Source organism: Eubalaena glacialis, chromosome 6 (genome assembly GCF_028564815.1).
Source record: "Eubalaena glacialis isolate mEubGla1 chromosome 6, mEubGla1.1.hap2.+ XY, whole genome shotgun sequence".
Taxonomy (NCBI): Eukaryota; Metazoa; Chordata; class Mammalia; order Artiodactyla; family Balaenidae; genus Eubalaena; species Eubalaena glacialis.
Window position 1 is genome coordinate 15,215,646 of NC_083721.1, and position 576,716 is coordinate 15,792,361.

Sequence of the window (576,716 nt, forward strand, 5' to 3'; positions counted from 1 at the left end):
TGGCAGGGAGATTCTCAACCACTGCGCCACCAGGGAAGCCCCGTAAAGCTTTTGAATCCACCTCAGTCTCTCTCAGACTAGGGTTGCCAGATAAAATATAGAATACTCAGTTAAATTTGAAATTTAAGTAAAGAACAATTTTTTTTCTAATTCTAAGTGTGTCCCAAATATCTCTTTAGACTTAATCACACCAAAAAATTATCTGTCTTTTATCTGAAATTCAAGTGTAACTGGGCATCCTATTTTTTATTTGATAAATCTGTTGCCCCTACTCTAAGACTCCACCTCTATTGGAGTTACTGCCTTACGTAGGTCCAAGGCATAGTGCCTGGTGTCTTGAGGAAGTTTTATGTCTTGGGTCCCATCTTTCCAGTTATTGTCGTGCTAAAAGGCTTATAAGGCAAAGAGTGGCATAAGATTTCATTTATATTATATAGTTTTAGATTTTTTTTGTTCCCTATACATATCTTCTTTCTACTTCGTTGTCCTTCCCTCCACTTAGAATATATTATCTCAGGTTGTAAAGAAAATATGGGAGATCAAAGCAGTCAAAATCTTGGCTTCTGAAACCCTGATTGGTTCAAAGATTAAACAATTCTTTTGAAAGAATACAGATAAAAAATAAAAAAGTGTCTCCTGATTTTAGTTGCTGGAAAAGAGTCACAGGGAAAGAAGACATTTATACTGACCTTGGGAGGTATCCCAACATCTCTGCATACCATCTCAGCAAAAGCAGATATGAACCTTAATGCATAAATTATGCAAATGTATGACTTCTTGCTATAATTCAATTTAATTTTATCTGGGGTCCCCATTCCAATGAGTTGGTTAAAATATAATCTCACCTAATTTAGGATAATTAATAATCACTTACTGTACGGTAGCAGATTTAATCTATGTTTAGGGATCATATATAGGGTACCAGCTGTATTGGCAGAATGAATGGAAACTAGTCCCAAATTATCATTATCTATTGCCGTGGGCCTCTACAGAGACACTCTAGGTCCCCATAGATCCCTTCTAGGCCCATCTCCCCTGACCACAAGGCTGCCCATTCTCAGCATCTGCTTGCATACTCTGAGACCTCAGAAGAACGTCTTTTCCTTTCGTGGCTATGCTAAAGTGCTCAGGGATCCTAAGGCTGGTTTGAACCACTTGACTCAGATAGTGCCCAGGCATCTTTAGGCTATTGCTCCAGAACCACACTGGGTCAGTGTTCTCTATAAAGTTTTCTGTCACCCCGGAAGCAAAGCAGGGTATTTTCTGTTCTTGCAATCTCAACTTCATCTGAGGGTCCCACAGTGCCTACAAGGTTCTGCCTTCTAGGGGGTGGTCAGGGGCAACACACCTTCTCAGGAACCCACAATCATTTAGCACTCTTCATTGCAGGATTGATTATAACCCCAGAGAACGTTTCACGATGTCCGGAGATATTTTTTGGTAGGCAAAACTGGACACGTGTTACTAGTTTCTAATGTGTGAGACACGGGACAACCCCCAGCCCCCAGACACAGAGTTAAGCGTTCCAAAATTTCAAAAGTGCTGAGGTTGAGAAACTCTTCTCTAAAACTGTGTGAAATGATCACATAACACTGATAAATTTCTACGTGACCCCTGTAATACTCTACTCATTGTTGAAGTTTACGATTGTAAACTTCAAGTGTGAGATATGATTATATGGACCAGATAGATGATACCATTCCCAGTCAGCATCTAAAGGAAATAAATCTCTCTTAAAGGCATTTTACAAGTGCCATTTTGGCTGCAGTCAAAGTTCACAAGTGCTCCACAGGCTACAACTGCTATTTTATTCAATAAGGTGATTATTGAAATAAAAGGAAGAAAATATGACATACAAAACGCATTTTAAAGGATGTGAGTTCACTGATGTTTGCTTTTAATGTATGGCACTGATTAGGTAGCTTTCTAGTAACATCTCAGCAATGATAGCATTAGGTGCCTCCACCTCCTAACCTAAATTAAAGTAATTGAAGTATGCAAAGCAGACAGAAGTATTCTGATGCTATGGTTCAGTGATAAATACCATCTCACAAAACTTTCCCTTAAGTGTAATGTAAATCCTTCAGCCTTTAAGAAATTAAAGTGTCAAAAAAGAAACCTGACCTTGAAAAAAACCTAATGCGAATTTCCTAACAGTAAGATCTGTTACCAACATACACGCCCTCCTAACAAAAATAAATTTTCCTTGCACATTCAAGATTTTATTATGTTGTTGAATGACATTTAAATATTTTAGACTTTGTAAAGTTCCCTTCATAGACATTTACGTTAATAAGAGCTGAAGTTCATTTTAGGGAGAGTAATAAATATGTGTCGTTTCTACAAAAAATTTTAAGTTTTTCATACCGACAAATAAATGATAAACATTTACTTATTTTAAGAATCCCTTCAAAAGAAATATATAGTTTTCTCTCAAGGATGAATTAATTCAATTTTGTAGACTCAGCTGTAAGCTTGTGAGTATTAGTTCTTTGGACAATCAGTTAGTTTCACTGTGCCTCAGTTTCCTTACTGGTTAAATAAAAGTGATGGCAACTGACTGTCTCCCAGGGACATTTCAAAAAGCACTAAAACATTGGAAAGGGATTTAACAGTACAGATGGCCATATAGCTTATTATTTAGTGATATGAGAGCAAAGATGGAAATTAGAATACTGTGAGCACTAACTCAACATAAAATCCTGACTGTGAGGTACAGAGAGAAGGTACACTCACCTCAAGGGACATCGCCAAGGGTTTAGCCTGGATGGCAACATGGAAGCAACAGTCCAACACGTGCCTGCCCAGCTAACACCCTCATTCTGAATAAATACTTTTCTTGCTCTGTATATTTGGCTCTCGGGGACAACCTGTCACATGCGCTACTCCAGCTACTAAAGGCAACCCCAAATTAACATAAAGTAAAAATTGTATGCAAGTTCAAAGTAATGCTTTTATTAGTCACCTCTCAAACCAGATTTTCATGTCTGAAGTCCCCCTACATAGGAATTCTAGAACCCACACTGATCTTCTAGCAACATAATTATCTAATTGAAGGAATACAAAGTAGTTGTATGGTTGTTAGTGTGATCTTTGCACACTGGCTGGTAGGCCATGCTCTTTCAAGCCTCCTGCTTGGTACATGTCACTTCACCTCAGGACAGTGGAATGGCACATAGCATCAGATTCATGCCTTTGTTGGAGAAAAAGGCAGGGAGCTGGAGCTATGCTCTAAACTTTTACTCCATCTCACTACCTTTGTCAATGAGGGCTTAAGGCAGCTTGATCCTTGATAACCAGCAAGGATCTACTGTACAGCACAGGGAACTCTACTCAATATTTTGTAATAACCTATAAGCGAAGAGAATCTGAAGAATGAAAAAAAAAATATATATATATATATAAAATACACCTGAAACTAACACGATATTGTAAATCAACTATACTTCAATAAATAAATGAAACCAAAAAAAGGGCAGTTTGATCCTTGTCATTCCCACATCCTAGCCCACTCCAGCCCAACAAGAATAGCAGGAGAGTCAAGTTTCTTACAGAGTTTTCATAGCTTCCTCTTCTTTTAAGGGAAAGCAATTTTGTTATTTACTAAAATCAAAAGAATTAAAGAAAGTCACAGTGAGAGAACAAATCATTTTTGTTCTTACTTGGCTGAAGGACAAAGCTTAGGACCGTTGTTTAAAATTCTGTTGTATCCAATACATATGGCAATATGTTTGCTATGAAGGTGTGCATTCTTCAGTTGATGGCCCATATGGTTACAGACCCCAATAAAAATAAGGGACTAAACTGGAAGTCATATACTTCAACCTACTACCCATTACACTACTCGTTAGGAATTCCTGTGGGTTACCTAAAAATATAAACACCCTTACAGATAAAATTATTCCAATCCTGATAAATCCATTCACCCCAAGTTCAATGTGAAACACTGTACTGAATGTGGGAAAAATCCCAACAACTGGGGAAAGAAAAGGAGCTTTTATAACAAAAATACTGTTTTCGAGGCCAGAATAGTCACATTAATTAAGCAACCAGTGCTACTTTGCTTCAATTACCTCAGCCTCTGCATTTGAAGAGCCTTATTAAATAGTTATGTCTCTGTATATTTAAAGAAAGAGAGTTTTATTCATTTGATGAAACTATTTTTATTGTATAGGATTGCAGTATCATAATTCTATATATTGTACTTAATCCTGTCACCTCCCTTCTCTTTCTTCACCTCCCCAGCAAGGTGCACATGAAGAAGATACATATTACTTCAGCCACACAGTCTTGCCAAGCAAAGTATATACGAGAAATTTCTAGAGGGGGAAAAAAAAAACCAGTAGAGAGAGGAATCACTGTAAAATTGCCAACTGCTCCCTGACAAAAGTTCCTCATAAGCATTTCAGCCTTCCTTTATTTGTTTAAAGCAACTCCAAATACCATCCAGATACGTTCCCCTTGTAGTATGAATTAATTTTAGCTGACAAAGTAAAAGTCTCCATTCATCTCCAATTCTCATCAAGTAAGCAAGTTACTCCTTCAGAGGAAGAAACTGAAGTTACTGTTCAATCTCCTTTGCTCCTTTGGTAGCTGTACAAAAACTAATTAGCTGCTTGCCTTGGAAGTTCTTTTCATGAGAGAATCACCTTCATGTCACTATAAAGACAGTCACGCTAACACACATTACTTGTACTAAAAGTAAAAACTGTTAGAGCCAAATGCAAAGCCTAGCTAACATTTGGCTTTTTGTGAACCACTTTTTTTGTTGGTGGGGTTTTGAAGTCTATTTATTACAATGTCACCAATTCCTTTGATGAGCTTCTCAAGATGTGAGTGTGAAACATTCCATGGCCTTTGGAACAGAAAGGAAACAATTAAAATGGAAGAGGAAGATGGCAGATCTTCCTTTGATCTTTCTCTGACCTTCCTCGGTGTAATCTGACAAAACAGACCAGGGAGTTTTGTTAAAATTTGATGTCTCCTACAAAGAGGTCAACTACATACATTTTACTATTTCATATAGGCAGACTTCATTTTCTTGCACTTCTCTTTATTGCGCTTCATAAATATTGTGTTGTTTACAAATTGAAGGCTTTTGGCAACCCTGCCTTGAGCAAATCTACTGGCCCTATTTTTCCAATAACATTTGCTCACTTTGTGTCTCTGTGTCACATTTCTTGCAATATCTTAACCTTTTTCATTATTATTATATTTGTTACGGTGGTCTGTGATCAGTAATCTTTAAGAACACTATTGTAATTGGGGGAGGGGTGCCTTGAACCACAGCCGTAATCACACCCATATAAGCTACAAACTTAATTGATTAATACTGTGTGTGTACTAAGTGCTCCTCTGGCAATTTCTCCATCTCTCTCCCTCTCCTTGGGTCTCCTTATTCCCTGATATGCAACTATATTGAAATTAGGCCAATGAATAACCCTACAATGGCCCCTAAATGTTGAAGTGAAAGGAAGGATCACACATCTTTTACTTTAAATCAAAAGCTAAACATGATTCAGCTTAGTGAAGAGGACAAGTCTAAAGCCAAGATAGGCTGAAAGCTAGACTTCTTGTGCCAGATAGTTAAGTAGTAGATGCAAAGGAAAAGTTCTTGAAGGAAATTAAAAGTGCTACTCCAGGGAACACAAAAATGGTAAGAAAGCGAAACAGCCTTATTGCTGGTATGTAGAAAGTTTTAGTGCTCTGGATAGATCAAACCAGCCACAGCATTCCCTTAAGTTAAAGCCTAATTCAGAGCAAGGCCTGAACTCTCTTCAATTCTGTGAAGGCTGAGAGGTGCGGAAGCCTCAGAAGAAAAGCTTGAAGCTAGCAGGTGTCGGTTCATGAGGTTTAAGGAAAGAAGTGATATCCATAACATAAAAGTACAAGATGAAGCAGCAAGTGTTGACATAGACACTCCAGTAAGTTATCCAGAAGATCTAGCTAAGATTTTTAATAAAGGTGGCTACACTAAACAACAGATTTTTCAGTGTAGATGAGACAGCCAGTATAAACTGGAAGAAGGTGTTGTCAACTAGAACTATCATAGCTGGAGAGGAGAAGTCATTGCCTGGCTTCAAAGCTTCAAAGGACAGACTAACTCTCTTGTTAGGGTCTGTTTGGTCTGACTCAGCTGGTGACTTTAAGTTGAAGCCAATGCTCATTTACTATTCTGAAAATCCTAAGACCCTTAAAAATATGCTAAATCTACTCTGCCCATGCTCTATAAATGAAACAACAAAGCCTAGATGACAGCACATCTGTTTACATTATGGCTTATTGAATATTTTAAGATCTACTGCTCAGAAAAAAAGATTCCTTTGAAAATACTACTGCTCACTGACAATGCACCTGGTCACCCAGGAGCTCTGATGGAGATGTAAAACAAGATTAATGTTGTTTACATACCTTCTAACACAGCTTCCATTCTGAAGCCCGTGGATTAAAGAGTAATTTCAATTTTCAAGTCTTTTTAAAAAATTTTTTATTACTCTTGATTTACAATATTGCATTAGTTTCTGCTGTACGACAAAGTGTATCAGTAACACATGTACTTATATCCACTCTTTTTTAGATTCTTTTTCCATATAGGTCATTACAGAGTATTGAGAAGGGTTCCTATTCTTTAAGAAATACATTTCATAAGGCTATCACTGCAATAGGTAGTGATTCCTCTGTTGGATCCGAGCAAAGTAAATTGAAAACCTTCTGGAAAGGATTCACCATTCTAGATTTTATTAAGAACATTTGTGACTCATGAGAAGAAGTCAAAATATCAGCAACTACAGGAGTTTCGAAGAAGTTGATTCCAAGTCTCATGGATGACTTTGATGGGCTCAAGACTTCAGTGGAGGAAGCAAGTGGCAATGTGGTGGAAATAGTAAGAGAACTAGAATTAGAAGTGGAGCCTGAAGACATGGCTGAATTGCTGCAGTGTTAACGATATAACTTCAAGATGAGAAGTCACTTCTTATGGATGAACAAAGAAAGTGGTTTCTTGAGATAGAATCTACTCCTAGTGAAGATGGTTTAAATGACAATAAAGGATTTAGAATATTATACAAACTTGGTTGGTAAAACAGCAGCAGGATTTGAGAGGATTGACTCCAATTTTGAAGGAAGTTCTACTGTAGGTAAAATTCTTTCAGACAACATTGGATGCTACAGAGAAATCATTCCTGAACAGAAGTCATTGATGCAAACTTCACTGTTGTCTTATTTGAAGAAATTACTACAGTCAACCCAACTTTTACCAACCACCACCCTGATCAGTCAGAGCCATCAACATCGAGACAGAACCCTCCACCAACAAAAAGATTTTGATTCACTGAGGGCTCACATGATGGTCAGCATATCTTAGCAACAAAGTTATCTTTTATTAAGGCATGTACATTATTTTTTAGACACAATGCTGTTGCACATTAAAAGATTGCTATATAGTGTAAACATGACTTTTACATGCTTGGGAAACCAAAAATTTGTGTGACTCACTTTATTGCAATATTCACTTTATTGTAGTGGTCTGGAATCGAACGCATACTATCTTTGACTTCTGCCTGTATTAGGACACATCAATATGAGGCTAATGAAGCTCAAAGAAATGTGGCCTATTTCTATTAAAGACTTGATTAGTCATAGTGTCATGTCAAAAATAATATTAGCTTTAGAAATAAATATTAAAGCATTGTGTAGAAAGTGATAAAGTGAGTTCTGGACATTTTTCTCTGGTGATTAAAAAATGTCCTGAGTCAATTCAACACTCTTATTCTGATAAACTACTCAGGAGACAAAGGAGTAATTTTCTTTTTAAAAAAGAAAATCGGAAATGAGTAAAAGTAAAATTTGGCTTGATGTTCTACTAGAGACTGACAGATTTAGACAACACTAACATTGCAAAATATAAAAAATAACTAATATTTAGGTGTGAAATACATTAGATAATTGTTTTTCAGCAAAGTGACTTTCAAGTTGTTTTGAATGTTTAAAATGTTAATTTTAAAATCAATTTATTTGGCTTTTTTTTCCAGTACATGCTCTGCATACGAATTAGACATACGAGGAAGTCTAAAAGCCCAGGTATCAACAGAAACACAATGGGCTGAGCTGCTGCTTCAGAAGGAAAACTGTGTGACAGAAAATAAAGTTAACAAACTTCGTTATTCTAGAATTTTTTCTGTAAAAATTATACAAAGAACCCATTATTTAGTTATGCTTTTTGTTTTTAGTTATATAACCCACTTCTGTGTCTTTTGTCTGTCCTGAGTTTTTACTGTAATCTGTGGGAGAGGTAGGCTCTTGTAGAATTACTCCACCTTGGCTAGCACCTAAAGCCTCAACCCCTTTTTAAAAAGACGGCAAATTTCAGAAGTCCTTGCAAGCACACATAGACATCAAAGTTTAAAAAATAGATATTTTTCTTTTTCAGTCACATGGTACAGAACACTGGGATATTAACCAATTATGGTTTAAAGCATTGAGACAAACCAAAGCTTCTTTCTCCTTTTCAGAAATAAAAAGTCAGTCCTAATTACTTTTACCATCTACATTTGGTTAAAGAGTGATGGCCTTCTGGTCGTGTGACAATACAAGTTCAGTTTGTAAAGTTCACACGGGATGCAACTTTGTTGCCCATCTATGCGGTGTTTAAAGTGTATGGCTTTCTCTTCAGTCAACAATTTAGAATATCTGCACTAAAAACTCCTCTCAAAATATTCAATTATTAATTATTATGTAGATTCTCTCACAGATTCATTTAAGAAATCAGATATTCAAGAGTTAGTCTAATGGCTTTATTAACTAAGCATTCTTCTAGATCCCATAAACTCCATTAATGAATTACAGTAGATACATAGAAGTTCCTGAGCCATATTGTCTCAAATGTTGCAAAATGCTTTGTACTTTGTATAAAGATGTTCGGTTCATGCATTGTTTATTTGAACTGCATTTGTGTTTTTGCTAAAACCAGGATTGAAAACATTAGTCATTGTGTTATCAAAAGTTTCTTTTAGATGACCACCACCTTCCTTCCCGTGGTTCGTTTCTTGGGGGAAAAAACAAAACCAAACAAAACAAAAACCAGCTATATCTCAGTAATGAATTTTCATGATTTCTGTTGTCAGACAAAGAAAACAATGTAAACCTATGTGTTCTCTTTTACCTTGGCTTCCAAAAGAATTATAGGCAAATTTAGTGACAGACTGTAGTAATCGGCTCATGCCAAGCACATATTTATGTCTATTCCTGGTCCTTTTTAAATGATCTCTCTTCTGCTTTTGTTTTGGAGATCAATTTGTTAAGGAATAATTTATGTACAATAAAATGTACCCATTTTAAGCATACATTTTGATATTTTTCTGACAAATACATACAACCATGTGATCACAACCAAGATACAGAACGTCAACATTACATTAAAAATTTGCTTTGTGTACGTTTATTTTCAATTGTCCTACCTCAGGTGCAAACATTAATCTGTTTCCTGTCACTAGAATTTGCTTTTGCTCATTCTAGAATTTCATATACATGGAAATATACCGTATGTTTCTTTGTCCATGGGTTCTTTTGCTTAGAATCATACTTTTGAAATTTTGTCCATATTACTTTTATATTTTTTAAATGAAGTTTCTGTAGTAATTCTCAAATGTATTTCTCTATAGGTAATGTGTCTTTTCTCTTTGGCTTTCTTTTATAATTTATCTTTATTTCTTGTTTTCAGAAATTCGACATGATATTCCTCAGCATAATTTTCTTTGTCTTCATTTTGCTTGGGTTCGTTGATCTTGGTTCTGTGAATTTATAGATTAAAAAAAGAGAAGGAAACATGGTTAATATTTTTTTTTAAATATTTTTTAAAGTGTACTCCACGGGACTTTTTTTTTTTTTTTCTTCTGTATGTTATTATCCCACAGGTCACTTTACTAAAGCTTTATTACACTTTTTTTTTTAAGTCTTTTTCTCTCTCTCTCTCTCTCTGTGCTTCAGTTTCACTAGTTTTTATTGCTATGGTTTAAAGTTCACTGATCTTTTCTTCTGCACTCTCTAATCTGCTGTTAATCCCTCCCAGAACAAATTTTCATTTCAGATATTGTAACTTTCTCCCTTAGAAATTTCATTTGATCCTCCTCTCTTTTTTAAAAGCAATTTCACTTTACTCTTTACTGTGTGCATGTTTTACTTTACATTCTTGGCAGTTTGCCTGTTCTTACCTGGTACTCTCATCATCTCTGTCATTTCTAAGAATATTTCAATTGACTAATTTTTCTCCTGGCTATCAGTTACATTTTTCTGTTTTTTAAATTGTTTTTATATCTGGCAATTTTTATTCATTTCTCAATATTGCACATGTTAAATTGTGGAGTGTCTGGATTTTGCTTTCTTCCTTCAAAGAATGTTGAGTTCTGTTTTGGCTCAGTTAAATTACTTGAAGCTCATCTTGACCATTTTAAAATTTGTTTTTAAGCTTTGTTAGGGTGGGGCTAAAATAGTGTCTACTCTAGGGCTAGGTGTTACTACCACAATGTTTCTGGGACATTTACTAAATAACCGTGGTATTTAACAAGCTAGTCAGAACTCACACATCACTTCGTCTTATATAAACTCTAGAATTCATTCCATTTGCCATTCCTGGTAGTTCTTTGTCCGGTCCCATGGTGTTTCACTCTTTACATATGTGGCTTAGTATTCAGTAGCAGACTCAAAGAGACCCATGTGCAGATTTCCGGAGTGCTATTTCTGTGTAACTCCCTCTGTACTCTGCTTGACAAATCCCAGCTATTTCAGCCCCCTACACATTAATTTCTGTCTTCTTGACTTAGAATCCATGTTTTGTTTGAGTTCCCCTCCTTTCTCTGTGAAACAAAACATGCTTCCAGGCAGCAAGTCAGTGTGTTTGTAGGGCTCACCTAGTTTATTACTCTTTTCTTGGAGCCACAGTCCTTTGCTGCCTATTGATGAGTAGCTGAAAATAGTTGTTTCATATAATTTGTCTAGTTTTCTAGTTGTTTTTCAGCAGGGGTCAAGTCAACTACCAGTCACTCTGTCATGGCCGAAGTGGAGGTCAGTTGTCTGCTTAGCATTATTTTAATACCTTTAGTTATACTCTGTTTAATAATGTAATTCATGTCATATCCTTTTGTAATATAAGTGTATACATTCTATAAAATTATCCATAAAAAATTAATAAAAAATACTCTGAAGAAATGGAAAAGCATATCTTTGACCCAGAGAAGAGCTAAGTCTTTCAATTTTTCCTGGCCCCAACAGATGGTGATAAAAGGGGATTTAAGTTTAACAAAAAGACTATTTCTTTTCTTTCAGATGAGAAAACGTTAAAGATCTCTTCCATCCAAACTTTGGAGTCAGCTTCCCTTGGAGCCCTTAAGAAAAATAAGCATCAAATGCTTGAGATACTTATCTACCTAAAAACAGAAGGTGTTTTCTGGTGTTGTGATCCTTTAATTGTAAAGCATTCAACAAGCTGTGAACTTGCTTTGTAATTTTATTGTCACAGAAATGGTAAAGCATTATTTTCACCAAACTTAAAAAGAAAAAAGCACCTTTTAAAATAAAAGCCACAAATATTATTTTAATTATACAAGTCTAAGATAATTAGAATGTGTTTTAGTAAAATAATTTTATTGTCTATGTCTGAGTACTCATGGCCTGTATCATTTCTCTGAATAAGGCAGGTATGTCTTAAATGTACTAGGATTAAAAATAATGAGAGGAACCTAATCTGGAAGTAGGTATTGCTGTCAAGTAAAACATAAGGGTCATTTCTACAAATACAGTATTCAGGGATACGGTTTAAAAAGCACCATAAATAGGCACACATTTTCTTTTTTTAATGCATTTGTATATTACAGTATTTCACTAACAGCTACATACAGAATCCTACACAGATAATCTATAGTTTAACATCACCAAGTCTGGCAGAACAACTTTGGATCATCATAGTCAGGAAGGAGGTAGGTTTGGTGATGTATCTCATGGACATCATTTGGTGATGTCTTTTCATGGATGTCTTTCATAATTTCCCACAAAAAATTTTTATTTTCACAGATATTTTACGCAAAGTTTAAGATGTCTGCTCAGACCTCTTTGTTGACTCACTAATATTCTTGATAAAAATCCAGTTGCACATATGGCATTGGGATGCCTGTGATGTTTGTACAACTATCTTCTTTTGTCATTCAGAAATCCACTTAAATCTGAATTCTCCAAAAAGACCTTTTTCAAACGGCAAAACTAAAATAGCTATTTTTTGGTAACATCTCTTCATTTTAAATTTCTGCATGGAACTAATTATTATCCAATACTTTTGTTTGTTTACTTATTTACTCATTTACTTGTATAGTCCCCAATCCTCAGTTCCCATCCCATATTCAAATGAAATGTTAAATACTTGAAGGCTGGATCTTTTTCTATGGTTAACTTATATATCCCTGGCATCTAGAACAGTCCCTGACAAGAAGAAAAGACTCAATAACTATTTGTTAAATTGTGAAATTGATAAAAGGTGGTTATTAGGGAAATAATAGTGGAGGTGAGTTCCATCTCAGAGACAATGTATAAAGAGGACCTGCACAATGGCAGTGACTGTTATTTTCCTTTTCTATAACTTCTACTACGTTTTTATTACTTTTTTCAGTAGTCTACTTATGATTGCATGTGAAACTTAATCATAACAGTCAATTAGAGTTGTTCTCATAAGCTATGATAATATTTAGCTTTATAGATTGGCCAATTAGGATGATTGGATGGGGAAGACTGAGTCATGAATCTTAGACATAAGTCCATTTGGGCACTCAGGAAACAGTATTTAGGTGACATGGGTTCAGAAAATAAATTATAGTACCACAGTGCATGTGCTCTTAAGTTCTCCTCATACAAAGTAATAAGCAACTAGAGAACATGGACACTGAGTGAGTGACACCAACATGTCCTGGGAGGCAGGCAGTGAGGAAACATCAAGGACATCTCTCTGTAGGTCACTAGGTTCTGTGCAGGAGGTCAAGACAGGGACAACACAAGACAGAGTCTTAGAGGAAGATGAAGGAACAAGACAGGATCACATTTCTCAGAGCTGAGACAACTAAGTATTTCCCATTCATTTGCAAGCCCACAGCAGCTGATTCCTCCAACGTTGAGCTGGGACTCACATGAGATATTTTAAGAAGAGATTCTGGAATCAATTAATGACTTGTACACTTACTAGCTGGATACTTTGGGCCCATTACTTTAGTTTTCCAAACCTTAGTTTCTTTATTCCTAAAATGGAATGACATCTACCTCATTAGATTGTTGGGAAAATTAAAGATCATCTATGGAAAGAACTCAATCCAAAGCCTGCTGTTTGGTAACTACTATAGGAAGTGTCACTTTGATGATTATTAATCTTTCAGGACATAGTCAATACCAAGAACTGGAGAGGCCTGAGGCAGAGCATTTGCGTCATGTTGGGCAGCTGTGAGGACTTTAAGCTGCAGAGAATTGGGCCTCTTTGGGCTGCATGCTCCTTTAAAGGCCCTAGAATGAATTTGGCTAAGACCTTCATGCTTCATGGAAGCAGTCCAATGTAGGGTGTTAACCCACACATTAGAGCTATTTTATTTTTCAATTATTGATCCCTGTCAAAGTTGCAGAAAAGATGTATCTGAAGATCAAAATGTAAACAGTACCTATTAAAATTGTCATAAAACATAGGATAATTTGAAGCCAAGATTTTTAGGCATTGGCAGACCTTGGAAAGAAATGTATTACCTACTAAGAGATATCCTAGAGTGGAAATTGAGTGATTTTTGTTTAGCATCAAGATTTCTTTATTCTGGGGGGACCTTCAAGATGGTGGAAGAGTAGGAAGTGGAGATCACCTTCCTCCCCACAAATACATCAGAAATACAGCTACATGAGGAACAACTCCTACAGAACACCTACTGAACGCTGGCAGAAGACCTCAGACTTCCCAAAAGGCAAGAAACTCCCCACGTACCTGGGTAGGGCAAAAGAAAAAAGAAAAAACAGAGACAAAAGAATAGGGATGGGACCTGCACCAGTGGGAGGGAGCTGTGAAGGAGGAAAGGTTTCCACACACTAGGAAGCCCCTTCGTGGGTGGAGATTGCAGGGGGCGGAGGGGGGAAGCTTTGGAGCCACGGAGGAGAGCGCAGCAACAGGGGTGCGGAGGGCAAAGCAGAGATTCCCGCACAGAGGATCGGTGCCGACCAGCACTCACCAGCCGGAGAGGCTTGTCTGCTTACCCGCCGGGGCGGGCGGGGGCTGGGAGCTGAGGCTCGGGCTTCGGTCGGATCGCAGGGAGAGGACTGGGGTTGGCGGTGTAAACACAGCCTGAAGGGGGCTAGTGCTCCAAGGCTAGCTGGGAGGGAGTCCAGGAAAAGGACTGGAACTGCCGAAGAGACAAGAGACCATTGTTTTGGGGTGCACGAGGAGAGGGGGTTCAGAGCACCGCCTAAACGAGCTCCAGAGACGGGCGCGAGCCGCGGCTATCAGCGCGGACCCCAGAGACGGGCATGAGACGCTAAGGCTGCTGCTGCGGCCACCAAGAAGCCTGTGTGCAAGCACAGGTCACTCTCCACACCACCCCTCCCGGGAGCCTGCGCAGCCCGCCACTGCCAGGGTCCCAGGATCCAGGGACAACTTCCCCGGGAGAACGCATGGCGCACCTCAGGCTGCTGCAACGTCACGCCGGCTTCTGCCGCCGCAGGCTCGCCCCGCCTCCTCCGTACCGCTCCCTCCCCCCGGCCTGAGTGAGCCAGAGTCCCTGAAGCAGCTGCTCCTTTAACCCCGTCCTGCCTGGGTGGGGAACAGACACCCTCAGGTGACCTACACGCAGAGGCGGGTCCAAATCCAATGCTGAACCCCAGGAGCTGTGTGAACAAAGAAGAGAAAGGGAAATCTCTCCCAGCAGCCTCAGGAGCAGCGGATTAAATCTCCACAATCAACATGATGTACCTGCATCTGTGGAATACATGAATAGACAACGAATCATCCCATAATTGAGGAGGTGGACTTTGGGAGTAACTGTAGACTTGGGGTTTGCTTTCTGCATCTAATTTGTTTCTGGTTTTATGTTTATCTTAGTTTGGTATTTAGAGATTATTATCATTGGTAGATTTGCTTATTGATTTGGTTGCTCTCCTCCTTTATATATATATATTTTCCTTTTCTCCTTTCGAGAGTGAGTATGTGTATGCTTCTTTGTGTGATTCTGTCTGTATAGCTTTGCTTTTACCATTTGTCCTAGGGTTCTGTCTGTCGTTTTCTTTTTTTGTATAGTTTTTAGCATTTGTTATCATCGGTGGATTTGTTTATTGGTTTATTTGCTCTCTTCTTTCTTTCATTTATTACTTTAAAATTTTTTTATTTTAATAACTATTTTATTTTATTTTATTTTCTCTTTCTCTCTTTCTTTTCTTTCTCCCTTTTTTTCTGAGCTGTGCAGCTGACAGAGTCTTGGTGCTCTGGCTGGGTGTCAGGCATGAGCTTCTTAGGTGGGAGAGCTGAGTTCAGGACATTGGTCAACAAGAGACCTCCTGGCACCCTGTAATATCAAATGGAAAAAGCTCTCCTGGACACCTCCATTTCAACGCTAAGACCCAGCTCCACTCAAAGACCAGCAAGCTCCAGTACTGGACACCCCATGCCAAACAACTAGCAAGACAGGAACAAAACCCCACCCATTAGCAGAGAGGCTGCCTAAAATCATAATAAGGTCACAGACACCCCAAAACACACCACCGGATGCAGTCCTGCCCACCAGAAAGACAAGATCCAGCCTCATCCACCAGAACACAGGCACTAGTCTCCTGTGCCAGGAAGCCTACACAACCCATTGAACCAACCAGAAAGTGAGCACAGAGGGAACTTACCTCAACATAATAAAGGCCATAGATGACAAACCCACAGCCAACGTCGTTCTCAATGGTGAAAAACTGAAACCATTTCCACTAAGATCAGGAACAAGACAAGGTTGCCCACTCTCACCACTATTATTCAACATAGTTTTGGAAGTTTTAGCCACAGCAATCAGAGAAGACAAAGAAATAAAAGGAATCCAAATCAGAAAAGAAGAAGTAAAACTGTCACTGTTTGCCATTGACATGATAATATACATAGAGAATCCTAAAGACACTACCAGAAAACTACTAGAGCTAATCAATGAATTTCGCCAAGTAGCAGGATACAAAATTAATGCAAGAAATCTCTTGCATTCCTATACACTAATGATGAAAAATCACAAAGAGAGATTAAGGAAACATTCCCATTTACCATTGCACCAAAATGAATAAAATACCTAGGGATAAACCTACCTTAAGAGACAAAAGACCTGTATGCAGAAAACTGTGACACTGATGAAAGAAATTAAAGATGATACAAACAGATGGAGAGATATACCATGTTTTGGATTGGAAGAATCAACATTGTTAAAATGACTATACTACCCAAAGCAATCTACAGATTCAATCCAATCCCTATCAAACTACCAATGGCATTTTTCACAGAACTAGAACAAAGAATTTCACAGTTTGTATGGAAGCACAAAAGGCCCTGAATAGACAAACTAATATTGAGAAAGAAAAACGGAGTTGGAGGAATCAGGCTTCCTGACTTCAGACTCTACTACAAAGCTACAGTAACCAAGACAGTATGGTACTGACACAAAAAAAGAAATATATATCAATGGAACAGGATAGAAAGCCCAGAGATAAACCCACGCACATATGGTCACCTTATCTTTGATAAAGGAGGCAAGAATATATAATGGAGAAAACAGCTTCTTTAATAAGTGGTGCTGGGAAAACAGGACAGCTACATGTAAAAGAGTGAAATTAGAACACTTCCTAACACCGTATACAAAAATAAACCCCAAGTGGATTAAAGACCTAAATGTAAGGCCAGACACTATGAAACTCTTAGAGGAAAACATAGGCAGAATACTCTATGACATAAATCACAGCAAGATCCTTTTTGACCCACCTCCTAGAGAAATGGAAATAAAAACAAAAATTAAAAAATGGGACCTAATGAAACTTAAAAGCTTTTGCACAGAAAAAGAAACCATAAACAAGATGAAAAGACAACCCTCAGAATGGGAGAAAATATTTGCAAATGAAGCAACTGACAAAGGATTAATCTCCAACGTTTACAAGCAGCTCATGCAGGTCAATATCAAAAGCACAAACAACCCAATCCAGAAATGGGCAGAAGACGTAAATAGGCATTTCTCCAAAGAAGATATACAGATTACCAACAAACACATGAAACGAGGCTCAACATAACTAATCATTAGAGAAATACAAATCAAAACTACAATGAGGCATCACCTCACACCAGTCAGAATGGCCAGCATTAAAAATCTACAAACAATAAATGCTGGAGAGGGTGTGGAGAAAAGGGAACCCTCTTGCCCTGTTGGTGGGAATGTAAATTGATACAGCCACTATGGAGAACAATATGGATGTTCCTTAAAAAAACTAAAAGTAGAACTACCATATGACCCAGCAATCCCACTACTTGGCATATACCCTGAGAAGACCATAATTCAAAAAGAAACATGTACCACAATGTTCATTGCAGCACTATTTACAATAGCCAGGACATGGAAACAACCTAAGTGTCCATCGACAGATGAATGGGTAAAGAAGATGTGGCACATATATACAATGGAATATTACTCAGCCATAAAAAAAACGAAATTGAATTATTTGTAGTGAGGTGGATGGACCTAGAGACTGTCATACAGAGTGAAGTAAGTCAGAAAGAGAAAAGCAAATACCGTATGCTAACACATATATATGGAATCTTAAAAAAAAAAGAAAAAAATGGTTCTGAAGAACCTAAGGGTAGGATAGGAATAAGGACGCAGACGTAGAGAATGGACTTGAGGACACAGGGAGGGGTAACAGTAATCTGAGACGAGGTGAGAGAGCGTCATGGACATATATACACTACCAAATGTAAAATAGCTAGTGGGAAGCAGCCACATAGCACAGGGAGATTAGGTCTGTGCTTTGTGTCCAGCTAGAGGGGTGGGATAGGGAGGTTGGGAGGGAGACACAAGAGAGAGGAGATATGTGGATATATATGTATGCATATAGCTGATTCACTTTGATATACAGCAGAAACTAACACACCATTGTAAAGCAATTATACTCCATTAAAGATGTTTAAAAAAAGATAAAAGAGATTTCATTATTCTTGGATGGGGGATATCAATAATTATACTCTTTCAAAATATTTCATAGCATTATTTCTTTTTCAATGCCTCCCACTAAAGTAATTAAAAACTAACTCTATTTCTTTAAAAAGAAACTTTAAACTAAAAACAGACATAATTGAATTTTGACCAAAAGTAATTTTTTAAGCAATGGGGTATTGCTTAATATTTTCCTCCAGAGAATTTATGAAAACACAATTTTATACTGTGTTCCAAGAAATCAATTTCAAACTAATTGAGAAAGTTTTGACCATGACAAATTTTCATTTCAAGTAAGGTGGAACAATTAATTGATTTTAAACAATTTTATAATTCAAAGGAGAAAAAGAATAATAATTAGCAAAATCACCTGAATACTTCTTTAAAAGGTAAAATTAAACCTCTTTCTTGATGACATAAAATCAAAAGTACATTTACCACTTCAAAAAATCCCATAAGGCATAATTAAAGGAAATGATATACTCATTAAAACTGATAAAATAGTACTTCCCCTTTTCGTTTCATTATGTTTTATGGCATGAATTAAGGATTCTTGATATTAGGGTTTGGGAGAAAAATATATACTGTGTATGCAAAAGATGACATATCTATGCTGATTATCTAATTTCTCAGCTTTAAAAGCACTTTATTATCATTAAAAACACTGCATTATATATCCAAATTGCAGTTGTGGAAGTTGCTCAGTAGCAAATGATTGATTTAGTTATTGTCACAATTCAGGGGCAATCCAAGGAGTTTCAAAGATGACTTCATTAGGAAATGTTTGGGAAGGCTGAATTCCCTTGGCCTTGAAGCACTGCACGGTGAACCAAACATGTGAAAGTGAGGGCACAGTTGGAGCCACTAGTGTGTTCTTGGTGAGGACATTTTCAGCATTTCTCCAAGTGGGTGTTTCAGGGACTGTTGATGGAAACATGAATTTTCAGATACATTCACAGAGAGAAATGAGATATTTTGACTGAGATATATAATCCTGTCTTGCTTTGTAGCAAAAAGGCAGTAAAGTGTTTCTTCAGGGTCAAGTAACAGAAAAGTCATCAGTTAGTGGAAGGCAAGGCGTTCATGCAGCAACAGAACAGAGTGGACAGAATGTGAATTAGGCTGAAGTCAAGGAATACAAAGGAAAACAACAACAGCCACACAAGACCGGAAGGACTAGTGTCCTGTGCCCATGGACCACATTACAAAAGAAGATATTACTAACGTTGACGGATTCAGAACCATCCAAAGTACAAACAAATAAAGGTCTCCTGCCAGAGGAGGTTGCTATACTTTAATTTGTTTTCCTTAGAGAAAACTTGATTTCTAAATGGATTTTGAAAATGCAAAGAATGTCCTTTGCCTTCAACACTTGCAAAAAACCTATGATACTGTAAGGAGAGAGAGCCTTTCTGAGACACATGCAGCTTGTCAGTACATAGCTACTGGTACAAAGCAAGGATCAGTAGGGCAACACTGGGAAACTTGACCTGTGGAGATGTTAGTGTCTGTTTGATTCACTACAATGAAAACTCCTTCATTGGCTGTTTTTTTCCCCTTTGATTTTCCATGGCTTCTAATTTACACAGCAAACAATTATGGGCATATAATATATGCCAGAATCTATGCTAGAGATTCAGATTTGAAAGACACATCTCCCCATAGGTAATTTCAAAGAGAATTGTAGGAAATTAAGTCATATTACTGCTCTCAAGTAGATAATACATTGGTAGCCGCTGACATTAGTTGTAAAGAGAAAAATTTTTAAAAAGGAATAAGATTGCTTATAGTGAAATTGTGATTCTATAGTGAAACTGTTGATCTTATTGCTTATTTTATTGTTCTGGTCTTAGATTACAATAATAATAATAGCAAGATAGAGATAAGGATTTTTTTCCTCTTTTTTCTAAACCTTTAACACAATGAGGTAGTCTGTTTTTTTTCATTTGAAGAAACTCAAAGCTTTTATAAAACTCCCCTATAAAAATAAAATAAAATAAAACTAACATGTAATGTAGCTTTTAATTTGATTTTGATAGCACAGACCTAAATCATAAGAATATTACTAAAATGTACAGGGGATAAACTACAGTATTCTTTTTTAACTTTTAAAAAGGCATTGCCAAGGTGATTTGCATAATTGAAATTCTATATTTATAACTACAGATGTGCCACAAAATTCATGCTAGCAGCCAGATTGTTAAAACTCTCACAGTTTCCTGAAAGGGAAGGCTTGCCCAAATTCTCGCTGGTTCCCATATAAATAAAGCTGTTTTGGGAAACAGAGAATAGGAAGATCTTTTTATTTCAAAGCACCTGTAAAGAAATAAAACATTATAAAAGAAAAAAAATGGTCAAATAGAATACATGAAGACCAAAAAGATTAAATAATCTGCTACTATTAGCCTTTGATATTTATAAATATTGGAAAATCTTTATATTTTAGCTTGCTTTATTTAGAAATCAATTTAAGGAGTCATTAAGAAATATAAGGTTTAACCTATTACAGTTGGATTTTTATTTGTGACCTTGGCAGCTTTAATGTCTGTATGTTATGGATATTATTCCATGCACACAATATTTTTAAAAAGCATATTGAAGTCTTTTATTTGCCAAGTACAATTTGATTGTGGAGTGTCCAAGTCATTTTTCTTTGGGCCCATTCAGTCTTCAATGTCATTTCTAAGAAAGGAAGAAAGCTTGCAGATACAGAGTTCACTGAATTGACAGTGAAAACAATCTTTTAGAATTTTTGACACAATTTTGCTTTTATCTTAAAGTAAAAATGACTAGTTTAGCTCTCGGTAACATATTTTAATAATTATTTTCAATGTGCCATAAAGTCAGATTTTTAGTGCTTTAATATATTAAAAAGAAGAACTAAAAATAGACCAACCTTAGTAGAGTATTATTTTTCATTTTGGAAACTTAAGTCCCTGTAATGAGTGTTATGTGTTGAACTGTGTCTCCAATAAAAAGATATGTGGATGTCCTAACTCCCAGTACCTCAGACGGTGACCGTATTTGGAAATAGGGTCATTGAAGATGTCATTAGTTAACTTAAGATGTAATTGGTTAATTTAATGTGAGTTAATCCAATATGACTGGTGTCCTCATAAGAGGAAAGACACACAGGGAGGAGACACAGAGGGAAGACAGCCTTATAAGAAGAGGAGAGAAACACATGTGGAGACACATAGACACTCAGATACCAAGAGAAGATGGTCACATGAAGACAGAGGCAAAGATTGGAGTTTGCTGCCATAAGCCAAGGATTTACGACTTTAGGATTTAGGACTACTAGTAGCTGGAATAGGCAAGGAAGGTTCCTCCCCTAGAAGATTTGGAGTGAACATACCTGCAGGCACCCTGATTTTGGACTTTTAGCCTCCAGAGTTGTGAGGCAATAAATTTCAGTTGTTTTAAACCTCCTAGGTTGAGGCCATTTGTTACATTGACCAAGGACACTATTACAGTGACTCTGACAAATGTTCAAATGTTATTAATACAGCCATTCAAGAAGATATTCCTTGGAGATCTTCCCAAGGGCACACAGCCACCAGCTGTTACCTCCTCTACCATCCTCAAGCAATTTTGTGGCTAGAATCCTTACTTATCAAATAAGCAATTGTTTATCTTTACTCTCTTTGCTTTCCTTTTGCTTTAAAGGTAATCATACACATTCTTCCTCTTCATTTATCTCTCAATATTTTTCTTCCTTATCTGCCATTATCATTATCATCTTCATCATGACAAGACTTGAGTCCTATTTTTGTCAACCCTATCTTAAATTGATAACTCCAAAATCATATGGTCATCAAGACATTAAATAAGATTATAGCAGATAGTAGGATGTTAATTTCCCACCCTTGCCACCAGAGTATTTGTAGGTGAATCCAAAAGCATGCAAATTATGGAAATGTGATTATTTCATTTTTGAGATTTAAAGCTCATCTTAAGTTACATTCAAATCAATGATGTTTTCCATTTGGTAGGAAAAAAATAGTTTATTCTCTTTTCTTAAGATTGTCTGCCACCAAAAGTTTAATGTAAGTAGCTGTTCCAAACAGTTCTGTGCTCTCTGACCTCCTTTGTCTGATGAAGAGAATAAGGGTCTTTTTGAGATAACTGGTGTGGTTTCAGGGGTTAAACATTCCTGCCTATTGAGGAATGCATTAGATAGTGCGAAGACTAAGCTGTTAAACAAAGCGGCCCCAAAATTCAGGATTTAAAGGAAGCATAAGTTTATTGCTCACTCACTGTTTACTTCAGCAGTAAACAATGTAGACTGGAAGAAGGCTCTGGTCCATGCAGTCACTTAGTGTCCACGGTTTTCTCATTTTTGGGGTTTTCTCTCTCCTAGTGTGTCGTCCTCATCTGAATGTTCAAAGCTATGTTTCTTACAAGGGGCAGAGGAAGGGATATGGAGGAACATATTCCTGATTATCTAACATTCAGATCTAGAATTAGAACTCATCACGTCTGCTCATATTTCACTGACAAGAACTTAATTATATGACCCATATGACTACATTAGCTTCAAGAGGGACTATGAAATATAGACTTTCCCTGGGCAGGCATGTTTCTAGTTAAGACTTTCATACAGAGGAAGGTGAACAAGAATTTCAGTGAACAGTTGCAGTCTCTTCCAAAGAGATGTTATCAATATAAACTGAAATATTTGTTTTCTATCAGGAACTTAAATGACTTAACAGTATATGGAGAGCCTACAAAAGACATTGAAACAATTTCTAGTTATAATAATACTGGCATTAAAGATGTCATGCTATCCCTTATCAATATTAGTACCATTTAAGCATTTTTCAAAACAAAATTTGATATCCAATTTTAAGGTTAAATTAGCTTCCATTTGAAAGGATCCTGAAAAATAATATGGCAAGTAAATTGGGTATCATTTAATAAATTTGTTGAAAGGACAAAGCAGGAATGCAAAGTCTATGGATTTTCCTAGAACGTCTCTTCTGAGATCATTAGAGAATATTTAGGATTGCAGGAGAGATTGCAGTGTGTGTCTTCTTGCCCCACACTGGTTAAGAGAGAAAGAGAGAAATGAGAGAGAGACAGAGCAAGAGAGAGAGAGAACCTCATGTATCAAAATAAATTTACTAAGAAGTGGAGAGGTACAAGAGCAACAACGAATCTGGTTTGCTAGAGAAATAAATTTGGAGGTCACAGAAAAATCCTGCTCTTGTGTGTGATAATTTCTCTACTCACTCCCTTTGCTCAATGAATTCCTTTTTTGGTTCCAGCAACTACCACTTTTGATTAGTACATTAATTCCCATCATGAAGTTTCTAGTGTCCATGGTTTTTATTCTCTCTTGGCTCAATAAAGCAGTTGCTAGCAAGCTTTGCAAATTATATCACATATTATTTTGGTTTTATTTCATTAGACAAATTGCTTCCTAAAAAGTATTTCATGCTATATCTACATTTTGAAAATCAAATTAAATGTGTATTGATTCAGGATTTTGTTAGCTGTTGTTTTTCTCCTGAGTAATTTATGGTGTTCCTAAGGGTGCTCTGGAATATCACAAAAATAAGGTTGGAAATCATCGCTCTCAAAGGATTAAAATTGTAGTTATGATCAGTACATTCCTCCAAGCCCAGGCAGAAAAAAGGTAACAGCCATAATTTGGGCTTCTAAATTCTTCCATTGTATTTGCAGAGATCTTATCATGAAGTATTTCTCTGAGTCATCACACTGTGTGAAACCATTTTCTCAGGTAGGATGAAAACACTAACTTTCATCATAATAATGACTATGAGTGATGACAAGAAACTTAATCATCAAAAAGATTCAATTGTGTCCTTTACACTGTATTTACTAAAATAAGAAAGAAGATTGTACTGTTCCAGAAAATAAAATTAACTCTACCAGGAAGACCAAACAAAAAAACAAATAAACAAATATTTCAGGGTTACTCTTAATCTAAAAGCTAAGTTTGTCAGCATACCCTTGTGGAAAATGTTCCAGGTATATCCACTTGCCCTTCTCCTTCATTGTGGGCAGGTCTGACTTTGAATGGCCAGTGCACCTATGCTTCTCTGCCTGTGTATTCCCTCTGGTCTCCTGAGCTTATTCTATCTACAGGCAAAACTAAACCAGCCCGTGTAAGTGCTAAGCAAGTCCCTGGGGACAAAAATAAGTGTCCCAGCAGCAACCCTCTTGGTAATAGAACTCCCTAGTTGTATTCTATGCTTTTCTCAGAGTTCCTCTGAAAGACTAAGCAACTTGCTTCCTAATATACCATATGGCCAGTCCACTTCTCCTTTTTACCAGTCTACTTTCCTACTAGTAGGACCTGGGCTCACCTCCCAAACTTCTTACATTCTAGTCCTTTACCCAAGGTAAGGTTCTGTGGGAATGGAAACCAAGACCAAGCCCAACCACTGAGCATTCTGGTAAATCAATGTTTATTATTCTTTTCCATACAGAGATCTATTTTCCTTAGCCCTGTGTTAGCCTAGCATAACTGCCACATGTGATGACTAAACTACCAAGAAGACAAAGTCCTAAAAGACCATTTAACTCCCCCTGCTCTCCATTTTACAGATGAGGAAACTGAAGTAGAGAGATAAATTGTTTTTCTTGGGTCATGGAACTTAGTGGTGAAGAACACAGGGTCAAGTAATTTCTTCACTTGGTTTGAATCTTAGCTCCACCTACTTGTTAGCATTTATTAGCATATCTATTAGCTTTAGACAAATGTGGAAGTGGGAGATGTAATTAAAGGATACAAAATAAGAAAAGAAATGTCCTTGATCTCAAGTAAAATAAAACTGGATAAGCATGAGATGAATAATCATAGGAAGAGAAGTGTTTTATATATAGAGAGAGACAATATAGAGGTCAATAATAGTATACAAACATAAATCTAAACTATAGAACATTACATTCTGAAGAGTACAGGCTCATGAGTTATACTACTTCACTTGAATCCTGACTCCACATTTTATTGGCTAAGTGATTTTGGGTAGCTTGCTTAACTTTTTCTTGCTGCCAAATCCTCATCTGAAAAATGTGGATAATAATAAAATGATAGGACCTAGCTCAGAGGATCTAAAGGGACATAAAGTAACCAGTGCATACTAAACTCAATAAACATTAATTTCCGTTATTATTATTGGCAAAGTAGCAGCGGTGGAGAAATCCCAGGTTCAAAACTCTCCCCATCATGCATCATACGCCATCAGTAGTGGTGGAAACTAACATCTAAATCCATATCTAAGGTGTAATTACTACAGCAAATTAAAAACTCCCTTCTTTCCGTTGGTATACTAACAAATTCATTCTCCTCAAGCATGTTTTTTCTCATTTAATATGTGATAAAGTACAGTTTATTTTGCAGCATTTTTTTTCCTTTCTGACACAGAGTAGAAAAACTGTTTTATGTGTTTCCTCTGCTTAATAAACTGAGCCCTTTAATCTTAAGATTATGCTTGATTAGGAGAATCAAAGCTGTAAAACCTGACATATAATAGCAAGGTGCAACTTAAAATTTAAATACACCATGTAAGTTCAGGATATGCTCATGGTAAATATTTTTTGATAATTAAAAAAATGTCAATAAGTGGAAAAGCAGCAGTGAATATAGAATGAGTTGGCCCAGATATATCTTTCATTCTTTAATGAATGAATTCCTTATTCCTGGAATCTCTAATGCTTATTCAATATTCTTGGTTCCCCATATTCATATATTTTTAAAGTATCATTTTTTTTTTTGAAATTTACCTTAATGTTGTAAACACACTTCACATGCAAAAGACTGCAGTTGAGACTAGAAAAGTGTAGAATGCTTCCTCAAATTTATCTTCCATACTCTTTTAATAAGAACAGGCTCAGGAGAGACATAAAAATAAAATTATTGACTCATCTGAAATTAAAAGATCCTCACTGTGTTTTCTTCAAGAAATGTAGCATGACTCTTGGTAAATAATGATTTTCCAATTTTAATTACATTAAATTCTATCATCCTAAATTCCTGCTGTCATTTTAATTAAAAGGAAATCTCTCATTTTCTGTGCAGAAGGCCTGTTTTGGTGCAGTTAAACTATTTCCATATAATCTTCCAGAGGTGTTTTGCATTTTAAAGTCAGTGAATTTTTTTTTTAACTGAAAGATTAAAATTAAAATGCTTAAAATTCCTTGCAGGTGGTATGTAAGATAAGACACATATACTTGCTAGAGCACTTAATCCAATGGAGGGAAAAAAAAACCCTCAGATGTACATATTGCTAAAACATAAATACGCAGGCTAGTGCAACCAAGTATTGATATTTAAAAAAAATTTTTCTTGTGAACAGATACAAAATCTTAAACATGTTTTTGAGAATATGCAACATCCTGTGTGGGGAGACACTATCAGTGGTCTTCCAAATAGCTTTTGTCCCTTCTTCCTCATTAAGACATTACAAACTCTGTTCAACTACTTAGGGTGTTTATTTTTCCAATTTGATGATGACATTCTGTGATGGCAGATTGGATATCCCATAGGACTGTGATTGCATGGCTTCATTCAATAGATATATTTTAAGCAATTAGCATTAACAAAATATGTAAGCAGGAAATAGAATAAAAGGATACAAACTAGGAAAAGAAATGTTCCCTTTTTCTCAGGCAAAATAAAACTGAGTGAACACAGTATAAGATGAATGATCAGAATCAGATGTGTTTTATAGAGAAAGAGAAAATATAGAGATCATGGACAGTACACAGATATACACCTAAACCCCAGATTATGCATTCGTTCATTTATCCCTTCGCAAGTGTACTTAAAAAAATACTTTTTGAACAACCTGATATAGTTAAATCATAGTGTGCATGTCGGTAATACAAAGACTAATAAACTTTGATTTGCATAATAGAGATACAATATGTTTGAAATTACCTTAATATGGTGTAGCACATGATAAGTGGAACTCAAAAACCAGAGGTAAAATTAATTTGTTTTGGGACCCTGTATGGGAGAGATTATTTCAACCTGGGAAGTCCAGGGATGTTTTATAAAAAAAGTATGGTTTGAAAATAATATAATTTTTTTCACTAAATAATTATGTTTTTCCTGCTTAATATAAGTCTAACCTAAGTTCTAGCATTAAATAAAAAATATTAGCCATGCCCCTCAGGGGCTCAACATCAAATAGAGGAATAGAGGAGGCTGATATATAATTAATGAGAATATGATGTGTTTAGTAATAAAATTGAGAAGTAAGTGTGACCAGATGCATTGAAACTCGCCAAGACCATGACTGGCTCCCCAGCTTCATGGCTAAGTGAACGAAGAATGCCCAATTTTGGCATTTTGTAGGATCATAGAGGAAAAAGGAGAGTTTTTTTTAAAGAGAGGAAAAGAATATGATTAGAAATAGTTATGGGGAGCTGATATTCAGATAAAGAGGTATACGTAAGGATGACTTTTAAGAAATTTTAATATGTGAAATGCAATGTAACTCCATTCCCCTGTCTTTCCAATGAAACCTCCATAAAAATCTAAATTGCTTTTTAAAATTATTTTTGGATTTGAATCTTTTTCTAGTTTCTGTGAAGTGTGGTGAGAAAGGCCTCAGATATGTGTTAGGTGAAGGTCATAGCCCTCAAGTGTACAGTAACAGTCAAGTGACTATGTCCCAAAGAGATTTCAAATCACCATGTCCAAAATCAAACTTTTATCTCTGTTCCCCAAAGCTGATGCTCTTGCAGTGTTCACCATTTCAGTGAAGTGTGCATATGCCAACCTGATTACCTAAACCAGAAGCCTGAGTATTACCTTGACATCTCTTCTCTCCTCATTCACCGAATCCAAATCAGTAAAGGTGCATCCAGACAGCTTAACAGCACATATATCCTCTAACTCCATTCACCTCTGTCTACCCCACATGAAATCATACCCCCATCAATTTACTCAAGTACTACTACATTCGCCTCTTACCTGTATCTCCCCCAACCTCATACTCGCCTCCAAGCTGTTTCCCACATTGCAACCATAGTGACCTTGCTGAAACACAAATATGATCATGTCAGATTTGGACTAGCTGATGAGGAGAATGAGCTAACTGGCAAGAAAGAAGAACCTGGAGACTCTGGATAGAAAATTGGAAACAGAAGGATCTTAAAGAACATTGATCCCAGCTCCTTCATTTAACAGGAGGAGTCTGAGGTCCAGTCGGCCAACAAATGCAATTTGCCCAACAGATACACAGGCACAGAACAAAGGTTTTTCATTCTGTAATCAGTTTTCTTCCTTGTATCCCACATGTCTTGGTGTCTAGAACTGTGCTGTCACTCTTTTCACTGACTCTTGAAAAAAAAATTGTTCCCTTATTTTATTATTATTTTTCAAATTAACAAAGCACATGTAAGATTGGCTTGAGAAAAACAGGAGGCATAAAAATGATTCATATATTAAGTCCAATAAATGGGCAGTTGGTACCCATGGAGGAGAACCACCTTATACATTCTGGAAATAATGTCAGCGCAAAACAGTCTACTAAGTTTTCTGATTATATGCGGCCATGAACCAGTTGATGGACTTCAACCGTAGTATAATAAAAGAGGCAGCAATGAAGAATAGTTTATATTAATTCCATACAAACTTTCTCTTTCTTAGAGAATGGGCTGATGGACGCTAAGGTTGTATTTTTATCTTCTACCTTCTGGATATATTATTAGAAAAATAATAGTCACTGAGACAGTAAACCCCATGAAACACAGAATTCACTTGTGCCCCACACTGATGTCACCCATGTCCTTCTTAGGGAAGGTGGGCTACAAAGTACATGTTCAGTCAATAGCCAGAGCATGAAATAGCCTTTCAGTCACTTTGTGATAAAAAAAGAAAAAAAGTATATCACGTTTCATTATGTCAGATGGAGAAATGGTACAAGAGAATTCTCCCAATAATAAAGAAATCCAGCAAAAGAGTCAAGGTGTAGAGAGGAATGCAATTCCCAAAAGGCAAAATGAGATTTTTGTAAACTTTGTTTTCAAAAATCTTTTCTCAGAGGACTTGAGTCAATGTCTTACTTTATCCAAATTGGCTTTCACTTCTGTAACTATTATTAGAGTTGTTGAGCTTTGCTTGTACATGTTGTAGATCCTGTGGTTCCCACGTTTTGTCAAAAACAGAGTCACCTGAAATATTTCTGTGGTTGAGATATGCAATGAATTTAGCTGGCTACTTGAACACTTCCATGATTCCGCGAGCAGTTTGCTCTGTCTTCTTGCTGGTTCTCATCACTCCTCTCTAATTTTGAATGTGGTTAAGGAAAAAAAGGCAAAATAAAAGTCTATTTTGAGCCAAATGACACCACCATGACTAAATATATACTGTATTTGTGACTTTGGACAGTTTTATCATTGCCACACTCCAGGGCCCACAAATTGCTGCTACTAAATAAGAAATCTCCATTATATATTTTTATGGCCTAAATTCACACATTGTTGTATATAATATTTGTATTTTACTGAATGTTTGGATCTCTCTCTCTCTCTCTTTTCTTTTGATGAAGAAAAATGGAGCATAATGGTAATAGAATAACAGCGATTTATTTTTAGGGATTTTCATGCTATATCTTCCTAAAGTCAACCATGACCATTTATATAAGTAGAATAAATATGACTAGGAAATCAAACATGAATGAGACAGGCAGGAACATCTGAATTGATAGGGCCATATATGGGTTCAGAAGTGAGAGAGAGAAAAGGGAAACCATGACTGTACTCCCATGAACAAATACAAAGAATAACTTAATTGTTATTTTTGATCCGACTTTGAAGTAAGGCATGTAGCTGATTTAACAAAGCAGCTTATGACCTTAAGATGTTGGGTTCATTTTTGAATCATATACATCTTCTCAGTTCCCCAGAAGAGTCATCATATCTTGTTAAGAATAGAACAAACATTGGTAAATTAATGGATTAATGAATAAAACTGTATGTTTAGAAGTGGCACAATGTAGTTGGTGAAGTCATGTATAGGAAGACTAAATCTGCTTTGTGATTTAGAACAAAAATACTGGAGCTGTTTAGTGACTCAATTTCCCCTCGAACCAACTAGCAAGAACATAATCCATTTGAAAAATTGTTTTCAATGATGGTTGAGGGTTGTCGTGGTACTGTACAGATTTTATATCACTTGTGTAGGGCTGGGCAGAAGAGTAAAGGCACAAGTATCCGGTTCTTGTCAATCATTTGGTTTTTACCACTGAAGTGGTGATGTAAGGCTATAAAGAGGAACTGCCCTGATTCCATAGACACGAGCAGAGTTGGAAGTAGCATCATCATGGTGACTCCAAAAGAGAAAAGTGAGGCCACAGTGTGCTCTTTCCCCAACATCCTGGATAAATTTCCATCTCTACTGCTGTCTGGGGTGCGGCAACACGTCATGGAGGATTTTCTGTGAGCCATATTTTGACATTCTGCTCTTGTTCATGGTGTGCACCAGACAGGAACATATGGTTCCAAATGTCTGTGGCAGTTGTGTAGAGGACACAACAGAAAGAGTTGTTTTATGTTGGAAATATAAAAAGAGGAATATGGCATGCAATGAATTGGCCACTGAAGAGCAAAAACCGTCAATATTTCAAGTTGCCTATTATGGTTGTCAGAGGGAAAAAATGTAGAGAGAGTTAAAACATTGATAATGCCTACTGCTGTGAGAAAAAAATGTTCTCACTGATTACTGTAGAACTATTCAATGACAACAATCAATATTACTCTAAGAAAGTCGGTTCCTTGTCTAAGTAATTTTATAAGAATACAGGTACTTTGTAATAGTACTTTACAAAGGAGTTTCTCTTTGAGGATTTCAAACAATAAACAAAATCAGTTGATAAACTGGTATGGTTCCCCCTGTGAATTTTCAGGTCAATAATTTGCACTGTGGTGGGAAGAAATTTGTTTACCTTGCCCTGGGATAAATATCCATCTAACTGGGCTTTTATCTGTTCTTTCTTCATTATGCAGTGAGCTTTTAGAGATCACTTCATATGCCCCAAATATCTGAGTTGCACAGAGTAATGCATTTTCTGTTTTCACTCATTTAGGATCTAGTGGCTTTTTTATGACTGTGGTCACCCTGCTCTCACCTTGCTATTATGCTACAGATGATTCAAAGGCAATTAGTACACAGGCTTGGGGATGCTTTTAAAATTGACTGGTCATGGACAAACTCAGGACACTTTAATCAAGTAATGTCTTACAACATGCCTGCTTCCTACATAAGGAGGTATGTTATCTTCCTGAAGTAGGAAATTGCTTGCCATAAAGAAACGGGCTATCAAATGTGATTCTTGTGACTGTGGTCTACGTTGCTGTGACCAGAACAGTAAGGATAAGATTAATCACCCAACTATCAAAAGTAATAAATATCTAGTAATTACAAGCTAGTTAAAAAATAACAGGGTAGGTAAAATATACTAAAAAGATTGAGAAATAGCTAGGGAAATATACTTCCAGGTCCCCTCAGAAGCAGACAGAGGCAAGAATTCAATTATTGTAAGCTAACTGGGCAGTTAATTCAAGGAAAAACTAAGGTATGAGGCAGGAAAAGAGAAGAAGCTGATGAAAGATGCATTACCCACCCAGCAAGTGATCACTGCAGGCAACTGGAACAGAATGCTCTTGGTGAACTTTGAGAGAAACTATAGAACACGTTTCAGAGTTCTCCCAGTTGAAGGGCTGATTCCAAGATACTGGACATAGACGTAACTTCCAAACCGTCAAAAAAAAAAAAAAAAAAAAAAAAAACGAAGAAGAAGAAAGGAAAGACAGAAAGAAAGAAAGGAAGGAAGGAAGGAAGGAAGGAAGGAAGAAAGAAAGGAAGAAAGGAAGAAAGAAAGAAAGAAAGAAAGAAAGAAAGAAAGAAAGAAAGAAAGAAAGAAAGAAAGAAAGAAAGAAAGGAAGAAAAGAAAGAAAGAAAGAAAAAGAAAAGGGGAAAAAAAGCCCTCAGGAAGAATCCCAGCTGTTTTCAGGAAGCCAGGTTCACAGGCAGAGGTAACTGCTGAGAGCATATGGGTGGGGCACTGAAAGCATCTGCTACTGCAATTTATACTAAAATTTATAAAATAAGTGCTTCTGGATAAAGGTGAAGGATTGAATACATTTCCTCCAGAAAACTCACTAAAACTACAGTGCAGGGACTGGGCGAAAATGCAATCACTGAGGAGTGGAAACTTACCTGGCCAACTAGAGAACACTACATATAGAACTATCACTGCTAAAAGGCAAGAGTCAACCTGCTCTTCAGGGTAGAAAAGTCTCATGGCTAGAAGCTAGCAGCCTGGGGTGCCTCCAGGACCTGGGGGACATGGAGAGCTAATGTAGGAAGTATTGCTGGAAAGCTCTTTAAGAAGTGGTTACATCCACACCACAGGATAACTTCCTCTCCCCATGACTTTCACATAAAACTGGGGGCATTTCTCTAGAGAGGGTAAAACCCAGGCTCTCTAGATAGGAGGATGCCAGACTTAAAAAGAGGCATAATTAACAGTCTGAACTGGGGGATTAAGTAAACACAGATGCAAACGGAAGTTGGAGTTGGTGGCTCTCTTCATTTACAAGCCTCCCAGTTCACAGACAGTTAGACCTTGACTCTTAAGGAAGGGCACCAGGAGAGTCTTCTCTTGGAAATGTAATCAGCCCAAAAGAAAACTTTTTTTCATTTCCTTCAAATTATTTATTAAAGAGAAATGCATGTATAGTTGAATTCCCATTCTGCCTGCCCCAAAGGCAACCAACATTGTGATATTTCTTTGCCATGGTTTTATATTACCTACATAGTATCCTTTTGTTTTGTTTTGTTTTTGTATTTGTTTTCTTATTTGTTTTTTATTGAAGTATAACTGCTGTACAATATTATGTAAGTTAAAGGTGTATAATACAATGATTCACAATTTTTAAAGGTTATACACCATTTATAGTTATAAAATATTGGCTATATTCCCCATGTTGTAAACTATATCCTTATAGCTTATTTTATACCTAATAGTTTGTATCTCTTACCCCCCCATCCCTATATCATCCCTCCCCGCTGCCCTCTCCTCACTGGTAACCACTAGTTTGTTCTCTATATCTGTTAAGTCTGCTTCTTTTTTGTTATATTCATTAGTTTGTTGTAGAAATCTCTTAAATATACTCTTAAAAATGCTGACATCAGAGGGTCCCTGATGTCACTCCACATTATTCTCTAGCAAAGCTTAGAACCCACAGGCTCTGCCTAATTTGACTCCGTACTTGCCATCAGCTTTCTAGTTCTCCTTCCTTTATGATGAACAGACAGCAAAGGGTTGTAGGACATTTGAGAAAGTTCCCACCATGAAAGCTGGAGACCAAAAACACAGGAAAGAAAAAAGCATCTTGAAAGCAACAGAAAGTATTTAGGGTAGAAAAATCCCCCAATAATATCCTCAGAGGGATAAGGATAGATACTACATCTGTGAAACAAAAACAAGATATTTAGCATTGAGAGGGAAAAAAATAACTCATAAAATAAAAACATAATAGCATAAATGAAAAAAATCATAAAAGGATTAAAAAATAAAGTTGAGAAAATGTCTCAAAAAGTTATACAAGTTGACAAAGAGAGGGACTCATGCAACAAGTACAATATCTGAATAAACTGAATTAAAGAAAGATAATTTTTATAGCACTTTTGCTCAGAAAATCACTCAAGTATGTGCTGAGAGAAATGAAGAGAGAAAGAATGAGCTAGATGGAGATACAGAGACAGAGAGACTTAGAGAAAGAAATAAGAAGGAAGAAGAGGAAGAAGAGCAGAAAAGATAGGATTCAAAACTAAAACAAAACCAAAAAGCACCAGACATTAAATACAGGGAAAAGGAGGAGAATCCCCAAAGTGACAGTGAAGGCAGTATTCCAGGAGGGAAACTGACCTTCCTGTAGAGAGCCACCTGTCCTGATTAAAGCAGCATTAATTCGTGAGATAGACATGTAAAAGCCTATAACTAGCATCACTTCCAATGCTCTGTTGTTCTTTTTCTTTTTTTTAAAAAACGTGAAAGAGCTTCTTGATTACTTGTTGTAGCAAAACAAGGAGGTAAACCAAGGACCACATTTATGTAGCAAAGAATTTGGTCTTGTCTAAAGAGACATCTGGGGACTTCCCTGAGGGGCCAGTGGTTAAGACTCCAAGCTCCCAGTGCAGGGAGTCCGGGTCGATCCCTGGTTGGGGAACTAGATCCCGCATGCTACAGCTAAAAAAAAAAAAAGATCCTGCATACCACAAGGAAGATCTCGCACACAGCAACGAAAATCCCACATGCTGTAACTAAGACCCAGTGCAGCCAAATAAATAAATAAATATTTTTAAAAAGAGAGAGAGATCTGACATTTACCCTGGGTTTTGGGGTAGTAGTATATGTTATACCTGATAAAAAAGTCTTTATTTAGGGCAGGGACTAGCCATACTTGATAGTCTTAGTGTAGAAGATGACCATGGCACAAATACCAACCATATGATTGGGAGGGAACTGGGATTTGGGCCGCAAGTATCACTTGCCCTGGATAGTGAGTCAAATCATTTGGAAACCAATCAATCAATCAATCATGCCTATGGAATGAAGCCCCAATAAAAACTCTGGACATTTGGGCTCAGGTGACCTTTCCTGGTTGGCAATATTTCATGATATTGACACATATCACAGGTCAAAGCTAAGAGGGTAACATGTCCTAACTGCAGGAGGAGAGAACAACAGAAGCTCTGCACTTGGAACTCTCCCAGATTCTGCCCTATATGTCTCTTGTTTGGCTGATTCTCATCTGTATCCTTTCCTTATAATAAACCATAACCATGAGTATAATAGCTTTTAGTAATAATAATTGAGCTTGAGGGTGATTTTGGAAATCCCCCAAACTTGCAGTTCGTGTCAGAAGTGAGAGAAGTCTTGGGGACTGTGCCCTCAAAACTGAGACTTTGGCTAGCTTTGGGCACATGAGATCCAGAAAACAGGAAATGTCTCTGAGGGGAAAGACAGTAATAGCCTAGATAAACATGGAAGGAAAGTACCAAAATGTACCAAAATGACAGCTGCTTTGAAGGTCAAGAGTGCCCAGCACAGGGAGTAGGAAAATGAAGGTGTCCATGGAGGATGTCTCCAAGGGAAAATAAATTGATGCAAGCAAATTTGTGAAAATTGTGTAGAGAGGTTATTGGAATCTGTGAAAAGTGGGCAATAAAGAGAAATCAAGCCAATGAAAAAATAAGATAAAAAACAGAAACAAAACAAAAAATCTTCAGGAAAAACGAGTAAGAGAAAAATGTAATCACAGTGTATCCCAGCGCTCAACTGTGCTTCAGAGTCAAATAAAACCCTGAATAATGATTGAATTTGAAACCTTAGTTTATTAAGAAAAGGAGAAAGGGAAGCCAATGGAATGAAGGTGTTAAAGAGTGAAAATCTCATATACCATGACAGAATGATGAATAATACCTCCAACTCATGAAGCCAACAAGAACTATTTATATATATTATGTAGAAACATGGGATGTGTAAATGTTGGACAAAATAGCTGTAATAGTTGAAGAAGAAACACTGGGCAGCAGAGAGAAGTGGTATTGGTATGTTAGTTTGTATTTAGTGCTAACTTCTAAAACTATATGCGTGTATTTCTTTGATAAATAAAAGCAATAGTTTAAAAAATGCAGGATACTTCCAGGAAGAGATTATGAGGAAAGAAATTAAACCAAGATGTAATCATTAGAAACTTGGATTAATTTATATGATTTAAATATGAAGAAGCTTAGTGTGTTTCGTTGTCAGGAAACTTAAATTGAATATCCATAAGGAAGGCTGGGCTGAATAAAAATTAGAATGTTGTAATGGTTGTGAGCTTCAGTTTTGGATTTTTAAAGACAATTACCAGCTCTCTAACACAGGTTCTTTAAGGTTTCTGCTCACTTATTTAATCATTCCAAAACTGACGTAATTTGAGCTGATAAGATTGCTGAAAATAATGATTATTAAAATCTGTGCAAAAGCAAACTTTGACTACATTAGATATGTGTACAAGATATGCCATTTTACACGTCCCTTTCTGAACTGAGATTTCTTGGTTCTGTCTTACAGATCTCTTGGCATTCCAAGCATTCAAATCCGATCAGTCTACAAATATAAATTGAGTTCCGACCATGTGTCAGGAGTTGAGAAAGGCTCTGAATGTATCCAGAGCCTCGACCTCATATGAAAATACCCTGCCTTCCTGGTGCTTGCAATCTAGAAAGAGAGAGAAACACTAAACAAGTGAACAAATAGTTAAAATTGGTAATAAACGCCAAGAAAGAAAAGTGCAGGGTGCTATGGAAGGGTAAAATTGGGTGGACATATTTTTCATTGTGGATGCAAAGAAAGCCTTTCTGAGTCATGAGGTATGAGGCACGAATAATGCTTCATTAGGAAAAGTGTGAGGAAAGGAATATTCAGGATGCTGAGAGCAGCTTGGGGAAATGTCCTGACACAGAGTTGGACATGATTGAGGACCGGAAGAGAACTAGTTCGACAAGATCCAAGTGAGAAGGAGAGTTCCCCGCCACGTGGCTGAAATAAGGAGGAACACGAGAAGCAAACATGAGGTGAAGATGCTGATATTCTTGTGGCCTTGGTGGTGAGGACTCTGCCTTACGAAGCATAGAGCTGAGCGGGTGAATGACTATCAGTTGAAAAGATAGAGCCAGGCTCAAAGGTTTCACATCAGCTTTAGAATCAATTCTCAGATTTTCAGGAAGGCTGGTTAGGACCTTGGAGGATCTGGGCTTCTGAGATGCAGATGAGGCTCCTCTGGTGCTACTCTCTCTCCAGCTCACATCAGCCACTCAGGGGTTACTGCAAATATTTACATAGTTGGAGCCCTCCCTTGCCTGGAATGTTCTTCTTCTTCCCCCTTCAGTAACTCCCAGCTAGCCCTTAAGGCAAGGTTTAAAGGCTTCTTCCTCAGAGCACTCTTTCCTAACCTCCTACCCCAAAGCAAGTTCCACTTTTCAAATCTATCACAACCTTCTGCTTCCCTTCATGGAACCTGCATTCTGTCCCTGTGCCTCAATGTGCTCTTCTGCAAAATGGGCAGAGTAATATTAGTGACCACCTCAGGCGGTCATGGCGACTCAAATATAAACCACAAAAGATAGTGCCTGGCCTATGGTAAAGGCTCAGTAATGTTAGCTATCATTTGATAGAAGGTAGGCACAAAAGAATATATATTGTCTCAAAACATGAGAAGAATATATATTGAATATATATTGTCTCAAAAATATATTTATATATTTTTATATTTATATATTATATAAATATAAAAATATATTTATATATTTTTATATTTATATATTATATAAATATAAAAATATATTTATATTGTCGCAAAACTAACCCTTGCTGTTGAAAGTCAAGATAGTTTTGACATTAGGGCAGGGGGTGTAGCGGAGAAGGACCACAGAGGTTCTGATGGAGTTCTGTTTCTTGTCTGGGTGGTTGATTACATGACAGTGTTCATTTTGTGATAATTCATCTTTGAGCCCAAAACTTAGGATTTGTGCTTTTGTACTTTAATAAGAGTAGTACTTACCTCCCAAGGTGGCTATAAGTATTGACTCCATTAATACATGTAACAGCGCTAAGAAGAGTGTCTTAGAAGGAATATATAATAAAACACAAAACAAGTATTCATTATTTTAAGGAAAAGCTTATTTATAACCAAAAGAGAACAGAGATGAGTTGTGAGCCCTTCCTTTATAAAAATGACTTTTGGAGCTGTAAGGAGAAATGGAGAACATTAGTCCCCATTGGCTTTTAGACAGCAGTCCAACCATTCATGTTATGGTTGGGCCTCAGGAGGTGATGGGACTTGACTATGAGCAGTGAGCCATGGTTAGTGATCAGACCAGGGTTGGGACCCAAGTCTCCTGACATCCTGACTGCCCAGCCTGGATTTTTTCTTCTTTACTCTCCTTACTTATACAGTAAGTCCCCTACATACAAAACCTTCACGTTGCGAACTTTCAAAGATGTGAACGTGCATCTGGTAACAGCAAGGAACCAGAACCTGTGCCATCAACGTCAGGTGTAAGTGAAATTGCAGCTTGCCCTCCATCTCCTATTGCTGGCGATCCTTCAGCTCTACCATCTCCACCTCCTCTCCCTCCTCCAGTCAGTAACTCTTCTTGCCTGTTCACTCGATGCCAGCCCCTGCATGCCAGCTGTTGTACTGTACTGCTGTACTTTTCAAGGTACTGTACTGTAAGATTAAAAATGTTTTCTTTATATTTTGTGTTTGTTTTTTATGTATTATTTGTGTGAAAAGTATTATAAACCTATTACAGTACAGTACTATATAGCCGATTGTGTCATTTGGGTACCTAGGCTAACTTTGTTGGACTTATGAACAAATTGGACTTATGAACGTGCTCTCAGAATGGAACTCATTCATATGTGGGGGACTTAATGTATATGGAGGTAGCTAAATACCAACTTGGTTCAGACCTTCCACATGACGGATTTTTTTTTTACACTCTCAGGTTGTAATAATAAGATATAAAGATTTGAATAAATAAGACATTTTTTCTTTCAAAGATTTTACTACAGTTGTTTTCCACAGTGCTTTCACAAATGGACCAGTGTTAGTATGAAAATTACAGTAAAATTGTTAAGGTGTGTGTGATGGTAGCCATGGTGCTGAAAATTGAAATGTTAGGAGAAACCCCAACTGCATATAGCATTTTGCTGACATTTGACATGTAAGATTATACTCGAGATTTTCTAGATACAGGGTACTATACTAATGTCCTGAGTATGACACTAAATATAAACTGATCTATGTAGGAGTTCTGAAAGAAATCAAAAAAGAAATCCAGTTTATTATTCAGTTCAGTCCTACAAATGTGCGCTTATGAATTGTAGGTTGTATAGATTATGACTTCATTCATTCATTCATTCATTCATTCATTCAATGAGCATTTATCAAGTTTCCCCTAATTGCCAGGCATAGTGCTAAATGCTGAGGTTTCCTGTAAACAGAGCAGTCTGCCATCACTGAGTTTCTAATAAAGTAAACAGACATTTAGAGAGTTGATAGTGACCATGAGGGAACTGAGCAGGGCACTATGAGGGAAATTAATGTAACAAATTTAGATCAGACAGACAATGGATCGAAAGAGGCAGTGGGGGAGAGGAACAATTAAGAATCTATTGTAATAGACTAGATGGAAGATCACGGTGATTTGGGCGAGTGTAGTGGTTCTCATCTAGGGGTGATTTCTACTTCAGAGGACATTTGGCTATGTCTGCAGACATTTTTTGGTTGTTACAGCTTGGGAGGAGGGTACCACTGACATCTAGTGGATAGAGTCCAGGGAAGTTGCTGAACGTCCTATAAGGCACACGACAGCCTCCGCAACAAATAATTTTCTGGCCCCAAATGTCAAAAGTTTTGAGGCTGAGAAACCCCAGGCTAGTATGACAGCAGTGGAGCTGCAGAGAAACAAATTAAAGAAATGTTTGGGGCATAAAACCAATAGTGTATGAAAACAGACTGGATGTAGTAGGAAAAGTAAGGATGATGTCCTGAGTTATTCGTTTTAATAACAGGATGGAAGGTGGTACATGTACTGAAATGAGAAACTTTGGAAGGGGACTTGGGAGGGAGCAATAATATGGCACAGAATTAAGAGATTGACATGCACAGTCAGTAGGAAACAGTAACTAGAATTGGTTATGTGAATCTGGAGTTCAGAGGCAAGTCTGAATAAAAGAGAAAATTTGGGATCATTGCTTAAAGATATTCAGTGTCTTAGAAGAAACACATGACATCACCTAAGGAAAAAAGTATAGATAAAGAAGTTGTCAAGAAGTGAGGATTTTGATCCCAAATCAGCTGGACATTCTTAGGAAGCTCTAAAAGCCACTTGATCTTTTGCTTTCAGTACCCTGGGTAACATTATAAGTAAACTCAAGTATACTCACCACTTGGAAAACACGTTTATAACATTTGGGTTCCTTAGTTTATTCTAAGCCATTTTTCTTTATGTCTAGTTATATTATTAAAATTAAGTAATTTTAAATGGATTGCCGTCTAAGTAATGCCACCAGCTCTCACAAGATGCACAATGCTGCATGCTACTGTATTGCTTCATTATTAACCACGGTGTATTAATTTAAGCTTAAGATTTGGGAAATGGGGAAAAGACCGAATGCATTCAATTGGAAATTTTTATTCTTAAGAGGGCACTATGAAAATGTGAATCAAGAGTGACTAACAGTCATTTGGGGCAAAAAAATAACTAGATGCATATATACACAAGATACAGTGTTTCTAAAAAGCACAAAACAAATTAACAGCAGGTGCTGGTCACTCATGAGTAACTTACACCGTGAGCCTGTGTACATGAGCAGTGGAGGAAAGCATTTTAACAAGGAAATAAATTTCAGTTTTAAACTTTACAGATTTTACAGATGATACAGAAAAGTAACTTAATTGTGCATGTATTCTTTAAGAAGCCTACTTTAGGAAATGCAATCTTTCTGATATTTCTACCAACCAAAAAGAACTTAAGACCAAGGGTAATGCAGGTAAAAGTAATAAAATTTCCTTCAATAGTATTGGACCAAATTACTATTACTACACTATTAGCTGAGTCATTTCCTAACAGACAAAATATTTTAGTCTTTGCCGTCTGAGGCATATTTAAACTAGAAATGTATGTGTAGATTAATTTAACCAAAAGAGTAAATTACCACAAATGAACTAATATATACTGAGTAATGAAAGCCTTGGAAAATACTTTGTATGCCGTAGCTCATATAATCCTCCAATGGTGCTACTGTGTTATTATCATTCTCATTTTACAGATGAAGATATCAAATCCTAGAGAGAGTGTGACAGTCAGTATAGAGTAGGTTTCACTGTAATAACAAACAGATACCAAAATCTTAATGGATTACAACACAAAATTTGTTTTCATTGATTTGTCAACAGTTTGCTGCTGATCTGACAACTATTGAAGCAACTCCTTCCCAAAAGGTGACTCAGGGATTCAGGCTGCTTCCATCTTGACCGCTAGAACTTGCAGCTTTCAGAATTACTCTGGCAGGAGAAGATAGTGCTGGAGGGAAATGGGAGATCCTTTCACTGCTTTCCTTCTCACCCAGAAATGGCACATCCTACTTCTACTCACATTTCATTGGTTAAATATGTATTATTACACCTAACTGAAAAGGTACAGGTTTTAATACGCCCCGGAAGAAGAGAAATGGATATAGATAAGCATCAGCAATCTCTACTATAGGGAGATAAAGTAATTTAACCAAGGCTACAAATCTAGAATTGGGTAAAACCAGGATTCAAACAGTTTGTTCAAAAGCTGACCTAATTCGAGAGTTTGGGATCTCAAGATCTAGACATGCAATATCTATTATCTATTAACCCCGTATGTACCAAGAAAAATAGGCCACTGATTATGCTTTACACAAATCTTCAGGTGTAAAAAAAAAATCCTCTAACAAGCTTTATATTTATTCTCACTTTAAATAATACTTACTAAGGATTTATAAAGTACCCATTATTTGAATTTTGAAGCATCACTTCCTCATCAAGTTCTTCCCAAATTCCTAAAGAGGTTAAATTTCTCCTTTTCATCATGCCCTAAGTACCATTTTGTAAAACTCATCACATTTCTTTACTACCTATGAGTTTCATTATGGCAGCAACCATATTCCCACTGTGTCTCCAGGGTTTGGCCCAATGCCTCCCACAAAGGAGGCACTCAAATATGCATTGAGTGAGCCAATGAATGAATGAATGAATGACAGGAGAGTTTGTCTCTTTTCTGAAGCAAGTCATATCATTGTTTGACACTTTCCGGACTTAGAAATGTTCCTCGGCCAAATAAATGAAATTTACTCGTTTACAACTTCCAGCCAACATTCGTATTTTTCTTATTTCTTCTCACTTGCCTAATACTATGACTACATTCTTTTAACACAGAGCTCTTCAAATTTCTGAAGATAACCTGCATATGCTCCTAATTTTTCTTAGTTTCATCAATCTATGCATGAGATGCATTCTTAAATCCAGATCAACCCTTCTTCTTATCTGTGGATATGTTCTGTTTTATCAACTATCATACAGAAGTATCCAGAACCAGGCACAGTATTTGAAGTATGAACTGACTAGCTTCCAACAGTGAGGTTATAAGCTCTCTTGGAGGATGGATGGTGCATGTTTCCCACTATAGGGTCTTCAGTAAAAAAAATATATATATATATATATATATATATAGCATCTGGCACCATATATAAGGGTGAATGAATGAATGCATCTGAAGTTATATTAGATTTCTTTTGTAATTCTTTCCTATTATAGGTCTATATACCTGTGGACATGTTTTTCAGATGAATTAACTCAGATTAGGTCAGTTCTCCAAAATCCATACTCAGAGGGAAAAAACAAAACAAAACAAAACAAAAACAAAAACTCTATGAATGTTAATGCAGACCTAGCAAATATTTATACAGAACATTCCTCCACAAAGCTCAGAGGAAATTAAGCCAAAATGATCAAATGATGATGATTTCCCCAGGGAAGTGTCCTTGTCCTTCTACAGAGAAATAGTCTCCAAACCTACAGTTCTAAAATAGCCTCTCTTCCAGCGTTCAAACGTGACAGTCAAAAGAAATCAAGAAAAGGAGCGGCGCTGGAAGCTGCCTCTTTGCCAGTTCTGCACGTGTAAATGGAAGCAATTTACAAGAGATTATCTTGGGTCTGAATAGGAAAGAAGGCACTTTAATCTTAGAGTACTGAAAGTATCTCATTTTTCTCCTCTTCCTCCTCCTCCTCCTTTTCTTCATCTTTGCCAGAGTTAAAATAAGAGCTCTTCTATTCTCTGAATACTGGCGTCCGAGATGGCGATTTTCCATCAAGTGATGGGAAGAGTCGTAGTTGGCCATCTCTACGACCCCCCTAACAGGCGCACGGGGACATTACCAAGGAGGCTCCTCTGCCACTCACAGCCCACAGCAGAGGCTGCCTTTGCTCTGACCAGCAGGTTAAATTTTCTGTCTTCAGGATGCAATACTCAACAGACTTTCCAGCATCACAGCGCAAAGTTGAGGGAGAGGGAGAGGGAGAATGTGCGTGCGTGTGTGCGTGTATGAGTGCCTGGATCAGTGTATTGGAGCGGGCAGTAAATAGAGGCTGGGGCCAGCGTGGGGAAGAGGAAAGCAAGAATTGAGAAGCAAAAGCGTGGCTCGGATCCTAGTGAACCTGCTGGAGCTCATCCGGCTTGCTCAGAGCCCCTGCACCAACTCACCCAGTACCCCCTCTCCTTCCTCCTTCGCCTTCTCTCCCCCTTTCCCCTCCTTGTTTCGTTGCACCCTCCACCTACCCCCCATCCCCCACTTTCTCATCTGACCAGAGGACGAATGAGTGAGACGTTCCAGCAAATTGGGGCAGCAACTTTCCTCAGCTGGTCTCCCGGCTCCGGGAGCAGTTGCGCGCTGCTTCCCCGCGGTCTGTGGCCCATGGAGGAGGAGGAGGAGCCGCAGCAGTGATGGGCTAGCGGCAGAAACGAGGAGCCAGCCCCGAGCGAGCCCAACGTCGCCAGCCAGCTCCGCGTTCCCACGCCGGTTCCCTCAATCTCTTTCCGGGGGGCCGGCGCAGGCGGAGGGGGGGTGGGGTGAGGCGCGCAGGGTGCAAACGCGGAGCATCCCAGGGAGGATGAGGCGGGGACCCGACCTGAGCGGGCTGCCTCTCGAGGGCGTGCGACAGCGGCTGGGTCTGGGCATGAATTAAGAAGCTGGGAAGATGGAGCGCCGCACACTCCTGGCGCAGCCCGGGCTCTGGACCAGGGACACCAGCTGGGCACTTCTCTATTTCCTCTGCTACGTCCTCCCCCAGACGGCTCCGCAAGTACTCAGGATCGGTGAGTGAAACCCGGGGAACGCTCCAGGCTGCCGAGCGGCTCGGGGGATGTGCTCTCTCCCCGCGGCCAGCGCGGGCTCAGCGGATCCCGGGCGAGGCAGTGCGCGTAGGCGCGGGGGCAGGAGCTGGGGGGAGTGGAAGTCAGCTCACCCGGGAGGCTCCGGGAGAGGAGAAGCCTCGTCACAGCTTCTCTCCTGGCGAGTGCCGGGCTTCCCCGCGAGGTACGGTTGGCGGGTTTTTTAATCTGGACTCCAGACACGCTGGCAAGAGAACCAGGGTTGGAGGCTGCCCTGCACAGGTACCCTACTCTGGGTGTGGGGTCGCGCTCGGTTTGGGAACGGAGATGCGCTCTCCCCTTCACCTCGGTGGGCGTCGCGCTGTCCAGATCCGCCGCCCGGGTCCCTGGCCACCGGGGCTCTGGGTACTCGCGGGCATGCCCAGATCTCAGGAAGTAGAATTTGGGGACCACTAGGGACGCGAGGACTTCCCTGAGCCTGCTAGCCCCGATCCTCCAAGTTTGCATCCTTAAGTTGGGTTCTTCCACAAGGAGTCTCCAAAGTCTGGAGGATTCCACTAGAGTTGGGCAGTGTCGGGATCTTACTTCTGACCGAGGGTTCCAGGAGTAGGGAGGACCGTCAAGTCAGTGCCGTAAGTCGGCACCTAAGTTTTCCACTTGCTCCCCAATCTGTCCCGCCAGCCTGCCACTGAGCATGATCCAGACCCGTCCAGGTAACTCCCTGGAAGACTCTGGACTTCCGTCTCGAGGGGCGCGGTGGTGGGGGTAAAAAGAGACTGGAAAACTCAACGTAGGAATCCCGGGGCAGCCTGAAGCGGGTGAAATGCAAGCCCAGTAACAGGCAGAGGGTGGGAATTTTGCTAGTCTGTGGATTTAGGTACCTAAACGCACCCGCCACCAGGGTTTGGTCTGTGAAGGCACTGAGCGATTTCTGAGCAGCTTTTTGGGTTGAAAAGCTCTTTGACTACTTTAGTGTTCTCCCTTGCAAACTAAACCCAATTTCTATTCCTTTGGTCTCAGTTTGTCCTTTTCCCCCAACCCACTGTGCTTCTTAAAGACTCAGTGAGCGAGGAGAGCCACAGGTGAAGTCTTGACACCACACCACACGGGGCTCCCAGCTTCGCCAGTTTCTCACACGTTAGGCACCAAGAGTGAAGTCCTCACCTCTGAGGGCTTCTAACTCATAACATTTCCAGGAACGGACAGAAAGTGCACTCCTTAATGACGCCCCTAAGTGGCTGAAATTTCTCAATAACTTTATTAGTTCCCACCTGCAATTGAAGAACCTCTTTCCAAAGATTCAGAACTTAGTTCCTGTCACTGAATATGCCAATTTAAAATTAAAAAAAAAAAAAAAAAAATAGAAGTTTACTACGCTGAAATGCATTTTCTCTAGGCACGTGGGATCTGATTTTCAAGGAAAGAAAGGTTCTCAAATACTAACTTTTACTGCAGGCATCTTTTTCTAGAGTAAGGATAGTGATAATGCACATTTTGGTGGTTAATTTAGACTGTTCATTTAAAAGGTCCCAAAGTATTCCTTTTACAAAAAAATACCACTCATAACTAAAATATCCTTCACCTTAGATATGTTCTAACCTTAAAATCCTTTTTTCTTTCTTTCTTTTTCTTTTTCTTTTTTTGATGCAATCAACCCTACACACTCTGGTAACAAAATTCTTGTGGACAGCATGAAGTAAACAATCAGTGTGTTACAGTTTACAATGTTCATTAACTTAATTGGTGCTTTGCATATATTTTCTTTAATTTATTTTTTTAACTTCTTTATAGGAGTATAACTGCTTTACAATGGTGTGTTAGTTTCTGCTTTATAACAAAGTGAATCCGCTATGTGTATACATTTATCCCCATATCCCCTCCCTCTTACGTCTCCCTCCAACCCTCCCTATCTCACCCCTCTAGGTGGTCACAAAGCACTGAGCTAATCTCCCTGTGCTATGTGGCTGCTTCCCACTAGGTATCTATTTTACATTTGGTAGTGTATATATGTCCATCTTACTCTCTCACTTCGTCCCAGCTTACCCTTCCCTCTCCCTGTGTCCTCAAGTCCATTCTCTAGGTCTGAGTCTTTATTCCTATCCTGCTCCTAGGTTTTTCAGAACCATTTTTTTTTAGATAACATATATATGTGTTAGCTTATGGTATTTGTTTTTCTCTTTCTGACTTACTTCACTCTGTATGACAGACTCTAGGTCCATCCAACTGACTACAAATGACCCAGTTTCGTTCCTTTTTATGGCTGAGTAATATTCCATTATATATATGTGCCACATCTTCTTTATCCATGCATCTGTTGATGGACACTTAGGTTGCTTCCATGTCCTGGTTATTATAAATAGAGCTGCAATGAACATTGTGGTGACTTTTTTGAATTATGGTTTTCTCAGGGTATATGCCCAGTAGTGGGATTGCTGGCTCGTATGGTAGTTCTATTTTTAGATTTTTAAGGAACCTCCATACTATTCTCCATAGTGGCTGTATCAATTTACATTCCCACCAACAGGGCAAGAGGGTTCCCTTTTCTCCACACTCTCTCCAGCATTTATTGTGTGTAGATTTTTTGATGATGGCCATTTTGACTGGTGTGAAGTGATACCTCATTGTAGTTTTGATTTGCATTTCTCTAAGGATTAGTGATGTTGAGCATCCTTTCATGTGCTTCTTGGCCATCTGTATATCTTCTTTGGAGAAATGTCTATTTAGGTCTTCTGCCCATTTTTGGATTGGGATGTTTGGTTTTTTTGATATTCAGCTACATGAGCTGCTTGTAAATTTTGGAGATTAATCCTTTGTCAGTTGCTTCATTTGCAAATATTTTCTCCCATTCTGAGGGATGTCTTTTCATCTTGTTTATGATTTCCTTTGTGGTGTAAAAGCTTTTAAGTTTCATTAGGTCTCATTTGTTTATTTTTGTTTTTATTTCCATTTCTCTAAAAGGTGGGTCAAAAAGGATCTTGCTGTGATTCATGTCATAGTGTTCTGCCTATGTTTTCCTCTAAGAGTTTTCTAGTGTCTGGCCTTACATTTAGGTCTTTAATCCATTTTGAGTTTATTTTTGTGTATGGTGTTAGGGAGTATCCTAATTTCATTCTTTTACATGTAGCTGTCCAGTTTTCCCAGCACCACTTATTGAAGAAGCTGTCTTTTCTCCATTGTATATGCTTGCCTCCTTTATCAAAATAAGTTGACCATATGTGCATGGGTTTATCTCTGGGCTTTCTATCCTGTTCCATTGATCTATATTTCTGTTTTTGTGCCAGACCCATACTGTCTTGATTACTGTAGCTTTGTAGTATAGTCTGAAGTCCAGGAACCTTATTCCTCCAACTCCATATTTCTTTCTCAAGATTGCTTTGGTTATTCGGGGTCTTTTCTGTTTCCGTACAAATTGTGAAATTTTTGGTTCTAGTTCTGTGAAAAATGCCATTGGTAGTTTGATATGGATTGCAATGAATCTGTGGATTGCTTTGGGTAGTATAGTCATTTTCAAAATGTTGATTCTTCCAATCCAAGAACATGGTATATCTCTCCATCTGTTTGTATCATCTTTAATTTCTTTCATCTGTGTCTTATAGTTTTCTGTATACAGGTCTTTTGTCTCCTTAGGTAGGTTTATTCCTAGATATTTTACTCTTTTTGTTGCAATGGTAAATGGGAGTGTTTCCTTAATTTCTCTTTCAGATTTTTCATCATTAGTGTATAGGAATGCAAGAGATTTCTTTGCATTAATTTTGTATCCTGCTACTTTACCAATTTCTTTATTAGCTCTAGTAGTTTTCTAGTAGTATCTTTAGGATTCTGTAAGTATAGTATCATGTCAGCTGCAAAGAGTGACAGCTTTACTTCTTCCTTTCCTATTTGGATTCCTTTTACCTCTTTTTCTTCTCTGATTGCTGTGGCTAAAACTTCCAAAATTAGGTTGAATAATAGTGATGAGAGTGGACAACCTTGTCTTCTTCCTGATCTTAGAGGAAATGGTTTCAGTTTTTCACCATTGAGAATGTTGGCTGTGGGTTTGTCATATATGGCCTTTATTATGTTGAGGTAAGTTCCCTCTATGCCTACTTTCTGGAGGGCTTTTATCCTAAATGGTTGTTGAATTTTGTTGAAAGCTTTTTCTGCATCTATTGAGATGATCATATGGTTTTTCTCCTTCAGTTTGTTAATATGGTTTATCACATTGATTGATTTGGGTATATTCAAGATTCCTTGCATTCCTGGGATAAATGATATTTGATCATGGTGTATGATCCTTTTAATGCGCTGTTGGATTCTGTCTGCTAGTATTTTGTTGAGGATTTTTGCATCTATCTTCATCAGTGATATTAACCTGTAGTTTTCTTTCTTTGTGACATCTTTGTCTGGTTTTGTTATCAGAGTGATGGTGGCCTCATAGAACGAGTTTGGGAGTGTTTCTCCTTCTGCTATATTTTGGAAGAGTTTGAGAAGGATAGGTGTTAGGTCTTCTCTAAATTTTTGATAGAATTCATCTGTGAAGCCATCTGGTCTGGGGCTTTTGTTTGTTGGAAGATTTTTAATCACAGTCTCAATTTCAGTACTTGTGATTGGTGTGTTCATATTTTCTATTTCTTCCTGGTTCAGTCTCAGAAGTTTGTGCTTTTCTAAGAATTTGTCCATTCCTTCCAGGTTGTCCATTTTTTTGGCATATAGTTGCCTGTAGTAATCTCTCATGATCCTTTGTATTTCTGCAGTGTCAGTTGTTACTTCCCCTTTTTCACTTCTAATTCTATTGATTTGAATCTTCTCCCTTTTTTTCTTGATGAGTCTGGCTAGTGGTTTATCAATTTTGTTTATCTTCTCAAAGAACCAGCTTTTAGCTTAATTGATCTTTGCTCTTATTTCCTTCATTTCTTTTTCATTTATTTCTGATCTGATCTTTATGATTACTTTCCTTCTGCTAACTGTGGGTTTTTTTGTTCGTCTTTCTCTAATTGCTTTAGGTGTAAGGTTAGGTTATTTATTTCAGATGTTTCTTGTTTCTTAAGGTAGGATTGTATTGTTATAAACTTCACTCTTGGAACTGCTTTTGCTGCATCCCATAGGTTTTGGGTCATCGTGTTTTCATTGTCATTTGTTTCTAGGTATTTTTTCATTTCCTCTTTGATTTCTTCAGTGAGCTCTTGATTATTAAGTAGTGTATTGTTTAACCTCCATGTGTTTTTATTTTTTACAGATTTTTTCCTGTAATTGATATCTAGTCTCATAGCATGTGGTTGGAGAACATACTTGATACGATTTCAATTTTCTTACATTTACCAAGGCTTGATTTGTGACCCAAGGTATGATCTATCCTGGAGAATGTTCCATGAGCACTTGAAAAGAATGTGTATTCTGTTGTTTTTGGATGGAATGTCTTATAAATATCAATTAAATTCATCTTGTTGAATGTACCATTTAAAGCTTGTGTTTCCTTATTTATTTTCATTTTGGATGATCTGTCCATTGGTGAAAATGAGGTGTTAAAGTCCCCTACTATGATTATGTTACTGTTGATTTGTCCTTTTATGGCTGTTAGCATTTGCTTTAAGTATTGAGGTGCTCCTAAGTTGGGTACATAAATATTTACAGATATTTTATTTTCTTCTTGGATTGATCCCTTGATCATTATGTAGTGTCCTTCTTCTTGTCTTGTAATAGTCTTTATTTTAAAGTCTACTTTGTCTGATATGAGAATTGCTACTCCAGCTTTCTTCTGATTTCCATTTGTAATGAATATCTTTTTCCATTCCCTCACTTTCAGTCTGTATGTGTCCCTAGGTCGGAAGTGGGTCTCTTGTAGACAGCATATATATGGGTCTGTTTTTGTATCCATTTAGCCAATCTATGTCTTTTGGTTAGAGAATTTAATACATTTATATTTAAGGTAGTTATTGATATGTAGGTTCCTATTACCGTTTTCTTCATGACTTGGGTTTGTTATTGTAAGTCTTTTCCTTCTCTTGTGTTTCCTGCCTAGAGAAGTTCCTTTAGCATTTGTTGTAAAGCTGGTTTGGTGGTGCTGAATTCTTTTAACTTTTGCTTGTCTGTAAAGGTTTTCATTTCTCTGTTGAATCTGAATGAGATTCTTGCTGGAGAGAGTAATCTGGACTGTAGGTTTTTCCCTTTCATCGCTTTAAATATGTCCTGCCACTCCAGTCTGGCTTGTAGAGTTTCTTCTGAACGATCAGCTGCTAACCTTATGGATATTCCCTTATATGTTATTTGTTGTTTTTCCCTTGCTGCTTTTAATATTTTTTCTTTGTATTTAATTTCTGATAGTTTGATTAATATGTGTCTTGGCATGTTTCTCCTTGGATTTATCCTGTTTGGGTGTCTCTGTGCTTCCTGCGCTTGATTGACTGTTTCCTTTCCCATGTTAGGGAAGTTTTCACCTATAATCTCTTCAAATATTTTCTCAGTCCCTTTCTTTTTCTCTTCCTCTTCCGGGACCCCTATAATTCAAATGTTGGTGTGTTTAATGTTGTGCCAGATGTCTCTGAGACCGTCCTCCATTCTTTTCATTCTTTTTTCTTTATTCTGCTCTGTGGTCATTATTTCCACTATTTTATCTTTATTTTTATCTTTTATCATTACTTATCCGTTCGTCTCCCTCAGTTATTCTGCTTTTGATTCCTTCTAGAGAATTTTTAATTTAATTTATTGTGTTGTTCATCATTGTTTATTTGCTCCTTAGTTCTTCTAGGTCCTTGTTAAACGTTTCTTGTATTTTCTCCTTTCTATTTCCAAGATTTTGGATCATCTTTACTATCATTACTCTGAATTCTTTTTCAGGTAGACTGCCTATTTCCTCTTCATTTGTTAGGTCTGGTGTGTTTTTACCTTGCTCCTTCATCTGCTGTGTGTTTCTCTGTCTTCTCATTTTGCTTAACTTAATTTTTTTGGTGTCTCCCCTTCACAAGCTGCAGGTTCATAGTTCCTATTATTTTTGGTGTCTGCTCCTAGTGGGTAAGGTTGGTTCAGTGGGTTGTGTAGGGTTCCTGGTGGAGGGGACTGGTACCTGTGTTCTGGTGGATGAGGCTGGATCTGGTCTTTCTGGTGGGCAGGACTGCATTTGGTGGTGTGTTTTGGGGTGTCTGTGACCTTATTATGATTTTAGGCAGCCTCTCTGCTGATGGGTGGGGTTGTGTTCCTGTCTTGCTAGTTGTTTGGCATAGGGTGTCCAGCACTGTAGATTGCTGGTCATTGAGTGTAGCTGGGTCTTAGCATTGAGATGGAGATCTCCGGGAGAGCTTTTGCTGTTTGATGTTATGTGGAGCCGGGAGGTCTCTGGTGAACCAATGTCCTGAACTCGGCTCTCCCACCTCAGAGGCACAGGCCTGACACTGGCCAGGGCACCAAGACCTGTCAGCCACACGGCTCAGAAGAAAAGGGAGGGGAAAAAAAGAAAGAAAGAAAAAAATAATAAAATAAAATGAAGTTATTAAAATAAAAAAAATATTAAAAATTTAAAAATTAAAAAGTCCTTAGAAAAAGAAAGAAAGAAGAGAGCAAACAAACCAAAAAACAAATCCACCAATGATAACAAGCGCTAAAAACTATACTAAAAAAAAAAAAAAACCCAGACAGACAGAACCCTAAGAAAAATGGTAAAAGCAAAGCTATACAGACAAAACACCCAAAGAAGCATACACATACACACTCACAAAAAGAGAAAAAGGAAAAAATATATATATATATCTATATATAAAAAAAGGAAGAGAGCAACCAAATCAGTAAACAAATCTACCAATGATAATAAACTCTAAAAACTAAACTAAGATAAACATAAAACCAGAAACAAATTAGATGCAGGAAGCAAACCCCAAGTCTACAGTTGCTCCCAAAGTCCACCGCCTCCATTTTTGGGTGATTCGTTGTCTATTCAGGTATTCCACAGATGCATGGTACATCAAATTGATTGTGGAGATTTAATCTGCTGCTCCTGAGGCTGCTGGGAGAAATTTCCCTTTCTCATCTTTGTTCACACAGCTCCTGGGGTTCAGCTTTGGATGTGGCCCTGCCTCTGCGTGTAGGTCGCCTGAGGGCATCTGTTCTTTGCTCAGACAGGACGGGGTTAAAGTAGCAGCTGATTAGGGGGCTCTGGCTCACTCAGGCCGGGGGGAGGGAGGAGTACGGAATGCGGGGCAAGCCTGTGGCGGTAGAGGCCAGAATGACGTTGCACCAGCCTGAGGCGCACCATGCGTTCTCCTGGGGAAGTTGTTCCTGGATCAAGGGACCCTGGCAGTGGTGGGCTGCACAGGTTCCCGGGAGGGGAGGTGTGGATAGTGACCTGTGCTTGCACACAGGCTTCTTGGTGGCGGCAGCAGTAGCCTTAGCATCTCATGCCCGTCTCTGGGGTCCGCGCTGATAGCCGCGGCTCGCGCCCGTCTCTGGAGCTCGTTTAAGCGGTGCTCTGAATCCCCTCTCCTCGTGCACCCTGAAACAATGGTCTCTTGCCTCTTAGGCAGTTGCAGACATTTTCCTGGACTCCCTCCCGGTTAGCTGTGACGCGCTAGTCCCCTTCAGGCTGTGTTCACGCCGCCAACCCCAGTCCTCTCCCTGGGATCTGACCTCCAAAGCCCGAGCCTCAGCTCCCAGCCCCACCAACCCCACCCCGGCGGGTGAGCAGACGAGCCTCTCGGGCTGGTGAGTGCTGGTCGGCACCGATCCTCTGTGCGGGAATCTCTCCGCTTTGCCCTCCGCACCCCTGTTGCTGCGCTCTCCTCTGTGGCTCCGAAGTTTCCCCCTCCACCCCCTGCAATCTCCACCCGCGAAGGGGCTTCCTAGTGTGTGGAAGCCTTTCCTCCTTCACAGCTCCCTCCCACTGGTGCAGGTCCCGTCCCTATTCTTTTGTCTCTGTTTTTTCTTTTTTCTTTTGCCCTACACAGGTACGTAGGGGAGTTTCTTGCCTTTTGGGAAGTCTGAGGTCTTCTGCCAGCATTCAGTAGGTGTTCTGTAGGAGTTGTTCCACAAGTAGATGTATTTCTGATGTATTTGTGGGGAGGAAGGTGATCTCCACGTCTTACTCCTCCACCATCTTGAAGGTCTCTATATATTTTATATATTTAAAAAAAGACAAATCTATACATACTCGAACAAGGTATGCCAGCCAACAGCCCTCCTTTTTGTACAATAAACTTTAGATAGCATTTTCCTCCCCTACATTACCCAAATCTAAAGGAGTTCCGGGAGAGGGTGAGAAAGGATGTTTGAAGACATATCTACTCTCAGATCTGAGTATATATCTAAGCTCCATGCAATCACACTCATCCATTTAAAAGTAGTTTTCAAAGTGGAAACAACCCAGCATGATTCACTGACCTTAAAATATATGCTACACTATAATGAGATTTCCTTTTTCTAAATGGGAGCCAAACTGCATAAAGTAAAATTGCAAGGCCTGGTGCTGTTTATGTGCAGTACAAACATCTTACTCCTTCAGGCTCTGAGTGACCTGTGCTTGGCATGACCACCCTGTATATGCCTAAGGACTATGCTTACTTTTATTTTATTTTATTTTATTTTTTAAACATATTTATTGGAGTATAATTGCTTTACAGTGGTGTGTTAGTTTCTGCTGTATAACAAAGTGAATCAGCTATACATTTACATATATCCCCATATCTCTTTTCTCTTGCATCTCCCTCCCACCCTCCCTATCCCACCCCTCTAGGTGGACACAAAGCACTGAGCTGATCTCCCTGTGCTATGCGGCTGCTTCCCACTAGCTACCTATTTTACATTTGGTAGTGTATATATGTCCGTGCCACTCTCTCACTTTGTCTCAGCTTACCCTTCCCCCTCCCCATGTCCTCATGTCCGTTCTCTTTCAGCACCATGGAAACCAGCTTTAGCTCAGAGGAAACGTGCCTCTCTACAGTGAGTTTCTTATGTCAGTCAAGTATAACATTGAATAAAAAATATCAAAGGAGTTGGGGACTGAGCAAGTGTGTGTGTGTGTGTGTGTGTGTGTGTGTGTGTGTTGAGGGAAGGAAAGAGAAGAATTGAAATCCTTTATTTTTCATCTCTTTCTCTTTCTAACAAACCATTAACCAACCAACCAACAAAAATGGGCTCTTGATTATTAACGTGCACTAATATTACAAGTGTTCCAGTAACTTAAAATAACCCAAGGTAAAGTACAACATAAATCTCTGGCACTTTGCACAGTGCTTACATAGAGGAAGCACTTGAATCTTGAATGAATTAATTACAGGTCTACTTCTCTTGCAAAAGTGTCTGCTTAAACTTCAGCCAATGAGAAAAAAGTGAATGAAAGGTATAAAATTTAAGGTAAAATTAATGCATCCTAAGCATTAGAGAGGTATTTGAACATATGTATGGTTCTTGCACATATTGTGGATGTCTGTTGAAAAGTTTACAATCTTACACCACAGCTTATATTCATGAAGGGAGTTCTATAGGATGGAGGGGCCCTAAGCATTATTACTAACTACACTTCAAAGGTTTCCCAGCAGCCAGCATGGAAGAGAAATATGGCTGGCTTCTGGAAAATATCTAGAAGATGCTGGGGTTATTCCTGTCTTTCTGTCTCATAGCCTAATGTTTGTCAACAACAAATTAATCACACACACACACACACACACACACACACACACACACACACTCTTCAGTCACAGACCTCTCTCTCACATGGCTAGACCCACCTAGCTGGGTCTAGGTGACCTGAGTAGATGGCATTGTACCACCATTAGTGGACAAAAAAAAAAGAAAAACAATTCCATATGCATATGCCATTTCTGGGACAGATGTATCATATTTCTAATAATAATAGTAACAGAAAGATACATTTATATAGTATATTTTTATGCATCATCTCAACATACACAGTCACAGAGGTGGTGGTTAAAGCATAGGATTTAAGAGTTAAGTGGTGGGTAGCCAGGCTTTCTGACACATGATTTGTTGTCAGAAAGCTCAGGCTTGGGTCCCACCTCCAAGACTTACTAGAAATGTGTCTCAGGGAGACATTCAATCTCACCAGGCTTTTGTTTTGCATCTGAAAAATCAAATTAAAGCAATTGCAACCTCACAATGTCATTGGTAAGAGTACAGAAAATAGACTATGAAAGGGATTTAAGCAGTCTATGGATTCATGAGTTGCATTATAATTGTTTTGTTGTTTTGTTTTTACATTTTAAAATTATTATCATTGAAATTTTCTTCCTCAACAGGGACTTAATAGTTAATGTGGTATATTTTAAGACCTTTAATATTTCTGAGCCCAGATCTCTTCATCTGTGAATTAGCAGTAATGATATCTGCCTTCCCTATTTCACAGGGGAGGATCAAATAAACTAATTTTTGTTATTTGCAAACAAACCACTAAATAAATACAATGTATTACTATTATGTAAGTAAATATAGTGTGCAAAGAGAAATACTGTGGAAATTTATATGAATAGCATGGAAGTTTAAATGGCAATATAATTGTTCAAATGTTTTTATCTCCTTAAGAGAGATCCGGATGTATTTTATTTCAATCATCAAGTTGGCTGTAGCATCATTTTTTAAATATTTAATCCTAATTACCTCCAAAGTTCCAAGTAATGTTTACTACATATTTGTTCATATTTTTGCTTAAGTGTACAAAAGCTCACAGCTTTATTCTTTAATTACTGAATTCTTTTGTCATTTTAGTACTAATTCTTCATTCAACAGACAAATATTTATTATGTGCTTACTCCCCTACCATGAACCAGACACATGCAGGACATGGCACAGAGAACAAAATGGGCAGGCACATCTGCCCCCTTGATGCTTGTATTCTAGTGGTTTACAATCTATGTTACCACTGAAAGTTTTCACTAGGCCTTCAATGCAGATACTTTTTATATTTTAATTTCAAATATTATTTGAAGAGAGTTTTCTGTTCATCTTGGAGCATTTTCTATTCATCTTCTGCCCTCAGTTGATTCTATCAATGGCATGCCAACATGGAATAAGTTCAAGCCTTCAAATGCACAGAGGACAGACAGAGTGGGTTCATGCTGCCAAACCTAGAGCAGGTTTGCCTCTGTTTAGGAAGATCTGTTTGGTGTGAGGTAGATTTCACCCTGAGACAGCATGTTGGTCTCAACATTAACTTGAAAACTCCACTGACCCTGGGAGAAAAATTTGGGAAAGAAGCTATCTGATAGATGATGAAAAGAGAGTCTCTGGCTAATGTGAACATATTTCTGCAATGAGCAGATCTTTTGCCTTATTATTTTATCTGCATAATTCACCTTTTTCTTTAGTATTGATCTTACAGGTCTAATATTTATATTGTGTAGACCTGACCTGTAACGCTTTTCTTATATAGTTTCTAATCTACAGTTTTCATTGAGAAGACCATGACTTGGTGGCTTTGCCTAAGTTCAAGTGCTAGTTAGTAGAAATGCTGGGACTTGCAGCTAGACATTCTGATCTCAAGTTTCAAGCTCCTTGCATTAAATTATGCTGTATTGTGTATGGACTTGTGTATGTAGTTACATAACTGTTTAAACTAAGCTGAAGTCAAATATCAGAGAAATGAACTGTTGCTCTTAGTTATTCGGAGGTAACTACATAAAGCAAAGTTAATGTGATTTATATTTGAGTATATTTTAGACAATTAGCAAAGAGGAAAGTTGGTATTATCATTGGACTCTCCAGAATTTCTCTTTAAGAAGGGGTTAAGGAAGATCTAATCTAATCTAGTTGGAGGGGAAACCTTGTTACCTAATACCTAACCAACACACTGTTTGTAATTAGATTGTACACTAAATTAGAATGGTTTTGAAAGAAGATTGATAGAGATAGTAGTGGTGGTGAGTTTCTATAGCCTCTTAATCCTCTTTTGTTAACAGATAATTATCCATATAATATATAAAATATTGTCTATGTCCTAAAATTTTCCAGAAGTCATTTCAGTTCAGAGAAAGAATAATGGAGAACTCCAGGTAGAAGGGGATTCACATCTTATTTTATTTAAGGAGTTTTTTTTTTGTTTTAATTTATTTTGGCTGGGTTGGGTCTTCATTGCTGGGCTAGGGCTTTCTCTAGTTGCGGCGAGTGGGGGCTACTCTTCCTTGCAGTGTGCAGGCTTCTCATTGCAGTGGCTTCTCTTGTTGCGGAGCACGGGCTCTAGGTGCACGGGCTTCAGTAGTTGTGGAACGCAGGCTCAGTAGTTGTGGCGTATGGGCTTAGTTGCTCCGCGGCATGTGGGATCTTCCGGGACCAGGGCTGGAACCCTTGTGCCCTGCATTGGCAGGCAGATTCTTAACCACCGCGCCACCAGGGAAGTCCAGATTCACATCTTTAACTTCCTTTTTCTAACTGACTGACCTCGAGAAAATTACTAAGTGTGTGTGTGTTGTTGTTGTTGTTAGGTATAGAAGGAGAAATAATAATAACAAACTCATGGGTATACTGCAAAGAAGAAATGTGATATCATATGTAAAATGCATGGTCTGTGTTAGGGTTAATGCAGTTACCTCCCGATCTTTTTTTGGTTAATGAACAGGGTAGGAGTTTTGTGCTGAAAAACAATTTATTTGTCTGGTCAAGTAAGTGTGGGAAAATGCTCTCCCTTAGAGACTCATGAGGCAGGTTTGTAAATTAAAAGCTCTTTGTAATTATGCACAAAGAAACCTGTTTTGTTGTTGTTGTTTAATCTGGTATCTCCTACATTTTAATTATCAGAGGACCCTTACTTAAATCACAGCTATTAAGGTCCCACTGAACTCATGCTGCCCAGAACATATTTAAGGAAACACTGGACAATCAAACCATTGAAATGTCAATATATACACCAAAACTTACATGACCACACATCCTACTGCTTCTTCAGTCTCACCCAAATTCTGCCCACTCCCTGTTTCAGAACTTTTTCACAAAGCTTTAAGAGTAGATTTTAAATGTTTAGATACCTATTGTTCTCTATTATAAAGAAAACATTCTTAAAACCACATTACCTATTCTGAAGGTATATCATTTTTATTAGCTTAAAATGGGCCCATTTTAAGCTAATAAAAATGATATATGGGCCCATTTTCTTGTTTTTGTTTTTACTAGACTTTAACATTGTTTTAAATGGAAAAATATTATATTAGATTGATAATATATTTTCCAAGAATATAATTTGTAGTAAGTTAAAGTTCTATTTATATTTAAAGTTCAAACTACTTATCTTTAAAATGTGTATCTGATTTTTTCAATTATAGATTTTCAGAGAGAAATGGAAACATTTAAATTAAAAGGAATGTATACCAGCTACATGAACTAAATAAATTTCTCATCTTGATTTTCTACTGAGATCAAGTTGTGATATCACATTGGAAAAACCTAAACTCTTATTACATCAGCAATCCAATATTAGTAATTGTAAGTCAATTGGAAAAAATGGTTTATCGTGGAGCAGAAAAAAAAAAAAGTAAAGAGGTAAAAATATTCTATTTTGTTATTTATGCTACTTGTAAACTACTAAAAAATAAAAACTTTTCCTATATGACTTGGGCAATATTTTACTCTCTTTTTGTTCTTATTCAAAATTTAGGGGTTTTTTAAACATGTAATTTTGTATAATGTTATGTTAACACATTTATTAAATACAAGGTACGATTAGTTACAAAGTGGATTTAAGAAACAATGACATTGACTAAATTAAGAGTAAACTCCTAGTAACCAAAAATCAATCTCACAGAAATACCATACAACAGTAAAAACACTTTCTTTTAACTCTTTAAATTCTTTTGATATGTTATTAGGTGCATTAGTTGACTAAATACTTTTGAAAGACTAGCCTATCTTACAGCTTTTGATGAATTACTAGTTTACTGCTATCCTGACTGGGGGAAGCAAAACACAAAATAAAATAAAATACAAAAGTCTATCAACACTAAAATTTCAACTGAATAATGTTTCAAAAGGGCCTCTCCAACACATATTTTATACTAGAATTTGTTTTTATTTAATAGAAATCCAATGATTGATTGTTACTATTATCATCAGGTATCAATTTGGAGACTGGAATTTCACTACCACTTACTATTTTTCTTAAAACATGCAAAAAGGAATGTATTAAAATGCATTATTTATTACACTGAGCAAGTCCAAGATTATAGACTGCATTAGGGTAAAACATGTATTTGATTGAGTAAAACTCAACCTGTAAATGGGTTGGTATTCACATACTATATTTTCTAGCTCTGTCAGCTGAGAAGGCCTAAAAACAATGACACCCCAGTAGCAGTGAACACAACTAGCACCCAGGCATCCTTGTAGAAATGGACAATTAGGGGACTAAAGAAAAAATATACAAGATGATTCTAGAGCATCTTGTAATGCCAGAAAACTAAGTGGTCCAAAAAATCCCATTGATGGGAGTATGTTAAAGGCACACAGGCACCAAGTACTGGGCTCCCAATGGTCAAAGCTGAAATGATTTGAGCAACAAAATTTTTAAAAGTTGTACTGGATTATAACCAAAGTATAAAATAAATACTCATGAGTTCATACTGATATAAATAAATGATTAAATAAATAAATGGGGGAGGAGAGACATATCTCCCAAACAGAGGAGCCAAGTGATCAAGATCAGCATCACCTCGGATAAATCATATTGATAGTATTTACCTTTGATGTGATGGGATGCAAACGGCACTTTTCTTATCTGGTTTTCATCTCTCAAATCCAGATCCCCACTCTAATCATGAGAAAAACATCAGATCAATAGCAATAGAAAGGCATTCTACAAAATACATGGCCAATACTTGCTAACATTTTCAAGGTCATAAAAAACAAAGTCTGAGAAACTGTCACCACCAAGAAGAGTCTAAGCAGACATGATAACTAAATGTAATGTGATGTTCTGAATGGGATCCTGGAAGAGAAAAAGAACATTAGGTAAAAACTAGGGACATTTGAATAAAGATGGATACTACCTAATAATAGTGTATCAACACTGTCTCACTAATGTTAAATGCACCAAACTCATATAAAGGTGTGAATAACAGGAGAAACTGGATGTGGAGTATATGAGAACACTCTACACTACCTTCTCAACTTGAATGTAATAAAAGTGTTCTAAAAAATAAATACATAAAGTCTATTTAAAAAAAAACAACCCTCAACCCATATCAAGATCTCTTCTGCTGTTACAGTTCCTACCTACTCTGTATTACATAAAAGTCTATAACTAATTGCATCAAGGAAAATAGAAAAAAACTATTCCATAAAATATGCTACATAAATAGTTTTCTAGAGTACCATTAAAATAAAGACAACAGCATAAAATGTCAGAAAAAATCATTAAAGAAATAAACTTTATATAAAAATTGCTATTGATAAAATGCAATGGTTGTATGTCTGCTTTAGAATTCTGTAATGAGTTTGTAGAAAATCAGACATTAACTGTTTCTATCCATTAGTATCTAGGTTTTCAACTATTATATGCTTTTTGTACTTACTTAAATATAATTTAACTTTGAATATTGATTCAAGCGTTGTAACATACTCTGCTAGAGGCAGTAACTGCTGATGTCTTTGAATGAATACTCATAGTAAACTATTTGCACGATTCCTTTTCTTAGCAAAATTGTCTAAATATGCCTTTAAAAAACCGATACTTAATTCCCAGAGCCAATAGAGTACTTTATAATTCAAATTGGGGAAAGGATGGTAATAATCAAGTGTTTTTCTCTTTTCATTGTGAAGACTCAATTACAACTTTTAAGGGTTTTCTTTTCTTTTTTAAAATTTAAACTTCTAAAGTGTTGGATTGCATACTTTGGCAAACCATAAACAGAAGTTGCATTCTGATGACCTGCCTATGTTTATATTGTATAAGTTGTTATCGTACTTCATCTCCTAAAAATGGATTGTCAGATAGAGCTATCTTTCCAGTCTAAAGGCAATATTTATTTGCCTTTTGAATTCTGGGCAGTGTGTGTTTCTTTTTTTTCAGGATATATTTGAACTCTAAGGCTGTTTCTGTACGTGCGCACTGAATTGGCAAAAGCCTTTATAAATGATTGTGAATCATCTAAATGATCGACAGGAGGGAATCGTTAAGAAAATAATAGTTTAAACTCAAGAAAGATCTATTAAATATAAACCTTATGAAGAAATGTACATATTAAAATGAAAAATGTTTAGAAAGTAATATATGGTTTTACATACCTTGAATTGGGAATGTATACAATTCATCCTTGCTTGTAGATAAGAACTAAAAGAATTAATGTGGAAAGAGGAAGCCCATTTGTTTTGTTAATATGGTGGAATTACAGGTGAATTTTTCTTTCATTTAGATTCCTATTACTCTTCTTTGCCCAATTTAAAAATGATTGGTTAAAGTCGCCATTCTGTACTTTCTAGATTATTCTAGCCGTCATTTGCATGCAGTTTGGCAGAGTGAGAAGTGCACTGAAATGAGAATACTTCCAGCTCTGGTGATCCTTAGCTTGGCCATGTCACATAACCTTTTAGTAAATCCATTTCCTTGTTTGTCTGAGGCAGCTGGTGGGGAACAGATACGTGGGTGCAACAGCTAACCCCTTCCTGGTCCTCAATTCCCTCTGCAGTGTTGGTTCTGCTTTATTGTCATTGGTTTGAACTGAGAAACTACATGAAGATGTGCAACATCATTATACTTAGTATTTACAGCCACAGCATCATGTGTGTGAAAATGGAACTTTGTTCGTTTCCCTGAAATTAAACTTGACTAGGCACGTATTCCCCTATTTCCACCAGGACCATATCAAGGTCCTTGCTTTTGATTTAAAATGTAAATGTTTAGAATTTTCCTTTCTTCCTTCTTGCTACAGAGATCAAAGACCCCTGTCTTTCAGGGAGAGACATTTGCTGTCATTCCTCCAAGACATCCACTGTGGTGCAGCTGCCCTGTCTGACCCTGGGTATTGACTCTATGGCATCCGCTGCCCACGACCCTGACGGGAGGGCCCACCTTGGTTCACTCTCACCCTTTGAAACCCAGCACATTCTCTGTCTGGTTTCTCAAGTGGGCTGTTTACCCAGCACCTCATCAAGGAGGAATCCATGATTCACACAGCAGCAATCAGCATCAAGTTACCTTCAAGCCCCGATTATTATCTCAGGTTCTTTCTGTTCAAGCACACGATGCCTCCATCTCCATTCTCTCTCATGCGCCTTGAGCAGCAGTGTGCAGATTGTACTCCCAGAGTACACAACTGTACATGGGTGCAGGCCATCCCCAAATCCTAGGGGGTCTACTGACCTTCTATCTCACCTCCAGGTTTCCAAACTGCAAGGAGGGGAAACAGAGCTGGATTCTTACAGTGTCACACATTTATCTGAACTCTGAGGTTCAGGCTTTAAGCACTATGGTGGTATTTAAAGCAAAGTTTTTAAAATTAAGACAACAACAACAGAAGCAACAATAACAACAAATTTCTTCATTCCATTTTCTGGATTTTGCAACAGAAAGTCTAGGTTTTTAAGATTTCCCTCTCTCTAATTATTGGATGGTACACGTCATATCATAATTATATAATTTGTATATACCATACATATTACATACATACATACACATATTATTATATATATTATTATACACATTACTATATGTAATATTACTTATTCATAAATGCCTACATATATATATATATTAAAATTCCAATTGATGTTTCTCTCTGTGCTTTATTTATTGTACCTGGAGAAAAATCACATATCAAACTATTATTGTATTTCACAATAACGAGGAAAGGATAATGGGGATAAACACCCCGTCTGTGACTGGTGATGATAGGAGGCAGACAGAAAGGTAGAGAGGAGGGCATAGGAATCACGGAGACCATGACAAATGTTCTCAGGCTACAAGGGCTTTTAAAACATCTGTTCAGTGACCTATAAGAATATCCCTGTTGGTCAGATTGAACAGCAAGGTTCACATGACATCACCTAGGGCCCAAGTAACATGACAGGGTTGATAATATTTTTGCTAGATCTGTGGATCATTTGTCAGAAAATAGTATTAAGCTACAAAATAAATATCTTAAGGAACAATAATAGTCAACTAGAAAAATACCCACAAATTTTATAAATAATTGTTTATAACTAGTTTAATACATGCAGCATACTCTTCCAGGACTTCTATATAACCAAAAGGTAAAGAGAAAAGTCAGACCCAGAAGTTCCTTTGAACAAGCTATAGAAAGCATATAAATATAAAAATATTTTTCATGTGACATACATACAAATAAAAATATCATATAAATATATATATATAAATAAATTTAAAATAATAGTACTTAAGACCAGGCAGGGACTTCAAAGATCTTAACTTCCAACTTAATAGATGAGAACACTGAGACCCCAAATGAAACCAATGTAGATACTAGGTAGCTGAGCCACAATTCTTAAACTGCATCTCAATGTTATTTTCTTGCAACTTTGTTTTCTCCCACAACTCATTTGACATTTATTAAAAATCTATATTTGAATGAATGAAGTATTGTAATTAACCAGTAAAATACATAGAAGTTCCAAAATAGAGAGATCACAGAACTATCAGTGCGGTTTCTTTAAATCCGGATGCTCTGTAAAGAAGTTATGTTTTGAAGTGTGTCTCAAAGGAGAGGGTTGACATAGGAAATGGAGGTGAAGTACAGTCCAGGTGGTGATAACTACTGAAAGATTAAAATAGAGAGAAATTCTGACATGTAGGGAAAATATCAATAGAGAAATCTTAACAAAAAGGTGTTAAACTGTATATACAGTTTTTATTTTTCAACTTCGTGTGACCTGGGCATTTCTGGTCACCTTATCTTACAATTACTTGAGTTACAGAACTGTCTTCATATCTGCTAAGACTCTTACAAAAAAACTGAAAAGAACAATTACAAATGAGTGGGCTCTAGCATAAAAATTTAGAATAATTAGCATGCACTAACATTATTTTTTATTACCTTAGTTTAATTCAAGTGAGTATTAGTCTCCAGTTAGGTTAAATGCGCGGGCATACAAGGGAAGACTGTTAAAGGTAATATCTATTGCTCACTTTTTGAGAAGGTCATCAAAAATCAGAGAGGCAGGCTATAGTGTGAAACTTTGAGATTCATCTTTCCACCTCTATATCGGATATAGGAAAGTGAAGTGGAATGAGTAATTAATGTGATGCTTATAAAAAACAAAATCAGTAAACAATTCCTGGAGAGAATACTAAAATAAATTTGTCCTACTATTCCTGAAGTCTAGACTGCCTTTTGTTTCATATGAAGTAATCTTTCAAATTGACTTCTGGCTTCCAAGAGTAACATTTGACCTTTTCTTTTCCCTTCAGAGGATGAAGTTTTAATTTATGTTTTTCCACACTCCCCATCATTTGCTTATTCATTCTTATATTTATAGCTTGTCTTATAAAATTATTTCAAAGGCTTACAGAAATACATATATTATAACCTGATACAAATACAAAAATGATGGAGATAAAGGTGAAATAAGATAAAACAGGGGCAATGTCCTTGAGAAGATGCCAAAAGTGGACCAGAACATTTTATCTGAGCTTTCTTGCAGCAGAAGTAAGAAAGGAAACAGGACAAATCACAAAGTTCAGAGAGTGTAGTAGCTTAGACAAATTATAGGGTTTTACATTAAAAAACATGAAAGAAATGTATCCTATGATCTCAATAAGGGGAAATGATGTGATGTTGTAGATACCGTTCTTATGATGAAATACTGTGTTCCATTCATTCGTTTCTTATAAAGTGCTCAGTATAACTCTATGACCAGAAACCAAATAATAATAAAAACAATTCTGCAAAACATCTTGGAATGGAAATTTCAAGTAGTTTGGTTTGATCGAAGACTAAAATTTATAATATCTAGGGGAATGGATGGACAGTGTATCACTTCACGATTATTCATCATTATTGATCCTTGAATCTGAGGTTTATTGGAAGGTGAGCAACAGAAAGTTAAATGGGTAAGAGATTGTGATGAAGTATGTATTTCTGGTGAAAAGCAAATCATAAATATCAGAAGGTTTATTTTAATATTTATTAAACCATTTTTTTTAATTAGGAGAATGCTCAGTAAAATATAAGATTCAAGATCAACATACAAAAATTAGGAGGTTCCTATACACCAGTAATACCTAACCAGAATATGTAATGGAAGAAGTGATCTATACATATAGCAGCAGAAGTCATAAAATATATAAGGATAAACCTAATAAACAGTAGGCTTATATGAAGAAAACTACACAATAAAGTTTCTTTGTAAGACATAGAAAATTTTTGAAGAAACAGATTTTATTTCAACCAAAGCATTATTCAATATTATGTATTTAGTTTCCAAACATATGTGATTTTTAAAGTTATCCATTTGCAATCATTATTCTTTTGTTATTGTTGCATTATGGTGAAAGGAACACAGTCTTTTGATATTGATCCTTAATCATCTAATATATTTTTTGGAGGTAAATGTTCCATTTGTATTCAGAAACATTGTATTCAAAACATTATTTGTTGTGTATACATATCTCATTGATTAAGCTTATTAATTATATTTAGATTTTCCATAAAAAAAATCAGAAGGTGAAGATGAAGCCCTTCTATGAAATTAAGAAATCTAAAAAGATACATCCTTGAATAGAAGACCACCTCACTTCTGGTAGAGGAAACACCTGGAAGCAGGGCCAAAGTTTTGTTCAGAAAACCCTTCTGAGTTTATCACATTAAATGTACAAATGGCTCATATGCATTTGTCTGCACTAGAGGACAAGGCTGCAAATATCATCAAATATTGATCAGAGCCATGAAAAAAAAATAGGCATACAGAGGAAAAATAAATCTCTTTGAGATATCAAATTTAAATAACATGTTTTTCAGGTAAATTCTAATATAGATAAAATGGGAACCATACACACACACTGACCTCATATAGGGTCATCTATAAGCCAATAATATATTCAGTATAATCTGTCCACCATGATGATTTGGGTTTCAGAGCAGTTGATCTTAAGCCCTTTTTTTTTCCCTCACAGCAAACGTAGAATAAAACTTGCTGTCTCATGAGGTCAGTGCTTCATGACTATATATATGCCGACCGTTCAGAAAATAATTTGCTATTTTTGTACTACCTCGTTTTCTTAGATTTTGTGTTTTATATTTGCTTATCTGTGCTATTTGTTGTTTTTGTTTTTAATTAGAATCTGCTTGGCATATCCTGGGTAAATCCTGGTTAGGAATAAAGCTTACATCTTGCCTTTCCTCTTTGAATTTTTCAACTACTCCTTTGTAATTCCAATCATCTTTTCCTAGAAAAGCCTATTTCATGGAACAGGACCATTGCTTCTATAAGGGTGAAAAGGAGCAATTTCACATTTTGTTTTTCAGTCTGTGTCCTGAAAGTCAAATTTGTCCAAACTCTTTGGAGTCCCTATTCTGAAGCACTACAATGTTTTTCAGGTTTAAGAACAAGCAAACAAAACCTGAAACGCTGTGTGTTTTTGGTTTCAGGTTTTGGTCTTTCTCTGTGGATCCTGAAGAACAGCTTTAAATTTTGTAGAATTTCTCGCCTTTTTTTTCTGGGAGAAAGGAAACTCTCATTAAAACCTCATGATATATTTTATTTCTAAACCCATACTGCTACACTTTGAGCTAAAAAATAATTTGATAAAACTAAAGATTCCTGTCACATCTGTAAAATGACAAGGTGAGCTACAAATTGAGTTAATGATAATTTCCTTCTATTTCATGTGTTTATCATGACAAAAGTTTTATTTTTCAAAATCATTATCTAGTTTCCTCTCCATCAAACATTAATGTGAATGCAGTACATACAAAGTTATAGAGAAGTAGAATCTCCCCGTTATAGGTGTCTGAGAAAAGCTAGAAACGGCATTTCCATTAAAAAGTAATATACAGAATGGAGGGGGAAAAATAAAGTCTTCAGGGCCTTAGAAAGAGAAAAATTGTTACATTGTAAATCAATTCATGACCACCCAAATCAGCATTATATTTCATAAACCTGTAGACAACATAAGTTATAGTCAAAAGGAACTGTTGTAAAATTACTTGTGGAACACCCATTCAAACACACAAATAAACACACCCAAATGGCACAGAATCATGTAAATTAAAAACACGAAAGTCCAGTGAAGCCGCCAAAATGCGATCACTTTCTAGTCTAGTCTTATGTACCAAACCCTAACATTTAAGATTCTTCTTGTTAAAAAAAAAAAAAAAAATCTGCAATCCTCTCTATGAATTATCCCCAAAAGCTGCCCAAGAAAGTGATTTGTTTAGGGGCATGAAAATGCAGGACCCAATAATTACAATTAAGTAAAAAAAGAGTGAGGAATACAGCAGCAAAGGTAATGGAGTTGCACCTTAGTTTTTTTTTTAAACAAAAAGCTGTTTCCACCTATTTTTTAAGGGATAATTTAAGTAAATATAATTTTTAACATGGAGGCATGAAGAAAATTGGTTTAAAAGGGAAGAAAATGAAAACAAGTGTATTTAGGTTGCTCTTAATATATATTGTGGGTGTTTTCTCTAAGATTGCTTTCCCTGAGATTCATAGGATCCATGCAACATTGTTAAAGCAGAACCATTTCTGTATAATGAAAACCAAAGTGTATATTAAATTATTCAAGGATATGAAGAACAATAGAAAGATATGCATTTGTAAGATAATAATTGTGAAATCAGTGTTATTCAATCATAGATATTATTTTTCCACAATGTTTGGCATGTGTTGAAGAAATAAATATATAAGAAACTCACTTCAAAATTAAAACATGTTAGTGGTTTTGTCTATTCATCCTAAAATTTAAATAATATTTATTGCACACAAATCATATGATGTACATGTTTATACACCATATCGTTACTGTTACTCCAAAGTAGAAGGTATATTCCTAATATAACCATTTTGTTGACGTGGAAATTGAGGCCAGATTTCATGCACAAAGTCAAGTCAATGGAGAAACGGTTTTGTATTTACCTCAGCAAGGGAAAATAACTTTCGTGAATACATTGTCCAATTTATTGCCGGCATAGTCTATATTTGTATAACTGCCAACACTTCCTTCATCTGCTTTTATGTACAGAATAAGAGTATCACCCAGCAGGACTATTTTAGTGTGTCATCGAAAGAAAAGGTAAATCCACTTATTTTCAAAAATCAATCCTAGCCTGCCTTAGGGTAATAGCATCTGGTACCTGAAGGAATACAAGAACCATGTTGTGAGTAGTAGTTTTTAATTTAAAATCTCAATTTACTACAACTAGGTTTCTCTTAGAACTTTGCCTAATTCTATTTTGCAGGCTTTTCGTGTACATTAATTTGCATAACTGTATTGAAGTGAGCTCTTGTGTTGAGAAACCAAACCAAATTCAAAAGTCTTAATTAAAAGCGTAGGGAACCTGAGTGAAATTTTAGATATTAGGAGTCTGACCTATGCTGGCCCGTTATTTCCTGATTTATTTGATTTATAAAGACTCAATTTTTACTTGAAAACCCCTAGAGAGTGATTACAGATTAAGATATTTTTGAATCTGTAAAACATAACCATTAAGAATGGCAGCAATTTGAATTCATAATCCTCTTAGTGGGCCATGCAATGAAGACTAACATGCCAACCATTCCTTTTGATTGTGAAGCGTATTGGAAAAACTTTATGCTAGTATTCTAACAGCACTTTTCCATTACGCGGATATATATATTCATTTGAATCTGTCAGGGTTTTCCTCTATGACAGTGATATTCAACTGAGTACAATTTTTGTTCCCCAGGGGACATTTGGCAATGTCTGGAGACATTTTTGTTTGTTTCAACGTGGGGGTAGGGGAGCTGCTACTGGCATTTAGTGGGTGGAGGTCAGGAATGTTGCTAATCCTACAATGCACAGGACAGCTTCCTACAACAAACACTAAACAGCCCAGAATATCAACAGTACTGAGTTGAGCGGCTCTAATATGGAGAGTATGAACACGAATCTAATATAGGCTTACTGTAGATGTTTTGGAAATCTTATTCCAGAAAAAATAAATAAATAAAATAAAACAGTAAATCACACATTCTCAGTTGGGATAAACAGAGGCAACATACCACAGTAATGTTTTGCCATGAATCAGGGACATAGCTTTTGATAAAACTTCCCTTGCCCAGCATCTATGGGGCTTCTTCTGAGAACGTACCCATCTGAAACACAAGCAGACACTGCAGTAAGTTATCAAATTGTGTATAAGAATTCCACCTCATTCAATGACTCTCCAAGGCAGACCACTGGTTATAGACATTACTAACCACAGTAGACAATCAGTCTTTATGGAGCTTACAGTGTAGAAAAGGCATATGGACATGAATGAAATGATCACACGAATAAATATTTAACTGTAAACTGAAAAAAAATTATGAAGGAGAGGGTCATGGTTTATGAGCTCATTAAATGGGAGAAACTGACAAGGTTTAAGAAGGTCCAGGAAACCTTTTGTATGAAGGTTTTATATGAATCCTTTATATGTAAAAGTAGTCAAAAATCCCAGAAATGATCACATTTCATTGATGCAAACTTATTGTAAGTAGATTGCTGGGACATGCATGCTGTGTGCTTTGCAGAAATTCAGGATACTATTTGTTTTGCTTTGCTTTTATTTTTTCATTCTCAAATCTTCTTTAAAGAAGAAGCAAAGGATTCTCAGGTCTATAATAAGTTACTCTTCAGGAATACATCAAATCTTATTCTCTGCTCAATTTTAACTGTAGCAAGCACCATATAATATTGAATATGTTGCAGTCACTTCATGAGGTTAGCCAGTCCTAAAGAAGTTTTTCATCGGAAGTAGCAACTACTCAAATGGAGTACCTGGGAGAAAACAGAACATCCTCCAGATAATTCAAGAACATAAGCCTATCAAACAGGACACCCAGAGATAAATTAATCTGTAAAGCATAATTTCCTCTAAATATTATTTTAACCCTTTTGTCTGAACCATTTCAACCACTTTGTCTCTTTATTTTCACTCTTAAATCATCTTTGTCTTCATCTTTGTCTATTACCAATAAACATTGTTAAACCTTGCAAGCCCATAGCCTGGAGCCTATGTGAATAGGTGTAAAATTTAAAACCAAAATGAAATAAAATAAAGGTAAATGAGGAATTGAATATAACTTAGTCAACAGAAAAAATAGCAAGTGTCAATCTACTAAAAACAAAAACAATTAAAGACTGCCCATGGTGGAAAACAAAACAACTTACAAAAAATTTTTGAAGTAAAGTATTTTATTTCTTAGGTTATATTATTTTTCTGGAATATTAAGTTACATATACCATAACATATAATAATTTGTGAAGTGTTTTTTAACATTTAATTGGATTTGTACATGTATTCAGTGGAAAATATATAGCTTTCTTAGATTTCTCATAGCCATCTGAGGATTATATTTCATTAGAACAAAGTCTGATGGCGTAGCACTCAGCAATAAATTGTAGCCTTCAAAGAACAAAAATATATAGGATCAGCTAAAATTATTTTCCCTTTCTTACATCTTTACAATGATATTCCATACGTTGATGAAAAATAATTTGCTTTATTTGCTATCTAGTTTTTTTTTCAGTTGATATTCCTCAGATACTTTGTTTCTTAGAGAATCTGATTTTTTTAACCCCCCCCAAAAAGATGCACACAAGAAAAGATATATTTCTTAAAAATTAGTTTTGAAAAGCCCTTTGCATCAGCCATTTTGGCATCTGTTCGTTTTACAGCCCTAGGAGGAACCAGTCTTTCTTATCCTTAGTGAATCTGGGAGAGGACAGTGTAATCCAACTTAACTTGCTTTTTAATCCATGAATGGAAACTCTGTGATAATGGATGATTTCAGGTTTGAATTTCCAAATACTTTGTCCTAATCAGGTAAGGAAAGAGCCACAATTTAGTCCCGTTCAGTAAGCAAATAATCCTATTCTAAATTGCCTGGGCCACTGTCATTGATCCAGGTTTAAAATGAGTTGGTTTAAACCATGGCACTCTGACCCTCTGTTTCTGAATTTCCAACACGTCTCGCACCACCCGGGATGGGGAAGCTGCTGGAAAGCTGGGAGAGGACCTTGAGCAGCTGCAGCGGCAGTGGCTCCAGTGTGACGGTCTGGAACTCTGCGGCCATCGCGTGTCAGTTAACCCATGGTGTAACCAAGTGAATGATATGGGCGGAGGAGGAATCTTTAGACGCTCTCCCAAGAGAAGTGCCTTGAGGAACAGGAGTCCTGACAGAGCCCTGAAGTGAGAAGGGTTAGTCTGTTAGAACACAGCTCAGGAATCAGTGTACTGGCTCAAGCCAGCTTTTTCTGGTTCAGGCACTCAAAAAGTGTGTCTCGTAGGTATGCCATGTACATTATGCTTCCAGGAGTTCAGAGGGCCCTTCCAGGTCCTTGTACTAGACGTGTACGATCCAATCGGTGAGACGAATCAATGAAAAGAGAATAGCACGTGTAAAATAATGCCAACCCCATGTAAGTGGACTGTCGTAGTTCTGAGAAGTGTGGATCAGTGAGGACTGATCAATCAGGCAGCACGTGGATCAATCAATCAATTCTTTCCATGAACACTGAGCTACTCAATGCTCTGTGCTGGATTGTGGTAAACTAGGAACAGAAAAGTCAGCAGTAGGTTCTCAGTATCTGCTCTTGCCGATTCTGCAAACAGTGTTCACTCACCTGCTTATACGCTCAAAGTGGTTCCAATTTCAATTAAAAAAACAAACATACAAACTGAGATTTGTACTTGAGTACCCCTCCCTTCTTTTTAGCATAGAAATGTCCACAATGCTGTGAGCTCTCTTAGATAGGGAATGTGTCCTATTAATCTTTGTGTCCCCAGCACCCAACAGAATGCCTAATATGTAGCAGGTAGTTAAGGAATATTTGCTAAGTAAATGAATCCTATATTCTTGTACTGAGCACATGATAACCATTTAATTAGACATGTGATTTGGACATGAGGGAAGGCAATTCTTCCTTAAAATTGTCCTACCAATACCTCTCTAGCCTCAGTCCACCTGAGCAAATCTGGCTGTGTCACTTCCTTTCACTTCAGACTGGAGCAGCTTTGCATAAGGAGCATGTAGTATATGCCACCCAGATGTCCCCAAATATTCCACTTGATTATGCCTGAGTATGACACATCTGTAATCAACCCCCTGAGGTTGTTCTCCAGATTTTATCCTAAGAGATTAAAAACTGCCTTAGGTTTACCTGCTCAGGGGATGGTATGTAAATATGTCAACTACGAGTAAAAGCAAAACATACCCCCCCAAAAAACAAATAAACAAAAACGATAAAGCAATGTGTCTTTTTACTCTGATAGATATTGTTCTTCCTTAAATGACAGATACACACTACTGTGTGTCAGGATGGCAGGGCAAGAATGACAAGATGCATGTAAAAGTTTGAGGACTGGATTAAAAACATAAATTAGGCCAGTCAGACAACCCTGCATAAGCACAGAAAGCTGCTGTAATAGCCAGGCTCGGAAAGGATTACTATACAGAAATGTATCAGGAAATCTTAGGACTCTAGGACTATATACTTAATCAAAGATAGACTTTAGTAGGTCTTAAAAAAAACATCAAGACCTTTGTGTTGAGGTAACACAAAGCCATGATTTTCCCCAGACTTAATCATAAATTTAGGTATTGTTAATGCTTAGTCCTTCAGAGTAATATTAGGACATTTTGAGCAATATTACATGTATTCAGTTGATTTCAAAATTCAATTCTTATTTCCATTTGGCAAATCATTTTAAAGTGGACCAGCTAGAAATTGCCTTAGAGAGGGCCTAAGTGTGTTATATTATGGTAAGAATGTGCAAAAAACATTAGATTCTATGAATAAGTAGTTTTCACAATTTATGAAAATAATTTTTCTCATTGATATTATGTTAGTTTAAATATATAAAATCCACTTTTGAATTCCTCTTTGTGTCCCTATCACCTTTGCCTGCGAATGTGTAATTTCACATGCATTTTTTTTTCCCTCACAGGATCCAATAAGAGAAGTATGTCATATTTCTTCGTCTGCTCAAGCTGCTATTTTTTTTTTTTTTTTCATAGTTTTGGAGGCTGGGAAATCCACAGTGAAGGTGCTAGCAGATTTAACTCCTGGCTTGTAGACAGCTTCTTTCTTGCTATGTATTCCCATGAGCTATCCTTGGTGCATGCTCCAGGAGAGAGATCACTCTGTCTTCCTCTTCTTATAAAGGTAATAATCCCATCATGAGGATCCCACACTATTCTAAAGCTAATTACCTCCCAAAGACCCCACTTCCAAATACCATCACACTGGGAGTTAAGCCTTCCATAGATGCATTTTGGGGAGACACAAACATTCAGCCCATAACAGTAATGCATAAATCTACCCATATGATTTCTGAATACACAAAAAAGAACATTATGTAAAAGTACAATGAATTTCTCTTTCATTAAGAAACCCAATTATTTCAGAAAACTCACGTGGTTTAATAACCCAGTGAGTATGCCATTTCCTAGGTATTAAACCAAACATACTACTTTTCAAAGCAAGGGGGAGGCCCTTCTCCAGGTGGTAGCTTCTACAGTGGTTTCAGGTAACTGGATTATTTTCTTATGCTCCAAGACCAAGCTCATTGATCTGCATCCTTGGAAAGACTTTCTAGACAAATCTGGGTTGAGCTAACCCCCTAGCCCTTCACCATGCCTGAGCCTGCAGAATTCTTCACCTGTTATATCTTCATTCACCCTTTTCTGGTATATGTCCTCACCCACAACATCAAGACAAGAACTTATGTATCTTTAGTTCCTAAACTATATCTGAGATGTAACAGCACTCATGTTGACTGAATGAATCAAGTCTACCACAATATAAGCTTCATGGGGTAGAGAATTTTGTTCTACTGTTTGCTGCTGGCAGAATACTGCTTAGCACATAGGACTTACTCCTAAATTATATGATGAATAAGGAGGTTATTAAGTGTGTAGTTAGGCCTTTGGGGAAAAAAAAAGGGCAAAAAAAATTCTATTAGGATACTTATGATCCTCACTCAAGAATAGCCTATTGAAATACAGAGGAGTGGTTGAATGAAGAGAAACAGTAGGCCAGGAATCAGAAGACATGAGTTTTAACCCCTGTTTGGTGTCTAGGGAAAGTTACTTAACCCGTCTGAGCATGTTTCCTCATCTATAAAATCTAACTTCAAACATTTCTCCTCCTGGCTTTACACAGCGGTTTCATACCATAAGGTAAGATCTGTGACAGGCTTATTCAAACATATGTCAAAATGAATTTTATCAATCTTTTAATATGCCTGACCCAAACACGTATCTTTTTTTATTCTTCAGAACAACTACAGTGGAGTAGAAATCATCATGCTCATGCTTTACAGCTAAAGAACTTAAGGGCAGAAATTAAATAATTTGCCCATGGTTCACGGTTCTCTGTTGTAGAGCCTGGATTCTCACCCAGAGCTTTTAGTGTCATATTAATTCACCTCAAGTCCTGGACTAAAGTTCTTTTTTGCAAACTACTTCTGCAGCTTTTTTGATTTGTTTTGACTTTAACATGAATTCAGAACTTTCTAATTGTGAAGCTAAATCATTATTGAAACTGATTAAGTGAAGAAGTGAGAAACCAGGGTAACTGATTATGTGCAACATGAGCTTGACCTATACAGAAAAATACACGCTTGAAGGAAAGATCACTACCAATTTATTCATTTTCTCCAATTCCCTTTTGTTATATAATTGAATTTTTTATCATGCTTTTCAAGATTTTAAGATAATATTTCAATGCCAGATTCATTCCATGTCAATTTCATTTTCAGGCATGCTTTACTGTCAGGATCAATAGTTCTTTGTAATTTAAACTTGGAGTTCACTATGCCTCTTGGTACCACCTGCCACCAGACTAGCTAAGCTTGGTTTTGACAGACACACTTCCCACTTTCTAAGTCATTAATAACACTTTGGAAATACCTACACACTTCTCACAAATCACTGAGACAAAGGCAGGAAAAAACTTTTAAATTATCAAGTTAAAATCATGTGTGTGTGTGTGTGTGTGTGTGTGTGTACGTGTCTATGTGAAAGAAGTGTTGTACAATCTGATTGAAATCCACTTCTCATTTTCTGTGAAGGTGATTCAATTTAAAAGAAAGTTAAAGAAGTAAAATATTTTACCACTTACCTCAGTTTTTGGCCCCCACACACTGAGAGGCTGTGAGAGTTGCAAATAGCCCTTGATAATAACCCACTCATTAGAAATGAGGGAACTTTTGGGTGGGGTAAGGTGGGGAGTTACTCAGGGTTACAGAGCCACTCTGCAGAGCCCACTCTGCTTTCCAGCCTATCTCCAGCTCTGGAATGTTGCTTTGGAAGCAACACCATATTCCCAATAATGACCCAAGTAACTAACCTTTACATTTGATTGGTTGGTTCTTTCATTCATTCATCCACAAAGTATCTGTGGTAGTAGAATAACATACTGAACACAGTGTGTTTTATGACTTGTGAAGATCTTGCAAAATGTTAGCAAAATTTACAACAATAGCTGCCACTTCATGAGCACTTGGTACATGCTAGATACTATACAAAACAATTACATATATAAATTCATTCATTCCAAATATATAATTTTTGAGTGCTTACTATGTGCCAGGCACTATTCTAGGCACTGGAGATACAGCAGTGAACAAGACAGACCAAAATTTCCATCCTCAAGAAGCTTACTTTCCTGTTTGGTATACAAACATAAGTAAAATATATAGCATATTAGATTGTAATAAATGCTAAGGAGGAAAAAATAAAGCAGAGAAGGGAGATATGAAGTCTTGCAGTGTGAAAGTGAAATTTTACGTAAGGGACCCAGGGAAGATCTTGCTGAAGGAATTGAACTTTTAATTGCATTTCAAATGTCAAAATTACATCAAAGGTGATAATGTACAAGAATATTTTACACGAAATTCTCCCCTCTGCTGTAATTTCCTTGGAGGGAATTTTCCTGCCACCTTTGTGAGTATGCATGCGTGTGTTCCATAGTAGACTGAGCAGTGGTTTCCTCTCTATTATAGCCATGTGATGGATGATAACTTTTGTGAAAATGTTTGACAAAGTGAGGGAGCTAGCCTGCAGGTAGTTGGGAAGGGCTTGCTTGGGTTATTCCCTGAACGGTGAGGAGGTCGGTGTGGCTGGAATAGAGGGAATGAGGTGAGAATGCCACATTGAGTGTGATGAAAAAGCCAGAGGAGGGTTTCAAACATTCATGGTAAGTGTTGCCCTTTGAATTTTACACATGAGAAAAACTGAGGCTAAGCTAAGGCAAACTGCTTCCCCCAGATCACTCAGCTAGGTGACAAAGTTGAGATTTTAAAACCTTAGCTGTCTGATTCCAAAATCCATGATATTAGTCATGACACTCTCTTGCATGTATTAAAGGAAGATGAACACAAATTGTTGAATACACTGGTACAAGTGCTAGAGTCAAAGTTAAATGAAATGCTATGTGTGTGTCCATCGTATCTGGAAGGGTGTGACAAGGTTTCTTGAAGGAGTCATTGTTCAACTTGGGCACTCATGGCTGAGTATCATTTCTAGAAACAAAGAAGGGTTTACGGAATTCCAGACAGATGGTCAAGAAAAATATCCTCTTTGTCTTTATAACCACTAAAAAGTCATGATGTATAAATTGTTTTAACATTCTAATAGCTAGTAGTTGATATTCTAGTTAGTAGTTGGTTTGTTTGACTTTTTTAAAAAAAGCATTACATAGGAAAGTTACAGTGGGGTCTGAGTTAAAAACACCAAGATCTCTCCATCCACCTGCTTCCTAGAGATTCCTTCATTTGGTCCTTAAATTAGACCCGTAAACTCATTATCTTCCCCTAAGAACCTACTCCTGGAGATTCACTCTTAGTGAACGTTACCATCATCCACTGAGTTAACCAAATGCTAAATCTAAAGGTCATTCTAGATAAGTTCTTCTTGCTTCCAATTAAGTCTCTAGCTCCAATACTTGTCAATGTTCTTACTTAAATATCTCTTGAACCTGTCCCCATTCTGTGTCTCCTGACACTGACAATATTACATCCTTATCAAGTCACATGAATTAGGGAGAAAAGAGCCTCAGCTGAATTTCTGCTTTGTCTTCTTCATTATATATTCTTTCATCTATATTTATTAAGTACGTACTTCTTCCAGGCATCATGAGAGATACTGGGAATTGAAAAACAGGTGACTGCCCTCAAGGAACTTACCACCTTGTAGGAGAAAGGAAAGCAGCCAGGTCAACAGGTAATGGTGTTGCAGTACTCACATACTCAGACAGAAGTGAGCCCAGGGGACATCCATCAATATTTGATGAGAACCCTCTGCTTAAAATCATCTCATTGTACTTCAATGCCTTCAAGACAAAGTGCACACCGCTTAGCAGTGCACTTAACAAAACCCTTCTTCATCAAGCTACTGTGTAACCTTTTAGCCTCACCTCTCACTGTTCCTAATGTTCAATCTACTATGGACAGTACAGAACGACCACTTGGATTTTCTCTAACCTTAAACTCATGCTTTCTGTCTAGCTAACCTATTCACTGTTCCCCAGGCTCTCAATACATACGAACGTGGATCCAAGATCGCCTGACAATTACTTATTTGTCAAGTCTCAACTCAACTAACTCACCTACAGCCCTTGTTCCCCATTCACCTAGGCCGTTCTGAGCTCTAGGAAAGATAGAGGGGAAACCTACATGGTAGCACTTATCATACTGGATTGTAGTTGTGGTTACTTTATGTCACCTCCTTAGCCTCTTGAGCTCCTTGAGAGAAGAAACTGTCTCTCCTTTCTGTATATTCTTCATCTGATGCACTGCCCAAAATGTAGTGGGTATTAACCAAAAAAAATGAGAATGAGAACAAAAACAATCATAGCTATAGCTAAAATTTATCCAATGCCATTGGCTGCAGGTGAAGTCTGGTGATACATATGTATATATATATATGTGTGTGTGTGTGTGTGTATATATATATATATATATACACACACACATATATATATATAGAGAGAGAGAGAGAGAAACTATGTATATATATATATATTTTTCTCATTTAATACAATATAAATATTAATAGACATATTCCATTTCACAGAGGAGGAAACTGGGGAGATTAGGCAGCTGGTCCGAGTTCTCACTGTGTGTGAGTGGTTGATTTGCGTGTTAAATCCAAGCAGCCTATCTCCAGAGCATGTGCCATTAACCATCACTCTATAGTGCCTTGAAAAATAATGTTTTATACTGATTATAATGATTATTGCACTGTATCTATCTTTATCTTATACATGAAGAAACAGGGAAAGTCAAATGGCTTTTCTAAAGTTACCCAGATCATAAATGGAAAGCTTGAAATCAAATTTAAGATGAATCTGACTCCAGAGCTTATGCTAAATGAATCAACAAATAAAATCACTTCATCACTCCAAGTCCCAGTTTCCTTGTTTGAAAAAAAACCAAAAATAGTCAGGCAAGATAATCTTTACATTTCCATCCAAATCTAACAAATATATTATTTTAGTTTTAGTTTTTAAATCAATTTTTGTTTGATTTGGAGGAACTTCAATGACAGAACAAAATATTTTTAATTCATGTGCAAATTTGATATCCTAAGATAACCCTAAAAAGACTATGTTTTAAGGAAAAGACAAAATGAGGAGCTTCATCACTCATCAGAGCTTTTTGAAGGGCATAGAGCAGCCAGGCACCCCAGGCCTGCCCGTCCATTCTTCACCCAACAGTAGTACTCACCCACCACTGATGTTTTAACCACATCAATCACTTTCCTAATTCTGCTTTGCACCAAATCCAAGCTCTTAATTGTAGGTTTCAAATCTCTCTACCAATTATTCTTCCCTCCATATAAATAGAAACATCTCTTCTCACTGCCTGCTTGTGACACTTCTCTCATAAACATACTTGTTCCAAGAATTTACGTTATCTCCTTCCCTTTCCTCCTGGTTTCTCAAACATGTTGCTTCTGCTTTCAAAACTCATCAAAAGTGACTTCCTCTGGCTAGCTTTTCCAAACCGATATCCCCTGGCTTTGGTATTTCAAGGCTTTCTAGTATCTATTGAGAAGTTACTAATAGAGAAAACACATTTGAGACCAAGTTTCCCCCATTGCCTAAAGGAAAACTATGTGAATAAGAGTCAGAAGGAGTCGCTCTGAGTTACAACTTTGCGTGTTATTTTAGCCTCAGTCTTACCCATCTGTATAATGAAAATATTAATACAAACACCACTGCTTTATGAGAATTAAACACACTTTTATTTACTAAGCACATGTATAGTAAGTACCTCACTATGTGCTGACACTGCTCTGGGAATAAGGTATTTCTTCAGGAAATGATAACAACAGTTCCTTCATGTGTAGGTGATCACAAAATATATTTGTGTATTTTCCCCATTTCTACATTTAACTATAGATGTTTCAGTATTAATCACAGTTTTCAACATTAGTACAGTAACTTTTTCTAACAGTAGAGGATGAATAATCATCAACTGAGAAAAATTAATTCATTTATTTGATATTTCCCAATTCAAAGAAAATTGTGAAACCTTCCTTTCCCTATGCCTGACCTCCCACCCACACTCAGCCATCTGAAAGGTAAAGATCAAACAAGTGTTCCAATGTTTGGACAGACTCAATGCTTGAAAATTCTGCCCAAATCTACTGTTTTATAATAAGAACAGATGGTCACAGATGAGCATCACTTCAGCTATTGATGATGTAGAGAACAAATCTTTATCACAGAAAGGGGAAGGGATGGAATTTTAAAACATAACCATTTTCTAGATGTAGAAGGCATTGTGAAGACCACACAGGCTATCACTGTGATTATAATAGAATGAAATCCAGGTTTTAATGAATATTGATAAAGTGCTTGGCTACCTTCCTATACAGAGTATAGACCCATTCCCTTCTCCATGTTTGACTCATAAAATGACAATATTTTATGTATATTTGGGTGAGACTGAAGGATTGGATTCATACTAGAGATATTTCATTTATAATAAGTGATTTAAGTGCTTGCATTTTCTTTCTTTTTTTAACAAAAGTGATGATCGAAGAGAATGATGGAAGGACCATTCTTATCAAAATGATCTAAAAGTGATTAGTTTCATTCTGGCAGAACTTATTAATTCATTACACAGTCCATTGAAGCATGAACTTTTAGTTAATTTTAGAATTAAATGTCAAAAGAAATGTTATATCTCAAACTTTGTGTGGATCAGTTTAAGATATTCAAGTCACCAGATATTAATGAATAGCTTCTTGATATAGATAAGCACTTTACAGGTAATGGTATTGTGTGAGTTATAGATTGGAAGAAGAGTAGATCAACTGGTCTCGTTTGTGTTATTTTTTTCTGACACTTGACTCTTTATCTCCATCCTTTTCTTGCCAGTTTGTATAGCAAAGGCATCTTCTTATAGTTTTACGTGTTTATAAGTGATTGTGTGTGTGTGTGTTTGTGTGTGTGTGATCCACCAATATATTATTATACATTGTATTGTGTGCCTACCAATTATAGTCTTGGTTGTAGATTTCTGGAGAACCTGATAACTAATACCAGATTGGCACAACTAGGGCTACTTCCTGTTAGAACACTGACATCTTAACTCTGAAGCATTTCAGAAACATCTCACTTTGTACTTCAATTATACTAATAACACACAATTTGTATTATCATATTTTCTGGATGAAACACAGATCTACAGCTGTGTACTTACACAGAAATCAAGAAATGTGAGCCTGATTTCCTCTGGTTGGGGTAGTAGTTATTGGCTGGCTCCTTGATTCCTTGAGACTGAGTATTGATGAAGAGAATGCACGGTAAGCCTGAGCAGAAAATTAAAAAACTTGAAATCTCAGCAGAAAGTCAAACTCAAGAGATGAAAGGAAATTTATGGTGAAAATCCTTTAGGAAGTGAGTCAAAGGATGATTTACTTTACATGTTGATTTCCTGTATTAGGTAATTTCCAAATGCACTGAACAAGATTATCATTTTTAAAGGAGAAGTCTACCCTTTAATTTTGGGAAAACCAATTTGTAATCCACTGAGAACATACTATGTGGAGGGCACTGAGGAAAATCAAAATATTTTGTGAATTCTTCAGTCTGATTGGAAAGATAAAGGAATACATTCAAATGTTTATGACATTAGAAATTAAAATATAATTTAGACAAGAGGTGCCACGTGGCTAATTGTCAAATAAAAGGCAAATTTTTTTTTTTCCAAGGTAATTTTTTTTTTTTTTAAACATCTTTATTGAAAAAAGGCAAATATTGAATTTAAACCTGGACACAATTACTCTGGCCCAAGAGGTCCAGATGAGACAGGACTTGTGGCGGTGTTAAAAAAAAAAAAAAACTCTAAGAAGGCCATAGTTATTCAAAATACACACTATTATTTTCTATAACTATGACTTACATGTATTATGTACTTACATTGAGCTTTTTTTTTTTCTTTCTTTGGTGATAATTCTATATATGTGCATTTAGACATTACCTAAAAACAGGGCATCAAAATATAAAGTAAATCAGTCTATAAGTCACTTCTTCTATTTGTTCTCTGATGAAAGAAACTAAATTAAATTGGGGAAAGGGAAACAGCACAAGCCATGGAAAATTAGAGAAAGTTTCTAAAATAAGGGATGATTTTCCCTATTTAGTAGTAATTTAGATCATGTATGTTACAAAATTTTGTTGAATGAATACAAGATTTATAGAGTGCAATGTCATCTGATAGCCCACAGGGAAATATCTAATATATAGCAGGACATTTGCTGGAATAGGAGAAAAAGGAAGAGGAAGAGGAGGAGGAGGAGAAGGAGAAACAGGAACAAAAGGAAAAGCCAGAGTTTCAGGAATCAGGAAATTTCTGTGGAAGAAGGAAGATTTTGCTTACGATTTTGGATTTATCCTAATCAGAGTGTGCCACATTTGATTTAGATATAAAGGTTTCCTCTATACTTTAAGAGAATTTTTTTAATGGGTAAAAAGAGTAAATATCTCTTCTACCCTTTGTAAGGTGAAAATGCATATAAACCCATCCTTAAAAATATTTCGAAGAAAAAAATCACTCTCATTGTATCATAATATTTCCACTTTTTATTACCTTGTCCACACGTATTTATTCAGTTCAATCATTATCTAAAGTTTATTTTCCGTTATGTGGTCCAAAAGTTCTAATATGTTTTTAAAGAGTTGGTCTACTTCTGATTCACATAAGGAGATTTTAGAAGTCTAGTTGCCTCATGCTAAGAGATCCATGCAAAATGTTCTGTCCTAGAGAAGTCAAACTTCTTCAGAGCTATTTTGAGAAGCAGAAACTTTAACAGATTTGGGACATTTTTGTGAAGACTTCAGGAGAGAGTTACAAAAAATATGATAGGATCATTTGCGTTACCATATATAAAAAGGGAAACCTCTCTATGATGGAATGTCAGACAACCACCTGTTCTTCAAAGGATATTGGAAAATAAACTCTCTTCATCTGAAACACCACCTCAGTGGTGACCAGACGGTGGTTGTCTTTGGTGAGTACAAATTTCCAGCCTTTGTGACCTGCTTCACTGTGCTTGCAAGTGTATGTAAAAGGACTCCAGGCTCTTCAGTGCTACACATCAGTTGTCAATTATTGAATAGTCCTGTTAGTGGATTTAAGAATACTTTTGGTGTTTCTTAGCTGTTGGACCATAGTTTCTCAGAAATAAAGGACTAGTCTATAATGAAAGCTTAAAAAGGGAGGGGATATTAAATGAAGACAAGGAGGGAAGGTTCCTCATTGGTGTGCCCCTAATTCTTTGAGGCATCTCACTTCTAGTACTTAAAGGGTTGGTTTTCACCATAGCTCACCTGACACACCTAGTTTCCAATCCAACCCTATTCTCTTCTTCTTCCCTGCAGACAGAACCCTGATTTTGTTCAGGAAAGCACTATACCTACCCCTAGGTATAGTGAGATACTCATGTCCCCAGTCTTACTTGTATTGGTCATATTGTACAGTTCTGGACAATGAGACATAAGCAGTTATTCTCTGGGAATTTCTTCCACTCCCCCTCCTCCTGCTGCAAACATGGATGTGATATCTGGAGTATAAGAGAAAATGTGAACATGCTGAGGAAGTAAGAGAGAATGATGGTAAGAACTTGGGTCCAGGCTGGCATTAGTGAGCAGCTGAGCCCATGCAAGCAACCCCTTCCCTCTGACTTCTTTGTTATATGAGAAAAATTACTCCAAATTTGTTTTTAAACTACTATTGGTTACGTATTTTGCTATTGGCAGCCTAGCACAACCCTAAATGATACCTCTGGTATAGTAGAAAAAGCTGTGCTAATTTGATAGCTTAATGTCTTGACCTATCAATGTCTAAAGTCCCCAGGTGACTACATAATGAAAGTGAAGACTTGGATGAAGTCCTTCGGGAAAGTTCAATGTCTGTTCTAGATAACTAAAAATAAATGAAATATGGGTGCCATAGGTATGTGAATAACTTAGATTACCAAATTAGAATTTCCAAATGCCCAGACTCTTCCCAACAAGTAAATTAGTGAAGTTCATTTCCTGGGAAATAAATTGAAAAATACCTGAAGTTTTCTGGAAGAAACAGAGTAAATGTGTAGTGAAAGCAATGGCTCCGTGGTCCAAAAACTCATAATTCTCTGACTCTTTCAGTGTCATGAAAGAGTTAATGTAAACTTCAAAGTTGTCCAATTTAGAATCAAAGTACTTTTGACTATTTGGCCAGAAAATCTTGCTCAATATTTATAAAACCGCCGTACAATTAGCATAAGTTCACATGCCTATGGTGAAAAAAATAAATGAGAAGAAAGACTCAAGGAATTTTAATGAGCTCTGCCTTAATCATAGCCTGAAATAAATCTAATAAAGTATTTCTCTTTAACTTTCACTTACTGTTTTTCCTTCCCCTAACTGCTCCAGCTACACCTGTGTTCGGATACACACACTTATCTTTGAAATAGGATTTTTTATCATTTATCTCATAACTCGCAGTTCTTTCTCTTTGTTTCTGAGTATACATGCACATACAAAGATTTATGTTTACGCAAACACTCCTATATTTGGCTGTCAACCTTGCCTAGACGTCTGTTAACCTGGTGATAAGGGAGGGTGCGATAACGTGGAAAAAAAGTGTAGAAAGGACTCACTGTAAGTGGAAAAGGGAAGCAAAAAGAGGAGACTTTTTAGGTCTTTTGAATATACCCTTGAAGTTGTTGTATACGAAAAAGGATGTATTTTTAGGACAAAGTTGTAGTCCTCTGCAGTGTCTTGGATTCAATAGAAAACAATTGCCTGCCCCAAGCCTCCGTGTTTACAATCCGAACGTTGGAATGCTTCTCTTCCTTACTAGACTCTGACTGTCAGCCTATGCAATGAACATACTGAGTTATTCGGCTGATTCTATATCCCCCCAAAAGTCCCAGTATTGGTTTCCATGGCAAATATGTACACACACACAGAACAAAGTCAACCTGAGAAAGAGTTGAAGGGGGTGAGGAAAAAAGAGAATGGACCTTATATTTTTATCTCCAAATAAAAGCAAAATACATTTATATTAATTATGACCCCTTGAAACTTGCAAGCATTTCCTATTTGAATTCAAGTTCCGTTCAGCTAATCTCATGTTGTAACGAACGTTTCAAAACCATATTTTGTCCAGCATGCATACGACCCCTGTCATTAGGGGAGAAACTGCATTGTTTACTGAGTGTTTTGCAGCTCATTCTGAAAACGTGACAATAACACATTCTATGTCTATAGAAAGAGTGTTTCATAAAAGGAACGTTTTAACATCAATAGGCCATGGGGGATTCACACATTGACCTTCTATTGACATTTCCTCTGAATTAGTTAAGCCTGCTAGACTAACAATGGTTCTAATGGGAAAAATAAAGAAGACCAAACGGTGGAGAGGTAGCAATTTAAAGGTTTAATTTAGGTTTTCCTGTTTATATCACTTAAAAATCTAGATAATTGGTGGTGTTCAAACTGGCAATGGCTTTGAATGCTCTTGATGGATTACGGCCTTTCATTTATCTCCTAAAGTTTAGTGCTTAAGATGAGATAGCACAGTGGCCCTCCCTGTCAAAGAGAGGTTGCTGACATGATGGCATTTACAGCAGGTCAGCATCAGTACATTAGTTCATGTATTCACTGATGTCAAGTCGAAATTTTGGCAGTATATGTCCTTAGCCCTACCTTTTCATTAATATCTTCTTTGAAGCAAGTTTCATAAGGCAAAGAATTTATTCCCTAAAATTCGAAATGGAAAATAGGTATTGCATTTCATCCAGGACTAAATTCTATCTCTCTGCACCCTCAACTTCAATTCTATGTCACAATATGTTTCAGATCTCTGGGAAGTCATTTATTTTTCTTATGTAAGAAAAAAAAATAACCCCAACCTTCGGAGTCCTACCTAGAATAATCATAGCTTGATCGGTGTTGTAATATGTGGAAATAACATGTAATATGCCTGTGTTTAGTTGGAATCCATGTAGCAAAAGCTCAGAACAAAAAGTTGAAGTCTCTGTTTAAACCACACAATGCCCATTTCCCTGACAGGGATTTCTCGCATACATGTAGGGTTCCATGAAAGCAAATCTATGGTCAAATGCAGTTTATTCTTACTTATTCATTGTAACCCAGAAGAAAGAGATTTTTCCAATAATGTAAATGATAATGAAACTCTTCAGTCAATATTACTCTCTTTTATGTAACAGTTTTGAGAAATATTGATGCCAAGTGAACTGGGGTCTTCCTGTGATTAGGGGATTTTTCTGGATAGCTCTGTGAATGAAACCTAGGTGTTCAGTTAAGTTTCCCTTCCAGCAATCAATAATCATAACTTTATGGATGTAGCAGTGGGTAGTGGTTAAAAGCAAGGGGTTTAGTGTCAGTTTTAACCAACCAAGTTACTTAATTTCTAAATCTCAGTAGTCTCATCTTTAAGATGGGCATAATTACTATTCTCCTTCTCTTAACTGCTCCAGCTACATCTACACTAGATACACACACTTGTCTTTGAAGTAGGCTTTGTTATCTTTGATCTTATAACTTGCACGCTACCTGACATTTCATACGTTATGTTTACAGTTATTTCTACTAATGTCACATGGCTCAGAACTCCCTAATGATTGGTTCAGGAGTGTGCAAACTTTATCTGGTAAGTTAAAAAAAAATTGACCCCTCCTCTCATGTTTTCTCATCTATTATGTCATCAAATGACAGACAGAGATCAGAATGGCCATCAGGTCATTCTCACCCTAACTCTATCATCAATTTCCCTTCTGCTTCTCTAGCTACAAAAATAAGAATTTGGCGGGGGGCATAGGGGGCTGCAGGAATCAAAATTAGCCTCTCATATGGAAAAAAAAATATGCCCAAGATATTCTATCTCTCTATCACACTAAGAGAAATGCTAAATGGTTTAAGTAGAAACTGCTTGATCCAAAAACATTTTACAATAGGATAGTAATATAACATTTGTTTTAAAAGGTGTCCTGGAAAGAAATGGACAAACTCATTGTTTGGAAGATGACATCATGTGTTGGAATATGGCTTTGTTTGAAAGCACGCGTGTTTGAAAATTCATCCCATCTGTTCAACTTTTATTATAAATAACGTGTTTTATTCATAACAGCTTATAGAGCAGTGATATGGACAGATAGTAGAACCATATTATTTACAAAGAAAAATTCCTTTTTTAATAGTAGACAATGTCCTTCCCTGTCTGAAATGGAGAAGCATGTGGGAGTCAATAGGATTTTTGTCTTGTCTCATTTGTTATCAATAGATTGCAAATGCATTCCCCCTTTTAGGAAGAGTCGTGCCTGAAGGAAGCTTGTTGAAGCCTGTAGGGGTTGTTCTGACTGGCTTTGGCTTAAATATTTCCTTTTGTAATTATTCTGTGGTCTCCTTGGCATTCACTGCAGAACACAGCTAGGCTAATTTGAGAGCCTTCGAAATGTGTCTGTTCTAACTTTCTTGTAATGAGGGGGGGAATAGTGTGCTTCAGGAAGAAATGCACAAATATTAAAAAATGTCTAAATTATTATGAACCAACCTTTCTAGTTCCATTCAGTATGTCACAGGATTATACTCTGATTTCTTTATAACTCTAAACCTACTAATGCTAATACCTTCCTGGGTGTCTCGGGTGTATCTAAATAAGATCCAGATTTGGACTTTCAAAGAAGTTTTCATGTTTTATTTTTATTTTTTCCATTTGGAGGAAGATGTGCACAGCTTGCCTTTGTGGTAAATCTGGGACCTTGGAGGCAAGTGTTAAGGACCCTGGTTTGTTAGTTATGACTTTCTTTCCTGAAACAACCATTAGTCAATGCATCACTGAGTAACCTAATGAAGTAGAACCATTGCAAATTTATCTACTTGAGAATTCTTTACTTGCTAAAAATCTGATGTGAAGCTATTATTTTTATTTGACTCACCAGCCTTCTATTTCACTTATTAAGTGTTACACTGTTACATGGAACCTCAGGGGTTATATGAGGTAAATTTAAATGTTTGCTGAAAGTTAGGTAAGTGGAACCACATCCAAAATATACAAACATATTCTTCTACCATCCTCCATATTTGAAAACCATTAAATGAATCAAGCTACTTTTCATATATATTAAATATTGCTTCCATGTGGGCATAACATTGTTGAATTAGTATTGAATTGAGTCCTTTAGGTATTAGCAACAGACAAGCAGTGATCTAATGAGTCCGGCACCATGTTAGACATAAGGAGATAATTAGTGAGGATAAGAAGAGACTTCTGCCTTGAAGGACTGTGTGAGCTGGTTGAGAAGAAAAAAATAACACACACGAAGTAATTAAACACAAGAAAGTGCAGCAACTTATGTCTTTGGTTATTAGTATAAAAATAGGTGAGAAAAAGAAAGAGAACTCTACATAAATTGCAGTAGATAGAAAATAACTTCATGAAGAGGCCAACTTTTAGTTAAATTATAAAGAATAAATAAGAAGGGTGGAGAAATGGGAAGAAACTTTTCAGATTCATTCAATTATTCATGCATATTAATCTAGTACCCATAACTGGCCGGGGAATATGCAGGTAAAATAGTTCTCTGTCCTCAAGGAGCCTCATTTTTGTTCTATGAATCTGACAAGCTCTTTCCCTTCATAGGATTTTTACACATGCTTCCTTAACTACACGTTTCAGGTGTCAGTGCTTAGCAAAGCACCCCATTACTCAGTAGCTTAAACAACAACAACAAAAATCATGCAGCTCTCTCCCTGATTCTGTACGTTTATGAGTTCAGCTGGGTGGTTCTGCTTCCTGTGGTACTGTTGAGGCTGCAGTCATCTGACAACGTAGATGGGCTGGAACCTCCAAGATGGCGTATTCACATGGCTGGCAGTGGGTGTTGGCTGTCATCTGGGAGCTTACCTGAGGCTGTCCTCCTCACTGTGATCACTCTGTGTGGCTTGGACTTCTCAAAGAATGTGTTGGGTCTGAGAGGGACCGTCCCAACTCATGAAAAAGGAAGCTGCCCGTCTCTATGGACCAGTCTCAGAAGTTACATGGGGTCATCCACCACATTCTACTGATCAAAGCAAATCACAGGCCAAGCAAAAAGCTAAAGAGAGGAGAAACAAATAATTTGTGGCCATCTTTAATCCATCATACTGCCTAAAGTGCTTCTCAGGCAGGTCTTTACATAGCTGGCCCCTTCATCATATAAATGCCATCTCTTCTGAAAACTCTTACCTCTCCATTCTCTATATTCTCTCCCCACCATCACCAAATGTATACTCTCTATATCACTCTGCTTATTTTCTTCATTGCTCATTACACATTGTGATGTGTTACGATCATGTTTACGTTTTCTTAAGTTATGCATAGTGAGAATCTTGCCTATATCATTGCTCTATCTTTAGAGCTAAGAATAATACTTGGCACACAGTAGGTACTTACAAAATATATGTTGGATAAATATGTTGAGAGTTACAGGTAAGAGCAAGGCCAATCCTTATACTCTTGAATAAAACTTTAAGGTTTATTCCAATTTGCAAAATATCATTATAAATACTAAGTATAGGTCTTTGTCTTGTTCTGTGGATAGGAGTGAAAAGTCAGTAGATTCAGATTAGACAATAAGAGCAAGCTTTTCCAGAGGAAGTGACATTTCACCTGGGCCCTTCAAGGCTTGAGCAATGCTTTGATGGACATAAGGACACTTCAGATGTGCAAACAACTTGAGTAAGCGATGGGGAGGCCTGTAGTAAACTCATTCCTGTGGTGGAGAAACAAGTTGCCGAGGCATTAATTTTTTTTTCCATTTCTTTTTCTTTTAACTTTGTATTTTATATTGGAGTTGATAAACAATGTTGTGATAGTTTCAGGTGTACAGCAAAGTGATTCAGTTATCCATATACGTGTATCTATTCCTTTTCAAATTCTTTTCCCATTTAGGTTGTTACAAAATATTGAGCAGAGTTCCCTGTGCTGTACATTAGGTCCTTTTTGGTTATCCATTTTAAGTATAGCAGTGTGTACATGTCAATCCCAAACTCCCTAACTATCTCTAAATTTATGGAGACAGCTTATAGATGGGATGATGGGATGATAGAGACCTATCATTCTTTTGGAGTCTTCCTCATCATGGGCTTCTCCTCTCAGGAGCCAAACCAAAAATTAGAGTGTCACTGTGAGAGCACAGAATTGAGAAGGAGATATCATGAGCAATTTTTACCCAGTATCCTTCTTCTATTTCAACGTCCTTCTCAATTAAGAAATATTTCTAACACTAAAATATTTCCTCAATGACAGAGGGGAAGGGCAATGAACAAAGAAGGAAATAGCCAATGAAGGCTTTGATGTTAGTGAATGTTGGGAAAAACATTAAGAGTGGGCTAGCCCTTCTCAAGAGCCAAAAAATGTACCTATGAATAATATGGTGGTTACCAGGAAACCATGGAATTAATTGAGTGTGGAGAACGGGAATAAAACCAAGAAAGTGAAATTCATACCAAGTTTGTATGGCAGTCAGCCTAGCCTCTTAAATATATTTTACAATAGATCTTCCAAAGCTTTATCATACATAAGTTCATCCTTTTCCAAACAGTAAAACCACCCAAACATTCCATCTCTTCCTAAATGACCTAGAAGTGGCTGTTAGAGCCTCTTTCTTATTTCACTATTTATTGTTACTATTGTTTATCTATTTTTATCCCTAAAGGCTTTCCCCCGAACACCCTCACCCTAACCTTTTGTTCCCCTTTCTGTTCTATAAATCCTGTGACACCAAGAACTAAGTTTCATTAATTTTTGAATTTCCATCATCTCCACTGGCATGTGTGGCTTATCACATGGGGTTTGACAATGAATGGAAGAACTAAATGAATGGATGGTAGTGCAAAGAACATGGAAGATGTACCACCAATAGAGGAGTACAGTTTTTTTTTTTCTGAATGAAAAATTACATAGTATTTTGATACCATGTTGGGAAACACCTGATTACCAAAGCTAATTAATATCTGTAGTCCTTTGTATCAAGAAATGAGTTCAACTCATGTAACTGCTCAAATTCCTGCTCTAGCCAAAGGAGTCATGGTAGAATAGAAAGAGAAAAGCATAGGAAATCAGGTGATCCTGATTCAAATTGCAATTTCACCTCCTATTTACAGGGAAATCTACTTGTGCCTTAACCTCTCTGGACATTGGCTTCCTAGTCTATAAAATGAGGAACCTAATAATTGTTAAACACAATTTTGTATGTAAATATTTCCAACAGAGTCCCAGACACATGCCTTAGATGAAGCTAACCCTCATGTGGAACAAGACACTCATCTACTGTGTGGTCCAGAGCAAGCCTCTCAGCTTCTCTGATCCTTAATTCTTCTTTGAAAACTGAGAATCTTCAGACTCTGGTTCTCACTTTCTTTTAACAACTCTGCCTTACGGTTGAATTCTAGAAAAATAAAATACCACTTTGAATCCAATTAACTTAATCCTCTTAATAAGCATAAATAAATATACACCCCATAGCATTTTAGGATCAGCAGGAAGGTATCTATCACTCAGATAAGGCAAATAGATTGGCCATTAATTAGAAGAGAAACACAGCAAAGCCATCATAAAGGGGAGAACACCAGCAAAAGGTACAGATCGTTCAGAGTACTTTAAATCATTTTGATTCACTTCCATTCTTTAAACACTTATTGATATTTACAGTGCGTCAGAATCTATGCTGGGTTATAAAACAAATCAGGCTTAGATCTGTCTATAGAAATTCAGTCTTGAGATTGTTGTCGACCTGGATGCTTCTCAGAACAAATCACATTGGTATTGCGCGGTGACCCCTGACCCAGGGCACTACCAGACCCCAAAGCCTTGACCCTCTCACCTAACTCTCCTGGACTTCCATCCGCTCATTTATAAGAATGGTGGTCTCCTCTAGCTTCAATGCTTTAAGATTTAGAGCGGGTGACATTTGCTATGTTGCGTTACAAGCTCACACATGGGCCTGAGCCCACCTGCTCCCCCTGGATCTACTATCTAGACATCCCTGAGCCCCAGAAGCCTGCAGCATTGCCCTGATTGCCACACATCAGCTTTAAATTAGGCATTTATCATATTTGAAAAGACACACCATCTGCAGATCTCCACCATTGTGCAAAGTTGTCATGAACAATATGCTACTTTGCAATCTACACTTTTAACAACAAATGGGGAAATTCAACAGCAACCGGAAATAAACTTGGGCTTTGGAATTACATTTCTTAGATGTAGTTAGTGCTTGGCCAGTCCCCAGAACATCACTTTCCACTTAGAAGAATGTAGAGCTAAGCAAATTCAAACTGAAAAAACATCTTTTAACTTCCTATGTGAACAGGAAGGCAGCGAGAGCATAAAGGTAATAAGATTCTCTGATCATAAGAAATTGGAATTTGCTATCTTGCTAGGCCATTATTCTTAATGCACAGCTGAAGTTGGCTACATTTCCTTGGCAGAGAAGTAAAACCGTTCTGATTCAAAGTAATAAGAAATGACTTGGTAAAGATTTTTCTAATAATGGCATTTAAAAAAAAAATTGCTGACAAAAAAATGGTAAATATTTTCTTCTTGTCAGTGCTTAAGGGATATAAGTGATATATTCGACAATAAATATGTAAAGTTTATAATTGTATTTAACACAGTATTGATTACATTAGAGGTGAAGTAGTAAGTAGTGCTATGTTTAAAATACAGTGAAGCGTGAGTAATTTTGTTTCCTGATTTGGGTTATTATAAAAATTGTATTTTGAAAATCTAGCCCCACTGAAGTACGGAGGCCCCCGAGAGCTTCAGGGAATCATTATTGTAACAATTGCACATGTAAACTCTTTTCACCACTAAATATTAAGAGGTTAAATGCTAATAGGTCTTTCAGATTGTTTGCTTGAGGTTTCCTTCATCTCCTATTTAATTTCAAGCATTTATTTTCAAAAAAATCAAAGAACTAGAGCTGTGTGAAGAGGTTGTTTTTACCTCAAATCTAAAGGAAATGAAGACAGTTGCAAAATTGCCTGGCCTTATTATCCTGTTTCTTTTGAATACAATAACTCTTTAATGAGCTACTGTTTTTCCTAAAATTTCTCTAGATGGAATACTGGGACTACTAATTCTTCTACTAGTTTTAACTTTCGAGAAAAAAAAAATCATCACTAGCTCAGGAACCATGAATCAACATTACGATCATCAGTTTTTAAGAAGATGAATAAAAGTCTGGAGCCAACCCTAAACACACCTAATTAAAAGAAAAATAGAGAAGAAAATACTTTCTCTTAAATCTGTCGAGTATGCTTAGGCACATGCAAACAAACACGAGGCCATCTGGTAGCTTTCCACGATGTGTCTTGTATAACTACTTGGCTGATGTAACATAACGCCTTCTTAATTGCTTTCACTAGCTCTTCTTCCTCTTTGGCAACTTGCTTTACCCTTAAGCTTCTCCTGGGGACCATATTTTCAGCCCTTTGTCTATGTTGATGACTCCCACGTAGATGCCTCCATATCTGTCTTCCCCTGTGAACTCCAGACCACCAATTCCTAGTGTGTTTTGAAAACTTCCAGATAGGTTTTCCTCAAATGTTTCAAACCTGACATGTCCATAGCTGAACCCTCTGTCTTCTATTCAAAGTTGTTCCTTCTTCTATGTTTCCTAATTCTGTTCACAGCATTAGCAGTCTTAGACCCTCCTGTCTCAAATCAGGAACTTCAGGTTCATCTTTTTTTTTTTTTTAACATCTTTATTGGAGTATAATTGCTTTACAATGGTGTGTTAGTTTCTGCTTTATAACAAAGTGAATCAGCTATACACATACATATATCCCCATATCTCCTCCCTCTTGTGTCTCCCTCCCATCTTCCCTATCCCACCTCTCTAGTTGGTCACAAAGCACCGAGCTGATCTCCCTGTGCTAGCGAACTTTTTTCTGATCTTCCTTCAACTATTCAGTGGCTGAATTCTGTTGCTTCATCTTTGAAGTCTCTTACCTTTCTCTGACATCCTCCATTTCACTTTGACTGCTTTTTCTATCCCCTTTCCAGGAGAAGAGCTCCTCCTAAATGTTTCTGTGGTACCCTACGCTTACATCCATCATAGCCCCATTCACACTAGAGTGTAATTTCCTTTATCTTCCTGTCCCCATCTCCCAGCACTCATGACATGCCCAGTAAATGCTTGTTGAGCAAACCTTCCCAGTCACTTCTCAAGTTCTCTTCCTTTTGGGTTCTTGTTGAGGCTATAGCTCCTCTCTGGCCTGCTGTCTCTTATGACAATCCAAGCAAATGTGGACATTTATTTAATCACTAGCCATGCTGACTTCCCATTCTCCTACTACTTCTACCCTCTAAGTTTTACTTTCCTACCTCTCTGCTTTCACCTGTTCCAAGGATAAAAACCTTACTTCCACATATTCTTATGGAAGTGCCCTCTTTGCTTAATACCTTTCAAACGTTTTCTCCGAAAAGCCTTCCCAGAGCATATCTTAGACAGAATTTATCTCACTACATCTCACCTATATTCAAAAGCATTTTCCTACTGCTTTGATTGTATCTTTAATTGTTCTTTTGTTCAAGATATCTTGCCAGGCTTGATTTTCTTACTTGATCGTGGAAGGTACAAAAGGTGACATTCTCATCTCTGTCTCCCATATACTTACTAGGTACAAAGTGTTTCGTGTTCAGTTAAACTGCTCTTGAGTTTGATTTAGTGATTCTCCACTAACTTAGACAAAAGCACAAAATAACAAGCTTTAGGTTGAATTGGATAGTGTGTATTCCAATAAACATATTATGCATAAAATCTTGATGTACAAAACAGCACTGACCACATAAAATAAAAACAGGAGATACATCTGCCACCAAATATTTCTAATATGATTCATTTGAAGCTGTGAAAAGATCTAATTCACAGTCTGCAATGTAACATGAGATATCACTTGTGGACTGGGTACCATTTAGATTTAATAATTCAACTCTTAGTGATTTATATATTTCATCCTATAAAATTTAGCTAAGGAACTACTTGATACTATAGCTTTCTTACTGTGAATAACAGTAATATAATCCTTCTCATTTTTTCTAAAGCTTATCCAAGATTTTGAGAATTAGTGAGAAAGTGCTTTGAAATATTTTCTCATTAATCCTCAAAAGACCCCTCTGCAATAAATTTGTAAAAATGATTAATTAAGAATTAAAATTTCTTCCCAAAGAAGACTACATCTTTGTACTATTTTTCAGCTAACTTCAATGAAATTTTAAAGTTTTAAAATATAAAGGAGCTGTAAAACATTTTATTTCTGTAAGCTTCAGAGGAGAAAGTCAACACCGCTTTTATTGTAAATGCATAAATAAATATTGATGTTTGTCATGGCATATGGAGATATAGATTTCTAAAAGATACAGCTGAGGAATATTTTAGCAAGTTTTTACTCTAAATATAATTGAAAGTGTACCTTTTACCATGTATCTTTACAGAAGGTCTCATTTTGTGTTAAAGAAAGCTTTATGTTTGGAGCCTGTTTATTTACATTCCTTTGAGCTACCTCTTCTTAATTTTCAGCTTATTAAATAGATTGTAATTTATCATGTAGAGTGTATTTTTGGTTCAGTGATTCCTCTAGGAAGCATAGTTGATGAACCATAATTATTTTCCAAAAGCTAAAGAAATGATTAAACTTTAGTTATTCAATTTATGTATGTGGTAAAAGTGAAGAATTTTCCAAAATGTCATAGATTGTTTAAAAAATAAAGCATGCTTACATGAGTTTCTAATTCTGATTCCAAAATGAACTTCAAAGAAGATATTAGATAAAATGGCAGAGAAGCACATCTATATGATTTAATAGCACTGGGATAACATTGGTGTAATTCCAAAAGATAACCCTTCCCAGGGCAATGCAAGCATCATAAGATGTGAATTCCAGCAAATATAGAAAAGGCAGCATAAAAAGCACGCATGCTGAATATAATTTTCAAAGAACAAATTGATGAAAAATTCACACTGGTAGGGGGTAGATTCTGATATCGTCAGAGCATCTGTGGAATCAAGATAATTACAGCATTCAAAACTTGGGACAATGAGATGCAAATAAATTGCTGTAGTTTTGGGGGAAATAATGTATTTGATGTAAGGAAAAAGAGAAGGGAAGGAGAGATTATTGCCAGCTACTGATTACTCAGTGAATGCCAGGTATCACTGAGCACTTTCAATAAGCTATTTTATGAAATGGCTCAATGGTCCTGTAAAGTAGGTATTATTAGCCATGTTTTTATATATAAAAAACTAAATTCAAATGACTGTTCAAAACGTCCAAGTACCTAGTAGCAACAGCTGCCAGGAGATATAGATAGATTAGATAGATAGATAGATAGATAGATAGATAGATAGATAGATAGATAGATAGATAGATAGAAAAAAACACAAATATGAAATCATATATATAAAATCATATGTATATCCTATATATATAATCTTATATATATATCATTTTTTCTCATATGTGGCTTATATATATTTGATGATTATTTTGACTAGGATAAAAGATGCCCAGATAGCTGGTAAAACACTGTTTCTTGGTGTGTCTGTGAGGGTGTTTCTGGAAGAGATTAGCATTTGATGTATTATAGTAGGCTGAGAAAGGAAGACCCACCCTCCCCAGTGTGGCATCATCCAATCCACTGGGGGCCTGATTAGGGCAAAAAGGCAAAGGAAGGGTGAATTCTCTCACTTTCTTCTTGAGCTGGGATGTTGGACCTTTCCTGCCCTTGGACATTGGCGCTCCTGGTTCTCAGGCCTTTGGACCCAGAGACTTACACCTGTGACTCCCTGGTTCTCGGCCTTGTGCCTCAGGCTGAATTACACCATCAGCTTTCATGGTTCTTCAGCTTGCAGAGGTCAGATTATGGGATTTCTCAGCCTCCATAATCATGTGAGTCAATTCCTATAATCTCCTCATATATATCTGTATGCATCCTATTGGTTCTGTTTTGCTGGAGAACGCTAATACTGTATATATATATATATATATATATATATATACCTCCACCTTTCCATCCCTCCTTTTGGGACTGTGTAACAGGAAAAAAAAAAAAAAGGAAAAGATAAAAACGCTCAAGGGTAACCCTGTACCTAATTGACAAAGATACCCTTAAAGGAACCGCTCACCATTTCATGGAGCAGTGGCAGCTCAGGTGGGAGTCTGCACTGAGTGGCTGTCCAGGAGAGCTGCGTGTTCTTTAAATGACTGAGAGATCAGACATGTGTCTTAGCTTTTCCAGCAGGGGCCCTCACAACACCTCACGAGGAGGCTATCATGTGCTACAACAAGGAGCCTCCCACATGAGAAGTTGCCACCACTGTCTTCAGGAGTCAGATATGAGCTTTAGAGTCACCCAGGCTCCAAAATCCAAGTGGATATTTCTGAGATTTTGTTTTCTCATATCCAAAATGGACATAGTTATTCCTGCCTCAAAAAGTCATCATTGAATTAAACTGAGATAAATACATACAAGGGCTCAGTATGGTATCTGACTCTAAGTATATGGTGGCTTAAAATAACAAAGAAGAGAAAGAAAAAAGAACAGACAAGGAAAAGGAGGACAGAGAAGATGGGGGGGGGGATGAAGGAAAGGGGGAAGGGAAAAAGGAGGAGCAGCGGATGGAGGAGGAAGGGAGAATTAAGAGAAGAGGAACTGCTGGGAGTTGCTGTTTCCAGAAGCTACCATAAGTTTCCACTAACGAGAAGTGATGGAAATCATGGCAGTTGCTGCAGCCCATAGAATGTCACTGCAGTTGAGGGCAAAGGTATTTGGGATCTACCAACATGAGTGACAACTAATAGAAAATGGTGCCATTGAGAGCAGCAGAAAATGATTCAAATCAACGCTATGTTGGAGTCAAATCCGGCTCTCACTTCTATCCTAAAATGAGACTCTCTTGACATTTGGGAAATGTGTAGTGATTATTGCTTTCAATGCATCACTGAATGAGGATAGACGGTAATAATCTCTACCAGAAAACCTGGTGGAAATGATAGCTCAGAAACTTAAAGTGTTTTCTTGAGCCAATTACAGAGGCACTAAACAGTAATCTGGTCCTCAGATGTCCAGGGAACACAGGCTATAATTAGAAAGGAGTATTGATAAAGCAGTGCTAAGGTAAAAATAAATCTATCATTTGAAAGTTTAATTAATTTGAAGGAAACAGGAATGAATTGACAAACCTTGTGCATATACACACCCGCGTGTGCACACACACACACCACACACTTTTATTTTAATTTTTTTTTCACATTTTATTTATTTTTTTTTGAATTTTTGAATTTTATTTTATATATTTTTTGATACAGCAGGTTCTTATAAGTTATCCATTTTATACATATTAGTGTATATATGTCAATCCCAATCTCCCAATTCATCACACCACCACCCACCCACCACCACTTTCCCCCCTTGGTGTCCATACATTTTTTCTCTACATCTGTGTCTCTATTTCTGCCCTGCAAAGCGGTTCATCTGTACCATTTTTCTAGGTTCCACATATATGCATTAATATGCAATATTTGTTTTTCTCTTTCTGACTTACTTCACTCTGTATGACAGTCTCTAGATCCATCCACATCTCTACAAATGACCCAATTTTGTTCCTTTTTATGGCTGAGTAATATTCCATTGTATATATGTACCACATCTTCTTTATCCACACTTTTCTTTTAAAAACTGATACTATTATATATGAACTGTACAGGAAAAATAACAAATCAATATCATGACTGTTCAAAATAAACAGTAGTTTTGAAAATCTTATCTGAAAATTTGAAATAGCAGGCTTTTACAATGTAATCATGAATCAACATATCTGTTGTGGTTTACAAAGCATGGAAAGCAGACAACCCATGTATAATCAATTGCCAGGTTCTCTTTATCTGTAGCTCTATGGTATCTATCACATTCAACCTCATCACCACTTTCTACCACCCCAGTTCTGACTCTTATCTCTGTATAAGGAACTAGTGCACTTACCTGTTAATTGGTTGCCCAAATTACATTTTCTCCCACCCAGGTTATGCTATACACTTTCCTAAAACTCTGTTTCAGTATACATTCCCCCGGTCAGTTGGAAACTTTCCTTTTTTTAATAAGATAAAGTCTAAACTCCTTGTCCTGACATTTAAACCTTTTCAAAACTGTCTCCGCAGTTTCTCACAGGCAATATTTAACTACAGCAATGTCTCCCAAAGATAGTCTGGAATCTTTGTCCTGCTAGATGTTTCACAGTTAAAAATTAAAAACAAAATTTTAAAAAGGCTTCCTGATCAACTAAGAATTTGCTGAATTAATGATCGTCAAATAGCTCATATCCACTGGGGATTTCCTTTGTGCTAGACACTAAGACCATATATGCTCTGTATTACTTAATCCTCAAAACTCTACATAGTTGATTAATAAAAGAAAAGAACAACCAAGGCCTAGAATGAGGTAAGGGATTTATCCAAGGTTACATACCTGCCAAGAATCAGCGTCAAAATTTGAACCCTGGTATGTCGGACTCTGGGACCTGCACTCTTACCCAGAGGGTTGCTGTATCCTTTTCTTGCAGGGTCTCAGGGAATTTTAGCATATTGAAATCCCTGAAAGTCCTGACATGAAAAACTCTGTAGAGTTTTGTTTTAACCAGTTAAATCTACTTTACCATAGGAAGTGCATTTCATGAAATGCCTCTTAACATTTCCATAAACCTGGGTTTCCAAATAGACCTTTTTAGGAAATGCTGATATAAGTGATTTCCAGTTCTTTCTCATCCAAACATGTTTTTTTCCAGGAGTTGCCTACCAATCTCTATTCAATGACTTTCAGTTCATTTAAACAGTTTAGTTTCAAGTCCCTGTATGTGCTTTTTTGTCTAACCTCATCCCTTCTCCTTAGAACTCCCTCTACTTTATTCTTATCTAAATCTTTGGTACCCTCAGTACCCCTGAAATCCCATCTTTTCTCTGAAGCCTTTTCCTGACTGCCCAGAGATATATCAAGTTTAGTCTTTCTCAGTTTTTCTGTAACACTGGGCTGAGGGGATCTTGAGTTATGCTCATGTACAAAGGAGATGTTCTACAATTGTTATGCCAATAATTGGCTTTTGCTAGCAGTCACCTCCCCTCATTTCTTCCCGTGAGCAGATCTTGAGTAAACCCCGAGAGGGATCATTCAAAATTCTAAGCCTGTGGTCTTTTTCTTTCTCCACAGCAGGATACGTTGCCTTGGACCACCAGCAGTACCACTATATGTATGTCTTTCTCCTGAGGTACACTGAAAGCTCCTTCATGATGGAGATCAGATGTTTTTTTCTGTCCCTGATCCACTTATATGGTGAAAACTTTAGTTCAAAACTCAGCTGCTAACTGGCTATTCCAGTTATAAGCTATATACTTAAGCAAGTTGTTTAGTCTCTCTAGGACTCAGTTTCATCACCTGTAAAGTAAGTGGACATAATATTACATAATTCACTGGATTTGTATGAAATGAAAAGACTTTAAACAGATAAAAGGGGCTTTGCAGAGTGCCTCACCATTTTTAAGTGCTCTAAGACTTATGGATTTATTATTGTTGTTATTGTAAATTGGTTATCTGCCATGTTCCAGGCATTTCACTATATCACAAAACCAATTGAAGATGGTACAGTCCCTGCCCTCAGCCAGCTTGTGTCTGGGAAGAAAAAGAGTGCAAGCGAGGTGGATGAGTTGGGGCAGCTCTATCCAAGGTGAGCAGGAGAAGGGTCATAGAGAAGGCAGCTAACTGACCAAGCCCTGAAGGACAGACTGAAGATAGAGGGCATTGCTGGCAGAGGGAGAAGCATTTGCAGGGGTCCTGGATATGTTGCATGGCTCGGGGCACTTGGCGAACTGAAAGTTAGTCCAAGTGTCTAAAATATGGTACGTGATGGCTAGAAAGTGAGCTGGAAAACTACATGAGCAGCTGTTGAAAATCTCACATGTCTTAAGGCACTTAAATATAATCCCATTGCTAATGGGGTGAGCGGGAATAGGTCAACGACGCATTTAAAGTATAGAGAAATACGATCAGATTTATATTATAAATGTAATTTTGGTTATGTTATAGTGATTGGTAGAAGATAAGACTGGACTTAGGGAAGAGATAAGGGAAATATGAGGAGGCTCTGAATAGGGATACAGCAGTCTGTTAAATACACTTATATATTGGAAAAGAAGCACAGGTATGAGTAGCTAAAAAGGAATTACTTTTAATAAAATAGATAACTAATAAGAATCTGCTGTATAGCACAGGGAACTCTACTCAATACTCTGTAATGGCTTATATGGGAAAAGAATCTAAAAAAAAAAAGAAGTGGATATATATATATATATATGTATAACCGATTCACTTTGCTGTACATCTGAAACTAACACAACATTGTAAATCAACTATACTCCAATAATTTTTTTTAAATGTGAATAAACAGTTTCTTTGAACATAAAATTGTTACATTAAATATATTTTATCTAGTGTAAAATAAGTGTGCTATTGTTTACCTTCTAAATTGGCTAGGATTGTTAAAAATAATTATAATGTTGGCAAAGGAAAGATGAAAGCAAGTATAAGTTGATAATTGCTATCATGAATTGAAAAGCTTGTTTTTGCCCTTGGGCCCAATAATTTCATTTCTAGGCATCTCTCTTGGGAAATATTGTAAAATTCAGCAACACTTAGCAGAATAAAGAATTGGAAATACGTATTTCCAGCAAAGAGGGAATGGTGAAGTCCTCAGTTATGATATATCAATGTAATCTAATCTTCTGGAGACTTTTAAAATTACAATCACGATGTGTTTTAAATGAGGTTGCTAGATAAAACAGGATGTTCAGTTGCATCTGAATTTCAGATGAACAATTGAATAATTTGTTTAGTGTAAGTATGCCCCAAATATTGCATGGGACATACTTAAACTAAAAAGTTACTTGTTGTTTATCTGAAATTTAAACGGATCTGGGTGTTTTGTATTTCTATTTGCTAAATCTGGTGACCCTAGTTTTTTTTTTTTTTTTTTTTAATTAATTAATTTTTGGCTGTGTTGGGTCTTCGTTTCTGTGCGCGGGCTTTCTCTAATTGTGGCAAGCTGGGGCCACTCTTCATCGCGGTGCGCGGGCCTCTCACTATCACGGCCTCTCTTGTTGCGGAGCACAGGCTCCAGACGCGCAGGCTCAGTAGTTGTGGCTCACGGGCCTAGTTGCTCCGTGGCATGTGGGATCTTCCCAGACCAGGGCCTGAACCCGTGTCCCCTGCATTGGCAGGCAGATTCTCAACCACTGCACCACCAAGGAAGCCCAACCTTAGTTTTAAAGGACCTGCAAAAGTGCAGTTTACACTATTTAGAAATGTAAGATAAAATATATTAATTGTACTCAGTTATGGGGAGGCGGGGTGGAGAGGTATGACTTGAGACTGTAAGGAAATACAAAAAAATTAACTCAGTGCTCATTAGCTGTGGTGGGGTTTGATTACAATTTTTTTTTTCAGTTTTTGGTGAGTTTTTTTGTCTTTATATTTTTCTACAGTGAGTTATTTTTAAAGCAGGAAATTGTGTATATGTGCTTTTATATGTTCATGTATAATTATATCCCACTTTTAACAATAGCCGTGGTCCACATTTTTGAGCGATGTAAGTTAGGATACATACTGATTCCCAAATTACTATCAGACACAAAGCTTTCTCAAGTAACCCCCAGATCTTATGGCATAAATCCAGGACTGTGATTCATTTTTCAGCGTGTCATCCCACTGGTAAATTCTTCTCCACGCACCCTCTCTCAAATCTCCTCCACCCCCGCCGTCAATCACCTTCCCATTAGTCCAGACCAAACTGCTTGTCTTCCTCCAAACCACTTAGCAGAACTTCAGTATGTACTTGTTGAAAAGTAGAGTGAACGAATAAAAGAGAGAAATAAGAGTGGGAACATTAGCTGGCATTTCTCATTAGGCTTACCCTGGTATATATGTTGGTCCCAGTTGCATAACTTAATGGCTTCGCAGGATTGCTTTGACAAATGCTAGAGTAGAAATACATGCTCCATAAATATGGAAATAAATAAAAATAAAGATCAGTAAAAAGATATGTTTGTAGAGAAACTTTAGTGCACTCAGGAGTCTGGAAAGATCTCTGAAAACAACAAAACTGGAAGAAAAGATTACAAAACATCTTAGTTTCCAGATTTGTCTCCCAAGTGGTCTTCAGTGTTTTTTCTCTAAAGGAGATTTTTGTAGGATCTTATCGCCCACTCAGAGGATGACAGCTATGTACTAGACTGTCTTGCTTAAAACAGATTTACTTTCTGTGCCACGGTATTTTCAGTTTTTTTAGGCACTTACCATAGAATAAGCGTTACACAAACCAACAGCAAACAAACAACCCACTGTCTTTTCAGGTTTGATTTTGAGTAGAACTCTGTGAGAAGCCTATTGAAAAGCAGATGTTACGTGAAGGGGTCTCTCAGGCATTCGTTTTCCCCACACCTGCTTTTCTTTAAGCCCCTCTCTCTCCCCTTCGTTATTTACTCTAGCTTTTTTTTGAAGTCCTGATAATTGATGATAAAGCTGCAGGAGCACTTTTAAAGGGACAAAATTATGTACATGCCAAGAGCGTCTGTCCTTTCTTCTCTCCAGTCCCCTGCCCACCCCTTCTTATCTTCCCTCTCTTTTCTTTATTTTTCCTCACTTTGTCCTATTTTCCTAAGATTAGTTTATGTTTCACTTCTTCATCTTTAGTGCATTGCCTCTTTTTCTTTCGTTGTAAGAAACAGCTTTATAGCTTTTGTTCCCAAGGATCTTTTATTCTAACTCACCAAGGCAGCTCCACACAAAGAAGCAAGCAAGGGATCTCGATGTTTCTAAATTCTAACAGATTTAAAAGTCACTCCTTGCACCAGAAACAAGAAACGGGGAGTATTTTATAAAAGGTTATTGAACATATGCTAACAATGTCATTACACTTTTTGTTCTCAAATGCTTTGTTTGTCATTTATTAATGATATAAAAGCAAAATACAAATCTATTTACTGTTCGCTGGGTTCGCACAGCTGCGTGAAGCTCATGTATGGAATGAATTGGGCAGTTGAAAGAGCCAAAGCGAGCACAGGATTTGAAAGAACATGTAGATACTCAAGTGCACTTTGTGTGAAGAAATTTATTTTTTTACACTCTAGACACACCTTGACTTCTTGTGATAAGACACGTCAAAACTGATTTCAAATACTGACCTCAAACTTTTCTTTTTCAAGAATAATACTTTGAACATCATTTCAATTATATGTGCCATACTCATGCTTGAATACTCTTCTTAATGGCATGCCATAATCTTTCATGTCTTCATTCCTTTGTATTTATTCTGCCCTTATAAAGAGTGTTCCCCACTGGTTTTGTTTCCACTCCCAAATTTTAGATCCGTAAATCCCCCATGCTTTCTGCACCACCATCATAGCCAAGTTTCCAGACTGTGATTTTCCTTGTTAATAATAAAAAAGAATGTTCATTGCGAAAACTGCAAACAGTACCTAAGGGACAAAACTGAAAAGTAAAAATTTTGTCTCCTCCTAACTCCCATTCTCACACCTCAGAGAGAAAAGCAGGTACAATTTCATGAGCTTCCTTTCAAAAAAAAAAAAAAAAATCTATGCAGTTAAAAGCAATTAAAAATGCAAAAAAATAAAAAGCCTCTTCTGGCACTTATGACAACATGGAATGTGCTCCCCTATCAGCACATGTTAATCTTCCTTGTTCTTCTAGATGATTGCAGTGTATGGCATTGCATGCAAGTACCATGATTTGTAAGCTTTATGTAACCAGTTGCTTACTAATGCATATTTTGACTGTTTCCAGCTTTTGCCATCCATCACAATGGTGAATCTTTATACACATATATTTGCATATTGGGAGGGGTATGCCTATACTACAGATTTGTAAGAGTGGAATAGCTGGATCAAAGAATATGTGCATACTTTATTTTGAAAATCATTATCAAAATATGTTTCAAAATTATGTTGCATTTCTCACTTAATATTATGACACATACTTCCTATATCATTAATTAAAAACTCCGTTGTTAATAGCTGAATAACATTTTTTTTTGCACATGTACCCCATAATTTATGCAACAATACCCTCATTTATGTGATTTTTGAGGTTCTCAATGTTTGTAAAATAAGTGTCCTTGCTGGAATCTGTTTCTCTTCATTGTGCTGACATGTTTCACTGTGTTTATTGTGATAGAATTAACAAGGCTGATTATTACTTCTCAAGTTGAACCTAGAATTTTACATATTTATTTTGGAAAATAACATGAAAGCATTTTCAGAAAAAAAGGTCGAATTTAAAGAATTTATGAATATTTTTAGGTAATGTAGAATGGTAGATGAATAGAGGTACAGAGTGTAGTTGTTTTTATTTGGGGATGGGAAGGGAGAGAAGGGTGGAGAAGAGAAGTCTACAATAAACAATTATATTTGAAATGAATTATAGTATACAAAATTTTAAATGGAATATTAGTATGCTTTATGAATGTTGTACTACTATCATGGCATTTCTAAAGTATCATTTGACTCAGCTAAGGTAGACAGGAGTCTGGAGAATTCTTCTTCATAAAAACTGGCACGAAGAAAATGAAGTCCTATGCACACTAATATGTCGGAGTAGTCGGCAGAACGCCTGGGACCTTTGCCTCCTCATCACTCTGCATTAGGGTTTATCAACAGTGACACTGTTGACATTTGGAGCTGGATAATTCTTTGTTGTGGGTTCTGTCCTGTGCACTGTAGGATGTATAGCAGCATCCCTGGCTTCTGCACACAGATGTCAGTAGCACCCCCTACCCAGCCAAGACAATCAAAACTGTCTTCAGATATTGGTAGATGTCCATTATGGGGAAAAAAAAAAAAAAAAAAAACCCTTGAGCTGAGAAGCACTGCCCTACAATAAAGTCCACCAAACCTCAGGCTCACAGAGCTGAAGAATAATGGACACAAAGATCAATAGACACTTATGGAAAATTCTGCATTAAAGACAAAGAGCAAAATGAGCAAAAAGTGGGAAAACAAATGCAATACAAGGAGCAGGAGAAGAGTTCAAACTATATTGTTATTAATATCTTCAGAGAGATTAGGTTATATATAGCATCTATGAAATAAATGCAGGCTTCTATTTAAAAATACAAGAATAAGAAATAACTTTTGGTTATCAAAATTATGATGTTTGAAATAAAACAATAGAAGGACTGAAAGGTAATGTTAATCATTCTTTCAGAAAGTCAACAAAAGGGTAAATAAATAGAAAATGGAGTAAAAGGGTAAGATTTGGGGATCAATTTAGAAGATAAAACTTCAGAGAAAATAGGGTGGAGGAAATTATCAGAAAAAATAATAATACAAGAGAAGTTTGCTGCATGCAATGCTTGACAGTCAAAACAGCATCAGACTTCCTGCGGCAAAGAAAAATAAAAAATAATGGAATCCTAGCCTTAAAACTTTGGCAAAAGATGATATTTATCCAGATATTTGTAATAAGCCTAGTTATCAGTCTAGTGTGATGGCAAAATAAAGACATTATCACAAATATGTAGTCTCAAAAATGTATCTTAAATGCACCCTATCTCAGAAAACTTCTGTTGAATAAACTTTACAAAAATGAGAGAAGATCCAAATAAAAGAGAGTGCCAAAGAGAATCTTTAAAATAATGTTGAAGGGAGTCTTTATGACATAGCAGACCTAGAGAACAACTCATTCATATTGGAACAGGAGGATGAAAGGATATAAACGTGGTATCTCCAAGGGGGAAAAAACAGAACCAATAGATTATTTCATGTGCTTGATCTTATTGAAAAAGATTGTGCAATTCTGTGAGAAAGATGGGGAAGAATGTGTGATCGCTGTCTATACAAAACTAAACAAATGAAAAAAAAATTATGACCTGCAGAGAAAACAAGGCTGTGAGAGAAATGAAATAGTTTGTTACACGTCTCAGCCGTGAGCAGTATTTAAACAAGCATAATAGTGAAAACACTGACTCCTCATGTTTTAAAAATTGTGATAAAACAACATTAGAAGAATAACAGGGTATAAGAAAAAGTATGTCAGTGGTTTCTAAGTGAGCTATAGCCTCCTTTTTTCATGAGGCAATGTCGATGAAAAAACCAAAACATAGTAGTGTAAATGTATTTAGAAATATGTGTAACTGCCAAATGAAATAGCTAAGAGTTAAAAGCAGTTGATCTGGGGATAAGAATCTAGGAGTCTGGAGAGTGGATAAGAAATTTCTCTTTTGTACAATAAGTTTATATTTTTTGTTTAACTCATAAAGCACAATTTGAGTTTAGAAAATTCTGAGCAAGCACACAGAAAAAGTCTTTGGGGTACAGTGAAACACGATGTGTGATTTTGGACCTTTATCTCAGACTTACTGAATCAGAATTTCTAGCCATTGAGCCCAAGAATCAGCATTTTTATAAAGCTCCCCAATTGATGCTTATGGAAATCATTATATATGATGTTCAGGTATTAAAGTTTCAAGATATGATTTATAAAAACAATATCAAAATACCTTTATGGTCCAATATGTGTGGAACATTTCAATACATAGATCCATATATATATTTAGAGAGAGAGAGAAAAAGAGAGGGAGAGAATGTCTATCATCACTGGCATATATATCTTTATATAGTGGTCCATCATCATTGGAATACTGCCAGCAGACCAAATGTTAAGGTCTATGCTGTCATAAAAGATTTACCTGCTGGGTACTCAGCTTTACCCTGTGCTTAGTATAGCACATAAATCTTCAATTGCAGACCTTGGATAGTTGTATCATAAATAAAAACATTCTGCCTAGGGGGCATTTGACTTATCTGTCCTTACAAACAAGGGATTTATTAAAAGTATATGACATTCCCTGAATATTCGCTTATTGTTGCCTCTCCATCAGTCAGTTCTTTGTTTCTTACAGTAAACAAAAGAACATAAGCATCTGTACAAAGCAGGTGATTTGGAGTCCAGCTGGTGTCATAGTAAATAAGGAAGGTCGTAGAAGGATGATCAGTGCTACCCACCCTCCACGACTGATGACTTTGGGGAGCCGGGGCAATCCCTAGATACCTTGCGTTTTGATCTTCAAACTTTTTTAGGTCATGGGAAACTAACAAATTGTATTTTATTGTTCAGTGATTAACAATAAATTAGATAATAAATGAAACACTGCTAGAATGCTTTTTTAATTTAATCTTCATAAAAGCCTAGAATTAAAAAGAAAAGATTTTATTATAAAATGTGGGTTACAAAATAGCATAAAACCAAGATTTTAGAGGGAAAAAAGCTGAAGAAAATTTTTTCATATCAAAATAAATAATAATTATGAGACCAGTATTAACCAGACAACAAAACCAAAGAAGACAGCATAAAATACAAAATAACAATAACAAAAACTACAGAACAATATCTCTCAAAGACCTTGATACAAAAATTCTCAACATAATACCAACAAACTAAATCCAACAATACGCAAAAAGAAGTATGTAACATGACCAAGTGAGATTTATTCCAGGTGTGCAAGGCTGGCTCAATACTCACAAAGAAATCAGAGTAATCCACCATATCAACAGGCTAAATAAGAAAAGGCATACAATCAAATCAATTGATGCAGAAAAAGCATTTGACAAAAACCAACAGTCATTCATGATAAAAACTCTCAGCAAGTTAGGAAAAGAGGGGAATGACCTTAACTTGTTACAGAACAAGTACAGAAACCTACAGCTGACATCTTACTTGATGAAGGACTGAAATCCTTCCCTCTAATATTGAAAATAAGGGAAGAATGGCCTACTCTCCTTATTATTATTCAATATATGGCTGGAAGTACTTGCCACTGTAATATGGCAAAGAAAAGAAAGAAGAGGCGCACAGATTAGAAAGGAAGAAATAGAACTCTTATCACTGTAGAAAATTCCAAAAAGAAATCTACCCTCTCCCTTCAACCCACCCCCCAAAAGAGCCTTCCTAGAACTAATGAGTGAGTTCAGCAAGGCTACAGGAGAAAGTATCAATAGGTAAATATATATCACATTTCAATATGCTAACACGGGACATACAGAACTAAAATTTAAAAGAATACCATTTACAATTGCTCCAAAGAAGTAAAATACTTAGGTGTACACTTTAGCAACACATGTACAGGATATGCTTGCTGACAATGACAAAATGCTGATGAAAGAAATCAAAGAGAACCTAACAAATGGGGGAAGATAATGGGTTCGTGGATTGGAAGACTCAAAATCATAGTAAATTGGTCAATTCTTCCTAAATTGATCTATAGGTTTAATGCAATTCTTATGAAAATTTCCGCAAGGTTTTTTTTTTTTTTTTAATAGCTACTTTATTTATTTATTTATTTTTATTTTTGGCTGTGTTGGGTCTTAGTTTTTCGTGCGAGGGCTTTCTCTAGTTGCGGCAAGCGGGGGCCATTCTTCATCGCGGTGCGCGGGCCTCTCACTATCGCGGCCCCTCCCGTTGCGGGGCACAGGCTCCAGACGCGCAGGCTCAGTAGTTGTGGCTCACGGGCCCAGTCGCTCCGCGGCATGTGGGATCTTCCCAGACCAGGGCTCGAACCCGTGTCCCCTGCATTAGCAGGCAGACTCTCAACCACTGCGCCACCAGGGAAGCCCTTCCGCAAGGTTTTTATTTTTAGACATAGACAAGCTTGTTCTAAAATTTGTGTGGGAATGAACAAGCCCTAGAGTAGCTAAAACAATTTGACAGAGAAAAATAGGTTGGGGGGAATTACTGTAGTGTTTGGGAAAGACATGGAAGGTCTAGGAGGAGGTTGGTGTGGTTATAAAAGGGCAGCAGGAAGGGTCCTTGTGGTGGTGGAACTGTTCAGTATCTTGACTGTCACAGTGGATACACAACCTACACAGGTGATAAAATTGTAAAAAAAAAAATTAACACACACATACACACAAACACATGAAATTAAATACAAGCATAACCAAGGAAACCTGAATAAGATTGGTATAATGTATCACTGTCAATATCCTGGTTGTGATATTATACTGTAGTTTTGTAAAATGTTACCATTGTAGAGAATTGCACAAAACACACAAGAGAACTCCATATTATTTCCTACAACTTAAGGTAAAACTATAGTGATCTCAATAAAATTTTCAATTAAAAATCAATGATAAGAGTTCAAATTTATGAATAAAAGTTAAAGCAAAAATACAAATTTTCATACTAGTGTCTGAACTTGTAACTTATCAGATGGGAGTGAATGGCATTTTACACACTTCTCAACAATTTTAAGCACAACAGAACATATATATACACAAAATAAAATAATTACAAAAATATCTAATGCAATAACTTAACTAGTTCATAACATACATGGAGTGGTCATCTAGCCTGGCAGAAAATTTGTAAAACACCATATGATTCCAGATATCACTTCTCTGGTCCTCAGTTTTCTCATCTATAAAATATGGGCTTGAGTCTAGAACAGCATTTTTCAATATTGTAAGAACCACAAAGCAAGTCACATATGTAATTTTAGATTTTCTAGTAGCCGCCTTGAAAGGCGTAAAAGCGAACAGGTGAAATAAATTTTATAATAAGATTTATTAACCCATTATATCCAACATATTATAATTTTCAACATATAATTATGTTAAAAATCAACATTTTCCTATTCTTGTACTAAGTCTTCAAAATTCCTATCTTCCACTTATACTGCACTCAGTCTGGACTAGCTGCATTTCAACTGCTCAAGAGCCATGTGAGGCTAAGTGGCTACCACATTGAACGGTTCATGTCTAGACGATCTCTGAGACTCTCTCTCTCATTCTAACATTTTAAAATTCTAAAATATATAAATATTTAAGGGTCTGAGGTGCAATACCTCTCCTCCTCCAGATCACACTCATGTTTCAGCTACACGCTTTACATTAAAAGCAATCCAGGGGCTTCCCTGGTGGCGCAGTGGTTGGGAATCCGCCTGCCAATGCAGGGCACACGGGTTCGAGCCCTGGTCTGGGAAGATTCCACATGCCGCGGAGCAACTGGGCCCGTGAGCCACAATTACTGAGCTTGCGCGTCTGGAGCCTGTGCTCCGCAACAAGAGAGGCCGCGATAGTGAGAGGCCCGCGCACCGCGATGAAGAGTGGCCCCCGCTTGCCACAACTAGAGAAAGCCCTCGCACAGAAACGAAGACCCAACACAGCCATAAAAAAAAAAAAAAAAAAAAAAAAAAGCAATCCAAAACATCAAATGTTTTGTCAAGGAGTAATTTGAATACCAAAAGTCACCCATATTACCTCGTGTTGGACACCGTATCTTTGACACATTTGTGGACATAATTTGTCCCTTGTGGTTTCAGTCATTCAAGAGGGGAGCTCAGGTGAAAGGGCAGGAGCAGGGCTGCCAAGAGGGGCATACGAATTTCTTATGAGCCAGACTCTTTGTCTCCTTGACTCTCTGTCCTCCCTGCAGGTGGGCATTCTCCATCTCTCTTGCCTTGAGCCAAAAGACAGCAAGAGACAGATCCAACTGTGCTGTTGCTTCCCCAGGTTGGCAGTGACAGCAGCAGCCTGTAATTGTGCCCAAGGCTCTCAAGCTGCATCTGGGAGGTTTCCAGCAGTCAAAGAACTTGAGTAAACAGCCTATTATTTTCTCTGGAGCCCCTGTGCTAACTGGAATGATCGTTTAGACACCAGTACATCTCACTTGTATTCAATTGGTCTCCTAACAAACCTTCACCTGAAGCACATATTAGAAGTCCTTGATTCTTATTCTTTGATTCACAACATGTCTTCATGAGACATCAAGTGACTTTCCTTTATGTACCACACTTTCTCCCTTTGTGAATGAAGAAAAATAGATGATAATCACTGCTATCTATTGAATATCCTCGGTGCGCCATTATGAACCATGGGAGCTTTCTAAATGGTGTCTCATTTACTTCTCACAACAACCCTATGGGTTAGGTGTACTTATTTTCACAGTACCTAAAACAGAGTTGAGATATTCAGAAGTTACGATACCTGGCTGAGCTTTCCCCGTTAGAAAAGACCAGAGGCAGAATTCAAACTCTGATCTGTATGGTGACAAATTTCAAAATATCATGGAAATTCCATAACTCTAAGGCATGATGAGATAATGGTGTAGTGTCATCAGAGAACTGGGGTCTCAGGTGATTCTCCCACAGTGCCGACAAATCGAAGCCATCCTTTTCAGTCTAAGGCCCTGTCTTTGATGTCAGCTAGCCAAGAGCATCACCATTGAACTTGAAAGAATCCTTCCATTCCACCTTCACAGTGTGAGGGGACAGAAGTGCCTTCTACATTCAAATATTTCCAAGGCAGTCTCCTACGTTCTTTTTTATTGAAGTATAATTGATTTACAGTGTTGTGTTAGTTTCAGGTGTATAGCATAGTGATTCATTTTTTTCATATTATATATTCCATTGTAGGTTATTACAAGATATTGGGTATAATGCCCTGTGCTATACAGCAAATCCTTGTTGCTTATTTGTTTTATGTATAATAGCTTGTATCTGTTAGTCCCATACTCCTAATTTGTCCCTCCCCACTCCCTGTCCCATTTGGTAACCACAAGTTTCTTTTTTATGTATGTCTATGAGTCTGTTTCTGTTTTGTATTATTTTTTAGATTCCACATATAAGTGCTGTCATATAGTATTTGTCTTTGTCTGTCTGACTTATTTCACTAAGCATAATATTCTCTAGGTCCATCTATGTTGCTGCAAGTGGCAATATTTCATTCTTTTTTATGGCCGAGTAATATTCCACTGTGTGTGTGTGTGTGTGTGTGTGTGTGTGTATACACATATCTATATTTACTATTATCCCTTGAGACTATAAGAGGGCAGGAGGGCAGTGGGACTGCCAGTGATTTGAAATACGTTCCTCCAACTAATATGATTCTTGGACCCTTTTAGGGTTAACTTTGTATTACTCTTTTGAGCAAGTTTTGGGTAGCCAAAGCTGTGGCTAGCACCTCTTGGTCCCAAGGGAAGTATGAGAAGAAGAAGTTGTGGGTTTGGCCCCTCGATTGCATGAGTTCTGATACTGCTAGAATGGAATAAAGGGCTTTTCCATAGCAGTAAATCTCCCTTAAGGAGAATAAGGTTTTGTACCAACCAAAGGCCAGACTCTGCCTCTGAGAGGAGCTACAGGTACGACTTGGCATGATGTGGTGTCTCATGAAGCTGGCTGCTTCTCTCCTGCAGCTCTATGACTCCTTAAACAAGGTCCTCAAAAGACCTTCATGAAAACTGTTCTGAAGGGCAGTGCTGTGAACTGCACTGATAGTTTAGAACTAAACAGCCTGACTACCACCAGGAGACCTGGGTATTTTTCTAGCAGGGAGAGGAAATAAGAAATACCTGAGGCCCCATGGGAGCAACCTCTGAGAAGTCACTTTTTACAGGAACCAGATCTGACAGGACAATTGCTAAGTGCTACTATTAAAAGGCTCCAGGAGACACTGGGTGTCCCTGACATGGGAGATGCTGCTGTAAAAGACATGTTGCAGAGGAGGAACATGTGCAGAGTATCATGGCCAAAATGTGCCATTGTTGAAGAATGTTGCCTTTCCAGGTTGGAATGGGGTCATTCTCCATTATCTGCCTCTTAGGGGTTGCTGAAAGATGGTTATTTTGTTGCCTTTTTTTTCTCTAAGAATTGAAAAATTAGTACTTTTACAGGACACAAACGATGAGGTACATTTAACAATTTGGTTTTATGGTTAGAGTCTTGACAAGATAACTCAAATCTTAAATCTTAGATCCATAAGTGGCCAGGTTAGATCCAAAGAAAAGAAATATGTTGCAGTATATAATTGTAGGATTATTATTTACTGGTCAATTTATAATTGAAATACCTTATTTATCATTTTACTATGAACATTAATTCTTTAAGTTTTCAATGTAAAATGTACCCTTTTATTAACAAAAAAATAATTTATTGTTGGATAGATGTCTTCTAGCAATGGAAGACTTTGTTAGGTGTCTTCTAGAAATCTAACAAAAAAAATTCATAAATGCCCACCTAAGTCTTTAAGTTGTTCCTACTTGTGTTTTAAGTCACCATTTCTATTGTTGTTTCCCAGATAGACCTGATGTAAGCTCCTTATACAAATGCCAACCTTGTCACATTTATGTATTGTTGTAAGAGAAATTTCTTGGTGACTTGGCATGCATCTACAGAACTGACTACTGAATTATTGCCAAATTGTGATGGATCCCTGGGCTTAAAAGGCAGTGTGAAACAATGGAAGAACACAGTTTTGAAGTCAGGCCCACTGTGGGAGTCCCCACTCTGCCATTTACCACTTTCTTCATTTCTATCACCCATTTCAAGCCACCATCTTTTTTTGCCTGGACCACTACCGTAGCACTCTAATCCATTTTTCTGCTTCCACACTGCTGCTCACCCTTTATGATCCATTACCTACACCAGCACCCGTGGTTTCTGAAACTGAAACCAGATTGTATACATATAATACCCCGGCTTAAACCCCTCTGATGACTTCCAGTTATACTTTGAATGATAAAATTCAAAGTCCTTCCCATGGTTCTGTACCGTCTTCCCCCCTCTGAGCTCTCTGACTTCATCTCATAATACTCTCCCCCTTGTCTCTCCATCGATCACTTTGGCGTGGCCAAAATTTTTTTTAAAAAACTACAGTAGCCAAGGGGCATTGCATACCTCTGAGAGGCTATGTAGCTGTCATGTAGTCATATCAAATGTCACTTTTCCGTTCTTATTTCCCTTGACTCCTCATAGACTTTAACATAATTGGCTACTCCATTATCTTGAATTCTCTGATGCTATATGCTAATAATTTTCCTCTTAAATCACTACCTGCCCTTGTCAGTCCCTTTTGCTGGCTCATCTTCCTCTGTGAAATCTTTGGATGTAGACCACGCATGGGCATAAGGACTTCTTATCTCCAGCAGTATAGTCTCTCTGGGTGACTTTCCCTGTCCCATGATATTAAATACCAGTCACTGCTGCTGACTTTTAATCTGTAACTTAGACATGACCTCTCCCAAGAAAATCCAGACTTGTGTATCATGGCCAACTTGGCATCTCTATTCAATGTCTACACAGGAATCAGAAGCTTAACATTTCCAAAATTGAACTCTTCCTTTTCTCCCCAAATGTGTTTCCTCATCTCCAGTCTTCCCCACTTCACTAAATGTATACCACATCATCTAGTTTCTCAAGCCAAAACTTTAGGAGCTGCTCTTGATTCTTTTCTGTTCTTTACCCCTCACATCTAATTCATCAGAAAAGCCTACTGACTCTGTCTCCAAAAATTATCCCCAGTCAATCCACTTCTCATTACCTTCACTACCACCGTTGTCTCTTACTGGTCTCAGTCTCTTTCCTATGCCTGTTCCCCCAAGTGAACCTTTAACCATGATCTTTTTAGAACACAAATTAGAACACTTAATTTCCCTTCTTAAAACCCTCCTTCAAGTACCCATTACAGAGAGAGAAAAACAAAAAAACAAAACCAAATACCTTATCATATACTACCAGGGCCTTCTGGCCTCTGCCAACTTTTCTGACTACATATCTCTACCGACTACATAATTTGCCATAATTTACTTGGCCTTAGGCACTGGCTTTTTTTTTTTCTCATGTCAAGCTTGTTGTTACCTTTGGTCTAGTTATTTCCTCTGCTGGAAAGTTTTTTCTCCTGTTCCTTCTCTTCATTCAGATCTCAGCTTAAATATCATTTCTTGGTAGAAGCTTTTCTTAACTGCCCTTCTAAAGTTGTAGGCAGACGGGCTAGTATATCCCTGTATTTTAATTCTCTCAATAGTGCTTACCAGTAACTAATAGTATTCTCTTTTAACTTACCACTTTATTTTGTGTCTCTTTCGTTCTATAAAAAATAGCTTGGTGAAAGTCTGGACTTAACTTTCTCACCAATGCCTCTCCAGCCCTGAAGACAATGAGTGGCACATCATAGGATTTCAATTAATATTTATTTAGTTGATAATACAATATGACTGTCTGTGACCTTAGATCCAGAACTCAAGTTCAAGTCTTGAAAAGATCCAGGTACCTTAAGTACTGGGTTGGCCAGAAAGTTTGTTGAGGTTTTTCTGTAACATCTTAGTTCATTCCCTGGCCTGTTAAAATGACTTCAGTTCTCAAGCTAGTAATTTACTTTTTTAATTCAAAAATCAATTTAAAGAGTCAATTCTCCAAGAGGCTTTCCTCTAAGATGCAAATATCCCTAGGTGAAGCATTATTAAACCATTAACACCTTCATATGCATTTTTACATCAGTTAAATAAGCAAATTTCTTAGCAAGATCTTTTTAAAGGGTTGACCCCCTGGACTGTTTAATTTGGATCAAAGAAGAGGGAAAGGAATGATCAGGAGTGTGGACACTTCTGGGGAAGGTTGACTAGATTGACATCTTTCCTGGGGTACTTGAACCATCCTGAACAGTATTCTCAATGCAATTGAAAATAATTATAAAACATTTTTCCACTATTTTATATATGATTTTCCATGACAGTTACTTTTCCACCCTTGATAGTGATCTCCAAGGTCTTATGTGATGGCCATGCATGCTCCCATTCTCTGGGAATACACCCCACTTCTCTCCCCATTCCTCAGACCACTCCAAGAACTCCAAATTTTCTGTTATCCCTCATCATTTCTGGCATGTTCTCTCTTCTGGGCCTCTGCAATTGTTCCCTCCACCTGGAAAGCCATTCTGCCAAGTGTCCTAAGGCTCATTCCCTTACCTCCTCCAGGTCTTTTGTTCAGAAGTCATCTTCCCAGTGAGGCTGGCCCTGACGATCCTATTTAAAATTATAACCCCACCCTCACCCCCAGGTACTCACTGCTCCGGCAGCACTGCTTATTCCTTGACTCCTTTTATTGCTTCTTTAATTTTTGCTTTATTATCATCTCCCCCTGATATGCCATATATTTTATGTATTTGTTTATTGCCTTGCTTCATCCACTAGAATGTGAGTTTCAGGGATTTTTGCCTGCTTTTATTACATTTGTTTCTGCAGTGCCTAGAAGAATGCATAGCACACAGTAGAGTTTCACTCAACGGACACTCACTGAATACTTATCCCTGGTACTCGAACAAATGAGAAGAATCAGGCATTTCCATGAATTCTATATAGTTGACTAAGGAAAAAGCATAGTGAGGTTATTTTTTTTCTCTGAAAAAATGGAATGGACAGATTAATTAATAAAAACACAACAAGTAGAAGTACTAAATAATTCTACTACTGCAGTGGTACTCAAGTAGGGGCAATTTTCCCCCAAGGAATATTTGGTGATGTCTAGAGACATTTGTGGTTTTCATAGTAGGGGTTCCTACTAAAATCTAGTAAGTAGCTGCTGCTAAACATTCTACAAGGCACAGGAGAGCTCCCACAACAAACTATTATTCAGACTAAAATGTCATTTGTTCTGAAGTTGAGAAACTGTGTATTGCTGTATAAATGTTAAATGTTAAGTATTTTCTTGTTTTAAGTATTGAGCTTTTACTTACTTGAAAGAAAGATTCATTATGGCACAAATATCATAGTCACTTCCTTGGAATTGTTAGGGTTTTTAAAGGTAATGTAAAATATTTGCCAGTGGAGGGATGAGAAAAAGTAGTTTATTTAAACTGCTCAATAAGGTTAGAATTTCTTTGATATTAAAAAATATATATTTTTACTACTTTTAGAGTGGCACAGAATAGTACTTTAAGAGTGAGAAGATATGTTGATTTTATGCAAATCTTGAAGCTTTAAGATATATGATCAGCATGAATTGTGTTTCCAAAAGATTTTTATCTAGACACTCAAAATAGTTTATTGATAAATATGGTATATTTATCAGGGAGGCTATATAAATTAAGAAGCACTAAAATAAAAATATATTCCTACTGCAGTCTCAGATCTACAGTTGAAATACAGTAATTTGACACAAGTGCTAAAATTTAAAAAATATAGTTCTCAAGATGACAGAAGAAAATATTCTTCCATATCATAAGATGACTCATACTTTACTTTGTATAAAGCATTCATCAGCTGAGAAATATTTGGCATATGTAAAATTCCCTAAATGACTTGCATAGTTATGTGGTTGTTCCTTCATTCACTTCAACTTGCAGACCATGTTTATTTAGAGCCTTCTCTGTGCCTACTATGAAGAAGATATGAACTGTGCTCTCAAGTATCCTACAGTCTAGTAAGACAGATAAGGTGTATGTACAGAGAACTAAAGTGGACGTGATAAAGGGCAAAAGAGGTTGAGCAAGGGGAGGAAGGATGAGGGAAGTCTGCATAGAGCAGATGGTTTTTAATCCATGCTTTGGGGAATGAGTATAGAGTTTCCACAGGTAGAAGGCCTTCCTGGTAGAAGTAACAGAATGATCAAAGTCTTAACAGATGGAGGTGCCCAAGGTATGGGAACCGTTCAGAAACTATTTGCATTTTTTTTTTTTAGTGCATCAGACATTTTGAAAGTGCTCTTAGGGAGAGAATTGGTTATTTAAGTTAAGTTGGGTCAGATTCCTGAAGACTTTGAATGTCAAGGTGTTGGCATGCAGAGCAAGATAGATGAGAGAAAAGCACTGACCTGGTAAGAGGTGTTAAAGAAAATCTTTCAAAAGGAAATGTATAGATGAGATGATGTGAGCAGAGGCTGAAGTCAGTCAGAGCAGTTGGTAGTCCATCAAAAGAGCTCAGAAAAGAAGTAGCCTATCTGAACTGGGATGCTGACTATGGGAATGGATGGATGGGAATAGATCTAAGAAACTTTGTGGAAGGAGAAACAGTATGACTTGACAACTCTTCCATGTAGGTAGGGAGTTAGGGAGAGGAGTCAAAGATGGCTCTGATAGCTAAGTAAGTAAGGGGGATGGCACTACCTTTAAGGGAAACCAAGATATTAGGAAACAGTGCAAACTTAGGACAACAGAAAATATGTTTGATTTTTAACATGTTGAATTTGAACATGGGACATTTTATCCAAATGAAGATATCAAAATTGATGCTGCAATGGGGGACCAAAGTTCAGGAGAGAGGCCAGCCAGTGCTAAAGATGCTGTTTTGGGAAATGTCCTAGTTGCTAAATTTGCTGAAGCTGCAGGATAGGTTAGTAAGCCTAACTCGGATTGGGTTCTGTACATATGGTTTCTTTAGTTAAGTTCAAAGCTCAGTAAGTTAGTCATTAGATACCTGTTTTGCAGAAGAAGAAATGTGTCCCAGGAACTTTAATTAATGGGCTTGGTCACAAATGCTTAATCACACAGCTGGTAAGAAACAGAACTAGAACTCAAGCTAAGGTCAGTCCAACTCTGTGTTATTTGGTTAACGGAGGGAGCAAAAGCAAAGGACAGGTTGAAAGTAGAATCCTAGAGGATGCCAATTATGCAAAGAGGATGCTCTTCACAGTTGTTCATTTGTTTACCTTTTGTCTCTTACTGTGTTTGTAACCAAGCTGCTTGGCACAAGGAATGCTACTCTCTTGTCTCAGAAAATCATTTGTAGTTGAGTCGTTATGATAGAGTCATCTTTTCATTGATATTAAAATAAGCTAAAGGTTTGTACAAACTGACAGTTATACAAAGTACGATTGTATTATTGCCATCTTCTAAATTTGCTTGTGTTGATATCATAAGTCGAAATTTGCTTTCAGGTATGCTGTATTAAAATAATAAATTTCATTTGGGGATACTCTCTGGCTTTTAGACAAACATTGTTACTTGTTAGTTACCGTGTAATATGTATCAATTTTACTCTTATACTGGTGATTTCCAACTTGGAATGAGCTGGAATATGCTATCATCAGGATGTGACTGATGAGTTTACACAAAATGAGAACAGTGGTTCCAGTTCTTAATGAAGAGAATTTATGTGCCCAGTACATGGTAAGATCGAAGGACTGTCAGAGTCTGGATGGAGAACAAAAACACAAGATGTTATAAGAACAAAATACTGACTCAAAAAATTACATTCATCAATAACCTCCTAGTGCCTGTGACCACATTATCCATTCCTAGGTTGAATTTGTTTGTGTGTTGTGGTTGTCATTGTTGTGTCTGTTAATGTTGCTTTGACCAAGAGTGGTCACAAAAGAGGATGTCGGAGATTGGGTCCAGGGTGTGTGTGTGATTAGAACATTAAACTAGTAGAACACCTTAAAATGAGTAGCACGCATTGCCACATATCTAAAAAATGGAGATTTAAAAATGTACAACCTGCTTAATTTGTATCCCTGAAGAAAAATATTACATCCATTGAATTTATGTTTATACCTGTAGGAATTAAGAAATCTTACTTAAGATCCACATGAATATTCATCCTTATGACAAGTAGGAGATTATTTTGATTATGAAAGAAAGATTATTTAAATATTTGAGAGAGTTTTTGAGCATTTCCTATTGGCTAAAGTTAATGAAGTGAGAAAAATATTGTGATCTTTCTGAAGGTCGGTGATTGAAAAAGAACCAAAAAGAGCAAACTTAAACTTCATGAGAATACACTCTTTTAGGATTAACACAGATATTTGCACACTAAAACAATGTTTCTGTTGGGGCCTCTGTTTTCTCATTTCACCCAAGGTAAGAGCATCTCCAATAGTCGGACAACCTGTTTGGTTCAGTAGTTCTCCCTTCCAGGCACTAGAGGGCACTAGAAGGCATGGAGACCAGAGGCGCATGCCCCTCCCTACTCTCCACCTTTAGAATAACTTCTACCATAATTAGCACCTGCAGAAAACTGGAGTAGCTTTCTCAACATGCACTTGAAATGCACAAGCTTTTAAAAACCCTCATTGGTACTCACCTTGAATTTAATGTGCATTCTCTCATTAGAGGTAGGTTGAGAAACTGAAGTCAAGGAGGTAAGAAAGGAGAAGAGAGCAAAACCACACTGATGAGTCGTTTTTGGTCAAGAACACTGCAAAAACAAACGGCCTATTTTTAATAACCTTTTCTCCTTCCTTCCATCACCGCATACCTATCTTCTCCACATTGATACATAAGAACTGTGCTTGATGCTCTAAGGATGGGCGCACGAGACACTATTTTAATATGACAATGAGGCAACAATACGACTTTTAAAAAGAGGATTTCGTGTTTAGGAGCTTTTCCCATATCGATGGATGCTTGACTGATTTTTATCTCATCATCAACCTTGGAAGCTATTAGCAAAGGAGACTGCCATTTACCATCTGTGATATCCTGGCAATAACTTAATATTGTTCTGAAGGTTTAATTCAAATCCATTTAATTCAGCAAACGTTTATTAATCTCATGGATGCTTGGCATCATGCAAGGCACTCGGGGATACCAAGATGAACAATACAAAGTTTCTTACTTTAGAGGACCTAAAACCTTATAAAAATAGTAAGGCAAGTATATTAGAAAGTATAATACAGAGTAGAACATGATAAGAAAATTTATGAACAAAGTGCTTAATCATGCAATCATCCATTTATTTAGGAAATGATGTGTCATTTATATATGTTGAATATACTTTGGTTAACAAAACAGATTTGGGTTCTTTTCTGTCTTCATGGAGTTGTCAGTCAATTGGGGAACAGATGATAGAGTGATATGACGAAGAATCCTTTGGCTTGTGAAGAAGTTCTGAAAATTTTATTTAGAGAAGGTGGGAAAAGAACTCTCTTAGGAGCTGACACTTAAGAAGGAGCAACACATTCTAAGGAGAAGGTAAAGAGAACTCTAGGTGTACTAAAGAGCTAATGCGAAGACCCTGAAAGAGGAAAGAGCTTGGCATATTAAAGGAACCCAAAGAAGGCCAAGCAAGCTGGAGTATAATAAATGGTATGCAAAGGACCAGGTCATATAGAGCCTTGCAGATGATGGTAGGGGCTGAAAGAAAGAGCACATCTAGCCACAGGGAAACAAAGGCTCCAGGAAGAAGGTTCCCATTTGAGAAAAAATGAAGGAGAGTTTGAAAAGCATGATAGTGGAAAGCAGGCTTTCTGGATAAAACAACTGTATGAGCTTAGACACAGAAATGACAGTTTGTGTCTGGTTTGTACCCTAACAAGTGGAGGATAGTGCTCTGGCAGTTGAGTGGTACATGTGGAGGCTGGAAGCACAGGGTGGAACACATTATGGAGAACGCAGAGAAACTAACGGTTCATTCCAGGAATGAGGGCAAGTCACAGGCAATATACTACTGCTGAGGAGTGATATCGTTGTAGTTCCGGTTCAAGAAGTCTAATTTGGCAGCAGCATGTGTTATACGTTGGAAGAGAAGGGAAGGGAATTTAGAGTGAGTCCCAAGAAATCTACAGTGATAGCCAGTAAACAGGGCATTAGTGTCTTAGGGTGGTGGCAGTGGAATGAGAAACAGGGGACAGATATGATGGTCATGGCCAAGGCAAAGTCTACAAATATTAGAATCTAATTGGTTGTGAGGATCAAGATAGAAGGAAAAGTCCAAGAAAACTTAAGTTTAACCCTGAGTAACTGTGAAAATGTTAATGTTACTGCTAGTTAATTATGGCTAAGTAGGGTGATGGTGAATTCTGTGTCTGAGAGAGAGAGAGAGAGAGAGAAAGGAAGAAAGAATATTGAGAACTGAATAAACAAAAAAACAAGTAATTAGGCAGACCATAGAACCATGGCAATACTGTTAGGGAAGGTCATATTTGCTCTTGAAACCATTATCTAATATCTAGATGGAACTGATGGAAAAATGAAAGTCCAGCTAAAGAGCAAATATAGAAGATAAGATAAGTTGTTTCTGAAGATGTTTGATTGGAGGCTAGAAAGACAACCAGCCATTGTAGTACAGACATTGAGCTTCAGAGAGATCAAGCTAAGACGTATAAATTTGGGAGTATTCTGCATAGAAGCAGTAGCTGGAGTGCTGAGGGAGAGTGTAGAGGAGAAATAGGAGGTGACAGGAGAGGGGAAGACCCCAGAGAGAGAACTGATGGAAAGAATAATGAAAAGAACAATAATAGTGAAGAAGGGAGCAGAAGCCTGAGAACTGTGTTCTTAGAAATCCCTAACATTACGAAGAAGAGGAAAGTGATTCACTAAAAGAGAGGGAAAGGGGAGAGACAAAGAGTCAGAAAAGCAGAAGGAAGAAGAGCCAGTAAAACCAAAAAGGAGTGTTAAGAAGAGAGTAGGACTTAGATTAAACGAAATCACACTTTTATGCCACATTTTTATTCAAAACATCAAAAAAAATAGTAAACACACACACACATACATACATACATATAAATGGAAACTGGATGGAGAAACCATGTCATTATGAAGGAAACAAGAAAATACAAGGAAATAATTTTAACCCCAATTTAGAAACTGTAAAGAATATTTGCCAAGCACCATCAAATCTGAACTAAAATGAAGGAGGATAACAAGAAGAAAAACGTATCTTCTTGATCTTTAAGCAGGACAAAGATTTGCCCCTAAAAAATATGTCACTGTCCTGAAAAGTCATGTTCTGATGTTTTGAGTAAAGCAGAAGTATACAAGATAGGTCACAGAAAAACAAAAAGGGAATATCCTCAGTGAATCTGGGTACAACTCTGCAGAACGAGAGAGGACAAATATGTGAAGAGGAGGTCTGTCTTCCATGTGGTATTTCAGCCAAGAGGGAAGAGGGGGCCCAGGGGCAAAGGAGATTAAAGAAGGGAAAGGAAAGCAGAGACCATCAAAATTACAATCAAAGGGCCTGTGAATCAAGGGACTTTATTCTAACCAATACCTTTTTGAAAGGCAAAACCGGAGATGTTCCCCTAAGACAAAGTACATAACAAGGTTAGAGAGAGGGTGTTCAAAGTTTCAAGCTGTGTTAAGACTGCAGTCTGCCCACTCACTTCCTATCTTGCTGCCCCTTCCCATACAGTTCTTCAACAAACTACTAACCCTTTGGAAAAAGAAAAAATAATCTGAAAGATCCAACATGGAACATAGGTGTACATAATGTGGAGAAACAAAAAGGGAAGAATGAAAATCAGCAAAAGGCGAATGAGTACAAATACTTCAAGAGGAAACTAAAACAGATATTAGACAGCTCTTTGTTTTCTCGAATAAATTGTAGACAGGATGATCTCCTGAGGGAAGGGCAGGGAAGATGTAAAGAGGAGATAAAAACATGCAAATCAGAGGTAGAAAGGAAGGCACCTAACAAAGGAATGAAAGAGTAAATAAAACAGAATTAACAAGAATGAGAACCTTAGAAACGTAGTGAATAGGATTGAGAAATCTCACAAAACAAAATGGAAAAGAACAGGGATTTTTTTTAAATGAATACAAAAATGGTGACAGACACAGAAGAGAGATCTTTTGCTTAATTGGTATTCCTGAAAAAGAAATCTTAACAAACAAAGGAGGGTAAACGTCCAAGAATATAAAGAAAAAATTTCCTGAAATAAAGCAAAAATCATTCTAGGCAGTCACCCCAATTCCCTGAAAAAAATTAGAACAATCAATTTTAAAATATTCTAGTAACGTTACTTAATTTTAAAGATAAAAAAATATTTACATGAACATAAAGAAGGAATAACATGAGTGTCCTTTGATTTTTCCTTATTATCACTCTGTGTCCGAAGACAGTGTACAGCCTTGAAAGTTTTGAAAGTAAGAGAAAGACTATTATTCATGTCTTTGTCCATCAAGTATCAGCAAGTATTCTGGAGCATGCAAGAACTCAGAACCTTCCAGAAAATTTAAAGTTACCATATGATCCAGGGATCCCGTTCCTGGTCATATGTCTGGAGAAAACTCTAATTTGAAAAGATACATGCACCCCAATGTTCATTGCAGCACTATTTACAATAGCCAAGACATGGAAGCAACTTAAATGTCCATCTACAGAGGAATGGATAAAGAAGGCGTGGTTTATGTATAAAATGGAATATTACTCAGCCATAGAAAAGAATGAAATAATACCATTTGCAGCAACATGGATGGACCTAGAGATTATCATACTAAGTGAAGTAAGTCAGACAGAGAAAGACAAATATCATGTGATATCACTTATATGTGGAATGTAAAAAATGATTCAAATGAACTTATGTACAAAACAGAAATAGACCCACAGACCTAGAAAACAAACTTGTGGTTACTGAAGAGGAAAGCGGGGGGCGGGGAGGGGAATAAATTGCAAATTTGGCATTAACATATACACATTACTATATGTGAAACAGATAACGAACAAGTACCTACTGTATAGCACAGGGAACTATACTCGAGATTTTGTAATAACCTATGAGGGAAAAGAATCTGAAAAAGAATATATATAACTTAATCACTTTGCTGTACACCTGAAATTAACACAATACTGTACATCAACTATACTTCAATAAAAAAAAGAATATCCAGCTAAAGAATAGGTATATCAAAATAAAGACATAGGGAATAGAAAATCTGTAGTAACAAAACTGGTTATCAGCATTGAATCTTTTAAGAGTAGCAGAGATCTATCAACGTGTCAAAATAATTTGACAGAATAGTATGTAAATGTTATGAACTTCAACAATGTAAACATGATATAATTCACCAAAATGGAATGGTGGCAAAATACAGGAGGGAGGAATATGTGTAAATACACTTAATACTTCTTCTGGATAGTGACAAGTGATGTTGTTGTTAATGATACATCTGTAAAGCAGCGAGAGATACTGTCTGAAGTTGAAATCTGTAGTTAAGAATCCAGAATGATTCCAAACTTTCTGCTTTTCAGTACATTTTTCTTAAATCTAGAGGGATTTTTAGTAATTAACTTGTTTTGAAAAAGCATGTACCTAAAATAAACTAAAACCATTCTTTTAGTTTCAATTCAGCATCTTTTTCCTTAAATGCAACTAAATTTAATTTAAATCTAAATGATTTATTAAAGTGAATGGCCACATCATGAGTCAAAAGTTGAGGCCTGAGGTATATCCTTACCACTCTATGCAGACCCCTGCTAAGGGTGTAATTTTGACCTTTAGGTTTTAGTGCTACTAGGTATTAGGTAATGTCAGATATTTGGTAGCACTGGCTAAATCGTCTGAGAACTGCAAGATTATATTACTTTCAGAGGTAAAGCAAATTAAGGCTTGAGATCCTTCAAGTTTAAAAAAAAATTCACATTTATAGGAAATAAAACAAAATTAAGCAAAAGGAAAAAATGGAATGACAGAGGTATCTATTAGAGCAAACATCAAATTAAGACCGATAAACCACTAAGTGTTTACTCCTGAGACATTATGCCTTTCAAAACAGCATAATGAGGGTGAGTCCAACTCCCACTGTCACTCTCCTGTCAGAAAATGACAGTTGCCTGTATCCTCTCTACTCCCAGTACACTATCACAGATTGAAAACTTGGACGTGACAGAACCAACTTCCTGCCCTACAACTAGGAGTCTGTGGGGACTGAATCAGTCAAAAGGAAGAATCATCACTCTAGAAAGAGTGAGCCTATAAATTTAAATCAACAGCAAAGCAGAGCTTCCTCTAAAGGAAGGGGAGCTGGTTCCAAATTCTCTCCCTTAGTTAGTCACCCTTACTAACCCCGACAAATGAATTAATTTGTAGATCTATTCCTGCTAAATTAAAATCCATCTATCTTCTCTCTGGATTTTCTCCTCCTATAGACATGGAGGTTTCTCTTGCCCAGCTGTCCTCTAAAGCTTTCAGCAGGAACCAGAATTCTAAAATAAGAAATGCTTTAAAAAATTAAAATAAAAATAAAAAGAATAAAACGCACATTGGCATTTTGAGGATCTTAAATGGCATGTGTTTATCAATCTCTAACATAAGCCATTCTATTAAATGTTCCAAGATAATAAAGAATAAGAAAATAAACATAAAAGAAAAGAAATCCTTTAAAAAGTCAGGGCCACATCTCTTACACATAAGAAAAATATCTAACGCTTTTCGTGTAAAAAAATCTTACTTTCAACAAATTTCAAAATATTGGCACAAATAGTTATATAAGCATCAAACATCAGTAAAATATCTGTATGACATTTCATATTTTTCAAAACATCCATTTGATCTTCACTGTAAATAAGATTTAAGTTTTTATTTTCCAATTGTTACTAGTATGTAAAAATAATTGTTTTTTTATATATTCATTGTGTATCATGCATTCTCATTAAATTCAGCTGTTGGTTCTATTAAAAAAAACAACAAAAATAAGATACTATGGATCTACATTTTTGAGAAAATTGAATTTAAAACCAAAACAAAACCCAAATAATTAAGTCCTTCAAAGGTCAAGTTACAATGAGAGCAGAATTAGACTGGACTCAGGGGTCCCGATTCAGATTCTGAGTGTCTGCCACGATTTTGAGCTGTAACAGTCTTTACCTTGGGTCCCTCGAGAGCTTCAGTGTCCCTTCCCATGAACCAATACAACAAATCCTTTTAAAAGTGATACCTTGACAGCGTGAGTGTACTCAGAAGAAACTGTTCAGTGATTTATTCTTATGTTCTGTGGATATTTATTGAGCCTAACTACACATATGCCACCCTTGAAGCTAGACAGTTCAAGAAATAGGGATACAGATGAGAAAAGAGGGAAGTAAACAAGGAATTGGAATGTAGGTCAGAAATATATGAGACATTCTCTTAAATCTCCCCTGCTATACCTTATCCTTGTGCTATTTTTCTAAAATTAGCCATTAAATAATATATATGATCTCTAGCGAAAGGGTCATCCAAGAAGTCTATGTAGATCTTAAGTTGTGCGTGAAACTGGGAGAGAGCTCTTCATAGAAAGTGAAAAATTATTAGCATCCTGGCTGTATTCAATGTCAAAATATTAAGATGCCTGCAACGTCGTAAAGTACATTGCAAAGATAAAGTCTTTAATATAATAATGTTATAAAAAGTTGAGGTTGACTTGTCCATCAGATAATTTTCAGATATCACTGCCTAATCTTTGCCTTTTTCTTCTTGATTATAATGATGGGAAGGAATGAACTTTAATTTGGAATAGACTCTCTTATCATGATCAGATATATATATATATGTATATATAAGTATATACATATATTTTAAAATCTAAGTCCTTCTCTGCTACACACTGAATACAAGATCTTTCTTCTGAAATTAACAGTCTTAAATTGACCCCCAAAAAATATGGACAAAACTTTAAAAAATTTCTAGTAAGCTATCAGAATTTGAAGTATATTGACCCATATGTAGCAAAGCAATCCTTTCTTTCTTTTGCTTTATTTCACCAGTTCTAACTTCACTCTACGTTCCTAAGAAAAAGGAACATAAGTACCCTTTGCAGTAAATATTCTATTTTTCATTCTCAACACACTTTCAAATCACCCTGACAATAAACAGAAATAGGGAGGTAAACTATATTACATTTCTGGTTATGTCCTCTCTGGACCATCAACTGAAACCAAAAGATGTATAATCTCTTGAATAGTCACTTTGGGAAGCAAACAATGGCCTGGGTGATTCAAAACGATGGATGTGTCAAGGTTATTTGTAATTGGCTTTGTAATGCGCTACGTGTTTTTGGCAGATCAGACTGTTACGTTTGCTAAGGCAAAGCACATAGAAAATAAAGGGATCGACTAGAGGTTTAGAACATCCTATAATATTTAACCCAGAAATAAAAAAATGTTGAGCCTGAGGATGAGTCAAATGTATTTATACAGAGTTGAGTGTTGGTCATCTGTAGCAGGAGTAAAGGTGGACATTTGGCATGAGGCAACAGATCCAAGAAACCATCGGCCTTTATTTCCAGGAAAAGTCTCCAAAAGAAAAGGCCCATAAAAGAAAGTAATTGTAGAAGATATAGGAAGTTTGTTGAAACTATAAGTATAAATCAGTGTAGACCTTGTTAATCTTCTTGTGATAATGGAAGCATGATCCTAGTATAGAGAGCCACATGGAGAGGGACCTGCCTTGTCAGAGGTAAGAGATATCAAATCATAGCTTATCTTGGCTTTATTTATGAATAATTTCAGACCGTTTGTGAGTCCTGGCCATATGTGGACCTGTTAACTCTATTATGGCCGTAGATGGAATCGTTGTTCTATTTCAAAGGAGATGGAGCAAAAGAGTGAATACGACAGCTCACATTTATTATCATTATTGGAAGAATAACTACTTCAGTCATTAGAAGGTGTCAGAAATGTTGTCCTCAAATCAGAAGCAGCTTGCCAGCCTCAGACAGAAATTAAAGTAATTATGAAGTGTTAAAAAAATCTCTGCCACAGAATCTAAATTTGCATCGTCTGTCACAGAAAGAGCAATGGACAAGCTTATATAATTTTGATGCACACTTTACAAATTTGGAAATATTCCATCAGCTAACATGTTCGTTTGGGTTTTTTTGCTGAATTCAATAAAGGCATTGATTTTCAATTGACAGTGGAAAGTTATTATTGCCATCATAGTCAAGTTAAATATAACTCACTGTCCAATTCATGGTAGTTATGTGTATTACACAGTTTCATAAAAATTAAAATGCACATGCCATAACTTTCTTATTTGCTTATGCAAGTAACTAAAAAAATAAGAGAAGCCAAATATTGTATGTTTTTGCTAGCTAGCTGAACTATGCCAAACCATCCAGATGTAAAGTTAAATTCAGCCAAACAGTATAATCAGCCACTTGTTAAGCCATATCCTTTTCCTATTTATTCACCAAGTCAAATCTCCCATTATGTTTTTTCCAGCTGGTGTTTGTATTTTATAAAGTTGTGGCTATCAGGGTGGTTGTATTTGAGATGTTTTCCATAATCCATTACTTTTGGATTCAGCCTTAAGCTTTCTTGTTCTACATTGAGAATCATCTTGATATTTCAGCAAGACAATAGTAGAAAATGTCATTAAGACACAGTGTAAAACAAATTATTTTGAGCCAAAACAATCACTGAAGTTATTTCGCATGAAATCATTGTCTCACCGCTCTCAGGCCCTTGTCAAGCTTGATCCATCCTCTGAGTGACTGTTTTGAAATGATGGTTTCTACTGGTTAGGTAGTGATTCCTCAAATCAACTGTGGAGATCTCCCTAGAAAGTGAATTTCAGGAATTCCAGTTGGTTAAATAGCTGTGGTTATGCCTTATCATAGCTCTATTTCAAAGATGTTCAAAGACGATGTAATATGAAAAAAGTCGTACATGAAAGAATGGCTATTTATAGACATGAAACTCAAACAGTCCCTTCTGATGTCTTTCTGGAAGGTGAAATTACAAGGGGTGGTTTCTTTTAGAAGGATCTGGCTGCCAAAGTATTAATATTTCTGAACACTTTGAGACTTCAGTTCCTCTCTGCTAAAAGTCCTGTCTGCATTGCTGGTATGTCTTCTAATCTCTTTTTTTTTTTTCTTTTTTTCTTTTCTTCTTTTAAGATGTGACTTAGAGTAAGAAATAGGACAGGAATGAAAATATGTTTCCTCAAATCATAGAATCATCTAATCTCAAAGCTGAAAAAGGACATTGATTCATGAAGTTCAACATTCCTGTCTTCAGTTCCCACTCTACAACATTTAGAAGGCTGCCTTGTACTTCCAAGAAAAGCAAACCCATCATTTAAGAACTTCTTGATAATGTCAAGAAACTTCTTTAAGTTTCCACCTTTTGTCTTAATTTAAGGCTTTGGGACTGTAAAGAAGAGTCTAACATCTCTTTCACATGAAAAGCTTTCATGTAAGTGAGGTCAAATATAACCTGCCCCGCCACCAGAGAGATGAATTTTCTACATGCCAGATATTCCCAGTTTCATCAACTGTTCCTTATAAATACGATGTTGAGGTCTATCCTTGTTGCCTGTCCTACAAATTTAAATTCTTCCTGAAATGCAAAACCCACAGAGTATTACCTTATTCCAGATATGGTCTGAGCAAATAAAGTTGCTGTGGGGCTGTCCCTTCCCACGTACTGGACTGTTTGCCTCCATAACATCTCACTGGTGATTCATACTAAATTTACTGTCGACTCAGATCCCTAAGGCTTACGATGCTGCCAACAAATCTCATCTTTCCCCTTCTGTAGCTGTCTTCTTGCTTTTTTAATCCAAGAATAGGATCTCACAATTATCACTGAAATTACATTCAGTTATAGATCATCTATATAGTCTACCAAAACTTGGGAGATTCAGATCCTTTCATCTCATGTTATCTGCAAGTTGTACAACTATTTTCAGTAACTTCACAGAGTCTTGAATGAAACCACAACCAGAAAATTACCTAGAGTATGATATTGATCCACTAATTTGTAATCTTCAAGTACAGTGGTTTAACTTGTCTAATGATTTGCCTAAACACATCTTGTCCACCTAATTGTGTCAGATTCCTTTATGCAATCTAAATGCTGTCAACTAAATTTCTGTGATCTATGGGCCTCATATTTCTGACAGAAAAGGAGATGAGTCTTATTTTCATGTTTTTTTCTCAGGCAAACCATGCTAGATATTTGTAATAATTATTTCATCTCAGGAGATCACAGGGCATTCCTTTAATAATCCATTTGAGAATATTTACTGTAAGCAGCATCAAACTCAATGCTTGGTTTGTAAAATCCACATTTTGTTGAAAACCAGATAGCAATTTGCCCTTCACCAGCCCTTCACCTCTATTATTTGCTGTGATTTCTCTAAGATTCTAGCAGTTCTGCAATTTCTAATTTAACACAGTTAAGCTAGGAGCAGGAACTCCTTGAGAGCAGTGGAAGGATGTCTAGGTGTCTCGTGGGAGAGGGTCCACTTGTAATATCTGAACCCATACTGGATTTCAGTTCCCACTTACTAACAACTGTTCTACCTTTGATTTTATTTTTTACCACAAACCAAAGAGAAGCTAAATGACTATTGACGAATCCATCTTTATTTCACCATCACCAAATTCTTCAGAGAGCATTGGCACTCCTCACACTCTGAAACACAAAACTATCCTTTTGGTTATCTGACTCAGTTTCCACTGCCTCCAGTGGTTAGATGTTCTCTTTGACTTTCTGGCACCCATCCTATGGGCTTATATAAATCTGTGTTCACCCTTGAATCATGTAGTTCCTCTTTTCCTAATATGCCTGGGATGAGCTCTTAACATCTGAGTTCTTTGAATGGGTCTTTTGCAAACATGCTTGTTACTTTAAGCAGTTTCCCCTTTTCTCCTTGATTGAGATCATTTAGGAGCATAGAGACAAAATTTCACTTTTTAACTTTTGAACCATCTTCCTTTCCAGAATCTAATAGTATATAATCAAACCTATTCCCTTTCTGAAATGTTTAAATTTGCATTCCTAGTTAGAATACTGGAAGTTAAATTTTATTGGTCAGAAATATGATGTTCCTTGGGGTAAAGTATAGAATATTGGGGTTTTTCCATACTCAGGCCATTGGAGGCCGTGTTGTATAGGGCTATTGTATTTTTATTCCAGTTACCACTGATGTGGAGCAGTTAACTTTTCTCTAAACCATAACTTTTGATATTCTAAATCTTATTACCATAATGGGTCTGCTTTTAAGTTTGACTTAATTATAAGCAAGTTGATTTTCTTTTTGCTTATTCTTCATGGATTTTGAAATACTTAGATTTAAATGTGAAATACATGTCCAGGAGTAAGGCTGACTCAGAAGAAAGTAACAGTACATAGGAGGGTTGTCTCTGTCTTCTCAGGCCGCCTTATGCTGCAGCCTTCCCCATCTCAGTGGTAGCCTGGCTGCCCTTTTCTTCAGTTTCTCAGTCCTCCCTCCTGTGACTCTTAACTAAATACAGTCACAAATTTATTTCTTTATTCATAATGAGGTATAAATAGCCAGATGTTACTTTTCCTTGGATATACCTATGTTAACAAGCATCAGATGTTGTTGAAAGCACTACTAACTAGCAGGAGGGAAGATGGATTGGAAGTTCAATGTCAATCACTCACTTATTCCTTCACTCCACAAATATTTACTGAGCCTTTTCAATGGGCCAGGCCTGGGCCGGGCACAGAAACACGAGGTAATTGCAGATCAAGGCCAGGAACTCCAGAAACTCTCCTTCTAGTAAGGGAGAAAGATATCAGAATATATGAAATGTGCACATGAGGAATATTAAAATCAGAAGGTTAATTTTGAATAATAGTTCCAAGTCAGCTATTTTTAAAAATTGGAGGAAAAAACATTCCATGCATAAAAACATGTGGGAAGAGTATGAACTATAATTTCAGGTTTCGAAGATTACAGGTTGTGCTTAGAGCAAAAGGTCCCCATTTGCTAGAACGGCTAGAGAGAAAACAGGTGCTGGATCATGAAGACCCTTGTGTCTCAGCTATGAGTTTGGACTTTATCTCTAAAACCATGGGCAGTTTTGAAAGTAAAATTTTCTTGCAACAAAAATATATAAAGGTCTTCTTCATTTCTATGACCCCCGTATGAACACACGACTAGGAGTTTAGCCTAACATTTGTCTGATTGCTCATAATGTGAGATTTGTGAGTGCCTGCTAGTATCTGAGGAAAGATCTCTACATAGATATAGATATAGATACAGATATAGTTATAGATACAGATATAGATATAGATACAGATACAGACACAGATACAGATAAAGATATAGATACAGATACATATATAGATATAGGTATATATGTATTATTTAGCTATTTACATATACTTATCAATTTTCATGTTTATAAACGTGTGATTCATGTGAAACCATGGCAAATCAGAGCAGATCTTATTTTTAATCTGAATCTAGCACAGACTTTATTGTTTAATATGTGTCTTACTACAATTATCACAATAACTGTTCCACTGTACCCAGGGATTTTTCATAAAGCAGATTAAATTGGTTAGGAAAAAAGAAGCTGGACTGCATAAAAACAACCTAAAATTAACATCTGCAAATAAACCAGGGGACTCCATATGTCATCATCATTTCTAGAGATTGATAATCTGACTTAGTACTTTTACATAGCTATCCCTTCCCCAGTTGTCCCCAAAAGAATGTTATTTCTCATGATTGGTTCTTTCATTGTATTAAAAATGAAGAAATAATGCAATTCTCTCAAATTTTCCAGTGTTTCAGTTCAATTTTCTGCTGGTTGATATCCGCTTCCTACTCTTATTTCTAAGAAATTATACTCTCTACTCTGCAAAGAGCAATGTGTTGACTGCCTGAAATGAATGTGTGTGATAATAGAACAGTGGGCAGCAGCCTACTGGGGTTGTGAAGGGTGCAACATGCTACTGCCTTCAAGGGGATCATCTTTTCCTATAGCATTCTTTGACCAAGTGCGCCTGCTGCCATGAAGTGGGTCAGGACGAACATTCACGTGGTGTGGGGAAAACACATCTGCTGTTGAGGAACAGGTTATTTAGCCACAATTATAGAACCAAACAGGACTCAAATCATCAGGTAATCGCTAGCTCTTGATTGAGCTTTTTAGAAATGATGACAAAACAGCAAGTTAAGAAGTAAAAAGGAAGGAAATAATCATTCTTCTACTTCAAGCTATTTAGAAATATGGCTTATTAAGGGTTAATTTCTTATCCCTAGGGCTAAGGAATATTACCTGTGTTTAAGGGTCCAGGATCAAATGTATTTATGAAATAGAAAATGTAGTTTCAAAATTCCTAAGAGGCCCTGACTCCCAAAATTCCTCTCTGCCCTGGTTGTTTTTTGGTACGCCAAAATATCCTCATCAAATGATCAATTTTTTGGAGATGTGCATTATCCTCATCTAGTTTTCTGATTATGGGATTCTGAGGCTCTAGAGAACTCTTAAAAGATAATTGCATTCTCAACAAGGTTTTGATGAATTAGATGCTTGGATTTGATGGACAGTATCAGAACAGTATGAAAGCATGTAGAAAACAAAGAGAAAAGACCAAAAACAAGGACAGAAGTTCTGGTAAGGCATGATTTTACCCACAGCCAGCATCTCCTAAAAGAAGTCTAGTATTTCTCTCCTCTCTCACTTGTCCTGGATAGGGGACCCCAGCAATCAACAGGTGTGCTAAAAAATGAGCATCCAGGTGCTGTAGGTTAGTAGTTTGGGCAAGTACCCACCCTATTTCAGAAAGGCTGCAAGGCAGCTTACAAAGATATACAAAATACAGCTACAGTAGCATAAGCTAAAAGCGAGACAAAGAAAGAAGGAATATTACATTGAGTTAAGTGAGGACCAAAGTAAGCCTAAGCAGAACATACCAGCATGCATGGCATGTTACCTGAAGCATTCGTGATCAAAAAGTGCATAGAAACACGATGGTCACAGGAAGACTGAAAATCAGAAAAGCTAAACCTATAATCAAGACAAGAGGAACTGAAATTAAGACAAGTGTAATAATAATAATACAAAAAAACCCACAAAAACCCTCACTACTATTTATTGAATTCTAACTGGTGCCAAAAACTCACTAGGCAGCGCAGTGCTGCAGGCTGTCTTTGCTGGATACGGGAGGGTGGAAGTGCAGCAGGGCTCGACTCCGACCTCCACGCGTGTGCCTTCTGTGGCTGTGCGGGCCAGGGGGACTCTGGTCTGGTGCATCTCTGTGGGACAGTGTGTCTGGCGCTGTCTGCCGCTGCCCAGCTGGAGCCCGAGACCCAAGCGTCCTCACCGGTGCATGAAGCCAGAGGAGAAGCCTGAGCTTCTCTTTGGCTTTGGCTGGAAAAGAATTTAGCCTATATGTACTGCTTTAACCACTCAAAGAATGACAGATGACAAAGATGTGCTTCGAGATGTGTGGTTTGAACAAATTCCAACTTGCTTCACCCTCTGTCAGGATGAGATAACTGAATGGGAGGCAGAACCATATTATGCATTATCCAACTGGTTTGCTCTTTGATCTTCTTACATCAAGTTCAGCTCTTCCTTGGAACATCACAGTACATTTTAAGATTCCACATTAATGTTATAATAAACTATACTTAAAGACAAGATGCAGCCTCATCCACCAGGACACAGGCACTAGTCCCCTCCACCAGGAAGCCTACACAACCCACTGAACCAACCTTAGCCACGGGGGACAGACACCAAAAACAACAGGAACTACGAACCTGCAGCCGGTGAAAAGTAGGCCCCAAACACAGTAAGTTAAGCAAAATGAGAAGACAAAGAAATACACAGCGGGTGAAGGAGCAAGGCAAAAACCCACCAGACCTAACAAATGAAGAGGATATAGGCAGTCTACCTGAAAAAGAATTCAGAATAATAATAGTAAAGATGATCCAAAATCTTGGAAATAGAGTGGAGAAAATAAAAAAAAACGTTTAACAAGGATGAAGAAGAACTAAAGAGCAAACAAACAATGATGAACAACACAATAAATGAAATGAACAATTCTCTAGAAGGGATCAATAGCAGAATAACTGAGTCAGAAGAAAGGATAAGTGACCTGGAGGATAAAATATTGGAAATAACTACTGCAGAGCAGACTAAAGAAAAAAGAATAAAAAGAATTGAGGACAGTCTCAGAGATGATTGGGACAACATTAAATGCACCAACATTCGAATTATAGGGGTCCCAGAAGAAGAAGAGAAAAAGAAAGGGACTGAGAAAGTATTTGAAGAGATTATAGTTGAAAACTTCCCTAATATGGGAAAGGAAATAGTTAATCAAGTCCAGAAAGCACAGAGAATCCCATACAGGATAAATCCAAGGAGAAACACACCATGACACATATTAATCAAACTATCAGAAATTAAATAAAAAGAAAAAATATTAAAAGCATCAAGGGAAAAACAGCAAATAAGACATAGGGGTATCCCCATAAGGTTAACAGCAGCAGAAGCTCTGCAAGCCAGAAGGGAGTGGCAACATATTTAAAGTGTTGAAGGAGAAAAACCTACAACCAAGATTACTCTACCTAGCAAGGATCTCATTCAGATTTGACGGAGAAATTAAAACCTTTACAGACAAGCAGAAGCTAAGAGAATTCAGCACCATCAAACCAGCTTTACAACAAATGCTAAAGGAACTTTTCTAGGTAGGAAACACAAGAGAAGGAAAAGACCTACAATAACAAACCCAAAACAATTAAGAAAATGATAATAGGAACTTATATATCGATAAGTACCTTAAATGTAAATGGATTAAATGCTCCAAACGAAAGACATAGGCTGGCTGAATGGATACAAAAACAAGAACCACATATATGCTGCTACAAGAGACCCACTTCAGACTTAGGGACACATACAGACTGAAAGTGAGGGGATGGAAAAAGATATTCCATGCAAATGGAAATCAAAAGAAAGCTGGAGGACTTCCCTGGTGGCGCAGTGATTGAGAATCTGCCTGCTAATGCAGGGGACACAGGTTCGAGCCCTGGTCTGGGAAGATCCCACATGCCGTGGAGCAACTAGGCGCATGAGCCACAACTACTGAGCCTGTGCGTCTGGAGCCTGTGCTCCGCAACAAGAGAGGCCACGATGGTGAGAGGCCCACACACTGTGATGAAGAGTGGCCCCCACTTGCCACAACTAGAGAAAGCCCTCGCACAGAAACGAACACCCAACACAGCCAAAAATAAATAAATTAATTAATTAATTAAAAAAAAAAAAGAAAGCTGGAGTAGCAATACTCATTTCAGAAAAAATAGACTTTAAAACAAAGACTATTACAAGAGACAACGAAGGGTACTACATAATGATCAAGGGATCAATCCAAGAAGAAGATATAACAATTGTAAATATTTATGCACCCAACATAGGAGCACCTCAATACATAAGGCAAATACTAACAGCCATAAAAGGGGAAATTGACAGTAACACAACCATAGTAGGGGACTTTAACACCCCACTTTCACCAATGGACAAATCATCCAAAATAGAAATGAATAAGGAAACACAAGCTTAAAATGATACATTAAACAAGATGGACTTAATTGATATTTATAGGACAATCCATCCAAAAACAACAGAATACACATTCTTCTCAAGTGCTCATGGAACATTCTCCAGGATAGATCATAACCTGGGTCACAAATCAAGCCTTGGTAAATTTAAGAAAATTGAAATCATATCAAGTATCTTTTCAGACCACAATGCTATGAGACTAGATATCAATTACAGGAAAAAAATCTGTAAAAAATGTAAACACATGGAGGCTAAACAATACACTACTTAATAACCAACAGATCACTGAAGAAATCAAAGGGGAAATCAAAAAATACCTAGAAAGAAATGACAATGAAAACACGACAACCCAAAAACTATGGGATGCAACAAAAGCAGTTCTAAGAGGAAAGTTTATAGCAATACAATCCTACCTGAAGAAACAACAAACATCTCAAATAAACAACCTAACCTTACACCTAAAGCAATTAGGGAAAGAAGAACAAATATACCCCAAAGTTAGCAGAAGGAAAGGAATCATAAAGATCAGATCAGAAATAAATGAAAAAGAAATGAAGGAAGCCATAGCAAAGATCAATAAATCTAAAAGCTAGCTCTTTGAGAAGATAAACAAAATTAATAAACCATTAGGGAGACTCATCAAGAAAAAAGGGAGAAGACTCAAATCAATAGAATTAGAAATGAAAAAAGAGAAGTAACAACTGACACTGAAGAAATACAAAGGATCATGAGAGATTACTACAAGCAACTCTATGCCAATATAATGGACAACCTGGAAGAAATGGACACATTCTTAGAAATACACAGACTTCTGAGACTGAACCAGGAAGAAATAGAAAATATGAGCAGACCAGTCACAAGAAATGAAATTGAAACTGTGATTAAAAATCTTCCAACAAACAAAAGCTCAGGACCAGATGGCTTCACAGGCGAATACTATCAAAAATTTAGAGAAGAGCTAACACCTATCCTTCTCAAACTCTTCCAAAATATAGCAGAGGAAGGAACACTCCCAAACTCATTATACGAGGCCACCATCACTCTGATACCAAAACCAGACAAAGATGTCACAAAGAAAACTACAGGTTAATATCACTGATGAATATAGATGCAAAAATCCTCAACAAAATACTAGCAAACAGAATCCAACAGCACATTAAAAGGATCATACACCATGATCAAATATCATTTATCCCAGGAATGCAAGGAATCTTGAATATACCCAAATCAATCAATGTGATAAACCATATTAACAAACGGAAGGAGAAAAACCATATGATCATCTCAATAGATCCAGAGAAAGCTTTCGACAAAATTCAACACCCATTTATGATAAAAACCCTGCAGAAAGCAGGCATAGAGGGAACTTTCCTCAACATAATAAAGGCCATATATGAGAAACCCACAGCCAAAATCGTCCTCAATGGTGAAAAACTGAAACTATTTCTTCTAAGATCAGGAAGAAGACAAGGTTGCCCACTCTCACCACTATTATTCAACATAGTTTTGGAAGTTTTAGCCACAGCAATCAGAGAAGAAGAAGAAATAAAAGTAATCCAAATCGGAAAAGAAGAAGTAAAGCTGTCACTGTTTGCAGATGACATGATACTATACATAGAGAATCCTAAACATACTACCAGAAAACTACTAGAGCTAATCAATGAATTTGGTAAAGTAGCAGGATACAAAATTAATGCACAAAAATCTCTTGCATTCCTATACACTAATGATGAAAAATCTGAAAGTGAAATTAAGAAAACACTCCCGTTTACCATTGCAACAAAAAGAATAAAATAAGTAGGAATAAACCTACCTAAGGAGACAAAAGACCTGTATGCAGAAAATTATTAGACACTGATGAAAGAAATTAGAATGATACAAATAGATGGAGAGATAAACCATGTTCTTGGATTGAAAGAATCCACATTGTGAAAATGACTATACTACCCATAGCAATCTACAGATTCAATGCAATCCCTATCAAACTACCACTGGCATTTTTCACAGAATTAGAACAAAAAATTTCACAATTTGTATGGACACACAAAGGACTCCAAACATCCAAAGCAATCTTGAGAAAGCAAAACTGAGCTGGAGGAATCAGGCTCCCTGACTTCAGACTATACTACAAAGCTACAGTAATCAAGACAGTATGGTACTGACACAAAAAAAGAAATATAGCTCAAAGGAACAGGATAGAAAGCCCAGAGATAAACCCACTCACATATGGTCACCTTATCTTTGATAAAGCAGGCAAGAATATACAGTGGAGAAAAGACAGCCTCTTCAATAAGTGGTGCTGGGAAACCCAGACAGCTACATGTAAAAGAATGAAATTAGAACACTCCATAACACCATACACAAAAATAAACTCAAAATGGATTAAAGACGTAAATGTAAGGCCAGACACTATCAAATTCTTAGAGGAAAACATAGGCAGGACACTCTATGACATAAATCACAGCAAGATCCTTTTTGACCCTGCTCCTAGAGAAATGGAAATAAAAACAAAAATAAACAAATGGGACCTAATGAAACTTAAAAGCTTTAGCACAGCAATGGAAACCATAAACAAGACGAAAAGACAACCCTCAGAATGGGAGAAAATATTTGCAAATGAAGCAACTGACAAAGGATTAATCTCCAAAATTTACAAACAGCTCATGCGGCTCAATATCAAAAAAACAAACAACCCAATCCAAAAATGGGCAGAAGAGGTAAATAGACGTTTCTCCAAAGAAGATATACAGATTGTCAACAAACACACGAAAGAATGCTCAACATCATTAATCATTAGAGTAATGCAAATCAAAACTCCAATGAGGTATCATCTCACACTGGTCAGAATGGCTATCATGAAAAAATCTAGAAACAATAAATGCTGGAGAGGGTGTGGAGAAAAGGGAACCCTCTCACACTGTTGGTGGGAATGTAAATTGATACAGCCACTATGGAGAACAGTATGGAGGGTCCTTAACAATGAAAAATAGAACTACCATACGAGCCAGCAATCCCACTACTGGGCATATACCGTGAGAAATCCATAATTCAAACAGAATCATGTACCAAAATGTTCATTGCAGCTCTATTTACAATAGCCAGGACATGGAAGCAATCTAAGTGTCCATCAACCGATGAATGGATAAAGAAGATGTGGCACATATATACAATGGAATATTACTCAGCCATAAAAAGAAACGAAATTGAGTTATTTGTAGTGAGGTGGATGGACCTAGAGTCTGTCATACAGAGTGAAGTAAGTCAGAAAGAGAAAAACAAATACCATATGCTAACACATATATATGGAATCTAAGGGAAAAAAAACCAAAAAGGTCATGAAGAACCTAGGGGCAAGACGGGAATAAAGACACAGACCTACAGAGAATGGACTTGAGGATATGGGGAGCGGGAAAGGTAAGCTGTGACAAAGTAAGAGAGTGGCATGTACATATATACAACACCAAATGTAAATCCGATAGCTAGTGGGAAGCAGCCGCATAGCACAGGGAGATCAGCTCAGTGCTTTGTGACCACCTAGAGGGGTGGGATAGGGAGGGTGGGAGGGAGGGAGACGCAAGAGGGAAGAGATATGGGAACATATGTTTATGTATAACTGATTCACTTTGTTATAAAGCAGCAACTAACACACCATTGTAAAGCAATTATACTCCAATAAAGATGTTAAAAAATATATATATATATAAAATAAATAAATAAATAAATAAAATTTAAAAACCAAAAAAAGATAATGGTGATGAAGAACCTAGGGCAAGACAGGAATAAAGACACAGACCTACTAGAGAACACACTTGAGGATACGGGGAGGGGGAAGGGTAAGCTGGGACAAAGTGAGAGACTGGCATGTACATATATACTCTACCAAATGTAAAATAGATAGCTAGTGGGAAGCAGTCGCATAGCACAGGGAGATCAGCTCGATGCTTTGTGACCACCTAGAGGGGTGGGATAAGGAGGGTGGGAGGGAGGGAGATGCAAGAGGGAAGAGATATGGGGATATATGTATATGTATAACTGATTCACACTGTTATAAAGCAGAGACTAACACACCATTGTAAAGCAATTATACTCCAATAAAGATGTTAAAAAAAAAAACTCCGTAGGCAATTTACATACATTACCTCATTAAACACAAGAACCTTGAAGCAGGATATTTATTCCTATTTTATATATTAAGATGCTGAGAGGGAGAGAAGTTATAGGGTAGACTATACTGGTAGAACCATCATTCAAACCCAGGTCTGTCACAGTCCCAAGCTCACTATCTTAACCACTCTTATAAGGTCAAGTGGAAGGTGAAGGGCCAAGTAAACACATGAATTAACCAAGGAGTGAAGAACAAAATGAGGGTGAAAAAAGAAAGTCTATCACAATTCCTCCAATTGCTATTTTTATTTATTGTCAGTAGTGGTAACGGATTGTGCAGGAAATTTTTTTAGAATATTGTCACTTCTATTAAGTAATTTCCAAAAAATATAAATTTTCTTCTGAATACCTCATTAGACTTTGGTAGAAATTAATATAGTTGTGTAACCCAGGGTTACAAAAATTATCAAATCATTGTTCTAAAAAATATTAAAACTGCAAAATTATTTGGTCTTCAAAATTTATGATAAGGCAATTCTATTTTCCTAACGCTTTCCTCCTTCCCACTCATTTATTTCTTCAATAGACATGTTTTAAGAACCTACTATGTGACAAAGCTGCAGTAAATCCTGTATAGTGGGAGAAGCCTATATTACATGTAGATAAAATTATATATAAAATTTTACATAAAATTGTACATCAAATTAATTTTATACATAACATTGTATTTATGTATATAAAATTAGGGCTGCCATAAATGCCATGGAGAAGTTCATGGTGCTTTGAGAGTATATGATGGAGATTCTCCATAATCAGCACAGTTGAGGAATGGGTACCAGTGGAAATAGTGTGTGATATGAGATCTGAAGGGTGGTTGGGAGTTAGCTGGTTGAAGGAAAGTGGGAGAATAGAAGGAACATCTCTGCAAGATGGCATAGCATTTGCAAGGGCCCTTTGGTGGGTGGGAGCATAAAGCATTCAGGGGACTGAAAGGCCAATGGGGCTGAAGGGGTGAGATGGTGGGAGGTAAAGCTGGAGAAGCAGAGGAACCAGAGCAGGTGGCACCAGGTGGCTAGTCAGCATTTCTGCTTTTATCTCACTCCTCATTTACACAGCTTAGGCACAAAATATCTGCCTCTGGCAAATACTGTGTGTTTCCATGAAATCTATAACCACTTCGGTATCCAATATATTTATCTTTTGTGATAAATTGTGGTACTAGAATATTACAGTACACACATTAAAGGAGCAGATTTTCACCATAAGCACATAATGAGTTTTTTTTTTTTTTTTTAATGCCCATATAGACAGACCTGTGGGAGCTCCCTTTTCTGTTTGTGTTATAACACATCCCCTCCCAACCAAATGGATATGATTTTCTCTGTGATTTAGCTTCAAATTAATGTCATAAATATCTTTGCACCTCTGTTGCATTATTTATTGACCTTGAATTCTTACATTTGTATCCTTATTGAAATTTCTGTGATCATTGTGCACATCACACAATAACATAAATAATTATCTTCCTATCAGCACTTACAAACTTATTAACATCTAAATTTTAAAAACTGAAATTATTCCTACAGCTTTAAGTTTTCCGAGTTCTTCGGATTCATTCAATGTGTATTTGCTTTGCAATTATTATGTGAAGGATTGTAGCATTTTCTAGAACTCTATGAAAATAAATTGTAAGGAGATATATCAGGTTAACTGCAGGCTGTGATCAGGGAGGCACTAATCTTCATGGAGCAAGCGTTGTATCTATCTTGTTCACTCCTCTGTTCCGAGTACCTCAAGATGTGTACAGCACATATTAGTTTTTCAATAAATAGTTATTTATTCATATAAACAGAAAGGAAATTAAAATAAGAGGTAGAATGGGTCTACATTTTCTCATCTCTGGTTTGAGTTGCTTTACTTTGTGTAAACATGTACGTGTTTGTGTGTGCGTGTGTGTTTCTAATTCAACAGTCCTGGTTTATTTCCCATGGGAAAGACTAAACAAAACACACACACACAAATGCACACACACTGTAATTAATTCAGAACAGTGTTCTTAATTTATACATTTCCATGGTTGGAATGATTCTATGTGTAAATTTTCCAAGCTAGTGCTTTCCAATATTGCCAGCAAAATACCCTATTTTGGAACATGTGGTATAAGATTTCACAACTGATTCATAGTTCTTAAGCTTTTTGAAGATAGGTGTTTCTATTTTGCAATTACTTCTTGAGCAATGAATATTTTGACAAAAAGCAACACACTGTTTCTTTCTTCCACCACTTCTCTTGCTTAGATGGGAACTGGAAAACCAATTACCAGTGTGGTTACCCTAAGTGTATACTTATGTGTTTTTCTTTTCTGTGAAATGTTTCCAGTCTTTCTGATTATAAATGTTACAGGGTATGATGCGTGAATTAATCCTATCTGTGCAGACACAGCAGAATGAAAGGTATAATTATATAGGAGTAAAGAGCCAGTGAATAATTCATATCTGACAGCATGCAGTATTGAGTTCGATCAGGCAACATTCCATGGCAGAGACGTCCTCAAAACCTCCTTAAATTCATCTGCATTAGCTCTTTGTGTTTCCGCTTGGGTGGCAGAATCAATCATTTAGAATGAGTGAAATGACATTCAGTGGCACTGCTTGCTAACATAGATAGAAAAATATGTAGGTATTTGTCACCACCAAATATTCATTCAACAAATGTTGATTGAGTTCCTTCTTGGCTCCTGCAGTATGTTCAATGTTGAAGGTTCAAAAAATAAAAGAAAAAAAAAAAAGAGTATAATGCAGTGAGTGTCTGACTCTGTTGGTCGAGATAGATGAAATAAGATAATTACATCTCACTATGATCTATGTTATAAAGAGGCCACAACTTGGCCGAAATACTTTGCCTACACTTCAAGAAGGATTTGAGTAAGAGAGTGTATGGAGGATATACCACCACATAATGGTCCAGAAACAGGTTCTTTTTAAAATTAGTGATTAGAGCAGTCAGGCATACCTCTTACCAGAGTCTCAGTGAGTTCATTGCAACATGTGGTGAGATGTTTACCAACTTGTGCCTTTTTTTCACCTAGGAAACCACTTTCTATGAAACTTTCACAGCTATGGAGTTTACTTTATGTGTCTGTTCTTTATTACAATAAGCCACATTGGAAATGGGTTCAATCTAGGCCTAGAAGAGAGAATCAATCTACCAACTTCATGGTGACAGACCCTGGAATTTTGGAAACCAGACTTCTTAAACTAACTTACAGCAAGGGGAACTGGTTTAAATGTTTGCTCTGGAGTAAGACTGGTTAAGTTTGAATACTGGCTCTGCTGTGTGACCTCAGACAAGTTTTTAACATTATTAAGCCCATTCCTCATCTTTAGAATGGGGCTAATAATAAAAATTTATCTTATGAGGTGGTCTAAGAATAAAGAAATTATATAAAGTACTTGGCACGATCCCTGCCTTTTATAAAGTGTCAAATAATGTCAGGGATTCTAGCAACATATCGACTTATTTATAATATTAAATTTAATTTAGCAATATTTAAATCTATCTAAAGCATAGGCTTGCCTATACCCAAATCACTTACTAAGGTTTTCAGCATAAAAGGCTTTGGGCTTGTGGCAGTCTGCTATGTTGGTGACTTCCAATGAACAAAACCTGCTGTTAATCATGCCCATGTATAGTGAATCTGGGGTGGCTCCTTGACTCACTTTAATCAGTAGAAGTTAGCAGAAAAGACAGTGTGCCAATTCCAAAGCTAAGGTTTAAGAAAGCTTGACAGTGTCTGCTTTTACTCTTTTAAAAAGCCCCAAGCCACCAGGTAAGAAATCCTGTTATTTTGCTTGAGGCAAAGTGCAGATAGAAAGAGGTCCTGATACTATATTATATATAGCAAGAGACAGGTTCAATAATCTCAGTGTTCCAACTGATTCAAGCCCCCAACTTACCCACCAGCTAAACACAACCACACAAGTAACCACTGGCAAGACCAGCAGGAAAACCATCCAACTGAGCCCAGCCCAAATTAGGAATAGTGAGAAAATGAACCAGTTTTTGTTTTTAACACTAAGATTTGGGGTGTTTATTTGAACAGCAATAAACTGAAACAGGGTTATTTCCCTTCCTTTCACTCCCTGTCCTATGACATGTACTGTTTAGGTTTCTTCCTGCATGTCCCCCTTTCTCTGATTGCCAGTTGGTCCATCCATAGAAGCCCTTGTAAGCTGATCAAAAATACCACTCTTGAGTCATTTATAGCATTTATGACACATGTTAATTAAAAGACAATAGGATTCAGGAAAACCTGAGAGTTCAACCTACTTGACTGTAGTGGCTGAACATTGCATTGAATACAGGTTTATGAGAGCTTTTCTGTTAAGTCCAGTTTCATGAACGTTCAATCACCCCAAACTTTTTATTCTTTTGCAACTTGCTATAACTCATTATTGATTCATCATGATTTAGGCATTGTAAAATATGATATATATTTGTATTCATAAAACCCCCATTCCCTATTAATCTCTATTTCTGTTGCTTTCTGATATTCTTTAAAGCTGCAAAAAGTAACTTTCACCTAGAGCTTGGGTCCAAAGTAAAATCTGCTTTAAAATGTGTGGTGTTTTCAGAATTAGCAACTTCAAACCCTAAATGTAAGAATTTCAAATGTTGAATTTTAGTACATCACTTCAATTTGTTTCTCACTGCATTTCTTTGTCAGGCTGTTCTGATTATACTTAACCAGTTAAGCAACCCTAAAGTATTGCCAATTTTTTTCATTTTAATACTTTTTATTTTTATTTTTTTAATTTTTATTTTATATTGGAGTAGAGTTGATTAACAATATTGTGTTATTTTCAGGTGTACAGGATGAGTTTGAACAATGCAAACGTTTATCAAACGGGTAATTTTTTAGCCCCATGATCTAGCTGAATCACTTTAGAACAATAAAATGGTTTGGGGCAAAGGCTACTTAATTTGCCCTTGAAATGAAGGCATGAGTTCCCATAAGAATAACTCTAATGTCAAATCTGTTGGTACCATGTAGAAGACTTCAGAAATTACTTGTTATAATATAAGCAATTAATTATCTCATTGATACTTTGAAAACAATATCTGTTGGGATATAAAGAGTTAAAATTATTCAAGTCCTTCTATTACACTATGTTAGTCAGGGTTCTCCAGAGAAAAAAAACCAATAGGAGATATTTATGTCTATAGCTATAGTTATATCTATATCTATCTATCTATCTACACATACATCTACACATACATATATATATATAATGTTAAGGAATTGGCTCAGCAACCCTAGAGGCTAACAAATCCAAAACCTGCAGTGTGGACCAGCAGGTTGATGCTACAGTTCAAGTCCAAAGGCCATCAGGTTAGAGACCCAGGGAAGAGCCAGTGTTTCAGTTCAAGTATGAAAGACTTCTGCTACAGAATTCCCTCTTGCTTGGGAGAGGTCAGTCTTTTGTTCTATTCAGGCTTTCAACTGATTGGATGAAGCCCACCCACATTAAAGAGGGCAATCTGCTTTACTCGAAGTCCACCAATTTAAATGTTAATCACATCCAGAAACACTCTCACAGAAACATCGGCATCATGTTTGACCACAGAACTGGACACCATGACCCAACCAACTTGACACATAATATTAACCACTACACTCACCGTGAGATCTGAGTGCATTGAGAGAAAGTCTCAGGTATCGTGGCTTAGACAATGGCCAGATGGGCCTCTGACTACTCAAACCTTTCCACATTTGTGACCAATGTACAGACCCATAAGGAAGAGAGAAGACGGTGGGCAGAGTGTGAGAAGGAGATTCAAGCCATGTGCATCACACTTTTCTCAGTCTATCTGAGGCCACTGCCTTCCCTTGGAGAGGAATGATTGAGAAGGTAGAGAGGAGGCTGCAAGTCTCTTATTAAAATTTTTCTGAAGGAGTGGAATTTCCTATTATATAAGATCATGCAGGTTTGAGTGGGGAAGGAGACGATTATTCCCCAAAATAGTGTTCAAATAAAATATTTCAGAACAATACTGGTTTCAAATTTAAAGAATCTTGATCCAGGATATGACTGTATGTGCATTCCAAACTTTAAAATGATGTAAAGGATGCTATTGGAAGTAATTTAGAAAACCCAAACACATTTCTTAAAGTTCTATTTCTTTAGGCCAACATTTTTTTCTCCAAGAATAATGTGAGATTTTGATCATTTTACAACTTTTATATTTTTCTTTTATGTGATCTCTCAAAATGATTCATGGAAATTTAAAGCCCCACTAGCAAAATATCCCATCACAATTAAGCTTAGCTGCATTATCCTTTTTAGCCAGAAAGCCAGTAAACATCATTTGTCATCATTTTGCTTATTATTAATATATCCATATAATATCCAAAGATATACTATACCATCTAAAAATTATGCAAATACCAGAATATTTTTTTCTCTCCAAAACAACAGATATCAGAGATTTTGTAAACTTTTTTTTTATCATTTCTTTTTAATTTAAGCTATGTTTTGGGTTGTATGAAGTAAAAAGATTTTTCCTTTCTTAACATCACTGACTTCCTAATCACCCTAGTGGTACTCTCAATATCATAATTTACTATTGTTTTAACATTTAGAAATATAGCATAAAGTCTTCCCTGGTTTCTAAAGCCTTTCTTTTTGCAACTGCAAACTTAAGAGTTTTACAGAAAATCTGGAGCTTTTTAACAAAAACCCAAGAAACACATAGCATTATTTTTGCTTTTTTTTTGATGACTCTCCATTTAGGAACTGAAACTGAATTATCTCTTTATAATCATTTAAATAATAAGACTCTAGCTTTAACCTTGAATCACTTACTTCAATGATTCCTTCTTCCCACAAATTCATATTAAATATTTGTTCTGTAATTGGAGACACTAATTTCCAGTTAACTTCAAAATATATCCAGTATCAAACCACTTCTCACCATTTCCACCATCCTCACCCCTCACCTGAGCTACTCCCTGGCTCTATGCTTCTGACCTTCTACCCACTTGATCTATTTTCCACAAAGAAGGCAGTGGGATCCTGTTAAGTAGATTGTTTGTCACTTGCCTTCTCACAACGCTAAACAGTCTTCCCATTAAACTAAAAATAAAGGTCAAACTCTTACCATGCCCTATGAGTACCTTCATGATCTTTCCCCTTTTCTTCTGAATTGATGTGCAGTTACTTCTCTCCACAGTCACTTTGCTCCATCCCCACTGGCTTATGTGCAGTCCTTTTTAGCATGACTAGTATGCTTCTGTCTCAGGGTCTTTGCTCACACGTAAAGCTCACCCCTTTCTTTATTGAGTTCTTTGTGCATGTGACAAGGGACATCCGGTGAGAGATGCCTTTTCTGAACATTCCACCTGAAAAGCACCTCCTTGCTCACTTCCTATCCACTAACCATGCTTTTCATCCTTATCACCATCTGACATTTTATATATTTTACTTTTGGGGGTTTTTTTGTCTCCCCCAGTGAAATGTAACTTTCATGAGGAAAGAGTGTTTGTCTATTTGTACATTACAGTAACCCTTGAATGTAAACAGTGCCTGATGTATGAGAAACACTCAAAAAATGTTTTCAGTGAATGAATGATAAATAGAAGAGGTCTTAAAGGTTTTATTCTACTTTGGAACAAAAGCATATAAATAAATGGTTATGAAATGCTAGGACAAACATATTTATAGCATGCGGAAGAATTACAAGAAGAAATATATTCTGCTTGGGAGAGCTGCCAAAGACCTTAGAAAGGGAAAAAAGATATTTGAGTTTAAAGATGAGCAAAAGTTTATTAAGCAGGGAATGACATACATGTTAGAAAAAACAACACAGGTCAATGTACAGAGAGATAAAAGATGTCTAGCACATTCAGGAAATGGTGAGTCATACAGCAAGGTTGGCATATATTCAGGTCAGCCTTGTTTGAAAGAATACTTCTTGGTCAAATTCCCTAACACCTCCCTCCTTCTACTTCCTTTCTTCTACTTTGTAAATAATAATAATAATAATAATAAAGTTGCACAACTGATGGATTTTGCAGTTTGTCATATTCAGTTTCAACAAAGATGAACCCCATATTTGTCTGGTGTTATACTGGGCTATATTTATATATTATGTTTATTATATGTATATGCTATATATATCAATATATACATTATGTATATGTATTCTTTTTGCTTCCATTTATTATTTTAATTTCTAAATAAATATGCTTATTGTAATAAATACATAGATGTATAAAGATAAAGTTTAAAATTTCCCTCACAATAGCTTTAATCTCACTGCTAAAGTAACATGTTAATTATATTAGTGTTTGTCCTTGCTCTTCTTAGTATATTATTTCCATGGTAATACAAATTATACACATACACATTTATTATTTCTACAAATATTGGATAAATATTACCCTGTCACTTTCACACATTTTATTTCATTTTAGCCTCACAACACCCATGTGAATTAGGTGTAGCCAACTATTTCTACAAATATTGGATAAATATTACCCTGTCACTTTCACACAATTTATTTCATGTTAGCCTCAAAACACCCATGTGAATTAGGTGTAGCCAACTCTTATTTTACAAATGAGGAAGCTGGCAGTAATATTAAAGCATCTTGCTCAGAATCACACAGTAACTTGCAAAGCTAGGTTTTATGACTTCTGGTTCAGATCTCTTTTCTTATGTCACATCACATTCCCATCCTGTCATTTCCCTAGTATCGTGCAACAAGTTCATCTTCTTGATATATATAAGAAAGATACAAGACCATTGCACCAGTAGGATTAGATTAGGCTAAATGTGACTGAAAACCCAAATAAGAAGTTAATTAAGATAGAAGCTTATTTCTCTTTCATATAAAAGAAGCCTGGATATAGGATGCCTTGGTGTCCCATGGCTTAAAGAACTTGTTTCTTCTATCTTTCTGCTCCATCATGTACAGTTTCATTCCAAAGGTGACCTCCTGGTCCAAAATAGCTGCTGGAGCTCCAGATATTTCATCCAAATGCCCACAAGAAAGAGGAGAGTCTCTCCTTTTGCTAGTATTTCCTGGATGATGTCCATACCATGTTTGCTTATTTCCCATTGGCCAGAACTTGTCACATGGTCGCAGCTTGTTTCAGGTAGTTGGGAATGGAGGTAATTTCTATGCTGGACAGCCATATGTCCAGCTAAAAAAAATACAGATTCTATTTTCAAAAAAGAACATAAGAATGGGTATATTGGAATCAAGTAGCGATCTCTGCCATGGTCATGAAAGAACTTTGGATTATTTTAATTAAACAGAATATTCAGAATTCAGGAAATTACATGGGCCAAATTCAGTTAACCACCATTTTTTGGTAAATAAAGTTTTATTGAAACACAGCCATGCCTAATTGTTTACATATTGTCTATGGCTGCCTTAGCAGAGCTGTAGTCAGAATAGAGCCTGTATGGCCCACAAACCCTACAACATTTACCATTTGACCATTTATAGAAAAAGTTTCCTGATCCCTGCTCTAGATCAGTAGGCTCAAGTTTTTTAAATAGACTCAAATTTTTTTAAATTATCCAACTCTGTTAACATAATAAGAGAGCCCCGTAATGTAAATTATGTACATGCACAGCAGTAATATAATAGGATATACCTGGGTTTACATCTAGCTCTACACTAGCTAGCTATAAGAACTAGAGCAAATTACTTATGTCTCAGTCTCCTCATTTGTAAAATGGGGAGTATAATAGTATACAAACCTTATATTGTTATTGTGTGGATTAGGTTAGCACATTTGAAGTGCTTAGAAAATATAGCACACTGTCTGGTACAGCAGAAGAACCATACTTTTTAACATCTTCGTGGGTCTCAACTTTACAAGATGTTTATCAGAGTGTCCCAGGTAAATGGCCAAGTTGGATGTTCCAAATGCTATGAGCTTAAGAACTATAATTATCCTTCTCCCAACGTCCAAATCCTGGCATATTTACTCACTAAGTGGATGATTTTGGGTAAGATTTTTGAACTCTCTGTGCCTTGGTTTGTCATTTGTAAAATTGGGATGAGAATCCTGATTGCTTAGGAAAAAAATCAATTAATGCACGTTAATTACCTTAAAACAGTGCTTGGCACATAAAAACATTCAATAATCTTACCTAGCCCCCCCTACTCAAAAATGTTTATAGCTTTAACTTAATCGCCATTAGAGAGAGAACTAAGGCCCACCGAGTCTATATAACTTTCCAACAAGTGAATGGGATACATGAATATTACAGCAATGCTCCTTGCTGTCTTGCAGTGATTGCCTGTAGCCCTCACTCAGCCACATAGCACCTCAAGCCCATTGGTTTCTGTACCTCCATTCTGCCATCTATTTATGCCAGCATACCTTTTCCATTTTCTTCAGATAGGCAATTCTAAATAGAATTTCTCAGGAAACCTCTCTTCTCTGGCTTTCATTCCATTCTTCATCATCATTATGAAAAATAGTACGTCAAGTGCTGCTGACTGGTCAATAAAGATACATACTGAGAAATGACCATTGGAATTACAAAGACAGATGTCTCTGATGGACTTGATAAAAGGAATTAAAGTGAAATGATAGGGTTAAAAATCTTAGTGGATTAGAAGTGAGAACAAGAGGAAAAAAATGGAAACAGTGAGTTTAGACAGCTTTTTCAAGAATTAACTGCATAATAAATATTGTGCCCCACAGTGCCCTGCACATGTGTGCCGTTGGTTACTATGTAGCCACTGTTCTTCTCTATATCTGGGATGATGTGTTAAAGCACCACAAACAGCATCTATCATGTGGTAAGTGCTCTGCATGGCAGCTTGCAGTTGTTTTTAACTTTAAAGAAAGCTCCAGAAAAAAAAAAAGAAAAAACAACTTTCTTTTGTTACATCATGTTTCAAAGTCTTGTATATCTAATGTTTAAAAAAAAAGATTGGACTCTGTTGTAGGCTTATCCGAGCCTCAGTGTGTAAGCTACTATTTGAACCCAGATGAGCAGTTGACTACTTGATGGAGTGAAAGTGCAGTGGGGCAGAGGGATGTTGTTGGAGGGTGATCCATCATTGGTGTCAGGGTCTCACGAGGAAACTTGAGCCCTTGACCTTGCTTACTCTATTAGAGAGTTTTAATTCTTCTCCGAGCTTTTATTTCAAGTACTATTGGCTGCTCCCTTCAAGCCTCTATCCTCAAAATTACTGTCAGATTTTCTCTGGGGGAGGAGGAATAATGTTGACCTTACAGACGTTAGTTTTATATCTTCCATTTAAACTTAGAGAACTGTGGCCCATAACCCATATCGTCCATGCTGACAATCTATCCATTGTTCCAGGGTTGAATGCAATTTGATTGGAAATAACCTCAACAGCGAACTCCAAATATCATGCTATAAAATAAAAGCAGAAAGAAGAAAAAAAAAAAACTCTCACACACACATATATATACAAACACACAAAGCATGCTGGATGCCCTAGAATTTGTCCTTTCTTGTTTTTAATTTCACTCTATTTTTGAAGTAAGCAAGTATCTACCATAAATACTGTGAACTTTATGGGAGTATTTTTCTCCCCTGCGGCTCAAGCCACAAGTGCTTCTAAGCAGCCAATCTTCATGCATAAACTGCTCATTCGAAATGGAAGTGGTGTTTTGTGAGATGAGAAGAAAGGATGCATTTTAAACTAATAAATAATCATCATCCATGCCTACTTGGAAAACAGCTTTCTTGTGGAATATTATTTCAATATATAATATCTTGAAATGAGACTGCCATTACTAATTTAAATGTAGCTTGCCATATAAATCCTGCAAGTATGTACATACATGAGGCCTACATTATTCTCTGGGGCCACCTTTTCCTGCTTAAATTACCTTAAGGAAAAACCCATTTAGGAGATATTAGGGCCAGTTAAGGGGAGGAATAATGACCATGGCAGAGCATGAAGCTTTTCCATGTGGTAGCATCTCCCTTATGCCAGGCCAGTGAGCAAAAGCTCCCAGTTCATAGTGTACATTCATAGGTCAGTTTTCTGAAGACTGGTGAAGATCTAAAATTAAGATGAAGTCAGGACTTCCCTGGTGGCACAGTGGTTAAGAATCCTCCTGCCAATAGAAGGGACACAGCTTTGATCCCTGGTCTGGGAAGATCCCACATGCCGCAGAGCAACTAAGCCCATGTGCCACAACTACTGAAGCCCACGTGCCTAGACCCCGTGCTCCACAACAAGACAAGCCACTGCGATGAGAAGCCCACGCACCGCAATGAAGAGTAGCCCCCGCTCGCCGCAACTAGAGAAAGCCCGCGCACAGCAATGAAGACCCCACACAGCCAAAAAATAAAAAAGATGAGGTCAGATTCATCCTAACTGTGACCCACACCACATAAGAGGCTCCTAGACTAATCTACTGTGCCACTGTATCTGAATTTCAAGCAGGAAGAACAAATCTCTCAGAATCCTTGTGTATGCCAGTGGTATTATGCTGACCTTTGAATTACAAATAGATACTGAGAAAGAAATCCCAGGAGCAAGCAATATCCATTAAATAACAATTATGAAAATCTGTTTGCCTTTTGGAGTGGCTTTTCCCATAATGAGGATATGACCAAGTTGGGAGGCTAAGAAGGCTAAGAACATGTGGGGTTCATGTTGTAGACTTTCTAATTATGAATTATTCATTTCTCAAATGGAGAGAAATCCTCAAAGCTCAACTAGGGAGAGAAAGTCAAGGAGGCCCGGGGGCCTTTCTTAAGGCCAGGGTTATATAGAAAGGGCCATGGAGACTATGCTAAGAATCTAGAAGAATTAGAATAAAAACCTAGCTTCTTTTCTCCCAGAGAATTTAAGTCATTTGAGTACAATCCAGTGCGGTTTGGGTTGTGTCGGAGTCACCTAAGTAAATCCAGTGTCATAAAAGTTTTGGTCCTAGAAAATTTTGGTTGTTTCTCAACATTTATTATTTACTTTTGAATCTGTTCAGAAAACACTGTGTGTATTGTTTCTCTTTTTTTTTTTTAATGTATCAAGAATTCTTAGGTTGAACCTTATGGAAAGGCTGGGATTTGGACAAATTTTGCTTTTAAAACCAACCATTTTATACGGTTTTCCCTAATAGTTTCTGTCCTTAGAATACAGCATACCATGTTCCCTATAACTCCAGTCTTTTCAGTTAGACAGCCCTGAGCTGAATCTCACCTTGGTCCCTAGTAAATTACATAGAAAATTATTCAACATTTTTTGACTCTATTCTTCATCTGCTAAATAGGAATAATAATGCCCAGCTCGTAGGAATAGGGAGAGGATAAAATAAAAGAATATGTTTAATGCTTACCCAAGCACTGGGCACATAGCAAGTCCTCTATAAATGGTTCTACATTTATTATTCAGCTTTTGCTGCAGCAACAAACAACTCTCAAATCCCAGTGAGTTACAAAAACAAATATTTAATTTATTGTTCATATTTCACAATGGCTGCGATCTGCTGTGATTTTGCCAGGTTCTTCTGGGCTTAATTGGGCTACATATGACTTCTTTGAATGAGCAGCCATTCTCTGGAGTCTGCTGCTGGCATAATGGAGGGCAGAAACTCAAGGGAGCAGCAAGAATCTGGGATGCCACTTAATGTGTCTGTTCAGACCAGTATATCATCACTTTCAGCTACTTTATTGATCCATTTTTGATCAAAAATGACCTATGGCCAAACCCAAAATTATCAAGACAGGAAAGTGTGCTCTACCTCTTGGGAGGCAGTGAATAGTTGAGAACAATAGCACAGTATGCATACAATAATTTACTATTATTACGTGATAACAGTGGAGTCATAAAATTTCAGTTTCTTTTCAATTTGGGTGGTAATTAAGACTTAAGAGGTATTTCCCTTTAGTACATTTTAATATCTGTAATTCTTATTCTATAAATATTTGCCCGTGATGGTTGGGTATTTTTAATTGTGCTCACAGCAGTAAGCATCACAGTCATTCAACATTACCTCTGATCAAGAGATAAGGACATTCTTTTTATACATACACAATTCTTATATGTAGTCTTTTCATGATAGTATTTAAGCATTGTTGGAGGAGGTAGTCAACAGAACACGACCCACGGTTGACCCTTGAGTTGGACATGGGCAATCAGAGGCTCCTCCCCCTCTCCCTGTCCTTGGAATGTATGTACTACCCACTCTTCCCATAGTGGGAACCATTCCAAGGGCATAGACTTGAGATAACAATGTGTCGTTGAGACCATCTGGACGGTATACGTGACTGAATCCAGTTAAATCCTCTATATAAACTTTTAAGATTCTGGCAGGTGGGTGCAGAGATCTACTGGCCTTGTGGCTGCCCAAGACAAGCCACCTGTGTAAGTTCCCTTGTTTATTAAACTTGCTACCTACTAATCCGGAGTGACCTGTCTCTTTCTTCTGTCTCTCTCTGTCCTCCCGGTAAGGGGCCAGTTTCAGATTCTACCCAGGAAGCTCTGGAGGTTGTAAACCAACAAGAATGGAGAAGGGAAAATTTGTGGATTTAATTTCTTTGGTCAGTGGAAACTCTTATTCTGGTACTGCAAGAAGAACGCTGAATTGTATTATACCACAGTGTTACGGCTGGTAGAACTATCCCACCCCACTCCTGGTGTCTTGTCACCTCACTAGTCATAGCTTCCTTAAATAATAATGACAGCTTATATCAATTGAGCATTTATAATCCAATGGGCACTGTTACTTTACAGGGGTTTTCCCATTTATTCTAAAAGTACCTTATCAAATATCCACTACAAGCACCTCCATTTTACAGATGAGAAATTTGAGGCTTAGAGAGGTTAAGTGATTTGCTCAAAGTCACAGAGCAAGCAAGAGATTGAACAAGAACTGAAATCCAGGCAGTTGACTCCACAGCCTTCATGTTACCCATATACTATATAGCCATCCCCACAAGGGTTTGGTTCTAGGATCCAGCATGGACAACAAAATCCCCGGATGCTCAGTCCCATAGCTGACCCTCCTAATGCACAGATTCCATACTGGCAGATTCAACAAACCATGGATCATGCATTAAGTTTGCCATCTGTGGTTGGTTGAATCCGGTAATGCTGAAACCCCAACATTAAGGGGGCTGAATTTATTGAAAAAAATCCATGTATAAGTGAACCTGCACAGTTCAGATTGGTGTTGTTCAGCTCCACAACCGCCTGTGAAAATTTGGAATAATTATGACAGTCACACATACTGATCATTTACTGTGAGTAAGACATTGTTTTCATGCTTAAGTCATTAATCCTCAAAACACGCTTATAAAATGGATGTTATCATCATCCCCACTTCACAGATCCAGAGAGTTAAAGTAACTAAGACAAAGATTGCACAAGTGGTTACGTAGTGAAGACTAGTTTTGAAACAAGGCATTCTAATCTCAGAGTTTACTTTCTTAGGCTCTATGCACTACTGCCTTTAGAAAAAAAGATGGAAAGCTTCATTAATCTAAAACTGTCCACACACATTCTACATTCTACAGCCCAACTACACATCCTACAGGCTATCCAATATTTTAAACCTATCTCACGGGCAAACATTTTAGAGATGAGTTCCTGGTTAAATTATTTTCTTTCTTTGCATCCCAATTTATGCCCGCTTCCTGTCACCATAACAACCCACAACCTGCAATATACAGTTGGAATCGTTATTGAGAGAGGCAGAAGGGAAAAGCTTTTGATGTATCTCTTCAAGGATCCTCTCTGACATCTTTATCTCCTCTTGGTGAACTTTGGGCATCCTGTGATGTATGACACTGCCAAGTAGTTGTAAATGGTCCAGCTGTCTCTGTGTACTCCTGGCTTGTGGGAGCCCAGTAAGACATCTCACATCCATATGTGTGTTCTCCCTCACCCAGCATCCCAAAATCAGAACAGGAGGAGCATCTAAGTTACCTAAAAAATTATACAGAGTAAGTAAGGAAAAAACAAAGATGGCATCTGCCTATCTCTCCTTTATCACAAAGGCACCACAAACTACCATAGCAAATGGGAGAAATGACCCTTCTCCTTACTTAAGAAAATGAAGAAACCAGAAATCAGTGCGCTGCCCAGAGTGAAAAACAAAGAAGAGAATAATAACACTTAGCAAAGGCAATCTGGCCCTAGGAATTGTTGCCCCTTAATCAGAGGACCAAAAGTAGCTTTTCCCCCATTTGTATTGAGCACCTTCTTTCATGTTAACTTATGAATTTTCTCCATGACAAAGGGATATGCGTTAACCACTTTTTTTCCTGTTAATAGCTCTGTTTATCAAAAAAACACATCATAAGCACCAGGTGGAAACACACCAGCATCATTTCCTGAGATGTCACCCATTTATATATCAGATGTTAGGTCTAACCTGTGGCCTCAGTGCTCACTATGGGATGGATAGGCAACCACTTCACTTCTCTGGGTCTCCGTTGATTCATCTGGAATCAGGATTGATCATGAATCTGGTTTGCATTACAGTATCATGTGAGGAGATCAGATCAAATAAGGAAAGCCTATATTAAATCACGAGCCTTGCACTCTGGGAAGGAATTACCGCCTTTCAATATATGGGATATATTAATCTACAGGTTACATTGCTTGTCCCATTCTTTAGACGTAGCTGTTTAAGACACATTCCATATTTGTTTAATGCCACACACCCTTGTTTATCTCAATGTCCATCATACTTAGCTCTACTGGATTCAGAAGTTTAATTTTGTATATTGATACAAAAAATATGTATGAAACTGGGTTCTTCAACAAAACACACAAGTGTATTGTCACTGTCTGTCATAATAACTGGATTTTCTCAGAGATTCTGAACCTCCATAGTCTCTGATTCTCCTCAGCTAAGGGTCCCCACCTATTTAGGCAGTAATTTAACTTACATTCTAACGGTAAAAAGATAAGACTGAACCAACACATTGTTTGGATAAAGTGCAAAGTGCCCTCTTATGGCAAGAATTAATTTTGGGGGTCTGCACTTCAAACTGTTTATTAGCACCACAATCCAAATCATTCTTAGGTTAATACTTATCATGCTTCAAGTATGTGGTATCAGCAATTCCACGATGCTTATTGTCACCAAAGTTTGGCAACACATCATTCAAGAACGCTAGCTTTTACATGGATGGGACAAGCATGTGAGAAGAGAAATGACTCTCCTATGCTTCTGAAAGAGCTGACTAGAGAAACTGCAGACCAGACGGCCCCAGATGATCAGAGCGCTGTATTAACTTTACTGTCACAAAGGCACAGAAAAAACTCGGCTATCTCCTCCACCCAGAATACCTTCCTTTCCTAGGTATAATTTTTTTCTCTGAGAATTTAAAAACCCTCTCCGTTATGTCCATGTACTCAGTCACTAAGAATGAAATGCTTAAAGGAGATGTCAAATGCATCAACCAAACATACTGCTAATTTCTTGCCTTTGGAAATGTTAGCACACTGATCTGGGCAGAACCTTCAATGAGACACGAGGGAACAGACTGACAGCATCCCTTCCACGCTGACTTATCCTGGCCAAACATGTTTCAAAATCAGCATATTCACTCATCTGTGTGTTTCCTAGTGGCTTCACAAATGAGCTGATGGCGGATGCTAGATGTTGACTATTTTATTTGTGAGAATCCAAAAGTAAAGTGTTCACAGAGGAAGAGAATACAAGTTTGTCACTCTGATCTAGTTGCAATTGCATTCACACCATGGGGCTTTTAAGACAGATGTTAGTACATGCTGTTATCACTATTAGAAGAAAACCATTACCAGTGAAACTTAAAAAATAAAGCTTGTCTTTAAAAAATTGCAGAGAAATCAAGGATATTTTTCTATTGCTATCACTTTAATTCACTTATGTTCTGCTTTGCTTTCTTGAGTGAAAGGATGAAAGACAGAATTAGAGTTATTTGGCTGGGAATTGGATAAGCACCACTTTAAATTTCCAGCTGCTGTACCATGCCTCTCATTCTCTTATCCATTCCTTGAGCTGCTGAATAAATGAAGAACCTTACTATGCATCAGGTGCTATTCCAGAAGCTGGGGTTGTAGCAGTTAATAAGACAGGCAACATCTCATAGAACTTATCTTCTGTTGGGAGAAGTAGAAAATTAAAAAGTAATTGAATATTGGGATGCATGTATCTTTTCAAATTAGTTTTTGTCTTTTCCGGATATATGCCCAAGAGTGGGATTGCTGGATCATATGGTAACTCTATTTTTAGTTTTTTTTTTTTTCTCGGTTTCCTCATCTGTAAAATGATTTAAATAAAAAGTAGCTACTTCATTAAGATGTAAAGGTTAAATGAGTTCATTGTTGTTAAGCACATAGAATACAACCTGGCATCTAGTAAGTGCTTGGTAGCTGTTAGTTCCTATCATCTTCATCATCATCATTATCAACATTTTAAAGATGAAAGCAACAATGTCCAGGGAGGGAAAGTGATTTTTCCAAATCATACAACTAATATTAAGCACACAGAAGAACCTGAGTCTCTTGACAAGTAGCCTGTGTTCTTTCCACCCTGACATGCTGCCTGTGCTGTTCTATGCTCCACCATTCTATGCTATACTTTCTTCTTCATGAAGTCCTTATCATCAACATAACAAGAAGAAAAGAAGGAGGAAGAGAGGAGGAAGAGGAGAGGAGGAAGAGAGGACGAAGCCTAGAGGGGCCAGTTCTAGAGGTCTCAAGGCAAAACCACATAGGCCAAAGTAGCTGCTGAAACCAGTCAGGTCAGTGTCATTGTTGAAGGTCCCTTCACCCAAGTATCTATCTGCTGCTATCCCTAAAATTCCTTTTTATTTTATTTTATTTTTTATTTTTGGCAGGTACATATATGTGCTTTAATTAATTTATTTTATAAAATGAAGTATAGGGTTTTTTTAACATCTTTATTGGAGTATAATTGCTTTACAATGGTCTGTTAGTTTCTGCTTTATAACAAAGTGAATCAGCTATACATATACATGTATCTCCTCCCTCTTGCATCTCCCTCCCACCCTCCCTATCCCACCCCTCTAGGTGGTCCCAAAGCACCGAGCTGAACTCCCTGTGCTATGCGGCTGCTTCCCACTAGCTATCTATTTTACATTTGGTAGTGTATATATGTCAATACTACTCTCTGACTTCATCCCAGCTTACCCTTCCCCCTCCCCATGTTCTCAAATCCATTCTCTACATCTGCATCTTTATTCCTGTACTGACCTAGGTTCATCAGAACCATTTTTTTCTTTTTTTTTTAGATTCCATATATATGTGTTAGCATACAGTATTTGTTTTTCTCTTTCTGACTTATTTGACTCTGTATGATAGGCTTTAGGTCCAACCACCTCTCTACAAATAATTCAATTTCGTTTCTTTTTATGGTTGAGTAATATTCCACTGTATACTTTTAGCTTTTTGAGGAACCTCCATAATGTTCTCCATAGTGGCTCCACCAGTTTACATTCCCACCAACAGTGTTGGAGGATTCCCTTTTCTCCACACCCTCTTTAGCATTTATTATTTGTAGACTTTTTTTTTAAATTTTGGATCTTTTTTTTTTTTTATACAGCAGGTTCTTATTAGTCATCCATTTTATACACATCAGTGTACACATGTCAATCCCATTCTCCCAATTCATCACACCACCACCACCACCCCCTGCTGCTTTCCAGGTTGTCCATTTTATTGGCATATAGTTGTTTGTAGTAATCTCTTATAATCCTTTGTATTTCTTCAGTGTCAGTTGTGATTTTTCCTTTTGCATTTCTAATTTTATTGATTTGAGTCCTCTCCCTCTTTTTCTTGATGAGTCTGGCTAATGGTTTATCAATTTTGTTTAACTTCTCAAAGAACCAGCTTTTAGTTTTATTGATCTTTGTTATTGTTTTCTTTGTTTCTATTTCATTTATTTCTGCTCTGATCTTTATGATTTCTTTCCTTCTGCTAACTTTGGGTTTTGTTTGTTCTTCTTTCTCTAGTTCCTTTAGGTGTAACATTAGATTGTTTATTTGAGATTTTTCTTGTTTCTTGAGGTAGGCTTGTATAGCTATAAACTTCCTTCTTAGAACTGCTTTTGCTGCATCCCATAGGTTTTGGATCGTAGTGTTTTCATTGTCATTTGTCTCTAGGTATTTTCTGATTTCCTCTTTGATTTCTTCAGTGATCTCTTGGTTACTCAGTAACGTATTGTTTAGTCTCCATGTGTTTGTACTTTTTACGTTTTTTTTTCCCTGTAATTAATTTCTAATCTCATAGTGTTGTGGTCAGAAAAGATGCTTGATATGATTTCAATTTCCTTAAATTTACTGAGGCTTGATTTCTGACCCAAGATGTGATCTATCCTGGAGAATGTTCCATGCGCAGTTGAGAAGAAAGTGTGATCTGTGGTTTTTGGATGGAATGTCCTACAAATATCAATTAAATCTCTCTGGTCTATTGTGTCATTTAAAGCTTGTGTTTCCTTATTAATTTTCTGTTTGGTTGATCTGTCCATTGGTGTAAGTGAGGTGTTAAAGTCCCCCACTATTATTGTGTTACTGTCAATTTCCTCTTTTAGAGCTGTTAGCAGTTGCCTTATGTATTGAGGTGCTCCTATGTTGGGTGCATATATATTTATAATTGTTATATCTTCTTCTTGGATTGATCCCTTGATCATTATGTAGTGTCCTTTCTTGTCTCTTGTAACATTCTTTATTTTAAAGTCTATTTTATCTGATATGAGTATTGCTACTCCAGCTTTCTTTTGATTTCCATTTGCATGGAATATCTTTTTCCATCCCCTCACTTTCAGTCTGAATGTGTCCCTAGGTTTGAAGTGGGTCTCTTGTAGACAGCATATATATGGGTCTTGTTTTTGTATCCACTCAGCAAGCCTGTGTCTTTTGGTTGGAACATTTAATCCATTCACGTTTAAGGTAATTATCGATATGTATGTTCCTATGACCATTTTCTTAATTGTTTTGGGTTTGTTTTTGGAGGTCCTTTTCTTCTCTTGTGTTTCCCACTTAGCGAAGTTCCTTTAGCATTTGTTGTAGAGCTGGTTTGGTGGTGCTGAATTCTCTTAGCTTTTGCTTGTTTGTAAAGCTTTTGATTTCTCCATTGAATCTGAATGAGATCCTTGCTGGGTAGAGTAATCTTGGTTGTAGGTTCTTCCCTTTCATCACTTTAAGTATATCATGCCGCTCCCTTCTGGCTTGTAGAGTTTCTGCTGAGAAATCAGCTGTTAACCTTATGGGAGTTCCCTTGTATGTTATTTGTCATTTTTCCCTTGCTGCTTTCAATAATTTTTCTTTGTCTTTAAGTTTTGACAGTTTGATTAATGTGTGTCTTGGCGTGTTTCTCCTTGCATTTATCCTGTATGGGACTCTCTGCACTTCCTGAACTTGGGTGGCTATTTCCTTTCCCATGTTAAGGAAGTTTTTGACTATAATCTCTAAAATATTTTCTTGGGTCATTTCTCTCTCTCTTCTCTTTCTGGGACCCCTCTAATGCAAATGTTGCATTTAATGTTGTCCCAGAGGTCTCTTAGGCTGTCTTCATTTCTTTTCATTCTTTTTTCTTTATTCTGTTCCTCAGCAGTGAATTCCACCATTCTGTCTTCCAGGTCACTTATCCGTTCTTCTGCTTCAGTTATTCTGCTATTGATTCCTTTTAGTGTATTTTTCTTTTCAGTTATTGTGTTGTTCATCTCTGTTTGTTCTTTAATTCTTCTAGATCTTTGTTAAACATTTCTTGCATCTTCTTGATCTTTGCCTCCATTCTTTTTCTGAGGTCCTGGATCATCTTCACTATCATTCTTCTGAATTCTTTTTCTGGAAGGTTGCCTATCTCCACTTTATTTAGTTGTTTTTCTGGGGTTTTATCTTGCTCCTTCATCTGGTACATAGCCCGCTGCCTTTTCATCTTGTCTATCTTTCTGTGAATGTGGTTTTTGTTCCACAGGCTGCAGGATTGTAGTTCTTCTTGCTTCTTCTGTCTGCCCTCTGGTGGATGAGTCTATCTAAGAGGCTTGTGAAAGTTTCCTGATGGGAGGGACTGTTATTGGTAGACTTTTTGATGATGGTCATTCTGACTGGTGTGAGGTGGTACCTCACTGTAGTTTTGATTTGTATTTATCTAATAGTTAGCAATGTTGAACATCTTTTCATGTGCCTATTGGCCATCTGTATGTCTTCTTTGGAGAAACGTGTATTTAGGTCTTCCACTCATTTTTTGATTGGTTTGTTTCTTTGTTTTAAATGTTGAGCTGTATAAACTGTTTGCATATTCTAGAATAGCCAAGACATGGAAGCAACCTAAATGTCCATCAACAGAAGAATGGATAAAGAAGAAAGATGTGGCATATATATATATATATATATATATATATATATATATATATATATAATGGAATATTACTCTGCCATAAAAAAGAATGAAATAATGACGTTTACAGCAACAGGGATGGGCCTAGATATTATCATACTAAGTGAAGTAAGTCAGACAGAGAAAGACAAATATCATATGATATCACTTATATGTGGAATCTAAGAAAATGATACAATTGAACTTATTTACAAAACAGAAGTAGACTCACAGACATAGAAGACAAACATGGTTACCAAAGGGGAAGGAGGGGAGGGATAAATTGGGAATTTGGGATTAACAGATACACACTATTGTATATAAAAGAGATAAACAACAAGGACCTATTATATAACACAGGGAACTATAGTCAATGTCTTGTAATAACCTATAATGGAAAAAAATCTGAAAAAGAATAGATAGATAGATAGATAGATATGTATATAACTGAATCACTTTGCTGTACTCCTGAAACACTGTAAATCAACTATACTTCAAAATAAAAAAAGTGATTGAAATTAAATATATTGTTGTTTCACAAGGAAATAGCTGACACATATAAAATAAATTAGGTGAGCATAAAAAATGACTTGAATCTGATGAACCATTTTAAATGGGACAGTTTGGGAAGGCATTTCTGCTGAGGTGACATTTCAACCGAGACCTGGTATAGGAAGAAAGCAAGCCATCTAGGCTATGGGAAAAGAGTTTTCCTGGTAGGAGGGATGCAAATAGAAAAGTTTATGAAACCTCATTAAACATAATCAAAATAGAGAGGAGGATCTGGTAAATAGAAAGCAATGTTTTCTTTGGCCCCAGTTAGTATTTGCTAAGCTGTACTTAAAATCTGCTATATTAATTGGTACAGTCACTAAGGAGAACAGTATAGAGGTTCCTTAAAAAACTAAAAATAGAGCTACTATATGATCCAGCAATCCCACTCCTGGGCATATATCTAGAGAAAACCATAATTTGAAAAGATACATGCACCCCAATGTTCATTGCAGCACTATTGATAATAACCAGGACATACAAGCAACCTAAATATCCATCAACAGAGGAATGGATAGAAGATGTGGTTCATCAACAGAGGAATGGATTGAGAAGATGTGGTACATCAACAGAGGAATGGATAAAGAAGATGTATATTCCAATATACAATGGAATATTACTCAGCCATAAAAAAGAACATAATAATGCCATTTGCAGCAACATGGATAGAACTAGGGATTGTCATACTGAGTGAAGTAAATCAGACAGAGAAAGACAAATATATGATATCACTTATATGTGGAATATAAAAAAAGGTTATAAATGAACTTATCTACAAAATAGAAATATAGTTACAGATGTAGAAAACAAACTTATGGTTACCAGGGGTTAAGGGGGGCAGGGACAAATTGGGAGATTGGAATTGACATAGACACACTACTATATATGAAATAGATACCTAATAAGGACATACTGTATAGCACAGGGAACTCTACTCAATACTCTGCAATGGCCTATATGGGAAAATTATCTAAAAAAGAGTGGATATTTGTATATGTATAACTGATTCACATTGTTGTACACCTGAACCAAACACAACATTGTAAATCACCTGTACTCCAATAAAAATTTTAAAAATAAAATAAAATAAAATCTACTTATAGTTCAAGTAAAGAGAATAAAGTAATTCACCAACTAGCACTATATTTGTGTACCCACAATTGCACAATTTAATGAAAATGTGCTTTCTAAAAGTAAACAGACATGGTGTAAGTATCAATATACTCATTAACTAGTTATTATGGACAGAGTGCACACATGAGTGAAAATAGAATTTAAACTTTGGTTTTCTGACCTTGTCTAATGCCTTGAAAGCTAAGGATAATTCAGCCAATTTCACATTACTCTCCTCTTGTCCAGCTTCCCCTCCTTGAAACTAAGGCTTGATTTAGTTTCCAAAGAATCTAATTTCACCAAGATTGCTCTGGAATGCCTCTAATGACGCCCTTCACTTACACTTCCACTCGGTGCCAGCAAGCAGCATGCACCACCAAATCATTGTGAAGCTGAATGAAATAGAGTCATTCATCGGAGCTAAGTAAAAATAAAGTCAAAATTGCCTGTCTCAGGGGGGAAATGAAGGGTCAGTTAAAGATATCTTCCCTTTTAATAAGAAATGTTATTACTTTGAGAGCATGTTGTGTTCCCATTCCCAGAATAAGCCAGCTGCCATATTACCTTTGCTATTGTCAAAGCCTGTACCTCTGGCAATGGGGGTATCCTCATGTGTAGGAATGATAATGGATGCTTAATGAAGACTTCAGGCTGGTGGGGCTGAAACCAAGCATCACAACAAAATTTTGACTCAGCTGTTGCCACTTCTCTACCTTTTTTCACTTGCTCTCTAAGCTTTCCTGCTATGACACTGATACTGTGTTAAATTCTTGAGATTTCTAACTTCATGTGTTTCTCTCTCTTGGATTCAATAAATGGAAGAAGAAAGCATGAATTAAGCATGAATTAACTTGTGTTTCCAAAGACTGACATGACTAGCAAAACGAGATCAACTGAATTTAAGAAGGAAAATGGGAACTATATTAGCTAATTATGTCTGATTACACTCTCTTACCTGTAACAAAATTGCAGCTTTTAAATATTAGATAAAATTACAATGCTTTTCATAGTGTTTCTTTCCACTTTCCATTATGTTGCTGTAAAGTGCATTGAAAGGGAAGTACGTAAGGAAAAAGTACATTTGATAAATTAGGATAACTAAGAAAAATTGGGGTTGAGGAAAAAGATGGTCTGAGAGAGAGGGGAAAAATGGGAACACAATGGAGAGAGCAATCTTTAGCCAATCTTGTGAGATCCAAAGGGTGCATTAGGCTCATTGAACTGGAAGAAGCCTTGACTTTCTCTGTGTGTTTCAAGTATGTACATTGCTTTCCCACATTTTTGTACTAACTCATACAGCACATTGCAGAGGAAGGAGAATGGAGGGTTGTGGAAAATTACAAACTGCACCTTGAACGGCAGAGACCGTTGGAGGTGCTGGCTAACTCTGAAAGCTGAAAATCAGAAAGACACATATTCAAAAGGAACTATGGATAAACACCATGCATTTCAAGCATATAATTCCCTTTAGTGCTTCTGGAAGGAGCCAAAGCATGAATGAGGAACACTGGCATTGAATGTTACAAGAACTTCATAAAGAAATTGGCCTTGCTTATGTGACTCCTATTCATCTGCTACTACAAAAACAACACATCTTCTGTTAACAGGTCCTTTCTTTGCAAGTCCTGGTAATTGCTCTAATAGATATATAATATATAGCGTATCAGATTGGTGGGAGAATAATCTCCCTCAAAGGCTGGCCCACAGTGACAAGTTCCACTCTCAAGGCTGCCAATCTGTATGTATTCAGAAACTGTATATTATGCATGTGAGCCAGAGGCATGCCCACTCACTTTTCAGCTCTTGCCAGTTTTTGATTCATTTCCAGCCATTCAGTGTGGGAGGAGATCATTGGAAATCACCAATAGGTTCTGCTCTCACGTCTGAGAGCCAAAACCACAAGGGTTGGGGAGTGGAATCAATCCATCTCTGGCTTCCTCCAGGGCATCACGAATTCTTGTCAGTCACTTCAGTTCTGACTTGAAAACAAAAATTCCCTCCTTTATTCCGGAAATTTCTGTGACAGTGGGAATCCATGCTCTGCTGCCTTCCTTTTTTTTTTAATCTGTCATTCCCAGTAGAGCAGCATCAAATCCAGTGCAGAAGAGGCTAATTCTGAGTGCCCAGTGACCCTTTCTTCCCCTCATCCTAGGACTTTAACATATTCCCTTTGTAAAGTCACCCTGCCCCTCACCAAGCCCCCAGATGAAGAGACCTCAGGTGTACCCAGTGCTTATCACCATGGAAACTGGCTAAGCCTTCTGATGAGGAAGCCCACAGCCACAGACAAGGCCATCAGGAATCCATAACTCAACCTAGACACTCACTGCTGTGCCAATACTCCATCCCTGGCTTGAGAAAGTAATAAAAATGACTGTTAGTGCTCTCACCAATTCTAAATGATGAGAGAAAAACAGTGGATGGATCTGGTCCTAGGAAGGATCTGAAGATCTTATGTAATAACAAACTACTTGTTTTGTTGTATATAAATATGTAATGACACATTGGTTCTGGAATTCTCTGCTTCATTGCTATGTTTTGTTGTCATTATAGATTTTTGAAACCTATTTTAAAAAGATAATTTAAAAAGTAAACATCTCCACTTGAAAGTCAATCTATTGCTTCTACTTTTAATCTTTAGATATTGATCATAATTATAGGTACTAACTCTATTGGTTAAGATTACACTAGCTGTTGTAACAAACAAATTCCAAAATATTTAAAGACCAAATACAGTCTTTTCTTTCCCAGCTCCCAGAGGTTCAAAGCAGGTGATACTAACTGACATCTGCCTCTCCTTCAAATGTGATTTCCAAATCCTGGTTCCTTCTACTGTGTGTCTCCCACCATTGCCATGCTTCATTAAGCTGGTAGATCATGAGTGGAAAAACTTTAATAAGCCAAGGATGGAAGTCGTGTACTTTACTTCTGAACACACTACATTTTTCCAGAACTCAATCAAATGGTCACACCTAACTAGAAAGGAAACAGGGAAAGTAAGCATATAGCCTAAATGTCCTGAGATTGTTGATATGAGAAAGGAAATGAGATTGGTGAACAGCTAGCCAGAGTCTGACACAAACTGTTAATAATATTTCCACTTTTATGTATATTATGCATTTTTCTCAATTCCTTAAACAAAAGTACAATCTCTATCAACCTTTCGAGTACAAAAAAGGTCTGTATGAATCTAAATGTCATGGGCAGAAAGGTGAGAATAGCTAATTCATGAATTCAGTTGGAGGGAGGGAGGGAGAGAGAGAGAGAAAGAGAGAACAAAGGGAAGTAAGGAGGAATTAATTAATTCATTCTTGGGTACTTTCCTCATAGAATACTCAAATTTTGAGCTCAATTTATTCAAAAAAAAACCAAAAACAAAAAACTGAGGTTAAGAAAATGTCACCATAGAATAGGTCCTCTACGTTAGAATAAGAACATCACCAAGATCAACTATGCAGGTCACTTGTCTAGCTATGTGAAGGAACTATTACTATCTGAGCAAGAGAGAGGTACTAGCAGCTTGACTCAGCAGAAACATCTGCAAGGAGAAGAACATAGCCTCAGATGTCAGGGCTCCTTCTGGGATAACTTCCTCTCTTGACTCCACAGTTCCATCACAACCAAAGATACCGCTGCTTAGAAGGATCTGAGAATCAGCTCAAAGTCGTGCTGCCAGTGGAAGACTGTACACACAGTTACAAATCTTTCTCCCACCCCACTGCTGCCACTGGGAAGTGACCCTCTGCTGGCAGCCTATCAGACTATTTCATACATCACTGGATCTCCATAAATACAGTTAATTGCCAGGTCATGAGCAAGAGTTTTTAAAAGAAGCTTGAATTCATTTCTTAAAGAACTGTTGAGACTGTGGGCATGTGTTGTTCTGCTGTGTTCAAACCCTGCTGAAATGTCCTCCAGAGCAGGAAGGCTGTGAGGATTGGGCTGTGTATCTTAATCTAGTGACATGGAAAAGGAGATGAGGAAGCTGATCAATGAGAAAAGGCGAGAGCTGCTTAAACTATGGTTTGGGATAGTAAAATACATCTCAGTATATCCTTGGTCATGTCCAACAGTAGCAGCAAATATTTTTTTCTGAAATCTTCAAAAACTCTAAATGGAATATGGATAGACATCAATTATGAATCTTTGTTGTTATTAACTTTTGTTCCATTGAACAAATATTAGGATAACTCCCATATGGGAAGGGAGTATGTGTGCTTTGTTTATTGTTACATGTCCCCAGTGCCTAAAATAGCACCCAGCCCAAGGTAGGTATGCACATATGAATTAATGCTGGACTGCTATATTGACTTAATGAAGGACTATGGTGTGGTTCCCCAGATAAATTGTTTAAAAGACCTTTAAACAGTGATTTGTCAACATATATGATATTCCTTAGGATTGGTATTTGAATTATGTGGAATAGCTACTTCTATAGTTGACGAGACGAGAGGGTCAAAAGAAATTATGTTTCAAAATTATTTTCATTGGAAAATATGTCATGACCTTTAGCATAAACCTACTAATCTAAGTATTGCTGTAATACCAGGGGAATGATTCTGGATTTGTTTACCTTCTATAGGGTCTTTTTATTGAAAGCTCTGAAATTTAATTGGATAATTAGTTTGTTATGGGCTGATTAGTTAGTTGTTGAATGGCCACCCAATCAAACCAAAAAGCCCTATCTAAATGAAAATATCAAAGTCAATTAAAAATTCAATTAATATTTATATCATCTTACAGATTCATTTTGTGTAAAATTTATGATGCAACAGAATTATAATTTTATAATCTGAAAGTATTATTCATAGTATATTGAGATGACTCATAAAATAAATGTATACAGTAAATGTAGGCCTTTTTTAAAGGCTTCAGAGCACAATTTTATTATTTATTTTAAATTATTATAAAGGTTTATAGTTGAGTTGCGTTTTCATGTCATTTCCCATTATTCTGATTTATAGCATGTTTGCTTCCCTAGATGACAATGCAACTCCCAATTATAGTAGTGTTCTTATGGAGTAACGCTGATTTACAGTGAAGTGCTTTCACAAAATTGCCAAGTTTATGTTGTAGTAAAAATCAGTGATTACCTAGATCAGTGACCACGAGTTTCCTTTACAAACTCTGATCTCCTGATTGTGGTTACCTGAAGCGCAATGCTGAGAGGAATGCTGGCTCAATAGAAGCACTATGGTGGCTGGTCAGCAATGTCTGCTATGGGTGTCAGGAGGGGAAGGGTTGGCACTCTATGTATTTGCCATCTCAAACCTACATTAACAAACATTTAAAAAGCAAAAATATATGTTACTGACCATGCTACTGACCTGGATTAATGTGGCTTTATAAAGTATCTAATTCTTACTCCACTCACTTCAGTGGAGTTGTTTGTCATCTAGAAGAACACTACTAATTTCTTCTTAATCCTCACAAGGAAAAAATCTAATTCACCTGAATTAGACTACATTTGTTCTGCTCAGACTAGCTTTAACTCTTCAAGGTGATTTAATTCCTCACACAAAACTAGAAGCTCTTGGGAGGTCAGACTTCACTGTCAGTTTGATCAGTGGCTCAATGATGTCATGAAGGACATGGTGACTTCTGTCACTTTTCTCTGCCTTCCACACCATCAGCTTCACGTTAGACCAGTTTCCTCATGATGGCAAAGTGGCTGCAGCAGTGCCGGGCTTCATAGCCATATACCACACCACAGTTTGTGACTGGGAGAGTGAGGGTCTTCTCTAGCATTCTGAAAACAAGGCTGGGATTTGCCCCTGTGTCTCTTTTAGGTCCCAAGACCACTCCAGGACTAATGGCTGTGGCTGGGAGGATGGTGTGTGCTAACTGGATTTCGCCATCCAGTTTTCACTCCTGTAGCATGAAGTAAGCTGAGCTTCCCATAAAGTTCATGTACTTCATACCCTCAGGAAATCTAGGAACTTGTGAAAAAAAAAAGGGTCAGCGCGAGGGGGCGGAATGGAACCCTGGATAAGTAGCCAAAACTGTCTATTCCATGACCTAAGAGCTGCCTTTGAGAGGTAAAATCAGTTAGAAGCACAGGCTCTATAGACTCCCTGCATCTGAACACTGCCTCTTCCTCTGACTAGAAGCATACTCTTGGCCAACTTAAACTCCTTCTACCTCAGTTCCTTAGTTTTTTAATCTGTAAAATGGGGATAATAATAGTTTACAAGACAGTTATGAGAATAAAATGAAATTATATATGTGGAAAACTTAGAATACTACCTGGTATGTAGTAAATACTATAAAATTCTTAGCTATTATTATTTTTGATGGCCTCAATGTATAATTAACTTCCCTCAGATGCCTTTATTTTTACACATACAAAATGGAATTTGCATGCTAGGATGATAACATGGAGAAGTTCCCAAACTAGTAGCGATTCATATTCTTAGAACTTATTAGTAGGAATCAGTAATGTAGAATGTGTCATTTCTTTTGTAGAGAAAGACTAACAATTAAACTAAAAGTAATTTGCCTTACTATCATACAGTACTAAACACATTAACCCCATTATCCTGATATTATCATTTGGTGACTTTGTAATTAGATTCAGATTCTATATTCATTACATTCAAATAATATTACACTTACTGAAGAAAGCTTTGTGTTCTGTTTTTATTATTTTTTTAATCAGAGTTGAAAATGGGCCATACTCTCTTGTCTAATTAAAGCTGTCTCCTTGAAGCCCAAAATTTTTTCTCATGAAGCACTTTGGGGCAAGCATTTTTAAGGTAGGTATGGAAACTCAACATGCTGATGGAAAAAGATAAGTAGCAAATCTTTGGAATCTCCTTTTCTCAGGTGAAAATTTAGCTTAAAAAATTTCCCACTGGCCTTGGCTAATGTTTTAGACAGTTTCTTTTTTTTTTTATTATGAGTGAGATGTAACTTAGGGGGAAAATGGATGTTTGAGGGAGTTATTTTCAATATAAAGGGGGTAGATCCCACATTCAAAAGAAGAGCTGAGTGGCCAGACTTTGGAAAGACTGAAAGTTTTGAGCATCAGGGGCTCTAATGCTCTCATAACCTTCTGTCCATCTCCCAATCCTTTGCCTTCATGTATCAGCTTTGTTCTCCCAGACAAGCTTTATCCACCTGATGCTGGACACATGATAACAATCAGTTCTTTTCCCTCTCCTCACATTCCATGATGGAAGCAGAAAGTATGTCTTTCTTGACAAGTCCAGATAGAAAAAAATTCCATGAGAATGAGTCCCGAGGGCCAGCCTCAATCACATGCACATCCTTGTGGCTGGGAGTGGGGCCTATTGCTTGGATAAAGGGGTGGGGAAGGATGCTGAGTTTAGGAAAATTATAGCCATCATAGCTGGGAAGATAGAAGAGATTTTCCCTTAATTTACCAATTCTCTGAGACAATTGTGGATTTGGAAAGAGCTGAACAACATCTTCATAGAGGTAGGAAGGTAGCTAACACACCCTCCACAGCTCTGCAGAGTACTCATATAACCGAGTGCGGCCAGATATGTACTGCCCCAAGGCCTGTCCCAAAGAAGATCCCTCTGGCCAACCTACAACCAGCATTATTACCTTCAGGGCTCACAGAACAGCCCAGTCTCAGAAATATCTCCCAACTCAAAACAGAGCATTGCCCTGCAGTTTGTTGATACTTTCCTGAATTGTGCCCTGAGGACGGGAACCTGGAAATGGAAAGACTGTAGTTGTGAGATGATCATTTGCTTATGAGGTGCACATAATTGCTAATTAGTTTGGCACTTAGATGTACTCCTTAACATTTACCTTGTGAAAGACGAATACGTTAGCCTTGCAGGAACCATAACTATGGCATTTTCTGACATGTCAAAATACCGTATATGCATTTCAAACTCAATCAATAAATAAAGGTGGAGTTGTGGACCAACCTCACCTAGAAGACCATGGAACAGCTGGAGGATGGAATTGCGGTTACTTTACAAGAAGAGGCCCTAGATTCCTGTGCTAGCCTTATCTTGCATCTGACTGCAACACTGTCGATTAAGGGGTGGTTTCCATGCATCTATTGGCCTCGTTCCCAAACATCCACATCTCATCCAGTCTTAGGGTCTGAATAAAACTACAGCATTATGTAATAAAATTGTACTGTTTGCCTGAGGTCTTTGATAATCAATTAATAAGCAACCTTCTTATCTTTAAAACTATGCTAAACACTCTGAATGATTTAGTTCCCCCCTTAAGGAACATACAACTTATTAGGAGTCACATAAAAATATTAAAGAAAGATAAGGGACTGAATTCTAAGTTGTAACTGAGAAAATAAGTCAGTATGTACTTTATGTTGGCTAGATTGGTCAAGATCCATTTCTTGGAAGACCCAGAGCTTGAAATGGGTCTCAGATGATGGATAGGCAAACAGGGATGCTTTAGAGTCTCTATTTCCTTGGTTGGTATAGATATGGAGGGTTGAAATTGTATTTCAGACAGTGTGAATAGCTGGAACCAAACCACAAAGATGATCTTAGAAGCCTAGGTGGAGTACAGAGAGTGTGATGCACAGTAAGTCATGTTGGAGGGTAACTGGAGGATGATGAAATCCTGAGAAAATGATTTTCACTTGATACAATAGTTTGCTGAGCAGGAAAGTAATGAAAGCAATATTTTTTGAAGAATAAGTCATTCCACTGTTTGTGTGTGTGTGTGTGAGAGAGAGAGAGAGACATGGGGTAGGGGAATCAAGTCAATTGTCAAGAGACAAAAGGAACCAGCCCGGTGCTTATTGAAGGCATGTAATAATAAAGCCTTAAGTTAAAGTGATGACAGAGACATAATCAGGAAGGAAGGTCATAAAAATATTTTCTAAAAAGACAATGGCAAGGCTTAATGGCACTGAGAAATAAAAAGAGGGAGAGAGCTCTGCCTCCACAGTTTTTGGATTGGGAGACAACTGAAAATTCAGATTTTGCTGTTCATGTTAGGGTACCTCTTGGTTCCTTCTAAGTGTCTAACAGTTGAGAGGAGCTATTTCTGCTCATTATCAATGTGACTGGAAAAAAAAAAAAATCTCAGTTTCTGAAACGGCTCCATCCATTGTTCCATCAGAGAGAAACAAATGCCAGATTATATGTGAAGGATCCCTTGCACCTTTGAATTGCCATGTCCACTTTCTAACATGGTTTATATTTTCTCACAAAGACTGATGAAGTGGGACTTGAGGGAATGCTACCTCTAGGGAAAAAAAGGACAAATGAGAAAAATTCTTGGTGAAAAATAATGTCTGATAGAATCCTAGGTTGTAATTGTTGCTGGGTTATAATTAGTGGAAAAACAACATTTGTTTTCTCTAACTAATAATTTCTGAGTTCAGAATTGTTTCTGAAAAAAATTGCGCCTCTGTCTATACATGAATAGTTGTAAATATCTCTATGTATATAAGAAAATCAATTGAAAATAGATCCAAACATTTGCAGAACTTTATATCCCCATATTTTCGTGCAGTCTTATAAAAAGTGGTTAATCTTAATTGTATTGAAAATACAGCCAATTAGTATACATCAGTAGTCAAGCAAAATGACAATCAGATCCAGGCACCACTAACTACGAGTTTGTTCCATTTCAGGCTTCAGCAAATTAGTGAAGTCTGAATTCAATTTGGGTACTTGACCAAGCCCTTGATCAATAGACTGACTAAAAAGAATTGACTGTGACTTTTCCACTCTTTAGACCGGGTCAGCTAAGGTTATAAAAAGATAAGTACCACTTAGAAGAGAGTAAGTAAAATAATAAGTGTTTGAATTGGGGTGCAGTGTGAAGGAAATGATACACTTAAAAGCAAGAAAGAGTCACTCTTCATGGGTTTCTAAGTCCATTTCTGTCACTAATCAGCTATGTGATCTTGAATGGGGCACTTCATGCCAGCCTGCTTCAGTTCCCTCACTTGTTAAAGTGGGAGAATTCAAAGTGATGATCGTCACAGTTAATCCCCCATAATATTCATTTTTATTGAGATCATGGGTCTCCTTTTGCAAACCAGCTGTTGGCCTGAGGGTTGTGGTGTGAGAAAACCAAAGCCATCACTGTCCTTTGCCCTGTCACATCAGTAGTTTGACTCTCCAGTATGCTCTCCGAGTAGCCCATTGTTCCTCTCTCCCTCCTTCCTGCATGGAATCCACTTTTCCAGAAGCTCCAGCCATTACTCAGAGCTCCTTCTCCAAACCCCACCAGCCTCTCTACCCTCCTTTGTCTGCATATGGCGTGTTATATATTTTTTGTTCACTACTTTTTTGATAGCCTTTTATCTTCCAATGTATTATAAGATCTCCATGGTATAGACCTTGTCATATTTGCCATGTTCTCCACACTATCTGATGTAGCATTAGGCATATGGCAGGTGTTTAGTAAAAGCTGGGTGGGCAGATTTGTTTGTTTAATTAACAGAAACTTTATTTTCACTCAAAGAACTTTTGGTCTGATGGGCTAACAGAAATTCCAACAAGAATCCATCAAGTACTATATATAAGCCATTATTGACTGGGAACATGGTCCCTTTTTTAAGTTGCAGCACCTGAGTACATAGTTTCAAGACAGCTCATTCTGTCATATGTATGAGAATACAAGGGCACTGACTTGTAATGTTTACCTGATAAAGGTGTCTTCTTTTTAAAACCTTTTAAGCTGGAGTGGGGAAAATGGGTGGGTGGACAGGGCTGTATGCACACTCACATGTTGGAGAGAGGTTGTCTTCCTTTCTATTTGCACAATCCCTCCCTGCTATTCTCAGAAATCAACCCTGACTCATAGGAAAGGAAACAACTGCTAGTATTGAATTACTGCTTGTCTAGAGGGAGCAGCAAAAGAGTCAGTGCCTTTGGCTATGTAGGCTTTAAGGAAGCCAGGTCGTGTATTTCATTTTTGTGACCCCGATAACTCATAAGGGATTTGCTTTGACATATCCACATAAAAGGAATTGTCTAAATTCTCATGTCATGGCATTAAGAGAGTGAGGCACTCTTTTAGCTGGCAGGGAGCTATGAGACTGTCTAGTACAACGACCTCATCTGAAGAAGACGTTCTGCAAGCCCTCTTGTGATTAAACTTATCATTTTCCACTTAACGAAACTGTTTCATACTTCAATGTAGGGCAACCAATGGTTTAACTTTAAAATAACCAGCTTATTATTCTCATAAAAGGAATTTCTATCCAAATATAAATATTCAGTATGTTTCCAATAAAAAAGGAGCCCTAAATCTTGAGCTCTGTAATTCCATACATCTGGGTTCAAATCCCAAGTCACCTAATGTCTTTAAACACTTGTTCACTTTACCCATTATATAAAAGACACTCTAGTCTCTACCTTAAATGAGATACTGCATGTACAGCATAAAATGTGCCTTACATGTGGTCAGTGCCCATTTCAGATTCAATATCTTAAGACAGTTGCAGGGTTTATTTTTTCCTTATTTTTACTGATAATAAAAACAAGACAGAATCTAAAATCTAGTAGTTTGATAGCACGTCCCTGTCCAAGACAGGACAGGGAAAAAATGTGACTATTTCTGTGTAATATAACTGATGTGGGGAAAGGGTTGATAACTTTTATTGTAGATTATGGGGTATACCCTATTGGTGGTGTTCTTAGAATACAGCAATGTCTGGCAATGTTCATAACACTCAGGAATTCTCTGAGTCAGTATTTTCTAGAGATTACCTCCATTTGCTGATCGTCAGAAAGGGACAAATGACATTGACTGATCTTTCTCAACTTCTCTCCAACTCTCATCTCATCTCATCTCCACCAAACACAGGATTGAACTAAACCAGTCAAAAAAAGCAAACCAGTCTTATGATGGCTTCAGAATGGATGATGACATTTTTAGGTAATGAATGCTTAAAACAAATGACTACATAGTCTCTAGAACTTGTGAGGAGATAAATATCATTCCAAACTCCAAAAAGGCTTTGGAAATGCTGAGTTGTATTAGGGAATTGGAACTGAGAGGAACGTGGACTTTAGAAATTGTTTCTGTGGATTGTTCATTGAAGTCACTTTAAATTTTTCCAGAAATTCAAGTAGTGAGTGAAGAATTTTTTTTTAAATTTATTATAGCTATTGTCCTGCTTTTCCTTCTTCAATTTAATGTATACAACAGTAAGACTGGGCCTCTTGCAGTTTTCATATTTATGTAAGTTACAGAACTTTAGGGAAGAAAAAATCTAAATATCCAAATCATCTGATGGTGCTCATCTATAGAGTTGTAAGAAAAAAAAAACTAGCATAATTAAAATCACACTAAACTATTTAGTATCACTTACACTGAAGGAATGAAAGATAATCTTGGTAATTTCATAGGGTTAAATATTATCAGTGCTATTATTAGCTTTTTCTCTGCAGTTATCAGGAAAACCTGAATTGAGAATCTAGTTAAGTCATTTCTTTCTGTTTTTCTAAAAACTTTTAGCAGTAGTATCCTTGGATATTCTAAGGAGAAACTTAATAAAGCTTATTATGAGGTTGGATCAATACAGGACAAAGAGCCAAGTATATTATAAAAGAAAGTAGATAGAAAGGATATTCAGTAATTGTAGTCAATTTCTTACAGTCTGTGTTCAAGGCTCGCCATGGTGTATAGATGCCATCTACCCTCTATAATTTGTTTAAAAAATCATTTGGAAACTCATGAGTACAGAAGCAAAAGAAAACAATGTTTTAGTCATTGGGACTAAAAAGCAACAAACTTCAAAACAGATTTTATTTGAATCACACTAAAGAAAGACCTGGATTTCATGAAGATTACAGGAGACTATATCTACTCAGAGGAGACAATATTTAAGGGATGGGTGAACATTGAAAGATGAAACTTCATCCAATGAGAGAAAACCTTGTACTTTTTTGCTAAAAGAGGTCTAGGCAAGGCATCGTTAAAGAAAAAGAGAACAAGTTCAAGCAGAGTGTTGCCTTTCATTTAGCATTCCACAGCTTTTAAATGGAACTGTCCTTCCAAACTGATCAAAAAATTGATGATTAATTTAGCCCACTAGCCTTGAAAATTCAACCATCTACTTTATTAGAGTATTGACAAATGTAACTGATTGCACAGCTGTCATAGGTTAACTAAAAAGAGTTCTGAGACTACATGAAAGAATTACTTTGCCCATGCAGAAATTTATCAATGAGTGAAAAATGAAGGTGTGCATATATAATGCACAGCTTTTTCTGTATAGGGCTTCAATGTCACTCCACCTCTACACTCCAGAAATAGATTTGTAATATAATCAATGGAAGTCAGAAGCCAAGTAACACTGCTGGTGGCAGACTGTCAAATCAGAAATCCATTTATAAGTGTGACAAGTCCTCCATCTCAGAACTCCTGGAGGGAAAGGCATGATTGGCAGCAATTACTCTATGGCCATCAATGCCTTCTGTGTGGCTCCCTCGAGCCCTCCTCCCTTGGACAAAGACATAAAGTCTACTGGAAACATTTTTCACACAGACTTAAGAAAATGATTTCTGCTTTTCCCACACAACACAAAGGGTCAGTATATTTCTGGGCTCTATTCCATATTCCTTCTTCATAGGTAACAACACTCACTGTCTTGCTGGCAGCTTGATGATAGGCTACCTGACTTCCTGATATTAGGAAAATTTCCTCTTCTACCCTGGCTATTTGGCATGTTTACCTTTGCACTAGTACATTAAGAACTAACTAAATTCTGTTTTAATGCTAGTTCAGATGCAGTTTTGTTAACTATGTAATACACAAAAACAGATAAACTGAATTGATTACAATAGAAATCAGATCAATTGCTGAGTGCCTAAAGTTATAAAATAGCTTACAATATATGATATGTATTAGAACATACATCTACAGTATATAATATTTAATTCTCTCATGGATGAAAATTACTGAGTTAAAGTATAAAAATAAAGCTGATCTGTACCCATTATCACCAAGTTGATTGGGGAGATTGAATCTTCCTCCAAATTTTACTTGGTTCTCTGTCAATAAAGTAGACATTAATTGGGACCTTCAAAGATCTAACCACACTAGACCTTGGAAGTATAGTAAAGAGTAGGAGGTGGTGATTACCCTAAAAGTTAAATTCTTCTAGAGTCTTTAGAATAACTCTGATATTTATTTCCAAATTTCTGAAATTTCTAGATGTGTGGGTATGTGCTTGCATAAAATTCCTTAATAACTAAGACCACAATTACAAAATGCACATATTTATGCCACAATTTATGTCTGCTGAGCACTTAAAAATGCCCTGGTTGGGATGATAAATTAACTATGTTGTCACCCTTCCAGGAAAGTGAATGCAGAGGAAGTCTTCTTTCAGTAGTTTTCTCTGAGCAGGATACTAGAATGGCATAATTAGCAATAAACAAGTTAATTAGTTGCATTAGACACAGATTTCTTTTTGTTCAAGCTCCTTACTTTCCATGAAAAACATTAAAGAAGAATGAAAAAGCCCAGTAAATCTAACATATTTCCATGTCTCTGGAAGAATCATGACATTAAAAAAAAAAATGAGTTCCTGATGCATAATTATTTTATCCAACTTCCCAGTGGTTCCACTTTGTTTTTTTTTTTAAACATTTTATTGGAGTATAATGTTTACAATGCTATGTTAGTTTCTGCTTTATAACAAAGTGAATCAGCTATATATATATACATATATCCCCACATCTCCTCCCTCTTGCGTCTCCCTCCCACCCTCCCTATCCCACCCCTCTAGGTGGTCACAAAGCACCAAGCTGATCTCCCTGTGCTATGCGGCTGCTTCCCACTACCTATCTATTTTACATTTGGCAGTGTATATATGTCCATGCTACTCTCTCACTTCATCCCAGCTTACCCTTCCTCCTCCCCGTGTCCTCAAGTCTATTCTCTATGTCTGCATCTTTATCCTGTTCTGCCGCTAGACTTTTCAGAAACTCTTTTTTCTTTTTTAAGATTCCATATATATGTATTAGCATACGGTGTTTGTTTCTCTCTTTCTGACTTACTTCACTCTGTATGGCAGACTCTATGTCCATCCACCTCACTACAAATAACTCAATTTCGTTTCTTTTTATGTCTGAGTAATATTCCATTGTATGTATGTGCCACATCTTCTTTATCCATTCATCTGTCAATGGACATTTAGGTTGCTTCCATGTCCTGGCTATTGTAAATAGAGCTGCAGTGAACATTGTGGTACATGACTCTTTTTGAATTATTATTTTCTCAGGGTATATGCCCAGTAGCGGGATTGCTGGCTCGTATGGTAGTTCTATTTTCAGTTTTTTAAGGAGCCTCCATACTTTTCTCCATAGTGGCTGTATCAATTTACATTCCCACCAACAGTGCAAGAGGGTTCCCTTTTCTCCTCACCCTCTCCAGCATTTATTGTTTGTAGATTTCTTGATGATGGCCATTCTGACTGGTGTGAGGTGATACCTCATTGAAGTTTTGATTTGCATTTCTCTAATGATTAGTGATGTTGAGCATCCTTTCATGTGCTTCTTGGCCATCTGTATATCTTCTTTGGAGGAATGTCTGTTTAGGTCTTCTGCCCATTTTTGGATTGGGCTGTTTGTTTTTTTGATATTGAGCTGCATGAGCTGCTTGTAAATTTTGGAGATTAATCCTTTGTAAGTTGCTTCATTTGCAAATATTTTCTACCATTCTCAGAGTTGTCTTCTCATCTTGTTTATGGTATCCTTCGTTGTGCAAAAGCTTTTAAGTTTCATTAGGTCCCATTTGTTTTGTTTGTTTTTATTTCCATTTCTCTAGGAGGTGGGTCAAAAAGGATCTTGCTATGATTTATGTGTTGCTATGGTAGAGTGCTCTGCCTATGTTTTCCTCTAAGAGTTTTATAGAGTCTGGCCTTACATTTATGTCTTTAATCCATTTTGAGTTTATTTTTGTGTCTGGTGTTAGGGAGTGTTCTAATTTCATTCTTTTACATGTAGCTGTCCAGTTTTCCCAGCACCACTTATTGAAGAGGCCGTCTTTTCTCCATCGTATATGCTTGCCTCCTTTATCAAAAATAAAGTGACCATATGTGCGTGTGTTTATCTCTGGACTTTCTATACAGTTCCATTGATGTATATTTCTGTTTTTGTGCCAGTACCATACTCTCTTCATTACTGTAGCTTTGTAGTAGAGTCCAAAGTCCGGGAACCTAATTCTTCCAGTTCCATTTTTCTTTCTCAAGATTGCTTTGGCTGTTCGGGGTCTTTTGTGTTTCCATACAAATTGTGAAATTTTTTGTTCTAGTTCTGTGAAAAATGCCATGGGTTGTTTGATGGGGATTGCATTGAATCTGTAGATTGCTTTGGGTAGTATAGTCATTTTCACAATGTTGATTCTTCCAATCCAAGAACATGGTATATCTCTCCATCTGTTCGTATCTTTAATTTCTTTCATCAGTGTCTTATAGTTTTCTGTATACAGGTCTGTTGTCTCCTTAGGTAGGTTTATTCCTAGATATTATATTCTTTTTGTTGCAATGGTAAATGGGAGTGTTTCCTTAATTTCTCTTTCAGGTTTTTCATCATTAGTGTAAAGGAATGCAAGAGGTTTCTGTGCATTAAATTTGTATCCTGCTACTTTACCAAATTCATTGATTAGCTCTAGTAGTTTTCTGGTAGCTTCTTTAGGATTCTCTATGTATAGTATCATGTCATCTGCAAACAGTGACAGCTTTACTTCTTTTTTTCCGATTTGGATTCCTTTTATTTCTTTTTCACCTCTGATTGCTGTGGCCAAAACTATGTTGAATAATAGTGGTGAGAGTGGACAACCTTGTCTTGCTCCTGATCTTAGTGGAAATGGTTTCGGTTTTTTACCATTGAGGATGATGTTGGCTGTGGATTTTTCCTCTATGGCCTTTATTATGTTGAGGTAAATTCCCTTTATGCCTACTTTCTGGAGGGTTTTTATCATAAATGGCTGTTGAATTTTGTCGAAAGTGTTTCTGCATGTATTGAGATGATCATATGGTTTTTCTCCTTCAATTTGTTAATATGGTTTATCACATTGATTGATTTACGTATACTGAAGAATCCTTGCATTCCTGGGATAAACCCCACTTCATCATGGTGTAGGATCATTTTAATATGCTGTTGGATTCTGTTTGCTAGTATTTTGTTGAGGATTTTTGCATCTCTGTTCATCAGTGATATTGGCTTGTAGTTTTCTTTCTTTGTGACATCTTGGTCTGTTTTTGGTATCAGGGTGATGGTGGCCTCATAGAATGAGTTTGGGAGTATTCCTCCCTCTGCTATATTTTGGAAGAGTTTGAGAAGGATAGGTGTTAGCTCTTCTCTAAATGTTTGATAGACTTCACCTGTGAAGCCATCTGGTCCTGGGCTTTTGTTTGTTGGAAGGTTTTTAATCAGTCTCAGTTTCAGTGCTTGTGATTGGTCTGTTTATATTTTCTTTTTCTTCCTGGTTCAGTCTCAGAAAGTTGTGCTTTTCTAAGAATTTGTCTATTTCTTCCAGGTTCTCCATTTTATTGACATATAGTTGCTTGTAGTAATCTCTCATGATCCTTTGTATTTCTACTGTGCCAGTTGTTACTTCTCCTTTTTCTTTTCTAGCTCTATTGATTTGAGTCTTCACCCTTTTTTTCTTGATGAGTCTAGGGAATGGTTTATCAATTTTGTTTATCTTCTCAAAGAACCAGCTTTTAGTTTTATTGATCTTTGGTATCGTTTCCTTCATTTCTTTTTATTTATTTCTGATCTGATCTTTATGATTTCTTTCCTTCTGCTAACTTTGGGGTTTTTTTTGTTCTTCTTTCTCTAGTTGCTTTAGGTGTAAGGTTAGGTTGTTTATTTGAGACTTTTCTTGTTTCTTGAGGTAGGATAGTATTGCTATAAGCTTCCCTCTTAGAACTGCTTTTGCTGCATCCCATAGGTTTTGGGTCTTCGTGTTTTCATTGTCATTTCTTTCTGGGTATTTTTTGATTTCCTCTTTGATTTCTTCAGTGATCTCTTGGTTATTAAGTTGTATATTGTTTAGCCTCCATGTGTTTGTATTTTTTACAGATTTTTTCCTGTAATTGATATCAAGTCTCATAGCATTGTGGTCAGAAAAGATACTTGATATGATTTCAATTTTCTTGAATTTACCAAGGCTTGATTTGTGTCCCAAGATATGATCTGTCCTTGAGAATGTTCCATGAGCACTTGAGAAGAAAGTGTATTCTGTTGTAAAACTTATTTTTTAATTCAGCTATTTCACTGGTGTTAGCTTAACCCTTTCTAGTTTACCTGAATTATTTATCTATCCACCAAATGACTAAATTATTAGGATATCTCTCTTCCAGTAGAAGGCTTCTTTCTTTTCTCAATTTGTTTTCCTCTACCACCTTCTGTATCTAATAGGGAGGGGAAAACAAACAAACAAGAAAAAGGAGGAGGAAGAGAACCAGGAGGAAACATTAGAAGAAATAGAAAGGAAAGAGAGAGAAGAGTCATCACCAGTGACAATATATTGTCACTGGTGCATTATCTATATCAGGGCTATCATATACAGCTCCAGGAGATGTACTGTAGAACTCCAGAGGTAACCATTCACATGGATTACACTTTGAGTGGTTGCCCCCTGGGGTTGCCCAAGGCTGTGGCCCTAAACAGTAGTTTAATTTTAATTCACATTACACACATGCAAAGATGTGCCTGTCAGGGATATCCATAATCAATAGTCTTGTGCTCATGTCATCTGGCTCAATTTCCTTGATCCCTTATGTTGTATTGCATGCTAGGTCCGAGTACAATGATGTGGTATGTGTATATATTAAGGATAGCTGCCCTCTAACATGCTTCTGTGTGTTGCTTTTCTGGGCCATTTACATAGACCAGCATTCATTTACAACCTGAGTATAAGGGGGAGAATTGGATGTGCTAACAAGCAAAGGAGGTGCATTAATTGATGTAGAATACTAAGAAATAGTGACATTAAATAGGTTTGATTACACTAAGTGCTACTGAGACAAAAGTAGAAATTATTCCACCCATATCCTAAGGAAACATTAAAAATTAAAAAGCACGTATTATTTTCTCCCCAGTAAAACAATTACTCTTTATGCTATAAATTTAAGTTTAGTAACTGCTGCTAATGCGGTTGTTTACACCTTTACTGTCACTTTCATACCAAGACACATTATGAATAGGAATAGATTTGCTTTGCAATATGCACTACAACCTTAGCAGTGAGTCTGCACAATGCCTTGGAAGTCTGTGCATTGTGTTGCATTGAGCCAAGTGAAGGGAACATTTCAGAGTAGGCATATTTAATTAACGATAATGGACATTTTGGTTACAGTTAAATCATAATCATCAGCACGAGCTGCTCAAATTGTAGCCATTCAGCATACATTTCTGGAGTTCCTACTGTGTACCTAGGACAAAACTTGCTTTTGGTGATGCTCTAGGATTTCACATGTTGAGAGGGTTGTGCCTTTTAGGAAATTACTTCATAATGTTGGGGAATGACAAACCAGTGCCCTTAAAGAGTAAATGCACCTTCAGAAAGTATTTCTCTCACCTTTCCCCATAAGAAATTTCAAATAATGGTGGTTGTGAGCACTTACCTAACACTGACTTCATAATTCCACTATTTTTCGTATAATCATGGCAACCACAAGGATCCTTTCATTCTCTTTCAGATGCAACAAAGGGAAAATGCATCTTATTCCATTATACTCAAAAGTTGTAGCTACCCAAGCCAAAACCATATACATGTATATATATATATAAATTTTAGAATTTATAATAAATGTATAGTATATATATATAACTTACATTAAGTTGCTTTCCAATTTACAAATTAAGCAAATTCCAAAATGTATATTAAATTATTTTATTAAAACTTGAAACTTATTTTTCCCTATCAACAATGTTATAAATTAGCAGTTCTAATTTAGGAAGATTATATTCTTAAATCTGAATATAAAGCAAAAATTGTATATAATCAGTTGAAAATTATCCCATGAATGACCCAAAAAGTCCCAAATATATGGTTTTGCAATATATAATCCAGTCCATTAACATGTGTAAATATTATATTCATAGTATTGTGAGTATGTAGTTCTATGGAGAGAGCTCATAATCAGAAATTAATTTATTTAAGAGTTTTCTGATTAAAACATTTCAACAACACGGGGAGGGGGAAGGGTAAGCTGGGACAAAGTGAGAGAGTGGTATGGACATATATACACTACCAAATGTAAAATAGATAGGTAGTGGGAAGCAGCCGCATAGCACAGGGAGATCAGCTTGGTGCTTTGTGACCACCTAGAGGGGTGGGATAGGGAGGGTGGGAGGGAGATGCAAGAGGGAGGAGATATGGGGATGTATGTATGTATATAGCTGATTCACTTTGTTATACAGGAGAAACTAACACAACATAGTAAAGCAATTATACTTCAATAAAGATGTTAAAAAAAAAAAGTTAGAAGACAAACATGAAAGAAATCTGATATAAAATAGAAAAAAAAAAACATTTCAACAAATATATCAAAATTTCAACTTGTCAGTTCTTCCTATTTATGGTTATTTTCATCCTCTCCTGTATGGTGTTTTATCAGGCCTCCAACTCTTCATTAGTTAATATTTCTCCAGGGCGTTCAACTGCTTTTACTACACTAATACAAAACTATCACTAATCAGTTACCTACTCACCTGAAGAATGAATTTCCCTTCTTTACCACGGCTGAAAATTCATTAAAATCCTTGATGCTTCCTTTTCAAAGGGTCAACGTCATTCATTTATCCTTTCAATCTTATTGAATTACCTGAACCATGCTATTTAAATTGTTCCCTCTCCCTTCTCCTCTCATTTTCTCTCCCCCAACCTTTCCCTTTCCTTCTCCATCTCTCTCCCATATTTGTGTAGAACTGAATCTGATAAGTCTAGGCTGGAATTCAACAGGAGTTATAACACTCACTGAAGTAACTATTCCATTTGTGTAAAGCAATGTTCTTTTCCCAGTCGTTGGTACCAAGAAATACTCCCCCATCCCTTTTTTACCCTCTCTGCTCCTGGGAGCAGATAGAGTCAGGGAAAATTCTAGTAGGAAGAAGAGTCTCCAGCATCAGTGTCTCACAGATTTTTCTGGCTTTCCATCTCACTTAGAATAAAATTTCACCTCCTTACCATGTCTTACGAGGTCCCACAGGATCTGGACCCAGCTCCTCTGTTTGACCAGAGCTCACATCACACTTTCTTCCGGATCCCCACAATGACCTATGTCTTATTCCTGGACTGTATTCAATTCTTGGCCTCTCAAGACTTTCACACTAACTATTCCAGCTGCTTCTCAGCTCCAGGGTCACCTACGCAGAGGGGTCTCCTCAGACCAACCAATTTAAATTTGGTCCCCATCCTCCTCAGCTATTATTCTATAACTCTGTTTACTTCCTTCCTACCACGATCTGCACCTTTTTTAAACTGACTAGTTATTTAGAATCCATATCCCCCGACTAGGATACATATTTCCCAAAAGTGTGGGTCTTTTTTGACTGCAGTTTCCTAGAACCTGGAATCTGTAAAAGAGGTATCTACTAAATATTTGTTGAGTAAAAAAATTGGTGAATAAGATGACTCTTCTAACTTGGACATTCATCATATTGTACATCTTAACTTACATCATTCCCTGGGCCCTCTCACTGAAAACATCAATCTCAAATATGGCAAAAGGAGACTTATGTGAGCATGTCACTCAGCTTGCCTGCTCCACCCAGCAATCTTCATTTATCTATGAGCTTCACAAAAATTTAATTTTTGAGGATCAAACATAGCCTGTAGGCAGGACCAATTCTTAGCAAACACTGGAGGTTTTATAATTAAGCTCACAAAATTCCTTGGCATGCAAATAAATAGTAATCACCCCACTAGCTCCCTTGTGCCTCTATACATTTCTACATACTTTCCTCTACTCTACACCCATGTTGAGCCTTTATTCATAAACCTCCACTGTCCATGTCCCTCCTCTGCTCAAAATCTCTATCAAATAAAAAACAAATCTGGACTTAAGAAGAAACAGTTTTCAAAAAAGACGATTGCACTAAAGGAAGGGGGATACTGCTATAGATGGAGGGGGCTATTGCAACAGGGAGAAAGCCCAGACCATGAGGTCTGCAAACAAATCAAAGTCAAGCAGAAAAAGGCTTTTCTTTTATGAAGAGGAATAAATCAGGCAAGAAAGAGGCAGGCCTGAGAGAGTGGGATGAGCAGATAGTTTGATGGGACAGCTGAGCGGGAGATGTCTTTCCTCGTGAGCAATTTTCAGTAGAGGTCATTAAGAAGAGATTGTTCTGAATTCCTATGTTTGTTTCACCTTAGGGGTGAGTCCAGTTCAGGACCATGTGATGAAGAGAGAAACTTTAAAGTTTGGTCAACAGGCATTTTGTTCCAATTGGTCAGAGGGGACAAATAGTTCAGCAAATCATTTATGAGACAAGGAATGAGAATGGGGAGGGTCAGTATCTGGCCTTTCCCTAAGTAAACAAGGACATTATCCCCAAGTCTTATCTTAGTCATGAGGGGAAGTAAGCCATTCTTTGCAGTAAGCCATTTCCCAGGATACAAAAGAAGAGGGATTTCTTGAACCTTTGCTGATTTCCAGGAGCACAGGGCTTAGGTTAAGTTTAACATGGTCACTTCCAGTGACTTTCTAATTCGCCCAAAGTAAAACCTAGTATTTTTCAGTGGTCTACAAGGCCCTACGTGATCTGACCTGCACCAACTATCTGAGTTATCTCTATCCCATCCTACTTGCACTCACTGGCCTCCTCAGGCTCCATGCTAGGCATATTCCCCCTCCAAGACTTCTGGGCTTGCTCACCCTCTGCCTGGACCGCTCTTCTCCAAGATATCTACACAGTTTTCTCTCTCATTGTTTTTGGATGTCTACTCAAATGCCATCATTTCACAAAGCCTATCTTGACGACCTTTACATAATAAAACAATTACTCTTCCTCATAACAACTCACCCCTCCAAGCTCCTCATCCTGCTACATTTCACTCCATGGCATTTATCACAATTATAGGTTTTGGCTTGATTTGGCTTCTACTCCCTTCACTAAAATGTAAGCTCAAGTAGGCAAGGACTTTATCTCTTTTATTCCCTACTGTATTATTATTACCTTTAATTATTTGTTACCTGACTGAATGACCTAACAAAAGACTGAATGAATGAATGAATAAAACTATACAGTATTATCGCAGACTGGGAAACTTTGCTGAAAAAAACCAGTAGTGTTTAAGAAATAGTTTCTCTTAGGAGTCTACGGAAAATGAGAACCAAAGTGAGGAACCCTAAAGCAAAGAGAGTCATAAAACCCTGCACTCAATTCCTAGCACTAGAAATCCCCAAAGAAATCCAATTAAAATTTAAATGAAACCGGTAACAAAATTGATTCAAGTTTCTGATGTTCTACCAGTCTGTGGTATCTCATAGACAGGACCCATGGAATGGACCTGACCTACTGAAAAGGTATAATGCACATATAGGCTAAAGATGGAAATGTTAAATACATTGAAAACAAAAAGAGGGAATAGTAATTAATTATGTTGTTAGAATAAATACATGGTTTGTCTTCCAACTCTAAATAGACTAGATTAATCAAATGTCACACTGACATTTCTAATAATGGTGGCACTGGGCAAATTCCATTAGTGAGCTATACCTGTCAAGAGAAAAGTAACAGTGGATCCAGTAAATACACAGGAAATTATCTTCCCCCCAGATAGTCCATGGATCTTCTCATTTGTGGTGGTGCTTGGATCCTTTGAAAATTAGCTAGGTGTTTGCATAAGATTAATAACTCCTGCTCTTCCTTGCACCCCTAAATAACTTTATGTTGCTTAACACCCTAGAGTTATCTAATATCTTTGAAAAAGAGAGGCTTTCAATGATAAGAGCAAATTAAAAATGGCTTAATATGTCAGAAAGGATTATGGCATTCTAACACAAAGTCCTCTGTATTAATAAATGCACCTGCAATGTTCCCAAGATTAATGAGAAATATCTTGGCAGAATTCACTTGAGCAGTGGATTTGCATGGTTATACTTATAGATCATCTTAAAATTGTCTGCTTGAATGCAGACAATGATATCATAAATATGTATTTGAAACAAAATTTAAATTTTAGGGAATCAATATCCATCCATTAAAGAGGAGGAAACAAATGCATTACAATGAATCTCAGGTAAATGAAAAGGGCTGAATCTAGAGCTATGAAAGAGTCTCTTTATATTTGTGACTTTGAGGATATTATTATTCAAAACAAGGCTATACCTCAATTGATTCCTTCGGAGGCACTCTTATACAACAGTTTAGTGGGAGTGAGTTCAATTCCTATATACCAATTCTTCTAGAACTGAGAAATCTCAGGTTAAAATCCCTAGAGCAAATGTAGGATTTTGCTGTAAGATGTGCTAGATGGGAAGGCTGGGCTGGCAAGTGCTCTGCAGAAGTTGCCAGATTTTATCATCTATGGACAAACGGAGTCATCACTGCTCTGTTCAGGTCCTTCTGGTCTCACAGGGAACCAGATTAACTGTAGAGATGTTCCAGAAGCCTCTTCTGTGAAGATTTCTTTTTTAAAAAGAAAACAGTGAAAGAAACCAGACACAGAGATGGGTATAAGTATTATTCCATTTTTATAAAGTTCTAGAACAGGCAAAACTTAACTATAGTGATAGAAATCAAAATAGGAGTGCAGTTGGGTTGAAGGTACCCTCCCCCAAAAATATGTTCACATTCTAAGCCCCAGAATCTTTAAATGTGACTTTTTAATTTTTTTTGGAAAAAGGGTCTTTCCAGATATAATTAAAGGTCTTGAAATGAGATTTATCTTGGATTTTCCAAATGGGCTCTAAATCCAATGACAAATGTCCATATAAGAGGCACACAGGGGAGAGACAGAAAGAAGTAGGCCATGTGAAGATGGAGGCAGAGATGGGAGTGATGCAGCCACAAGCCAAGGGAGGCCTGGAGCCACCAGAGATGCCTGGAGCCACCAGAGCCTAGACGAGGCCAGGGAGGATCCTCCCCTAGAGCCTTCAGAGGGAGTACAGTACTGACAATGCCTTAATTTTGGACTTCACTCTTTGCAGGAGTATGATATGTCTGGAAACCAAAGTAAAGTAATACAAAATGAAGTAGTTTTCTAAAAGTGAAAATAAATCCTCAAAGTGAATTCTATTCTATTGAGCAGGCTAAGTATATTCTGATAGAAGTATTTAGGACAAGTCTCTCTTTAGACAATGGTATGCTACCGATGTTTTGTTAGGTAGAATTTTTAAAAATGTAATTACACATCTTAAAATGGACTAGAAAAATTTCATGTCAGAGGGAATCATTTCTGAACTGGTTGTGACATGATCATTCATTCCATGTTTTTCTTGTTGCAATTCGATAATAATTACTAAAACCATAAGCCAAATTATTATTTGTCCTGAGTAGGATTTATTTGAAGACTTGTTTGTTTACTTTTTTCCTACATGACACTTCCCATATTCTGCTCATGAGATAAAAGTACCTTTCGAGATAAAAATCAGACAACTTGGGAAGATCTTTGATTTATAACCTTTTTTCTTCATTTTCTCTTTGGCATTACACTCTAATTTACTAAAACATATCTAAATTTTAGAGTTGAAACTCACAAAATTTCAAACATTTAAGGCATTGTCAGAAATAATGTATTAGACATGTGAGAAATAGATGAGTATTAGATAGTATTAATTAAGCAATGGACAGTCCATATTTAATCTTTATATCTGTAAATCATATTAGAAGTAGACAAGATAAACAACTACAGATACTAAAATGAGTGCATACTTAAATTAAAATGAAAATTCAAAAGATTTCCTATGTCTGGAATGTTTCATTAAATAGAAATGTCTCATAGCCCATAAATCTCTGAATTTTCAAAAAAAAAATCTGCTATTTAATTATGTAATGGTATTTAAAAGTAATGCTATTAATTATGTAATGGTATTTAAAAGTAACCTAGTTAAAAATACAATGCTACCAAATAACAGACACAGCACGTGTATGAGAAGATGGAGGTAGACATTTTTGATAGAATAAACAACTACAAAACAAACAACTACAAAACAAACATTTTTGATAGAATAAACAACTACAAAACAAAACTACTACTGAACAATTACTACAAAATATAGCAACTGCTACCTAAAAGTTAGAGCAACCTCTATGGAGGGCCATTTGTCAATGTCTGCTAGCAATACAAATGCATTTACCCTTTGACCTAGTAATCACCCTTCTAGAAATATGCTTCACATATACTCACACACGCAAAAAGAAGTTTGTTACAAGGTTATTGATTCCAGCATTTTTTGTTGCAGCAAAAGTTTGGAAAAAACCTAGCATCCATAAATAGGAGACTGAATATATTATGTTCCATTCATGCAATAAAACAATTGAAGAAGCTCCTTTGTACTGACATAGTAGGATTTATTGTTAAGTTTTAGAAAAGGTAAGATGCATAACAATCCTTATAATACACTATTTTTTCAAAAAGAATGGTCAGGGCCCCAGTTGTTTGCTTGTAAGACTTGATTGGTAAGGTAATGGGTAACAGGATAGGAAAAACATTTTCCTGTATACCCTTTGGTTTCTTCTGAATTTTGAACCATATGACTGTGTTATGTATTCAAAGTAAAGAAAATCAAAATTATAAGAAAGATAGCCTAAGTAACAGATTAGTGGAAGTTATTATAGAATTCTTAAATAGATCCAGTATGCATAGGAATTTAGTATAATATAATTGTGACCTTATATATAAAAGACAGACTAGTCAATAAAAGTGGTTGGAAAAATGTAAACCAAGACCCTATTTCACTAATCTCACCAAGTTCATTCTTCATGGATTGGAAAACTTAATGTTAAAAAATAAAACCACAAAAGTACTAGAATAAAATAGGTCTCAAATATGCTTATACTTTTGGGAATAAAGAAGACTAAAAATACATGACAGTGAAATATCATAGGGAAAAAGACTGACTGATTATGTCAAAATATATGTAGTTAGAGATAGAGATATGTAGCAAAAATCAACAAAATAAAATTTAAAAGCAAACAATAAAAACTGCAAAAATATATGACAAACATTAATGTTTATTCAATAAATTGTTTATCAAGAAGCTACTAAGCACTAAAAAATGAGAAACTGAAGTCAGTGATGTTAGCTCAGCCTTTGCCCACATGGAGATCTTTCAAATAATAATAATACAAGTACTGACATGTACACACTGCTATATTTAAAATAGATAACCAAAAAGGACCTACTGTAAAAAAATAAAATATATAAAAAAATTTACACCATGTAGCCTATAGTTGAAGTGAGATTGCCCCAAATATATAATGCCATCTAAATTTGAAGATCTATCTAGCTGTTTTTGTGTGATAGAATAATAGAAACTGCATTTTACTATATAAATTTAGATTGTTGCAATTGATACATTTCTGATTTTTAACGGTAGTTTAGCCTTAGCTCTGTATCTAAGTGGATTCAGTGGGAACTAAGAATTTCTCTCCTTAGATACCCCATTATTGAGTTCTTTATTTTGAATCTTGTCTTACTTGGTTGGATTTTGTCAAGTCACTTTTTTGCCTACATTTTTAAGTGAGATTATGACATATGTACAGAAAAGTGCACAAATAAGGGTGGAATTTGAACTTTACAAACTGAACATATGCATTTAAATGTCACCCAAATCAAGATGTGGATCATTGTAAGAACCCCAGAAACCTCTCTCATGCTCCCCTCCCAGCCATCACCCTTTCATTAGGAGTAACCAATATTATGACTTCAAACCCCATAGATTAGTTTGTTATTAAAAAAAAAAATAGTAGTAGCACCATACGTTTTGTACACTTTTGTGTCTGTCTTTCATTCATTTGTATTTCTTTTTTTTTTTTTTTTTTTACTTTTTATTTTATTTTGGAGTATAGTTGATTAACAATGTTGTGATATTTTCAGGTGTACAGCAAAGTTACTCAGTTATATATATACACATGTATCTATTCTTTTTCTTTTTTTAAATTTTTATTTTAGTGAAGTATAGTTAAATATTATATTAGTTTCAGGTGTACAACATAGTGCTTTGATATTTTTCTAAATTATACTCCACATAAGGTGATTATACAATACTGACTATTTTCTCTGTGCTGTGCATTACATCCTTATATCTTATTTTTTTGGGGGGGGTTTTTTTTGTTTTGTTTTTATTTTGGGGGTTTTATTTTTTCAACATCTTTACTGGAGTATACTTGTTTTACAATGGTGTGTTAGTTTCTGCTTTATAACAAAGTGAATCAGCTATACATATACATATATCCCCATATACCCTCCCTCTTGCGTCTCCCTCCCACCCTCCCTATCCCACCCCTCTAGGTGGTCACAAACCACCGAGCTGATCTCCTTGAGCCATGCGGCAGCTTCCCACTAGCTATCTATTTTACATTTGGTAGTGTATATATGTCAATGTCACTCTCTCACTTCGTCCCAGCTTATCTTTCCTCCTCCCCATGTCCTCAAGTCCATTCTCTATGTCTGTGTCTTTATTCCTGTCCTGCCTCTAGGTTCTTCAGAACCATTTTCTTTTTCTTAGATTCCATATATATGTGTTAGCATATGGTATTTGTTTTTCTCTTTCTGACTTACTTGACTTTGTACGACAGACTCTAGGTCCATCCACCTCACTACAAATAACTCAATTTTGTTCTTTTTTATGGCTGAGTAATATTCCATTGTATATATGTGCCACATCTTCTTTATCCATTCATCTGTCAACGGACACTTCGGTTGCTTCCATGTCTTGGCTATTGTAAATAGACCTACAATAAACATTGTGGTACATCACTGTTTTTGAATTATGGTTTTCTCAGTGAATAGGCCCAGTAGTGGGATTGCTAGGTAGTATGGTAGTTCTACTTTTAGTTTTTTAAGGAACCTCCATAATGTTCTCCATAGAGGTTGTATCAATTTAAATATCCACCAACAGGGCAAGAGGGTACCCTTTTCTCCACACCCTCTTCCGCATTTATTGTTTGTAGATTTTTTGATGCTGGCCATTCTGACTGGTGTGAGGTGATACCTCATTGAAGTTTTGATTTGCATTTCTCTAATGATTAGTGATGCTGAGCATTATTTCATGTGTTTGTTGGCCGTCTGTATATCTTCTTTGGAGGAATGTCTATTTAGGTCTTCTGCCCATTTTTGGATTGGGTTGTTTGTTTTTTTGATATTGAGCTGCATGCGCTGCTTGCAAATTTTGGAGACTAATCCTTTGTCAGTTGCTTCATTTGCAAACACTTTCTGCCATTCTGAGAGTTGTCGTTTCATCTTGTTTATGTTCTCCTTTGCTGTGCAAAAGCTTTTAAGTTTCATTAGGTCCCATTTGTTTATTTTTGTTTTTATTGCCATTTCTCTAGGAGGTAGGTCAAAAAGGATCTTGCTGTAATTTATGTCATTGAGTGTTCTGCCTAAGTTTCCCTGTAAGAGTTTTATAGTGTCTGGCCTTACATTTAAGTTTTAATACATTTTGGGTTTATTATTGTGTATGATGTTAGTGAGTGTCTTAATTTCATTCTTTTACATGTAGCTGTCCAGTTTTCCCAGCACCACTTATTGAAGAGGCTTTCTTTTCTCCATTTTATATTCTTGCCTCCTTTGTCAAAGATAAGGTGACCATATGTGCGTGTGTTTATCTCTGGGCTTTCTATACTGTTCCATTGATCTATAGTTCTGTTTTTGTGCCAGTACCATACTCTCTTCATTACTGTCGCTTTGTAGTACAGTCCAAAGTCCGGGAGCCTGATTCTTCCAGTTCCGTTTTTCTTTCTCAAGATTGATTTGCCTATTTGGGGTCTTTTGTGTTTCCATACAAATTGTGAAATTTTTTGTTCTAGCTCTGTGAAGAATGCCATGGGTAGTTTGATAGGGATTGCATTGAATCTGTAGATTGCTTTGGGTAGTATAGTCATTTTCACAATGTTGATTCTTCCAATCCAAGAACATGGTATATCTCTCCATCTGTTTGTATCATATTTAATTTCTTTCATCAGTGACATAGTTTTCTGCATACAGGTCTTTTGTCTCCTCAGGTAGGCTTATTCCTAGGTATTTTATTCTTTATGTTGCAATGGTAAATGGGAATGTTTCATTAATTTTTCTTTCAAATTTTTCCTCATTAGTGTATAAGAATACAAGAGATTTCTGTGCATTAATTTTGTATCCCACTACTTTACCAAATTCATTGATTAGCTCTAGTGGTTTTCTGGTAGCATCTTTAGGATTCTCTATGTATAGTATCATGTCATCTACAAACAGTGACAGTTTTACTTCTTCTTTTCCGATTGGGATTCCTTTTATTTCTTTTTTGTCTCATTGCTGTGGCTAAAACTTCCAAAACTATGTTGAATAATAGTGGTGAGAGTGGGCAACCTTGTCTTGCTACTGATCTTAGTGGAAATGGTTTCAGTTTTCACCATTGAGAATGATGCTGGCTGTGAGTTTGTCATATATGGCCTTTATTATGTTGAGGTAATGTCCCTCTGTGCCTACTTTCTGGAGAGTTTTTATCATAAATTGGTATTGAATTTCGTCAAAAGCTTTTTCTGCATCTATTAAGAGGATCATATGGTTTTTCTCCTTCAATTTGTGAATATGGTTTATCACATTGATTGATTTGCGTATATTGCAGAATCCTTGCATTCCTGGGAGAAACTCCACTTGATCATAGTGTATGATCCTTTTAATGTGCTTTTAATGTGCTGTTTGCTAGGATTCTGTTTGCTAGTATTTTGTTGAGGATTTTTACCAATTTTCATCAGTGATATTGGCCTGTAGTTTTCTTTTTTTGTGACAACTTTGTCTGGTTTTGATATTCAGGGTGATGGTGGCCTTGTAGAATGAGTTTGGGAGCATTCCTCCCTCTGATATATTTTGGAAGAGTTTGAGAAGGATAGGTGTTAGCTCTTCTCTAAATGTTTGATAGAATTTGCCTGTGAAGCCATCTGGTCCTGGGCTTTTGTTTGTTGGAAGATTTTTAATCACAGTTTCAATTTCAGTGCTTGTGATTGGTCTGTTTATATTTTCTATTTCTTCCTGATTCAGTCTCGGAAGGTTGTGCTTTTCTAAGAATTTGTCCATTCCTTCCAGGTTGTCCATTTTATTGGCATATAGTTGCTTGTAGTCATCTCTCATGATCCTTCGTATTTCTGCAGTGTCAGTTGTTACTTCTCCTTTTTCATTTCTAATTCTATTGATTTGAGTCTTCTCCCTTTTTTTCTTGCTGAATCTGGCTAATGGTTTATCAATTTTGTTTATCTTCTCAAAGAACCAGCTTTTAGTTTTATTGATCTTTGGTATCATTTCCTTCATTTCTTTTTCATTTATTTCTCATCTGATCTTTTTGATTTCTTTCCTTCTACTAACTTTGGGTTTTTTTTTTTTTCTTCTTTCTCTTATTGCTTTAGGTGTAAGGTTAGGTTATTTATTTGAGATGTTTCTTGTTTCTTGAGGTAGGATTGTATTGCTATAAACTTCCCTCTTAGAACTGCTTTTGCTGCATCCCACTGGTTTTGGTTCGTGTTTTCACTGTCATTTTTTTCTAGGTGTTTTTTGATTTCCTCTTTTATTTCTTCAGTGATCTCTTGGTCATTTAGTAGTGTAATGTTTAGCCTCCATGTGTTTGTATTTTTTACAGTGTTTTTCCTCTAATTGATACTAGTCTAATAGCATTGTGGTCAGAAAAGATACTTGATACGATTTCAATTTTCTTAAATATACCAAGGCTTGATTTGTAATCTAAGATATGATCTATCCTGGAGAATGTTCCACGAGCACTTGAGAAGAAAGTGTATTCTGCTGTTTTTGGATGGAATGTCCTATAAATATCAATTAAGTCCATCTTCTTTAATGTGTTATTTAAAGCTTGGGTTTCTTATTTATTTTCATTTTGGATGATCTGTCCATTGGTGAAAGTGGCGTGTTAAAAAGTCCCCTTCTATTATTGTGTTACTGTCGATTTCCCCTTTTATGGCTGTTAGCATTTGTCTTTTGTGGGTGCTTCTATGTTGGGTGCATAAATATTTACAATTGTTATATCTTCTTCTTGGATTGATCCCTGGATCATTATGGAGTGTCCTTCCTTGTCTCTTGTAATAGTCTTTATTTTAAAGTCTATTTCATCTGATATGAGAATTGCTACTCTAGCTTTCTTTTGATTTCCATTTGCCTGGAATATCTTTTTCCATCCCCTCACTTTCAGTCTGTATGTGTCCCTAGGTCTGAAGTGGGTCTCCTGTAGACAGCATATATATGGGTCTTATTTTTGTCTCCATTCCCCCAGTCTATGTCTTTTGGTTGAGCATTTAATCCATTGACATTTAAGGTAATTATCGCTATCTATTTTCCTATTTTCATTTTCTTAACTGTTTTGGGTTTGATATTGTAGGTCTTTTCCTTCTCCTGTGTTTCCTGCCTAGAGAAGTTCTTTAGCATTTGTTGTAAAGCTGGTTTGGTGGTGCTGAATCCTCTTAGCTTTTGCTTGTCTGTAAAGGTTTTAATTTCTCCGTTGAATCTGAATGAGATCCTTCCTGGGTAGAGTAATCTTTGTTGTAGATTTTCCCCTTTCATCACTTTAAATATGTCCTGCCCCTCCCTTCTGGCTTGCAGAGTTTCTCCTGAAAGATCAGCTGTTAACCTTATGGGTATTCCCTTCTATGTTATTTGTTGCTTTACCCTTGTTGATTTTAATATTTTTTCATTGTATAATTTTTTGGTAGTTTGATTAATATGTGTCTTGACGTGTTTCTCCTTGGATTTATGCTGTATGGGACTCTCTGTGCTTCCTGGACCTGACTGACTATTTCCTTTCTCATATTAAGGAAGTTTTCAACTATAATGTCTTCAAATATTTTCTCAGTCCCTTTCTTTTTCTTTTCCTCCTCTGGGAGCTCTATAATTCGAATGTTGGTGCATTTAATGTTGTTCCAATCGTCTCTGAGACTGTCCTCAATTCTTTTCATTCTTTTTTCTTTATTCTGCTCTGTGGTAATTATTTCCACTGTTTTATCTTCCAGATCACTTATCCGTTTTTCTGCCTCAGTTATTCTGCTATTGATTCCTTCTAGAGAATTTTTCATTTCATTTATTGTGTTGTTCATCAGTGTTTTTTTTGCTCTTTAGTTCTTCTAGGTCCTTGTTAAACGTGTCTTGTATTTTTTCCATTCTATTTCAAAGATTTTGGATCATCTTTACTATCATTACTCTGAATCCTTTTTCAGGTAGAGTGCCTATTTCCTCTTCATTTTTTTGGTCTGGTGGGTTTTAAAGTTGCTCCTTCATCTGCTGTGTATTTCTCTGTCTTCTCATTTTGCTTAACTTACTGTGTTTGGGGTCTCCTTTTTGCAGGCTGCAGGTTCATAGTTCCCATTGTTTTTGGTGTCTTCTCCTGTGGCTAAGTTTGGTTCAGTGGGTTGTGTAGCCTTCCTGATGGAAGGGACTGGTGCCTGTGTTCTGGTGGGTAAGGCTGGATCTTGTCTTTCTGGTTGGCAGGACCACCTCCAGTGGTGTGTTTTGGGGTGTGTGTGACTTTATTATGATTTTAGGCAGCCTCTCTGCTAATGGGTGGGGTGGTGTTCCTGTCTTGCTAGTTGTTTGGCATGGGGTGTCCAACACTGGAGCTTGCTGGTCATTGAGTGGAGTTGGGTTTTAACATTGAGATAGATAAGTCTGGGAGGGCTCTCACTGATTGATATTACGTGGGGCCAGGAGGTCTCTGGTGGACCAATGTTTTGAACTCTGCTCTCCTGCCTCAGAGGTTCAGGCCTGACACCCGGCCAGAGCTCCAAGACCTTGTCAGCCACTCAGCTAGGTACATGGGGAGTTTCTTGCCTTTGGGGAAGTCTGAGGTCTTCTGCCAGTGTTCAGTAGGTGTTCTGTAGTTGTTCCAAATGTAGATGTATTTTTGATCTATTTGTGGAGAGGAAGGTCATCTCCACGTCTTTCTCCTGTGCCTTCTTGAAGGTCCTCTATTCTTTTTCAAATTCTTTTCCCATTTAGGTTGTTACATAATATTAAGCAGAGTTCTCTGTGCTATATAGTAGGTCCTTGTTGGTTATCCATTTTAAATATAGCAGTGTGTACTTGTCAATCCCAAACTCCCTAACCATTTGTATTTCTGAATTCCCATGCTGTCCCAAGTAACAAAAGTTTTTTTGTTTTTTGTTCCTGTATATACTTTATTATGACTATGCCATGGTTCATTTATCCCTTCTGCTGTTGGTGGATATTTGCATTATTTCCAGTTTTTGGCAATTGCAATAATGCTGTTAAGAACACTCTTACAAATTCTTTTAGGAAACGTGTATAACTATTTCAAGTTGGGTGTATACATAATAGAATTACTGGGGTGTAAGGTTTATGTATGCTTAGCTTTAGTAGATACTGCCAAGCACTCTGCCTGGTCTACTCTCCCACCAGCAGCTTATGAGAATTCCACTTGCTTACTGACACTAGCTATTGAGTTATGGTTCATTTTATCTATTTTGTTAGATGTTTACTGGTATTTCTTTATGGTTTTCATTTTATGTCCTTGAGAATATTGATTTTTTTTTATTGGGGTATATTTGCTTTACAATGTTGCGTTAGTTTCTGCTGTACAGTGAAGTGAATCAGCTATACATATACATATATCCCCTCTTTTTTGGATTTCCTTCCCATTTAGGCCACCACAGAGCACTGAGTAGAGTTCCCTGTGCTATACAGCAGGTTCTCCTTAGTTATCTATTTTATACATCACATTGTATATATGTCGATCCCAAACTCCCAATTCCTCCTGCCCCTGCCCCTGTCCCCACTTGGTGTCCATACGTCTGTTCTTTACTTCTGTGTCTCTATTTCTGCTTTGAAAATAGGTTCATCTGTTTGGTGGGAATGTAAATTGATACATCCACTATGGAGAATATTTATTTTGAATAGATTTTCATATGCCCATCAGCCTTGATTATACTCTTTTTGTGAGGTGCATTCAAGTCTTTTTTCCATTAAAAAAAAAAATTGCGTTGTCTGCTTTCCTTTGATTTGCACAGTTAAGTACTTTGTATTTATACAATATATGTATTGCACATAAAAAATAAAATAATACAAATGGTCTAATAAAAAATATTTGCAAAAGACACAAAAATTTATAGAAAGGTCAATAAATACATTTATAATATTCATCTTCACTAGAAGAATAACTGTAAAAACTAATATCAGATTACCAAGGATAGATAAATTCAGCATTGTCAAGAATGGAGGAAATTGATATTTCCATACATTGTGTGCGAGGCTGTAGAAAAATGTACAGCATTTTTATAGAGAAATTTGATAATGAAAATCAAAAAGTAAAATGTGTATGACTTTTACTGGAGCAATTTCACATCTAGTATCTTTCACTAAGGAGAAAAATGATCAAGTGCATAAGAATTTATATGGGTGAGGATATTCACTGCAGCTTTGTTTATAAGAGTACAAAACTAAAACTAATCCTCACTGTGTATCACTAAAGAGTTGAGAAAATGAAGCAAAGTAAAAGTAAATGCAAAGTAATTGTCTGGAGCCATTAAAAAAGGAGACAATTTAGTTATATTCATTAACTGAAAAGATATCCATTCAATTTTGAAGGAAAAATAGTTTCAAATCTATGACCTTACCCATGGGGAAGTCTTTGCCTATTTTGTGAGAAATAACTAATTTAAGTCTTCAAATGTGTTGAATGGATGACCCAGGCTCTGTCTTCTAGCCTAGAACATGTATACACTGAACCAGTTAGAGTAACTTGCCCGCAGTCCCAAGGGAATCTCGGAGGGTTGGTGCTCATCTCAGGTGGCTGACCACCTCTTGTCCTTCTGAGAACTCTGGATTCTGTGTAGCAAGGCCAGAGTCTCCATCAACATTAGAATCACTAGTGTTGACCAAGTGAAACTTGGCACATTTAGTCAAATTAAGCATAAGCTCTCCCCATGACTCAGCAGTTCTGCTCCTTATATACAATCCAAAGAAATTTTCTCACAAACCCATAAGGGAGCATCTAAGAAAACATTTGAAATTGGTGTAGACACTATGAAGAACAGTATGGATGTTCCTCAAAAAACTAAAAATAGAGTTGCCATATGATCGAGCAATCCCACTCCTGGGCACATATCAGGACAAAACTATAATTCAAAAACATACATCCACCCCTATGTTCATAGCAGCACTATTTACAATAGCCAGGACATAGAAGTAACCTAAATGTCCATCGACAAGTGAATAGATAAAGAAGATGTGGTATATATATACAATGGAATATTACTCAGCCATAAAAAAAATGAAATAATACCATTTGCAGCAACATGGATAGACCTAGGTATTATCATACTAAGCGAAGTAAGTCAGAAGGAGAAAGACAAATACCATATGATATCACTTATATGTGGAATCTAATATATGACACAAACTTATCTACAAAACAGAAACAGACTCACAGACACAGAGAACAGACTTGTGGTTGCCAAAAGGAAGGGGAGATAGGGGAGGGATGGACTGGGAGTTTGGGTCTAGCAGATGCAAACTATTATATATAGAATGGATAAACAATGAGGTCCTATTGTATAGCACAGGAAACTATATTCAATATCCTGTAATAAACCATAATGGAAAAGAAAAAAAAAAGAAAACTTTTATTGCAGCATTGTGCAAGGGGTAGTGAGTTGGCAATAACCAAATGCCCATCATGGAGGAATGAATAGAGGATGCAATCCATGACCCAACAGGCAGCTGTTAGAAACAATGGATTAGGCACACAGATAATAGCAAGGATAGTTCTGAGTAAAAAAAGAAACAAGAATATCTGAAAAACAAAGTAATAACATTCATGTAAGTGAAAAATGCATGCAAACATATAACTATACACATCTTTCAGATAGGAACAAAAAGATGTGCATTAAACCTATAGAACATCAGCTTTGGATGAGGAAGACAGTAATGAGAGTAGGAAATAGGAATAACAATGACATAATCAAATATACATACAACTTACGAAGAGGGATATAGCATGGACTATAATGATAATTATTAATGATAATAATATGCCATGGATGGATGTATATAATTAACTCAACTTTCTGTTCCTGAACAGAGAAATAAAAGATAGAAAGAGAGGGAGGGTAGGATGGAAGAGAGGACAGAATTTACAGAGGGTGAGAGGAAGGAAGGAAGGAAAGGAGGAAGGAAGGAAAAAAGAAAGGAGCACATTGCAAAGAAGCATATATAATATGATCCCATTTATACATATATTTGCATATATATCAGTGTCCATGTATGTGTATATAGATGCATGTGTGCATATGTGTACAAAGAGATGTCTGAAACAATGGTCAATAGAAATGTTCATCAGTGTCATGCCCAGGAGTGAGATTGTAGTTTTATTTTTCTTTAATACTTCTTTTGTGTTGCTTGACTATTCCAGATGATGCTGTGTTATATCTATAATTTGAGGTGAGGAAGTGGCATAATTTCAAGTGTGGGAAGAAATAATGCATCCAGGCATAGCAGATCCCCTGACATTACTCTCATATAAACATTGACTCTAATCATTTCTCCCTCACCCTCCAGTGTGTCAAATATAAGGCAGATGTGACAGAAGCAATAGTGATTTAGTTATAAAATATTGAAATGCACTATTAAGATGGACAGGAAATCCATAAGATGCTTCATCTGTAATTAAAAACAATATCAGAAACAAGTTTCCTGGCTTGAAACCAAGCAACAGAATGATGCTAAGTCCACTAGGGATGCTTGCTCAAATGCTTGCTCTGAAGCTGCTTGTTCTCCTGCCTGCTTCAATTGAGCAGCTTCTCTTCCTACTCTCTTTTTTAAATTTTTAAAAATTTTTATTTTATATTGGAGCATAGTTGATTAACAATGTTGTATTAGTTTCAGGTGTACAGCAAAATGATTCAGTTATACATATACTCTTGCAGGCCGGGCATCCTAGCAAAGGCTCCACTCTTTCAGGAAGGTGTACCCCTAGCAAAGTGAAATGAAGCCTTAGGCAACCTCTGGGGCATCTGATCACTGAACAATTGAAGTGAAAGCACCTACTTTCTTTTCTTGAAATGTCCAATGCCCTGAAATTGTCTATGTCACCACGTTTGTAAATATTCCAATAATGTTATTAGAAAATAATGGATAAGCATGCACAAGATGGGTACATTTAGCTTAAATCCAAAATATGTCAATCTTGGAGGTCCCTCCTAATCTCATGGACATGGTTGAAAAGAGTGGTGTTGCTAAAAAATGGTATTCCCCACAGCTAAGTTTCAGGAAATTCCAAGTAACATTTAGTAATTTCAAAGATACTAGCTAGCCCCTAATAAACGTTTTGCATATTCTATCTCATTGCTTCTTCCTAATTAAAAGTAATATCTACTTATGAGATAGGTATAATTAGCCCAGTTTTACCAGAATAAATGAGGTCATAGAAGTTAGATAACTTAACCAAGACTACAAAACTAATGAGTTCCAAAGCTGAACTTCAAATTCAATTATTTCTCAGCATTGAGCTCTCTAAGAAGAAAATCCAGGCATGGGCTTTTCTTTCTCTTTGCACTTGCCTTGTGCAGGTCACAACCATAGAAGTAATAAATCTTTACCAATTGTAGTACCTTTACTTTGTCAGCTGGATATCTACAGCAAAAGTTATTCCTACACAGATGTAGCTTTTTATGAAGTCACATCCTTAAAAAAATATCCAATGCATGGCAAACTAGTGGAACCTCTTCTAAACTTCAGGTTCATCTATTTTTATCAACAGGAAGTTAAAAGGTTAAAAATAGCCTCCTCTTTGTCACTATTTATGAAACATCATCCACTTGTTCCACACTAAGAAATATTATGGTTCCTATCTTACCAGGTTTTTCTCTTGTTTTAATTGAGGTGATCCATAGCTGTATAGTTTTAAGTTTCAACCCCTTAATCAAATTTTGAGAAATATTCCCTCTCTTGGACACTTTTCCCTAGTAATTTCTTCATTGCCTATCTTAACTGTATAGTAAGTCAAATTATATGCCAAGTACAAGTACATGAGCAGTGTTTTGATATAAACTATGTTAATACTCATCTTACACAACCCAAATATTTGATCACTCTGTGTTGAGATTTAAGGTAAAATTTTTTATTAAGTTATGTGATGGGGTAAAGAAAAAAAGTTAAATCATGTACAAATTAAGTGTAAAACTATTAAAAGGAAGCTTAGTTTCTTTAAATCTAAAAAACAAGTCTGTTCATCCAGTGAAAGAAGTGAAGCTGTGTTGCCAAGAAGAACAGTATTCAAAGAAATGTTATAAAATGCAAATTTCCTGTTGAAGAAAGGGAAGGTAAAAAATGACTTTGTAGAGAGCAACTCATCACCATGGTAACAAGAGTAAACATGGGACCTATCTGGGAGTAAAATACCACACAGCTGGACGGGGCTCACTGCAGAGCAGAGAGGCAGGAGACCTGGCCTTCTCTCTTCTCCTTTTATATGTATATATATTTTTGCCTCCATTCTGGTTTGAAAGAAGGAAAGTTCCAAAGAGGCGTGGCAGAGAAATATCACCAAAAGGTGAGAGTCTCCTTGGGTCTTGCCAGGAGCACCAGAAGGCAGCCTCCATAAGCAGACTGGCTGATGTTATTAACACCTCAGCTGATAGACTGAACTAGTTGATGGCCGGAAAGAAGAGGCAGGAAGAGGTGCCTCTCAGTGAGGTTGCAAGTCCTCTGAAGTGTAGCACCAGGATTCCAAACTTCTCAGTTCCTCCATAGTTTAAGGCTGTCCATTGTCAGTGAAATTACAGGTTTCAATGGACTGTTTAGCAGCAAAGGCAAAGAAGATACTAACACCAGAACAATATATCAGGGGCGAGACTTGCTATGTAATTCACAGGCCCAGTGCCAAGTGAAAATGTGGGCACGTTGTCCAGAAATGATTAAGTTATTCAAGATGGCAACAGTAGAGCATGAATCCAAGTGCGGGGTCCTTCTAAGCATGGGACCCTGTGTGACTACACAATCTAACACCCATGAAAGCAGCCCTGATCAAGGGTTCCAGCTTTGAAAAACAAGGAGGTCAAGAAACAGCACATTGTTCTATATGTTGACATTCAATAGATGTCTGGTTTCCTTAACTTCTGCTTCAATTGTGATATCTTATTAGAACAAATCTGTATCTAGAATTTATAAAGTTCTATTTTCCTAACAGAGTTTGAGTTGCTTAAGATGTTTGATAATATCTTAAAGTTGTACTCATACATTTCAGAAAAGAGAAGCAGGCTGCCTGTTCTGTAACCCAAGAGGACAAAAATACTTTCTGTTGATAAACTAAGAACCAACTGGGTATAAGAATACTATAATTCACTGCAGAAGACAGAGAGTTGGAGGGGAAAGCAGGGGGAAAAAATGAATGTCCTGCTGGTAGAGCTTATATTCAGAAATATGTAAATCCACTAAGTAGAAGAAAATGTGACATTCTTATTTTTGCATGCGCCATCTAGCACAGAGGCATAGAGTCTGGCTATATATAGCTTACCAAGTTAGACTGAATAAATGAATGATTTTTCAGATGGAAAAAAAGGATGCACAAGGCTTGAGAAGGTATGTTGCTCTGCTATTATTTCAAGCTGAAGGAAAGCAATCCAAAGTGCCTTAGTTTATGACAGAATTCCCCACCAGGTGCATGCATGCCCCCAGAATATGTTACAAATGTGCTGGGATACTGAACGCATTCTGTCCTTCTTTTTTTGTCTTGGTGCATGCTGTACATATTTTTATCATTTTCTAGATGAGCTGTAGTGTGTAAGAGGTTGGAAAGCACTGGCTATGACTTGTAGAGATATATAGGAACCCAAGTGGGATTATCTAGTTTGATGAAGTAGTGTGTGCTCGTTGTAGGATGTGATGAAGAGGTGGAAGGAAACATTTCATGACTCTACCTTGGCAAAAGACAGGTGGACATATATTGAAAAGAACAGCTTGCACAGCTTCAGCAGACAAGGAAGAAAACTTGGGAATACTAAAGGTGATGACAATTACCTAACACACATGAAGAAAGACCAGCCCTGTCACATGAACTTTTGCCAGGGCTCATTTTGAAATATTTCCAGGACACACTGCCCCAAGCCAAAATGAGTTGAAACCTGGAAGAATCAGGACCTTCTGTGCCCTGTGCAATTTATCTTTTGCCCGTTCTTTTGCATGCAGAATGTTCAAAAGCAGAACTCATGCAGAGCAAGCAAGAGTCCTATTCCTTACTGCTTTGTCTTAATATAACTAATGCAAAAAGATATTTTTGTAACTGGTTATAAAGCATTGGCTTCCCAGGCTTCCTAATGGGGAGTTTAACTAAATGCTCCATCTATACTTTATATGTACTACACTTTATCTATCTTTATCAGCCTCGCTCCTAAATGAAGAAATATAGGTTTAAACAAAAGAGCAAGGAATACAATCTCTACGAAATTTAAATATAGGACATAAACTTTGACCCAGAAGAATATATGAAATATATAGTGGCAAAACTCATATAAACTAAAAAAAATTCTGGAATATAATATTTATGATACATGTATTTAACAGTGCCAACATAACTCTACACTGGCGAAGCAAGTGGGCCCACCTACTGTGCAAGCTTCTTCTGCTTAATTTGTTTGTCTCTTTGCACATTTTCAGTACTTGAACCTTTTAAGGATCTCTTCCTTGGGTTTCAAATATGAGAATTTACAACCTGGTTTTAACCAGTGCCCTTTTTTAAGAAGGAAAATTTTTATGCCTGCAATTAGTTTTCACTCAAAAAAAAAAGGAAGGAGAATGACAAGTAGTTAATTGTGTTCCTCTCCAAAAAGATAGGAAAGATAAAACTTTGCCCTTGGTTATATGGAAGACCACGTCCTTGTAGCCTGAAAATTTCACCATTGATTTTTTACTCTGTTGAAATAAAATGTAAAAAGTTATATACACAAGCTTATTGGAAAATTATAAATAAGCTCCAAGATAATGGCAAGAGAGATTCATTCCTAAGAGTGATAATGCTGTTATGGACTAAGTATATACTTTCAAAAACTAGTTTTAATCAAGAAATCTTTTTTTCATAATTTAAATATGAAAGGGCAGCAAGCACTTTTGAACTATGACTTAAGGTCTTTTTCAGTAATGAACAAAATTGTATTTGATTGATTTCCTTACCTTATGGACCAAGACATACATTTTGATTAAAAAAACACCCAGGGTGTTTAAACATTCCCATTTAGAAAGATTCAATGGAGTAAAAGAAATATTCCTGTGAAAAGAAACAGGTCTTCCAAAACGATTTTATTTTTAGCCCACAAGACGCCCTCGCCGTTTGAGAATAGGTGAGTCTCAAGTAACAAACTAGCAGGCTGATATTATGACTCCAGGAGTAATATTCAAAATATTTGACAACTTGGAGGCTTGGCATCAACTAATAAGCATGCGTCTGTTTGTCCCAGAGCTGAAGCAGGAGGCTATCTGTTCAAGTGTTTAGAACTCAAGGAATGTAAGTGACCTCACAGGAGGAATTTGGGGGGCTGGATTAGTGCTGGAGGATGAAGAGAGGGAGCTCCCAGAGGCTTAAATCAGCAGCTATTTATCAGTTAGTACAGAAGTATTTTGATATTTTAACTATTGGTAGAGCCAGAAGGTGCTTACTGGTTGTGATTATCATCAAGGGGATGTCATTTACTCCCCAATGCGGGTGTGACCTCAGGTATATGAACAACTTTTCCATGAATTCCATTACTGGAGTTCATTTGTTATAGAAAAAAAAAAAAAAATCAAGGCTCCATAATGACACTTCTCTAACCAGAATGACCTCTGCTTCAACCAAAACCATGGCTGGTCCTAAATACAAGAGTATCACCCTGCTGATCTTGCGGCAAAAGTCAACCACCATCAAATGAAAATAGGGGTAAATATAATTAGTCCCTTAATAGACTCATTTTTCCCTATAAATCTTGTATTTCATATCTTACACTCTGCTAGACATTGAGGTCCTTATATTTATGAATAATAAGAAGGAATCCCTATTCTACCAAATATTTGTATGAAATTCTCTGGGAGAAAAATGAATGAGTCACTCTTTGGGGGGAATAACACAGTATGAGCTTTGGATTTTGTACATACTTTACAGAAGCCATACTAATTCAAATAAAAGAAAATGTTGGCATTTTTTAAATTTAAATACTTTACTAGAGTAAACCTCAAATGATTAAAAAACGGCATGATTGTGTGCATATTTTGATGGTTGCACGTGGAAATATGTTAATAAAATATCAGAACAAATTATAATATGAAAGCATATTTAATTAAATTCTTCTAATACATCCATATTCATTAAATCATCTTTAATGATTTGGTGTCAGTAATTCCCTCCTGACCCATCCTACTTCCTAATTTAGAAGGCTTATTAAAAAGGAAATAACTCTGTTTTCTGTTTCATACTGGAATAAAGTGGTAGTAATTGTTCAATTTTGCATCAACCACTACCTAGGACTTAAGGCATGTAAGTATTTTGCCTTCATGAATTTCTCACAAAAGCATTTTAGGATGATTTTTCCAAAGACGATGTTTACTCAAACCATGAACAAATACTGAAATAAAATATTTCTATTAGTTGTTCTTAATGAGACAAGTTGGACAAAAGGTGGTAATGAAGATGCTCATCTGTTTGCACAACAGTAAAGAACTAGATATATTTGAATCACATGTTTTAAAAAAGCCTGTTGTTAAGTTATGGGAGTGTGTGTGTATGTCTAAGACATGAGCAGGTTTCTCTGCTGGCTGGCTGTGCCTGCAGTCAGCTGCCTGTCCAGACTCAGTGATGGCTACATGCACATGTTTTACATAAGTATATATAAATATTAGTAGTCTTTTGTCCCAATAACACAAGTGCTGACGAGGGTTATTGTTAGAGCCATCGGCACTCCTGGAACCCTCTCATTCATCACACTGCTGTTGGAAATGTTACACAGGGAAGAGAGCAGAGACTCATACCCAGACATGGACACTAGTTGAGAAGCAGATTTGGGCATTTATTAACATTCAGGGCATTTAGTAAGTACCCTAGATGAAGCTGTGGATGACCAGCATATTTCTAATTCAGGACAAAGACTTGCCTATATACTTGGAGAATAAATTTTAAAAGATGAGTTATCTAGCCATTCAAGAAAAGTCACAAAAGAGTATTTGTATCAAGCAAAATAAGAAGGACTATGTATTTGCTGATAAAAGAGTTTTCCCTTAATCTAAATGGTCAGGGAAGGACTATGGAACTCGTGGGAATTTATCTGGATTGTAAAAGATATGTATCAATAGGATAAACCACTACAGAAACAAAATTTACTCAGGTCTTAGCCATTCGCCTATCCATTCAAATTAATTCGAATATTCATTGAGTGCTGTATCAGTTTCCTAGGGCTGCTGTAACAAAGTACCACAACTGGGAGGTTAGAATAATAGAAATGCATTATCTCACAATCCTGGAGGCTAGAAGCCTAAATCAAGATGTAGGTAGGGTTGGTTCTTTCTAAGAATGTTGAGAAGGTATCTGCTCCATGTCTCTCTCCTAGCTTCTCAGTTGTTCCTCACCTTGATAATGGTACCCTCTCTGTGTCTTCATATCATCTTTCCTCTATATGTGTCTTTATCTGTGTCCAAAGTTCCTCTTTCTATAAGGACACCAGTTATATCAGATTAGGGCCCACCATAATGATCTTATTTTAACTTGATTACCTCTGTAAAGACCCTGCTTTCCCAATAGGGTCACATTTTCAGGTACTGGGGGTTAGGACTTCAACATGTCTTTTTGTTGGAGACACAATTCAACTTATAACAAACACCTACTAGCTACCAGGTACTATGTGAGGCATTTACAAATGGTTAAGACACATTTGTTGCCCTTATTGTGTTTAATAATCTAGCAGACATAATAATCATTGAGATAAACATTTTAATAGAACAACAATAATTGATTGGTTGCTACCTCTATGCCTGAGACTGTTCTAAATGCTTTAAAGTATTTTCTCATGATCCTGCAACAACACAATGAGGTAAGCATGGTTTTCTCCTTCATTTAGGAACAGCTCCAAAGAGAGATTATATTTGACTTGAGCTTGAATAATTGATTAGGAATTCTTCAGTCAAAGGAGAAGGCACGTTGGGAAAATCGCGTGAGTGAAGTCACAGAGGTGAGGGCAGAAACGGTGTGTATAGGGAATAGAGAATAAACTAATACGGTTTCAGGAGACAGAGATGGTCAACCAGATAATTCTTCAGTGTGCCATACACCTCTCACTTCCTGCCTGGGTTTCCCTGATCTGCAGCATGGAATTCAGGAGGCATCTGCCCTATACTCATGCCCATACATCCCAGGAGTAGAAGGATGTCAATACCCACTGATATTTTAAACTGATGGGGATAGAACCTATTAAATTATGCTTCCCCCTTTCTTCCCGTGGGTGGACAGTTCTGAAATACCATTCACAGGGCTCTTAGAAGGTCCCAAAAGAGTCAAGCACCAGTTAACCATAGTGGTGGTCAACTCAATAATACATCCTATTGTCTTTCCCTTCTTCCTTACTTTACCCTCTCGTCCTATCCTACTGCTTCCCAAAAATCACAAACCCAAGTAAACTATCTGTGTGCAAGCCTTGACCTCAGGCCCTACTTTCAAGGGAATCCAGTCTAAGACATTTGATATCAGATTTTATTTTCGCAGTTCCAGAGATGGAAACAACTGATTTATAAATCACTTTTCCAAAGTCACATACTTTTAGGCAAGCCTAGAATTAGCATATGAGTCTCTTGGCTTCCTGAAGATCTTCCCTATAAAAGAGGTCATCCAATTTAAAAATTCTCATTTACCGCTTTTCAGGTATAAGCACCTTAAAGTACTTTGCATGCAGGAAGGCAGTTCCGATCCTTTCTATACCCTCACCTCTGGCACAGAGGAGGGGTAGCTGAGCCCAGCTGCCAGCACCACAGAACAGTTTTCTCTAAGAGGAGCATAAGAATAATTTTATCTGAAGTGAAACTATAAAAGCAAGTTATGGAAGAAAATGCAAATGTTCTGTCTCTTAGGGTCTTCCCATTATAGAAAAAACAAGAATTTCAACTGAGGAGAAATTAACTAGAACCAAAAAGAAAGGGAAGAAGAGTAGAGACATCTGACTCAAAGGCAGGCCTGCTTGATTGCCTCTGCCACCACCCAATTAAAAGTTGAAGCACAGGAGCCTTTTGAGACCTCTACAATTGTTCTGTGATTATTGCTGAAGATGTTTCTACTTTAGAAAAATAAGTATATTAATGAGGTGCTTCCTCCCACAAAGTCCAGAGCCCTGTATTTTATACGATTATAATTTATAAAAGAGTTTTGTTTTGAAATTCTGTTTTTGCACCTTTCTGCTGAGCAAATTCTTTTTCTGTGAAGGTCACCCCAAGGTCCATAATGCAGGGAAGCTGCATTCTCTTAATGATACTAAAAGCTATACATATGAGTGAATTGCCATCTAGATTAATTATAGAAGATGTTCAAAAGAATTCCATTATCATTGTGTATTCCATTAGGATACTGTAATGTATAGATAATAGTCCTGTTTTACCACAATTGACATCCATAGACATCTTGGAAATATCTAGAACAAAACCTAAAATTACAGAATGTTAAAAAAAAAGTATCCTATTCTTTTATATATTTCTCCTGATTTAATGATTCATTAATACTCAACAGTTTTGTGACTCTAATACACTTTATAATTCTCTTATGTTCTCCTCTCTTTCCCATGGGCTGAATTCTCTCTCTCCTATGGATAAAGTGTATAAGAATCACTCAGCCCCATGGAGAAAGGTGCTGTCCAGCTACCTTGGAGATTTCTGTAATTACACAGAAATTCCCATGGAAAGTGCTATGAGAAGGCTGACCCTGCAAAATATACTCCTAATGTGAGGTTAAGCCAATTAAGACCTGAGAATCCTTAGTCATTGGGAAACAACACAGTAATACAGCCTTTCACACATTTGGGGAGGTTGCTTCATAAAGAGAGACAAATGGAATTAACTTCGAAGAAAGTATTCTGTGCTGTAGCCTCAAGAAGATTTAGAAGGGGCGGCGGGGGGGAAGCTATTTTCAAAGAGCCTATTTTCAAAGCACATGCTTCCCTTGGGGATAAAGTAAACTTCATTTTATTCTTTTCTCTTATACAGACAAGTTTTCAGAGGAGTCCCTATGATGAGGCATATCCTACCATGCTCATGGACAGCTGCCTTGGTGTATGAGAAAGAGTATTTAGAAGCAGGTAGCTCTTTGCTGTACCAATGTTAGTGTGTGCTCTCAAGTCCTTGATGAACTGCTACTTTTGTTTTGTCAGTAAAATAAAATCTAAAACATGATGTTTACAAAACCTTTGCATGCCCCTCAACAAGGTCTGATCTAATTTCTGGCTTCAAGAGATGACAGTCAGACCTCTATGTTACGGTTTTTCAATCTCAGCACTATTGACATTTAGAGTCAGATTATCCCTTGAGGTAGTGAGGACTGTCCTTTGCATTGCAGGGTGTTGAGAAGCATCCCTATTCCCTACCCACTAGATGCCAGTAGCACCCACCCATTTGTGACAATCAAAAATATTTTCAGACTCTGCCAAATATCTCCTGGGGGCAAAATCACCCCTGATTAAGAACCCCTGCTTTATGTTAACAACATCCTTCTTGGAAGGATTTTGTTTTAAGGCCTGTGTCTGGACAAAAGATATGTCATGAGAATACTGAGTTCTCTAAAGAATAATTTACCTAGACGAAATTTAGAGCTAACCAGACCAGTAATAAAGGAATATTGATGGAAAATTGAGAAGCATTACTCCTGGCTCACACATATATGCAAATCTAATATTTTTTACTCATGACACTTCTGACACCAAATGTGTGGATTTTTTTTCTTTTTCCCCCACACCAACCTAGTCCCTAAGTCTCTGGATACTGCCTGAGTGTCCTACAATTCTATTCTGACACAAACTACCTGGAATGAATGCAGATCCAACACATTAAGGGCTCAGTCCCATTTTATTTTATTTTATTTTATTTTTTATTTTTTACTTTTGGCTGTGCCACTTGCAGGATCTTAATTCCCCAACCAGGGATCAAACCCGCACACTTGGCAATGAAAGCACAGTTCCTAACCACTGGACCACCAGGGAATTCCCATATTAGATGCTCAGTCCCATTTTAGATACCCATCACAACTCTGGGCCTCCCATACTTCTAACCTAGTGGCTATAAATTGGGGGTCACCTCAACCCCCTCTCAGGTTCAGCAATTTGCCAGAATGGCTCACAAAACTAAGGAAAGTATTTTACTTACTCTCACTGGCTTATTATGAAGACTAGGACTCAGGAACAGCAAGATGGAAGAGATACATAGGGCAAGGTATGTGGAAAGGTGCATGGAGCCCTCCCCAGCACAGCAATGCATTCCATTACATAAGCATGATTGATTAAGTCATTGGCCATTGGTGATTAACTCCATCTTCAGCATCTCTCCCTTTGCAGGTTCTAGGGTGGGGCTGAAAGTTCCAACTGTCTTATCACACCTTTGGTCTCTCTGACCACCAGTCCTAAGTTATCTAGGGGTCCCCAGGCACCAATTATCTCATTAGCATACAGAAGACATGCTTATCATTCCAGAGATTCACTTAGAAACACTTGTGTTAGGAACTGGGACAGTGAACAAATACTAAGACAAAAGATAATCCTATCACCCCTATCACTCAGGAAATTACAAAAGTTTTAGGAGCTCTGTGCTAGGAACTGTGAAGAAGACCAAATAGAGAACTCTTATTATATTACTATATAACTATAATCCCAGTTTTCTGTATTTGCCAACAGGATTTCCACCCTGCTGTCCCTCTCCCTCTTAGTTCCCATTCAAGTCACATTGTACCATCCCCAGGCAGATGGTGGTCCAGGGAGCATCTTTTTCTCTGAAGGGCCTCTCAGTAACTACTGGGGAAAGCAATCTTAAATTTGGGACCAGAAAGAGAGGAATTTTACAGAATGTGAAGAAGCTGAATGATAGAAGGAAGAAGGAATGTGATAGCTTAAAAAAAATCTGTGTCTGTGTCTGTGGAGCACTGAGTAGTGTATTAGAGTATGAGATAGCAAGGGGACCTCTCAAGGTGGGAAAATAAGAAAAGATTGGAAGGAAACTGCACAGTGGAGAAGTGAGATTTCCCTGTTACCTGAAAGTGTCATCTGTACTCCCTAAAGCAAGCCAAAAAAAGATACATATTAGATTTTATTACAAAATAAAGGGAAAGGGAAAAAATGCTACAGACTCTAGTGCAATACATGAAAGGTGGTCAAATAACTTAAAAATAAACAGAGGTCTTTGACTTCTCAGCACTACATCAGCATACTCCTATATTCTTCTAAGAGGTCTGCCTTTGCCAGAGGCAGGGGTCATTAGAAGGGAGAGAGAAGTGCAAAGAGGTCATGGTCTTCTAAAAGGAACACATTCTAGTACTTCTTTCCCTATTTGAAAATGTTTCACTTCAACTTATTAGCTTTTCATTTTAAAGCCGGTAATAAAGTATAAAATTTCTAAGAGGGCTTGGAACGCATTTTACAAATAGTCTGGGAACTGAAGATTGAAATCCTTAGATTTTTTTTTTTTTTGAATCTACAACTTTAATATCTCTGGATTCCATTATTTAGTCCAGTGAAGTTAGATAAAATGAAGTTTATTCAAGTTTACAATAAATTTAATTTTTGTGCCCAAACCATCAAAAAGTGAGTGCACAATGTTTTTAATTCTGATACTTTCCTGGAGGGCAAGTATTTTCCTGAAATTAACTAAACACTGCAGAAATCTAGCAATCAATAACCTCAGGACCTTTACCATAAGATCACTAGCTCCTGAGGATATAGGTTATCAGCTTTGTTTGAGGGGCTTCAATGTTGATCTTGCTTAGGGAATTTGGGCATCAAATTTTGGATCATTTCTCTGGAAGTTAATTAGCTCTTTTAGGTGGTGTTCCCTTTGAATGACATTCAGGGGAAATAGGAGAGCCTGAGCTGACACAAAATTTTAGATGACTTTGCGATAGAGAAATTACTTTTTTATGGATATGGAGATGCTTATGCTGTTAACTAATATTAATTAACTCTGCCTAGAGAGAGTCCCAGCAGCTGTATGAAGTTAGCACAGTGTTATCCTACAAAGCCCCTGCTCTCTTGCCACAATGGTCAGGGAAAGGAGACAGTAAACGTTTCTGAACTTCAATCGAAAAACAGTGCCTTCTCTGGGCTATTAAACTAGAAAGTGGTACTTGATCCTAGACCATGTTTTCACCATCCATGTTTCTTTCTTTATTCTGCCAACCCATAAAAAGATAGGAAGCCCTGGTGCCTTGTCTCAGTTCCCAGACACCCAACATGGTCCTCTCAACCAATTCCCTGCATCATCTTCAGTTCCTAGTTGAGCCCCCAGCCATTCCATATTTCCCTCCATCCTTTCTCCCTCCCAATTATGCTCCTGAAAGTGTACACATCTCTTTAAGAGAGCAGAAGAATCTAAAAGTAATTGGTTTAAAAATAATAATAATAAAAAAAAGGAAAGTAATTGGTGTCTTTCTTGGAAAATTAGCTCATTTATTCATTTAACCAACATTTTATTTGGCATCTACCTCATGTTCAGGAAATACATAAATTCTTGAACATCTCATTTCACATTGGCAGCTTCCACAATGAGGGATGATTACAACTGGAAATCTATCAATAGCCAGAAATTAAATTTAAATCAAATTGTGCATACCTTAGTCATACAACTATAAATTCTATTTACTCAATTGTATTAGCAACATTCAAAGGTAATGATTTAATGTTATGGGAGGCTCAAGCCCAGCCCAGCTCAGCCTTGCTCTGGTCTCCTTATCATGCCTTGTTTTCCGGGCTTGGAATTCCAATCATGTAAAGGTCACACTTTACTGAAGCTGCAGTATATATTTGGTTCTTATTCCACCATCAGACTCAATTTACCCTCCTGGCTCTGACACTTCTAGGACAGGAGAAAAGGCAGGACAAGAGTACAAAGACAGGGCTTTAATACTAACCCCAAGCCCACCTTGCACCCACCATAAATAATTTGACCATCACTGAACAAAGAGCCCCAATACTTTGAAGGCTTTATGTTGAAGGCTAGTCAAACCCCTTAGTATATAGGAACCTGACATTAAGTTAGAGAAGGAAAGGCGGTTTATCTTCAGAAGTGAAAGTTCAAGCTAGGAGTCTGGGGGACGTGGGAGAAGAATCTGGCCTTATATTTTTCCTTATAAATCAGAATCTTCGAACTTCAGAAGATAATCTCAGCTATCCCTGTGACACATCACGAACTTACACACCACGCACTACACCGAACATGTTGGCAGGGATTGATTCATCTTGAAATGAAATCAAACGACACAGAAAGAAAATTGGGACTGGTTAGTTCTGTGAGAAAAACATTACTGTGCAGTCTAAAGGTGACTCCGTAGAGACTCCCAAAGTGAATGCAGGATGGCCCTGTCCTCCTGGTGCCACTGCAATCCAATTCTCACTGCACAGACAGACTCACGTGTCATCTTCCTGACTCTTAGATAATCAAAGAAATACAAATACGTGCCCCTGAAAAGTTATTCATCTCTTTTCCAATCATAGTTGTAGTTCTAGTGGAATTATAGTAGCAATTATTACTTAAATAGCTGTAGTAATTGAAGAGTAGAATGGCCAACTTGTAAGTGACCTGCTTACCTTCAAAAGTAATTCCCAGCAATTTGCCGAATGAGATAGTGGACCCATTGTTTCTTTTATGATAAATTAATAATTGAAAAATGGAAGAAAGGCTGTAATTTAAAAAATTAACTCTAGTACATGTCTGATTTTTCTTTTAAGTTAGCCTTTCAGGAGATCTCAGGATATTATGCATAGTGGCACCTTGCAATGATGATGGTCTCTCGGAAAGACGTGAAGATTGGCATTTAGATTAGTAATTTCCAAAGACAAACTATCTGTTAACTGGAGAAACCATGTACCCTTAACTGGGATAGAGCATTACATGGAGGAAGCTGTGAACAGATGAAAAAAAAAAAAAAGAAAATCTTCACATTTCAAAAATCTCCTTGTGGAAAAATGTTGAACTGCAGTTTTACTTTATTTCATATAATAGAAACTTTTCTAAAAGTCTAACTGTACTTATAAAGGCATAAGTGCAATCCAGCTTAAAAGACTTACTTGAAGTGGTCATGCAGTGAATCCTCTTGAAAAATAAGAAATTTGGGGAAATAAATAAATATATACATATGTCTTGTTTTGTGTTCTTTTCCATTTCAGGGTTGGTTTTCTTGTTTAAAGTTATACAATAATATTTGATATGTTTCCTCAACACATGTATTAAATCTTTAATAAGACTAAATGGCAGACCTGGTTTTAGTGGCCCAAAGAAATAAATGGTATTTCACTGTATTCACCTTCTCTTTCTGGAACTCTGCACATTGGGACTATGTTCTTTCTAGCAAGCTGGTTGCAGTGGCAAAGAATGCTGAAGATTCTTACACGTCTAAGAATGTGGGCTCTGGTTTCGAGGTCCACGTCAGAGCATGAATTAAATGCAAATGGAATGGGTAAGAAGCTAGTGAAAAAGGCCAAACGGGTGATGGAAATAGGGGTATGGCTCCAAGGGGTACACACCAGCCTGACAAAGTGCTTACGGGGAAATGGGGAGTTTCTGACAACTTAGACAAATCCTAGGGCTCACTGCGGAACTGATCATTGCCTAGCCCATAGTACAGTAGATTCCCCAAGGCATGACATTGCTTTGTACTCACCAAGCATCATACAAGAGCTATACAGGAAGGCTGAGTGTTGCTAAACTAAATCAGTCCATGAAATTGTGGAGTCTCCTCCATTGCAATTTCCAAACACAATCACTTCGAATTCGGAATGTTTCTCCATCTGAATTACTAGAATCCCTTTCAATAGAAATTTGAATCTTAATGTTGTATGAAGTGTGAGTCACTGACAGATATAGTTTTCTGTCTGTGCTTATATCCACAACTTTGAATGCAGAGAATGATTCAATCTATAGCCACTAGGTTTTGAGAAGCCTCCATAAGATGGTACATAAACAAGACCTACTGGAATTACTCCTGATGACTTTCAAATTCAGTAACTGTTTTATTGTTGGAAGCTGTTAGAGAGAATTAAAATCTATGAAGCACCTCAGTGCACCATGGTGCCACCCCATGGAGTGCTGATTGCTCTTAAAGACTACTTGGATTATGTGCCACCATTAATGGTGAAATGGGAAAGTTTCTAAACACTGTCAGACTCAAAATATCTTCCCTCTCTATCATTAAACTCACTGGTATTTAAGTTATAGAAAACACCCTGTGTCTCTTATTTAACGGCCTGGCACTCTCTTGGCTTATACTTTAGGGGGCATGCCTGAGTCACAGTTAAGCCACCCAGGGAATTGCTACCTTTACTCACCTGCCACCTTGTCTCCATCAGTGAGAGTTTTCCAGGGCATGTCATCTGATAACCAGGCCACAAATGTGAGCATGTTGGAGGTGAAAAGAAGATGCGCTGGAACAACATCAGGCCTTAACAACACTGCATATACCTGGGGCAGGCAGGAACCATGTTAAAGAGAACAAGGCAACCTTTTTTTATATATATAAATTTATTTATTTATTTATTTATTTTTGGCTGCATTGGGTCTTTGTTGCTGCACGCGGGCTTTCTCTAGTTGCGGCGAGCGGGGGCTACTCTTCGTTGCCGTTCTCCGGTTTCTCATTGCAGTGGCTTCTCTTGTTCCGGAGCCTGGGCTCTAGGCGCACGGCCTCAGTAGTTGCAGCATGTGGGCTCAGTAGTTGCAGCGTGTGGTCTCTAGTGCGCACGGGCTTCAGTAGTTGTGGCTCACGGGCTTAGTTGCTCCACAGCATGTGGGATCTTCCCAGACCAGGGCTCGAACCCGTGTCCCCTGCATTGGCAGGTGGATCCTTAACAACTGCACCACCAGGGAAGTCTTTAAGTCAGAAAATCTAGAATCAAAGACAAATCACTTAATGTCTTTAGGTTTCCTATTCCACACCCAAAAACAGGAAGGTAATAAATCCCTCTCATGCAGGCAGCTGTAAGAACTGGAATAGATACATAATAAAAATTATTATAGATACATAATGATTATTATAGACACCCAATATATGGGTAGTACCTCTATTGCAATTTGAAAAAGTTTGAACAACTGCTGAAAGTTTTGGTTTGGAGCTACACAGAATTTAAAAATTCTATAGAAAAAAAGTGTGTTTATTAAGATTGTCCAGGACATACCAATCTTAGCATCTGTCCCTGCCTGTCTTCCAAGGGGGAATACGAGTAAATGAAAGAGGGAATAGGAGCTGACCTCACATAGTGATCACATAGTGAGCAAACCAGGTAAAGCTAATGGCCTCTTTCTTTCTCAGGATTTAAGAATGCATCCTACTTACAATTAAGCCCGATATTCCATCTCTACTAAACTCTCTACTAAAATTGAGTTGACTTCTCCATGTGCGTTTCTACGCTCTCTTCCTTTGTTCTGGTTTCTGACTTCTAACCTCTCTCTGTTTCTTCTTCTCTCTATTTTCCTTCTGATCATTCCTGCATGTCTGTCAGCCAGCCTGTAGGTAACATATCATCTATGGCTGCTGAAAAGCAAGAAGTAAATTTAAAAAATGAGTACTGGTGTGCCAGGCACTATATTCACTGGGTGTTTTATATACATTAATTCAACTAATCTTAACAACAATCTTGAAAGCATAGCATTTTCCGTTTTACAAATCAGAAAACTGGAGCTCTTTTTAAGTTAAGAAGATTCTTGAAGGTCTCATAGAGAGTTGTTTCTGAAGCCAGAATCTGAATCAGGCTCATCTATCACCTTCCCAATGCTGGTGTGGAGTAGCCATCCTAGCAGACACCCCTAAATTAGATCCACATATTTACTATTTTGTTCTGTTTCCTGGCTATTTTTCTGAGCTTCATGTGAATCCAGAGAAAGCAGATCAGAGGCACCACTTTTGATGTAACCCTCTTAGATCTGAGATGGCTTGAAAGATCCAAAGAGAATGTTGGATTAGAAAAGACTCTGGTATCCCACTAAATGCCCACTAATGACCTGAGCAGAGGCCCTGGCTTTGAGATCATCCATTCATATTTTTACTCGGTGGTTGAGAGCCATATAAGCAAATACTGGTTTCCTTGATTGCAAGTAAACCTTTCTGATGATGTTTTGTGGGAATCCCTTCCAAAGCCGTCACATTGATGTCTGTCTTATTTAAATCTGTTGGCCTCATTTTATTATAATCTGTATGACAGAAACTTCCTATTACTCACTAACCTTTTTCCTTGTCTTCCTTGGCATGCAACTGTTTCCCAGGCTTTGTTGCATTTAGGTGGGTCCATGTGATTAAATTCTGGCCAATGACCCCAGCAACTGCAAGGTGGAAGGCTTTCTAACATGGAACATGTTCCCCCTTCCCAGCATAATGACCCTCACTGCACTCTAATTTGAGCAAAAAAAAAAAATTTTTTTTGTTGTCTCAAGCCACTAAGATCTGGGAATTGTTTGTCACAGATAGCCTACAATCGATTTCATGTCAAATTCAATCTATTTCATGGGTTTAAAGCAATGTTTCTCACTTGGGAGTGATTTTGCCCCCTTGGGATTATATGGCACCGTCTGAAGATATTTTTGGTGGTCACAACGGGAGGAGGGGTGATATTGATGTTAATGGGTAAAGGTCAGAAATGCTGCTAAGCATCCAAAATCCCAGGACTACCCTCACAGCAAAGAATTATCCAGCCCAAACCTGTCACCAGAGCCAAGGTTGAAAAACCAGCATCCAAAATCCCAGGACTACCCTCACAGCAAAGAATTATCCAGCCCAAACCTGTCACCTGAGCCAAGGTTGAAAAACCAGAGTTAAAGTTAAGTCCTCTGAAAGAATGATTATCTAGTAGATATTCAATATGTTTTCATTGATTGACTGACTCTTTGAGCAAGAACTTAAGAAAAAATAATGTTATCCTCATGCCAACAATCTTTTAAAGAAGAAACTAGTTACTAGGGAAAAAATCAGTGTCATAGAGGTAGTCACTGTCTATGTTTCAAATTTTCTATATTTAACAAATTGTGCTAGTTAATCAATAGGCAAATTTAAAAAAACAAACATCTTTTATTCACAGAAATAGGGCAATCTGGTTAATTTAAGTCTTAGTATACACTTAAATACTAAGTTTAGCCATCATAATATTAGCCTTGTGTAAATAGATACCAATATAAACAGGTAGATAGATAGATAGATGACAGATAGATAGATGATAGATAGATAGGTAGATAGATAGATAGATAGATAGATAGATAGATAGATAGATAGAAAATAGATAGATGATAATAGATTTAGGATGGAAACTCGCAGGCAGGAACTGTCACTGCAGTCCATAAGCAGAATTTCTCCTTTCTCAGGAAAACCTCTTTTTCTTTTAAATCTTCTCTACTAGTTGGATCAGACACACTCAGATTACAGAAGATAATCCCCTTTACTTAAAACCAGCTGATTGTAGATGCTAATGATGTCTACTGTCAAGAAGGAAGAAATTTTCCTCTACCCTTCTAGTTTCTTCCGGCTGGTCTAAGAATTAAATTGACATGAGACAGACTAACGAGAAAATCAAAGATTTAATAACATGTATACATAGGAGAAACCCAGGAAAACTGAGTAACTCAAAAAAAATGGTTGAAGCCCTCACCTTAAATACTATCCTCAGCTAAAGACAAAAGAGGAAGTTGAGAGTCAGTTATGGAAGGTTACCAGGAAAAGCACAGTAAGCAAGGGTAAGGTTGTTTATGCAGATTTAAGTTTGCCTTCTCCATCGATAAGAGTTCCTAGAGATTTGGTCGTCCTCCTCTTCCTGGTACAGTCAGGGAGATACCCTTACAAATGGAGATGTTCCATATAAATGTAAATGTGTCTTACAAAACGGTAATTCCTAGCTGATTTTCAGAGTGTTTCCCATGTTTCTTTAAAAAAATAACCAGCTTAAAATAATTAATATGTCAAAGAGACATATTTTGGGTTGGCAAATTCTGCTCCCCTACTTTATAAAAAACCTTCACAGCAACACGCATTAGTGCTTGATGGAATAACTGAGTACTATAACCTAGCCAAGTTGACATACAAAACTGACCGTCACACTACCATGGGTGAGATAAGTGCTTTTGTGTTTATTCCTCATAGAAATGTCACAGGATAGGGATTTTCCCCATTTCACAGGTGAGAAAAATACATTCTGTAATCTGAGATATTGTGTAACTGAACTAAGTGGGAAGAACCAGGATTTGAACACTTGCCTGCTTGGCTCTGAAACCTACTTTACATATAATTTCTGTAGGAAGTTCAGCTTTTTCTTCCACATTCTTGATCTCCTACCTGGGCCTTGGGCTCTTTCAGTAGGTATGATGCATATGTATGATCATCTCTCTCTAGGTACATTGCAAAGCCACACATCAGTTATTTTGAACTTCTCCATTGTTTTGTACTATCCACATCTCTGTTTAAATTCATTAGAGTGAAGTAATCCATGTGAACAATGTCCATTCATTCAAACTTAAATCTGAGTTTCCAGTTGATATTTTACTATGCAGGAGAGATGATTAATTGAGACTATTATACTATGCAGACAAATTTATATATTGGAGATGTCCCCATATCAGGGTCCAGTTCTGAACACCTAAGACTTATCTGCATAGTACAGTTGTGGTAATGAGTCAGTTTACCCAGCAAAGTATACTTGACTTTGAAGGATTTTCCCCCTCAAAAAAAAAAAAAAGGATCTTAACATCTATTGCTGGTTCATCTAGATTTTTGTATATCCAGATCCAAGTGGATTTTATTCAATGTACATATGATACTATATGCACCTAGGCATAAGTGCACAGATTATCCTATTATCCAATCATGCACACCATTACCCCTTCTGAGATACATGGACTATTCCTCCAGACCCTCACTCATACTGTTCACCTGAAAATTTCCATACACCTGTACACAAAATCAAAAATTCTGTTTAGTAAAGCAAAGGAGTTATTTTTAAAGGTACTTGTTTAAAAAACAGCCTGACAACATGTTTTTACACTCTAGAACAGCGTGAGTTATTTGTTTTCTATATTTTATTCCCACTTCTTTTTTTGCCCTGAAGCTGTATGGGGCTTGGTGAAATACTCTGGTTTTGTAGGGACAATTTATGGTTATTGACAGTAATAAGAAGCCCATCTACATCAGAGGACTTCACTAAGCTGGCCCACTGTCTGTGGAGGGTCCAATGTTGATGCCTGTGTGATCTTCATGTCATGCACATACCGTTTGCCTCTAAGACATTTCAGCACATGGAGAGTTAAGATGTTTTCTTGACAGGAAGCTGAGGAAACCAAGTATACAACTGGTTTTTCTCGAAGGGATAAAAAATCTTCCCCTTAATTACCTTTTACCTTTTTGTGTAAGGCAGATGAAGGATTTGGGTTATTTTGTTTTTTTTAAATCAAAGTATATTTTATTATTAATGAAGAAAAGGGTATCTATTTCTCACACTGAACTAGATCATTTATATCATGAAATTGTTATTAGCTCATATACTGAGCCAATATTCTTTTCCACTAAGAATGGATGAAAGAAGATAGTATGCAAATTCATAAACACACACACACATACACACATACATGCACTCACCAGAGAAAGAGCTCTTGCCTCTGGCATGCTGTCCTCTAACAAGAACATCGTGTGTTATGTTCTTCATTTCCAAGTTCAAGCAGGAACTAGAGCAGCCTGTCATCTCAAATATGGACTTCTCCGGCCATCCTGTGCAGAGTCCTCTGTCCAATCATTTAAGTGACCGTCTTCCCTATTATTGCTCAGCAACAGATGCATTATACACATACACTTTTTCTTTGATTTTGCTCTGTAGAATATTTTCAAATCCCCTTTCTTTTCTGGGTATTTGATCTCCTCCAAGAAAAGATAAGCTTCTCAAAGACAAGGAACAGATTTTCTCTTTTACAAATGTTCACATGTCCTTTGTGCTCACAGCCTACAGCCAAAGAATAAGTACAATTTCCTGATTATCCACCTCAATACAGTAAAGTTCTTTGTTCTTCTAAAGAGTTAAATTAGGGGAAAATGACTAAATGGGAAAAGCTATTGGAAAGGATAAGATTCCAAGTTTAAATGTTTAGACACATGCTAATGAAAGCAAAGTAACAGTCCTCTGTAGCCCTGACCTCATCTCAGGGAAGTCACTAGATCACTATTTACTGAAAAGTTAAAAGTCCAAGGAGATCACAAGGATAATAAAGCCAAATTTCCCTGAAAGAAAGTTCTAGTACAATGAGGTTATCCAATTTATTAGGGAAGAACTGAGCACGTGGGGGCCAGGATCCTTGGTAATTGAAATCCAATTGCAACATAAATCCATAGGAAGAAAAGTTTAAAAATTCTTTCTAGAAATAAAGCCAGAAAAGTGTTTTAAAAAGCAACAAGAATCCATGTTTGAATAAAAAGAAATATCATACTAATAGAAATTAATTTGGGTTGGGGCAAATGAGAGCCACAGAACAAGATGCTGTGATGGAGAAAAATTGAAATATTCTTGAACTCTAAAGAGACCTTGGAGGCATTATGGGTTCAGAAGAGCCCTAGCTGTGGTGGCTATTATCTATTGACAGTACTATAAAAGCTTACCATTTTAATTCAGATTTTCTACAACTGAGACAACCTATGCCAGTCAGTTTGGAAGCAAATAAAATGATGACACCCACTACCACGTGCACATGAGCTCACAAACTTTGTGAACGTGATACCCATACGTAGGGAGGGCAGTGAAAAACTGGGTTTTCCTCCAGTGAAAACCCCCTTAGATGGCATTGGAATGTGAAGTAATAAGAATAGTCATATGACAAATGTTCATTAGAAGGTCATTAAATAAACTGGCTCAATTGCATGTAACCTATGTAAAAATCAGGATGTAGCAGTACCCACCAAGTTACGTGCAAAGATTCCTTCCCACTGCAGTAAAAACCCTCTCGCATCTAACATTGACTGAGTGTGTTAAGTTGGCAGGCATTAGCAGAGCTGCTGTGTGCCTGGAAGCAACAAAGAAGGGCTTCTGGAGTGCACAGCTGAGTTTCCCTGGACCCTGGACCACCACATATGCTCATTCCCTACTCCAGGGGACAGAGATGAAGTCATGATGAACCTTTAGCCTCAAGGGGAAAGGTGGCACCTTGAAGGGGAAAGGTGGCACCAAGAAGCAGCTTAAGGGAGAAGAGCTGGAGGAAAGGCCCAACCCCCGGATGAGAGGGAGGTGGCATAAGTACTGGTGACGTGCAAAAGGCTGAGGTTAGGGTCAAGTGGTGGGAGGAAGCTTTCTTGCCAACTGGTCTTATTTGAAATTTGAGTCACCATCCAAAGGTTTTCCTTTTCCACTTTCCATCATCTGTAATTTGTGCTTCTCTCCTTCTACTCTCTCCCTGTTCTCTCACTACTGACTCTGGTCAGAATAGGAAGAGTTTCGACCATACCACCCGGGGTCCTACATTTAGAAGAAAATTTGTCTCCACAAGCAGTTGCTCAGAACAGGCTTGGCGTCATGTGTTGTCTATACACCCCTGCTAGGTCCCCAAATGTCAGCTCTGGTTCTGAGCCTCAAGTCTTCAAAATTCCAGATAAAATAGCTACTTCCTTCATCTCTACCAGATGCTTCCTGCAGTCACTCTTGACACAGAGTTGTGGTCCAGGGCAGTGTTTTTACCCTGCAGTCAGCTTACCTTTCCCTTAGAGTGCATCAGGGGTTGGAGTTGGTCAATGCAGAGTGGGTGCGTGAGAAAGGAAGGGAGAGAGGAAGGAAGGAAGGAAAGAAGGAAGGAAGGAAGGAAGGAAGGGAGGAAGGAAGGAGGAGAAGGAGGGAAGAAACAAAAAATATGCTCCAGGTATCTAGTTTATACATTATACTAGAAACAGATATACATATTTTAATTATATTAGAAAGGCCCTATCTTCCCCCCAGTTAATTCTTTTAACCTGGTTCCTCACTGTGTATGACATGTCATCATTAAAAAATAATTTGGAACTGAATCACTTTGCTGTACAGCAGAAACTGACACACACTGTAAATCAACTATACTTCACCAAAAAATTTTTAAAAATAAAATATAATTTTGTAGCTCTTATCACTACAACCATTCCTACTAATACTCCTCTACTACCACTACTACCAAAATTCATGAAATCTGTAAATAAATGGTAAAAAATAATAAAATCACAATTTGGATTATGTACTTTATGTAATAAATGTAAATTTACACTTTACATAAATGCTTCACCTTTTTAACGTTATCGCAACATTATGGACTAGGTTTTATTATATAGATAAAGAATTGAGACTCAGAAAAGTTAAATGATTTAATTTAATTCACACAAATAATAAACTGCACAGTTGAAATACACAAGCAGTTTTTCTGACTTTAAAATGTGCTTCCCTCTCTACATATATCAGGTTTCTTTTTCTTTCTTTCTTTTTCTTTCTTTCTTTCTTTCTCTTTCTTTCTTTCTTTCTCTTTCTTTCTTTCTTTCTTTCTTTTTTTCTTTCCCTCTTTTTCTTTCTCTTGCTGCCTTTTTAACAAATACAAATCTTTCTTGTCCAGGTGCTACATACTAATTCACATTGAGATATCTGCTCCTTTCCTGTTGACAGAGACACCAAACATAGCAGAAAGGGCACAAAAGGAGAAGAAAAGAAAACCAAGGAGAAAGCTCAGTACTCAGCAATCTTGCCAAGGTCAACCATGGCTATAAATTTGGGTGTAAGGAATCAATCAAATGGGAGCCTCATTAACAAGGACACTTCAAAGGCGCTGCAGAGAACATGGAGCTCCAGCTTCTAACTCCATTTTACAGATGGGGATACTGAGGCCAAGGCTGTTTGACATGTCCACTAGTCAATGATAAAACTGAGTGCCCTTACTTGCAGTTTAGAGAGCCTTCCATCACTGAATCCTATCTGTCTCTACATGGTCAGCTGCATAAATTCTGAGTAGAACAACTGAACATATTGTCAATATCCTCCATGACATGCAACTTACTAATTGGAGAGTTAAAGCTAACTTTTTCCCAGGTGTACAACAGGAAGGGCAGAAACAAATCATTTTTTAGTAATGATGAAATTCTCTCAGAAGTACCACTCACCTTAAAAATGTGCTTAGAAATTATTAATACACTCTCAGCATTCTGATTTTCCTGGCTTTCTGAAACTAAGATGTTGCAGGAGTGCCTTCATGGCTTTGATCATGGGCAGTCAAAGGGGACTTTGTGTAGCTTCCAGGGAAACGCTGTTGCCAGAAAAGTCAGAGCTCTCTGTCATGCAGAAGAAACCGTTACAGAACTTCCCAGCATTCCTAACTCCAGATCAAATTAAGATCAGAAGGCTGTTGTCATTGGCCCCCAGGAGCCTGTGGTTTTCTTATTTTCTTATCTGCATTTTTCTTCCCTGCCTATTCCAGGTAGCTGTCACAAGAAATATGAAAAGGGTATTCATTTGTTGATGATTCTTTGCTTCTTCTCACTTTCACAGTCACAGCAAGGAAAAGAACAATTGCCTCCACAGGTCGCTTCAGCATTTTGAACTCTTATGCATGCAAGTATCTTTTTTTTTTTTTTTTGGTCATAAAATATGAATTTTATTTCACAAAATGTATTATGGGGATAGGTTAAATTCTTGTTTTGTTTTTTTTTAAACATCTTTATTGAAGTATAATTGCTTTACAATGGTGTGTTAGTTTCTGCTTTATAACAAAGTGAATCAGTTTTACATATACATATGTTCCCATATCTCTTCCCTCTTGCATCTCCCTCCCTCCCACCCTCCCTATCCCACCCCTCCAGGTGGTCACAAAGCACCGAGCTGATCTCCCTGTGCTATGCGGCTGCTTCTCACTAGCTATCTATTTTACGTTTGGTAGTGTATATATGTCCATGCCACTCTCTCACTTTGTCACATCTCACCCCTCGCCCTCCCCATATCCTCAAGTCCATTCTCTAGTAGGTCTGTGTCTTTATTCCCGTCTTGCCACTAGGTTCTTCATGACTATTTTTTTCTTTTTTTCCTTAGATTCCATATATATGTGTTAGCATACTGTATTTCTTTTTCTCTTTCTGACTTACTTCACTCTGTATGACAGACTCTAACTCCATCCACCTCATTACAAACACCTCCATTTCATTTCTTTTTATGGCTGAGTAATATTCCATTGTATATATGTGCCACATCTTCTTTATCCATTCATCCGATGATGGACACCTAGGTTGCTTCCATGTCCTGGCTATTGTAAACAGAGCTGCAATGAATATTTTGGTACATGACTCTTTCTGAATTATGGTTTTCTCAGGGTATATGCCCAGTAGTGGGATTGCTGGGTCGTATGGTAGTTCTATTTTTAGTTTTTTAAGGAACGTCCATACTGTTCTCCATAGTGGCTGTATCAATTTACATTCCCACCAAAAGTGCAAGAGTGTTCCCTTTTCTCCACACCCTCTCCAGCATTTATTGTTTCTAGATTTTTTGATGATGGCCATTCTGACCGGTGTGAGATGATACCTCATTGTAGTTTTGATTTGCATTTCTCTAATGATTAATGATGTTGAGCATTCTTTCATGTGTCTGTTGGCAATCTGTATATCTTCTTTGGAGAAATGTCTATTTAGGTCTTCTGCCCATTTTTGGATTGGGTTGTTTGTTTTTTTGTTATTGAGCTGCATGAGCTGCTTGTAAATCTTGGAGATTAATCCTTTGTCAGTTGCTTCATTTGCAAATATTTTCTCCCATTCTGAGGGTTGTCTTTTCGTCTTGTGTATGGTTTCCTTTGCTGTGCAAAAGCTTTTCAGTTGCATTAGGTCCCATTTGTTTATTTGTGTTTTTATTTCCATTTCTCTAGGACCTGGGTCAAAAAGGATCTTGCTGTGATTTATGTCATAGAGTGTTCTGCCTATGTTTTCCTCTAAGAGTTTGACGGTGTCTGGCCTTACATTTAGGTCTTTAATCCATTTTGAGTTTATTTTTGTGTATGGTGTCAGGGAGTGTTCTAATTTCATACTTTTACATGTACCTGTTCAATTTTCCCAGCACCACTTATTGAAGAGGCTGTCTTTTCTCCACTGTATATGCTTGCCTCCTTTATCAAAGATAAGGTGACCATATGTGCGTGGGCTTATCTCTGGGCTTTCTATCCTGTTCCATTGATCTATATTTCTGTTTTTGTGCCAGTACCAAACTGTCTTGATTACTGTAGCTTTGTAATATAGTCTGAAGTCAGGAAGCCTGATTCCTCCAGCTCCATTTTTCGTTCTCAAGATTGCTTTGGCTCTTCGGGGTCTTTTGTGTTTCCATACAAATTGTGAAATTTTTTGTTCTAGTTCTGTGAAAAATGCCAGTGGTAGTTTGATAGGGATTGCATTGAATCTGTAGATTGCTTTGGGTAGCAGAGTCATTTTCACAATGTTGATTCTTCCAATCCAAGAACATGGTATATCTCTCCATCTATTTGTGTCATCTTTAATTTCTTTCATCAGTGTCCTATAATTTTCTGCATACTGGTCTTTTGTCTCCTTAGGTAGGTTTATTCCTAGATATTTTATTCTTTTTGTTGCAATGGTAAACAGGAGTGTTTTCTTAATTTCACTTTCAGATTTTTCATCATTAGTATATAGGAATGCAAGAGATTTCTGTGCATTAATTTTGTATCCTGCTACTTTACCAAATTCATTGATTAGCTCTAGTAGTTTTCTGGTAGCCTCTTTAGGATTCTCTATGTATAGTATCATGTCATCTGCAAACAGTGACAGCTTTACTTCTTCTTTTTCGATTTGGATTCCTTTTATTTCTTTTTCTTCTCTGATTGCTGTGGCTAACACTTCCAAAACTATGTTGAATAATAGTGGTGAGAGTGGGCAACCTTGTCTTGTTCCTGATCTTAGTAGAAATGGTTTCAGTTCTCACCATTGAGGACAATGTTGGCTGTGGGTTTGTCATATATGGCCTTTATTATGTTGAAGAAAGTTCCCTCTATGCTTACTTTCTGCAGGGCTTTTATCATAAATGGGTGTTGAATTTTGTCGAAAGCTTTCTCTGCATCTATTGAGATGATCATATGGTTTTTCTCCTTCAATTTGTTAATATGGTGTATCACGTTGATTGATTTGCGTATATTGAAGAATCCTTGCATTCCTGGAATAAACCCCACTTGATCATGGTGTATAATCCTTTTAATGTGCTGTTGGATTCTGTTTGCTAGTATTTTGTTGAGGATTTTTGTATCTATGTTCATCAGTGATATTGGCCTGTAGTTTTCTTTCTTTGTGACATCTTTGTCTGGTTTTGGTATCAGGGTGATGGTGGCCTCGTAGAATGAGTTGGGGAGTGTTCCCCCCTCTGCAATATTTTGGAAGAGTTTGAGAAGGATAGGTGTTAGCTCTTCTCTAAAAGTTTGATAGAATTCACCTGTGAAGCCATCTGGTCCTGGGCTTTTGTGTGTTGGAAGATTTTTAATCACAGTTTCAATTTCAGTGCTTGTGATTGGTCTGTTCGTATTTTCTATTTCTTCCTGGTTCAGTCTCGGCAGGTTGTGCATTTCTATGAATCTGTCCATTTCTTCCAGGTTGTCCATTTTATTGGCATACAGTTGCTTGTAGTAATCTCTCATGATCGTTTGTATTTCTGCAGTGTCAGTGGTTACTTCTCCTTTTTCATTTCTAATTCTATTGATTTGAGTCTTCTCCCTTTTTCTCTTGATGAGTCTGGCTAATGGTTTATCAATTTTGTTTATCTTCTCAAAGAACCAGCTTTTAGTTTCATTGATTTTTGCTATTGTTTCCTTCATTTCTTTTTCATTTATTTCTGATCTGATCTTTATGATTTCTTTCCTTCTGCTAGCTTTGGGGTTTTTTTGTTCTTCTTTCTCTAATTGCTTTAGGTGCGAGGTTAGGTTGTTTATTTGAGATGTTTCCTGTTTCTTGATGTAGGCTTGTATTGCTATAAACTTCCCTCTTAGAACTGCTTTTGCTGCATCCCATAGGTTTTGGATCGTCGTGTCTCCATTGTCATTTGTTTCTAGGTATTTTTTGATTTCCCCTTTGATTTCTTCAGTGATCACTTCGTTATTAAGTAGTGTATTGTGTAGCCTCCATGTGTTTGTATTTTTTACAGATCTTTTCCTGTAATTGATATCTAGTCTCATAGCGTTGTGGTCGGAAAAGATACTTGATACGATTTCAATTTTCTTAAATTTACCAAGGCTTGATTTGTGACCCAAGATATGATCTATCCTGGAGAATGTTCCATGAGCACTTGAGAAAAATGTGTATTCTGTTGTTTTTGGGTGGAATGTCCTATAAATATCAATTAAGTCCATCTTGTTTAATGTATCATTTAAAGCTTGTGCTTCCTTATTTATTTTCATTTTGGATGATCTGTCCATTGGTGAAAGTGGGGTGTTAAAGTCCCCTACTATGATTGTGTTGCTGTCGATTTCCCCTTTTATGGCTGTTAGTATTTGCCTTATGTATTGAGGTGCTCCTATGTTGGGTGCATAAATATTTACAATTGTTATACCTTCCTCTTGGATCGATCCCTTGATCATTATATAGTGTCCTTCTTTGTCTCTTGTAATAGTCTTTATTTTAAAGTCTATTTTGTCTGATATGAGAATTGCTACTCCAGCTTTCTTTTGATTTCCATTTGCATGGAATATCTTTTTCCATCCCCTCACTTTCAGTCTGTATGTGTCTCTAGGTCTGAAGTGGGTCTCTTGTAGACAGCATATATATGGGTCTTGTTTTTGTATCCATTCAGCCAGTCTGTGTCTTTTGGTGGGAGCATTTAATCCATTTACATTTAAGGTAATTATCGATATGTATGTTTCTATTCCCATTTTCTTAAATGTTTTGGGTTTGTTATTGTAGTTCTTTTCCTTCTCTTGTGTTTCTTGCCTAGAGAAGTTCCTTTAGCATTTGTTGCATGTAAGTATCTTGATAGGCTCCAAACATGCAGTCTTACCCAATTTTTGAAATTTGGATTTTATATAAGGTGGATTCTTTTTGTATTGATTACAAGTGCTTATACCACCCTGCCTAGCAGAGTTTGGGTCATAAAAGTCACTAAATGTAAAACATTGTACACAGTTGCCCAAGTTGTCATGTATCTGGACAAATTTATGAAAATAAAAGGAGTCACCCATTTGGGTTATTTCTACATTTTGGAAACATAGCATCTTATGTTTTCTTAAGCTGTTCAGGAAAGTTCCAAACTTGAAAATCTAAAAGGATTTGTGCAGACTGACAAAGTTGGCCAAGAAAGGAGACTTTCCTGATAAGGAGAGGTGGCAGAACCCTGTAGTGCCGACCCTACCCTGTGATTCTCCCTTCTCTGAGGTTTCACTAATGACATGGCCTCCTCCTTAATGAACTCTTTGGAAGCTGGTCCTCCTTAAACTGACTTGGACAAGCTTGGATAAAACACTTCTCTTGAATCTGTGTAACACAACTGAAATGCCATCAGGAAATTCAAATAACACTTTTCTCAGTGCTATGGAGAAAGAATAAGTAAATAAATCCAAGTTAAGTGAATAGAGTTCATAAACATATAGCTTGCTTTCACAGTATTACCTGGGTCTGGGGGTGGGATGTTGTACAAACGGATGTTTTGCGTTTATTTTATTGTTTAAAATGAGAGAGGATTAAGTATGTTTAAGCTTTGATGGTGAAAAGAGTGATCCTAAGTGCAGAGTTAGAAACACTGGCAATAAGTCAAAAAATATTTCCTTTGAGAGCTACTGAAATTGTTGTCTACAATCAATGTTCACACTTTTATATCTTTCCCCAATTAACTGACAATGCGTCTCTTCCTTCCCCTATTCTCAGGGTCTGCTTCACTAACCTTGACCCACATAGGAAGTCAGATAGAAATTGGAAATTTCCTTACTGAACGTGAAAAGAGAACACAATAAGAAGTTGGGTGGTTAATCCAATGCATAAGAGCTGAATACATCCAACTCAAAAGGATGGCCTTGTTCACTAGCTAGGATAGCGCTTATATAGCATGGCCCATATTGCTTCTGGGACTTTGTTCCTTTATTTTCCCATGGTTGCACATCCACCTGTTGAGCATATGTTCTTCTTTAGTGCATTAATACATTCAGGGAGGTCACAATCAAGTCTTGCAGCACTGGGAACTCTTGACTAAGGTAACTGCGATTCTCTACTTTTAGTCATCATTTGTTTGATTCATAGTTTAACTCTCAGAAGGCAATTTTATTTCCATTGTTTCTAAGATCTTGAGAGATACCTTATGGTATCCCACATAGGCTGACAAGAAGGAACACTGTAAAATAGTTTATTGAGATGCAGGATGCAAATTCACTATAAGTAAACCTATGAGAAATTAATTTTTGACCTGAATGGGACGTAGAAGATGGCTAACTGCAAATGATAATTTTTCCTTTTGATTGTTTTGTATGGTAGTATCTTGACATAGGAAAATAAAAAAGAGAGATTTGTGAGTGTGTAAAAACCATTAGAAGTTACTTTGAACTTCAAAAGAACAACACACTTTAAATTGTTTCTCCAGTTGTTCTCCCTAGTTGGCAATTCCCTGGTTTTTATTGGTGTGTCACCTCCTCTAAGGTCAAGTCTCTAAACTGTGTTGCTCAGTGATTCACTAAAATCAATAATGCCCTACTTCAGATCAACCAAGTAGTTTCACTTGAACTTTTTCTCATAATCACTTTAAAATTAAAATCATTGAGTAAAATTCTAACTCTCCTGAATGACTATTTATGGTTTTCTGAATCAGCATGTATGTGTATGTGTATATGTATGTGTGTGTAGACAGAGAGAGAGAAATACACAGAAACACCAATGGAAGGTCACCCTACTAAATTATTGGTTTGTCCTTTATTCCCGCAGTTCTTTGTTCAAACCTCAAATAAGTCACTTATCATGTCACACAATAGTGCCACTATTTGCATTTGGTCTTGCCTTTTACATTGTTCTATCCAATTTTGTATTCCAAGAGCTTGGCACAGAGGCAGAAATTCAGAAGGTATTTTAAAAATATTTGATAAAGGAATTAACAACAGATTAGGGCCCATGTGTGCTCCCTGATCCATATTCTATGGTAGAAAGATGTTAAAACTGAGTTTGCTGTTGTTACAGTGAGCATGCAGAGTGCATAAACAAATTCCAAACCAGCATGTTATGTTATGTATATCTCTTCTCCTTACCCAGTTTTAAGAAACACAAAGTTGAAAAAATTTTGCTTTGACTGGCTGGTTCATCATACAAGATTTTGTTTTCTATAGACCCACTTTTCATTCCATAATTATTGAAGACACGCAAAATACAAGGCTAAATGCTAGGAATGAAAATCGGAATATGTTTAAATGAAGAAGAAGAAACAGTTGGGAAATAACCAAACAGCAAGACAAAGATTCATTAGAGAGTTAGAATTGCCAGATTTTATCCCTGTACTCTATATTTCTACCTGTGGGACTTAAATCAAGAGTATTAGTTATCTATTGATAGCAATCTATAGTTATCTATCTTTACCCCCAAAACTTAGCGGCTTAATAGAACACAAATTTATCACCTCACAGTTTATGTGAGTCAGGAATCCCTCTGTGTCAGAGTCTTTCACACCCATGACTGTGGTCTCATCTGCAGTCTCATCTGCAGTTTCAACTGTGGAGGGGGCAGCAGTTGTTGACAGGATTCAATTCCTTGAGGATTGTTGGACTGAGAACCTCAACTGCAGTTAGCTGGAGGTCACCCTCAACTCCTTGCCATGTGGGTCTTTTCAACAAGCTATCTTACTTCATCAAAGTGTGCAAGCCAAGAAGGCAATAAAGAGAATCTATTATCAAGGTTAGACATCACAGTCATTTATAATCAAGTCACAGAAGTGACATCCCATCACTTTTTCTACACTCTGATTTTTAGAAACAACTTACTATGTCCAGCCCATATTCAAAGGTAGGGGATTACACGAGACTGTGAATACCAGGAGGTGGGGATTACTGAGGGTGATCTTAAAGGTTGTCTGTTTCAGCAAATAACTAAATTTCTCTAAGCCTACTTCCTTTTCCTCTAAAATAGAAGACAAAATGTCTCCTACCTCATGGGATTGATGCGAAAATCAAATAGTACATTTAAGCCCTGAGCATGTAGTGAGAACTCAGTAAATGTTAGTTCTCATTAGGTAATCACAACACACCATGACATGTCCTGTGGTCAGGTTATTCAAAGAACTATGGGACCACATGAGAGGAACACTTAACACCACCTTGAAAATTATAGACAAATTTTCAGAACAGTTGAAGTCTACACTGAGGCTTGGATATAGGACAGAAGTAGTCAGCTAAGGCATAAGAAGAAAGAGAATGGGATTCCAGGGAGAGAGAAAGCCCTAGAAACCAGAGAGAGTGACATTGCCAGCTAGACTGAGAACTGTGCAGGACAGATTACCCCTCTCCTCTTTGGCATTCCTGCCTGAAAGGTGGGACACAGAGAGAAGGTACAATTCATGTCAGAAGCATGCAAATGTATGTGCACATACACCATCAAGCTCCAACACAATGACACTTCATGCACATGACCTTTAATTAATGCAGAAATGTCTAGAGAGAGAAGGAGAATAGGAAGAGAAGTTAGAATTGTCATCTCTAGGTTAAAAGGACCTGAGTTTCTGGCAATGCCTCTTCTGTAAGTGAGATGCCATCCTGCTCCTGGTCCATATAAAGCAGTGGTCTCCTGGACCTGGGTGAGCCAGACCACTAGGACAAGCTTCCTTGGCTGGTCCATTCTCAGGAACTTTGATACTGTTTAAATTTCCCAATGCTAAACACTCATAAAGTTTGAAATCCATTTCACAGCTCCTATATTTATAGGGCATTGTTTTAAATTAGACTTTATTGATGTTTTACTTTGAATTGCTAATATATTTATATTTTTCAAGATAAAACAAAATATTATCTCAAAATACACACTGAGGATTCTTGTTCCCATCCCCATGTCTTTCTACCCTCCCCCCAAAACTTAACGGGAAATTACTGATTTTCCCCAAAGTTATTTCTTTGATTTTCTCCCAACATTTTATTTTGGAAGTTTTCAGACCACAAGGAAAGTTACAATAATCCTATTAAAAACACCCAAATGCCCTTCATCAATATTCACCAGGTGATAACATTTTGCTGCATTAGCTTTATCTCTTTCTCTCTGTATGTGTACATATACATATGTTCATTTCAGAGTTGGTTACAGAAATTAAAATACTTTACCCCTAAGTCTTTCTAAATAAACATGCAGAAACAGCTAGAAACACATTGGAAAAGGAGAGCAGGGAGGAGATTGGGAGAAGTATAGCCTTACCCAGGATTAAACCATACAATAAACCCTCTATAAGTAATGCAGTATAGTACTAGAACATGACTAGGCAGACATACCAATGATACAGAATAGAATACCTAGAAATAAACTCAAGTACATATGAAAATTTAGAAGCAAGAAGGGTGACATCTCAAAACAGTGAGGAAAAGATGTACTACTTTTTAGTAGTGTGGGGCAAACTAAATAGCTATTTGGAAAATGTAAACTTGGGTTCACTCCATACATAAAAAGACTCTCCAAATGCATCAGATCTCAGTATGCAAACAGTGAAAAAGTATAATACTAAAAAATAATAATAATAAGTGAATTTCTTTATAACCTAAGTGTAAAAAAAAAAATCCAGACACAATTTCAAAAACTGATAAATGTGCCTGCAACAAAAATATTAAAACATCACATGGCAAAAACTGAAATTTGTTTAGGAAATTCATCCATAAACCCACTTGTGTTCCACACTTTTATTGAACCAAGCAGTGAGGTTTATTATTCAGTGGTGACTAAATTTCCATGTGTTTGGGCAGAGGTAAGCTCCTTCCTCTGAGATTTCCATTATACATCTGTTGGGTGACTCACTGACATGTAACATTGTCCTGGTCCCAGGGAACCAATGTACTTGGAAAATCTGCTCATTGCATCTCCAATCCAAGTGTTTGACATCCTTCTAAGTATGTCTGTCAAGTTCTTGCTCTTCCTCTGTCTTCATACTTAATTTTTCATTTAATGCATTTCTAATAAAAACACAAGACTCTGTACTGAAGATATTTAGCATGAATTTGGAAACATGAGAAGATAGAAACCTCTTTTATTTCTAATTTCTTTTTAACAACAGAAATAAATTAAACTCAATCATGTTTGCATGAATGATTCTATTCTCATTTAAGGGACTCTTGCATCCAAAGATTTTGCAGAATTAGGTAAACTCTTTGTCAGAGTTTTCCTAACTCATTTATTTTTATTTGAGGGCATATGGTAAGATTCTTTCCTTGACAGAATACCATGAAATTAATTTTGACACATCATTGTAAATGATGCCATTGTACCACCTCCATGATTAAATATTCGCAAACATTGCCCAGAGCTTTCAAAAGGACTCTGTTTCCTTCCCATAGCAGAGGCCTGGAAAGTGATGAGCCCATTTCCTGGTGATGGGCAAAAGCAAGAAAATATATGAGGATTCAAGAATTTGTCAAATGATACAACAGCAATAAATTTTCTACCAGTCTACCTGTAGAAACATGTAAAATCCCTAATGAGATTTTGCACTAAAAAAGTTAACTGTTGGATAAGTTAAAATATGATAGTTTAATAAAAATAATCATGTTCTAACAGGTCATTCAACCGGCAAGCTTTGAAAACTTCTGGTGTAAAATTAATATATCAAAATGCCTTCTGTATCCTTCAAGAAATGTGTCTTTTAGGAGAACCATAGCTTGCCCAAGTTTTAAATTTTATTTTTTTTTTCATCAACATGACTTTAAAATGATTCCAAGGATAGAAATAGGAAAGGCTTTTTCCCCTCTAGCAATTTTTTAAAAATTTCTCTCTTGGGTGAAATGATACTTAGCAGCAGCTGCAGCCACAGTCTTTCAGTTCTGCCCCCCACCATCACTCACTTTTACTCACAGTCTGCACCATTTTAAAATGTTACTTTGCTGTTTAACAGGAAAAAAAAATGGATCAATACTCCAATAAAACATAAATTAACCTGTCAAGGACTGAACATCGTTAAGAGATCTGATCGGCATAATAAAAATCTGGTCTCTAGTCTCAAATCATGGTCAGAGACAGCCACTGAATACCACGGGGACTCATTTTCCTAAATTGTGAAAAGCACATTTTGAAAAAGACCAGAAGTTTCTTATGGACAAGAAAGGCAACAAAAAGAATAGTTTAGAGAAGCATTGAGCATCCCTTCAAGAGGGCCTTGCCAAAGTGGCAAGGGGAGGGAACAGGATTGACTAGGAGGAGTTGGTTTCTAGAGCTTCAGCTTCCATAATAACGTTTCCTAAAACCGATCTGTCTGCGAATGCAGCAGTCAAGGTGTCCCCTTGGTGAATTGAACTTCTCTGCCTTAGGAAAAGAAAGGTCAACCTCTGGTCTACCCACTGTCTAGTCTTTCTGCAGTGTTTTAGGGTGTAATAACTGCCATTACTGGTAACTGTGGTCCTGCGAGTTGGCAACAGATCCCTTCCCAGGTGGGGTGCTTTCAAATATTTTGCTACTAAAAAATTAGAGGACAGACTTGAATTAACTAATAGATAGCACTCTTTAATAATGGCTCACCATTTAATCTTGGCATGTAATATTGAAGGTGTTCAAAGGATTGAATAATGTTGCTGTTAATGAAAGTCTCTCCATTTCCACTCTCTGTTTATCTGAATAAGATGTCTGAGCCACCTTATAGGGTGGTTGTGAAGATCAAATTAATTAAGATAAAATGTGAAGGGCACCAGGAACAGTGGCAGGTACATAACAAGTACTGCATGAGGGACTGCTATTATTACTGTTGTATTAACTAAATATATTACTTATGTATAATTATAAATATTCTAAATAAATTATGATTATATAAATTATAAAATATATTAGTTATAATGAACTATATTTACTAAAATTAATACATTATAAATGTTATACTGTATACATGTGTGTATATGTGTACATGTTCATTGCAGAAAATACAGAAAGATTATGCATAAAACATTTCCAAATCATAAATATAAGTTATTTTAGAGTAAAATTCTGTGGAACAAGTTGAGGAGAAAGTTAAAGGTGCTAATGTAAAACTGTTAAAACTAACTTATTATGATTTTACATGAACGATGGTGGGAAGCAAATCACCTCCAAGTTTATATTCTATTGGATACTTTAAATGGAGTGAAATAATTATTTTTAAATGCCAATATTTTGAGTATGCTGACAATTATACTTTTACAAGTATTTAAATGCATTATAAACATATTTTTTTAATCCCCTATCTCTATATTTTCCCTCCCCCTTCCCTCTCCCCACTGGTAACCACTAGTTTGTTCTCTATATATGTGTCTGCTTCTTTTTTGTTTTATTCACTAGTTTGTTGTATTTTTTAGATTCCACATATAAGTGATAACATGCAATATTTGTCTTTCTCTGTTTGACTTATTTCTGTCTGACTTAGCATAATGCCCTCAAAGTCTATCCATGTTGTTGCGAATGGCAAAACTTCATTCTTTTTTAAAGCTGAGTAGTATTCCATTGTATATGTATATTATTAATATAGATATATTATATATATATATATACACACCACATCTTCTTTATCCATTCATCTGTTGATGGACACTTAGGTTGCGTCCATATCTTGGCAACTGTAAATTATGCTGCCATAAAGATTGGGGTGCATTTATCTTTTCTAATTAGTGTTGTTGTTTTTTTCTGATATATACCCAGGAGTTGAATTGCTGGGTCATGTGGTAGTTCTATTTTTGGTTTTTTGAGAAACCTCCATACTGTTTTCCACAGGGGCTGCACCAGTTTACATTTCCACCAACAGTGTAGGAGGGTTCCCTTTACTCCACATCTTCACCAAAATTTGTTATTTGTGTTCTTTTTGATGATGGCCATTCTGACATGTGTGAGGTGGTACCTCACTGTGGTTTTGATTTGCATTTCCCTGATGATTAGCAATATTGAGCTACAGTAATCAAAACAGTATGGTACTGGCACAAAAACAGATACATAGATCAATGGAACAGAATAGAGACCCCAGAGATAAACCCGCACACTTTTGGTTAATTAATCTATGACAAAGGAAGCAAGAATATACAATGGAGAAAACACAGTCTCTTCAATAAGTGGTGCTAGGAAAACTGGACAGCTACATGTAAAAGAATGAAATTAGAACATTCTCTACCATCATATACAAAAATAAACTCAAAACTGATTAAAGACCTAAGTGTAAGGCCATAAAACTCCCAGAGGAAAATAGGCAGAATACTCTTTGACATAAATCACAAATATTTTTTGGATCTGTCTCCTAAGCAAAGGAAACAAAAGCAAAAATAAACAAATAGGACCTAATTAAACTTAAAAGCTTTTGCACATCAAAAGAAACCATCAACAAAACAAAAAGACAGCCTACTGAATGAGAGAAGATATTTGCAAATGATATGATTGATAAGAGGTTGATATCCAACATATATAAACAGTTCATACAACTCAACGTCAACAACACAAACAACCTGCTTAAAAAATGGGCAGAAGAACTGAATAGACATTTTTCCAAAGAGGAAATGCAGATGGCCAACAGGCATGTTATGAACGTTTTAAAATATTTTTCAAAATTACTTTTTTGGGGAGGGAGGTTGTATTAGTCAGGATTCTCCAGAGAAATAAAACTAATAGAATATATAAAGAGAGGAAAAGATTTGTTATAAGGAATTGACCCACATAATTACAGAGGCTGAGAAGTCCCACAATCTGTCATTTACAAGCTGGAGACCCAGGAAAGCCTGTGGTGTAACTCAGTCCAAGTGCAAAGGCCTAAGAATCACATGAGCCCATGGTATATGTTCCAATTCAGGCCTGAAGGACCTGAGAACCAGGAGCATCCAGGACAGGAGAAGACCTATGTCTGAGCTTAAGAAATCAGGCAAGAATTTTAAAAGGTGAATTTCTCCATCCTACCCCTCTTGTTCTATTCGGGGCCTCAATGGATTGGATGATGTGCACCCACATTAAGGACGGTGATCTACTTTTCTGAATCCACAGATTCAAATGCTAATCTCATCTGGAAACACCCTCACATACTTGCTTAGAAATAATGGTTAATCTGGGCACACCATGGCCCAGTCTTATTGACTCACAAAGTTAACCCTCCTGGAGTGAACAGATATATTCAGAGGCCTCTGGTTTATATTGTATAGAATGAATGCATCATCTGCCTCCACGCTTCCCAGTCTCCATACCACTGCCAGAAAAACTGGTGAAAACACAGCTCTGACTTCTTCTTGTCTCTTCTAAAACTTCTTCAATTCCCTTCTACCTTAAGAAAAATCCAAATCCTTCAGCCCAGTCTACAGTCTCTTCAACTACGACCCCCATCCCTTTCCTGCCTCCTCTTCTGCAATTTCTCCATGTCTCGTCCACACAGAGCACTGGCCAAAGGAATTATTCTCAGCATATCCTCTTCTCTTACTGTGGTACCTTTGGTATCAGGATTCCTCTTCCTAGAATGCCATCCTTCTCAGTCTCTTCCCATTAGGGGCCCCATTTAAAATGGGACATTGCCAGAGGGGTCTACCTGGACCATCCTATCTAAAATAGCACCCTTGTCTCTGTCACCCTTGATCCCTCATCTTACTTGATGTGTAAGCGCAGCACTTTACATTGCCTGTCATTATATTAAATATCTTTTTTTAATGTCTTTTTTTCTTCTACTAGGCTATAGTTTCCATGAAAGCAGAAACTTGGTCTTACTTATTTTAACACTTGTGTATCATTACCTCCGAGCAGTGCTGGCACACTCTAGACATCCAATAAAAGCTGTAAATGGATGCATACATGAACCAGAAAGTGTCATATTCAATTCTGTATCCCTGGCACAGCTTAGTTTTGCAATGCATATGTATTGACTTGAATATAGTACAAAAGTCTGTGTTATTGTTTACAAGAACAATGTCTAGTCTCTTTATCTGAAGATATTTTAGCAATATCTAAATAGCTTTGTTTCTAGAAGAACCAAAGTTACAAGCATGAATTTTACTAGATGACCAAGTTCCCTTTAAATCCTCGGACTTTATGATAATTTAAGACAGAGACATACATTAAAGATAATCACCTTGTACAATCTACATATTCCTATTCTCTCAAATATAACTTTTCTGCAAAAACCACTTGGAGACATAAAATCTAAAAGAAAAAGAAAAAGCCAGTGTGGTTTTTTTTCAAATTTAGCATTAATTGTTCCCATTTTTAGAAATGTCTTCGGCACAAAGTATCATATTTTGCTTTTTAGCAATTCCAGTTTCATTTCTGCGCGTCGTTTAGTAATGCAAGAGACTTGAAAAAGAAATTAACTGTCTCCAAGTGATTGTAGGAAGATTTGACTGCTGTCCTCTTAGGTATGATGGAGTATCCATGTTTATGTATTCTGAATGTAAATTTGCAATCTCCTCAAAGGTGGAAAGACGGTACCTGTTTTAATTAATAAAGATGATTTTATAAAACAAACGTGCCTACACGCACACACAACGGGGTGAGGGATTAGGAAACAAGACATCACTGGCAAAATTACCAATGCAAGAACCTCTCAGAAATCAATCCATCCAGGCCTCTGTTTCTGCCCAACACAACTAACATCTGCTTAGTTCTGTCCTCTTTTCTGATTTGCCCTTTGCGACTGGCTTCCTGGGCTGTCTCTGTGACTGCTCTCAGCCATTTCTAAATAAGCCACTCAGGCAGTTTGGGTGGGATTGGCTTCCAATGATCAAATAAACAGTGTTTTTTCAAGGAGCAGAAGAGTTTACAGCAAAATCAATGTAGTATGAATAAAGTTATCCTAGTAGGAGATAAACAAGCAGATATGCTCACCTTCAGAGTCATGTTATGGAACTTAAAATACTTCTCAGAACTGTGTTTCGGAGGATTACTTCTGACAGAAATATTTTTTCAGAACACCTATGTTATTCATTGCATGAAAGCTAAAGTCGTTTTATTTCCAGTGTTGGGGGTAGAAAACTTTCCTGTGCTCTCCATCTGTGGTGCCTGCCATTAAATCATAAACACCAATTTGTATTAAAAGCTTGGGTTGCCTAGAAGGGCTCCTGAAGTTTTCTTTAATGTAATAGCCTAGGATTTTAAGTGAGTATATGAGAGGAAAAGCTAAAAAAATGACTAAAGAATTCATTATTTCCAAGATTCGGGTATGGCTCTGGGACAAGGAGAAGCTAGCCAGTGAGCTAAAAACAGTTTTCTCTTTCACTTCTCCTTCTGGAATGTGCCCCTTTTATTTTGTCATTCTTGGCTTGGCTCCCCACTTCCCAAGCCTCCTCTGTCGTTTCATTCTGCCGGAGGATTTCCTTTCCAATATTTTGGCTGAATGTTCAGCTTTGTTAGCAGAAATGCAAAGTGAGCGCTTTGAAGCATTACCCACTAAAATCCAATTTTAAACAGTTAGAGCTACAACGTCCCCCATCCTCTGGGAAATGAGCCTTCAGTTTCTTTGTGCTTCAAGGCAGAACAGTTGGAGCTGGAATTATCACCCAGGCCATAGTCTTGCTGAGACCATCAGATAAGCCACCAGAATGAGGTTTGGCAGGCCACACTTAAAAGAGGACTTCTTGGAAAGGTGAACTGCTTTTTTTAAAAAAGCTTATTTCATATTGGAGTATAGTTGATTAACAATGTTGTGTTAGTTTCAGGTGTAGAGCAAAGTGATTCATTTATACATATGCATGTATCTATTCTTTCTCAAGTTCTTTTCTCATTTAGGTTATTACAGAATATTGAGTAGAGTTCCCTGTGCTATACAGTAGGTCCTTGTTGGCTATCCATTTTAAATATAGCAGTGTGTATATGTCAATCCCAAACTCCCAAGGTGAACTGCTTTTTGAAAGTGGTAAATATTGATGACTTTTATACAGTTTTGGATAAAACATAAAGAGTACATCTGAAGGTATGAACACCATATTCTTTGAAAGAACTCACATTTCTTTAAGTGAGAGATAATAAATATTTTGTGAGCAAAGCAAGCATCATTAAAATTTTAAGAAAATATACCCTTTCATAAAAATGTCCATTTAATAAACTCTGAAAGTAATTTCTGATACATATCCTTAAGCCTAATAATACCAGTTTTCACATATTATCTGATTTTTATAACTTTTTCTCAGGAAATAAATTTCCTATGCCCACTTCACAGATAAAGAAACCAAGATCTTGAAGGAAATATCCACAGTCAGCAATTTAAACTTTGGATAAAACTATCCCCTGATATTGTAGCCATGTTGCTATTATGAAATGAATCAGAATGGGGTAGCTTTTCTCTTGCTCACTTTTTATCCTTCTATGTGATTTTCTGGCCATAGATAAAGTAAGACCATGTTGAAAAAAAAAAAATGACACAACAGTAAAATTCTGAATAGGCTGTTTACATATATTCTATGAGTGCAATCATCACAATGAGTTTTAATTGCTTCCTAGGAACTTAGACTTAATTTCATTTCTGGGCCATAGTAAGAAAAAATATTTGTCTTGATTCTTTGCATATTTAACTTAACCTTCCTGAAATATTGTAAACAGTTATGACCTTTCTTTAACTCCTTTCCCTTGTCATCTTTTCTTAGGAACTAGCATTGTATCAATCTCTTCACAGACGTTTCCAATTTTTAATTATCCACAGACAATAAAAGTGTCTTTCAATAAAAGTGTGATATTCTGGTTGCTTTGTCATATTCATATATCCTCTTTTCTCCCAGAGAGGTGGTTAGCAAATGCAAGTTGTCCTAAGTCATTAGAAGATTTGAGGTACAGTGAGGAAAGAAAACATTTTAGTTATGAAATAATTTTTTTAATGTACTGAAGATAGGAGAGTATAATTTGTCAATGGGATGAAATCAGGGTCCCTACCAGCCCATATGGCACCTTTGTGAGAACTAGAAACAGACTTCTCTCTGAGGTGACATAGCCTTACATAACTTGTGGAACTTGGCCCCTTTCTGCCCCCTCGACCCACTGAACAGCTTATCCTGAGAGAAATGGTAGTGGACTTCACCCAAAATAAACAAATTTCAATGTAAACAACAATGAGGATTCACATATGTGTTCAACAAATAGTAATCAGTGTTTATCATGTGAAAGTTTTCTAGGCTCCAGGATGCAACAGTGAATAAAGCAAGTCCCTTCTTTCATGAAAAACATGTTTTCTTGGGGAGATGGAAAATAAATGAATGAATATGTAATATAGTAGGTTCTAATACATGCTGTGAAAAACAATGAGACATAGGGTAACAGAGGAGAAAACAGACATTCTAGGGGCTGGGAAAATGCTTTCTACTGTCAGTTGATTGTAACATTGGGTTAGAGACAAGGCAATTTAGGGAGTGTGGAGGGTGGAGGTCTCTACGTATCAAGCTAAGGAAGCAAGGTGTGAGGGTACTAAGCTAGGAGCTCTGTGTATGTGGGAGCAACTGCAAGGAGGCTGGTGAGGTGACAGCCAATGGCAGAGTCACTAGAAAACATGACAAAAAGGTCCTCAATGGGGCTAAGTCAAAGAGGCAGTAGTGGCTAGAATGTTGGGTTAAATTCTGAGTGAGAGGGGAAGCTATTGGAGAACTTCGAAAAGAGGAACTCTATGATTTCCCAGGGCCATTGAAAGGATCACTCTGGTTGCAGTGTGAGAAATGCACTGGAATGCAGGAGGGCAGAGGAAAAGACAGAGTGGAGGCCACTCGGTACTTCCGGGAGGAACGTCAGCAGCCTGGAGGGAGTGGCTGTGGTGGCAGAGCTTGGAGTTGGAGTATGTTGTTTTCTTTCATCAGTGAAGCCTCTTCAGATTAGGCCAATGATATGCTGAAGCTGGTTTGTAACCGGCTCACAAGAGCCAATTGTTCAATTTTCGGGAATGTTACAAGCCTATTGTTAAACACAACTACTAAGAAAAAATTAAATTATATAAATTTATAGTTAAATATATTATATTTAAAACAAAGATAATAAATATTAAAATACACCACATGCTAATTATTTTATTGCTTTACTATTACCTAGTCTTTAGGGTTTTTAAAATATCTATTGTATTCATACGATAAAAATACTGTATAATGGTGCACATCTCTTCCCAACAGTGTGTTGAGTGGCATCATATTGGTAGATTAAAATTAGCCATGGTCGTAAAAAAATGTGGTATTTACCTACAATGGAATATTATTACCTTGAAAAAGAAGGAAGTCTTGCCATTTGTGACAACATGAGTGAACTTAAAAGTGAAAAAAGTGAAATAAGCCAGTCACAGAAGGACAAATACTATCTGATATCATTTATAGGAGGAATCTGAAATAGTCAAACTCATAGAAGCAGGGCTGGGGGGAGAAAGAAATGGGAAAGTATTAGTCAAAGGGTACAGAATTTCAGTTATACAAGATGAATAAATCATAGAGACCTGCACAACATAGAGCTATATAGTTAGCAATACTGTATTGTATACTTAAACATTTGCAATGAGGGTAGATCTTATGTTAAGTGTTCTTATTAAAAAATACAAAAATTGTTACAAAATTACAAAATAATAATAATAATAAATAAAGAGGATGGAAAAAACTTTGAAGGTGATGGATGGTTTATGGCATAGATTGTGGTGATGATTTCATGTGTGTACACTTATCTCCAAACTTATCAGTTTGTGTGTATTAAATATGTACAGCTTTTTGAATGTCAATCATACCTTAATAAAATGCTTCTAAAAATTGGCCATGGAATTCCCTGGAGGTCCAGTGGTTAGGACTCCATGCTTCCACTGCAAGGGGCCTAGGTTCGATCTCTGGTCAGGGAACTAAGATCCCACAAGCCATGGTGAAGCCAAAAATTTAAAAAATGGCCATGATGGAAGAAGTATTTACCCCATGTAAATCTGTATCTATAAACACTAATATCATAGGTTGATGTACTGTTTTTTTGATTGTCTAGACTTAAAAAAAAAGTGATGGAGAAATGTTAATAATGTAGACTTAAAATGTGCCACATCAAAGTCTGAAGCCGAAAGAAACTTCCATTTAATGAATTTAATTTGTGCAAGTGTGAGAAGTAGTTTAACAGCAAATCGCATATTTAATTACAATACTTTGGGGGGAGGAAACAGTGAATTGGGATGCAACACTTTCGTAAAATCATGGTTAAATTTCAATTCTTGGTTGGCTACAAATATGAGTTTAGCAAAATCAGCAAAAAACGTTGTACAAAAATCCATTGGCCATATGGCATTTACAATAAATAGTATTGTGTATTTCATTATTAATTGTAAACTTTTGTGAAAGTTTATATCAGTAAGATTTATAAGAAACTTGTGTACATATATACACATATATTTTTTTGAGAACTGGTTGTACCAACAGACCTCTGGATAAGGCTCCTTTATATTGGCATTTAGAGTTTGAAAATCAAGCACATGGATTATACATAATAAATCAAAATTCAGAAAAATCTCAGAATATGGGGCAAATGTTTACTTAGTAATAAGTAGCAAGCACCCAAGGAGCGACACTGAGAAATGGTCCTCCTCAGCCAGATGTAACCTGCTGTAGGAGTAGAATATGAGTTTCACTCATCTCTTCCACATAAATTAAGTTCAACACCACATGCTTCTTAAATGGAAACACTTCTCAATCTAAACCATGGAACATATTCATATAGTGCCAACTCCCACGATCATTTTTTATGCATGCCTTGTTTACTAAGAAAATCAGCCACAGATATTGCCTATTAAATTATTATTATTTTGAGCTTCTGTGGCCTGCAGTCACACAGAACTAGAATGTGTTTTTAAGGAATATATTAACCCCATGGTAAAAGAGACCAGATTTTGTTTTGATCCAATACTGAGTGAGGCAAATGTACTAGCTCACCTTTCCACTTGCCCTATTCTGTACTTGCATATCCTCAAAGAATTTTCTTTTTTAAAAAAATTATTTATTTATTTATTTATGGCTGTGTTAGGTCTTCATTGCTGCGTGCGGGCTTTCTCTAGTTGCGGTGAGCGGGGGCTACTCTTCATTGCGGTGCACGGACTTCTCATTGCGGTGGCTTCTCTTGTTGCGGAGCATGGGCTCTAGGTGCGTGGGCTTCAGTAGTTGTGGCACACAGGCTTCGTTGCTCCACGGCATGTGGGATCTTCCTGGACCAGGGCTCGAACCTGTGTCTCCTGCACTGGCAGGCAGATTCTTAACCACTGAGCTACCAGGGAAGTCCCAAAGAATTTTCCAATGGATAGAGGTAATTATCTCCCAATTCTCTGAGAACTCTTTCTTATGTAAATATATTCTTTAAATATATTCTTGATAACGTCAATGGTATATCCCTCTAATTATGATGTTTTACATATTTGACCTTTAACAAATTAAAGCTTCTGTTTCTTAGTACAAAACACAATAGTTATTCCACTGGCAAAGTCAAATATGGATTATTAATACTCTTAATTGAAATCCACTTAAATTGCCCTCTTAAGACATATCACTTGACGAGAAGCAACAATTAATGATCCATTACTGTGAACTGCAAATCATGGTCACCAACTTCAGTGGTCAGAGAAAAAGTAGTGACAGTAATGGAAGATAGATAATCTGTGCTGTATCCATGTGACACTGAAAAGAGTGTTGTTTTCAGTCCCTAATTTTGGGAGTGCTATATGGGTTTTGTACCTTTCTCCCAGTCTTCTCCAACTCCCACAACCTGACTCTTCACATCTTGGGGAGGAACTTTCCTAGGATGCCAGATTATTAGTGTTTGAACTAGGAGAGTCCCTGGTAAACTGGTATGGATCATTACCTTACTCTCGGTAGAGATCCAAAATGAAGTTAAAGTACAGATCACATAGGAGAAAGGGGCAGGTTAGGATATAGTTAATGGCTGTAAAGTCATGAGGGTAAATGAGATCATCCAAGATTTGTGAACAGGAAAAAGAAATTGGTAAAACAAACAAACAAACATGACACACACCACACAAGACAACCAACGTTATGGAGCAGGCTGAGAAGGAGAAGCTAATAAAATGAACTAAAAGTTAGAGAGATAAAAAAAGAGCCAGGGAACAGGTATGAAAAATTATAGCTAAGTTCTCTTACAAATGGCAACTCAAAGTTTTATCTGTGAGCAGATGAAATTCCTCTTTGATTGGTGTAATCAGCTATTTGAAATCTTAGATACAGTTTATAAGAAATGTTTACTTTGAAAAGCTCATTTACATTGAAAAGTATTCTTCAGAATTTTATTAATACAAATACTTTTCTTCAAAAAAAATTGTATATCCTTCCTGAGATATTTTTGGATGGTGCTGAGACTTATGTTCCCTCTGCTTACCCTGTTCTACATGTTATCTTAAAACGCCTACTTCTCTGTAAGGAACTCTGCATTACACGATAAAAGTTTCTTCAGAATGGTGGTGGAAAAATACAGTAATTATCATAAGTGATTCATTTGGGCTGTAGAAAGTAGAAAAATAAATTTAAACACCTATTATGTTATTTGTAAAATTGAACATCTCCTTCATATATAGACTGGCTAACTAGGGTTTTGGGCAATGTTTGCAAATTACTGGGTGTACTACCATAACTCTTATAAATTCTACTTTCTTGGAAAAGAAGACCATACTTCAAATAATGTAATAAAGCCATCAAGGAAACATAATGATTACCATACATGCTTGGTATAATAACTTCAAAGCCATGAATCATAGTATTTACCTTTTTCTCTCATTTCAAGGGGTGAGTAAAGGCTGAAAATGGGTTGTTAAAACATCTTAATTTTTCTTTCTATAGACATCCACAAGCATTTAAAAGCAGCCAAAACTACTCTCCCAAATCCTTAGACACTCAAAGTCATTTTTAAGCTTGTAGTGAAAACTCAATCTTAAATTTACAGAATCACCCTTTATACATAGGTAACACTTCCAGAAACCTCTTCTCTCTTGACTGCAGTTATAGACATGAAAAATACCTCCAAGTGGTGAAAACTGAAGAAGCCCAGGTACTTCACTTCATAGATGAGATTCTCAGGCCTTTGCTGTCTTACTATTACTTAACCCACTGGTCTCACATAGCCTACATATCTTACGTATTTATTGCATTGATTTTCTATTGTCGTATTTAAAATTTCTCTTTCTATTGCCCTATTAATCTGTTGCCCTAAAATGTAAGCTCAATCTTGTGTGTTTCTCATTGATTATCCCAAGATGTACCTGTAAGTGTTCCATGATTATTGTTGCATAAATGATGTTGGATATAACAAATAAACAAATAGTACAGCATGATTGGTGGTCTGGCTTGTGTCCCTCCTACATGAAAGTCTTTTTTGTTGGCCATGCTGGGCGGCTTGTGGGATCTTCGTTCCCCAACCAGGGATCGAACCCAGGCCCTCGGCAGTGATAGCACAGAGTCTTAACCACTGGATCGCCAGGGAATTCCCTACATGAAAGTCTTGAGTGGTGGGCTTTGGGAGGGCAGGCAAGGGCAGGCAACCCACACTCTGAACACCAGGCTTCAAAAGGGAGCCACTGCTGCCAAGGTCCTCTCGGGTGTCTTCCTTGTGCCCAGAAGCTCTTTGCAAGATGTCCTTAGGAAGTTGTTTTCAGAGCCTATGAGCTTCCCTCTAGCCTTGATTCACACCCACGCAGTAACTCAACCAGGGGTCCAAGCATTGGAGTCCCCTTCCACCTTCCCTCTTATCACTTTTCTGTTTCCTCCAAATGTAATGAAATGAGAAATTCCTAGCCTTCTTCATTCACCGGACTCCCTTATTTCCTCAGCACTCAAAAAACCATCTAGACTTGGGAGGCAGAGTATCTTGAAAGGGCTTAAAGCCCAGGGCTACAAAGGATGGTATTTCCAACACATGATGAGTTAAAGAAAGTTTGGGGAAAGGGGAGGGGTCAGTATCGCCTGGGTCCCCAGTTACAATCACCTCAATTCTTTGGAAAAAAGAACTCTGAGTTTCAACTAATTAAAATGCTGAGGACAATTTGGAAAGTGACATAGTCAACCCATTTATAAGTTGCGTTCCACTTATATGGCCTTGTCTCTTCTTTCACATTCTTCTAATTACTTCTTCCCTGTCCATGCTACTTAAAATTGCAAACCGCCTCTTATCTCAATAATCCCTATTCTCCTCTCTTGCTTCCTTAACACCATCTGAGATATTTTATGTCAGATGCATATTTTATGCATTTATTCTGTTTATTATTTCCCCTATTCCATTAGAATATCAGCTCCATGAAGCTAAGGACTTTGTTTTGTTACCCCAGGCCCTAGAATTGTGCCTGACACATGGTGAATGTTCAGTAATTACTCATTGACTGAAGGAGTGAATAATCTAATTGACACACTGCACTCTCCATTTATGAACTATTATAATACACCTCTTCATCCACAGTGTGATGTAATGATTTACAGCATTGAAATATGATTGACAGGGCTAACTCTCACATTTTCACTCTCACAGCAGTTGCTCATGGATCTTGTCTAGCAGTCCACATCTTTTGGGGCTTCCCTCATCTCCAAGCTTATAAGTCATTATACTCTTACTTTCTTCCTTATTCAACCTAGACCCCACTCTCCTTTGTGTCAAATTTCTACTCCCCAGTTCACTAAACCCTGCTAATTTTGGTCTTCTATCACACTTGTCCTGCAGTTTCCCAAACCTACATCCTTGAATCTATCTTATATCCTTGAGCAGCCAATCACCATGGGAGAAAATATGACTGTGTGGATGCTCTTACAATGTTACAGCTTTGAACTTCAGCTGGGACCTCAATGCTGCTTGGCTGGGTTTGTCACTGATATGTTCTCTGTCCTGTCCTCTATTCCTCTACATGGGCAATTACAGACATTTACATTTCAAGCATCCCAACTTTCCCTGACCCCCTTCACTTTTCATTAAGGAAAGACCTCATCTCATATTTTGAAGAGAAATTAAAAACTATCAGGTGTGAATTTCCTTAACTTTCACCTACCTTCACTTACCAACTTATCTCTCCCCACATCCCCTGCTCATAGGCCTTCTTTGCATTCCCACATTGGGTGGTCTGATCCTCAGATGCTGACCAAATGACCCATATTGGAACTAGAGCAAAGACAGTAGTGTCTACTCCAGACAGCATAGATTAGAGAGGATTCTAAATTCATTGTCAACATGTAGCACCATTACATCATGTTTTACAATTAAAGAAAATTCTAATATTTTCTATGACTGAAACTTCATTTTCAAAAAAATAATGTGATAAACAATAACCTCAAAAATTGTCATTATAATTTAGTAAATTATACTAAGACCTAAAAATATGCTCTTATCTTTTGCTGCACTTCTAAAAATTGATTTCAAAATAATAATTAGAGCAGTAGAAAGATTCAGGTAATATGTACACATATATAAATAATGCCAGAAAACTGTAAATAAGCTAAATACTCATCCATAAGGATTAGATATACTATAATAAATTTATATTATAAAGTTTTTACACAACCATTAAATGGTACATTAGATTTCTAATTCCATGAAAGTGATCACAATGTAATGCTTTTTGAAAAATAAATTATATAAAACTATATATAGAATTTAACACTATTTTGAAAATATATATCCAAAAGATATACTCCAAATTATTAAAGTTTATCTCTCGGTGATGAAATTATAGGGGATTTTAATTTTATTCTTTATGTGTAATATTATTTCAAAAAAATAATAAATGTATAGTTTAAAAGCACATTTTGAAGCATGCATATTTTGACTTTTAATTTTAGAAAAAATATACATATGCACATATATATGTGATTATATATAAAGAGTACTTTGGCTTGTTAATGTCATGTGAATTGTATATCATCTATATAGCTAAGAAAAATCAGAGTGCTTTAAAGAAATCCTAAAAATGGATTAAGAAAGCTGACAAAAGTTAAATATTCTGGCATTGAGACCTTGCTTATTTTCATAAAATACAATTCCTAAATTTTTGCTTTCCTCTCTTCACATAAAGACTAATAAATCTCATTCAGCCCCACTGCATTGGTTTCATGATCCAAACAGGCATTTCCCCTTCCTCATGACAGGAGGGGGCTTTTTAAGCTGACCAAGCACAAAAGATTTTTCCTCCTAATTTCCCCATCTTGACATGAATGAATAATAACCATCCTTCCACCTGGAACTAGGTATTAAAACCGCTTTTGAAAATATATTAATGCTCCAGTTTGAAGATATCTTAGGGAAAGTGTTATAGTATAAAGTCTGAAAAATCAGAAATCCACCCCTGTTTTGCATGTGGAAATCAGATGAGACAATCATTTACTGTGGAGAAAAAAGGTATGCTCTATTGGGCTGTTACAAAAGCTGTAATTTTATTTTGAAGTTCTCAAGTTTTGTTCTCCTGGTTTATGGTTTTCATGCTAAAATTATGGCTTTGTAATGGGTTGTGAGGCATACTTTATGCACTATCATAATTATAAGCTATTACAGTTCATTCTTTGTATCAGGATGGTTTTATGGACATTTAAATGAAGTTTCTGACAGTGAAGCTAAAGCTCTAATAGTACTACATTATGGCTACACCTGGTGGTATGCATTCTCTGCGTTTTTTGATTATAAACCATTGGTGGGGGAGGAAGGTGGGGTTTAAAACCCCAGCTGCTTGCCTTACAATGTGCTCCAGCAGGACATGTAGATTTATCAATCCATTTGTATTTAAATAACTTATACGCTTTTTGCTTCACTGAGCCATAAAACCACCAAAGAGAAAAATCACCCTGGTGATTTCAAGTTCTTTTTGCCAAGGAAGACAACTTGAAAGTTTGAAAACGTAAACCACAGTGAGTCACTCATCCTTTTCCCTTGACGTGGAAAAACAGCTTTGACCTGTTATTGCTTACTCTCCAATGTTTACTTATTAGAAATGATCTGTTAGCATGTGCCAGGGCCATTTTTCACAGTATTTACGATATTTACTATGCTTTTGGTTTCTCATTTCTGTCTTGAAAGCTGTTGAAAATAGTCACCTTATTCTCAATCTCCTGCAGCTGAAGCATTTGATGAGAACACATTTTCCAGCTGGGACATTGACTAGTAGACTCTTGAATAAGGTGTAATTAATAATTTTTTCTATTGAAGTGTAGTTGATTTACAATGTTATGTTAGTTTCAGGTGTACAGCAAAGAGATTCAGTAATACATATATATATATTCTTTTTTCAGATTCTTTTCCATTATAGGTTATTACAAGATATTGTGCCACACTGTAGGTCCTTGTTGTTTATCTATTTTATATAGAATAGTGAGTATATGTTAAATATCCCATGCGGCAGTAGAGTTTTATCATAGGTGACAAAGTGGCCAAGGTTTCAGTAGCTGTGTAAAGGAATTCCACTGAAGTCAATGAAGAATTATGTAACGATACGGAAACAGAATTAAATACTGAATGCCAAATTTCCAATTTAAATGACCTTCAAGAAAAAAATGAAGAAAATCCAACTGAGAAAAAAAAATGCACTAAGAAGACATTATGTGCTCCCACAAAGCAAGAATGTGAGAAGAAGCACTTACTTAGTACTCTTGTAGCCCCTTAATTCAAGCCTTATTATGCGTAGGAATTAGAGCCCATACGGTCTTCTATCAAATTGTTCCACATCGCTGGGAAAGTATTAATTTCATCAATGTGAGCGAAGTATTTTTAAATCATTCCTGAGAAAATGCAGCCTTCTAAAAAAATACAACGTATTCTTTGAAAAGAAGTCTATGGCATCATAAAAATATCTCACCCATGTTTGGTTGCAGAATCCATTTGGCTTCCATCTAAAGTACTCTCAGTTCTTGCATATTTTAACACTTCCATAAAAGCTGTAAATGGGGGGGGGGTGCAGTCTGTTTTTACTCGATGCTATAGAATTCACTAATGAAGACAAGAATGAGGAATTCCAAATATATAAACAGTCCCCAGTGGATGAAGAAATGAATCCTGCCATGTTGATAATTGCCCAGCAAGACTCAAATCTCAGACACCTGACCTAACTCTTTCCTACAACACAGGAAGTACCAGTAGGCTTTTTTTTTATAGGGTATTATTGCATTATAATTATCCACATCATAAAAATGATTCAGTTGCAAAATTTTGGACATTTAAGCAACCATTTTGACTGATTTTGTGCTAGAGGAATTATCTGGTTAATTGATTAGCCATAAGTATCGATTTGGTAGTTGAAGTTATATTCACATTAAAGTTATCTTCTGTTGTATATATAACCCAAGTGAATCTTAAGAACATTACCTATGTATATCTCTGAAAAAGGGCACAGCACTTCAAACCAATTAGGCATAATATTTCTGGGCAGTTATTATTGTTGATTACGTTGGTTTGTGTGTGGAAAGTGAAGGATAAGACCTGTGGATCAAACTGTTATTCTAACGTCTAATTTACACACTAGTGAAACTACATGGCTAAAGCTAAGAAAGAAAGGGCAGTTTCTTTGCTTACGTAAGCTTAGAAAGTAGATGGTGTAAAAACAATATTGTAGTTAGAACAAAAGAAAAGAGTAAAAATATCAGGAATACAATTATTCCACTATCTAGCCCCAGAAATATTTATAAAGGCTGGTCCATTGTTCCATACGCATTCATTGTGAATATGCTTACAGAATTATCTAATGTTAGGAAACTTGTACTCTAAAATAGTGTTTCCCAACTTCTTTGATAAGAATCAACTGGGGAGCTTATTAAAACAAATTAAAAAAAGCACATTTCTGGGTGGCTCACTCGGAGATTCTTGGAATGTACGTTTTGTGTTTTAATAAGCTCTTTTTTCCCCATGCCTCATGATTCTTTTGATCTGAGAAATTTGAGAAAAATTATTCCAAAATATCTGATAAGAAAAATGAAGGCCTATATTTTACCAGATCTGTAAAACAAAATGAAAAATCAAATGACAATATTTTTCTTAAAAAATAAATTGTTGTAATAAATTTAAGGGTTAAGACTCTATACAGGACACCTGTATAATGAGGATAAATTTTCATTAGCTAATGTTTCAACTTATTTGTTGAAGATTATTTTAGCATTCTCAGATTTCAAAATTAGTTGAATGAATGAATTAGATATATTTTTTCACTTAAAGGAAAATATATCCAAATTATGCATTTACAAGTAAAGATTTTAAAAATATTTTATTACCAAGTAATTGATGTTACTTGAAGAAGAGTCAAGATTAGGATATAAAGGATAAATTAAAAATCATCTATAATCTAATTTCCTAAAATTAACTGTTATTAACACTTCATTGAATATATTTCTAGACAATTTTTAGTCATAGAATCTTAATATAGTTAGGTGGTTTCTCAACATATCTTAATTCAACCTTTCTTTTTTTCTCTCATGTGGTTGGAGGGTAGAAAGGGCATGCTGGCAACTAGCAGAATAAGTTGGTGGGAAATAGAGAACTAATACATTTTTGTTGTCTAACTCTCCTGCATATCATTTTCATACAATGTATGTAAGAACATGTAGTTTTCATTCTTTAAATCTTTGTTTCAAATACTAGCTAACCTTAGTTTATCTTTATAATGGCTAAAAAAGAATATAAGAGGATGAGTCTTGCTTTTTTGGTTTAGCTTTCTGATAATACCCTCCAACCAGGCTATTGTTTGGAATGAAGCAGCCACAAAGTTGCCACTGGTCATCTATGCCTTGCTCCATGTCTTACTTCTAATTAGAGCAGTCATTATCAATGAGGACCACAGAGAGAGCATCACATCCCAGAATATGTCTTTGTGTAAGGGATAAGCACTCCCAAGCCCTCCTAAGGTCAGAGATTTATTTTAATTAAACCTAACTATGGATGAGCCTTTTGAGAAACCCAAATTGCTTAGAAAATAAGTATTTTTCACCTTTTCTGTGAAGAAAGAGAACTATCTTTACTAATTTTATCACAGAAATCCTCTTTTTTTAAAACTTTATTGAGGAATAGTTGACAAATATAATTGTATATATTTAAAGTGTGCAGCATGATGATTTGATATAAATATATATTGAGAATGATTACCAAGATCAAGCAAATTAAAACATCCATAATCTCACATAGTTAACTTTGCGTGTGCATGTATGTGGTGAGAATGCTGCAGGTCTACTCTCAGCAACTTTTAAGCATGCAATGTTGTGTTATTACATTCGTCGCCGAGCTGTACATTAAATCTTCAGAACTTACTCTTCTTATAGTGGAAAATGTGTGTTCTTTGAACTACATCAACCCATTTTTAATTCCCCCAGCCCCTGACAATCACCATTCTATCTTTCAATCATTCTATTATTTCTATGAAATCAGCTTTTTTCTTTTTTCTTTTTTCTTTTTGGATTCCACATATAAGTGATACCATAGAGTATTTGTCTTTCTCTGTCTGGCTTATTTCACTTAGCATAATGACCTCCACATTCATCCATGTTGTCACAAACGGCAGGATTTCCTTTCTTTAATGCTGAATAATATTTTATTGTATAAATATATACTACTGTTTCTTTACCTATTCATCTGTCAAAGGACATGTAGGTTGTTTCTATGTCTTGGCTATAGTGAATTATGCTGCAATGAACACAGGTGTGCAAATATCTCTTTGAGATGCTGATTTCAGTTCCTTCTGACATATACCCAGACTTGGGATTGCTGGATTATGTGGCAGCTTCTTCCACCCTTCCCACTCACACCATGCAGCCCTGAGTTTATCTGCTGTATTCCTTGCAACCAAGCAGAGGAGTCAGGCAGAATGCATGGGCATTTGGAAGGACAATTCAAGGGTAGATGGAAGACATGACAAATGGCTGCTTGAACACTTGACAATTTCGCTAGTCCTGAGTAAGGAGGGTTTCTTTCTTAGCCCAGTCAGAAGTTGTACAAGTTGTTGAGCCTGGAACACCCTGCTTCTAATGCAGTTTTTGTTTGCTTATTTGCTTGTTTGTATATTTTTCACTCAGGAAACATAATATGTGACGTTTTTCTAGCTCTTCTTCATCTTTCTTTTTTTACATGTATTTTCTGCCGTTCTCTTTGATTTTTTTTCTACCATGAATGAATTTCTTTTTAGTCACTTGCATCTCTTACCCATTTTCAACTCAGATTTCTAAAGCCCTCTGAGTGGAATAATTACTTAGAGGTCCATCCCACATCTTGGAACACTGTGTGTGCAACCTGCTGTGAACATTTTAAGAGAAGATGGCAGGTCTCTCTGCCCTTTTCATCAAAAATGTTCCCCAAAGACTTAAATTTTATCAAGTGTTCTATCTGGTAAATGGTTATAAATTTATATGAACATTTACTAAGTAAACATGCAATTAGTGAAAATGATGAAATCCTTGTAATATCATTGGGATGTGAATTCTAACAGTCCTGGGATGCTCGTGTTTAATTTGGGAAGCAGTGATTTCTCATGGAGGTGACTCTGAGCCAAATAGGAATGTTCCAGCAGGGGGATAGACAGTATAACTGTCTACAGATTCATCTTGCACGTGGGTACCAAATTCTCATCCTTCAGAGGCACCCCTGACATTCCATGAGCCCACCAGCTGTTCCAGGGGCTTCTTGGGAGTTTCAGTCCATTCTAGTAGAATGAGTTCCATACACCAATGCTGTTTACATGTCCACAGTTGTTCTATCAACCTAAAATGAACAAGCTAAATTCAATTTCTGATAGGAAGGATCTGTACCTCAGAAACATGTAAGTTAGCAGAGGCATTAAGAGATAGGAGGATTTTTCGGAATAAAAGATAGGCTGATGTGACATAATTGACACCAATTTGTAAACAAGGAAATATGTCCACAGAATACAAATGGCTGAAAGTAAAAGAAACTGTATTTCATACAGAGAAGTAAAATAATTATCTGAGAAATATGTATACACTTTTTTAAAAGACACAAACCATATTTGAAATTAATGACATAACAATTATGACCAACGTAGCTTGGGGACTGGGTAACCATAGTAAGGGCAGTATTATCTGGATAAATAATTTTCTTTTCTTCTTCTTTTAAAATGTAGAAACATGATCAGCAGAAATCTAATTAGAAATCACACTCCAAATTTCAGTGAATTCTTGAGTAGCTCAAATTTCTTTTCTACTTAAAAGTATTTCTAAATGAAAGAGAAGAAAATTCAGGGATGAATTTCTGATATAATTAGCTTTTAACCTATATCTCTGAAATAGGCTATGGTTTATGTAATACATTATGTAAGTAAATCAAGATAAATAACCTTTTTTTCTTTAAAAAGGGGAAGAGGAACAGATTGCTTAGAAGTCTTGAAATGTGAATTATGCCAAATGGTCCTATGGGAATTATCTCTCTTAGTTCAAAATGATTCCCTTGGGAAACAGTGAATTTCATTCCTTAATAAGCATAATGAGATTTTTATATAGTACAGAAGCTGTTGTCAAAGGGTGTAGGGACATGCTGCAGAGCTTTTAAAGCTAAGATTTCTTTTTTTTTTTCCAAACATCTTTATTGGAGTTTAATTGCTTTACAATATTGTGTTAATTTCTGCTGTATCACGAAGTGAATCAGCTATACATATACATATAGCCCCATATCCCTTTCCTCTTGCATCTCCCCCCCACCGTCCCAATCCCACCCCAATCCCACTACCTCTGTGTGGTCACAAAGCACGGAGCTGATCTCCCTGTGCTATGCGGCTGCTTCCCACTAGCTATCTATTTTACATTTGGTAGTATATATAAGTCCATGCCACTCTCTCACTTTGGCCCAGCTTACCTTTCCCCCTCCCCGTGTCCTCAAGTTCATTATCTACGTCTGCATCTTTATTCCTGTCCTGTCCCTAGGTTCTTCAGAACCTTTCTTTTTTTTTAGATTCCATATATATGTGTTAGCATACGGTACTTATTTTTCCCTTTCTGACTTACTTCACTCTGTATAACAGTCTCTAGGTCCCTCCACCTCTTACAAATAATTCAGTTTCGTTTCTTTTTATAGCTGAGTAATATTCCATTGTATATATGTACCACATCTTCTTTATCCATTCATCTGTTGATGGACACTTAGGTTGCTTCCATATCCTGGCTATTGTAAATAGTGCTGCAATGAGCATTGTGGTACATGATTCTTTTTGAATTATGGTTTTCTCAGGGTAAATGCCCAGTAGTGGGATTGCTGGGTCATATGGTAGTTCTATTTTTAGTTTTGAAGGAACCTCCATACTGTTCTCCATAGTGGCTGTATCAATTTATATTCCCACCAACAGTGTAAGAGGCTTGCCTTTTCTCCAAAACCTCTCCAGGTTTATTGTTTGTAAATTTTTTGATGATGGCCATTCTGACTGGTGTGAGGTGATACCTCATTGTACTTTTGATTTGCATTTCTCTAATGATTAGTGATGTTGAGCATCCTTTCAAGTGTTTCTTGGCAATCTGTATATCTTCTTTGGAGAAATGTCTATTTAGGTCTTCTGCCCATTTTTGGATAAGGTTGTTTGTTTTTCTGATATTGAGCTGCATGAGCTGCTTGTATATTTTGGAGATTAATCCTTTGTCAGTTGCTTCATTTGCAAATATTTTTTCCCTTTCTGAGGGTTGTCTTTTCGTCTTGTTTATGGCTTCCCTAGCTGTGCAAAAGCTTTTAAGTTTCATTAGGTTAGATTTGTTTGTTTTTGTTTTTATTTCCATTTCTCTAGGAGGTGGGTCAAAAAGAGTCCTGCTGTGATTTATGTCATAGAGTATTCTGCCTATGTTTTCCTCTAAGAGTTTTATAGTGACTCACCTTACATTTAGGTTTTTAATCCATTTTGAGTTTATTTTTGTGTATGGTGTTAGGGAGTGTTCTAATTTCATTCTTTTACATGTAGCTGTCCAGTTATCCCAACACCATTTATTGAAGAGGCTGTCTTTTCTCCACTGCATATTCTTGCCTCCTTTATGAAAAATAAGGTGACCAAATATGCATGGGTTTATCTCTGGGTTTTCTATCCTGCTCCATTGATCTATATTTCTGTTTTTGTGCCAGTACTATACTGTCTAGATTACTGTAGCTTTGTAGTACAGTCTGAAATCTGGCAGCCAGATTCCTCCAGCTGCGTTTCTCTTTCTCAGGATTGCATTGGCTATTCGGGGTCTTTGGTGTTTCCATACAAATTGTGAAATTCTTTGCTCTAGTTCTTTGAAAAATGCCATTGGTAATTTCATAGGAATTGCATTGAATCTGTAGATTGCTTTGGGTAGTATAGTCATTTTCACAATGTTGATTCTTCCCATCCAAGAACATGGTATATCTCTCCATCTGTTTGTATCATCTTTAATTTCTTTCATCAGTGTCTAAAAGTTTTCTGCATAAAGGTCTTTTGTCTCCATAGGTAGGTTTATTCCTAAGTATTTTATTCTTTTTGTTGCAATGGTAAATGGGAGTGTTTCCTTAATTTCTCTTTCAGATTTTTCATCATTAGTGTATAGGAATGCAATAGATTTCTGTATATTAATTTTGTATCCTGCTACTCTACCAAATTCATTATTTAGCTCTAGTAGTTTTCTGGTAGCATCTTTAGGATTCTCTATTTATGGTATCATGTCATCTGCAAACAGTGACAGTTTTACTTATTTTCCGATTTGGATTCCTTTAATTTCTTTTTCTTCTTTGATTGCTGTGGCTTAAACTTCCAAAACTATGTTGAATAATAGTGGTGAGAGTGAGCAACCTTGTCTTGTTCCTGATCTTAGTGGAAATGCTTTCAGTTTTTCACCATAGAGAACGATGTTGGCTGTGGGTTTGTCATCTACGGCCTTTATTATGTTTTCGTAAGTTCCCTCTATGCCTACTTTCTGGAGGGTTTTTATCATACATGGGTGTTAAATTTTGTCGAAAGCTTTTTCTGCATCTATTGAGATGATCATATGGTTTTTCTCCTTCAGTTTGTTATTGTGGTTTATCACATTGATTGATTTTCATATACTGAAGAATCCTTGCTTTCCTGGGTGAACCCCACATGATCATGGTGTATGATCCTTTTATTGTGCTGTTGGATTCTGTTTGCTAGTGTTTTGTTGAGGATTTTTGCCTCTATGTTCATCAGTGATATTGGCCTGTAGTTTTCTATTTTTGTGATATCTTTGTCTGGTTTTGGTATCAGGGTGATGGTGGCCTCGTAGGATGAGTTTGGGAGTGTTCCTCCCTCTGCTATATTTTGGACAAGTTTGAGAAGGATAGGTGTTAGCTCTTGTCTAAATGTTTGATAGAATTCAACTGTGAAGCCAACCCGTCCTAAGCTTTTGTTTGTTGGAAGATTTTAAATTACAGTTTCAATTTCAGTGCTTGTGATTAGTCTGTTTATATTTTCTCTTTCTTCCTGGTTCAGTCTCAGAAGGTTGTGCTTTTCTAAGAATTTGTCCATTTCTTCCAGGTTGTCCATTTTATTGGCATATAGTTGCTTGTAGTAACCTCTCATGATCCTTTGTATTTTTGCAGTGTCAGTTGTTACTTATCCTTTTCCATTTCTAATTCTGTTGATCTGAGTCTTTTCTCTTTTTTTCTTGATGAGTCTTGCTAATGGTTTATCTATTTTGTTTGTCTTCTGAAAGAACCAGCTTTTAGTTCTATTGATCTTTGCTATTTTTTCCTTCATTTCTTTATCATTTATTTCTAATCTGATATTTATGATTTCTTTCCTTCTTCTACCTTTTGGGTAGTTGTTATTCTTCTTTCTCTAGTTGCTTTAGGTGTAAGGTTACATTGTTTATTTGAGATGTTTCTCGTTTCTTGAGGTAGGATTGTATTGCTATAAACTTGCCTCTTAGAACTGCTTTTGCTGCATCCCATAGGTTTTGGTTCATCGTGTTTTCATTGTTATTTGTTTCTAGGTATTTTTTGATTTCCTCTTTGATTTCTTCAGTGATCTCTTGGTTATTTAGTAGTGTATTGTTTAGCCTCCATGTGTTTTTATTTTTTACAGACTTTTTCCTGTAATTGGTATCTAGTCTCATAACGTTGTGGTTGGAAAAGATACTTGATAAAATTTCAATTATCTCAAATTTACCAAGGCTTGATTTGTGACCCAAGATATGGTCTATCCTGGAGAATGTTCCATGAGCACTTGAGAAGAAAGTGTATTCTGCTCTTTTTGGATGGAATGTCCTATAAATATCTATTAAACCTATCTTGTTGAGTGTGTCATTTAAAACTTGTGTTTCCTTATTTATTTTCATTTTGGATGATCTGTCCATTGGTGAAAGTGGGGTGTTAAAGTCCCATGTTGTGATTGTCTTGCTGTCAGTTTCATCTTTTATGGCTTTCATCAATTAAACCTATCTTGTTGAGTGTGTCATTTAAAGCTTGTGTTTCCTTATTTATTTTCATTTTGGATGATCTGTCCATTGGTGAAAGTGGGGTGTTAAAGTCCCATGTTGTGATTGTCTTACTGTCAGTTTCATCTTTTATAGCATTTACCTTATGTATTGAGGTGCTCCTGTGTTGGGTGCATAAATATTTACAATTGTTATATATTCTCTTGGATTGATCCCTTGATCATTATGTAGTGTCCTTCTTTGTCTCTTGTAATAGTCTTTATTTTAAAGTCTATTTTGTCTGATATGGCAATTGCTACTCCAACTTTCTTTTGATTTCCATTTGCATGGAATATCTTTTTCCACCCCCTCACTTTCAGTATGTATGTGTCCCTAGGTCTGAAGTGGGTCTCTTGTAGACAACATATATACAGGTCTTGTTTTTGTATCCATTCAGCCAGTCTATGTCTTTTGGTTGAAGCATTTAATCCATTTACATTTAAGGTAATTATCAATATGTATGTTCCTATTACCATTTTCTTAATTGTTTGGGGTTTGTTATTGTAGGTCTTTTCCTTTTCCTGTGTTTCCTGCCTAGAGAAGTTCCTTTAGCATTTGTTGTAAAGGTGGTTCAGTGGTGCTGAATTCTCTTAGCTTTTGCTTGTCTGTAAATATTTTAATTTCTTTGTCGAACTTGAATGAGATCCTTGCTGGGTAGAGTAATCTTGGTTGTACGTAGTTCCCTTTAATCACTTTCAATATGTCCTGCCACTCCCTTCTGGCTTGCAGAGTTTCTCTGAAAGATCAGCTGTTAACCTTTTGGGGATTCCCTTGTATGTTATTTGTTGCTTTTCCCTTGTTGCTTTTAAATTTTTTCTTTGTATTTAATTTTTGATAGTTTGTTTAATATGCGTCTTGGCATGTTTCTTCTTGGGCTTATCTGGTATGGGACTCTCTCCACTTCTTGGACTTGACTGACTATTTTCTTTCCCATATTAGGGAAGTTTTCAAGTATAATCTCTTCAAATATTTTCTCAGTCCCTTTCTTTTTCTCTTCTTCTTCTGGGACCCCTATAATTTGAATGTTGGTGTGTTTAATGCTGTCTCAGAAGTCTCTGAGGCTGTCCTCAATTCTTTTCATTCTTTTTTTCTTTATCCTGCTCTGTGGTAGTTATTTCCACTATTTTATCTTCCAGGTCACTTATCTGTTGTTCTGCCTCAGTTATTCTGCTATTGATTCCTTCTAGAGAATTTTGAATTTCATTTATTGTGTTGTTCATCATTGTTTCTTTGCTCTTTAGTTCTTCTAGGTCCTTGTTAAATGTTTCTTGTATTTTCCTCATTCTTTTTCCAAGATTTTGGATCATCTTTACTATCATTACTCTGAATACTTTTTCACGTAGACTGCCTATTTCCTCTTCATTTGTTTGGTCTGGTCAGTATTTACTTTGCTCCTTCATCTGCTGCATATTTCTGTCTTCTCATTTTGCTTAACTTACTGTGTTTAGGGTCTCCTTTTCGCCGGCTGCAGGGTCGTAGTTCCCATTGTATTTGGTGTCTGCCCCCAGTGGGTAAGGTTGGTTCAGTGGGGTGTGTAAGCTTCTTGGTGGAGGGGACTGGTGCCTGTGTTCTGATGGATGAGGCTGTATCTTGTCTTTCTGGTGGGCAGGACCACATCTGGTGGTGTGTTTTGGGGTGTCTATGACCTTATTATGATTTTAGGCAGCCTTTTTGCTAATGGCTGGGGTTGTGTTCCTCTCTTAGTAGTTGTTTGGCATGGGGTGTCCAGCACTGTATCTTGCTGGTCATTGAGTAGAGGTGGGTCTTAGCCTTGATATGGACATCTCTGGGAGAGCTCTCGGCCCATTGATATTACATGGGGCCAGGAGGTCTCTGGTGGTTCATTGTCCTAAACTCAGCTCTTCCACCTCAGAGGCTCAGGCCTGACATCCAGCCGGAGGATGGAGACCCTGTCAGCTACATGGCTTATATGTAAATGGGTTAAATTCTCCAATCCAAAGGCACAGGGTAGCCGGCCTTCTGTGTGCCACTCAGTCCTCCATACAGGTGTTGTCTTCCAGGCCTGGTCGATATGGAGAGCCTGTTTTGGAACCATGTCCAGCTGCATTCCCTAGCATTAGAAGAAGCAGCCATTGCCGCCATCCTCCCCTAGCCCTGCTGCAACTCGTCATGATCCTGGAGCGCCCGAGCAAAGCTAAGATTTCTGACAGGGAATGCAGACCATGGTAGCTGAAGAAAAAGAATCTCTTTAACTCAGTTTCCTATCTTTCTTCTTTGAGACTTAGTTGAATATTTATTGTGTTGGCCAAAAAGTTTTCTTGGATTTTTCCATAAGATGTTATGGCCTCCTTAATAAAATTTATATATTTTAAGTTTTCCTGAAAGAATGAAGTCCTAATTTTACAAAAATTATACTCTGACAAAGAAACATAAAAACTGATAGAGATGAAGGTGTAAACTCTGCTCTGTTAAGCTGAAAACTGTGCCTTTATTGATGAGAAGTCCCAGAAGTTTCAGGATCTTGCCTGTCAATTGACTCTTAAAATAGACTCAGGGAACAATTCCTTAAGTCTTGAGTGAATGAAGCTGAAAGACTGTAAAATACACTATCGTTAAGAAAAAAATTCCATCTGGATAAAGTAAATGCTTTTATATACCTTCCTGCTATAAATACTGGCCCAGAGGTGTGAATTTTGTATCTATTTTTATATTTCCAAAGTAAAATCTATTTTGACTTCAACAGAAGTTGGAGCAAAGTGCAAAGGAAAAAGAAATGTTGCTGTGAGTTTTGTACATTATAATCTTTTACAGAAACAGGTTTCACAATTTCTCTCTCCCAACTGCTCCGTGCAGAAATTTAAAAAGGGGTCTTTGAGTGACAAGAACTGAGATAAGGAATACTGTAGACTCAGAGCACCAGTATGCCCAGTAACAGAGACATTTTGACATGCACTTGGACTATATACTTACTCTCAAAACAGACAACTCACCCACTTCAGGTCTATGTAGTCAATATACAGCACATGTGATCATGCTTTGCCATTGTCAAGTGCTACTGATATCTGCCGCTTTCAAAGCTCTGTCCAAGCCATAATAAAGGTAAATTTTTTGCAAGATACATGGTCCATGACATTCCTTTGAGGCACTGTTGAGTCAGAAAACTGGCAATAAAGCTGAGACCCTGAGTTATCCAATCTCTCACCATCACTTTATTAACAATCCTGCGTCTTGCTATCGCTTTCTGAATAATGACTTACACTAACAGAAATTCTGGCTCTTGCCTTTCAATAAATTCTAAGGATACATTTCCTGGGGAACTATGCTTTTGTGTGTGTTTCTTTTCTTATTCATGCATTCATATTTTAGACACACATGGGCACTTGCTTGTAAGCTTTTAGCTACTTCATTTAATTCTGTGCTTTTTGGAGTAAGTAGATGAGTAATAAATGAAAGCAAAGGCTTTGTAACCATACTGGCCCAAATCCAATCAAACTCTAATATTTACCAGCTATGTGGCAGTGGGATAGCTGTTTATCATCTCTAAGCTTTAGTTTTCTCTTCTAAAAAATAAGAATGGTAGCATCTATCTCATAAGATAATTAACTGGAGGGATTATAATAACCTAATAATATATATAAAGCACTTACCACAGTAGTTGGCACTTACAGAGCGCTCAGCTTATATATATGTAAAAAATTTTTAGTGCCTAAGCTATTCTCCACTAGAATAGAGGTACCTTGGGAAGTGGTGCTAACTTTTCTACTTCAGCACTAAAGTAGACACACTACACTCCAGGTGGCTGAATCTACAACCATCATCAACACATTGGTGAGAAGGCTACTCTGTAATGTGACTGTGGCCCACAGCTCTCTCAGTATAGAGCTGAGCAGAGTCAAGGTTAGGAGCAGGCCAGTGAGCTAAGGCTTCAGGTACAGTGTAGGATTCTGATTTTTATTGGTAATTCAGGTATTTTGTTCATCATAGATATTTTTTGCATTAATTTTAGATTTTTGAGATATTGAATTAAAATGTTATTTATCTTGATTCCTATCTTTTTTTGGTGTCCCCTCAAATTGTATAGCCTAAACGAATACCTCACTTGCTTCACCCTAGTTCCAAGCTTGGCTCCTGAGTCTTATGGTCCCCTCTCTCCTCACCCTAGCACATTTAGAATGGTGTGAGTTCCTTTTCCCCTTGAGCTAGCTTTCATCAGTTGAATATGATGACCCCCGGCTCATTGCTGACTCATCAGACCCACCATCAGCAGTCATTAGTGATCCTCCTGTGCTAGGAAATTGAGTGCAATTTTAGCTCAATTTATGGTGCCCAGTATGAGCCAGTGTCTCCACCCAGGCATGTATTCCTGAATTCTATCAAGTTATATGGCAATGAGAAGGGACTTCTACCCAACTCCATAGGACATTTGTGAGAGATAATGTTATCAGTGATCTTTAGTCCCCTAGAACAGCTGTCTCCAACCCTTTTGGCACAAGGGACCAGTTTCATGGAAGACAATTTTTCCACGTACGGGGTGTGGGGGAGAGGGTTCAGGCAGTAATGCGAGCGATGGGGAGCAGCAGATGAAGCTTCACTTGCTCACCTGCTGCTCACCTCCTGCTGTGCGGCCTGGTTCCTAACAGGCCTCGGACTGCTACCGGTCTGTGGCCCAGGGGTTGAGGACCCCTGCCATAGAACATTTAAGAGTTCATCTAATCTCAGGTTACAATCATTGTCCCTTGTCCTGTGAAAATCTGGACTCTGAATTCTAATGAAAATAATAAAATACCTAACTAAATTCCATCCTCAGAGAAGATTAGGCATTGGAAGAAAACTGGCACAATGCTTAGAGAATGCTTTCAATCATTCAGCATTATCATAGCTCTGATTGTTGTCACTTCGTGTTATCAGTCCCATTTGATAAGTTAAAAAGTTGAAGGACAGAGAGATTTATTTACAAAGAATCCCAGTGGAAATTAGAATCAAAGCTCTAAAAAGCGTTTATAGCTAGAGCTAACTTTTAAATCTGAGATTTTTTAGTCCTTTTCCTAGCCCTTGCAATTACATTGCTTGAGGTACTCTCCAATTTCCAGTGTAGGAAGAATAAAATGTTATCACAATGCTTTCATGTGGCATGAGTTATGCTCCCCAGTCCCACCCACAGATATCCACCTAATTTTGGCAAAGTCAAAGATGCTCATATTTGTCAGGTTACAGAGTGACCTACTGTCCTGGTCTTAGCACTGAAAATCCTGCAACCCAGGAAGACCGGGATGGTTAGTCACCATAGTTGCTAACCAGAAATGTCCTCCACATTGCAAATGCACATTGATTTTTCTTTCCTCACTATTCTTCTTAGTTAATTCACATTTTTAATGATTCACCCAAAAAACACTTGTTTAATGTCAGCATTTGATATTCAGAAATGAATCAATCATTACTCTTAGCTAATATTTTGAATTTATGATAAGAGATCAGCCTTTGAAATACCAAAGAAAACCATGGGAAAAGTGTGGAAATAGCAAATTGTACCTGTCTTGTCTGAAAACAACCACAAAAAATAACGGAGCAAAATTTAAAGATGCTCTAAATATATATTATGAAATTATAACTATATAACCACCAGCTTAAAATGCAGGTTATATCATGTTAACATTCCAGGTGAATCTGTGGGCTATCTCCCCAATGCTGCTCTTGTCAGTTAAAACTCATATTCCATTATTCATCCATTTCTCAAACTTTCACTGACCATCTTTTTTCTGTGCAATACACTGTACAGTTATGGAGACTATAAAGGCAAATAAGAGAGTTCAGGCTTGTAGCTCAAAAAGGGGGATTAAAATTAATGCAATACAGAGTAAGAGGTGCCATAGCTAAAGTCTGTACAGCTGGAGACAAAAAAGCAGGGGAAAAGTTTAGCTTATTTCCAGGAATGTTTGTCCCAATTTGGCCAATATTGTCCAAATTTTAAAGTCTTTTCTAATGCCCTGCCTGTGTTTTCTATACATCTCAAAATTCTATACATCCTTCATAGCCAAACCAAAAGTTGTAGGAAACATGTCTTAAACCCCAATCAAGATTAAATATTCATTTGTCTAAAATTCCACAATTAGAATTTATTTTAGTGTAGCATATGCATTAATGTATTCATGACTAGTTATATATTACAAAAAAAGAAGGTTACCTCACACCATAAACAAAATATATTCTAAATACATTAGAGCACTAAATATTTAAAAATCAACAGAAAAAATTAGTAGGCAATATTTCTCTGGCCTTACAATAGAGAGAATATTTTAAAGCATTACAGCAATAAAACAAAAATCATAAAGATAAAATATCAGTTAGAACTCTGGTTGAAATTAGCAAAAACCCATATAAAATTAGTTTAAGTTGAAAAGGGGAATTTATTATATGTATATTGAGATGCAGAAGTAAGGATGTGGCTGGACCCCAGAAATAACTAGAAGCAGACACCTGACCCCATTAAGATATTTTTAATCTCTGCTCTCCTCTGCATATCTCCTTCATTCTAATCACTGCACATCGTCCCTCCATTTCTCTGTCAATATGGTGAAAGGCATTCAGTGTGCTGACAGCTGCTGAGCTTCCAGTTTTGTGGGTTGGGTACCAGAAGAGAGATGGACTTACTTTCTCTTGGTCCTCATATAAAAGTCCAGCAAAAGAGATGAGCATATGTCGAAACACTCAGCTGTCACTAGAGCATAATACGGCCACTCCTGTCTCACCACAAGAATGGTATGGAAGCATGAGTGGGAAACAGTTTCCAAAAAGAAAAGGAGTAAATATCTTCATTATAAAAAGATAGATAAAATTACATTAAAATATAAAATTTCATGATCAGAAAAAAAGTTAAATAAAATTAAAAGGCATAGGAAAATAGAAAACGTATCTGAAACAATCATGGGAAGATAATTTATTTCCTTAATGCATATATGTATAAGATAAATATAGATACTCCACTCAAAATGGATAAGAACCAGAAATTAAGAATGGGAGAAAGAACACTTACAATGAAATACAACAGGACATTGTGGGGAGATGTTCAGGTTCATTAATAGTCAATGAAACGTGAATTTAAATAACCATCACTTACAAAGTTTTTGCCTAGGGAATTGATTTTTTTTAATTTACAATGCTGAGTTCAGAGAAATGTGCACTTTTCATACACTCACAGTAGGCACGTGAACTGATGCAATCTTTCTTGAGGGCAATTAGGTAATATGCATCAAGATCTTTTAAAATGAACATAATTGAGGAAATAGATGGGCAAATTGTTTTTCACAAGGATGTGTTTATTGAAACATTATTTTTGATAACAAGAATTGGAAATAAAGATATGTCTAACAACAGTTATCTAAATAAACTTTTGTTTTTTGAGATGGAATAGTACACATCATTAAAATTATATTTTACTAAATATTAAATAACATAAAAATGTCATTAAGAGAAAAATACAAAAATCGTACATACAGTATGATTCTAGTATAGATCTATACATTGAAAAAAAAAAAGATTGGAAGAAAATACACCTAAATCTTGATATTGTTAACTCTCTGAGTGGTAAAATTTGAAATTATTATTTTTTCTCCTTTTTTCTAGATTTTCCAAACTTCCAATAATGTACTTGATCTGCTTTCTTTTAAATTAGGAAAAATAAATATTTGAAGAAACTTCAAACTTTGAAGTTTAAAAATAACTCTGACTAACTTTTGAGTCAATGAGGATATAATGTAGTATTTTAAAAAAATCTTTAAAATAACAAAAATGCAAAAAACACATGTTAAAATGTTATGGAATACTGCCAAAGCTACATGGAGAAGTAAATATGCAAACTCAAATGTTTTAATAAATTTAAAAAAGGTGTAGACATATTTATAAATTTTTTTAACAGCCAAAATTACAGTAAGTACAGTTTGGGTATAAAGAGAGATCCACAAAAGTCACACTGATGTTATTTTTTAATTTCTCAAAAAGGCAAACACATTGATTCCTTGGCATTTATTGTGACAGTGGGAGTTACTGCTTCCTACATTAGATATTTATCGTGTTTTTGCCTGACAAAATAGTATGAAAATTAATATATTTGATATGCATCCTCATGTTTTAAGAACATTTTAGCTCAAAAGAACACTCACATATTATGTAATAGCTTAAGCCTTTAATTCAAGTATAGTCAGTGCAATAAGCAAAGCAGAAACTATGGATAGTTGAAGATGATTACTTTATGAGAGAACTCAACATAATAAACAGAAAATTAAATAATTTGGTAATAGAGCAGAAAGGCAAGTTAGATGTAGATACAAGAAAATAAAATCAATTACATCATATTTTGTTAATTATTCCTTGACAAAGTTGGGGGATAAAATAAATTAAAAAAAAAAGAAAATATTGCAAAAGATCAAACTCAACTATCAAAAAATCTTAACCCCTGAATATATTTAAGAAAAAATATTAATGTGTGACTTGTTTTTGAAAACTATAAAATGAAACTAATATAAATGCCTATGTTCTTAGAAAGATAGGATTTTTTAATATTTCTGAAAAATAATTTATACAATTCATGATATTCTCAAAAGAATGAATAAATAGGCAAAAATTTTCAAGAAAAATATTCTATAAGAAGAGTAATTTGGGAAGAAGGGTCATTTCCCTAGCAAATGTTAAAACTAGTGTTAACACAGTACGATGCTATCATAGATAAAATCAGAAAGGTCAACCAAACAGAATAGTCTGGAACTTAAATTATATAATAATTCAATATATGATGAATTCAAGGTGATGTAACACATCAGTAAATATATATATATATATATATATATTTATAATTTATACTTATATTATATTAGCTTTTCCCCTATCATACACCAGAATAAATTGTAAATGGATTAAATAATTAAATTATAAGAAAAAAAATTTAATCCCAGTAGTAATTATATATGTGAATATTTATCAATTTGGTGGATAGAGGAGAAATTTTTAATTGTAAATAATCTAACAGTCTCACAAGACTCTTCAGTTACTGTAACGAATGACTTACCCCCAAAAGAGGGGCTTTAACTAACCAAAGATATTTTCCTGGTGAAATGCCAAAGTGAGTCTGTTGCAGGTTCTGCTCCACACATCCTTCCTCTGGATCCCAGGCTGACGGAGCAACTGTATTGTCCCAGTCACCAGGACAGAGAAACAAAAGAGAGCTCTGGGGTTGCCTCACTGGCTCTTAAGCCCTCTGTCTAGGAAGTGGTACACGTAACTTCTGCTCACAAGTCATTGCACACAGCCCAATCTAATCCCAGTTAGGTGTAACCCATTCATACATTCAGAAAGGAAAGAGCCAGAAAATTTAATAACTATTACAAATGTTTCATGTTTGAAGGAAAAAAATCAATATATTTGACATTATAAAAACTTAAAATTTCCTTCCTAAAATCTACTCAGCATTGAGCTCAGTAATAAACTGGGAAATATTTGCAATAAAAATGTCAAATGCTTTGAATCCTTATGAGTAAGAGAGCAACTTACCTCAATAACAAAAACAATATTTCAAAATATAAAAAGACAAAGGACAGGAACAAGTCATTTAAAATTACAGACATACAAATAGGTAGTAAATAAGTTTTAACAATTAAACTCATCCATATTAAAAAGGATGAAAATTAAAGCAATAATAAATATTTTCTGTCACAGTTAGTGTGTGAAAAAAACCATACAGATTTTCAGTGAGGCTGTCGTTCAATTAGGCATTTCTACACAGTGGATGCAAGCACAAATTGGTCAGCCTTCACTTCTGCCTTCTGCATGGCAATGTAGCGTTATGTAACAAAAGCTTGAACTGTTTATAACATATTACCTAATAACTACATTTCAAAGCATTTTTCTTTCTCCCAGCAAAATCATGGAAAGCACCAGTTGTCAACCATAGTAGGATTTATAACAGTGAAGAATTAGCAATAATTTACCAAAAAAGTGAGGTTAATTAAGTAAACCATGTTATAGCCAAACAATAAAATATTAGACAACCGTTAAAAATGAAGGCTGTTTTGGGGGAAAGATGCCTATGGTACAGTGTTATGTGAAAATGTTGGGAGATAATAGGATAGTATCATCTTAATTATTTTAAAAGAATTCAGATAGGTACAGGAATAAAATAGAAGGAAATTCACCAAAATGTTAATAATAATTGTTTCACAGTGGTGTGATTATACTTTGTTGTTTTTAGCGTCTTTCTACATTTTACCCAATTTATGTATCTGTGTTTTTAAAACAAAATTTTTAGAAAAAATAATGATGCTTGCACACATACCAGACAGTGGTGTCCACTGTGGGAATTCACAGAATGCAGCATATTTTAAAATAACTGTAAACGAACAGCAAAGAGAATTTCCAGGTGTTAGTACTTCTAAAATAAGCAATGCATGTTTTTCCAAAAGTTTCTCTAAGTAACATTCGAAACACAGATCCCTCTGTGACATGACATTTAACTGTGCTTTATTTTTTATCAACTTGTAGCTCTCCTGGATATGCGTATTAGTCAAGTTTATCTCTCTTCATCTGGGACCTAAATGTTTCACAAAGAGATTTTCTCAGAGAAATAACTTCTATAGACCTTATTCATTATTCATATCAGCACAAACTGTTCATCTTGTAGTGTTGGACCTTAGAATGTGACTGAGCCAATCTAGGAGGGTATGTTCAACTGAAAAACTTCTAGACTCTGCGAGACTTGAAAAATAACAAATACAGAATTTCAGTTTGAGACTCTTTAATGGAAGAAGGTTGTAGTAAAATATGTGAGTGTTTAAACTTGAGATTCTGTAACCTTTTCAGGTGTTCTACATGACTATTGTTTCCTAGTATACCATTTTGCACAGTTTTTTAAATCAGTGAATGAAAATTTCATTAAAACGATTTTTTTTAACATCTTTATTGGAGTATAATTGCTTTACAATGGTGTGTTAGTTTCTGCTTTATAACAAAGTGAATCAGCTATACATATACATATATCCCCATATTTCCTCCCTCTTTCATCTCCCTCCCACCCTCCCTATCCCACCCCTCTAGGTGGTCACAAAGCACTGAGCTGATTTCCCTGTGCTATGCGGCTGCTTCCCACTAGCTACCTATTTTACGTTTGGTAGTGTATATATCTCCGTGCTACTCTCTCACTTCGTCCCAGCTCACCCTTTTTTAATGTTTCAAATAAATATGCAGAAATGTTAAAACCTAATGGAAAAGAATAGAAAGAAAAATAAAAAGCAAATGTAGTAAAGGACTTTGCATTTTTAAATATTTGCATTAAATATCAAGAACTTGCATCCTGCCTACAACATATGTGAGATGATTGATTAAAAGATGCTTTTTTCATAGAAATACAGACCATCTTCATGGTCAGATTATTTTTGTAAATGGAAAAAGAAGGTAAAAATTGATGGTATAAATCTAATATTACTTTTTCAAAAAGCTGTGTCATAATAGGGGGTTTATATTTCTGATCAAGAACTTGTTTAAGTTTTCATTAAAATGAGCACACACACAATATTCAAGACTGCAAATTATTTTAGTCAGTCCCAAGGAAAGCAGGTCACTGGATCAAATTTTTCAAAATGTGTTTCTCAGGATAGCAATTCCACTGCATGTCCCAGTTACAAAGAAAACTGTCCTATAATCAAATGAATTTGAGGGACACTGGATTAAACAGAGTCAAATTGCTTTCTTTACTATAGGACTTCTGAGAGACTTTTATATGTTATCGTGCGGTGTAAATTTCAAAAAAAGGGATGGTACTCAGCAGTGCTTCCCAGACATATTTGACCACTGAACTCTCTTTGTGTGCAGCATCTCATGGGTGACTTCTGTGCATACAGATTGGTAAATACTGCTTTGTCGGAGCTGTGAGCTTCCATTTGTTCTGGCTTCAGACATCAGTTCTCATCTTTAACAGCAATATTTCCTTCTCAGCAAGAAGAAATTTCAGCTTGAAAAACAGCAAAAATAGAGGGGGAAGAAAACTAGAAAAATGTGGTGAAACGTATAACACAGCTTCTCTGGAACCACATGTTGTGAACTGGGCGTATTCCATTCACTTAATTAATAAGTAGATACATGAAATTTGAGCCCTTTCGTCATTTAAATGAGATGTTAAAAGAGAAAAATGTAACTGCTTTCAAGAGACATTAGAATGATCAGGGATTTTCATAAGAATAAAAGTTTTGTATGAATCCTTTGGCAGTATTCTTGGTTCTCGCCTGAAATCAGTAGTTGACTAGGAGATGAGCCATTCCTCCATGATGTGAAGGTGCTGGCAGCCTGATGAAAGTGATCGTTTAGAGAGGATCAGAGCTCTGAAAGTGCTTGGGGACAATGGGTCATAGTGGTTGAGAGAGAGTGAGCAATCACTGCTCAAAAGCAGTAATGGGGAAAGTCAGACAGTCTCTAAGTGTCTCAACAACCACCCTTCTGCCCTGCCTCTTTCATAAGCCTCTTGGTCTTGGCAGAACTTGCCACTTTATCAGGCAAGATGTTAAAGCACAAAGACACTCAATTCAACTGAATGGTCATTTGTTGGGGACAACGTACTATGCCCAAATCATTGCATTGAACCCTGGCCGAGAGGGCTAGTATCAACACAGTCCTTACCCTTAAGAAACAGACTCCCAGCTTACAATTTTATACCGAAATGAATTCCTCAAATATGTGCTAGATTATATGTTAGCAAAAGAGAGGGAAGAGTTCACCTCTGGTAGAAGAATCAGGAAAGACTCCACACTGGAGAGGACAAAGAGTGGGCTTCTTGTTTTGTTGATAGAATAATCAACTGCTGTACATAGTGTTTTGTTTTTTTTTTCTGTAATCTACCACCAATAGTTCACCCTGTCCCAATAGACTGGAAGCTCTGCTGAGGGCAAGAACCAAGTGCTTTCATCTCTGTATCCTCCACTGTGCTAGCATGGTCTTAGACATGAATTGGTGGCCAATAACATTTGATGAATTGAATTAAATTTAATATTGACTATCACTGGAATAAGAGTACCTTTGGCTTTGGATCATTTTTTTATTTTATGTGCAACTGAAATTAATTAAGAAAAATTACTGGCAGCATCTGCTAAACTGTTCATAACCCATAACTTTTCCCTTACCTGGCCTTTCCCATAACTGGCTACCTTTTGAAGAAATTCCTCACCCCATAGCCATATTTTCTTCTTCCTCAAAGGCCATTCCTACTGAATTCATGCAACTTTCTCTGAGACATCAAGGAGACAGCTTGGGTGTGGTTATTGTCTCAGGGGAGGAACATCAAACCCCATTCTCCCTTTACAAAGGACACCGATATCTGAAGAAACTTGCAGCAGATTTGGGCAACAGCCAGATCATTGAGTCTGTGCCCATCCTTGTCCACAACTCTGTCCTCACCCAGGACATCATGAAAGGTAAAAATCCAGGTATCCCTTGTACTCTAATGCTCCACTAGGTCAAGAAACGCCTGCTTCCCCTCCATCTTCACCTACCATGAAAACTTCATCAAGACTGTTTTGGTCTCCAAAAGTAAACAAGAAGAGGTAAGCTGAGTGGGAAGAGAATATTTATCTAAGGGAATTTTAGAATTTAAATGTGTAGCCTTGAAACTAAAGGAGCAGTAAATATAGGGTGTAGTAAATTGCTTATGATGTAATAAACTAGAATTATAGATGTGGCAATAAAGAGAGGCAATAAAATATTTTATATTTAAGGAGCAGCTATCAGCAAAGGAATAGATCAAAATGCCATCTTTTTTTCTTTTTTTTGTTTGTTTTTTTTTGTTTTTTTTAAACTTTATTGGAGTATAATTGCTTTACAATACTGTGTTAGTTTCTGCTTTATATCAAAGTGAATCAGCTATACATATACATGTATCCTCACATCTCCTCCCTCTTGCGTCTCCCTCCCACCCTCCTTATCCCACCCCTCTAGGTGGTAACAAAGCACCGAGCTGATCTCCCTGTGCTATGTGGCTGCTTCCCACTAGCTATTTTACATTTGGTAGTGTATATATGACCATGCCACTCTCTCACTTCATCCCAGCTTACCCTTCCCACTCCCTGTGTCCTCAAGTCCATTCTCTAGGCCTGAGTCTTTATTCCTGTCTTGTCCCTAGGTTCTTCAGAACCATTTTTTTTTAGATACCATATATATGTGTTAGCATACAGTATTTGTTTTTCTCTTTCTCACTAACTTCACTCTGTATGGCAGACACTAGGTCCATCCACCTCACTACAAATAACTCAATTTCATTTCTTTTTTGGCTGAGTAATATACGATTGTATATATGCGCCACATGTTCTTTATCCATTCATCTGTCGATGGACACTTAGGTTGCTTCCATGTCCTGGCTATTGTAAATAGTGCTGCAATGAACATTGCGGTACATGACTGTTTTTGAATTATGGTTTTCTCAGGGTGTATGCCCAGTAGTGGGATTGCTGGCTCATATGGTAGTTCTATTTTTAGCTTTTCCAAGAACCTCCAAACTGTTATCCATAGTGGCTGTATCAATTTACATTCCCACCAAAAGTACAAGAGGATTCCCTTTTCTCCACACCCTCCACAGCATTTATTATTTGTAGATTTTTTGATGATGGCCATTCTGACTGGTGTGAGGTGATACCTCATTGCAATTTTGATTTGCATTTCTCTAATGATTAGTGATGTTGAGAATCCTATCATGGGTTGGTTGGCAATCTGTATATCTTCTTTGGAGAAATGTCTATTTAGGTCTTCTGCCTATTTTTAGACTGGGTTGTTGGCTTTTTTGATAATGAGCTACATGAGCTGCTTATAAATTCTGGAGATTAATCCTATGTCAGTTGTTTCATTTGCAAATATTTTCTCCCACTCTGAGGGTTGTCTTTTTGTCTTGTTTATGGTTTCCTTTGCTGTGCAAAAGCTTTTAAGTTTAATTAAGTCCCATTTGTTTATTTTTGTTTTTATTTCCATTTCTCTAGGAGATGAGTCAAAAAGGATCTTGCTGTGATTTATGTCATAGAGTGTTCTACCTATGTTTTCTTCTAAGAGTTTTGTAGAGTCTGGCCTTACATTTAGGTCTTTAATCCATTTTGAGCGTATTTTTGTGTATGGTGTTAGGGAGTGTTCTAACTCCATTCTTTTACATGTAGCTGTCCAGTTTTTCCAGCACCACTTATTGAAGAGGCTGTCTTTTCTCCATTGTATATTCTTGCCTCCTTTATCAAAATAAGGTGACCATATGTGCATGGATTTAGTTCTGGGCTTTCTATCCTGTTCCATTGATCCATATTTCTGTTTTTGTAACAGTACCATACTGTCTTGATTACTGTAGTTTTGTAGTATAGTCTGAAATCCTGGAGCCTGATTCCTCTAGCTCTGTTTTGCGTTCACAAGATTGTTTTCACTATTCGGGGTCTTTGTTGTTTCCATACAAATTGTGAAATTCTTTGTTCTAGTTCTGTGAAAAATGCCACTGGTAGTTTGATAGGGATTGCATTGAATCTGTAGATTGCTTTGAATAGTAGAGTCATTTTCACAATGTTTATTCTTCCAGTCCAAGAACATGGTATATCTCTCCATCTGTTTGTATCATCTTTAATTTCTTTCATCAGTGTCTTATAGTTTTCTGCATACAGGTCTTTTGTCTCCTTAGGTAGGTTTATTCCAAGGTATTTTATTCATTTTGTTGCAGTGGTAAATGAGAGTGTTTCATATTTTCTCTGTCAGATATTTCATCATTAATGTATAGGAATACAAGGGATCTCTGAGCATTAAATTTGTATCCTGCTACTTTACCAAATTCATTGATTAGTTCTAGTAGTTTTCTGGTAACATCTTTAGGATTCTCTATGTATAGTATCATGTCATCTGCAAACAGTGACAGTTTTACTTCTTTTCCGATTTGGATTCCCTTTTCTTCTCTCCTATTTCTGTGGCTCAAACTTCCAAAACTATGTTGAATAATAGTGGAGAGAGTGGAAAACCTTGTCTCATTCCTGATCTTAGAAGAAATGGTTTCAGTATTTCACCATTGAGAATGATGTTGGCTGTGGGTTTGTAATATATGGCCTTTATTATGTTGAGGAAAGTTCCCTCTATGCCTACTTTCCTGAGGGTTTTTATCATAAATCGGTGTTGACTTTTGTCGAAAGCTTTCTCTACATCTATTTACATGATCATATGGTTTTTGTCCTTCAATTTGTTAATATGGTTTATCACATTGATTGATTTGCATATATTGAAGAATCCTTGCATTCCTGGGATAAACTCCACTTGATCATGGTGTATGATCCTTTTAATGTGCTGTTGCATTCTGTTTGCTAGTATTCTGTTGAGGATTTTTGCATCTGTGTTCATCACTGATATTAGCCTGTAATTTTCTTTCTTTGTGACATCCTTTTCTGGTTTTGGTATCAGGGTGATGGTGGCCTCATAGGATGAGTTTGGGAGTGTTCCTCCCTCTGCCATATTTTGGAAGAGTTTGAGAAGGATAGGTGTTAGCTCTTCTCTAAATGTTTGATAGAATTGTCCTGTGAAGCCATCTGGTCCTGAGCTTTTGTTTGTTGGAAGATTTTTAATCACAGTCTCAATTTCAGTGCTTGTGCTTAGTCTGTTTATATTTTCTATTTCTTCCTCATTCAGTCTCAGAAGGTTGTGCTTTTCTAAGAATTTGTCCATTTCTTCCAGGTTGTCCGTTTTATTGGCATATTGTTGCTTGTTGTAATCTCTCATGATCCTTTGTATTTCTGTAGTGTAAGTTGTTACTTCTCCTTTTTTCATTTCTAATTCTATTGATTTGAGTCTTCTTTTTTTTCTTGATGGGTCTGGCTAATGGTTTATCAATTTTGTTTATCTTCTCAAAGTACCAGCTTTTCGTTTTATTGATCTTTGCTATTGTTTCCTTCGTTTATTTTTCATTTATTTCTGATCTGATCTTTATGGTTACTTTCCTTCTGCTAACTTTAGGGGTTTTTTTGTTGTTGTTATTCTTCTTTCTCTAATTGCTTTAGGTGTAAGGTTAGGTTGTTTATTTGAGAAGTTTCTTGTTCCTTGAGGTAGGATTGTATTGCTATAAACTTCCCTCTTAGAACTGCTTTTGCTGCATCCCATAGGTTTTGGATCATCATGTTTTCTTTTTGCTTTGTTTCTAGGTATTTTTTTAATTTCCTCTTTGATTTCTTCACTGATTTCTTATTTATTTATTAGTATATTGTGTAGCCTCCATGTGTTTGTATTTTTTACAGATTTTTTCCTGTAATTGATATAGTCTCATAGCATTGTGGTCGGCAAGGATGCTTGATATGATTTCAATTTTCTTAAATTTACCAAGGCTTGATTTGTCATCCATGATATGATCTATCCTGGAGAATGTTCCATGAGCACTTGAGAAGAATGTGTATTCTGTTGTTTTTGGGTAGAATGTCCTATAAATATCAATTAAGTCCATCTTGTTTAATGTACCATTTAAAATGTGTGTTTCTTTATTTATTTTCATTTTGGTTGATCTGTCCATTGGTGAAAGTGGGGTGTTTAAGTCCTCTGCTATGATTGTGTTGCTGTCAATTTCACCTTTTATGGCTGCTAGCATTTGCCTTATGTATTGAGGTGCTACTATGTTGGGTGCATAAATATTTACAATTGTTATATCTTCTTCTTGGATTGATCCCTTGATCATTATGTAGTGTCCTTCTCTGTCTCTTGTAATAGTCTTTATTTTAAAATCTTTTTTGTGTGATATAAGAATTGCTACTCCAGCTTTCTTTTGATTTCCATTTGCATGGAATATCTTTTTCCATCCCCTCACTTTCAGTCTATATGAGTCCCCAGTTTTGAAGTGGGTCTCTTGGAGACAGCATATATACGGGTCTTATTTTTCTATCTATTCAGCCAATCTATGTCTTTTGGTTGGAGCATTTAATCCATTTACATTTAAGGTAATTATCAATATGTATTTTCCTATTACCATTTTCTTAATTGTTTGGGGTTTGTTATTGTAGGGTTTCCTTCTCTTTTGTTTCCTGCCTAGAGAAGTTCCTTTAGCATTTGTTGTAAAGGTGGTTTGGTGGTGCAGAATTCTCTTAGCTTTTGTTTTTCTGTAAAGGTTTTAGTTTCTCCATCAAATCTGAATGAGATCCTTGCTGGGTAGAGTAACCTTGGTTGTATGTTTTTCTCCTTCATCACTTTAAGTATATCCTGCCACTCCCTTCTGGCTTGCAGAGTTTCTGCTGAAAGATCAGCTGTTAACCTTATGGGGATTCCCTTGTATGTTATTTGTTGTTCTTTCCTCACTGCTTTTAATATTTTTTCTTTGTATTTAATTTTTGATAGTTTGATTAATATGTGTATTGGCATGCTTCTCCTTGGATTTATCCTGTGTGAGACTCTCCGTGCCTCCTGGACCTGATTGACTATTTCCTTTCCCGTATTAGGTAAGTTTCCAACTATAATTTCTTCAAATATTTTCTCAGTCCCTTTCTTTTTCTCTTCTTCTGGGACCCATATAATTCGAATGTTGGTGCATTTAATGTTGTCCCAGATGTCTCTGAGGCTGTCCTCAATTCTTTTCATTCTTTTTTCTTTTCTGTTCTGTGGTAGTTATTTCCACTATTTTATCTTCCTGGTCACTTATCTGTTCTTCTGCCTCAGTTATTCTGCTATTGATTCCTTCTGGAGAATTTTAAATTTCATTTATTCCATTGTTCATCGTTGTTTGTTTTCTCTTTAGTTCTTCTAGGTCCTTGTAAATGTTTCTTATATTTTCTCCATTCTATTTCCAAGATTTTTGATCATCTTTACTATTATTACTCTGAATTCTTTTTCAGGTAGACTGCCTATTTCCTCTTCATTTTTTTGGTCTGATCAGCCTTTACCTTGCTCCTTCATCTGCTGTGTGTTTCTCTGCCTTCTCATTTTGCTTAACTTACTGTGTTTGGGGTCTCCTTTTCACAGGCTGCAAGTTCCTAATTCCTGTTGTTTTTGGTGTCTGCCCCCAGTGGCTAAGGTTGGTTCAATGGTTTGTGTAAGTTTCCTGGTGGAGGGGACTGGTGCCTGTGTTCTGGTGGATGAGGCTGGATCTTGTCTTTCTGGTGGGCAGGACAGTGTCTGGTGGTGTGTTTTGGGGTGCCTGTGATCTTATTATGATTTTAGGCAGCCTCTCTGCTAATGGGCGGGGTTGTGTTCCTGTCTTGCTAGTTGTTTGGCATAGGGTGTCCAGCACTGTAGCTTGCTGGTCATTAAGTTGAGCTGGGTCTTCACGTTGAGATGGAGATCTCTGTGAGAGCTTTTGCCTTTTGATATTATGTTGAGTTGGGAGGTGTCTGGTGGGCCAGTGTCCTGAATTCAGCTCTCCCACCTCAGAGGCACAGGCCTGACACCCAGCTGGAGAACCAAAACCCTGTCAGCCACATGGCTCAGAAGAAAAAGGAGAAAAACAGAAAGAAAAAATAAAATAAAATAAAATAATTAAAATAAAATTAAAAAAATTAAGTTAAAAATTAAAAAAATTAAAAAGTAATAAGAAAAAAAAAAGAAAGAAAGAAAAGAGCAACCAAAGCAACAAAACAAATACATCAATGATACAAGCGCTAAAATCTATACAAAAAAAAAAAAAAAAAAGGACAGACAGAACCCTAGGACAAATAGTAAAAGCAAATCTATACAGATAAAATCACACACAGAAGCATACACATAGACATTCACAAAAGGAAAAAAGTAAAAAATATATATATATCTATATATAAAAAAATAAAAAAAGAAGAGAGCAACCAAATCAATAAACAAATCTACCACTGATAATAAACTCTAAATACTAAAGTAAGATAACATAAAACCAGAAACAAATTAGATGCAGAAAGCAAACCCCAAGTCTACAGTTGCTCCCAAAGTCCACTGCCTCAATTTTGGGATTATTTTTTTTCTATTCAGGCATTGCAGAGATGCATGGTACATCAAGTTGATTGTGGAGATTTAATCCACTGCTCCTGAGGCTGCTGGGAATGATTTCCCTTTCTCTTCTTTGTTTGCACAGCTCCTGGGGTTCAGCTTTGGATTTGGCCCCACCTCTGCATGTAGGTCACCTGAGGGCATCTGTTCCTGCTCAGACAGGAAGAGGTTAAAATAGAAGCTGATTCAGGGGCTCTGGCTCACTCAGGTCCCGGGGAGGGAGGGGTACAGAATGCGGGCCGAGCCTGCATCAGCAGAGAGCGACATGATGTTGCACCAGCCTGAGGCACGCTGCGTGTTCTCCTGGGGAAGTTGTCCCTGGTTCACGGGACCCTGGCACTGGTGGGCTGCACAGGCTCCCAGGAGGGGAGGTGTGGATAGAGACCTGTGCTTGGGCATGGGCTTCTTGGTGGCTCCAGCAGCAGCCTTAGCGTTTTATGTCCGTCTCTGGTGTCCACGCTGATAGCCGCAGCACACGCCCATCTCTGGAGCTCATTTAGGCGGTGGTCTGAATCCCTTCTCCTCGCGCACGCTGAAACAATGGTCTCTTGCCTCTTAGGCAGGTCCAGTCTTTTTCCTGGACTCCCTCCCAGCTAGCTGTGGTGCACTAGCCCCCTTCAGGCTCTGTTCATGCAGCCAACCCCAGTCCTCTCCCTGGGATCTGACCTCCGAAGCTGGAGCCTCAGCTCCCAGCCCCCAGCCACCCCAGTGGGTGAGCAGACAAGCCTCTCAGGCTGGTGAGTGCTGGTCGGCACGGATCCTCTGTGCGGGAATCTCTCTGCTTTGCCCTCCACACCCCTGTTGTTGTGCTCTCCTCTGTGGCTCTGAAGCTGTCTCCCTGTCCATCCCCTGTCTCTGCCAGTGAAGGGGCTTCCTAGTGTGTCGAAACTTTTCCTCCTTCACAGCTCCCTTCCAGAGGTACAGGTCCCATCCGTATTCTTTTGTCTCTGTTTTTTCTTTTTTCATTTGCCCTACCTAGGTACGTGGGGAATTTCTTGCCTTTTGGGAAGTCTGAGGTCTTCTGCCAGCATTCAGTAGGTGTTCTGTAAGAGTTGTTCCACATGTAGATATATTTCTGATGTATTTGTGGGGAGGAAGGCAATCTCCATGTCTTACTCCTCTGCCATCGTGAAGGTCTCCCCCCGCCATCTTGTTTTCTGTTGATGGCTCTAGAATGGCTATTATTCCATGGGAATGCAAAACAGGAGTCAACAATACTGAAGCTTTCTATTTCTCGATTGTCAGCTAATAGTTTTACCCTTCCTTCCTGGGTGACCTCACAATTTGTCACCACAGGAACACAGCAGCTAGTTAAGGCACTAAGCAGAGTTCATGGAAACCCACTTTCCATGTTTATTGCATGTCCAAAGAAAATGTAATAAACAAAGAAACCCAATGTGCTGTGTGGTACAGTTACTTAACTTTATTTGCAAAATCAAGTTAGAAATATAGAGATTGTTATTTGAAGTACTGAATAAAGTAACCTTTTACAAAGAGGAAAAGAATACAGTAATTAAAAGCAGCCACTATTGAAACTTTCTTAAGACAATTTGGATACTGTATTAATTTCCTGTGGCTACTGTAACAAATTACCACAAACTGGTTGACTTAAAACAAGAGAAATTTGTTCTCTCACAGTCCTGGAGGACAGAAGTCCAAAATCAAGGTGTCAGCAGGGTCCCACTTCCTCCAAAGGCTCTAGGGAAGGTTCAATTTTTTGCCTCCTCCAGCTTCTGGTGGCTGCAGACATTCCTAGACTTCTGACTGTACCACTCCAATCTCTGCCTCTCTCTGTCTACACTTGCTCCTGAATGACATAAGCCAGTCTTGTGACTTTGAATACCACCTAAACGTCACCTTTGGTGATAACTCCTGAATTTCTCTCTTCAGTCCAGACCTCTCCCATAAAATCCAGATCCATATGTATGACTTCCTGGTTGAAACCTCTGCTTGTAAGAGGCATCACAAAATCATCATGCTCCAAATCAAGCACCTATGCTTTTCTTCATCTTGGTGAAAGGCATTTTCAAGCCAAAAACCTGGTGACATTCATAACTCTCTTCTTCTCAGTGCTCATCAGCAAATCCTGCCAGCTCTTTCTTCAATTTTTATTTAGAACTTAACCACATTTTGCCACACCCCAATACCTGTATCAAACCATCATCATCTCTCACCTGGATTATCGCGGTGCCTCTTACTACAATAGCCTATAATTGCACCTGCTCCGGGAACAGCTCTCTCTGCTTTTGTTCTTGCCCTTCTCCTCCCTTCAGTCCATTCTTAATACAGAAACCAAGGTGAGTTGGACAAATCCCATCCCCTGTGTTTCTCCTTTAATCTCTGCCACACTCACAACACTTCTGATACTTCTGGCCACCCAATGTGTGGAGGTTTTCCCACTCCAAGCAATTCTCTGTGACAGCAGCTGGGTGTCCCACAATTTAACTCAATTCTGAAACAACTGGGAGATAGTCTCGGATCTCATGGGGTAAGGGCTCAGTCACATGAGACTGCCCTGCCTCTTCAGATGCCAATCGCAAAAGGTAGGTCCCCAGGCTACCCACAACTTCTGTTCGACTTGGCTACAAATCAGAGTTTCCCATGACCTCTTCCCCCATGGATTTGATTATTTGTTAAAGCAGCTCAAAAACTCAGGGAAATACTTATGTTTACCAGTTTATTAAAGGATATGATAAAGGATACAGATGAACAGCCAGATGAAGAGATATCTTGGGTGAGGTTGGGGAGGGTCCCTAGCACAGCAGCTTCTGTCCCTATGGAGTTGGTGTGTGTCACCCTCCTGTTATATGAATGTGTTCACCAACCTGGAAGCTCTCTGAACCCCATCCTTTAGGCTTCACTACATAAGCATGATTGAAGAACTCATTGGCCAGTGATGATTAATTTAACATCTAACCCCTCTCCCCTTCATGGAGGCCAGGGGTAGGACTGAAAGTTCCAACCCATCTGATCACTTGGTTGGTTCTCCTGGCAACCAGCCCCCATCCTTAGATATGGTCTAAAAGTCACCTCATTAACATAACAGAAGACATTTATTGCTCTCATCACTTAGGAAATTCCAAAGGCTTTAGGAGCACGGTGCCAGAAAAGGTGATGAAGACCAAAGAATACATATTTCTTTTATCATAAATCACAGTATCACACAGGGTGATTTTCTTGAAATACGTCCTGTCATTTCACTATTCTGCTCAAAACCCTTCAGTGATTTTCCATCTCACTCAGTGTAAAACAGAGTCCTATTATGGCCTATAAGGCCCTCTGTGATCTGCTCTAATCCATCACCATCATTGTCCTCAGCTCATCTTCTGCTGGTCCAAACCTTGCTCACCCCCGTTCATCCTCACTACTTCTCAAAATTAACGCCAGTCAGCTCCCACCGTAGAACATTCTGTTCCCTCCGTCAGGAATGCTCTCCCATTATCTTCAATGCAGTTTCCTTACTTCCTTCAAGTTTTTACTCAGAAGTTGCCCTCTCCGTGAGATCTTTCCCGGCCTCTCACCCTGACATGCCAATGGCCTTCTTCTTGTTCATGATCAGTTCCCCTTCTAGAAGGTAAAGCCCTAAAGTCAGATTTTTGTCTATTTTGTTCACTGCTGTATCCCCTGTGCCTAGTACAGTGTCTGGCTCACAGTTGGGTAGGCATTTTATAAATGAATGAGTGAATGAATCATTGAATGAATGAATTAGTTCTTCAATAGATTTATAGACATAACATAAGCAATGACCAGTTGAAGTAAAAAACAAACAAACAAATAAATATATGTGGGGTGTAATTTTCCTGCATTTCTGAAATGGTTGTTATTGGAATATATTCACCATTACAAAGTAAGTAGAATCAAAACAATATATTCCTTTTACAGGAACAAGATTGAGTGTTATTATTTTTGTGTTTTTTTTTTTTTTTTTTTTTCGCTCATCATCAAATGAGATGGATTCCCCGGAACAATGGAGTGTTGTTTTTCTTAAATTCCTTTTGGGAAGAATGGTGTACATTTTATACTTCCACTCATCATCCAGCATAGGCTCCATCTAGAGGGAGCTGGAGTGGAAACAATAGGCAACAGTAGAAATGCTTCTTTATCAAATATGTGCGTGTAACAAGGTCTTAATTCCCACTGCTTTATACTTACACTGACTCGACTAGGATACCTCCCTGCTCCACAGAAAACTAGGAAATGCCCAGTTCTCTTTTGTCAAAGCTAAACACAGCTTTCTTCAGGAAAAGCACATATGTATTTAATAAATCTGTGTTAAACTGAATTAAACTACTGTAAGCCATGAAGTTAGAGGAAAGGTCTTTAGAGGAAAGCAGTGATTTGAAAGCAGGTTAGGAAGCAGTTTATTAAATATCCTTGGAAACTAAGAAAAAATTTTTTAATTTAAAAACATTCAATCAATGGGACCTAGAGCAAGGCTGGGTCCTTTTAATATACAGATTTCTGGACCCTATTCTTTGACATTACGATTCTATTGGATTATGTGTGGAATGGGGTCTAGAAAATGTTTGGAAACCATTGCTTTAGGTTTACCTCAGGTATCCTTATAAAAGCACAGCATTTGGTCTTAGCCTTCTCTAAGTGCTGCCTTTTGCCTACAGTGATTATGCTGTTGACCTAACAGTAGTAGGGTTTACGATTATGAACAATTCTCTTGGAAGTCTAGATCGAGCTATGTGATGCAAACCACTAGCTTTGACTAGGCCCACATCTCCCCACCACTATACCTCACTGAAAGCAACCTGCTACCTGTGCAGGGTGTAGCCACCTGTGGTTACCAGCTGTGTCCCTGTAGTCACAAAACACTACAGACTACGACTTAGCTTGAACTCATTGGTGCAGGAGTCTACCCAATAGAGAGAGAAACACTCTCATGGTAATGGAACTCTGCTACCTAAGTTTTACTGCAATTTCAAGTGAGTTTTTCTCTGCTTACTGTAAATCACTGTGCCATGAATTCAGAATCCTGTTGCAAGAGAATGGTACATGCATAGATGTGATTTCTGTTAAATTGTCCATTTTCCATTTCAAAGCTCTTGGGGTAAAAAATGAAGATGCTGTATATCTTAGTCAGCGAGGGCTGCTATGACAAACACCATAGACTGGGTGGCTTAAACAGCAAACATTTGTTTCTCACAGTTCTGGTGGCTGGGAAGTCCAAGTCAAGATGATGGCAGATCTGCTGTCTGGTGAGGACAGGCTTCCTGGCTTGTAGACAACTATCTTCTCTCCTATCCTCACATGATAAAGATCTCTCTCTCTCTCTTCCTCTTCTTATAAAGACACTGATTCCATCATGAGAGCTCCATTCTAATGATCTAATTACTTCCCAAAGTCCCCACCTCCAAATATTGTCACATTAGGGCTTCAACATATGAATTTGGGGGGACACAAATATTCAGTCCATAGCATTCTGGCCTTGGTTCTTCCAAAATTCATCTCCTTCTCACATAAAAATACATGCATTTCATCCTAACAGCCCCAAAGTTCTTAACTTGTTGCAGCATTAGCTCTAAAATCTAGAGCCAAAGTCTCATCTAAATTTCATCTAAATCAGATATGGGTGAGGCTCCAGGTAAAATTCTATCCCAGCTATGAACTTGTGAAACCAAACAAGTTATGTGCAAAATACAATGTTGGGACAGGCGTAGATAGTTATGCCTTTTCCAAAAGGGAGAAATCAGAAAGAAGGAGGTGATGGGACCCAAGCAAGTCTGAAGGCTAGCAAGGCAAACGCCAAGAGAGCTTAAGGTTTGAGAATAACCCTCTTTGGCTCAATGCTCTGCCATTTGGACCCACTGGGGTAGCAAAATCACCCCACAGCTCGCTGGAGTGCTCAGTGGCTCACTGTGGAGCCTGGGCCACTTCACAGCTTTGCCCAAGGAGGTCACACCCCACAGTTTCCCTGGGCAGCCCTGCTCCCAGATCTCCAAGTTGTCCCGTACCAAAAAACGTTGGTTTTGAGTTTCAAAACTACTCCAGAATGTGGGCACACACCTTATTTTTTCACACCCTTTTTTGAGTGAACATGTGGGGTGCCTTTTCTCAGGTGAGGGATACAGAGTGGAAGGGACAGAGCCTTTCACATTAGCCTTATTTGTACCAACATCTATTCTTCCCAGAAGACTATAATGGTAAAAACCAAGACAAAGACCCATAGGCCTTTGTAAACCAAGCCTAAATACACACATTCATTAAGAAAAAGTGTTTTTCAGAACGCAACCTATTTTGCTGTGTATACTTTATATGATGCTACCCTTATCATTTTAAGTGGCATGAACATTCGCACAGGAAGTCAGAGCCTGACTCAAAGACAACAACAACAACAACAAAAACCCTCTTCCACTTTCTGACCTTTTCCTTTTGGTTGGACAATGTGCTCTAAATTATCATTTGCCATAACCTCAGACTGAAAATGGTGGGTAAGATGGGGAAGAGGCTGGGGGTGTACATTGATGATGACCTTTGACCCTCGTTCAAGCTTCCTATTGGTGATAAGACAGAGGCTGGTCCCTAACCATATTAAGAGGGTTCTGATTTTAATTCCAACATGTATATTGGAGGAGGAGGCATTTCCCCACACCACCAAGCAAATCTCTGATGCCAACTGGGTGTCCTACAATTCAACTCAATTTTGACACCATCTAGCTAAAGGTAGTGTCAGATTCCAGAGGTTAAGGGTTCAGTCATACAAGACTGCCCTTCACTTCAGATATACCCAGATTATCATCTGTGCTTCTGACTGACCAGCTGTAGGTTGGAGTTCCAACGACCCTCTCCTTGGCTTTGAGTTATTTGCCACAGAAGCTCACAGAACTCAGAGAAGCACTTTATGTACTAGATACTGGTTTGTTAAAAAGAATATATTTCAGGAACAGCCAGATGGAAGTGATGCATAGGGCAAGGTACAGGGAAACAGTGTGGAGCTTCCGTGCCCTCTCCAGGCACCCCACTCTCCCCAAATCTCCATGTGTTCACCAACCCAGAAGCTCTCCAGACTCTGTTCTTTTGAGCTTTTATAGAGGCTTCATTACAAAGGCAAGATTGATTAAATCATTAGCCATTGGAGATTGAACTCAATCTCCAGCCCCTCTTCCTTTCCCAGAAGTTGGGGGAGGGGGGACTGAAAGTTCCAACCTTCTAGTCATAATTGTTGTTTCTCCTAGCAACCAGCTTCCATCCTTAGATATTTTCCAAAAGCCACCTCATTAATATAAGACACCTTAATTGCTCTCAACACTTAAGAAATTTCAAGGGTTTTAGGAGTTTAGTGCCAGAAATGAGGTCAAAAACCAAATATATACTTCTTTTTTTAAAACATAAATTTTACTTATTTATTTATTTGTTTATTTACTTATTTGTTTATTTATTTTGGCTGCATTGGGTCTTCATTGCTGCGTGTGGGCTTTCTCCAGTTGCTGCGAGCTGGGGCTACTCTTCGTTGCGCTGCGCGGGTTTCTCATTGCGGTGGCTCCTCCTGTTGCGGAGCACAGGCACTAGGTGGGGGCTTCAGTAGTTATGGCACATGGGCTCAGTAGATGTGGCTCATGGGCTCTAGAGCGCAGGCTCAGTAGTTGTGGTGCACGGGCTTAGTTGCTCCGCGGCATGTGGGATCTTCCCGGACCAGGGCTTGAACACGTGTCCCCTGCATTGGCAGACGGATTCTTTTTTTTTGGCAGGCAGATTCTAACCACTGCACCACCAGGGAAGCCCTGTACTTCTTATTATAAATCACAATATCACATATATCAGTCAATCTATAAGGACTGATTTATAATTTGTACTTAGTCTGATTCACTTAACAGAAAACAGAAAATTTTTTATATAATTCACATAATTAAAAATAGAAAAATAGTTTATGTAAAAAATACGAACAATACTTCTTAACTTTGGGTACATATGACGTGTGACTGTGGGTGGTGAAAGTGAACGTGGAAAAGCCAGGCACATGGATTTTGAGGTTTATCACCCTCCTGCACTCCATCTGCCATGCTCCACTTCTCAGGAGTTCAGTTAAAAAGAAAAGAAAAGAAAAAGAAAGCTGGGTCTTCATCTTCTTTTGGTTCCTTACCTTCATTTGAAGAACTCTCAAATTCCTGTTTTCTTCCCTCACACACTGACTTGGCTGGGACAATTTAGAAAAAAATAAGATGGTCAGGGTTGGGAGGGGCCACTTAACTTCTCTCCCTTGAGCCTAAATTAGTTTCTTAGTTTTGCTTTTTCTAACCCTTCCATGGCCCATTGAATTTTTAAGAGAAGTCATGCTCAGCTCAGCTTAACTAATAGAGAGAGAAGCATTGACCTTAGGAAAAAACGGGAAGTGGGGAGCAGTGAAGGGAGAGAAAGAGCAGAGAAGGAAGAGGAACAGAAGAAGGAAAAAAGTAGGGATTCCTCCTCTGGAAACCATGGAACCCAGGCCTCCAGCAGTTGTCTAAATTGGAGAACCCCAAAGACTTGAAATGTCTCATTGACAAGCTCACACCTACAAAACTAAAATAATAATAATAATAGTAGTAATAATAATAATACATGTGTCATTATGTATGTGTCCTTCTACTCCCCTGTCAGAGACACTGAAACTCAATTTTGTAAAACTGCAGCTATGGGGAGGAGAGAGGAAGTGGCTAATGCTGAAAGAGTCTGCTTCTGTGTGAGGTCTGACACTTGTTAATAGCTTTCTCCTGTTTCTATCGTATTTCACTTTCTTGGCACTTCCCCAGTCTTGTATATATCTCACTTCACTATAGGTTTTTGGTATTTGTCAGCAACCTTCTCTAAAGAAAAAAAGGAGATAGTGGCAGGGTGTTGAGCTAATGACACCATTTATAATGCTTGCTTGGTGAAGGAATGAAAGAAAATAACCCCCAAAATGACAAAACACAGTTTACTTACACACCATCTAAGCACATAACAAAAACACTTAATATTCTCTTAAACTCAGGTATATCCAGCTTTATGTAAAAGACAACCCTATACCAAAGAAACAATTCTGAGGTGAGCAGGCAGTTCTACAAGTGCCAAATCCCTTTTTTATCCTCATTATCCATGTGTAATAATACTTATTTCTGAGGCATGATTGAGTGTTCAGGGCACTTTCACTGCATTATATCATTTCCTTTATAGAGCAGTCCTCCAAGGTAATCAAGGCAGCAGTTTTAACTAATATTTAGAGATGAAGTACATCAGAAATAACCTGGTGAAGTAAATATATTTATATTTATATTTATAATTAATCAAATACCTGAATTTGTTAAAGACAAGGCTTTGTGATTTTGAATAATCCAGTCAAAATGTGTGACCTCTCTGTTTATTTTTTCATTTATAAAAACAGGAACACTACCTCCTACCTGGATTATTATAAGGCTTAAATGAAATATTAATAGTGAAAGAGCTATTTCATAGTAACTTTCTTCCTGGTACTTAAAAACCTTTCTCAGAGAGGAAGTAGGTGGACCAAGATTCAAAATTCAGAACTTCCGATTCCAATCCAGGTATTTGTTCTAGCCTGCCTTATACAGATTAATGGTGCTCACATCTAAGCCAGTGGTTAACTTTTCCCCTAAACAGCTGCAGGCTGAACATCTTAAGATACTTTGGTCTTCATAAGGATGGTGATTCTGAATATGACACAGTCCATCTTCATGAGGGTTCTCACCATGTTCTTGCAAAGATAAACAAGTAAACAAATAATTGTTATTAATTACTGTGGAAGCCCTAACATCAAACAGTTTCTGGTCTTAAGTAGGGGCTATTCCAATTGTGGGTCAGCTAGTTTGTGGCAGTAAACCCACCATATGTCCACCTTCTTCTGGTGACAAAGTGTCTATTGTGTGAGCTTACCACTTCACTGTTGCGCATCTACTAACACTTCTGAGAGAAATTGAAACTCCCCCTACCCTAGGACCTACTTACCATTGTCTGAAAAAAGAAAAAGACAAAATCAAAGAGCAGAATTCTTCCTAAGGTTAATTTCAGAATAAATATCCAATATGATTCCATAGGAAATATTAACATGGTCACATAATATTCACCTCTGGTTTCTCAAAGAACAGAGAAATAATCTTCACATGCATCTCATCTCATCAGTCTATAAAAGCCAGAGACATTTCCAAAAGGAGCCAAAATAGTTGAATACAAACATCTTAGCTTTTGAAAACTGACACTAGTTGGTTATTTAGGAGGGAAAGTCAGTTTAGAAAGAAATTGCGGGAACTTCAAGATGGCAGAAGAGTTAGATGCGGAGATCACCTTCCTCCTCACAAATACAACAGAAATACATCTGCATGTGGAAAAACTCCTACAGAACACCTACTGAACGCTGCCAGAAGACCTCAGACCTCCCAAAAGGCAAGAAACTCCCCACTTACTTCAGTAGGGCAAAAGAAAAAACAGAGACAAAAGAATAGGGACAGGACCTGCACCTCTGGGAGGGAGCTGTGAAGGAAGAAAGGTTTCCACACACTAGGAAGCCCCTTCGCGGGTGGAGACTGCGGGTGGCCGATGGGGGAAGCTTCGGAGCCATGGAGGAGAGCACAGCCACAGGGGTGCGGAGGGCAAAGCGGAGAGATTCCCGCATGGAGGATCGGTGCCGGGCTGGGAGCTGAGGCTTGGGCTTCGGTCGGATCGCAGGGAGAGGACTGGGGTTGGCGGCATGAACACAGCCTGAAGGGGTTAGTGCACCACAGCTAGCCGGGAGAGAGTCCGGGAAAAAGTCTGGAGCTGCCTAAGAGGCAAGAGATCATTGTATCGGGGTGCGCGAGGAGAGGGGATTAAGAACGCCACCTAAACAAACTCCAGAGATGGGCGTGAGCCACGGCTATCAGCACGGACACCAGAGACGGGCATGACATGCTAAGGTTGCTGCTGCTGCCACCGAGAAGCCTGTGTGCGAGCACAGGTCACTATCCACACCGCCCCTCCCGGGAGCCAGTGCAGCCTGCCACTGCCAGGGTCCCGTGATCCAGGGACAACTTCCCCGGGAGAATGCATGGCACGCCGCAGGCTGCTGCAATGTCATGCCGGCCTCCGCCGCCACAGGCTCGCCCCGCATCTGTACCCCTCCCTCCCCCCGGCCTGAGTGAGCCAGAGCCCCCGAATCAGCTGCTCCTTTAACCCCGTCCTGTCTGAGCGAAGAACAGACGCCCTCAGGCAACCTACATGCAGAGGCGGGTCCAAATCCAAAGCTGAAACCCGGGAGCTGTACGAACAAAGAAGAGAAAGGGAAATCTCTCCCAGCAGCCTCAGGAGCAGCAGATTAACTCTCCACAATCAACTTGATGTACCTGCATCTGTGGAACACCTGAGTAGACAACGAATCATCCCAAATTGAGGAGGTGGACTTTGGGAGCAACTGTAGACTTGGGGTTTGCTTTCTGCATCTAATTTGTTTCTGGTTTTATGTTTATCTTAGTTTGGTATTTAGAGATTATTATCATTGGTAGATTTGCTTATTGATTGGTTGCTCTCCTCCTTTATATATATATATTTTCCTTTCCTCCTTTCGAGAGTGTGTATGTGTATGCTTCTTTGTGTGATTCTGTCTGTATAGCTTTGCTTTTACCATTCGTACTAGGGTTCTGTAGGTCGTTTTGTTTTTTGTTTTTGTTTTTTCTTTAAGTGTAGGTTTTAGAACTTGCTATCATTGGTGGAATTGTTTTTTGGTTTGGTTGCTCTCTTTGTTCTTTCTATCTTTCTTTCTTTTTTTATTTTTAATTTTTTTTCATTACTTAAAAAAATTTTTTTAATAATTATTTTTTATTTTAATAACATTTTTTGTTTTATTTTACTTTATTTTATTATATCTTCTTCTTTCTTTCCTTCTTTTTTTTCTCCCTTTTATTCTGAGCCATGTGGATGACAGGCGCATGGTGCTCCAGCCAGGCATCAGGGCTGTGCCTCTGAGGTGGGAGAGCCAAGTTCAGGACACTGGTCCACAAGAGACCTCCCATCCCCATGCAATATCAAATGGTGAAAATCTCCCAGAGATCTCCATCTCAACGCCAAGAGCCAGCTCCACTCAACGACCAGCAATCTACAGTGCAGGACACCCTGTGCCAAACAACTAGCAAGACAGGAACACAACCCCATCCATTAGCACAGAGGCTGCTTACAATCATAATAAGGTCACAGACACTCCAAAACATAGCACTAGACGTGGACCTGCACACCAGAAAGACAAGATCCAACCTCATCCACAAGAACACAGGCACTAGTCCCTTCCACCAGGAACCCTACACAATGCACTGAACCAACCTTAGCCACTGGGGACAGACACCAAAAGCAACGGGAACTACGAACCTGCAGCCTGTGAAAAGGAGACCCCAAACACACTAAGTTAAGCAAAATGAGAAGACAGAGAAACATACAACAGGTGAAGGAGCAAGGCAAAAACCCACCAGACCTACCAAATGAAGAGGAAATACGCAGTTTACCTGAAAAAGAATTCAGAATGATGATAGTAAAGATGATCCAAAATCTTGGAAATAGAATGGAGAAAATACAAGAAACGTTTAACAAGGACCTAGAAGAACTAAAGAGCAAACAAACAACGATGAACAACACAGTAAATGAAATTTAAAATTCTCTAGAGGACATCAGTAGCAGAATAACTGAGGCAGAAGAATGGATAAGTGTTCTGGAAGATAAAATAATGGAAATAACTACCACAGAACAGAAAAGAAAAAAGAATGAAAAGAATTGAGGACAGCCTCAGAGACTTCTGGGACAACATTAAACACACCAACATTAGAATTATAGGGGTCCCAGAAGAAGAAGAGAAAAAGAAACAGAATGAGAAAATATTTGAAGAAATTATAGTTGAAAATTTCCCTAATATGGGAAAGGAAATAGTTAATTAAGTCCAGGAAGCACAGGGAGTCCCATACAGTATAAATCCAAGGAGGAACATGCCAAGACACATATTAATCAATCTATCAAAAATTAAATACAAAGAAAAAATATTAAAAGCAGCAAGAGAAAAACAACAAATAACACACAAGTGAATCCCCATAAGGTTAACTGCTGAACTTTCAGCAGAAACTTTGCAAGCCAGAAGGGAGTGGCAGGACATATTTAAAGTGATGAAGGGGAAAAACCTACAACCAAGATTACTCTACCCAGCAAGGATCTCATTCAGATATGATGGACATTAAAACCTTTACAGACAAGCAAAAGCTAAGAGAATTCAGCACCACCAAACCAGCTTTACAACCAATGCTAAAGGAAATTCTCTAGGTAGGAAACACAAGAGAAGGAAAAGACCTACAATAACAAACCCAAAACAATTAAGAAAATGGTAATAGGAACTTACATATCGACAAGTACCTTAAATGTAAATGGATTAAATGCTCCAAACAAAAGACATAGACTGGCTGAATGGATACAGAAACAAGACCCATATATATGCTAACTACAAGAGATCCACTTCAGACCTAGGGACATGTACAGACTGAAAGTGAAGGGATGGAAAAAGGTATTCCATGCAAATGGAAATCAAAAGAAAGCGGGAGTAGCAATACTCATATCAGACAAAAGAGACTTTAAAACAAAGACTATTACAAGAGACAAAGAAGGACACTACATAATGATTTAGGGATCAATCCAAGAAGAAGATATAACAATTGTAAATATTTATGCACCCAACATAGGAACACCTCAATACATAAGGCAAATACTAACAGCCATAAAAGGGGTAATCAACAGTAACACAATCATAGTAGGAGACTTAAACACCCCACTTTGACCAATGGACAGATCATCCAAAATGAAAATAAATAAGGAAACACAAGCTTTAAATGATACATTAAACAAGATGGACTTAATTGATATTTATAGGACATTCCATCCAAAAACAACACAATACACATTCTTCTCAAGTGCTCATGGAACATTCTCCAGGATAGATCATATCTTGGGTCACAAATCAACCCTTGGTAAATTTAAGAAAATTGAAATCATATCAAATATCTTTTTCGACCACAACGCTTTGAGACTAGATATCAATTACAGGAAAAAATCTGTAAAAATTACAAACACATGAAGGTTAAACAATACACTACTTAATAACCAAGAGATCAATGAAGAAATCAAAGAGGAAATCAAAAATACCTAGAAACAAATGACAATGAAAACAAGACGACCCAAAACATATGGGATGCAGCAAAAGCAGTTCTAAGAGGGACGTTTATAGGAATACAATCCTATGTTAAGAAACAAGAAACGTCTCAAATAAACAACCTAATCTTACACCTAAAGCAATTAGAGAAAGAACAACAACAACAAAAAAAAAAACACCCCAAGGTTAGCAGAAGAAAAGAAATCATAAAGATCAGATAAGAAATAAATGAAAAAGAAATGAAGGAAACGATAGCAAAGATCAATAAAATTAAGAGCTGATTTTTTGAGAAGATAAACAAAATTGATAAACCATTAGCCAGACTCATCAAGAAGAAAAGGGAGAAGACTCAAATCAATAGAATTAGAAATGAAAAAGGAGAAGTAACAACTGACATTGCAGAACTACAAAGGATCATCAGAGATTACTAAAAGCAACTATATGTCAGTAAAATGGAAAACCTGGAAGAAATGGACAAATTCTTAGAAGTACACAACCTTCCGAGACTGAACCAGGAAGAAATAGAAAATATGAGCAGACCAATCACAAGCACTGAAATGAAACTGTGATTAAAAACCTCCCAACAAACAAAAGCCCAGGACCAGACGGTTTCACAGGCAAATTCTATCAAACATTTAGAGAAGGGCTAACACCTATCCTTCTCAAACTCTTCCAAAATATAGCAGAGGGAGGAACACTCCCAAACTCATTCTATGAGGTCACCATCACCCTGATACCAAAACAAGACAAAGATGTCACAAAGATAGAAAACTACAGGTCAATATCACTGATGAACATACATGCAAAAATCCTCAACAGAATACTAGCAAACAGAATCCAACAGCACATTAAAAGGATCATACAACATGAACAAGTTGGGTTTATCCCAGGAATGCAAGGATTCTTCAATATACGCAAATCAATCAATGTGATACACCATATAGACAAATTGAAGGAGAAAAACCACATGATCATCTCAATAGATGCAGAGAAAGCTTTCAACAGAAGTCAACAGCCATTTATGATAAAAACCCTCAGGAAAGTAGGCATAGAGGGAACTTTCCTCAACATAATAAAGGCTATATAGGACAAAATCACAGCCAAAATGGTCCTGAATGTGGCAAAACAGAAAACATTCCCACTAACTTCAGGAACAAGACAAGGTTGCCCAAAATCACCACTATTATTCAACATAGTTTTAGAAGTTTTAGCCACAGCAATCAGAGAAGAAAAAGAAATAAAAGGAATCAAATCAGAAAAGAAGAAGTAAAGCTGTCACTGTTTGCAGATGACATGATACTATACAGAGAGAATCCTAAAGATGCTACCAGAAAACTGCTAGAGCTAATCAATGAATTTGGTAAAGTAGAAGGATACAAAATAAATGCACAGAAATCTCCTGCATTCCTATACACTAATGATGAAAAATCTGAAAGTGAAATTAAGAAAACACTCCCATTTACCATTGCAACAAAAAGAATAATATATCTAGGAATAAACCTACCTAAGCAGACAAAAGAACTGTATGCAGAAAATTATAAGACACTGATGAAAGAAAGTAAAGATGATACAAATAGATGGAGAGATATACCATGTTCTTGGATTGGAAGAATCAACATGGTGAAAATGAATATACTACCCAAAGCAATCTACAGAATCAATGTAATCCCTATCAAACTACCCATGGCATTTTTCACAGAACTCGAACAAAAAATTTCACAATTTGTATGGAAACACAAAAGAGCCCGAGTAGCCAAAGCAATTTTTTTTTTTAAGACACCAATTGTACTTGAACATTTGTTATTTTGTTATTTTTTTTAATTTATTTATTTTTTATTTTTGGCTGCGTTGGGTCTTCGTTTCTGTGTGAGGGCTTTCTCTAGTTGTGGCAAGCAGGGGCCACTCTTCATCGCGGTGCGTGGGCCTCTCACTCTCGTGGCCTCTCTTGTTGTGGAGCACAGGCTCCAGACGTGCAGGCTCAGTAGTTGTGGCTCACGGGCCTAGTTGCTCCATGTCATGTGGGATCTTCCCAGACCAGGGCTCGAACCCGTGTCCCCTGCATTAGCAGGCAGATTCTCAACCACTGCACCACCAGGGAAGCCCCAAAGCAATCTTGAGAAAGAAAAATGGAGCTGAAGGAATCAGGCTCCCTGACTTCAGACTATACTACAAAGCTACAGTAATCAAGACAGTATGGTACTGGCACAAAAACAGAAATATAGATCAATAGAACAGGATAGAAAGCCCAGAGATAAACCCACTCACACATGGGCACCTTATCTTTGATAAAGGAAGCAAGAATATACAGTGGAGAAAATACAGCCTCTTCAATAAGTGGTGCTGGGATAACTGTACAACTACATGTAAAAGAATGAAATTAGAACACTCCCTAGGACCATACAAAGAAATAAACTCAAAATTGATTAAAGACCTAAATATAAGGCCAGACGCTATCAAACTCTTAGAGGAAAACATAGGCAGAACACTGTATGACATAAATCACAGCAAGATCCTTTTTGACCCACCTCCTAGAGAAATGGAAATAAAAACAAAAATAAACAAATGGGACCTAATGAAACTTAAAACCTTTAGCACAGAAAAGGACACCAAAAAACAAGACAAAAAGGCAACTCTCAGAATGGGAGAAAATATTTGCCAATGAAGCAACTGACAAAGGATTCATCTCAAAAAATTACAAGCAACACATGCAGCTCAATATGAAAAAAACAAACAACCCTATCCAAAAATTGGCAGAAGACCTAAATAGACATTTCTCCAAAGAAGATACACAGATTGCCAACAAACACATGAAAGAATGCTCAACATCATTAATCATTAGAGAAATGCAAATCAAAACTACAATGAGATATCATCTCACACGTCAGAATGGCCATCATCAAAAAATCTACAAAAAATAAATGCTCGAGAGGGTGTGGAGAAAATGGAACCCTCTTGCACTGTTGGTGTGAATGTAAATTGACACAGCTACTATGGAGAACAGTATGGAGGTTCCTTAAAAAACGAAAAATAGAACTACCATACGACCCAGCAATCCCACTACTGGGCATATACCCTGAAAAAAACATAATTCAAAAAGAGTCATGTACCATAATGTTCATTGCAGCATTATTTGCAATAGCCAGGACATGGAAGCAATCTAAGTGTCCACCAGCAGATGAATGGATAAAGAAGATGTGGCACGTATATACAATGGAGTATTACTCAGCCATAAAAGGAAATGAAATTGAGTTATTTATATTGAGGTGGATTGACCTAGAGTCTGTCATACCGAGTGAAGTAAGTCAGAAAGAGAAAAACCAAAACCATAAGCTAACACATATATATGGAATCCAAAAAAAAAAAAAAAAAAGTTCATGAAGAACCAGGGGCAAGACGGAAATAAAGACACAGACCTACTAGAGAGTGGACTTGAGGATACAGGGAGGGGAAAGGTAAGCTGGGACAAAGTGACACAGTGGCATGTATATATATACACTACCAAACGTAAAATAGATAGCTAGTGGGCAGCAGCCGCATAGCACAGGGAGATCAGCTTGGTGCTTTGTGACCACTTGGAGGGGTGGGATAGGGAGGGTGAGAGGGAGGGAGACTCAAGAGGGAAGAGATATGGGGACATATGTATATGTATAACTGATTCACTTTGTTATAAAGCAGAAACTAACACACCACTGTAAAGCAATTATACTCCAATAAAGATGTTTAAAATAAATAAATAAATAAATAACCATTAAAAATGTTAGAATTTTGCATATATTTTGACCCAACAATACATAATAAAAAATTTTAAAAGAGAAAGAAATTGCCCCTCCACCAAATAATTTTAACTTAAAAATTACAGATGATTATTTATTTATTATTCTTTCAAAATAGGATCAAAGTAAATTTTATGAATGAGAGTCTGCCAATTCGAGTTCTTTTTCTTATAAAGAATAATCATAAATCATACCTGTGCCTGTGATGTTTGTGACTTTCAGTCTCAGATTTTTTTTTGTTTTGTCTTTGTTTTTTTTAACATCTTTATTGGCGTATAATTGCTTTACAATGGTGTGTTAGTTTCTGCTTTATAACAAAGTGAATCAGTTATACATATACATATATCTCCATATCTCTTCCCTCTAGCATCTCCCTCTCTCCCACCCTCCCTATCCCACCCCTAGAGGTGATCACAAAGCACCGAGCTGATCTCCCTGTGCTATGCGGCTGCTTCCCACTAGCTATCTATTTTACATTTGGTAGTGTATATATGTCCATGACACTGTCTCACTTTTTCCCAGCTTACCCTTCCCCCTCCATGTATCCTCAAGTCCATTCTCTAGTAGGTCTGCGTCCTTATTCCCATCTTGCCCCTACGTTCTTCGTGACCATTTTTTTTTTTTTTTTAGATTCCATATATATATGTGTTAGCATACGGTATTTGTTTTTCTCTTTCTGGCTTACTTCACTCGGTATGGCAGACTTTAGGTCCATCCACCTCACTACAAATAACTCAATTTCGTTTCTTTTTATGGCTGAGTAATATTCCATTATATATACATGCCACATCTTCTTTATGCATTCATCTGTTGATGGACACTTAGGTTGCTTCCATTTCCTGGCTATTGTAAATAGAGCTGCAATAAACATTGTGGTACATGACTCTTTTTGAATTATGGTTTTCTCTGGGTATATGCCCAGTAGTGGGATTGCTGGGTTGTATGGTAGTTCTATTTTTAGTTTTTTTAAGGAACCTCCATACTGTTCTCCATAGTAGCTGTATCAATTTACATTCCCACCAACAGTGCAAGAGGGTTCCTTTTTCTCCACACCTTCTTCAGCATTTATTATTTGTAGATTTTTTGATGATGGCCATTCTGACAAGTGTGAGGTGATACCTTATTGTAGCTTTGATTTGCATTTCTCTAATGATTAATGATGTTGAGCATTCTTTCATGTGTTTGCTGGCAATCTGTATTTCTTCTTTGGAGAAATGTCTATTTAGGTCTTCTGCCAATTTTTGGATAGGGTTGTTTTTTTTTTTTTGATATTGAGCTGCATGAGCAGCTTGTAAATTTGGGGGATTAATCCTTGGTCAGTTGCTTCATTTGCAAATATTTTCTCCCGTTTTGAGGGTTGTCTTTTCGTCTTGTTTATGGTTTCGTTTGCTGTGCTAAAGGTTTTAAGTTTCATTAGGTCCCATTTGTTTATTTTTGTTTTTATTTCCATTTCTCTAGGAGGTGGGTCAAAAAGGATCTTGCTGTGATTTATGTCATAGTGTGTTCTTCCTATGTGTTCCTCTAAAAGTATTCTAGTGTCTGGCCTTACATTTAGGTCTTTAATCTATTTTGAGTTTATTTCTTTGTATGGTCTTAGGGAGTGTTCTAATTTCATTCTTTTACATGCAGCTGTCCAGTTAATCGAGCACCACTTATTGAAGGGGCTCTATTTTCTCCACTGTATATTCTTGCCTCCCTTATCAAAATTAAGGTGCCCATGTGTGTGTGGGTTTATCTCTGGGCTTTCTATCCTGTTCCATTGATCTATATTTCTGTTTTTGTGCCAGTACCATACTGTCTTGATTACTGTAGCTTTGTAGTATAGTATGAAGTCAGGGAGCCTGATTCCTCCAGCTCCGTTTTTCTTTCTCAAGATTGCTTTGGCTATTTGGAGTCTTTTGTGCTTCCATACAAATTGTGAAATTTTTTGATCTAGTTCTGTGAAAAATGCCATGGGCAGTTTGATAGGGATTGCATTGAATCTGTAGATTGCTTTGGCTACTAGAGTCATTTTCACGATGTTGATTCTTCCAATCCAAGAACATGGTATATCTCTCCACCTATTTGTAACATCTTTAATTTCTTTCATCAGTGTCTTATAATTTTCTGCATACAGGTCTTCTGTCTCCTTAGGTAGGCTTATTCCTAAATATTTTATTATTTTTGTTGCAATGGTAAATGGGAGTGTTTTCTTAATTTCACTTTCAGAATTTTCATCATTAGTGTATAGGAATGCAAGAGATTTCTGTGCATTAATTTTGTATGCTGCTACTTTACCCAATTCCTTGATTAGTTCTAGTAGTTTTTTGGTAGCATCTTTAGGATTCTCTATGTATAATATCATGTCATCTGCAAACAGTGAAAGCTTTACTTCTTCTTTTCCGATTTGGATTTCTTTTATTTCTTTTTCATCTCTAATTGCTGTGGCTAAAACTTGCAAAACTCTGTTGAATAATAGTGGTGAGAGTGGGCAACTTGTCTTGTTCCTGACCTTAGTGGAAATGGTTTCATCTTTTCACCATAGAGAACGATGTTGGCTGTGGATTTGTCATATATGGCCTTTATTATGTTGAAGTAAATTCCCTCTATGCCTACTTTCTGGAGGGTTTTAATCATACATGGGTGTTGAATTTTGTCAAAAGCTTTTTCTCCATCTATTGAGATGATCATATGGTTTTTCTCCTTCAATTTGTTAATATGGTGTATCACATTGATTGATTTGCCTATATTGAAGAATCCTTACATTCCTGGGATAAACCTCACTTGATCATGGTGTATGATCCTTTTAATGTGCTGTTGGATTTTGTTCGCTAGTGTTTTGTTGAGAATTTTTGCATCTATGTTCATCAGTGATACTGGCCTGTAGTTTTCTATTTTTGTGACATCTTTGTCTGGTTTTGGTATCAGGGTGATGGTGGCCTCATAGAATGAGTTTGGGAGTGTTCCTCCCTCTGCTGTATTTTAGAAGAATTTGAGAAGGATAGGTGTTTACTCTTCTCTAAATGTTTGATAGAATTTGCCTGTGAAGCCATCTGGTCCTGGGCTTTTGTTTTTTGGAAGATTTTTAATCACATTTTCAATTTCAGTGCTTGTGATTGGTCTGTTCATATTTTCTGTTTCTTCCTGGTTCAGTCTCAGATGGTTGTGCATTTCTAAGTATTTGTCCATTTCTTCCAGGTTGTCCATTTTATTGGCATAGAGTTGCTTGTAGTAATCTCTCATGATCCTTTGTATTTCTGCAGTATCATTTGTTAATTCTCCATTTTCATTTGTAATTCTATTGATTTGAGTGTTCTCCCTTTTTTTCTTGATGAGTGTGGCTAATGTCAATTTTCTTTATCTTTTCAAAAACCAGCTTTTAGTTTTATTGATCTTTGCTATCATTTCCTTCATTTCTTTTTCATTTATTTCTGATCTGATCTTTATGATTTCTTTCCTCCTGCTAACTTTGGGGATTTTTGTTCTTCTTTCTCTAATTGCTTTAGGTGTAAGGTTAGGTTGTTTATTTGAGATGTTTCTTGTTTCTTATTGTAGGATTGTATTGCTATAAACTTCCCTCTAGAACTGCTTTAGCTGCATCCCATAGGTTTTGGGTTGTCCTGTTTCCATTGTCATTTGTGTCTAGGTATTTTTTTCATTTCCTCTTTGATTTCTTCAGGGATCTGTTGGTTATTAAGTATTGTATTGTTTAGCCTCCATGTGTTGTTTTTTTACAGAAATTTTCCTGTAATTGATATCTAGTCTCATAGCATTGTGGTCCGAAAAGAGTGTTGATATAATTTCAATTTTCTGGAATTTAGCAAGGCTTGGTTTGTGACCCAAGATATGATCTCTCCTGGAGAATGTTCCATGAGCACTTGAGAAGAATGTGTATTCTGTTGTTTTTGGATAGAATGTCCTATAAATATCAATTAAGTCCATCTTGTTTAATGTATCATTTAAAGCTTGTGTTTCCTTTTTTATTTATTTTGGATGATCTGTCCATTGGTGAAAGTGGGGTGTTAAAGTCCCCTATTATGATTGTGTTACTGTTGATGTCCCCTTTTATGTCAGTTAGTATTTGACTTATGTATTGAGGTGCTCCTATGTTGGGTGCATAAATATTTACAATTTTTTATATTCTCTTGGATTGATCCCTTGATCATTATGTAGTGTCCTTGTCTCTTGTAATAGTCTTTGTTTTAAAGTCTATTTTGTCTTATATGAGAATTGCTACTCCCGCTTTGATTTCCATTTGCATGGAATATCTTTCTCCATCCCCTCACTTTCAGTCTGTATGTGTCCCTAGGTCTGAAATGGGTCTCTTGTCGACAGCATATACTGGTCTTGTTTTTCTATCCATTCAGCCAGTCTATGTCTTTTGGTTGGAGCATTTAATCCATTTACATTTAAGGTAATTATTGATATGTATGTTCCTATTACCATTTTCTTAATTGTTTTAGGTTTGTTATTGTAGGTCTTTTCCTTCTCTTGTGTTTCCTGCCTAGAGAAGTTCCTTTAGCATTTGTTGTAAAGCTGGTTTGGTGGTGCTGAATTCTCTTAGCTTTTGCTTGTCTGTAACGGTTTTAATTTCTCTGTCGAATCTGAATAAGATCCTTCCTGGGTAGAGTAATCTTGGTTGTAGGTTTATCCCCTTCATCACTTTAAATATGTCCTGCCACTCCCTTCTACTTGCAGAGTTTCTGCTGAAAGTTCAGCTGGTAACCTTATGGGGAGTCCCTTGTATGTTATTTGTTGTTTTTCCCTTGCTGCTTTTAATAGTTTATCATTGTGTTTAAATTTGATAGTTTGATTAATATGTGTCTTGGTGTGTTTCTCCTTGGATTTATCCTGTATGGGACTCTTTGTGTTTCCTGGTCTTGATTAACTATTTCCTTTCCCATATTATGGAAGTTTTCAACTATCATCTATTCCAATATTTTCTCAATCCTTTTCTTTTTCTCTTCTTCTTCTGGTACCCCTATAATTCAAATGTTGGTGAATTTAATGTTGTCCCAGAGGTCTCTGAGACTGTCCTCAATTCTTTTCATTCTTTTTTCTTTATTCTGCTCTGTGGTAGTTATTTCCATTATTTTATCTTCCAGGTCACTTATCCATTCTACTGCCTCAGTTATTCTGCTATTGATTCCTTATAGAGAATTTTTTATTTCATTTATTGTGTTGTTCATCACTGTTTGTTTGCTCTTTAGTTCTTCTAGGTCCTTTTTAAACATTCTTGTATTTTCTCCATTCTATTTCCAAGATTTTAGAACATCTTTACTCTCATTATTCTGAATTCTTTTTCAGGTAGACTGCCTATTTCCTCTTCATTTGTTTGATCTGGTGGGTTTTTACCTTGCTCCTTCATCTGCTGTGTGTTCCTCTGTCTTCTCATTTTGCTTCACTTACTGTGTTTGGGGTCTCCTTTTTGCAGGCTGCAGGTTCATAGTTCCCATTGTTTTTGATGTCTGGCCCCAGTGGCTAAGGTTGGTTCAGTGGATTGTGTAGGGTTCCTGGTGGAGGGGACTAGTGCATGTGTTCTGGTGGAAGAGGCTGGATCTTGTCTTTCTGGTGTGCAGGTCCACATCTGGTGGTGTGTTTTGGGGTGTCTGTGGCCTTAATATGATTTTAGGCAGCCTCTCTGCTAATGGGTGGGGTTGTGTTCCTGTCTTGCTAGTTGTATGGCATAGGGTGTCCAGCACTGGAGCTTGCTGGTCTTTGAGTGGAGCTGGGTCTTGGCTTTGAGATGGAGATCTCTGGGGCATTTTTGCCATTAGATATTGCATGGAGCTGGGAGGTCTCTTGTGGACCAGTGTCCTGAACTTGACTCTCCCACCTCAGAGGTCCCACCCTGACACTTGGCTGGAGCACCAAGAGCCTCTCATCCACACGGCTTTGATAAAAGGGAGAAAAGAATGATAGAAAGAAAGAAGATAAAATTTTAAAAAGTTATTAAAATACAAATAATTATTTAAAAAATTTTTAAGTAATAATAAACAGAAGAGAAAGAAATAAAGAAGAGAAGTACCAAACCAAAAAACAAATCCAGCAATGATAAGAAGCCCTAAGAACTGTACAAAAAAACAAAACAAAACAAAAAAAAATGGATAGACAGAACCCTAGAACAAATGGTAAAAGCAAAGCTATACAGACAAAAATCACACACAGAAACATACACATACACACAGGAAGAGAAAAAGGGAAAATTATATATATATCGTTGCTCCCAAAGTCCACCTCCTCAATTTGGGATGATTCGTTGTCTATTCTGGTATTCCACAGATGCAGGGTACATCAAGTTGACTGTGGAGATTTAATCCTCTGCTCCTGAGGCTGCTGGGAGAGATTTCTCTTTCTCTTCTTTGTTTGCACAGCTCCCGGGTTTGGACCCGCCTCTGCATGTAGGTCGCCTGAGGGCGTCTGTTCCCGCTCAGACAGGACGGGGTTAAAGGAGCAGCTGCTTTGGGGGCTCTGGCTCAGTCAGGCCAGGGGGAGGGAGCGGTACGGAGGAGGTGGGGCGAGCCTGCGGCGGCAGAAGCCGGCGTGACGTTGCAGCAGCCTGAGGCGCGCCGTGCGCTCTCCCGGGGAAGTTGTCCCCGGATCACGGGAGCCTGGCCGTGGCGGGCTGCACAGGCTCCTGGGAGGGGCGGTGTGGAGAGTGACCTGTGCTCGCACACAGGCTTCTTGGTGGCGGCAGCAGCAGCCTTAGCGTCTCATGCCCGTCTCTGGGGTCCGCACTGATAGCCGCGGCTCGCGCCCGTCTCTGGAGCTTCTTTAAGAGGCGCTCTGAATCCCCTCTCCTCGCGCACCAGGAAACAGAGGCAAGAAAAAGTCTCTTGCGCAGCTGCAGACCTTTTCCCGGACTCCCTCCCGGCTAGGTGTGGTGCGCTAACCTCTTCAGGCTGTGTTCATGCCGCCAACCCCAGTCCTCTCCCTGGGATCTGACCGAAGCCCGAGCCTCAGCTCTCAGCCCCCGCCTGCCCCGGCGGGTGAACAGACAAGCCACTTGGGCTGGTGAGTGCTGCTCGGCCCCAATCCTCTGTGCGGGAATCTCTCTGCTTTGCCCTCCGCACCGCTGTGGCTGCGCTCTCCTCCGTGGCTCCGAAGCTTCCCCCCTCTGCCACCTACAGTCTCCGCCCGCGAAGGGGCTTCCTAGTGTGTGGAAACCTTTCTTCCATCACAGCTCCCTCCCACTGGTGCAGGTCCTGTCCCTATTCTTTTGTCTCTATTTTTTCTTTTTTCTTTTGCCCTTCCCAGGTACGTGGGGAGTTCCTTGCCTTTTGGGAGGTCTGAGGTCTTCCTCCAGCGTTCAGTAGGTGTTCTGTAGGAGTTGTTCCACATGTAGGTGTATTTCTGATGTATTTGTGGGGAGGAAGGTGATCTCCACGTCTTACTCTTCCGCCATCTTGAAGCTCCCTTGTCTTTTTTTGGGGGGGTGGAGGGAAAACTTGAAGCACTCACAAACCAATCTAACATATACAAGTTTGCTAAAAACCTACAACTGGCCTTAGGTAAGGAATCACTCAGTGGTGATAGTAGATGAAAGTAATCTACTAGTTATAAGTATTCAGCATTCTATGGGCACCAATTCTAATGTTTTTTCAAAGAAAATGAGGTTTATTGGTCAATCAAGGAGTAAGCTAAGCGGAGACCAGCTAACAGCCTCTATTGTATGTTCTGTGTCTGTTGATAATCCCAGGACAGCTCTTAAAGAACATTAAGAATTTGCAGTTAATAATACTTAAATTGCCTCTGTCAACAACAAAGCCAGAGCTGAATTCTCTGATGAGGCTTTAAGTGCTGATATTTTGTATTGTTGCTTGTGATGAGGTCCTCATTTTTAAGATAGCAGAGGCTTAATGCATGTGTTTGTTGAGTGGGGCAATTTATTTCTCCAGAGATAGGATACAGGTTTGCTTTGGGGCAGGACCAGTTTCTCAAAACAAAACAAAACAAACGAAAAACATAGTTTTTTGAATCTGCCCATGCACTTTGGAAAGTTCTAGCATATGAGCCCAGAATTCTGAGCCACAAAGAAAAAGAGATATTTTCATTCTGAAAAAAACGCCTATATGACTCATTTTGACTCCACTCAACTCTGCATGATGCTTCTGGAGTCTAGAATGTCTGCTTCTGAATAGCAGGAGTTTCATTCTAAGGAAGGGTGATCCTACCAGGATACAACTCAAATTGTGCTTAGGTCAACCACAGAGTGATTCATGTCCCAACTGTGGAAAATCATCCTCCACCATATTATCAGTCATACTTTACATGGTACTAAATATTTGGAGTACATTCGCCGTCTGATAGGTATTACCCAGTCCAGTATTGGATTTGAAATCTTAAGCACACATATGAAATTTTATCTGCATCTGACACATGCTGATACACTTAACTTTTAACACTGGGTTTGGGATCTGTTCTGACCATTCCTGCTTTTATTCTTTTGGGCCTTTTGTTTGTATCATTTATATTCTTCTTTTTTAAAAATGCACATGAATAACGTAACTAATGCTTCTCATGCATCTCTTTTGCTTCTGCAGGAGGAATTTTTGAAACTGTGGAAAAAGAACCTGTTAATGTTGAAGAATTAGCGTTCAAGTTTGCAGTCACCAGCATTAACAGAAATCGAACCCTGATGCCTAACACCACATTAACCTATGACATTCAGAGAATTAACCTTTTTGATAGTTTTGAAGCCTCACGGAGAGGTAACTATTTTCACACTTTTAAAAGCTTCTTTGGGTGATATGTCTGCTCTACAAGTCAGCTTCTTTTTGCTACCTGCCCTTTTTCAAAGTGGACATCTCTGTGCAAATGGGTTTGCAGGAAATCTCGGTGCAAGATGTCACTGTCCAGCACAATCTGAACCATCCTAATGGATGTTGCCTAGCTCTGTTTTCTGGGCCTTTCCGATTAGCTTAGCTTTCAGTGCCCTCCACTCTATGATTAACTGGTTCAGCTGTGAATGGAAAATGTCAAGCTTGATCTGTTTTTCCTTCCTGAGGCTGAGATACCACCATGAAATTGTACAGTGCAGTCAAATAAAACTTTGTGGAAAGTCATACACACCGAGCATGTGGAAATGCCCACAACACACAGAATTCACGACCTGAATCTTAACAGGTTGTGAGCTACTGGGTTTACCTACCATCCTCTCAAATAATTTTTTAACCCTTTTCCATAAGGTCATAGAAATGTGAAGATTATAAATATTGAATCATTGTGTTGTACACCTGAAAGGTTGTAATGTTATATGTTGATTATACCTCAATTTTAAAAAAGGAAAAAATTAAGAAAAAAGTTAATGGAACAGTACAAGCAATCAAGCAATCAGTTAAGCAACCAAGCAAGGGACTTGGGGTCAAAAAAAATTAAACCCAGGAGAACAATCTCCGCATTTGATTTTCTTTTGCGTCTGAACAGAAGACAAGTTCCTAAAAACTAATCTAATTTGTACGTAGGCTGCAAGGTTTGTCTCATGCAAAGAGTCATTGGAAGGGTGGGGCTTGTTTACACATCCTTCAGACACTTCCAAGATGACTCTTTGAAGCCACGTTTGACATACTTGAAGGTTGGCCTCTAACTAGGGAGTTGTTGGACCTCCATACAAGAGTTTGTGTGGATACATCACCCCAGAATAGGAGGGGCTCTTTCTCTCCTAGAGGAAAGCTTTGCGCATCAAACACACACAAGTAAATGGAATACAATGAATGCCATGTTCATGCTGATTTCTAAGTAACTAAATACTGGTTGTTTCCACACAGAATTAACCCAGTTTGGATTGCAGGATGTGTTCACCTAGTAAACTCTTCTGCAAGATTCTTAGTGTCTTTTACAAATAAAATGTGAAACTTGTTCTCCTGGGAGCACAGATGAAAATGGAATAGTATAATGCCTTTTTTTTTTAAATCTATGGCATGATCTTAGTATAAGAATATTTTCTTTTCAAAGATGGATGGAGTTGTAGGTACTATACAGGTCAGAGTTGTCTATGACAAATAATAAAACGTTATGTTTATACAGCACTTTAAAGTTTACAAGGCATCTTCACATAAATTATCTCTATGCGTTAGATCTCTATCTTCCTCTCTCTGTACGTCCCTTTCTCTGTCTCTGTCTGTCTCTGTTTCTCTCTCTGTTTCTCTCTGTCTCTCTCTCTCTCACACACACACTCACACAAAACATTGTTGAATAAATACCCCAGAAAGCCAACCACATTTAAAATCCAAAGAGTTTTTGTGACCTGAAGTACCTGCCATACTTGTAAATTAAACACCCCCAAAACTTCTTAAAACTGGTAATTTGCTGGTAAACAGAATTCAAAAGGACTGATTTTTTGTCAAGTAATATTAGCATCCCAGAGCTAAATATTAGCAGGAATCTCAATCCACCGCCTACGCTAGATGAAATAATAGTTCATATACTTTCATGCCCTCATTTTTTCTTGCTAACCAATGAAAGCACATCCAGAAAATGAGCTTCTGAGGACAGTTTTCACTTCTAGCAATTAATACAGAAAATTATGTCTTCATACCTCATGTGATAATTCAGTACCGAAGAGCACAGTGTCAGAAAGCTCCTTGTGAACATTTGCTGTCCCACAGATATTTGAAATATGGCTCTCAAATATTACTTATTAATTTTTCTCTCTAAATCAAGTCAGATAATTTTGACAAAGCTATATACTTTTTCTACTTATTTTTATTTGTGTGATGGCATTATGATAAAAATTGACAATTTCATTTATAAATTTTGCTATTATTTAATTCAAATATTCAACTATTGTTTCTTGGCAGTTCCAAATCCCTTTAAACTAGAATTAAAATATAAATTTGAAATGTTTTTACATTTATGTTTAATGCCAGCATAAATTTATGCCAGCATAAAATGAGTAGGCACTATTTTACATTGTTATAGAAGATAATCTGTCCCAACATTTCTGGAAGGGAATTTGGTTTATACGTATCAAGTGACTTAAAAATATCAATACCCTTTAATTACAGATTTCAATCCACTCAAAGAAAATAATGTAAAATTTAGAGAAAAATATAAGAACTAAGATAAGTGTTTATAATAACCAAAAAATAGGAGCAGCTTAAATATTCAGTGTCATAGGACTAGTTAAATAAGTAATGGCATACTCATGGATTAGGCTATTCTATGACACTAAAACTATACTTTTGCAGAATTTGTGATGACTTAGGGGAAAGGGTGTGCTTTTAGCATTAAATTTAGTGTTAAATACAGAAAGTAATGTATCAAACTGTATCTATATCGTGTTCAATTTTTTAATAAATTAGAACACCAAACTATGAATAGATATTATCCCAATGATGGAATTTCAGGGCCTTTTTTCTTCCTTACACTTTTCAATATTCTAAATTATCTCAATGTGTGTATATAATCTTATAATGCAAAAAATAAATAAACGTTAAAAATTAATTTTTATGTACATATGTACTTGATTTTTTTTGGCTACATGTTGGCTAATATTGAAATAGAAAGAAGCCTGTCCTTGAGCTGGGTCCCTGGGCTCTGGTCAGTTCTGCCATTGTCCAGTGGCCCTGACTCATTTCATTGCCTATGACATTAGTGGGTTGGAGGAAATGTCTTCTAAGATCCCTTTAAGCTATGCTAATCTATTATTCTATAATTAATTAGCTATCAGTATCACTTAACATTCTTTAGCAATTTTTCAATACCCTGGACCTCCTTTCTGAGTTTTGGGAAGGACTGGAACTAAAGTACTCTGCAGCCACCCAGAGAGTCTTCTGAATTCTCTGACCCATTAATATCTTCATTGCCACATTGCCATATGACAGAACTTGATCTATATGACATTCACTTGGCAAATGGCTTAAAGAATAGCTCTGAGTGCTTCTGGGTAACACCACACCAAGCAAGAGATTTAGACTCCATCTGATTATAAGTAATGAAGTGAGGACTTCCCCGGCAGTCCAGTGGTTAAGACTCAATGTTTCCAATGCAGGGGCTGAGGGTTCGATCCCTAGTCGGGGAACTAAGATCCCACATGCTGCGTGGCGTGACCAAATTAAAAAGAAAAAAAAAGTAATGAAGTGAGACCAACAACTCATTTTTGTTTGCAGGGAATTGGCCTTGTGATGTGTTGCTAATCATTTCTCCATTTACGTCTCTAATATTTAGTATCTCAGGATATTGGAAGTTGGATGAAGCATATTTCCTCAGCATACAGATGGAGAGTGGATAATAGTTTCCAATAGAGAAAATAAGGAGGAACCATGAAAGGGAAGATTAAATTCACAGAACTCTCTCTTTCTCTCCCCTCTTCCCTGCTTTCCCTCTCCACCCCCTCCTTGTCTGTGGACATCAGCATGTGACCAGCTGGCTCTTGGTGTGGCTGCTCTCTTTGGCCCTTCCCATAGCTCCTCTGTCAGTGCTGTGCAGTCTATTTGCAATGCTCTCGAAGTTCCACATATACAGACTCGCTGGAAGCACCCTTCAGTGGACAACAAAGACCTGTTTTACGTCAACCTCTACCCAGATTATGCGGCTATCAGCAGGGCGGTCCTGGATCTGGTCCTCTACTACAACTGGAAAACAGTGACCGTGGTGTATGAAGACAGCACAGGTATGGGACTCACACAAGCCCTCACATGGCCATGTCTGGTCTGGAAAAAGGGAACCAGAATTTGCTACAGGCCTTGACTCATCAGGCAGAGTGCATGAACATGTTCTTTTATATGAAGCTAATTGAGTATTCTAATTAGGAAATGCCATGTGTAGCTAATTCCTGTTCCTTTTGGTGAGTTGACCCTTTCTGATGACCCTTTCATCATCAAACTTAAGGTACTATTTTAAAAGAAATATCACCTTATTGATATATGCTGTAATCCAATCTGAATATTAAAGATGTAATTTAATGTATCCAACTCTGTTAAGACTGTGACCACGTCTCCATTCTTAAATAATGCAGAGAAAGTTTGAAACTGACCATGAAGTATGATTCCAATTCAATAAGTAGCTACATAAATGCCTTGAAAATTTTCTAAAGTACATACACAGAGGAATACAGTTAGAGGTTGTATCAATAAAATCTGACCATTTCATGGGAAAAGGACTAAGAACCCCAGTAATGAGCCCTTAGTGAAGCTTGCTTTGTTCTGCCTGCTTATTTTAGGATGAAGGACAGACATGGGGTGCTCAGCACCTCACTAGACATTTCTCTGACTCTCTCCCATTTGAAGTTTCTCTCACTGGCGCCTTCCCCCTTTGCCTCCTGTTTACATTTTGAGGTTTGTTGGAGTTCAAGACCCCTTTTATTCAGTTAAATTCTTCCAGTGACTCTTCATTGTCCACATAGGAAAGTCCAATTCTAATTTAAAGCTCTTCACCATCTAACCATTTTCATCTCCATTAACCCAGGCACCAGCTGCTCTACATCCCTGTACTCTCACATCATTTCTTAAATAACCCCAAGTCCATCCCTACTCTTTCTTTCTGAGGCTGTCCCCTCACTTTGGATAATCCTCCACATAACCCCCAAGGTGATAAGCTCCCTCAGTCTCCATGATCACGCTCAAATATCATTTCTTTTTAAAGCTCATGGAGACCACATTAGGAGTTAGTAGCACGTTGTAAATATAAGCATTATATCACATGCTTCAATTATCTGCTTAAATGTTTTTGAGACTAGGAATTCCAAAAAGTTGGAATTTTATCTTTTTATTTTTATAATCTGCTACTTAACACAGTACTGTTTACTTTCTGTATATTTTTTCTTCAAGAATTGAAATTAGCTCCTTTCCTTAATCTACACATTTGGTAATAAGACTAATAAAATTATCAGTGAAAATTAACAAAGCAAAGCACTTTTGAACTTTTTAATAGTATTTCATTTTTTTCACTCGTTTCCACCAAGCACTAGCATTTACTGTTCCTCAGAGGATGAATAGTGAGCCTCCTCTATTTGGCACTAAATTCTGGTTCCATCTTAAACTGTCAGATAAAAGTGACTATTGCGGTTGGAATTATACATTTATGTACTTTCTTATACTTCTTCTCATTTGAGAAAGAAGTGAAGGTAGATGATTGTATATATAATTTATAAATATTATATTCAAAACAGTCCTACTGGGAAGGATAAGCCACAGGCAGTCATATTTTTAGAGCTTCACTTGCTTGCTGTGAAGGAAGAAAATATATTATCAAATGAACTCCATAAGTATATTTAAAGAACCTTAAGATATAGATTATATTATATATAGGTATGGTAAGGCCTTCCATGTTGTCTACCTTTGTAAATAGAGAATTCCATGAGTTAATAAAATAATACTATTTCTCATTATGTAGTACACTCTATAGCATAATTTTCTCTCACTATTTTTACCATTTCCAGCAGTGCCAGGCCATGTAAAAGGAAAACAAATCAATGAATAATATTGAGGCATCTGGATTTAATTTAAGAAAGAGTTCAACTAAAGGTGTGAGCATAATTGTATTTAGAAAAATTATAATTTGCAAAAGGATAACATAAAAGTTGATGTCCTAACCACTCTTTTGATTTCAAGTGAGCACCCATAGTTGACAGCCATTTTGCATAAGAGGAAATTCGAACTATCATTTCTATTACCTTTTACAAGAAACTGAAATCTCCTTTCACCCCTGTTAAGTTCACCTGAACTCAGTTGCTCAATATATACTTGCTGAAATTGAAAATCCCAATGAGTTTGTATTTTGCCCATTAAGTTAGAGACGATTCATGTTAAAATGATTTTGCTCCCAAAGACATTAAAAATGTAAATGAATAATCAATTGAGCCATTAAATTGGAACCCAGAGAGTAAACAGGTCAACTGAGATCAATAAAAGCAGACATCTTTTGACTATGAGTGAGTTTAATATTGTTTGACTAAGGGTTTTGGTTGCAGTAATTATCAAGTCATAAAAAGAAAACTTACTAAACCTGAAGGAAAGGAAAGGACTTAGGTGTGCTCAGCACCTGCCCTTACACCAGAATTAACTACCCATTAAAGAGCACTTTACTGGGATTTGTTTAGGAGTTTGTGAAATAACCTGAAGCCAGCGCAGATGTCTAAGGGACCAAATGGTCCGTGACTCCCATTGAAGTCAATGGGAGCACTGTGCATGTCTCTAAGGACAAAATCCAAATCACTAAATACTAGCAGGCAGAATTCTGTCCTCTGGAAGAGCAAATGTAGAAAGACCCTAGAGAACTGTCGGAGGGAGTTTTGCCTCACTTCATATCTCTCTCTGGTGCCTGGATATTTTTCCCATCAGTCACCTACTTCTCTCTGACTCCCTCATTCAGAGGTGACCCTAGGCAATGCGAAATCGCTGCTCATTGCTCATCCCCTCTGCTTCATTAGACCCCTGGTGGAAGCCTGGCTTCTATCCCTTCACACACTTCAAAAAGAGCTGAGAAGCTGAGCACCAAATGCAGTGTGGAGAATATTCAACAGTTTCTGCTTTCTCAAGGCTAATCTTAGTGAAATGTAGCCATAGCTAATTTTGTAGAACAGGGACCAGCAAGCTTTTCTCTCAAAAGGGTTACATACTATATAGCTTAAGCTTCATGGGCCATAGTGTCTTGGTCACAACTATCCCACTCTGCTGAGGGAGCAAGAACACAGCCACAGGCAAAATATAAATGAACAGGTATGTTGTGTTCCAATAAACCTTTATTTACAACAAACAAGGAAGCCAGTGTGGTTGGATCAGACTGAGAGGGGAAGGGTGGTGGGGTCAGAGAGGAGGGTCTTCATGATCATGGAGGGCTTTGTAGATTATTGGAAGAGCTTTGGTTCCTCATGAAATGGGAAGACATTGGAGAGTTTTCAGAAGAGGAGTGACATGATCAGATTTATACCATAAAAAGATCACTCTGGCCCTTGTATTAATAAAATGTCATAGAGAGGGAAGCATAAAATTAGAGGCTACTAGAGAAATCAAGGCAAGAGATGAAGGCGATAGCAACAGAGGAGTAAGAAATGGTCAGATTCTGGAAATATTTTGATGTTGAACTGGAATAATTCTCTGAGGGGCGGAGGCTGGGTGAGAAAAATAGAGGAGGTCAAAGATGACCCTAAGCTTTTTGGCCTGAGCCAAAGGATGGAGTTGTCATTGCCTGAGATGGGAAATGGATAAATGAACATAGTTTGGAGAAATAAGGCTATCAGGAGTTCAGTCATGAATATGTTAAGTTTGATTTTGCAATGTCTACTAGACATCCAAAAAGAGGCAATGAGTAGGCAGTTAATATATGACTCTAGAGTTCAGGAATGTGGTGTAGGCTGGGTATACAAAATTGAGGGTCCTCAGCATATACATGGGACTAGATGAGGCCATCAGAGAAATGAGTTCCAGCCAGATGTGTTCATAACACATAGTACTTAACAGAGTTTTTTTCATCCACCATTGCCTTAAATCATTTTTCTCAACACACCAGAGCCATGAGATTTATAAAATACAACCTACCATAAAGAACTATTATCTGTCACTTACTTAAAACATAGTCTCAAAGCTTTACAATGAGGATTCATTTGAGATAAGATTAATATACATAAAAATGTCAGTGATTGAAAGAAACATTAAATCCAGAAAGAAAACCCAAGAAAAATGACAACCACAAAAATCACAATAACTAAATTCTTGAAGTGCTGACTGATTGCCATGCATTGTTATAGTTATTTTATATAATTAACTCATTTAATATGCTCAACCACCCTGTAAATAAGTGCAATAGCTACTCTTTGGGCTATATTTAAATAGTGACTTAGATTTGTTATGCTTATTATACTTTCCTTCATTTCCCCATAGAAAATAGAAAGAATATATTGTTCAGAATCAAGAATCTTGACAGAGCCCTAAAATTTAGACTTGAAGAAAATTAAATATTTTGACATAGGTGATTAAGCCAAAATGTAAACAATCAGTGCCAAATAAAAGAATAAGTGAATCGTTTCACCTTAGCAATCACAATTCACACCTCTGTGTTGTTATGATGACTCATGCTAGCCAAAACACTCTACTACATGCCCTCCCACAATTCCACCTGAAATAGCTGGAGAATGAAAAGTCCTTGGCACTCAACACCAACAAGATAATACATTATAGTTCCCTTTCTTCTGCCCTTTCTCTTTTTTACCCTTCCTATTTACCCACTCCAGTCCCCTGACCAGAACCCTATCAAATTTTCAGAGTTCTGCTCAGGAAACCAATCTTTAGATATTTCATGGTGGTTTATTATTTTTAGCTACCATTGATATTGGCCAGAATTTAGGACCAAAACATACTGGTAGAGCTAAATGCAACACAGTTAATCTCAAATATTTTGACTAGGTTCTTCTATGAGGCTCTTTGAGATCAAGGAACACAATTTTCCTTTTGGGAAGTCTTTAGCCTTTTTTGATGCACTTTTGCAAAATCGTATGTATGGAGAGCTGCACTTAAAAGTGCTGTATTTCCGCAGGTAATTCACTCACTTACCCATCTCCTTTTCTCAGTTCTGATTTTTTTCCTCCCCTCTGGAGGGTATATAGATCCCCTTAAGAATCTTATTAGATTTGGATACATTAATATACCAACAGGTTTGTGAAATGCCATTTTGCATGTTTCCAAGTTCAAATGAAGAAGAAATTAACATTAAAATATGTGATCTTATCTTTGGGTCCCAGTGGTTTATTACATTCATTTTTATGACATCAAATCCACTGTTGTGGTACAATGAAAAGGGAATTGGACTAAGACTCAAGAAAACCTAGGTACTTTTCGTTTGAACTGCTGCTCATTAAATATAACTAAAACTGTCCAGAAATGGATTGAGTTGCAAAAAGTGAGGTAGAGAATTTCTCGAACCAAGAGGTGTTCAGCAGCAGCTGTGTAGCGGGAATTCATGCATCAAGTAGGGGCTTGACCTTTAAGGTCTCTTCCAATTTCTGGCTTCTGTAACTCATTTTCAAGGCCAATCCAAACAATTAACCTCACTGTGCCTCACTTTCCTTACTGTAAAACAGCACTGACACCTACTCACCTCAGAGGTATATTCTGAGGTTTACTGAGCTATTTATAAGACATGTAGGATACTTCATAAAAAGGGGCAATGCAAATAACAAAGTTTATTATTATTTAAGAAGACAGGGAAAATTTTAAACAGCTACTGGAAATAGCATGTTCTTTTTTTCTCCTCCATATGCTCCACCTGTTCCCAGAGTCAACGTGCATACAAATCAGCACTTTTCTGTGTCATATCTGAGTGCGCAGAGTAGATAGATGGCCAAAGAAAGAGTTTAGAATCTGAGCACTTTTGAACGTTATTTCTACCTGCAGAGTCCAGATCAAACTCATGTGAAATAAACAGGCTCCTTGCTCTCAAGCACTTTTCAAACCAAAGGTGCAGTTTCCAATTGTATTACTAGAGGTGGGAGTGGAGGAAGGAGGCTCATGTTTTGTCTTTTTATTAAGAAAGATTAGAACTTAGAGAAAAAATGGCAAGAAATGTACAATGAACTCCTGTACATCCTGCATCTAAGTTCAGAAATTGTCATCATTTGGCCACATTTGCTTTAATGCTCTATGCTTCTCTCAATATAACAACAACAACAAGTAGTAGTATTGTTGATTTGAAAGTGGCAGACAGCGTGACCATTTTACCTCTAAATACATTAGTGTATATTTCCTAAGAACAAGGACCTTCCTTTTTATAACCACACTACAGTTATCAAACACAGGAAACTTAACACTGATACAGTTTTTAACATCTATATCAATATTAATGTCTATGTAGATATATATGATATTCTAGTTTCCCTAATTGTCCCAATTGCAGTTTTTTTGAATCCAGGATCACTCACTGCATTTAGCTGTCAGGTCGTTTCAGTCTCCTTTGGTCTAAAGCAGTCTGCCCTTCCCTTATCTTTCATGATCTTCACATTTTTGAAGAGTCCATACCAGTTTTACTGTAGAATGTCCCTCTATTCGGTTTGTTTAGTTGCCTCCTTTTCTGCATTTCATTTTTAAAGTGTCTCTCCCGCAGCGGACTAGAAAATCCATCACCATTGCCAGGTTTGCACGCACCCTTACCATTCTCTGTAATTGGAGTCCCATCCTAGAAGCACTGGGTCACTCTGGCAGGGCTGGCATCCACACACAGGAAGGCCATTAGCAAAGTTAGGAATTGTGCCTACATCAATTTTCTTTCCCTGAAGTAACGACTTGTTTAAAGACAAGTTTTAACTTTTTACAATGAAGTGTAATGAATTGCTGGATTGATGGATTGCTGCAAAATGCAAATAAAAGGGAAAGCTTTCTCTAAATTTTGTCTCCTGTGGACTAAAAAACCTTTCTAATTGTAAATTCTGTGATGTTTACTAATGAAGGCAGCAAGGCTTTTTTTAAGCTAACAATTGCTTCGGAAGAGAAACGTAAACCTCCCTGTTTCTTGCTCTTTGTACTTTCTACATCTTGGGTCTGTAATCTTTAAATCTGCTGATCTCCTCCTTTCCTGAGGCCAGTTCACCTGCATATGGACAAAATGAGAAAACTAGGGCTTAGTAGTGAGTTTTTCTGAAAGGTAAATTTAGTCCAATTAAAAACTAGTCTTTTGTACTGAGTTCTCCTTTCTCTTCTATTGGTATTAAAATAACTTTCTTTTGTGAAATAATTGTGGACGCTCACAGTTACTTTTTTTTGAGGAGGGAACCTGTTTATTAACGGCTTCATTTGCCAAATAAAGGCTGAATGTTTTATGCTGGTCCAAATTTTTTAAATTTTTTTCTCTATTTATGCAGATGTTTATTTATATAGTTAGTTCGTCATTCAGTCAGTTAGTTAGTTGATCTTAAATCTCAAAGTCAGGAGGAGCCACTGATTTGATGAAAAGAGCCCTAGCTTGGGGAGTCAGAGGTGGACCTAGCTTTAAACCCTGGATCTGCCACTTAATAGCATTACACCACCTTGAGCAAGTTGCTCCAGCCCCCGTCAGCCTCAGGTCATAGTTTATCAAATTAAGTAATAAGTGATGCCCCATGCATAATACAAGATTCGATGGGATGAACTCCTTCTGTGGGCTGTGAGGACCTTAAAGCAAGATGTGTTCATGTTGTATTTCCAGCTTAACATGGGACTTGGCATGGAGTGAACATCCAGAAAATATTTTCCCGTAAAAATGAATGAATGAAGGGAGAGAATGTATTCAACTTTAAATGCCATTAACATGTGTCTAAGTCATCATGATAGGAAGATGCACTTCAAGATTGACATTGCATTTAGCAAAGAACAAAAGAGCAGTTCATTGCAGCATATGAAATGTACTTCTTAAATATTTTTCCCATTTTATTTAAAGGCCACATTGATCTCCCTTGTGGTCATGCTCAAAAAAAAAAAAGAAAAAAGAAAAAAGGAAGCGATTGCAAAGCAGGAGGGCGATAGGAAAAAAACAAACAAACAAATAAACAAACAATAAAAACAAGAGAGACTCACAAGCAGCCTGGAGTAAAGAAGAAAGGAGAATGGGTACCTCTTTCTACTTTTTACCTCTCTTATCAAATAATCCAAAGCTATATCTGGTCCCTCAAGCGCCAACAATTTGTATTTGTAAGGCATGATGGTGACATGGAAAGACTGAGTGCTAGACCCGCAGGCAATTTGAATCCATAGCTCCTCCTATCTTTGTAACCCTGAATAAGTTACTTAATTGCTCCAAGCCTTGGTTTTCTTACTTGAAATTATGAAGACGATAACCCTTGCTTCATTGGGTTGTTGTTAGCATTAACAGATACACAAATCCATGTACTCAGTTCTATTCCATTAGGATGCATCAGTTGCTCAGGACAAGCGATTCTGGAAGTGAGAGGACCAGTGACTCACTGGTACTTGGGAGCCTTCAGCCACATTGGTTGATTTGAAAAGAAGCAAGAACCCAGGAAGTCTATCATTCTAACAATTTCTATTTTTATGTTAAAGAAATTAAAAAGGATAATGAGGGCTTCCCTGGTGGTGCAGTGGTTAAGAATCCACCTGCCAATGCAGCGGACACGGGTTCAAGCCCTAGTCCGGGAAGATCCCACATGCTGAGGAGCAACTAAACCCGTGCACCACAACTACTGAGCCTGAGCCCTAGAGCCCGCACGCCTAGAGCCCGTGCTCTGCAACAAGAGAAGCCACCGCAATGAGAAGCCTGCGCACCGCAACGAAGAGTAGCCCCCGCTCACCTCAACTAGAGAAAAGCCCTCACGCAGCAACAAAGACCCAGTGCAGCCAAAAATAAAATAATTTTTTTTTTTAAAAAAACGATAATGAGCACTAAATCTTGATACGATTCTACAACTCCTTCCTTCCTTGCCCTGGTCCATTTGACTCTGAAGAGTAGCTTACTCACAAATTTACTGTACTTCAGGACCACACCTACCCAAGGTACAGAGGAATCTTATAACATCTTAGACACAAAAATGTAGCTTCTAGGGAAAACAAATAACTAAATAAATAAAACAAGAAAATAAAAGAAGTGCATCAAGTCCAGAGGTAGCTGACATCCATGCTGTATCTTGCACAGTGCATACCACAATTTCTATCTGAAGAGTGATAAAGCTTAATATTTCCTATTGATTACTTGAAGCTGAAGGCACAGACTGTGTAATAAAAAATATTCAATTTTCCAATGGTAGTCCTTGAGTAAGAGCCAACATCATGCAGTGTAGCGAACACCAGTTAATATTAGGGGAAATAAGATGGAGGCTTCATATAGCTATTGGTCTTGCCCTATTAAAGCACTTCTATTAAAAAATGGTGCAGTTTGGTGGATTCATATTTGTGGTGAGTTAAACATTCTTCATCAAGTTAGTTGGCTGTATACACTTTCCTACAATTACCAATGGTGGATTTTTAAATAATTTGTTTCTGCCCTTATTATCATAATCTTTTAAAATTCTATTGTCTTTTCTTTTAAATCAAGAAAGTATTTTACCATTTGATGTTCAATTATATTAGAAAGAAAATACAATAAGCCATTTATAAATAGCTTATATGGCAGGAACTGGAAGATTATATAGAACAGTCCAACCAATTAGCTGGTAAACAGTATGTTATATATAAATACTTGCTGAAAGGTTTACAGAGGTTTATAGCCCCAAGAAATTCTAGTGTTGTATCGGTTTTCTTTAAAGTGAATGGGTGTTATCCATTTCAAAAAGCATCTTTGGAAACTTCAAGCAACTTTTTGTTTACAAAAGTTTTACAGTATTGACTTGATTTGTTAAAGGTTTGTGGTGAAAGCTGGAGAGGACAATTGCATTCTAAAAAAATTCAGAATCCTCTTGGGAAAATTTGTGCTTCCAGCCACACATACCCACAAAAGAAAAATACAGTATAATCCATATAGAAAGAGGAATGACAAATGAGAAGTCAATAATGTAACCTTTAGGTAGATGGCCTCTTGATACATTTTGGGAATGATATGAGTTTGCCTATAAATGGCAATAAACAAATACTTTGGACAGAACAGTTTGTTGCATGATTGAATGTCATTTTCTAGGTCTCATTCGTCTGCAAGAGCTCATCAAAGCTCCCTCCAGATATAATATTAAAATCAAAATCCGCCAGCTGCCCTCTGGGAATAAAGATGCCAAGCCTTTACTCAAGGAGATGAAGAAAGGCAAGGAGTTCTATGTGATATTTGATTGTTCACATGAAACAGCTGCTGAAATCCTTAAGCAGGTAAGAGGGGTAGGAAGGAGGTGAAAATGTTGGGGGATGAGTTAATTTATCTTTCTCAGACATGCCATCTGGTTTCATTTAGTGCAGCGTGATAAAATGACAGCAGTCCAGTTTAGGCTGAAGATTGCAGATTTCAGAACCCTTTTAAAGAGTCATAGGGCTCAGACTTTTTTGAAGCCACCTGTTCGTACGTAGTTGTAGATGTGTGGTCCTGTGTACATACTCGGAGATATATAGATCCTGCCAGCAGAGATTGAGAGGAGAAGAGTATCATTTCAAGTTGATTAAGCATCTCTTCTTTTATATCTTTTGAAAAAACCAAGCTAGATTTCATTTACACAATGCCTGACTTATCCTAAATATATCTTCCTCATGGCAAGACCTCTTTTGTCAAACATGCAAGATTCCAAGCACAGTGAAAAAGGGGCACGGAGAGAGTCACGGAAAAGATGCTTCTCTCTTCTAATGTTACAGACAATGAGCTGCCATGCATTAATCTCCATGGATAATGTGGGTGGAAACAATAAATTGTGAAATCTTATATAAATGAAAGATCTTAATAACATTAAGAATGATAACAGCAGAGTTAATACTTTCTGGGCACTTCAGGATATAGCACTGGTCTTATGTCTAAGAAAGAAAACTCAGAATCAAAATAAAAAATAGATTAAAAGTAAATTAAAAAAAAAAGATTAAACCTAGACTCGTGGTTCTCAACCCAGAGTGATTTCACCCCTCGGAAACTTCTGTCAATATCTGGAGACATTTCTGGTTGTCATATTGGGGATGGTAGCACTTTACTGACAGCTAGCAATTAGAGGTGCTGCTAAACATCCTATAAGACACAGGATCCCACCCCACCCAACAACAAAGAAATACGTAGCCTAAAATGTCAATAGTGCTGAGGTTGAGAAACTCTAGCATAGACAGAGACAATGGGAAAGGCAAGCCAGATGTTTAAAATAGAAGCACTAATAAAAAATCAAAGGATTGAATTTGGGAGAAAGTAGGAAAAAAATAGCCAGGTTATATTTACTTGGCCTAATGGGTGTCTCTCTGTATTTAAGTGGTTACTGTGGCATGAGGCAATGTTCTTACCTAAAATGGCACAATGTGTTATTACACTCCCTAGTTTAAAATATCTGGGGTGTGCTGTGGGGTTGACTGGTAATGGGCACTAATTTCACAAGTAGACCAACCCCTCCATACAAATGCAGAACTGTGGGTTTCTGAATCACTTAGAAGAGCTCTCTGAGTGCAGTCATCCAGCCTGACTCTCCAGTGCTATATCTCACACTGGAAGGGCATTTCTTGGAAGCCACTGAGTCATAGAACATATTTTAAATTGTGGTTGAAAACAATCGTAGATGTCATCAAGGCTAATCCTCTCACTTTATAGGAGATAAAATAACTTGCCCAGAGTGACACAGCCAGGAACGGAACTGAGCCTCCTTTATCCCATCTGATGCTTTCTCCACTGCGACACGTTGTTTCTCCAGTTAGGCAGACTATCTGTTACTTACTTCTAGACTATAGTTGCATTAACAAGTCTTTAGATACTATAAGTACCTCTCAGTAAAGAAAGCAAACATGCTGCAGTGATGTCAGCAACTAAAGAACTTGAAAGGTGAATAAATATAATCAGCTGCTCTTTATCTTAAGGCTTCATTTGAGAATTTACTACAGTCATTAAAGTGTGTAATGGAGTGTGGACCAGAACTGAGAAAAACACCCAGATTTTATGCGTAGCCCTCCAAATGCAAAGAAGTATCCCTTCCCAAGAGTATTTCATAACAGAAGCTAAGGACTTCTGTTACATTTAAGAGAATGATTTGCTGATGAGGCTTCTCTTAGTTAGAAATCTACTTGGCTCACACAACTGGTCATATCTCTCCCAAAGGGCAGGCTTGGAATAGGCAAGAGAAGTGCCTGATGGCCATGGGCAGGGGCTGCTAGAGTTTCTCCTGTATTTTGATAAATGTGGATATAAAATTCCTTTGATGTAAGTGGTTCTTTCCTTGTGGCATAGAGATTATGTCATTCAAAGGAAAATTAAAAAAAAAAAAAAAAAAAGACACAGAAAATCATCTAAGAGAAGCCCTCTCAAGAAATGTCTGGCAGAGGCAAGGAGGAATAGGATTAGTTCCACTTTGCACAAGCCATTGACACAAACATTTTTCTCCATCCTGTCTTACCATGTTTTATCTTGTGTTTGCTTTTCCTAATCACGTGAATGGTACGATTGGCTGTGAAGCTTGGGGGAAGTGACTAAAAGACTCTTCATCCCCTCTTTGTTCTAGACCCATGATCTGAAAAGATTGGGAGGGGAGGAGAACCTTTTTAAAAGCTTCCATCATGAAACGCTTACCTTACTGCATGTGAAAGAACTATTGCTCATTTTGAAATCACAGCAAAGGATCCAGGTTGGCTTAATGGGCTTCATTTGGACCTCCAAGAGGCTGTTATGGTTTGAAAAGTTATAATGAAGACCTCAGGACTTTCTATTCTAGTCAAGATGAGGCACTAGTACTCTGTGTGATTCAATTTTAACTTGCTCCATTAGTCCTGGACAACATGTAGAAACTCTTTCAGAGACCTTTCCTGAATCTGTCTGCGGAGTGTCTCTAGGGAGTCTGAGGGTTCAGGAGTTCAGGGTCCTGATGCCAGCCACCGCTCAACCAGCCTCTTTCTCCCGAGGGAAAGAAAGGAAGGAAAGAGAATTATCTCTTTTACTGAGGTACCAAAGATGGTGTCTGGCACCCTGGATGTCATCTCATGTCATCTCAGTTTATCCTGAAGTAAATTTGGTATTCCCACTTCAGAGCTGAGAAAACTGAAGCTCAGATAGGTTAAGTGCCTCACACAAGGTCACTCTCTGAATAGCCAGGCTGCCCTATGATCTCAGATCCTGAATGCCTACTTTACCATAAGGGGCCCCCATTTCATAATGGATAACCATTCTGAACTAGGCTTCCAGAAATGTCTGGGGAAAACACAACCACTTGCTGCTGGTCTCCTTTAGATGAAATTAGTATTAATAGCTTTTACTTCTTTGGTGACTAACATCACTACTGAGAAAATTTTCTCTGCCAGGTCAACTTATCTTTCTTCTCATGCACATTTCCCATTATTTCCCTGTACTTCCCGCACCTTCATCATATTTTACTACTTTTTAATGATTCTTAAGAAAAAAGGAATCAAATGCACTTTAAAGAAGATATTTGACATTTATCTAAAAGTAAAAATTGGGGAAAAGTCTATAATTATTCTTGGGCATGATAATCACTTCAGCAAAGTGATTATTTCTATTCATATTGAACAAGTACTATATGATGAGAATCTGAAAAGTTATTTCCCCAAAATTAGTTAGAAATTCAAATGTCAAGACTTGATTAGGCTACAGGGGAGCACGGCTCTCATAAGAACAAATGGTCTTCGTGAATTTCTGCAGTCTGAGAGTGGCCCCGAAAACCAGCAGCATACACATGGGACCCGTCAGGTCACTCCATGTCTTCTTCTCTCCCTGTCCATCCATCACCACCCAGCAGGCATCCTGCTGCTTTTAGAGGATGCTGATCTCTCCTTAACCTGCCTGTAATGTGGAAATCCCAGGTCCCCAGCTCCTCCTCACTCCCACATCCCCCAAGTCCCTCTGTCTTCCCACTGACTCCTTACCATCCACCACCCTTGCACCTTCACTCGCTCCTACCGAGTATGATTCTCCCGAGAGAGTGGCTGATGACAGATGAAGTTAAGGATGAGGCACGGGGGAATTCCCTGGCAGTCCAGTGGTTAGGACTCTGCGCTTCCACTGCAGGGGAACTAAGATACTGCATGCCACACAGCGCAGCCAAAGAAACAAAAACAAAAACAAAATAAATAAAGATGAGGCACAGGGTAGGACAACTCTAGGTAAGGAATTCCTAACATGTGCCTAGTGCCATGCTGGGTGATAAGCAACCATATCCTTTAATTGACATAATAATCATTGATATAATTAGTACTATCTTTTTTTTTTTTTCTGGAGATGAAAATTGAAGCTCAGGGACAGTGTTAATTTTATCTACCGAGCATGCTTTTAATGCAAAAATCTGTGGCCTGCATGATGTGACCCATCCGCCCCCTCCAGCCTCCCTGCTAGCCTCCAGGTTCCAATACACTATTTCAAGGGCACTCTGCCTGGTCATGTAACATGCCCTCCTTTCCCTATTCTATGGCCTTTGCACTTGCAGTTGCCAACACCTGGAACATTCTTTTCCAAAGTCTGCCTCACCTAAGCCTTCATGATTAACTCTTGGGAGATAAAGGAGAAGAAACTATTTTCTCATTCCTTATGACCTTGCACTCTACTTAGTTGCTCTGTAACCCTAATAAAAATCTATAATTAATTAAGGACATTGATTCATTTGTTATCTCTATCCCCTACTATACTGTAAACTCCAAGAGGACGGAAGCTTTCTTTGTCTTGTTCTCCCAAATCCCCAACATCTATTACATTATTTGACACACAACGAGTGACCTATACATCTCTGTTGAATGAATAGATGAAATGAATGATCCAAGAACTGTGCTTAGAAGCTCTTAATCAGTAATCTCCCAAATCACCTTTCTTCCACTCCACTCAGTATGCTGAACTCTCAACTCTGCCAAGCACATTTGAAGAAGTCACCCCTCTGCGCCTCAGTTTCCTCAAAAGGAAGGTTTCATTCAACCCTGAAATTCTGTATTATTGAGAACTGTAATGCACTTGAGCTAATGATTCTCCTTCCTGAAAATAAATTTGTCTCTTTGGAGAACTGCAGAGTCGTTTTCAAATCCTGTAATAGGATTGAGAAAGCAGGTCACTATTTCAAGCATAGTGAAACCTAATGGTTCTCTGATAGGGAGGGAAGGGATGCAGTGGTGCTTCATCTAGCAGGGAAGCTGCTTCAGGGATGGGCCAATTCCCTGAGCTAGAGAGTGGCCAGTGGATGAGCATGAACATACTGTTTCTGACTCAGGAAAACTGCTGTCCTGTTTACATGAACAAGTGCATCAGAGGGGAGATGTTTTTCCTCTTACAATACTCGTGGCAATGAGCATTAAGCTAAAATTGAGCCATTAGCCTCCATAGAACATTTTAGTACCAAAATATTTTGTAGAATTATATTGCATTTTCTCCTGTCAACATTTGTGTGCTTTTGTTTCTTTTTTTTTCTTTCTTTTGTTTCAATTGACATAAAAAAAAGACCAGGCAGAAAATGTATTTTTTAAATGCTTGGCTTCCCTCTGCAAGGAAGTGCAATGGCAATGCTGATTAATCAAATAATTTTGTGCATGGATTTTTTTCCCCATATAAGTTATGCCTAACATCTCTGATCAAGGCAAGCAGAAGTAGTTAGATGGGTTTCATTTCATGTTTTCACAGGACAGAAGTACCATCAGCCTTCATCTCTTAGGACAGAAAACATCAAGTCAAGCAGTACAGCTGTGATGTGCTAAAAGGTTGCAAACCTGTGTTTGGAACCTGCAACAGCTAAGTCAGATCCCCAAGTCTGTTATTTCTAATCATAAACACATAAAATAAGCCAAAGACCTTAGGACTACCTTTTACTCAACACTTACTATGTGCCAGGCACCGTGCTAAGCAAGTGAAATGCATCACTCATTTAATTTTTATGAGAAAATTCTGCATACAAGAAACTGACAGATTTCAGAGAGATTTTGTAACTTGCCCAAAGTCACAGAGCCAGCAAGTGGCTAGGCTGGGATTTGAAACTTATCTCAGGATTTAAAAGGAAAAGAAAGTATCCTATTCTGCTACTGTTATGTACACCAAGAAGTCAACTGATTCTCCAAGTAATGGAACCTGGAACACATTTTAGTTAAGCTTCATACTTCTTGGATGCGTTATTTCCTTTGAGTCTCAAACATCCAATCATTTCTAGTTTACACAAGTTCTCAAGAAATGTTGTTTATGTTGAAGCCAAGTAGCGAATGTGGTGGGGACATGGTAAAGAAATTCATTTTTTTCATTCAACACATATTTGTTGAGCACTGATTGAAGGTAATAAAGATACAACAATGAAAACAACAACAAAACCCCAAATCCCTGTCACCTTAAGGCAAAAAGAGACCTTGAAAATGAATGTCACAAGAGTTTAGCTATCTAATGCCAATTTACTGGTTGGAGACCATAAAGCTAATTTCTAAAGCAGTAGGGAACTGTGACTCGAGTCTTAGACTGAAAGTTGGGAGATGCAGTTGCAAACTCTGCTCTTCCCCTAATAGGATAAAATAAATGCCATTTATTGAGTAGTCATTGTGTGCCAGAATAGGCTATGTATTTGACTGAAGTGTGATCTTTTTACTGCCTCAAAATATCCCATGTTACAAATGAGAAGAATGAGGTTCCAGAGCATACACTCGATGACAAGGCTGGAATTTCAAACCAGGGTCTAATGTGCCTCTGATCTGAGTTTCTTAGCCCGTCTTAATATGCTACTTTGAGCAAGTCTGTTTATTTTTCTGAGACCCAGTTACCTCACCTATAAAATAGGATTGTTGGATTAGATTCTAATTGTTGCTAAGCTTCCCTTCAGCTCTGAGCTTCCATGCAAACAAGCGATCAAGAATCCTCTTACTAGCGTCTAGACATAAAGAACTTGCACATTGCCTTGTACTTAGTAGGCTTTCAAAGAAATGGGGAAATAATTAAGCAGTTCATTCTTTTTTAAGGTTTTTTAGAGCCCTTTGGTAGTCTTTGAGATACTTAATTGATGAGAAGTTCATTACTTTGGATAAATCCTGACAATGTAATCATGATGAATCTCAGTTTATACTAACTGGATGATAATTTGCAGTTTGTTATATAATTTTTTTTGGCAGCACATTCTTATTCTAATTATGTTTCTCTCAGGCTGATATTAAAATCTATTTACATTTCCTGAGCACATAGTTAGTTTGGATTGTAAGGAGCAGTTCATAGATATGAGTATGTTATTAATATACACAAGAATTAATTGACCTCTATGAATAATCAAAAATTTACTGAAAGGGTTTGCAATTTGTTTGTATTCTTAGTGTACAGGATGCCCTTTTGAGGATGCTCTAAAACCTCCAATGAGTAGATTTGGAAAAGGACTTAGATTTGTTTCAATCCGAATTGAGAGGTAATAAAAATCACATATATGCCTCAGAAATGCTCTAATGCTTAATTCCAGCTACATCAAAATTTGGCTGTAATAGGCAATAAGAGAAATTATCTTTGCAAGAGAAGTGGGGGTAATTTAAAAGGAATCATGTAAGGAATTTGAAGATGTGTATAACAAAAAGCATGTCTTAAGCCTGTAGCAGGATCAGTGATCCTCAGCTCTATTTAAACTTTTGAGGATGTCTGTGCCCCTCGGTGTGACTTTCTCAGGGGAAAAGATCCATAGCTTCTATCTGATTCCCTAAAGAAGGCTGAAGATTGAAGTCGGTTAAAAATCACTTAGTTATGTTAACCATACCTGCTTCTTCAACATTTCATAAATGCAAGATTTTACCAAAAAGATCCCTCCACCCTACTTTCCCCATGACTGTTAGCCACATCCTTTCTGTTATAAGCATGACCCTGTAAGATCTAAATTTCACCATTTATTCAGTTGACATGTCTTGGCTGTTTTCTATGTGCTAAAGACTGTGCCAGGGTAAAGGGAGAATAAAGTACTATGAAAAACTTCAATGTATTGAATGAGGTTATTTAGTAGAGGACTTAGTTATTTATTCTTTGCTGCATCTGTAAAATGGGAATGTCATAGCCCATAGCTCATGCTGTTTTGAGAAAAGTTAAATGTGACAATGCCTATAAGGCACTAAGCAGCCCACCACTAATGTATGAAGTATCCCACATGTTATGGGTTAGCATCATCAGTATTATTAGTGATATGGTATTTAGGCAAAACTACAAGAGTGATACAGTGCTTCCCAATCTTAACTCTATCACTGCATCACCTCCTCCACCACATCACAATAGTGGTTCCCAAACCCCCTTTCAGTCTGAATTACCAAGTCTCCCAACCTTATGAGGATCTCATCTGATGTCATTAAATCTCCATGCCAGACTTAACATATTGCATCTTCCTCCTCATCCTTCCTCCCACCAACCAGAAATACCGTTCGATTACTCAAGCCAGAAACCTGGGAATCTCCTTGACTCTCCCTCACCTTTCTTATTTATTAGTTACCGAATGCTGTAGATTCTGCCTTCTAACTATATTTCAGATTCTACCTCCTTTTCTCCATCACTTCCATCATCTTCCTCCTGTGCTAGAACAATTGATCTCTCGGTCACAAGTCCCCTCCCTCTCCTTTTCTCCACCCAGCCTCCATGTGGCCTCAAAAACTGTTCATTTTAAATAAAATATCTGCTCTTACCCCTCTCAAGTTTGAAATTCCTGAGTGCCCGCCCCACCCCCTTATTGCCTTAAGTATAAAGCCCGCATTGTTTAGCATGTCATGCAAAGCCCTAAGCACCTTGTGTCCACTGCCATTATAACATCAAGCACACAAAAATATCTATTATTATGTGTATCACACAATTTTAACAATTGCATTACAATTTTTTTTACAAACTATCCTTTCCTTTTTTTTTTAAAGTAGTACTTTTTTTTTTTTTAACTTTTCTGAAGAGTTAAATTTATTTATTTATTTATCTATTTATTTATTTATTTTTGGCTGTGTTGGGTCTTCGTTGCGGTGCGCGGACCTCTCACTGAGATGCCCCTCCCTTCCCGTTGCGGAGCATGGGCTTCAGGCGCGCTGGCCTCAGCAGCTGCAGCGTGCAGGCTCAGCAGTTGTGACGCAGGCGCCCAGTTGCTCTGCAGCACGTGGGATCCTCCCGGACCAGGGCTCAAACCCGTGTCCCCTGCATTGGCAGGTGGACTCCCAACCACTGTGCCACCAGGAAAGTCCCAAACTATCTTTTCTTCATGAAAGCTGACCCCATTAAAGAGACTGAAGTTCTTCCTGAAAGATCACTAAAGGGATTTAAAATTAGAATCTAATTAATTCTAATATCTAAAGAGATGTAATAGAAGAGCTATGTAGGTCTGAATTCCTGACAGAAGGAGGAAAAGTGAGTGAGGCGCCTCATAATACCTGCAGCATCATCCATGGTACAACCTTATATAATGGGGTCCAGCTCTCTGAACAAGAATAGAGGGGCAACTTATCAAGCTCTCTTGGCTTGATGGATTCATTCCTTACGATAAATTCCTGTCCTTCTAACTTTGTCCTTCTAACTTTGCTCTCACCAAAGAACCATACGTTTTTATTTGGGTTCTCAAAGTACAGAAGGACTTTGTACAAGTTACTGACTTTCCTCCCACATATACCTCCTATTATAAATATAGCACAAAGAACCCAGGATTGAAATCAAACCTGGGCTCAAGTACTATAACTATACTCACATCTATAAATTGAGGATAACACTTCCTCCCCAATAGTAGATAAAGAACCTATTACAGCAGTGGACATGTTGTAGCACTCATCAAATAATAGTTTTTATCATTATTGTTATGCCTTTAAAATATGAGTTTGGTTAATATAAATCAGTGGTTCTCAGCTCTGGCTGTATGTAAGTATCACCTGGAGAGTCTTGGTATCACAGATACCAATGCCTAGAACCTAGACCAAATAAATCAGAATATTTAGGGATAGGGTACAGGCATGGGTGTTTTTAAAGAGTTCTTTGGATATACTAATGCACTGAAAAACACTGATAAAAATAATTGTTTTCTAAGCCTGATAGCTACTAGATAAATTGACAAAATAAAGTCATCTAAAAGGCCAAAAAACTGAGAAACAGGACCCAAATTATGATAACTTTATTGTGCTACAGAGATATCATGAGACCAACAAGACCACCATTTAGTGACTACATGACTAATCTCTCCCTCAAAAGGTTACCCTCAGGCAAATTTGAGGTACAGTTTTTATTACCACCGTTACGAAAGAAGCTTATTGCAAAAAGATTACAGTGTATGCAACATATTCTCTGCTAAATTTCCAACTTCAAGATTCGTTCAGTTCTTTGCTGTTAAAACTTTTCTTCTACTATAGTCTTTCTTATACCTCATATTTCCACCAATTTCCCTTGGATGTTGCAGAGAGTTTTCTTCTTTGGGTTCATGTAATCCTCCAAAAGCTCCACTCTCTCCTATTTGCCAGGTTGCCTATTTCATTCTGCTAGGGGAAATCTTTTTTTTTTCCTGCTCTGTTGTCAGCAGACTGTACTCCCTAAATAGCATAATCTCTTCTGCTGTGTACCTGGATGATGCCATGTGGCTGTTCTAGTAGGTTTATCTTCTGAAGCTAAACTAAACCCCATTGGGCTCCACTCCATCTATTAATATCTATTAGTATCAGCTTCCCTTCTTCTTCTGACCATACCTCTAGAGAGAGAAGCTTATAAAGGAATTAAGATTGAAAGACACTCTCAAATAGTGCAGCTATTCCATTCACCAACACTATGTGGAATACTCTTTGCTTTCCTTTGATTTCACTTGGAGGCAGGAGGAAAGTGGCCTGGGTTTGTAAGTGGCATAGCACTATCTTCGAATGGAAGGAAAATCCTAGACTCTTTGTGGGTAACTGTATCTGTGTACATGCATGTGGTTAGTACATGTACGTGAATGGAGGGGCACAAAGAAATTTAGAAAGTTTTCAACTTCAAACAAGTCATTTTTCCTCTTGATACGTGCTCTTGATAGCAATACACCAAAATTGTGCAATCTCATAGGCCACAATCCCAGAAAGATGAGCAAATGAGGAGTGTTGGTTTCATATTGCTGCTGTAACAAATTATCACAAATGTAGTGGCTTAAACAATAAAAATTTACCCTTTTACAATTCTGGAGGTCAGAAGTCTAAAATCAAGCTGTTGACAGGGCTATTTTCCTTCTGGAGGATTCAGGGAATATCTAATTCCTTGTCTTTTCCAGCTTCTAGAAGCTGTCCTCATTCCTTGGCTTGTGGCCCCACATCACATTGCCTTTCATTCCCTCTGTTTCCATCTTCACATCACCTCCTCTGCCTTCTGACCATCTGCTTCCATCTTATAAGAACCCTTGTGATTACACTGGGCCCACCTGGATAATCCAGAGTAATTTCCCATAAACTAAGATCCTTAACTTAATCACATCTGCAAAGTTCTTCTGCCATGTAAGGTAACATATTAGCAGATTCTGGAAATTAGGATGTGGACATTTTTAAGGGGTCATCATTCATCCTACTCCATAAGGATATGGGTAGTTTTCTACATGTCAGGGTTTTCAGGGGTCCAATGCTATTTTCCATACATTCCACTGTTACCTTTGTAGATATAAGTTACAGTCATTCAGTGTTGTATGAGTGTCTTTTTTTGCATCAGTAAAGACTGATCTAAAGGCCTAATTTACCTAGCTTGTTCTACTGGTGACCAACGTTAAAAACTACATTGCCAAAGGAGCATTCTGCTCAGAGGAGAGTGCAATTGCAGCCCAAAGTACCACAGTTGGCAGGTGAGAAAGAGCTACATCCTAGAGCTCAAACCTTCTTCTTAAAACTGCTTCTCTGAGACTTGATATTATTCAACTGGTTTCCTGAAGATTTTTTTTTTATGCTGAAATAACTTATTTCTATCTTGAGGTAAAAATATTATTTTAGCCACATTGTACGTCACACATTTGGAAGTTGTTCACTTGAAATTATTGACTAGAAATCATGTCTGATGGTTTAGAATTTATCCTGATATTGAGAAGGCTATAAAAGGAGCAATACACTTTAGGTTAGTCAATATACACTTCTAAGACCCCTATTTTTCAATGGAAAGATGCAGTAATAAAACCCCTTATGCATATTATAAGAATCCCTCAAAAATGCTTAGGAGCACTCCAGGTTCCATTTTAAGTTTCTGCTACTATGATAGCAGCATTATGCCAATTATTTGTGATGTATGAATTGCTTTTAGCAATGGATGCTGAGAGTTTGTGGAGAATTGCTGTCTCCATAGCTCTGCATTGCCTTCAGGAACATGATCCTGTTGAAATGTGACATAGGCGTCTTTATACCAGGACATGTTATGGGAAGATTTTTCTCAGAGACTTTCCAAGCGTCTTATAGACCAACTCTGTCACCAACCATAGGAATTAGACTCTACAAACTCTCTTCATCTAGACTTGGATGAGGGTTCTCAAGACAAACTAAAATATGGCCTTTGTGATGCTCAGACTGTTTGTGATACCTTTACTCATCTAAACCCAAAAGACCGTCTTTGCAAAGAACAACAGAGCTAGACCAGGAAGAGTCAATACTATTGTGAACAAGGCCACGAGAGTTCTATCGTAAAAACTGCAGAGAACAGCTGGGCAAATGTGGAGCCATCATAGTTAACGAACAACAACTGTGCTTCAGAGAACCTTGATAACAGTGGGGTCATTAGAGTTGTCCTTCCAGGAGTCAACTGCCAATGAGTTATTATTTTTTTTTTTTAGCATGCTTATTAGAGTATAATTGCTTTACAATGGTGTGTTAGTTTCTGCTGTACAACAAAGTGAATCAGCTATATGTATACATATATCTCCATATCTCCTCCCTCTAACATCTCCCTCCCACACTCCCTATCCCACTCCACTAGGTCGTCACAAAGCACCGAGCTGATCTCCCTGTGCTATGCGGCTGCTTCCCACTAGCTATCTATTTTACATTTCATAGTGTATATATGTCCATGCCACTCTCTCACTTTGTCCCAGCTTCCCCTTCCCCCTCCCCGTGTCCTCAAGTCCATTCTCAAAACTGAGTTATTTGTAGTGAGGTGGATGGACCTAGAGTCTGTCATACAGAGTGAAGTAAGTCAGAAAGCGAAAAACAAATACCATATGATAACACATATACATGGAATCTAAAAATAAAATGGTTCTGATGAACCTAGGGGCAGGACAGGAGTAAAGATGTCAATGAGTTTTATTCTGCTTTCTGATGATTCATTTTGACTACAAAAGAAAGAAAACAGTAATTATTTTCTAGCCACTGAAACAATAGGATAGTCTGTGGCATTTCTATAATAGCATAATACAGAGAAAGCCTTCACGTAGGTGTCAGCCTCTCTTCCCCTCACTCATTTAAGGACTGTGTTATCTAGATAGAAAGGAATGTCATACGTATGCAGAGTATGTAGGACTTTTAGTATTTTGGTATTGTTCTCTGTATTAGCCAGGGTTCTCCAGAGAAACAGAACCCATAGGAAATATATATGAAGAGATTTATTATGAAGAATTGATTCACTTAACTATGGAGACTGAGAAGGCCCACAGTCTGCCATTTGCAAGCTAGAGACCCAGAAAGGCTGTGGTGTAATTACAGTCTGAAACTATAGGCCTGAAAATCAGAAGAGTCAGTGGTGAAAATCTCAGTCAAAGGGCAGGAGAATGCCAAAGTCCCAGCTCAGGCAGTCAGGCAGGAAGGAAAAGGGGTGAATTCCTTCTTCCTCTGCCTTTTTATTCTAATCAAGCTCTCAGTGGATTGGATGATGCCCACCATATTGGGAAGAGTCATCTGTTTTCTCAAAAGCTTATTTCATCTGGAAACAGCCTCACAGACACACCCAGAAATAACGTTTAATCTGGGCACCCCTTGGCCCAGTCAAGTTGACACATAAAATGACCCATCACCATCTACAAGAACTTTTGAGTTCTTATCATTGATTCTGCAAGGACATAGAATATGATTAACTATGAGTGGTATTTTGTTGGAGGCCTTTTTTGTTACCCTAACCCAACCCAGCTATATCAGATCTGAATAGTTCATCTCTCTTTATGGAAAAAAAAATTATTCTGCTTCTCCCAACCAAGATAATTTATTCATGTTATATCTTTATTATACAAAGAACTGAAGCAGCCTAGAAAAATACATTTGAAAAAAGTCATAAATATTTTTTAAGAAAGGGGTGGAGTTGGTACCAAGGGAAAAATTAAAGAAAAACATAAAGCTGAATGGCATTAGCACATAGAATATATATCCTATGTTCCTGAGTAGTTGCTAATGGAGGACCCACAATTTTGACCCTAAAGTCTTTAGTAATCAAAAGAAAGTCATGACATACCTTACAGTATTTATGAAACATATAATTGTATTTATTCAGAAATACAAAAACAAAAACAAAAAATTGGCTTGTCTGGCACTGATAATCATGGTAGTCACCTGTCAGGGTGAATGAGATCTCTGGAGGGTGACATATGTCAGTATCTTTCCCACTTCCTTGGCCAAAACCAGTGCATGGCTCCACCCAAGCACAAGGGGCCAGGAAATGCAATTCTATCACATTGGAAAATTGGAAATGGCACTAAGGAAATCCACACTATGGGTCTTCCAAAATCAAGAAGACTAATAGGTATTAAATACATCCCTACTATAGATATAAAATTCTATTGAAAGGGCTAGGTTTTTACAGTCTATCAATCTATGTCAATAATATGGTTTCAAGGGGATATTTAATAAGAATAATTCTGTTAGGAAACAACCATTATTAAAGTATTGGTGGAAGCAATTAAGGGGAATGTGCCGTCAGTACAAATAGTATTGACAGCCACGTTTATTACTTATTAGTGTGTGTGCTGTGATGTGTTTTGCACCATTAAAAATGATTTAAATAGAGCCAAAACTAGTTCCTAGTAATACTGTCTTGGTAAAGTGTACACTGCCTAAGTCAGTGCCTCCTGGTCAATCCAGCAAAATACAGTAAAAAAATTCAAACAAGGTGGTGTTTGTTAGGAAAAAGTCAGTTTTGCAAAGAACCATTTAAAAATCCCCATATCATGATTACACTATTTGAAAAACTGACATTTATCTTGATATGACATTTTCGTAATCCCTTAATGACTTTTAGCTGAAATACCAACACGCAGAGAGAAAATCGTGGTGTGAATGCTATAAAGTATAAAGTATACTACCATTTGACAACAGAGCAGTCAGTCCCAATCAGTCTACAAACCATTATAAAGAGCTTTGGTGCTATTGGCTTTATTTCTATCTAAAAATTTCTCATTCACCCATGTCCTAGAGAGTCCACAAAATTGACAACTCAGTGATCCATGACTATACTTGTTTCTTAATTTTCATTTCTAGGAAATTCAAGGGAAGAACCAGGAAGCACTGACCCAGGCACTAGGTAGGAAAGTCAAGAATGGGGATTTTTCTAGTATATCAAATAAAAAGTGTATCTGGAAGACCCAAGGATTCTTTCTGCAACAAAAGCAGGTCCATTAGCTATTTATTCACTGCATCTGCGTAACTCTTTTCTAACATTAAGAGACATATCAAATGAATATTTGCTTCCAGAAATTATAAATAATAATAATAATTAGTTGAATGGTTGCTTTAAAAAAAAAGCCTATACTCTCAATTGGTGATCAAATGCCCCCACAATAAAGTTTAAAAAGAAAAATTAGCCCATATGAAAAGCTGGAAACTCAGGTGCCTTTGTGTTTTTTCAGAAACAATACTTTAAACCTCAGTGTCCAGGTCTATATCTTGATATAAAACTTTCCAGTTCCCTTTCAAGAGATAGTCTTGGCTGCAATTATACTAACAACCTAAATGAAAAATTGAATTCCTGACTGACCCCAGCAGGTTAGCTCTTTATGCTCCAGTGATATAAGAGACCAGCTAATAAGACCTCACCATGCATGACTTTAAATGTTATTGATGGCCCTAAAGCAATCCTACCCTTTTAAAAATCCTTTTGTGCACCTGGTCTTGTTATCACCATAGGAGTGACTTACATACTGTGGGCTTATGATTCACAGAGAGAGTTTCCTGTCATTTGTCTTACCTTCATGACATTACAATTTCACCAAATATTCCTCTGGTTTCCATGTTAGCAGAGAGGGCATAAGAAGTGTCAGATCTGTGCTCGTGTATGTTACATGCCATCTCCAAATACCCTCTCCATTTTTTATCCCCTTTCATGTAAAATCATTCTAGTTTACATATCTTAGACACCTTATAAAAGCTCCAATAACTTGTGTTGCTTTTCTGAAGAACTTTTCAATCCATCTCTTCAACTGAAGTTATGAAAGTCCTTGTTCCTTAATGCAAACGGACATGTTTTCCATAGACCAGTGATTTTCAGCCACTGCTGTGAAATATAGAAGCTCCACTCTCAGAAATTCTAATTCTGGATGTCTCTGGGATGGAGCCTAATAATATCTGATTTTAAAACTTCCAGAGGGGATTCTCATTTGCATCCAGAATATATCAGTGTTGTGGGGAAAACTGTCTTGAAAGCTTCATTTCTAAGTCTTCTCCATCCATTTCTATGCAAATACCAAAAAGACAACACTCAAACAGTCCTTTGTGACCTGCGCCAAGGAAGGTGATACTCTTGATTTAAAAGATTGATGACAATATCTTATCTCCAAAGCATTTGCAACTGTTTCTTCTCAGTGGACACCATTTTCAGGAATCCAAAAATAAGATCACAGTTTTAAGAAACTACCTCTACCTAGAACCCCTGTCCTTTCTGTCTACCTCCTTTTTGCCCCTCCACACCAAATAAAAACAATATACACAGGATGTTTGGAACTGTCAGGATCCCAATTAGGTAACAGACTCAGAATTAAGAGGCAGTGAGAATAGGTATAAAAATAGTCCCCATCCTTCTATCTATAAACAATCCTCTTTTCCCCTACTCACTCTATGGGATAAGATGGGAAAGGGGTAGAAAGAAGAGTTTCAGAGATACACATATTTATAAATCCTCATTTAAATATATCTACATATCAGTATTGCCAATTCAACATTTAATGAGTTTTATTCTGAGGCATTATGATAAGTACTAAAGCTAAGGAGATCAATAAAATATATATCTAAGCATGGGATTACTCAGAAACCCAGGGAGTAGGAAAGGCAAAACTCTGTCATTATGGGCAACTCCAGATATAAAATTTGTTGAACATAAACTATTTTTAAATTTGATCATCAGACCAATTACTTCCATGAAGGTCAAACATAGCATACTGAAAGTGCATTGGATGGAGGTCAGTGGCCTGGATCCTAGCTCCACATCAATCATTGGTTTGTCTCAGGTTTCTGATCTACTGAGTCTATGGATTTCCAAAGCCCCTTCCTATTCTATGTCTCCAAGCTATTGCAGTCAACCTACTAATTGTCTATTTCTTATTATAATTCTGTTTCTGATTCTTCCCTTATTTCTCTCTTGCAGATCCTGTTCATGGGCATGATGACTGAGTACTATCATTACTTTTTCACAACCCTGGTAAGCATATCTGGTGGAAATGTATTCCACACTATAAAAAAAAAAATCTTCAGTTATTTTTAAATCAGCCCCACCAGTGTCAAGGCAGGTTATTTTCATGGAGATTTGTTTTACTTTCCTAAGAACCCTCTAAATCCAGAAATGCTGAACAGCAGGTGTCTTCCTTCCTTTCTTCCTTTCTTCCTTTCTCCCTTCCTTTCTTTCTTTCTTTCTTTCTTTCTTTCTTTCTTTCTTTCTTTCTTTCTTCCTTCCTTCCTTCCTTCCTTCCTTTCTTTCTTTCTTTCTTTCTTTCTTTCTTTCTTTCTTTCTTTCTTTCTTTCTTTCTCTCTCTCTCTCTCTTCTTTCTTTCTTTCTTTCTTTCTTTCTTTCTTTCTTTCTTTCTTTCTTTCTTTCTTTCTTTCTTTCTTTCTTTCTTTCTTTCTTTCCTTTTTCTTTTCTTAACTAGCATCAATGCAAGTGCACCCAGAAAATAATTAAAATGAAGTTTTCATTAAATAGAAACTGACAAAGTACAAACTATTAATAAAGAAGAATCATCTACATTTTCTATATACATTAGAGGGCACACCGAAGTGTATCTTGGCATTCTTTGATCTGATGTGATTTCACCACCTGTGTCCAGTGGATAGCTGGGTTAGCCAAGGTTCACCTGTCAGGTGTTTTGAAGACCATCAAGATAAAGAGCTTGGGAGATGCTTTCCACATTGAACATTTTTCATCGTAAGAAAAATCATGGCTCTAAGCTGGAGAAATTCAAAAGAAACTATACAACTTTAAATTTTGACAGATTATCAGATCAAGGGAGAATGATTTAGGCAGTAAACAAATCAAAATGATGTGATAGCTCTCACCATACACACACACACACACAATACACCCCTCCCAACACACATACTCCACTCTTTTACGTGAGAAGAAAACACAGGGCCAACCTCCATTTCTAACCTATAAAAGTGTGTCGACTAAAATCTACCCAGATTTTGGGAGATTCAGTAAGAGTATCATTTTACCAAATAAAACTGGCAAGGCAGGTTAGTATGTTAGGGAAATCAAAGTTTGGAACAAGGATCAGGTAGCTACCATACACATACTTCTAGAAGTAGTAAATTCCATCCCTAACTCAAGTATCTCTAAGAGCAGGAAGGGCTGCAGAGGATGCCATGAGACAAATGCTTTGGAGCAGTTGTCAAAATTATCACTGCTCCTGAGCTTGGAGCTAGGGAGTGGGATGCAGGGCAGAAATTTCTGAACTAAAGTTTCCGTGGTCTTCCCTCCTTCATTGACATCCTGATCAGGTCTTCTGTCAGAACAGTTGAAGGAGACCCTGAGAACTGGAAAGTATCTTACTCTGATCACAAATATGGTCCTTTCCCCATCACCATGAACACGTAGGTCTTACTCAAGGTGAGATTGCCATCTGCCTTAGAACTTCCCATCATTCCCAGGTGTACACACCAATTGAGTTGGTTTCGTTGAAATATGAGAAAAATATAAACAAAGAAATCTAAGAAGGTTGGTCTTCAATGGAAGGACAAACCAGTTGCCCTCACACTCTTGCTTTCCTCATCCTCCGCTAACAAGGGGATGTTGAAAATTGGACCTCAAACTTTCCATATTGTATATTGCATAGAAACAATTTGGAAACCAAGCTAATTTTGCACATGCTTACTGTATCCATTTTAGCACATTGTATTTTTGTACTGTTGAATTAATAAGGGATTCAATATGCATCCTGGAAGTTTCTGTATGAACCCCCTGTATCTTGAGTAACTTTCCTTCTATTCATTGAGTATGCTAAAGGAATCATTCTTCCTTGGGTCTTACTCTTTAAATTTGTTTCTTTAAGCAATTCCCTTTGGTTTTATCTGCATTCTGCCATGCTTTGCTTTTATATTCCTACCACTCTTGCTCATGAGTATTAATGAAACTTAAAGAAAAAATTAGTTAGTGCAAGGGAAATAAATATAATCATTTAAAAGTCAGTATAATTTTTCTTACATGAGCGAGTTCAGAGATGCATTCTTATGGTTCTACAGTCTAATCCAAAGTTATCTTGGGAAGAACTAGTGATGTAGAAAAGAGTTATTCAAAAGAATAAATCTATATGCATCTTCTGCACATATACATCATGGAGTGTTTCTGAAGCTACTTCTCTTTAGTAACCACTATCATCACAAATAATGTACTGTTTTGTATTGTTCTTTCATAAAGCAGTTACATTGGTAAGAAATTTTCATGGAAGTTTTTTTCTTTTATTAACTGTTAAATGTTATTTTGAAAGTTTGGTTTATTCTTAAATGTGAGATATTTTAATGACATGTTTTAGTGTCTAACATTTCTTTACAGGAAAAAGTTGAAATTATCACTTAAGTCTATTTTAAATATGAACCAACATAAACTTCTGGTTTACACTCAGCTTCACCTGTAATGGAAAATACTAGGGGGGTTCAAGTTTTTTCCCTGCAACATTATCTAAAGGGGAACAAATACTACTGTTAAGATACTCACATCAACACAACCATAGGCTCCAGTTTATTCTCTGAAGAGAACACTTTGGTTCTTATTCTGAGCTTGTGAAAATGTTAACTCTTTCTACTTTTATCATTTTTAATATTGTTCAGGACTTATTTGCCCCAGGCATTCTTTATGCTCTCATTATATGGGACATGGGTTATTTTCAGTGAACAAGGGAATGGTATTTTTTTTTGCTGAGAGTTATCTTTCCGTCAAATGTGTATGCAAGTTCCAAACTTCATCTCCTTTGCAAGATTCAAGGCAGCCTGGGGCAACAAGTTATGAGGGAGAAGGGTGGTACTGCCACTGACAAGTAGATTATTCTCAGGCCAGTCGCATCACGACTCAGAACTGCAGTTTCCTCACCAAGAAAATAAAAGCAATGAATCAAATGGACACAAAGATCCCTTTCAACTCCCCAAAGACTATATCCTAGGAACAGACTTCTCTAGCTTCTCAGAATGTCACATCCTGTGCCCAAGGGCATACTAATTATTGGCAGCTAAATTCTTGTTCTTGGTTTATACCAACTTTAACACTATTGCAAAAAAAAAAAAAAAAGGATGAAAATGAAAACTGATTACTGCCTTAGAGTTTGTCAGGCAGCATGCAAGTGAAAAACAAGAGGAAATGTTCTTTTGTAGAACCAGTGTGATGATGGCTGCCATTCTTGTTTTAATCATTTGTTGCTTCTGCAATCATTAGTTCTCTTTTGCCTAAAGAGCACAGAAAATGTTAACTCTTTCTACTTTTATCATTTTTAATACTGCGCAGGACTTATTTGCTTTAGATCTGGAACTCTATAGGTACAGTGGTGTAAATATGACCGGGTTTCGGCTGCTTAATATTGACAATCCTCACGTGTCATCCATCATTGAGAAGTGGTCCATGGAGAGACTTCAGGCTCCACCCAGGCCCGAGACTGGCCTTTTGGATGGCATGATGACAGTAAGTAGTTTTAAAATAAAATCATTTGAGATAATGTTTGACTTCTTTAGGGGTTAAGTTAAGAATCTCATATGCTTCTCATAGTGAGAGGAAAAAGTGTTATAACCTGTGCCTTGACTTGTATGAGAAGAGGAGAAAACATTTTATGTACAGTAAGTCCCCTACATATGAACGAGTTCCATTCCAAGAGCATGTTCGTAAGTCCAATTTGTTCATAAGTCCAAAAAAGTTCGCCTTGGTACCCAGCTAACACAATCGGCTATATAATACTGTACTATAATAGATTTATAATACTTTTCACAGAAATAATACATAGAAAACAAACAAACACAAAAAATAAAGGAAACATTTTTAATCTTACAGTACAGTACCTTGAAAAGTACAGTAGTACAGTACAACAGCTGGCATACAGGAGCTGGCATCGAGTGAACAGGCAAGAAGAGTTACTGACTGGAGATGGGAGAGGAGGTGGGAGATAGGAGAGGAGGTGGGAGATGGTAGAGCTGAAAGATCATCAGCAATAGGAGACGGAGGGCAAACTGCAATTTCACTCTCGCCTGACGTTGATGAAACACACATTTGCATCTTTGAAAGTTCGCAACTTGAAGGTTCATATGTAGGGGACTTACTATTTTGAAAGCCTGTGCATGGCTACTATCAAAAACTGCTGTTTTCAGCTTCCTGAGAGTAATAGCCTCAGATAAAAAGTTAACAGGAGTAGCCACCACTGTCAGCCAAATGGAGACAAAGCATAAACAAAAGCAAGGGTAAGTGGGGAGAGGGTTGTCCCTGGGAATGTGACCTTGGGAAGGAGGGAGGGAAAGAGGAGGAGCAAGCTGCCTATAAAGGTTCTGCAGAACTAGCTTGCCTTCCTCGCTTCTGCTACATCTCAGCAAGAAGAAGCACATGTGGAAAAATCTGGATGTCCATAGAGTTGGTGTGTTCACACTCTTCCCGTCCTTGGTACATGGAGGTACACCTTTGCAGACACTGACAGTGCTTTATACCAGCCATATGTCGCTCTCGAAGCAGATGCCCAACCTGCCTCCTAAGGAGAGACAGGTACTCTGCTGAACAGATAAATTGCAAACTGCCTCATCAGAGAGCTTCTCACTAACATCATTTGTCTCTTGTTGTCAAATGCACCTACTCTTGCTTTATTCTCTAATGAAGCTCCCTGTGTGATGGAAGAAAACTGAAGAAAAAAAAAAAACAGATTTCTGTGCCAGAACAGTGTCATCCAAAGGAAAAGATATTAGGAATGTGGGCAGGTAATAGCATTTTAAATTGGCATAGTATTTCATTCTCTGTTCCCATCATGGGGAGAAACACTATTGCTTTTAAGATGCAATTTACCGATAACTGAAAGGTATCATCGCACAGAGAAATAAACTTCGGATTACTCTTCTTTTTCTACCTTTTCTAAATGAGGTGCAAATGACAAAAAAGAATAAATGAATGAATGAAGTGGTTCTGAAGGATCCCATGTTCAAAGTTTCTTTTTTTTAAACCTGAAATAACTCAAAATACACAAAGAGATCTGAAAGATAATGATAGAAAGCATTTTGGTACAAATGAGTCTTAGGATGACTTCTGAAAAGGAAGAAGAAAAGCTAAAGAAAGAGAGAGAAAAGGAGGGAGAGGGAGAGAGTGAGAGAGAGAGAGAGAGAGAGAAAGAGAGAGAGAGGTGTTAATTTTTGTGTTTTTTTTTCCTGCTGGATTTGTAATTCCAGTGTGTTCAAATATGGTTCAAAATCTTCTGCCCATACCCCAACCCCACCTCCCAAACAAGATCTCTATCACAGGATGAGATTTTTACCTATGCTTGGTATGTACACCTAAAAGAGTTATAGTTTGGAGCTATATTAACACAGATTGTGGATTCGTGACAAACATTAAATATTCATCACAAGTATGGCTTAATGCAGCAAAGAAGTATCTGTTCCCTTCAATTATACTGAGCTGACACAACAGTTTGTACATATTGACTGAGATGAGGCAAACCACTGAAGGAGGGAGATAGAGCCATTCCATTCTCACCCAATCAGGCCCAGTGGTCCTGCGGACAGGAAGCATGGCAGAGCCAAGTCCCAGTGGATGAGAGATCCCATTCGGTCTAGAGTTTATCGTTGTCTTTTCATCTAACCAGAGGGGTCTCTGTTATTATTGCTGTTATTGTTATTATAATAAACTATAAAAAGGAAATGGGGATTTATTAGGACAGAAAAGGGTGGCTCACCAGGTTGCTCTAAAATTGGGTACAGTAGCTATGTTAGGGCATGACATTATTAGTGGAAAAAACTGGTAGCACTCAGTTGCCCACTAGTAGTCGGATCCCATCGTCATGCAGATAGAGCCTTGAAATTGATTCTGTGAAGCATAGTGTTGACCTTTATTTATCCAAAGAGTCCATTTTGCAGTTCACTGTTTCCTTTTGGCTTCTAGTAGAGGCAGCTAATTTGGGGCTATAGAAACAGAGTCACAGAAAGGTTAAAGGACAAGTATAAGGGCATCCAATGGACTGATCATTGGGTCAAGAGAGCACACCCCAAATCCCCAAGCCCGAGCCCAGTGCTAACAGGTCTTTGTTCTCAAATTGCCTCTCTACTCAAACTCTTTCTTCTCTACCTTAAAGTTAAAAAGTCCTTTGGTTTCAATTCCACTGGGCCTATATATCTCAGGTCCAGCATTCCATTCATTCTTGCATCTCCAGGATTTGCTGCTTCCAGTGGCTAGAACCTTCCCCTATTCAGGTTTGCTCAAATTCTACCTCACCGGAGAGGCCTTCTATGAACCTGCTACCTAATATAGTAGTCCCCTTCCTGTTATTCCCCCTCCCCTAACCTGCTTTACTTTTCTCTGTAGCCCTTATGACAATATGTCATATTTATATTTGTTCGTTGTCATCCCCTACAACAACATAAACTCCATGAAGCTGAAGATTTTGTCTTTTCATGTTCTGCTCTATTCCCAGCACTAGGAAAGGGCTGGCACAAAGCAGATCTTCAATAAATATGTATTTAATAAAGGAATTAATGTACTAAATAAATATGAATTGAGGTCTACTAAGACTCAAGATATTTAATGAAAAATATTCATGTAGGCCTGAAATAATACTGCAAAAGTCCAAAGAGAGCTTCTATAAACGAGAAATGGACATGATTAGTAAAGAGAGAGATCATTCTAAAGTAATGATATTATTTCAAAAATTAACCATAGACTAACCACTATTAATATTTAAGTAATACCCTACTATAATAGAATTTCTTTCTCCTAAATCACACGCATTATCCCACCATTCTCCAAAGTGGATTTCCCTGTAGCCCTTTATAGTCGTATTTTTCTGTGTGCCGCATACATACACAGATGCGCATACGAACATATAATATAGGAATTTTTCTAACCTATGTATTTTTACTTTCCACCTGCTTATCTATTTTCCTCTTCAAGTTTAAACTATTAAGAATTGCTTAGAATGTCATACACTAAAAATATCCGTAAAGAATATTACTATGTCAAAACACATCCAAATCTGAAAATAAGAAGTAGACCATGTCTAAGTCCAAAAATTTTGACTTCAGATTTAAGAAACATAAATTTAATTAGAGAAAAAATATTGACTTTAAAAAACAGGGTTAAAATTGAGTTAATTAAGAAAACTGTTACTGAGTCAATAGAGTTCAAAAATAGTGAAACTCATTATTTGAAAACATCTTGAGATATTAAAAAAAGTGTTTTATCAACCAAAATGTTAAACTTACTTGAAGTTTAGAGTGATTTTGTAAAATCTACTTCATTCCTTTTCTCTATGTTTAAATTTCTCTCAGCACTTGGGCTAATTTGATCTATTGGCTTTTGAGGATAGACTAGAGTAATGAAGTGGCCCATTCTCAGATGGATTCTTCTCTGATTTTGAACCTAAAATTGTGTCATGGAAACAACAAAACATTGATGTCATCTGCCTTCCCAGTCCTTCAAATGCATTCACAATGAGTAGTTAAGTCAGTACCCTTATCTTACATCTAAGTCTTTCCTATTATGATCCACAGAGAAGACCACTTTGAGTGTCCAACTTGAGTGTCCACCCTGAGTGTCCACTGTTACCCTTGTGATGAAAGACAATAGGCAGTGAGATTCAGTAGAAAAAGCAAGATCTTTCCAGATAAGGAAAACCTAGTTTTTAGTCTTTGCTATATCCCTGAAAAACTAAATAACCTAAATTATTTAGCCTTTCTGAGGCTCCTAGCTCATCTGTAAATCTCTATAATAATACTTTACAGTGTTACTTTACAAATTAAATCAGGTAACATATATAAAGCCTTTAGGACATAGAATTGAATTTACTTGATGATACCTGCTGTTTTGCCAATTTGTAGTCAATCAAAGAAGAACAAAAGACATTCTGAAATACAGAGGCAGAATTCTTATTCTGTCTTATTGAAGCCAGAATCCATTTATTTACAAGAGACACATTCCTCAGTTTGCACGTATAGCCCAAGGTGGCTTATTCCCTGGGATATGTGTGACCTTGTATGACTAGTGGCATCACCCAGGTCTGTTTTCCAATTCCACATATAGTCCTCTTTCCCCTATTCCTGTCTTTCTCAAAAGCTGGCAAATACTCATTGAGGCTCACAATATGCAAACTTCTGGGCCAGTCCTCACTGGACACGCTGGAGCTGCAGTCCTAATTACTGAATTTCTAGATTGTGAGTACATGGTGATATCTTTGCTACCTTCCACAACCTGTTTCTAAACCCCAGCTCTCTCTTGAGTTGCTCTCCCCTACTTCCTGAGTGCTCACCACCTCTCCTAGCACTTTGGTTCCCTCAGAAGCATCCACCCCCACCAGCTTTTGCTCCCTAGCAGGGCTTGTGTAGGCAAAACACTAGTCCTCCCACCCTTATCAGAATCCTCATCACTTCAAGAGGCATGTCTCAGAAAAGAGGGAAAGCAGCTAATTCATACTAAGAGGAAAATTTCTGCTAGCTCTATGCTGTGGGTGAGATATTTGCATTGTAATAGAGGAAACTGTTAACACCATGCAAGAAAGGAAATTCAGGAAATGAGGGGGATGAGGTATTATTTGAAAGTATTTCCCTCCTAGAGAACTGACTTGTCTATCCATATCAGGTTAGTGAGAATGTTTCTAAATTTGGAGAGAAAATGGGAAATCTATACTTTTTGCTCATTTGCTTTCCAAAGACTACGTCTCCCTATCTCCTCTAGCTTTCTCCGACAACAGTTACATACCAGGCAGGCAGCAAAATGTGGAGACTCCATAGGGCCATATCATGTTTTTAGTCTTCATCCCTAAGGTGACATAGCATCTCATTGTTTTGTATTGGGGTCTCCAAGGCCACATTCAGATTTGATGATTTGCTAGGAGGACTCACAGAAATCAGAAAAGGTGTTATACTCACAGTTACAGTTTATTACAGTAAAAGGATACAAATTAAAATCTGAAAAGGAAAAAGTCACAAAGGACCAAGTCCAAAAGAAACCATGCATGAGCTTCTAGTGGTCCTCTCCCATGACAGTTGCATTGACAGTGCTTTATTCTCACAGCAAAGATGTGTGACAACATTATGAAGTGTTGTCACCAGGGAAGCTCATCTGAGCCTTGGTGTCCAGGGATTTTATGGGGGGGTCAGTCACATAGGCATAGAGCATCTACATAGCTGACCTTAGTTGGTCTCCAGCCACTCCAGAGGTCAAACTGATATGGCACGGTCCAGAACCCCAAGTGAACAAAAACAGGCATTCACCATAAATCACACTGTTAGTATAAATTATTTGCATTACCCAAGACCCCAGGGATACAAAGATACTCTGATCAGGCAGGATATTCTAAGGAGGTAATCTCCCAGAAGCCAGTCAAAGGCTAGTCCTTTCTTCAGAATGTGCAGAGATTGAGCATTCTGAACCCTCTGAGTTAATCCTTTATTGCACATCATTGTAATAACCAAAACATTGTGCATTGGCAAGAAGCCCACTTTCAATATGCCTGTTTCGTGATACATGTTGTTGGAAAAAGATTCTCTTACAGGCGTTGAGCACTGTGGTCTCTTCCAGGCTTTAGATGCAAATAAAATGTGAACACAAACATATTTGGAAGGATAACATTTGGAACACAAGCCAGTTTTTTTTACATTTACCTATAATGACTTGAGACTTGCTGTTTGGTAAGCAGGCCTCTAGCATAAAACTGAAAAGGGGAGGAAATTCAGTGGTAGTTCATTTGTGCTATAAAATACTTAAATATCTCCTCAATTTAAGAAAACATTTTATGACAAGAGGAAGCATAGTTTAAGAATAAATGGTTTTCTTCCTTGAATTTGGAAAGCACTGATCAGGCCTATAGTTTTGAACCTTGTTATTACTCGGCCCAGTGTAGAGACGACCTTGACAAAGAAAGTTAAAATCCTAGTCTCTACGTTGTTTATGAAAAAGTTAGATCATTGGAATTCCTCTCCTCACACTTCTCTATCAAATCAATCAGCCAGTTAGTGAATATATATACAAAAGTGTTTCAAAAAGGCATATTGCACTGCTAAAAAGGTCCAGGTCCCCATAGCATAGTGGTTAAGGGCATGAGCTCTGAAATCTAAACTTTCATCCTGAGATGGAATCTTCATTCCTTGTTTTACTGGCTACATAACTTTAGGAAAGTTATTAAAGTTGTTTCCTATATCTCCAAGCCTCAATTTCTCTGTCTGTAAAATGGGGACAATACCTACGTCAAAGGTTTAACTTCAGTAATTAAAGGAGATAACGTGTAAAATGCTTACAGTGCCTGGCATGTAGTTAATCATCAATGGATATTGACCACTGTTGACTTATTATTATAATCATTACATCACCAGACAAATAGTTGGTTTAGAAGCAGTTCAGCTTTGTGATTGAGAGCATAAACTCTAACATCAACTTCCTGCATTTGAATCTTGGCTTTCCCACCACTAGTTTGGGGGCAACATTTAACCTTGTGAATTCTTCATCCATAAAAGAGTAGAAGTTATGGTGAAGATGAAATGTTTGCAAAATATTTGAAATAGCACCTGACATATGAGTGCTCAGTAAATGTCAGCTATTATGATAGATTACACTTTTAACAGTCTCATTCTGTCAATAGATTAGCCTTAGACTAGTCACTTAATTTCCCTGAACTTCAGTTTTCTGATCTATAAAATGGATTATATCAGTCTTGAACTGAAATGATCAGAATATTTTTAAGCTTTAACAGTGATCACCATCACAACTTCTATATATCACTCATATTAAGTATGAGTGAAGCAATTAATCTTAGAAATACATCGTAAAACCTTGGGATTATACGGTTCTCACAAAATTGTATTTTATTTTAAGCATGAAATAACATTAATTCCTTCAGCAAACATTTATTAAACAACTTTTATGTGCCAAGAACTGTGCTAGCCACTAAAACATGAAGTTGGGCACTTTTATCAAGAAACAGATGTAAAAACAATAACTACAAATATACTCTATAGAAAATGCAGTGATAGAGATTGCACGGGATAATAAGTATTCAAAGTAGAGATATTCTCTAGACTCAAAGATTAGTAGAATGCAAGATGTAGTTCCCCTTATTTTCTCTTTCTACCTCCATCAAGACATGTTCAATAAATGTTGAATAAATATATGTTGAATAAATCAACTGATTTCGGAAAACCGCATGATAGTCTTCATTATAAGACCTAGATTCTTGGTTTAACCATCCAATTACTGGCTATATGTATGACCCTACACAAATCAATATACTGTCTGGAGGTCAATTTCCTACATAATAAATAGTTTAATCCATCTATTCTGCTTATTTTGCGGGGTTGTTGAGAATTTCAAATGAGCTAATATATTTGAAGTTGCTATGAAAATCCTCAAGTAAAATATGAAGGTATTATAAGATTTTACCCTTAAAGAAAACCACAGGGCAGTATATTTTATAAAATGCTGAGAGTATCATGTGAAATTTTGCAAATGAGAGAAATTTCATGAGGAGTTGAAGAATATGTCCATCTCCCCAAAGGAATGACTACTTATAATCTCTATCAGGAAAGTAAGTGCTAACAAGAGTACATATTTTCTGAGGAAGTTACACATGTCTGTTCTTCAGAAGGTCTCTTCAAATCTGCCATTGAATTTCACTCTATGACTACAACCTTCTTGACTCTGGTAAATGGAAGTGTCCTAACATGAGTATCCTTATCTGAAAATCACATGTTAATTTTACTCACAGCACTTTCTTTCTACCAAATATAAACAAGTAAATAGACTGATAGATAGGTAAATACTGAGAAACAGAATCCAATATTGAAATATTGAGCCTCTAACTCAATGTAGTTGATCTTAACACTGGGCTTAACATAAGACAGTCCAAAAATATTTGTTCCCTGAGTCAAGTCTTTTGTGGCTGATCCAAGTTCCGTTTCTTTTTTATTTTTAAGAACTTAAAACAAAGCAGAGCCATGACTACAATTTATTCTGGCATATGAGGTATTATTTTAGGGAAAATTAGCTATTGGAGAATGAAAGGTGTTCAGCTGGAGAATAAATGGCTGTTGAGATCAGAAAAATAGAAGACAAGGAAGCAGGCAGAGTGATTTCGCAGGTAAAGGAAGCTAAGCAAAGGTGGAATTGAAGATGTGGTGTGTGTTTTCCTCCACAGACTGAAGCGGCTCTGATGTATGATGCTGTGTACGTGGTGGCCATTGCCTCCCATCGGGCTTCCCAGTTGACTGTCAGCTCCCTACAATGCCATCGACACAAGCCATGGCGCCTTGGACCCAGATTTATGAATCTGATCAAAGAGGCAAGTGATGCTTGTTCACAGTTCAGTTCTTCCTTTGGCTTAGCGCTGCTGGACTTGTCCATGTGGTGAGGTCCTTCCCATTTGGCTCTGTTGGCATGATGTCTATAAGAGAGGAGAAGGCATCATTAACCAGTCTGCTGGGAATTCACTGTTAAAAGTTTGTCTAGAAGAACTGTCAGGAACTTTCCAGTGTGATGCTGAGAAGCTTTAAAAAGCTACCAGATCATAACATTCACCATCCTTCATTTCAACTATAACCCCAGCTGCTGCTGGCCCTCCACACGTGTTCAAAATAGCTCACAGGTGCTTATTCTATGGTCTGTTGAGTCAAGGGGTAGGTTGGTCCATCTCTGAAGAGTACCACAGATAATTCCCGTGTTGTCAGCCTCTAGCACCTCTAGTCCCAGTGGTTTCCTAAGTCTTGGGTTCTACAGGACTGAACAGAAGGACCTCTTTGTTCTAACGATATACTGATTATTTCGCCATTTGTCAGCTAACTGGAAAAGTCTGGTACCTTTCAAAACCTACCACATGTACTAAAGGATTTTCAAGAGTACAGTGTTTGGGAAAGAAAAGAGTTCTCACTGCTATTTCAGGGCAATAGCCCTGAAATCTTGGGCACCCATTCCTTTTCTCTAAGGCAAGTTGACTTCCCTTCACTAGACCCTGTTCTAAGATCCTGAGATGCCTTATAGATATGTATTCTTGGATTATCTTTGACCCCAACACACATTTCAGAGTGTGTCTGGACTTGACAAGATGAAATAAGGTATTTGGGGGCAGCCGGGCCTGACTGAGGATACACCATACGCTGTGATGCTGTTCTAATGTTTTCTCTATGGGATGCAGAGATTTACCTCACAAGTGAAGAGTATCTTTATTCCTTTCTGTACTGGAGAAGGATGGGGTGAGACAAAGCCATAAAAGAGAAGAGTGGCAGGGAACATAGTGCAAGAGAAGAATGCCCAGCTCTGATTGAAGTGCCTCCTCTGGGTCATCCTTTATGACCCAATTCAAGCACTAGCCCCTGTCTGCTGGCCCTGACTCACAAATTCAGGCTCCTCTCCTTTATTACGTCTGTTGTTAGACCATGATATTTGATTGCATGTCTGTCTCCAAGCTGTGCTTTTCTAGTCTCGATTCCCTAGTCCTTGCACAATGCTGAATGTAGAATGAGCACCCGATAAATAGATGCCAAACAAGTAGATGAATGGATAAGTAAATGAGTGAACAGCAAAGGAACTGAAGAACACATACAATCTATGAGCAAGTATTATAGCTCAAACTCCCCATACATGAATATCATATTCAGACACAATTCAATAAGGCAGAAACCAGGGCCTGGGCTAGACTCGTTTACTGGGGTCCTAGGCTCTAGTGGGAGAGTAAGGCAGGGGTCTTAGGAATAGACCAGCCTATTTAACTGTGAACTGAGAGTGTAGACCCTGAGATTTAATCAGTTTGCTCTCTGCATAAACCTAGTCATTTAGCCTCTTTTTTTCCCCTCAGTTTCCTCTTCTATAAATTGGAGATAAAATACCTACTTCACATATCTGTAAGGATTACATTTAATATATGTACAGCCTAGCAAAATGTCTGGCTTACAGTGATTGCTCAAGAAAGGGTAGCTACCATTAAGTGGAAGGTCCTTGTTACAACGTATATCATATAAGGTGGTGGTCAGGAAGAAATGAGGCAACACATATAAAACTTTAAGTGTATTGCCTAGCATATGTAAGCACCGCATTCTTGCTGTTGTTATTTGGCAGCATTACTGTTATTACTGAGCCTAAGATGAAGTAGCAGTGCTTATAAAAAGAAGGACAGGACCTGGCAGTGGAAAATCAGTAGTTCAATGGAGACAGTCATGCAGCACACAAGCGACCAAATGCAATGATGCCAGGGATGGAGGGAGCTTTCAATCATCAAGCACACACAATTGTTCAGGAGGGACCCAAAGACATTAGGTAACAATCAGCCATGCTGAGATAATAGAAAACCCTGGCAAACCACATCTCAGGTCAGTCTGGGAAATGATAGCTGAATATGGGGTGAAGAAGCTGAAACACTTCCTGTTTGTGGCCAGAGTTACTCTGGACCCAGAGTAAGTTCCAGCTGGCCGTGCGGAAATCAGTGGGAATAGCTGGAGAAGGAGCAAGCATATCAAAGCATCTGGGAAGAAAAGAGTCTGAAATCACAGGTGCTGAGAAGAGCAGTGAACTGTGGGTACAGCAAAATGAATCAGATTTTAGGTTAAATCAGTTGTTCTTAACTATTTTCTGCGTTACAGACCCTATACTAAAACTGATTTAAACCATGTATCTGTTATTCCCACAAAATGATTTGTTTACAATCTCAGGGGCCTTACAAACATGCTGGTCTCCTTGAAACTCATGTTATACACACACAATGGAATATTACTCAGCCATATAAAAGAATGAAATAATGCCATTTGCAGCAACTTGGATGGATCTAGAGGTTATCATACTAAGTAAGTCAGAAAGAGAAAGACAAATACTGTATGATATCACTTATACATGGAATCTAAAATACTACACAAATAAACCTATCTATAAAACAGAAACAGACTGACAAATATAGAGAACAGACTTATGGTTGCCAAGGGGGAGAAGAGTGGGAGAGTGAAGGATTGGAAGTTTGGGATTAGCAAATGCAAACTATTACATATGGGATGGATAAGCAACAAGGTCCTACTGTATAGCAACAGGGAACTATATTCAATATCCTGTGATAAACCATAATGGAAAAGAAAATGAAAAAGAATATATATATATATATATATATATATATATATATATATATATATATATATATATATAAAACTGAATCACTTTGCTGTACAACAGAAATTAACACAACATTGGAAGTCAACTATACTTCAGTGAAATGAAAAAAAAGTGTCTGAACTGAGTATTTAAGGCAGAATTTGGTTGAAAGCATGTTCCAGTATGGTGACCAGCAAAAATATAAATGAAACATAAGGAGTTCTGATGGGCTCAGATGGAGTGGTCCCATGTGGAAGTGGCGAGAAATGAGTTTACATAAATATGGAGAGACAATTGGTTTCTACCTGAGAAATTCTGCTGAGAATTTATAATTTTATTGATGATTGATAAAGAAGTCACTGTTCTTCAGGCAGAAACAAAATGATATTTTAGACAGTTTATGTTGGTAGCTATGTGTAAGTTTGATTGAAACAGAAAAACCCACAATGATTATTGAGGAATTGTGGATATCTTGGTTCAGAAGTAATCATCGCTCATAAAAAGCTAAAAGGGAAAAAAATGTTCAAGAGAGATAAACAAAAGTTTCTTGAATTAGCCCTAATTTCTTTCCAAAATTTAGACCAAAATGAATTTAGGTCTAAATTCATTCAGTTTCTTCCCTGTTGGAAAAATCCATCTGGATTTTTGGAAAAATCTGGATGTCCTGCTGCCACCCACATATCAACAAATTCCCAAATAGAACCCATCAGTTTTATCTATTAAAATTATTATCGCTACTGTAGGCCCAATGTCAATGAATGATGATGTAACCAGTATATCAAACAAACACAACTAGTGGGACAACAAAATCAGTTTATTTTGTTCCTACTGCCCGTTTAAAATTATTTAGTGAAAATTGCATAGAGACTATGATTTTTTTGTTTACTAAGGTAATGGCAGTCCTAGAGGTTCTTTAAGTTGAACTTCAACTTATGAATTAGACTATCTAGTCCAAGACATTAATCAAAATTGCAACTTGATGTAACATCAAATTTCTCCTCTCCCTGAACTCTGCTGGAAGACTCTAGGGAAATGGAGGGATGGTGGGCTCTCCTCTTTCTCCTTTCCTTGCTGACTTCCTCACCACACCCTTAGCTGCTGGACCTCCTAACAGGCTCAAAAAGTGTTAGGACAACGGTCCCCAACCTTTTTGGCACCAGGGACCTGTTTGGAAGACAATTTTTCCACCGACGGTGGCGGGGGGGTGGGGTGGGGATGGGGGGGGATGGTTCAGGCAGTAATGCCAATGATGGGGAGCGGCAGACGAAGCTTCGATCACTCACCCTCCGCTCACCTCCTGCTGTGCGGCCCGGTTCCTAACAGGCCATGGACATGTCTGCAGCTTGGGGGTTAAGGACCCCTGTGTTAGGACACTTCCTACTTGGCTGGGCTTCTCAGTACTCTCTAAGCTTAGCAGGAAATTCCTACATTAAGTTGGTGCCCCCGTAAGCCTGGTAGATTTTTAAAGCTTAGAGTTTCTATTGGGCAGGCTTTCCTGATGTTTCTTTGACTCAGACCAGTGGATCCCTGTTTCAGATGGAAGGGTATGGAGAGTTCTCAGCCCCTTGAAATCCAGTAGTGCACCTCTTGCTCTTTCTGCTGAAGTCTCCTCACCCTTCTAGACTGTCCTATTGACTATAACCCAAGACTATCCCACCCAGGTACCATGGATACAAATCTGGTCCACAGGAAACACCTACTCATTCCTTCCTTGGTAATTCAGGGAATACCTCTAATACCTCAATGCAGCAGACTTCTGCTTGGCCCATCATCTCAACTGGTCAACTCTATGTAGACTCCTTTTGTCACTTGGGAGTCACGCCATAGTCCACCGCCACTTTCTCATGTTTGAGTCAGCCATTGGTCTTCTGCATCTCCAACTGTAGCCAACCTATTTCAGATTTCCCCAAATGGCCCCCTGGAAGCTCCATTCACCAGGAATGGAATTAGAAAACAGTATCCTAAAGGCAGAGGGGTGTGAACTCACAGAGAGGCAACAGCTCTGTCCAGAGAAATCTCTTCAGCAACCACCTCTACCACACATGTGACCCTTTGTATAAATCCTTGATCTAGAACAATCTCTGAGGGGACTTCCTCTGTACGTATGTATAGGAAACTTGGGAGTTTCTAACTACCCACTCTAGTATCCTGATATCCATCATCTGGGCACCTGACTTGACACATCACAGTAAGATTGGACATATCACTCAAACCAGACCTCTACAAGTTTGTCTAAATTTCTTCATCCAACTCAGCACACTCATCGCCTTAAGTCCCATCAGACTTTCTATCCTGAATATTCTTTAACAAACTTCCTTGCCCACTGCCCTCATCATTTCTTCCCTGGACCATTAAAATAGCCTCTAACTAGGCCCCATATCTTGACTGTCAGCCCTTTTACAACCGTCGTCACCATGTAAGCAAAGTGATGTACAAGAGTGCAGAGTAGGTATTCTAACCTCTAGAAACACAAACTTGCTTATAGTTTCCTGCATTCACCATGCTTTTCTCATACAGTAAAACAGGTGAGTTTCTCTTTTCCTGGCAAAACTGACCTCACAACACCACTTTTGTCATACTCCTTTCAGTCTGAAAAGCACTGCCTCCCATTTTTCATGTGGCTTACTCTCTCTCAGAGTTAATTCTCCTAGTCCAGTAAGCCTCTCCCTAACCTTTATTTGGGGATGGATTCTCCACTGGACTTCATAGCTCCGGTACATCTCTATGTTAGCATTTCACACGCTTCATTCAGACACTGTAAGATCTTTCCCTTGGACAAGGACAAAGTCAATTTATCTTTGTGTCCTCACGTCGCTGTGCAGTACATGGCAGGCATTTAAAAGATGCTTGTTGAACTGAACCCAGGAAGCTAAAATCTAGCAAACTCTTAATAAATTTCACTGAGCTGATACTTGATTTTAAACCATGTAAATAGTTCCTAATTGATTTGGTCCAAAATAAATTTCCTACATAAGAGTGAAACATTATTTCCAAATGCCAAAGTATACGGTATATCACTGAGAACTATATAAAATATGGGCAGCTTTCTGCCACTGTTTGGTTATGAAAATGTAATTTATTGATTTATTTTGATGGACTGAAGATTAGAAATTTGAATACATAAACAAAATATTCAAATTCAAGCTTTTAAAAATCAAAGAGTAAAAGTTAAAATTCTCCACTGAGGCACCTATACTTGCTTTGATATTTATTTGGACTTTTACTTAGCATGTCAGTATTGAGTGGGTTTTGTTTTTTGTTTTTTTTAATGGGATCCAGGTGAAAATTACAGAATTGAAAAAAAAGTCCCTAGAGAAACATAAGCTTTGACATGATTTTATCCTACTGTGGCTCCAGTAAGTAACACTTCCCGTTACGCCTACCATCTGATTTTGATTGCCAGGACAAGCTGTCCCTCGGATTAATTAGATGACATTGGATCTGGCCGCAAACTCAGTCAAATTTCCACTCTTCAGAAAAATTTCCATTTGTATTTTTCATTCTGCACCTATTGAAAATTACCTGCATTCTGACTCCTAGCTTGCACTGTGTACGTGAAACCCATTCATCCCAGCATTCTCTCATATTTAGGACATTTAGACCTAAAGGAAGAGAGAATTCTTCAGGTCCTTACTTCAGTTCCCTTTACAACTCTGGACAAAGAAATGACATCCACTCGAAGTTTACAATTTTAACCAATTATATGCATTGTCTCATTTATAACTAAGGTGCTAAAATGCCTGCCCCTGAAATATTCAGTCAGTGGCTAGGTGAAAAATCACCTGTCAGAAATGTTGAAAGGGGATGTCAGCATAAAATGGGAGGTCTGCCAAGTTCTCCTTAGTTTATATGATTCTAAATAACATTTTTATTTATGAGATAGCATTCAAAGACTCATGTCAGTTATCATCTTCCTTCCATTCAGCTACTAATGTCCTGGCTCTGCAAGGTTGATTGAAGAATTTGCTTTCTATACTACAGTCTGTTATGTAGGTGTGTACATGTGAATATGTGCACATGCACACATGTGTTTAATTTATTTAAATGAATGCCATTTTATAGATACATATACACATTTCTATACATATATGTATATGCATGTGTGTATATGCACATACATATATATGCATGTATACACACATTCGTATACATATGTGTGTATATGCATATACATATATATGCATGTATACATATACACACACACATATATACACATATGGGGATGTGTGGGTGTGTACATGTTTGTATGGATATATATAAATTTTGTGTGTGTGTGCCTACATATATTTGTGTGCATATATATTTCATTCAGCAATTTTCTTTTCCAGTCAATCTTACTTAAGTTTTGGAATATATCTAAGTTGATGCATATTTATTATTTATCCAGTTCATTCATTTTTGTTGAAATCTAGTATTCCATCATTCATTCATTCAGCAAATATCTCCTAAATACTCAGTATGTTGCAGCCACTATTCTAGACACCAAGAATGCAATGGTAAGCAAAACAAAGCCCTTGCTCTCATGAAACTGATACTCTAGTGGGGGAATCAGACATATATAAAAGGCAATATTGTACTTCAGATGATGACAAGGATTATCAGAAAAGCAAAGCTCAGGAGAGGTAAGCTGTGCAGGAGGAGTCCTTGAAGACAGAAATGGGCATTACTGTATTACATAGGGTAGTTAGAAAATACTTCACAAAAAATGTGAAACTTGAGTAAAGTCCTAAAAGAAAAGAGAGAGCAGGACATGTAAATATTAAGAGAGTAAAGTATCCAAGCAGAGGAACAACTCATGCATTAAATATACTTCAGGGTACTTATCCATTTCCCCATGAATGGATATTTTGGCTGCCTGCTTTTCTTTTCCACATCCAAACAATGCTGTGATGAACTTCTAAGTAATAGCATCTATGCACAAATGGAAGATTTGCTCTAGAACAGCACTGTCCAGTAGAAATATTATGTGAGTCACATAGATTTTCTAGTAACTACATTAAAAACTTAAAATAAATAGGTACAATTAATTTTAATAATGCATTTTATATAATCCAATATATCCAAAATATTATTACTTCAACATGTAATCAATATAAAAATTACTATTTTACTTTTTTTCATAAGCCTTTTAAATTCAGTTTGCATTTTAAACTTATAGTCCTCAATTTATACTAGCCACATTTCAAGTCCTCAATAAACTTGGTGACTAAATAAATAAATGTTTACATAATACAATAACCCACCCAATCAGGCTAACTAGGGAAAGATGTGAATTCAACCCATGTGGAATCCACATTTTTGTCTTCATAGACAAAGAACATATTGATTAGCTATAATAAGTATATACCCAACAAAGACAAAATTTGATTAATGTGACCAAAGTAATATGAGTAATTCAAGACAGAATGATTTGATTTCCAGATTAAATTGATCACATAATCTAGATAATTAGACAAGCGCCTTATTCTCACCCACTTCACCCCCCCTGGGTCTCAGATTTGTATTCCTGCCCATTTAGCTGATTTGCAAGTACAGAAGCCAATTCATTCTATTTTGGAAAACATGCCATCACATGAGCCAGTGCCAAAAGAAACTAGTTTATGAAAAAAGAAAAGGCAGGTGCACATTCTAAGATAAATCCTTAGGAAATAAAAAAAGTTTACCCAGAGTTCATGGCAAAGATATAAAGTCAGCAGATTTAAAGTTGGAAATCAAATATTGGCAAGAAAAGCCACTATATTTTTAAATTATGCAGTGATCCATGCACGCTGTTATTGCAAGATAATGGGTTATAAACAATACACATAATAGTTAAAATAATTATGTATTGAACAGATGAGAATATGATAAATGCATCATTTCAGTTCCTGAAATAGCTGACATCCAAAGAAGTTATGTGATCTAAAGATTATGTTTATCATTTCTTCCTTTGCTTAATGTTTATTTTCATTACCATGATTATGTATACTTCAGATTTTGTTTTAAATAGCTTTTCTGAGAACCGGCTTAAAATTGTGGGTGATGGGGCAGAGATCACATTGCTTAGATGGAGGGTGAATTTCAGATATTTGTCATTGTATTATACTCCAGGGACCTGGATAAGACAATAATTGTACAGTTAGTCCATCAGGGCTATGTTTATACAGTGGATATAGAGTGTGCCTCCTTTAATTAAAAACAAATGAAATAACACCACAATGAATCACATTTGTTAACTTTTCTATTCAGGAAACAGAGTCAGGTGCAGACAAATTTTTGAAACACATAAAATCTTTTCTCTGTTCTCTTTTCTCTGCACCATCTCCCGCAAGATAACTTTATCTCTTGATCTTACTCTTAGTAATTTCATGATAAAGTGTTAGCAAAATGAAGGTTTGCTAAATGAATGAATGACTGTAATAATTATGGAGTCAGTAAATGCTTAAAAGTGTCATTCCCTTCATATCATTCCCTTCAGGCCAATTCCTAAACTTGGAAAGCCTTCAAAACTCAAAGAAAAATCTCCTTAGAATTGGATTGCTGTGTAAGAGCTGATTTTGGGGGTGCAAGTAAACTAAATCTGACTGCCCCTCCAGTCTCACCACCATAGGCACCATGGCCTTGAGAAGGTCACATGATTTCACTTCTTTGACCTGCAGGTTGTACAGTCTGCTTGTCCAGATCTTTCTAGAAGAAGAAAGGGGACAGGAGGATGGGGTGGGGCATGAAGATATGTTTCTCCTTATTGTAATCCTGTAGCTCCTCCTAGGTCTCACAGCCAGTAGGAAGAAAATCCTAATTCCCAGTCTTGCTACATTCCCACTGCATTTCTCCTACTACTTGAAAGTGTGTAACTTTTGGAAGTGCTACTTTATTCAACCATACTGTCTACATATATTTTGGATATCTATCAAATGCAGGTGTTGGACTTCAAAGATGAGTGAACCATTTCCTGCCATCAAGGAATTAACAATCAATTGGAGAAGAGATAGTTAACACAAATAGTTAACATAAGATACAATTATTATGTATAAATACCTAAGAAATACACAGTTGACAAAATACAAATAGTTAACAGTTAACATAATACAAGACCTAATAAAGTATACCAGAGAAGTATCCTTCTACAAGAACAGAGACCATAACCATATTTTTCTCTCTTAAAAGATTTGCATCCCCTAACTCCAAATTTTTCACGATCAATTAGAACAGCAGCATATTTTAGAATAACCCCCCTAATGACTGCAACACTTCTGAAATGTGACTGGGTAGCCATTTCAATATGCAGTGTTTGTTTTCAAATACTGCATTGCTAATGGAACCCAATCTTCAGGTACTCAAGGCAAAAAGGGAGACTCCTTGCCAAAGGTTAACATTGAAAATATGCTGAGTGATTCACTTAGTATAATTTATTGATTGTTTTTCAGAATTCCCAGACTAGAAATAGTGTGCTCAACAATGCATAAAAAAATTGATGGTGCTAAACATTGATATCAATCAATAAAATTATGAACAGGGTATATGAATCAATTAACCAAAACTAGAGAGAGGATTGTCAAACACTACCCTACTAATAAAAATCCTATTGGACTCACAAATAAAAAGAGAGGTAATGCTTTCCAGTTGTGTTCAGGTCTGCCGAGTACTGACACCTACAACTCAGTAATCAGTCTAAAGCAGCCATAATTTAAAGCTAAGTCTCCAACAATAAAATTTAAATTCAGATTTTTTTTTAACACAGATAATCAGAAGTCAGCAGCACTATTTTCCTTTATTAGATTTGTGTGTTTGACTCAGCAAGTCAATTGCTTTTCATGACTTTGAAGCAGAATAACCCATTTAAATAAAGAAAGATTAATAATGTGCATTGTTATATATGTATAACAACTTTCCATTTACTGTTTATCATAATGTGTTAAGGTGCTGTGTTTCTAATATATGTACACACACACACACACACACACGCACACACCAGTACATGTGAGTCTTGGAATTCAAGAAAAAGTCCAGTGTCAACTTAGTCCTATCATTGATGATCTATGTGACTTTGAGTAAATCACATCAACACTTTGTCTCCATGAGTTCAAAATTCTATTAATATGCCTCTTAAATGTCCTAAAAAGTGGGAGATTGATCAACTACTTTTCCACCCGAATAGTTTCACCAACTCCCTGAGTACCTTCCTCTGTGCCTCATGTCAGAAAACTCAGGAACATTGTACAGAGAGAAAAACTCACAACTTGTGGGCAGCCCACTGGAATAAAGTCTACATAAACTTGGTGGTCAGATTTACCCTGGAGTATTTACCTGTTCAGTTATAAGAATTGACCTATTAACTCAGCTCACAGTTTAGAGTACTAGAATATAAAGTTTCTCTTCTCTATTAACTAAGTGGTTTCAAGTGCTTGTCTTGTGGGGAATGCAAAGATCACTGTGGTCCCTGCCAGCGAGGTGGAGGAGGACAGCCTTGAATGTTTGACAAGGGCCTAAGACAGTGGCAAGGTGAGGATACCTTTGAGGATTGAAAGCCAATTGCACTGGGACCCCTTTGTCCACCCAGATTGGATTAATTTGAAGTTATCAGGAGCAAAAATAAAATAAAATAAAATCACAGACATGCAATAGGAAGGAAATATGAAGAAAGAAGAAGAGATCTTGCATCAGTGGTGACTGGTAGGTGGATCCAGATGAACCAGGGGTCTTTTTGGTGCCCACTGGTAGAGAATCCTCCTCACTTAACTATCCACCCAAAGTGCAGGAGGGATGTAGGGTTAATCCTTCCAGGTACCAAAGGCTGACTGTTCTAAGAAATCTCACGCACTGCTCAGAAAAAGGAAACTAATGCCAAAGCCTACTGTTGGGTCAAGGTGCAGACCTTTTTCAGTTACTCTCAAGTCAAGTGTTAGAGAGTGTTCAGAAGCTTAACAGGGAAATAATAATTATTGGACAAGAATGAATAGGAACATACATGGTTTAAATGGTTTATATCTATTTGCTCACTTGATCTTCACAACAGCCCTATGAGTGTTATTTTCATTTTACATAAGGAAACAAGAGACTTAGCAAGGTTGGATAATTGTCCAAAGGTTACAAGCTAGATCATGATCCATCCAGGTAGAACATAAGCAGGCCAATGGTTTCAATCTCTGTACTACACTGCCTCTGTAATCTAAGATTTCAGAATTTTGACATGGCTAGATAGAGCCTTAATCTCTACCCAGTGGTATCCAACTAGCATTCCCTCAAAGCCTTGACTATACTTTATTCATATCTGTGCTTTTGTTTATTTTAAAATATATCTGATAATCCTGTGAAATTCAAAGCATTCAGCAAAGTTCCTCAGAATCCTCTGTGGCACAGCTGTGCTTCTACCCCATGAGTGCATGAAAAGGCACAGATGCCAATGGTCCAGAGTTTTGCTCTGCCATGAATAATAAAATGATCAGGGGTTTTACTGCATCTGGCTCTCTTTGATCAGTGAGGATTCAGACTTCTTTGATGCAAAATATGACCGTATCCAGTAAAATTCCTATTACTCTCATTTACACTTACAGAATACTAAAAAAAAAAAAAAAATTGGAAAGCCTTAGACTGAAAATATAGTAACCCATAACTTCTCTGAAAGTTCAGTGATTCAGCAACTTCACCTCTCTGGCAGAATTACTTTATACTCCCTAAATGGCAGTATAGAATGGTAGGATGTTCAATTCCCTCATACTGAAGTTGGGGCGATTGAGCTAGAGGGGTAGGCACAGCAGTCTCGGAGCACCAAAAACAGATCAGCAAGAACATTTTGGGTGCTCATACACTGGTTATGTATTCTTTCTTGGATACTATTCTAATACACTGGGTCATCTTCTCAGCTGAGTGCTGTCTTTGGAGCCAGAAAGTATGGATCTGAATCCTCACACCCTCATCTCATAAGACAAAGCTAATGATTCTTACACAGTTGCAAGAATGAAAGGAAATAGCATTTGTGAAAGTGCCTAGTACATTTGACAAGAGATGGAGAGAGTGTTTCCCAAAGAGGAGATATTTTATAGCATTGTCTGTATGCTGATTGGAATGACCCAGTCAGAGAGGGACAAGTTGCTAATGAAAGAGAGAGAGAAACTGCTGGAACAATGTCATTGTGTAGGTGAGAAGGGAGAGAGTCTGGTGCACACATGCATATGAACATGGACAGTTCATTTCTAGTAACAGGAGGGAAAGCAGAGAATACAAGCATAGATGCTGGGACATAGCAGTGAAACTTAGTGCTTGTGCTTCCTCAGTAAGATAGAGAGCAAGATCATCATTGAGAGTGAGGATGAACAGTTAGGATTTCTTACAGCAATGAAAGAAGTGGATGTCAGCCACATTACCTATATTTGAGAATTCTTCCAGAGTAGAACCATTTAATAAAATAACAAATACTCATATGTACCATTTACCAAGATTGCTCTGAAATGTTTATTTTATAATCAGTACTGAGAAAGATGTATCAATACTAAGGACTAGGAATTGTGACAAGAACTGTATCCATAAACAGGTGAGACCCGGTCCCTGACTTCAAGAAAAGCAGATTCCAATATAAAGATAGACATGAAAACAAATATATGCCTTAGTCTGGACTGAGTTATAGGTTAGAGGCATCTTTAAGGTACAGAAGGGGTCACAGGGCAATAGTGTTCTTTCATCTGAGTTGCTTTAAAAGCTTTCTCAGAGGAAATGGAGGTTGACCTCATTTGGAGGACAGTGGCAGGCAGCATGGTGGGGAAGGGCATTCCGTTCTTGGAGACTGGTTGGTGGCTGAGAATGAATTACGGTAGGAGGTCAAATAGTAGATGATGAGTAGAGGCCAGTTCACGAAGTACCTTCTAAGCTGTGCTAATGATTCCGAGCAATTCTGTAGGCTAGAGATTCTCAAAATGTAGTGCACACAAAGATCACCTGAAGCAATTGCCAAGAAAACAATTATTTCCCTCATTCAACCTCCAGAGACTTAGATAATTCTTATGCCAGCTTGAGAAAGATGGCATTTGAGGTATTAAGATGAAGTTGAACTATGTTGCCCATCCTCTGTCCCCTGTGTCTTGTATAATTCATCCCTAACCAATGATGTGAGGTATAGTCATGCTTTTTATATTGTCCCATTCAGAAGTAAACTTTCATCAGTGTTCACAATAAAGAAGAGACTGAAAGAGACATTAGTAGACCAAAGCCAAAATAAGCTTGGCCTCTTGCCCTCCAGTTGTCAGATCTAAGTGAAGATCTAACAAAGCAACACAGAGCAGCCATGAACTTATGCTGAGGAAGAGGAAGTAGGAGGAAGGAAAGAAGAAAGGCCTGGGTCCAACCTTTCTTTTTCTCTAATTTTCATAACAGCAGGAGAGGTGGGGATATGAGGAAAGGCATGGGTGCTGCAGAGGGGCAGGGCAGGCCCTGTTCAACATCCTTCCACCTTTCCTTCCCGGTCCTATCAGGGCCAAACAGCAAGTTCAACCCAGGGCCAGGCTATAGTTGTAGACATTATTGATATTACAAACCAGTGATTTCAAGGTCAAGCTAATTATCACTGGAAAATAATATGTGAATGCTGACTCCCTTTGGGTGCAGCCTATGAAAGAACACTCAGAAAAAAAGGATGCAAATGTTCATTGTTGGCTTTTGTGTTAGTTGATGATCCTAAGGTTTGCCTGGGCAAGTCAGGTTTTGACACTAATAACTGGAACTGACCTTTTGGGTATAAACGTTAGAGGTTTTTTCACTCATTCATTCCTTTCATTGATTCCATGGTAAATACAGCTTTAAAGTTTATGTGGCATGATAAGTAAGAGTAAAGGCAGTGTCTTTTAAGGGAAACACTTTTTTAAAAAATTCATTCTAAATATCCTATACCCTTTTAAAGTAAATATTCTGAACCAAAGTCAGACAGGCTGATAACAACATCATCTAATTACCCAAATAATCTAGACCTACTCAAATAATCTAGTCATGATTTATGACCAAAAAAAAATAAAAGAATCTAATCAGGGAGTGGCAGTATTTGTGATTAAAATTCTTCTGAGGCAAGGAGCTGAAAAATAAACATTTTTTTCTTAATCAATATATGTGATGTGTGGTCACTGTCAAATATTTTAAAAGACAATTCCAACAATTGCAAGGGATTTACTTTTAAAGAAATAATGAAGATTTGTAAATGTGGCAAATTGTTGATGTAATTTTGAACCTCAACTAAGTTTGCTCCATTCAACCATTACACATTTTCTTTGCATCTTGCTATTATTAGAAATGGAAATAGAGCATCTTTACACAAAGCAACACATCTAGCCAAGAATTGCAATTACCCTCACAGCTCTCACATTTTATCAACAAGATCTGCCAACAAAACATTTTGAAAATAAAGACAATAAATGAAAATCTCCCTATGAAAGATTACCTGAGCATTAGACAATTATTCTGCATATGTTTAGCTTGATAGAATTCATATTTCAGACTTTTGTGCATAATATGTTGATGATTACATAGGGTCAAACTTACCAACTAAATTATACAAGTGCTTTTTATTCATTCTATTTTTATTATTTCAGATATGAATTTTTTAATTAATCATAGCTTATGAAAAACTCAAGTCCAACCATTTTTACTTTGACTATTGATGAGATTACTGGCTATTAGGGAAATAAATATACTTTAATCATTTTTAAACTGACATTATAAATTGAGGAACTGAAGAAAAAGGAAAGAGAAGGAAGACAGAAGAATAAAAAAAACAAAAAGAAACAAGAAGAGTCTTTGAAATGAGACAACCTGAATTAAGCTTGGATTCAGCTTGAGCTGACACTCAGTTTCCTGTGGATAACAAAGGAGATAAAAATTCCTACCTTGCAGAGTCTTGATAATGATTAAAGGAGATGATATAAATTAATAGACAGTCAATATGCTAATTCCCATCTTCCTAACCCTCTATGACCTAATGGAAAATTTCTATGTTATCTTGAAGATATGAATGGCCAACTAAATGGTAGCAATCTTTCCAGTTTTAGATAAAATTATAGTAAATTACAGATTGATATAAGTTATAGTAAAGTTCTGTTGCCCTGGAAGCACAGCCTAAGATGGGGACACTTGTATGATTTATTGAGAGAGCATTCTCAGGAGAGGCAGGTAATGGAGTGAGGGAAGGTGAGTAAGACAGAGAAAGAAACTAGGAGAAATCTACCTTCATCCTTATCCCACCAGGGGACTTTTGGAACATGCATTTCACCAGCATGTATGGGTCCTCTAGGCGTCTAACACACCCCAATATTACTCATTCATTGGCTATAGGCCACCACCCTCCTGGGAGTTTGGAGCATATCCTCCCAAGCATTTCCCAGCTAGTAAGCTCCTATAGGCCTAGGGCAACCAACACTCCCTGTAACAAGGCACCAGGGGAATTGGGTGGGACACCAATCACAACCACCATAGGAAGGAGGAAAAAGACTGAGTTCAATCACATAGATTTTATTCTAAATCATGCACTCCAACATAGACAACTTAAACAAGAACTATATGACAATTCAGTTTTTCAAAACCAAATGCGAGAACAATTATGTAGTCACGTTTAAGAAAAGTTAACTATAGGATTCTTTGAACAGAAAATATTCTTAGAACATCTCACATTGAATTTGATTTATATATATTTGATTTCCCCACACATTTTAGGAATTTTATCATCCCTCAGATCTCCAGCTCTATGATCTTATGAATCCATCAAGTGCACTGTATTGCAGCTATAGTGTAGATGCTAAATTTCATTGATTCAGGAATTAGGACACCTTATGTATATATCTATCAAATCAAGGTGTACACCTTAAATATATACAATTTTCCATTGTCATATTACCCCAATATAACTTAAAAAAATAAAATACATTGAAACACATAACTCAGAAAGAACTTTCTTAGTTGAGTTATATAAATAAAGAACATTTTGCAACTTTCAAAAAAAAAAAAAGAAAGTAGGATGCCTTGACTGATACCATGAAGCTACTTACTGGAAAAAAAATTCAGTATTGGACTTGTCCTGTAATTAGGCTGAACAGCCGTCCTGGTTTGCCTAAAACTGAAGGTTTCCCCTGGATATGAGAATTTCAGTTTTAAAAGCCAGACAATCTTGAGCAAACTGAGACAGATTGGCCACCCTACCTGAAATTTACAGCAAGAAGTTTCCTTAGACCTATGAATTAAGATATTAGAGTATTTGGTTGTTTAGTTTTGGCTTATTCATCAATAGATACATAATTTGCCCCCTCTCCATTTTTTTCTTTTTTTGCCATGAGATATGTCTTTTTTATTCTTCCAGTTTTATGGAGGCATAATTGACATACAGCACCATATAAGTTTAAGGTGTACAGCATAATGATTTGACTTACATACATCATGAAATGATTATCACAGTAAATTTAATGAACTGTCATCATCTAATATAAATACAAAATTAAAGAAATAAAAAAAATTGTTTTTTCTTCTGATGAGAACGCTGAGGAGTTACTCTCTTAACAACACTCATATGTAACATATGGCAGTGTTCATTATACTTATCATGCTGTGTTTTACATCCCTAGCACTTATTTATCTTGTAACTGGAAGTTTGTGCCTTTTAACTGCCTTCATCCAATTCTGCCTCCCCCCACTCCCACCTCTGCTGACCATAAATCTGATTTCTTTTCCTATGAGTTTTTTGTTTGTTTGTTTTTTTGTTTGTTTGTTTTTGAAGTATAATTGACCTACAACACTATGTTGGTTTCTGCTCTACAGCATAGTGATTTGGTATTTCTGTACATTTCAAAATGATCACCATGATAAATCTAGTTATAGTCTGTCACCATGCAAAGATGTTACATAGTTATTGACTATGTTCCCCACACTGTACATTTCATAACTGTGACTCACTTATTCTGCAACTGGAATTTTGTACCTCTTAATCTCCCTCAACTATGTTTTACTCCCCCCACCCCCCTCCCCTCTGGCAACCGCCTGTTTGGTCTCTGTATCTATAACTCTGTTTCTGTTTTGTTATGTTTGTTCATTTGTTTTTTCAGACTCCACATGTAAGAGAAACCAGAGAATATTTGTCTTTCTCTGGCATATTTCACTAAGCATAATATCCTCTAGGTCCACCCATGTTGTTGCAAATGGCAAGATTTCATTCTTCTTTGGCTGTGTAATATTCCATTGTAGATTAGATATAGATATAGATATAGATATACCACATCTTCTTTATCCATTCATCACTCCATGGACACCTAGGTTGCTTCCATATCTTGGCTATTGTAAATAATGCTGCAGTGAACATAGGAGTGCATATGTCTTTTCTAATTAGTGTTTTTGTTTCCTTTGTATAACAACCCAGGAGTGAAATTGCTGGATCATATGATAGTTCTAATTTTAATTTTTTGAGGAATCTCCATACTGCTTTCCATAGTGCCTACACCAATTTATGTTCCCACCAATAGTGCACAAGGATTCCCTGTTTCCCACATCCTTGTCAACACTTGTTATTTGTTGTCTTTTTTTATAATAGTCATCCTGACAGGTGTGAGGTAATATCTCATCATGGTTTTGATTTGCATTTCCCTGATGATTAATGATGTTGAACATATTTTCATGTGTATTTTCTTCAGAAAAATGTCTATACAGATCCTCTGCCCACTTTTTAAATCAGATTAGTTTTTTGATGTTGAGTTGTATGAGTTCTTTGTATATTTTGGATATTAATCCCTTATCAGATATATCATTTGCAAGTATCTTCTCCCATTCAGTAGGTGGCCTTTTTGTTTTGTTGATAGTTTCCTTCATTCTGCAAAAGCTTTTTAGTTTGATATAGTCCCATTTGTTTATTTTTGCTTTTGTTTTTCCTGCCTGAAGAGACATCCAAAAAAATATTAGGAGATCAATGTCAAAGAGCTTACTCTCTATGTTTTCTTCTTGTTTTATGGTTTCAGATCTTACATTTAAAGCTTTCATCCATTTTGAATTTTTTTGTGTGCATGATGTGAGAGTCCAGTTTGATTCTTTTGCATGTGGCCATACAGTTTTCCAAACACCATTTATTGAAGAGGTTATCTTATCCCCGTTGTATATTCTTGCTTCCTTTGTCATAGAGATTAATTGCCCATAAAAGTGTGGGCTCTTTTCTGGGCTTTCTATTCTGTTTCATTGACCTACATGTCTGGTTTTGTGCCAGTACCATAGTGTTTTGATAACTGTAGCTTTGTAGTATAGTTTGAAATCAAGGAGCTTGATACCTCCAGCTTTGTTCTTCTTTCTCAAGATGATTTTGGCTATTCAGGGTATTTTGTGTTTCCGTACAGATTTTAGAATTATTTACTCTAGTTCTGTAAAAAATGTCATTGGTGTTTTGATAGGGATTGCATTGAATCTGTAGATTGCTTTGGGTAGTATGGTCATTTTAACAATATTAATTCTTCCAATCCATGAACACACTATATTTCTATCTGTTTGTATTGTCTTTAATTTCTTTCATCAGTGTCTTATAGTTTTCTTATAGTTTTCTGAATACAGGCCTTTCACCTCCCTAGGTGGACCTATTCCTAGGTATTTTATTCTTTTTGATGCAATTGTAAATGGGATTGTTTTCTTAATTTTTTCTTTCTGATAGTTTGTTGTTAGTGTATAGAAATATAGATTTCTGTATACTAACTTTATATCCTGCAACTTTACAGAATTCATTGATGAGCTCTAGTAGTTTTTTGGTGGCATCTTTAGGATTTTCTATGTAGATTATCATGTCATCTGCAAACAGTGACAGTTTTACTTCTTCCTTTCCAATTTGGATTCATTTTATTTCTTTTTCTTGTCTGATTGCTGTGGCTAGCAACTTCCAATAGTATGTTGAATAAAATTGGCAAGAATGTACATCCTTCTCTTGTTCCTGATCTTAGAGAAAATGCTTTCAGCTTTTCACCATTGAGTATGATGTTACCTGTAGGTTCACCATATATGGCCTTTATTATGTTGAGATATGTTCTCTCTATACCCACTTTGTGGAGAGTTTTTATCATAAGTGAATGTTGAACTTTTTCATAAGCTTTTTGTGCATCTATTGAGATGATCATAGGATTTTTATTCTTTAATTTGTTAATATGGTGTATGATATTGATTGATTTGCAGATACTAAACCATTCTTACATCCCTGCAATAAATCCCACTTGATCATGGTGTATTCTCCTTTTAATGCATTGTTGAATTCTATTTGCTAATATTTCATTGAGGAGTTTTGCATCTATGTTCATCAGTGAAATTGGCCTGTAATTTATTTTTTGTTGTTGTTGTGATATCTCTGTCTGGTTTTGTATCAGGGTAATGCTGGCTTTCTCTGCAATTATTTTGGAATAGTTTAAGAAGAACAGGTGTTAACTCTTCTCTAAATGTTTGGTAGAATTCATTTGTGAAGCCATTAGGTCCTGTACTTTTGTTTGTTGGGAGGTTTTTAATTACTGATTCAATTTCATTACTGGTAATTGATCTGTTCATATTTTCTATTTTTTTCATGGTTCAGTCTTGGGACATTGTACATTTCTAGGAATTTGTCTATTTCTTCTAGGTTGTCCATTTTATTGGTGTATAATTGTTTGTAGTAATCTCTTATGATTCTTTGTATTTCTGTGGTGTCAGTTGTAATATCTCTTTTTTTATTTCTGATTTTATAGGTTTAGCCTTCTCTTTTTTTCTTGATGAGTATGGCTGAAGTTTTATCAATTTTCTTAATCTTTTCCAAGAAACAGCCTTTTGTTGTGTTGATCTTTTCTATTGTTTTTTAGTGCCTATTTTATTTATTTCTGCTCTGCTCTTTATGATTTCTTTCCTTCTACTAACTTTGGGCTTTGTTTATTCTTCTTTTTCTAGTTCCTTTAGGTGTAAGGTTAGGTTATTTATTTGAAATTTTTCTTATTTTCTGAGGTAGGCTTGTATCTCTATAAACTTCCCTCTTTGAACTGCTTTTGCTGCATCCCATAGATTTTAGATCATTGTGGTTTTGTTTTCGTTGGTTTCTAGGTTTTGTTTTTTTATTTCTTCTTTGATTTTTTTAAGTGATCCATTGGTTGTTTAGTCATATATTGTTTAGCCTCCAGTGTTTGTGTTTTGTGTCATAATTTTTTTCTTGTAGTTGATTTCTTGCCCACAGTGTTGTGGTCAGAAAAGAAGCTTGATAAGATTCAATCTTCTTAAATTTACTGAGACATGTTTTGTGGCCTAGTGTGTGATCCATCCTGCAGAATGTTCCATGTACAACAGAAAAAGGATGGAATGTTCTATATACATCTATTAAGTGCATTTGATCTAGTATGTTGTTTAAGGTCAGTGTTTCCTTATTGATCTTTTGTCTGGATAATTGGTCCATTGACCTTAAATGTAAAATGTAAAGTAATTAATGTATTTTGTATTTATTCAGCCCTTCTATGTCTTTTGATTGGAGCATTTAATCCATTTACATTTAAAGTAATTATTGATATGTATGTATTTATTGCCGTTTGTTAATTTTTTGTGTGTGCTGGACTGGGTCCTGGGCCCTCTGATGGACTGGGTCGCATCCTGTGCCCCCTCTACATTTAAAATTTGGAATGAAACAAACAGTAGCAGATTTTAGATCTTCTTCATGGCCTCCCCACCCCATACCTAATCCCTGAAAAGTTGTTTTTAGATGAAGTTCCTAATTAAATGACAGGATTTCTGTCAGGTGTCTCACTTGTTTGTTCTTAGGCAGAAAGTAAAATTTCTTACCAGTTTCTATAGGTCATCCCTGATTTCTCTTAGTAGGTATCTAAGCAAAGCTTTATCTTGATTCAGAAGTAATTTTTTATTCATTCCTGCTTCTTTCTCTTTGTGGCTGTTGTGAGATTAGGATTTAGTCCTCTCCCAATTTGAAAGCTGGTTTTCTACTTTTCATAATTTAGGAAGGTATACTGTTGGCTAAATCAATTTACTATTGGATTTGTCAGTACACCCAAAGCTTGTAGTCATGTGAAGTCAAGAGAGAATATAGGATTGTAAGTGATTTGCTAACTTTCATAACATTTAAGTAACTTATTCTTAGCCTAAAGAAGGAGGTAAACACCTGGTTTTATCTCAACTTCAGTGTCTTTCCCAAGAACATTGCCAATTTCTGGTCACAGCCTAGGGCCTGGATCATGTTGTGAGGTTCCTGTTTTACTGCTTTTTCTGATCCAAGAAAAACTGTTGACAATGCTCTAGCTAGAGTGTAAAGCACAAGTAAGATTTAAGTTCAGAAAAGACTAGACTATCCACAAAAGAATGAAAATAGGTGGTGATCTTTCTGGAGCAAGTCTGACAAAGTGCTTGTCCTCAAAGGCTAGGGCATGTCCTCTATTTCAAGGGAGTTTAAAGAAGGGCCATGATAGAAGCAAGTCATCTCTTTCAACAAATTGCTTGATTGGGTTCCAATTCCAATTTTATTCTTACCTTGTAGCACTTTCACATGTGATACCCTTGTCCCATTAAAACTGCTGTAACCCTTGCATGAGATCACCTAGTGATTGCCTGCAAGAAAAATTCCACTCAGAGCAGAAGTACCTGCTACATCTCAGTTAATATCTGACACTTGAAAACTACAGAACTGATGCTTGCTTTTACCTGGTGACCTACTCAATATTATTGGGGCCCCTATCCACATCCAAGCTTGCTGTTTGCAGGTGGACACATACTAAATTAATTGGCAAATAACTTCATAACATCACATGCTTTCTACATATTTCATAAACGCTTGTCTTTCTAAGGAGATTTACTTTACAGAAACACAGCATCTCTAGAGACAGAGATTGAATTCAATCCCTGCACTTAATGGAAATCTCTGAGGGATAAAAAGAGCCGGACCATCTCTGGTCATCCTTTGGTGCTTGGATATGAAAACATTTTAGGTGTAAGGTTAGGTTATTATCCTCTCAACATTCCTGCAAGATAGATTTTTGTATTCCCATTTGACAAATGAGGAAAGTGGAACTTAGTTTGTTTGATCAACTTGTCCAACTGGTAAAATGTAGAAAGGATTAGACCCTGGGGTTCTATGATGCTAAAATCCATGCTGCTTCTATTATACCAAAACTGCCTCCATTAGAGAAATTTCCATTCAGCGTGTTAAACTGACAGATTCACAAATGGCACGGTAAGAACATGTAAGTCTTATGAAGCACTGATACCCTGCCCTCAATGAATCAATAGTAAAATAGGAGAGGAAAACAAGTAAGCAATCGATCCAATCCAATGCATAGTTTCATAGCAAAAATTACGGAACACTATGGAGAAACTTTGGAAGAATTCCTAACCCAGTTTTGAGGTTTCGAGTTTCTTGGAGGAAGGAACATCAAATATAAAATCTAAAGGGCAGTTAGAGATTATCAAGATGACACTGGGGTATTAGGTTACCCCAAGCATTCCAGACAGGATAAATGATAAACTGCAACTGAGAGGTAAATGAATATATGCAGAATTAAGCCAAATGCCATAGTACAATGAAAAGGAATGAAAATGCAAATGATCATGAAGCAATAAAGAAGAAACAGATTTGGAATAAACATATTCTAAAACAAATAAGCCACTGCAAATTCTCAAACACTAGACTATGCAATACCAGCCCCAAAGGGTCCTCTGAAGGCACTTTGGTTTGAATTACACAACGGATACTGGAGGAAATACAGCCATCCCTCAGTATCCATGAGGCATGAGTTCCAGGACCCTCATGGATACCAAAATTCGTGGATACTCAAGTCCATTACATAAAAAGGTGTAATATTTGCATATAACCGATACACAGCCTCATCTATACTTTAAATCATCTCTAGATTACTTAAAGTACCTAATACAAATTAAATAGTATGCAAATCATTGTAAATACAACGTAGATGCTATGTGAATAGTTTCCATTACACGGCATATTCAAGTTTTGCTTTTTGGAACTTTCTGGAATTTTTCCTAATATTTTTAATCTGCAGTTGGTTGAATCTGTGGATGCAGAATCCATGAATATGTGAATCTGATGCCACACTTCAAGCGTTTGCCAGTACGTAATTTTTTTCATGCTAAGCAAAATACTGATGGCAGATGTGTGATGATCATTTATTCCCTATGCTCAGTGAATTTACATTAAATGGAAATCAGCAGCCTGTCTTAGTAATTGGAGTGTGACCCCTTTGCAAGCAGCTTTTGACAACATGTCTGTCCAGGAGTGTTTCTAAGGCCAATGCCCCAGGGTAACTGTGCACTGGGTGGCGTTTGGGTGGAAGCCGTGCAGAGGTGAGACAATCAGTACCTGGTATGCATCTTTTAAGAGCATCTTTTTATGAACTATTTGATTGTGTAATTTTTTTCATGTCTCTTCCAAAATCAGTCATGTTTAGAATCAGTTGCTCAAACTTGCCTGGTGGTACAATCTGACAAAAACTTAAAGTGTACTGATGTTAAAGTCACAAATGTTGGACAAAACAAAGAAACTGACTTTTGGCAACTGTTTGTTGAAGTATGAGGTTTCACGCTGTAAAAAAACCAAATTCACTTGCTGCATTGTCAGTGCTAAGCAGCAGCGACACTTCCATTGCTACTGTGTTGCTGTGTTCCCCTTCTCAGAAAGGTGTTTTATGTATTTTTAATGTGGTGGTAATAACATTATTAAAAATTAAACCACAGGTGTACTTTCATTACTATACTTTCAAAGTAGTTTGCTAATTAGAGATCTGGAAAGCCCATCTTTTATAATTGGTTTTTCTTATTTTAAAAGATTTCATTAAATGATGGCCGATAGTAAACTTTGCTCCATACAAGAAGAGAGAAGGAAACTAAGCTGATCTAAATGAGGCCATGTCCAACCTGTTCTACTTAACATGATTCAGTTGAACTGTAATGGTATCAAAACAACTGACTTCTAGCATTCAAACTTAAGTATTCTACAATAGGCCGAGTAATGTGTGTTGCTTCCTGCTTAAAGCAATTTCGGAAATGACATCTTTGAAGTACGGCACCAAGCAATTTTCTTCTCACCCACAATTTGTGAATATTGTTTCAAAACATCGTTAAGTCAAATAACCAGTCTAATTAAGTCTTTTGTAGTTTTGAGGCAGTTTCATGAAATGTCATGGGATTTATTTGACTTATTTCTTCACTTGACTGAAAGTTCTTGACGCTGAGTGAATCTAAACCCCAGAATCCTCATCTTGAGGAAATAAATGCTGCAAAACATTTGGGTTGAAATAGTATTGCTTAATGTGATGTTAGAAAAACAAAGCTGAAGGACTTACTCAGCAGTTCTGCCAAAATATCATGATATTGCTTTAGGCAAGTCCCATTTACTTCTTTGTGCTCTGAAGGGCACAGCCGCAAAAGGGTTAGTTAAGAAGTTGTAAGTAGGTGAGCACTTGGGATTTAAAGTATAAGACCCTGCCAAAGAATAAGAAAAAGACCCCTAGAGCTAAAATAAAAAACAATCTTTTTTTTTCTTTTTTTTTTTATTAGTGTATACATGTCAATCCCAATCTCCCAATTCATCCCACCACCACCCCCTCCCCCACCAGGCTCTTTCCCCCCTTGGTGTCCATAAGCTTGTTCTCTACATCTGTGTCTCTATTTCTGCCTTGCAAACCAGTTCATCTGAACCATTTTTCTAGGTTCCACATATATGCGTTAATATACGATATTTATTTTTCTCTTTCTGACTTACTTCACTCTGTATGACAGTCTCTAGATCCATCCATGTCTCTACAAATGACCCAATTTCGTTCCTTTTTATGGCTGAGTAATATTCCATTGTATGTATGTACCACATCTTCTTTATCCATTCATCTGTCGATGGGCATTTAGGTTGCTTCCATGACCTGGCTATTGTACATAGTGCTGCAATGAACATTGGGGTGCATGTGTGTTTTTGAATTATGGTTTTCTCTGGGTATATGCCCAGTAGTTGGATTGCTGGGTCATATGGCAATTCTATTTTTAGTTTTTTAAGGAATCTCCATACTGTTCTCCATAGTGGCTGTATCAATTTACATTCCCACCAACAGTGCAAGAGGGTTCCCTTTTCTCCACACCCTCTCCAGCATTTGTTGTTTGTAGATTTTCTGATGATGCCCATTCTAACTGGTGTGAGGTGATAAAATAAAAAATAATCTTTAAAGAAGATAAGTTTATTTCCTCAATGGATAAGAAAGTGATATGTCTGGCAAGTAAGGAGTAAATTCAGCAAGTCTCCTGGAGCTGAAAGGAGTAGGGTAAGTAGAGAGACAAAAGACAGGACTGGATTTTGTCTCAGGTTAGAAGGATTTCTAAGCATTACATTCTGATTGATTAATTAGAGACCTGGATATTCCTCCACAGATTGGCCCTCTTTCTTGTTTGACTCTCAAAAGTGCAGTGTTAGTTTTCAAAGAGGTCTGGGATGGATTCCTAAGACTTGTTGCACTCAGGCTTGCGTAAGCATGTGCTGAGAATTTGGGTGAATTTCCAAGCCAGACAGAGGAAGTAACAGAATGGTTGAATCTCAGAGATTGTTCCATTCAACATCTTCTTTTATAGAAGACACAGAAGTCCTGTGAGGTGAAATGATTTTTCCAGAGCAACAGAAATCTTGCTACTTGCAAGGAATCCAAAGTTACAGGGGACTGAGGTTGAGCAAAATAGGGCTACCATATTGTGATCCAAGTAGAACCACAAAAAGTCTCTGACACTGGAAGATTTAACAGAGAGGGGCTCAAGTTGCTTCCAAATAATTTCTAATTAAAATATTCATTTTTGCATCTTCTAAAGTTGTAGTATTAAAGATTAGTTTTTATGGAAGATCTTAGTCAGAAATTCAATTTAATTCATAAGTACTAAGTATGTACTATTCATGCAGCACTGCTAGGTGTAAGAAGTGTGGTGAGCAATGAAAGTAAATGATGAATACAACACTGCCCCTGACTCTAAAAAAAGCATAGTCTGGAGGGAAATACATACACCTGATTGTAATACAAGACTGTTGTGATGTGGGCTGTGATAGAATAATAAGTATAATACCATAAAATCCCAGAGGAAAAGTTATGTGTTCTGACTGAAGGGATTGGGAATGGCTTCAGAGAGGAGGTGATATTTGAACTGATCTTGATAGATTCTTTTGCTCATTCAACAAACATAGAGTAAGTACTACTTACTAGGTGTCAAGCACTATCTTTGGTGATTGGGTTATATCAGTGAACAAAACAGACGCCCATCCCTACCTTTGGGAAGCTTACACTCTAGCAATGAGCAGTATGTCTAAGAATATGTCAAGGGAGAAAATTCCAAGTAAAGAAAGTAGCGGGAACAAATTCATGAATTATGAATATGCACAGAGTCTGGGGAGGCATCCCCACAATTGAAACATAAGTTTCACGGTAACCATTGGGGTAAAACATGTCCATAGATGGGGGGTGAAAAGGAAACAGTAGGGAATAGCAGTAAAGAGTATGTTAGAGAGGCGGGGTTTTGTTCTCTAGGCAATTGAAAATATTGTTTCAAGGAAGTGCTCTAATGAGGATTCTGAAACACCTGGGTACATATATACAACTGCTATGATTGCTATTTTTCAGTAGCTTTGGGAAATGCCTGGAGATCAGTGTAAATGCTTCCAGGACTGGCAGCATGCAGGAGTCCCTGGACCATGGGCAAATGGCTGAAATTTCCAGGTTTAGTTCAGCTCCACATTAATGTATGAGCTTTGGACTGTGTGGCCATGCCAGGAATCTAATCTACCACTAGGATAGTACTCCACTGAGGGAACACTGGCAAAAAATAAACTGTTTGGGGCCATGCTAAGGATTGATGCTAGATTCTGAAAGAGGACTTATGAGGTCAGTGTGACCCCAAGAACAATTATAACAATCAGGATCTTTGGGGACAAATCTATTTTCTCAGCAAGCACAGACTTTGAAAAGACTCAATGGATCTCTTTTGCCTACAACACACCAAAAAGTCTTATCCCAGAGAGGTCTGTATAATTTCCAAAAATTTCTTGGAATATAAGGGTATAGGATGCAATCAATACATGCTGAACTGCATGATGACAGTATTTTGCTAGATCAATACTGTACTGAGAAACTTAAGAATATGCAGTTTTTCAAATGCTGCTTATTTTCAATGACTAGTTCAATCTTCTTCTTCTAAAAACTGCACTGGCCATACCAGCCACAGCTTATTTTTTCCAATTCTGTAAAACTTTTATCAGTGCCACTCATTTACTTTTCAATTATATACTATATACTCCCTCTACATAAATAGACAGATGATAGATAAATACAGGATACATAGATAGATAGATAGATAGATAGATAGATAGATAGATAGATAGATAGATAGATCATAAATAGATACCTTAATCATCAGAGTGTGAAGTCTGTCGCTGAAATCAGACTCTGTAATTGTTTGATGACTGATTGGTAATTGGTGAGATTGTTCAGCAAATACAGGTAGCATTGGGTCTATGGAGTTGACAGACTTTGAACCCTGTTTCAGTGATTCTCAGAGTATAGTATGAGGACCTTCTTCATCAAAACCAAGTATAGTGCTTATAAAAAAATGCAGATCTCAAACAAGTATCCCAATGATTTTGTGCTCATTAGAATTTGACAGCCACTGCATTAAGGTAATTGATGATGTAGGAAGGCAGTTAGTTTTTTACTGACAAGCAGCATAAAGGAAGGCTCTGACAAAGAGCAAGGATTGTTGCAAAATGGTCTATGAGTGATCTTGCATCTGTGAGGAGAGCTGAGGAGTTTCTACCTAGGTCAAGATAATAAAGGAACTGGATTTTTATTGAGCTTCCCACTGATGGTACTGTTAGAGGCTTTGAAGAATTATGTCTCTTAATCTTTACAACAACTAGTCAAAGACAGTATTAATTTTTGCAAAAGGACCTTCAAGAAGTTAAGCAACTTGCTCATAGTCACCCAGTTAATCCCACATCATTTAATCCCAAAGTCAAGCCCTTCCTAATACACCATGCTCAGACATCAAAACATGCTAGCAATTAAAATTAACTATCACTGTGTTGAAAGGCATCTTGTTTACAATGCCAGGTTTATGACTAAAATTTGTTTGTGAACAATACTTGAAAACCAACGAAGTGCCTTTTAGCAGTATTTTTTAAATTTTTAAATGCAATATGTGATTTTTTGTTGTTGTTGTTGTTTAGGCTGCTAAAAGCACATTAATTTATGATTTTATTAAGTCTTCCTGCTTTACTTAAAAACTTCTCATTTTCCATATAGCTCTCTGAACCACAAATTGGTTCTGTCACTTGTTGCCATGTGATGTGCTTTATAAAAGTCAAGGCATTATTGATATCTCAGAATAACAGAGAAAGAGGTATTTTTATCTTGATTAAGAATAAGGAAGACAAGGTACTGAAGAGAAGGGAATCAGAGGGATGTCCAGGAAGAAGGTTCCAAAGGAGGAGACTCATTGTGACTGGAGATAAAGGACTTTAAAATATGTTCCCCAGTCTTTCAATTTTAAGTCAGCAAAAGTCACCAACACTTACAGTAAAGAGTCAGTGAACAGCCACACACAAGTAAATCCAAAATGGAAATCCTAGGAAGTAGGGCCATCCTGGGACCAATTTAATCCACCGTAGACAAGTAGAATGAGGTTCAGAAGAGCAATAAAGGGCAGTGATAGAGGGAAAATTAGGGGCATTTCAACCAAACTAGCATAAACCCAAGAGTTAGACACTTTCTAGACATTCCTCTTGCCTTGAACCCTGATGGCCATCAGAATTCTGTGTGTAAATTCCAGTTGCCCCAGGACTCCTATGGAGGGAACTGCAAAAAAGAGGCTGATGACTTCTTTTATTTTGACTCAGGCTGACAGCACTCTCCAGCTATGCTATACTGACTTTCAGGAGAGGCTGCTGTGCATAGATGAAGCACAGAAACTGAGAAATAGGATCCTGGAAGCTAAGGCAGAGGCTTTTGTCTTTCTAATTAAACCCAGCAGATTCAAGTTGGGCCAGCTGAACAACTCAGGCTTCTAACATGTCACTGAGTATGTGGGAAGTCAGGATTTTGGGGTTAATTTAGTTTGCATTTACATTTCCTTTTTTATTTTTTAATTTTCTTGGTTTGAGAATATGTTCTCCTACTGACACATGCAAAGTCCAGTGTGAGGATTTTAAATGGGAGAGATTAACCTACTCATCTTCATTTTCTTTCTCATGACCTTACCTTGGGGAACACAGAGTGGCGCAGGAGAAAGAATACGACACACACCTGGTTCTGAATCCCTCCAGTGCATCTTACTGACTATAGGATCTCTTTCCTCTTCATTAAAGTAGGAACAATCCTACTTACCTTATCTGGCTCCTGTGAGGATCAAATAAGATAATACAAGTACACCACTTAGCAATCGTCAATATATAACTTTGTAAAGTTATTAAATGACTCTCATGCAAACGTAAAGTAAGCATGTGCCATAGATACACTGATGGAATAATAATGATGGAAATAAACTCCTTAATGATGGAACCAACAGGACAGTAAACCTGGTTCAAAGAAGAGTTAAAGGAACAGTGATTATATAGTCCACCCGGAGAGGCTAACTGAAATAAGAATGCTGAATTAGAGACAAAACTGATTTTTGTCCTACAGAACAATAAAACCATAACTTTTGAGGTTATCTTTTGTACCAGACATAAATTATTTGTACCTCTATTAGACAAAAAGTCTACAAGTTAACATATAATTTCATAGTCTTGACCCTGAACAATAGGAAATAGTAAAACAAACAAAAGTACAATCTCCTAGAAAGTTAAATCATCCTTGGGTGGGCCAGTTAGACAATGATCCCAAATGACCTTAAAAGCACATGCATTCATCCTCTTGTTTTATTTCCAAGTGTTAGATAATTTTCTCAACAGTCCCTCTAGTATCATAAGTAATCTCTGAAGATTATGCATGTTACAGAAAGTCTGGTGTCATTGTGTTGGACCTAATTAATGTATATGGGTGCAATAAGAGCTTTGATTAACTGCATAAGTTTCTTTGAGTATGGCCAGCAAATTCAGAGCTTCTGTTTAGCAGCTACTAAGGTCAGAAAATTAACTTCCATATGGAAATTTCAAAAGGAATCTCTGATTGCATTTTCATAAGCCTCTCTTGTTCCAGAAGCGTTTTTGTGGCTCTTATTGGTGTATTAATTTCCTATTGCTGCTTAAACAAATCACCATAAACTTGGTGGTTTAAAACAACACAAATTTATTCTCTTACAACCTCTGGTAGATTTCCTGTCCTGCCAGTAAATGACCTTCCTCATGAGATTTATAGAAACCATAGAACAAATAACAGATGAGTTTCCTAAGAGGGTTTTCTAGATCTTGGTTCTAAATATGAGGAACAACACTTGTTTCTTAGAGGTGGGTTTGCTATACCTGATTAAATGAGATTTATTCTCAGATGTGGCAATCTTGGTATGACCTTATTTACACAACCAATTTGTCCAACTGTGTCCTGGTGAAAACAGAAGACAAGTGTTTGTTGATCTTATGCACATAACCACATTGCCATAAAAACTAGTGTGTTGTTACTGAATTTTGAGGAGTAAGGGAAAATAAATTACCATATAAAGAATGTGTCATTTACAGGAGACTACACTGAGGGTTAAAGATAAAGGATACCTTCACTTCCTTAATAGAACATTTACATATCAGCAATACTCAAAACCCAATAACCTCAATTAGATTTCCCCCCACTATTCATTTAATCCTACTTAAGTCGTGTACATCCAGATGTTGGGTCACCATTCTGCATTCCTAAGGTCTTCTACTCCAGACCTACTACAAAGAGTCCTGGAAGTCCTGATTCAGTGCTGTGCTACAGTCACAGTTGTCTAAGTGATATCACTGTAAGCTCCAAAGTCTATACCAGTGACTCGATTTCTTAAAGTACCAACAGTAAGAGTATCAGGTACTGATCTAAGGTGGCCTTGGCCTGCAGCGGCTTGAAGCAGGGTTTCAGCTCCCGGCCAGTCATTGAGGTTGGGTCTCGGCTGTGAGAGCACCAAACCCTAGCCACTAGACCAGCGGTCAGTGCCAGGGCCCTGGCCCTATGGCTTTGCAGAAAAAGAATTCCACAAAGACAGAAAGTAGCAAAACAAATTATTTATTAAGGGAAAAAAAGAGTACAGGACGTGTGGATAGACACACGGGCGGGCTGAGAGAGAGAGTCGCACCCTCGTGGCAGTTTGAATCACATTTATGGGGCATTTCTTCCGTGTTTCCTTTGACCAATCATTTTGATTTGCTTGGTTCAGAGTCCATATTTGGTGTATCTCAGGATTTTCCCATGTGTGCGCGCGCGTCTCTCAGCCAAGATGGATTCTAGCGAAGAGGCCTATGGGTAGACTTAGCCATTTAGCATCACTCCTCTTTTGACCTCCAGGGAGCCTTTCTGCACATGTGTAGTCGGGGAGGTCTCCTGACTTCGAGAATGAGGAATATGTGATCTCTTATCTTCTATCTGGGCAGGACCCAGCCTCCTCTCTCAATTGTCCTGTTATGCCCATCTCAGAGTATCGGTCCACAGGGAATGAACACAAACCATTTGACCTGAAGGCCCATCTATCTCCTGCCTCAGTACTATTTTTCCATGAGGTTCTGAGACAGATAACTTTGAAAAAGGCCCAGTTATCAGCCTATAGCTTATAGCAAAGTCTTCAGACAAACATGAGGATAAAGCAGAAACCACTTGTTGATGATGGGAACAAAAGATTATCTGAGCAGATAACATAGAAGGTAAATTATAACCATTTATCTTTTCTTTTTAAGAGCAGACTAAGTACTCCAAGACCAATTGTCATTTTAAAATAAAGAAAACAAAACTCTAGTTTAATATTCATACAGCATTTGACATAAAAGTATTCACAAAATTAAAATATGTATATTGGGAATTCCCTGGCAGTCCAGTGGTTAGGACACAGCATTTTCACTGACAGGGCCTGGGTTCAATCCCTGGTCAGAGAACTGAGATCCTGCAAGCTGCACACATGGCCAAAAATAAATAATAAAATAAAATAAAATATCTATCATTAATAAACCCATCAAAACTGAGCAAACTTTGCCAAATTTTTGACACATTTCTTTGCTTTTATCCAGACTCATTATGTGCAGATATTATATACTTCAATGCAAACAAAATTCAGTTCCCTCAAACCTACTATACTATACACAATGATGTTTTTCTGTTCACTATACTTTTTCATAATTTGGTACATATTTTCTCTTTACCTTGTAAACAAAAGTATACTCCATTACCTTATATACATGAGCATGCATAATACAACACCCTAGGGCCACATACATCTTTTAAACACCTTTTTCAAAGTGGTAAACATAAACATGTCCGTTAGCATGCCCCAAAGTTATAGCTTTTTTATAACATATAAAATAATGATATATAAAGAGATACATGTATATATATGTGCACACACACATACCTGGTGACTAGATGTCAGTATTACCTCTTATTAGAAACTATCCAGATTTCTAGAATTATCCATCAATTAACTTGATTTAACATAAGCTCAACATCTTAAATTTAACAAGGAACTTGGAAATTATGTTTAAAGTGATACATCACAAAGCACAATTACTATTGATATAAAAATTTTGTCAGAATCTTAATTCAATGAAATTACATACATAATTTTACATCTCCTTCATTTTAAACATTATATAACAATGCTAACTTTTTTTTTTACAAAAACATTTTGTGTTTTTTTTTTCTTTTTTTGGTTTCTTTTTAAATTTTTATTTAAAAATTTAAATATTGGAGTATAGTTGATTTACAATGTTGTGTTAGTATCAGGTGTACAGCAAAGTGAATCAATTATGCATATATATATATACACTCTATTTTAGATTCTTTCCCCATGTAAGTCATCACAGAGTGTTAAATACAGTTCCCTGGGTTATATAGTAGGTCCTTATTATTCATCTATTTTATATATAGTAGTGTGTATATGTCAATCCCAATCTCCCAATTTATCCCTCCCCCTGCTTTCCCCCCTGGTAACCATAAGTTTGTTTTCTACATCTGTGACTCTATTTCTTTTTTGTAAATAAGTTCATTTGTGTCATTTTTTTTTAGATTCCACATATAAGTGATATCATATGATATTGGTCTTTGTCTGACTTACTTAACTCAGTATGACAATCTCAAAGTCCATCCATGTTGCTGCAAATGGCATTATTTCATTCTTTTTTATGGCTGAGTAATATTCCATTGTATATATGTATCACATCTTCTTTATCCACTGCTCTGTTGATAGACATTCAAGTTGCTTCCATGTCCTGGCTGTTGTAAATAGTGCTGCAGTGAACATTGGGGTGCGTGTATCTTTTCAAATTATGGTTTTCTACAAATATATGCCCAGGAAAGGATTGCTAGATTATATGGTAGCTCTATTTTTCATTTTTTAAGGAATCTCCATATGGTTCTCCATAATCGCTATACCAATTTACATTCCCATCAACAGAGTAAGAGGGTTCCCTTTTCTCCACACCCTCTCTAGCAATTGTTGTTTGTAGATTTTTTGATGATGACCATTTTGACTGGCATGAAGTGATACCGCTTTGTAGTTTTGACTTGCATTTCTCTAATAATTAGTGATGTTGAGCATATTTTCATGTCTTTGTTGGCTATCTGTATGTCTTCTCTGGAGAAATGTCTATTTAGGTCTTCCACCCATTTTTTGATTGGGTTGTTTGTTTTTTTTTTGATATTGAGTTACATGAGCTCTTTGTATATTTTGGAAATTAGTCCCTTGTCAGTTGCTTCATTTGCAAATATTTTCTCCCATTCTGATGGTTGTCTTTTCTTCTTGTTTATGGTTTCCTTTGTTGTACAAAAGCTTTTAAGTTTAATTAGGTCCCATTTGTGTATTTTTGCTGTTATTTTCATTACTCTAAGAGATGGATCAAAAAAGATCTTGCTGCAATTTATGTCATAGAGTGTTCTGCCTATGTTTTCCTCTAAGAGTTTTATAGTATCCGGTCTTACATTTAGGTCTTTAATCCATTTTGAATTTATTTTTGTGTATGGTGTTAGGCAGTGTTCTAATTTCATTCTTTTACATGTAGCTGTCCAGTTTTCCCAGCACCACTTATTGAAGAGGCTGTCTTTGCTCCACCACATATTCTGGCTTCCTTTGCCATAGATTAGGTGATCATAGGTGCATGGGTTTATCTCTGAACCTTCTATCCTGTTCCATTGATCTATATTTATGTTTTTGTACCAGTACCATACTGTTTTGGTAACTGTTGCTTTGTAGTGGAGTCTGAAGTCAGGGAGCCTAATTCCTCCAGCTTTGTTTTTCTTTCTCAAGATGGCTTTGGCTATTTAGTCTTTTGTGTCTCCATACAAATTTTAAGATTTTTTTGTTCTACTTCTGTGAAAAATGCCATTGGTAATTTGATAGGGATTGTAGTGAATCTGTAGATTGCTTTGGGTAGTATAGTCATTTTGACAATATTGATCCTTCCAATCCAAGAACATGGTATAACTCTCCATCAGTATCCTCTTTGATTTCTTTCATCAGTACCTTATAGTTTTCTAAGTACAGGTCTTTTGCCTACTTACATAGGTTTATTCCTAGGTATTTTATTCTTTTTGATGTGATGGTAAATGGGATTGTTTCCTTAATTTCTTTTTCTGATCTTTTGTTGTTAGTGTATAGGTGTGCAGGAGATTTCTATGCATTAGAAATCTGGGTCTTAGCATTCTAATGCATTTTATGCATTAGAAATCTGGGTCTTAGCATTGAGATAGTGATCTCTGGGAGAGTTTTCGCCATTTGATATTACGTGGAGCCAGGAGTCTCTGGTGGACCAATGTCCTGATCTCAGCTTTCCCATCTCAGAGGCTCAGGCCTGACACCTGGCCAGAGCTCCAAGACACTGTCAGCCACACGGCTCAGAAGATGAGACAAGAAAAAAAGAAAGAAAAAATAAAATAAAATAAAGTTATTAAAATAAAAAATTGTTAAAAAATTGTTAAAAATAAAAAAATTAAAAACTAATAAAAAGAAAGAAAGAAAGAAAGAAGAGAGCAACCAAACCAAAAAACATATCCACCAGTCATAACAAGCACTTAAAAACTATACTAAAAAAAAAAAAAAAAGGACAGACAGAACCCTCGGACAAATGGTAAAAGTAAAGCTATACAGACAAAATTACACAAAGAAGCATACACATACACACTCACAAAAAGGGGGAAATATATGTATATATATATATATATATATATTTTTTTTTTAAAAAAAGGAAGAGAGCAACTGAATCAATAAACAAATCTACCAATGATAACAAGCTCTAACTAGTAAACTAAGATAAACATAAAACCAAAAACCAATTAGATACAGAAAGCAAACCCCAAGGGTACAGTTGTTCCCAAAGTACACCGCCTCAATTTTTAGATGATTCTTTGTCTATTCAGGTGTTCTACAGATGCAGGGTACATCAAGTTGATTGTGGAGATTTAATCCGTTGCTCCTGATGCTGCTGGGAGAAATTTCCCTTTCTCTTCTTTGTTTGCACAGCTCCTGGGGTTCAGCTTTGGATTTGGCCCTGCCTCTGCATGTAGGTCACCTTCGGGCATCTTTTCTCCTCCCAGTCAGGACAGGGTTAAAGTAGGAGCTGATTAGGGGGCTCTGGCTCACTCAGGCTGTGGGAAGGAAGGGGTATGGAATGCCGGATAAGCCTGTGACGGCAGAGGCCAGCATGACGTTGTAACAGACTGAGGTGCAACATGTGTTCTCCCGGGGAAGTTGTCCCTGGATCATGGCACCCTGGCAGTGGTGGGCTGCACAGGCTCCCAGGAAGGGAAATGTGGATAGTGACCTGTGCTTGCACACAGGCTTCTTGGTGGCTGCAGCAGCCTTAGCATTTCATGCCCATCTCTGCTGTCTGCCCTGATAGCCATGGCTTGCGCCCATCTCTGGAGCTCGTTTAGGCAGTGCTCTGAATCCCCTCTCCTTGCACATCCAGAATCAATTGTCTCTTGCCTCTTAGGCAGGTCCAGACTTTTTCTTGGACTCCCTCCTGGCTAGCTGTGGTGCACTAGCTCCCTCCAGGCTGTGTTCACGCAGCCCACCCCAGTCCTCTCCCTGGGATCTGACCTCCAAAGCCCAAGCCTCAGCTCCCAGGCCTCACCTGCCCTAGCAGGTGAGCAGACAAGCCTCTCAGGCTGGTTAGTGCTAGTCGGTACTGATCCTCTGTGCAGGAATTTCTCTGCTTTGCTCTGTACCCCTGTTGTTGCACTCTCCTCCGTGGCTCCTAAGCTTCCCCTCCATCCACACTCCTACCCACCTAACCCCCGTCTCCACCAGTGAAGGGTCTTCCTAGTGTGTGGAAACTTTTCCTCCTTCACAGCTCACTCCCAGAGGTGCAGGTCTCATCCCTATCCTTTTGTCTCTGTTTTTTTCTTTTTTCTTTTGCCCTACCCAGGTACGTGCGAAGTTTCTTGCCTTTTGGGAAGTCTGAGGTCTTCTGCCAGCATTCAGTAGGTGTTCTGTAAGAGTTGTTCCACATGTAAATGTATTTCTGATGTATTTGTGGAAGGTGATCTCCAAGTCTTACTCCTCCACCATCTTGAAGTTCCCTCTAGCAGTCTTTATATATACAAGGTTGTTTTAAGTTGCTGATCTCTTAATTTCAAATGCAATTCCCATTTCCTGCATTTGTACTCTCCTCATGGTTGCTGGTTTTGATATCATATTTGTGTGTGGATGACTTCCTACTTTTACTGTATGTTTCCCTTTACGGGTAAGCTTTCCCATCCCCCCCCCACCCCCGACACAACCTGCCTAGAGAAGTTCCTTTAGCATTTGATTCAAAGCTGGTTTGGTGTTGAATTCTCTTAGCTTTTGTTTGCCTGTAAATATATTAATTTCTCCACTGAATCTGAATGAGAACCTTGCTGGGTAGAGTATTCTTAGTTGTAGATTTTTCCCTTTCATCACTTTAAATATATCATGCCACTCCCTTCTGGCCTGCAGAGTTTCTGCTGAAAAATCAGCTGATAACCTTATGGGGATTCCCTTGTATGTTACTTGTTGCTTTTCCCTTGTTGCTTTTAATATTTTTTCTTTGTATTTAGTTTTGTTAGTTTGATTAATATGTGTCTCAGTGTGTTTCTCCTTGGGTTTATTCTGTATGGGACTCTCTGAGCTTCCTGGACTTGGGTGACTATTTTCTTTCCCATGTTAGGAAAGTTTTCAATTATAATCTCTCAAATATTTTCTCAGGCCCTTTCTCTTCTCTTCTTCTTCTGGAACCCCTGTAATGTGAATGTTGGTGCATTTCATGCTGTCTGAGAAGTCTCTGATACTGTCCTCATTTCTTTTCATTCTTTTTCTTTATTCTGTTCTGCAGCAGTGATTTCTACCACTCTGTCTTCCAGCTCACTTACTCGTTATTCTGCCTCAGTTATTCTGCTATTGATTCCTTCTAGTGTGTTGGGTTTTTTTAATTTCAATTATTGTGCTCTTCATCTCTGTTTGTTTGTTCTTTAAGTCTTCTATCTCTATGTTAAACATTTCTTGTATCTTCTTGGTCTATGTCTTTATTCTTTTTCTGAGATTTTGAATTATCTTTACTATCATTACTGTGAATTCTTTTTAGGTAGATTGCCTGTCTCTTCTTCATTTAGTTGTTCTTGTATGTTTTTATCTTGCTTCTTCATCTGCAATATATTTCTCTGTTATCTCATTTTCTCTAATTTACTGTGTTTGTGGTTTCCTTTCTGAAGGCTGCAGGATCGTAGTTCCTCTTGCTTCTGGTGTCTGCCCCCTGGTGGGTGAGGATGGTCCATGGGCTTGTGCAGGTTTCCTGGTGGGAGGGACTGGTGCATGGCCTCTGGTGGGTGGAGCTGGGTCTTGTCTCTCTAGTGGGTAGGGCCGTGTCAAGGGGTGTGTTTTGGGGTGTCTATGAGCTTAGTACAACTGTAGGCAGCCTGTCTGCTCATGGGTGGGTCTGTGTTCCTGTCTTGCTGGTTGTTTGGCCTGAGGCATTTCAACACTGGAGCTACAGGCTGTTGGGTGGGGCCAGGAATTAGTGCTAATATGTGGACCTCTGGGAGAGCTCATGCATATTAATATTCCCTGGGACTTCCATTACCAGTGTCCTTGCCCCTACAGTGAACTACAGCCAACCCTTGCCTCCCCAGGAGAACCTCCAATATCCCTAAGTAAGTCTAGCTCAGGTACCTATGGAGGTAGTGCTTTGAGCTGGGTCCTAGTGTGCATGAGACCTTGTGTGCACCTTCCAAGAGTGGAGTTTCTGTTTCCCCCAGACCTGTGGAGCTCCTGCACTCAAGCCCTGATGGCCTTCAAGGCTAAATGCTCTGGGGGTTCTTCCACTCAATGCCAGACCCTCAGACTGTCTTGGAGAGCTATTTTTATGTGGGAACATTTCTTTTTTTTTTTTTTTTTTTTTATTTTAAACATCTTTATTGAAGTATAATTGCTTTACAATGGTGTGTTAGTTTCTGCTTTATAACAAAGTGAATCAGTTTTACATATACATATGTTCCCATATCTCTTCCCTCTTGCATCTCCCTCCCTCCCACCCTCCCTATCCCACCCCTCTAGGTGGTCACAAAGCACCGAGCTGATCTCCCTGTGCTATGCGGCTGCTTCCCACTAGCTATCTATTTTACATTTGGTAGTGTATATATGTCCATGACACTCTCTCACCCTGTCACATCTCACCCCTTCCCCTCCCCATATCCTCAAGTCCATTCTCTAGTAGGTCTGTGTCTTTATTCCCATCTTGCCACTAGGTTCTTCATGACCTTTTTTTTTTTTTTCCTTAGATTCCATATATATGTGTTAGCATACTGTATTTGTTTTTCTCTTTCTGACTTACTTCACTCTGTATGACAGACTCTAACTCCATCCACCTCATTACAAACACCTCCATTTCATTTCTTTTTATGGCTGAGTAATATTCCATTGTATATATGTGCCACATCTTCTTTATCCATTCATCCGATGATGGACACCTAGGTTGCTTCCATGTCCTGGCTATTGTAAACAGGGCTGCAATGAATATTTTGGTACATGACTCTTTCTGAATTATGGTTTTCTCAGGGTATATGCCCAGTAGTGGGATTGCTGGGTCGTATGGTAGTTCTATTTTTAGTTTTTTAAGGAACGTCCATACTGTTCTCCATAGTGGCTGTATCAATTTACATTCCCACCAACAGTGCAAGAGGGTTCCCTTTTCTCCACACCCTCTCCAGCATTTATTGTTTCTAGATTTTTTGATGATGGCCATTCTGACCGGTGTGAGATGATACCTCATTGTAGTTTTGATTTGCATTTCTCTAATGATTAATGATGTTGAGCATTCTTTCATGTGTCTGTTGGCAATCTGTATATCTTCTTTGGAGAAATGTCTATTTAGGTCTTCTGCCCATTTTTGGATTGGGTTGTTTGTTTTTTGGTTATTGAGCTGCATGAGCTGCTTGTAAATCTTGGAGATTAATCCTTTGTCAGTTGCTTCATTTGCAAATATTTTCTCCCATTCTGAGGGTTGTCTTTTGGTCTTGTTTATGGTTTCCTTTGCTGTGCAAAAGCTTTTAAGTTTCATTAGGTCCCATTTGTTTATTTGTGTTTTTATTTCCATTTCTCTAGGACCTGGGTCAAAAAGGATCTTGCTGTGATTTATGTCATAGAGTGTTCTGCCTATGTTTTCCTCTAAGAGTTTGATAGTGTCTGGCCTTACACTTAGGTCTTTAATCCATTTTGAGTTTATTTTTGTGTATGGTGTCAGGGAGTGTTCTAATTTCATACTTTTACATGTACCTGTCCAATTTTCCCAGCACCACTTATTGAAGAGGCTGTCTTTTCTCCACTGTATATGCTTGCCTCCTTTATCAAAGATAAGGTGACCATATGTGCGTGGGCTTACCTCTGGGCTTTCTATCCTGTTCCATTGATCTATAGTTCTGTTTTTGTGCCAGTACCAAACTGTCTTGATTACTGTAGCTTTGTAATATAGTCTGAAGTCAGGGAGCCTGATTCCTCCAGCTCCATTTTTCGTTCTCAAGATTGCTTTGGCTATTCGGGGTCTTTTGTGTTTCCACACAAATTGTGAAATTTTTTGTTCTAGTTCTGTGAAAAATGCCAGTGGTAGTTTGATAGGGATTGCATTGAATCTGTAGATTGCTTTGGGTAGCAGAGTCATTTTCACAATGTTGATTCTTCCAATCCAAGAACATGGTATATCTCTCCATCTATTTGTATCATCTTTAATTTCTTTCATCAGTGTCCTATAATTTTCTGCATACAGGTCTTTTGTCTCCTTAGGTAGGTTTATTCCTAGATATTTTATTCTTTTTGTTGCAATGGTAAACGGGAGTGTTTTCTTAATTTCACTTTCAGATTTTTCATCATTAGTATACAGGAATGCAAGAGATTTCTGTGCATTAATTTTGTATCCTGCTACTTTACCGAATTCATTGATTAGCTCTAGTAGTTTTCTGGTAGCATCTTTAGGATTCTCTATGTATAGTATCATGTCATCTGCAAACAGTGACAGCTTTACTTCTTCTTTTCCGATTTGGATTCCTTTTATTTCTTTTTCTTCTCTGATTGCTGTGGCTAACACTTCCAAAACTATGTTGAATAATAGTGGTGAGAGTGGGCAACCTTGTCTTGTTCCTGATCTTAGTGGAAATGGTTTCAGTTTTTCACCATTGAGGACAATGTTGGCTGTGGGTTTGTCATATATGGCCTTTATTATGTTGAGGAAAGTTCCCTCTATGCCTACCTTCTGCAGGACTTGTGGGAACATTTCTGTGTAGCCTGAGTGGGTTTCTTTTTTTTTTTTGGTGTGATGCTGTTTTTAGTATGGATGACTGCCACCTCTTTCCTCAGTGTATGCTGGCCATTATCCCCTTGATAGGGGGTTTGATTATTGTTGTGGTGACCAGAGCCCTAGATATTGAGCAAGACCTCCCCTTTGTTCTGTCAAGGACAGGGTCTGCTCCCTAGTTGTTGGAGTAGAGGTCCCCAGATCTGTTTTTAGCTGTGTTTCTGATCTGTGGTATGAGGTAGGTGGGATTGGAGCACTCCCACTGTGAGAGAAGCCAATGCATATTCCTCCTCTGGAGGTGTTCACCTGTGAGTGTGCCCTGTTGTGTCACCTTTCCCCTGTTGTGCAGGCTCACAAAGTACACTGTTGTTGGCACTGCTCTTGGATCCACCTTAAACCTGGGTAGGCCAGCTATTGGCCCTGGTGACTCTCACTCATTGTTTTCACCAGCCCAGCACAGATCCACTGAAGTCAGGTCCTAGGACTGCAGTAGTTGTGAACCTGGACCCGCTGTGGGAACTATGGAAGCAGCTCAGACTCTGGCTTGGCCCAACCCCCAAGTGTATGTGCCCACAAAGCCCACAGCTGCTAAAGCCAGACTTGTCTCAACTGCAGGAGAACTTGTTGTCTATTTGGTTGTTCCACAGGCTCTGAGTTTATGAAGCTGTTACTGGAGATGTAAATCCATGGTTCATGCAGCCGTGAGGAGAGATTTCATCTCTTCTTCCTTAGCCACATGGCCCCTGGGCTCAGCCGTGGTTTCAGCCCCACCTCTGTGTGTGGGCCACCTACTGACATTTGCTCCTGAGGCTGCCAGAGCACACAAGCCTGCCCAGGCAGGAAGGGACCAGAGCAGTGATTGGGGCACACAAGCCTGCCCAGCAATGCTAGCTTTTCTAATCAGTAAACCTGTGTACAAAGTTAAGAATGCTCAGTTTAACTAGCTTCTTCATCAGAAAACAAAACAATCTATAGAAACAAAAGTTCACTTGAACTATAATTTTCAGTGATAAAATTAGCGGAAAAACATGAAATGGCCTTTTAGCCTATTTTTAATTCTTCTTTTTAAAATCAAATATGATCAAAGATCCTTTTTTTTATAGGAACTTGGGTTTTTACATAAAAATGCTTCTGAGTTAGCAATTTCTCTAATTTTTTTAAGGGTAGCACATCAAGTATACTAAAACTTCAGTTTCTCTATATTATGGTAATCCTGGGAATAATAATATAAACAATCAAATATGTAAACAAAAATAAAATGATCCTTTACTTTGTAAGGTTTTATAATTTAAATTGTTAATAATTTCTGGAGCTAAGATTAAATTTCACATTTACAGAATGAGGTGAAGAGCCTTTTCTCATCTCTGCACATAGCACACAGTCACTGAGGGCTGTGGCTTCAGTTCAACAACCTTAGCCATGGGTTGAAAGTAAACACAGAACATAAAAACTCATGGGGACAGAAGTTAAAGGGTAGTTCTGATACATAATCCTGCTCAAACAAAAGAAAAAGGTTAAGAAACCAGATTATTGGTTATCTCTCACCCTAGAGATGAAGAATTAGATGACCTTCATCTACCTGACTGGTCACCACATAATCAGAACAAAAAGTCAGATTCACAATTGTTGTCGCCACCAAAGGAGAAAAACTTGTGCAAGTCAGATTCACATACACATAGGGCCTTTGCCTATGTTCTTAATCCCCACTAGTCCCTAGACCTGGTCATGGTCCAAACTCGGAGGTTCCGAGACACAAAAGTCTCCCCTGACTATGCACTGGAGATGGCACTGGGGAGATGGCCCAGTGGTGTGGGACTAGATGTGGATCTACTGGTCCTTGAAGCCAGTTTTGGAAGAGAAATAGCTCAAACTACGAGTTAGGCAAGATATTTTCAGTCTGACATACTTGAGGAAAAATCAGACTCAAAACATAGAATCAGAAGAAAAGAAACAGGAAAAAAAACAAAAACAAAACAGAAACAGAGAAAAGCACAGTCTTTCCAATTCTCAAAAAAGAAGTCTCTGGAGAGGAGCTTCAAGATGGCAGAAGAGTAAGACGCGGAGATCACCTTCCTCTCCACAAATACATCAGAAATACATCTACATGTGGAACAGCTCCTACAGAACACCTACTGAACACTGGCAGAAGACCTCAGCCTTCCCAAAAGGCAACAAACTCCCCACGTACCTGGGTAGGGCAAAAGAAAAAAGAAAAAATAGAGACAAAAGAATAGGGACCGGACCTGCACCAGTGGGAGGGAGCTGTGAAGGAGGAAAGGTTTCCACACACTAGGAAGCCCCTTCACGGGCGGAGACTGCGGGTGGCAGAGGGGGGAAGCTTCGGAGCCACGGAGGAGAGCGCAGCCACAGGGGTGCGGAGGGCAAAGCGGAGAGATTCCCGCACAGAGGATCGGGGCCGAGCAGCACTCACCAGCCCAAGTGGCTTGTCTGTTCACCCGCCGGCGTGGGCGGGGGCTGAGAGCTGAGGCTTGGGCTTCGGTCAGATCCCAGGGAGAGGACTGGGGTTGGCGGCATGAACACAGCCTGAAGGGGCAAGTGCACCACAGCTAGCCAGGAGGGGGTCGGGGAAAAAGTCTGGAGCTGCCGAAGAGGCAAGAGATTTTTTATTGCCTCTCTCTTTCCTGGTGCACGAGGAGAGGAGATTAACAGCGATGCTTAAAGGAGCTCCAGAGATGGGCGCGAGCCATGGCCATCATTGGAGACCCCAAAGACGGGCATAGGATGCTAAGGCGGCTGTTGCCGCCACCAAGAAGCCTGTGTGCAAGCACAGGTCACTCTCCACACCTGCCCTCCAGGGAGCCTGTGCAGCCAGCCACTGCCAGGGCCCCGTGATCCAGGGACAACTTCCCCGGGAGAACACACGGCACGCCTCAGGCGGTTGCAACGTCATGCTGGCCTCTGCTGCTGCAGGCTCACCCCGCATCCGTACCCCTCCCTGCTCCCGGCCTGAGTGAGCCAGAGCCCCTGAAGCAGCTTCTCCTTTAACCCCATCCTGTCTGAGCAAAGAACAGATGCCCTCAGGCGACCTACATGCAGAGGCATGTCCAAATACAAAGCTGAACCCTAGGAGCTGTGCGAACAAAGAAGAGAAAGGGAAATTTCTCCCAGCAGCTTCAGGAGCAAAGGATTAAATCTCCACAATCAACTTGATGTACCCTGCATCTGTGGAATACCTGAATAGACAATGAATCATCCCAAATTGAGGAGCTGAACTTTGGGAGCAAAGATATATATATTTGCTTCCCTTTTTTGCTTTTTGTGAGTGTGTATGTGTATGCTTCTGTGTGTGATTTTGTCTGTATAGCTTTGCTTTTACCATTTGTCCTAGGGTTATATCTGTCCTTTTTTTTTTTTTTAATTACTTTTTAAAAATTTTTCTTAATTATTATTCTTTATTTTTTATTTTAATAACTATTTTATTTTACTTTATTTTATTTTATTTTATCTTCTTTCTTTCTTTCTTTCTTTCTTTCTTTCTTTCTTTCTTTCTTTCTTTCTTTCTTTATATTTTTTCACCCTTTTATTCTGAGCTGTGGGGATGAAAGGCTCTTGGTGCTCCAGCCAGGTGTCAGGGCTGTGCCTCTGAAGTGGGAGAGCCAAGTTCAGGACACTGGTCTACAAGAGACCTCCCAGCTCCACATAACATCAAATGTCAAAAATCTTCCAGAGGTCTCCATCTCAACGCCAAGACCCAGCTTCACTCAACGACCAGCAAACTACAGTGCTGGACACACTATGCCTAAGAACTAGCAAGACAGGAACACAACACCATCCATTAGCAGAGAGGTGACCTAAAATCATAATAAGGCCACAGACACACCAAAACACACCACCAGACGTGGACCTGCCCACCAGAAAGACAACATCCAGCCTCATCCACCAGAACACAGGCACTAGTCCCCTCTACCAGGAAGCCTACACAACCCCTGAACCAACCTTAGCCACTGGGGACAGACACCAAAAACAATGGGAACTACGAACCTGCAGCCTGTGAAAAAGAGACCCCAAACATAGTAAGTTAAGCAAAATGAGAAGATAGAAAAACACACAGCAGATGAAAGAGCAAGGCAAAAACCCACCAGACCTAACAAATGAAGAGGAAATAGGCAGTCTACCTCAAAAAGAATTCAGAAAAATGATAGTAAAGATGATCCAAAATCTTGGAAATAGAATGGAGAAAATACAAGAAACGTTTAACAAGGACCTAGAAGAACTAAAGAGCAAACAAACAATCATGAACAACACGATAAATGAAATTAGAAATCCTCTAGAAGGGATCAATAGCAGAAAAACTGAGGCAGAACAACGGATAAGTCACCTGGAAGATAAAATAGTGGAAATAACTACCACAGAACAGAAAAGAAAAACGAATGAAAAGAATTGAGGACAGTCTCAGAGACCTCTGGGACAACATTAAATGCACCAACAATCGAATTATAGGGGTCCCAGAAAAAGAAAAGAAAAAGAAAGGGACTGAGAAAATATTTGAAGATATTATAGTTGAAAACTTCCCTAATATGGGAAAGGAAATAGTTAATCAAGTCCAGGAAGCACAAAGAGTCCCATACAGAATAACTCCTAGGAGAAACACACCAAGACACATATTAAGCAAACTATCAAAAATTAAATACATTGAAAAAATATTAAAAGCAGCAAGGGAAAAACAACAAATAACACAAAAGGGAATCCCAATAAGGTTAACAGCTGATCTTTCAGCAGAAACTCTGCAAGCCAGAAGGGAGTGGAAGGACATATTTAAAGTGATGAAAGAGAAAAACCTACAACCAAGACTACTCTACGCAGCAAGGATCTCATTCAGATTTGATGGAGAAATTAAAATCTTTACACACAAGCAAAAGCTAAGAGAATTCAGCACCACCAAACCAGCTTTACAACAAATGCTAAAGAAACTTCTCTAGGCAGGAAACATAAGAGAAGGAAAAGACCTACAATAATAAACCCAAAACAATTAAGAAAATGGTAATAGGAACATACGTATCGATAATTACCTTAAATGTAAATGAATTAAATGCTCCAACCAAAAGACATAGACTGGCTGAATGGATACAAAAATGAGACCCATATATATGCTGTCTACAAGAGACCCACTTCCGACCTAGGGACACATACAGACTGAAAGTGAGGGGATGGAAAAAGATATTCCATGCAAATGGCAATCAAAAGAAAGCTGGAGTAGCAATTCTCATATCAGACAAAATAGACTTTAAAATAAAAACTATTACAAGAGTCAAAGAAGGACACTACATAATGATCAAGGGATCAATCCAAGAAGAAGATATAATAATTGTAAATATTTATGCACCCAACATAGGAGCACCTCAATACATAAGGCAAATACTCACAGCCATAAAAGGGGAAATTGACAGTAACACAATCTTAGTAGGGGACTTTAACACCCCACTTTCACCAATGGACAGATCATCCAAAATGAAAGTAAATAAGGAAACACAAGCTTTAAATGATACATTAAACAAGATGGACTTAATTGATATTTATAGGACATTCCATCCGAAAAAAACAGAATACACATTCTTCTCAAGAGCTCATGGAACATTCTCCAGGATAGATCATGTCTTGGGTCACAAATCAAGCCTTGGTAAATTCAAGAAAATTGAAATCATATCAAGTATCTTTCCAACCAAAATGCTATGAGACTAGATATCAATTACAGGAAAAAAATCTGTAAAAAATACAAACACATGGAGGCTACACAATACACTACTTAATAACCAAGAGATCACTGAAGAAATCAAAGAGGAAATCTAAAAATACCTAGAAACAAATGACAATGAAAACACAACGAACCAAAACTTATGGGATGCAGCAAAAGCAGTTCTAAGATGGAAGTTAATAACAATACAATCCTACCTAAAGAAACAAGAAACATCTCAAATAAACAACCTAACCTTACACCTAAAACAATTAGAGAAAGAAGAACAAAGAAACCGTAAAGTTAGCAGAAGGAAAGAAATCATAAAGATAGGATCAGAAATAAATGAAAAAGAAATGAAGGAAATGATAGCAAAGATCAATAAAACTAAAAGCTGGTTCTTTAAGAAGATAAACAAAATTGATAAACCATTAACCAGACTCATCAAGAAAAAAAGGGAGAAGACTCAAATCAATAGAATTAGAAATGAAAAAGGAGAAGTAACAACTGACACTGAAGAAATACAAAGAAACATGAGAGATTCCTACAAGTAACTATGCCAATAAAATGGACAACCTGGAAGAAATGGACAAATTCTTAGAAATGCACAACATTCCGAGACTGAACCAGGGAGAAATAGAAAATATGAACAGACCAATCACAAGCACTGAAATTGAAACTGTTATTAAAAATCTTCCAACAAAAAAAACCCAGGACCAGATGGCTTCACAGTAGAATTCTACCAAGCATTTAGAGAAGAGCTAGCACCTATCCTTCTCAAACTCTTCCAAAATATAGCAGAGGGAGGAACACTCCCCAACTCATTCTACGAGGCCACCATCACCCTGATACCAAAACCAGACAAAGATGTCACAAAAATAGAAAACTACAGGCCAATATCACTGATGAACATAGATGCAAAAACCCTCAACAGAATACTAGCAAACAGAATCCAACAGCACATTAAAAGGATCATACACCATGATCAAGAGGGATTTCTCCCAGGGATGCAAGGATTCTTCAGTATACACAAATCAATCAATGTGATACACCATATTAACAAATTGAAGGAGAAAAATTATATGATCATCTCAATAGATGCAGAGAAAGCTTTTGACAAAATTCAACACCCATTTATGATGAAAACCCTCCAGAAAGTAGGCATTGAGGGAACTTTCCTAAACGTAATAAAGGCCATATATGACAAACCCACAGGCAACATCGTCCTCACTGGTGAAAAATTGAAACCATTTCCACTAAGATCAGGAACAAGACAAGGTTGCCCACTCTCACCACTATTATTCAACATAGTTTTGGAAGTTTTAGTCACAGCAGTCAGAGAAGAAAAAGAAATAAAGGGAATCCAAATCAGATCAGAAATAAAGGGAATCCAAATCTGTTTGCAGATGACATGATACTATACATAGAGAATCCTAAACATGCTCCCAGAAAACTACTAGAGCCAATCAATGAATTTAGTAAGGTATCAGGATACAAAATTAATGCACAGAAATTTCTAGCATTCCGATACACTAATGATGAAAAATCTGAAAGTGAAATTAAGAAAACACTCCCATTTACCATTGCAACAAAAAGAATAAAATATCTAGGAATAAACCTACCTAAGGAGACAAAAGACCTGTATGCAGAAAATTATAAGACACTGATGAAATAAATTAAAGATGATACAAATAGATGGAGTTCTTGGATTGGAAAAATAAACATTGTGAAAATGACTCTACTACCCAAAGCAACCTACAGATTCGATTCAATCCCTATTAAACTACCACTGGCATTTTTCACAGAACTAGAACAAAAAATTTCACAATTTGTGTGGAAACACACAAGACCCTGAATAGCCAAAGCAATCTTTAGAAAAAAAACGGAGCTGGAGGAATCAGGCTTCCTGACTTCAGACTATACTACAAATCTACAGTAATCAAGACAGTTTGGTACTGGCACAAAAACAGAAATATAGATCAATGGAACAGGATAGAAAGCCCAGAGATAAGCCCACGCACATATGGTCACCTTATCTTTGATAAAGGAGGCAAGAATATACAATGGAGAAAAGACAGCCTCTTCAATAAGTGGTGCTGGGAAAACTGGACAGGTACATGTAAAAGTATGAAATTAGAACACTCCCGAACATCATACACAAAAATAAACTCAACATGGATTAAAGACCTAAATGTAAGGCCAGACACTATAAAACTCTTAGAGGAAAACATAGGCAGACCACTCTATGACATAAATCACAGCAAGATCCTTTTTCATCCACCTCTTAGAGAAGTGGAAATAAAAACAAAAATAAACAAATGGGACCTAATGAAACTTAAAAGCTTTAATACAGCAAAGGAAACCATAAACAAGACGAAAAGACAACCCTCAGAATGGGAGAAAATATTTGCAAATGAAGCAAGTGACAGAGGAATAATCTCCAAAATTTACAAGCAGCTCATGTAGCTCAATATCAAAAAAACAAACAACCCAATCCAAAAATGGGCAGAAGACCAAAGAAGATATACAGGTTGCCAGCAGACACATGAAAGAATGCTCAACATCATTAATCATTAGAGAAATGCAAATCAAAACTACAATGAGATATCATCTTACCCCGGTCAGAATGGCCATCATCAAAAAATCTACAAACAATAAATGCTGGAGAGGGTGTGGAGAAAAGGGAACCCTCTAGCACTGTTGGTGGGAATGTAAATTGATACAGCCACTATGGAGAACAGTATGGAGGTTCCTTAAAAAACTAAAAATAGAACTACCATATGACCCAGCAATCCCACTACTGGGCATATACCCTGAGAAAACCATAATTCAAAAATAGTCATGTACCAAAATGTTCATTGCAGCTCTATTTACAATAGCCAGGACATGGAAGCAACCTAAGCGTCCATCAACAGATGAATAGATAAACAAGATGTGGCCCATATATACAATGGAATATTACTCAGCCATAAAAGGAAATGAAATTGAGTTATTTGTAGTGAGGTGGATGGACCTAGAGTCTGTCATACAGAGTGTAGTAAGTCAGAAAGAGAAAAACAAATACCGTATGCTAACGCATATATATGGAATCTAAGGGAAAAAAAATGGTCATGAAGAACCTAGACGCAAGACGGGAATAAAGACACAGACCTACTAGAGAATGGACTTGAGGATATGGGGAGGGGGAAGGGTAAGCTGTGATAAAGTGAGAGAGTGGCATGGACATATATACACTACGAAATGTAAAATAGATAGCTGGTGGGAAGCAGCCACATAGCACAGGGAGATCAGCTCGGTGCTTTGTGAACACATAGAGGGGTGGGATAGGGAGGGTGGGAGGGAGGGAGACGCAAGAGGGAAGAGATATGGGCACATATGTATATGTATAACTGATTTACTTTTTTATAAAGCAGAAACTAACACACAATTGTATGACAATTATACTCCAATAAAGATGTTAAAAAAATAAAAAAGACAAGTAGGCTCCTAAAATGGTACAGATGAACTGGTTTGCAGGGCAGAAATAGAGACACAGATGTCGAGAACAAACGTATGGACACCAAGGGGGGAAAGTGTGGGGGGGGGGGATGAATTGGGAGTTTGGGATTGACATGTATACACTAACATGTATAAAATAGATAACTAATAAGAACCTGCTGTATAACAAAGAAATAAAATAAAATTCAAAAATTCAAAAAAAAAAAACCTGACTATTACAAGAGCCTAGAGTTAAATGCTAGCCACTTACTTCCTCAGTACTAAAATACATATATTTTATTTAGACCATAAGTATCATCTTGGGAAAAGCATACAAATGAAACATTAATGAAAACTTTTATTTTTCTTCTTTTATCTCTTAATTTTTGTCTCTTGGCAATCAAATTATGTGTCTGATAAGAGAGAAGAAAGTCACACCATTTGACTCACTTGCTATTAAGCAGTTATTGTCAAGAGGTCTAATACAGAGTAGAAATTAAAGCTATTTCCTAAAATAGGGACAATAGTTTAAGTATTGTTTTCAGTTAAGTATACTATAATTGTCCTCTGTGCAAATGCTTCTACATAAGGCAAGCAAATTGTAATTATGACTAATATAATTATATATCATTTTCTAAATTGTATATGCTTCAGCCTTCGCCCAGAAAATGGATTCCTTATGGATCTTATTCATCATATCCAGGAATTAGTCATTGTCTATTCACCCTGATCAATAATGCATTGGTGATTTCATAAAAGCTTATCAACAATTAGTTTTTGAAAAAAGAACATATACAAAATGTTCATCTAGGGTTGGGAGGAAGAAAGACACAGGTAATTGTGTCAGTTAGGGAAACCTGATTTCAAAGGTCAAAACATATTTCAGTTCAGTAAAGGACCAGGCAGGGTGTCTCTGTAGATATTGAGGCAGGAAAAGAAGCATTGTAAGAGCATGAAAAGGGGACTTTTTACCACTTGGATGAGCAGGGAAGAGAAACGGGAAGTGGGAGTTACTCTGCACCAGTGATTGGAACACTAAATTCAAGAATAAAACCAGCACAACAGGATCCAAACAAAGGGACACAATAGACACACTTAGTGGAAATAAAATTGGATTTCTGACCCGGGTTTTAAGACCTTGCTATGAGGTATATGTTACATCAAGAGATAAATGCTACCAATTTCTGTACATTTTCAGAGAGCTCCATAAACTCTGGACAATGTATCAAATTGACTCACAGCATGACCCCCAGGAAGGAAAAGTTGCCTTTAGGAAAAAGCTTTCTGAAAATCCTATAGAACTTAATGGAGATAACTACTTCTTTCCAAACATATCAGGAAGAGGGTTAGAACTGCACATTTTCAGAAGCATGAAGAAGGGATTTGAAAACTGGCTTAGTCCAAACCCTTAACCCAGTAGAGATTTCCACTGAACCAAAGTCATAGACAAATTGTTCTCCACTCTCAGGCAAATGCTATAACCTGAATGCAGTAGCTTATTTAGCAACTCTCAGTTAACCTATCAACCTATGAAGCCAGCCTTTGACTTGCAAAATAAAGAGGAGTGACCTGCGTACAAAAAGTATGACTGGGGTATGATGAGGAGGAAAAGGAAATTGCAGTATCAGGAGAGGTACTTAAATATACACAAGAGGATGCTCCCTACTTGCCTTTGATATTGATTTTTTTTTTTTTTTGTCCCGATGCAGAGAATGCGATTACCTACATCTCAGAAAGTGTAACAACAGGTGTTACTATTGACCATAAAAATATGCCATTTCTTTTTCAAAGCTGGTGCTAATGTTTAGCATTATGGCTTCCATTGGCAATAAACTCTGAAGGCAAAGTTCTAGGATCTATAAAAAGACTTTCTCTTCATGTGTCACAGCACTTTAACTCACATCTAGTTTGACCATATAAGCTGCTTAGATGAGAGTTGTAATGTCATTTCCTGACATTAATTTGATTTAACTTCCAGTATTATCAAGTGATAAAGTGTACTTCTTTCATGATATCCATTCCATCTGAATGGTAGTTAGAAAATAGTTTTGTGCTAATTGTGTTGGTTCCTGACAAGTTGGTTCCATAACATATTCTTTATGTGGGAACTTTAATAGCAATGCTTTCATCAAGAAACTCTGTCCATCCTGCTGTGGAACTCATTCTATGAATACTTAATGGTGTACCAGTTGTTGGGACAGGAAAATGAAGGAACTATGCTGTCCCTCTGTCCATACATAGACATGAGAATACATTTCCATAAATGTTGTTCTATGAGAACTACCTGCTAACCAACCTTCTGCTTAGAATCTTGACTTTCTCTGAGTCATCCTCCTCAATTCTGACAAAATGATCTCCCTGTAATGCACACCTGCCCATGACACTCCTAGGCTTGAAACACTCCAATGATCCCCAAATGTCTATAGAGCAAAGTCCAAGCACATTAGTATGATTCACAACACCATTATGAACAGAAACCTACTCTCCTTCTCAGGCTCATTTCTCATCATTCCTTACCTCACATGATGGATCCATGGCAAACATAATTTATTTCGTGTTTCATGCTTTTACTCAGTCTGTGAGTCTTTGCTTGGTCAACTAACTTCTCATCCTTTGAGAGTTCAGGCATTCTTTCCTCCAGGAACATGTCACTGGCTCTCTTTTTTTCCTTGCGGTTGGGATAAGTACGATCCATACTTCTTTCTTTAGTTACTATGTGCGAATTTTTATCCTCACACTTGGGTGCTTCATTGAAATACATTAATGTGCTCATTCCTACTAAACTATAAACCACTAGGTGTTCCCAGATACTTCCTGGCACCAGGAAGATGAGATCCAGGAGCACCAATGGTATAAGTCCCAGTCTTAGCAGTCAGGCAGAGAAAGCAAAGTTTCCCTTCCTCTGCCTCTTTGTTCCTTGTTTTAGTCAGGCCCTCATTGCATTAGATAATGCCCACTCACATTGGAGAGGGCAATTGCTTTATTGATTCAAATGGAAACACCCTCACAGACACACCTGGAGATAATGCTTAACCAGAAAACTGAGCATCCCATGACCCAGTCAAGTTGACACATAAAATTAACCATCACAACTGCAAATGTAAAGTCAAGCTTTAGACTCATTTATAGGTGACATAAATTCAGTATGTACTTTATGTGTTGAGGGGAATTGCATGAATATGAAATTACACTTCAGGACAATGAATCTGATATTGCTTTGTAAAATGAAATACAGAAGAGACCAGAAAAAACTACACGTATGAGTACTGACATTGGAGGTAATAAAAGTCAAATTCTAGAGTTATGAATGTGGGGAAGGAAAATAAGAGATATTTATAAAAATAATCACTGTTAAACTTTTAAATGTATTCAATGTGTTAAGAATTGTGTTAAGTGCCATTTAAATCTCTCAAAAACCCTGCATGGATAAACACTGAAATCTGAGATAAACCAGATTCAGGTTAAATAACCTTCCTGAAGTCATATTTCAGAGATTTAAAAACAGCTCTGTGATAAACTCATACTCTTTCCACTGCATTGCTTCCGCCTCTTGGGCAAATGGGTAAATATATTCAACATACACACATGGTGTGAACACTGTGGATATAGTGTAACTCTCAGGATCTTTTTCACATCTTACACATATCTGATGAATTTGGTAAAGTCAGGAGAGGGAAAATAGCTAAGTGTAAACAAAGGACTGAGTTGTCTTTTATCCTCATTTGTAAGTCAACTCAAATAGGCAAGCTTACCAAGAATCACCTAATGATTGAAGCTCAAGACCCTCTGGGGCCACTATTTTTTATTTAATGAAACTACCAAAGATCTCCAATGTCAGTTCTGTGAAGGGCAGACTACTGTGATTTTTAGTTCCTCAAATGATGTTGATACATGTGGTAGGCTGAACAGTGGTCCCCCTCCAAAGATATACATGTCCCAATCTCTGGAATTTGCAATTGTTACCTTATATAACAACAACAACAAGAAGATTGCATATATGATTAAATGAAGGATTTTTCTTTTTTCTTTTTTTTTTAAATTGGAGTATAGTTGCTTTACAATGTTGTGTTAGTTTCTACTGTACAACAAAGTGAATCAGCTATATGTATACATATATCCCTTCCCTCTTGGACCTCCTTCCCACCACCACCACCCCCACCAATCCCACTTATCTAGGTCACCACAGAGCACCAGGTGAGCTCCCTGCGCTACACAGCAGGTTCCCACTAGCTATCTGTTTTACACATGGAAGTGCACATACATCAGTCCCAATCTCCCAATTCATCCCACCCCCTCCCTCTGTCCACACATCCATTCTCTATGTCTGTGTCTCTATTCCTGCCCTGCAAATAGATTCATCTGTACCATTTTTCTAGATTCCACATATATGCATTAATATACAATATTTGGTTTTCTCTTTCTTACTTCACTCTCTGTGACAGTCTCTAGGTCCATCCACATCTCTAAAAATGACCCAATTTTGTTCCTTTTTATGGCTGAGTAATATTCCATTGTATATATGTACCACATCTTTTTATCCATTCATCTGTCGATGGACATTTTCTTTAAACAACATACATTTATTCCTCACAGTTTTGGATGCTGGAAGTCTAAGATCAGGGTGCCAGAAATGTTGGGTTCTTGGTGAGGGCTCTCTTTCTGGTTTGCAGATGGCTGCCTTCTTGCTGTGTCCTCACATGGCTGAGAGAGATCACCTCTCTCATATATCTTTTTCCCCCCGTTTTTTGAGAAATAATTGTCATACATCACTGTATAAGTTTAAGGAGAAGAGCATGATGGTTTGATTTACAGATCTTATGAACTGATTACCACAGTAGATTCAGCTAACATCCACCTTTTTATGTTTTTATGATATTTAGCATTCTTTTTTCTCGACTCAAAGAACTCCTTTTAGCATTTCTTGTAAGGCAGTTCTAGTGGTAATGAACTTCCTCAGATTTTGCTTGCTCAGGAAAGTCTTTATTCCTCCCTTGTTTCTGAGGGACAGCTTCACCAGGAATAGAATTCTTGGTTGACAGTTATTTTCTTTTAATATTTTGAATATTTCATCTCATTTTCTCTTGGCCTGAAAAGTTTCTCCTGAGAAATCCACCAACAGTCTTACAGGGTTTCCCTTGTGTGTAACTTCTCTCTTTCTCTTGTTGTTCTTAAAATTCTTTGAAAAGAAAAACACTAATTTGAAAAGATACATGCATGCCAATATTCATAGCAGCATTATTTACAGTAGCCAAGATATAGAAACAACATAACTGTCCATCAACAGAAGGATGGATAAAGAATATTACTCAGACATAAGAAAGAATGAAATCCTGCCATTTGCAATAACATGAATGGACCTAGAGGGTGTTATGCTTAGTGAAATAAGTCAGACAGAGAAAGACAAATACTCTACATTATCACTTATATGTGGAATCTAAAAAATAAAACAAATAATGTATATAACAAAACAGAAAGAGACTCACAGATATAAAGAACAAACTAGTGGTTACCAGTGGGGAAAGGGAAGGGAGAAGGGGTACGATAGGGGTACGGGATTAAGAGATATAAACTACTATGTATAAAATAGATAAGCAGCAAGGATATATTGTACAGCACAGGGAAATATAGCCATTGTTTTGATATTACTTTAAATGGAGTATAATCTATAAAAATACTGAATCATTGTTGTACACCAGAAACTAGTATAATATTGTAAATCAGCTATACTTCAATGAAAAATGAAAAATACAAATTCAATATAGTTATTTAATTCTTAAGTATAACTTGAACATAAGATAATGAAAGTTACCAACAAATAATAAACCGTTCTGAAGAGAATCCTATTTCCAGGAGGAAGAAAATGAATATTGTTATTTTTTTGAATTGACAGCCTTATTGATCAAATTAGAGTACATTTATAGTGATTTATATACATCATTATTAAGTTCTTTGTATTGGTTGAGATCATGTTTGAAAAGATTGAATCAGTAAAAATGAGTGTTCTTAGAAAGTGTTTCCATAAGTGATCTGCACTGTGTTTGGTATGAAAACTTTTGTAATTATTCAAATATTATTTTAAACCTTTGTGCTTTATGTTATCAGAACCACTAAAATTATTGTCTTGAATGTATGTGTGTGTATAACCATATTTTATATATATACTATAATATATATACAGACATATATATATATAAAACTATATATATTTCATAGTTATGTATCTATAAAATAAAACATTCTCTCTCATTAAAAAAAATCCTTTTTTTCTGACTTTTGACAATTTAATTATAATGAGTCCTATTTGGATTCAACCTATTTGGGGTCTTTTGGGCCTCATGGATCTGGATGTCCATTTTTCTCCCCAGGTTCAGGAAGTTTTCAGCCATTATTGCTTTAAATATACTTTCTGTCCCTTTCTCTTTCTCCTTTCCTTCTGGGATTCCCATAATGCAAATATTGTTTCTTTTCACTGTGTCCCATAATGCCCATAGGATTTCTTCACTTTTAAAAAATTCTTTTTGCTCCTCTGACTCGGTAATTTTGACTGTCCTATCTTGCAGACCTTCCTTCTTCTGCATGGTGAAGTCTACTTATGAAACTACTGAATTCTTCAGTTCAGTTATTGCATTTTTCAACTCTAGGATTTCTGTTTGGTTTTTTGTTTTGTTTGGGTTTGTTTTTTTTTTTTTTTTTTGATAGTTGCTATTTCCTTATCATATTTCTCATTTTGTTCATGCATTGTTTTCCTAATTTCATTTAGTGTCTGTTCGTGTTTTCTTGTAGTTTACTAAACTTGCTTAAGAGGATTATTCTGAATTCTTTGTCTGACAGTTCACAGATCCCCATTTTTTACTTATTGGAGCTTTATTTGTTTCCTTTGGTGGTGTCATATTGACCTGATTTTTTGTGATCCTTGATTCCTTACATTGGCATCTGCACATTTGGGTATTTGGGTTCTTCTTCCAGACTTTACAAGTTTGCTTTGGCAAAGACAGTTTTTGACCAGTCAGCTTAGTTTAAATTTCTGGGTGTGTCTGCTGGTAAGGTCCTTGGGCAGGTGGGGCCTGCTATTATGGTCTATTCTGAGGCAAAACAACAGTTCACACTCTAAGGACAAGGATGAGGATTGTGGCACTGTCTGGGAACAGTTGGATGGGACTGCTGGCTTGGTTTCCTACCCAAGTAAGGATACAGGATGGGTTCCATGGTTGCCTGGATTCTCTGGTAAGGCTTACTAGAAGGTTGGGACTAGGTACTACATACAGTAGTAGATGGGGCTACAAATTAGCTTCCTTGCCCTGGCAGGACAGCCTGATAAGACCCAGGGCCTGGGTTCCCCCTCATTATTTGGGGATTCAAAGAATACACACTGATTCCTTGGTCAGGTGAGGCCACCAGTTTTGCTCTGCAGACTGGGAAAGCCATAAGCTCTGCTTTCTGTTCCAGTACCACTGTACATAAGGCTGTTGGATGGGCTATTTCTGTGTGCTCCAGTTCGGTTCCCTGGCCAGACAAGATGAAGGCTGTATTCAGCAATGAGTAGAGCTATGAGTTAGATTCCTTGTCCAGGCACAGCAGGACAAGCAACTCTAAATCCAGTAAAGCTGTTTGTTGTCTTAACTGAAGCTGACCTACATTACAAGTCCCCTAACTGAACAGGGTCACTGGCTTTGTTCTGCAAACTCTTGGCTCTGCTCACCTCTTGGTTCGTGTGCCACTGGATCACATAGCTTCCTGGAATTGTCTCCAGCCATTCTGGTCAGATGGGGTCACAAGACAATCTTCACAGCAGGTGGGGCTGTGATTCAGCTCCTTGCCTGGATGTGGGCAAACCAGGCTCCAAATCTGGCAAAACTCCTCATTTGAGGATCTGAATCAAGTAGATCTATACCCTACCTAGTTCTCTGGTCAGAATGTATCTCCAACTAGATTCTTCAGATAAGTAAAGCCTCTGGTTGGGATTACTACTTGGGCACTGCAAGAATGAACTTGGTCTGCCAAGATCTGTGTGGTGGTCACTGTGAACACCTCCCCGCATCTCCATCATAGTCAGATTTCCAGTGGTCCAGCCCCACAGATTCCCCAGCAATCCCTGAGGTACGAGATCAGAGTAGGGGCTTCTGCAATGTTACCCACAACGCTGAGAGAGCTGGTTTTCCTCTGGGTTCTCTTTTCCCCCTGGAGGAACCAGAGGCTCAGGGGAAACCTCTCTGTGTGTTGCTGTGCTGGCCTGGGAAAAGAGCAATGCAGTCAACCTGTAGCCACTTCTCTTACCTTCTAATGCAGTTTCTCTTGGCCTCTGTGGTGCGGGGGCGGGGGCGGGGGGTGGTGCTTCAGCCTCACCCCCATGTTCTAGGATTCTCTCAGTAGTGTCTTGTCCTTGAATAGTAGTTAATTTTCTCCTTGTGAGGAAGAGGGAAGCCAGGAAAATTCTATTTCACCGTCTTGGTGATGTCACTCCAAATGAAGGATTTTTGAGATGGGGAGATTATCCTGGATTATTTGCATAGGCCCTAAATGCAATCACAACTGTCTTTATAAGAGAGAAGTAGAGGAGATTACACAGAAGAAGAAGAGGAGAAGGCAAAGTGACCACAGAGGCAGAGATTGGAGTGATGCAACCACAAGACAAGGATTGCTGGCAGCTACCAGAAACAGGAAGGGGCAAGGAACCAAGTCTCCCTTGGGCCCCCAGAGGGAGCATGGCCCCACTGGCACTTTGGTTTCACTCAGTGATAATGATTTTGGACTTCTGCTTCTGGCCTCCAGAATTGTGAGAGAATAACTTTCTGTTGTTTTAAGCCACCAGCTTGTAATAATTTGCTACATCAGCCACAGGAAAGTAATATAATACCCAAATGACACTGGAAAGACTAAATCACAAACACACTAAAAATTTGATAATACATCACTGGATTATATCCTTTTCACATAGAAAAAAAGGGAGTTACTTCCTTTGAGAAGTACCTTGAAAAGTACTTGGATTGACCTTGGAAAGCTGAATATTATGACTTCCCAGATTTTGTTTACTCCATGTGCAGACCATTTTACAGTCATTCTTTCCAAACTCCCCATTTAAAGTGCCACTATTACAGATTTGACTGATGTTAAAATGTTAGAACTGACGAAATAAATGAGTGCTAATAAAACAGTGAAGTGTTCTGGTATCAAGTTACTGAACCAACACAATGGTTTATAACACCATGATGAAACCAAATAATTGGATACTGTGATGAATTTGAGGTATTACAGTTTTAATGGTGTTAGGCTTATGATAAGTGTTAAACAGTAATGCCACATTCCTTTTGTTCATAGGCTCAGTGGGATGGCTTGACTGGGCGTATCACCTTCAATAAAACCGATGGCTTGAGGAAGGATTTTGATCTGGACATTATTAGTCTCAAAGAGGAAGGAACTGAAAAGGTAACCTCCTCGATAATAAATTTGAAAATTAAAAAAAAGCATTGCTCATGCATTTTTACTTGCACAAACAAGTAGGGGAATGATAAAGTGATTCTCTCAGCACGTTCATTTACGTCCAGTTTTCTAGATCTCTCTCCCTGATATGCAGATCGATGTTGATGTGTTAGATTCTTAAATTGTGTGTGCTATTAATAGCAATGCTAATGGTTATATAGTGCTTGGTTTATATACAAGTATCATTATATTATTACATATATATAACCTTAGGGGTGGATGTCATTAGCCTCATTTCTCAAAGGTTTTAAGAAATTGAGTTTAGACTTGGGAAATCAGAAGCTGTCAATGATTTATATTTGGAATGGCATCCAAGGGTTACTTAGAAATGAATTTTAATTTTACTCCATTTTGAGACTGGTGACAGAGGGACAAAATAAAGTAGAATAGAAAAAGCTTACTGAAGCAAACTAACTTTGCATCCCTAATTTTAGGAGGAAATATGCCAAAAAAATGTATTTTAATGTTGAGTTCTGATTTTAGGCTTATTTAGTTGTAATTCTCAACCTCTCAATGATTTGAGTTCCATTCTTGTTACTATTTAGAGCAATGCAAATGTAAGCTATTTAATTAATAATAATAATAATAAAATAATTTACCTCCTCTTTATTACACCAATTTTAGTATTCACAACTATGCATTGGGATAATTAACACTTATAGTGTGAAGACTTTGCCTTTTAGAACCTTAAAAAAAAAGATTTTGAAGCCCCCAAAACAACTGTCTGAACACCAAAATTCTATAAGCCAACATTTTTTTCACTGTAGGGGACAAAAAGCTTAATGTAAAAGAATGGCTTTGGGAACAATCAGTTTTACTTAGTTGAAATATTTCAGTTGATTTTTAAAATGAGATAAGGTTTCTATTTCTGTTTTGTTGCTTTATGTTAACTGAGACACATTTTTTTTAAGGTCCTAAATATACCTCACCCCCAAATAGCTTAATTAAAATAAACAAAGATTAATTAGGCTGAATGTAAAAGGTGGCCACCAGTGCTGAAATGTCTGAGGAAAATAATTAGTTCACAGCTTTGAGAGTTCACACTAGTCACGCAGGTTTCCCCTTTTAAAAATGCCCTCTCTCTTCATCTCCTCTCTTCCTCTCTCTCTCTCTGTCTCTGTCTCTCTGCCTCTCTCTTCCTCTCTCTGTCTCTCTGTCTCTCTGTCTTTCTGTCTCTCTGTCTCTCTCTCTCTCGGGCTTCTTCACTCTGATTTCCTTGTCTGTTAGGTTAACATGCTCTGACAGAGCACAGGGCATCAACCTAGCCTCCATACTTGATGTGGAATTTGGGCTACAGGGAACACAAGGAAAGAAAATAATATTGTTACGGACTAAAAGCCTATATTTTTTTTTTTTAAAGAAAATGTCTGCTTCTCTATACATGCTTCTCTCTCCCTCTCCACTCCATTTAATGTACAGAACTGAAGAGGGAAGAAAAGCTGTTAAAGAAACATCTTTTTGGCTCAGATGTGTGATGAAATAGATGAAGCTATTGTTATGCTTTTGCAGCTATTTATACACGTCGATATTATGCACATTCTATTGGTGTTTTTCCAACAAAGGCAAAATCGAATTAGATGAAAGTGTTTTCTCAATTTGTTTCTTTATCTCTTCATTGTTTGCAATAACATTTCTTTCTTCAGGTGACTTGGGCTCAATTCCTGAGAAGGCTTATTGAACCTTAAAGCAATGGGGGAAGCCAACCTATCCTTCTCAGGCGTCAATGGAGGAAATGGCCAATCTTTTCATGTCAGCCTTTTGCAGGGTCCATAGGGAAAGTTGTTAGAAAAAGCCTATTTTCTCACTTTCACTCAAGTTTCTAATATGCAGAAGCCCCTAATCAAAGAATAAGTCATTAAGTACACCTTCTTCTCACTAAGGAATAATGTGTGTGAGTGTGTGTGTGTGTGTGTGTGTGTGTTGGTTGGTTGACTAATCTGGTTATAAATGCCTTTAACATGTCTTCTTAAGGAATGACGAAGACCTTTTAACTCTGCAGCATAGATGTGCATATTCAAAAGAACTTTAAGACATTTTTTTGGTGTGCAAAAGGAAAAGTGAAAATCAGGTTGCACCACCTAGTAGAAGTAACTTCTGTGGGACCCAGTACTTGGTTCATCTCTTTACTGTACCTATTCTCAGGCTTTATATTGAATTAAGATGCAAGATTCCCAATAATGAGTGGGGAACGTAATGCTGTGAACACTTACACACCATGATACCTTTTGGCTTCCATGCTCCATTTTAATTAAGTGCTATTTTTATCTTTCCCTCCAAAAACCAAGGTTGCTGGCAAAGTGTCTAAACACTTATATAAAGTGTGGAAGAAGGTTTGTACACGGACAAAAACTGCAGGAAATCTGGGGGGGGGGGGGGTGGGAAATACCAAAGGAAAAACCTGCATCCTTCCAGCTTTTCCAGACCAGTAGCTCTCCAATTGCAGTTTAGAGGCGATATTACATATAAAGGGAGAATGGGGATGATTGAATATGTTGTCTCTCAACAACATTGCCTGTGAATTGAAACAGGCTTGAGATGGATTAAATAATGATGGATTAAATATTTCCCCCTAGATTATTTTTGTTTCTCCTGGGTAGACTCAGTCCGTGTTAAGACTGAAAGCAGGTAACTGAAACAGAGGCAGACACTGGGCCATTGATATTCTTTCTCAAATCACTAAATATTTTTCCCTAAGGGGCATAAAAACAATAGATTTGATCCATCAGACTAGTCAGATAGGCTAAGGCTCAGAAGGGCTGGGACATCTCCTTCAGTGTCACCACCACTAAATATGAGCCATTTTTAGAAATTCCCTTTTCTTACGTACTATCTTTTTTTATGCAGTAAAGCAAAATTTGTCAGTGCATATTGTTTTGCAATTTGTTTTAGAACCCCAGTTTCCAGAGGACAAAAACATTAGAGGTTTTGAAAGGGAAATGAGATTATCTTGCAAATCATAACACCTAGTATCATGTTGTCAAAGAATGTGCACAGATTTATTATAGAAGCAAATGTTAGACATTACAAACATTCGGATCAAGAAAGTGTCCCAGTGATATGCAAACATTGTCTTTCATTGTCTCTTTCTCTAAAACCACTTGCTAAACTATTTGTTGATTGACAAATGGACCTTAAATTACTGTTCAACTTAAACAGTTTTTTCAGGTTCACTTTCATCTTTTGAATTATTAGTTAAGTCACAGAAAGTGTAAACAGTTTCTCCCTGCAGTCAAAAACCTTGTCTCCCTTTTGGTAGTACTCAGATGAGCTCCAAAATGTCCTGCTTTTAAGTTTAAAAAAGCACAGGTTTAATAACCTTGTTTTAATCTTCAGTGAATCAGGCTACCAAAGGCACAGGGAAGGCAATCCCATCTCTTCTCTGCTAATAAGTAGATGAACCTAACTGACACCCAGAAAGAAGCTTATTACACTAATCCAGCTTGAGACTCCAGGCACTTTATGCAATGTTGAATTAATTCAAACCAAATATCCTAGGGAATGAAATCCAAGCCCTGAAATTTTACTCAGAGGAGGGGAATGTCCTTTATTTGTCACTAAACTGCAATAATCGCCCCCACTTCCCAGGGTTGCACTTCTTGGCTTTCCTCCTTCCTCCATGCCGCTGTGCCTCTTCCTTCCTGCTGACCTATCGTTGCCCACTTTGCAAGTTGTATACACTGTGGTGTGCTGTTTTGTGTTATGCCTGCTCATCAACAATTTACAGTAACCTGAGTGCTAGCACATGAGACCTATTGAGACCCAAAAAACACATTGTCCTTTCCCTACAAGACTCCATCTTACAAGAGGAAGATTCACCCCCATTGCCTTCAAATTCCAAAAGCTCTTCTCTGCACTCTGACGTTTTTCAGTGGAGAATAGTCTGCCTGAAATTCTTTCCAAAAGACGGATATGGCAGTCTTTACAAAACCCATCACTAAAAATATGTGTTCATAAAGTTCATGATATAAGAAACAGATATACTTTTTTTTTCCCCTAGATGCTCGATTATTTCATTCCGCAATTTTGGATTTTGAGTTTATGTGAATCACATACCAGGTTTGGGAGATAGATGTTAGTCACTCTCTGAGCATCCTTTTGTTGCATTACCTCTTTTAAAAAAGTTTGCTTAATGGCATTGGGGCACTCATTTTCAAATGCTTACCTCTGTTGTCTGAGATAATAAATGGCTGCTCCCTCATGCCAGTTTACAAAGTGAAAGAAGGCAGAGCCAGACAATTTAGCTTTTGAGTGTTCCTCCCCACAAATAATTGGTCCACCGTCCACTACTTCTCACTGGTGAATTGCTGCTGACTGCTTTTGCTACAGTTTGAAAACTGAGGTTCTGCTTCCTGGAAGCCCTTCTCCAAGGTCGGAGAACAGGACTGAAATGCTAAACACCCTGGCATCTGGGTAACTGTGTCCCTCCCCGCAATACACATGAATCATGGGATCTTGCTTTTTCAGAAAGAGACGTTCATTCACGTGTTCATTTACTTCAATTAACAGGTAAAGTCAGTGGACAACTTAGGTTTAAAAGACACACAAACGCATGCACACATGCACAAACACACACACACGCACTCTCACACACACACGCACTCTACTGCTTTGCTGATTAAAAGGTTTGAAAATAGAAGGCTGAGGTCATTCAAATTCCATATGTACTCCAAACTCCAAACTGTCCACTTCCCAGGAATAGCCTGATCGTTACTATATTTTGATACTCTTTTAGTCTAGATTTGAGGAAACTTCTGTTACACAGATAGTGGGAAAAAATAATCTCCGTTTTCTTATTTTATGGAGGAAAGTTTACACTGAATGGGACTTTGGGACTCATTCGATTAGAACTACATCAGCAATGATATCTGACCTTCCACACTTTTAGTGAGGTTAATAAAAGAAAAAAAGCCAGATGTGAAGCTGTGGGGTGTATTTGTCTAAGATTTCAAGTTTGTATTTTGAAAGGGAGTGATGTTGCAAGGCCATTCAACACTGCCATTTGCAAATATTAGTATAGGTCCTTTAAACACTTGACATTAATAGAAATAAGAGTTACAGAGAACACATTTCATTACTTAACAAATTGGCTAAAAACAGAGTTATTTTCTCCACCTTTCAATACTTAATTAAAAATTAGGTTCCATTCTCCCCAGTGCCTAAGTCAAGCTTTAATTAAAAGCACAGCCAGGGCCCAATTTAAACACAGTCTTCATAGAGTTAGAAATCAACTGTTCACAACCTAAAGCATGACTTTGGATGAAAACCAATAGATTCCCAGTTGTGGTTAGCCCGAGATACATTTCCTGGAAGCGAGGGTCCCTGCCCCCCAAAAAGTGAGAGTAGGTTAGAAGAGAGGAAAGAAAAAATTGTCCCCTTTTCTTGGGTTTAAAGCCAGACAAAGAAAAGATTCTTTAATCAGCAGACATGTGTTGCATGCATTCTAAGTGATGAACATCGCACTTGATCCTGGAAAGACTGAATGGTTACTAAAGGTGTTATCCTACAGCTTTATCCTACCTCTAGTACCCTCTCTATAGACAGAATGGAATACTTTCAAATGCAAAAACTACCCCAAACCCCCATTTATCTAGACTTGTCTCCTAGGTCACCAACCAACTAGGTCTAATTAAGTATAGAAAGAAGACAGTGAAACTGAAATAGTTCACACCGATGTGTGAATGTGTGATACAGTACTTGCAACTTCCTCAAAGAATTTATATTTCTAAAAAGAATACTTGTCAAGCTAAATGAATTTTCAGCTGCTGCATTTAGGCAGTAAATCAAAGTAAATAAATAGAAAAGGAAAGAAGCCTAACATTCCCACAGGTAAAATTTTATTTAAATATCAGGAAAGCTCTAATGTCTCCATTTTGCTGGTGAGGAAATTGAGCCACAGCAGGGTTAATTAACTTGCCCACGGTCACATTGCTGGTAAATTGCAAAATTAGAATCTGGACAAGAGTCTATCTGGAAAGCTCATACTCTGTCCAGCTAGCCAATGTCCTCCCATTGGAAGAGTATATTTAGAGATCAAGCATAAGTCCACTCTGTCCATCCCAGAGTATGTCCAAGTTTTGGTGTTCCTAAACTGACCCTGTTTTTTATAGCTCCTTTACTTTATCAGCTTATAAATTTCAAAAAAATTTCACTAACAATTCCAAGTTCTTTCATAACAGGACAAGCTTAAAGAAATTACTGGGGCAGTCATTCAGATGTCCTTCATTAATGTTTGTGCAGCTCTTATACCAACACTTTCACATGCATCTACTCATTTGATCGTCTCAGCATCCCTATAAAGTATTTTATAGTTAGAGAACAAAAGCTCAGAAAGTTTAGTATCTTGTCCAAGATCACACCGCAACCAGGTTTGCATGCCATCTCACTAGGCTGGCAGTAAATGCCTACAGAAGGCTTCAGACAAAGAGCTCGATTCTCTGAGGCTCTTTTCATAGGTTGCCCCCAGAGGCAAAACAGATCAATATACTTCTACAGGGTCTGATAACCCAGGAATGACTTGGCCACTGGAGGAAATTTGGGTTATTATTTCTTAAAAGAACAATGGGCTTCACTGACTGCCAATCACAATGATTGGTTCTGTGATAGATAAAAAGATCAATAAGCAATAAAAGTGAATATCTTCACTGAAGGCATACATGGTCAAGTGAACAAACAAGACAGGTAAACAGACGATAATAACAGAAGAAGGTCCAGAACAGAGGTACAAGGAAGGTACGAACAGAGTACTACTAGTGTCCACAAGAGGCACCCCGACCCAGCACTGGGTCCTCCAGTAAAATAGGCCTAGAACTTAGTTTGCTGCTCATCCACACTTTTTCTTCCATTTACGTTTCCCTTTTAGATGCCCGGTCTCTCCACTGTCCATCCTGCCTCCTCCATCCCATTTCTTATAAATTTTAAAGGCATTGATGGTAATACTTTGGTAACACAAGGTTTGTATCAATAAAATGTAAGCTCCACAAGACCAGAAATTTTTATCTCTTTTGTTCACTGCTATGCCCTCCAATGCCTAGAAGAATCCCTGGCATATAAGTAGTTGTTCAACAAATACATATTGGAAGAAAATCCAATACTCATTTAAAAATTCTTAATTTAAAACAGAACATTGAACTTAATAAATTAAAAACAAAAGGACCTCCCCCTACTCCACCCCACATAGCACAAATTTTCTGTTCCATCTACACACTCATTCTTCGATTGTTTTGTTTTCCCACATTTAGTAGCTTCCACTGTGATGCCCTGTTGTCCTCTTCCCAGACTATGAGCTTTTGTGCCTATTCCTGGTGTACCAGGGACCTCTCTTTAGCATAAATGCCATCACTGGCTACCAGCAGCCTCTGATGTAATGTGTTCTGTGTAGATTGGGATTTGGAACTCCAACAGTGGGCTTAACATGACAGACGGCAACAAAGACAGGTCCAATAATATCACCGATTCACTCGCCAACCGAACGCTCATCGTCACCACAATTCTGGTAAGTTGACTATGTGGAATTCAGGGCATCTTATCCAGACTCTTACTCTAGACCTTGAAGGATTCCTCAACTATCCTTTTCATGCCAACAACTCTCTCTGTAAATGTCTATGTTTAATTGGGACACTAGAAGCATATGTTTGTGTGTACCTATAATAGATTGAATTATCAGCTTCCAACATTGTTCTGAAGATCTCCTACCTCCAATCCATTCTCAGCTCTCTTTTGCTCCACCCTGTAGCCCCACCCAGCTGGTCTCCCTTGCTCTCTGGCTGCTGGTTGGTTTCAACCAAGGGGAGACTAAGACCAGGGAAGTGGAGGAAGAGACCCAAGGAGATTTCTTCCACTGTTTCCCAACAGTATTGTCAGAACCTCTGTCTTTCACAGCCATAGTTTCTACCCTGTCAATGATCCTGCTTCCATACACTAACTGCACTGGACTCCTGGAACACTCTTTCCTCCCTCTCTGCCTCAGCCCTAGCTTCCTAATTATGCTGGTCCCTGGGTGTCTATATCCCACTGCAATTCTCACCACCATCCCTGTTGCTTCCTTTGTCTTGCTCATTCCTTTGTAAATAGCCCCTTTATTAACTGCTCTTCAAAAGCCCAGGTAAAAGTACCTCTTACTCTGTGTTGGAACCCCTGTCATGCCCCCATCTAGCAACTGTGCACTCAACAAGTTGTTTGTTCTCCCTCTTTGCTCAATCATAATCCAAGAAATAAAGGGAGTGGTCACCTCTAAAATCTTCACTTTTGGACCTTCCTGTTTTGATTTAGTCCATAATGTCAGGCCAATTTATTTCTGAAACAGTTAGCTTTGGAAAATTATTCATCCAAAATGAAAACCATTTTGTTTTTCTGGTGTCTACTTTCTCTGCAACCTTCTCATGGAAATACAGAGTATTCTACTTCTAACAGTTTGTTTGAGGATAAGCCTAAACATAAAGGACAGATCAGTAATGTAGTAACTATTATGATTTTATAAAATAAAATACATTTTTATTTAGTCAAATGAGAATTAATAAGATTATAGATACGTAGTCTTAAGGAAATGTCCATTATTCATAGGATAGGGGATTTATCACGTAAGCACATAAACAAAGAATTTACCAGATGTGAGCTCTAAGATGCATTCAAATAAGAAAGTGGAACCGATGATAAAAGAAGACATTGAAATGGCCTTTGAATAAGATATCCTGAATGAAACCAAGAAAAAATATGTAAGTAATAAGGGAATAGTGAAATTGAGATGCAATTTAGCTGAGAAATGAGAAAATTAAAATATTCAGAGTATTTAGTAGACAGGAAGTTTGAAGAACAAGAGAATATATTTGCTGATTTAGATTTCCCTTTTGTAAGTAGGTGAAGCTCATAGATAAAAGCCAGGAGAGAGGGTGGGTCTAGCACTAGAAGCTTGGGTGTGGGCACAGCTGGATGCCAGACATCCAGACATCAGATCGTCCCCTGCCTTCTCTGCCAGACCTAAAGTTCAAAAATGATTGTCTCTATGACACCATTCACTCACAGCTCTGCCCTCTGCAGTGGAGGGGAAAAACTCTCAATCAAAGAGAGAGGAGGGAGAGAAATAATATATGAAGTGTTCTATATTTGTAGAGGATGTACAAAAGATGAGTTTAGCAAAGGCAGAAGGGGAAGTGACTTTCTTTAGTATTCTCAAATCTTAAAAATAATCTTCAAATATTTTATATCTTCTGGCTGTTGATATAGCTTGTGTAAGTAAATTCTGCCTTTCATTATAACAGGGTTTCATATGTGATTTGTTTCATATAGGAAGAACCCTATGTGATGTACAGGAAATCTGATAAGCCCCTGTATGGAAATGACAGATTTGAAGGATATTGCCTGGATCTATTGAAGGAATTGTCAAACATCCTGGGTTTCATTTATGATGTTAAACTTGTCCCTGATGGCAAATATGGAGCTCAGAATGACAAAGGAGAGTGGAATGGAATGGTCAAAGAACTTATAGATCATGTAAGCAAAACTATATCTCCTACATAGGGGTCTTAAATGTAAAAAAAAAAAAAAAAAAAATGCATAATGAGAAGAAGTAAAAGAAAAGAGAAAAAATGGTTGAGTCAGAGTCAGAAGACATGTTTTATTTATTTATTTTTTGAATCATAAAAATGGCTTGAAAAATGGGAGGAAACAACCTACCAATGTAGTTTCCCCACTTAGAAGGGCAAGTAAGGAAAAATTGAGGATAAAAATTTATGGGCCCATCCTTCATACCGAAGAATAAACTTGAATGATTCTTAGATTAGATAAAGAGTTCTGAAGTTTGCAGCTCAGAGCAAAATCTCATCGACTACTTTTATGATCTAGTTGCTCATTTCTTACTTTTCTCACATGCCCTTTTTTAAAGACATTCTTCTGTGGTTTTTTTCCCCCATTTAGTTCCAGAATATGTATGTGTATATAAATATAAATATATATATATATATATATATATATATATATATATATATATATATATATATATATATGTCGTGTGTGTGTGTGTTTCACACTGTCTGGTTTCTCTTTGCTAATGAATACTATTTTGTAAACATAACTGTGTAAATCAACTGTTTTTATATTAGAGACAATCAGCACAGAAGCTTTTGTGTGAGAAGCATTTGGAGTTGAGAATAGGAATCAGGAGAACCAGGAAAAGTCTAGACATTCACCAGGAAGGTAGACAACTAAGGTGACAAGTTCAAACTTGCTTTTGCAGAGGGCTGATCTGGCGGTGGCTCCTCTTACCATCACTTACGTGCGGGAAAAAGTCATAGACTTCTCCAAACCCTTCATGACCCTGGGCATCAGCATTCTCTACCGCAAGCCCAATGGCACCAATCCAGGGGTCTTCTCCTTCCTCAACCCTCTATCTCCTGACATTTGGATGTATGTGCTCTTAGCCTGTTTAGGAGTCAGTTGTGTACTCTTTGTGATCGCAAGGTAAGTTAGAGAACTACTAAACTTACAACAGATCTATGTCAGTCTCAGGTTGACCTGTATGCTCTAGAGGTAGACAAAGATCAAGAACATCAAAGTATTCTTTTAGTTTTGCCTGGTGTTATATTCTGCCAAGTTCTCCCTCATAAAAGCCACTCTATAAATGAATATCTTCTAATTATTCATAAAGGTAATTTTAAAAGATAATAGGAAGATAATTTTATATATTATATTAATTTAATTTTATCAGTACTTAAAGCAATGTAAAATGGTTATTTACCCATTTTTCCCTGAATTATATTGCCACAAAAGCAATAGCTCAGCTAATAAATCTAAAACGTTTCAACAGGAAAGAGAAAAATTGTGTCCAGATTCTTGATCCCTGGAATATTCGCAAATATTAAGCAAAATAGACAAAAGTTAGCTAGGAATTGTTGTAGCAAATAAGAAGCACTGGATTAAACAAGATTTTGAAATCCTCAGGAATAAAAATAAATACTTTGAAAATTTTATAAAATTTATTTTTAAAAACATTAGACAGTTAACAAGAGAATTCTGGAAATAACAATAAAAAGAAAGAGTAGTTATATATCCAGTCTGGAGGCATGAAATCTTTATGCTACCCTGATGATTCAGTTTAGATTTTATTTTCTGAGATAACCCTACATTTAACCATCTACTCTACACAGTTTTTCAAAGGATTGTTATACCATTCAGTAGATCATATTTTCTAAATATCTTTGATACTGAATTGGAAACACAGCTGCTTTATCTTTCTGTTGGCATAGATAGTTGATATCCCTAGACAAACCCTGTAAAAAAAATAATTGCTTTGTTATGTCCTCTACTCATTTTCAATCTTTTTCATCCTTCAACAAAACTCAGTGAACTTTTTCTCTAATCAATTTTTGTTTTCCCTCCAGGAATTTCTAAGAGAAATCTTTCTTCATGCTAGTTCTTTGTCATTGTTCACTGTATGGTTTTGATTAATGCCAGGTAACTCTTTCCCTGGCATAATTATAAAGAAAGCTGGGAAAAATAACCTAGTTTGGAAAGGTCTTACAGATCCATAAAGCAGACATAGTAAAAGCGAATAAATGTGTGCTCTCACGTGTGGGTGAGTCACATATGTTCAATATGAAATGAATGTTTCGAAGTTCTCTACACTTCATAAAGTGTACCATTACCAAATCCTAGACTGTTTTCCAAATTTTGTCCAGATATTAAATTACTTTTAAATAATGACCAAAGCTTTCTTTCCATGTGTCTTACCTCAGAAAATAGTATATTGTCAGTATGTAGAGTGATACTATCCTTTGATACATTAATACTCAATCAGTGGTTCTCAACTAGGAGAGATTTTATCCTCCAGGGAACATTTGGCAATGTCTGGAAATAGTTTTTGATTGTTACAACTGAGGGTGGAGGATGCTACTGGTATATAGTAGGTAGAGTCCAGGGATATAGCTAAACATCCTACAGTGTGCAGGACAGCCCTCCCCCTACAACAAAGAATTACTCCAAAATGTCAATAGCATCAAGTTTGAATAGCCATGCTTTTAATAATTAAAGATGATAGTGCTTTGAGTCTCAAATTTTCAAAGATGAATCACTCACCTTTGGAGGGGCACTTCTCATTACTGGCTTGTAAGTGAAATAAATACTGCCCTAGAATGGCCGTTTAATAAATGACCACCCTAAAGTGATGTACTCTCTAACAATAAATTAGAAATCTTGTGTTGGCTTGTTGTTCCATTCCTCTATTTGGGGCCCACACCTGCTGGGTGATTCTAAGGCTAGTAGAGCAATCCAAGCAGCAGAGGGCAACAGAGAAGTGAGTTTCCATATTCCCCAGCTCACTACTTTGTCTAAGCAGTGATGCTAATGAGTAGAATAGGCAAGACAATGTTGATGAGCAAGTAATTACATTATTTATCACACTGACTTGACCAAAATCAGTGAAAGAAAAAACCATGTCAACAGCAACCAGAAATTCTCACAAGCATACAGGTTGAAAGTACTCTTTTACATTTGACACCAAGTGTGCCTTTAAATGGCCTTATTTTTACCACCAGAATATGTCAAAATAATGTAGCATTCAGTAGTTTTCCCCTCCTCATTTTGTCTGTTCCTCTGTAAGCTCCTGATGACCCAGAGCCCTACATTTTCTAACTTCATTCTGTTTCAGTTAAGAAAGCAGCCTCCCCTCTCCCTTAGTCAATACTATCCACTCAACATTCCTACTCACCAAGTATCCTTTATAAACCAACTCTTCTTTATTTAGCTTATTCTCCTTGTCACTCCCTTCTCACTGTCTTTCTTCTCACTCTGGGTCTTGGGGAAGTGGAGGTGTCATGCATCAAATGCAAACTTGCAAACAGCATGGTGGTAAAACATAGAAAATATAAAAATATAAAAAATAACTCCCTGCAGTGCACAGGTGCACTCTCATGGGGATTGTACTCTCAGCTACATTCAGCTTCTCCACACCTTTGAATCCATTCCTGCCTCTACGTCATAAAGCCACTAAATATATTTTGGAGGTGATTCCCAAAGACAAAATCCTGATCGAATAAATGTGCCAATTCACTTTTACTTCCCACCATCATAGCTTGAACTTGGTCACTCTGCATCAATAAGCTAATATGTAAAATGACTTTCTGTTACCACCTTAGTGGTTTGCATTCAAAGTTAGTGAAATAGAAATGGAAAACAGCTAACCTCTTAATCATCTTTAGCTCTAGAGAGGCTTTTGAATTTGCTTTTTGAAATATACCCTTTCTTGTCTTTTTAAAGGGGAAAAATAAAGCCCATCACTGCATTTAGGCTAATGCTCTCACTAGACAGAGACTTACAAACCATTTGCTGAAGTGAATTGAATTTATAAAGTTAGACAAACTAAGGAAAGCCATATACATTTTTTAGTTACTATGACTTGTTACAAATGTGCATGTCAGTGTTTTTGTTTTGTGGTTGACATTTTTTAAATTACTTTTTATAAAGTATTTAATCCCAAGGAATTACAACCATCATGAACACACAATTTAGATAGACCAAATATCCAGATATAATGTCTGATTACATCTTATAATTTATGTTCATCTTCTTAAAATGAACATTTTTTAAGTTGGCTTCTGGCAAAGAAAAATCAAGAAAACCTTTGACTGTAACTCTACAGTTATAATACAAACCCAACAGTTATGCTACAAGATCGAATAGAGCTTCCTCCATTAAAAGATGAATAGATCTTCCTCTTCTTGATACAGCCCAATATCTATTCTCAGCCATAAAAAGAATCTCTTAATTAGAAATCTTCAGTATGACCAGCATTTTATATCTTCCATTCAAGTAAAAGCCTGGCATATATAAACATAAAACCAAAATGAACCTCTGTATTTCAATATAATGCTACTCTTCTATGTGCAAATTTTAACATAAATTCTAAGCACATTTGTCCCTTTCTCTGTCATTTCACTAAAAATCAGTATCAGTTGAAGATAGCAGCTTCAGAATATCATTGGTGTGGGTCATGTATTAATCTTTCTCCCAGACTTTCTGGTGCTGACATTACTGTCACACTAGCTATCTTTAAGCAGGCGTTAGGAATTTCAAGCTGAAATATCTACATCCAGTAGGCAACAGGTAGGTCTATTGCATTATAAAAAGTCAGTGTCTTACAACACAGTATCAAATCACTATTTAATATTCCTCAGTCCACGCACTCCCCAAGTCACTCAGAATCCCAGAGAGAAAGAATCTAAAATATCTCTGCAGAGCAGGCAGAATCACATTGCTGTTTAGACAGTTTTCTTTTTTGCCATAGAAAATTAGATTAATTGTTCACTTAGAACTGCAAAGTATGAAATACTGAAAAAAGACCAAGTTAGATGCGGTATTCCAAAGAGAAAAGTGGTGATCTCATTCATCAGAGCATATACAGGGGAGAAATGCCAGAATATCAGGGGGCTGGTGGTTGCCAGGTTTTATGATCTGTTTAGAAAAACTCCTTCTTTTGAATGCATAATCTGCTTAATTTATTGCACTTAATATTTTTAAGTTATTGTACAAGTGACGATGATATTGTTTAAGTAACGGCATCTTTACTCTGTGTACTGCTTCAATTAGTAAGTTCATTAATATTGGTATTCAGTTCTTCAGCTCAGCAAACTACTATGGTTATAAGAGAGTATAAATTCAAAACTTAATTATATTGTTGAAACAGTAATTAAAATGTATTGGCATGACATTGTCAATTAAAGCTATATTCATAAGCTTCACAGGAACCTGCATTAGGTGCCCTGCAGCTGTGGAGAAGGTGCAGTAATGATTCGGATGCCATTACTGGGGGATAAACTACGAGGCTGTTATCCCAGTCTCCCTAAGCCTTGATGAGGAGATGCTGTATACTTTTCAGAAGGTGTCTGGGGGTTTAGAGAATGGTTTTTCATTAAGAGGAACTGTCTGCCCAGTTCCTTGTGCATGATTCACAGTGTGCCCTGCTTTTCACTTTAGATAATGTATTCACTTTAATACCAACTCTCCCCAAGTGTCAGCAACCTGCTATTGTTTACTGCTGAAACCTTATGGCTGGAGAGCATTCCATATGTTCTCATTGGCTTTATGGTGTTTTAACATTACTCCTGCTTGCATTAAAAGACCCAATGGCAAACGGCAAAGCTTCCAGTGCTAAGGACTACTGCATTTAATCATTTCCAGATCACTTTGCAGAGCACCTGCTAATGTCTTTTTGGAAAAATAAGTGCCTCTTGGAAAGATAGTCCTAAAAAATAACCACAGAGCAGGGAGCTCCTTGGGCTGTAGAGGTCAGACAGATGTTTAGAAAACAGAGGAAGAACCAAAACTCTTCAGTTCCTCAAATTTTTATTTTAACACACCCTAGAGATATCTGGATTCCCTCTTCTTTAAAAATAAGGAAACTGAAGCCAGTGAGCTTAAGTTACTTATTCAAGGTTGACTTCCTAACTAACGAGGGTTGGTGATCAGGTGACCACAATTCATAGTTCTAGAAACAATTCAAAATGAATCTAGAGGAGTGTCTGAACCTAAAACTCTCCATTGAGACATGCTGTGACTTTAACACTAATGAACCCCTGTGCCTGGGCCAGGATACTTCTAAGTTTGAACTTTATCTCTTCATTTAAAGATTGTAATTTTTATCTCCATATACAATCATAAAAACATTAATACATCCCAATCCAGACGTTCTTTTTGTTTATTAATTGTTTCAAACTTGCAGCTCCTTTGATGCGTTATGAAATCACTAGACTACATAGACTCCTTTAAACTTCTATCCATAGGTACCCCTTGAAGTCCAGTCACCCCTCTTTTTTGTGCCTTCCACAGCACCTAGCAACACAGAATCTTGATACTGTAGCTGGTATGCAACAGTGTGTGTGTCACTGTCATTGCTAATTTGTGGGGTAAATACTCAGGATGAGTGAACCTCTCTTTAACAGTCCATCTAGTTGTTCACTAAAATGGAAATGAGTGAAAACTCAGAACAGTTTAGTAGACATAGATCTGAGGAGTACAGTTCCAAACAACCAATGGGCTTTGCCTAGAACTCAGAAGTCTGGTAAATATAATGCCTAAAGTCTCCTTTGCACTTTGCCCACCAAAGCTGTAAGTTTATGAATATGGCCTACTGTTTGGTTTGATGCATCCATCATTAGCTGTTGGGTGTTCTGCATTGTTCAGCGGGTTTTCACTGGTGCCACATATATTTATCTCATATTTACAGACTGTTTCTGTTAACTACCACAGGTTTACACCCTACGAGTGGTATAACCCTCACCCATGCAATCCTGACTCAGACGTGGTGGAAAACAATTTTACTTTACTAAATAGTTTCTGGTTTGGAGTTGGAGCTCTCATGCAACAAGGTACAAGGTTGCACATCTTTGTCACACACATCCCACAGTCTGCTGACAGGCTTTCATGCTGGGAAATTCCACCAAGAAGATAGAGGGTAGGCCAAAAACTATCTCAGGAATCAAAAAGATAGAACCCGGCTTCCTAGACAGTTCTAAAAATAAAAAAGACAAAAATATGACAGAAATGAAACTCCTTTGCTATATATCTAAAATAAGACTTACTGTCAAGCAATGAACACAAATTTTCCTAGAGAGAAGGAAGGGATAAATTACCTTAGAAACTGTTTACAAATTGGCATAGGTGGAGATATCAGTCTTTTCCTAACTTCACAAGTTAGAGGTTGAAAAGGATTAAAGTTTGAATCCTTTGAAAATTAGGTTGACTTACATTCTTCCAATAGCTCACAGTACCTAAAACTGTCACCTAATTACCACTCTGACAGACCCTACTGGGATTCATCTTAGCTTCCCAGTAACTTTTTACGATCTCCGTCAGTTGGTAACCATAGCAACAGTAAACTGGAGAAGTTGGAGGAAATGAAATTCAAACCATAGAAATGTAATATATTTTATACAGTTTCTATGATTTGGAAGATTTTGATTTTGGTGGGGAGGGAGGAGTGAGTTGTTTTAACCTTTGGAAGAAATCCAACTCTTTTGTGGATTTTCCTCAGCTTTGATTCCAGACGTATGATCTAGAAAACCCTTCTCAAGATAAATGCATTAATTTAAGAAAATCATAAGTCACAGATGCTGTTGTGTTTGGAATATCTGCTCATTTGACAACAAGTTGCAAAATAAATTGGCAAAGGAAATTTCAACTAGGATATATATTAAAGATTTTTGTTACTTAGGTGTGAACCCTAAGGCTTTTCATGAGGGAGTTGTTATCATCTACTCGAAATGTATATAGTCTGTCTCTAAAAATTCCAGGGAGAGAGAGCAAGGGTTTCCAGTGTGGAAATACAAAATAATTGAAGAAAGTGAGTAAAACCTCTCATCATGCGATTAAGTTTATTCAGGCACTGCCAAATAGGTGTAGACACAGCACCTGATTTACTAGAAATCACTTGCATGAGTTTAGAGCATAGCACAGAACTATAAATCCTGCAGGAAAACTCATTAGATGACATATACTGCTTTACCACTGCATTTAGCTTTTAAGGCATTTATCTTGTGAACAATTACTTTCAAAGAGTGAAAGAGACTCCCGTCCTTCCCTATAGCTTGCCTTTCTGTGCCATTAGAATAGAAAAATATAGACTTGGGTTTCATAGAGCACACAGCAAGTCTGTGCATGTACATATGACCGTGACTGCCTTCTGTCATATGAGTGTACCCACCCCTAAAATTTCTTTTTTATATTCTACCTGTTTGGAGTTTCCCATCATCCACAGCAAACCGTGGGATGCAGTGTCTGCTAGTTACCACTACCTTGGGTACGTGACAGTCAACCCCAACCAGACTCTGCTTGTTTTTCAAGAAGTTTAAAATATTTGTCAGGTGAAACAAATATGGCAATGTAAAAATGTGCGGTACTGGTGACTGTTAGTGCATTTGTCCTTAGCATGTGGCATTGGACCAGGTAGCTAACTTTTGTATTGACTGTTGTGCTCTTGTTAGCAGAAGCTTATCACTGTACTCAATTGGAAATCATTTTGTTTAATTTCTTTTTTAATGTGATGATCAGGCTTTCTCTTTTCTACAGAGCGTGAGCAAAGTCTGGATCAGGATTGGCTGTCATGTCTGCCATAAAAGGCAGTAAAGAGACTTCAGCAAGTATTGTCTCTCATCCCAAATATTTTCCAATGATGTTTTATTCTACTTTTATTACTTTCATAACATCGTACTCTAAAGTTCTGAACTTAGAAAAATCATCTCTACTTGAGCGAAGTCATTTCTAAGGATGTAAATTAATGTTGAGAGTCATGAAAGTCACAAAATTGTGTGAAATTTTTTAAAAAGACGAAATGTTGAGAAATATAATTCACACCATCTACCAAGGGTTTGAAATGTAACCTGAGTAGGTTTCTACAAATTATTTTTAATTTCCAAGACCACTTCATCCAAAAGTATAAATATGTATTAGTTTAAAGTGTGATAGATGTGAATTTATCATTACATGTCAACAGTTGGTTATCCGTCTGTCCAGTTTTACTGCCATATAATACATAATTATACAAATAATAAATTAAAATCTGATCTTTTCACAAATGCAACCAAATAAAATAAGGATAAATTTACAGCAGAAAATCTATACCTATAAGCTAAGAAAATATATCTACTAACTATATTACCTATTTCCCACGGCTATTTTATGAAATAAATGGTATTTTAATGATAGCCAACAAAAAATCTAAAATAATATCACACTGCCACAAGGCTGCTAGATCAATGAAGTACAAAGATATGAAACAAACTTGGGCATTAAACACACACACACACCCACAGGCATATAAATCCCATTAAACTGAAAGATTAAAACAAGAGCAACAAACTATTGTACTAAATTCTTAGAGGCAATTTAATGAAAACTGTTATAAATCTGAGTATTATTACACACCCAAATTCAAACAAACAAAGAAGGAAATAAAAACCACAGTGAATCTATTAACCTCATTAAAAGAAAATAAAGCACAAAGATACCTAATAGCTTTAGAAGAATACATCTAATTCAAAGTCAAGAAACTCTGCCAACCTTTATCTGCTTACCATGAGCTGGCTTTGATTTCATGAGCAATATTTGTATCTGTTTATAGATTAAACTTGAGCATAAACTCATGTATTTGTAGATTCATAAACTCCAATTTCCCTTTCTATCTTAAGCCATTAACTACAAAACTTCAAAACACCCAATCAGAATAGTGAAAGACTCCTTTAAGCCAGGTAATTCACCTGCTGAACTTCATACTTTGGATTTTTTAACTTAGGGTTTTTCCCTTTCACTTTTTAACTGGTCCCATAAACTCTATCATTCCTCCGACTTCATGGAGGAAATGCTAAGTACAGAACCAATGGTGAATTTCAAGCAAGCAGATTAACCAAAAATCCATCCATGAATTGATAAAATTGGGGTAAGTGCTGCATATACTCTTCTGTCCCTTTTGATTCTACTGTTGGATTTATGGCCTTCCATAAGTTTGATCAAAAGTTTTGAGCTAGAGAGTTTTCACAGATGTTTGTCCTTTGTGTAGGTAAACTTCACACATGTACCCTTTCTTAAAGAGAGAAAGGTTTTTTTGGTAAATACATTAAATGCCTCTATATTACCTTTTTACAAATAATCAGGAATCATCTGATAACATCTAAAATGTATGTTCTTACCAGAAAAGGCCCCTTTCCACCTGCAAAACAGCCAGTCTTTGAAGTATAATTTAAAAATAGTACTTTATTTGAGGACAAAATTGTGCCTTTTCAGTGAATATATTATTTTCAGTTAAATAAGAATCTACTTTAAAAAAATAATTTTAACTTCAAAAGTAACATAAAACAATAAAAAATGATTCATCTACTGTCAAATATGGCTGCATCCAATTTCATCTGATTTGTAAAACTCCAGTGTTTTATTAAAGTACATGTGATAAATGACATGATATGTTAATCTTTTGAAAGTCTCTCCCATTCTTTAAGATTAAATAAGAATAAGTTAGCATTTCAAAGCTTTCACAGTTGTACAACCTAGAACATTTTATTTCACACAATAAGATGCATATCGGACAGTAAGAAAAGGCCAGAAGTCTGGGATTGACTTTTCAGCAGAAACAAGCAAACAAACTCAAATCTAAGCAACTAAACTATCTATAAATTTTAAACATAGAATATCTTAGGGTTAAAACCATTTAATACCTTCAAATGTCAATAAATCACATTTTAAACAGCAGCATTGATAAATGACAAAAGATCATTTAGATTTTGCTTCATTTTCTAAAAAAATGCATCTATTCACCTACACGCAAGAGAGTAAAACCTTGATAGATTTATAGTTTTGTGTCACAAAAATGCATTATCTCTCTAGGCTAGTGTCAAATCATGGGTCTTCCCTTTTCTCCTAACTGTTTAACTCTCTTACTCTGACAATACCATCACAGGATCAGAGTTGATGCCCAAAGCTCTATCAACCAGAATAGTTGGAGGGATATGGTGGTTTTTCACGCTAATCATCATTTCATCCTACACTGCCAATCTGGCTGCCTTCTTGACAGTAGAGAGAATGGAATCCCCCATTGATTCAGCAGATGACCTGGCAAAACAAACCAAGATAGAATATGGGGCAGTCAGAGATGGATCAACAATGACCTTCTTCAAGGTAAGGAACTGACAATATATTCTCAACGGTTATCTCATACTGAGGGGAGGAGGTTGTGGAATAAGAGTCTGTCCAAAAAAAAACAAAAAAATGTTAGGCAACTTTTTTATAAAATAAAATGTCTAATGACAAAATCTGATTACAAGGGACCTAGGTACCCTCAGCTGTCACATGAAACAATTTCTTCAGTGCCCATCTAGGTATCATTCCCTCTATCCCCAATTGAGTACACTCAGATCCACAGGTCAGTATCTTCAATATCTTCTCTTGTCTTTATACCCATTAATTAATCACTCGTGTATAGAAGCCACAAAAGTAAAGATTACTTAACCTGAAATTATGACAATCAGAATGCTTGAATATCTTTGTTTTGTTCTTCCTGCTCTGTACTGGATGAGACAGGAGCAGATGACAAGTAAATGTGTTGATACTGGCATTTATTTGGAAAATTAAAACCAAAAATATCCCAGGGGACTCCAGTCTAATATTGCATTTGCACCAATGGGGACAGTGCTCCCAGTGCAGCCTGAAGCCTTCCAATAGCCTGGAGTGTCTCCCGAGGCACCAAAGGAGAGTTAAGTTAGAATCAATATGGTTTTAGTGTCAAGTGCATTTTGTTGTTCAAGTCTTTTTAATTACTTACCCAGAGTAATGAAACTGATTTCCACCTTGCTTATGGAATAAGCTGTAGTACTTTTATTATCAAATCTCAGATACTATATCTCCCATGGGGGAAAAATGGATTTTAATAGATCCAGGGACCTTTAGAGATGACAAAAAACCTTAGAGATCAGAAAGTTCAGCCCTTCACCTTACTCATGAAGAGAACAAAACCTTCAGAAGCTAAATTACTTGCTCAAAATCACACACTTGGTTTATGACACAGCCAGACTAGAACCTTCTTGTAAGAGGTACTTGTGCATGTGAAAAAAAGGAAAACAGCAACTGTAACCAAAATAAACTCTAAAAACACCTTTGTCAACGTTTCACATCCGGATTACTGAAAATGAAGTTGTCACCCAAGGTTTGAGAGGACTACTTTGACTTGTGAAGAGTATTAATTTAGAGGCAAAAAACTAAGGGTAAAAAAAAGGGAAAACTTCTTTGTATACCAGTATTAGTTCACCAAAATATGTATTACTTATGCAGTAAATGCAGTTTAACATTAACAATAATAATAAATAAACAAATAAAAACTTACTTGTTTTAGTAGTAAACTATACCCAGAGGTTTATAAAAAAGAGTAATGTAAAAGTTAGGATTTTTCTTTTCCTCTATGTTAAAAAAAAGATGATTTTTAAACTTTTTTTATTTTAAGAAATATGACATTGATTTAATGAAGGTATAAAGTGGGGTGATTGTTTCTTCTTTGGACAAGTGTTGTTTTCGGGACAAATGACATTAAATGTATGGCTTTCCAACTTTCTGAAAGCTTGAATTTTCCTAAAATCAGTACTGTAAAGAAACACGTTACCCCCAGCTAGTAATTCATCATAACACTTGTCAGAAACCAGGAAAATTACCTGCAAGGCATATAGGACAGAGAGACACTGCCAAAGTAGAACTGAGTATGTCTGAAAAAATATCTAAAATGATTTACCTCTTTCACCAGTATCAAAAAGCTTTAAAGTATTGGGAAATGGGCGAGTAGAGGCAGAGAAGATTCTACTACTACTAAGATGCACATTATAAATATAAAAGAGGGAGAGGCTACCCTTTGAAAAAGCCATAGATCTGACTTCTCCACTGTGCAATCAGTGTATTCACAAAGTATCCTTTAATCTCATTTTGATTTGTCTCTGTTCACATAACTTTGAATATAAAGGGTGCTGGTTCCCACATTTCCTGGCAGGACCCTAGAGTGACCACATTAACGTGTGCTTGGACTTTGCATTTCCCTGCAATAATTCTATGCTAATTTCGCAACTGTACTAGCTCATAACTGCACACTCTGTTCCTAAATGCTTTACATATATTATTTCATTTTATCCTTATAAAGGCGAACTAAGATAAGAGCTAATATTATCCTCATTGTATGATGAAGAAAATGAGGTATAGCTCAATTAAATAACTTGCCACAAATTTATAAAGCTACTGAAGGAAGAGTCAGGGTTCAGACAAACTTCAGGGAGTTCTAGAAGGTAAGCTCCTTGAGGGTAGACAATTGGTCTCTTTTGTTTGTCATTATATCCTCAGAACCTAAAACAGTACCTGGCACATAGTAGGTACATAGTAGGGATAGTAGGCACTCAGAAAATATGTTTAATAAATGAACAAATACACTACTGAAATCTAAGAGAGATGGATTCTATCAGAGGAGGAAAAGAGAGAAGGAGGAAAGGAGGGAGGTGAGGAGGTATCTTTGTTCAGGCTGCTATAACGAAACACCACAGACTGGGTACTTTATAAATAACAGAAATTTATTTCTCACAGTTCTGGAGGCTGGAAGTCAAGATCGTGGTTGAATGAGGGCTCTCTTCTAGGTCGCAGATTTTATGCTGTGTCCTCACATGGTGGAAGGGGCATGGGTCTCTCAGGACCCTCTTTTATAAGGGCACTAGTCCCATTCATAAGGGCTCCATTCTCATGACTTAAACACCTCCCCAATGCCTCACCTCTTCATACCATCATTTTTGAGGATCAGGATTTCAACATATGAATCTGGGGGGACACATTCAGACCATAGCAGGAAGGATACATAGAGATCCACAGAGGAAGAGACACTGTCCTATGTTCCTTGATTTATAAGTTATCTTGTAGCCTAGCAACAAGAAGGAATTTATTTGCAAAAAGAGAACAAGGACTAAATCCGATTTAGTTTTCCCCTTGAGGGAGGCAAGCTGTCAGAAAGCTTCAGAGGGATACACACTCAGCATTTTTAAGCTGGATTATTCTGCAAGGGAAAGAAACGTTCCAGCCTTTTAGCTCTCGGGGTAGTTCTACCCTGTCACTGAGTGACAGCAGTTAAGGTCACAAGGACTCAGTTTTGACCTGGCTCTACATTAATGTATCACTGCCATTGAGGCTTCCCTCCCTCCCTTTCTTTCTTAATCAAAGACAGTATCCTCTCTTAGGCTGTTGAATCAATAAGGAAAGCTGCCTTTGCCTGGTCTAACCTAGCACATTCTGATCTACTATTGGGGCATAAGCCTTGCTCACATGGGTCCCATCTGCATTCAATCACAAGGAAACTTCTAATAAGAAGGATTTTTTCATCACACAGTGTAACTAAAGTGCTTTTGTCCCCCCAGTACCCCAAAAATATCCCTTTGGCACATCCAAATGGTGAACCTGTCTCTTTGTTTTCAAGATGATTCTAAGTTGTTTTACAGCTGAAGAATAGGCAGTCGCAAGGAGGAAAGGACTATGGAAGTTACCAAAATCCATAAACAAACAAAATACACTAACCCCTCATATGTGGTCTCTTGGTCACAATCGAGGTATGTTTTTAGTGAAAGCTCTGCTTGAAAAGTGTGACCAGAAGTTGCTCACTAAAATTTCCATCCAAAACCATTGACTTTTTTTTTCTAGACTTTGTTATTCTTGCAGAGAACAAGACCTTAGATTTCAGATTTGGATATTTGATTTTCAACATGAAAAAAAAGTTGTTTTTTTTTAAATAGCTCAGGTGAGGTTTCACTATCCATCATCTGAATTCAGGCAAGGCTGAGGGAATAAATTGACATTTATTAAGCAACTGCTGGGTCAAGGTACTACGTGTCTGAGACAAGGGAAGCTGAAACAGTTTTCCTTCATTGAGTCATTTGTATGTAGAACAACCACAGTGATCACCAGGGACTGTATTTACACAAAGAACTGGGATTAAATCATAAATTCAATTACACATACATTCACAAAGCTTTACAGATGGACACCTCAAGATCCTGGCTGATGCCCATGAAGAAAAGAACAATTTTAAGTTTTGTGGCCAAGGGCACTTAGTTAATGATGCTTATTAAACATTACACTTCCTCAAGGTCATCTGCACCCTGAGTCTTAAAGACTTAAGTAGTATGGATGATATAATGCCTATTTGGTGAAAGGGTGTCATTCACCAGTAGATCAATTACCAGGTCAAAGTTAAAGAGAGGCAGAGTGTTTCATCAACTGTCCAAGGACTGTCGAAGATATTTTAGGAGATCCTCCAAATATCAGGGGACCATTTATTTGTCCTTGGCTAACAATTTTTAAATAGAATCTTTTTATAAATCAGTATACCAATAATTCAGAACTTCAAGAGACTTCATTTAAGAGAATTTTTAACAAACTCCCTTTGATTTTCTACTCAGGATAATACTAATTAATAATTTGATATTAATTATATTGGTTTTTCATCTCTCTGCTGCTGAATTGCTTGGTCCTTTCAATTGTTTCAAAATCTTAAATGATAAAGGCTTTTCCTGCCCTCCCCACTGTCTGAGACCACCCTCAGCATCTTAAGAGATACAAAGAGTATTCAGTTCACAGTCAACTTCTGTGGACACAACTTGGAGACAGATTTCCTGAGGCCATTTCCTCTTTTATACCCAAGAACATTGACAGCAATGGCATCCAACTACAACTTTTGCTTTTAATATGGAGCACTAAGGCACTGGTTTTCTCCACATCTCATAAAAAGTAGGACATGTGCAAAAATTGTTTTTTCTCCTTGTAATTCTATTAATTACCCTTATGGATAAATGGAATAGCCCAAACTTTGGTCTCACAGTGATAGTTTATCAACTCTTTTTTTTCCCCAGATGAAGAAAGGATTATCATGTAAAAGCTTAAGAACCATTTGAGGCCTGAAAAAAGAGATTTCTCAATGTTTCTTGCAAACCATCATCCAAACAAAATAATGGTTTTGGTTCATTTTTCAGAGATTAGGGATACCAGCCAGTCTTCTCAGGAGTTATGACTATAATAAAATGCTGTGATATAAATTAAAACTTACAGTAAAGTTTTGTTCTAGAACCTGGGTTCAAATTCTGACATTACTGCTTATTAGCTATGTAGACCTTGGTAAGTTATTTAAACCCTTTGTACCCGAGTCTCCTGTCTGTAAATTGAGGATAATATCTAGCTCAAAATATTATTTTAAGAAATAAATAACTTAATAGAGGTAGTGTGCTTATAATACTACTTGGCAAATTGTGAACAATAAAAATGTTAAATAAAAAAGGGAAAAATGTTAAATATTATTATAATTCTCACCAAAAAACATCATCACCATTAACATCCAACCCTTACTCTTAGCTATTACTCCTACTGTTTTCAACTTTCTGAATTAAAAAACAACAACAAAAAACTCTAGTTTGGTCTTTGTTCAGCTTCCTTACTGTCAGTGATCCCAGAAGGTGTACCCTCTGCTATTGGACAGAAAAGTCCAGTGAGAGTGCCAGTGCCCAAAATCTCGAAGATTTTCAGAGGCCAAGTCAGACAAAGACCTCAGTCCTTGGAAGCTTTGCTGAGCACATACAGGAATTTGCAGAAGAACCACTTCCAGATGGTAGATAAGCAACAGACAGTGAGGCTGCCCTCAGAATTCAGCTGAGACGCAGAACAAGGCAGTTCAACTCAGTTCAGTTTAATTTATATTTTTTCCAGGATCTCCAATTTGACCAGTTTTTGAGGTTGGCACTGTAAGAGATGGGAAAGGGAAGATATAAAATTTTTCAAGGCTTGAAGACCTGAATAGCAATAAAGAGACAAGATGCACACAGACCTGTTAAATACAATGCAACACGTGGTTAAGTAGCATGCCTTGTGCAGACAGGAAGTGGTGTGAATATCAGAAGTCCCTGTGAGCCAGAATGGTAGAAAATACTCATGTAAGAAATGCTTCTCAGTAGAAGCTTGCCCTGTAAAAATTCACTATCCTCTCAGACCCAAGTTAGAGGATTACACAGATTAGATCATGATTCAGTCTAAAATGACTTGAATAAAATAGGTTTAAAAAAATCGTAACAGACTTGTCATTACTGGCTTTCATGGTCTGGGGACTTTGGACCAGCTGTGGGAATGGACTCTCTAACCTTTATAACCTCCTTCCAGAGAGTGGTTAGGTGCTATCCTTAACCCAGAAGACATTTCAAGAAAGTTACTGAGCACTGCACCAGTGGATGTGAAGCAATGAGCCATTATGGGGAGACAAGTTCCAGACAAAAATAGTCATATAATGAAGCACAAAATGAAAGACATTTCACAAACTTCTCTGTATAGGAAGGCACTCTTCACATAAGAGCTGTTAGCTGATGTTTGAAAGATCTAGCTAATTTTACCTGCAGTGTCCAAAATGTTAAGTCCCTATAGTTTAAAAATGTATTTGTTTAGGGAGAAATCCATGAGGTCAATTAAAGTTAACCTTTTTCAAAGCCTGTTATATTTCCTGTAATGGACCAATCTTTAGACAGGAGAAAAACATGAAAAATGTTTTAACAAAGGTGTTTAAATCCCACTGAAGGATTTTTTTTTAAAGGGAACATATGAATTTATAGCCTAGGAAATTCTGCAAATGTCATAACTTTCTATCAATTCAAGATAAGAGCAAAATCAACTGCAATGATCATATTATATACATTTGAAAGACACAGGCCCCTCACTATAGTATAAATGCTTTCATCTGGGAGTCTTCCTTCAAAGTGATTTTTGTAAATTAAATCATATTTTTTTAAATCCATGAGAATTTTTTTAACATCTTTATTGGAGTATAATTGCTTTACAATGTTGTGTTAGTTTCTGCTGTATAACAAAGTGAATCAGCTATACATATACGTATATCCCCATATCCCCTCCCTCTTGCATCTCCCTCCTTCCCACCCTCCCTATCCCACCCCTCTAGGTGGTCACAAAGCACCGAGCTGATCTCCCTGTGCTATGTGGCTGCTTCCCACTAGCTATCTATTTTACATTTGGTAGTGTATATATGTCCATGCCACTCTCTCACTTCATCCCAGCTTACCCTCCCCTCTCCCCAAGTCCTCAAGTCCATTCTCTATGTCTGTGTCTTTGTTCCTGTCCTGCCCCTAGGTTCTTCAGAACCCCTTTTTTTTTTTTAGGTTCCATATATATGTGTTAGCATACAGTATTTGTTTTTCTCTTTCTGACTTACTTGACTCTGTATGACAGATTCTAGGTCCATCCACCTCACTACAAATAACTCAATTTCATTTCTCTTTATGGCTGAGTAATATTCCATTGTATACATGTGCCACATCTTTATCCATTCATCTGTTGATGGACACTTAGGTTGCTTCCATGTCCTGGCATGTAGGAATCCAAACTTATAAAGCAGATATATCAGAGTTGAATAGTTGCCTTAAAAGCAACCATTTCCTCTAACACAAGATTAGATCTATCATTTCATGAAATAATAAATTCTCATGGACACTATTTACAATAGCCAGGACATGGAAACAACCTAAATGTTCATGAGAATTTATTATTTCATGAAATGATAGATCTAATCTTGTGTTAGAGGAAATGGTTGCTTTTAAGGCAACAATTCACCTCTGATATATCTGCTTTATAAGTTTGGATTTCTACATGGCTGATTTCCATGTCTTTGACTGATTTTTAAGGTGTTTTTTTTTTTTTAATCGACAGTTATGTAAAGTAAAAGTAAATTGGAGATCAGATTTTAAAATGTAATTATATTTGGTGTTTTATTTGTTCAATAAGCATATATTTACCATATTCATATGATCATTTTTGACAAGATAACAAAAATCAAATATCAATAATCTATCTTCAGTGTATATGTGTGGGGTTATGGATATATGTAAAAATAAACATATAAACAGGTATATATATAAAATCTTTAAGCATGTTGGTCTGAAGTAGAATTGCACAGTTGTTCATTCTACTGAATAAAAGGATTATACACCTTTACTGTAGAAGCCCTATAACCTGGTTGAAGAAATAATGTGATAAATAATGTTTATTTCAGTAAAAATGAAATATTAGAGGGATATGTCTATAAAATGCCGGTTCTATCAGTCCTAAGATTGTATTACACTCCAGAATTTACACATATTTTTCCTGTTATAGCAGAAACCCTGAAACTGAAAACAATGGAACTATATGAAATACAAAATAAGGAAAAATATAAACAATATCTACATTTCCTTCCAGGTTCTAACTGTTGCACTTCCTAAAACACTGTCTAATTTTTTGTCTAAACAAATATAAGCTGTCTAAATTCATATAAATAGTTTCCATGCATTGTGTGATGACTATAAGATTTTCAGCAGCTCTAGTTATAATAGAAAGATGCCACAGCTATTTACTGAAATTATTTCTTTAGAAAATGTGTCAGTGATGTTAAAACATTAGCCAAGTCATAAGTTTGATGTTCTGTGTATTAAAACAAACAGTTGATTCCCTATTAGTTAAGAACACAAACCCTGGAGCCAGATTGCTGGGATCAAATCCTGGCTTCATCATTTCTTTATGTGGCATTCTGTTTCTTCATCTGTAAAGGAGAAATAATAACGGTATCTTTCTCATATGAACACTGTGAAAATTAAATAGATTAATACATGCAAAGCGCTTAGAATAGTTTTGGGCACACAGTAAACATTAAACATGCTGGTTATTATTACTATTTTCAATAAATAGTTTTTAACTGCACAGAGACCCATTGAAAATTATTTCCCATTGAGTGTTTAACTTGCATTCATTATGGGAGAAAAAAGAGAAATAAACAACAGTCATCAGATGGTGATACAGTAATACTCCCTTAGAACAGATTTTAGATGAAAAGAATGCTTTTTCTTTGCCAACAACATTTCATCAGCATCAGAATAGCCACATAATCAGGTTTAACCAGACAAAGTAAATGTATTTAACCTTGACTACCCTCTAGGATTAAAAAAAAAACCTGGATGATTTCAGATTTAATAAATGAGGACTTTTCAGTTTTTGTGACTTTTGATAAGAAGCTCAGAGTACTTTACAAATATTCTAATTAACTTTTGACATATTCAGTGAAATAAGTTGCAATCACTGTTTCTTCTTTTTAAATATATATCATTTAGAGCAATTTAGCAGGCTGAGACCATAGAAGATTTACAAGTGCAGAAACATCCAGACTGTCATTCAAATGGTTTGCTTAGTCTTTTAATATTTATGATAATGTCCCATGAAGTATGCTTCTATTTTTAAGAATCATTAAAATCTGTGTCTTAAAAATAGTTTATTAAAAAGAAATAAATCTAATTTAACTCCTTTTAAAATAGTACTTTTTGACAAAACAAAAAATAAACATTACAGAACATGGTTTGACAGTGGATGGAACTCAGGAATAAGGAGGAAAGAGGCCATGACTCTGTATTGGTTCTTTCACTAACCAATATGACCCCTGGGTGGCACTAACTGTCTTTGAAGTCAGGACCTGCATAAGTAATATGAAAAGGTTGGTCTAGAGAGTAGAACCTGGGGGTTGAAGGATCCTTAAGTGAAACTCATCCATCCATGAAATTCTCCCTGTAGGTTTCCAGTGGTAGAAAACTCACTATATCCTAAGGTGCTTGAGCCATCTACAGATATTTTTAACTGTTAAAAAGGTTATTCCTTAGCCACATTCTGGGTCTTCCTATTTATCTAAGCTTCCCAGCTTGTCAAACAGTCTATAATTTCAAATGTAGAATACAAGGATCCCCACAACAGCAAACTTTCTAAATGATGAAAGAGAACTTTAAATGAAAGCAGAAGGGTGCTATTCTCTGTCTTATTATGTTTACCATTATTAGACTGGAGCAAAAATAGTAGGAGGGGGTCAAAGAAATTTAGAATGTTTCCTATGCCTTCAACTTGATCAAGTCCCTCAAGTGATCATTTTCTTAGAAAAAGTTCTGCTGTTCAATGATTCAAATTCCATGCCTGCTAGATTTCTCTTCCAGCACCTCAGGGAGTTCAAGCCAAGAACAATCTTCTACTCCAAAAAGGAAGACGTAAGTGTGGTTGAATTAAATCCATGACCTTCAGCTCCACAGAGCAGTGTTAGTTAAAGTGTGGTGTGACAAACGTGTTGACTCAGGGAACATTGTGTTACTAAGCTGTGATGAGATAAAAGAAATTGAGAGTAAGACTTTAGAAGTTCTGTAGCTCTTGGATATTGTGATGGCACCAAGAACATGATTAATGAGGGACTTTCATGGTGGCACAGTGGTTAAGAATCCGCCTGCCAATGCAGGGGACATGGGTTTGATCCCTGGTCCAGGAAGATCCCACATGCTGCAGAGCAACTAAGCCCGTGTGCCACAACTACTGAGCCTGCGCTCTAGAGCCTGTGAGCCACAACTACTGAAGCCCTCATTAGCTAGGGCCCACATGCCACAACTACAGAGCCCAAGTACTGCAACTACTGAAGCCTATGCGCCTAGAGCCTGTGCTCCACAACAAGAGAAGCCACCACAATGAGAAGCCTGCACACTACAATGAAGAGTAACCCCCGCTTACCACAACTAGAGAAAGCCCATGTGCAGCAATGAAGACCCAATACAGCCAAAAATACAATAATAAAAAAAATTTTTTTTTAAAAGAACATGATTAATGGCTACTGTTCCAAGAATGTAGACCACTTTGAGGGCTGTCAAGTGCCAACATGGTGAGCCACATCTGGTATGAGTGCATACTAATCCCACTTGGTAGGACCACAGATAGGTCTGCCATGGAATGAAAAAATAGACAGTCCTTCACTGTAGATAATTTGAGAACCACACCTGATTAGGCTCAATAACAGATGTGAAGGTTTTGAGTTGAATCTTATCATCCTTTTCCACGTCCTACAATTCCTGGATTCCTAAAAGGACTCCTCTCACTTTGTTTCCCATACATGAACTGATCATTTACTTTGTTTTGTCCTCAACTCCCATAGACCAAAAAGTCCAGTTTTCTAACTATTTACAACATTCATTTTTAATAAAATTTAAATACAGTGGAAAAAAATAGATGCTTCATGGATTTTTTTATATGTAAGCTAACTCCTAGTTGGATTAACATGATACCAAATAGCAAACAACCTCAGGGCATAATACGAGTTCATGAACATAAGCTATATTGTCACAGGTAGATTAAATAAGACTAAGATCATTCTCAGAAGAATTTTGGCAAGATTGACATCCACCTACCCAAAATCAGCATGGTACAGTGGAAAGAGCATTGAATTAGATGTCAGGGGTCCGGAGGTCCAGTATTAGCTCTGATACTAACCAGTTTTGTGATTTTCATGAAGTTTCCAAATCTTCTGTACCAAAATTTCCCCCTCTGTGAAAACAGCGTGAATGAGCCAATTTCTAAAGTTTCTGTCAACTGTAAAATTTCATAATTCTAAGAAAATTATTTTCCCTTAAGGTAGTTTCCTGGTGGAAGAATAATTTTCCCAGCAGTGCGTTTACTGCCAAAAGACAGACTGACCTCCCTGCACTTGTACAAGTAGCTCTTTATTATAAATTTAGCATTAACAGACTCTTCCAGGCTAAAATTACCCAACAAATGAGGCATTGAACCCTACCTCAAAAACATACCTTTTTCATGGAGACATGAACCTCAACTTTCAGATATCTGTGGGAGTGAGGAGTAATGCACAGGGGCCTAATCATGACAAAATGGTTTCCATAAAATACCAGTATCTATAAGGTACTGTATATTGAATTGCTATTTGTGTCACGAGAGTTTTCTCAAGGGGTTCTTCAAATACCTAACAATCCAAAATAAAGCCATCTGTTCTCCCTTAACTCATAAAGCCTACAGCATTAACCCAGGTCTTAAATAGAGTTAGGAACTGAGTGAGCCTTCAGGAACACTTGAACATGAATAACCACACTATAGTTGATTCCACAAGTATTCCATTCATTGCTGTGTCCCCAAATCATGTTTTAAACTTCCTTGCACTCCTGAGATGATAAGCTCTGTGCCTGCCAAGGAAGCTCGTGTGTGTGTGTGTGTGTGTGTGTGTGTGTGTGTGTGTGTACTTGTGTACCATATACAACGTGAGAGCTGGAGTAGCTTGGAATTATCAGTAATTCTCATAATGTCTTCCATCTTCCAAATAAACGGAGGGGAGTGTTGATGCAAATGAAGACAAATACAGAAAAAAATTGGAACAATATGGAAATTATAGAATAAAATGTAAACTATTTACAGATCACTATTCAAAAGAATAGAAAATTTATACCTAAGCAATATGAAAACTTAGGCAGTATATTTTAACAAAGAAAGTAAGATAATGAGATAGTGGAAGGTATAGATGCATGTGTAATATATACCATATATATGGCTTATTACTGAATGAAAAAGCTGAAGAATAAAGGAAAAGACAAAATCATGAACACTTTCAAATGAAAATTCAGTCCTCATTATCTAAAATATAATTGAAATTTAAAATTGAATGTATATATAAAAAGGCTTATAAAAATACAGTAAGAAGAGTTTTCTGATCTGAATTTTAACCTGAAAAGAGCATTTGCACTCTAAGTTTTCTAGAAAAGATAAGAGTAATTGGCAGTTCTTTCATAAATAAAGCAGAGAAGGTATGGGATTTATCCCAAGGCTGTCCCCTGCAAAGGAATGTTGGATCAGGTATTGAAACTTACATAGCAGAAAAAAGCAAAACAATGCCTACTGAAGTTAAGTCGTTGAAGGCAATGGAATAAATGAGTAGAGTTCTGGGGTGATCTAGTCACCCCTTGGCCTAGTGGGCCTTGAGGACTTGTTCTTAAGTGGCCAGAGTTCATTAGGCAAATGTTGTCATTGATACTAATCTTCTTTCTTCCCTACTGAAATCAGCCAAAGGATCTTGAGTCAATGTCTTACATCAGTTGAGTAAGATCTCTTTTTCCTCTACAGCTGCCTCAGTGCCTCCAAAGGTTTTCCTATAGTGAATTGGGCTCCTTTCAACTACCAAACTGAAGTCCTAGGATCATCAATATCGGTTTCCTATCTAAAGAGAAAGAATCCTCCCTATGCTATTTGAACCCCAGGGATTTTGAATAGCTTTAGGACATATTTTCTCAGCACTCTCTGCTGGTGGGTGTGCTTTCTTTCCCTGCAGAAATCGAAGATATCCACCTACGAGAAGATGTGGGCTTTTATGAGTAGCAGGCAGCAGACTGCCCTGGTCAAAAACAGTGATGAGGGCATCCAACGAGTGCTCACCACTGACTATGCCTTGCTGATGGAGTCCACCAACATCGAGTATGTGATGCAGAGAAACTGCAACCTCACTCAGATCGGGGGCCTCATTGACTCCAAAGGTTATGGAGTGGGAACACCTATAGGTAAGAGAGGCAAGGCAGTAGCAAAGACTGAGATGGGCAATGTCAGTTACAAAGTATAGAAAGGAATGGGCTCAGAGATATCTACTCTACATTCTGAGAAAGTCTACAATGCCTTCAGTGGACTAATAAATAAGGGAAACACCGGTACAGATCATAGGCATGCTCTGAATTGAAGATTCCAAGATATTTAACCTAATAAACTTTTAACTCATTGTTTCTTTCAAGTTCTACCACTGCATATACATTTGAGTACATAGATTTTATTATTTTACCCAAAATGTTGTTAAAAGAATATCTTCCTAATTAACACTCTTCTCATTATTTTCTTCAGTTCCTATATATCCCTGTATAGTTTTTTCTATCTTAAATTATATTAGAATACAACAAAATTAACCATACTTATAGATGACAAAGTTAAAGAGCTAGTGTTCCATGTAAATAGATAGAAAAGCAAAGCTATATCTGTCAAAAGAAAAAGGATAAAGATTAGATTATAATTTGCTCAGGCAACATGTCAGATTCAATCATTAATAAATATCTAAAATCTCCAAATATTCCTAGTCCTTGATTTTGTACCACTGCTCAATCTAAGGATATTATTACCTTGTAGGCATACAGACCCACACAGCTAGGTCTTCTTGCATGTCTGGGATATAGAACTATATTCTGCAGTCAAGTGACAATGACCTCCCTATAGAAAACTCTCTATTTCCCTTACTACAGAAACTGTATTGTATAAGGTTCTGATATGGTAGCAATCTGGTCTTCTCAAGTGAGTCATCAGTAATTTTTTGATAAGCATTCCCAAGGGGAGGAATTGGAGGCCATCTTAGACCACTGGGTTAGTCCAATAAGAAATACTAGTTACAGTTAAATCAGATAATTAAGGACCCAAGGTATATTATTATTTTCACCTGTTGAAAGGGATTATCCAGTTCCCTCAACACTAGACAGGGATCGCAAACTCAAACGCTTACAGAAGCCAAGCAGGTATAATTGAATAAAGCTTGTTGGTTTGAAGAAGCAGTAGGGAATGGTAGCAAGTATGGAGAATTAGAGACAACATATTCAACTAAAGGGGGCAGCTGCCTTTCAGGTCAGTAGCTGTGGGAATTTGAGCCCAACATTATCAGATCTTCTATTTTTCATGAAAAAAAATCAGATTTTAGGTGAATATTCCTGATGGCTTAATTTGGCAATAAATTTATTTTTTTAAAAAAGATTATGTAGCCCATATTCAACTTTTGATCAATACTAATTTGATTAACCAGATAAAGAAGGCAACTCTCTCCACCTTTGAACATGAATACATAACCAATTTGATTCCATGCAATCTATCTGATGCTAGAAATATATGCTATAAAGAGATTAACTTACATCAATGGAGTAAGATCTCCTTTTCCTCTAAATAAGTTGCTATGTATGTCCTCTAAATAAATCTTCAGAATGATTGGGCTAGGGAACCTGTAACTACCTTCTTGCCCCTTTATTTCCAATAACTTTTCCTGATGAAAATGCCAGTATTGCAAGTGAAGTGTACATTTTTTTCTCAAGTGGTAAGCTCTCCTAAAACTAAGTCGGTGTGCTCTGCAGAGGACTCAGTGGGATTGTTAGACACTAACTAAAAGGATACTATGCTTCTTTTTGATTTGAGAAACAATGTCCTATCTCCCTAACCGGGCTTTATCACCTCATTTTATTTTTTTATTTTTTTTTTAATAACCCTCCTTCCACCACTTCACAATAACTCACAAGCAACAACCCTTCTTTTTTTTTTTTTTTTTCTTTAAGACTGGAGAAAGAAGCTAGACATGTTATTTTTTTATATCCCATCACTGCTGATTTTAGTTAAATGGACCATGAGTCAGACAAGAACACCAGGATTGGGTGCCTTTGCCTGAATCTTTTCAAAATCAAGACCTTATGATTGATTGTAATATATTCTGCATCTTCTTAGAAAAGCAACTGTAGTTTCTTAACGGAACTATCTTTAGATTAAATTATAAAGTTGAAAACTGCACTTTTACCATTCCATCCTCAGCTCCATCTCCACCACCTTTTAATTCCCCTCTTTGCCCACCAAATTTCCAGTCTGGTAGTAATGACAGAAAATAACAATGTGTACCACTTCTTCTGAGAATATTTACACTATAATATGAGACTTTTAATAGGCATTTCTTCTACTGAATGAAATACAGCTCTAAAGTTAAAATATTGGAATATTGGTGAGGAATGGGGAAGCAGCAAGGGGTCCTTTCTGAAACACTCCTAAATTAATGCAGCACTTTAAAAATAACTCTGCCTCCATGTGAATGAGGCTGACCCTGTGATGAGTATCACTATATTTTATATAATATGATATAAAGAGATTTGAATATTCCAGTTCAGTCTACATTTTGCCAACCTCATGCATTCTCTGACATACAAATTCCAAAGTTGAAGAGTTTTCCCCCTCCCTAGATGAAAAGAAATACACTCCAGGAATTTTTCATAGTGGTTATAAACCTGTCATCCTTTTAAAACTAAAACAATGAAGGAATAATTGGAACAGATGGCAGACCTCAGAGAGAATACATCCATTGGGAATACAGCTGTTGGATAAATTTGTGAGATGTTTCTTCTATGATGAATTGACTCTTTAAGAAAGATCAGCTGCTATTCAGGAAGATCCATGCGTATACATATGTATTTTTTTCAAGTGACTTGTAATAAATCACTTCCGATGTCATTCAGTCCATTTAAGCAACAACAACAACAAAAATTGAAGCTAAAATATATTCAGATATAAAAAATTCTCCACATACTTCTGGTCTTGCCCTGACTCCCTTAAGGCTTAAAATTCCTTCTCACAGTCAAAGATTGGCAAAGTTGCTCAGTCACAACACAAAATCGAAGACTTTGTTTCTTAGAGACTCTCAGGACAGAAGCTCTGGAAATGTGCCTCCTGAGGGATTTAAAATAAAACTTGAAGAGAACGAGAGCAGTTAAGGCTTAAACAGGTTACCAGGAGGCTGGAAATTACCTTCTTTAGAGACCCACCTTAAACAGAGATCCAATCCCCATCTGCCTGAAATATTTTAGGTATTGTGCAGCCTGAAGGCAAAAGGAAAGCATCAGTCAGCATTTACTGAGTACCCACTGTGTATACTGCTATGATTACTGCTGCAATTGTTACCCTATGGATCATTCTCACACTCTTCAAAGCACTTTCATGTACATTAAAGCAAAGCTCTCTTGATTCACTTAATTGTTCACATACTATTGTTAATGGTGCTAATTTTGACACTAACCATTATTCTGGAGTTGTTTAAGCAAGCAGCCAATATCTTTTAATTTGGCTTTCAAGAGCCATTTTCTCACCAAAAATCCATACTCTTAATTGATAAGCCACAATCTAACTCCAAAACATTTTGCTCTTCTTTTACACTTGATCTTGAGGGACTGACAATGACTTTAGGAAGTCTTGGGAGGAATGGGGAAAATGACAAATGTCACAATATTAATCTTCTGCTTTTCTAACCATGCCCTAGAACATAAGGTATATGGGGGAGGGGGGAGATGACATGGGGGTGAAGGGAGAAACTTTAATGAAAATAACACTAAGAGAGAAGTTAGGAGAATTGAGTTAAATTCTTGGCTCTACCAGCAACTATTATTTTCACCCATATCTTCACATCCTCAATTTCTTCAATTCTAAAAATAAGTAGACTGGGACTATACGGTTCCTAAGATCTCTTCTGGTTCTAAGATGCCACATTTTTCTATTTGCTACTTTTTTTGCATTTTTCTATTTCCACCAAGAAGAACTTTAAAGTTTACAAACAGAAAGAGCTAGAATGTACTACTTTCCTACTAAGTAGAAGAAACGCTTACAAAAATCCTTAGCGTCCAAGGAGAAATTAGGTAAAGAAATAATTTTACCATCTTTTTTTTTTTTAAATCTCTCCCTTTGCTTTAATTAACATAGGAATCCAGTGTTGGACAAGCTGTGGCTGCAGGACCATGTTGATGCTCTCTAGCCCTAACATAATTAAAAGTTCAATGGCATTACTAGAAAATAGAGTATAAATAATATCAATAAAGTGCTTGCAAATTTTCTAAACCTAGCTGAATGTTGTTTAAATTATTCAAAACCTACTCATAAGAGTATCTTAATAGGTGTATTAGTCAGTATGGACTAATTACTATAACCAACATCTGCAAAATTTTAGTGGCCAACACAATACATATTTATTTCTTGAACTTGTCATGGTCCAACAGTGGGTTGAAAGAGAGATTCTGCTTCATGCAGTCATCCTGGGACCCAATCTCTTTCTAACTGGTGGTTCCACTATCCCTAGTGACTTAAAATCCTTTCCTCCATGCTGAGTATTTGAGGAAAGAGAGGGAAAGAGTAGAGGATCATGTTGGGAGGATTTATGAGACAGGACTGGAAATAGTCATACATCGCTTTAGCTCCCAATGGCTAGCAATCGGTCAATCACCACAATGAATTGTAAAGGAGACTAGGAAATGTCTAGCTACTCGCATAGGAAGAAGAGGAAATGGTACTGGTGATCATTTAGCCAGGCTGTCACAATATTAGACATCTAAAAGCCTAGAAAAAGTGGAATCTAAACAATGAAATTCCCTAATGTGGGAAAAGATTCATAAAAAACTCACCAGGAACAGCGGGACGTCATGGAATTCCCAGCTCAGCTTTTCCTTGTTTAGAAGGAACAGACAGTTTGGGTAAGAGTTAATCTCAACATGTCAGCTTTTTGCTGTCCAATTATTTAGATCCTTCAAAATATAGGATTGCCCTTTGCTAGTCAACTTATGGATTGGGGTTTTCCAACAGCCATAAAGTAGTTACCTCTAAGACAATAATCCTTCTTCACATCTTCAGCCTTTTGGTGACCAATATCCAAATGACCTCACTTACAGGCTCTCCTTACCGGGATAAAATTACTATTGCTATTCTTCAATTACAAGAAGAGGGGAAACTGCATATGATGAAAGAGAAATGGTGGCGGGGAAATGGCTGCCCTGAGGAAGACAACAAAGAGGCCAGTGCTCTGGGAGTAGAAAATATTGGGGGTATCTTCATTGTTCTGGCTGCTGGACTGGTCCTTTCTGTATTTGTAGCCATTGGAGAATTTATATACAAATCACGGAAAAACAACGATATTGAGCAGGTGAGTCATCTTTTTCTAGGACCGGGTGGTTTTTGGTTTGTGTTATCTGTCTTAAGTTTGGGGGTTAAAGGATGCTTGCCCTTTCTTTGTAACAGTCTATTGAACTAGATGCCCAGAAGGGCCATTTTTGAGTTAGAGCTAAGAGCTATTGAATTCCTGCCAGGTGCTGCTGGCACTGTAGCCCCATCATTTATTAATGAGAAGAAAGAAGCACCTTATACACTAAATTCAATTATCACTGTTTGGAATGACAGTGCAAAAATTCCAAACTCAGTTAATTTCTTTAACAGTTATTTACTCTTAAGATAGAAACCCTAGATAGAGCAAGGAAGAAGTAAATCCAAAATTGGAAAATATATAAAAAGATCTTTGAGAGAAATGTTACATCTCCTAAGTGTAGGTACTGAGCACATGTACTAATGCAAAACAATTTATATAAAGATATAAATGTAATATTTTGAAACTGAGCATTTACCTCTATCAAAGTACGTTTTGTAAAAGAATAATTCACGAAAAATATTTGCCATAAAAATGATGAACAGTACAGAATGACGATAAAATATATTAAAGAATCTATTTTTCCAAATTTTAGGATTATGGTTGATTTCAACAGTCAACCATTTTTTGCCTGTTACTTTTAGTTTTGATGAAAATCACATCAAGAGCTTACACTATTCTGAATAAGATGACGGTTATTAAAGATAATTCCTTCATAAGCGTATGAGAATAAACAAAACACAAAGCTCCTGCCCATTGTAGAGTATTTGGTTACCCAATCAATTTAAAAGTATTGTTAGAATTTTGAAACTACAAACGATTAATAACAGGCCTAGTTTAATGCTCAGCTATCAATGTCTTAAAATTCTTAATAATTTTAGAACAAGGGGCTCTACATTTCCATTTTGTTCTGGACCCCACAAATAATGTAGCCAGTTTTGATTAATAACCTCATACGAGTCCCACTTCCTTTAAGTGGAAACTCTCCTTAAGTTCCCAGAGATGGGGATGATTGATTATAACCTGGTTTCATCTGGAAAATTTTCCCAAAATTACAAGACAATTGTCAGAACATTAAGCACCATTTTCAGAGACCTTGTTAGAGAAAACTGTCTAATTAAAAGGGAGAATCGACTGATCTGCTTTAACTTTCGATTTGCTCTTGAGGTGTCTTGTTTTATGCAAATAATTTGAAAACTAAAAGCTTGTATATGTTATGCTTTAATGTGCTTCTCATAATTGCCAGCTTCATTTGATTTAAATTTTCATTTAAATGCCCATTTTTGCTTCTGATTTATTCATTTTTCTATATTTTTCTCATTTCTTTTGCATGCAAGGCTTTTTGTTTCTTTTATGGACTGCAGTGTAAGCAAACCCATCCAACCAACTCCACTTCTGGAACCACTTTATCTACGGATTTAGAATGTGGCAAATTAATTCGAGAGGAGAGAGGGATTCGGACCCAGTCCTCAATTCACACTGTGTAATCATTAAAAAAAAAAAAAAAGTTGTGCCAAGTAGAAACTGCTGCTGCTAATTGGTGGTGTTGATGATGTCTGTATCTACTAAGCATAAATAGCCATAATCCCTATCCTTGTTTTAAGATAGCAAAACTCATGTACTCTGAACATTGAATTCAATGCACTGGAGACACATGTGCATTTTATATTGAAACAGCAGCATATTAGGGGTATACAGACTCCAAGATATGTGTGTTTACAGGAATTGGCTATACCATCAAGAGAATGGTTATCTTAGTTGTATTTTCATGTATTAAAAATAAGCAACTCTTGCCTCATGCAAAAGTAGATTCAGACTTTCAACAGTGCAAAGCATGAAAACAAAATGATATTTTGAGGAATTCTTTTCATCTTTGTGAACCTTTTTTTCTCCTCTTTTCTTTTCCCTGTACCATACACTCTGTAGATCCACACTTTCCAGGTACCCAAAGCCCCATCTTTTCATAATACCTCCTTAACAATGTTAATTTTTAATTCAAATTGAGTCTACTATTTGAAATGTACTATTTACACAGAGACTCCAAGAAGTCTTCGATTTTAAAGATTAAAAAAAGTGACCCAGAAAATGAAAACTAAACTTGAAACCTTTGGTGTCATGGAAGAAGAGCATTAGCTAAGGTGAACATCACTCAGGAAGACACAACATAGTCAAAAATGATCCCTGCATAGAAATTCATTACCATCAAGCTCTCAAGTAACATTTACTTGTAGATCTTAACAGTCTTCTGTAGGTTAAGATAGGTAGTATGCTCAGAATCTTTAAGGAACTGTGATTTTTTTTTCAAGCTATAGATTATATTTTGCAAGCTCCAAGCACAGTCCTAAGCTAGAAATTAATGCCTAGCATCTTCTATTTTCCACTCACTTGCCCTCATTCTTTGCACTGAAGAACATCTTTTCACAAGATGTTATTTCATTCCTGTCCTAATAGAGTGGTTGTTTTTGTAGCAATCTTTTCTGAGCCTCGCCACTGTCACACTCATTCCTCTGGATCCTTTGCCATTTTCAGTTCATTCCAAGTATACTGGGGAGAAGGACAAGGGGGAGAAAATAAATAGAGGAAAGAATTTCCACACACATTAGTTATGGATCTCTGTAGATTTAATTCCCACCTGCATTCAAAATGCTGTAAATAATTTTCACTCTAACTGAGCTTGTGACATAGAAAGCCAACTACACACTTAATTTGTTGTGACAGGATGTCTGCTGTCCCTCTGAGCTCTTTCCCTCTTCACAGTGAATAGGGGAATTGAAGATGCCTTTCATCTTCCCTCAATGTGGGATAAGTTGGTCTTTGTTCTCCTTAATGGGGTTACCTTTTGACATGTGAAGTGTTCCCCAAAAACATATTTCTCAGAAGTAGAGATAGATAGGCCATCTGTGCAATCATGTAGCATTTTGCCTTCTCTTTGTTTAGCTTTAAGTGGGTTCCAATTTTTGAATCACGAGTCTCTTCAATCAACTCTAGATTTCTCCAGTAAAACATGTTCAGGAGAGTTGACTCTTGCCCTGATTGTTTCTCAGTCTTGGTTTCTTCTTTAAATAAATATACTTTTAAGAAAATATCTATAAATTACACTGACATTTATTAGCTGTTATTGGGGTAAAAGCAACATACTGTTTGCCCTAGATCAGAGTTCACATCCTCATAATCAAAAACATCAGATGTTGAAATAAATATTACATAATTCATAATTCATTGATTCTATATGTAGAAACCACAAATTACATAAATTTATATTCCCAAGGACTCTTTAATAAATCAAAAATGCTACCCAAAAAGTTCAACGGTGATTGATGAGGTATAGATGATCAGGGTTAATGGTAACAAAACTTGTCTTTCTATAGAGAGTATCCTTTAAAAGTGTCATTCAGAGGTTTGGATAAAATTAATATTTATGTACTACTTTAAACTGTATACCTAATTCTGATAGTTACATATTATTTTATGGTTTCAAAGTGTTTTAACGTACAGTACAGTAAGTCCCCTACATACGAACCTTCAAGTTGCGAACTTTCAAAGATGCGAACGTGCGTTCTCATGTCCAATCATGTAAGTTAGCTCCCGTATCCGGCGTACATTGTTCCGTGCATACATTATCTACAAGTGGTTGTGCTTTTGTGGACTTTGCTGTACAGTACTGTATAGAGTACAGTAGTATAGTATCTTTATTTCAAGCCCAGTATGTCCGGAAGCAAGCATAAAAGCAGCGGTGATGTAGTTGGTACTACTGTACTTTTCAAGGTACTGTACTGTACTGTAAGATTAAAAACGTTTATTTTCTGTGTTTGTTTGTTTTTTATGTATTATTTGTGTGAAAAGTAAACCTATTACAGTACAGTACTATATAGCCGATTGGATACATAGGCTAACTTTGTTGGACTTATGAACACGATCTCGGAACGGAACTCCTTTGTCTGTAGGGGACTTACTGTATTACATTTAATCCTTTCCACAATTTTATTTCAGCTTTACTAACAGTTGACTCTGAAATAGATATCAGAGTCAGTGACCCAGAGTCCTAGACTTAGAATCAAAAGAGAATTTTCTAAATCAGCCAAACTTAGGTTCAAGTTCTAGTGGAGTCACTTGCTGAATGTCTATAGACAAATAACTGAATTTCTCAGAGCCTTAGTTTTTTAATATATAATAGGGGGATATAGTTTCTAGGTCATAAGGTTGTGTTGAAGGAGTATTTTTCAAACTGGTTTTCATTGGCAAGTGTTACTCAAATAAGATTTTCATGGTGGAGTAACCCATGGAGCACAAGGACAAACGCCCCTTTACTGCATGACATTTCAGTATGTTTAATATGTTACAATACATTGAGAATTTTCAACAAGAAGGAAAAATATCCAGTACTTCCCAAACCTGTTAGATCACAGAATCTTTTTTCCTCCAAAGCATCTTGACAGACCAATGTTCTACAGGGAACACTTGTATGATAATGTGTATCTCATCCAGTGATAATGTACAAAACACCTAATACCATGCCTAGCACAGAGCTGCCATTCAATAAACAATAACATTTATTATCGGGGATGGTTTTTTTCTGAAACTTCTCTGAACCTCAATTTCCTCATTTGAAAAATGAAGGTAATATACTGACTTACATTTGCTTTGATAATTAAATAAAATAATATAATGGCATAGAAAATTAAATCATTTATAAGAGGGCTGTTAATAAATATTGGTTAACAGATGTTAGTTCCTTATAGAGAAATTAAGTATTGCTCTCTGGTAACATGAGCAATAAATACAATTTATCACACATCTTAAAACAGAGTTGGTTTGGAAAACAGGTTTTTCAATTTAGAGGTTCAAACTATCTCTAAGAGCATTTTTCCTCTCACAAGCATTAAAAATCAATGGCAGGTTCATTGCGCCCAAGAGAAGGACCCAAAATGGCAATCTATGAAGACATAGTGGAAGGTATGAACCTCAACCCTAGAAATTTTAATTTCATTAGTCTGGAGTGGGGGCAGAACAATAGCAGTTTTTAAGGTACCTTGTTGATTCTAGTGTGTAGTAATGACCTAAAGCATACTCTTCTGTGTATAATTGGCACTCAATAAGTTGTTACTATTTATTGATTGATTCTAGAGGCAGGATCATTAATTTCAAGCAAGATATACAGTATATATATTTAGCATTAAATATTTAATAAACCCTCTCTAAGGAGAATTCAAGAAGAATCTGTGAACATCTTTGAGATAGAAATGTCATTATATTCAATTGATAATCTTCCTGTTTAGCTATAAGTGGTAGGCCTACTCAAGATATTCAAGTAGGTAGTTTTCTGCTCTCTCTCTGTGCTTTCTTCCTCCCTTGAGAAATCCACCATTCATTTCAGACCCTGAGTTTCTTATACTTTCCTCTTTCTCCTTTTATATAATATATGCTCTCAGACAACCAATTCTTTCCATCAAGTAAATGACCACTAAGACCACAGTGACCCCAAGAGGGGCCATTGCATTTTAAGTGAATTTAGAAAAAAAAAAGGGTCTTGAACATAAAAGAAAAATTTTCAAACTCTATTTTTTATGTCACTGGTTTTTGGACTTCAGTGTACATCTGAATTACCTGGGGAAATAATTTAAAATACAGATTTTCGGCTGTAATTCCAGAGGTTCCTCCTCCGTAAGTGTAGTCCAGGAATTGGAATTTTTAACTAAACCTGAAAATGAATTCTTAAAACTAGTTGTGCACATTGGTTTGCATAAAAATTAGCTTAAATATAGCAGTTTTTTTTCTAAAATTAGGTCATGTACATGACTTTTCATTAAAATTATCTTCAATACAGGGGGTTTTTTTAAATAGTTTTTCTTACATGAGTTTTCTCCCAACAATCCTAAATACCATTGTTTTACTGAAAAGTAGTTGGTAAGCATAAGTTTTTATTAAAATTAACTTGAATACAGCAGTGTGACTTCAAATAAGGCGGTAAGTGTGAGTTTTTATTAACACTGGCAGATTATCTGTGGATTATACTCTGAGAAATATTGTTTAAAGTTAGGAAGAGAGCAGAGAGGTATGAAAAGATTGAAAAATACATCAACAACTACGGAGCATGTAATGTTCTCTAATTTGTTTCTTAACAAGGCTGTATAACCTAATGCAATAAGGGAAAAACTAAAGCTTATTTTGTTTTAGACTAAAATTATAAGTTGAATTATTTTAAAGTTTTTCCAGCAAAATTAGAACTACCTAAGGAATACATGTTGGATAGAGATTGTGCCCTTAGGAAAATCAACTGGATTATATGATTATAAACCTATCCAAGGAAAATTATTTCTAAATACCTCACTGCATTTGCCTAGCACTATATTATGTTCTATATGAGCCACCTGTGGCATATCAGAAAAATAAAGGATCCCAATTAGTTTCAAAGCCCATGACCATTATACTCTAAGGTCTATTTCCTAGTAAGCAATTTAAAAGTAGCCTGAACAGCCTTGAAAAGCAAAAGGAAAGCAAAGCATTCTTACTTCCCATACTATTTTCTGCTCATCTCACTGTGCCAAGTGGCATTATTAATTAACTCTTGTTGATAATGAAAAAATTCTGCTCCATGCTGCAGTTTTAACTTGCCTTTAGGAACCATCTCATTATGCTTCTCTCAGTTATGGAATTTTATGTCCAGATGCACAAGCATATTAAAATCATTTTTGCTTTCAAAATCCTTTCCACAGAGACTGGTATCATGGAAAATGGGATTCTCCTTTAAATTTTCAAAGAAATTCTATTTGCAAAGAGAAAGGCATTCTTGTGATAGAAAACCAACATTACAAATGTGTTATGTGGTTTCAGCACCCTGCAGAATCTAAGCTTCGTAGTTGTCAGCCCAAACATGGCTAATTGGCTGTACTGCACAGCAATGATTTTCCATATTACAATGTATACATCCAGATACACACAAAAATAATGAGTAAAACCTGAGTGATGTAAAGAAGTTACTGTAGTTCTCCTTAGTGATTAAAAATTTTAATTTAGCTTAGCCAGAATTTTTTGTCTTTTTTCAACTGGAGGGTTCAGACTTAAAATATTAAAATATTCCGATCTTCCAACTTCAAAAACGAATGTTCTGATCACTTAGTCTTTACCAACCATAAGAACTAAAAAACTACTGTCTATAGATAGCCTGCTCTCATTTGGTATTTATCTTTCCTCACGGTCACTTGGCACATTATCAAATATCCAAGTGTCCTTGGCTTTATTTCTTCTGTAGTCTGATTAACTTATTTAGCAAGTGATTTGGAAAAGTCTCTCTAATCAGGTTATTTCTGTAATTGTGCAAAGAGGCTTTTCTTTGCCTGGAAATCCAAACATTCATTAATTAACAGAGAGGCCAGAAAGCAATTAACATCCATTTAGAAATAACTTTTCAAATGTACAAGTTGGCACCACCATGTAAACCAAACTCTGAAAGATGTTTGTGGCCCAATGGAAAGGTGACTTGGGAATCACAAGCCAAGAATCCAAGTCTCTGTACTGCTGCCGAATGGCTATGTGTCTTTAGGCAAGTCATTGTACTTCCCGCATCCTCAGTTCTGTCATCTGTGGAAAGAGGGGGTTGCAGTTGAAATTCTCTTCCAACCACAGTATTTTTTAATTCTAGTAGAAAGTGGGAAGAAATTAAAATGTAGAAGCAGTGAAAAAAAAACTTGGAGAATTTATGTGTATATATATATATATATATACACACACACACATAAGCATATATGTATATACATTAACATATTTGTATATATATATATTTTATATATATATATTTATTACGATTGTGTGGTTATGTTGAACACATTAAATTCTTATGGTAATAAACAATTACTTTGCCCTACCAATACTTAGGATAGAATGCCTGGCTCTGGATATAGAGAAAAACAACTATCATGGCATCAAAGACTGAGAGGGTTCCCATCCAATAAATCATAAGTAAATCATTACAAACACAGGGAAGATTTCCAAAGTAGAATAATTTTTGACTTTGGTGAGCCTATAGACTAGGTATAAAAAAGGGGGGGGGGATAAATTTAGGGAGCTATTTGAAGCTATGAAACCAATTACTCAATCACAATTCCACAAAGAGGGAGATCAATGGGGCTGGAGTGCTCTGGAAAGTCTCTATTCTGTAAGTGGAACTTAAATAATTCTGCTAAAGAGAGACAAAGGGAAACAAAGGAAAAGGATGATGTGCTTTTATTTTCCATTGATTTTACCCCTACCTTCCTCCACCATCAAGCATCAAGGTTTTTATATGCATTGCTTCCAAACTAGAGATGACTCAGACTCCTAGCTTTTCAGTTTTAAGTGGATTTTACAAACTTGTAGCACAGACAAAAATCTTAAAAACCATGGCTTTCAATCTCAACAGCTAAGTGTTTTGTTAAATAAGTTAGTTGTTTTAATTCAAAAAGTTTATCTCTAATTAGCAAAAGCTAAAACCCAGAGGGTCAAGGTTGAGGAAATATACATAATAATGTTCTCCTACCTCTTTTTCCAATCCCTGACCCGTTTTTGACCACTAGGAAAGAAAGAAAATATTAAAGGGAAATCATTAAGCTTAGATGCTACCCAAATCCCTGAGAAGGCCTAATGACCATCCCTGAGCCAAGTCCTAACTTAGAGGGACAGGAAAATAGAAACCTCAGAAAATTTCAGGGCAGATCCTGAACAGAAAATGCCATTGTTGTGTTCACAGTTTGTAACCCAGGAGATGGCAAGACTTGTAGAGATATCATACATCCAGCTGTCTCCTGAATGGTAGAATATCAATGTCTAGGCAGTGATCCTTTGAACAGCTTCATAGAGTCCTGCTTAACCTCAGAGCATTCCAGGGAAAGCATCTAAAAATTCATGGCCTTTCCCAACAAAGAGCTTCGTGGAAGGGCTGAGAGAACCAGTGGATTGGAAGACTTGAGGCTGGAAGGGAAACGATTCAATGTGTAGACCTGACATGGAGACCATGGTGAGACCACAGGCATCTCAGAGGATGCAGCAGAGATAGAGAGCAGCATCCATGGCCTGGCAGGATGTCACGTCCAAGGGGGAATCAAAAGAATAGAGGGTGGCCATGGACCAGCTGCTCCCACTATCACCAATGCCAAGACCCTCTATCAACCTCTCCTAAGCCCAGACAACCCTGGAAAAGAAAAAAGGAGAAGGGAGATAGGAAGAGGCCTGTATTAACTGGGCCATTAACCAAATGAAAACTTAGTTTTAAACCAAAAGTGAGTTACCTTGACTTGACAAGATCCACTAGCAGATGGGGACCGATAAGCTACGGTGAATTCTGTTATTTTTTTAATGGCATTGCGTAGTTTTTCTGTTTTTTGTTTTTTGTATACCTGGGTTTGTAGCTTGAGAAAAAAGTGTATCCACTACACGTGGGTATAAGCTGGTACCCCAAGGACTCCCTGTGCTATGTCCACGGGTACTATGGGGATCTGAAAACCTACATCAGAGTCAATTTACCTCAAAGGCAGGGCCATTCTCTGCACGAAACGAGGCATGCAAAGAATTTATTGGAATTTTATTTTTATGGCCCTAACTCAGCCTCTGAGTTGCCAGAAGGACCAGACCCTCTTCTCTGTGAAGTGAGGGAATGCCAGTCCCCATGGTACTAACTCAGACTATCAGAACAGAGCCTGGTCACGTTCATATGAGACCAAATCCAGAGGAAGCATGCAGGCTCCTAGCTTGCAAGAGGGGCTGATGCAGGCTTAGGAGATGTAAGGAAGCCAAAGAAAAGCTAGAGGGCCAGAGAAGAAAGTTACATTGGCCTCTGGCAATGACTCCAGAGAGGAGAAGACACTGTGGGCACTTTGGTTTGGCATGCAGACCAACATTTCTGCCACTTTTAGGCAAAGAGAGCTGCTTCCCCTTGGGTATGTGAGCCCACCTGAAGTTTATCCTCACTGCAGAAACAACTGTCTGTTCTTCGGCCATCAGGCTTGAATGGGATACCCGTCTGCCACTTCTGTGCCCTTTCTGGGGCAGCTGCTCTTGAGACTATTCAGAGGCCATGGGAGACAGAGGACCGTTCTCCACTCAAGTGACTGCTTCCTTTGAGAGTCTAGGACAGAGAGTGAGCACAATTTCCCAGTGTTCTTCGGTCCCCTCACCTATCGGGCTATTTTCCTTGTCCCACCTCTTGGGAGTTTAACCCCAGAAGTGGCAAGTGAGGTGACCCTTCTCAGGTATTCCTCAGCGCCTAGGATGCGTCCTCACGTGGTTGGACGTTTCTCCTTGAAAGCAGACACTGAACAGTCCTATCTTCACCACTATGCCCAGTCCTATATGCTGGATCCTGAAGGCTCTAAGGCAAATTTACAATTCAAAGCACCATCTTTTTTCTTCTTTCAAACACCTGGCTGTTGTAATTAATTGCTTCAAAGACGGCAATAGCTTCCATAGGTCTATACAAGTTTATTTAAGAACTCAAAACTGCAAATTTACCTTTTTCTTTTTCTATGTCATCCTACCCTGTGGGCAATGCATATAAAAGATCTTGTTGCAACTGTAAAAGTAGAAAAAAGAGTTGAGATTCAGAAGAATTGGAAAAAGTACATAGATCAATATCAAAATGTTCTGCCTCAGTGTTAACTTCACATTTCAAAGTTTTCTATGAAATTATCACTAATGTTAGAAGAGAATAAATTTTCCTATACCCTAAGAGCTTGGGGGTATAGCGCTGGACAGCCACCCCAAGTGAAAAATGTAAGAATTCTTTAAAAAATGTGTATACATATATATATAGAGAGAGAGATCGAGAGGGAATAACATTCAACATTATAGTTACATTTAATTTAATGGAAGAAAAATTTTCTAAATAAAATCTTTAAATAAAAATGGGGGCTTCCGTGGTGGCGCAGTGGTTGAGAATCCGCCTGCCAATGCAGGGGACACGGGTTCGAGCCCTGGTCTGGGAAGATCCCACATGCCGCGGAGCAACTGGGCCCGTGAGCCACAACTGCTGAGCCTGCGCGTCTGGAGCCTGTGCTCCGCAACAAGAGAGGCCGCAATAGTGAGAGGCCCGCGCACCGCGATGAAGAGTGGCCCCTACTTGCCACAACTAGAGAAAGCCCTCGCACAGAAACGAAAGACCCAACACAGCCAAAAATGAATAAATAAATTAAAAAAATGAACCCAAGAAAGATGATCCTTGTGTATCTGGCCTCATCAAGTAACCTTGTGCCCCCCATAGATATATTTTTTGGTTTAAAGACCTCAGATAGGAAAACAAAGAATTCTAGGGCATGCCTTCACGCAAAGAATTAGAAGCTTAAATCTAGAATCTGAGAGAGCTAAAATGTCAGCATCAAGCCTTAAGTGTGGGAACAAAAATGAAATAGGGAAGAAAAGAGGTGAAAGGACATAAAGACGGTGAAAACATGGCATTAAAAGGAGCTAGGAAAAGTGAGTCAGGGATGTCTACGCGCTATAGCCGAAGGAAGGGAAGACAGGACTGTAGGGAGTGGTTACCAATGAAGAGCCAGTTTAAAGCATCAGCAGGGAAATGGTCTGTGAAAGGAATGGGTGCTGGGTCACAGGTGAGGATAAGGGCGGGAAGCACACTTTGACATTTTTGTTCAGTGTCGAAATTTCCTCCACCTGAGATTTTTAGCACAGACTTAGGAGATAAGAATCAGCTTCCTCATTAGCTACTGGGTACAATTCACCATAACCACTATTCTGAAAGCTTATATGGTGACTAACTCTCAACCTCACAGATCCATTTTTTAAAAATCCTAAGGATGGTTACATGAAAGATGACCAGGGATTCTGAACAAACCCAGAAAATTGGTAAAACCGGAGTAAATGATGCCTAAATTCTGAGTTCTGGAACACGAGAACTGAACACAAAGATGGTGCCTGTATAGTTACTCCAAGACTCCCCCTCCCTATTCCTTCCTGTAATTAATGCGGGATGATTAAAGTCTGATCTCTGTTATTAGATTATCAATTATCCTGTGAAGAAGCACATAGGTGACCAGACTGTCCAAAGCCTTCAGGTAGCAAACATACGAGTAGGATTCTTCTGTCGTGTTCCTTCAAAAAACTTCCTGACTCTAGGCCCAAAGCATGTTGAACATTCTAGGTTTACACCACATTAGACCGCAGAGTTTAAAAGTATTAAGGATGTGAATGCTTAGTCCTTCTTGTTAAAAAAAAATTCATTGAGACATTGTCTCCGCACAGCTACGGCAATAATTTGACAAAACCAAGGAAATAATAGTAATAGTAGTAATAATCACATTATTTCTCAGCAACATATCCCCTCTATATTTACTGATAGTCTATATTTTACTGAGAACGGTCTTTACAAAAGACTTCAAATCACAGCCTGCCTTTAAGTTAAAGCAGATCTATACATAAAATGAAAGATTTTTACACCTATAAAATGACATTAACGTTATCTATATCCTTCTTTTCTTCTAAGGATAAGGTGAAAATTTACTAGACAATGTCACAGATCACTTCAAATGTCTTTGAATAAGGAGCCTAATAAATTAAAGGGAGTAAACTATAAAAAATGTAAAATCTATATTATATTCTTGGCTAGGCCAGACCTTCTAAAAAATAATTTGTCAGAAAAACCCTTAAAATTATGTATTCAAAGTAGTTCTCCTAAATGTACCAATGAATGAAAGCACTGAATGCATAAATGTTAAATATACAACGAGAATCAATCTGATACTCACATCTTGATGCCAAGTTTGCAACCAGTATGAAAGCTTAGCCTCGGTTCTTTCAATATTGTAAACTACAATCAAATTCTAGCACACAACTTTTCCTACAACATAAAAAATCATTCTCTACCCTAGACTTTTTTTTTTCCTAAGGCAGTTTATTTTAAGTACAAAGCAAGAAGAACTTGATTAGTTCCTCCCAACCCTTCCAGGGCAGTATTTGCAATAAAAAGATAAAGGTGTCAGGAGAGGAGAATAATTTATGTTCCGGTTCACTCTAGTACCAAGAAATCAAATATTTGGGGTTAATCCAAAGGAGATGTCATGCAGTCAGCAATTATAAAGAGAAACAAACCAAAGAGGGATGTAAAGGAAGGTAGGAGAAAAGAAAGAAAGGGGGGCTCGTGAGGGACACACCACAGGCACTGAAGAAGTGTAGAAGAGGGATGACATTCTGCAGAATAAAGAAGCAGGTCCTTCTCCTTTTACAGCCAAGAGACCTACAGTGTTAGTTGAAGTCTCAGCCACAGTCTCTAATAGACTAACTTCTATTTCTCAGTTTCCTTTCTTCTATGAGAGAAGCCACATACACACACACACACACACACACACCTCACTTTATCTTTGGATAGTGCCAGGAACAGCAAAACTGGCAGTCACATTGTTTACTACTGTAAATTCATTTATAAGTGAATTTTCCTATCAAATTATCATCATGAGGATTCATTGTAAATGGGTCCATATGCACAAAGATGATAATACTTTTAAATGGCAAGGAACTGCAGTTAGTTTCCATTCCCTTCTTATAGATGAACACCTATCATGGGCAAGATACAAGCTGTCATAAAGCCTATTATTACATAAACACCAAAACATGTTATGGGCTGGGTAAAACAAATAATAATAGGCACTGAAAATTCTATGCTTTAAACATGTATAGAACCTACTTGAACTAAAACACTGGTATAAAAAGTTCAAAGGAATTGGTGCAGAGAAGGGCATGCAAAGGTTAAAATTAAAGAAGCATCAAATTGTCACTGTTTTTCCGCTTCACTAAAAAAATATAGATAATGACAGATAGATAGATAGATAGATAGATGATAGATAGATAGATAGATCAGCAAGTGCTGTAGACTTAAAATATTTCTAGTGATGTATAACATTTTATTTTAAAGAAAGAGAGTACTTACTATGTGCCAGGTATTATGCTAAGTGTTTTATGTATGTCAACTTAATGATTCTCATAATAGCTCTATGAAAAGGACTCTACTATTGTTTCCATTTTACAGATAAGAAAACTTGAGTCGAAGAGAAAATAAACACCTTGTTCAGTGTAACACAGCTACTAAGCAGCATAGCTGAAACTTCAACTCCAGCATTCTGACACCAGGAGCCAACTCATAACTATAATTCATGGTTATATATGTAGATCCACTAAAAATATGAATTCCATCCACCAGAGAAAAATGGGAGGACCTAGGATCCAAGCTACCAGGGGACTTTAGAGTCTGCAAAGCACTGGAGGATACTGCTGCAGTATCCTACCCCTAGTTTCCCTGCCTCTCGAGCAAAGCAGCTAGGTGGACATCATTATGCTTGATACTTTCTAATGAAGGAGTTTAGAAATTTAAACCTTCATGCTTTAAATATAGTTTTTCTGTGGCTGTATGGACATGAAGGGGTTCATGAAAACCAAGTCCAGAAGTGAAAGTTGTGGAAAGCAACTATAATTTTGATCCTAGTTCAGAAGCTCAATCTTTATATGTTATATGTATTTTTGGTTCTTAGATTACAATAGGCAAATTGATTAATGAATATGAGCCCCTCCCATGCCACTCTGTGCTGAAAGATGACCTTCACAGTTTCATTTCCTGTGGATATGAGAGTGTGTGGCTTACTCAAGTTCATGGCTGGTAGGGGCCTTAAAGGTCATCTTTCTTTGTGACTACAACAAAAACTTGGAAGCAGAAAGGTCAGCCCCAATATCTTGCCATTTTCTTTTTGACAGTTGGAGACAAAGTAAGAATCAAAAAGAAATCACAGTTTGTGACCAAAGACAGAGAAACCAGACCACTGATAAAACTATATTTATATTCACTCTCACACAGGCAGCAAGAAATAAATATCCAGGGTTAATCAAAGAAAAAAAAAAAAAGAAGAAGAAGAAGAAGAAGTTTGTTGTATTTTAAGGCAATAAAAAATTTGGAGGAGGATTCTGTTTTTAAAGAAAAAACCGATACATATTGTCAAGATAAGATCTATGATTGCCCCTTTACCCAAAATAGGTTAAGGAAGGATTTCAAGTTGTGTTGTGGTTGTGTCTTCCACATGAGTCACATCTAGAGACCCATTTTTGTCGTTTCAGTGCAAAACAAAGTGAAGAGTCTAAAATCAAACATTTGAGAGTTCAAATAAAACAAAAAGATTATAATTTCTTAACATATTTTATGGGGAAAGAGTCCACAGAAAGCACTTTATAATAATTTAATAAAAAGAATTAATGATGGTGTAGCAGATTTCAAGTGAAAGCAATTAAGTTTGGGGAGTCAGACAGGCTGAGTTCAAATGCAAGCTCTTTATCTTATGAGCCATATTTCTTGGGCAATTTACCTAAATCTCTAATAGTAAATTTCCCCATCTATATAATGGGCATAATAACGCTTTCTTTATAAGGCTGTTGTGAGTTTTATGTGTAACAGCGTATGTAAAATCCTTGACACTCCTTCCTTCCCTCTCTCCCCTCCTTCCACTTTAATGAACTTTCTGAAACCAGAAATGTCCTGTGCAAAAAAACTTTCTTCCATTCAGATAAATTTCTGAACAAATTTTGCAAAACCCCAATACAACACTGTCTACCACAGTGACACTATAAAATATGCATTCCATCTTAGCAGCAACACAAATTTCACATCACACAATGTTACAAAAATTATATTTCATTTGTGACATAATTGCCATAGCATTTTTTGAAGTATAATTCATGGAAAACATTTCTGAATTTTCCTTTGTGTGGCCTGACACCCTCTCAATTCACTGAAGCCACAACTTACCATTTGAAAGAAAATTAACATGCGTGACCTGAATTTTCATTTTTTCATACCATAGGAAAGTGGAAATGAAATTCAAATCCTATAAACACTTAGGTGTAAAAGAGACAAGAACTCATATGCAAACAGCTAGGCTTTTTTTAGAGGTGTATGTCTGGTAAGCGGATAATTTATACCTAGAATCTAAATTTGTAAGTCTGGTTTTCAAATCAAGTAGATAAATTAAAAATACTACCTATATCAAATACATCAGCTCTTTTATAGAACAAAGTGGAGTGTAAATTTTCAAAAAAGCATGTTGCACATTGATACCCAAGGACCACAGAAGACATTCCATACTCTGCACACATGGGGCACCAATTTCTTCCTATCAGGCACTCACATCCTAAAGAAATCATCTGGTGACATGTTATCATTTGGGTTTCAACTATATCTATTTTGTGAGTTAATGGTAAAGGAATAATGCTTGCACTTCCATAAACTTTACCAAAGCCTTTGGGTTTTTAGAGAAAGTTTTAGGAGCAATCTCATCAAAAACAACACTACTTTGTAGAAATCCCTATACAAGCAGAAATTTGTCACTCAAAGATCTTATCTTGGCTGGAAGAAATGACAGCAAATTATGTCTTATTACACCATTTATATATTGTGCATGTGAGCAGACATAGTGTAATTGTAATAGATATATATGCATATATATGCCATCTGCATATGCATAACATTTTATAATCATAATTCCATTTTTGTTTTGTATTATGCCATCGTCTATGCTGTGCAGTTCAGTACCATATTATTTTCATTTCAACCACAGCTGCATCATTGCTGCTGCCAGATCTCTCTGTTTTTTTGGAGAAAATATACAATTTAAAATTGTTTTTTTTTTCTTTTTTTTTATCAGAAAGGAAAGTCATCAAGAATTAGATTTTATTTTAGGAACAAAGTAAGGTTTCATGGGAGAAAAAAACAAAGCCTTGGTGTAGAGAAGGTTTGTTCATTTTCTATAGCATTACTGAAGTGTCCGTATGCCTTGATAATCCTATCAATGTTTGGATCATCTCACTGGGGGAAATGACTTAATTTAACTCTATTTTGGTGTCTCCGCAAAGGTAAGTTGTTTATTTTGAGAGCCTACCTGGGTAGTTTTATGCTACTTCATTTGTGAATAAAACCCCAAAGTTTGCCCAGCTGACTTGTCGAATCAGTTTCCACAAGTAGAAAAGGTGGGGGGGGGGGCAGTGGGTGGAGGAGGAGGTGTGGGAACCGGCTGGGGATTTACCTGTGGCACAGTTGTCTTAGACCAATATCTCATAATCATAAAAACCTAGGCAAGAGACAGACCAACGAACCATGGAGATAGTGGGTTAAACTGATGCTCTATTATTTCATGTTCTCTAGTGTCTCTCTTTCAATGCCATCATGGAAGAACTGGGAATCTCACTCAAAAATCAGAAAAAGTTAAAGAAAAAGTCGAGAACTAAGGGGAAATCTTCCTTCACAAGTATCCTTACTTGTCATCAAAGACGAACTCAGAGAAAAGAGAGTGTGGCGTGAGCCAGGAAAACACCTGTAGGAAGTTTTCAGGAAGAAAAACACATGCTTGCTACAGGTTTTTGGAGAAAGGATTTCTGACAACTGTGCTATGTGTTTCCATATATCTATATACATAACTCGGATTATGCATACAGATATAAGAAATACAAAAGTTTCAAAAGCTCACATAGACCGAGATTACTTGGGAAGCAGCACGGATTCTTTTGAAATGAATTTGTATGTTCACTTATTTCACCTTTTCTCTTTCATCCCAATAAATTGCTGTGTGTTCTTTCTAAATAATAATAAAACAACAGGGTTTTTTTTTTCCAGAATAAGTTTGAGTGTTGGTTTGTTCCCCATTACTTGCTCTTATTAACAATGTTTGGTTTCCAAGTGTCATCAGCTGTCTACTTTGCTATTTTGATGAATCCTCTTACTTTTTCAGCCTGATAGAACCATTTCTGACTGAGTTAAAAAAATTCTTTTAGTTTATACCAAATACCTAGTGATTATAGTAAAATGAAACCATTCATCTTTGTGCTTTAAAATCTAATTTTATAAATAGTTTAACTGGTACTTGGAACATCTGTGAATATAAAAGGATGCTAAAGAGGGAAAATTCATTCAAAAAAATAAAAGTGTCCACCACATTTGAGGCACCATTCTAGGTTCTGGGGATCCCACGGTAAGGAAGAGGGATGTGGTCCCTGCCCTTGCATATATTATAATAAAATGAAAAAAAAAAAAAAACATTCTATTACCCAAAGCAGGATTAAGCACTTCCTCAATGGAGGTCAGAAGCTGCGGAAACATGCAGTAGTATTGAACCTGGGATGGGACAAGGAAGTCTTCCTGGAGGAAGGTACAGCTAAGATCTGAAGGAGGGTGAGTTAATCTAGTGCAGAGAGAGACATCAGATGGAGAAGGCAAGCATTCCAGTTGAGGAAGTAGTGTATTCTAAGGCACTGCAATAAGAGAGAAATAGGGCTAGAATGACGGAGAAAAAAGGAGTTTGGTAGCTAAAATGCATGGAGGTACAATGGGGTTAAGCAGTAACAACCACTCTGGCTGAGAATAAAGAATTGAGAGAAAGAAGACTGAGAGGAGGAGAAGTGAGAGGTTCCCTTGCTCAGTAACCCAGAGGAAGGATATTGTAGCCTGGGCCAGCGGAGTACCAGAGAGACCGCTACATGACAGAGGTAACTTAGAGGCACAAGTCACACAGCCAGAGATTCAGAAAGTGGTCATGAGGGAAAGAAGAGGGGGTTCAAGGAAAACACCAGGATTTGGGTGTGGAGGAGTGGGTGTGGAGGAAGGAATGCTTAGCTGGGGAGCTGAGGTATTGGGAAAAAACAATGGGAAAGGAGCAGGCATTGGATCAATATTTCATATATTTAAATCCCATTAGTTTCTGTAGGATTATTTTACAACTAAAAGAAACTTTTAATCTAGTCCCTCTAGAGTTTAATTACAAAAATAGTTCCAGACATAAAAAGGAAAAAAAAAAATGACCTTTAGAATAGCAATAACAGATACTGGACAGATATTTTTCAGTGATTGTAATCAACACTCAGATTTAGGATCAATTCGAGTTTTATTAACAACAAATAGAAGACAATGTAGCTCATAAAACTGCATTAAGATGCTTATATTTAACAATTACAAATAGAAATATGATGAATCCAACTAGCTGAAAATGAACTAGAATGATATGAAAATATGACAGGGCAAATATGCTGTTTATTCAGTTCATTAAAAATTATACCAAAGGAATTCTATTTTACATTTTCTAATTTAACAGTACAATATTTTCTCTCATTTCAGGAAATATTACAGTGCTGTATCCTTTCACATACAGTTATAGTAATTTGTGGGAAAAAAAAAGTATATCAACTTCTAATATGTAAAGAGTGTGTGTCAATCTGGCTTCTAGGTATTTTAAAGCCCATTAACCACTTTCCTCTTCACTTATCGATAGCTGAATTTTTATTCAAGGCATAATATACTGAACTAGGCAAAATTGCAGAACAGGGCTTTTTTATATTAACTACTAAATGTAATATATAATCACCTTCCTTTCCCCCCAATATTTTTATTCTGAAAGCTCATTTGATGTGTACACATGGGCCTATGTTTCTCTGTGTGTCTGTGTGTGGTGGGGTAAAGAACAGAGTAAGCTAATGAGTTCAGAGGAGAGAAAAAGAAGAAACTACAGAATATCTGGAACCTGGTCCAGAAAAAATCCCTGAGATCAACTATTAATCTTTGAGATTTTCATCCCTTCCTCTAAAGAACAGTGACTCATACACAGTTATGTAGAAATCAATGGCAAAGTTAATTAAAAACTGGATCTAACATTTCTTCCTTCAGCAATTTCTTGATGTTAATAGGAAAAGATGGCTCAGGTGAAATATTCAAGAAGAGAAAGAGAGGTCAGTGTTGATTGAAATACGATGTTCACAGTTAAGATTTATTTTCCTTTCAAGTTTCAAATCTGAGCCTTTCTTGCCTTCAGTGTAGAGAAAATGGAAGAGAAACTATTCACTACTTGCATTGACCCCATGGGGTTGCTGATACATATGGGGTTCAGAGTTTTCCATTCTTAGTCTAGAAGATGCTGGAGAGAGACAGAAATAAGAAGGAAGTAGGTTAAAGAAAACTAGGTGAAGATAAACTATATTTGACCAGCATTCTTTTCTCTATCTCAGCAGTTACTGCTTTGGTTTAACTCTTTGCCTGACCTAAAAGGACTAAATAGGTTCTTAATTAATAAGCTCCTGTGATTGTGGTTTTAAAGGAGGAATACAATTAAGTGTGCCTATTCTGAGAAAGGTATCCCTAAGAGCTATATATGCAGTGTGATTTTTAAAGAAACATAAAGTCTATCAGTTCCAAAATGTAGAGCCCACCAGAGTCTCTCCAACATCAGAGGATCCAATGCATCAGGTAACAAACTGGCTCAAATTACAATCTACTTGCTCGAGTCATTTATTAGTTGGATCCTCCAGCTTACAGCAAGGAGAGGACAGGCATTCACTGATGAAGGAGAGGACAGGCATTCACTGTCAGAATTGCACAGGGTTAGGGCGAGTAAGCCACTCCACCTAAGGTAATGGAGTGCTTAGAGAAGGTGCCTATTGGGGTGGGGAAGAGGTGGTAAAAGGTGAGACTGGGACTTCAAAGGCACTCTCAGTTCTCAGGTTTGTTCAGGTCTAGTCCTGTATATGGAGGGAAACTTTTTTCCAGTCATATTTTTTTAAATAATGACCATGTAGAAGAAAGAAGCAGGACAAAATAAGAACAGTAAATCCTCCAGAGTGGAGACATATATACTACATTTACAAGTAGTAACTCAAAGTCCCATAAGCCTTGGGAGTGAAATGACCATCTTGACGTGCTGATGTTTAGAAATCCAGAAACAGGCTGGCTTTGCAGGTGAGTGTCCTCATAGTAAGTCACAGGCTCACCAGAGAGACTTGCTTTTAAGCTTTGTCCATAAGATACCCAATTAAAGAAGTTACTCCATTTTTACACAGCCTAGTAGGTTAACTGAGACTCCAAAATGGATTCGTGGACATGTATTGTCTGGTTTGTTTGTTTATTTACATTCATGTCCTTCTTCCTTCCTTTCACCCCTCATTTCCTATCCTTTTTTCTTCATTAGTAGAGTGCCTAGACATCCTAGTTTGCCCTGAATGGTTCTGCATTAAGCCTGAAATTGTGAAGTCCTGTAATTTAGGCTCCCCCTGCCCTTCACACGAGTATCTTAATTTGGACAATAAGTCCTAGGACATTTTGCTCATTGGTCTCAAGCTTCCTCTTCTTGACAGCCACACAGTTTCACTAACAAAGCTGAAACCTCTACTGATGTTAAAAAGGAGCCTCATCCAAAGGAGCCAACAGAAGGCAAGGGACAACTACCCTCCATCAAAGTAATCCAGGATGACCTGGAAGGAGTCAGATTGACTTTGACATTTCATTTGGATATTATGAGAAAAATTTTACACATATAGATATATGGCGATATAGATATAGATAGATGATGATAGATGATAGATAGATACATAGATAGATGATAGATAGATAGATAGATAGATAGATAGATAGATAGATAGATAGATAGATGATAGATAGATAGACAGATAGATAGATAAAGATAGATAGATAGATCCCATTGTTTTAGTCTGACCTGGACTATGCTCTCAGTAAATGTCAAGGTCATGTCATCAGACGTTAATGATTGTAATAGCAGCTATCATTTAACAAGGATGAGCTAAATCCAGGTACATTGTATGTACTTCACAACATTTGCTCATGTAATAGTCACAGTAACCCTGAAGGAAATATTTTTTACCAAGTTAAAGACAGAAGTTCAGAGAAGTTAAATATCTTGCCCAAAGTCACTTAACCATGAAGTGGCAAACAGTGCAGCATAACCCTGCTCCATCATTGCAACCACAGTGGTTCTTTCCTAACTTTTTGGAGGCTAAGTACTATTGACCAAATTCAGGCTTTGTCCCAAGCGTACATGATCTCATAGCATCCTCTCAACAGCCTTACAAAGTTATACTCTCCCATCACAAAAAAAGGAAACTGTAAGAAAAAAGGTTAAGTAGCTCCCCAAAGTCAGACTGCCGGTTGTTTAAAGAACCAAGATTCTAACTTCAATCTCTCAGAGTCCAGAGGCTCTTAACCATGGCACTATACAATCTTATCTTTTTGTTTTAATGCAAACCTTGACTGAATTTTTAAAGAACTATCCATGGGGCAATTTTTAAAGAACCATCATTTAATAGAACAGATAAAGAATTTCCTCTACCTATCAATGTTTGCTATTGCTGTTTCCTAGAAGCAATATTTAAGCATTCTAACCTTTAATATATAACAAAATGAACTCTCCACCAAATCTGTGAATTAGTTGTATTACAGAGTTGAAATTGCTCTTTGAACACTTCTCATTCATAAGGTAAGTCATTCAAATCATAATAAAAACATATGAATGGCATGATATGATAATTACTGTATCTCAAGGCTCACCACGTTTCCAGTAATCTCAAAGGACACCATTAGATTGTAAATTCCCAGCTGATTGTAAACTTCTAGAATGAATGAGAATATTTCTTTGAAATATCAATCACTCTATAGAGGTTTTTTAGCCTCTTGCATATAGCAAGTAATAAACAAAGTCTTCCTGAATAATGAATGACAATCTTTGGAGCAAGTTTTGAGGAAGATATAGTCCTTGCCTTTGAGAATATTGGAATTGAGTAGGTCAAATTTCAAAGGTGAAATTTTGTTGGGACACTTGATTTTTAATGACTATAATTGCAAATGCCATTGAGTTTTCTAGGATTTGCCTTCCTATCTACCCACAAGGAATACATGCTGGCAAATTCTTCAGCAAGAGACCAAAAAATATAACAATCTCAGAAAACACACACACACACAAGATAAAGATTTTCAAGTAACCAACATAAGAGAGAATTTTAAATGTGTCGATAATGTCTTCAGTACTTTTATATCTGTCATTAAGCTACTTCCAGACTGTCTCTGAAGTTGTAGGCTTCTTTTTCTTGTCTTCATGATGAATTCTGTACCTAGAGCAGCAAATTTAAATGAGACCATTTTTAATAAAGCCATGCCAAGATTTAAAAGTAATTTAGTGGCATTAAGCATAATAAGCCAAATTATAGTGATGAAAGAAACATTTTCATTAAAGCTTTAAAAAATGACACTCTGAACTCCAATGTAGGGATGGAATTGAGTCTACATTGTCTCAAGGGAAACAAGGTAACAAATGACAGCTAGAATTTTAAGCTCATCATAACAAATATATAATTAGTTTTGACCTTTTCACAACATTCCAACAAATAGAGTGATTCATAAGTATGCAGGTTGCAAATGAAATAAATTGCAAGGGTATCTTTCCCTGAAATGTTGAATAATCTCATCATAGATTTCCGGGATGATTTCCTTCTGACTTCCTCTGGAAAATAATGCTATTAGGAGACACACACCAGGTTAATTTCATTGACCCAGAACCAACAAACATCTACAACTTGTGTGTGGATCATGTCTTCCTGTTTATGTGGAAACTTTTTATTTCCTCCTCTCTCTCACCACTTCCGTCTCTCCAAATCCAAACCTGACTTAAAGACTTAGGTCAGATGCCACTGATTACAGCAGTTCTTTGGTATCGCCACGAGATTGTTTCCAGGAGCTGCAGCAGGTACCAAAATCCACAGATGCTCAAGTCCTTTCTGCAAAATGGTGAAGTACAATGAACACAGTTGACCCTCCATATCCATCGGTTTCACGTCCTCAGATTCAACCAACCACAGAGTGAAATTTCCAGATGCAAAACCCACATATACAGAGGGCCAGGCTAATTCTGTACTTGAAACTTTCCATAATTTCTTTCTGTCTCTCTCCAGTGACCTTTATCTGCACTCAATCACTTTGACCTTAAAATTATTTCGTCCATGTTGGTAACTTGTGCAGCATTTTATTTTCCCCTTATTATCAGCCTCTCCACCACCGCTCCCAAGGACTGGCTCACACAGTGCAGGATGTTAGCCCTATTAAATGTGTAAATGAATCCAACCGAGGCCATGAAATTACCCCAAAAATATAAAACTTTACTCATCTCCTCCATTCTTTTTTTTTTTTTTTTTTAAACATCTTTATTGAAGTATAATTGCTTTACAATGGTGTGCTAGCTTCTGCTTTACAACAAAGTGAATCAGTTACACATATACATATGTTGCCATATCTCTTCCCTCTTGCATCTCCCTCCCTCCCACCCTCCCTATCCCACCCCTCTAGGTGGTCACAAAGCACCGAGCTGATCTCCCTGTGCTATGCGGCTGCTTCCCACTAGTTATCTATTTTACATTTGGTAGTGTATATATGTCCATGACACTCTCTCACCCTGTCACATCTCACCCCTCCCCCTCCCCATATCCTCAAGTCCATTCTCTAGTAGGTCTGTGTCTTTATTCCCATCTTGCCACTAGGTTCTTCATGACCTCTTTTTTTTTTTTTTTCCCTTAGATTCCATATATATGTGTTAGCATACTGTATTTGTTTTTCTCTTTCTGACTTACTTCACTCTGTATGACAGACTCTAACTCCATCCACCTCATTACAAACACCTCCATTTCATTTCTTTTTATGGCTGAGTCTTGGAAAGAACTTGGATTCATATTTTCCCTCCTTACCTCCCTCTTTATGTTTTCCAGATCTTATTTTTCTCCCCAAAGATATAACAAAATATTGCAAGTTCCCAGAAACTCACAAAATACATCAGGTCTTTCAAACAAGGGTCCATATTGAAGAGATTCTTCCTGGATATAAATGTTTGCATTTGCCTTGGCAATCTCAGAAGTCATTTGTAATTTAAAAGACACAAGTGTAACCCAGACCCTAAAAAAATATAACATGCTAGCAAAGGAGATTATACACCCACAAAATGTATTAATTCAAAAATTTAGGACTAATAGACTAAAAGGAAGGAAGGGAAGAAAGAAAGGAGGGGAGGAGGAAGGGTTCCTGGGTTCAGCTAAACAGCAACTACCTTCGCATTTATAAGAATGCTAGACTGGGGATGTGGAGATGGGAGGTTCTATCCCTCTACAGAGGAAGTAGGAAAGAGGGCCTTATGCTATAACCTAAGAGAGGTAGGTTGTAACTGAGTTGGACACTCCTGACAGTAATAGTAAAATGCTAGCACCAATTATCAAAGGATTACAGGGGTTCTAATCTGTCTGAGATAGTTGATATTGTGCTATTTAAAGTAGAAAAATGGGCTATAAGATGGACCAAACACCTAGCCAGTTTTATTGCTCTATGTGGCATTAAAAGCCATTTAAATTTTATCAAATGTGATTGTTCTTTTTACCCCTGAATTAGCAATGAGTGCTGAAAACTTCTAACCAATGCCACAGAACAGGCAGCCAGGTACACCATTCAGGTCTCATTAACAATCACGCCAATTGTGCTCTCACTGACCTTTCCTACTCTTCAACCTATGAAAGCAGAGGTCTACAAAGGGTAAAGTGTGAGAGACTTTTCAGATTATCCTACTTTTTCCTTATGAGGGAGAGGTGTGCTCCCTACCACCATCACCAATCGCATGAAGACAGGCATTTCACTCCCCCACCAAATACTTCTGCAGATGACTTCCTCAGATGACCCCGTGCCCATCTGACCAGATGAAGTAGAAGATTACAGAGGAGATGGCCTTTGAACTTGCTACTCTTTAGTATGGGGACACACCAGAGCAGTTTTGTGATTTACACAGAATGAACAGCTGAATCAGAGAAAGAACTGGTCCTCATCATGAGTATTTTCTCTCAAACTATCATTTTTAAGACAACATTATTCTTCATTTCAGATCTTTCAAAGGATACTTTGTTACCTTTAATCACAGCATCAATAGAATCCACAGTGGCATTTTCTACCTCACATTTGTTCCAGGGTCTAGAATATGGCCCTAAGACAATGGGTTGGGCTTTCTTGAGCCGTGTCCTAAAATTTTCATTCCAAATCACATTGCTTTTGTAGTTTAAAATCATTTATTTAGCTATGAATCATGAAAAGATGGTGATGTTAAGTCGAAGTAAAAGGATTTCTTTTTACTGACAGTATAATTAGGACATTGGAGAGTTTTAGTGATAACAGGGGGAAAGGTGAAATCAATTTATGATCAGAATATTAAAACTCTGTTTTTCTACAAGTAAGATTTGGTGTCAGTTTTATGGGTGACTATCTAAAAGAGGTCCAAGATCATCAGCTCAGTTTTTATTGGTGGTTCTCTGAGCATCTTTAGAGGAACTGGATAGGAGATGATTCAGAAGCTGGTTGGTGAACCACAGAAGGGCTGTTGGTCCGTAGGTGGGATTTTTGCCTTTATCCCTCCCAACAGAATTTTTACTTTAAGTTTGGCTAGATCCCTCCAGTTTCCTTTCAAGGACCCAAGATGATTCTTGAACCTTGGTTTTATTCTTTCATTTACTCATTGTTTACCTTTGGGTAAATCATAAACTTTTCTCACCTAAGGGTCAAGGCAGGAACCCCTTGGCACTGTCCATTGGGGCAATGAAGGCAGTTTCATGAGGGCCTATTTCCTGAGTAGTGGGCAGAGCTAGAGGTGGCAACAATGGGGAGCTGTTACCACCCCCAAGTCTAAAGGACCAGTTACCAGAATCTGTAGACTCCCTTAAAAGGTCGTCCAACAGCAGCTGTGGCCTTCAGGGTAGAAATGCATTCATTGTAAATCTGAGGTCCAGATAGAGTGGAGCCAGTGGAACCACGATTACACTTTTTCAAGATTCTGATTTTCTGATGGCCTCATATTGGCTCAATCCAGCCAGAACCCATGTTTGATCCATGAGTCATGAGAACCCAGTGATTCTGACTCCAAATATCACTTCCTAAACTAGAGAGCAAGCTGAAAAATGGACGTGGAGGTGCCAAGAGAGACTTCCCAGCACAATATTTTTCTTCTATATTAAGATTTATATGGATCAATAAGTAATAATTACCTTTCAAAGCTAGAGGATTATTAGGCATTTCAAAGTGAAATCCAAGGTCTCCTGAAATACACTTTAATTCATGCAGACACCTGATATTATAAGTTGCTTCTGGGAGAGAAAAAAAGAGTGGAATAAGCTCAGTATAGGGAATTCTAGAAGACGAAGGAGGCAACCATATTCAAGATGCAGAATTGGAGTTAGACTGACCTGGGGTGAGTCTCTCCTGGGCCACTTACTACATGTGTAAACTTGAGTAAATTACTTCACTTCTCCCTAGACCTCAGTTTCCTCATATCAACAGTGTGACTGTTAAGAGTATGTACATAATGCTTGACCCAAAGTATTATTATTATTATTATTATTATTAGTGTTATTATTATTATTAAAGTCTGAAGTTAAGATGGAGAGACGGAAACTCTACTAGGGAGTCATTACGTGGTTTCAAAACAAAATCATGGGGAAACACATGGGCAACCATGGGTTCCATGTGCAGCTATAAGTTAAATTGTGGTATTCAGTGACCAAAGGACCTGCACACCTCCAGAATCATAAAGTGGTGCTTCTGGTTTACAATGTTGTGTTAGCTTCTACTGCACAGCAAAATGAATCAGCCATACATATACATATACATATACATATATCCCCTCCCTTTTGTATTTCCTTCCCATTTAGGACACCACAGTGCATTAAGTAGAGTTCCCTGTGCTATACAGTATGTTCTCCTCAGTTGTCTATTTTATACTTAGTATCAATAGTGTATGTGTGTCAATCCCAATCTCCCAATTCCTCCCACCCCACCCCTTTTCTGCTTTGTATCATACATTTGTTCTCTATGTCTGTGTCTCTACTTCTGCTTTGCAAATCTATACCATTTTTCTAGATTCCACATATATGCATTAATATACAATATTTGTTTTTCTTTTTATGACTTACTTCACTCTGTATGACACTCTCTAGGTCCATCCATGTCTCTACAAGTGACCCAGTTTCGTTCCTTTTTATGGCTGAGTAATATTCCATTGTATATATGTACCACATCTTCTTTATCCATTCCTCTATTGATGGACATTTAACATTGTCGTCTTTAAATTGCAACATTCATTTCTGGGACACATCAAAGCCAAACAGGCTGTAACCTGGCTCCCAAAGACAGGAAGGTTTTGTCCTAAGCTTATAGTATCCCCCAAACTCCAAGATATACTAGTCTGTGAGACATGGCTAGGCCTTTCTACAAGTGTCTCAGTCAGGGTCCAATATAAAAAAAAATGGCTCACTCAAGGAATTAATAAAAGAGGAGTTATTGAAGGGACTGTTTATAGAGGTGAGGGCAAGAAGGAGAAAAGCCAATAAGGACTGACATTGTCATCCTTAAGCCAGAAAGGGCATTGGGAATGAATAAGTTACTAGAACCCAGCTTTAGCCATAGGAGAGGAACCACCTAATAGGAGCTGTGGCTGTAGGTAAAAGAACACAGCCTCCGTTGACACCATAAGCCACTGTGAGTGGGGGAGTGAGGGTATTATGAGATATGGTGCAACATGACCTCCCATTGGACAAGCCCAACTAGAAGCCACATGGCCAGGGAACCTGAGTGAGTGATACACTCTGAGAGGTCAGCCTCCTTCCAGTACACAGAGCAGGGCAGAGAAGTGTACAGAATAGATCTGCAGGGATGACAGAGAATAACCAGCACAAGTTTTGTGAATTCAAATTAAAACTAAGACCAGATGTAAAATTATCCTTAAGAAAAGATGGATTCCATATTCAGACCAGAGAATTATTGCCAGTTCTTGAGAGAACACAAGGAAATGAAAGCTACCCAACACATTTTAACAGAGCTGGTTGAAGCACACAGCCAAGCAACAGAAGCACTTCATAATATTCTGCCTTTTTAGCAGATATTTAAAAATATTCTGGGCCTAGCTTCAATGCCCATTCCAGAGCCCCAGCTCACTCCAGGCCTCACCAGCTGGTCTATGTCTCTTTTATTCCCTACTAAAGTACTTGAGAGATATGTGACTTGAAGTTGAGCCTAAACCCTCTCTGGCTACTTGGCATCATAACTAGAAGGATTGTTCTCTGCTTGTATCATCACAAAGGTAATACCCACAGCTTCTGCAGGATTTCAGCAAACAGCCCCTTCCCTGAAGTGCTCATAGATGCAATGAGTATTGGAGTCTGGCAGGTTTTCCCTATTTAGTCGTCCTTCTGTATGGATATAGTTCTTCTGGAAAGGCATTTCATGCTGTAGCAACCTGAGTTGCTACAGTGGTTTAAGTGATTGTTTCTCTTCAGCGGTTTAAGTGATTGTTTCTCTTCCTACTTCTCTATATTTTCCAAAATCTCTGATATTCAAGAATTTTTTTTTTATGTCAGAAAGTGTTCTGCCTATGTTTTCCTCTAAGAGTTTTATAGGGTCCAGTCTCACATTTAGGTCTTTAATCCATTTTGAGCTTATTTTTAAGTATGGTGTTAAAGAATGTTCTAATTTCATATTTTTACATGTAGCTGTCCAGTTTTCCTAGCACCATTTATTGAAGAGATTGTCTTTCCCCCATTGTATAGTCTTGCTCCTTTGTCAAGATTAATTGACCATAAGTGTGTGGGTTTATTTCTGGGCTTTCTATCCTATTCCATTGACCTATATTTCTATTTTTGTGCCAGTACAATACTGTTTTGATGACTATAGCTTTGTAGTATAGTCTGAAGTCAGGGAGCCTGATTCCTCCAGCTCTGTTTTTCTTTCTCAAGATTGCTTTGGCTATTCAGGGTCTTTTGTGTCTCCATACAAATTTTAAGATTTTTTTACAGCCACTATGGGGAACAGTATGGATGTTCCTTAAAAAACTAAAAATAGAGCTACCATATGATCCTACAACCCCACTCCTGGGCATATATCCAGAGAAAAACATGGTCCAAAAGGATACCTGCACCCAATGTTCATTGCAGCACTGTTTAATATAGTCAAGACATGGAAGCAACCTAAATGTTCATTGACAGAGGAATGGATAAAGACGATGTGGTACATATATACAATGGAATATTACCCAGCCATTAAAAAGAATGAAATAATGTCATTTGCAGCAACATGGATTGACCTAGAGATTGTCATACTGAGTGAAGTAAGTCAGACAGAGAAAGAGAAATATCATATGATATCGCTTATATGTGGACTCTAAAAAGAAATGATACAAATGAACTTATTTACAAAACAGAAACAGACTCATAGACTTAGTGAATGAACTTATGGTTACCAGGGGGAAGGGTGGGGGAAAGGGATAGTTAGAGATTTAATATTGACTTGTACACACTGCTATATTTAAAATGGATAACCAACAAGGACTTACTGTATAGCACAGGGAACTCTGTTCAATATTATATAACAACCTAAATGGGAAAAGAATTTGCAAGAGAATAGATACATGTATATGTATAACTGAATCACTTTGCTGTACACCTGAAACTATCACAACATTGTTAATTAGCTATACTCCAATATAAAATAAAAAGTTTTAAAAAATAGATTTTTTTTAAAAAGTAATCTTTTTAACTGAGCCTTAGTGTTTTAAAAAGTTTTTTTTTTTTTTAAACTTTGGGTTTATTTATTTATTTATTTATGGCTGTGTTGGGTCTTTCGTTTCTGTGCGAGGGCTTTCTCTAGTTGCGGCAAGTGGGGGCCACTCTTCATCGCGGTGCGCGGGCCTCTCATTATCGCGGCCTCTCTTGTTGCGGAGCACAGGCTCCAGACGCGCAGGCTCAGTAACTGTGGCTCACGGGCCTAGTTGCTCCGTGGCATGTGGGATTTTCCCAGACCAGGGCTCGAACCCGTGTCCCCTGCATTGTCAGGCAGATTATCAACCACTGCGCCACCAGGGAAGCCCCTAAAAAGTTTCTTAATGGCAAAAAAACATAACTTTGTATTCAGAGAAAGATGAAGGATAAAACAAAAGATTGGAATAAACTGAGGCTTTCTTTTTATAGGCTTGATTTTCAGTAGTCCTGCATCCAGAAGCAATACCACTTGTTTTATCTTTGAAGTTCATAATATATCATGAACAAGCTGGGTTTATCTAAGGAATACAAGGAGTTTTCAAATATAAAATAAATCAATATAACTTACATTAATAGACTAGTGAAAAAATAGATATATTAACAACCCAAGTAATGCAAAATAAAAGCAATGAATAAGATTCTATTTTAGTATATTTTTAAAAGCCTCTTATATGAGAAAAAAGGAAGAAACTCTATGTTTAATAAAGATTAAATGCCAAGACTAAAGACGTCAAACGTTATGCTTAATGAGAAACTTTACATGTATTTCCTATAAGAATGAGAACAAACAAGGCTATTCACTAACAGAATTACTATTTAATCTAGTATTAAACAGCAGAAAATATAGAAAAAGTGAGAGAGAGATAAAGAGCTTATAAGTATTATGGAAAGAAATAAAATGTTATTTGTAAATACTGTAATCATCTACCTAGGAAAACCATCAATCTCAACAGACAAACTATTAAAGTAATTAGAGTGAATTTATCATGACTGCCAGATATGTGGTCAAACTACAAAAATCAGTAGTATTGTTCTACACCAACAATAATTACTTAGAACATGTAATACAGATAAGATTTATTCATAATAATAAAATTATAAACTATCTTGAAACTAAGTTAACCAAAAATTCACAAGAAAATAGATAAAATTTTTAAATGCTAATAAAGGACATAGAAGGTGAGTTCTATGGAGAGAGAGTTCAGGCTCCTAAGTAGGAAGACAGTATTATAAAGCTGTTAATGGTCTCCAATTTAATCTACAAATATAATAGCATCCCAACCAAAATTAGATTTCTTTGAAGAATTGAATAGACATATGCCTACTTATGTGGAAGAATAAAAGCCCACATGTAGCTAAGTCAACCTTTAAAAAGAAGAGGAAAGAGGAAACTCAATGTACCTGATGTTGACATACCTCAAAGTCACGGTTAGAAAAATCGGGATGATATTGGCAAAACAAAACAAAACAAAAATAAAGCAGGCAAATAACAAATAAAACAGAATAGAACTCAGAGAAAGATGCACACTTATATGAGAAGTTAATATATGATAAGGCTGGAACCATAAATTGATGGGTAAGGATAAAGGAAAGACTGTTCCATAGATGATGTAGTCAAAAATTATTCACTATGTGGAGAAAATAAAAGTGAATCTCTGCACACCAACACTTGAAGGGTGGACTCTAAATGTGAAAAGTGTGACCTTGAAGGGAAGAAAGACTCCTTAATAAGCAGTTTTTTAAAAAGGAATAGGAACTTCCCTGGTGGTCCAGTGGCTAAGACTCTGGGCTCCCACTTCAGGGGCATGGGTTCAATCCCTGGTTGGGGAACTAAGATTCAGCATGCCATACGGTGTGGCCAAAAAAAAAAAAGAGAGAGAGAGAGAATAAATAAACAAATTTAAATCAAAAATATTTTTCAAGCCAAAAAAGAGACAAGAACCACAATGGAAAAAAAAAAAAAAAAGAGCAAAGAATACAGCTAGGCAATTTACAGAGGTGGAAACCCAAGGGTTAACAAGCATATGAAGAGATGTCCAAAATCATTAGACATTGGAAAAATTAAAATTAAAATTACAATGATATATTTCTGTATACATATTAGTCTACCAAAAAGGAAAGCTGAAACAAGAAATATTGATGGAGATGTGGGGATAGAGTCATCCTTATTCACTGCTGGTGAGAGCAGACTGGTGTTGATCGTCCAGAGTACAAAATGACACTTCTTGGTCAAAAGGAGCATAGACATGTCCAATGACCTAGCCATTCCATCCCTGGGTTTATGAATTTAAAATATTTTTGCACGGAGTATAAGAAAGGGGATGTTAACTGCAGCATTATTTTTGGATGCAATTGGCTGTCAATCCTTTAGAAAGGAGATACATGTATAAGAAACTGCTGGCTTATCACCAAGCCTTTTTCTTCGTCTTCCAGTAGAAAAGAAGCACATTTCTTAACATCCCCTTGAGATTAGGTGTAAACCCATGGCTGAATTCCAGAAAAAGGAATGTTTGGCCAGAATTTAATAGACCACTTTCAGACCCAGCCATAAAAACCTCCTCAGTGCAACCCTTCCTGCTCCTTCCTCCGGCCAGCTGGCTTGAATGAAGAAAATCCCTAGAGCAGGATGGGATCCATGTGTTGAATATTGTGGAGCTACAAGATGGAAGGAGCCTAGGTCCCTGAATCACCCCCTGGAGAAAAACCACATGACTAAGAGCACCAACTTTGGACTATTAATTCAGTTTCAACTTCATTAACTAATCTGATATTTTGTTAAGCCCCTGAAATATGAAGTGTTTACTGGTTACATGAGTAGTGTTACCTTAACTAATATAATAGATAAAATGTGATAGATGCACACCATTGAGTATGCAATAGACTAAATGCATGTGTCTCCCCAAAATTCATGTGTGAAACCTAATCCCCAATGGGATAGCATTTAAAGGAGGGGCTTTGGGGAGGTAATTAGGTCATGAGGGCAAACCCCTCCTGAATGGGATTAGTGACCATGGAAAAGAGATCTCAGTGAGCTTCCTCATCCCTTCCATTGTATGAGGACACAAGAAGATGGCTGTCTATGAACCAGGTGCCTTAAACATTAAACATTTTATAATGTGAGGCTGTAGAGGAAGAACGAGGAGAAGTATGAGACTGTGTATGGGGTAAAAGGAAATAGATAAATGTGTGACTGAATAAGTAAATTAATAAATTTAGAGAGTTTCATGCATAGGCTAATAGTGATAAATGTAACATGTACCAACAGATATTTATTTCTTAAAGTTCTTGGGGTTGGAAGTCTAGATCAGGGTCCAGCATTGCTGGGTTCTAATGAGGGCTTTGTTCCTGGCTTGTAGATGGCTACTTTCTCACTGTGACCTCAGATGGTCAGGCGGGGACAGAGAGAGAGAGAGAGAGCAAGCTTTCTGCTGTTTCTTTTTTTAACCCCAGCTTTATTGAGCTATAATCAACATATAACATTGTGTACATTTAAGGTGTACAACCTGGGGTTTAATACACTTAAATATCGGGAAATGATTATTGTGGTAGCATTAGCTAACACCTCCATCACATCACATAATTTCCATTTCTTTTTTGTGGTGAGAACATTCAAGATCTACTCTCATAGCAACTTTCAAATATATAAAACTGTATTGTTAACTATAATCACCTTGCTGTACATTAGATTCTCAAAACGTATTCATCTTATAACTGAAAATTTGTACCCTTTGACAAACGTCTCCCCATTTCTTCCACCCAGACCCCAGGAACCCCCCATTCTACTCTCTGTTTCTATGAGTTTGGTCTTTTTAGATTCCACATATAAGTGATACCATGCAGTATTTATCTTTCTCTGTCTGACTTAGTTCACTTAGCATAGTGCTCTCAAGGTACATCCACATTGTTACAAATGGCAGGATTTTCTTCTTTCTCATGACTGAATGATATTCCATTGTATATATGCCATATCTTCTTTATCTATTCATCTGTATACAGGCACGGGTTTTTTCCATATATTGGCTATTGACAATAATGCTGTAATGAAGATGGAAGTGCAGCTATCTCTTTGACATCCTGATTTCATTTCCTTTGGAAAAATACCCAGAAGTGGAATTGCTATCATATGATAGTTCTATTTTTAATTTTTTGAGGAAACTCCATACCATTTTCCACAGTGGCTATACCAATTTACATTTCCACAAAAGTACCTAAGGTTCCCTTTTCTCCACATTCTCACCTACACTAATCACTTGTCTTGTTGATAATAGCCATTCCAAAAGGTATGAGATGGCATCTCATTGTGGTTTTGATTTGCACTTCCCTGATAGTTAATAGTGCTGAGCACCTTTTCATGTGCTTGTTGGCCATTTGTATGTCTTCTCTGAAAAAAACATCTATTCAGTACCTCTGCTCATTTTAAAATCAGATTATTTGGTTTTTTGGCTATTGAGTTGCATGTGTTCTTTATATATTTTTTATATTAAGCCCAATTTCTCCCATTCCATAGGTTGCCTTTTCATTTTGTTGATTGTTTCTTTTGCTGTGCAGAAGTTTTTTAATTTGATGTAGTCCCACTTGTTGATTTTTTCTTTTGCTTTTCATGTCATATCCAAAAAAAATCATTGCCAAGACCAATATGAAGATGTATTCCCCCTGTTTTCTTCTAGTTTATTGATTTCAGGTTTTACATTTAAGTTAATTCATTTTGAGTTCATTTGTGTGAGTAGTATAAGATAGAAGACTAATTTCATTCTTCCGCCTATGGTTATTTAGTTTTTCCACTACCATTTACTGAAGCAACTATCCTTTTCTCTTGAGTATTCTTGGTTCTTTGGTCAAATATTAGTTGGTCCTATATTCAGGGTTTATTTCTGGACTCTAGATTCTGTTCCTTTAGGCTATGTGCCTTATTTTATGATAGTACAATACCATTTTGATTACTATAGCTTTATAGTATTGCTTGAAATCAGGAAATGTGATGCTCCAGCTTTGTTCTTTTTTCTCAGGGTTGCTTTGGCTATTGGATTCTTTCATGGTTCCATACAAATTTCAGGATTATTTTTTCTATTTCCATGAAAAATGCCATTGGAATTTTGATAGGAATTGCATTTAGTCTATAGATGGCTCTGGGTAGTATGGACACTTTAATAATATCAATTCTTCTGATCCATGAACATGAGACATCTTTTCATTTATTTGTGTTTTCTTCAATTTCTTTCATCAAAGTCTTATAATTTTCAGAGTACAGATCTTTCACATCCTTGGTTAAATTAATTCCTAAGTATTTTATTGTTTTTTGATGCTATTGTGAATGGGATTATTTTCTTTACCTCTTTTTCATATACTTCATAGTTAGTGTATAGAAATGAAACATTTTTCTCTCTATATTGATTTTGTATCCTGAAACCTTACTGAATTTGCTAATTAGTTTTAACAGTTTTTGGGGGAGGGAGTCTTTAAGATTTTCTACATATAATATTATATCATCTGCAAACAAAAACAATTTAACTTCTTCCTTTCTGACTTGGATGCCTTTTATTTCTTTTTCTTACCTGATTTTTCTGGCTAGGACTTCCAGGGCTATGTTGAAAAGGAGTCATGAAAGTGGGACCCTTGTTATGTTTCTGATCTTAGAGGAAAAGCTTTCAACTTTTCACCCTTGAGTATGATGTTGGCTGTAGGTTTGTCACATGTGGTCTATATTGTGTTGAGTTATGTTATTTCTATAGACAATTTGTTGAGTTTTTATCATGAAAGGATGTTATATTTTGTCAAATGATAGTTTTACATCTATTAGGATAATAATATAATTTTATCTCTCATTCTATTGATGTGGTATAGCACATTTATTGATATATGGTGAAACATCTTTGCAGCACAAAGATATATTCCTCTTGATCATGGTGTATGATCCTTTTAATGTGCTGTTGAATTTGGTTTGCTAGTATTTTGTCAAGAATTTTTACATTCATATTCATCAGGGATACTTAGGTGCTCCAAAATTGGGTACATATGTATTTATGATTGCTATATCCTCTTCATCACTAAATAACAACATTCTTTGTCTCCTGTTACCATTTTGTGCTTAAAGTCTATTTTGCCTGATATAAATATAGCTACTCTTGCTCTCTTTTGGTTTCCACTTGCAGGAAATATCTTTTTTCATCCCATCACTTTGGGCCTATGTATGTCTTTAAAGCTGAAGTGAGTCTCTTGTAGACAGAATGTAGCTGGGTCTTACCATTTATAATTTAGAGTAATTATTGATAGGTAAGGACTTGTAATGCCATCTATTGTTTTCTGCCTGTTTTACAGTTCCTTTTTTCCTTTCTTTCTCTTTTATTGCCTTCCTTTATGAACTGATGATTTTCCCTTGTGATATCTTTGATTCCCTTCTCTTTATCTTTTGTGGATCTACTATAGGTTTTTCCTTTGTTGTTACCATGAAGCTTACATAAAACATCTTATAGATATAACAGTCTATTTTATGCTGACAACTTAACTTCAATCACATGAAAAATTCTATCCTTTTGCTCCCCCTTTCAGGTTTTTGATGTTACAATTTACCTCTTTTGATATTGTGTATTCAATAACACATTTTTGTAGCTATAATTATTTTTAATGCTCTTGTCCTTTAACCTTTATACTAGAGTTAAGTGGTTAACACACTACCATATTGCAGTATTAGAGTATTCTGAATCTGACTATGTACTTACCTTTAACAGTGGTGTTGTATATTTTTATATATTTTCATGTTACTAATTACCTTCCTTTTATTTCATCTTGAAGAACTCCTCTTAACATTTCTTGTAAGGCTGGTCTAGCGGTGATGAATTCCCTCAGCTTTTGTTTTTCTGGTATAGTCTTTATCTTGCCTTCATTTCTGAAGGATAATTTTACCAAGTAGATTGTTCTTGGTTGGCAGTTCTTTCTTTTCTTTTGTCTTTCAGCTCTTTAAATACATCATCTCATTCTTTCCTGGCCTGTAAGTTTTCTTCTGAGAAATCCACTGATAGCCTTGTGAGGGGTTCCCTTGTAAGTTACAAGTTTCTTTTCTCTTGCTGTTTTTAAGATTTTCTCATCATCTCTGACTTTAGACAGTTTTACTATAATGTCAAGAGAATCTCTTTAAATTGATTTTGTTTGGTGACCTTTATGAACTTGGATATCCCAATTTCCCTCCAGATTTGGAAATTTCTCAGCCATTATTTCTTTAAATAAGCTTTCTGCCCCCTTCTCCCTTTTTTTCTCTTTCTGGAACTCAAATAACTGGCAAATTGGTTCTTTTATGGTGTCCTATAGATCTTGGAGTTTTTCTTCACTCTTTTATTCTTTTTTCCTTTTTTCTCTTCTTAATGGATAATTTCAAAAGTCTTACCTTCTAATTCACAAATTTTTTCATCTGCTTTATCCATTCTTCTGTAGATGCCCTACATTACTTTTTTTTTTTAATTTCATTTATTGTATTCTTCAGCTCCAGAATTTCCATTTGGTTCTTTTTTATGACTTCTATTTTGTTTCCGTATTGTTTTCCTGATTTTGCTGAATTGTCTTTCTGTGTTATAGCTCATTGAGTTTCCTTAAAACAGCTATTTTGAATTCTTTATCAGGTAAATCAAAGCTCTCCATGCCTTTCGCATCAGTTACAGAAAGATTACTGTGATCACTTGGTGGTAACATGTATCCTTGATTTTTCATGTTCCTTGAAGTTTTGCATTGTTGTCTTCACATTTGAAATAGCAGTTACCTCTTCTAGTCTTTACTGAGTGTCCTCTCCAATGTGTCTAAACTTGTAAATTTTTTGCTCCAACAGTGTGCTGAAACTTCTTCTCTGGAAACCTGGGTTTCCACAAAGTCTCTCTCATTCATGTGTGATTGTCTAAAAGAGTGTTTTCCAGGGTCTCCTGGACCACAGCCAAGAGGGGCTAGAGCCAGGTCAAGGGCCAATGAGGGATCCTCAACAGGGATCAAGATCTGTATGCCTATTACCAGCTACATAGGTGGGTGAGATTCCTCCTGGATCCCTTGCTATATGGTTCTGATCCCACAGCTCTCACAGAGGCACTATTGTCTATTGATAGATGCTGAATTACTGTTGTTGTGGGGAAGACAAAAATGAGTGATATCTTCTTGACAACAAAGACTAGTGATGATGTCACTGCTGATGTCCCTTATAAAGGGCACTACTTCCATCATGAGGACTCTACCCCTCATGACCTTATCTAAACCTAATAACTTCCTAAAGGTTCCATCTCCAAATACTATCACATTAAGGGTTAAGTCTTCAATATATGAATTTTGGGGGACATAATTCAGTCCATAGCATCTGGTAAAAATTATTCTCAAATTCTGCTCAACCCCACAAAAGTTAGATCAACCTACAAGATTTTGTATAATGTCACAGCAGGAAGGCCACTCAGAAGCAAAGGAGGAACAAGACTCAAAGAGTGGAAAGGAAATCTCTTCTGATGCCTGCAAACCCCCCTGAAACTAGTTACAAAGGAAATTCTAATTAGTCCATAATAACACCCAGAAATGGGCCGAAATACCAGTTCCAATTGTTGAAAGGAGCATGGCAGTTCTTTGCAAAGAGTCTAATCTCCTTTGTTTTTTGAATAGGGATGAGTACCTGGGACAGTGCTGAACTGATGTATGCTGTTGTCTGAGTCAGTCCTTCACACCTTACTATAGAAAAAAAAAAACTGAATCAGAGAAGCCATAAGCACATATACACTCACATACACCTAGTCTCAAGCAGCACTAAATTACCTGAAAGTGTCTCAATTAAAGAGAATTACTGCCTCCTTTAAGCTGCAATCATAGCCATTATGTATCATTGGGCCTAAATCAGTTCCCTGGGAGATGTCCTGATTAAGCGGATTTCCCAATTAAACCTGTCCCAGTTAAGTGGAGCATACCATTCTGATTAGATTCCTAATTTATATGGGAGGCTATATACTTTATATAAAGGGGAAAGGAGTTGAAGTAAGTTCTCAGCCTCTGAAGTTTTTCCTTGTGCCTTTTTTCTTCCAGTAACAAACCATCCCCCTTCTCTGACAAACAGAGGCACTTACTAGCCAAAGTAGTTCTAAACCTCTTAAATAAAATGTGAAATGTTCTTTATGGAGTCAAAACTGCTCTTCAAGAACTGTCAGAAACATCACAGTCATCCCCTGTGGGGCAGACCCTTTGATGGGTCAGCAGCAGAGACAGAAACTTAGAGGAAAAGAATGACCGTAATGTCCAGGATGGGACACACAGAGTCTTTTGTACTTTTAAAAAAATATTTTGCAGTGTTCTTTGTCACAAACACAAGTTAATAAATAAATGCATGAATAAGTGAATGGCACACCTGACCATGGGGGCAGGATGAAATGTTAAAGCATATCACTGTTGTACTTGCTGACATCCCAAGCCACAAAATAAGGGGAAATGTTGGCCTCAAAACTACACTGAAAATCTGAAAATATATTTGGCTTCACTATTAGCCAAATCACAGTGAACACAGTGTCAAATGAAATGACAAACCCATGAATGCCCCGTTGGAATAGTGTCATGCAGGACTTTCTGGAGAGGTTCAAATATAGTCTTATGAGGAGACAGTGACTGGTATGAGTTTGAAATTGTCACCTAATGTCTTCAACTTTCAGTTTCCTCATCTACCATATGTATTATTGAGCTTAAGCTGTTCCCTGGGAGATGTTTGGACCAAATAATTTCATAGGTCATAGCCAAACTTTACATTCTGTAAAATTCAAGTATCTACTAGAAGGAGTCACAGAACTTAGCAGAATTGTTATACCCATGATTATGGTATATTACAGCAGAAGGATACAGATTAAAATCAGCAATGGAAAAAGGTGTATAGGAAAGAATCCAGAAGGTGCTAGGGACAAGCTTCCAGTTGTCTTCTCCCAGTGGAGTCATGTGGACAACACTTAATTCCAGCAATGATATTTGGCAATACTCATGAAGTATTGCCAACCTGGGGAGCTCACCTAAGCCTTGGTGTCTGGTATTTTTATTAAGGATCAGTCATGTCAGCATGAGTGACCATCTGCATGGATGACCTTTGCTCTCCAGAGCTGATACTGCAGCCCAAGGTACCCAGCATAAATCACATTACTGGCATTAACTACCTGGCATAGCCCAAGGCCCAGGTAAACAAATATACCCTTAATAGGCAGGACAGCCCAAAGACTTAGAGGTTACCTCCCAAAAGGTAAGCAGAGGCCAACTTTTCTTTCCAGTGTTCAGAGTTTGGAAAACTGGACCTGCTGAGTTAATCCTTTACTACGCAATGTCTCTTCACGTTGTCTCAAAATAGCTGAAAACTCCCAGAGCAACTGTCCCAAAAAGAAACCACAGAAACCACATGGCGCTATCCTAGGCTTGAAATTCACCCAGCATAACTCTGTTCTATTCACCAAGTCAGTCATGAAGCTCTGCCGATGTTCAAGGGTTCAGACAGAGACTCCACCTCCTGATAAGAAGAATATCAAAGCAATTCTAGGTGGATTTTTAAAACCACTCAGTCACAAAGGCACAGAGAAACATCTTCCTGTCTCTCCTGACTACTATGAAGTATTTTTTTCTTTTTGCCTCAGCCTAAGGAGAAAGCACTGTCAAGTCAAAAGAAATAAGCACAGAGAATTCTTTCAAGGCAAAAATGCAAAGTCTAGGCTCAAACACAGAAACTTCTGTTGGCCTGAGGAGACGATTTATCTGAGTGACTTAGCACTGCTGCCTGATGTGGGCAAGGCATCCTGGAGACCTCAGTGCTCCCCAGGTGGCCCTGAAGCAGCCGTGGTCCCTTTCACCAGATTTGCCTGAAGGAAGTGCATCTGTTCATAAAACTTGCCGACTGGACTTCCTTTTTTTCTTCTTTTCCTGTTTTTTCCTCCTACTAATTCTGTGTATAGAATTCTGTATGAATATCTTTCTTAAATGCTATCAGTCCTGTTAAAGAAACAACATCTATATAACACACATGATAGAGGTTTATACAAGAAAATATTTATTTTTGTGTGGATTATGGGGGAAGAGAGACTTGAGACCTTTACTTCACAGCCCGTCATATTTATGACCCTGTTATATCCCCCATGAAAACATGACTTTTTACTTATTCCATTCAGCGTTTTATATTTAGCTCGCTCCCTTAATTTCAAACTTTTAGAAATTGAATTTTCCTTTGGGGAATGACCCTAAACCTTTCAGAAGACAGAAGGATTCTTGGCCTCGGAGAGAAAACATGGAATTTCCAGACCAATGAGCCTCTCGCCAATGTAAGTCCCAACCTCCCTCCATAGAGGAGAATTTTTACAGGTGGTCTCTGACACAATGGATAAAAGCTTAACTGTTCAGAGAAACATCCTGCCCATTCACATCCATCCCCTGACTGGAAATCAGTTACACAACTGTGCCAAGGAAAAAACAGTCTACAGAAATGTTTATCGAACACGTAAAGCCAGAAAGCAGTGAAGAGGAATCCTAATGATTCCCTTGCAGATGTCTGTTTTGCAAGACAGTTCTCAATGCAGCCACCTAACAAGTGAAAGCACAGCAATCTTGGCTTGAAATCTTTCTGCAAACAAGATCTCATTTTGGAGAAGGCCGTCATTGGCAATGGTCATCATGGCTTAGAAACTAAACTCTTCCTACGTAGTTACATCATGTTCCTTTGGATCTTGGTCAAACTTTTATTTCAAAGTGAACATGTGCAGAGCATGTAAAGGAAGAAGATGAAGTCAGGGGAGCTTTTTGTTTTGGATTATTTTGTAGGCTTCCAGAGAAAGGAGACTTATTTGTAGTGCTAAGAACATCATAGATGGTTAAAACACAAAATGATTTTGAAGCTTAATTTAAATTTTACCCTTCTGGCTATTTGTGTTTGAATTTCATTTCACTTCTTAAACAATAAAGTAGCTTGGACAGTTTTGGGTGTGTGGTTAAGCCTTTTAATTTCCTGGCCCTCATGCACTACTGCTCACAGAGCAAGGTGACTGCCCTTTGCACAGCAGCTGAATTTTTTAATTGTTCATTGATATCTTTGGCTTAACATGAACAAAATATTTTGTGTACATGTGCTATTGCTACATCCATCCAAACCAAATTTTTATGACATATGGGTCCTTCATTTTAGTAGCAACTACTCTTATGTACTGTTAACCACCCCATGACAACCTATAGATAACAATTCTTCAAAGACATGACCCACATCTTAAACAGAATGAAAGGAGAACTGAAGAAATTCTAAATCCTTTTATACTTCTGAATAAATTCTTTCTTTGCTGATGCTAGGATTCAGCCATTGCAGAAAAATATTTTCCAAATAACAATGAAGTCATTTTAAGTATTTGGAGAAGTCTTTTTCTTTCCAGTGGACTGGAGATCTTTTAACATCAAGAGTAGTTTCTCTGGAAGTAGATCTTTGTAATCAGAATGCAATGGCACCATAAATTGGCCACTGTATGAATCAGCCTGAGTGTGTGTCACCCTTTCTTTACCATCTGATTGTGTGTTCTTTCATACGCTGGTTTGTCTCAGGACCAGCTGTTTTGTTTTGTTTTATTTTCAGATTAGCAGAGTGTAGAGCCAGTATGATGAATGATTCAAGGCTGAGGGAATGAAGTCTTGTTTCCCGAAAGCAGTATGTTCAAGTGCAGATACACCCATTCTTGCTTTTTATTATTAATTGGGTCAAAAGTGTGTGACATATGAAAACACAACAGAGGGCATACTATCTCTAATTACTTTTGTTGGGTCTCAACTTCAACATGTCATTTTGGAGGAGAATTTATATGTAAGTAACATTCATGGATCTCCAAATATCACTGTGATAAGGGCACACAAGGGGCAAAGATTACTGATTCCTTGCTCTCACTTTTCAAGGAGCTTACATTCGAGTGGGAGAGAGTGAAGAGGCAAAAATGTAAGGAAACAATATAGGTGCATATAGGAGAAGAAATGGGAGAAGCCTGGGAGCAGGGTGGATGTCAGAGTTGAACAATGATATGGAGGCAGAAGAATAAACTAAATGGAAGAAGGGCTGTTTTAAAATCTCAACAGGGAGACCTTCAAGATGACGGAGGAGTGAGAAGTGGAGATCGCCTTCCTCCCCACAAACATATCAGAAATACATCTACATGTGGAAAAACTCCTACAGAACACCTACTGAACGCTGGCAGAAGACCTCAGACTTCCCAAAAGGCAAGAAACTCCCCATGTAACTGGTAGGGCAAAAGAAAAAAGAAAAAACAAAGACAAAAGAATAGGGACAGGACTTGCACCAGTGGGAGGGAGCTGTGAAGGAGGAAAAGTTTCCACACACTAGGAAGCCCCTTCACTGGTTGGAGACAGGGGGTGGCGGGGGGAAGCTTCGGAGCCACGGAGGAGAGCGCAGCAACAGGGGTGCGGAGGGCAAAGCGTAGAGATTCCCGCAAAGAGGATCGGTGCTGACCAGCACTCACCAGCCCGAGAGGCTTGTCTGCTCACCCGCTGGGGCGGGCAGGGGCAGGGAGCTGAGGCTCAGGCTTCGGTCGGACCCCAGGGAGGGAACTGGGGTTGGCGGCGTGAACACAGCCTGAAGGGGGCTAGTGCACCACAGCTGGCAGGGAGGGAGTCTGGGAAAAAGTCTGGAACTGCCTAAGAGGCAAGAGACCATTGTTTCAGGGTGCGCGAGGAGAGGGGATTCAGAGCACTGCCTAAATGAGCTCCAGAGATGGGCAAGAGCTGCGGCTATCAGCGTGGACACCAGAGACAAGCATGAGACGCTAAGGCTGCTGCTGCAGCCACCAAGAAGCCTGTGAGCAAGCACAGGTCATTATCCACACCTCCCCTCCTCAGAGCCTGTGCAGCCCGCCACTGCCAGGGGCCCGTGATCCAGGGACAAGTTCCCCAGGAGAACACACGGCACGCCTCAGGCTGGTGCAACGTCACACTGGCCTCTGCCACTGCAGGCTCGCCCTGCATTCCTTACCCCTTCCTCCCCCTGGCCTAAGTGAGCCAGAGCCCCCTAATCAGCTGCTCCTTTAACACGGTCAGGTCTGAGCAAAGACCAGACGCCCTCAGGTAACCTACATGCAGAGTTGGGGCCAAATCTAAAGCTGAACCCCAGACACTGTGCGAACAAAGAAGAGAAAGGGAATCTCTCCCAGCAGCCTCAGGAGCGGCGGATTAAATCTCCACAATCAACTTGATGTACCTGCATCTGTGGAATACCTGAACAGACTGCATCATGCCAAAATTGAGGCTGTGGATTTGGGGAGCAACGATGTACATATTTATTTCCTTTTTCTCTTTTTGACAGTGTGTATGTGTGTGCTTCTTTGTGTGATTTTGTCTGTATGACTTTGTTTTTACCATTTATCCTAGGGTTCTGTCTGTCCGATTTTTTTGTTTGTTTTCTTTTTTTTAGTATAGTTTTTAGTGATTGTTATCATTGGTGGATTTGTTTTTTGGTTTGGTTGCTCTCTTCTTTCTTTCTTTTTTATTTCTTTATTTATTACTTTTTAATTTTTTTATCTTTAATAATTATTTTTTTATTTTAATTATTTTATTTTATTTTATTCTTTCTTTCTTTCTTTTTTTCTCCCTTTTCTTCTGAGTGATGTGGCTGACAGGGTCTTGGCACTCTGGCCGGGTGTCAGGCTTGTGCCTCTGAGGTGGGAAAGCTGAGTTCACGACGCTGGTCCACCAGAGACCTCTCGGACCCACATAATATTAAATGGTGAAAGCTCTCCCAGAAATCTCGATCTCAAGGCAAAGACCCAGCTCCACTCAACGACCAACAAGCTACAGTGCTGGACACACTATGCCAAACAACTAGCAAGACAGGAACACAACCCCATCCATTAGCAGAGATTTTAGGCAGCAGAGGCTGCCTAAAATCATAATGTCACAGACATCCCAAAACACACCACTGGACGCGGTCCTGCTCACAAGAAAGACAAGATCCAGCCTCATCCTCCAGAACACAGGCACCAGTCCCCTCCACTAGGAAGCCTCCACAACCCACTGAACCAACCATAGCCTCTGGGGGCAGACAACAAAAACAACAGGAACTACGAACCTGCAAGCTGCAAAAAGGAGACCCCAAACACAGTAAGTTAAGCAAAATGAGAAGACAGAGAAACACACAGCAGATAAAGGAGCAAGGTAAAAACCCACGAAACCAAACAAATGAAGAGGAAATAGGCAGCCTACCTGAAAAAGAATTCAGAGTAATGATAGTAAAGATGATCCAAAGTATTGGAAAAAGAATGGAGAAAATAAAAGAAACCTCGAACAAGGACCTAGAAGAACTAAAGTGCAAACAAACAATGATGAAAACCACAATAAATGAAATTTAAAATTCTCTAAAAGGAATCAATCACAGAATAACTGAGGCAGAAGAAAGGATACGTGACTTGGAAGATAAAACAGTGGAGATAACTACTGCAGAGCAGAATAAAGAATTAAAAGAATTGAGGACAGTCTCAGAGACCTCTGGGACAGCATTAAACACACCAAGATTCGAATTATAGGGGTTCCAGAAGAAGAAGAGAAAAAGAAAGGGACTCAGAAAATATTTGAAGAGATTATAGTTGAAAACTTTCCTAATATGGGAAAGGAAATAGTTAATCAAGTCCAGGAAGCACAGAGAGTCCTATACAGGATAATTCCAAGGAGAAACACACGAAGACACATATTAATCAAATTATCAAAAATTAAACACACAAAAAATAAGAAGCAGCAAGGGAAAAACAACAAATAATATACAAGGGAATCTCCATAAGATTAATAGCTGATCTTTCAGCAGAAGCTCGGCAAGCCAGAAAGGAGTGGCAGGACATATTTAAAGTTCTGAAAGGGAAAAACCTACAACTAAAATTACTCTAACCAGCAAGGATCTCATTCAGATTCGACAGAGAAATTAAAACCTTTACAGACAAGCAAAAGCTAAGAGAATTCATCACCACCAAACCAACTTTACAACAAATGCTAAAGGAACTTCTCTAGGCAGGAAACACAAGAGAAGGAAAAGACCTACAAAAACAAACACAAATCAATTAAGAAAACGGTAATAGGAACATACATAGCAATAATTACCTTAAGTGTAAATGGTTTAATGCTCCAACCAAAAGACATAGACTGGCTGAATGGAAACAAAAATGAGACCCTTATATAGGCTGTCTACCAGAGTTCCACTTCAGACCTAGGGACACATACAGACTGAAAGTGAGGGGACGGAAAAAGATATTCAACATAAATGGAAATCAAAAGAAACCTGGAGGAACAATGCCCATATCAGACCAAATAGACTTTAAAATAAAGACTATTACAAGGGACAAAGAAGGACACTACATAATGATAAAGGGATCAATCCAAGAAGAATATATAACAATTGTAAATATTTATTCACCCAACATAGGAGCACCTCAATGCATAAGGCAAATGCTAACAGCCATAAAAGGGGAAATTGTCAGTAAAAAAATCATAGTAGGGGAGTTTAATACCACACTTTCACCAATGAACAGATCATCCAAAATGAAAATAAATAAGGAAACACAAGCTTTAAATGACACATTAAACAACATTGACTTAATTGATAGTTATAGGACATTCCATCCAAAAACAACAGAATACACATTCTTCTCAAGTGCTCATGGAACACTCTCCAGGATAGGTCATATCTTGGTTCACAAATCAAGCCTTGATAAATCTAAGAAAATTGAAATCGTATCGAGTATCTTTTCTGACAACAAGGTTATGAGACTAGATAACAATTACAGGAAAAAACCTGTAAAAAATATAAAGACATATAGGCTAAACAATACACTACTTAATAACCAAGAGATCACTGAAGAAATCAAAGAAGAAATCAAAAAATACCTAGAAAGAAATGACAATGAAAATACGATGACCCAAAACCTATGGGATGAATCAAAAGCAGTTCTAAGAGGAAAGTTTATAGCCATACAATCTTACTTCAAGAAACAAGAAACATCTCAAATAAACAACTTAACCTTACACCTAAAGCAATTAGAGAAAGAAGAACAAAAAAACCCCAAATTTAGCAAAAGGAAAGAAATCATAATGATCCAATCAGAAATAAATGAAAAAGAAATGAAGGAAATGATAGCAAAGATCAATAAAACTAAAAGCTTGTTCTTTGAGAAGACACACAAAATTGATAAACCATTAGCCAGACTCATCAAGAAAAAAGGGGGAAGACTCAAATCAATAGAATTAGAAATGAAGAAGGAGAAGTAACAACTGACACTGCAGAAATATAAAGGATCATAAGAGATGACTACAAGCAACTATATGCCAATAAAATGGACAACCTGGAAGAAGTGGACACATTCTTAGAAAAGCACAACCTTCTGAGAGAGACCCAGGAAGAAATACAAAATATAAACAGACCAATCAAAAGCACTGAAATTGAGACTGTGATTAAAAATCTTCCAAACGAACAAAAGCCCATAACCAGACGGCTTCATAGGCGAATTCTATCAAACATTTAGAGAAGAGCTAACACCTATCCTTCTCAAACTCTTCTAAAATATAGCAGAGGGAGGAACACTCCCAAACCCATTCTACAAGGCCACCATCCTCCTGATACAAAAACCAGAAAAAGATGTCAAAAAGAAAAAAAACTACAGGCCAATATCACTGATGAACATAGATGCAAAAATCCTCAACAAAATACGAGCAAACAGAAATGAACAACACGTTAAAACGTCATACACCATGATCAAGTGGGGTTTATCCCAGGAATGCAAGGATTCTTCAATATATGCAAATCAATCAATGTGACAAACCATATTAACAAATTGAAGGATAAAACCATAGGATCATTTCAATAGATGCAGAAAAACTTCCGACAAAATTCAACAGCCATTTATGATAAAAACGCTCCTGAAAGTAGGCATAGAGGGAACTAACCTCAACATAATAAAGGCCATATATGACAAACCCACAGCCAAAATCGTTCTCAATGGTAAAAAACTGAAACCACTTCCACTAAGATCAGGAACAAGACAAGGTTTCCCACTCTCACCACTATTATTCAACATAGTTTTGGAAGTTTTAACCACAGCAATCAGAGAAGGAAAAGAAACAAAAGGTATCCAAATCAGAACAGAAGAAGTAAAGCTGTCACTGTTTGCAGAAGACATCATACTATACATAGAAAATCCTAAAGATGCTACCAGAAAACTACTAGAGCTAATCAATGAATTTGGTAAAGTAGCAGGATACAATGCACAGAAATCTCTTGCATTCCTATACACTAATGATGAAAAATCAGAAAGAGAAATTCAGGAAACACTCCCATTTACCACTGCAACAAAAAGAATAAAATACCTAGGAATAAATCTACCTAAGGACACAAAAGACCTGTATGCAGAAAACTATAAGACACTGATGAAATAAATTAAAGATGATACAAACAGATGGAGAGATATACCATGGTCTTGGATTGGAAGAATCAACATTGTGAAAATGACTATACTACCCAAGGCAATCTACAGATTCAGTGAAATCCCTATCAAACTACCCATGGCATTTTTCACAGAACTAAAACAATTTGTATGGAAACACAAAAGACCCCGAATAGCCAAAGCAATCTTGAGAAAGAAAAATGGAGCTGGAGCAATCAGGCTCCAGGATTTCAGACTATACTACCAAGCTACAGTAATCAAGACAGTACAGTACTGGCACAAAAACAGAAATATAGATCAATGGAACGGTATAGAAAGCCCAGAGGTAAACCCATGCACATATGGTCACTTTATTTTTGATAAAGGAGACAAGAATATACAATGGAGAAAAGACAGTCTCTTCAATAAGTGTTGCTGGGAAAACTGGACAGCTACATGTAAAAGAATGAAATTAGAACACTCCCTAACACCATACACAGAAATAAACTCAAAATGGATTAAAGACCTAAATGTAATGCCAGACACTAGAAAACTCTAAGAGGAAAACGTAGGCATAACAGTCTGTGACATAAATCACAGCAAGATCCTTTTTGACCCACCTCCTAGAGAAATGGAAATAAAAACAAAAATAAACAAATGGGACCTAATGAAACTTAAAAGCTTTTGCACAGCAAAGGAATCCATAAACACAATGAAAAGACAACCCTCACAATGGGAGAAAATATTTGCAAATGAAGCAACTGACAAAGGATTAATCTCCAAAATTTACAAGAAGCTCATGCAGCTCAATATCAAAAAACAAACAACCCAATCCAAAAATAGGCAGAAGACCTAAATAGACATTTCTGCAGCGAAGATATACGGATTGCCAACAAATACATGCAAGGATGCTCAACATTATTAATCATTAGAGAAATGCAAATCAAAACTCCAATGAGGTATCACCTCACACCAGTCAGAATGGCCATCACCAAAAATCTACAAACAATAAATGCTGGAGAGGGTGTGCAGAAAAGGGAACACTCTTGCACTGTTGGTGGGAATGTAAATTCATGCAGCCACTATGGAGAACAGTATAAAGTTTCCTTAAAAAACTAAAAATAGCAAAACTATACGACCTAGCAATCCCACTACTAGGCATATACGCTGAGAAAACCATACTTCGAAAAGAGTCATGTACCACAGAGTTCATTGCAGCTCTATTTACAATAGCCAGGACATGGAAGAAACCTAAGTGTCCATCGACAGATGAATGGATAAAGAAGGTGTGACACATATATACAATGGAATATTACTCAGTCATGAAAAGAAATGAAATTGAGTTATCTGTAGTGAGGTGGATGGACCTAGAGACTGTCATACAGAGGGAAGTCAGAAAGAGAAAAACAAATACCATATGCTAACACATATACATGGAATCTAAAAAAAAAAAAAAAAAGTTTTGGAAGAACCTAGGTCCAGGACAGGAATAAAGACGCAGATGTAGGGAATGGACTTGACGACATGGGGATGGGGAAGTGTAAGCTGAGACGAAGTGAGACAGTAGCATGGACATATATACACTACCAAATGTAAAATAGATAGCTAGTGGGAAGCAGCCGCATAGCACAGGTAAATCAGCTCGGTGCTTTGTGTCCACCTGGAGATGTGGGATAGGGAGGGTGGGAGGGAGATGCAAGAGGGAGGAGATATGGGGATATATGTATACATACATCTGATTCACTTTGTTATACAGCAGCAACTAACACAACATTGTAAAGCAATTATACTGCAATAAAGATGTTAAAAAAATAAATAAATAAAAAGGCAGTTTTCTGCCTAAATTTTTTTTTTAACATCTTTATTGGAGTGTAATTGCTTTACAATGGTGTGTTAGTTTCTGCTTTATAACAAGTGAATCAGCTATACATATACATATATCCCCATATCTCCCCATGCCACTCTCTCACTTCGTCCCAGCTTACCCTCCCCCTCCTCATGTCCTCAAGTCCATTCTCTACGCCTGTGTCTTTATTCCTGTCCTGACCCTATGTTTTTTTCTTTTTTAGATTCCATATATATGTGTTAGCATACAGTATTTGTTTTTCTCTTCATTCTTACTTCCCTCGGTATGACAGACTCTAGGTCTATCCACCTCACTACAAATAACTCAATTTCATTTCTTTTTATGGCTGAGTAATATTCCATTGTATATATGTGCCACATCTTCTTTATCCATTCATCTGTCGATGGACACTTAGGTTTCTTTCATGACCTGGCTATTGTAAATAGAGCTGCAGTGAACATTGTGGTACATGACCCTTTTTGCATTATGGTTTTCTCAGGGTATATGCCCAGTAGTGGGATTGCTGGGTCGTATAGTAGTTCTATTTTTAGTTTTTTAAGGAACCTCTATACTGTTCTCCATAGTGGCTGTACCAATTTACATTCCCACCAACAGTGCAAGAGGGTTCCCTTTTCTCCACACCCTCTCCAGCATTTATTGTTTGTAGATTTTTTGATGATGTTGGCCATTCTGACTGGTGTGAGGCGATACCTCATTGTAGTTTTGATTTGCATTTCTCTAATGATTAGTGATGTTGAGCATTCTTTCATGTGCTTGTTGTCTTCCTAAAAGTTTTAAAATATCATTCCTTCTTCTTTGGACACCCTACTATGACTTTTACTTTCTCTTAATCTTTAAATATAGATGCAGTTGTTTGTCTGAGCTGGTTAAAGTGTTATTCTGCCTTTGAGCTTTATATTAATTACATTATTCTCTGGTCCCATGATTCTGGCCACATGTAGAATACTGTCAGCATGGATTTTCTACTGAAAAGGCAGGTACTACAATCCTACCCTTTAAAGAGAAAAGTATATTTCTAGTATCCTCACCTCTCAGTTTCTTCATGGAGGAGCAGAGAGTCAGAAGTGTTTTCTGAAAAGTCCCCTAGGGCCAGTTTGGGACAGACCCATGCATCCAGAATGATACCACTATGGTCCTTTATCCACTAAACAAAGTTGCCTTCTTCCTTTGAAATTGGAAGAGATTAAGAACAATCTCTTGTTAATTAAATCTTCAGGAAGTTTACCATATCTTCTGATCTCTTGAGAACATACCCCTACACTTGTCCCTATCCTCAATCCTCAATGTACACTACTATATATGAAGTAGATGGCTGGTGAGGGCCTACTGTATAGCACCGAAGAAAAAAAAAAAAGAAGGTACAATCTGTTTGCAGGACATATATTGTTAACCTTAAAAATGCCTTCCAATATACATTAGGTGCAGAAAAATACTGTTTGATTCCACTTATACGAAGTACCTAGAATAGCTAAATTCATAGAGTCAGAAAGTACATTGGTAGATGCCAGTGGCCAGGGGCTGGGGGGAGTGGGGCGGGGGAAAGGGGAGTTAGTGTTTAATGGGGACAGAGTTTCAGTTTAGGAAGGTGAAAAATTTGGGAGATGGGTGATGGTGAGAGTTGTACAACAATGTGAATGTACTTAGTGTCACTGAACTATAGAGTTAAATATGGTTAAAATAGTATGTTTTATATTATGTGACTTTTACCACAATAAAAAAAATTTTTAAAAAATAAATAAATAGGTAAAAAATTTTAAAAAGTGATTGTGAACATTTACCCCTATCACAAATTACTATTTGGAAAAAGTGATTTTCAAATTTAGACAGTTTCTGCAATGAAGGAGGGCGCATTTCTATGCTAGATGTCTTATCTCCCAGAACACTATGCCCATTTATTAGAAAAGAAATCCATCTGGTATTCTGAAGAACAGAATCTTTGGTGGTTCCTGTTGCCAAATTACAAAGCAAAAAAATGAAAGATCTATACAAATAAACATTATAAATAACTAATGAAGAAAGCCTAAAGGCAAGATACGTCAACCACTTGGGAAATGCCCAAGTCTCTCCTTTTTCAGCATTGTTGGAAAGCTGTTAAAAACATTATGTCTAATTTTGTTTTCACCATTTGCTTAACAAAAACGGCAGCATTGTATAACATCCATTATTTTTCTACTTTGAGTAAGTCAAAAGCATCTCCAGTTTCACCCATCACCTAAGGAGTTAGTTATCTGTGATTTTTAAATATGGTAGTATATGTTTTTATCTAGTATAACATCTTTCCTACAAAATTCACTTTAAAATATGACTAGGTTAAATAAATATTAATACTCATCAGAGAAAAATGAACTGGTGTTAGACAAGAAGGGAAAAGATAATCTTGAGCTGAGTTCTCAAAAGAAATGTGGATTTAATGAGGCAGATATGTGCAGGAGGATGATTGCAAATGACAAGTGTGACAGAAAATACTTCTGTGCCAACAGATTTTCTCAGGGAAAGAAAACTACAAGAAAATAGGAAAAGTTTAAAACTAACAGCCACATCTTTTCATGCACAAGGAAGAACCAAAGAACTTATTTTCATGGGAGAAATATTGATGATCAAATAAAAATTAAAAATGGATAGAGTGGGAAAGATAGGATGCCAAGTCAATGTTATCCTGGACACACAGAATATTTCAAGTAATCTGTTCCCATTCTCTCCCAAACATACACAATGTTTGTTCCCCATAAGGTGGCACAGAGAGAAAACTCAGTAGAAGCCTCGTTGGTGCCAGAAGGAATGTGAACTTCACTCTGAGGTGCAGTTGACAGTTTCTTATTGTTCTTCCCCAAACCAACCTTCACTGTAGCTATTTTCAAGCCTTCTTTGCAAAAAGAATCCTTTGCCATCTTTGCCTGTGATGTCTCCTCATATGTGAAAACGTGTGATGGGTGAATATCATTCCATCCACCATGAAAGCATCTTCCATTCCTCTCCATGAGGAAAAACGGGATTGGTGACTTCACAGATGACCATTTATGACACAGATATATTAAGTGCCACATATTTTAAATGGGCAGAAATTGACCAATTATTACCTAATGGGCTAGCAAAGTTTATGAGTTATTATTATTATACCTTCTCCCTATTTACCACACTGAAGTCTTCCCTGCTCAATAATATATCAGAATATGATACCATTGCACGGCTGTCTAGATGTAAGGAGGCACTGAAGTGCTTAGGTCTAACTCATCTCTTTTTTAGAATATCTATAGTTAGTCAGTTTTTATTCTTCCTATCCAACGTGATCAAGATGTATCATGGATATCTGAAAGAATTTCTGATCATAAATGATAGAGAAATACTGTGAAATCTAAAATTGGTTACCAGTTCATTCATCCTTTTTTTCACTTCACAAATATTTATTGAGCACTTCTTATGTGCCAGGAATAGTGTTTGAGGCTGGAAACATAAAGATGGGTACTAAGGCCCTGCCCTTGAGCAGCTCCAGTCAGGTGGAGGAGACATCCTGTATATTATTATTGTGATAGCAATGTGTTGAGTACTTTTGGACATGGGGACTTTTCAGAGCCTTCAGAAGGCAGCAGGAGCAGCTAGAAAGATAGAAGGATCACAGATTCTCTGTTTATCCAAACTCCCTTGCTCTGCCCTCTTGTCCTCTTTGGAGGGTCTCCAGGCTCCCTTCATCTGGAGCAGGAATGGGGATGCAATGCTTCAGAGCTGCCTAGGCAGCCCTGCCTGACACCTGCTCTCTGCTGCTCCCTGAAGGACTCATGGTGAACTGACTCATTTATTCCCAGGGAAATTTTCTTGGCCCTAACAAGGTCCCATCTGCCATCATTTAAAAGGCAATTCCTGAATTCAACCAACTGCCATAGGAAGCAGAGACTGTACCCCCAAGTCAGGATCTGTAGGAGCCCTAAGTGGCTCACTGAACCAGTCATAGATGAACTCTGACCTCTTTGCCTAGGTGTGAGCAGGGAGTGATTAACAAGTGACCAACTCTATTTTACTTGTCTCTACAGGAAAACATTTTTCTGAACCACACTAGCATCCTATCTCAGGACCCACAGATCTTTTGTTCACCTCTTCTGAAAAATGACAGCAGAGGTTTAAAAAGCAAAGAAAAAAGGCTGTGCTGGTGTTTCCTATTTTTTCTACTGAAAAAGTCAATTATGTCTTCATCTCTTTCCTGCTTGAAAGAATAAGGAAAACAACCAGGAGGGTGGACACTGGGGTAGTGAAGGGGATCAGCCTTTGGGGAGGGAATGAGGCCCTGATGGGGGACATTAGCGCCCAGTTAGGGAAGGTTTTCCCTCAACCATCACCCTTCGTCACAGTCTTGAGAAGAGCTGTACCAAAGCCACACTTGCTGGTCAGCCATAGACTGTGTCTCCTTCTTCTCTTTCTTGTGGCTGGTACCAGCCCAAGGAAGTCCGATCCCACAGTGTTTCTTTCCCAATGTGCCCCCCACATTCCCTGTCAATTCATTAACATATTCCTTTACAGAAATGTGTGTTTCTTTTAAATCACATAATATTACTATTTCTAAAATTATTTCTACTTTTAATTTTTTTCATTCCTTTTTTTTTTTCTCTTCCCTCAATCAACCCCTCAACTTCTCCTACAAATTCCTCCAGGGATCCCATCAGCTCTGCTTGGACCTCTTCTCACCACAGGCTTCAGAAGCCATTTCCTCCTGATTTTCCAAATGAGCCACAATGAAGCTTCAAGCTCACAACCAGCAGCAACCCAATGCTTGCTTCCCCACATACCATTCATATGTGATTTTAATCTTTCTTTTACCTTTAGAAGCTGAACCTCCCAGGCTTCTGTAGCATGGGAGAGCAAATGTGGCTTTATTAAAATTCATATCTAAATCACAATAACTCTTAGTTCCCACTTGCTTAATGGAAGAACCAAAGGGAGTTCCGCAAAGCTTCCTCAGTTGTTTCAGAAATTCCAGGATTGCCTCACATGACAGCAGGAAACGAATCTGCTTGTGGGCTTTGATTTCAGCCACATGTGCCATCCACTGCCTGTACTGAAGGAGGCATCTTGAAGAGGCATCCCTCCATGGCTTACACACTTTCTCAGAAACCAGGGGTTGAGGATATTCCCACCGCAACTCTGGGTACCACATTGCTCACCCAGTGGCCATCCTGAGGTCCCAGTCTGCCTAAGATACTAGGGTGATGGTCTCACTCAACTTTGCTACCTGAGTCCCAAAGTTGCTCTGCTTATGCTCCAATTCACAAAAACCCTTAAGCTTCTGGCTTAAACTCCTCCCTTATTAGGCTTGAGAATTGGCTCTGCCAAACTCTGGAAAAGGGGTGGGACATATATGCCACCCCTCCCTTACATACTCCTGTGATCTTTCTTTGCTCCTTGCCAAATGACTTTGCCCACATTAGGATGAATGGTGCCCCAAAAAAATATATGTCCAGGTCTCAACCTCTGCTACCTATGAATATGATCTTATCTGGACATAGAACGTTTGTGGATCTTTGCAGATGCAGGAGAGAAGACCGTGTGAAGACGGAGGCAGAGATTGGAGTGATGCTGCCATAGCAGGAGCCACCAGAAGCTGGAAGAGGTGAGGAAGAATCCACCCCTAGAGATTTTGAAGGGAGCGCAGCCATGCAGACACCTTGAGTTAGGACTTCTGGCCTTTAGAACTGTGAGAGAATAAGTTTCTGTTGTTTTAAGCCGCCAAGTTTGTGGTAATTTGTGGCAGCCCTAGGAAATGAATACAGTTCTCGTTCCTGAATCCTCAACCTATTCTTCCCCTTACTTCAGCCAAAAGAAAAAAAAAAAAAAAAGCTCAGGCAAATAAAAAATGGGGAGGAAAGATGTCACTTGTAACCACAAATAGCTGAGTGCTATCTGAGCACAGTGCCAGGTTTCAACTGGTTTCTCTTGACAGACCATTTTGTCTACAGTTAAAGACTGTATTTCTTACAATTCTGCTTGCTAATATTATAGATGCTTGTTAGACAACCTATGATTATACTTAAAATTAATAGATTTTCTTTCACTCTACCACTCATTTTGCAACTCAATCCACTCTACCCTGACTAGCAACATGCAAAACAACCATCTGTAAGGTAAAAAGAGTAGGGCGCATTGTTCTAGTTTATGTCTGAATTCTCAAAGCAAGGATTATTAGGTCTTTCCAGAGTTTTAGAATTCCAAACGCTCTCAGCATTCTGACACCAAGCTTCAGTTCTCAGGCTCTGCTCTGGAGCAAAAACATATTTGAATTCCTTCCAGACTAAAAAAACACCACCAAAAGCAAAAGTCTCTCCCTCTTCCAGGTTCCCCCTTAGTCATCAAGAGACATAATCTTCTGGGGCTGTAGTTAAAAGCATATATTTTGGCATCAGAAAGACCTGAGTAGAATCCCAGCTCCATGACTTAACAGGCTACTCTCTCCCGGTCTTGCTTTTCTTCAACTGTAAGGTGAGAGTCAGAGAGTTTATAACCCAAGAATACAATGAGATGAGACAGAGTAGAGGACTGAGTATTGGACAGAAGGGCCTTTAAGGGACACATGGGGACTAGAAAGGAGCCTCTGTGAAGCCTGCAAAAAGGAAAAGAAGGATTTGGAGTCCAAGGAAACACTTGAAGGACTCCTGGTCCTCTAGCGGGGCCAGCAAGGGATTGCTTGGGCATCAGCCAAAGGCAGGAGTTGACTGAGTAGCCACTGATGCTGGCCCTATGTGTAACGGATCACAGCACAAGCACCCAGAATCCAGTTGGCAGTCCCAGAGACACAGCAGGTCCCCAGAGACAGCTTTCTTCCTGCATCCAGAAAGCAGAGCATACAATGTCCGAGGGCAAGAAAGACAAATCCATGAATAGATTCTCTGAGCACATTCAGGAGAGAAGCCAAGGTAGCACATCCAGGTTAATTGACAATAACAGAAAGATCACTCCATAAAGCAGACACACCCTGAGGTTTCCTGGGTTTGTAAACAAAGGTTCCCTGGGAATTCTCAATGGTCATAATATAGTCCACATTTATATTTGTGTAACTGTGTGCCCTATATGAGATTACTCTTCTTCTTCAGCAACAGCAGTTTCAGCATCTTTTTATGTGGACTGGGACAGAAGGTCACCTTGGGCCAGATCTCAAGAAGGACATTTAAGTTTCATAGATGAATATCAGGCAACACTGGATCATATCATTTTTCCCCCAGAGAGACAAGAGAGACCCCTAATTGTACTTAATGCACATAATACACACTCTTTTATATTAATTAAACTTATAATACAGAATTGTTAAAAGACTTGTGTTTTTATACCTGTTCTTGCTATTTCTAGGCAGGCACAGAAAAGGAGAGATGGTACTGGCAGTATGTTAGGAAGTGAATCACCTGGGAGAAATTTTGAATGACAGCATGGATGATGGTTCTACTTGAGGACAGTCATTCTTGCTTACTTGCTTCATGGAAGTGTTATGAGGATTAAAATCAAAAGATGTGGTACATATATACAATGGAATATTACTCAGCCATAAAAAAGGACAAAATAATGCCATTTGCAGCAACATGGATGGACCTAGAGATTGTCATACTGCGTGAAGTCAAACAGAGAAAGACAAATATCATATGATATCGCTTATATATGGAATCAAAAAAAGGCTACAAATGAACTTATCTACAAAACAGAAATAGAGTCACAGATGTAGAAAATAAACTTATGGTTACCAGGGGGTAAGGCAGGGGAAGGGATAAATTGGAAGATTGGGATTGACATATACACACTACTATTGGGTTGGCCCAAAAGTTCATTTGGGTTTTTCTGTAAGATGTTATGGAAAAACCCGAACGAACTTTTGGGCCAACCCAATATATATAAGATAGATAACTAATAATAGATAACCTACTGTATAGCACAGGTAACTCCATTCAATGCTCTGTAATGGCCTATATGGGAAAAGAATCTAAAAAAGAGTAGATATATGTATATGTATAAGTGATTCACTTTGCTGTACACCTGAAACTAACACAACATTGTAAATCAACCATACCCCAATAAAAATTATTTAAAAAATGAGATCAGAAAAATGAAAATATGGCCAAGATTCACAAATTGAAGATAACACAATTATTAATTATTATTTTTTTTAATTCAAAGTCATTTACATGGGAACTACATACTTAGGTCGCCAATTCTGTGACCAGGCTCTCAGGTACACAGAAGATTTCTGATTAAAATATTAATAACCATCTTACTGTTTGTAGGAGGTTTCTCAACAGCAAAGTAACAAATGGCTATGACTGTTGGATTCTGCTGATTCCCAGTTTTTCTCATTCCAGCTCCCTCTAAGCCCTTTCGATACACACACACACACACTTTACAGGAGTCCCTGGGTATTCATCTGTTTTACTAGAGCAGCCCTAAACAGAACACCTTGGTAAATTTTAGTACCTTTAAAACAAGAAAAGACTTTTTGTCCTCTTCTAATAATCCCTTCTGAATAGATTTTTGCAAGAATGCTACTATCTGTGTCTCAAGCCAGTACAAATCCTATTTTACCTTTTCTTTCAATATGCTTTTTAAAAAAAATCAACACAAAGAAAAAATAAATCATGACTGATGAAGAAGACACCTGATGTGGTTGTTGCACAGGGACCAGCGTGTCAGAAATGACCAGTTCTCCTGAAAGTGAGATTACAAAATCACAACCAGAAAATGACTTGTAATCAGCCTCTAAAACTAATACCCAACACGTGGCACCTTCTACTAAAGCTCCTGGAAATCTTCCTACATACTATAAATCTGCATCTGTAGACCCTCCATGAGGAGCTAAATTTGTGTTCTATCTACTGTTTTTGGTAGATTTGTAAAGAGCTAAGTAGGAAGTTTTAAGTATAGTGTGGCTGTCTAATGAAATGCCAGTGTAAACAAGACAGTAGCAGAGAGAGGAAAGGACAAGAGGAATTCACAGATTCTCCAACCACTCAAAGGTCTCTCCCCCAGGCTTCTCACTCTAAATTTTGTGCACCTACTCTGAGCTCAACATTTGCCAGATACTGGAGGGCATATGGAATAAGCCAGATTTCTGCACTTAAGGGAACTTAAAATCTATTTGAAGGAATAAGACTAGCACAGGAACAATTACTTTGCAAAACGTACCAGTATAAATTTGTTGAATTTTAAATGTCTTAAAATATCATCAAAAAGAAGTTCAGTGAGAACTCCTGGAGTAATCTGAGAAAGCTTCAAGATAAAGTGAGTGACTTAGGATGAGTCTTGAAAGATGTGAAGCCTATAGGTAGGAGACAAACATAGAACTTCCCAACTGAGGGGTACCACATCAAGGAAGGCAAACAGTGGTCCTCAGCTTTTAATATATGCCTACATACGTGGGAGTTTTTTATAGAGATAGTAGATAATGGATAAGTAATTAGGTAGGTAGAAAGAGATAGATAGATAGATACATAGATACATAGATACATAGATAGATAGATAGATAGATAGGGATAGATAGATAGAGACAGATGATAGATGGATAGCTAGATAAGAGAAAGAAAGAAACAAAGAAACAAAGAAGAAAGGAAATAGATAGATGGTAGATAGATGATAGATAATAGATAAACAGATGATAAATGAGAGAGAGAGAGAGAGGGAGGGAGGGAGGGAAAGTGGGAGGGAAGGAAGGAAGGAAGGAAGGAAGGAAGGAAGGAAGGAAGGAAGGGAGGAAGGGAGGAAGGGAAGAAGGAATGGAGAGACAGATTTCCCTGGGATCCACTACCAAAGACTCTAATTCAGAAAATCTTCACAAGAGTTCCAGAAATATGGGTTTCTAATTATCTCCCATACACCCAAATGAAGAGGTGGCCACAAGCCACACTCTGAAAAGCACTGACTATGAGCAAGACTGACAGCTCCCACTTGCTTTACAACAGGGATGAAAAGAGACACTGTGAGTTGAGATAGGCTTGCCCCAAGATGATTTTATTAATATAGTGCCTTTCCATTTTTAAAGTACTGTCATAATTGTAATTTTACTTCAGAGAGGAAGGTGGTAACCATTTTATTTCCATTTTAAATGTTGGATACCAAGGGGTGAAAATGTTCTGTGACTTAACCAAGATCAGAGCTAGTTAGTGGTAACACAACCCAGGTCTTGTGATAACTAGACAAACACTCATTCCACTAGACATAACTGACTTGCCATAATTTCCTTGCCCGAAATGAAAATTGTTATTTTGGCATTCATTAAACTGAAGAAATATATAGATATATAGATGACCTTGTATCTAATCAGAAAGTTCAATTGCCTTTCCCAAAACTCACCTTATATTTCTTCTTTCTGTTATGCATTCATTCATTCCTTCATTCATTTCACAAAGTTACAGAGCATGCCTGACCAGATTCTAAGTTTGGGGGATAGAAATGGTCTCTCCCCACATGGAGATGACATTAAGCAAAAAATTACAATTCTGATTACAAGTCTGACAAGTGGGGAAATACAGGTTACTATAGGGAGCAAACAAAGGGAGTTCAAAGAAGTCCACCAGGCAAGTCAAGATATTAAAGTTAAGAGTTAATTAAGGTATGAAAGGTGATCAGTAGCTTCAATGAGAACATCCATGTTTGAGCAAAACAACAAAGCATCTTCAGGAAACAGAAGGAGACTTAATGGCTGCAGCAAGTGAACAAAGAAGAAAAGAGAATTTGGTGAAGGTAGACCATTTGGCTGAGGCAGGACTACTGGGCATCCCACACTGCTGTGTCACAGATGGTATCCACTCCAGGCTCCACGGGAAGTGAGTCTAGTAAGCTAGAAGGTTCTCATAAGCTCTGGCAAGAACTTGTTCTTTTTCCTAAGAGTAATAAGAAGCCATTAAAGTTCTTTAGTCATGAAATGATGTGATCAGAACCAGGCTTTGAAAAAAAATCAGTATTTCATCATGGTTTCCTTTACAGAGAAGTGGAGTGAAAAGGGTAACCAAGAGTCCAATTATGAGGCCATGGCAGTGATCTAGGAAAAAATCAGTGGTAACACGGAATAGGATTGTGGCAGTGTGGAAAAAAGCCAAGTAGATGAACAGTGGAGATGTCTAGAAGGCAGAGCCTACAACACAGCAGTGATGTTTGGATTCAGGATGAGGGAGAGAGAATAGTCAAGGTTGACTTCCAATTGTCTGACAAATGGAAGGATGGTATCCGCCATTCCCTGAGACAGGAATGACTGGGAAAGGAGGAGGGAAGATAATTAATCCAGTTTAAACTGGGTTAAATTTTGTTTGCATGGAAACTTTCTAAATGGAGATGTTAAGTGAACAATTGGATATTCCAGTTGGGACTCCAGAGAGTGGTCTGGACTAGAGGTGAAGTTTCAGGAGCCATAAGCATGAGAGTAAGTGAGACCTCAGAGGAAAACATATGGAGCGAGAGGAGAAGAGACCTTAGAAAAAACCCTCAGGCAATCCAGTAGCCAAAGGTTATGTGGAGATGAGTGGTAGCAAAGGATGAAGAGAAGCCATGAGAAGGGAAGAGAAAATCAAAGCCAACGTGGTCTCATGGATGCTCTAACAACATGGTCTCATTAATGACAGTCTTTTAAAATCATCTTTAAAATATCTAAATTCCTGTACCTCTGATAAGATAGAACCTAATATGGTATGACAGAAAGTACTCACTCACTGGTGGTGGTTATGGAATCTCATCTTGCATCAAACCGTAATATTCTGATCTCTTTATTTTTCAACCACTGGCCAAATGTACAAGGTTCATTGTAAGACATTGAAAGCAAATATAACTCCTTATTTTAAAAAAATAGACTATTGCAGGTAACCCTGCATTCCTCTGAAGTTGATTCCTGAATTTGATCGTCGATATCCTTTGTTCCTTCACTTACTAATTTTTGGCAATTTCATTCAATAAAATAAAGTGTGTCACTATATGATTCCAATGAGATTATTTTCCTCCAAGGAACTAGTTCTGGCTAAAATTTCAGCAAAAGAAAAGAGTAAAACTGTTTGAATTAAGGTTTTTGTTTTTTTTTAAATTATCCCTGGGTTTTGTTTTTTTATATGAACCCAAGTAGAGATTTGTCTTCTTTCCAATGAGATGACTTACAGTTCATTGTGAGGACAATTTGCCACCAAGGTTGATTTGCCTGGTCAGTTTCCCTGATCCTTTTTGCCTTTCCATGTGTGTTTTAACAGAAAGAGTGGGCGTAAATGAACCACTTTTCCAGAAAGAGGACAGTTTTTCCAAGAAGAAGGAAAAAGGAACTAAACCTCCAGACAACTTGTACATTTTGCAGCAGTTAACAGAGAAGGCTCTTCCCAAAGATGAGATATCATAGGAATATTCTCCTCCTTCCGTCTCCCAATCATGCAATCATGGGTTTAAATTCAAAATCTCAAAATGCTAGTATTTCTGTAGAGTGTTTTCCTAACGTACTCCAGTGCTCTACTCCACATTGCCCTAGAGTTTGTGAGGCAGCACTGTGTCCTGAGTGTCTTGTTTCAAATGTTCTCTCACTCTGGGTCACTTCATCTCAGCAAGTGTTTAGTGAGCACCCTCTGGGTACAAAGCACCGGGCAGAGTGTCATCGATGATATAAAGATACACAAAGATTAAAGGATAGGGTGAGGCTTCAGAAAGATGAATAAACACCATGAGCTCTGGAATCAAACCATCAACATCTTTGAATTTTTCAAAACTCCAGAATAATGATAAAAACCATTGCCGAGGTAAGAAAAATCTTGGCCATGACCCTGAAAGCACAGAAAGCTGGAAGTTACTCCAAAAGGTGTGTGTTTTGGGGGAGGCGGGGGAGGCGGGGGTGGGCGGGGAATGGGAGTAAAGTCGAGAGGAGACACTGACGCTTAAAATACACTAAGGCATAAGCTAAAAATAAAATAGCTCACATTTATTGAATGTTCACTGTGAACCAGCAACCATGTTAAGTATTTTATACGAATAATCTCATTTTCCTTACAAGCAATCCTATGAGTATTTTATAGGATTTTATACCCCATTTTATAAATGAGTAAGCTAAAGTTTAGAGACATTAAATAAATTATGCAAAATCACTCAGATGGTAAATGGCAGAGCCTGGGATTTAAGCCAGAGCTTGGGTTCTGAGCCACTACATAGAAGGACTGTCTACAGCTCTCTCTAACAACTGTAGTTCCAGCCTGACTCTAATCCTCAGGGCCCTTTTATCTGATAGGTACACAGTGCCCAGGGCCCATGAAACTTTTAGCGGCCCACAAAAATGTTTTAATTTTATTTCTTTTAAATCAGAAGAAAGTATGAATATAATAATAATAACTTTATAATAATAATTAACCCAGCCTTGATTGTGTTCCTCTTTATACTAACATAATCATAAAACATAATTTTTTTAATGCAGGAAGGGATCCTCCAAGGCAAAAATGTCCAGGACCCAGGAAAGTAAGTACAGGGTGTACCATCTCCTGCTCAGTGAGAACTGTACATTCTCCCTTTCTAAACCCCTTCAGGCTGAAACTTACCCTTAGGTAATTTTTTCCCTTCAATGTAATAAAATAATAATAACCAACACTTATATAGCTTCTACCATGTGCCAAGTATGGTTTTAAGATCTTTATATACATTATTCACAAGACACTGTGAAGGAGATGCTATTATTAGCTTCGTTTTAAAGAGACAATTTATGTTCCTTTGACTCATATCCCACCCACATAAAAATACTAAGGCTCATTTTGAGATGTGTCTCCAAGCCTAGAATCCTCCCAGAATGGTTTCACTCATGCAGTCATGCAGTCATTCATGTATTCCTTTAGCATGCCTGTCTTAAGAAAGATACTCTACTAGGCTCTGTAAATACGAGAAGAGAAAAAAAGCATCTCTGTTCACAAGTTGCTAACAGTCTGATGTTAAGCTCATGAGGAGTATTTAAAACATACCTCCTGTTGATTCACCTACTTGGATCCTTAAAAAAAAAAGCTCTGTTATCTGTGAGATATTTGGGACTCGGTTTTGGTTTGCTGGCGTTTGGTTGGTGGTTTTTAGGTGTTCGTGTGTTTATTTGTCTGGAAAGGTGTGAAAGATTGTGCAGGAATTTACTTCACTTTTGCCATTGCATAAATAGAGCATAAATAGCTCTCTTCCAGAAGTTTCTACTCTGTTTAATACAGAGTTAATAAGAACCTTCTGCAGAAGATTACCTTCAATACAAGTCTTAGTCAAACTTTTTAGATGTAACTCATATATATAATAATACAAAGTATTATTACAGTCTTTTGCAAGATGTAAAAATCACCCAGTTTTCTGTCATGAAAGTGGTCCCTCTGTCACTGTAGGCATTTAGGATTAAATCAGTTTGATTGTTCTACTGTTTTTACTTTTCAAGCATGGAAAAACTGTACACTCGCCTGATATCATTAAGATAACTTGAGGATGACTAGCCATACGTTGACAAAAGGAGAGATTCATTATTGTGATTAAATAAAGCAACAACGCTATTGTTAAAATTCCAACCACTTCTCTCACAGTTCACTGCTATTAAAACATTCTTTCACAGAAATTAATACATTGCCATAAATCTCATTTCTTTTTTAAACTCTTTTTACTTTGTTGTTGAAACCTTGAAGTTCTTCTTTGGGTATATAAAGGAGCTCAGTAAGTGGGTCCTTCATTATTATTATTAATATCAAGAGTTTAAACCTGGTTTCCATTTGCCCCAGCTTTTGCAATCATTTTTATGCAGTCTCTGGTTAAATACGACTAGACTAAATGATAGTGGATTCTTTTTCCACAATAACACTTACTTAAAGTGTTTAAATATAATTTGCAGGAAACTTTTACCTTCACAACTGACTAATTATCATATTTTAACAAAGCCTTTTTTTTTTTGTGAGAGTAAAAAAGCGAAGCAATTGCCATCATTTGCATGCACACTAAAACTAGCACAGGGAATGTGACCTTCATTTAGGCGCTGAATAATGTTCTAAGCTTTATCCATCCTGCCTGCTAATCACCACAGCGCAAGACAGTCCTGTGTTGGGCAACTGAATTGTTTTTGTAAACAAAAAGTAAATTTTCTATTAACTTTACACATTTTCCGGTAACAGATGACTAACATAAGGAAAGGTCATTGAATGACACTGAGTTCCAGCTAGGTGTTATTGGAGGGAGGGAAGACAGAGTCTAGTGATAAGAAAAACTACTAAAGCTTTCTCTCTTTGTGCCTTATTTGGAAAATAGAATCTTAAAATGACTTCATTAAAACTCTCCAGCAAAAGAAAAGCAAGAGCCTGCTAGATACATTTTTATTTAAAAAAAAAAAAAAAAAGATCTACACTGCTATTACCATTGAAAAAAATGAAAAGACATTCAGATTATAATGCATAAATTTTTACCTATTATCACCAGTCCAGATGGAGTATTGTAAACTTTCTAAGGAGCCCTTAAAAGAAGCAGGAAAGAGATTTGAAATTTCTGATAATTGAAATAAATCCTTTTGTGTACTTCTAAGGCAGATGGTAGGCTACTCTCAAGAAATAAAACTTGACGGGGAGGGTTGGGGTGCGAAGGTGATTCTGGTCCATTGAACTCAGAAAGCATGTGTCTTGCAGCAGTTGCTATTAAATAAATATTCTGAATCTATAACCACTCCATCTCTGGTGACCATTTGCATGGTAAACTTAGGAAAGCACAGTTTTAGAATGTCTTATTTATGTAAATTAGAAGGAAAATAATAATCCAACATTCTTTCCTGCCCAGAGGTTTACATTCTCTACTCCAGAAAGGAAAATTTTATATCATAGCAAATATATAATGAAGAGCCGCTTAAAATTCTGGTGTCATTAATCATCACATGCATTTGCTTTTCTTTTCCAGTATTTTGCAAACTCCAGTGTATGCACACACATTAAAAACATAAATAGATAGATAATATAGATATAGATATTTACACAGAATATGTGTATTTATCCTGTGGCTGGTGGGCTCAGCTGATTAGAGCCCTGTTCTAAAGCTTCCAAGGTCCAGACTTTGGCTTTGCTCTGTGGCAGGAATTGCACTCTGTGATATTGTGATTTCTGATAAGAAATCTCTATCTGGCCTTCAACCTTTTTCTGGCACAGAGCTCCTAAAACCCTTGGAATTTCCTAAATGATGAGAGTGATCAAGCTGTCTTTTGTTATGTTAATAAGGGGACTTTGGGAAAGTCCCTAGGTAACCTAAGGACAGGGGCTGGTTGCCAGGAGAAGCAGCCCTGTGATTTGAGAACTGTCTCACTCCCCACCATCATCACCTCAGAAAAGGGGAGAGGGGCTAGAGATTGAGTTCAGTCACCAATGGTCAATTGTGCCTATGCAATGAAGCCCGTATAAAAACCCAGAAGGACAGGTTTGCAGAGCTTCTGGATTGGTGACCATGTGGAGGTGCTGGGAGGGTGGTGCTCTGAGAGGGCATGGAAGTCTCCTGCCCTTTCCCTATATCTCACTCGATGTGTCTTCCACCGGGCTGTTCCTGAGTTATAGCTTTTCCTAATAAACCAATCATCTAGTAAGTGAAATGTTTCTCTGAGTTCCGTGAGCCACTCTAGCAAATTAATTGAACCTGAGGAGACGTTCGTGGGACCCTCCAATCTATAGCCAAGTGGCTCAGAAACACAGGTGACAAAGGGCATCTGAAGGGGGGAGGGGCTTAATTTGTGGAAAGTCCAGGTAGATAGTATCGGAGTTGACTTGAATTGTAGGACACAAGCTGGTACTCTGAGAATTGCTTCCTGTGGATGTGGGCAACCTCCCCCCCCCCCCGACACACACACATACACATACACACTGGGATTTTTCTCAGAACACCTTTGGACACCCTCAACTCTAGTTAGCCTAGTGAGTCGCAAGATGAAGCAGGTGAGAAAGTGCCAGTCAATCAGCACAAACGATCCTCATGACTCAGAGGAAAAGATCCAATCACAAGCCTTGCTGAAGGTATGTTAAAAGATCTGTTTGGACAGGTAATATTTTTATTTGCAAGCGTGTCTATCCAAGGCATACAGTGTGACTTAAACAACTAACTTGCAGCTTTGGTAACTAAAGAACAACCAGAAGAAAATGTCCTGGGTGTGGGTCTTAAAGAAGGGTAAATTGCATTTCTGAAATCTTTCTTATGTCATCTCCTCTGGGGTTTTAGAAAGTAGGTTGATTAGATTTTCAGATTACAAAGTCCTTAGCTCAGAAAGGTCAAAGAGTCCCAGATAGAAAAGAGAACAGGCCAGGCTGGGCTCTGTCTGGGCTTTAAGGGACGAGATCGTAGAGAGATGATTTGTACCTGTGCATGGTGTGGTGGAGCTTACTAGAGAAGAGAGCTAGAGGAATCTGGGGGAAGAAATCTTATCCAAGGACAAAAAGTGTCCCTTACATCAAATTTCTCTAGAACCCTAGAATAGCTACAGGACCAGGTGAATGTCCAGCAGAGGAAGCAAGGGAAAGCCATCCATGTCAGGGATGCACCACTAACAATATCTTAGTGAAGGCATGGATAGGTATGGTTCACCCTGGAAATCTCTGGAGACCACAGGGGACTGCATCCCCTTCAGTGAGGTCTTCAGAGATGAAGGGCTAGGAATACCTGAGAGCTGACCACGGCAGGCCAAAGTAACTAAGCAAGAGAAGTTGTTCCCAAAGGCGCACAAGTCAAGAAGTGCTTGTGGGATAGCAGGAACTGGAAGCCAAGGAGGCAGTTTGTATTCAAAGACCCAGTTGTACAGACGTAGAGAACAGATGTTCGGATACCTGGGGGGGAAGGGAAGGTGGGATGAATTGGGAGATTGGGACTGACACATATACACTACTATGTGTAAAATGGATAACTAATGAGAACCTACAGTATAGCACAGGGAACTCTACTGAAGGCTCTGTGGTGACCTAAATGGGAAGGAAATCCAAGAAAGAGGGGATATATGTACACGTATAGCTGATTCACTTTGCTGTACAGCAGAAACTAACACAACATTGTAAAGCAAATATACTCCGATAAAAATTAATTTAAAAAAAAAAACTTTGCTGGCAAATCATAGGTAACTTATTAAAAGCGTAAAAAAAAAAAGGCCCAGTTGTGGCTAAAGAAGGTGTCACTGTTCCCAACAATACTCTACACAAAAGTCTATTAAGAAAACCAGCCCTCCATTGCTTGTAGAGCCAGTGGTCATATATGGGAACTCAAAGCATTCTGGTAAGGATCGTAATAGCTAAGGAGAACAGCAGAACATCATTTAGGAACTTGCATTCCACAGTGGCCTCAAATAATTGGCGAACTTCTGAAAAGCAGAGATATTTTAGCTTCCCTGCTGTCCTGAACAAGGAAAGAATCATATTGATGACAAAAGCTCTTGTACAGTCTGGGCAAACACATCAAGACCAAGAGATTTGACTTCATGTCCATCCTGCTTGGGTCTACACATTAAGAAGGTCATTAGCGGATTGTTAGCATCAGCCGAGGAGTTAGCCACCACCTGTCACACGAGTATTTTCATCCACAAGCTGGCTTGAGTCAGTGCCAGGGCAACAGGTTAAATAAAACTGGCTGAGGCGATAGCTAACAGATAGCATGATGGGTGCAGACCCATAAACACACCAGAAGCTTGTCCCAGAAGCCTCAACAGCTGGCCAGTTGTGAGCTGCAAAGAAAGGGACAGAAGAGGAGTACACAGTGGATAAGATTCTGATGCTACAAAACAAGACAGCGAGAGGAAGCAGGCTTGGAAATTGAATTCCAGTTCTGACTATAGAAGACCTGGTCATAAAATTGGGGAGAGTTGTTCTTCCCTGAAAGGGAAATCCAAATAATTGAATAAGGCAACTGAAGAAAGCAATTAAATGCAATGCTTCAGGATAGATATCAAGGCCATTAATAGCAATTAATGCCTTTTGTTCGCAGTCTTATGTACAGAGTATCGTAATTTCTGCAGAATAAAAAGATCTATTTTTCACTTCATTAATCAGGAAACATTATCCTTGTGATCAAAAAAGTGGCCTCATTTTACTTCCCAACCAAGATTTAACTGTAAGTGCTTACAATGAGGCCTCATTTTCTTAAGACTTTATCGCAGTTTAAAGACATAATACAGCCCATTAGTCCATAGACTGTGGAATATTATAATAAATACTTAAAACCACTTATCAAAATAAAGATCCAAAACACCCTCTGCCATACACTGGGCCTGATTGTTTAATCAGAGTCTCTCACTCACTAATTGGAAGTATTCAGGACTCCAAATGATTCGTCTTGTTGAATTAAAAAGGTTTTACACTGGAGAACTTTAGCACTTCTCCCGGCTAGGTCACCCTCATTATACTAGCTTTAAAGCTTCCATTACATTTTCCTTTTTATATGTCAATGCGAAAAGAGAACAATAACTCTGGCCTTTGAAGCCAATGACCTACAAAGTGGCTATTCCATATGAAGGCCACTGTACATAGAGCCACTTGCCAAAGGGAAAGAAAATCAATTTCTTCCAGAAGGTTACTAAAATCATTTGATTTTATTTATTTTACAGTCTACAAATTCCTGCCTGAAAAGCAGGTTGGCTTATTTTATCTGTTTAGGAACTTATTTATAGGATATTAAAGAGCTATTAGACACAATAGAAAGATCATCAGCAGATGTGTTTGCTTTATTGTTTTCCCTTTAGAATTTTGCTGGAATGGTAATCAGGCTGGGGAAACACCATTCTACCCAGAGTACCAGACCTTGCTTTCTGCACAGGATCTTTCTCTGAGTCTCACAAAGCAACAGCAGCCAAGAATGAATACATGAAGGGCCTGTGGACCGAAGAGGAAATGGACAGGGTTCCCTGGGAGGTGACAGGAAAATATGAATTTCCTCTGAGGGCAAAGGGGCAGAATTGTGAACATTAGCAGCATCCAATGGTCGAGTAAGTCTCTATAAACCAGGTAATCGAAGAACAAGCCTATTCCCTCCAACACAGCGCCTTTTGTTGCCTTGGACTGCCACTTCTCTGAGTGACCTGTGAAGATGGCTAGCTGGTTAAGTGTGCAGTGATAGACATTTAAAGCTAACCCTTTACTTTCAATAAACATTCTCTTTGACACTCCGAAGAAAATCAGCTTCAACCCACCATCCGCCAGTCCTTTGAATGAGGGCAAAGGTAGCCCACTCTGTGGGCTCAGATAATTAGTTCTTAAGGCTTAGTTAATTAGGACAGTTGTCTCATTATCAACTAAGTGTCTTTCATACAGCTCAAACAAACTGAGTAGGAAGATTCATCTCAGAAATGAGGCCAGGGCTAGAAAACCCAAATACTGCTCATCAACGTTTCCATTTTTAGAAATGTTGATGAATGAAAGACAAAGTCCTGACGTTTACTATAGACACAGCATACTCATAGAGCCAAAGGAAGAGAGTAAATAAAGAAAAATTCAGTGAAGAAAAACGCTAGTCTTTGGCAACATTTCTGTTCTCCTATTTGAGCCTAAGATGTATATACATTCCTTCTTGTTGACTAATCTGAGGCTGCTACATTCCTAATCACCTCCACTGCAATTGCCCATTTGTGGACCTCCTGCTAACACTCCCCCATGGAGCACTGCAGTTACAAAAGGGACAAATAAAAGGGGCAGCATTTGTTGTCTCTGCAGAATCAAAATGGAAGTAGAAATCGTCAACAGAACGCTGCCTATGGTAGTGAGAAATATACAGCCTTCTGTCCTTTTTGTCTCTATCCCTTGACTATTCTCGTCTGTAATTCTGCCTTGGTTTTATGTGTTAGGTTTAATTATAGGGTTTTGCCATGATTCCACATCCATTGTGTCTTAACAGACCCAGAAGAGAGAGCCAATTCCAACATCAAACTCTGATCCAACGTAGTAAGGACTCTCACTCATCTCCTGTCTTCCTTTCCTCTTAAAATTGTCTTTCTCTTTATTCTTCTCAGCCAGATGCTGCTTCCTCTGTTTTTATTGCTAAAAATTTGCTTGCCCCCCTTATTCACTTGTACTTTCTCATACTCCTCACCACTGTTGACTCATATTTTTATCCTAATGAGGCTTCACTACACAAAGATTCTCTCTGTTCCCATAATGTATTTATATATCCCTAATAAAAACCTTTGTTATCCATGTGCTTAAAAAGTCTTTTTCCTACCTCCCTCCTCCATGAAGCTGAAGCATCTTGAAGACAGGGATTCTGATATGATAACACAGTACAGTGCCTGGACCATAGGAGGTACTTAATGTGCTTATATTGAATGAAAAAATAAAGGACAGCATATGGAAGGTGGAATTTCTTCTGCCTTCTTTCATTCTTCTTTCTTTCAAGATGTCTTTCCCACTCCTTGTGACCAACCATCAGACAGTGATTTGATTGTACAACTACATTTATCACCTCCATCATTATCGACTTCTTTGAATTCATCCATTTCTTTATGCATAGAATTATGGAAACTCAGGATTACGTGTGCCCTTAAAGATCGTTTCAAGCAACACGTACCTTCTCTGGTTAAACTCTCCTCTTTTAAAGTAAAGAAAGAAAAGGCTGCATGATTGCTTTCTTCTTAAAGAAAGTGCAAACTTTTGGACATTTGGGAAAATCTTAGGAGTGGAAATGTAACTGGGGAAATGGAAGTTGTTCATATAAGTTTGGCTCTGAAGCTAGAATGTCTGGATTCAAACCCAGCTTTGCCACTTAATAATCAATGTAACCTTGAGTATAGTATATAATCTCTGTTTTCTCATTGCTGAGATGGACACGAGAATAGACCTGACCTCTTAGGACTCTCATGGGGTTCAATGAGATAAAGCATATAAAGGACAGTGAGGGCCTACTTCCACCTTGTAAGCACAATGGAAGTACTCAACCTCGGTTCTTATTACTATTATTAACCTGTAGCAACATTCCTCGTGTCACTAAGGAAGGCCCATCCAAAGAGACACAAAGGGGTATAAACATTTTTTGTTTTTGGGGTTTTTTTTGGCTGCACCGTGCGTCTTGTGGGATCTCAGTTCCCTGACCAGGGATTGAATCTGGGCCACAGCCATGAAAGCCCAGAGTCCTAACCACTAGGCCACCAGGGAACTCCCAAAACTCATTTATTCTTCCACCTCACCATACAAGCATTGACACCCATACCCTCCTCTCCACTCACTACAGAAAAATTTCTTTTGTGTGATGCAAAGTGCATCTTTAGGAAACACTGGCTTTCACCTCCCAGGTACCTTAAACATACTTATAACTTCCATTGCTTCAGTTCTAGTTGTGTCTCTGGGTCCCACAGTCTGTTATTCTTCCCCATCCCATAATAATAGCTAATAATCATAGCTAATGTTTATTACATGCTTATAATGCACTGTACAAGTTTTTAACTTATTTAATCCTCAAAACAACCCATTAGAAAGGCACAATTATTATATCATCGGATTATTAAACTATTTTTCAAATTAAGAAACTGAAACAAACAGGTTAAGTAATTTGCAAGAAATCATGCTATAAATTATTTAAAGTTAAAGGATGCAGTGGAATACAAAAATGTAGAGTGAAAGATGCATTAAAATAAAAATATTTTAAATCTGTGGCAAATTACTAGGAGGGCCAGGGAGCTTATCTTTCAGAAAGATTACTGAATTATACCAAAATATGTACAAGTGCTTTCCCAAAATTCTGGCAAGGATCATAGAGATTCAAAAGGTAGAAAAATTTGAGACTTTCTGCAATTAAACTTGAGCAAGTTTAGATAAAATTTTGCAAAGGGAGGAAGGAAAAAAAATTAAAAAGAGGGAAGGAAGAGATGAGAAAAAGAGAGAAAGCAGGTCAGGGAAGGAAAATAACCATTGTGGGCAAGGCACCTTTTCCAGAATAGTTTAATCTTGTGATTTACTGGTATCCTACACTCCTTTGTCTTTCTCTCTCTTTCCATTGCACCCTTCTGGTGAGATCCTAGTCTTTCTCTATTCCTGTGTTATAGGTATCTGAGTCATGTTTCACCCTGGAATCTGTCTTCAACCTCTGTTCCTTCATTTATTGAAGAGATTACCAAACATTCGGTACTCAAGTCAGACAGACCTGTGGCTTCCCTGTTCCTGAATATCCCCTCCCCATTCAGTTCACCTCAACCTTCAGACCCATTTACATTCCACCCATCTCCTGAATCCAGTCTCTTGCCTACTGGCCCTCTCTCCTCTGGTCCACGCTCCCCTTTCTTGTGCCAGGATTCACACAGCTGCACTTCTGCTCTATCGGAGTCCTGGGCACCCTTCACTTCCATGCTCCACTGCTGCAGCCAGCGGGCTATTTTCATGTTTACACACATCATGGCCACCGCCATCACCAACAGTTCCTCCACCCCTGCCATGTGTCTCAGGGTCCACCCATACTTTCCTCTCCCAGCCTCATTTCACAACTCTCTCCCTTTCACTCTGTGCTCCAACTTCCAGAACCTTCCTTCCATGGCTCAGACACATAATGCTCATTCCCACTTCTGGCATCTGCAGGTGCCCATTCTTTTTCATCCACACTGCCCCCTCTCCACTCCACTGCCCTTTCCCTGGTCAACGCCGACTACCTTTCAGATTTCACTGACGTTTAACTTCTTAGGGAGGTCTTGCGTGACCTTCCAGCCTAGATTGGGCTCTGTTGTTAGTTGTTTGTACCATTTCTACAACACATTCTTTTCCTTCTGAACACTAACCTGAGACTCTGATTATACATTCACTTCTTTGAGTGTTTCCTCTGAAGTCATGCCTGTTCCATCCACTAATTGTAGGCACTGTGAACGCAGAGAACACATCTGGCCGTGCTCATTATGTCACTCAGCTCTGTACCTGCCACATATGCAGCGTTCACTGCCTGAATGAATGGGTTCATCTCAAATTCACAGCAAACCTAATTGTCCCTGTGCCTGAAGACATACAGCAAGTGTAGCCACAAACACTGGGTCCAGCTTTAGAAACCAGCTTGCTCAAACCCAACTGGCATGGTTTACTATACCCCCCATACCACCATCTCCATCTAGACAATAGCCGACTTTCATTTCTACAGAGTCATAGAAAGGTAACTGGTTTGCAAAATCAAAATTTTTTCTGCGTACTAAGGACGCACTTGGCTACTGGGTCCTTGTAAATGAACTTTGTTATTAAAGAAGTGAGCCAATTAGAAAAGATTCATTTTTGATACATTTTAATGAAGGAAATTTCTACATCCCTTCAAAAAAAAAAAAAAAAACCCACCATCTGGTACAAATATAAAGAAAACTCACCCTGCTAATGACATGTGCAAACATGAATAATGAAACCTAAAGGGCAACAGAAAGTCTTCTGTCTCTGATGTGTGTAAGGATTTTTAGGAAGTCTGCATTATTTGAGGAAAGTTTTCCAGGAAAAAGTAAGAGCAGCTTTTCATTCTCAGTGCCTCAATCAGCATTTGAATTAAACGAGAAGACAAAAGAAGATCCTCCAAACCAACAGAGATTTCAAACTGCTAAACTTCCTCCAAACTGCATTAACATAAACAGAACCAGAATATATGATATTCAGAAAGCATCACAAAAGTTGGCCTCGCTGAGCCAAAGAATACGCCATTAAAAAGCAAACATTGTCGGGGAAAACAGAGCTTCCACCAAAAGCAAGAATAGGCACCGCTCTGGAGGTATTGAGACAAAAAATGCTATTCACACAGAAGCACAGGGTTTCCAGGGGCAGCGAGCTGGACACAGCTTTCGTGGACGGCTGCCACCAGGCGGCCGCTGTGGGTATTACAGCTACTTTAAATGTTTTAATTCCAAAGATTCCCCCAGAGAAAACTACCTGTGAAAATTCTCAAATATAGAGATCACGTCCTGGTATTTTTCATCACTCTACCTATCAAACCATTATTCTGACAAATTATAGTTTCCCCTTAAAATGGATTGGGAGGCAAAATAGAGCTTATAGCTAAGTTGAACAAGCATGCCGCATAAAATCTAACTCTATTTATGTCCCCCCGCCCCCCCCTCCCCCGCCGACTGTCCCTTGGAATTTATTCAATGAGGTTGGTTTTTATTTCCTCGCTTCAGGATGAAAATTCATGCAGCCTCCTACACTGTTGGTGGGAATGTAAATTGGTACATCCACTACGGAAAACAGTATGGAGGTTCCTAAAAAACTAAAAATAGAACTACCGTATGACCCAGCAATCCCACTCCTGGGCATATATCTGGAAAAGATGAAAACTCTAATTCAAAAAGATACATGCACCCCAATATTCATAACAGCACTATTTACAATAGCCAAGACATGGAAACAACCTCAATGTCCATCAACAGATAAATGGATAAAGAAGATGTGGTATATATATATATACACAATGGATATTACTCAGCCATAAAAAAGAATGAAGTAATGCCATTTGCAGCAACATGGATGGACCTAGAGATTATCATACTAAGTGAAGTAAGTCAGACAGAGAAAGACAAATATCATATGATATCACTTTCATGTGGAATTAAAATATGGTACAAATGAACTTATATACAAAACAGAAACAGACTCACAGACACAGAAAACAAACTTATTGTTACCAAAGGGGATAGTGGGGGGCAGGGGTGGCAGAGATAAATTAGGAGTTTGGGATGAACATATACACACTACTATATATGAAATAGGTAACCAACAAGGACCTACTGTATAGTGCAGGGAACTGTTCTCAACATCTTGTAATAACCTATAATGGAAAAGAAACTGAAAAAGACTATATATACATATATAGACTATATTCATATATATATAATATACATACATATATATATATACAAAAAACTGGATCATTTTGCTGTATACCAGAAGCTAACACAACATTGTAAATCAACTATACTTCAATTAAAAAAAAAAATTTCGGGCAGCCCAAGTCTTTTTTGATTATAAGAAATATTGTTGCAATTTGGTGATCAAATAGTTGGTCCCTTGTATTGGTCAGAATTTCAATCTAGCATTAAAGGTGAGTCAACTCTAGCTTAGGCCAGAATCTAGCAGAAAGCTGATGTTGGGGAAGGAGAGGATGTGAGTTGTCTCTTTTCTAGCTTAGTATTTCTAACCCCAAAATGAAGATATTTGGAGATGGAGCCTTTGGGAGGTAATGAGGGTTAGGTGAGACCATGAGGGTGAGGTCCTTACAATGGGATTAGAGCCCTTCTAGGAAGAGACACCAGAGAGCTTGCTCACTCCCTTTCCATGAGCAGGTTCTGAGTAGAGGCCACATGGGAACATAGCAAGAAGGTGGCCATCTGCAAACCAGAAAGAGGGTCTTCACCAGAACTTAACCATGCTGGTACCCTGATCTCAGATTTCCAGCCTCCAGAAGTATGAGAAAACAAATTTCTGTCGTTTAAGCCACCCAGTCTACAGTACTTTGTTATGGCAGCCTGAGCCACTAAGACACAGGGTGAGTGGCAAGCCCCTTGGCATGTAGCAGCTGTCAAAGTAGCACAAGGGACCCAGTTCACACCTGCGGGAGGAGAGCAAGCTGCTCTGAAAAAACAGCACAGCAGGCATGCAGAACTCTAGTGATACATAATCAAAGTCCAGTGCAATTGGTTAAGCCAGCCATGACTGTCTTATTTCCTTTGTTCATATACTCCCTTTTCCAGCCTCTCTTGCAGTTTTCAGAAACAGGTGGCCAGGTCACAATGTTCTAGCCATAGAAATGAAGAGGGGCATCTTTTTGGAGTAATGTTTCTCCCCTGATGAAAAAAGAGAGAGCCACAGGAGGATTTCTCTCCCTCCCCCTTTCTTATCCTCAAGTCCCATCTTGATGCCTAGAATACTTCAGTAGGATAGCAGGCATCTTGCAACAAATAAGCACTGAGTCAAAAAGCTCATAGACTGAGGATGGAGAACTAAAAGGATAGAAATAGTCTCTGTCCTTACTGACATTTCTGAGCAGCTGTCCCACATCTGAATGCACCTGTGTCTAGAGTAATTGTTGTGGGAGATGACTACATATCCTTATTGATCAGATTTTCAGTTGCTTACAGGGGAATGCATTTTCATCCACATTGGAAAGGACAAGCAACAATGTGCACACAACAAAAATACATCACTAAGTACCTCCAAGCTCCATTTTGCATGAAGCTAAAGAAAGAGAGACACATGCAGGCCCTGTTGTTTGGTGGTAAATCTGACCACTCTTCTTGGCATCCCCCAGCCCATCTTGACTTCTGGTGGAAAGACAGTAAACAACTTAGTAAATACTTCAAATAACCTTTAATGTAGATGTTCCTACCCTACAGGAAAGAGTTGCTAAGTTACCATTTGCACTTCATAACATACCTGCTGGTATGTAAATATCCAAAAGAAAGAGAAAGTGTAGCAAAATACCAAATAACAACACTGATAATAACAGTGAGGAAAATACTACTAGCTCATGAGTTGCAAAGATCCCCAAAGTACAGAAAGTACTTAGGACCTTATTTCTATCATCACACTAGATCACAGGGAATCAGGTTTTGCTAGGGTTGAGGATTCATATATTGGCAGCTCCTGACTTTTATGCATTGGACTTAACCTTCACTTTCATGCACTGTGTATTGATCTGACTAGATAAACTTTTATATGACACATAGGGACTCTCCTACTTCTACTGATCAGTGAGCACATGACTTGAGCCTGCCTGCCAACAGGTCAGTCTACCAATAGCACCCCCTTGATCAAAACTACCAAGGTCATCAGAGTATCTTGAATTCTACTTTATTGCATTTGTTACATTATGAATTGAATAGAAAACATAAAAAATAAAAGTTCCAACACTAAAGACAAAAAGTGCAGTTCTCCTCAATGCAAAGACTGATGAAACAAAGATGAGACTCACTTCATATGGAAGAAGTAGCATATATTTAGCCTCAATCCACCTCATATTGGATGCAAACCAGTTAACAGCATCCTTAATGTTATATAAAAAGAAAAGAATTAAATAATTTTTACAAAGTACTAGAAACAAATATTGAGGCTAAAAGGCTAGGGAAAAATCATGGTTTTATAATATTTTCTTTATCCTGGCAGATAAACCACACCACCTACCCGCCACTCATAATATATGAATCTATTGTTCTGACTCTACACATAGATCCTACACATCTTTGTCAATACATTCCATAAAGTAGGAGACTGCTTGTACTATGCATTGTGCTCATCAAAGCCTTCAGTAAAGGAATAATAGACCATCTCATTAGCTCTTCCAAATGTTTGCAGTTAAACTAAGTTCCACTCCAATATTTGCTGTCCTTGAGAAACCAGACTACAAAGGAGACACAGGGTCTTTCAATCATTTCTCCCCGCTTCCCTAATAAACAGAACTTCTACATGTATTGAAATAGGATATCTGATCCCATAAACAATTAATGAGCCCCCCATGAGTCAGTGTCTGGCCTTGGCAGTGTTTTCCTCCTAACAGTCTCCCAGGAGAATTACACACAGAGACCAACCTCTGATTGATTATAGACCAATGATGGGAACATTACCACACTCCCCATGTTATTTCCTAATAAGTGCCCTCAGCCTTGCACTCCACCATAAATTCAGCTCATTACAGAGATCCTTGAGAGTGTCCACTTTTGCCGGTCTTTCCCTTCCTGCATCCAAGAGATGGATCATTCACTCATGGGCTGCTTGTAGTTTTGCTTTCTGCCTTCACATATTCCTCTACTCACAAGGGTCAAAACTGCCTTCATTTTTGTGTGAAGTCCACTTCCCCTTGTGAATGATGATGATCTTGAAATGTTGTTTGCTTCACTTTAGCCCCTTCCATCCAATTACCTCTTTACTTATCTCTTCTCTGTGTCAATGACTCACCTTCCTCCTCCTTTTAATAGAGCCATTCGTAGTCTTTCCTCAACCCAGTCCCACAGAAATTCCCTTCAACCAGACTCTGCTGTAAAAGTGCCTTCTATCAAAATTCTACATTCATATCTTTGAAGAGCATCAGTCTAAATATTTTATAAATAATTGTAATGAAATATTTATAAATATGGCCCTAACTATAAAATTTAAGTAATAAAGGATCACTTTAAAGAAACTGACTTTTTAAAATGATAAAAGGCAACCTTTGTTTGATGAGTTTAATAAAAGACTCATAATTTGAAACACATGATTTTACTATAAACTCATGATTTTATGAAGAATTGTAACCAACTATTTACCTTTTTCCTTAAGGTTTGAAAGAGCAAAAAATGACAAAAAGTATTTCAGTTGTATTATTTGTGAGAAAAAAATCCTGACATAAAATGTTGTTAGATATTAAAATCAGTTATCAAAGGAGATTGTGAAGTCCCTAGCCTTGAGTAGATGAAACTTCAAAATGAATTCTTATTTACCTGAAGGGAAGCTAGGGATGATTTTGATGACCTCTGCAAGTCTAATTCTATCCAATATTATGCCCAAGTTGTATACAAGTTGGTTTTTTTTTTTTAAGAATCAAAATATGTAGTAGAAACACAGAAGTGACTGAATACAAATGTTAACTATCTTCGGGAAAATATACCTCTTGATAAAATGCTACAAGAAACTCACATAATCCTCTTTACATGTCAGTAATGATTTCTGTTTGAGATTCATTCTGGTTATACATCCATGAGGAACGGTACAGTTTATTTAGGGGAGTGATAAAAAGTTAACAACCACTTCTCATTTTATTAGAGGAAAAGAATCAGTCAAACATTTTAATGTACATGATTGCAAAGACTTAGAAGCAAATTAATGAAATACTCCCTTGTTCATTCAGAAGTATATTCTCCTCTGTTGGGGATATATTTATTTCACTTAATGAAATAGCCAATGAAGATTCAAAACTGCTTATAATCAAAAAGCAGCAATTTGGGATTAAGGAAGGATGCTGTGTGAATATGCAGAAAGAGTAGGAGAAAAAAATCAGAGAGTAATTTATAGGTGAACTTAAGAATGAAGAGAAGTTGAAGGAATCAGAACTTGCTACATTGCCAGCAGTCTCTCTCTTAATCACTGACGGGTTCCAAAAGCTCATGTTGAAAACCCTCCTTTAGAATTTAGAGCACATGTATATTCCCACACAGTCATAGCATCTATGGGTTGTAAAGAGCCTCACAGATCATTTAAATCAAGTGCTGCTCTGAGACTTAATCACCTCTTACATCATCCCTGCCAAACAAATAAGGTTATAAATGGCAATTAAGCCTTCAGATTACATAACAAAATTGTGTTTATATCATAAAGTACCCTAACATATGCAATAAACACATAGTAAACACATACTTCATCATTCCACTTCGTATTATAGCGTCTTTATTTAGAAAATGGGATCAAATCTTAGTTCCAGTTTTGGGTGTCAGCTACACAGACACATCTCCTGTAGGCCCAAGACCCAAGCAGGAACATCCCCTGTCTCCACCCCCCGTGCAGGCACCGGAGGGTTGAGAACTAGACCCTGGAGCAGGGCTGTGAGGAGAAGGACCAGGATTTATGTGGAAGGGCAAGAGGAGAATGGGCTAAGGGTGAGGGGAGAGGGAAGAAAGAGACTGGAGGTAACAGAGAGTGATGAGATTTACAGCTCCTGCATCTCCCTTTGCCTTTCCTTTCTTGCCTTCAAACTCAGTACTGCCCCGAGGCAAGCCTCCTCTCTCATGTATCCTCCTCTCTTCACACAAGGTGGAAGCCCTGAATATCCTATTCAGTCAAGCTTTAAATCAGTCATTTATTTGTTAACTTGGTTTTTTAAATTTTATTTCTACTTTGCACTCTATCTCTCTGTCACTTTGCATCTCTTGGTGTTCACCAATGAGCCAAGAGTCCCTGGAGCCCAGGTGCCACCATATTGCACATTTCTGGATACCCAATGCCTATCTATGACTGGCTCACAGAATGTGCTAAAATATGTGTTTATGGGATAAGTATTTTTAAATAAAGGGAAAAGAAAGGGATTAGAAAGAGGAGAAATAACTTAGGTCTTTTAAAGGCAGTAGAATGGAACTCTCTCTCTTATCTTTAATCTCCTTCCCACTTACAACCATCAGCCAGAGCTGGGCTGTGAGGGATGGAGATGGGAACCAGCAGTAGAGATATGAGAAGTGACCGTTGAAGGAATGTCCCCTCACTTTTCTCTCCCCTTCCTACTTTTCTTCCTCTTCACCCACCCTCCTAGACACTTCCTCTAGTCTGAACTGAGTGCTTGAAGAGGGGGAATCTGGAATCGTAAGGATATTGTTTCATGGAACAAGAGGTCTGAAGGAGTAAGAAGAAAGATAGGAGGAGAAAAATTCCCAGAAGAAAGCATTTATTCCTTATGTGGCACAGATGGTCAGTGCTCACTAAATATCCATGTATTTCTCCATGTTTCCCAAACCCATACATCAGAGTAATGTCAGGTGACTAATTCTTATCAATAGAACATGAGCAGAAACAGTATGCCAGCTCCCATCTGAGAAAGGTACGAACAGCTGTTCCTTTTCTGAGATTGCTCTTTTCCCCTGCTACATTGACCTTGGAGGCCATTTGCTCCAGGGGGCATTATGACAAGATGGAAGAGCTGTCAGACACAAATCGACTTTATATGAGGGTAAATAAGAATTTTTTGTACAAAGCCACTGCAGTTCAGGGAGTTATATGTTACCACAGTACCGCATAGCATTACCTAACTGAAACACCTTTTCTCACCCAACTGGTGCAGCCTTTAATTGGAAAAGAAAGTTTACTAGTCATGCTTACAGGTCAAGGGCTGCCAGACTTAGGCATTGGTATCTCAACCACAGTTTCCAATCCAAAGTTAGAAACCACGTCAAAGTCAACACTTCCTATTTCTACCTGTCATTTAGTTAGAAGATGCACCATTTTTAAAGAATTGTCTACAGGATATATTCAAACAGTGTATTCTTCCTGATACTCCTAAATCCACCCCTGAGTGAAGCCTTGACAGAAGAGCTTTATTTATTGCATTGTCCACCTTGTAGAATCATTCTGAGCTCAGCAAGAGGCCTTTAGATCAAGGGACGCTACAAAAGACAGATGTGAAACTCACTGCAGTAGTCACTGAAAAGATATTGTGAGCAGTACTGCTCATTTATTGCACAATATCATCTTTATAAGAATCTTCTCAATAATTTCCTTTCTTGTCTTAATCAGTAATAGCTTTTCTTCTTCTATACAATAGAATCATATTAATGCCTATCTCATTAAATACGTGTTGCAAGGACTAAATTAAATAGTGCATTTTAAAAAGCTTAACATGGTGACTGGAACAGAGTAAGCACCAAATATATTTTTGCTATTATTATGAATTTTTAAAATCTTAATTGAACTGTAAATTGTGTTAATGCTCAATATGTTTTCTAATAGATAAGAGCCCAAACTGGAGCCTATTGGTAGCAATTTTATCATATGTCTCCAACTTTGTTTTGTACTTCATTTCTTTCTTATACTTTTGTAATGTAGGTAACTTTGCAGCACTCTTTATATTCCTTTAAGTTGGTCTAAATTCTTTTCAGATCACAAAGACTATAAATAAAAAATGAACAGACTAAACCCTAGGTTCTTGACTTACCTTTTATTAACATTCAGAGAGGGAAAATGAAGCAACAATGAAAAGCCTATGGTATAAATAGAATTCTTTCCATTAGAGCATTCTCTTTCTTTCCTACTGGTATAAAAGATGTAAATCTTACCATCTGTGATTGGAGAACACACAAGCTCTAACTAGGCTCCATAAACTAGTTTGACTTTGACACCTCAGTCAAAACTTTACAAAGGATGTATCCCTTTCAGCAAAACCTGTCCTCAAGACACTCATGCTGAGGATGAGAGTCTACTCTGTGCGTGGACCTGAGACATGTAAAGATTCTTTGGACAAAAGCTATAATTGTGGTGGCCAATTTCCAAACAAATTCTTAAGACCCATAGTGTGACAATATATTTATAGAAACAGAGTATTTAAAATATGAAATTGTTTGAAAAATATGGCTGTATGGTCATCATGATAACAGACTTAAAACATTATTGCCCTTAAGCTCAAAGTAAATTAGTTCTATTCAATTCAAGAAACATATACTGCCTTTTGTTTCCTGGTCAGGGTACTAGACTCTGCAGACTTAGAGATAAATAAAGCATGGACCAAACCCTCAAAGTTTCTGTAACTGGGAAAGATACACTTAAATAATTATTCTTTGTTACTAAACACTCTTCATTGTCTTCTATAGCATTGATCACAAATAGCCATTGTACATTTGTTTATTTGCGTATTTACTTTCTGCCTCCTCCACTAAACCATTAGCTCACTAGGGGCCATGACTTTCTTGTACATTATGAATTCAGCTCTTGTACAGAAGCCATTACATGTTAGACACTCAGCAAATATTTTCTAAATAGTAATGTAGTCTTATGCAATATAAATAGAAATCCATAGCTTTCATACATACAAACAACAACACTTAGAAGATGTAATGGAAAAGATCCATTTCTAATGGCAACAACAATAAAGTAAATCCACAAGGGATGTGGGAAAACAATATGAGAAAAAATGGATAGATTCCTGAAAGATTCAGAAGAAGAATTAAATGAATGGAAAGATATACCAAGTTTATAGATAAAAAGACTTAATATTATAAAAATGCCAATTCTCCCTAAGTTAATTCCTAAATTTAACAATCCCAATAAAATAGTAAAAAAAAGAAGTTTTGTTCTGAAACTAGATAAGCTAATTCTAAAGTTCCTATGGAAAAATATACTAGCAGTTATAACCAGGAAATTTCTGAAATAGAAAAACCTTACAAGCCAATAAATGCACTATAAAACTTCAATAATTAAATCAGTGTAGTATTGGGACATATATAACAGACAAAATAAGAGAAGATAAATTCTCTTCTCTTATTTGGTCTGTTCCAACTTAAATGGGAATTTAATACATGATAAAAGTGGTGTTCAAATCTGCGGTGATAAACATGAACATTAATACATAATGTTGTGGGCAAACAAATAGCCATCTGGAAAATGATGCTTTTGAATTCATAAGTAACACCATATTCAAATTCCAAATGGATTTAGGATTTAGGTATAGAAAAATAAAACCATAACATGGTAGAATTCTTTTAAAAGCCACGAAATGGAAGTAGCCTTTATTGCAATGACTCAGAAGCAAGAAGTGGAAAGAAAAGATTGATAATCTCAACCACATAAAATTCATAAACTTTACATTCAAAAACAGTATAAGAATAAGCTGGAGGAAAATATTTACAAGCCATATCACTGTCAAAGGACTACACTTACTAATATATAAAGAGTCCCTAGAAATTCAAAAGGAAAATAACAAAAAACTAGGAGAAATATGGACAAAGAACATAAACAGACAGTTCACAAAGAAAAAAATACAAATGGCTATTAAACATATAAAAATACTCATAATTTTAAAAATGCAAATTAAAACTACATTTCTCACTGTGATAGGTATAATTCTATGAAGGCCTCATGATTTTCATCCTCTAGTGTTAGACGCCATGTAATCCCCTTCCCTTGAGTGTGACTGGGACCTATGACTTGCTTCTAACCAATAGAATGAGACAACAGTGTTGGGCTGTCACTGCCTTGATTAGGTTATGTTATGTGGCAAATGGAATAGGATGACACTCTATGGTTATGTTACATAAAATAAGATTGCATCTTAACAGACTATGCAGACTTAGACTATACTATACTTAACAGCAAGAGAATCTCCTGCTGGCCATGAAAAAGCCACCTGATGTGATGTGAACTGTCTGTAAAGAGGGTCACATGGCTGAGAACTGTAGGCAACATTGAGATACTAAGAGCATCATTTCTACAAATATAAGATACTGACTTCTTCCAACAACCAACACTAGCTTGGAAGAAGGCCTCGAGCCTCAGATGAGATTGCAGTCCCAGGCAACATTTTAATTGCAACCCCAGTCCCTGAACAGAGGACCCAACTAAACCATGCTTGGGTTGCTTGTCCACAGAAAGGGTGAGATAATAAATGTGTATTGTGTTAAGCCACTAAGTTTGTGGTAATTTGTTATGCAGCAATAGGAAACCATTGCATTCATCAATCATGTTGGCAAAAATACAAGAGTGCAATACTGTGTGTTGCTAAGTTATGCCCACAGGCCAACTTATACATTGACAGTGGGACATCAAATGGTTCAATGTCTGTGGGGGGAAATCTGGCAATCTCTAACATAGTCACATTTACACTTGCCATTTGTCCCAGCAGTCTCACTTCCGGAAATCTATCCTATACTTGCATACCTATGAAATGATATACGTACAAAAGTTTTCATTAAAATATTATGTATAATAATAAAAAATGGAAACAAACCAAGGGTCCAACAATTGGGGATTGGTTAAATTATCCAGGGTCATCTACTTAGTGGAACATTATGTATCCATAAAAAAGAGGAATGATGAAGATTTCTATACAGTGATACGGAAAAAAATTTCTAGGATATGTTATTAAGTGGAAAAAAGTAAGGTTCAGAACAATATATGTAGTGTGTTGCCTTTTGATAAGGAAAACTTATGCATAGAGAAACAAATTATTTTAAAACAATTACCTGTAGGGAATGGGGAGAAACAAGATGGATGGGGATAAGAATAGGAGCAAGTCTTCTCCATGAATACTTTTTAATCATTTTTATTTTTGAAACATACACATGTATTACCTATTACAATTAATTTGATATTCTTTAAAATTATTGAATGGATAGATGTAAAAAAGCACTGTGTTATATGGGTGTATATTCAAGATGCAGAGGTGACAATGGATAAGGAGGGAGTGACAGAGTAACATCAGTCTCGTATTCGCATGGGGACAGGGATTCTAAGATTTTTGAAAGATGGTCAAGTGTTACAACAGATGGACAAGCCTCAGAAGGACATTACAGATAACAAGAACTGTGTTCAAACATACAGTGAGGTGAAACTGACAGTACATCTAGGGAACAAAAGAATCTGATCTCATTAAATGTAATAGGGGTACCGAGAGCTACCTAGGGAGAAAGACAGGCAGAGACCATATCAAGGGGTCCTTGGAAGCTCTTCTAAGGAAGTTGAACTTTACACTTTGCATAAGGTTTATGTCTTAAATAAAATCATTCTAATAACGGTTTGGAGGATGTATCAGAGGAGATCTGAATTTGTTTCCTGTGGCTGCCTTAAAAAATTGTTACAAACTTGGTGGCTCAAAACAACAGAAATGTATTCTCTCACAGCTCTGGAAGCCTGAAATCTGAGCCAGAAGTCTGAAATCAAAGCTTCCCACTGGAAGCTCTAGGGGACAATCCATTCTTTGCTTCTTCCAGGTTCTGGTGGTTGTCTGCATCCTTGGCTGTGGCACTCCAACCTTTGCCTTCATCTTCACGTGGACTTCTCTGTGTGTCTGTGTCCTCTCTTCTGTCTCTTCTAAGAAAACTTGCCATTGGATTTAGGGCACACCTGGGTAATCTAGGACAATCTCATCTCAAGATCTCAATTATATCTGCAAAGACCTTGTTTTCCAAATAAATTCACATTCACAGGTCCCAGGGATTAGGACATGGACATTTTCGGGCAGCCACTATGGTCAGTGCTAAGGACAGGAGACTATTTAGAAGTGATTGTAATTGATCAGGTAAGAGATGTTTAACAAGTATTCAGCCTTTCTGATTAAGAAGTTCTAAGGGCAAATATCCCACAAGCCATTTAAGTTTTCCAGAAATCCACTCCACATATTTCTTTCTAAGCCCACCCCTCTTGCCTTGACTTTTATTTAAGCAGTTGAATGTATGTTTTCAGCTGTCTCCTCATCTCTTCTAAATCTCCTTATGTCATAACCACTGTGTAGCATTTTCTACTATAGGGACAATTCTGGGCTTCCTAATCTGGAGTAGCAGTTCTCAGGGAGATTCTCTCCCTGATAAATACAGTTAGCTAGAGGAAACTGTAGCTAAAGAAAGCCTGAGGCATATAGCATTAAAGTTTCTGATAAGGCCTATGTGTAAGCATACCAATCTTCATAAAAACTAGATATGAGAATTTCTAGAGTAGGTAATAGCATATTAAAATAGGATGCAGAAGAAGAAGCAAATCTTTACACTTCACAACTTTCTCCTTCCAAATGAAGGAGAAAGATGAGAAGTCAAAGCTCCCATCTCCCCCTCCAAAAATGTCACTTTCTGCCAGCTTTAGGTCAAAATTAAGCAGAAAAGAGCAATCCTCCAGAACATGAGCTGGTCGCCCCCTCCTTATGCCTCTAGCCAAATTTTAGTTATTGACCCTCGATCTAATTAACCAATGCTCCAAGTGATCCCTTACTTTCTAATCAGAAATTATCACTTTCCAACAGTTAAGGCTCTGACTCTAAACCACTCCTGTCCAAAAGAATCTTCTGTGATGATAGAAGTTCCTATATCTGGGCTATCCAATATGGTGTCCACTAGCCAGACATGGCTATTGACCACTTGAACTGTGGATGGTATGAGGGAGGAACTAATTTTCCAATTATCATTCATTTTTATTAGTTTATATTGAAATAGCCATGTGTGGTTATTGGCTACCATATTGGACAGCACAACTGTGAACGCTGTTGGACACAGGACCTGGCCCATCTTCCTTTTTGGACACAGTCAAGTTCTATCTTGGTATCAACCTTAGTCTTGGCCTATTTTTATACTTACTCCCTGTTCCCAGAAAAGCATCTAGCAAACCTACTGGCGTTCATGGCCATCAATTATATTTCAATGACACAAGTTAGGAGGTTTTCTTCTCCCTTATATTGGTTCAAGATGTTACAAGAAAAGACCTAAAGACACTGACTAGATATTTTCAAAGACATGATCATAACTGTGGGACCCTTTAATAGCCAGAGCCTCACTTTGTGGTTGTTTTTGTATGTGTGTGTGATAAACTCACCCTTTCTTTCTCACCTCTCATTCTAGACAAATTAACAAAGACTTCTTTAGCTCTTGGATTTAATTGCACACGTTTCAATCACGTGTGATTGAAACATGTACATTTACATACATTATCATTGTAAGTATGAAGTTGCAGTAGTTTCTTTCTTTTTTCTTTTTTTTAAACATCTTTATTGGAGTATAATTGCTTTACAATGGTGTGTCAGTTTCTGCTTTATAACAAAGTGAATCAGTTATACATATACATATGTCCCCATATCTCTTCCTTCTTGCGTCTCCCTCCCTCCTACCCTTCCTATTCCACCCGTCTAGTTGATCACAAAGCACCGAGCTGATCTCCCTGTGCTATGCGGCTGCTTCCCACTAGCTATCTATTTTACGTTTGGTAGTGTATATATGTCCATGCCACTCTCTCACTTTGTCCCAGCTTACCCTTCCCCCTCCCCATATCCTCAAGTCCATTCTCTAGTAGGTCTGTGTCTTTATTCCCATCTTGCCCCTTCGTTCTTCATGACCAATTTTTTTTTTTTTTTTAGATTCCATATATATGTGTTAGCATACGGTATTTGTTTTTCTCTTTCTGACTTACTTCACTCTGTATGACAGACTCTAGGTCCATCCACCTCACTACAAATAACTCAATTTCACTTCTTTTTATGGCTGAGTAATATTCCATTGTGTATACGTGCTACATCTTCTTTATCCATTCATCTGTTGATGGACACTTAGGTTGCTTCCATGCCCTGGTTATTGTAAATAGAGCTGTAATGAACATTTCGGTACATGACTCTTTTTGAATTATGGATTTCTCAGGGTATATGCCCAGTAGTGGGATTGCAGTAGTTTCTTACACTGTTTTCCTGTTCCCAACTACCAATGTCTATGTGGAGTGAAATTGGCAATTCATTGAAAGGGTGTGTATAAGGCATTTAGGTCCAGACTCATTCTCTTTCTCAGAAATCCTACAGATGCCCCCAAGAAAACCAACAGGAAATCATTTTTTCAGTGGATGATTTTTACCACATCTAACTATAAAGCATTAAAAGAACACTGAAGTTTTCAGTAAGTAAACTAGGCTGAATAAACCTGAATTCTTCATTCCCGAAGAAGCGAGAATATTGTAACAAATCCTCTGTCCCTTTATTCACAGTGTTAAAGGGAACTTTCAACTCTGAGATGTTGAAGAAACAGAAATGGTTGTGACAGTGAAACTACTGGTAGGGAAATCTCATATACAAAATATCACTAGATTACACGATGGTAAGCCTACAATTAAGAGAATATAAGAAAGAACAAGACCAAATCTATAAATAATCTATAAATAATAAAGATAACATAAGAATGAATAAGATCAAATTTCTACAGCTCTCAGAGCCTCTCAGAGAAAACAGTTTCAAAACTACATGATATTATTACACATCATTAGTGTTTTAATGGAGCTGATTGCCCTGCCATTCTTTTTGATGTTGTTTTCTCTTCTTAAATAAAAGTTATTTTTGTGACACCAACAGCCATTAGAGGAAAAATGATTCAGTGGAATACATCTCAGTGGTGTTTAACAACAGGCTATAATTATTCATTTCTATTAAGAGCCATCATTTAGGTACTAGAATTTTGAGAGCAGCTTGAGCAAATTGATTCCAAGTTAACTTAAAATAGATGTTAGATAGACAATAGATAAATAGATGATATAGATATGTATTTTTGAAACACAAAATATTTATTTATGATTGTGTTTATTAAATAGCCTTCAAGCTCATTGGAATACATTGGTTCACCTATTTTTTCACATATAGGAGATTTCTATAAAATAGAATCCTAGACTTTAAAGGAACTTTAGCCATTGTCAAGAGTAAGAGCCCCAGGGCAGATCTACATGGTTCTAACATTACCTTTGATGTGTGAACTTAAGAAATAAAAATATATGCACCCTTTTTATGTCTCAGTTTCCTCATCTGTAAAATGATTTAAATAAAAAGTAGCTACTTCATTAAGATGCTGTAAAGGTTAAATGAGCTCATTGCTGTTAAGCACATAGACTACGACCTGGCATCTAGTAAGTGCTTGGTAGCTGTTAGTTCCTATCATCTTCATCATCTCCATTATCAACATTTTAAAGATGAAAACAACAATGTCCAGGTAGGGAAAGTGATTTTTCCAAATCATACAACTAATATTAAGCACACAGAAGAACCTGAGTCTCTTGGCAAGTAGCCTGTGTCTTTTCCACCCTGCCATGCTGCCTGAGCTGTTTTATGCTCCACCATTCTATGCTATACTTTCTTCTTCATGAAATCCTTATCATGAACATAACAAGAAGAAAAGAATCCAGAGAAGAGGAAGCCTAGAGGTGCCAGTTCTAGAGGTCTCAAGGCAAAACCACAGAGGCCAAAGTAGCTGCTGAAACCAGTCAGGTCAGTGTCATTGTCAAAGGTCCCTTCACCCAAGTATCTCTCTATCTGCTGCTATCCTTAAAATTCCTTTTTATTTTATTTTATTTATTTATTTATTTATTTTTTGCACATACATATATATTCTTTAATTAATTTATTTTTTAAGCTGAAGTATAGGGTTTTCTTAAACATCTTTATTGGAGTATAATTGCTTTACAATGGTGTGTTAGTTTCTGCTTTATAACAAAGTGAATCAGCTATACATATGCATATATCCCCATATCTCCTCCCTCCTGCGTCTCCCTCCCACCATCCCTATCCCACCCCTCTAGGTGGTCACAAAGCACCTAGCTGATCTCCCTGTGCTATGCGGCTGCTTCCCACTAGCTATCGACTTTACATTTGGTAGTGTATATATGTCCATGCCACTCTCTCACTTTGTTCCAGCTTACCCTTCCCCCTCCCCAGGTCCTCAAGTCCATTCTCATCATGTGCATCTTTATTCCTGTCCTGCCCCTATGTTCTTCAGAACTTTTTTTTTTTTAGATTCCATATATATGTGCTGGCTTACGGTATTTATTTTTCTCTTTCTGACTTACTTCACTCTGTATGACCGTCTCTAAGTCCATCCACCTCACTGCAAATAACTCAATTTCGCTTCTTTTTATGGCTGAGTAATATTCCATTGTATATATGTGCCACATCTTCTTTATCCATTCATCCATTCATCTGTTGATGGACACTTAGGTTGTTTCCATGTCCTGGCTATTGTAAATAGAGCTGCAATGAACATTGTGGTACATGACTCTTTCTGAATTATGGTTTTCTCAGGGTATATGCCCAGTAGAGGGATTGCTTGGTCATATGGTAGTTCTATTTTTAGTTTTTTAAGGAACCTCCATAATGTTCTCCATAGTGGCTGTATCAATTTACATTCCCACCAACAGTGCAAGAGTGTTCCCTTTTCTCCACACCCTCTCCAGCATTTATCGTTTGTAGATTTTCTGATGATGGCCATTCTGACTGGTGTGAGGTGATACCTCATTGGAGTTTTGATTTGCATTTCTCTAATGATTAGTGATGTTGAGCATCCTTTCATTTGTTGTTGTATTTGTTGGCAATCTGTATATCTTCTTTGGAGAAATGTCTATTTAGGTCTTCTGCCCATTTTTGGATTGTGTTTTTCTTTTTTTTTTTTGATATTGAGCTGCATGGGCTGCTTGTAAATTTTGGAGATTAATCCTTTGTCAGTTTCTTCATTTGCAAATATTTTCTCCCATTCTGAGAGTGGTCTTTTCATCTTGTTTATGGTTCCCTTTGCTGTGCAAAAGCTTTTAAGTTTCATTAGGTCCCATTTGTTTATTTTTTTTTATTTCCATTTCTCTAGGAGGTGGGTCAAAAAGGATCTTGCTGTGATTTATGTCATAGAGTGTTCTGCCTATGTTTTCCTCTAAGAGTTTGATAGTTTCTGGCCTTACATTTAGGTCTTTAATCCATTTTGAGTTTATTTTTGTGTATGGTGTTAGGGAGTGTTCTAATTTCATTCTTTTACATGTAGCTGTCCAGTTTTCCCAGCACCACTTATTGAAGAGGCTGTCTTTTCTCCATTGTATATTCTTGCCTCCTTTATCAAAAATAAGGTGACCATATGTGCATGGATCTATATCTGGGCTTTCTATCCTGTTCCATTGATCTATATTTCTGTTTTTGTGCCAGTATCATACTTAAAATTCCTTTTTATGATGAACAACTTTTCATTGCATAATTTAAGTACATAATAAAAAGTATTTTTTTAATTATAAAAAACACACATTGGCTTATATTTACATTATTCATATCAAAATGTTACTTTTAAGAACTTTTAAAAATTTACTTACTCTTAATACTTTTAATAATTATAAGACAAAATATACTAATATATAATAATAATATTAACATAGTAAATAAGAACATAAGAGCATTAACCATAGAGCAGGAGATGTTGAGGCATGGGATGAAATGGAACATATTGGATGCTCTGCATATGGAAATCAAACTTCACTTTCTTCACCATTGGCTGAGAGCTAGGAGTGGAGCACAGCTCCATCATGAGCCATTTCATAAACAATGAACAAGGACACACAAAGGGCAAGAACTTCTCTGCTCCTTCCACAAAACACCAATGCCACTCCAGATCCAAGTCAAAGTAGGTCTATTGCCATGAAGAAAATGATTATCATGGGGACCCTGCAGGAGAGCCAACAAAGCATTTGGTGTCACATTTCCTGATCCCTGTGGACATTCAGGGAAAAAACAGGCTCCTGTTATGTGTGTTATATTGTTATATGTGTTATAATCCAAATTTTTACATAGCATGAAAAAGAAAAAAAAGAAGCCATCAACAAACTTGCCATCTATCCCTATATTCCACAGGAATAATACTTTGCTTCTACCCAAAATGCTTTAAACATAATTCCCCTTTGTATTAGAGACTTAAAGTGTAAAGGCCAACTTGACTATAAAAGCTTCAGGAAAATCCATATATTTAAGTTCAGAATGGCTTTTCTTTCATTCCCGTGTAGTGGCTGCAAACCACATTGATGCATTTTATCAGGAGTCATACTGGCTCAAAGTAGAGCGATAAAAACCATAAGAACATAAAATCTTATTTTTTAAGTTCTTAGCTTTAAATATGTATCAGCAGGATGGAAGCCATTATTTTCTCCACATTAGCCTTAATGACTGTGCAAAGGATTTGAAAATCACTATTCTTGAAAAGTGGATTTGGCCATTGTCATACTGTCTCTGTCACCAAAGCTCTGTTATCAAAGCTTTCTCTCTTTTGTAAAAACAAATTTTTATCTGCCTAGCACTTTTCCCACATGCCAGTATACGGAACATTCCAAATCATTGATTAATTAGGGCAGTTGTTTTAATGAGAAAGATTGATTTTGTCTATTTGCATTATCTTCTCTTTTCTTGACCTCATTCTCCTTTGGGACATCAGTTATTATTCAAAGTCTCTACAGCTGGCTTGAAACTCCCCTGGGAACGTCAATTTAACAAACTGCCTCATGGAAAAGTATTGCTATCTGCTTTACCTCAGATATATATATAAACACACATAAGTGGGTGTCTTAGTCCATTTGGGCTACTGTAACAAAATAGCTTATAAACAAGAGAAATTTATTTTTCACAGTCTGTAGGCTGGATCATGGTGTCAGCATGGTTGAATGAAAGCCCTCTTCCAGCTTGTAGACTTTCTGTTGCATTCTCACATGGCAGAAAGGGGAAGGGATCTCTCTGGAGCTTCTTTTAAAAGGTAGTTTTGTAAGGGCTTCACCCTCCTGACTTAAGCACCTCCCAAAGGCTCTACCTCCTAATACCATGACCTGTGGGGATCAGGATTTCAATATACAAATTTGGGGGGAACACAAACATTCAAACCATAGCAGGGTGCATGCATATACACGTATATAGGATGGCAATTTGCTCTACTCTAAATGTATCCCTTCCTTCTTGCCTTCCTCAGAGTCCATCAAAGCAACCACTTCTTGAATGATACGCACTTTTCTAGCTGGAAGGAAAAACCCCGATGATTAAATAGGCACTATTTCATTTGCCCACAGAATAGCCAATTAATACACAAGAAGTAGCAGCGAGGTTAAAGAAACATGAAGCATAGATAAGGACCACAGAGTAAACCAAGTAAAGTGTCAACTCAGAAGGATAGCAAAGGACTAAAAATAGAGTAGATAGTCAATAAATGGTTATTGGTCAGCTAATTGATTTTGTTATTTACCCAGGAGCAATTTTAATTTTCTAAGAGGACTTATAATAAATTCCTACTGGTAGAATTTAAGATATTGCAGGAGACAATAAGGATTTTGTTTTAGTTTTGTACCCATTAAATTGTATCATGTAGTTGATCACTTAATTTTATCTAAATGTAAATTTGACCTTATGTTTGTCTTTTTGTACCATATAATTTTAAAAAATATTGATATGAAATGAAGTGGATTCTCAGATGTGGTCCCTGATTTAGTATTGGTCTGGTCGATGCTGGAATAAAAAGCATTCTTGGACGGATGTGGAGAGTGAAAATCTTTAACTTTCTTATTGTTTCATCTAAACTTGAACTGGGTGGAGACAGAAAGTAAGACTCACTTTGCAATTAATGACAAGCTAATCAGGAAGACTAACCCCAGCTAGTTTGTGAAAGGTCAATAGATTTCTTTACAAGCCTTAGCTTCCCTTACTATTATCAACCAAGGGAAGGATAAATGAGGTTAAAAACTTTAAGAATAAAGGAAGAACTAATGAACAAACAAGCAAAAAATAGTAGGATCTCTGGGGGAAATAGTTTTTTATAAAGATGTTCAGAAGAAGTACAATATAAATATCTGAGTTTTGATGCACTGATCTGATGTGTATATGCACCTACACATTCACTGAGATTAAGGTGCATGTTTCAATAAACATCAAGATTTATTATGCATTTGGAAAGTATTGACTGAGGTGAAAGTCAATACATCTTGATGTTCACCACAACAAAATCAATAGTTGCTTAATAATTTACCAAGATTCAGTGGATTTAATGTATCTGATGGCTATGAAGTAAAGTAAAACCACTACACTTCTTTCAGGAACACTTGATAAAGGATATAATACCAGCATCAAACATTTGGAACCAAAATTTATACCCTCTCCTTTTTGAATGAAGGCAAGTGAAACATCACCTTTCCCAGAACTGCAGATGTGAACTCTGAAATCTGAGCAAGGAGAAAGGAGTAACAGGAAGGAACCTCAGAGAAGACAACACTCATTAGAAAATAGATTCAGTGTCACAGATGAATGCGGGCATCTTGCCTGTGAATTAAACAGCAGCATCCTCCGGATAAATATAATTCGATCCACTTTGTTAGGCCCCAAACTTGCTTTATCTTGATTGTACATTTGTCTTTTCCTAGTTTCCCACTTATCTCCAGAGATTAATAAATGCAGGTAATTCAAATGCCTTGACAATCTAACCCCAATTCAAAAGGGTCTTAGTGACAGACTTAGAAAAAAAAAAAGTGATGGCACATTTTCGATCCTTCTTAGGATCACCTTAATATTTGTTTCCACTTCAGGAATGTGGAAATTAGAATATGGCCAATCCTCTGCAGAGCTGATATAATGATTCATCTATAATCAGAAGCCAGGCCAATATGACCAGTCATGAACATCACTCAAGTTAAGTCCAAAACAGGGAAACTCTATACACTGAACTGTGGGAATATGTGAATAGTCTGATAAACATGCAGAATGGAGGTTTCCTAGTGCTTCTAGATGGTATTAATAAGTCGAGTTTTGGAAATAAAAATGAATGTCAAAGCAACCAGCAGATTAAGCAAAATCTGGGCTCCCTCTAGAATAAATTTTTACTGTTTAATTTCTCTAGAAAATTGTCACACTACCTTTAGCTGAAAGCACAGAAAAGAGACCTGGCTCCCATTGTGTAAGGTCCACCAAAGGAAATAATAAACAAGTGTGGGCTTCAGAAAATAATGGCTAATAACATTCCCCTAAAGAGAACAGAAATGTGAGCTGCTCTTTGCAGGCATTGCCAATAGATAAGGCAGGACATGTAATAAACGAGTGGGGTGGGGGGGACCAGATACAGGTACAAAGATTAAAGATTGCAAGTAACCCCAACTTATCAATCTTTGAAATGGTTCTAAGAGCAAAATTGTCACATATGTCTTGCATTCTTGGCAGGGAACATCAGTGATAGGTGAACACCTCTAATGTATCACAATTTATGTTTTTCAGAGAGCTTGTCCATGAACTATCATGAATTACCATAATTGAGCCTCACAAAAAAACTTTTAAATGACCTGGAAAGGTGTTCTAATCCCCTCTTAACAGACAAGGAAACCTACAACAAGAAACATGTAACTAGTCCCAGATCACACAATCATTAAGGGGCAGAACTGAATTTGAATCCATATCTTCTAATTCCAAACCCAGGGCATTTCTTTGGATGTCAAGAAGAAGTTTTTATAGAACAACAATAAAATTTGTTACTACTTGTGTTAGTTAGCAATCTCCAGAGAAACAGAAGCAACAGGGGATATGTTTGTGTGTGTGTGTAGAGAGAGAAAGATTTTAAGAAATTGACTCACACAAATGTGGGAGATGACAAGTCTAAAATCTGCAAGGCAGTTGAGGCTGGGAACTCAAGCAGGATTTCTATGTTGCAGCTTTAAGACAGAATTTCGGGCTTCCCTGGTGGCTCAGTGGATAAGAATCCGCCTGCCCATGCAGGGGACATGGGTTCGATCCCTGGTCCGGGAAGATCCCACATGCCACAGAGTAACTAAGCCCGTGCTCCACAACTACTGAGCCCGTGCGCCACAACTACTAAAGCCCACGCACCTAGAGCCCGTGCTCCACAACAAGAGAAGCCACGGCCATGAGAAGCCCACGCACCACAGCGAAGAGTAGCCTCCGCTCGCCACAACTAGAGAAAGCACGCGCACAGCAACGAAGACCCAATGCAGCCAAAAATAACTTAAAAATTAAATCTTTAAAAAAAAAAAGACAGAAGTTCTTCTTCAGGAAACCTCAGTCTTTGCTCTTAAGGTCTTCAACTGATTGGATGAGTCCCACCCACATTATGGAGAGTAATCTGCTTTACTTAAAGTCAATTAATTATAAATGTTAATCAAAACTAAAAAATACCTTCACAACATCAGATCTAGTGTTTGACCAAACAACCAGGTACCACGGCTTAGCCACGTGTGACACATAAAAGTAACCATCATGCCACCATTTCTAGGGAAAAAAATTAAAACTTTTGTTTTCAATAATATTCTTATATCTGCCTTTGCACATTTTCCAGAACAAGCTAGTGAAATTAAGAGCTAATTAGATAAAATTATTCATTCAAATGTCTACCTCTAACATTACTATCTTTAATCCCGCATTCTCCTTTTATGTAACTTACAGCCCCATTTTGTATCAGGTTTCTATTCATTACAGCAATTGTGAAACATGAAGAATAGTTACTTTTCTAGTAACCAAACTGGGAGAAGAGCTCCTTGGTTGACCAAATTCTAACTATTAAGTGATCTAAAGTGGTGTTTCTAAAACTGTGGGTGATGGACTATCTTCCTTAGAAACATCTGGGAACCTTGTTAAAAGGCAGATTCTTAAGTCCTACCCTAGTGCTTTTGAATCAGAATTTCTAATGGTGGGTCCACACTATATTTTAGCAAGCATCCTAGGCAACATTTAGGTCCAATGTAGTATAAGAACCACTGAACCGGAAGATTAAAGCAGTAAGTATACAAATAAGACTCAGGCACTAACACAGAACCCTCTACACATTATACAAAGGAACAACTAAGTAGAGATCAAGAGAAGAAACAAAAACAAAACTTCCCAGCTTTGGCAAAAATAAAAACATTGGTTTTTGTCATATTCTCACAAATGAGTGTACCAGTGCTCAGTAAAAGTGGGAAACAAACACATAACTGCCTGTAGAAAATGACTTTGGGAAAATAGGAATAGATCCATAACATAGAATGATCACCTCGGGCTGTAAACAGAGAAAGAGAATTGTGCCGCGAGTGGTACACACTGTGTGAATCGGAAGGTACTTCATCAACACAAGGCACAATTTCAGCTGGTCAAGTGCCCTGAACTTTGTGGAGTTTTTGAACTAGAATCTGTATAAGTGAAAAAATGTGAAGAAACAAAAAGCAGTATCACTCTGAGAAGTGAAAATCTAAAATCTTGAGAAGTCTCCTTTTAAAGGAATTATAGACCTAGGACAAATCAGTATTATTAAGTCCATTTCCTTGGTCTTCAGTTTCCCATTAACCATTACAGCAAGATGAAATTTCATCCTGGTTTAAATTCTTTCAAGGGATGTTTTGCAAAGCCTCTTCATAACTTCTGATATGGGTGTGCTTCATTCTATAAATAAAACAAATGGTATATTTTAAAAATCAACTTCCCAAAACTTTATCAATTTATCAAATATTTTCTACAGGATTATTTTAAATAGTGAGCACATGGTAAGGGTGTAGGGAAAAGGGAACCTTAGTGCTCTGTTGGTGGGAATGTAAATCGATAAAATCATTATGAAAAACAGTATCAAGTTTCCGCAAAAAATTAAAAATAGAGCTACCATATAATCCAGCAATTCCACATCTGGGTATTTATCCAAAGGAATTAAAAACATGTTATCACAGAGATACTTGCACTTCTATGCTCATTGCAGCATTATTCACAATAGCCAAGATATGGAAACAACCTAAGTGTCCATTAACTGATGAATGAATGAAGAATCTATAGTATATATATGCAATGGAATATTATTCAGCCATGAGAAAGGAGGAAATCATGCCATTTACAACAACTTGTATGAACTTTGAGGGCATTATGCTTAGTGAAATAAGTCAGACAGAGAAAGACAAATGTATCACTTATGTGTAGAATCTAAAAAGCAGAGTAGAGTGGTGGTTACAAGGGTTGGGGACTGTGGGGAATGGGGAGATATTGGTCACAGGGTACAAACATTCAGTTATAAAATCAGCAAGTTCTGGGGACCTAATGTACAGCATGGTGATGATAGGTAATACTGCATCAGATACGTGAATGTTGCTAAGTATTCTTTTCACAAGAAAGAAATGGTAACTATGTGATGGGATGGAGGTGGTAGCTAATGTCACATGGTAATCATTTTGCAATATATAAATGTGTCAAATCAACAAGTTGTACAGTTTAAATTTATACAGCGTTGTGTGTCAATTATATCCCAAAAAAGCTGAGGAGAAATAAATATGTAAATAAGTAAATAGTGACAACAGTGTGCATTTTAAATATACCACCTAGAAGAGTTAATTTTACACACAGCTGTTTGGTAATGTGTCTATTGAACAAATAGAAATAACCCTGTAGTTCTTTTCCAAAGGACCCTTCATCCTGTAATTGAAATCCTTTAAAAACATGTCAAGCATAATAAAACAATGTGTAAATATTTATATTTTAATTATATATATGTATATATATATTTGTTTAAATAATTAACAAATTAACCTGATGTTTAGGGGACACTAGTGTAAAAAGCAATGGTCTGGAATGGAAAGAAATAGGTTTGATGATGGTCCTTCCACTTATTAATTTATATGTTCATAAGCATATTATTAACAACTCTGGGTCTCTCTGCAGGCTGGGTATGTCAATACCCTCTTCCCAGCATCATGATTAGCATGTTTAGCAGGACTTCTGGGTCAATGCAAAAAATTTAAACTGCAACACAAAACTTCCCTCCACTGATATCTAAGCAACTGAGCAAAAAGAATTGCATCAACCAAAAAAAAAAAAAAAAAAAAAGAATTAAACTAGGAATGTACATTTTTTAAAGTAATGGAAGGAAAGTTACAGTTGACTCTAGAGTAGAGAGTGGGACACAGGACAGTTTCATTCCTAACCACACCCCTCCTACCAGATTCCACTGTATCCCAGGAGTTCAGTGAGTTTACAAAGTCCTGAAATATTTCACTAACACCCCCAAACTTGAACAGAAGCAGACTGAACACACATTTTTATCTTTTTCCTCTTTTAACAAATGAGTAATGGAATGTTTCATGGGGTGAAGCAGGTTAAATGAAGAAAAAAGTCAATGTGGGTGAAACTCTCTGATGAAAATGAAGGTTCCAGAGCTACATACTGAATTGAAGAACAAGCTGAAGTTCAAGGATACCCCCGTCACATGGAAATGTGAATGCCTCCTAGCTAGTAGTATTGAACATACGTGGTTAAAAAAAATTGTGGAAGCAGAACAGATCCTAGGTAACCTAAAAGAGAGCTCCTCAGCTGACCAAATAGAATGTCAACATAGAACTACCAAAGCATAAGCAAGGTGAAAAGAAACAGCATGGCAACTCTGCAAACACATGACAGCAAAAAGAGTGGGAGTAGTAAAAGGAGCAGAATATCAAAAAGACAAAGAACCAAGCCCTGGAGGAAAATATTACTCAATGAACAGAAGGAAATTCCTCTATAAATTGTGTTACGCTATAAAACAGCTTAATTATTTAATGAATACAGTGAGATGATAAAAGGATAGAATGAGATGAAAGGGGAGATTGCATAGCTAAGGCAATAAATTGATGCCCAAATTAACAACATTCCTGAACTAAGAAATATATTAGAACTAGCAAGGAATTGAATAGACATAGGTAAAGAGCAAATTACTGGCGTGTGGAAAGTTGAAAGTAAAGGCAATGAATGTAGATAAAAAAGACAAAAACATTCAAACAACTAGAGAGGAACTAAATTTTATGGAGGAGAAAAGCAATCCATCCTACGAACTGCTGCCTCTGAGGTAGAGAATCCAACAAATTAACCCAAAAAATATGTTGTAAGTTACAGTACAAGAAAAAATAAACCCTGAGATTCCAAGAAAAAAACTGATGTGTTAGAGTGAAAGAGCATATCATGATTGGGCATATCAAATGTGATAGAGGACCCTCAACACTGACAGACTATCAAACATCAAGAATAAAGAAATAAACAGGCACCCAGGCAAATTGTGAAAATCACCCACAACAGTTAAAAAATAACGCTGGCCTTATATTTATCCACCGCGTCAATGAATGACAGATGATGATGGAATAATGTCTATCACGTTCCAAGAGAAAGAAAATGGTTTCCCAAGAGTATTATCTCCAGCTAAGAGGTTGTTCACATTTAAAAGCATCAGGCAGATATTCTTGAACATAAAAGAAATGAGGCAATAGAAAAACCATGAAGTCTTTAATCTGGCCAATAGATAGATGAATCAAATTTTTAAACTTGAGAAAGAAGAAGCCATGGCAAATAAAAAGTGGTGTTAAGCTTTAAATCTATCGTACCATTCTTCCAGTGTCCCAATATGTTAGAAAATGTTCATATTAAAAATTTGGAGGAAAAAAGGCTGAGCTATCACATGTGATAATGTACATTTTAATTACTATGTTATGTAAAGATGGTTGGGCTGTCAGTGTCATTGAAAAGGTGTCCAAGTCCACTTCCTTGGCAGTAATACAGAGCATCAGGGGGTGGGGAGAGGACCATTCAGCAGGTCCGCACACCACCAGACTGCAGGCAGATATTTATCTGAAATATATGTCTGAATCATAAGCTTTGATAAGAGAGAAAGTAGAGAATCCATGACAGAATCAGGACCTTGGCATCGGATGGGACCATCCAAGGGACCATTAGGTTACTCAGTGATACTAAGTAGCATAAAAATAATTATTAGATACATCATAACAAATTTATAATTCTCTTCTCCCCTAGGAAAAATAAGAAAGACATGGCCTCTGTCCTTTGAAATATTGTACAGTTTGCATTGTGTGGTGTGATGAAAAGATCATTTTACCAAACACCAGGAAAATTGAATTTACAGTTCAACATATTTGATTATCTATAGATGTAATAGATGACATATAGATTAAATAAGAAAAAAATGCATGTGTGTTGAGAGTTTAGCTGAGCTCTTCCATGATATTGCTGCCTCAGCATCCATTTGGTTCGGCCTGCAGGGACTTAAATGGACACCAGCCCCTCATGCAAGTACATGTCCTATATGGTGACCCGGTGGGTGAGTCACAAGTGAATGTAAGCTCCTGAAATAATTCCCCACTAGCCCTTGTTCAACAGCCTCCCCTGCCTCTCACGTGGATTTCCTCTTGTGTGCCCCTTAGATAAGACCCCCGTGGAACTTACCAAAATGCTGCTTTTTCCTTTTTCATTGACTAATTTGGCCTTAGCCTAGGAGCCCCAGAGCACTTCACCCACGGACCCTAATAAAGGCACGTGCCCCAGGTCCTATGTCTCTCTCTGTTCTGCACTCTGCCTTGACCTCTCCCCCACCCCATTGGATGCTGGAGGCGCATAGGGTGTTTCCTCCAGGACTGTGAGTAATAAACTTCTCTATTTCAATTTCTCTTGTGATCTGTTTTTGAACTAGGGTTCACCATCCAACACCCTGTGCGCCACTTAACAAATGTTCATTTAACTAAGTCAAAACGATATGACAATTTCAACAGAGGTCCCCACATCTGATAAAAAATATTTTTAAAGTAACAAAAGGAATACACCTTACTATAAATGTTTATCTGAAATCAAAAGTTGAAACATGTGGCATTCATTTTAAAAATAGGGAAATAATAAAGATATCCGTTATCAGCAACGTCTTAGAGGATTTGGGGTTGTGAGAAACAGAAACCCACTAGAGACAGACCACAAAAAGGAGGGTTTGTTATAGTAGAATCTAGTCTAAAGGGGAAACTGCTTCCCACAATAAGTTGAAAGATAACGAGCAGCGTCTGTTTCTGTCTTTCTGGTGCTAGATGTCGTGTTGGATTGCTTTCAGTGGGTTGAGGGTTTTGTGTGTGTGTGTGCGCGTACGCATGTGTGAACTCCCTGGAGCCTGACTTTCTACAGGATGGCCAGTTCCTGCTCCTGGGGTTTACAGCAGGCTTGGGGTTGCCATAGTGTCAACTCTAGCCTCCACGGTACTTATTTCATGGCTCCCGTGGAACACCATCTAACTCCCAGTCCTTGCGGATCACTTACTGTCCAATGAACTACCTTTCTCTGAATAATGTGCCCATTTTTTTAAGCAATCAACCATGACTGGGCTGTACTCAAGTAGTGCTCAGCTGTCAAGCAGAACTAAATCTACAAACGGAACAGTTAGAAAGGGAGGTTGAACAGACAGGGAAACTAATCAATGTCTCTTCTACAGTTGTTTTTGTAATAAAATTATAATAATAAATATTAAGATTTAAATAAGAAATAAAAATTACATTGGGAACTAAAAAATCATTATGCACAATTAGAATAATTACATAAAGAAAAGACCAAATAAATTTGCTATTAGAAATAAATTATCAATTAGAAATAATAAAAGAGTGAAATAGAAAGATAGAACATCTAAAAAGTTCATAGAAGTTTTATATGCCATAACAGGTAGCTAAAACATAATAATAAAGGAGATAATTTCTCAATAACAATAAAATTATAAAATGTTAATGAAAGAGTTTAATGAAAGCTACACAGAACTTTCACAATGAAAAAATGTTAAGTAGGAAATATAAAGAAAAACTTTAGTAAATGAAGAGTTACAATTTAGACCTCAATAAAGAGATTAATATTTTCTCAAATTTAATTTATATAGGTATTATAATCCCACTCAAATTTACAATTGGAAAGATAACAAGATACTTCTAAAATTGATTCTGGAAAAACATTTAAAATAATTGGAATATTAAAGAAATATTTTTAAAAAGGAATTATCGGGCTTCCCTTGTGGCGCAGTGGTTGAGAATCTGCCTGCTAATGCAGGGGACACGGGTTCGAGCCCTGGTCTGGGAAGATCCCACATGCCGCGGAGCAACTAGGCCCGTGAGCCACAACTACTGAGCCTGTGCGTCTGGAGCCTGTGCTCCGCAACAAGAGAGGCCACAACAGTGAGAGGCCCGCGCACTGCGATGAAGAGTGGTCCCCGCTTGCCACAACTAGAGAAAGCCCTCGCACAGAAACGAAGACCCAACACAGCCAAAAATCAATCAATAAATAAATTTAAAAAAAAAAAAAAAGGAATTATCACAGATTTTTTAAATATAAGAAAAGCAAAGTGTTACTTTAGGAGAACTGAGTTTTATCAGATATTAAAACCTTATAAAACATCAAAATTAAAGGTTTAGTTCTGTAATAAAAATAGAAAAAAAGGATAAATCGAACAAAATAGGTCAATCAGAAATTGCACCAGCATTATATTAAAACTCCAATGGTTAAAAATAAAGATTATTAATAAATTATATGGATAAAAGATATCAATTTTAAAAGAAATTAAATTAGATATTTACATTATCCACTAAAACAAATTCCAGGTCTATAAAATAATCATTTTTAACAAATTCATAAATATTAGAATAATTAAGATATCTATTATATCTGCAGAGAAATGATAAATTTCTTAAGGTTAAAGTACCAAGTAAAATCACAAAAGAAAGATTAACAAATTTATGTATGCAAAATTTTAAACTTTATTAAAAAAAAATTTTACCAAAAACAAACCCTCAATTGAAAAGGAAAAAGAAACAAGTAGATAGGAGCAATACTTGATATCAAATATTTCATCCTATAGCATATAGCCTCTCACTAAAATGTACAAGAATAGCAACAAAACCATTAAAATTGAAATAGGCAGCAATTTGTACAAGAAAAAACACAAATACATTTAAACAAATGGAAAAATGTTCATTCTCTCTAAATATAAAAGATAGGCACACTGAAGCAAACTTGATACTATCATGTAGCTACAAAACAAGAAAATATTTCTGGTAACAGTGCACAAATTTAATGAAGATGTTATCACACTAGAACTTTTCAACACATTGAAAACTGGTAAAACTGATCTGGATGGCAATATCACAAAATGAACACCAAGGGAAATAAAACTTTCTTTCCATTTTTACCACACCCAAGAGACAAAAGAATGAGCATAAGCTTTGAGTCCAAGCAGACATGGGCTCCATTTCTGATATCACATCTCAGCTTCACTTTATTCATTGATTAAAAGATGATAACAAAAGTCCAGGACCAGATGGCTTCACAGGTGAATTCTATCATTTAGAGAAGAGCTAACACCCATCCTTCTCAAACTCTTCCCAAAAATTGCAGAGGGTGGAACACTCCCAAATTCATTCTATGAGGCCACCATCACCCTGATACCAAAACCAGACAAAGATATCACAAAAAAAGAAAATTACAGGCCAATATCACTGATGAACAAAGATGCAAAAAACGTCAACAAAATGCTAGCAAACAGAATGCAACAACACATTAAAAGGATCATACACCTTGATCAAGTGGGATTTATTCCAGGGATGCCAGGATTCTTCAATATATGCAAATCAATCAATGTGATACACCATATTAATAAATTTAAGAATAAAAACCACATGATCATCTCAATAGATGCAGGAAAAGCTTTGACAAAATTCAACACCTATTTATGATAAAAACTCTCCAGAAAGTGGGCGTAGAGGGAACCAACCTCAACATAATAAAGGTCATATATGACAAACCCACAGCAAACATAATTCTCAATTGTGAAAACTGAAAGCATTTCCTCTAAGATAAGGAACAAGACAAGGTATCCACTCTCACCACTATTATTCAACCTAGTTTTGGAAGTCCTAACCATGGCAGTCAGAGAAGAAAAAGAAATAAAAGGAATACAAATTGGAAAAGAAGTAAAACTGTCACTGTTGGCAGATGACATGATACTATACATAGAAAATCCTAAAGATGCTACCAGAAAACTACTAGAGCTAATCAATGAATTTGGTAAACTAGCAGGATACAAAATTAATGCACAGAAATCTCTTGCATTCCTATACACTAATGATGAAAAATCTGAAAGAGAAATTAAGGAAACACTCCCATTTACCACTGCAACAAAAAGAATAAAATACCTAGGCATAAGACCTGTATGCAGAAAACTATAAGACACTGATGAAAGAAATTAAAGATGATACAGACAGATGGAGTGATATACCATGTTCTTGGATGGGAAGAATCAACATTGTGAGAATGACTGTACTACCCAAAGCAATCTACAAATTCAATGCAATTCCTATCAAATTACCAATGACATTTTTCACAGAATTAGAACAAAAAATTTTACAGTTTATATGGAAACACAAAAGACCCCAAATAGCCAAAGCAATCTTGAGAAAGAAAAACGGAGCTGGAGGAATCAGGTTCCCTGACTTCAGATTATACTACAAAGCTACAGTAATCAAGAGAGTATGGTACTGGCACAAAAACAGAAATATAGATCAATGAAACAGTATAGAAAGCCCAAAGATAAACTCACGCACATATGGTCACCTCATCTTTGATAAAGGAGGCCAGAATATGCAGTGGAGAAAAGACAGCCTCTTTAATAAGTTGTGCTGGGAAAACTGGACAGCTACATGTAAAAGAATGAAATTAGAACACTCCCTAACACCATACACAAAAATAAACTCAAAATGGATTAAAGACCTAAATGTAAGACCAGACACTATAAAACTCATAGAGGAAAATATAGGCAGAACACTCTATGACATATCACAGCAAGATCTTTTTTAACCCACCTCCTAGAGTAATGAAAATTAAAACAAAATTAAACAAATAGGGCCTAATTACACTTAAAAGTTTTGCACAGCAAAGGAAACCATAAACAAGATGAAAAGACCACCCTCAGAATGGGAGAAAATATTTTCAAATGAAGCAACTGACAAAGGATTAATCTCCAAAATACACAAGCAGCTCATACAGCTCAATATTAAAAAAACAAACAACCCAATCAAAAAATGGGCAGAATACCTAAATAGACATTTCTCCAAAGAAGACATACGGATGGCCAACAAACACATGAAAAGATGCTCAACATCACTAATTATTAGAGAAATGCAAATCAAAACTACAATGAGGTATCACCTCACACTAGTCAGAATGGCCATCAAAAAAAATCTACAAACAATAAATTCTGGAGAGGGTGTGGAGAAAAGGGAACCCTCATAAACTGTTGGTGGGAATGTAAATTGATACAGCCACTATGGAAATTAGTATGGAGGTTCCTTAAACTAAAAATAAAACTATCATATGACCCAACAATCCCACTACTGGGCATATACCCAGAGAAAACCATAATTCAAATTATACATGCACCCCAGTGTTCATAGCGGCACTATTTACAATAGCCAGAACATGGAAGCAACCTAAATGTCCATCAACAGAGGAATGGATAAAGAAGATGTGGTACATATATACAATGGAATATTACTCAGCCATAAAAAGGAGTGAAATTGGGTCATTTGTAGAGACATGGATGGACCTAGAGAGTGTCATACAGAATGAAGTAAGTAAGAAAGAGAAAAGCAAACATCGTATAATAACGCATATATGTGGAATCTAGAAAAATGGTATAGATGACCTTATTTGCAGAGCAGAAATAGAGACACAGACGTAAAGAACAAATGTATGGGAACAAGGGAGAAAGGGGTGGGGTGGGTGGAATTGGGAGACTGGGATTGACACATATATATTATTGATACTAAATAGACAACTGATGGAAACATACTGTATAGCACAGGGAACTCTACCTAATGCACTGTGGTAACCTAAATGGGAGGGAAGTCCAAAAGGGAGGGGATATCTGTATGTGTATGGCTGATTCATTTTGTTGTGCAGTGGAGGCTAACACAACATTGTAAAGCAACCATACTCCAATAAAAATTAATTTTCAAAAAGAGGAAAAAATTAAAAGATGATAACAGCAACTATCACTAAGATTTCCATGAAGATTAAAGTTGATAACAATTCCCATAAATGCCTAACACTTTATAGACACAAAATAGATTTTACTACCTATGTTTCCTTCCTGCTGCCCCCACAAAGCACATACATGAACAGATATACACATAAACATGAACACACTTGATGGAAATGTAAATTGGTGCAGCCACTGTGGAAAACAGTGTGGTAATTCCTTAAAAAACTAAAATTAGAATCACCATATGATCCAGCAATTCCACTCCTGGGTGTATGTCCAAAGAAAATAAAAACACTAGTTCAAAAAGATACCTGCAACTTAATGTTCATAGCAGTATTATTTACAATTGCCAAGATGTGGAAGCAACCTACGTGTCCATCAAGAGATGAATTAATAAATAAGACATGGTATATTTGTGTGTGAGTGTGTGTGTGTGTACACAATGCAATACTACTCAGCCATAAAAAAGAATAAAATTTTGCCATTTGCAGCAATGTGGATGGACCTAGAGAATACTATGCTTAATGAAATAAGTCAGACAGAGAAAGACAAATACTGTATGTTATCACTTACATGTGGAATCTAAAAACTAAAACAAACCAGTAAATATAACAAAAAAGAAACAGACTCACAGATATAGAGACAAACTAGTGGTTACCAGTGGGCAGAGGGAAAGGAGGAGGAGCAAAATTGGGGTGGGAGATTGAGATATAAACTACTATGTAAAAAATAAATAAGCTACAAGGATATATTGTACAGCACAGGAAATACAGCCAATATTTTATAATAACTATAAATGGAGTATAATCTTTAAAAATTGTGAATCACTATCTTATATACCTGAAACTTATTTAATACTGTAAATCAACTATACCTCAATAAAAAACAGACACACACACAAACAGATACATACATAAACCTGAACAGACATGCACATACACAAATATACACATACATGAAATTTTAGTTTAAGGAAATATTTTAATCAAAGCCTAGTACCATTGAGATCTGAAGGGAAATGGCAAGTCACTCCTAAACCATTAAAAGGGCTTGGGAGTTCTCCAGCTACGAACTTGTCAGTATGAGGAAGGCAGGATCCAAAGGGACCCAAAAGAAGAAGACAGCATCCAGGGCAGAATCAAGGACCAGCCAAAACGAGCCCTCACCCATTGCCAAGGGCAAATGGCCTCCCGCCATACACCTGAATTCCATCTTAGGAAGAGAAGCGTCTCTTAAAATGCTGAAAACCACCACACAACAGTGTCTGAGTGTTGTTTGGAAGGGCTGTTTAATTTATCCACTTGGTCTTAGCTTTAAACTGCCTTGCACATTTAGGTAATTTTTTCCCCACTAACCAAAAGATGAGCTCTCCAGAAGAGGAACAGATCAGTTTCAGAAAAAAATAATTATTTTCCTCTGCACTTCACAATTGCAATGCGAACTAAAATTTGTAGATGTTGCATGTGAAAACTCAAAAAAAAATCTCATGGACAAGCTAATTTCATATATTCTTATTATTAGACTTATAAATTCTTACTGCTAATAGCTATTTATGTTACTATTCTTGAAATGGCAGCAAAAGATTATTTCTAGAGGTCCTAACTTATAATCTATTATAGTACGTGAAACAAGATGTCTACAAGTCACATGGATCCATACATTATGGAGGGTCTCTTTTCTCTCTGCTTACACAGACCATTAGTAAATACTTAAAGATCCCAGTTTTGAATCTACTGCTGAGGTTTTTCCAGCCTCTATTGTTGCCTTCAGTTTGTTCTTCCATTTCCTAATTGCTCACTTGTTTCTTCATCCTATTTATAGCTCTATGTTTTCCCCACACTGTCGGAATGATTTCCAGCTGCAACACTTTCAAATATTTCTGGGGGAAAAGAAATCACATCTTGTACAGAAATAGCCAACCTCAAAGGGATTCATTTTATTGTCCAGGCCTTTTTACGATTAAAAGACCTTTTCATATTATTCATGAGTCTAAACTGACTCATCCATATAACTTAGATTTTTAAGCTTTTAGTTTAAGGACTACAATTTCCTAATGACATTTGCAGTGCTAGGTAGAGAGTCTGCACTGAAATTGATGTTCTTTCTTAAAAAAAGAAATGTTAGCACTTACCCCACCTTTTAACTTAGGCTGCAGAACTAAAGAAATAGGTTTATATTCTTTAAGGTGGGAAAGATTCTTAATAACTGCCTGAAGTGACACACTATAATAGGAAGTGAGTTTTGGTGCTAATGGATTTCTGCTTAATGAAATCACACGTTTATGTAAATTTAATACAGGGAAACCATTATGTGTGGGTGTATTACTTTTGAAAACTTTCTTGTTTTGTCCATCTAAAACGAATATATGCTCATTGTGGAAAATAGAAAAAAAGGGGAGAAAAAAGTCAACCATACTCCCACTATACAAAATAATATCAAGGTTAACTCTTGGTAACTTGATTTTCTTTTTTTGTGGATCTAAACAGAATTTGGGGTTTTGTTTTATTCTTTTTTTTTTCTTTTTGGTTTCATGTAATTATGTTCATTCTATATATGAAACTTCATAAATATATGTCTATACATATATGTATGTATATATAAATATATTTTATACATAAAGTACCTTGCTTTTTTACTATGGCATGAATATTTCTCCTATTATAAATTTTTACAAAAGTACCTTAAAACAATTACATAGTATCCCAGTGAATGGTAATACCTGACTTTATTCAACATTTATATTATGTGGCATGTAAAATGGTTTCCAACTTTATTACATAAAGCATGAAAAGAACATCTTTAAACAGAAAGCTTTTTAATTATTTGGGCTTAGTGCTTTAGGACTGATTCTCAGAAATGGAGTTATTAGTTCAGAGAAGAAATATGTGAAGGTATATGTTACCAATTTTTTTTCCAAAAGATTTGCAAGTTTGCACTCCCTCTTACAATGTATGGATATACCCATTCCATTGTACCCCTACCTTACTAGCAATAAGTATTCTCATTGAAAACAAATTATATTTGTTAATTTGCTGGGAAGAAATGACATTTTATTGTCATCTTAATTTGCAAATAAACTCATTATTTACACTTTTATAAAATTTAATAGTTTTTCATTTGAGTTTATTTGGGGTTTCTAATAATATTATATATTATAATATAATCCACATATAATTATAAATAAACATATCATATAAGTACATTAATATAACAATCTCAATATATTTAAAGTTTCTAATACTATCACTTGCTTCATCCCTTCATTATTCATAACCCTTTATGTATATTTAATATTTCACTGTATTGACTAGCTATTCCAGATTGCTAGATTTATAGTCCTGAGGTTACAAGTTAATCCAATAGAAACTGAATTATTTAAGGTTCTCAAAAAGCAAGTTATTTCAAATAAAATCAATGATAAATCTCCATTAAGATGCAAAGTATCTTGGAGTAAAGCAAAAAATTATTTTTTAATTCATAAGTCCCATATTTAAATAGTGTTTAAAATGAACGCCATTTGTGATACATGTAAAATGTCATTTATCAGAACCATAAATAAATTCTTAAAATCAAAAGTACAGTTTCAAAGTCTTTCTTGAGCACTTTGATTCTAGCTGGTTAGCATCTTTACTATGTATTAGATTATGAAAATTGGCAGTGGTAGGAGCTTGGGAAAATACCCCTGTCTTAACTTATTATGAATTGTAACATACACAAAATGTACAGAGCAATAACCTATTATGTCAAACTTGGTTTTAATGTTCTTGATATCAGGTGTAATTTATAAGAGGAAGCAAATACTCTGGCAACCCAGGGTATAGGCCAAAAATAAAGTAGATTTTTTAAAAAAGAACACATTTTTAAATAAACCAGAAAACAGATATATTTGGTAAATGTTGGAAGTGCTGCAGAAGGTTGGCACTAGAAAATAATTGTAAAAACACAAAAAGTCACAGAAGGGAATTAGTCTAGCCAGATCGAAGAATTTGCAGAATACAGACTTAATAAGGAGGTTTTGGTAGGAAAGGCTGTGTGGCAGAATATTAAAATGCAACCCTCCTGTCTTACATTTTCACCTGAGACCCCAAATGGAGAACATTCCCTGCCAAGCATCCTCATAATTTTTAAGTGACATCTGTGTAAGATTTGCAAAGGGGGGCTAAAACCAGTTCTAAGAGCTTTTGTCAAACACCACATCCCTGCTAGAGTATATAAAAGAAAGCAAGAAGGAGAGAGATAAAAAGAACACCTTTGAGCAGAAAGCTTTTTCATCATTTGAGCTTTCATTCATTAGGAGTGATTACCAGGAATAGAATTATTAGTTCAAAAGGAAAAACTATTGGAAAGATGAACCTCATGAGGACCTTAGAGAGACCGGAGATGGAGGAAAGCGTCACATGTTCTGTGCTGTGGCACTTATCTTCCCACCCACAGAGGAGTGAGGGGTACCTCCTTAAGCCAAGTGAAGAGAACATGGCATAAGAAAGCCACTCTGAGGACATATGTCCCTCAAACTCATGGGGACCCTAAAGGAGAGAGATGCTGCTCTACCTGCCAGGAGGCAGAACCAAAAGGCAGGATCTTATTGGAAGTAGCCTGTATGTCTAGAGTAGAATGGAACAAAAGTGAATCAAGAAGCTAGATATAGGGGCTTCCCTGGTGGTGCAGTGGTTAAGAATCCGCCTGCCAATGCAAGGGACATGGGTTCGAGCCCTGGTCCGGGAAGATCCCACATGCCGTGGAGCAACTAAGCCTGTGTGCTGCAACTACTGAGCCTGTGCTCTAGAGCCCGCGAGCCACAACTACTGAAACCCACATGCCTAGAGCCCGTGCTCCGCAACAAGAGAAGCCACCGCAATAAAGAAGCCCGCGCACCGCATCGAAGAGTAACCCCCGCTCGCCGCAAGTAGATAAAGCCCACCTGCAGCAACAAAGACCCAACACAGCCAAAAATTAATTAATTAATTTTAAAAAAAAGAAGCTAGATATAGACAGCCAAACTCTAGGATCTGAGGGAAAACAGGAAGCAGCCACCTGGAAAAGTTATCTCCAGAAAACTGGAATTGGAGGACTTCAAGGGGAATCTCCAAGGAAGCCATAAAAATGCTCCCAAAGAAAAAGAGTCTGCTATGGACATCTGCCATCTGTACCTCTACCAACCATACCAATGAAATAAGACCTGCTTTCCCCCTTACCAGCACCCTCCACCACTACAGTCTTTAACCCTGGAGGAACCAGAAGCAGCATGGTGGTCACAGGTGTGGAGTAAAAGAAAAGTAAGAAATAGTCATGAAACTGACCACAGGGCTCTTCTCCATGGCAGGACTCCAGGCTGGCAAAAGTCCAAGCTGGAAGTTGGAACAGATATTTTCATCTCCATCATTTTTGGATAGTGATAATAATAATAGCTAACACATATTTAGTACCTACCACTTGTCATCGCTGCTGTAGATCCTTTATACATAATAACCCTTTAATCTTAAAAAGGCTATGAACTAGGTGCTCTATTAATTTCTCCATTTTCCAGATGAGAAAACAGAGGTATGGAAAGGTCAAAGTCACACGGCTAAGTAAATGGCAAAGCCAAGATTCAAAACCAGGAAACCTAGTTCCAGAGTCCGTAAGCTCTTTGCTAGGTCAGATTAAAAATTATCCAAAAAAAGAGAGAACTTCAACATCCATTACAGCCTGACCAGACTGTAGACTATTGGCTCACATCAATAAAGTCAAGTCGCAATGGACTGTGAACAAATATTTCTGATTTTCCCAACATGCTAATTCTGAAAGGACCCCCTGATGTCACCTGGACCTGGGGTAGAAAACGGGCAGCAGACCCCAAGCACCAGGCCAACCAGCAACCTCTTTTACATGATCAGTACACTGAGTAGATATTTTAATACTAAGATTTACCAGAGAAGTTGTGGGGTCTGCCTGGGATTTCTTCCCAGGAGGGGGGAAATTGACAAAAGTTTTTTTTTTCTTTAAGATGCAGCGGTGAGTAAGAATAAATTTCTTTTCTCCATGCACCATGTCAACCACCGTTCTCAATAAATTAGTTAGAGGGAGAACCAGTGGGATACTGGAGCCAGCTAGTAAGAGCCAGTTCTGTGCATCTCTTCCCAAATCTGAATTCAGTGGCACCACATAGGTAGTTTGAAATCAGCCACAGTGGGCGTATTTACACCATGGAAATTGCAAATGCTACAAGTCAGATTTTTCTTCTGCTTCTAAGAGCTGGCTGTTAAACATTTACCAGCACACCAATGGAAAGAACCTCTCATTTGGAGTTCAGATGGGATGTAAAGAAGTTTTGACCTGGACCAAGGAGTGGAACTAGGAGTCAGCAAGAAAGAAGTGGCATCCCCAAGGATACCCAAGGATCAAGATTAAGAGAGGAAATAATAACCTGAAAATAAACCCAAGCATGATAATGTTATAAAGGCCACCTCACCTCTGGACACACCATTTGGACTAAAGGTCAGGTTTAAAACATAGCCTATTCTCCACCAAATGTAAAGTAGATAGCTAGTGGGAAGCAGCCACATAGCACAGGGAGATCAGCTCGGTGCTTTGTGACCACCTAGAGGGGTGGGATAGGGAGGGTGGGAGGGAGGGAGATGCAAGAGGGAAGAGATATGGGAACATATGTATATGTATAACTGATTCACTTTGTTATAAAGCAGAAGCTAACACACCATTGTAAAGCAATTATACTTCAATAAAGATGTTTAAAAAAAAAAAAAACATAGCCTAAAGGTTAAGGAAGGAATATCACAAAGAAATACAGGAAGGCAGGGGCAACACAATGCAGGGACCAACAGTGGCAGAGCTACTGGACCTTAGGCTGACTTCTGAGCATCCTGGGCTAGAACCCAATGTAGAGACAGGACTGGTAGTCTGCAAAAGAGGCTGCCAGAATGTATACGTAGCCCTGTTTACATTTCAACGAATTCTAGAGACTTTGTTTATTATGAGAGTCTTTCTCTAAGATTTGTTACCGTTTTTGATCCCACAGTCCTTACCAATATAAGCAAAAAGCAGTTAAAATAACCACAAAAGTTATTAGGCTTGCCTCAAATACAGCACGGCAGGGGAAAGTTAAGGGAAATGTATGCATAAGAGCATCCTGGGGAGAAAGCTCGACAGAGGAATGTAAAAATAAAGAAGCAGAACCAAGTATCTGAGGAATCTGTCAGCTAGTCTTCTGGTGGATTAGCCAGGAGCAAGGTTGCAAGACACTCATTGTTTCTCTGAGATTCAGAGGAACATCATTCACAGGGATGGTGTTTCTTAGAAAATATACATTTGTGCATCAGGCATCTCGTTAGGTTGAGGATTTGCTGCAGGTTCCTTTCTCTGATCTTATGTTGATTTTTGAGCCTCTGAACTTTCTCTTATTGTTAATCATGATTTGATGTGGAATTATAAACCCCACTGAAATGATTTAAATCCCTTAGAAAAGACCAAAAGCTATAGCGATGATACGATTTGAAGGTAATAACCAAAATTGTCCAGAATGACTAAATAGTCTTTTGCTTATGCATAAATAAATCTTGGTATAATTGATCTTTCAGGGATCAATTTATTGCTAATCATTCTGTCAGAACCATTTTGGTTTTGCATTTCCCCAACAAAGATAAACTATCCAACTTAGATCTTATTTCCCATAGATGCTCTATCTTGTACCATGTTGAACTGGAAGATAAGCATAGAAGTGTACTGTTGGAAGACGATCTAATTTAACCTGTCTATTCTATAAGAAAGTAACCCAATAGTCAGAGAAATTAAGTGACTTATCTCAAGATCATACAGTTCAGTAAAAGAATTCCATTGACCTATGCATCAGTCAAACACTTAACATTTGGTTAATTCAAAAGGTGATAAACTGAGAGGCACTGAATGTTGGAGTAAATGCTATCCTATTTTTCTATTCCTGAATTCATCTAATACCTCTTTGTAATGATCAATAAATGTCCCTATTGAGGCACAGATAGTAGATAGTTGCATGTTTATGTGATTTAAGATATAAGAGAAAGGGCCCCAGCTGTTACAGTACCAATCTTGTACCCCACTGCCCAGAGCCCACAAGGAGCTATTAGTTACTGAGAATGAAGTTGCCATACCTCTAAGCAGTATTATATTAAAACCCTCAAGATTGTGTGATCCTGGGAAATAGCCATAACTTTTCTGAGCCTTGGTTTTATTATCATTTTCTTAAATATTGGAAAATAGACCTTTAAGCTATCTCCCAATTATAAATGTAATGGGAATGAAATTCAGCTGTGCAAAAAAAAAAAAAAAAAATACTATCCATCCATTCTAGGCTACACATTTTTAATTTACATCTTTACATCTCTGAAATTGGAAGGCTTCTTACAATCGAAGGTGTCTTAGCATCACTGTCACCACGGGGCAGTTATGGTGGAGCTGTCACTTCCTGACCAAGAGAAGTGGAAAGTGGCTTGGAAGAATGTCCCAGAGAAAATGGTGGGCACACATTCTTTTCCTCTCATTCCTACCTATTTCTTTTTTTTAATCAAATTTTAATTGACATAAAATATTATATTAATTTCAAGGAACATGTTTTTAATAAATGCTGCATGTCCAGTGCTTTCACAGCACAGAGGAAGACACTGAAAAGAAACCATGAACATTGACAAGTCTGAATCAAAAAGGAGATTCAGAAGAGCATGACTCCAAATGGGAAAAACTATTATGAATATGGGTTAAAATAGATTTTGCTTATATTTTTCCTCTTTATTTGTGTACAGGGGTAGTACATGACAGAAGTCTATGTCTAGAGAAATCTAGAAAAACATTTTCATCAGTATAAAATAAAAACACCAAGAGAAATGATAGCAGTATGTCACAATTTAACGGCAATTATTTTTCTTGATGGAACATAACATGATTCAACATCTTAGAGTCAATGGCATCTTAGAGTTCATAAAATATGATATCCCATTCCTCAGTTGTCTATAGATCAAGTGCATTTCAATTCTGAGCCCCTATTCTGACAGCCTGATGGTAAATTCAACTTCAGTTATATGACCACCTCTAGCCCATGTTTTCATGTGTGTTGATCTTTGGAAAGCGGATAAGTCAGGTGCCTGGGGTTCTGCCTCTTTAAACACACACAAACAGCCATTTCTTTCTCAGTTCTTCCAGAAGTGCAGCCAGGAGCTGAGCACAGATCTCCTCTCTTCCAACAACCATAGATCTCTCCTTCTGCCTCTGTGGGAATCTTCTCAAAATCATTCTTTCTCATGAAGAGATTAATTCCTCCCCCTTAGAAAGGGAGTCCAATAGATAACACTTCTGGCTATTTCCTCTTTCTCACCTACTCTGTCCCTAGGGATTGAGAGAGAAAATTTTACCTTCTTAAAGAATATGAGATAAGAAACTGACTGTGCTTCCCATTCCCTTATTCATCCCCTCTTGGAGGGAGCATCCCAGAGGGAGCTGACATCCTCCTCTGTCATTCCATGATGAATGTCTTACAGAGGGACCCCTCCTCTGGGGAGGCCAACATAGCCTGGGACCGGGAGGGTAAGCCTGTCTGTTTTTTGTGTTCAGGTTCAGAACTCCACTTGCCTACAGATATGCCACATTCTCAAGTTTAGCTGTAATAGTAATAAAGACAATGTTTGGTCTTATTACTTCCTTATCTTCATCCTCAACTGGTTCTGAACTTGGGTGGGGAAGAGAAGTATGCCTTCCCAGGTACACATTCTCTCTGCTGAAATACCTTCCTCCCTCTCTTTCTTTTTTGATGGAATTTGATGGCCCATCAAACTCCATCATAAGCAGCCAAAAAATTAGTCCTCTTTCCCAGGAAATGGATGAAAATATCTCTATGCCACACTTCCTCTGCAGGAAAGAAGATGACTAAAACACAAATTTCTATATCAAACCCAGAGGAACTTGGTATTATATTCTATGATCTACCATCAATGAATGAATTCCACCGTCAGCAACAATATTATTATCAGAACATCTCCCAGAAGTCATAAAATTGAAAATAGAGTTCTGAGAGTATTATTTATAGGAGAGCTATGTTTTAAGAGAAGGAATTTGGGAGGTAAAGAATCAATGGCAGACCAAAAACCTGAGATGGAAGATTTGAGAAATACCTCTGGGTACCCAGAGGGCAGCAAATGGTTCTAGGAAGCTATAATGTAAAGGACCAAGAAGGACATAAAGAGGAGATAAAGCAGTACTATTTTTCCTTTACCCTAACCCTGATGATTATTTTCCTGTATGTGTGCTATAATTCAGGGTTTTCATGTGGACTCCACTCTTTTCAGGCAGTTTTCCTCTGAAAGGTGTACTTCATGACAGTAGCAATTTCTGCTGTCCTTCAGTAATAACATTTATCTGTTAACCCCTCAGCTCGTGCTAGGCTGTTGTGGTGGACTCTTATCGAGCATATCATTATCCATTCTGGCTGCCATGAATGCCACATTAATCTCTGACTCTCTGAGATGGAAATTAATATGTGCTTCAAGTTCTTAAGAGTTTGTTATAGCTAAGTGATTGATTCCCTGACAATCATGGATTTTTAAATTAAGGGTGGATCTTTAATTAATAGCCCAGAGATCCTCACTCAGGTGTAGGGAGGAGGGTCATAGTCATTTTTATGATATACTAAAATACCTATACCTATACCTATCCAACTTTTCATCAAATGCCCCAAGACCAAAGGGCAGGCAACCTTCCTTTCCAGGCTCATACTCCTCACCTGTGGGTCTAAGACTGCATTACTGACTGACTGAGACATAAAAGCTTTGTCTTCAGTATCTTGCATGCTAGGTTGGTGATAAATATTTCCATCCAGTACAAATTACCATCCAGGACAATACTGCAATTCCACTTCCCTAGAGGTGACAGCTGACTTTCCTTTTAAAGGCGAGCCAGTTCCTAGTTCCTGAAAACAAGCATTTCTCTTCACATTCAGCTTTCACACATTTTCAGAAACAATTTTTGAGTTTTTCGTCTTTCTTTCCAAGTCCATTAGGTGACAATTCCCAAATGCAGAGCACACCCAAAACTGAGAAGTGGGGAAGATTTGTATTCTTGGCCCTCAAAACCACCATTTAACCCTTCCTGTACTCTCCCTCTCAAATCAGTCCATGCCCTCTGTAGTGGCTTTTTTGATGTCTCAACTTGGCTGAGCTATAGTTTCCAGTTATTCAATCAAACACGAATCTAGGCATTGCTATGAGAAGATTTGTGCAGATTTAATTAAATTCCCTACTCAGTTGACTTTAATTAAGGGAAATTATCCTGGATAATCTGGTAGGCCCAGCTTAATCAGTTGGAAGGCCTTAAAAAGCAGGGCTGAATAAAAAAGAATGGAATAATGCCATTTGCAGCAGCATGGATGGACCTAGACATTACCATACTAAGTGAAGTAAGGCAGACAGAGAAAGACAAATGTCAAATGATACCACTTATATATGAAACCAAAACAAATGATATAAATGAACTTATTTACAAAACAGAAATAGACTCATAGACATAGAAAACAAACTTATAGTTTTCAAAGGGGATAGTGGGGGGCAGGGGTGGCAGAGATAAATTAGGAGTTTGGGATTAACGCATACATACTATTATATATAAATAAGATAAACAACAAGGACCTACTGTATAGCACAGGGAATTATATCCAATATTTTGTAATAACCTATAAGGGAAAAGAATCTGAAAAAAGAATATATAGATAGATAGATACATAGATAGATACATAGATAGATACATAGATAGATACATAGATAGATACATAGATAGAAACAGGTATATATATAGAAATATAGATATATAGATAGGCTGAGATAGATATACATATAGATATAGGTATAGACATAGATATAGATATAGATAGATATAGATATATAGGCTGAGGTTTCCTCGAAAGAAGAAATTCCACCTGTGGACACCAGTTTTGGCCAGTGTCATGGAGATCCATCCTGCCCATGTCCCTCTCTTCCTACTGGTCCCAATTCTCTGGCTGAATTCCAACAGATACACTGTCCCTCCCCGCCATACTTGTACCCACCTGGGACTGTCTTTCTGGAGGCCCCCTGCTTTGGACCTCCCTTTCCCTCTTCCTTTACTCAAGTTTTACTTGTGTGCCGTAGTCATGATGTCCCTTGAACAAAAATATTGGGACTTGTTGTCTTATAATAGATTTTTTTATTCTGTGAACATGTTTAAATGAAATATCTTAAGAGAACAAATATTAAATTCCACTTAATTATGCACATAATGACCCACATTATTGAAAAGAATTTTAAAAGTTCCTTGAAATTGGTATATCTGAGATAACCAGGGCATATGATCACCACAACTATACCCAAACTAGCTCTCCTCCATTTGGAAATGAATATTATCCCATTTATACTAAGGTGTTAGGTGTTTGGACATTGGATGTTTTTGCCATACAAGCATAAACAATTAAGCGTAATGCATCTCTCGATGTATTTTGTTTTTACAGAATTCTTCTGAAGTTATTACTTCATAAATCAGTGGTTCTGAAAGTGTGATTCCCTGACCAGCAGCATAAGCATTATTTGGGAACTTGTTAGAAATAGAAATGCAAATTCTTATCCCCACCCCAGACCTGCTGAATAAAAACCTCTGCAGAAAGAAGTCCCAGAAATTTGTGTTTTAATAAATGCTTCAGGGCGTCTGATGTGATCTAAAGTTTGAGAACCACTTCCTTAATCTAAGAGAAAGAAGCACAGTCACAGTACTGGTAACACATGGGATATTTTTGACAGGCAAATTTGTGGGGAGTTAATTAGCTAAGGTATAAAAGAAACCAACTGGAAATTGTAAAACGACCATAGAAAACAAATTTATTAGGAAAGCACTGGCATATACAAGCATACCTCATTTTATTGCACTTCACAGATATTACATTTTTTACAAATTTAAGGTTTGTGGGAAACGCTTGTCAAGCAATTCTATTGACACCATTTTTCCAACAGCATATGCCCACTTCATGTCTCTATGTCACTTTTTGGTAATTCTTGCAATATTTCAAACTTTTCATTATTATTATATTTGTTATGGTGATCTGTGATCAGTGATCTTTGATGCTGCTATTGTAATTGTTTTAGGGCACCATGAACCACACTCACATAAGATGGCAAAATTATCGGTAAATGTCGTGTGTGTTCTGACTGCTCCACCTACTGGCTGTTCCCCTTTCCTGGGACTTCCCTATTTCCTGAAACACAACAATATTGAAATTAGGCCAATTAATAACCCTACAGTGGCCTCTAAGTGTTCAAGTGAAAGGAAGAGTCACATGTCTCTCACTTTAGATCAAAAGCTAGAAATGACTACGCTTAGTGAGGAAGGCCAAAAGCTGAAAAAGGCTGAAAGCTAGGCCTCTTGCAGCAAACGGTTAGCCAAGTTGTGAATGCAAAAGAAAAGTTCTTGAAAAAAATTGAAAGTGCTACTCCAGTGAACACAGGAATGATAAAAAAATGAAATAGTCTTAATGCTGATATGGAGAAAGCGGTAGTGGTCTGAATAGAGGATTAAACCAGCCACAACATTCCCTTATGCCAAAACCTAATCCAGAGCAAGGCCCCATCTCTCTTCAATTCTATGAAGGCTGGGAGAGTTTAGGAAGCTGCAGTAGAAAAATTTGAAGCTAGCAGAGGTTGGCTCATGAGGTTTAAGGAAAGAAGCCATCTCCAAAACATGAAAGTGCAAGGTAAAGCAGCAAGGGCCAATGCAGAAGCTGCAGCAAGTTATCCAGAAGATCCAGCTAAGACCATTAATGGAGGTGGCTACACAGGTGTTTACAACAGGCTTTCAATGTAGGTAAAACAGCGTTATACTGGAAGAAGATGTCATCTAAGACTTTCATAGCTGGAGAGGAGAAGTCAATGCCTGGCTTCAAAGGACAGGCTAACTCTCTCATTAGGGTCTAATTCAGCTGGTGACTTTAAGATATTTACCATTCCAAAAATCCTAGGCCTTTAAGATTTATGCTAAATCTACTCTGCCTATGCTCTGTAAATGGAACAACAAAGGCTGGATGGCAGCACATCTGTTTACAACATGGTTTACTATTTTAAGCCCACTGTTGAGACTTACTGCTCAAAAAAAAAAAAAAAAAAAAAAAAAAAAAAAAGATTCCTTTCAAAGTATCACTGCTCATTGACAATGCACCTGGTTATCCAAGAGATCTGATGGAGATGCACAGGGGACTATTGTTGTTTACATATCTGTGTCAGGGAGGAAGAAATTTTCCTCTACACTTCTAGGTTCTTCTGGCTGGTCTAAGAATTAAATTGGCATAAAACAGATTAACAAGAGAAAATGAAACATAAGTTTAATAACACATATACATAGGAGAGATGCAGAAAAACTGAGTAACTCACCAAAATGGCTGAAACCCTCACCTTGAATACTGTCTTCAGTTAAAGACAAAGTGGTTTGGGACTTCAAAGAAAAGTATGCAATTCACATGGAGATGGAAAAGCAAATGTTTGGCAAACAAATATTTGGTAGGCCATGTAGAGACAATGGGACACAGAGAGGAATTTTAAGAAACAGACTTTGCTAGGT

General features: G+C 37.3%; 1 protein-coding gene across 9 annotated transcripts; it reads left to right on the top strand.

Moving 5' to 3' along the window:
- The first annotated feature begins 44,042 nt into the window (after window positions 1-44,042).
- Window positions 44,043-471,173, top strand: GRIK1 (glutamate ionotropic receptor kainate type subunit 1). 9 transcript variants are annotated; one of them, XM_061192934.1, is made up of 18 exons: window positions 44,043-44,160; window positions 310,762-310,929; window positions 314,574-314,831; window positions 324,749-324,930; window positions 342,152-342,205; window positions 345,494-345,667; window positions 354,351-354,494; window positions 414,619-414,726; window positions 417,066-417,110; window positions 422,159-422,272; window positions 424,063-424,266; window positions 425,009-425,232; window positions 431,014-431,132; window positions 435,212-435,429; window positions 448,463-448,688; window positions 453,615-453,865; window positions 470,521-470,607; window positions 471,018-471,173. In XM_061192934.1, exons 1-18 carry the CDS (start codon window positions 44,043-44,045, stop codon window positions 471,171-471,173), a joined length of 2,850 nt encoding a protein of 949 aa, XP_061048917.1. The 9 variants fall into 9 exon arrangements, with proteins under 9 accessions (XP_061048917.1, XP_061048919.1, XP_061048918.1 ...); XM_061192936.1 differs by lacking the exon at window positions 470,521-470,607; XM_061192935.1 differs by lacking the exon at window positions 417,066-417,110.
- Window positions 471,174-576,716: the final 105,543 nt, after the last annotated feature.

Bases quoted from the DNA above. Each gene is read 5' to 3' on its own strand.
- GRIK1 (XM_061192934.1), top strand. From the start codon at position 44,043: ATGGAGCGCCGCACACTCCTGGCGCAGCCCGGGCTCTGGACCAGGGAC. The intron at 345,668-354,350 runs GTAAGTAGTTTT...TTTCCTCCACAG, and splicing joins TTTTGGATGGCATGATGACA to ACTGAAGCGGCTCTGATGTA. The intron at 414,727-417,065 runs GTAACCTCCTCG...CCAAAAACCAAG, and splicing joins AAGAGGAAGGAACTGAAAAG to GTTGCTGGCAAAGTGTCTAA.